Genomic DNA, 576716 nt, shown 5'->3' on the forward strand with positions numbered 1-576716 from the left:
GTCATCCTCATCTAAGATAGTCTGCTGAAACGGAGACAAAGGTTCCACTGTTCTGTCTTCCAACAGAAGTCGTTCAGCTGACACAAAAACATTATGGTGCACATAAAGCATATCAGCAGTGCCATGACATGACAAAGTCCCAGCCATTTCACCTAAGATACCAGCAAATTCAGCACCATATTTGCATGTCCATGGCATACGAAGCTGCTGACTCTGCTGAAACGGTCTCATTATCTGAACTTCAATTGTCCTGTTGTTGTTATTAAACTTCCCCAGTATTCCATTAAAACGCTCAAATGAAAAGCACCAAAATGAATAAACTGGTCCGTAGTCTAACATGCACTCCTTCAAATGGAGATGTAAATGCACGCTGGGGGTGCAGTGCAATTGGCCAAAAAGTTCAACAAATTTTGAGAGAAACGTCTGAAGGTATTCATCCGCAACTTCCAGGCTATTGATGGAAATTACTCTAGAACAGAGGATGATACAAGCCTGCACAAAGTCAAACCACATGTCATAGTGTCTGTTGTTAACAAGCCCCTTGAGACAAAACAGGGAGTAAATAGTTGTCCAGTTTTTCCACTGATCTGCTGGAAAACCTGTAAAGCCTGAAGAAATTCGTAAGGGAATTCTTACAACATCATGAGGTACTTTGATGTTTTCCACCCTAGCTTGAAGTTCAACAAGCTTATTTGTTGTTAAAATTCCTAATTCTGTCCATAGTCGGAATACATGTCTTGCTGTACGAAGGAGAAGGTTGTGCATTGGATCTATGACAACAAATCTGATGGCATCATAGTAGCTCAGACGTTAAATTGTCACACACATTGATACTTGAGCATACAAAGTCACAGACAAAGTACAATCTATGAATGAATCAGCAAGTTAAACAGCTAATTAAATGTATGTCTATAAAAGATCAACATTTTACAATTTTATACTAAAAAGCATATTTTGAAATGTTTCTTACCTCTGTATGCTCCATGGCCAACAAAGCCTCCACATTTTCGGGTTGCTGGGATATCTGATGCCAGACACAGCAGGGCTGCACTGTAAACCTGATATCCTATAAAAGAGCTGTCTTCCAAAATTATGCCACTCCAGAGTTCTTTGAGCCCATCAACAAGTGGGTCCAAGAATGCATTTATGTTTAGTGATGGCTCTTTTGGGCAAGGTATTAGTCCTACAAGAATCATATTTTCTTCTTTAAAATGGTCTTCCCGAGGCAAATTCAAAATAACCAAGTAGATGGCTCCAACTGAATATGGTGCATTTTTGAAAGGTTGAAACCAGTCCACATTAAGCATCATTGACAGATTATTTGGGGCTGCTAAAAATGGTTCTCCATTAACACACTGGAAATCTCTCCATACTTGTCCATCATACACATTTCCTAACACACCATCAGGTATTTTCCACAGTCGCCATTCGTCACATTTTTCTGAAAATCCAGGTCTTTTAACAAGATCTTCCAAAGACTGCCTAATACTGTTCTAACAGTAAGGTCGTATCGGATAGACAAACTCCTTTCCACTGGAAAATTTTACCTTTTTTAGCAACGCAGAACCAAACTTCCTCCTTTGTGCCGAGTTTTTCTGTGGGTGTTTGGAGAATGGGATATAACTACAAGATTTACACACCTTCGTACCATCCTTTTTCACTTCATAGGTTTCAGATTGCATGTATATTACCATACATTTTGGACAAATCACATATTGTAAAAAATTATCACGGACAATACCTGCCCATTTCCTTAATGAGAATAAAGTCTTTGGAACATTACTTGCAAAGGCAGTGAGAACATTTCCAACTATCCACATGAACTGCCTTATGCACAAAAGAAGTGTTGTGATGGCATTGTCAGAAATCTTGAAACTTGCTTGCCATGACAAGATTACCATAGCCAAAAGTTTCATCAGCAAAAGACTGGTCACTTCCATGTTAACTTCCACTTCCACTTGCGTAATCAGATTTGCTTCACTGCGCTCCTCTGCAAGAAGTTCAACGTCATCCTCTTCAGCCACATACTCATCCTCTTCAGCCACATACTTAGGGTGGCCATTCGTGCTAGTTCTGCCGGACACGTCCCGAACATGTTTTCGGGTTCGTTCTCCGGAAGTCTCGTTGCTCGACCGCATACGTCATCACATTTCAGTTAAAATACATTAAAAAATTAAGATTTTTTTCTTTTAAGACATACAATCATTGTAGTTTCATTCTTACCTTGAAATGTAACGGTTGCTTTTCTGAAATTAAACTCGAATATTAAACCTTGATGATGTATGCGGTCGACCAACGCGACTTCTTGAGAACGAACACGAAAACATGTTCGGGACGTTTACGGAGGAACTGGCACGAATGGCCACCCTACACATACTCATGCATATATAAATTGCACATTAACAACTCGTACTAGAACAACCACATTTACATTATATCTACATTAACTCCTCTTAGTAGAGCCCTGCACGGGCTTAAATCTCCAGCCCTAACCCGGCCCTGACCCGACGTGTTCAAGCCCTACCCGACCCCAGCCCGACAATGCCTGCAATTTTTTCAGCCCGAACCCGACCTGACCCGAGACCAATATCAATTACTTTTAAGCTCTCTCTCTGACGCGCGCGCTCTTTGATGCGCGCTCTCTCTCTCGGACGCGTTCTCAAACATAATAAGAGGTGAAGTATAGCTTTAGCCTACAGAAATGCTTATTGCTTTAATGTAGGGAGTTATAATAGCTCATTGTTCACAGTTCATATTTATGATCTTATAGTCCATTTGAAAATTTTTGTACGAACTGACTGTATTCTTCAGAAAGCACTAAATAACTTCCCTTCCCTTACCTGTCGCTGTTCAGTGTGCAATTAATAAATAAAAATTAGTATGACGTTAATTTTTAAAAGTGTGCGAGGTCCGTGCACGTCCTCCGCTAACACAGAAATGGCAAAAAGCGCAATCGGCTAAACGAGCATTAAATATTAATATGACGTTGATTTTTTGTTTTATTAATTTATAGTCACAAAACTTATCAACAAAACATCAATTAAAATTAAGAGACAAATTATATGAAACAAAATTTATTTTAAAGTAGCAAGAAAAACTTAAATTAAACTCGGAAATAATGTCTGACCCATTACAATTCTACCTTCAAATTGACCTTTACGCCCTATATGGCGTTTAAAATTACGGTCTCTCTTTCGTATTAAGCTAACTAAATTTAAACAAAACATAAACAACATTACAACAATATTCAAACCCAAATACTCAAACATAAATATAAAACAGACATTCTCTATAAGGATACATAAAACAATCTGATGTAGCGTTTATAATAACTGGTTGGTAGATGTTTACTATTTTTGGCAAAACCTCCGTTGCAAACCTCCATTTACCTGAATAAAAATTATTTTTACTTTGAAAATGATGCGCTGTCACATTAACATGAGCTGTTCATTTACATAAGAAGCCATCTACGTTCATTTACACTGCAGCGCAACGTCTGAGTTCTCAAACTAAAACAGGGTCTGCAGCTTTTGCGAACGAATCCGTTTATGAGGGATGAAAGCGGTGGTGTGTAAATGAAAGGCATAAACGTAGCAAAAGTAACGTTTTAAAGGACAAACGCATTAACATAGCCTCAGATGCGCGCTGTCTCTGCTACACATGCAAACACACACACACAATGAGGAGAGACGCTAAAATAAGCCCGAGCCCGGTCTGTAAAAAAAAAAAACGGCCCGAGCCCGGCTGTTGAACTCCGAGTGCGCAGTTTTATCATAACTCGTGTGAAAACAAACAAACGTTACACCATCTCATCACTTCAGCATCCACTGCTTTATTTTCTCACATGGCAGAAGAACATGCCTGGACTTGGTTACAGCGTAAACACGTAGCGGCGTAATGACGTAACAACATGATGTCATCACGCATAAGCGCAATACAATGACAAGAGTGCAATACTTTAACACCCCCACTCGCTCTTGGCTCATTGTGTTATTTAGAAAAACAATAAACAAAAGAAAAACAAGTCTTCACTTTAGCACAAATAATGTAAACATACATTTTCACATTTTTATGTACCAAACATATCTTGAACAAAACTCTTTAGTTTTTGTCTTGTAGGTGGCTTTGTCATAATGTCAGCAACCATTTTCTCTGTGGGTGAGAATGTCTCATCATAGTCAGTCCCTTGTTTCTGACTGTAGCCTTTTGCGACAAACCTTGCTTTGTATTTTTCAGATCCATCAATGTTTCTCTTAATTGTGTAAACCCATCTGCCTCCAACAGGTTGTTTTCCTGGTGGCAACTGTGTAAGTGTGAAGGTTTTGTTCTCCTCCAGCGATCGCATTTCTTTGTCCATTGCATCCTTCCAATGCTTTGATTTTGTTGATGTTATGGCGTCCTGGTAGGTTATTGGCATATCACATACAGCTCTATAACAAAAGTCTATGCATGTTTGCAGTTTGTCCTCCGCATTTTCAACCTCGAAATCCTGCAAATGAGCTGGTCTCCTCCTCATCCTTGGTGGGTTCCTTCTACTTACAGTCTCAGATGGTTTACCTGGCTGTGGAGGTTCAGTCTGTTCAGGCAAAGTCTCTGAAAAAATACTCTGAATGCCTTGATTTGGATTTTCTTCACTTTCATCAACATTTTTCTCTCTGCCAGTGATCTTAGGAGTTATATCCACACATTCCGTGTAAGATTCAGATGTTTGTGTTTCCCTTTCATTGGTTGTCGTAGTTGTGAACTTCACTAACCTGTGTTTTTGGACCTTTTCTGTGTTGGGGTAGTACACCAGGTAAGCCGGGCTGTTTTTATCATAGCCGATGAAAACGCCTTGTTCACATCTGGAGTCCAATTTGCCTTTCTCTTGTTTGTAAGCGAAACATGTTGATCCAAATTTCTGCATTTTGGAAACATCTGGCTTTTTGCCAACGAACAGCTCGTATGGGGTTTTCTTTGTACGTCTATTGTAGCACCTGTTTCTCACATAGGCTGATGTTTGCATGGCGTAGTTCCACAAGTTATCTGGTAACTCACTTTCTATCAGTAAGCATCTGCTCATGTCGTAGAGGGTTCTCCAACCTCTCTCCGCTGTGCCATTCTGGTGAGGTGAATAAGGTGCAGACGTCTCATGTCGGATCTTATTCTTTGTTAACAGGGCTTGAAAATCTCGACTCGTAAACTCAGTGCCATTGTCTGAACGAATACACTTGACTTCTCCATAGGGTGCTATGTCTGCTATAAACTTTTCTGTAGCTTGTAGCGTGTCAGCTTTAGACTTCAGAAAGTACACTAAAATAGTACCCGAGTAGTCATCTGTAAAGGACTGTGCATATTTGTGTCCTTCTTTGCTCTGTATTGGCATAGGTCCGGCCAAGTCAGTGTGGATCAGTTCTAAGGGTTTCTTTGCCTTTCTGTCTGGCTCCCTGTTTCTTGTCTGAGTGAATTTTCCCTGTGTACACACTTCACATAACTGATTTGGTCTGGTTATGTTTCCTTTTATATCCATGCCTTTAACTACACCTTGTAACTTTTGTATATCTTCGTAGTTACAATGTCCAAAAATTTCATGCCAGGTTTGTAAATCGTGACAAACTTTACATTGGTCAACATTCTCTTCAATAGTTGGCAAATAGTACAAGTTTCCACTTTCATGAATCTCAAACCTGCTGCCGTCTTTAGTTACCATGTGACTGTTCCCTCTCTTGAAGGTGATTGTTGCTCCTCCGTTTATTGCTCTCGCTACTGAGAAGATGTCATTTGGGTACGAAGGCATGTATAGAGCGTCCCTCAGTTGTGCTCTGTGGTGTCGTCCAGTGCTGTCAAGGAAATAAACAACTGCTGTTCCTCTTTGTTGTGCCATTCCACTGCACTTTGTCCCGTCGGCTAGTTCTACTGAATGAGTCTCAGATTGAAAAGAGCTGTCAAAACTTTTGAACTTTTTGATGTCATTTACAATATGAGATGTCGCTCCAGCATCTACCATTATACCTTTCTTCTTTACGTTGTCTTGCTGTCTTCCATATTCTGAGTGTTCAGCTTTGAAGACATGGTATTGGTCACTGTCTTGTTCATCTGCAACCTTTCTAGCACCATCTTTCTCTCCCTTTTTCTTGCATAGGAATTCTGCATGTGTACTATTTTTGCAATGATTACACCACACTCTTTTGTAGCATTTTCTTGCTTTATGTCCTTTCAATCCGCATTTATAACATGTCACATTGACATCTTCATCTTTTCTGTCTTCAGTGTGTGACTTGAAAGGGCCTCGTGATTCTCTCGTGTGTGCTTTCATCACATTATCTGTGGCTTCTGTGCCTTTCATTTTCTCCGCCTCCTCGTAAATCCGTAATCTTCTTTTAAAGTCAATAAACGTAACGTCGTCTTCATTTTGCGTTATGTGTATTGCTAGCGGTTTAAAGGAGTCTGGTAATCCACGGAGAATCATAGCTATGGTTAGCCCGTCGCTCATGGTTTCTCCTGCATCTCTCAGGGCAGTGATGAGGTTCTCTGCTCTTATTAAGTAATCGGTAACACTCTCGTTGTCCGTCATGCGTAGCGGAGTTAACGATGTGTACATATTTATTATGCGTGGCTTACTTTTTCCTGAATAATGCTCTTTCAGTATTTTTAGGGCTTTCCGGCCATCATCAGCAGCTTCATGTCTTATCAGTGATAGGCTTTTGTCATCTATCAGTCTTATTAACTCCGCATAGCAATCAGCATTTTTTCGTATATCTTCGGCTAGCTGTTCTGCGTTAGCACCAGCGGGCTCATGCAAAATAGTCTGTTTTAACTTTAGAGTATGTAAATAGCCAAGGAATCTTGTTTCCCAAAGGTCATATTTATCTTCGCATCCGTCAAACAAAAGCTGCGGTGCTAGACCTCCGGTCATCCTGGTTGCCATTTTGTAAACTCTTTACTTTTACCAATGTGCTTTCTTCGTTAAGCTTAATAACGCGTAATACGTCGCGTAACAGACTTACTCAAGATGTTCGCTTGTTTTCTTCTCCTGGGCCCATAACCTGTTGAACTCCGAGTGCGCAGTTTTATCATAACTCGTGTGAAAACAAACAAACGTTACACCATCTCATCACTTCAGCATCCACTGCTTTATTTTCTCACATGGCAGAAGAACATGCCTGGACTTGGTTACAGCGTAAACACGTAGCGGCGTAATGACGTAACAACATGATGTCATCACGCATAAGCGCAATACAATGACAAGAGTGCAATACTTTAACACCGGCCCAATTGGGCTTAGCCTGTCGGGCCCCGTCGGGCTTGCAGGGCTCTACCTCTTAGCACTTTAAATGACAGCTCATGCTCAACTTAAGAGCTATTAGCTATATGTGCTAATCTGTAGTATGTATTAATAGACTTATTAGCTATATGTGCTAATATGTGCTAATCTGTAGTATGTATTAATAGAGATATTAGCTATTTGTGCTAATATGTGCTAATCTGTAGTATGTATTAAAAGAGCTATTAGCTATGTGTTAATCTGTAGTAATGTGTGACAGGTCCACACACACACACTGTTTGCAGCTACTTAACTATTTGACATATAAAGAAAATTGTTGCAAAGGAAAAGAGTTGTACATAATTGCTTAAGTATAGTGAAACTGAAAAGTTATGCACAAAATACATATATATTTCATAAAATATGTTGTAAATGTCCGATAAGATAAAATAAATCAATGGTCTTAAACCTCTAACAAAGCTACTTTTTTAATTTTAGCTTGATTTGACATAAAATTAGGTTTCTGTAAGCTTATATTCTTATCATGACACATGATATGGCCACTCATGTTTGCCCCATGCAATCCTAATGATAAAGTGGAGTAGGAAAAGCTACATAAACAAATTATTTATTTATATGTGGCTATTACCCAGTGTATGCATCTACAAAACTGTTACACATGACACAAAATACAAATGTAAACCTTAATCATGGATAAAATTCCAAAAACCTATTAACATAGTGGATACCTTCACAAATATTCATATTATATCATGTTGTTACAAACATAAATGTATTGGTTCTGATAAACACGAAGGAAGATACTTTTAGTAATGTTTGTAACCAAACCGTTCATGAGCACCATTCACTTCCATAGTAGGAAAAAAAGAATACTATGGAAGTTAATGGGGCTCATGAACTGTTTGTTTACAAGCATTGCTCAAAATATCTTCCTTTTGTAGTCGGTCATCAGAACAAAGAAATTTATACAGGTTTGTAACAAAATACAAGTGAATAAATGAGGAAAGCATTTTCATTTTGGTTGAGCTATTCCTTTCAAAGTTTGTCAACAATACACGCCAGGCCCACACACGTCGACGGCCGATCAGTCAGCTTAACATCATCTATTTCTGACATTCAGAGTTATTATACCACTCTTTTTTTACTTGTTTAAATGTAGTTGCATGCTTACCTGCAAGGAATGTGCAATGCTCTGTCGACATGTTCTGTCTACCCCCCTTGTTTTTATGTATTGTATGTATGGACAGGTTGATGGCTGTAATTTCGTTGTACTTGTACAATGACAAATAAAGCTTCATTCATTCATTCATTCAAGGTGTGTGGTTCTTTATCAGAATCACTGGTATCAACGAACAGATGGATGCTTCCGTCGTCATCAGCTATATAACATAAGAATACATACAATATATATATGTACATACAGGGTGTGATTTGTGAAAAAAACAGAGGGGGGGATGTTTTCATAGGCGTCGATTTCGGCGACGGTGGGTACCCACCATATTTCGTCATGAGTCATTTTGTACCCACCACTAGTTTTAACTTTTTTGACTCTTTTCAGTGTTTATGAAGAGCAATATGAGAGAGAAATTTGGTAATCATTGTCCGACCTAACAAAAATCCATTATAATAATATTATTATTATTTTTATATATTTCTAATTAAAATATTTCTACTATTCAGAAATGCGCTCTCCGCTCACGAGCTCTGATCGGAACAAACCCGAACCTCACTGTCTGCTGAACTTGCGCAGAAACAACAAAATATAACCAGCTTTTTAAAATGGTTTTAAAACTAAACATTTAGACTAGGGGCGGGCGATATGACCAAAATCTTCTATCACGATAGGATTAATTTTATATCATGATAACGATATGTATCACGGTATAGTTTTTTATGTTTTAATAAGGTTTAAATCTTTAATACCATAGAAATGTTCATAATTCTCACAAAAAACATATACAAGCATAGAAAGAAGATAAAAACAAACAAAACTCAAGCTCTCTGAAGATACACAGTCAATAAGAATGATAATAAATAATTATGCATGTATGTATAGGCCTATATATATTTTTATTTAAGGTAGAAAAAAGATTTAATCAGGAGCAGTGAGAGATTTTTTTCTCAATGCTGTTTGATTAACACGAGTGACAGACAGGAGCAAAATTAGGTAACTTCCCCTTTAAGACCAAAGTCCGGATCCAATACACTGTTACACATGCGCTTTCTCTTTTAGCTGTTTACTTTCTCTTAAAGGTGCCATTTGTAATAATTGAGGTAAAAGATTTTTAAAAATTAGTTACACGCATCAAAAGAATGAGAAGAAATAAGGGCAAAGATGTCATTAAAAAAATGACAAGGTATAGGGCTGCAGAAATATCAATCTGAATTAGCATGCTAAATTACTAGCTACAGCCCGACTGGTGTTGTAATACCAGTTTCGACCATGGGAGGCGGTATGCAGGCCACGCACATAACCGCCAGCCAAACTGCAATACACGAATAAGTGAGAGTATAGCCCTCTACTACTACCGCTGCGTCTGAAAACTAAGGCAGCTGACTTGTTGATTTAAGATTTATGAATGCAGCTCAGAGAAATGCAATTCGGACAGCCATGGATTCGGACATGCCTTGATGCCTTCCTGCCTTGCAATAGGGGTTTCGGACGTATTTCAGTTCAGGGAAGAGAGCGGAAGAATGGCTAAAGCAAGAGACATTTACCACTACCACAAACATTTGCTGCAGGGAACAACGCGCTCGGAATCACAAATAAAATATGATAAATAAAGTAACCGAACCAGAGTAAATACTGGCACTGCTTTTCATCGCTGCCCAGGTAGCCAAAACAGTTTGGCCCAATAATGGCCCAAATCCGGCAGGCCAGAAAAAAAAACACGGCCCAGTTCCGGCTGCCAGAAAAGGGCCAACTCTGGGATGAATGACGCCCCAGAATCGGCCCAAGTACACTGGCCCATGTCCGGGTGCCTAAAGTGAGCCGGCACTGCCAGCACAGTGCCAGAATCCCGCCAGCTTACACTCAGCCAAAACTGGCCAATGTCCGGGTGCTTAAAGTCAGCCGACACTGCCAGCAAAGTGCCAGAATCATGCCAGGTTAAACTGTACACTCAGACGAAACTAGCCAAAAAAAAAATTTTAAGTGTTTTTTCCACAAAACAATACTTTATAACCTTAGCCCTTAAGATGGCATGTACTTATCCCTTCTTAAAAAAACTTTTTATATTTAGTTAAAAAAAGTTAAACTGCACATTAGAAGTTCTATCCTCAATGTTTGTGATGCTTTTAATGTGTTAAGTGTCACACTTTACTGTAGGTGTTTAAAAAAGAAAGAAAAATATACAGTATGTTTACATGTTTATTTGAAACATAACATTACAGTAATAAAACATTAATAAACATCTGGACACTCCTCAAGTGTACCCTAAAAGAAGGAAAGACTGAGAGAAAAGAGATAAGAGGGGGAACAGAAAATGACTCATGGTTACTTCATCAGATAGACTGAAGGCATTAATGTTAAATTGGGTAAATGTTAAAGGAATAGTTCACCCTAAAATAAAAATTCTGTCATCATTTACTCATCCTCATGTTGTTTTAAAGGTAGGGTAACAGATTTGATCCTGAAAGATTTTTAGTCATGCTGGTTAAGAGGCTGTTTACACTTGGTATTAAGATGCGTGTTCACGTGCGCTCACCTCCTGTCTGTAAACAGCAAGAAAAGCAAACTTTTCTGCTGAATTGACAACCTGTACAGGAGCCACAAAACGAAAGGCATCTTTTATAACAACAACAGCAAAAACTGCCTGGATCAGCAAGAGCAAAAACCCAAATTAACATCTGTAACTTTACTGCTTTAGCACGAGATGCAAACAGCTGCAGGAGGCAAAGGGTCTGAAAGGGTCCCTTTAGGGTTGTTTATTTTGGTAAGGTAGGTACGCGATATGTTTGTATTGAGATGGATTCAGATATTCTACTTTGATGAAACATTGTGTTGCTTATGAAATTTGTGTTCGTTTACGGATTAGCATAACGATATAGTTACTACGTCTACACAACCGAACGTGTGCTTAAACTAATTCTGATATAAACCAGTTGTTTATGTTGGTTATTTTGGAAGTGTTATTCACTTTGTACTGCAAAGTTTTCTCACTGGTGAATGAGACATGAAATGTGACCGTCTGATCTGTGCATGTTCATGTGTTTTGAAAGAGGCGTGACTTTGGATGGCGATTTGACTTAAGGGTGGGATCGTGATTTCATTACTAGGCGGCTACCGTTAGCATTTTTCAAAATGTGTTACCCTACCTTTAAACCTGTATGAATTTTTTCTGATGAACACAAAAGAAGATATTTAGAGTAATGATGGTAAACACACAGCAGATTGTAACCATTGACTTCCATAGAAGGAATAAAAAAATATGATGGAATTTAATGGGTACCGTCACCTGTGTGCTAACCATCATTTATCAAAATATTTTCTTCATCATATATCACAAAACTTTCAAAATACTTTTTCCTACTATGGAAGTCGATGGTTACAATGTGCTGTGTTTTTACCATCATTACGCAAAACATCTTAATTTGTGTTCATCAGAAAAAATCATGCAGATTTAGAACAACATGAGGATGAGTAAATGATGAAAGAATATCTATTGAACTATCCCTTTAACAACAATTGAAATACCTTGAATTTGCTTGTTTTCAGGCCCGCTCTCTTATTCTTTTTGCATCTCTGTCAGATGCAAGCTGCAGAAGTTTTTACGAACTTTTCTACTTCACCATCTGGTGCACGAACAGTAGTTGAATTTCTTCTGACAGATTCTTGAAAAGAAACAAAATTATTTAATTAGGTAAATGCAAGCATGTTAGTTTAACCCTGGAGAACCCAAGAACCCTTCTCTTAGAATCAATTAACATTGGCCACATTTGACCTGTGGGTTCTCCAGGGTTAAATGTTACCTACAAGCTATTCTGCTTCAAAAACAATGACAGGTACTTTAGAGTGGAAGACTTATAGCTTCATAGATTAACATTGTAATGGCTTTATATACAGTGGCAAGAAAAAGTATGTGAATTTCACAGTTTTCTGAACAAATTTGTCATAAAATGCGATCTAAACTTTATCTAAGTCAAGGGCATTGATAAACATAATGGGGCGGTTTCCCGGACCAGGATTAGCTTAATCCAGAACTAGGCCTTAGTTTAATTAGGAAATATAATTAGTTTTAACAAACATGCCTTACTAAAAACATTTTGAGGTAAAACAAAGGGCACTGATGTATTTTAAGATATGTAAGTGCAAGTTGTTTTCAGTTTGGAGAGCTCTTAAAACTGTTTAAGTCTAGGACTAGTCTAATCCCTGTCCGGGAAACCGCCCCAATGTGTCTAAAAATAATTACACAAAAACATTCTGATCTTTCATGTCTTTATTGAGAACTACCAAAAAACATCTTAGTGCTTGTGAAAAAAATGTGAACCCTTAATTGAATGACCTCAAAAAAGCCAATTGGAGTCAGGTTTTAGCACAGCTATGGCCCTATTGTTTTTTCCCCAGATTCAGTTTTTCTCAAATTCCGTGTTTTTCGTTTTTTTCTGGATTCTGGTTAAATTAAATTTCAGTAATCAAAAAAGCACATCTTATCAACTGAAAACATAACAGAAAATTAGCAGATCCACCACTGCAGTGAATATACTGTACTGTATGAGTGTGCGACTGTGCGTTTCCACAAGGTGACGTGCCTGTTTACCAGCATGTATAGCTCGTATATGGTTCTCAGACACGAGGGCTCACTAAGGGGTGTTTTCACACCTGGTTCGTTTGAGCCCTCCAAACGCTCTCAGAGCAGTTCAGGGTGTATATGTGAACAAACCAAGTGATCTCAGACCCCCCTAAAAGGACCCAGAAGTGAACCGAACTCAGACCACGTCAGGAGGTGGTCTGAGTACGGTTCGCTTTTGGGTTCTTTAGGGGTTCGATTTCTTTTTGATATGTGAAATCAATGAGGTCCCGGTCCGCTTTGCGTGTCGTTTGGACATCGTATCAAAATCAACTGCTGCACAGAAAGCTGGTATCTGAGTTCTTATGAAGTTGTGATGTGAACAAGAAAAGGTCTGAGATCACTTCAGTTCTGAAGGGGACCAAAAAAAGAACTGGGTCCTCTTTTGAGTCCACTATATTGTGAACACCAAAAGGACTGAGGTCACATTCAGCTAGTTCCTTTTCTGGTTCACTTTAAGTGAACTGGGTTTGGTTCTTTTAAAATGAACTATATGTGAAAACACCCTAAGTTTTCTTTCTTGTTTAAGTGAACATAAACAGCTGTATGTTTATTAGTATATTGAAGCAGTGCCGTCTTAAAGCTGTCTTGGGTGTTCAAAGCTGTCTTGAGTGTTCAATGTTCATTATACAAAAAAAATGAAAACCCCTCACTACTATTAACTGAATAAATTTCGCAGCTGCACATTTAATCCATACAGTGAGGACTGTGCAGTGTTTTATTTGTATTTATTGCTAAGGTTCATGTTAAAATCATGTTGACAGACAATTTCATAACTAATATATTTACATTTAATACAGATGCCTGAAAAGTAAAACAAGATGAGTATAGTATTATGATTAAGAGGAAATATTAAAAATATGGTTGCTTTTCAGTAGCATTGTTGTAGTGACAGCCAAAATACATTGGCCTATATGTAATACACATGAGTAGTACAAAGTCCATTTCCTACTTTGCAAACTCGACACAACAGCAAAAAAACTAAACAAAAATGAGTGGAAGTGGCAACGAATATCCAAAGATGATAAATTGTGGACAAAAAGGTAGCACGAATTCCTTTATATGGAAGTGGTTTGGCTAGCTAAAAAACTGACGAGGCGCAGATTAAAATATAAATTAACCCTCTTATTTTTGTGGCCTCAGTCATTGTTGGCATACTGTTTTAAAGCTGGGAGCATTAACAACTTACATCGAAATATATATCATTATCGTTCAATATGGATTTTTGCCATATTGCCCAGACTTAGGCCGATGTATTTTGGCTGTCACTACAACAATGCTACTGACAAACAACCAAATCTTTTGTTGTTTTTTTATCATAACACTATACTCATCTTGTTTTACTTTTCAGGCATCTGTATTAAATGTAAAAATATTAGTTATTAGAATCTATGATTTAACATTAGCAATAAATACACACAAAACACTGCACAGTCCTCACTGTATGAATTAAATGTGCAGCTGCAAAAGTTGTTCAGTTAAGAAAAGTGAGTGATTTTCATTTTTGGGTGGAAAGAACATTTCTGACACAGAAAGCAGTAGGCTACTGTCACTTTAAGACCCAGAACAGCTTTAATATACTGATACTGACACATCTAGCTGTTTATGTTCACTTAAACAAGAAAGAAAACTTAGTTTAGTGATCACGCATGTGTTGACTGCGCGCTGTGTGCGTGCTTCGCGAGCCCTCATGTCTGAGGAACAGATGTCAAGCGTGCGCGTTGTGGGAACGCTGAGTTGCACACTCATACAGAACAGTATATTCAATGCAGTGGTGGAGCTGCTACTTTTCTTCATTTTTTCTAAATTTGTGAATGTCCTGTAAATAATATATACTTTTTAAAGCGGTACGGATGTGTGCGTGGGCAAGGCGGACATGGAAAGAAAGTATACTGTACCTTTTCTGTCTGTTCTGTTCCAGCCTTTATTGGAACCTGCTAGTGCTCTGAAAAACACATGAAAGATCTGAATTTCTTGTGTAATAATTTTTAGACACATTATGTTATTTATGTATATTCATTCAGAAAACCATTACATTTACTTGCTAATGTATATATACATAAACATACAATACATATATAATATTGATGGCTCTTGCTTCGTTCTGAAACCCTAGATGGCAGTTTTCTTATCCTCGAACAAACTGTCATCACAAGGGCCATGTTTACATGCACAAAATTTTGTCAATCCGACTGAATTTAATCCGATGAAAGGTTACAACAATACAGTTTACATGCACCCTAAACATGTTTAAATGTTTGCACCTCAAAATGTTTGTTTTCATGTACATTTTATATAAACCGAACATCTGTGCAAGCGCACAGCCAGGGTTGGCAGCTTCACATATCAAAACAATCCCTATGGACATTCAAAATTAGCCCAAAAGCATTCCAATGACTTATCACAGCCCAAATACCAATAACTAATGAACAAAATCCTTTCATATCTGACCAGCAGAAAAAACAACTCGCAAAGACAGTTTAAACAGTAGCCCAAATCTGAACGAAAAAAAGAGAGGACTTGGCAATGCCACCCCAAAGCCAAACCAAAGCAAATAAGAGGTAAATATACGACGTGAACTTGAGCACAAATTTTCTGTGCACATGCACAATGTATTTTTGCATCCGACAAAATACTTCGATTCACGCATTTACATGCATACTTTTCTCCTGCTGATCGGATCACAGATTGGACTACACCACCCCTTTCAATACGATTCAAATTTGCATCCAATCTACCTCAATCGTATTGATTAAGGTTTTTACATGACGACTTTTTAATACGATTGAGCCATCAATACGATTACAAACTGATTAATTGGTTGCATGTAAACATAGCTACTAGAAACATAAGTACTAGAATAAGGGCACACCACTAAGGTAAAAAAAACGGTTACATGCTTAATTGTGCCAGTGTTGTATTATCGAGAAAGTTCATTATTATTTTTATACCTTTTTAAGCCTTGCCTATTTAAAATTGTAATATTTGCAAGATGCAGCAAAAGAGAACTCAATTTGGTTTTTAAGGGTTGTTTTGAGATTTTCAATTATATAAAAAAGTAAGTTTTCCTTACTCTTAATCACACTTATCCACAGATAATAGTGTTTCCTCTACCATTATATTTATATTTCAAAATGACTGCAAATGCCAAATCCATCAACTGGAATTGTGATCTAATAAAATATCTTGTTATTATAGTTTACATAACAACGTTTACATATCAAAGTTTAGTTTAGACTACTTAATGTAAAGACTTTTTAAAGACTTGTTATTTGTAATATATATTTGTAGCCCTAAACAAATCCCTATCATACTTCAGGCCCCAATTGACCCCTCAGACAGTCCTGACATTAACAATGCAACAAAACTGATTCCCAAGAAATATCCATGCCCCGTCCAATATTGTACTTTTACTTACATTAATTCTTCAAATGAATTCTGTCCAAACTGATGATCTTGAGAAATCTAAATGTGACAAAAACAATCACAATAAGTTGTTAAGTTGTATAACAGACAGACAGATCATAGATACAAAATGTTGAGTAATAATTACATAATTAAGGTTCACTCATTTTCTACAAAGTATCTTTCAATAGATGAAATCGGTTATAATGTTGTGGAACAGTGAGGTGGAAATATTTTTACTGCAGGTGCACTTTAAGTAAAGAAGTTTAACTACCAGCTGTGTCCTGTAGCTGCAATGCTCTCTATTCTGTGAAATGTAAACGTTTTCTGTACCAGACAAAGTTATCCCTTGGTAAAAAAAATTACCTCAGTCAGCTGTATAATAGCGGAACTGGCTGAGGTGGCTACGAGTGTTTAGCAGAATAGCTTCACGATCCCTCAGTTACTCCCGCCTGCTGCATAGACTGCTGAGGCAAATCCTCAGACCAGTTTTATGAGTTGCGAAATATTATTTGTTTGTTTTGCTAAACGAAATATTACTTTTTAAGTAAGTTCATTAAACTGAGCAGAGTTCATTTCTTATGTCCGAATTCTCCTTGTCAGATAAATTATAAAAAATCGATTTTCTACTCAAATTTATCTAGAAAGACTTCAGTATTTTAATAATAAATTCAAATGCTAATTTACATATTTGTTGAAGTGGGATTGTGGTCATTTAAAAAAATTACGTATACTATATCAGTCACACCACTTTGTCCTTCTTTTAAATGAAGTTTACATATATCTAATATGTGCAGAGCATAAATATTTTATGCATTAAAATTATGTTAAATAACTTCCAAAAAGTCTTACCTCAGAGAAATTGCAGCAGAGTTCATGCAGCAACAACCGTTAAAGCCCGGTAAATGTCGTCACTAGATGTCGCAGCTAGTGCGCATGTCTTGAAACAGCAGCAGTTCTTTTTCCAAAATAAAAGTTCCTTTAACCAGCTTAAATTGTCTAAAAATTGTAATCGATAAATTATAAATAGATCAATCTTTATGATCAGATTAGTTCAAATTCTGGAAAAGGGCTGAAAAATTGTAGTTGTAATAAAGTAAACAAATTGACAAGCTTTACAGCTTATTAAATTTTTTTATAAAATCTCAATTTAGTATTTGACCATTAATTAATCCAATATGTGTTTGTTGAAATATTACATACATAGAAAATATTTCAGTATAAACTTAATAGCCCAGATACTTACATTCAATAGGCTAATGGCACTTTATGCCTCTACAAACCTATTCTTAACATTAAAATATGCTTCTCCCCTTCCCTTATTTTATTAGGGAAAAATTTCTAAGCTTAACTTTTCCTCACACTACTTTTCACTTATTGACATAGGCTACCATTAATCAGGAAAACTAAAAACAATTATCAAAACATTAAATAGAAACAATTATATGCATATCAATTGTTAAATTAATATATTTTTATTAAAACAAACGTGAAATGTGAAAGCCAATATGTGGAAAATATGCCATTTGTCAGCCAAAATCGGACCAAATCCGCATATCCACAGCCTAGCCGAATCTGGCAACTTTTGCTGGGCCAGTGCTGGCTTAATGCTGGTAAGCCGCAGCCAGAACACAGCCGTGTGCGCCGACACTCAGCCGGATCTGGCCCGAATGCACTGGCTACATGGAGACAACTAATGAACATGAAAGAAATGAGGTTCGACTCCGAAATGACAACTTTTCTTTTCGATTGGTAAGTAAGATGCTGTTAGTATTTCGCTAGAAGTTCACTTATAATATGCATTGCCATAACCTATGCTCAGCTTGTACATGAACTACGGCTTTGTGCAGTAAATGTGGCTCCATCTGAAAGCAGCTGATGGCGATTCACTTTTAATCAATAAACCGGCTTCACTGACGAGAAGCGCAATGACTATCGCATGCAAATTTTTGCGCATCCTTAGCTGTTAACGTTTAATAGTTAGCTCTACCCACGGATCCGATCCGGTTTTCACCCGTTATCTACCAAGCTGATGCTAAAATGTAACATTAGCTAAGAAGCTTGAAATGTCTTCGATTATAATGAACACCAAATGGACGCACGAAACGTAGCGGAAAACATTGCAATTTTAATGAGACCGAATGTTTTTTTTGTGACTAATGATAACTTAGTTGCTAATGTAAATCAAACTTGATATATGCTGCTGAATTTGCAGCTGCTAAATTAAAATAGACCAACTCACTTTTCTGGAGGTATACTGCCCCCGTCTGTTTGGCGTGTGGAGTATGAATTGATTTTTTTTTGGGCGGACATGTTAAATGGTCCCTTTAAGACCTTACTGGTCGTGTTTATGATGATGCTTGCAAAGACGGGAATTTTGACGCATATGTGTATTTAAGGCCAATAAAGCGGGAAAAATGCTCACGAGCTTAATAAGCAGAGGTCGCGCGACTTGCGCGCTCCTCACAGACAGAAAGAGCAGCGGTTGCGCGACTTGTCCGCTCCTGACACACAGAAAGAACGCACGCATACAGATCTGTTGTCTGTGTTTCAATGGCTTAAAATAACTTGTTTTAAAACTGCAGTGCTTAAATACGTGTACAAACGTTACGTTTTCGCGACCACACGCACAGGAGCGTGACGTGGGCACGTAACCTCGATAGAAACGATAGTCCAAAATCTCTACCGGTTGACAAATTTCTACCGGTTAATTTTGTCTACCGGTTTATCGCCCACCCCTAATTTAGACTATTTTAGCACAAATTATGAGCTTATTGACGATTTTTTATAATTCTTGACATAATGCGTCTCTGTCCACAGCACATTTCAAAACATTTTAATTCATAAAAATAAATCATGAGAACATGAACTCATCACTGCATTTGCAGGAATTGTAAAATCTTTTTTCTTATTAACTCATGAAGCAGCCTAACGCAATAGTTTTACTCTAATAGCTTATCTTTCCCCACACATATGAACTGTAATCATGCACAACGAAAAAACACGCAAGAATTAAATCTTGAATGGCAAAACTATATGGCACAACATAGTGTCAACTTAAACATAAATATGAACAATGTATTAATTGCCAGAGGTGGAAGTAACGAATTACAACTACTCACGTTACTGTAATTAAGTAGTTTTTTCGTGTACTTGTACTTTTATGAGTAAATTTTTAAGTCTGTAATTTTCCTTGTACTTAAGTACAAATTAAGGTAAGTAATGTACTTCGCTACTTTGAAAATCACATTCGTTACTAAGTACTTGTAGAATTTGAATTAAATTAATATTCAAATCTTTGACAGCATTTGGATATCCAATAGAAATAATTGATCGTGGGCGGGCCAATAAAAACCCATGTAAAAAGCCCGGTCTCTGGAGAGCTATTCAATCGTAACGTTGTATTTAGTGTTTTAATGTCAAAGAACTTTGGCGTATGGACGCTGAATTAATTAAAAATTCCGAAGAAATACCGGATGATGAGTGCCCATGGCCGCACCTGGGAGTTGTTCACAAACAGAGGAAGGAAAGGAGACAGCGTACAAATATAATGCAAACTTTGTTTGCCATCTGCAGTGATTTCGGCTTACAATACTTCAGCCTCTAATCTCAAAAAGCACATCATGGTAAGAAGACTTATAACCATATTTATGTGATCGTTTTCGTTTTTAATGTTGGGTAGACCTCACGATAATTTGACTGAAAACATCACTTGAAACATGAGCTTCAGTTACCTAGGTGACGAGCACACAGACCATAAAAAAAGATTTAGCATTGTAAAATGGCGCTCAAAGTTAAATTTCATGTCATTGTCAACATTGTTTTATTCATATTGAATCAGTGAATTTTCTAATAAGACTCTTTTATCAAATTCGTCTGTTGCCGCGTCCCACTGGCGTAGCAGTGTAACTGCACTGACAGCCTGTCTAAATTAACGTTACACATCTGTCAGTGCTAAATGCTGATCACTTTTGAAATATTAGTAGGGTACTTTTTCAAAGCTTTCTTGTCCATTAATATTTTTTAACTCTTTTGCCCGCCATTGACGAGTTATCTTGTCAATTAAGAAAAAAACATTTGCATAAAAACCGTGTTTCTGAGGAATTTATGTTAATGTGCAATACCGCGATTGTCCACTAGATAGCGGACTTACCCAATTTATGGATAAACTGAAGCCAAAACGTTATTTACTAATTTTATGTTTGATATTCGTTCTGAATCTAATCTCTAACTAAATTCCTTCACAAAAATGCAATTGTTTCAGCTTTTTGCTAAAAAAAAGTGTATTTGTAAAGAAAAATACCAATATTTAAGAGTTTATAAGCAAGGAAAAAAATAGGATGAAATGGGTTTTCACTTTTTTTATTGTTTGTTTGAAAGTAGAGGGTCTGTTCTTTCATTTGATATATTTGTATGTTTATTTATTTTTAGAAGAAAATTTTCCTGGAAGGCATTTTGTAAAACTTTTGTGAAAATCATAAAAAAATGCTGCCGGGCAACTTTTCGAAAAATGGCTGGCGGGGAATGAGTTAATGTAAAAAATCTGTTTTTAAATAAAATAACCCAACAAGCTTATTTATGTTGCATCATAATTCATTAATAATAATAACATTAGACCATTTTAATAACTTGATAAAAAATTATATGAAGAAACAATATTAAATAATATAGTTGCTGTTAAAATCATTTAACATTCTTTAAACAGACAAAATTCCTGTACTATGTGTTTATTTGTATAAAACACAAATCACCTGTTTTTAATCCATTCATATTTTTGATTTCATTCAATGGATTTAATGTTTATTCAATAAATATCACCGGCTAAAAAGTAATTTGTACTTGAGTAGTTTTTAAGAGGGGTACTTTGTACTTTTACTTAAGTACATTTTTAACACCAGTACTTTTACTTGTAATTGAGTATTATTTTAGCAACTACTTGTACTTGTACTTGAGTACAAATTTTCAGTACTCTTTCCACCTCTGTTAATTGCAAAGTTAAACCATTACAGTAGAAACAGTTTTACTGCTGCTTTTAAAGTAATAACATTAACTTTACACCGCGATGCTGAGTTACAGTGAAATGATAGAAAAGACAGATGCATTAGGTTTTAGTCAATTAGCCTCATTTGTGCAAACTGGACGCGCCCGCGCCTCGCTAAACGCCTCATCTGCATTTATCATGTGTAACTTCGGCCATTCTCAGTGGTGTGACTGGGACACTAACTCTGCTTGTCATCATAAACAGAAAATCAGATTGTTATGTTTATTCCCGCTTTATTAATATGCGGCTTTCCATCGTTTCGACACAAAGCTCCATAATCATCTCGCAAGTGTTGATAGGCTATTACTCGTGAGGTGTAACCGGGTCTGTAACCAATCAGATAGTGCTGTGGGCGGGACATTGAGCAAGTCTGCAGAGTGGTGAATACAGAGAGGCTGCGCGGCAGCTGTATCAGAGCCAGCCAAAGTAGCGCATTTTAAAACAAAATTGACTTTAATCAAACCACGGATCCGTGATAAGTTTTGTGATCCGTCTCGCCACTAGTGTAGTAGCACTGATCACTTTGAGGGGGGGATAAATTTATCCCCACCGGGGGGTAAAAATAATTAAGCAGAGGCAGGGATACATTGACCAGAAAGGGGGAAATCCCACGCATCCCCCCCGGCAAATTGCACCCTGTGTAGTGTACATATCCATATACATACATAAGCACACATATACATATACACATGTACATATACACACACAGACAAATACACACACATACATATACTGCACATATGGAAACGAGTAAGGAGAGATTAAACGGGTTCTGCCGGTGGTTGTTGGTCAGGCATCAGCTGGGCATCACGTTGAAGGAAGGCTAGTAAATCAGGGATGGTCCGACCTTCACTTTCACCGGAACTGGGTCTGTTTGTCTCTGTGTCCTCGGAACGAGGACGAGACAGGGAGAGAGAAACAAAATCCTATTAGCGTAGGGGCCGTTCACATGTAAAGCAGGTGTCACACAGTGATTTGGTTTAAATCAGCTCGGTTCCAGAGAGGTTAACTATTGCTGCTTAAGTGTATTACCTATAGTTGAGGATTTTAGCAAATTTGTTGGCCCAGGGCGAGTCTATGTATGGGGCCTCCCAACTGATCTTTAGAACGGAAAAAGAAACTCGTTCGACTAAGGCCAGTGGCCCTAGCCTGGTGCAACCAGACTCTTGTACATTCATTTCATTTGTACAGAGAGTCTGGCCACGCTCCATTGCAAAGCGTTACTTCCGTTAAGGAGGGTCCTCTGTTGAAGTTTAAAACTATTGGATCTGCCCAGAGTCACTCTAAATCTGCCATAACCAATCGCTAACGTTTGGTCGTGACGTATGTCACTCAGTCTGGTGCAAGACCTCAACGTTTGCGTTCTTAGCCACTCCCCGCTGTTCGCTGATTGGACCTGCAGATTTTTGCCGGAGAAAACAAAACTCTACACAGCAGTCCCAGACGTTGTTCTGAAGCGAAATGAAAATTAAGCGGAAGAACGTAGGAGGGCGGAGCCAGGCTAGGGTGGCCCCACTGCCGTCGGTAATACTAACGTTCAGTGGCAAACGGTTCTGTATGACATACTATTCTCAAGATCATGGGTAAAAGCCCAAATCGCAACCCGTCCATATTTGCCAAATTAAGACTCAACTGACTACTAATTCGAAGTTTCAACATATTTCTTAGGAATATTAATAACATTTATCATGCTTTGAAGTGTTGACTGGATAAGGTTTTAGTTTATTTATTTATTAGGTTGTACAAACTAGCTATTGTGAGATGAGTAACTTTACTAAAACAAATTATGTTAATGCTTTGTTAAAGAGAAAAGTTTTAAGTCTAGATTTAAAGGTATCAACTAGTGGTGCAACGGATCGCAGTTGATCCGTGATCCGTACGGATCACGACCCACGGTTCGGCTCGCATGTGATTCGCGGATTAATACGCAAATTTAAATAGGGAAAGTTTATAATTTGTAAGTGTTATAAAGGTTTGCAAATGTTAACATTCAAGTGATTTTAAACAGTTTAACTGCAAAACGGCGCTAAAGTGATCAGTTTACTTTGCGCACAAACGCACGCGTGCGGTTGAATGCGTCCGGTCCAGCTCGAGTAAAAGCTCTGGCTGCCCATACAACGACGCTTAGAAAAGTTGTAGTGGACGCTCTGACGCTCGAATGCATTCTCTGAACTCCTCTCAGGCGGAGGTTTCCGCCTTCCGATTGGTTGCCGGTGAACATTTCCGCCTTCCGATTGGTTGCCGCCGAACCGCAACTCTCCTCGACGCTCACGCTGTACATGACGCGCCGCGCCGCTGCTCGCCGGAGCTCGCTGCCGGCTCTCATTGAAAATGAATGACTTCCGGACACTTTGACGCTCTCGCCGGTGGCGGTCTGAATGCACAGTAAGACGTAATCATCCTTCAAAGATCAGAACTCTTGATGTTTAAATTTCAGAGAGTTGCGCTACTCTCTCTCATACTGTAGTGTATTAAAATACATTTGGCTAATAGAGCAATGAAAAACAACGTAACGTTTTTATGTGGGACGACTGTAATGCTGCGCCGTCTGTAATTCACCCTTTGTCTGTGTCTGTGCGCTCGTTTAAGGGGACTCGGTAGTGCACAAACAGAGAGATGCAGTCTGTGCACATTTGGTCTTAAAGAGACAGTAAGCTCAATTGACCTCCTTAAGTCTGTGTCATTAATGTTAATCAAACAACCCAAGACAAAGAGAAAATCACTTCTGAAGCTTTAAAAAAATAATAATTACATTTAATTAATACAATAAATGCAGTGTTATTATTCATTTGATTTCTGTAACTAATGATTTTAGACCTTACTTAATGTGCAACCTTGTTATTTTTATAAATGTTTGTAATTTCTTGATTTGTTATTAGAATTTTCCCATACTTTTTTTTTTGCTGATCCGAAAAATGATCCGATCCGTGCCTCAAAATCCGTAATATGATCCGAACCGTGAGTTTTGTGACCCGTTGCACCCCTAGTATCAACTGTGTCTGATTCTCGGATATTGGTTGGTAAATCATTCCAGAGCTTAGGGGCTAAGTAGGAAAAGGATCTGCCACCTTTAGACACTTTTGATATTCTAGGGATAATTAAGAGACCAGAATTTTGCGACCTTAGTGTACGCGATGGATTGTATTCTGATAGTAATTCTCTAAGATATGAGGGTGCTAGGCCATTTAAGGCTTTGTAGGTGATTAGTAATATTTTAAATTGTATGCCAGTGTAAAGATGCCAAAATTGGACTTATGTGGTCATACTTCTTAGATCTAGTAAGCACTCTTGCAGAAGCGTTTTGAACTAACTGAAGCTTGTTTACCTGATTTGCATGGCATCCTCCGAGTTACGAGTTACAATAGTCTATTCTAGAGGTCATAAAAGCATGGATAAGCTTCTCTGCATCTGATGCAGACACCATATGGCGTATTTTTGAGATATTTCTAAGATGGAAGAACGCTGTGCGGCAGACATTGGAGATATGGCTATCGAAGGATAAATTGCTGTCGAACATCACACCTAAATTCTTAACCATGGAAATTGGCACCACAGTGCAGCCATCTATGGGCAACTTGTAATCTGACATATTATGTTTGGAGCGATTCGGTTCGATAACAAGTGAAAAGGAGGTTTAAGAGGGATGGTAGGTGGCTGGCTTGAGACCAGTGGCGGTGTCGGTAAGAACAATCCAGTCCAGTCACTTTAATTACAGAGTGTTTTATTCATTAGGCAAGTATTTGTATGTGTGTGTGTGTGGTTTATAGTTCAATAATGCACACAAGGCACACAATCTTTCAGCAGAACCACACAAGAATCCTCCATGCAGCATGAACAAAGGGCAGGGGCTGTGCACAGGTGCTGTCTGATAAAGCCTGTGGCTGATTGAGGCTAATTAATTACAGGTGTGGTGAGCTGCATGGGGAACTGAAAAGCAAAGTGGGCGTGGCAACAGCAGGACAGAGGGGAAAACTTCCAAACAGCCGCCCCCAAATTTGCCAGGCAAATTTGCTAGAGTGGAGAGTCATGGGGGTACAGGTAGGGCAGGGAGTGGAATGAGGTGGGCAACGGGTCTTGTGTATAGTTTGTCCCCCACCTGGACATCTGCAACTCTACAACGGCCGTCTTTACCAAGATGAAGGGAAATCACTTTACCTACTGGCCAGAGATATCGAGGGAGCTGAGGGTCAAGGATGAGAACAACAGTATTTATTTGAAGGTTAGGATTATCAGTGTACCACTTCTGTCTAGACTGGAGAGAAGGCAGATAATTTCTAATGAAGTGGGACCAAAAGTGATCAGAAAGAATCTGACTATGACGCCATTGACGGCGACTGCTTAGCTCAGAGTCAGGATACATTACTAAGGGGAGGGAAGAGTCATGCCGCCCCATGAGCAACAGGTTAGGAGTCACCGGATCAGGATCCGCAATGTCAGAAGAGACATAACCAAGGGGCTTTGAATTGAGGATACCTTCATTTTCAATCATCACAGTGCGTAACACCTCTTCAGTGACTGCTTGGGCACCTAGGGTGGTCTGTAGGGCAATCTTGATGGAACGAATTTCACGCTCCCACGTCCCACCGAAGTGGGGTGCGTGGGGGGGATTGAACTTGAAGGAGTTCCTCTGTTTAGCCAGGACTGCCTGGAGGTCAGAGGTCAGGGATTGGTAGACTTCCTGTTGCTCTCTGTTGCCCCTGATAAAGTTGGTACCTCTGTCGGAGAGCAGCTCAAAAGGTTTGCCTCTGCGCGCTATAAAGCGCCTTAGTGCCATTAAAAAGGAATCTGCATTCATGTGACTAAGTAGATCTAGATGTACACACCTAGTTGTCAGGCATTTAAAGATAATTCCCCACCTTTTCTCACTCCGTCGTCCAACTTTCACAGTGTAGGGCCCAAAACAATCTATCCCGGTGGAATAAAAGGGAGGTTTACAGAGGAGTAGGCGAGCAGGAGGAAGATCGGCCATTTGGGGAATAAGGGGTTTGGCACGGGACTGCTGGCACTTAGCACACCTGTGCTGATGTTTCCTGACAGCCTCACGACCCCTCAGGATCCAGAATTTCCTTCTTAGCTCCGCGAATAGCCTCTCTGGCCCAGGATGATGTAGGTGGTCATCACAATCTTTAATTATAAGTTTTGTAATTGGATGGGCAGGGTCTAGGACAACTGGATGTATAACATCAGGGGGTAGGTCATTGCTTTGTCGTAACCTTCCGCCTACTCGAATGAGACCTGACATTGAATCCAGTTCTGGAGCAAGAGAGAGAAGACGACTGGAATGTGGAAGGGGTTTGTGAGACTGAAGACATGCCTGATCATTTCCAAAGGAATCCAGCTGGGCCTGTCTTAGGATGGCAATCTCTGCATCGAGGTAGGTTGCTGCTGATGGTGTTGCAGGAGGCTCTGTCAACCCATGATAGGAGGCAGCGGTAGAGTCAAGGAGATCCTGAAAGTTGGTGAATTGGGTAGGGTCAGAGATGGAGGGCTTTTGGTTAAGAAATACGGCACCACAGAAACTGGGCTTACGTAACTCTACGGGATCTTCAGCTTGATCTATTGTGGGGTTAGTTGGCCACAGGTCAGGGGGTTGCAAGAGGAAGGCAGGTCCTTGGTTCCACCTGCAAGGCTCACTTAGATCAGATAGCTGCTTTCCTCTAGTCAGATCATCAGCTGGGTTGTTTGGGGAATCCACATAGCGCCATTCCTGGCCTTTGGTGAGTTCCTGGATTTCAGCCACCCTGGTTCCAACAAAGACCTTATAGTGGCATGAGTCTGAGAGAAGCCAATAGAGGACTGTGGTAGAGTCACTCCATAAAGTAGCCTGTCTGATTTTGAGGGTGATCTCGGTTTGGAGGAGGTTGAACAGTTGAGCTCCAATCAGGGCTGCGCATAGTTCAAGTCGAGGGATAGAGAGTTGTTTTTTGGGCGCAACACGGGACCTCGCCATTAGGAAGGATACATTCACATGTTGATCATATTCAGTGTGCATATAGGCGGCTGTGCCATAAGACTGCTCTGACGCATCACAGAAGATGTGCAGGTCCAGGATGGATGAGGGGTTGTCTGCTGTCCAATGTATAAAACAAAGGGGCAGCACTATTGAGGAGAGATTAGGGAGTTCTCCTTCCCAGGAAAGCCAGGCTTCTAGGATGTTGTGGGGAAGGTTTGGGTCATCCCTTCAATGGCTCTATGCCTGTATTTCAGGGTGTCTGTATGGCAATTCCAATGAAGGCCTAAAGTAGATTCCATGGGGTCAAGAGAAGGATGGTGTGACAGCCAGAGCTCTGCCTGGTCTGACCTAGCATCGGGAGGGAGATCACAAATAACCTTGGGGTCATTACTGGCCCATTGTCTAATGTCAAAGCCACCAGAGGAGAGGGTTGCACGCAGGCAGTGAATGAGGTCCTTAGCTTCATCTGATGTGGGAAGACTTTGAAGGCAATTATCCACATAGAAACAGTGTTGTATGGAATCGGTAACACGCTCATCTGCCTGTGCATCCTTGGCAATCCTCTAGAGGGCATAAATGGCACAGCATGGGCTAGCGGTGGTGCCAAATGGGATGACTTGCCATTCATTATATAGTTGGAGGGGATTTAATGTCTAGGTCACGCCAGAGGAAGCGCAGGAGGGGTTTATCTTGGGGTAGCAGGCGCACCTGGCGGAACATGGACTTAATGTCACCGCTGATGGCAATCTTGTGCTGCCTGAAACGAAGGAGAACTCCAAGGAGGGAAGGCCCAAGGGTTGGACCAGGAAGCAATTGTGAATTCAGACATTGATTCTGATAGGAGAAAGAACAATCAAATACAATGCGGTCCTTTCCATTATGACGCACAATGTGATGAGGTATATACCAAGACTCTGGGGCATCTGCTGCTTCAGAGAGAGTCAACTTCTTGACATACCCAGCATCAACTAGCTTCTGGAACTCTCTGGTATAGGTTTCCGCCTGTGAGGGATTTTGGAGCAGTCTCCTCTCACAGCTGCGAAGACGGGACATAACTGCTTCCTTAGGGGCCTCCCTGGGTCTAACAGGAGAGTCAGTACAGAGAATAAGTCTCTGCTTCCGGTTGTGGGAACGCTGTGCGCGTTTGGCTGCCGCTCCACGCTGGACCTGTTTTGTTTGTTTGTTTACTGTTCCATTATTCTTATTTGGCCTGTAAAGTTCTTCTCGGATTTCTGGACTTATTCTCTGTCTGCTTTGCACCTTGGACTACGCTAAACTGGATTTAATTTTTAAGCTATACTGGATTACTTTGATTTTCTACTCGTCCCGGTCTGCATTTAGTCGCTGCTGTGGATCTCTCAGCTGTTGGCCACTGCGAACCCTCTCACCCCTCTGTCCTCCATCTAATTTAACTGACTGTGAGGTGAGTTAACACTCTTCTATCAGTCGTTTCCTAGCTTACTGTCTGGTTGGGTAGCTTTCCTTTCCGTAAGCTTTTATAGATGTTGTGATGGCAGCGGTTCTGGCTAACGTGGTCCTGCTGATAGCTGGTTTTCTCGCGACTAATGTCAATATGCTAAAAGTGCCACTATTGGCCTTTTTTCCGGGTCCGGTTACCTTTGGATTACTCTCCAACATGGCAGCTAGTTACCTGGCGTATGATCTTAAAGCAGTTAACACACACCCACGGCTCGACCCTGCGACTTACGAGCGTTGTCGGTCGCTTGAGATTCTCCTTCGACCCCGTTATGTGCACCGATCAGTTCACAGGCTTTTTGATGTCTACCAGCCAACGCCAACATCGATTCCATGTATTTGGTCAATAAATAGAGCTGGGATCAAATCACAATGCCTACAAACTGACTCTCATCTACAGCGATCTCTTACGTACTTAAATAAGTCCGACCCTAGCTCAGCCGGACATATCGAGGCGCAAAACAATTTTGCATTACTTAACTGTCGCTCCATCATGGACAAGGGCCCCTATTTGAATGAACTAATTACTGATTGCAATCTGGATATGCTATTTCTTACCGAGACTTGGCAAACACCGAATGACTTTCTACATCTAAATTTGCTCACACCAGGCGGATATCAGTACCTGTCTAAACCACGTTTATCTGGCCGAGAAGGTGGCCTTGCGGTCGTCTATAAAAACTCTATATCACTCTCCCAGTTAGACTTCCACAGCACAAAGTCTTTTGAATATATGGTTTTAAAGGTGGGCTCAAAATGTCCCCTCATAATCATCCTAATCTATAGGCCACCTAAGCAGCATAATGTCTTTTTCTCTGAACTCAGCGAATTACTAACCTTAACTTGTACTCCATCCTCTAAAGTCATCTTACTTGGTGATTTTAATATACATGTTGATGTTACCTGCACCTATAGTTCGCAGCTTAAGTCTGTCTTGGACTGCTTTGATCTTAACCAGAATGTCACCTTTCCAACCCATAAACATGGTCATATACTTGATTTAGTTTGTACATCAGGTTTAAACAAACTCTCTATTAGTGGTCTTGTTACCCCCATCTCTGATCATAAGCTTGTCACTTTTGATTTCACATTAATCAGTTCTATGAAGTGTATTAATAATGTAAAAATCTCCTATCGTAAAATCAATTCTATCAATGTTGCCACTTTCACTGACTCTGTTGCCTCATCTGCTATATCTGATGTTTTCAATTACACCTGTCCAGCCATGGTATCTGACTTGTATCAATCTGCTGTTGCTAATGTTTTAGACGAGCTTGCTCCAGTTAAGACTAGGTCTGTTCCTGTGTCCCGCTCCTGTCCCTGGTTTAATCCTACGCTTCGAGCTATGAAGGCAAGAGGCAGACAACTTGAACGCCTCTATAGGAAAACGGGCCTAACCATACACTTTCAAGTATTTTCCGAATATATTAACCATTACAAAGCAGCTTTAACTGATGCCCACTCATCCTACATCTCCAATATCTTTAATAAAGCTAACAACAGGCCCAAATCCCTGTTTAACATGGTTAACAGGTTAACTAACTCACCCATCCATAATACCAGTCTACAGGAATCTGATGACTTGTGCTTCTCCTTCCTGATCCATTTTCAAGATAAGTTAGATGCCCTATGCGGGGCTTTTGATATCGAGCTGACCGTGTCCTCCTTGGAGCAAGCTCAGCCTATTCATCTGCTGAACAACTTTACACTGACAAACCCCACTCAAATAAGTCTTATTAGTGATGCACGATATATCGGCCGCCGATATAACATCCGATATGGTCATTTTTTTACACATCGGCATCGGTCCGATGTCAAAATAGGGCCGATGTGAACAGGCCTATAATCATTCCTGTGTATTTGACGTGTGTGTAGGAGACGTGAGTGTGGGGGCGAGTATGTTTGTTTTTGCACGAGCGCATACGTTACATGTGTGCTGAAGCAGGTTCTGTCGTTTGCCTGGTCGTTCTTCAAAGTGTCTGAAAAGGATCCTCGCTATGCTGTATGACAGGGGTGTCCAATACGTCGATCGCAAAGGCAATGCCGGTAGATCGCACATAAGTTAACTGTGTATCCTCATGCTGCTCCATGCCTCCAAGAGTAATTGTGAAACACGTAAGTCTTTTTGCATTGCTGTTCCTTTCTTCTCAAATGTGTTTTTATAAATCTTATGCCTGCCCGCTGAAGCTCAGTCGTGTAAACTTCCGAAATTTACCAGGATCCAATCGCATTCGCATTCTAGCAGGCACTGATGCGCGCACCCAGTGTGTGTTTGTGTCTGTGTTTGCACGCGCGCGAGTGAGAGAGAGAGAGCGGCAGAATTGTGCTGATTTATATGCTTCTAATACTATTGTCATTTTCCTTCTAGTTTGTTTCACTAAACCGTATCTCCGCTATTTTAAACAGTACTCGACATGTACTCCAGGATTTTTTTTAAACTCCTTAAAAAAAATAGAGTAATGGTGACAGCCCTAAATCCAATGTAGAGATATATGCAGTATAGTCCACGCATTTAAAGTGTTTATTAGCATGTAGAACTTGTCGGCTTTATCATTTTAAAAGTAGATCACCACACAAAAAAGTCTGGACACCCCTGAGTAATTGTGAAACACAAAGTCTTTTTGAGTTGCTGTGCCTTTCTTATCAAATGTGTTTTTATAAATCTTATGCCTGCCCGCTTCAGCTCAGTCGTGTAAACTTCTGAAATTTACCAGGATGCAATCGCATCGCGTTCTTGCAGGCACTGATAGACGCGCCCAGGGTGTGTGCGCGAGCGAGGGAGAGAGAGCGGCAGTGTTGTGCTGATTTATATGCTTCTAATACTATTGTCATTTTACTTTTAGTTTGTTTCACTAAACCGTATCTCCGCTATTTTAAACAGTACTCGACATGTACTCCAGGAAACTCCTCAAAAAAATGGAGTAATGGTGACAGCCCTAAATCCAATAGAGATATATGCATTATAGTCCACGCATTTAAAGTGTTTTTTAGCATGTAGATCCTGTCGGCTTTATCATTTTAAAAGTAGATCACCACACAAAAAAGTCTGGACACCCCTGCTGCTGTATGGAATGAGAGTGAGGGCCGGGTGATGCGAGGGGGAGTTTGGGCAAAATTGTTCAATACAACCAATTTAATCACCCACTTAAAAATAAGCATCAAGAAGCTTACAAAGAATATGAAATCAGCTAATTGATGGCATTTTGCACCAGTGTTGTTTTCGTCAACGATGACGATAACGAAATGATTTCGTTGACGCACCTTTTTTTTATGACGCTAACGTGACGATGACTAGCTAAAAATGTCTCTAAGGTGACGAAAACATGACGAGACGCTTTCGAGATTTCGTTGACGAGACGAGACGGAACGAAAATGAATGTAAGTCTGACGTTTACAATGCATGTCATTTCTGCATATTTTGCGTGAAATCTGTCTGTTTTTAGCTAAAAAGTATCAGCAATGCTGCCGTTTCCTATCCTTGTTTTGGGTCAACACAGTCACGCCCACCACCCGGCTGCCGCCATGCCGCGCACGCGCACCAGATTTCAAACAACAACAACACACCTGCGGCTGTGGCGAGTTCGAAGGACGTAGCGGAGGCGCCAATAAACGGAAACGACGAGATGATTAATGGACATACTTTCAGTATAATCCATCAGACAGAAAAACGGAATGCATATTGGGAGACGACGGTAAATGTGGCCACAAATAGGGCAAGAATGGGAAGAATACCACCAACCTCAAGCGGCACCTGAAGGCTCATCACGCTAATATTTTTTTAAAGGTAACTAACCAGTCACGCTGTTAACAATCATATACATTTTACTCGACATTCGGCTTGTGACACATTTCATGGTAAGCTTAAGGTTTTACATGTATCTACTTGTCAAACCTAAGCCCATTTCCTATACTTTTTGTGGTGTATTTAAAAAAGGCAAGGCACGCGTTTCTCAAATTTATAAGTGAGGTCTCAGCGTAACACACAAACTCAAAATGAGGGTATATCAGGCTCAACTTTTTTGTTATGACATGCGCAGAAGGCACATCGACTAAAACAATGGCAAGACCTCAGGGAGAACCTTAATGCACATTTTAATAGTATTAAATACACCACACTTTTTAACCTAAATTAATTTGTTAAAAAATACTTTTTTTTACTAAAATTGACTTAAACTTGACTAAAACCTTTTTGCGTTTTCGTCGACTAAAACTTGACTAAAACCTTTTTGTGTTTTCGTCGACTAAAACGTGACTAAAACTAACAATTTCATAAGTGACTAAAATGTGACTAAAACTAAAAGCATTTTCGTCCAAAAGACTAAGACTAAAACGAAAACTAAAAGGGCTGCCAAAAACAACACTGTTTTGCACATGGGTAAAGGTGCCCAATCAGTCATTTATGGAAATAAATTACAAAAGTAAAAAAAAGTGTTTTGGAAAATAGCTCTTTATTTGATTATCATAAACAATGCGTTTTCTATATCGGCATCGGCAAATATCGGCATCGGCCATAACAGACAAGAGTCATATCGGTTATCGGTATCGGCCAAAATTTTCACATCGGTGCATCACTAAGTCTTATAACCAAAAAATCAAATTCCTCTTCTTGCCAGTTAGACCCTGCACCTACATTTCTTCTAAAACACTGTTTCACTAAATGTCATTTCTGCACCTATTTCACATCTTGTTAACACATCTCTTATTTCTGCTAATCTTCCGATTTCTTTAAAGACTGCTGCTATTACACCTATCCTCAAAAAGCCAAACCTTGACAAAACCGACTTTGTTAATTACCGCCCAATTTCTAACCTACCGTTTGTTTCAAAAATAATTGAAAAGGTTGTGGCCACCCAACTCCAATCTTTTCTGGCTACCAATAATCATTTTGATGTTTTTCAATCAGGATTTCGACCCAATCACAGTACAGAGACAGCTCTAGTGAGAGTTACTAATGATCTCCTCCTATCTGGTGATTCAGGCAACATTACATTATTGCTATTACTCGATCTCATTTCAGCATTTGACACTGTCTGCCACAGACTATTACTGGGGCGCCTCTCAGAACTTGGTATCTCTGGAGCAGCGCTATCCTGGTTTTCCTCCTATCTGACAAACAGGCAATATTTTATTTCTATGCACAAATACAAATCGCCAACTGTCATACTCAAACAAGGTGTTCCTCAAGGTTCAGTTCTTGGACCATTACTATTCATCATTAATATCATGCCTATTGGCCAAATTATCCCCCACCATGGTTTTCAGTACCACTGCTATGCTGATGATATTCAGATCTACACTGCCTGCCAACCGGACTGCATTAACCAGATCACATCACTTTCAGCATGTGTCAGTGAGCTAAAGACCTGGCTAACATCAAATTTTCTAAGTCTAAACCTGACCAAAACTGAAATCTTGATAACCGGCCCCCCAACCCTAACAAAAAACATAACAGTTTCTCCTAGCTTTGATCTCGGTGCTACATCTATCACCCCATCTGTCACTATCAAAAATCTAGGTATCACTCTAGACCCCTCCCTGTCCTTAGATCCCTACATTAGTAGCCTCACTAAAGCTGCATTTTTCCAACTTCGCCGAATCTCTAAGCTCCGCTCATACATCAGCTCAAAAGATGCCGAGACACTGGTTCATGCCTTTGTCACATCACGCATTGATTATTGCAACTCACTATTTTATGGTTTAACAGCACAGTCTATCTCCCGCTTGCAGTATATTCAAAACTCTGCTGCAAGAATGCTTACTTCCACTAAACGCTCTTCTCATATCACCCCTGTCCTTTACCATCTTCACTGGCTACCTGTGCTCTCTCGTATTACATTCAAAATACACTTACGAAAATTAACCATGGTTTTATTGTGGTAAAAGTGTAGTAACCATGTTTTTTTGGTCAATTGATTACTATGAGCAAAACCATGGTTTTACTACACTAACCATGGTTTAACTATGGTTTTTGAAAACCATGGTTGTCAAAACCATAGTTATTTTGTGGTAACCATGGTTTTACTACAGTAACCATGGTTTTTTTGGTCTTAACTGTAGTAAAACCATGGTTAATTTTCGTAAGGGTACTCCTCCTTACCTTTAAAGCCCTCAATGGTCTTGCTCCACCCTACCTCTCTGAATTACTCTCTCCCTATACTCCTCCTTGTTCTCTTCGATCTTCAGATTGCAAGCTTCTGTGTGTACCCAGATTCCGACTATCATCTATGGGTGGCAGGTCTTTCTCTGTTATTGCTCCCAAGCTATGGAACTCACTGCCCCTGGCCCTTAGAACAATAACATCACTTCAAGAATTCAAGTCAAATCTTAAAACGCATCTCTTTGCTCAGTTCTACCAGTCATAATGTATGTCTTCTAATTCTTCTGCTTTTTGTCTTGTTTATATTACTTTGCAATGTGCAACTGCAATTGCTAATGTTTTGGTCTGTAGCAAATGACTACTACCCATTTTGTATATTCTATTTAAGTGTTGACTGTCTGTTATATTCTAACTGTTCTTTGTAAAGCGTCCTTGAGCATTGGAAAGGCGCTATAGAAAATAAACATATTATTATTATTATTATTTATTATTAACAGGTTGGATGGGGCCATCTTTAACATTATATATTGGCTTTCATCTTCTCTAGTAAGATCAGGGAATGAGGGACCTTCTATCTTACTATATGGGTGCAGTCGGCCTAAAGGGGGGGCTAAATGGCTTGGTGAGGCTGCAGAAGTATGGTGGTGAGGTTGCACATTTCGGGGCTGGTAGGCTGGCTGGGCAGAGTGGGTCATAGCTCTATGCTGAATTTGAGATGACGACATGTAGGCTGGGAGCAAAGGGTTACGCGAGACTGGGACTTGACCCGTGACAGGGAACTGACTATTGTCAGAAGGAATCGTGTGCTGCCAGTACTGAACTTGGGGCTGACTGGCAGGGGCATGGCTTATAGGAGGCAGAGTGAAGCGGTGGTGGCTCTGGTAATTCAGTAGTATGTTGTGGCCGCTGATCATATTCCATGACGTAGTCATCATATCGTGCAGGACGCGAGGCTTGGCGGTGAGGACGCTGAAATAACGAAGGCAGGGAGTGACTGGACATTTCCACTGATCGTCAATGGATCCGGCTCGAAGGACCATGAAAAGGAGGTTTAAGAGGGATGGTAGGTGGCTGGCTTGAGACCAGTGTCGGTGTCGGTAAGAACAATCCAGTCCAGTCACTTTAATTACAGAGTGTTTTATTCATTAGGCAAGTATTTGTATGTGTGTGTGTGTGGTTTATAGTTCAATATCGCACACAAGGCACACAATCTTTCAGCAGAACCACACAAGAATCCTCCATGCAGCATGAACAAAGGGCAGGGGCTGTGCACAGGTGCTGTCTGATAAAGCCTGTGGCTGATTGAGGCTAATTAATTACAGGTGTGGTGAGCTGCATGGGGAACTGAAAAGCAAAGTGGGCATGGCAACAGCAGGACAGAGGGGAAAACTTCCAAACAACAAGTATCCCTGTCTTATTGGAGTTAAGCATAAGAAAGTTATGTGCCATCCAGTCACTAATATCGCTTATGCAGTCTGTTAGTTTAGAAAACTGGTGTGTTTCGCTGGGATGTGAGGAGATGTAAAGCTGGGTATCATCCGCATAGCAATGAAAACGAATGTTATGTTTCCTGATAATATCTCCTAGCGGTAACATGCATAAAGAGAACAGGATAGGACCTAAAACTGATCCCTGCGGTACGCCGTATTTAACCAGGGAGTGATATGACTCCTCATCATTTACATAAACAAAGTGATAGCGATTGGTTAGATACAATCTGAACCAGGCTAACGCCTGACCACTGATGCCAACATTGTTTTCTAACCTATTGAGTAAGATTGTGTGATCTATTGTGTCAAAGGCTGCACTAAGGTCTAATACTATAGGAGTGAGATTTCACCACGATCAGATGTTAAGAGGAGGTCATTTGTAACTCTAAGCAGCGCTGTCTCTGTGCTATGGTGGGGCCTGAATCCTGATTGGAACTTTTCATACGTACTATTATTTGCTAAGAATGTGAGTAGCTGGCTTGCCACTACTTTTTCTAATATTTTAGAAAGAAAAGGGAGGTTTGAGATTGGTCTAAAGTTATTAAGATCTCCCTGGTCAAGGTGTGGTTTTTTTAATGAGCGGTCTAATAACTGCTAGTTTGAAAGCTGTTGGAACGTAGCCTAATTCTAGTGATGAGTTAAAGATATTTAGTACTGGGTTTGATACTACAGGGAAAACCTCTTTGAGTAATTTTGTGGGAACGGGGTCTAATATACAGGAAGATGATTTGGATGACGTTACTAATTTAGACAGCTCTTCTATTGTAGTAGCTTTAAATGACTCAAGATGTTCACATGGTAATCTAGTGTTAAATGTACTATTGGGTAGGGTGGTGGCTGCTTGCGTAGCTACGATATTTTCCCTAATAGTCCTAATTATCTTAGTAAAGAAGTTCATGAAGTCATTACTATTGTGTTGGAGTTTACAATTGGATTCTGTTTGTTCTTTGTTTCTAGTCAGTTTCGCAACTGTGCTAAAGAGGAAACAAGGGTTATTATGATTTTCTTTAATAAGATTGCTGAGATACGTAGATCTGGCGATTTTTATAGCCTGTCTATAGTGTTGAACACTCTCTTTCCATGCTGAATGCCATACCTCTAACTTTGTGCTTCTATAATTTCTTTTCATTTTTCTAGCTACCTTTTTAAGTGCTGCAGTGTGATGGTCATACCATGGAGCTGGTGGTTTTTCTTTGATTCTCTTTTTTCGAATGGGCGCAACGGCATCCAATGTGTTAGAGCAGACATTGTTCAGGTTTTCTATTACAGTGTCTAGATCGTCACAGTTGTCTGCTACATGTTTCATTTGGGACAGGTCTGGAAGAGTGCTAATAAAGCTTTCCGTTAACTTCCACAGAAGCCATAAGCCGAAATTTCGCACCGCATTATTTTGTACAACTTTGCTCATTGCCTTAGCAGTGATTTCCTCACGCTCGTACAATTGCATTAGTAAATCACTATCACTCCCGCAGGAGCCCCTTGTCGCGCGCTTTCCGTTAACTTCCGCAGAAGTCATAAGCCGAAATTTTGCATCACATTGTTTTGTACAACTTTGCTCATTGTTTTAGCAGTGATTTCCTCACGCTTGCACTAATGCATTAGTGAATCTCCATCGCTCCCGCAGGAGCCCCAGGTCACGCGCTTTCTATTAACTTCCGCAGAAGTCATAAGTCGTAATATTGATGATATTCTACCTATTTTTGAGGGGGGTTTTGAGGATTTTAATACTAATCTTACACAACTTAATTACTTGCAGGCACCTGCCCTGCTTGCTGTCCCTCAAACATTCCTTTTTTGGGGGTTGAACTTGGGGCTCGAGCCCCGGCCTCAGGTTTGCTCTCTCTGAAGGTTCAGAGCTCAGCTGCAGAGCTCCCTTCGAGGACAGCAAGCCAAGTTTGTTTACCATTAATCATTAAGATCTGAACGCGCAGGCGGACTACTGAATTGTAGTTCTAAACATAGGTTCTAAACATTTAGGTTTGTCAATCATCATCATGGGCGTATATAAGGCAGCCTTTCGGCCTCCGGGTCCAGCTGCATTTTTTCTGGCATCCCTCCTCCTCCCCATCTCCTCCTTCACTGCTATCTTTCTTCCTCTGTGCATTTCTGTTGCAAGGGGGGTTGAACTTGGGGCTCGAGCCCCGGCCTCAGGTTCGCTCTCTCTGGAAGTTCAGAGCTCAGCTGCAGAGCTCCCTTTGAGGACAGCAAGCCAAGTTTGTTAACCATTAATCATTAAGATCTGAACGCGCAGGCGAACTATTAAAGTATATGTATAATAAAGGTGTATGAAATCCCTCTCTCTCTCTCTCTCTCTCTCTCTCTCTCTCTCTCTCTCTCTCTCTCTCTCTCTCTCTCTCTCTCTCTCTGCGCATGTGTGTGTAGTGGGGCGAGCGGAGCGTGCTGGTAAGATTGAGCGTAGGATTTCAAGGTTGTTTTCTGGAAGTATTTTCAAATTTTTTTCCCTTTCTGGATTAGAATCAATAGTTTTAACAGTAACTGGTTATTAAGCACGGTTAGGCTCGTGGCTGTGTGTCGCGAGCCGCGTGCCGATATGGCCTCAGACATGTCTCTGCGTAATAGGTGCAGGTGTGTGCCTGAACTTGGCGTCAGTGTGGAAGATGTACTCGTGGTGGTGGGGGAAATTGTCGGATATGACAATATTCTCTCAGCATCATGAATGAATAAAGCTGTTGTCGTGTTTTTAACATCAGAGCAGTTAGTAAGCCAAGTAACTGAAAATGGTTTGTGGATTAAGGAAACGTTTGTGCCCGTGACTCCTCTATCGGCTCCATTGACTAAAGTCACTATTTCAAACGTACCGCCTTTTGTATCAAATGATACTATCGTTAAAGAATTAACTCGATATGGCAAGATCGCAAGCCCTGTCAGAAACATCCCTTTAGGATGGAAAAGTACGGATCTTAAACACGTTATGACGTTCAGGCGACAAGTACTAATGTTCCTGACTTCTTCAGAACGCACATTGGAGATTTCGTTCCGTGTAAATCACGGAGATGATTCGTATATGGTGTATGCAAGTACAGATAATTTGAGGTGCTTTGAATGCGGACATATAGGCCATAAACGCTTTTCGTGCCCCAATAAGAAAGTGAATGATGAACAACAATTGCCTGCCAACATAACTGAAAGCGGACCATCTCATCATAACGACACTATTGATGCTGTGGAGAATACAGTAACACAAAACAAACAAGCAACAAAGAAGCAAAGCAAAAGGTCTTTAGAGGAAGTCTACGGGCACAACGAGGTGAGTGAAAGCGATGCTGGTGTGGATGATGAGACTGACAGTAGAGACCAGGCTGGATGTAGTGTTGCTGTTGCTATGCATACAAATGATATAGTTGATGATGTTAATGAAAATGAGACTGTAACTCAAACTGATGTACAAACAGGAGAGCAATACTCAGTAGATGATTTAGATGGACTGTCTCAATGTACTGAGGATAGCATGAGAGATGATGGGCAGTGGTCTGAAGGGTCAGAGATGTCTAAGTGGTGACAGAAGATTTGTATAGTGTGGCTCAAATTAATGCTTTTTTAGATGAGACCAAAGGTAAAACTACAGAAGTGAGAGAATTTTTTCCAGATTTGGATAAATTTATCTCCTCTGTTACATGGGCAAGAAAAAGTTGCAGCTATGACGAATTATCACAGCAGAAACGTTTTAGACTGAAGAAGCATTTAAGTGATATACGGAAAATATGTAAAACTGGAAAAGGGAAAGCGAAGAAAGGAAAATTTAATTAATAATAATGGGCAATACACTTTTCTTCTTGATTGTTCTTTTTCTCCTCTCTTTTCCCCTTATGGAAACCTTACATGTGGGATCTCTAAATGTTAATGGGATGAGGGATAGGAGAAAGGCTGACACGATTCTAGAATTTATCAGGTTGAAAAACCTTGATGTGATTTCCCTACAAGAAACTCACAGTGACGTAAATAATGAAGTTGACTTGAAAATGTGGTGGAGGAATGAATGTGCAGGAACTGCAATTCTATTTTCCCCAGCCACAAAAGCTAAAGTTCTTTATAAAAAAGAAATTGAACCAGGAAGATGTTTAGCAGTTAAGGTCGATTTAAATGGGGTTTTATTTGTGTTTGTGAACATATATGCACCTAATATAGGGGCTGACAGAATACACATTTTTAATAAGCTGAATGTATTTTTAAGACAACAACAAGAAAGTGAGTTAATATTTCTAGGTGGGGACTGGAACTGTACACTTAACTCTGTACTGGATAGAAACGGAGAAGAACCCCATTTTCAGTCACCCACAGTACTAGCAAATGTTATTAAAACTTTTAATTTTACTGACATATGGAGAGAAAACAATCCCTTGGTAAAACAATACACTTGGGTAAAGGTTCATGATGGAATTATTTCAGCAGCACGCCTTGACAGATTGTATTTATCAAAAAATATGAAAAGTAGAGCTGTACATACAGCTATTGTCCCTACACCTTTTACTGATCACAAACTAATCACTGTCGATTGTAATATGACTGTTAAGAAAAAAAAGTGCGTACTGGCACTTTAATGTTAAACTATTCCAAGACAAGGATTTCTGTGATTCTTTTAAACATTTATGGGAAACTTGGAAAATTGAGAAAGAAAGATATGATAACATTACCCTTTGGTGGGAAGTTGGGAAAGTTCACATAAGAGAATTCTGTATGCAGTATACATCTTACTCAAATGTGTGTTTGAAACGGACTTTAGCATGTCTTGAAAGAGAAATCATTGAGATTGAAAAGAACATGATGGGAGATCTTTCTGTGAATACACATGAGTGGACTGAAAAAAGACTGAAATTGAGCTTGGTTTTAAAGGGACACAAGGCAGCATTTTTATGTTAATAAATCATCTTCGTAAGTCGGTATATCGTTAAATGACTCATTACATGACGAATGAAGACTCTCTCGCCCGCCCCTACCGTCTGTAGGAAGAATACCCCACTTGCAAGTTCGCTGTATCCGACCCGGTGTCCTTCAGTCTCGTATAGTCTTAGATATAGAACGCATTTACTCCCAGACACTAGGGGGAGCTAGTAGAGAGATAATACTCAGACTTGCCTTGTGTGCCTTTAAACGAAAAAGTCAAAAGAACTCTGGTGAGAAATAGATTTTTATCACTAAAAGATATGGACGGTCCCACTTCTTTTTTTTTCAACTTGGAACGCAAGAATGAACAAGTGAATCAAATGTTTAGTCTGAAAAACAACAATGGACAATGCACATCTGATCCTATGGAAATGCGAAGATTAGCTGTGGACTTTTATTCCCATTTATATTCAGCTGAGGACATAGATATTCAAATCCAAAATGAACTCTTACAAGATCTTCCCAGTTTAACTGACGATGATAAACAAGGTTTAGAAGCTGGATTACATTTGGGGAACTAAGTACTGCGGTAGCGGGACTTTCTTCAGGTCGTACCCCAGGTATTGATGGTCTTCCTGGCGAGTTTTATTAACATTTTTGGTCAATAATTGGAACGGATCTCTTTGAAGTGCTGCAGGAATGTATCCGTACAGGTTTTTTACCCAACGGGCAATCTTAACTTTACTACCGAAAAAAGGTGATCTTACACTGTTAAAGAGCTGGAGACCTGTGGCTATTCTGTGTTCCGAATATAAACTTTTATCAAAGTGTCTCGCTAATAGACTAAACAAAATACTGTATAAACTTATACATAAGGATCAGTCCTATTGTATAAAAGACAGATGTATCTCTGACAATTTGCATTTAATGCGTGATGTGATTGATTATGCTTTGGGTAACAATATTAATGTGGGAATTTTATCACTCGACCAAGAAAAAGCCTTTGATCGCGTAGATCATGAGTATCTTTTTAAAGTATTGGAGGCTTTTGGTTTTGGGGAGAATTTTATAAATATGATAAAGTTGTTGTATAATGAGGGCACATGTATGGTAAAGATAGCAGGTGGCCTTAGTGTCCCTGTTGAGGTGCAGAGGGGAATACGACAAGGGTGCCCACTCTCTGGTCAGCTTTACAGTTTAGCTATTGAACCTCTTCTATGCAAATTAAGAGAGAAATTAATGGGATTGAAGGTGCAAGAGTTAAGCTCTAATGACTGTATAAAAGTTTCAGCATATGCCGATGATATTTCTGTTGTTTTAAGAAATGATAAGGATGTTCAGGTTGTAAAAGAGATTTTAATGAGTTATGGTAAAGCTTCTTCTGCCAAAGTAAACTGGGCCAAAAGTGCCGCTTTGTGGTGTGGCTTAGACCACAATATTCCAAACCTTCCAGGTAACTTACAATGGGGAAGAGCTGGTTTTAAGTATTTAGGGGTGTTTTTAGGGAAGGAGGACTATATGAGACAGAATTGGGAGGGCTTGGTGGAGAAGGTGTGTGCTCGATTGTCTCACTGGCTTTGGCTGCTACCCCAGTTATCGTATAGGGGAAGAGCTTTGGTCTGCAACAACCTTGTAGCCTCATCCCTATGGCATAAAATGATCATCCTGGAACCGCCTGAAGACTTGGTATCAAGAATTCAGAAACGTTTAATAGACTTTTTCTGGACTGGACAGCACTGGGTAAAAGCACCTGTGTTGTTTTTGCCTAGACAAGAAGGTGGACATGGATTAGTGGATATCAGAAGTAGAATAAAGACTTTCAGACTCCAAACAGCTAAAAGACTTCTATATGGAACAGATGTAAGCTGGTCTGGAGTTGCTTGTGCCCTCCTCAGGAGAGCAGGAGGGATGGGGCTAGACAAACATTTCTTTCTTATGGATATACAAAACGCTAACTTGTCTGGACTGACTTCTTTTTACTATTCAGTGCTGAAAGCCTGGAGGACGTTAAGTATCACAAGGGACACTATGGAGTTGCAAGGACTTTGGTCTAAAGAAGAACCTTTGCTGAACAATTCTATTTTTGACTTAGAGATTTTAAAAACATCCTCAATGAAGAATGCTCTAGTATCTGCAAAAATCACAAAAATTGGACATTTATTGACATTGGAAGGGTGGATGACGGTTGAAATTTTGGCATCTAAGCTGGGGTTCAGATCAATTCGTCTGGTGCAAAGGCTGGTGAAGGAGATCCAGGATTGTTTATCAGCGTATTTAAATGCTCATTGGATGCTACTCATGAGGATATGAGTTCTGTTTTCCCTGAACTAAGGATATCCCCTGCCATAGAAGATTTTGAAGAAAAAGAGGGGGCCTTGCTGACTTTTAAAATACCTGAACTGGACCTTTTTAGCCAAGCAGGGAAAAGGCACTGTACATCACTTGTGTGAAAGTTTCACACATTCGTAGCCTGGAAGGGATAAAGGAATCGAAATGGCAGGAGTTCTTAGGACCAGGTTCTTCCCCCAAAGGTAGCTGGAGGACCCTGTACAAACCTCCAATTGAAAAAAGGTCTGGAGACCTTCAGTGGAGAATTGTGCATGGGTTAATAGCTACAAACAGACATAGAGCACACATTGATCCCCAAGTACAGGAGGGTTGTCCGTTTTGCGGAACTACTGAAACAGTTTTTCATTTATTTTTTCAATGTGGGAGGCTTGGGCCATTGCTTTCTCAATTGGAAGAATGGTGTGCAGTTTTAGGAGAAACATTTTCACCTACACTTTTCATTTATGGGCCAAAATATAATAAGAACAGAAAACAGATCCATGTTTTACTTAAGTTTTTATTTGGCCAAGCAAAAATGGGAATTTGGGTCTCACGCAAAAGTAAGATTAATAATGATGGGTCAACTGATGTGATGGCAATTCTAAAAGGTTTAATTAAATCAAGGTTAAAAGTGGAATATGCCTATTATAATCTGGTTAAAGACCTAGAGACTTTTAATTATATCTGGGGATTCAATCAGTGCATATGTGAAACTGACATCAATGGTTGTTTGCAAATGTACATTTAACTGTGATATCTTGTTGTTGTTGTTATTGTATTTTGTTGTTTTGCATAGTTGTCTTTTTAACCACAATGCTCTTAACTCTATTTAATATTTAATTGAACCTCGTTTTTGTAATAAAGGGGATCAAAAGTCAAGTCTCTCTCTCTCTCTCTCTCTCTCTCTCTCTCTCTCTCTCTCTCTCTCTCTCTCTCTCTCTCGCACACACACTCTCTTTCCTGTGTTCAAAATCAAACACTGCTCTCAATTCATAAACAAAGTGATCAAAATGATATACAGTACCAAACAGCGTGTAAACAAACACTTGTAAGGAGGACGCAGATACAGCGGGATCCATTTGCGGATGTTTATTAATACAAACCAATCCAACAAACAAATCCAAATCGTGAGGTGTGCGGGTAAACTGACACAGGCAGGCAGGTCAATAACAATAGGCAGTCCAATCCAGGCAAACAGATACAGAAGGTAATCCAAAAACAGTAAACGGGTAAACAGGCAAAAGGTCATAAACAGGCAGTCAGAATAACCCTCAGAATAAACGCTCGGTATGCATGGTAAACTGGCAATACTTCGCGCCAGGGCTAGGCCAGCTTGAAGCTTAAGTTAGGCTAAACAGAAAATGAACCGAGAAGCAGAGGGCGGCGCCATGTCAGTACTCCGGAGAGGGCTCCCTCTGGTGGCGCGGCGTTATGGACGTTACAGAATCTCCCCCCAGGAGCGCCTCCTGGCGCTCTACGGGGTCTTCCTCGTGGACGTGGTGTAGGTCTTTCGGGTCTGGCTCAATGGAAGTCCTCGATGAGGTTGGGGTCAAGAATGTCGTCCGAGGTTACCCAGGACCTTTCCTCAGGACCGTAGGCCTCCCAATCAACCAGGTACTGGACTGGAGCTGAGTCTAGCAACTCCCTGACGGCGTATGCCGGCTCCCCGGCTACGTCCAGAGGAGGAGGTGGCTCTTGAGGCTCCGCGTTGGGGTCGTACTCCGCATGATAGGGTTTTAGCAAGGAAACATGAAAGGAAGGAGAAATTCTATAGTTAACAGGGAGTTCCAATTGGTAAGTAACATCATTAATTTGTCTGACTATTCTAAAAGGTCCTACGTACCTCGGACTGAGCTTCTTGGAGGGTAACTGGAGCTTGAGATCCCGTGTCGAGAGCCAGACCCTCTGACCAGGTTGATACGGGGGGTGTGGACGTCTGTGACGGTTAGCATGAAGTTCCTGTTCCTGATGGCTCTCTGGAGTCTTACATGGGCGCTTTCCCAAACTTCACCAATCTTCCTCATCCAAACGTTGACAGCAGGGACAGCAGGGACTGGTTCTCCCGACCAGGGAAACATAGGTGGTTGGTAACCGAGTACGCATTGAAAGGGGGTGAGGTTGGTAGATGAGTGTCTCAGTGAGTTTTGTGCGTACTCGGCCCAGGGAAGGAACTCTGACCAGCGATGCTGTTCTCTACTGCAGTAGGACCTCAGGAATCTACCAATGTCCTAATTCAGGCCTTCAACTTGTCCATTAGACTGGGGGCGATAACCAGAGGTTAAGCTGACATTTATATCGAGCTGATTACAGAAAGCTTTCCAAACCTGTGAGGTAAACTGGGTGCCACGATCAGAGACGATGTCCTCCGGGATTCCATAATTCCTGAATACATGGTGAAACATTGCGTCAGCTTTTGCTTTAACCCCAAGCTACAAAAGTCCTCCCTCCGTAGGCAGACGGGACTATCCAGCACAATAATTTCTGCTGCTGGACGTGCTTTGTCCAGCAAATTTTTTTATCATTATTGGTACTTATTTCTTAGAACTTAATCAGAACAGGCGAGTGCTTGAAAAGTAACAATTGTGTAACTTTGTATGGAAAAGCAGGTGCATAAAGACATTATTCACACACACAGACACCTACACTTACACAGAGACATACAGTCGCACAGACACAAACCAGTTAGGAGGACACAGTTACATAGCAATGGTACATAGCTCCTACAATTATTATACTCTGGTCCAGTAGACCGGACAGCACAAATGTAAGTTATGTGTATGTTTGAGTTAGAAGAAATAATAAATAGTACAATATTTCTTTTAACATCAATTTCTTTTAGCATCAAAGAATGCATGGAATTGGCAATCACCATCCTGCAGAGGCCCCAGGTCTTTGGACCACAGTGGACCATGGCTTGCATACTGGTGGTCCACCAGCCAGCCACCTGCTGCATAAAAATGGTCCCCTGGGTTCCTCATCCATGGTGTGCTTTTGCCTTGGACAATAGAAAAGGGTTATTGGTGTCACTCTGGCATACAATAGATACATAGAGAATAAAAATTTAGACATCACTCTGTAAATCTACACTGTAAAAATAGCTGTAATTCTACGGTAAAATCTTCACGGTTAAACAACGTAATATGCAATGCATTGTGGGATATCATACAGTTTACAGTCCACAATTGTAAATTTACAATAAGACGATGGAGATTCCACAACATTGTCCCGTTATTTCCTGATTTGTCAGGATTTGTACACTGTCCACCGTTAAAGACTGCGTCCCAAATCACACCCTACACCCTCTTTCACTATTCCCTACATTAGTTTGATGTATTGATCCACCTGCAGTCAAGTCAATAAGTTTAGGTACTGAAGCACTAATGATGGACACCTGTTGCTAATAAACAGAATCACTAAAGAAAAGATAAATAAAAAGAGAAGACATGAGCAGAAACACTAACAGACACAAAGATGAACATCAACTGAAAATAACACAAGACATTAAATCTCTCCATATATCACCAGAGGAGAATTAAACATTTCCACAAACACCATTAACATCTTCAGTTATAAACCACTTTGACTTTATTTCTGTTATACATTTACAAAAGTTCTTACTGAGAACAAACAGGTGTTTACTAGACTTTACAAGCATTTTCTTTAGTCACCATTATGGTGATCACGGTTTTTATTAGTTGGGCTCTTGGCTTGGTTTACAGTCTGGTTGCTATAACTGTATCTTTATGATGCATGTTTGTTATGGCAAAGAAAACCAAGAGATGATAGACTCTAAGATGATACAATACTTCATTGTAAATTCCTGTAAAAACTGCATGCTAAAAGTACTAACAGTAATCGACTGGCAGCTTGGTTGCCAGCAAGATAATGTTAATTTACGGTTCTGCCTCTGTGAATTTACAGTCCTATTTCCTTGCAGACTTGACTTGGACTCGAGCTCAAAGACTTCAGACTTGACCCGGACTCGAGCTTAGAGACTTGTGAGCATCTCTGTTATAATGTAAAAGCTATGTTATGTTAATGCTAACTGCATTTGGTGCTGTTATTACAAAAGTATTTAGCTTCTTTTAATACATACATTGATATAAGTAATACATTGGAAACAATCTGTTTATCAGAAAACATACAATTCATTATTACATCCAGTAACTTATTATTTACCTCAAGCTGATGTGGTTCCTCTCGCTTTTGTTACGACCTATAACACCTGGCCCTAATAACAATTTTCCCTGAAATAATGTTTGGGACTGAACACACACACACAAATACACAGTTAACAAGTTTTTTTGAATTATTTTCATTAAGAACACTTTTAAATCATCCATAAAACAACATTGAATGTTCTGCCATGATAACTGCCTAGCATAATACCTACCTTGATAATCAAAAATAAATTGCTAAACATTTTTTTTACCCTTTATCTAATTTTGATCTTCTTACCTCTCCCTGAAAAATATCAACAAAACGGACAACATCTGCTATTCTTACTTTAGGTAAAATAGTTAATGTCTGAGAAAAAATGAGCTGTTGGCGGTCCATTATGATTATGATAATGAATGAATGAATGAGATCCTAGTCGGCGTTGGCGCGACCGGAAATGTGTTTTACCTACATCCGGTCTCGGCCACCATATTGTGAAATAGGCCTATCAACTCCAGGGTAAGGCAGTTTTTTTATTCCACTTCACATTAATTTAATTGTTTTTCTTTATAAACACAAGCAAGATTGACGTGATTGGTGCTTGTCTTTTGCAGCGCTACGCTTTAAACACCGAACAGTGGACCAGTCAGAAAGGCCCAAGGTGGAGCATGCATTACAGCTTTCTTTCAGGCATCCTTGCATTTTGTGCAGTGCTTTAAAAACAATTCACGAGTGATTTCACATTTAAGAAATAAATATGTGGTCTGTCCCTACAGAATCAAACTTAAAATGCAAACCAAATTTAAATAGTTTTTCCCCAAAATCTCCAAGGTGCCACCTGCCATAGCATGTATATATAGCCTATAGCATTAACTAGCCTATACTCGTTCCATGACTATGTAAAAGTATTCAACACAAGGGCTATAGATACAACATAGATTAAGACTGGTTTATATTTCTAAGGTACGAGGTGTGTTTCAACATTTAGTGAAGTTTCCTTAATTTACTGTTACACTTTAACATTGAATTCTGTTATTATACGAGTAAAACCATTGTACCACTTGCACTAAGACATTTAAGATGATATCAAACAAGATTCGTTGTGCATCTAGAATGTAGCATTTCATATACAATTTAGGAATGAGATTAGAGGTGGAGAGGAGGGGGAGAGACAAATTATTATAAGTTATTATTGTTTCTTGTTTTATGTATAATGCTTTGGCAATATTGTAGATACACACAATAATGCCAATAAAGTACATGTGTAAATTTAAGTGTAATAAAGACAAAAGAATAACAATTAGATGGACTTAAAAGGTGTTAATGTGACCCTGGGGAAAATCTTCAAATTTGAAACAGAACATGATCAGACCTGTGGCTTTAGTTGCAGTGCATTTCTAGATTACAACATTTACAAATTTCAACTTTATTTTCATAAAAATATTTAATATACAGTAGGTTTTGTTAAGTTACTAGGAATGTTTATTAAACTGTTCAAAACTATTTTTCATTATGACATCAGTTAGTTTTGACTTTACAATAAACTTCAAAGGGTTAAGTTTCAAATGAGACCAAACCTAAGCTTTTAGTGCAAAGCCTTCATGAACCATTTCTATTTAATTTAGTCCAGTTTAACTAGATCTCTCCCCATCAGGAAATCACTAAATGAAAATGAAATACAGCAGGTGGTTTATTGAATAATCTTAGTTACATTTTCGATGATCAAACTAACTTTGTCTGGCTAGAAGCAGATCTAGCAGATATTATTTTACCAAACATAGCAAGTGGAAATGTACTGTTTCAACACATTTTCGTGAAAACCTTTAAATTGAGAACACTGAAGACTCAAATCATCATTAAAAGACAATACAGCAGTGTCAACATAAGATTTAAACAATATTAAGAAAAATAATGTAGAATATGGTAACTAGATCAAATGAATTGAATATAATATAAAATAATAAGAAAAAAAAGAAAATACATGATTTTTAAAATGAATAAATGAATGACAATTTAATTAACCTCCTAAGACCCGAGCTTTGGTTTGTCTTTTTTTCAGATTTCTTCCAGCTATTTGGGGTTGGAAAGAACCAAAAAATATAATAACTAAATATTTTTCTTTGAACATGAAGCTGTGTAATTGTCCACATTTGTGTACAACAGGTTCCATTTAGACAGAATTAAGTATTATGGTGCAAGCAACAAAAAAATTATGTCCACGTTTATGGACATCCATGTCTTAGGTGGTTAATGATAAAAAAAGAAGAATGTAATAACAACATGAAAAAACACCAAAAAAAAAAAAAATTATGTTTCTACTCAGATCTATCAAATGAGACATTTATGGACGGTTTCCCGGACAGGGCTTATTCTAGTCCCAGATTAAAATGCATGTTTGAGCTGCCTTAATTTAAAAACGTATTGTACTGACATATCTTAACACATATCAATACCAATGTTTTATCTCAACATGCACATCAGTATTGTTTTAGGTAAGGTTTGTTTGTAAAACTACTTAAATGTCCTATTATAAGCCTAGTCCTGGATTAATCTAAACTCTGTTTGGGAAACTGCCCCTTAGTCTTTTAATTATATTTACATATCAGGCAGATGCTTTTATCTATAGTGACTTACATTGCATTTAAGCCAGCAGTGAGGATGAGCTGATTTTTAGCGATATTGGGTACACCCTATTCTTCAACAACCAGAAGAGCAGTGGGAGATAATAATAATAATGATGATGAGGATAAATAGTTTTCTTTATTTCAATTTTATGAAGAGCTGCTTTGGATTGATGAACCATTGTGAAGAACGCTATAAAAATAAAATTGACTTGACAAATGATTCAACACACTCGAAAAACAAAAATGATATCAAATAAACTTATGTTACTTTAACTTAAATTAAGTTAAACAACTTTAACTTGTTTTTCCTAAGTCTTAAAAAATGTCTGTCAGTTGTCTGAGCAGCCTTATCTGACGGAACTGGACATTTGTTTGTGTTAACCCACCAAAATCCAGTCTCAACGTAGCACACCCTTCTCAAAGGCAGTTGGTGGGGGCCTGAAATACTGATATCTGCTGTTCGTTACAATAAGATTTGTCACCAAAAAATTATTCCATTTACTGAAACACAGAGAAAGTTGTGGCCAAATTAAGACTCAAAAGCACCCCATAGTGGATTAAAACGTCCCCAAATGTACATAAGGTTAAGGTACTATGATGATTTTACTGTAGTTTGTTCTTCAGTGTGTTTCTTCTGATGATACTGAAGACTTCCAGACTGAGTGAATCTCTCTCCACAGATCGAGCAGACGTAAGGTTTCTCTCCTGTATGAAGTCTCTCATGGATTTTTAATTTACTTGACCGATTAAACGTCTTTTCACACTGAAAGCATTTGTAAGGTTTTTCACCTGTATGAATTCTCAGATGCTTTACTAAATGTTGACGCAGCCTAAACGTCTTCCCACAGACACTACAGTGATAAGGTTTCTCTCCAGTGTGAATTCTCTCATGGGCTTTGAAGGCACCTGACTGAGTAAACGTCTTCTCACACTGAGAGCATTTGTAAGGTTTTTCACCTGTATGAATTCTCTGGTGTATCATTAAATGTTTACGCTGCCTAAAAGTCTTCCCACAGACACTACAGTGATGAGGTTTCTCTCCAGTGTGAATTCTCATATGAACTTTAAAAGTACTAAGATCAGTGAAACTCATTCCACAGTGTGAGCAGACGTAAGGTTTCTCTCCGGTGTGAATTCTCTCATGGATTTTTAAGGAACCTGACCCAGTAAACGTCTTCTCACACTGAGAGCATTTGTAAGGTTTTTCACCTGTATGAGTTTTCTGATGCCTTACTAAATGTTCACGCCGCCCAAAACTCTTCCCACAAACACTACAGTGATGAGGTTTCTCTCCATTATGAATTTTCTCATGGACATTTAATTTACTTGACTCAGTAAACGACTTTTCACACTGAGAGCATTTGTAAGGTTTTTCGCCTGTATGAATTCTCTGGTGATTTACTAACATGTAACGTCGAAAATAACTCTTCCCGCAGATACTACAGTGATGAGGTTTCTCTCCAGTGTGAATCCTCTCGTGGCATATAAGTTTAGATTTACAACAGAAACCTTTATCACAGTGTGAACATTGATAGAGTTTCTCTTTAGAGTGAATATACTGGTGTGATTTTAATGTACCTGAATCCCTAAAGGTTTTGTCACATTTACTGCACTGATACGGTCTCTCATTGGTGTGTATAAACACATGTTTCTTCAGGGAGCTTTTTTGTCTGAATCTCATCTCACAGTGAGGACACTCGTATGGTTTTTCTCCTGTGTGAATTCTCTTATGAACACCAAGACTTTGTTTGGTGCTGAAGTAATTTCCACATTCAGTGCAATAGAAAGGCGATTCACCACTGTGTGTCCTCATGTGAACTTTTAGATGAGATAAGACAAAATCCTTCCCACACTGCTCACAGTGAAACTTCTTCTTTTTCTTCTTCTTCTTCTCTTCGTGCTCTTTTGAATGATGAAGTTTCTTCTCTTGTAAGGTAGTAAAGCTGAGTTTCTGTTCTGTGTGTTTTCTCTCATGTCTCTCTAAATGTCTCTGTGAGCTGAATGTCTTTCTACAGGTGATGCAGGAAAGAGTTTGTGCTGTCAGTCGATCTTCTGATGTTGAGGACGTTTCTCCATAACAACATGACTCACTCTTCACATCTGAAAGAAACATGATAGCATACAATTAACATTCTCTTTTCACTCTCATTTAATAAGCTGTTTAAAGCAGTGCTGACATCGCGGGCACGTGCATCGAAATTCTGAGGCATAAAATCTGTTACCGCCGCTCTGGGCCCGTATTCATAAAGAATCTTAATGCAAAGAGTAGCTCCTAGTGACGCAATTCTAAGAAAATTCTTAGAAATGTGGGTGTTTACTCTTAAAATTAAAGAAAAAAATAATTTAGAAAGCATCTTAACTCTTAAAAGTCTTAAGATCAAAATTGTTAGGAGCACGGACGAGGACTTTTAAGAGACTTAAGATTTTTTAGAAACCGGGAAAGTGGACAAAACACGAAGAGGGAGACAAAAAATGTTGCACACAATGCATGAAAGTAGATTACCATGCAACACATTAGATCGTGCAGGAATCATGTTTATGAAAAAATGCAACTATGCAGCAGAGATGATTTAGGTCTGTTACAGACGTCTATAAGCAAAGTAATCACACAAACTGACAGAACCTTGTGTCACTGTTTATTTCCTATCTTATACGTTAAGTATGACATTAACAGCACTTATACCACGGTTATTTGACAAGTTAAAAACAAGTTAAAGCTGTAACTGATGTTTACAGTGTAATTTTTTAACAGATGGGTATAAATGACGGTTATTTTCTTAAGTTACATTGTTAGCACTCCATCCGCTTTTAATAAAGTAGAGCCATCAGATTGTTTTTATTTTAATAAATTATCACATTTATTTAAATTCATTATTAAAAGAAAGAGACAGAGAATTAAAAGAGAAGGACCAGAGAGAGAGAGTGAGATGCGTGCGCGAGATACCTGTGTGCATCTCTTCTTTAAAGTCTATGACAAAGATGAGGTCAATACGAAAAGACAACTACATGGGCAGTTAAAGGCATTCTAAGCGAATCTGTGTGTTGATTTTTGAAATGTGTTTTCAACCAAACTAAGCATAGTTAACTCCTCCCCCTCCCTTCCTTGCTTTCATGAACGCGCCCAAACCCAACCCCCAAAACCTTCTTGGCGTTTATTGGTTAGAATACTTTGTTATGGTTTCTGGTGTAGGTTTGGCCAGTTTGTTATTATTGGAGTTTGTGGAGGCTGGGCTGTCTACAGAGATCGCGTTTTTTTTACAGTTTGATCAGCGGACAGGAAGCAAGCAGATAGTTAAAGAGATGTTTGCTGTATGTAACAAAAAATGTTTATGGTCTAAAACGTGTGAATTCGCTTAGAGAACCTTTAACAGTGTCTGTTTGAACAGTTAACACTTTCTGTGACTTTGTGCCAAAGACAGAACAATTGTGATTTCGAGATCTACTCTGCTTCTCTTTTAGAGCGCACTCACATTATCCAAACCAAACCAAACCATGCCCCAGCGCGATTGTCACCCCTCCCTACTCACCCAGGTGCACGCACTCACACTGTACTTCTTATCGATCCGAGTCTGGGCGAGCTTTCGTCATTAAGATGCGATTGTTTTGAAAAAGCAGGAAGTAAAGCGCTCTCTTAACACTGGAACCCACCGTAATGATAAGTCTGTGTTTTTTATTCGGAGTCGTTTGGTGCGTGATTACAGACAGCCCTCTCACATGTCATCATATTGCTTAGTTGATCTGTCACGTGCGCAGTTCGGACATTCACGTAACCCCACTGCGCGCATCAAAAGGTTTTTATGGAGGCAGATGAAGGTGAGTGGTCGCACAACTGACGTCTTCACCTTTTGAATCGCGCTCAGGCGCGATTGCGCTCACACCACAGCCTTCCGCGCCTGAGCCCAAGTGAAGCGCGCTCCGGCCCACCTCTCCAACCCGGCCGCGGCGCGATTAAACAATCTGCGCCCGGGCGCGGAACGGAGCGATCACACTAGTCAAACAAACCAGGCTTTGGGGGTCAAACGCGCCCGTGCGCGGTTTGATTTGGATAGTGTGAGTGCGCCCTTAAATGAGACATTGCGGGAGTTTTATGTCTCTGTTCAATCTACCGCTGGACGGGAATACAGTGTTGCAAGTTTGATATGTCTCAGAGCAGGTATAGACGGCATTGCTTGACTTGAAGTCTTTACAAAATACAACATCATAAGTGATAATGTGATGGTTTATACCTGCTTTGTGGCACATCAAACTTGCAACAATGTATTCGCGTCCAGTGGTAGATTGAACAGAGGCATAAAACTCCCGCAATGTCTCATTTAAAAGAGAAGCAGAGTAGATCTCGAAATCACAATTGTCTTTGGCGCAAAAAGTCACTGAAAGTGTTAACTGCCCATTTAGTTGTCTTTTTCGTATGGACTTAATCTTTGTCGTAGACTAGGATTTTTTTCTAATGGAATCCTATAGGATTTTCTAATGGAATCCTGTAGAATTTCTTTCTAATGGAATCCTATAGGATTTTCTAATGGAATCCTGTAGAATTTCTTTCTAATGGAATCCTATAGGGATGCACCAATATGGAAATTTTGGCCGATACCGATATATATATATATATAAGTGTTGTGCTGATAGACGATACTATCGTGTAGGCTTTCATGGCGATAGTCATGACGATAGTTGGCGAATGGTTGTTATTACTATCATCATCATCATAGTTTTGCATGCTTTTACTCGCATGAGGGTTTGTGCTTCACTTTACGCGGAGAGCTTGTAGAGAGAGAATTCCTTCTTGCACGCAGATGGACTTAATGCGCGTGTCTCGGACTCGTTCTAGCACCTAAATCCAGCGAGTGGATGAGCAGCTACGCTTTCCTCTGTCTCACATGCACGCGCTCTCGCATCTGTCCGAAGTCTAAACATAAACTAAAGTAGTAATCCTTATGTATTTGTGCGGTTTAATGCGTTTCATGCGAGCTGAGGCAAACTATTCCTTTTGTTTAAAATATAACCCGCTGCATATTGGCGCCACTCTCGCGTACGTGCAGAGAGCTGCGCTCTGTCTGAACTTGAAGTCAGATAGTAATCCTGTTTATGATATGCATTTCAATGAGTTTTAGCAATACATCCCTCGTGTTTAAAATATGATCGCGTTCCGGTGGACCAGTGTGTTTAAAAAGGCATCTCTGAGAGCACCACTGCTTGACATGTGTAGCCTTCTGCAACAGTACTAAACAAATGCATTTAATTATTTGTATGTGCGCTGCGTGTGTGTGCGCGCAGGTGCATGTTTTTACAGTCATTAAGTAATCGTGTTAAATAATCAGGATTATGATTTTTCCCATAATTGAGCAGCCCTATCTCTGACATTTCCTTGCACTAGAGAGGTTGTTAGCGTACAGAGGGTTAAAACTAGCGCATGTCCTGTTCTCGCTCTCTGGCACGCAAAGAGCGTCTGGGCTTTAATGACGCGCTCGGATTAATGGCATCCATTTTAAGAAAGATGCATTCATGACGGTGTTGCTCTTGTTCTTTTTTCCACCAATCAAGTCTTGTCATAAATGAACAAATAAATAAATGAGTAAACTACTGCCCCGCCCCCCGATACTATCGTGTATCGGCGATCTCACAGGCTGACGATAGGACGATCTCAAAATGGGGCATATCGCCCAACACTAATATATATAGGCCGATAAATATTCATATTAATTTCCCAATGAAAAACACTCAGACCGCGGACATCTTGTCTTTGCGCTAGACTAGCATACTCTTCTTAAGCCCGCAACACGTGTCATCTTCGTGCTATGTCACAGAAAGCACCAATCAAAACTCCACATGGCCAGCAATGAGCAAGTGAAGTGGTTCAATAAAAAAATAATGCATCATTTATCGGCCTAATTTTGCTATCAGACCGATAACCGATAATATAAAAAATAAGCAGTTATCGGCCGATAACGATATGTCGGCCGATATAACGTGCATCCCTAGAATCCTATAGGATTGGTTCCAAAATATGATAGAAATTCTAATTGGATTCCTGTACAGCAGGGTTCCCCAAATCTTACCCTGGAGGGCCAGGGCCCGGTTGCATAAAGCACCTTTAGTGTAATTTCCCCTCAAGTTCACCCTTATGTTTCCCTTAAAATTAAGGGTGTTGCAGAAAAACCCTTAAGTTTTTTCTGTTGCGTCTCCATGGCAACAATAGTATTTTATAACAACAAACCGGGGTCGCTGCCATGAAACACTTTACGAATACTTTTACCTAAGAGAACCATTTAAGGGATTATATGCAAAACACTTTAATTATTCTCTTACAGTAGTTAAGGGGAATTTACCCCTTAAGTGTCATACTTAAGGGAAAAAGTTAAGGTGCTTTATGCAACCGGGCCCAGTGCACTACAGAGTTTAGGTCCAACCCTAATCAAACGTACCCACCTGTGTTTTCTAGTGATCATGAAGACCTTGATTAGCTTGCTCAGGTGTGTTTGATCAGGGTTGAAGCTAAACTCTGCAGTGCTCTGGCCCTGCAGGGTAAGATTTGGGGAACCCTGCTTGTACAGTATTCTTATTAAAATCCTATAGGATTTTTTGACAAGGGTTTTAAAGAAGAGACACTCACAGGTAACTCGCGCACACATTCTCTCTCTCTCTCTCTCTCTCTCTCTCTCTCCACACATTCTCTTATATTCACCATACAAATTAAACGATATGCAAAAATCATCAATTTAGCCTACCAAAATAAACATATGTGTCTCTTACTTAAGTGTAGAGAACCCTCACGCAAGTGTAATGTTTAAAGTGACGGATTAATTTCGAACTGTAATCAAACTGACTGAAACTACTTGTGCATTAAACAGTTTTTATGCACACCTTCCAGCCAATCAGAATCGAGTATTTAAACAGCCCGTGGTAAAAGTTGAAATAGGAACTGAAGACAGCTAGTGAATTATACGAAAAACCATCAGATGAAGTACCTCCAGATGAAGTCATAAACTGGATTGATGATTTAAATGTTGTTAAGTAGGGGTGCACCGATATATCGGCCGATGATGCTTGCTATGCTTCTCAATGAATTACGGTATAATGCCGTTACATTCAAAAACACAACTCTGACCGAACTCTCTGCTCCTCACAGGGGGCTTCTCGGGTGCTGCGAGCAAATCACTCTGCCCAAGTAGCAGTGCTTCGCCTTCTGAAAATATAGTTCCCAGGATGTATACTGTTAAAAGATGACTGTGTCTCATATGATCTTGTTATTTGTACACGGTGTGACTATACAAAATCACAACACATAAATAGGAAAATCTTTGCGTTATTTTGTCACTTATTGGGAGTAGTTTGCTAGCTGGAGCCATTCACTTCCAGTCTTTGTGCTAAGCTAAGCTAGCGGGAGCTCCGTCAGACAAAGTTATAGCACACACGGAGATGAGAAAGGTATGTATGGACTTATCTAACTCTGGGGGATACAGTATATAAGCTAAATTCCCAAAATGTGGGCGTGTTCCTTTAAGGATATATTTATATTGCTGTTCTTTAAACTTTTTCAAGTATTTTTATGATGATAAAGAATATGTATGATGATTGTGTTTGACGAGTGTTGCTTTTTCAAATGCATGTTATAAACCAACTAACAGTGATTCAATGATTTGATCTATAAGGACTTACAGATTAAAAGTTACATGAAATAGCTGTGAATATTATCGGCTGTGCAATTCAGAATAGTTATCGGCCACGTATTATTAGTGTGTATATCGGCATTTATCGGTTCACTCCTATTGTTTAGTCACATTTGCGTTGTTAACTCTCCAGATTTTATGTTCCAACACTGCTCCACTCATTCACTTCTCCACATGGACTGTTTGTTTACAATGTCGTGTAAGCTAGGTTAGATTTCATTTAGTCTCAGCCTCAGGTGTCACGCCCACAGAATGTTGGCTAACTGTCTGATGTTTATCGTACACTTTCCTGGAAACCCTGTGGGAATGTCGAAGTTTTTTTGATTTGTTGAAACAAACCTGATTTCCAGGAGACACGAGTGTCACAATTAGTTTCGGTCCATGGAAAACAAAGCTCTGACTCTCCATTGTGGAAGAGAATCAGTCGTGTTCACGTGGATAATAATGACCAGTTATCATGATCATGATTCTCAAAAATAGGCAAAGTTCACAGCATATACTCTCTTAAAGACATCCAAGAGTTAGTGGAGTAAAAAAAAATTGCTGCTGGCATTTGGTTCTTCTGAATTGCTTGTAGGTGTTAAAAAGTGGAGAGATATGCTTCAAACAGATGTTTACCAGGAGCGTCTCATTGGTGTGGCTGTTGATGAAGTGCACAACGTTGTTCTATGGTGAGTAATTTTGTTTATTTAAATGCTATTCGGTTGGGGCTGGTTATTTCAATAAATGACTTGTTGCTAGTTGGCTCGTTATTGTGGTAAGTCCGAAACGTGAAGCTAGACTAGGGCTGGGCGGTATATTTTGGATTTAGGTGATTTTTCGATATGGGTCCCCGGCGCGATACGGTATTGGACAATGCCTATCATATCGATACGGGTTAATGCGACTCACGCGCACATACACGCGCTCTGCGCGAGCCCGCCCGTCACAGCAAGTACGCGACATGGAGAAGCACGCAGAAACTCTGTGACGCTTGGATGCACCTCCGATCAGGGTCCCCACCATGTTACGTAAAAACGTCAGTTTGAAACCAAGGCATGCGCAGAAGGAATCGTCCGTGGAGCCAGAGGCGGAGCCGCGGTATCAAACTTCCGCCCAAACACTGGCGCGACCAATTCAACCAGGCCAATCATAATGACACTCCCCGTTTCTATAGCATCAAATTACTAGCTAAAATGAAACTTACCACAAAAATGAACACTTGAACATATATATCAGCTTGATAACAACTACTTGAAAGGACCAAAACCATCTTTCGGAAACTTTTATTGGAAGTGTAAATATTTTTTTATTTGGAGCAGAGTCCCATTCGTTTGAATGGAGAGGGCGGGGTTTATGACTTGTACTGCAGCCAGCCACCAGGGGGCGATCAAAGAGCCAGAGGCTTCACTTTTCAAGGCTTATGAGCAGGGACGTGCACAGGGGGGTTGCTCAGGTTGCCCGGGCAACTGCCCATATGCCCTTCTCGACTCAAGTTGCCCTTCCGAGGTGGAAAAAAATTAATTGTACTTTTACTCCGTTTACACTATGCAGCGTTCCTTCGTTACTGTATTTTAACTAATTACGAAAGTTGTATTATATTTTTAAATTGCTATCTTGTGTTTCTGGCGCATTCGCGAATTAATGACTCGTTTGAGTCGATTCCTTACAAAGTGTTGAAAATAAATGAGTCTTTTGAGTCGATTCTTTATAAAGCGAATGGGCCAAACGTTTTAAATTGGTTCGCGAATCAGTTTGAATGAATTGTTCAGATCGCTGCAAAAACAGAATCGTCCGAAGCCGTTTTACTCGTAACCTATGTAGAAACACGCAGAATATAACCAGTGTTGGGTGACGTGGGAATTAATTTACCAATCTTTTAACTAAAAGCAAAACTTCACACATGTTCTCGCCATTACATACACGCGACCTGTTCGTCCATCGTCAGACACAGTTAAACGCGTGCAACCTCCAGAAGCATTGTAGCACAGATTGAAGAAAATCCATCGATGATTGACATCTGATTCGCTGTATACTGTACTGTATGATGGAAGTGATTCTCACAAAACACACGTGACATGACAACGTAAGAAAACATGAGTTTTGTCTAAAATCATTTTTATGTAAGTGTAAACTGTCAATGTCCTCAGACCATCTTAGGAGATTTCTAACTTTATACATATGCAAAACTGTTGTCAGTTTACTTGTCTGATATTTCAGCTATAAGCTACATCAACATTGAGACTAGAGTTAATTTGTTAATTTGAAATGCTTGTCTATTCTGTGTTTGTATTCTTTTTTCTGTACTGTTTGTGTATGTTGCAGTTTTACACATACTGTAGAAGTGCCCTTCATAAGTATTCTTCTGTTTGTTGTGGAGTCAAGAAAGATGAACATGAGACAAAAGTACAGAATCTGTCACATTATTATTTTTTTAATGGTCACTTAGCTGTGTCCTGATTGTTTACACATGAAAAGCATAAAATGTGTAGGATCAGTTTGATTCACTTATGTGCATTTGTGTACAACATAAATCAGCATTTAATGCTGTTGTTCTTTGTTGTTAAAGCATGTATGTGTTGAAAGATAAACAAAGGTTAATAAAATGTGACATTCTAAACTTCTGACATACTGATATTTATCTTACCAATTTCTGGTCTCCACAGCAAACAGAAAAATCTTTTTTTAGTTACTTGTACTTTTACTTGAGTAAAGTTTTTGGCTACTCTTTCCACCTCTGTTAAAATCTTCATGAATCTAGGCTGAGTTTGCCACGTTTAAGCCTAAATAATCAGACAGATAGCAGCTAGCTATCATAGCTTGCAGACAAGCAGCCTAGGCTACAATTTTATTGGTAGGCATTAGGCAATGTTTGCTGATTTTAATAAAGACCCTGTTATTCTCAGCCCTTCATATAGGCCGTGAGTTAAAAAAAAAAAATTGGGGGGGGGGGTGCCCTTTATATAGGTCAGAGCAACTGCCCCTAAAAAATCCTGTGCACGTCCCTGCTTATGAGGCACACCCGGCCGAGTATAACAGCCACAGACAAGTCTCCGTTATTTAATTTTAAAACGTCTATTTAGAATAAGTAAAGAATGACTGTGCTGCTGCAGTGAAGCTATTAGTGTGAATTAATGAGATTATTATTGAGAAATAATAAGGGAGGATGTGTGTGAATGAAACATGAGACAGTTTAAACGTGCTGAATGTGTGCGCGTTATAGTTTCAGTTTGCACGTAGCCAATCAGATTCCAGAACCACATCTGTTGTATAAACTTTATTATTTTGGATCATATGTTTTTTAAGTTTTGTCCGTTTTTGTGACTGGAATACACTGTAAGGACAATAGGGCTGTCACTTTTGAGAAAAATCAAATTCGAACGGATTTCGAATATCATGCAATGTATCCGGATATATTAGAATATCTGCCCCCCCCCCCCCCGGGCGCGCATCAAAAACCCACCGTAATGGAGATTCAATCACAAAATTATTAACAGTGACAGTCATAAACTGGGCTGTCTGGATTACCTTTTTACTTAATGTTTGAAACAGCAGGTTATCAACTTATGAATACAAAACTTATATATGAAAAAATGATTCAGAACAGTTACAGACAATAACGTGACAACTTAAACAGCAGCAGGAGTATAGGAGCCCAAACGGAATTTGCGCCCGCATATTTCGGCAGAAAACTCCGCGGATTTCTGCAGATTTAATGCCCGTCATTTACAAGCTCACATATCCCACGCTTGAGCGTGTTTGTGAGAAGTAATCATTGACAACAAGGACACATACATAGCCGTTTGTGAGCCGCGTTTGTGAGCCGTCAGTGGAGAGTACATTAACCCTGCGCGTGCTGTTTGCTCGCCCGTTTTCAATGATAGAGAGCACAAACCCTTTGATACTTGAGATGAAATCAAACTTACCGCTGAGTTAAGCAGATCTCACTTGACTCTGTCGTCTATGTGACACGTGACAGTCAGCACATTATCATTTAAAATCCGTTTACAAGACAAATGCTGTTGTTGTTTAATATAAAGTTTACATTGCGTTGTAAAAATAATAAAATTATCTTCATTCATGCTAATTTCATAATGCGAACGTATTAACACAAGCTTTTATTCTGCTATAATATTTAACACTATAAACATTAATATGTCATTTTATATACAAACTATAATTCTATCTTCACATGCACATTAGGTTCATGTTAGTCAAATTTGATTCCCTCTCTTGCGCACAGTTGCCGTCGTCGGTCTCACTCTCAGCCTCCTTCCTATTACGAGGTGTTACTGTAAAAAATGCATTACATATGGCATTTAAAAAACCGGATGGTTTATTTAAAGTTCGAATACGGATATTTCACGTCATGTTCGAATGCATATTCGAATATCGAATAAAAAGTGACAGCCCTAAAGGACAAAAGGACTGTGAAACCCCTTCTAATGAAGAGGTTTGACTACTTTAGTAAATTCTGTGAACACAAATCTTAATGCTACAGACAGTTTAGTATATTAATGAGAATTGTGTGTTTCTAATTTTATGGGTATAATAATTTCAATTGTATGGGCAGGACACTTTTCTATAATTATTATATTTTAGATTAAAGATCATATTACATGATAATGCCATGTGCACAAAGCAAAGTTAAAAAAAGAAATGATTGAGAACTTTACTGGTTTGTATATAAAGTCAGTTAAACCTAAACAACTTTGGTATGACAAACATTCACCCCCCATCAAGGACATGAGCATACAGTCATTTCAGGTAAGATAAAGGCTCTAACAAAGATGATTTTTTTATATGGTACTGCATTGTATAGCATTAATTTTAACAACTTTATGGTACAACTTCAGCCACAAAGATTATGCAAACTGTTTAAATAAAGGTTTTGACTTTCAAGTAATAAAGAAATACCGGATATATATCGGATACCGTCATTCCTAAAAAAACAAACAAAAAAAAAACAATACTGGAATATAAATTTTTGCTCATACCGCCCAGCCCTACACTAGACAAAACAAACTGTGATTAGTTGTTTGAAATGTTGGTCAAACAACCTTGTGGGCTCAGCCTCAGTATTGAAGGTCTGGCTACGTGAAACTAGATTTAATTTGGCGCTACGCAGAACGTTTGGTAGACCCCGAAGCTGCTGCCAGGTGCCGCCATTTGTGCCATTTAGAAGTTCAGCCGACGCTAGCCAATAATTTCCTAAGCCAAATTGAGCCGCCAGCTGATAAAGTTTGGCTGAGTCGGCTAGTATTTGCATCAAAAAATAATTCTATCACATAGAGACATACACACACGGAATATATAAACAATACACAGAATCTATTTTCCGACTGGTTTCATAACAGCACAGTCTTGTGCTCGCTCGTTGCTACCATACACAGAGCCTGCGGAGGTCGCATATGCAGCGGGCATACGTCATCAAGCCTGGTTTATTTAAGTTAAAGGACAAGTTCGGTATTTTAGACTTAAAGCCCTGTTTTCAGATTGTTTATGGTCAAATAAAATGGTTTTGACTGAAATTTCGACATTTTCGGCTGCCCTGAGAATTTCCGCGTGTTTGTGTTTCAGCTCAGACCTCTACAATGGGTTTAATGGTGCACTGGAACAATCCTTCCTAAAATGCATTAAACTTTCGTTTACAAAGACGTGAAACTCACCGAGTGGTCAGGGGTGTTCACTGATATGCTCACACAAAAATCGCTGCAAAAGATCCTTTCCAACAGCTGTTTTAGCATTCGTTGTTAACTTGTGGACCTATTTTTCCAAACGCCTCACACCCGTACATTCTTCCGCTTAGAGCTTGAATAATAAACACTCCAGCCCAGGTGGTGGCGCTAATCCGCCTTTGCCAATTGCAAGAATAGAAACAAAGTTCCTGGCGCGGAGTAATACCGTACCTCACAGGACGTCTAATACAGTCAATGGAGTTGGTATAAACTACGATAAAACCTGTTGGAATGCGTCTTTTGGAGTGATTTTTGTGTGAGCATACCAGTGAACACCCCTGACCACTCGGTGAGTTTCACGTCTTTGTAAACGAAAGTTTAATGCATTTTAGGAAGGATTGTTCCAGTGCACCATTAAACCCATTGTAGAGGTCTGAGCTGAAACACAAACACGCGAAAATTCTCAGGGCAGCCGAAAATGTCGAAATTTCAGTCAAAACCATTCTATTTGACCATAAACAATCTGAAAACAGGGCTTTAAGTCTAAAATACCGAACTTGTCCTTTAAAGGAACAGTATGTAGGATTGTGGCCAAAACTGGTATTGCAATAACAAAACGTGTGGCTAAAACTGGTACTGCAATCACACAGCTGGTGGCCAATATACCAAACGACAACATAAACATCAGTTGAGGGCTGCAACTCCACTTTTTAAATGACAATATCCTGGCCGGACTGCTGTTGTCAGTGATATAAGTATTTGAAATGAAAAGGATTTCTTAATGTCTAGTGACATTTCAAGGCCATTTAATGATTAATTGATATAAATTCCTTACATACTGTTCCTTTAACTGAGCATTACATTCGCAAGCCATATGCATATTACAACAATTTACGATTAACTAAGAATAATAATAAACTTTATAATTGTTAATATTTTGAAATAAGAAAGTCTTGATGACGTATGCAGCGTAAAAATGCGACCTCCGGAGCCTGCAGTCTTCGGATTGGGAAACGGCCAGAAACTCACATGTGAATTGACGACAAATTAAAATTGCTCGTTTTCCGTACAGAAGGTGAAATGGCGGAAAGAAGCAAGCAAGGTAATTTTGATCTCACTTCTCACATACTTTCCTAATTCCTATTTACTTTTATTTTTAACTTAGACCTACCCAGACTTTTGTTAAATCTTCAGGGCATGGTTGCACAAACAACTGAATCAAAGATTGATGTTATGAACCAAATATTCTGAAACGGAGAAATTTATAGCACTGAACATGATATTACTGCAGTAACAAACCACCGTTTCCACATTGCTAATTCACGACGCATGCTTCAGTGTACATTGAAGTGAAATGTGCAAAACTTTGTCCAAAATAATACTGATAACAGTGTGTGTTTATATTACAGTTTTTCTCAGTCTCATTTTCTCATTGCTTGGAAAGATTGAGATCTAGTTAATCAGTATAACATAGACATCTGTAGACATGTAGTGGCAGCTTCAGCCATTTGCAGCTATGAAAAGTTTGGCGGCTGCAGCAGCCATTTAGGTTTTGGCTGAGCCGGCTAGCCAGCCAATAACTTCTTCAGCCAGCCATTATTCTCATAACAAATGGCTTCGGGCTCTACCGCTTGGTGATGTCAAAGTACAGCATGAGCAATTCAAAGCAGACTTCTCCGTGTGATCTCTTGAATCGCTCTCCCTGTACTTTGATGTCATTCGCCTGTCGGTTCATGAGGCGCCACACCAGTTTGACCTTCAATCACTTTTGGAGTAATTTGATTTCATACGCTGATCGGATCACGCAGTTCAGCAAATTTATGAATGAAAGTGAGTCACAAAACGATGCTGTTACGCATCCTCACGCTATTTAAAGTGGGTATATGGAAATCCTTGACCTTTCCTAGTGGGTATACGGTGTATACCTGCATATTACGTAGACTACACCACTGAAGAAGCATGAATTGAATTTGAGATTCTGTATTTTTTATATTCACACAGAGACAGAAGACAGCTGTGAGTCCTGTTATGAAAGCCACAGCACATCAAATAAATCAAATTTTGGAAACGTATTGTTGGAAACCATTTTAGCATAGAGCAGGAGACTTGGATTTCCTCAAGCAGTAGTCTTTATTGCCGAAAGTGATCTTCAAATGAGAGCACAAAGCTCAGGCGCTGCATTCATCCAGTTGAACATCAAAGTATTGAAAGGAAGAAACTCTGCCACTCCCAATCCTTCAGTTTAACTAACCCCTAATTCCATCAACATTACTATCTCATCCACTGTCTCACTTAGACTATTTCATTATCATAGAAATACAACCCCAAAACAGAAAAAGTTGGGACACTATAGAAATTGTGAGTAAAAAAGGAATGGAATAATTTACAAAATCTCATAAACTTATATTTTATTCACAATAGAATATTAATAACATATCAAATGTTGAAAGTAAGATATTTTGAAATGGCATGCCAAATATTGGCTCATTTTGGATTTCATGAGAGCTACACATTCCAAAAAAAGTTGGGACAGGTAGCAATAAGAGGCCAGAAAATTTTAATGTACATATAAGGAACAGCTTAAGGACTAATTTGCAACTTATTAGGTCAATTGGCAACATGATTGGGTATAAAAAAGCCTCTCAGAGTGGAAGTGTCTCTCAAAAGTCAAGATTAGCAGAGAATCACAAATTCCCCCAATGATGGCGAAAAATAGTTTTCTGAGTTTCTAAGAGAAAAATTGCAAAGAGTTTGAAGTTATCATCATCTACAGTGCATAATATCATCCAAAGATTCAGAGAATCTGGAACAATCTCTGTGCGTAAGGGGTAAAGGCTGGAAAACCATACTTGATGCGCGTGATCTTCGGGCCCTTAGACGGCACTGCATCACATACAGGAATGCTACTGTAATGGAAATCATAACATGGGCTCAGGAATACTTCCAGAAAACATTGTCGGTGAACACAATCCACCGTGTCATTCGCTGTTGCCAGCTAAAACTCTGTAGGTCAAAAAAGAAGCCATATCTAAACATGATCCAGAAGCACAGGCGTTTTCCCTGGGCAAGAATCATTTAAAATGGACTTTGGCAAAGTGAAAAACTGTTCTGTGGTCCAACGAATCAAAATTTGAAGTTCTTTTTGGAAAACTGGGACGCCATTTGATCCGGACTAAAGAGGACAAGGACATCCCAAGTTGTTATTAGCGCTCAGTTCAGAAACCTGCATCTCTGATGATTTGAGGTTGCATGAGTGCATGTGGCATGGGCAGCTGAAACATCTGGAAAGGCACCATCAATGCTGAAAGGTTTATCCAAGTTCTAGATACATATGATCCCATTCAGACGTCGTCTCTTTCAGGGAAGACCTTGCATTTTCCAACATGACAATGCCAGACCACATACTGCATCAATTACAATGTCAAGACTGCGTAGAAGAAGGATCCAGCTACTGAAACGGCCAGCCTGCAGTTCAGATCTTCACCCATAGAAAACATTTGGCGCATCATAAAGAGAAAGATGCAACAAAGAAGACCTAATACAGTTGAGCAACTAGAAGCCTGTTTTAGACAAGAATGGGACAACATTCCTATTCCTAAACATTGGTCCTCCTCCAGCTGTTCCTTATATGTACATTTAACTTTTCTGGCCTCTTATTGCTACTTGTCCCAACTTTTTTTGGAATGTGTAGCTCTCATGAAATCCAAATGAGCCAATATTTGGCATGACATTTCAAAATGTATCACTTTCAACATTTGATTTGTTATCTTTATTCTATTGTGAATAAAATATAAGTTTATGAGATTTGTAAATTATTCCATTCCTTTTTTACTCACAATTTCTACAGTGTCCCAACTTTTCTGTTTTGGGGTTGTAGGTTCACACCTTAAGGCCGCGGTATACTTGTTTTTCTGCGTCTGACTTGCGCACGCGTCAGCATAGCTTTCAAAGTATACTTATAGCGGCTAAGCGCGGATGGCCGTGTTCAACATGTACGCAATACAAATGATTTCTTATTCAAATTATTACCTTAACAGGCCGCAGGGCAGCACTGATTTGGTGACATTTACAGTACATTAAAACATTAGGATAGGTGAAGAAAAGTAGCGGATCCACTATTGCAAACACAGTTTAGAACAAACAACAAGAAAACAAAGAACAGAAATCAAACATTATGGCGACAATTCTCCACAGTTTTCTGTTCTTGGAAGAAGTTAAAATGAAAGAAGCAAAACGATAGTGTGAGTGCAAATGCTGTCTATTTCCTTTGTATAATTGTTTGTAGTGGAGTGTCCTGTATAAATATTTTCACGCGGACATCCCTAGTATACCTTCGGCTTAAGCATAGGTGTGATTGGCAAAGGACAAAAAAGCAGGAAAATATATGGCACACCTACCATGACGTGGCGACATATATACGCATGCACTCACGCACACACACACACACACACACTATAAAATGAAATACAGTTGAAATATAATTTTCCCTGACCATTATGTAGCCTTGCCACTGTTTCAGACTGAACAAAATCAGTCACTTTGTGCATTTAAAGGTAAATATATCAGTGTGGTGCATTTTAAGAGTAAAAATAAGTAACTAGATCTATGAGGATTTTTATGTTTTTGTAAATAAATGTGTGCCCTTTTAGTAAAATCTTTGGTTGCATATGGTAATAATAATAAGGCACACAAGCCACATACACAACTTGATAAATGAGATTTGTCATTGGTCAAAACATGTTTAATGTTTATAGAATAATTAGTGGGGGCATTTAATACAGATTAATTATTGATTACAACACGCTGAATTTAAAGTGGATACTGTAACACTAAAGTTATTCAAATGTTGTGACTTTCTGGAAAGGCAGTCAAGTGCATTTGTCTTTTGCATAGTTCTTTTGGCACAGTTGAGCTACGCGTTTCACACACACACACGCACGCACACACACACACGGGCAAACCAGATCCATGAATGTGTTTGTTTGTCATTATATTATTCTGTAATCGCAAGATTCACAAACCATTAAGAGGAGCAAATACAGGCGTGTGTTCGTCAGGATGATGTTGGATCCGATTCGCGTATATGCGTGCGTTAACCTAAGTGATTACAGAATAATAATGCAAGCAAACGTTTTGACACAAACGCAACTTTATATTGATATTGCGAGACAGCATTTCACCTCGACAAGAAATCTGATATTTACATTACTGGCATAGCTTGATTTGAAACGGACAGTTTTGTCAAAGCAGCAAACACCTGGCTGGCTCTCTTAATTTTGCTGTTTGTCTCTGCCTATTCCTTCTATCCATGCCCAGCGCCACTGATTTAAGTCCTTTATATATAATGTCGTCTTACCTAGGCTAGGCTTCATTTACTTAATCTTCATCCTGCTGACAACTTGTTGTGACTTTTCCGCAGCCGCGCGGCATCTGCAGCTGGATCTCAGCCACACATCAAAGACCCCTCCCCATTCTACCTCTGATTGGCTAGTTTGTTAGTTTGGTTGAGAGTGAAAGATGTGTTTCTCTCATTCTATTTGTAGGCGAACGCATGATTTTTTTTAAATTCGCAGCCAACACCACACGCCGGTGATCCGACTGCAAGCTTTTTGGTGAGCTCTGCTTTCGATCGTGACAAATAAATAAACTACTTGCGGAGTGATATGAGGTCATTTATAACGGTGCCTTGCAACCCCCCCCCCCCCCCCCACATACACACAAAAAAATTGGATTTGCATGATTCACGAAAGCCTCATTTTCAGGTCGGAAAAGCCGGAATTCCGGATTTATCCGGAAGAATCACACCCCTTAATAAGGGCTCTTCGGGTATCTTGCGGCAATTTTAGGTCCTCTTTCTGGGAACGATCCCAGAACATTTACGGGACGTCTTTGCATTCACACAGAAGCTTGTCTGCCAATTTTATGGGTATTTTCACTGTCACCGAAGTTTTGGTTTAGCTCTCAAAATGATGAAAATGTACATACAACAAGACGCAGAAACACTTTTCTTAAACTAGCGCTTTGGGTATAAGAAAGGCACATTAGAAATAAAATGTATTATTATTAATATTATACAATAAAATAAAAACAATCACTTAAAATGACTTAAAACTAAAAATAACTTGAAATTATTTTTCAACAGTATGCATCTACATGTTTTTATCATTTTGTTTATATCGTATTAGAATAAAGACAAACATAACTAGTGATCAAATACAAAATATTAGGGCTGCACGATTAATCGCATGCGATTGTCAAGCGCATCTCATCAGTAAAGCCAGTTCCTTAATTTAGTAGTAAATCGGCATCAACTGCTTTCAGATGGAGTGGCATTTAACAAACAAAGAGCCGTAGTTCACTGAAAAGCTAAGCAATATTGCAATCATATGAATTCGATTTTCCCAGCTTGGTGACACTTTTAGAATGAGATTAAGGGCTCTATTTTAACGATCTGAAACGCAAGTGCGAAGCGCAACGCGCAAGTGAGTTTGTGGGCGGATCTTGGGCGCTGTTGCTATTTTCCCGGCGTGAGAAATAACTCTTGCGCCGGGCGCAAATCAATAAGAGGTTGGTCTGAAGTAGGTTCATTATTCATAGGTGTGGTTTGGGCGTAACGTCAAATAAACCAATCAGAACGCTAGCCAACATTCCCTTTAAACGTAAGGGCGCAAGTTCCATGGCGGGTTGCTATTATTATGACGGATTTACCAGGCGCACGCCAGGAGCGGTTCACAGCCGAGGAGACCGACGTCCTTGTACGGGGGAATCCCACGCTTGCCAGCATAAATCGGGCACGCCGTGTAACGGGAGGTGGATCTGCCTCAGGACCTGACGCCAGCAGAGGACATCGCTGCGTCCACCCTCCCGCTGAAAGGGTTTGGGGGCTTTGAAATCGGACCCAAGAAACGCAAGCAAGGTCCAACCCCAAAGTACTCTTACAAATCAAGTTCATATACATTAAGGTTTCTTATGAAAACATTTTAACTATTATTTACATAAAATAAACGTAATACAGCCACACAACAAAGTTATGAAAATATTTTAATCGTTGCATGAGAATAAATACAAAATATCACCACAATGCTCCCCACTATGATTCCCCTTATCTCGTGTATTAATATTTTTAAGTGTAACAATTTATGATTTGCAAAAATAACTGTTGCATCTGTGTAGATTAGATAAGCAAAGTGTATGCGCGTTGTGCACGCTACACATTATGGTCAAGCATGCGCCCTTAAAATAGCATAATGAACCACGCGCAACGCGCCACTGACTTTAGACTAGTTTTTTTTGGTTAGTAGCGCAATTGTTTTTTGAAACTGCAAAATAGCATAAGAGATGGTTTGCGCCACAACACGCCTCCTTTTTGCGCTGAACCGCCCAGGGAGCGCAAGTTCATTCACTAGTTTGCTGACGTGCATCTGTGGAGGGAAAAACCCCGCTGTGCGCCGGCGCAAAATACGAATGATACATGCGTCACTGACAAAGTCAATTGCGCTGGGTGCAAGATAGGGCCCTAAGTGTTTATTAAAGCCTACATGCCTGTTGCTAATTGGGGTGGTTTCCCAAACAGGGCTTATCCTACTGCCAGATCTTGGACTTTATTCGTCCTGCATGTTCTTTGAATGAAAAGGTCAGACAGCGTAATAAATTTTTTTAATGAATCTCAAATGAAGGATTACAAAGCTCTGGGTCACAGCTTTCCCTGCCACTACACAAAATCAATGCGAGTCAGCCGACAGTTGAGCTGCAAACATCTCGCCTATCCCTCTGACTAGGGATGCACCGAAATGAAAATTCTTGGCCGAAACCGAAAATGAGGAAACCAAGGCCGAAAAACCGAAACCGAAACACCGAAATAAATTATTATGCCAATTATTAGTACAAATGCATTTATGGCTGTGTACTACCTTTACTAGGGGTGTGTGACAGATCACAAAACTCACGGTTCAGATCACATTACAGTTTTTGAGGCACGGATCGGATTATTTTTCAGATCAGCAAAAAGGGGGTGGGGAAAATCTAATAACAAATAAAGAAATTACAAACATTTATAAAAAAGAACAAGGCTGCACATTAATAAGGGCTAACATTAGGTACAGAAATCGAATTAAATGAGTCATAACACTGTCTTTATTGTATAAATTAAATATATTATTATTTTTAGAGCTATTTGTCTCTTTGTTAGACTTAAGTAATTGAGGTGTCTCTTTAAATAAGCAGAGACTGGTTTATGACTGTAATCTATATATACACTTAAGACATAAATAAAAGTTTTTATTAGAAAAAGAATACTTTGGAGATAATTTTGTTTATATGTGCCCTGTCAATAACAGAAAGATTTTACGTTCGCTTGTTTGCGTCTCACTCATGTGTGCACTATTGAGGGCACTTAAACGCGCGCACACACAGAGAACGAAGGCGAATCCCAAACAGCGCAGCATAAAAACGTTACGTTGTTTTTCATTGCTTTATTCGGCACATGTATGTTAATGGACTATACAGTATGAGACACATTTGCGCGACTCTCTCTAAAGTTTACACATCAAGAGTTCTGATCTTTGAAGGGCGTACTCACTGTGATGATCACGTCTGGACCGGACACAACCGCATGTGCCTCTGTGCGTACTTTAGCGCCTTTTTGCGGTTAAATACATCCACGCCGCCTACATGTTGCTTCAGACAAGCACGTGCAGGGTGCGGTTTCTGTTTGCGTCATCACAACATTTCGGCCGTATTGTTTCGGTTGAAAGCCGAAAATGCTCTTTTGGGCTATTTTCGGCCGAAAATTTTCGGTGGCCGAATATGCGGTGCATCCCTACCTCTGACCCAAATATTTAACGTCTCCTCTGAGGTTAAACCTTCACTTCTGCTTTTTAAAACTCCCTGTTGCACAAATAGCTGTGCAAATCATGTCTGCATCCTGTTGTTTTCGCACCCTGGCTGACTGAGCTGACTTTCTATAAATCAATAAGCTAAACACACACGCACACACACACACACACACACACACACACACACACACACAGCATAGTCTCCTCTGCAAACATAACCTCTAAAGGTCAAACTATATCATCATTGCGCAATAGATTCATATGTAGGGATGGGTACCGAAACCCGGTATTAAACTGGCCCCGGGGCTAAATTATGAAAGACGGTAGTATCAGTAAGATCTGACGCTATTGGTTCTGCTTTCGGTCCTGGAGAAAAAAATTAAAATAAATGTACTACGTATTCTTGCTTAATAATGTTTTCGTGCACATTTTCTCTCACCAAACATTTCTAATTTGCGATAAAATCAAGACGTTTGTCTGTGAGATCAGAGAGATCTCTCATGCGCGCCGCGGAAGCTCTCTGTCACACACACATACACAACAAAGAGCGTGGCGCACGTCCGCACGCAAATGTATAACAGCACACAACTCCTGCTTAATTCAAAGAGTGACGATGGCGGATAGAGGAAAACGTTCAAAAGTGTGGTTATACTTCACAAGAGTTGATGCAGACAACGCTCGTTGTCATACAGGCAGTGTTGGGTAAGTTACTCAAAAAAAGGAATTAATTACTAGTTACTAATTACATCTTCAATCATGTAATTAGATTACTTTACAAATTACTCTCTCCAAAAAGTATTTAATTACTTATTAATTACTTTCTAAATCATATTTAGTACATGATACAAGGATAGGCTTGAAATGGCTCGAAGAAATAATATACCAAAGGACATCAATTATTCTGGTCCCACTTTAGGGTCCAGTTCTCTCTATTAACTAACTATTAACTAATTTTGCCTCAATATACTCCAACTACACATGGATTAAAGTGAAAAAAATTCTTCTGACTGAAATTTTTTTCAGGCCAAGTCATATTCCTTTAACTAAAACTTAAGGTAGGCCAGACCAATGGCATTTTAAGGGGAGATTTTTTGCCGTTAATTCCATACTAAAGTCTCCTGCAGCTGTAGTTTGCATGGCATTTAAGATGAAGACAAAAAAGCTAAATAACTCACTATATAAAAAGAAAACATGAATATCACCACCTTTAATGAATCTTTTATTAATTATTTATGAATTCATAAATGTATTTATTTTAGCATTTACTAATAGTTTTTTTTAAAATCAAAGTTGAAACTGTTAACATTAGTAAATGCACCATGAAATACTGTCAATTACTGTAATGACATAAACAAGAATTAATTAATGCTTATATACTCTATATTTTTCATTGTTTGTTCATGTTATATAATGCATTTACTAATGTGAACAAATAAAACTTTTTCATATCATATTATTCAGTACACATAAACGAATAATCCAGGGTCTGTTCTGTTCACACAACAGCTCTAATACAGTAACGTTATGTATGAATATAAACCGTGAACGAGCAACTCGAGTTAAACTCGTGTATAATTCGCACAGGATAGTGACAGTTGTTAATTAAATGACTGTACCTTTATCAACAAATTATTATGTTACAATAGAGGGAGCGCTGATGTGCTATTTTATGCGCAATGTTTCTGCTGTTTACTTTCTCCTAAGACCTAAATGGTCGTGTTTATATGAGGAGCAAAGACGGGATTTTTGACGCATATTTGTATTTAAGGCCAATAAAGTAGCAAAAATACTCACAAACTCAATGAGAAGCGAATGCGCAACTTGCATACTCCTCTAACACAGAAACAGCGGACGCATTTACTGTTTTTTGTGTTTGAATGGCTTAAAATCGCTTGTTTTTAAACTGCGGTGCTTAAATATATGTACAAATCTTACGTTATTGTGACCACACGCAAATGCAACTGCAAGAACCGACAGGTACGATGACATCAAAGTGCCGCGAGAGCATTTCGGAAGCAGTCTCCTCTAATGATTCCTCGAATCGTTCTCTCACGGGATTTGGATGTTATCTGCCTCTTGGTTCTTGTGGCGCCACATGAAGTTTACCCACGAGTTTAACAAACCCGTTGTATCAGCCACTGGCTAGATGAGCATAGCAATCAAAAACGTGACGCGGATGATCACGTACGGCAGAAATCATTTACCCCCAAAATACAGGACCACTAATCATATAATCAATACTGTGCAAAGACACGTAAGTTACCTGGATGTATTGGTTGTTTTAGCCCACGAACTGAAAGGCTTGCACTGGTCTTTTACACCTTTATCAATCTTCAAAACATCGGAGCCTTTCTGCATTATAAGTTTGTCCATGCTAGCTGAAATAAAGTTTTACCTCAGCTTAATGTGATACACTCAGAAAACCCGGAGTGGATCCGGTGCGTAGTGATTACAGAACGCTTACAGCGGAGAGAGGAACGTGATTTGGCTCCACTCCAGGCTTTGATCACATCCAACTTAAAAAAGGTGAATACACGTCGTCTTTATGAAAAGTGAATTTAATAATTTTGCAATTGACGGAAATCCGTCTAGCGACGGAAAACTTTAATCCATGATAGTTGCTTATTAATACTAAAGAAGTTGTTAGTTTTAAGTATTGGTAGAAATGGGGAGGGTTAAGAATGTAGAATAAGGTTTTGCAGAATCAGGCATTAATATGTGCTATTAAGTATTAATAAACAGCCAACATCTCATTAATATTAATGCTAATAATAATCAACCAGTTAATAATGAGAATTGTAAACTAAAACCATGTTGAATCCACTATTGTATTAGTACTATACATAATTGTTTTAGAGTCCATACACAGTATTTAGTTACATCAGAAGTAACTGTAATTAGATTACAAGAAAAATAAGAGTAATCCCTTACTTTACTTTTTCAAAGGAAAAGTAATTAAATTACAGTAACTAATTACTTAGTAACTAGTTACACCCAACACTGCATACAGGTAAGTTCAACAAGATGTTTGCATGTAAAGGCGGAAACACAAGCAATCTGTCAAAGCATCTTTCAAAAGTGTATTACGTGCAGTCAGAAACTGTCCCAATTCAAGGGCTGCGACCTTCTAAGCATGCAACCTTACAAGGGCGAGCACTCGGTCTTTCAAGGTGAGAGCCTCAGAAGTCCGCGAAGAGAACTGAAATGAGACGGTCTAAACCTCGGAAGACCTATAATTTGCGTCACCTGCTGCACGCGCCCACCGCGCCTGTCAGGCATGTATGCTAAAATCATGTTGAATCAACGTTGTTCACCTCATTTAATATAAATGTACCATCTCCCTAATTGGTTTGCTTACCTTACGTTAAAATTCTGTTGATTTCTTTTGGGAGAAATGACGTTATGCATTCAACATATTTTCTAACGTAGACTAACTGTGTTCCGTACACTTTCGGGCTTTTCCGCAAGCTTTCGTCTACTCCTCGATGTAACTTGCTCAAAAGAAGCATGTTTGTGTGCGCATTCTCTGGGGGAAGGCCTATTGTATGATTTACACTTTGATTGATGTCTTTTGGACCAATAGTTTTTGAGAAAAGTGAGAAAAAGTACCTCCTCCGCCTGTGTACGAAAGATGATTAGGGAAAACGGTGTTCCGTACATGCTAACAATGATGTTCCGTACAGAGCGCAAAACTTGATTTCAGCTACGAAAATGGACATTAAATATGAAATAATGTTTTATTTTACTTGATTGTGATGTTTTTTAATTTGTTAAAGCATGATGAAAGTTAAGTTAAACATAATCACTGCATACAAGATGGTACTGACAGACGTGCTATCCGACTGGCTCTATGCCGTCATCGGATGCAACCGACTTTAAACAATAAATACTCCAATTTCAAATATTTTTTTCAACAAAAGGTAATATATTTAACAGTTTGTGATAAAAATCATTCATTTTATAAAGACATAAATAAAGTGTGAAGCATAAATTAAACCGAAGTCCACATTTTTGCTGCCCCACTTGTCTCCCCCTGAAGCTGCAGTCTGTTAGCATAAGTCTGCCCACCGGCCGTTTTCAAACACAAGAGGCGCACCCTGCAGATTTACTGAATAATCACTGAAACAGTTTGCATGAGGTTCTCTTTCCTGGTCGTGGATAAAGATGGGGAAATGAGGATGACACAGATATGAATTTTGTGTGTGATCTCAAATTATTTATTGAGTTATTGGCAGTGGTGGACAGTAACGAAGTAAATGTAATTCGTTACTGTACTTAAGTAGTTTTTTCGCGTATCTGTACTTTACTCAAGTACTTTAATTTTGGGAGACTTTTACTTTACTACATTTTAAAGTCAAATATCTTACTTTTTACTCCACTACATTTTAAAAAAATCGGTCGTTCCTTTTTATTTATCAGTGGATAAAAAATGTAACTGGGCAAACTAAAGCTGCACAAAAAAAAACTAAGATGCACACGTGATGCGTCAAACCACCAATCAGGGTACAGCATGCGCTTCGTTTTGAACTTGTTTTGGTTGCCGCGCTGTTTCAGGTAAGCTACGCGAGTCACGCGAGTGCAGCAGCCAGCCAATGCATCGTTTGGAGAATGAAACTGCATTCAAAAACAACGGAGGAGATAACTGACCCGTCACAATAACAATGGCCTTATTTACGCAAGTTTTTTTAAGTCCTTGTATAAAAGAACGAGTCCTTCGTGTCTTCTCTGCCTGCCTTGAAACTGTGCTATTTCGTTTTAAAATAATACTATTTCAAATCTAAGGAAACAAGTAAAGGTAAGCCATTTTTATTCTGGTTATATTTTTAAATGAGCAATCTTAACAGTAGCTTGCAGAAAACTGTTAATTGTGTTGCTAAAATATATACGACGTTATCATGAATGAACTTTAAGCTATGCAGGCTGAAGCTATTTTTAGCCGTATAGTTAGCTGTTTCACTTAAGTTCATTGTAACTGAAGCTCAGTGCTCTGTTATTTTGAAATGACAATTAATCACTATCAACACTGTTGTAAAATATAAATGACATTTTGACTAGCCATGCAGTGTTTAATGCTTAAACAGGCAGGTGGATTGGAGTGCTCCCTGTTTGGGATTGTTATTGTTATTTTCAAAAGTTTTGCTTCCAAAATATATAAATACATTTAATTATGTATTACAATATACATATGACATGCTAAAGCACATGAAACGTTTCTGAAATTATATTCTGTAAGGCTTGTTTTATTTGTCAAAGAAAGGGAGACTGATTTCTAGATAACGTTATGTATTTAATGTTTTGAATCTTTTCTTTTGCAGAGAAGGCATGGTACTGTAGCCAACATTAAAAGGTATGTTACTGTAACATCATCATGGAAAGAAAACCTGGAGAGTGAGGAGGCTCCATCAACCTCCAGATAGTAAAAGAAAACTCATGTGAACCTGTGCTTAATTCAAGTTCTTATTACACTTAAACTGTTAAATGAGACTTACTGCTCTCAAATCCTGTTATTTCATTTGGTGCTAAAGGAAATTTTTTGTGTTTAAGGTTTTCGGCTTATGATCATTTTAATAGACATCAGTGTCTGATTTATTAATGTCCTTCTATTAATAGATTGGTTAGCCAAGAGAGTTATTTCACATAATTTGAGTTTTGTGACAAAAATGATACGGCCATAATAAATCACAGTACTTTTGTACTTAAGTACATTTTGAGGCAGATACTTTTGTACTTTTACTCAAGTAAAAATTTTAAGCAAGTACTTCTACTTTTACTTGAGTAATATTTTACCCTGGGTATCTTTACTTTTACTCAAGTACATGATTTGTGTAATTCGTCCATCACTGGTTATTGGCAGTTAAAGTTCATCTGTACAGAACATCGTTGTTAGTCTACGTTACTTGTTTTAAAATCCTAAATAAAGAAAAATCAGTATGTAAACATTTATTTGGCTAAATGCTCAGCACTTCAAGTTAGTTTAAAAAATAGCCTACATATAAAGATCTTATTTAGAGTATTTTTTCTGCAGCTTTCACACTGGTGCATTAACAAATATATGTACATTATTTAGAAATTATATCCAGAAATTAATTTGTAATGATGAAAACTTAATCATGTGAACATAGGTTCATGATCAAATGTTAACATTGGCCAAAGTACAGATAAGAATACTGTTAAAGTACCGGACCGTTAAGCAGTACCGGTAAGAGTAGTAATACCGTTAAAACCTCAACGATACTAGTGCTGCCACTAACGACTAATTTTCTAACGACTAATCTTTCGACTAATTTTTCGAATAGTCGACTATTCTAAACGACTAATTAAAAAAAACTCAAGTGTTTGTTATTTCATTATGTCCATTTTATTTTGAACCCACCGGTGTCATAAACAATATGAATAACTTAAATGTTACCAAATAAAAAATTACGATGTAAACAATATAAATAATAATAAAAACTTCCAGTGCAAAGTAGATGCTTAACAGAAATATGAAATGTTTCACTACTACTCTTTGATCTTATATTGCATTTTAACACAACTGAATGCTATTTTACATATTATCTGTTCTGTTGTAGCCTATAAAATAGTGCCTAAACATGACCCATCACCTCGTTTTTATCCAACCAGCTGTTCCTTTAACTGCTGCTAAAATCCTGATTTAGATATGCAAAAATCACCATACATTTACATTGTAGCTTTACTGCTGTTGCTCTTCTCATAATTGTCGTTGTGTTTTGAGCCATTTCTTGATTTTAAATGCGAGTGATATAGCGCAGACAATTCGGTGCAAATTCAGAAATATAAGAGAATACACTGTTGTTGTTACATAGACTACAGAACACGGCATACAGCATCATAGGGAGGGAGAAAGCTCGCACACAGACTCACACTACTGCTAATCTTTCTTCAAGTCATGTTAACTTGATCAGTCGTCTTTGTCAGAGACATCTGTGAATGTTGACGTTTACGCAAAAAAGAAAGTACATTAAAAACACTGCCACCTTTTCACTGTCACGTAAGAGAGAGGCGCGCGCGGTCGAGGCGCTGCAAGCAACATGAGTGAGAGAGAGAGAGAGAGAGAGAGAGAGAGAGAGAGAGAGAGAGAGAGAGAGAGAGAGAGAGAGAGACGCGCAACAATGAATTGAGCCGTTTAAAATAGTAAAATAAAAATGTAAATGGGAATCATGAAAAATCTATTTGTTGCGTCCAGTGTTGATTCCGTGGCGGAATCACGAGCAAACATAGCCTTTAACATCCAAAGACAGAGTCATTGTACTTCTCAAAAGAGTTAATAAAACAGTACTGACTAGCTCGCCATTCCATTAATAATCATATAACAGTTACTTACGTTGTCCTATTCTCTGTGGGTGTATCGTCAATAACTCCCGAGTGTTTTCGTTTGAGATGCTCGTGCATTGTCGTTGTGCTCCCGTGATAAGCCAGCGACGTTTGGCATGGTGTAACAGACCACTCTTTTATCACAACTTGGCTTAAAATACTTGCATACTTCGGAAGCTTTCCGACTCATAATTCCATAGACTCACCTGCCACCGCCAATTTTTCAAAATTAAAGCAGTGAAGGCAGGGGAGAGGGAAGAAAGATGATAGCGTAGCAGATTAACCAGCAGGGCGCGCACAGCGCACAGACTGGTGTGGAGGTGAATTACATTGAGCCATTTGAGACATGAGACAGAATTACAGTGGGCCGTTTGAGACGGAAAAAAATAAATATGCGACTCCTCGACTAAAAAAATTGCCGTCGACAAATTTTCATCGTCGATTACGTCGACTACGTCGACTATTCGCGGCAGCACTAAACGATACCCATCCCTATTCATATGTAAGCTTTGATCATACACAACAAATAATAATGTTAATCATAAGCGTAACTTATTAAAACTATGTGGTAAAATGCTAAATATTAATACTCATAACTGCTTTATAGTAATGATGATTAAAAGCAATGCAATTATTAATGATGCAAGGATATAATGTTGATGTCAAACGGTTTGGCACGTATGGTTGGGTTGCGATTTTGGTGCTTTCGTGTGTCTAGTGAATAGTATGCCATACCGACCGTTTGCCACTGAACCTGCATTAACAACGACAGTGGGGCCTCCAGCCTTAGTCAAACGGGTTGGCACGTATGGTTGGGTTGCGATTTTGGCGCTATCGTAAGTCTTGTGAATAGTATGCCATAAATACCCGTTTGCCACTGAACCTGCATTAACGACGACAGTGGGGCCTCCAGCCTTAGTCAAACGGGTTGGCACGTATGGTCGGGTTGCGATTTTGGCGCTATCGTAAGTCTTGTGAATAGTATGCCATACAGACCTGTTTGCCACTGAACCTGCATTATCGACGACAGTGGGGCCTCTAGCCTTAGTCAAACGGGTTGGCATGTACGGTCGGGTTGCGTTTTTCACGCTTTTGTGTGTCTTGTGAATAGTATGCCATACATACCCGTTTGCCACTGAACCTGCATTAACGACGACAGTGGGGCTTCCGGCCTTAGTCAAACGAGTTAACACGTATGGTCGGGTTGCGATGTTTGGCGTTTTCTCGTGGTCTTGTAAATGGTATACAATATAGACCCGTTTGCCACTGAACCTGCATTAACGACGACAGTGGGGCTTTAGGCCTTAGTCAAATGGGTCGTCAGGTTTCATTTTCTCTTAAAGATCGGAAGGTGACCCTTATTTACCATATATACTATAATTTGCTAAATCCTCAACTGTGGATAACATAATTATGCCGCAATAGTTAGTCTGTCTGGAACTAAGCTGAGTTAAACCACATCACTGTGTGACACTTCAATACATATGAACGGCCGCTACGCTAATACGATTTTGTTTTTCTCTCCCTGTCTCGTCCTCGACCCCGAGGACAACAAGACAAACAGACCCAGTCCTGGTAGATGTGAAAGTCGGCACACCTCTGATCTACTGGCCGTCCTTCAACCTGATGCCCAGCTGATGGCTGACCAACGATCACATGCAGAACCCACTTAATCTCCGCTAAATCTCCTTATCCGTTCTCCCAAGGGTTTTTCCCTCCTAGGACTTATTTTTCCTTGGATAAAAGCCCGGGGTTTTTTTCTCCTAGGGGGTTTTTCACCCCGGGGAGGCAGCCTTTTTGGGCTTTACTTAGCTTCCTCTTCTAGACGTTACTTTAGTAATACGTTCGCTTATAATATTGAGTCATAGCCGCAGCAAATTTAACTGCTTATGCTATCATGTATTTTGTTGTGCTATCTGTCGTTTTTCTGTGCTTTTCACTGCTTCTATTTAAGTAAAGCTGCTTTGAAACAATTGACTTTTGTGAAAAGCGCTATATAAATAAAATTGAATTGAAAAAATGTGGGGAATGTTTTCTTTTTCCTTCACAGACTAAAATGTTTAAGCTGACTTCATTTAAAAACACCTTGTACTGATGTATCTTATAATATTACTGCCATAGTTTTGTCTCAAACTGCATGCTTGTATTGTTTTTTTGTAAAATCTACTTAAATACCTTAATATAACTAATGTCTAGTACTGGATTAATCTAAACTCTATCCTAAAAACTTACCCTATAAGTAATAAAGATAAGATATATTTAACTCCTTTTAGATTTTTTTGCGTTTTTATTTTTTGACCAAAAACCCCTGTTTATAAAACAGTTGCTAACGTGACAGTTAAAAATTGTATAACTATAATTAAGAAAGCATACCTGATGAAATTAAATCATCCACATGATTGTCTTCATCAGTGTGATCTTCCTCTTCTGTGGGTTCTGTTTCAATCTTCATCATCAGGTTCGTGCAGTCGATCAGTTTGACTGAACACATCTTCAGTGTGGTCTGCAGGAACTGCTGCTGTTCTCCAGCGTTACAGACAGAATCCAGAGACTCTGTGGAGGTTTGATCAGTAGATTCCTCATCCTGTAAGCCCTGATTACTGTCACACACAGTGTCCTGAGCGTCTGTGGGCTTTGACTCAGTATAACGGAGTAAAGTGAGACCGAGCTCTGAGTCCTGTGTGTGTCTGGATTTCTCTTCAGAGAGTTTAGAGTCCAGCAGTGGCTTTGGTGTGCGGCTCTGATCTCTGCTCATCCACACTGAATCCAGACATCCATCAGTCACATACACTGAAGATTCACAACAAACCACATCCTGACAACACAACACACTCAGTGTAAGATTATAAATGATTTAATGTTGTTAAACAGACAGAGTGATTCATGTAAAGGATGTTTAAGCTGTACAAACCTCTCTCTTCACTTCATCTCCTCTTGACCTCAGTTTTGCCTCCAGTAACGCCACATTTTTCTTCAGCTGAGAGATTTCTGTGATGAAATCATCAATATCGAGCATGGACAGATCAGTTCCTACTGATTTACAACACATCTCGTCTGTCATCATCAACATCTCAACACTAAAATACTCAGAGGCAAGACTCTGTTTACACTCAACAAAACACTCAACTTTTAGTTTTTACTGTCTACTAGGGATGGCTGCCGCCAAACTAACGTTTCGACCATAGACAGTAAAAGAAATGGACACAGCGACACAAGACAAATAGAAGCTCACACTTCCGGGGGGTCGAGCGTACTGCGCAGACTCAAACTGAGCTTGGTGACGTGAGCAACCTGTCTGACAATTGTAAGTCTTCTAATAGCTGTGCCAAGAGAAATCTGAATCACCCACCGAATCTTGCAGAAACGGCGAGCGTGAACAGGAGTAGGCTACATTTTGTATTAAGTATATTTAGTATTCTGATTAATAACTTTGTCATTTTGCATAGTATTTATTTTAAAGTTTAACGCCAGTACGCCATGTTCTACATGCGCTTCTCCTCCTGTCCATACGGTAATTTCTCTACTGTGCGACAGAGAGTCGCGTGGTTATGACGCAATCTTCTTCTTCTTCTTTGGTGTTTAGCGGCAGCTTGCATCCAGTTTGTTGCACTACTGCCATCTTCTGCTCATATTTGTCTCCTCCTAAATTCTCTTATCCAGTCCAGTTTCTTTTAAAAAGTCAAAAAAATAACTTGCTCCTTGTCCCTTTTCCGCTAAATATAAGATATTTTTAACACTTACATCTATTTGCTCAATACTCTGTAGCTGTGCCATCACTTCTTGCCTTTCCTGATTATATTTTCCACATGATATAAGGATATGCTCCACAGTCTCCTTTTCCTGACAATAATCACACAAACCTGTTGGATGCTTTCCTATAATATGAAGAGTGCTATTTAAGTTGCTATGTCCCAATCTTAATCTACTTAAAATGACTTGCTCTTTCCGGTTTCTCCCCTTACCTCTATTGCCACCTACAGTACTTTGTATGGAATAACAGTGTCTTCCCTTTATTTCATTACTCCATTGCTGCTGCCATTTCTCCATTGTTTCACTCCAAACTATACTCTTACCTTCTGATTTAGCTAATTTGATATGCAGTTCAACATCTTCCTTTTTTACTGCCTTTTTTGCTAGCTTGTCAGCTTCCTCATTTCCTTTAATACCTGAATGTGCCGGCACCCACATGAAAGCAACATTTTTCCCCTGTCTGACTGCTATCGTGTAATTAAATAAAATCTCATAAAGCAGGCCCTGATGACTTTTAGCAGCACCCGCCTCAATGCTCATAAGCGTCGATACAGAATCACTGCATACAACAAACTCTTGATTATTATTCTCTACAATCCACTGTACTGCCATCATGATAGCACACATTTCCACAGCGTATACACTCAAATGATCAGATGTTCTTTTGCACATTTCTATCTTATACTTAGGCACCGTCATACCTAAACCCGTTATGTTTCCCTCTTTTGATCCATCCGTAAAAATCTGAATATATGTCTTATATATGCATTCCCTCCTCCTGTGATACTCCGCTACTGTATCTGATGGCTCACCACTCCGTCTAATATTTAGTAGCTCTTTATCCACTTTTGGATACTCTAGTAGCCATACTGGTCTATTGGGCCATATATTATTTTCTTCAAATTCTATATTATTTATTCTCATATCAGCTGCTATTTGATCTCCTGTCCATCCAAAGCTTTTCCTGTTTCCTTTTTCCTTCTCCCAGCTTGCTTGCAATACCTTTTTTGTTGAGTGGCTGTCACTATGCCCTCTCAAATTGATCCAGTAGTTAGCTGTTAATTGATTTCGGCGTAACTCTAATGGCATCTCCCCAGCTTCTACCTGCATTGCACACACTGGCGTAGTTCTTACTGCTCCAATACAAATTCTTAAAGCTCGAGCTTGGATTATATCTAGTTCTCTTAATGCAGTCTTCGATGCTGATCCATATGCTATACATCCATAATCTAATCTCGACCTTATTAGTGCTATGTAAATATACCTCAGAGCTGTAATACTAGCTCCCCACTGTAGCCCTGAAAGGCATCTCATGACGTTTATAACTTTCTTACATTTGTCAACAACCTGTCTTATATGATTCTTCCATGTTAACTTAGCATCAAATAAAACACCCAGAAAGCGAAAACACTCCACCTTTTCTAGGTTGTTCCCATACAGCTTTAACTGGTATTCTCCTACCTTTTTCCTAGTGAAAAATACTACCTTAGTCTTTTCAACTGAGAATTTAAAGCCCCATTCATCACCCCATTTTTCCACTTGGCTAATACCCCCTTGCAACTTCCTAATTATATGTTCAATATTTCTTCCTCTCTTCCATAATGCTCCATCATCAGCAAACAAAGACCTACCCATATCTCTTGGTGTACTTGTAAATACATCATTTATCACAATGGAGAACAGCGTTGGGCTTAATACGCTTCCTTGGGGTGTTCCATTTTCAACCACATGCTGCTTGGATAACTCTATTCCTATTCTCACTTGAATCATTCTTCCCTCTAGAAAGTTTTTAATCCAATTAAACATTTTCCCCCCAATACCCAATAGATGCATTTTGATTAAGAGGCCCTCCCTCCACATCATATCATACGCTTTTTCCACATCAAAAAATACTGCCACCACCATTTCTTTGTTTATTTGGGCTTTCACCACTTCATCCTCAAAGCATATTATTGCATCCATTGTACCTCTTCCTTTCCTAAAACCACTTTGACACGTAGCTATTAAACTCCTGGATTCCAAAAAATGTATTAACCTTTCATTTATCATACGCTCCATAATTTTACATACATGCGACGTCAGTGCTATAGGCCTATAATTTTCTGGTTTACTATCATCCTTACCAGGTTTCTTTATTGGTATTATTATCGCTTCTTTCCAGCTTTCTGGCATACTACCTTCTTCCCACACTTTATTATACAACATCAGTAACTTTCCAAGACTCTCATCACTTAAACGTTTTATCATATTATAACATACTTCATCCTTACCAGGAGCTGTGTTTCTAGCTTTCATCAGGGCTCTCTTTAACTCTCCCATATTAAAGGGGGCATCAAACATTTCATTACCACTTTCTTTTCTACCTAATGCATGCCTATATTTCTCTTTTGTTCTTTCCCTATCACGTCTTCCTTTTTCAGACAGGTTACCAGAGCTATTTATTCTTGCAAACGTATTTGCCATCATCTCCACTTTCTCTTTGTTTGTTACCGCTACCTCTTCACCTTCTTTCAACACAGGATAGCTCCAGTCCTTCCTGTCCCCTCCCATTCTCTTTATCATCTTCCATATTTCACCTACCGGCGTTTCATATCCAATTGTGCTACAATATTTTTCCCAGTACTCTCTTTTTGCTTGTCTTATTGTCCGTCTTACTACTGCCTGTGCTTGTTTATACTGGATCAGGTGTTCAAAATTATGGGATCTCTTAACTTGCTTGAATGCTTTATTTCTCTTCCTTACTGCTACCCTACACTTATCATCCCACCAAGGCATTATTTTCTTTTCCCCCCTTCCACTACTTCTCAGAATAGTCTCTGCTGCTGCCATTTTAATTCCCTGCTTAATTTGATTATCTAGACTTCTTACACTCTCATCATTACTATGACGCAATCGTTAGCATAGTTTTACTAAAACTGCTTCTACTGGGCCATAACGTAAGATACAAGGTAATGGAGCCTTTTATACATTTTCGTGTTTCTTTAGAAATAATTGATGCACAAATTGAGTCTTTAAACGCCTCAGATGTAAAGTTATTCACTGTCAAAGTGACGCCAAAATGAATGGGAGTCAATGGAATGCCAACAGCAGGTGGGGGTCCGCTAGCTAATGGCGGTGCCCAGGGCTGCTTCAATAAAATATGAAACCCTGCCCCCCTGGTTTCGACACTTGGGCTGAATCCGAAATCGCATACTTACTGTGTAGGTACTGAATTTCACTGGGTACCTACTTAACGTGCGCTAGGCAGTATGTACGTTCGCGTTAAGTATGGACAGCATTCGCCATGTTGACGTTATCATGTGACATATGACGTAGTAAACTTGTTCGAGTTCATGCGGAACCACAAGAACTGACAGGAGATTGACATCACAATACCGCGAGAGCAACTCGAAATCAGACTTCTCCGTGTGATTTCTGGAATCGCTCTCACGGTACTTTGATGTCATCCAGCTGTTGGTTCTTACAGCGGTGCATAAACTCGAACAAACCTAATAACAGACATGAAAACGTATGCGTGTGTATGAGGGACAGGTGCACTAACACCTTGATCTGTAACAGTGTTACAGATATATTACACATTATTTTGTAGTGGACAAAATAAGTAAAACAAGCAAATTGTAATTTAATATCTATTGTCAGATGACAGCTGTGCTTGAATACAAACTAGACAATGCAGGCAAGGCAATATGATTATATACATTTTAGTGAAGCAATCTCTTGTATTTACTTAAAACAACAGGAAACATGAATAAAAAAATGAATGAATAAAACCATCACAATAAATGAAAACGTATAGAAGTGAATCCCACATGAAACAAAACTTTATTCAAATGTATTTTTCTAACAAACCATCACATATTTACTGTCAGCTCAACACAGCTGTGACAATTCTACAGCAAAGCTGTAGAATTGCCTACTGATTTTATGGATACTGAGGATTCGGACGTACTACTCTGTTCACGTGCTGTTTCCCCTACTACATTTTCAGTAAGTAGGCGGTTTCGGACAATACGTACACGTGCCTCTGAATCTCGCGAGAAATAGTCCAAAATCTCGCTAATTCTCGCCTACCCTTTTACGTATACTGAGGTTTCGGACATACTATTCGTTCGCCTACTGCTTTTTGCCTACTATATAGTATGGCAGTATGCGGTTTCGGATTCAGCCTTGCTGAGTCCCAATTCGCATACTATCCGTCCTAAATAGTATTCGAAACTAGAATTAGTACGTCCCAAATCGTAGTATGTTGAAATGAGTATCCCAAAGATACCCGGATGGTCTACTATTTCTGGTTAGAATTCGAAGTGCAGATCAATGCACACTCTAACGGCTAATATTGCCCACAACCCATTGCGTGCGGGAGGGAGGAGCTTAACCACACTGACCCTCTTGCTTATTTGTAGTAATACTGTGGCTGTAGAAATGTTAACTTTATTAGTCCAGCGAAAGAAACATGGTTACTACACTTTTACTGTAGTAAAAGCATGGTTCATTTTCATCTGGGTATTTTTGAGTTATATGTAAGTATAAAATATGTTAAACAATAGTTATACTATAAACTTTTTAATATTAGGACTTTAAAATAAGTAGCTTTTGTTAAACACATTGCACATGAACGTCAGAACCAGCCTCCTCACAAACGACCTGCGTTTGGTTCTAATGACGCTCTGCTTCACTCCTCAACTTGGTAGAATACAAAATGTATTGTGAAAAAAAAACGATGAGAAATAAAGATGGGAATAGTAAATAAAATTATATGTGACATGAGTTACAAGAATGAATGAAATATTGTTAACAGTCGTGGTGTGCGTAACAAGGCAACCACGTTTTCGTTCACGTTGCATGACGTCATCGAAGTACGTCCCAGAACGTGCACACTCTTTTGCTACATTTTAATTCACTTATAAAATTTGGGTTTGGGAATTTTTTCACTAGCGCAATTAAAACCCTTTATAAGAATATCAATAGTTCAATTAAATTGATGGGTGGCACTTCTAGTCTGTTTAATTTGTCAGGAAACATTAGGCAAGGTTGCCCTGTCTCTCCATATTTATTTCTGATAATAAGCCAGCTCCTAGCCTATCATGTTAAAGCTAGTACAATTAAAGGTATGACTATCGTTGATAAAGAATTAATTATAACACAATTAGCAGATGATACAACCCTCTTTCTCAAAAATGTATGCCAAGTACCCACTGCAATTAAAGTCATAGAAGAGTTTTCTAAAGCATCTGGTGTCAATCTGAATATAAAGAAGTGTGAACTTATGGCGGTTAAAGAATGTACAATGGCATCTTACTGTAACATTCCAATCAAAACAGAAGTCAAATATCTAGGAATTACAATAAATAAGAATCAGCAGAGTAGAAGTTCATTAAATTTTAATCCTATAATTCAAACAACTCAAAGGAGGTTTAATCAGTGGCTCTTAAGAGACTTATCATTAAGAGGGAGAATTCTGATTTCCAAAGCAGAAGGTTTATCACGATTAACTTACACAGCTATGGCTCTTCAGGTTGATGATAAAGTATCGAAGGAGATTGATAAAATGCTTCTTAACTTTATTTGGAAAAATAGGATACATTATATAAGAAAAACGGTTTTAATGAACTCGTATGAAAATGGTGGTCTCAATTTTCTAAACTTCACTACATTAAACAACACGTTTAAAATTAACTGGATTAGACAAATGGTTAAGTATCCAGCCTCTATTTGGAATATCATTCCCCTTCATGTTTTATCCAGTTTGGGTGGTGTTAATTTTTTCCTTGTTTGCAATTTTGATGTTAACAAAATACCTGTGAAACTTTCTGCATTTCATCGTCAAGCTTTTCTAGCATGGAATTTGATTTACAAGCACAACTTTTCACCCTATCACCAATTTCTTCCAAGATATGCATGTTGTTCAAACAGCAAAAAAGATTAGATTACCAGCAACTCTCACCCCTCTCTCCAATTCATACATTTGTAGGTAAAATTTGTGTCTCTGGTCATTATATTATTAATTATAATAGATCAATTAGAGCCCTTTTCCAGAAGGATATTGTTTCGAGACCAAACGTAATTTCGTTTTGGAATCAATTTGTAAGTGATGTTGACTGGAAAAAAGTCTGGCTTCTGCCCAATCGCTATCTTTTAACAAACAAAGTTAAAGAAATATCTTTTAAACTCCTTCACAGAATATATCCGGCTAAACATTATTTAACCAAGTTTAAAAAAGATATAGATGAAAGATGTAGCTTTTGTAAGCAGAAACCAGAGACAGCTATTCATTTATTTTGGCATTGTCCTCATGTAATTCTTTTCTGGCAAAATGTACTTAATTTTATTATTGAAAATGTTGAAGAAAGCTTTACTTTACAGTGGAAAGATGTTCTTTTAGGTATTACTGATAAACAGACCCATACTTATTTTATCAATTTTTTTATTTTCATGGCAAAATTTCACATCCACAAGTGTAAAATGTCAGGAAAAAAACATGTTTTATTGCTTTTAAAAATGAAGTTAAGTGTTATATTGATTCGATATTGCCCTCAAAAAAACGTAAACCTATCCATATTTTACAAGTATGTACTCTCTTCAAAGTCTTTTTATAATATTGTTTGTTTTTGATACCACCCCCTAGCACTTGAAATATTACTTGAGCAGTTTCATTGTGTTGTATGTACAACAATTGTTTTGTTTATATTTTCTTAATAAAAAAAAAACTATTTTGCTACACACTCAAAAGTATGTACATTTTCCTCACAAAAACAGTACATACTTTTAGGTCGTAGTAAGCGAATTGGGACTCAGCAGCTGTGTCCCAATTCAAAGGCTGCGACCTTCTAAGGACGTATTTTAAGACCGATTGCGTCACAGCAGCGCGACTTAAGGCCAGTAAGGCCGTCCCATTTCAAAGGATGCTTAGAATGAAGCCTCAAAATGCGTCCTCATTTCTCCGCGCTGTTAAGGATAGAACGAATGGATCCTTAACAGCCGAGGATATCCCAAGAGTCATTGCGCGTCTGCAACGGCTGAATATAATGGGTGGATATTCTAAAATAAACAATTAAATCCTTTATTAAATAAAAGTGTATTTATCAGAAAACATTTTTTTCTTGTAACTGTTTTAGTATTATAAGTTATGTTTTGTGTTAATAATATTCTTTTTATGTTGCGTATATTTATAAGGTTGATTAATTTGTTAAACTGTTGAATAGTTTAATATACATCAACGTGCCATATTTCTAAAATAAATTAATAATTTTTCTGATGTCATATTTATTTTAATAAGTCAGAAACGTGCAGGCGGGCGCGTGCAGCAGGTGACGCTAATTATGGATCCTCCGAAGGTTAGACCGTCTCATTTCAGTTCTCTTCGCGAACTTCTGAGGCTTCCACCTTGAAAGACCGAGTGCTCACCTTTTAAGGTCGAATGCTCATAAGGTTGCAGCCCTTGAATTGGGACACAGCTAGCTGTGTCGACATCTTCTTCTTCTTCTTCTGTAGTTTTTACTGGCAGTTTGCAAACAGTGTGCATTACCGCCATCTTCTGGACTGAGGTGTGAACTCCCTGGGAAATCAATCATGTTACTCTACTACGGAAGTAAAAAAAAAAAAAGGGGTATAAATAAATAAATTAATACAACTAAAGTTAACTAACTGGGGAACTGATGTTTCTTACTATTCTATATCCTATTTGCGAGTTGAGTTTCTTTCAAAAACATGATTACAGCTTTAATTAAAGATTGATCACCTAATAAGTTTTTTAAACACAATACATTATTTGCTGCCTTTTCTAGTTCTTTCCTTCTTTCAGAATATTCTCTACATATTAGAAGTATGTGTTCTACATTCTCTACCTCTCCACAATGTGTACATAATCCAGTTTCATGTTTACCTATTATTTTTAAACAGCCATTTAAACTTGTGTGCCCTATTCTAAGTCTTGTGATCATATTTTCCTCTTGCCTACTCAACCCACTGTATTTTTTAACTATTACCTCTTTTTGAATACTATACAAATGTCTCTGTGTCGTGTCGAGATCCTGAAGCATAGACGTTTTGAAACACTGCTCAGAAATGTGATTCGAAACACCCATGTCACGTGATGAAGTGATTCGAAACACCAAAGTCACGCATTTCACAACTGTTTCGAAAGGTGGGTTATCTGCGTTATACTGACAGGTTAGGAAAAAAAATCTGACAATACTTCAGATGCGTTTTTGCCCAGATCAAATACTCTAAATTACTGAAAACAAGTATTTTTTCCTAATTTTGTATGTAACAGTTAAGCAGGCTACTTACAAAAAAATGCATCTCAGCAACAAGTGTCCCTTGTGTGAGAATTTTTTCAAAGGCTGGAGAAATTATATGTAAAAAAGAAGTTGGCTGAATCCATCAACAGCAGAACAATTTATGAATAAACATCTCTATGTAAACCATGTGGCATATATGGCTTGATATATTTTATGAATGTCTTATTTATTTGGTATATCTTATTAAATTTATTAATACAATAAACTTGATGAAATGTGACTTAAAGACAAACGTTTGTTTTAGTTTTAAATATAAACAAACACATCGCTACATACTCAATATTTAAAATAATAATATTTATTTAAAATTGTAAAAAATATATATTTGAAATTAAGTAATTATATTTCCCAATTATATGCACGGATATGTAAGAGAATAATGACAGCGTTTTTCACAATGTACTGTTTAAAATTAAGTCAGAGAGATGTTGTTGATGAGTAACAGCTGTGAGTGATCACAACGCGCTTAGCCACATGACAGAAAAAAGTGAACAACCGTATCCCAATGTATGGGGGAGCTAGGGTCCTTATCAGTGAGACACTTTGGCTTCTTCCCTCTCCAGTACAGAAGGAGGCGCTCTGCAGCTTTTTAGTCCACCGCTAAACCGACTAAAGACAGAAAAAAAAGAGTTCGCGTGTGATGTGTTTGTGTATCTTCCTCAGTAAAAAAAGTTGAGTATTTTGTTGAGTGTAAACAGAGTCTTGTCTCTGTGTATTTTAGTGTTGAGATGTTGATGATGACAGATGAGATGAACGTGATGTGCTGTAAATCGGTAGGAACTGATCTGTCCATGCTGGATATTGATGATTTCATCACAGAAATCTCTCAGCTGAAGAAAGAGGTGGCGTTACTGGAGACAAAGCTGAGGTCAAGAGGAGATGAAGGAGTGAAGAGAGAGGTTTGTACAGCTTAAATATCCTTTACATGAATCACTCTGTCTGTTTGACAACATTGAACATTTATAATCTTACACTGAGTTCGGTTGTGTTGTGTTGTCAGGATGTGGATGTGGATTGTTGTGAATCTTCAGTGTATGTGACTGATGGATGTCTGGATTCAGTGTGGATGAGCAGAGATCAGAGCCGCACACCACAGCCACTGCTGGACTCTAAACTCTCTGAAGAGAAATCCAGACACACACAGGACTCAGAGCTCAGTCTCACTTTACTCTGTTATACTGAGTCAAAGCCCACAGACGCTCAGGACACTGTGTGTGACAGTAATCAGGGCTTACAGGATGAGGAATCTACTGATCAAACCTCCACAGAGTCTCTGGATTCTGTCTGGAACGCTGGAGAACAGCAGCAGATCCTGCAGACCACACTGAAGATGTGTTCAGTCAAACTGATCGACTGCAGGAACCTGATGATGAAGATTAAAACTGAACCCACAGAAGAGGAAGATCACAATTATAAAGAGGAAGACAATCATGCAGATGATTTAATTCCATCAGGTATGTTTCTCTTATTATAGTTATACAATTTTTAACTGTCACGTTAGCAACTGTTTTATTAAAGGGAGTTTTCGGTCAAAAAAAAAAGAAAACCCCCCCAAAAAATCTAAAAGGAGTTTAATATATCTTATCTTTAGTACTTATAGGGGCCGTTTTTAGGACAGAGATTAAATTAATCCAGTACTAGACATTAGTTATATTAAAGTATTTAAGTAGATTTTACAAAAAACAACACAAGCATGCATTTTGAGACAAAACTATGGCAGTAATATAATAAGATATATCAGTACAAGGTGTTTTTAAATGAAGTCAGCTCAAACATTTATTTCAGTCTGGCAGGAGGATAAGCCCTGTTCGGGAAACCACCCCAATGAGCAACTTAATCTCATTCTAAAAGTGTCACCATATAAAGCTACAAGGATTGTGGAAGTCTTTTGTACAAATAAAATGGTTCATTTGACTTCCCTCTTCAAAATAGTGCATTACTCACTGCATTGCATTTAATATAGGGCTGCACGATAAATGGCATGCGATTGTCACATGCATTTTTTATTTTAATTATTATTAAACCTTAATTTTACCAGGAAAGAAAGCACATTGAGATTAAAAATCTCTTTTGCAAGAGCGTCCTGGCCAAGATTGACAGATACAAGCACATTTGAGTTTGAACAAAAAACATCAACAATACATACACATACACACACAAGCAAATACATCAAAATTCCACTATCAATAACTAGTTAAAACATCTACAGCCCGATGTTTCATTTTCCAAATCATGTAAAAGTTTTTTTTAAAATGTCCAACGGAACCAGTGTCCTCAGATTTAAAGCACTCTGCAAGCAATTCCAGGCAGAAGGAGCAGCAAACTTAAATGCCTTTTTCCCACATTCAGTACGTACCACTGGAACGGACGGTAAAAATATTTCTTGTGACCAGAAAAATTTTATGTTTGTATACTAAATATATATTATACATAATATGATTAATTATATGGAAACATTAACCAATGGCCAGTAAAACCACATTAAACTCCAAAAAAGTAACTGCAGCTCCTTGCCAATAAATTCTGATTGTAAAGTACCTTACCATTAGTATAAAAGTGTATTACATAATTTTTAAAAGTTGTTAAACCCATGTCAAAAAGCGGCACAAGTGGCACAACAGGATAAGGAGGTTGAATGATTAGCAAGGGATACCATTTGTATAGAACGTGTTGTCTTTCTTAACGCCGTAACGCACCTTTGTGTGAAGTGGAAAATAAATAATTCAGCACCTTCACTTGGGACAGCGCCATGTTACGTCGACTAAGGGGCTGTTTACACTTGGTATTAAGATGTGTTTTCATCGATCGGATCACAAGTGGACGAGAGAGACCCATTACGTTTACACCTGGTATTTAAATCCATCTCTTTTGTCCACTTTCGACCGCTTTTGTCCTGAATACTGTGAGGGGGTGGTCTGTGAGACGGTGGTCGAGTCTCTCTGCTGTCATTCAAACGTGAGCGGGAGTAATTTTATGAGTTTATATGGATGCAAACTAATATTATGTCGGAGTCCGCTGCTTGTTTAGCAAGTATACATGCTGCACAGTGTTTTGTACGTTTATATGTAAGAGCTTTCTCTGAATTTTTAGCGCAATTGATGAAATAGGATCGCGCAACTTTCACGCTTTCAAAACGAAACTACGGAGAACACCCGCAGTAGTTTTATCAATGAAAGGCTAAAAATAGCGCTGTTCACTGTATGTTAATGCCAGAAGTAAAAAAAAGACGTAAAACTTGTGTTTAATACCTCAGATTAGATAAATGGGTGGAGAGAAGGCGGTCGCGTGTGGCTGTTCGAACACATTCAACCACATATGCGTTCTGCAACTTCAATGCGATCCGATCGAAAGTGGTTTCGACTACCTCTGGATGTGTTCGAAAGTGGACGCGTTCAAAACGTATTGAACACCGTTTACACCTGGCATTAACGTCGTCCACTTGTGATCCAATCGACGAAAACGGTGTTCAAAACGTTTTGAGCTCGTCCACTTTCGACCACTTTCAACCACATCCAGGCGTAGTCGAAACCACTTTCGATCGGATCGCTTTTGTAGTTGCGGAACGCAGATGTGGTTGAATGTGTTTGAACAGAACAGCCACACGCGACCGCCTTCTCTCCACCCATTTGTCTAATCTGAGGTACTTAACAACAAGTTTTCCGTCTTTTCTGACTTCTGGCGTGAACACACGGTGAACAGCGCTATTTTTAGCCTTCATTGATACAACTAAAGCGGCTGATAACCGTAGTTTCGTTTTGAAAGTGTGTGAAAGTTGCGCGATCCTATTTCATCAATTGTGCTAAAAATTCTGAGAAACCTCTAACATATACACGTGCAAAACACTGTGCAGTATGTTTACTTGCTAAACAAGTAGTGGACTCCGACATAATATTAGTTAGAATCCATATAAACTCATCATTACTCCAGCTCGTCTTTGAATGACAGCAGAGAGACTCGCCCACCATCTCGACAGACCACCCCCTCACAGTATTCAGGACAAAAGCGGTCGAAAGTGGACAAAAGAGACGGATTTAAATACCAGGTGTAAACGTAATGTGTCTCTCTCGTCCACTTGTGATCCGATCGATGAAAACACATCTTAATACCAAGTGTAAACAGCTCCTTAGAGGCAGCGTGTTAAGAAGCTTCCTAAGGGACACTTTGGGGAACACACTTAGGAACATAAACCACTTTGGTAAGATATATATTTTTGAGTCTTCTTAGTGCGCTAAGAGTGAACGTTATCGGGGAACTGGGCCCTGGAAAGTGTACGATAAACATAAAGAATTCATAAAAAATCTTAATGCAAAAAATAGCTCCTAGTGACTAGGGGTGGGCGATATCTCGGTTTTCAAACTATATCGATATATTTTTAAACCCCGAAATGGATTTTGGCATAGCGTATATATCGATATAATGTTTATATTAAATTCTGATTTCGCCACTTTGCCTTTTCTGTGTGCTGTGCTCGCCCCCGCCTCCTTGCTTTTGTTCCCCCTCCCCTCGCGTGTTGTCTAATTTAACATGGCGGCGCCCACCACGAATAGATCTTCCATGATTCCCATTTACATGTATATTTTACTGTTTAAAACGGCTTAAATTCATTGTTGCGAGCGCTCTCTCTCGTGACAGTGAAAAGGTGGCAGTGCTTTAATGTCCGTTTCTCCGTAAACTTTCTTTTTCGCGTAAATGTCGTCAGTCACGGATGTTACTGACAGAGAAGACGACTTATTTTGTTTATCACGACTAACGTTAAACTAAGGTTAGCAGTAGTGCTTCACACACACACAGACACAAACACGTTTTCTTGATATGAGAGCTTTCTCTCTCCCTATGATGCTGTGTGTAAGCGCACGTGTTCTGTAGTTTTCTGTGTAACAACAACTTGTTTTTTTCTCATATTTAACCCATTTACTCCTAAAATGCCTAAAAACTATGTTATTCCAGGATAAATACCCTTATCTCCTGAGGGTTTTCAGAAAAAATACTAAGAATTGTCAAAAACTTTATATCTGAAGTTGAGTTGTTTTATTTTTGAATAAAAAGAAGACAATATGTTTTTATTTTATTTTATAGTTAAAGTATAATTTTTGTATTTATTTTTTTAAAGGGGTAGTTCACCCAAAAATGAAAATTCTGTCATTATTTACTCACCCTTATGTTGTCAAAAACCCACTAACATTTCTTTGTTCTGATGAACACAGAGGAAGATATTTTGAAGAATGTTTGTAACCAAACCGTTAGTGGACCCCATTCACTTCCATAGTAGAAAAAACGAATGCTATAGAAGTAAATGGGGTCCACAAATGGTTTGGTTACAAAATATCTTCCTTTGTGTTCATAAGAACAAAGAAATTTATACAGGTTTGTAACAACATGAGGGTGAGAAAATGATGCCTGAATTTTCATTTTGGGGTAAACTATCCATTTAAATGTTGCAGAAGCACTTCGTTCCTATGTGAACTACCTCTTTGCACTTCAAAAAATAAAAGCCCTTGTGGATTTTGACATTTGTTTTGCAGTAGTTTTTTGGGGAGGGTATTTTCACGCAAAGCCTATCGAGATATATACCGCCCACCGAGATATAGCAAAATATATCGAGATATAATCTTCACCCCATATCGCCCAGCCCTACAAGTGACGTAATTCTAAGAAAATTCTTAGAAATGTGGGCATTTACTCTTACAATTAAACAAATAATTTTAGTAAAGAAAAAAGTAATTCAGAAAGCATCTTAAACCTTAAAAGAGGTCTTAAGGTTGTTGTCTTAAAATTGTTAGGAGCACGGACGAGGACTTTTAAGAGGCTTAAAGGTTTTTTTAGCAACTGGGAAACAGAAGGTAGAATTTTGTTAGTTCTTTCAAATTAAATCATAAACATTTACTGTTTTAGTTGGAATGGAAATCAAACTTTAGTTGTAATGGGCATCAGACCCATGGTAACTAGGGATGCACCGATACTGGTATTGGGTATTGGCCTCGATACCACATTTTCTAAAGTACTCGTTAAAAGTCCCCCGATACTATGGATTTATACCACGGTCTGAGAAATGTCTGTGTTTGAGCGGCGTGTAAGGGGTTAATGCCTCTTGTGTTGTCCAAAGAGGTAGAGTTTACAACAAACTGGAAAACTAGTCCCTTGTTTTTTTGTTAAATTATATGACTAAAGCTGTTACCTGTAAATTTAAATCATGTTTTTTATTAAGTACTTGGTATCGGTATTGGTAAGTACTTTAATGCAAGTACTCGTACTCGTATTCCAAAAAAGTGGTATCGGTGCATCCCTAATGGTAACAATGGTTTTAGAACGATGCCTGCAGTGGACGTTCTGACAGGACCTTCAATGTAGTCTACTAGAAATGTGATTACCAAATTTCTGTGATTTATTTAAATACCATCTCCTCCATACATTTAGATTACCATGTTTCAGTACCAAGATTAAAGATATATATTTTGGCCCACCTACCTTTCATTAGTGTCCAGAGTTTAGTGGAAGCACACCGACCGGTTGAAAGTGACACAAACAGTTTCAAAGAGTTGCTGTGAACTAAAAACACCTCCGGGTTGAAAGCTCAAAATATCAAATGCTTCCGGTGGTCAATCTTGACGTATTTATTGTCGTATTTAGTAAAAACATACAACAACATGCGGCGAGGAGTGGATATTGCATGAGATGCATTGAAAAAGTCCAGAGTGGCGGTAACAGATTTTATGCCTCATAATGTCGACTTCAGCATTGCTTTAAACAGCTTATTAAATTCTTCTGAATAAATTTTGGCCTTGAGTTGAATATTGAATAAACCTGTCTAAAAATCAGTCCAGTTTTCCCAGCTGGAAATGCCATTGGCTGTTAAATTATTTTCGTCCTTATAATAAACTGACATGATGATAACACATTCAGTTGATGTGTTTATGAGTACACTTTCAAAATGCTCTCAATTACATGAAGAATTATACTGTATGAATCTGTGAGTGTGGTGGAGCTTATGGGGTGTCGCTCTGGGACGAGTGAGCATGAGTGAAAAATCACAGTATACTCACTACAAAAATCTAGACTACACCACTGTGCATCTGTGTGTAAATAAGAGTTAAAAGAGAATTTTAATTGTAGGCTATCATGTTTCTTTCAGATGTGAAGAGTGAATCATGTTGTGATGGAGAAACGTCCTCAACATCAGAAGATCGACTGACAGCACAAACTCTTTCCTGCATCACCTGTGGAAAGACATTCAGCTCACAGAGACATTTAGAGAGACATGAGAGAAAACACACAGAACAGAAACTCAGCTTTACTACCTTACAAGAGAAGAAACTTCATCATTCAAAAGAGCACGGAGAGAAGAAGAAGAAGAAGAAGAAGTTTCACTGTGAGCAGTGTGGGAAGATTTTTGTCTTCTTATCTCAGATGGAAGATCACATGAGGACACACAGTGGTGAAAAGCCTTTCTATTGCACTGAATGTGGAAATTACTTCAGCTCCAAAGGAAGTCTTGGTGTTCATAAGAGAATTCACACAGGAGAAAAACCATACGAGTGTCCTCACTGTGAGATGAGATTCAGAGATAAAAGCACTCTGAAGGGACATGTGTTTAAACACACCAATGAGAGACCGTATCAGTGCAGTGAATGTGACAAAACCTTTAGGGATTCAGCTTCATTAAAATCACACCAAAATATTCACTCTGAACTCTATAAATGTTCACACTGTGATAAACATTTCTGTCGTAAATCTAAACTTATACGCCACGAGAGAATTCACACTGGAGAGAAACCTTATCACTGTAGTGTCTGTGGGAGGAGTTTTGTGCAGCGTTCACATTTAGTGAATCACCAGAGAACTCATACAGGTGAAAAACCTTACAAATGCTCTCAGTGTGGCAAGACGTTTACTCAGTCAAGTCGCTTAAAAACCCATAAGAGAATTCACACTGGAGAGAAACCTTACAACTGTACTGTTTGTGGGAAGACTTTTAGGCGGCGTGATCATTTAATGGAACACCAGAGAATTCATACTGGAGAGAAACCTTACAAATGCTCTCCGTAACAAGACGTTTAATCAATCAAGTAACTTTAAATCCCACGAGAGACTTCATACATGAGAGAAACCTTATGTCTGCTCTCACTGTGAAAAGAGATTCAATAATCCATCTCAATTCAGAGTTCATCTGAGAATTCACACTGGAGAGAAACCTCATCACTGTACTGTTTGTGGGAAGACTTTTAGGCAGCAGCATAATAATTTAGTAAGGCATCAGAGAACTCATACAGGTGAAAGACCACATACAGTGTGATAAGACGTTTACTCATTCAAGTATGGTAAAAATCCATGAGAGAATTCACATTGGAGAGAAACCTTACGTCTGCTCGATCTGTGGAGAGAGATTCACTCATTCTGGAAGTCTTCAGTATCATCAGAAGAAACACACTGAAGAACAAACTACACTGAAATCATCATAGTGCCTTAACCCTTATGTACTTTTGGGGACATTTTCATCCACTATGGGGTGCTTTTGAGTCTTAATTTACTTATTCATTTAGCTGACACTTTTATCCAAAGCGACTTACAATTGCTATATATGTAAGAGGTCGCACGCCTCTGGAGCAACTAGGGGTTAAGTGTCTTGCTCAGGGACACAATAGTTTCAGTGTGTTACAGTGGATTCGAACCCGGGTTTCTCACACCAAAGACGTGTGTCTTATCCACTGAGCCATTTGGCCACAACTTTCTCTGTGTTTCAGCAAATGGAATAATTTTTTCGGACTAATCTTATTGTAACGAACAGCAGATAACAGCATTTCAGCCCCCCACCAACTGCCTTTGAGAAGGGTGTGCTACATTGAGACTGGATTTTGGTGGGTAAACACAAACAAATGTCCCGGGGGCTATTTCATAAAACTCGCTTGGAAAAGCGAGGATTAAAGTTACAAACCTGACTTGAACTAACCTAACAAATGGGGCGAGGCTAAAGCGGTTTCAAAAAAGGTAAATGAAGCTTACGCAATCCAACTAATTTGATCCAGAGGTCCATAGTCAAGATAATTGCGTGTGCACGCTATTCTTAAGCAGCCCTAGAGGTCGAGCGTAGATCAAATCGATCAAAGTTAAAGAGAAAGCGGTAATTTGTGATAAAAATGTATGAAGAATTTACTAATGACTGAAAATTATAATACTGCTGCAATAAACAAACCCATAAAATAGCTGGAAAGTCCTTATGGATTAAATCCTTTCATACAGCAACTAAATAAACGGTGTCAGAAATGATAGCCTAGTGGTCAGTGCTCTCAACAATGCAATCAGCGACCCGGGTTCGTTCCCCGTCAATACTCATGTGGCTTTACTTTGCTTCTACTTTTTCTTATTTTTTTATATACGGTACTTTTTAAATATAACACAGATCTTAACTTTTAAAAGACAGTATGTAGGCTACTAAGTAACCTATACAATAAATATTTAGCAGATTAATGGTTTTAAAACATTTAACTTTAAAGGTAGGCTAACTTAAATTAAAATATATATATATATATATATATATATATTTGGGGGTACATTTCAAAAGCAGCAACTTGAGTGGACAAAAAAGTAACAGGTGAAAATAAAATGTAAATATATTGTTCATAAGAAGTGTAGTTGATTTAAGCATAATTATATGCTGGAAGTGTCTAATGTCATAATGTTAGCTGCCAAAGATGTTGACTGGCAGTGAGGAGAGCACTGGCATCTATCAGCAGCACAGCTTCACTCCTGCAGATGAACTGTTGTTCTTCAAAGAAAACAAATAGATTCACTGAGAGCATGGTGGGTGGACAGCATCTGCATTTCTGAATTTACAGGAGTACAAGTAATGATTGTGTAAAATGATATATGTTACACATATTCTTGACCTGTCATTATTACATGACATGTTACTCAAAACATTTTTGATGGCAAATTATGTGTGCGTTATAGAGCATCATGTTAAACCCTGAGTATGAGAGATTTTAAACCACTGGTTTATTATCACACTGTTAAAAACAGGGATGTGATTTTTCCGGATTAATCCGGAATTCCGGATTTTCCGACCTGAAAATGTGACCTACGTGAATCATGCAGATATGTAAAAAAAAAAAAAAAAAAGGGGGGGGGGGAGGGGGGTATCTCACAGCCGTCGCCATGGTAACCCGGGACAGAACCACAATCGCCGTCCCCGCGCAACAGGGCCACACCGGTGGCAGATGACAAAGAGATGCATTTTCCTTCCTTTCCAAGTATCAACAAGGACGTGTTTCTGACCGTTCGCAAATGGCGGATTCGACAATCAGACCCGATCGTTTCTCTCCTCTCTTCTCCTCATTTGCGACGTTTGGCTGTCACTTGCGTGACGCGAAACAAAGCAGCAAACATATACACGTCGGTTTACTTGGTGGATTTGGAGCAGCAATTTGCACAGAAATGAGAGGAAAAACTAGCACCATTGCAGAAAATCCTGGTGGCGACTGAGAGAGGGACGATGCAACAATATTGGTTCCGAAAAAAGGCAAGGAAATAAGTTACCTCATCGAGCCTGGTTTAACCTAACTGAGCATTACATTCGTGCATGAAACCTGATCGACGAACACGGAGGGGCGGGAATCGCGGGACGGAGTGGAGTCTAGAGTGATGTTTCTTCAGGCTCCGGTGTGAATATAAATGACAGACACTTCAACCGCGTTTTCATCACTGCGTTTTCTCTTCTAAAGTTCGGTAAAAACACATAAATGGCTTAAAATCTTGTTTAAGAATCTGTTTTATAATGAGAATCTCTCTTTCAGCACGCCTCTGTGTGTGTTTGCGCCGCGTGACAGCCGATTTTAATCTGACAGAGTTCGTCACTCACTGTACATTAAAAATCCCACACAAACATTACAGCGTAAATGCAAGGATTAAGATTGATTTTATATATAACAGATAATCTAGATACATTTACCCTAATAAGTTTTTAAAAACATGGTAATGTTTTAATGTTTTGCTTTAGTGTTTTAATGCCAGACAATCATTGAAATGAGGGAAAAATGAAGAGAAAGGCAGCAGATATAGCATCCTTCTTCAGAAAGAGTAGCAAGAAGCAGCCAAACAAATCTTAGTAAAATACATTAAAGTAGCCTTCAAAATTCACATGATTTTCTGGTCTCTAGTTTTTTCAGCAATGGGAGATATAAATTCTGGTTTCAAAGTAAATTTCAAAAGTTTTATTTGATTAAATAGTTTAAAAAACATGGAGGTTGAATTATGACTATAAATTGTATGTTAATCTCAATTCATTTTAATAAAAATTAAATTATTGTAGCAATTGTATGTTATACATTATTCTGATTAACACACTATAATACTTAAAAGTATTTTAAGGTTGGATGATAGAGATTTTATATGCCACCCCAGAGTAACTGCTGGCCCCTGCCTGGCCACCCCTATGAAAAATCCCTTGCTCTGTCACTGATTAGCAAAACACAAAAAATAAATTATATTATAAATCTTTACCCGGACAAGTGACTTTTGTGCATGGACAAGTGAAACACAAATTTACTTGTCCAAAGGACAAGTTCCTCAAAAAGTTAATGTCAAGCCCTGATAAACATATTACAACAATTTACGATTAACCAAGAATAATAGTAAACTTCATTATTGTTAATATTGTGACTCTTGATGAGTCTTGATGACGTATGCAGCTTAGAAATGCGACCTCCGGAAGGCTGCAGACTTAGGATTGAGAAACGGCCTCTGTATCATCGTTTGTTTCAAAGGTTTCGTGTGTTTAAAGTTTTAAGGTTGACCAGTTTGATTAAAATAAATAGCACCTGCACTTTTTTGTACAATTACTTCTATTTATTAGTGTCAACCTTCTATTGTTCATGTTTAACAGCTAACAAAGTTACTCATCTACAGGGGTCTAAAATTAGAAAAAGAGACCTTTAAGACACTTTATTATAACTAATGGTCCTGTGTAGCACATTTTACAGATATTTGTATAAAAAAAAAATACTCTGGTAAAAATAGAAGTACTGATTTAACTTCTTTACTCAAGTAAAAGTATCAAAGTACAGGCTTGGAAATTTACTTAAAGTATCAAATTAAAAGTAGCCATGCCTTTAGTTCTTTATAAGCCATTGCCTACATTTTATTTGGATGTCGGCAAAATAGGCCTTCTTTTGACATGAACATTTGCATGTTGCACATTTAGCTGTTAAAGTTGTGTAAAAATGCAAAACAAAAATAAGTTAAAACATATTTTTATCATGGTTGTTGATATAGAGAGAGGTGGTGATGGAGCAGTGGACAAGACACTTGCTTTTGATTCCCACTGTTACACATCCACCAAATAAGTTGTTATGTGTCATACTGTACAAAAAAGTTGCATGTTGCACATCTAGCTGTAAAATAAATTAAAATGTGTTTTTTTGTTCAAATAAGTTGTTATGGGTCCTACTTTACTATCCGTATAGATCCGCCACCAGTTTGATTGGCGTGTGTGGGGGGGTCTCAATATATTTTCCTGCTTTTTTGTCCTTAGCCAATCACATGCATGTAAAAAATTAGCTGTAGTTATGCAGCTGTTTGCCAGTAACTTATGTAGATTTAAATGTATGTTATTTACTGGCAACAGTTTGTTTAAAGTTAAATGAACATTAAATATTAACAACTCTATGTTTTTACAGAATAAAACTATAAAAGGTAACAGCCTCATGAAAAGCATTTTGGCAACCAGAGATCCTCATCAACCTTTTTCTGTTGTTTTCTTCATATTTTGGTTCCCAGAATGCTTTGCACTAACACTAACAATCTTCTCTGGGATCACAGGCAAAAAAACAAAACAAGTTTTAACTCATTACAACAAAATGCAAAGAGCATACCATCACATATTGTGTTCCTTCAGACATGCAGACACCATGATTTTTTTAAATTTCAAGAAAATGTAACAACTAGAGAAAGATAGGCTACAAATACTGTAGATCTTTAAAATAATGTGCATTTTTATGAACACCAAGCATAAAAAATTCAATGACTGTACTTGACTTTTGTGTGTTGTATATTTAAATTTAATCTCCTTTCTGTATGACAGACAATCTGAGTTAAAATATATATTTCATCAATACATTGCAATTATATGGATTTAGATACATCTTAAATTTAGATTTTACTGCTGTGGCTTTTATCCTTATTTTGGGATAGTTAAGATTATCATTTATATTCAACATTTTTTAGGCCTATAACATACCATATTATGAAACACATGTTTATATTGTATTAATTATTATTGTAACAGAATTTATCAAATTTAATATATAAGTTGATTTTCTTTAATTGTTAGATTAATTCTGGTTAATAAAGTCAAATAAAATGTCAAAGAAACAGCTGTAATATCATTTCATTTACATTTCAGTGTTAGTGAAAGTCTAGTTAAACAACAACTGAGGCTTAGCCTGACAGTTAGCCTGCCCCGGACCAGGCTAGTTTCCAAGCATAAGTTTCCATAGTAACCGGGGTTGAACTTGTTCAAGTTTGTTTTATGAAACGAAATCCACCGGCAATAAGCCAGACTTAACAAAATAAGCCTGGCTTATTTTGAAATCTAGTTTTATGAAATAGCCCTCAGTTCCGTCTGATAAGGCTGCTCAGGCAACTGACAGACATTTTTAAAGGAACACGCCCACATTTAGCTTATTCACCATATCTCCCAGAGTTAGATAAATCCATACATACCTTTCTCATCTCCGTGCGTGCTGTAACTCTGTCTGACGCAGCCCCCGCTAGCTTAGCTTAGCACAAAGACTGGAAGTGAATGGCTCCAGCTAGCATACTGCTCCCAATAAGTGACAAAATAACGCAAACATTTTCCTATTTATGTGTTGTAATTTGTATCACACACAACAAGAGGCACACTTCAGCTTGCTTGATAGTGAGTTCAATAAGTGTGGTTGCACCATCTATAACAAATAAGCTATGTCAATCACACTTCTTTTCATTTCCCTCCCATTTATTGTCTGAAATGTGTGACTTGATGGGCTGTCATGATTGTGCTTTTGATACTGAAGAGGTGTTGTGAATTGGAACAGACTGTCAGAGAGACACTGGCAAATTTACAGGAAACCTTCTCTAGGTGTAGCCGCCTTTTTGTGCAGCCAGATTTACAAAGACTGTGGGGCTAGCTACCAGGGAAATGGACAACGTGGAGTGCTTCAAGGGTTTTACTCCTCGGATGACCACCCTGGCTACTGAAGCTGGGATTGTTTCTTAGACGATGGAGGACACGAATTGTGTGCGTGTGCGTGTGTGTTTCTTTAACACTTGTTCACGTATGTTGTTTTTACTTAAAAACAATTAAACTTGGTTAAATTGTGGAAATGTGGATTCTTTATTATTTCACTGATGCTGATTTGTATATGGACAATTCCTTGCAAATCTCAACCTTATCATGACAACTATCTTATAACTTACATAGATTATTTAAATACCCATGCAATGTCTGTTAAAGTTTTTAAAGCATTTTCCCAATACATTGATATTTTCAAAGCAAAATTTATAGAGTATTTTCTCTCAAAAACCTTTTTTGTCTAATCCAAAACGCATAACATTACAGGGTGGTTTCCCAGACAGGGATTAGTTTAAGCCAGGACAAGACCCTAGTTTAATAAGGAAATATAACTAGTTTTAACAAAGATGCCTTACTAAAATCTTTACTGATGTACATTTTGAGGCAAAACAAAGGGCACTGATGTATTTTAAGATGTGTCAGTGCAAATGTTTTTCAGTTTGGAGAGCTCCTACAATTATTTTAATCTAGGACTAGTCTAATCCCTGTCTGGGAAACTGCCCCTACATGTTTCACTCATTGTTCGAATCTAATTCTAAGCAGGTCTAGAGGTATGAGATTTTTGTAGTCTGGAGGTCTGAGCTGAGCAGCAGAGAGTTCTGATATATATCACGGGCTATGAAAGACACTGACACCAAATGCCGTTCAAACATAGACCAAATTTTATTAGACATCCTTCACATTATATAGGATGCAGAGAAGAAACGTTAGTCACCTGATGAATCATTAGATAATGTATGGCACAATCTCGTGATCAACACATTGACAAACATGTCTGGAAAACAATCACATGCTAAGACAGTTGAATGGTGCAAATGAGGAAGGGGAGAGTGGAACAGGGAAGTCTGGTCGAACCTCATGACCTGGACTGATCAGCCCATGTCTAGCTTTTGTGCATAAGCAAGGGAAATATCAACTCTTGACCGACAAAATGAACGGTTTCATTGCTTCATTAATCATCCAAGTATAACAATAAAGAAATATACAAGGATCTATGAAAATATATCAAATAAATAAATGTGGGGTGTGGGGGAACAACATTTAAATTCTGACACTCATCTAAAATAGAAACCTTTAAGTATTGACTGATAGCTGTTGTCTGGACTCTTATCATGACATGTTTAGAAAACTGTAAACAGGTTGTTCAATGTATTATTAATAACTGCATTTTCTTGAGTTTTCACTGCAAATGTCACAACTATCGAATCAATGTCATGTTATTTAACTTTAAATGCAAAATTCAGATTTAGTTCTAAAAAAATTATACATTTTAGTATACATTTATTTAATGTTTCATTCAATGAAACAAATTCATCAAAAATAAACATGAACAAATGGTGGAGGCCCTCAAAATATGGACTTTAAATGTACTGCTATGTTTAAAAGTCTGTAGTGCAAGTTGATGGACGAGAAGCCTTCAGCGCATTAGTTTAATAATAAACCATAAAAGCTTTTTTATTGTCGAAAAAAAGTGCATGTGCCATATTCCTTTGTTTAACAACATTTTTTTACATGCAAGAAAATACATAACAATATAGCGAAAGAAACAAATAAAATAAAAAAACAACTAAAAAAAGGAACATAGACACATACAAATTACAAGATATAAATAAAGAGGGTACATGATAATTAAATTATAAACAAAAGTATATTATTTAACATTTAGGGTGTTCATAACAATCAATATAAATATAATAAAAGGAAAATATACTTAAGTAAATGCCATAAAAACTCTTAAGAAGTGAAAATATTGGAGCATTTTGTCATTTCTAATTGCTTTACTATTTTTAGATTTTGACATTACATCAATATTTAACTTAACCTCTTTTTCAAACACTAAGAATGTAGGTTTGCTTTTTATGAATTTGCATTTATGTAAGTGGAGTTTACACAAAAATAAAAATACAATTTATAATAAAACATTCATCCTTTAGAGAGTGTAAAAACGTAATGTTTATAAGATGAGGTAAAAGTTTTAAAAATATTTTCCAAAAAAAAACTGAGTGTGATGACAAGACCAAAACAAGTAAGACGTTGTTTCAATGTAACAGTTGCAAAACGAGCATTCTAAATCAATATCATCTTTAATCTTTCGTATAACTTTTTTTTCAGGAAATTTCCTTAACTTTATTTACAAGAAGAAACTTTTAAGGTAATGTCCAAACTCGAGTCCAATTTACATTATTAAAGAAACCGTGAAAGCTTAGCATACCGCTTCCATACGAGTATTTTAACTACTTTTATTATGCGTGAATATTAGGGCGGTTTCACATTTGGTGCGATTGCCTGGTCCGAACCAGAGTTCGATTGCTCCACCATCCCCATGCCCCCCATGGACTGTGTTCACATATTATTTTTGCATCCGAACCGCGGTACGCTTGCATCATCAAGCTGCAGCCGGCGCGTTCTCATGTTGCTTGGCAACCGCTGTAAACGAGAAGACGACAAGCGTGATTGACGAACTGCAAGCAGTGAGATGATTTCTGAATGCCTCCGCAAAAATTGACGTCGGCGGACAGACCGTTGTCATCGAAACGACTTTAGTATGTTTGGGGCAGACAGACGCAAGTGCGTTTCTGTATTTCTTTGAAAACAAAACCAAAGGTTTAAAAAATAAGAACAAAAGTCAAGCAAGCATTCTATGCATTTTGTTGTCAAGGTAAGTGCACGCACACAAACACACACGTCTGTTTTGGTGGGACATTCCATATAATACGTAATTAACAGTGGTTCACTTCCGCGATTTAGTATGATTGCGCTCACATTAGCAGCGAACCGATCTGGAGTTCACATGAACCGGACCCCAGACCACCCTTTTTAAGCGGACTCGAGTACGTTTCGCGGGTGCGCACCCGAGTTCGGAAGACAGCGTTCACATCATCCAAATGTACCGAACTCTGATGTCAATCGAACCCGTGTGCGCACCAAAAGTGCTAATGTGAAAACGCCCTTAGGTGACGTATTGCCGCTCGCTCGCTAGTGGAGGTCACGCATTTCCTGTTTGAGAGTGTTGGTCACAGGCTTGTTTGACTTCATGCGGCGCCGCAAGAACCAACAGCCGGATGACGTCAAAGAACCACGAGAGCGAGACGAAATTAGATTTCATATGATTTCTTTAACCGTTCTCGCGGTACTTTGACGTCATCCGGCTGTTGGTTCTTGCGGTGCCACATAAAGTCGAACAAGCCTCACGTGTTTCCTGTTTTAGAGTGGAGGTCAGATAAAACAAAAAAAAATACTTTTTAGCAGCAAACACTCAACATTAGTTTGGTGCACACAGGGGTAAAATGTACCCCATGTGTAAAATGAAATATACTGCTGTATCCTTAATGTTGTGGGCCTATTCTTCTGCTGGAGGTCCTGGACATCTTGATCAGATACATGCCATCATGGATTCTATGAAATACCAACAGATAAAAAAATCTAAACCTGACTGTCCCTGTTAGAAATCATATAATGGACCATTGTTTGATCTTCCTTCAGGGCAATGATCCAAAACAAATATCAAAACTAACACAAAAATGAGTCACTGAGCACAAAACAAAGCTTCTGCCATGACAATCCCAGTCCCTTGACCTGAACCCTAAAGAAAATGAGTGGGATGAACTGAAGAGAAGAAGCACCAACATGGAGCTGGAATCTGAAGGATCTGTAGAGATTCTGCATGAAGGAATGATCTCTGATCCCTTATCAGGTGTTGTCCAAACTCATCAGGCATTATTGGTGAAGACTCAGAGCTGTTCTCTTGGGAAAAAGAGGTTGCAAAAAGTATTGAATAAAAGTGTCAAAGTGTTAAACTGTGTTCTGTGTTTGTCAAGGTGTATTAGTGTTGTTCCCCGAGTAGCCACCAGATGTCTCTTGTCCTCACTGTCACATGTGCCATAAACTGCATCTCCATCATCCCTTCTGTTATCATTGATCATTGTACTCAGCTGTTCCCACTCACCTTGTTAGTGATTGTGTATTTAAGCCCTGTCTGTTCAGTCTATGTTGTGGATTCCTTGTTGTATGTCACATCGCCTTCTGTGCCTGTGGTTATTTGTATTTATGTTCTGGATTGTGTTTATGGATATTGACCTTTTGCTTGGATGGATTATGATTTTGGATCACCCTTATTAAACTGCTTTTGGATCTAACTTTTTGTGTGTGCGAGTCGTGACAGAAGGAATCCACCATGAATAGATCCAGCGCATTGGGGATTCGGATCAGTCCACCCACTACTTTAAGAGAGAGAAGGGAGAGGATCGACAACATAAAGGCCCTACACCAGCATGTTCAAACGGTGGGTTGTCTGGCCCAAACGTTTTGGACCTTATTCTGCGCCTTGAATTATAATGACGCTGCATTAAAGGACCTATTCAATTGTTGTCTGGATGAACCGCTACCACAGTGGGAGATGAACGGGCTGGACATTTTGGATTTCTGGGGGTTCACCCGTTACCTAGAGCAGTGGTTCCCAACCTTTTTTGCCCTAAGTACCCCCACAGCCCTATCAGTAAGGCTCAAGTACCCCTTCATCGAAACTAAACCTAAGTTGTGTTTTAAAGACAAATAATTAGTAATATTTATTAATTTTAAACATTAAAGTAAAAAGCACTGACTGATGAAGCATGTTTATTTCAACAAACAACTATCATTTCGATCAGTGTTTGCATTTTATCAGCTCATTTGCATTTTAAAAGACACACAAAAACAGCACATTTTGCTCAGCCCTACAAAATGGCAATTTTGACATGCTATAATTAATTTTCTGTAGGGTGCTTTGAGATAAAACTTCACATATGGACTCTGGGAACGCCGAAAAGAATTATTTTAAAAATTTAAAAATTTCATCATATGACCCCTTTAAGGGCCAGATTTACTAACAGCTTGCGCAAACCATCATTTTGGCGTTAAATAACGACTGAACTTACTAAAGACACGCAGTAGATATTTAGCTCTGAAAAGGTGTTATTTTTGCGAACTTATTGCATTTGTGGAAGTTTTCCTTTTAGAAGCAACATTAATGCGAGGAGAGTATTACATTTTGCCAGAGGAACATACTTTAAAAAAATATATATAGTTTGCCAAGCCATGCTATGTTTAATTTGCTGGAGAAAAGAGGGGGAGAAGCAGAGGTGTAAAGAGTAGCTGAAAGCCATACTTGAGTAAAAGTACAAATTCCTTACTGTAAAAATTACTCCACTACAAGTTACAAGTCACCAATTTAAATACGACTTGAGTAAAAGTATTAAAGTAACCCAATTTAAAAGTACTCAAGTATTTTTACTCGTACTGAATGTTGGCTCAAAGATGCACTAGTCCTCAACACAAAGAGACATTGTAGGTCTGGGCATTGAAAACTAAGAAAATGTATCTATGAGGTTTTATTTCCTAATATAGAAAAGAAATCAAACACCTCAAAATTTTGACCTGGCAGAACAAACACAGATTAAACATAGTCATAGTCTTCTTTTGACTAAAATTTAATTTAGTTTTAGTCATATTTTTGTCATCTGAATTGATTTAGTTTTAGTCTAATTTTATTCAACTAAATGCCATGAGATTTTAGTCTAGAAATCTACATTAAATTTAATTTAAACCCATTTAATTTTAGTCTAGTGTCATTGTGTACTTGAATGTGCCATGCTGAAAAATATATAGCCTAACTTTGTGATATAAATATATGGTAACAATTTACAGTGGGGTTCATTGGTAATATTGGTTGGCTACATTGGTTAACATGAACTGATAATGAGCTGCACTTATACAGCATTTATTCATCTTTGTTAATATTAATTTCAACAATTACTAATACTTTATCAAAATCTTGTTAACATTAGTTAATGCACTCTGAACTAACATGAACAAACAATTAAAGCTTACATTTTTATTAACTAACATTAACAAAGATGAATAAATGATGTAACAAATGTATTGCTCATGGTTTGTTCAAGTTGGTTAATACATTAGCTACTGTTAACTAATGAACCTTGTTGTAAAGTGTTACCAAATATTCTTATATAGGCCTATCCTAAAAAAGATATAATTTTTATATTTAGAAAATTCCTTAAAACTAAAATTACACTAACAGAAATATGATAATGCATATTAAAAACGTGAAGTTGTTCATTTGAAAGATTAATTGAAAACACATGTAGTACGTAACACCACTACGTACATTAAGTGCACTACATTTCTTCCGTCATGCATCCCTCTTTACAGTAAATACATTACAGCATACTTGATTAAATGTGAGGACAGTGAAATTGTACACTTATTATCAATCTTATAATGTACTTAAGTTACTCGGGCAATCAGTACAGGACCTCGCTGGTTTATTTTGGCTTATATAGTAAGTTATATCAAGTTATGTACCAGCTCAGGTTAGCTGATAAAGTAGCATCAGAGTATATAAACATTTGTGCTTGCCTTTGAGTTGCGGGATGACCCTCCTGCAATCGCGCATCATTTTGTTTTGATTGTACATCACATGTTTAAAAAAGGGTCCCTTGACCATATGTTTGCTCTTTATCTCTTCTCTCAGACCAGACGCGAACTTTTCTCTACAGTTTATGACGTACGCAGCACGCAGATGTCCCGCTACGGTGGCTCAACGCAAGCCATTCAGCGTTTGACATCAAAGTACCGCGAGACCAGACTTCTCCATATGCATTTGATTCGCTCTCGCAGTACTTTGATTTCATACGATTGCTCTGCGCAGAGCCAAATGAAGTCGCTCAGTTGTGTGTGTGCGTGTAACCTCGCGACCACAGATTCTATCCATCATCACCCGCTGACACTTTCGTCTCGTTTTTATTTGACGAATAAACAATGTAGCGAGTAACGTTAAGTGTCATTTTAAATGTAGTGGAGTAAAGAGTACAATTACCCAATCAAAAATGTAATTGAGTAGAGAGTAAAAGTTGCATATATTTTTGATACTCAGTACAAGTACAAAGTAGCCCAAAAAATACTTAAGTACAGTAACGAAGTACATTTACTCGAGTACTTTACACCTCTGGGGAGAAGTCACGAGAAGTCGTCAAATCAGGTATTTCAAAACTTTTACCGTTCATCTTTCGTCCTCCGGTTCTTACTTTCACTTAGCTGGAATTTCACACTCCGCAGTCCGCATTTTCATTGCGATGTCCTGCCGAGGTCTCTTATTTGCGACCCTGTACTAATTTGCGCTGCTCTAATAGATTGCAATGGTCATTATAGAAATGTGCTTATGTCATTATTGTGCCTGTGTATTTTATTTGCGCCTTTGTAGTAAATCACACGCAAATTATCCACTCCGGCGCTTATTTGGAATTGAGCTCTCACGTCCTTTTTAGTAAATGCCCTAAATTTACTAAAATCTCAATTTAAGTTACTGATAATTAAAGTGTGCAAATAAGTTAGAGAAACAAAATGTGTTAAGACATTCTCTATAAATACAAAAGACATCATACGGGACAATATATGTTAGTCAAAAACAATGCAAACGTTTTTTGCATAATTTGAAAATGCAATGGCAGCGGGAATGAATATTATAACATTATTTGAACATTATTTATAGTTAATAAACTTTGTGTCTTTAGAAACTATTCAGGTTCATTGAAAATAGTCAGATCTGTCTTGAGTTGGACATCGCTATTGCGTTTTGGATCGTGCAGCGCATTTACTCTTGACGGCTAATTATATTAATGATAAGATTAAAATTACAAAGTTGTCCTTTTCACAATGCTTTCCTCACAAAAATCAATCTTAGGTAAATGACTGGACAAACGAAAGACATTTTTATTAAAAGTAAATGAGATCAAAGCAAAATGTAAATCTTTTCGCGTACCCCCTGGAAACTCTTCACGTACCCCCTGGGGTACGCGTACCCCCGGTTGGGAATCACTGACCTAGAGCATCGTAGCCAGTGGGATAATACAGTCACACCTGCGATGCCGGACAAGATGGCCGCCACCAAGCCAGCAGTGGTTCATAAGATGGCTGTCTACAAGGATGCACCTGTTTTTGAGACTGCCACTACTATACCTGCACCTGTTCATTAGAGGGCCACTGTTGTAGAGGGGACGTTTTTCGACAGGGCTGTGATTAAGCCAGCAGCTGTTCCCAAAATGGCTGTCACATTGCCTACTCCAACTTTTGAGACCGCCACAGTGATTCCGGCCCTTGCGTTTCAGATGGCCGCTGCATCACAGTCACCTGCTCTCAGGAGAGCCATCATCACACCTGCACCTGTGCTCAGAGAGGCACCCCAGAGGTATCTTCTTTAAACTCTGTGCTTCCCGTGTTTGCCATGGCTTTGTGGTGCGGGTGGTCTGTCTTCTGCTCTTCTGTTCAGCACGACGTCTCTCGAGTCAAGTCATCTGAGCCGAGTGAGTCATCTGAGCCGAGTGAGTCATCTGAGCCCCCGGTGCCACATTGGTCAACTAGTGTGGTCACCCTGAAGATCCAGAGACTTTTTATTGCCATTGAAACTATGGCCAGTAGGAAGCTTTCTGCTTGTTTCAAGATGGCTGTCCCCAAGTTCCCTGCCCTCACTGCCTGGTCCAAGGTGGCCAGGTTCGAACTCTCTGCCCTATTTAACCTGGCCCAGAGGGCCTCTTTCTATTGTCTCCCTCTACCCAGGTTCCTGATACCACCAGCACCACCCTGGGATCCTGTCCCTCTCTGGCCTCTGGCGCCGCCCTGGCCTCCTGCTCTGCCGGCCCCGCCCTGGCCTCCTGCTCTGCCGGCCCCGCCCTGGCCTCCTGCTATGCTGGCCCCGCCCTGGTGTATTAGTGTTGTTCCCCGAGTAGCCACCAGATGTCTCTTGTCCTCACTGTCACATGTGCCATAAACTGCATCTCCATCATCCCTTCTGTTATCATTGATCATTGTACTCCGCTGTTCCCACTCACCTTGTTAGTGTTTGTGTATTTAAGCCCTGTCTGTTCAGTCTATGTTGTGGATTCCTTGTTGTATGTCACATCGCCTTCTGTGCCTGTGGTTATTTGTATTTATGTTCTGGATTGTGTTTATGGATATTGACCTTTTGCTTGGATGGATTATGATTTTGGATCACCCTTATTAAACTGCTTTTGGATCTAACTTTTTGTGTGTGCGAGTCATGACAAAAAGGGTATGATTAATTGTGAGCAGTGTGTATTAGAGAAAAATATATCTCTCATAATTAAATTTTCCCCCATTTTAAAATTATTATTCCCCAATGAAAGGTTGGAGAATATGGTATGGATTTTTGTAGATTTTTTAAATTACAGATCAAAAGTATTAACGATGGAAATTTATTTTCACAGCCTTTGTTGGTCATATTTACAAAGGGTATAATTTTGAACTTGACTGTATATAAACCACGCGGTACTAAAGAGACAGCTCGCACAATGGGTTCAAGTTGGAATGTCCTCTTTCTTTCTGGAGGGCAAGGTCAATGACTGTAACATCAAGGGTATTTTACAGTATTAAACACACATTTCTAACGATTTCATCAGGCTTCAGAAACATTTAAAAAAGAACAAAGAATGGCCTCTCAGCTACCGTAGTTGCAACTGTTGCGTCATTACAACAGGGTGTTCAATGTGTCACACGGTGACGAATTTATGGGGCGGAACTAAAATTCCGAAGGTTTGTTCCGCCTGGAAGTGGTTCCGCACGGAGGGCGAGACGAGAACACCGGAATTTCCGGGGAGACGACGTGAGCAGAAATCAAATAAACAAGACGCAGGTGTGATAAACTAACGCAGCGATCGGTGATTGGAAGATGAAAGGCATAGGAGGAATATAAAAAGGACATGGAAAACGAAGGTTAGTGCGGAGTTTTTGGCTGAGTTTTGCCGTGTGTCGTGGCTGTGTATTTGGGCTGTACATTCTGGTAGCAGAACGGTATTCTGGAGCAGTGCAGCGAATATTTGGAAACAAGGATTAAGGATCGTCGATGTGGTTGAGTGTGATTTACAAACCTCTGTTATGGTTGAAGTGTTGACTCACCTGTTTGCAGTTGCATGTATTTAACAGTTGGATGTTAGCAAAATCTGGATTGTGTATCACACGGAAAAGGAATCGTCCAGAGGGGGAGCCGAAAGATTCAGAGAGAGGTAAAGTGTGAGCGTTCTTTGTGAGTATAGAAAGTGTATAAGACGTGTGTATATTGAAGATATTAGGAATTAACGTATGTGTGAGTCCATAGCAACGGTAGCAGCGGCCCCATTGCAGAGTTGAGTGGTGGGTGAGCCGAGGACCAAATAAGCATCAGGAGAAAAAGGATATCACTACGGCTACAGTTAACCTCTGGCTTCCTTCACAGTAGCGCCCCGCAGATTCTCTGACCGGCTCCACAAAGACCCTGGCCTGGCCTTAATGTTCACCGAAGTGTGCTGTGGGTGAGTCTGGATTTTACAGAGTGAGTGTGTACACGTGATTGTATTGCAGTGAAGTGCTGTGAACCTGTTGTCAGGAGCCACTGTAGGTCGGAGCCGGCCGAGTTAGAACGAGGGAGATGCGGTGTGGTGAGTGAGGTGCCTGTTCATATCACGTTGTGTAGCGATACAGTTTTGAGAAAACCACAAGACACCATAGGGCTCCGGGTTCGACAACGTGTAACTTGGTGGTAACAGTGGAGGAAGGGTACCCGTAATTGAGACTATCTGTGAGTAAAAATCTAAATGTCGATATACCTGTGGGTAAAGTCATCACATTGCTGAAGCTTAATTACCAGTCACTTAACCTCTTCGAAGGTGCGCCCCTGTCCAGAATTTCCACGCTTAAGCAGGAGAGGGCAGCGTTCGGCTCGATAGTGACCGCATTGTTCTCCCGGGCATCACCCAGGCCCTGGGAAGGAAGACTGTCGCAGGATTTACCCTCCATGTCCCCCTACTAGTCACTACCTGCAAGTAAGCACAAAAATTACAGTTAAAGGTGAAGTGTGATTTTGTGTTACAGCCTGAGCCTTCTAAGGGAGGAGAACGACGAACCGGTTGCCCTGAAGAGTACTTACCGTTTTTACTGCTACCAGACACCTGAAAGTAAGAACCAAAAGTCACAGTTAAAGGTGAAGTGTGATTGGTGTTACAGCCTGAGGCCTCTATAAGAGGAGAACGACGAACCAGTTGTCTCGAAGAGTACTTACCGTTTTCACTGCTGCCAGATACCTGAAAGTAAGAACCAAAAGTCACAGTTAAAGGTGAAGTGTGACTGGTGTTACAGCCTGAGGCCTCTATAAGAGGAGAACGACGAACCAGTTGTCTCGAAGAGTACTTACCGTTTTCGCTGCTGCCAGATACCTGAAAGTAAGAACTAAAAATCACAGTTAAAGGTGAAGTGTGATCTTGTGTTACAGCCTGAGCCCTCTAAGAGGGGAGAACGAAGAACCAGTTGTCCCGAAGCGTACTTACCGTTTTCACTGCTGCCAGATACCTGAAAGTAAGAACCAAAAAGCACAGTTAAAGGTGAAGTGTGATCTTGTGTTACAGCCTGAGCCCTCTAAGAGAGGAGAACGAAGAACCAGTTGCCCAAAGAGTACCTACCGTCTTCACTGCTGCCAGATACCTGAAAGTAAGAACCGAAAATCACAGTTAAAGGTGAAGTGTTACCCTGTGTTACAGCCTGAGCAGAGGCGCACCTTGTCAACAGGCAAGGCAGGCAACTGCTTGGAGCCCCGAGCCACTAGAGGGCCCCCGAGTTTGTTTCTCGGATGGCCAGCTAGATGAACATAGATACTCAACATGACTGCATATCAAAATTCCGATTGGATGGAATGTTGATTGACATTGACTTAGCCCAGTCAAAATCCAACCCAGGTGGATAACTTGCCAGTTTCGAAAATGAACGTAGCGAATGGGTGACGTTGTATCATTCAGTCGTGCTGTCGCAGTTGATCCGTACGGATCACGACCCACGGTTTGGCTTGCGATTGCCAGATTAATACGCAAATTTAAATAGGAAAAGTTTATCATTTGCACGTGTTTGAAAGGCTTGCAAATGCTAACACTCAAATGATTTAAAACAATTTAACCACAAAAAGGCGCTAAAGTGAGCAGCCTCGTACCCACATGTGGTTTAATGTGTCCGGTCCAGCTCCAGTCAGGCATGTGCCCAAGTGTAAATCTTGTGTGCCCCGGTGTAAATCTCAAGTTTAAATTTCAGCAGTTAACTAGTGCAATCCTTTACAAAGACAATCGCGGCAAAAACGGATCTATATGTAATGTAGTTACCAATCAGTCGCAATGACGCGTACACGCACATATTCATGTCCGCGCGCGTCTTTGCGTTCATTCGCGCACAACCGCATTCAAAAGACGCCACGCGAGTGAGTTAGCTTTTGAAAACATGACGAGACTAAAGGAAGTTTCTAAATAACAATGCTAATCTTATTTTGACTCGATCATTATTGGCGTCTGTAGATATACATCAGAAATGTTTTGTGCAAAGCAGGGAAAGGGAAGAAGAAAGGAGATATGATGAGTTTAAGGGAGGTAAGACAAACTACATCCTCACCCTGTCAGGTCTCAAACATTATCAAACAAATCTCTGGAAAACCTTTTGTCAAGTCTGTAGAATTGCATTGTTGCTGAGAAAATCAACAGATGTATGTGTTATACTGTTCTGTATTTTCAGATATGAAATTAATATTAAGTTTATTTAACTCTAGGACAATAACTTACATAACAGTTAGCAGTAACTTTACTGAGATTATTTAGTATAGCAGTCATAAAATGACTGGTTTCTTAAAACATTCTTGTAAAAATAAGTTATTAATCATTGCTATCATTGTATAATGTAGAAAATATTTCTCTGCTGTCATTATTTCCAAACATGTTATGCCATTTATGCTTTCAAACATGTTAATAATATTAGGTATGATGAAGATTACACTTGTGTATCTTTCGCAATAACTGTTGCACTGTAGAATAGTGGGTTAAGCAAAGGACATTGTATAGAAGTTTTGCACACTTATTGCACACAGGGAATTTTCTGCTTGGGGCCCCTATAGACCCTAGAATCGCCTCTGAGCCTGAGCCCTCTAAGAGAGGAGAACGAAGAACCAGCTGCCCAATGAGCAACAATGATCACCAATCACCATATAATGCTACAAGGATTGTAGAAGTCTTTGTACAAATAAAAATGGTTCATTTGACTCCCCTCTTCAAAATAGTGGATTACTCACTGCATTGCATTTAATATTTCGTCTTTGATCACTAGTTATGTTTGTCTTTATTCTAATACGATATTAACAAAATGATAAAAACATATAGATGCATACTGTTTAAAAATATTTTCAAGTTTTAGTTTTAAGTAATTTTAAGTGATTGTTTAAATTTTTTTGTATAATATTAATAATAATACATTTTATTTCTAATGCGCCTTTCTTATACTCAAAGCACTAGTATAAGCAGAGTGTTTCTGCGTCTTGTTATATGTACATTTTCATAATTTTTGAGAGCTAAACCAAAACCTCAGTCACACTTTGGTCACAGAAAATACCCATAAAATTGGCAGACAAGCTTATGTGTAAATGCAAACAAGTCCCGTAAATGTTCTTGGACCGTTCCCAGAAAAAGAACCTAGTAAAATTGCCATAAGATACCTAAAGAGTTAGTGTGAACAAGACGCAGAAACAATGCTGTAATGGGCGTGTCGTAGTAACGGACGCACGTGTCATCGCAACAATCAAGTTATGGTTCAATATACCATAAGGGGCGTGTCCTATTAAGGATGCATGTGTCATGGCAACATGAAGTTATGGTTCAGCTCGTTAAAACGAGAGATTTACATGCAGATGAACCCTTCACGACGAGAAATGTCAGCAAAGTGGACTGAAGCAGATATCAGGTAGCTTGTCAAACCGGTGTGTGACGTCATCGCCTAGGATAGAACTGCTTCTGTGCTTTTATTTATCAACCGTTTAAAAATAATCCAAGTAAAGTTTAAACGCGCGCATTCACACATTCATCATTCAAAATGTAAACCACACAACATGTGTTGATGTGCATAGAGTTGCAAGAACATAACGTTACTTGATATTACATGTCTGCATTCTTTTATGCGTGCATTTATCAACATCTAGCGCGTGTATGGATTTATGCTGTGTGTAACTGACGTGGATTAAAAGTTCACTTCAAACATATTACCACAAAAATTAATTCGTTATTGAATTGCAGAGATACATAAGGGAAAATACGCAGCATAACACGAATTCGCTGCGGTACGGTAAGAAAACTAGGACAAAATAAGTTTTTGCAGTACCGTGAATGGCCAGAAGGGAGCCCTCGAACATCATAATCAGATTTGATGGAATCACATCTGACAAGACTCCTTCTGCTAAACCGAACACTTTAGATAATTAATTGGGAAAACTTAATAACAGCCTTAAGTTCTTAGGTTTTTTTTGTAACCCAGGTTTCACTAACCTTATAACTAAGGGATTTCTAAGCTTTAATATAATCATGCAACCGGACAAAGGTAACGTCACACAATTGAGTTCTTATAAAACATGACAAAACTAAAGTAAGTTTTTAAATAATAATGCTACATTTATTTTGACTCTATCACCATTGGCTCCTGTAGATAGACATGAGAAATGCTTGTGTAAAGCAGGAAAAGGAAAGCAGAAATGAGATGAGTGAAGTAAGACAATCCTCACCCAGTCAGGCCTCAAACTTTAGAGAAAAAAGTCTCAGGAAAACCTCTGGCATGTCTATACAATGGCATTGTTGCTGAGAAAACAAAACAAAATTATGTGTGTTCTGTATTTTCAAATATGAAATTAATGTAAAGAAAAAAGTCACAGAGCTTTATGTCTACCAATCCCCCTGGTTTAGCGTCTTCTCTCTCCAGTACAGTAGGAGGCGCTCTGCAGCTCTTTAGTCCGCCGATAAATCCACTAAAGAAAGAAAGAAAGAGCTCGCGTGTGATGTGTTTTGTGTATCAGTGTTTTCTCTCTTCTTTGGTGTTTTATTGAGTGTAAACAGAGTCTTGTCTCTGTGTATTTTAGTGTTAAGATGTTGATGATGAGAGATGAGATGTGCTGTAAATCAGTAGGAACTGATCTGTCCATGCTGGATATTGATGATTTCATCACAGAAATCTCTCAGCTAAAGAAAGAGGTGGCGTTAATGGAGGCAAAGCTGAGGTCAAGAGGAGATGAAGGAGTGAAGAGAGAGGTTTGTACAGCTTAAACATACTTTACATGAATCTGTTTAACAACATTAAATCATTTATAATCTTACACTGAGTTCGGTTGTGTTGTCAGGATGTGGATGTGGATTGTTGTGAATCTTCAGTGTATGTGACTGATGGATGTCTGGATTCAGTGTGGATGAGCAGAGATCAGAGCCGCACACCACAGCCACTGCTGGACTCTAAACTCTCTGAAGAGAAATCCAGACACACACAGGACTCAGAGCTCAGTCTCACTTTACTCTGTTATACTGAGTCAAAGCCCACAGACGCTCAGGACACTGTGTGTGACAGTAATCAGGGCTTACAGGATGAGGAATCTACTGATCAAACCTCCACAGAGTCTCTGGATTCTGTCTGTAACGCTGGAGAACAGCAGCAGATCCTGCAGACCACACTGAAGATGTGTTCAGTCAAACTGATCGACTGCACGAACCTGATGATGAAGATTAAAACAGAACCCACAGAAGAGGAAGATCACACTAATAAAGACGATCATGCAGATGATTTAAATCCATCAGGTATGTTTTTTCTTTTGTCTTTTCTCAGTATTTTACTGTTATGTGAGCTCATGTTTCAAGAGGTTTTAGTAGATCATTCGAGACACAAACACACACAAATGTTTCTCATTCATTACATGTCAGAATCGTTTATCTGAAGTAAATAACAGTAGTTGTGGAGAAGTGACTTCACTTAACAGTCAAAATGAATATATAAGTGGAACATGTTGCACATGTTGCCTGCCAATATATAGACGGTTTCATTGGACGCATGTGCATTGCTGCAGTTTAGATTCTGGGCATAACTTAACTTATGGTCTTTTTTTAATTGTCTGAATATTCGAAAATAACAAATGTTTTGGTTTCTTAAAGATGAGGGAAGATGGTGATCATGGATTACCGCTTTTTGATGGGAGGTTTGGCAGCCCATCTGTAGTTAAACGAACACGCCAGATTTTTTGGGACTTTAGCTTATTCACCGTATTCCCCAGAGTTAGATAAGTCCATACATACCCTTTTTATCTCCGTGCATGCCGTAACTCTGTCTGACGCACCCACCGCTAGCCTGGCTTAGCACAAAGACTGAAATGGCTCACTGCTTCCAATAAGTAACAAAATAATGCCAACATTTACCTATTTATATATTGTGAATTTGGATAGTCTCAGCGTGTACAAATACCAAGGTCATATGAGACACAGCCATCTTTTAATTGTATAATACATCATATGTTTACAGTTAAAAGATGGCTGATGGCTTGCAGAGTTTACCGGAAGTTATGTTGTTCCTCGAAAGCCGTTTGTTTATTTTGTTACTGCTGAAACTGTCTATAAAGAGCTGTCAATTCACTTTACTTTTAATCTTTAATACTCAATTCTTTGTTGTTAAAAATAAGTAATTCTTATACTGTAATGTTATTTTCATGATTTATATTGAAAATTTAGTTTTATACAAGTTAAATGTAAAATTATATAAATGTTGTATTAATTTCAGATGTGAAGATTGAGTCATGTTCTGAGGGAGAAACGTCCTCCACATCAGAAGATCGACTGACAGCACAAACTCTTTCCTGCATCACCTGTGGAAAGACATTCAGCTCACAGAGACATTTAGAGACACATGAGAGAAAACACACAGAACAGAAACTCTTCACCTGCACCAGATGTAAGATCAGCTTTACTACCTTACAAGAGAAAAAACGCCATCATGTAAAAGAGCATGGAGAGAAGAAGAAGAAGAAGCAGCAGCAGTTTCACTGTGAGCAGTGTGGGAAGAATTTTGTCTTCTTATCTCAGCTGGAAGCTCACATGAGGACACACAGTGGTGAAAAGCCTTTCTGCTGCACTGAATGTGGCAAATATCTCCACAGCAAAGGAAGTCTTGTTATTCACCAGAGAATTCACACAGGAGAAAAACCATATAAATGTCCTTACTGTGAGAAGAGATTTCGTTATGCATCCTATATTAAGAAACATGTGCGTTTACACACCAATGAGAGACCCTATCAGTGCAGCGAATGTGACAAAACCTTTAGGGTTAAAGGCTCCTTAATATCACATCAAAAAATACACAGTGAGGAGAAACTCTATCAGTGTTCACATTGTGATAAAAGTTTTCATCACAAAGGTCAGCTGATGCACCATGAGATACTTCACACTGGAGAGAAACCTTATCACTGTAGTGTTTGTGGAAAGAGTTTTTATTACCGTGACATTTTACTAAAGCATCAGAGAATTCATACTGGTGAAAGACCTTACAAATGCTCTCAGTGTGAGAAGACGTTCATTCAAGCAAGTAATTTAAAAGTTCATGAGAGAATTCACACTGGAGAGAAACCTTACAACTGCTCTCACTGTGGTAAGAGCTTTTATAATCCAAGTTCTTTTAGCTGTCATATGATAACTCACACTGGAGAGAAACCTCATCACTGTAATGTTTGTGGGAAAAGTTTTAATCGACATCACAGTTTAGTGTTACACCAGAGAACTCATACAGGTGAAAGACTTTATAAATGCCCTCAGTGTGAGAGGACGTTTGCTAGATCAGATGCCCTGAAGCTTCATCAAAGAGTTCATACAGGAGAGAAACCTTACCACTGCTTGATCTGTGGAGAGAGATTTGCTTATTTAGGAAATTTTCAGAGTCATCAGAAGAAACTACACTGAAAATCATCATAGATTTTAATTTACAGAGTGTAAAGCCTTAGTATAATTTTGCTCACTAATCTTATATTTCTGTGGCGTCTCTGGTGAAGTCATTAGGGGTCAAGCCACAAAGTCAACCCCTTATTATTATTCTGCTTCTTCCGGCATTCCAGTCTATGGCAGCCCTAGTGCTCCACTTTTTAAAGGTCTTGGTCTCGTCTTGGAATTGACCACATTTTTACTCGTTCTCATCTCGGTCTCAGACAAAGAGGACGCAGAATTTTATTTAAAACAAATCTATATCACAAATTTATTTTTTTATCATTAATTTTATGCAGTTTATTCAGGTTTGGCATATGATGTTGACATTGTTTAAGCATTGTTTAAGTTTCTCCCAATGACAATTTTTCTAATTTTATTACTAAAAACACCTGGATTGTGTTAAGTGGATGGCAAGCCATGGAAAGACAATTCAGAATAGTTAAGTTGATTTCAGCTCTTTAGTGTTTGTTCACTTTTATTATAGACAAAGATAAATTCCCACATATCTGCAATGCCTTTGATTATTTTATCAACTTCTCTGATCGCACACACACGCACAGACAAGAAGTGCCTAATCATATGTATATTCCACATTTTATCATAAGTGTTTTAATGCAGTGACTGGTCTTGGTCTTGACTTGGTCTCGGCCTGTCTTGGTCTTGGTCTTGACTCTGTCTCGACCCTTTAAAGTCTTGGTCTTGTCTCGGTCTCGGCCTGTCTTGGTCTTGGTCATGACTTGGTCTCAGTTTAGGTGGTCTTGACTACAACACGAGGCAGCCCATAGAAGCGTACATAGAAAGTTATGAAATTTGGCACACTGACAGAGAACAGTCAAAATAGCCACCACAGCAAATTTGGAGTCTCTATTTTGAACCCACTAGCGCCACCAACAGTCCAAATTTTCACTTATGTTTTTGCTGCTAACTTCTGGGGCCTCATTTATAAAAGTGCGACGTAGGAACTATCCTACATTTCATCTAAGACCATTTCTGAAATGATTGTACGTGTGATTCAGAGAAAAGGAGCGTACGCAAAAAAAAGTGCGTAAGCCTCTTTTCCAGATGTGCAGTTTATAAATCACAAATGATCTTGAAATTGTGCGCAGCCGAATGCTCTTAGAACTCCACCTTGTAAACGCCCCTAATTTAATTCATTTGCATATAAATATTAAATTATCAAAGGCCAAATTCTCTGACTGCTACAATGGCAGCGGTCAAAAAAAACATCTTTGTTGTTGATTGTTTAAGTTTTTAATATTTCTAAATTCTAACATGGAAACTTTATTGACATCACTCGAGTTAAGGCGATTATTAGTGGACATTTCAATTCACGTGTTTTATTTAACTTTACAATAAGGTTCATTGGTTAACATAATGTAATGTATTAACTAACATGAACAATGAGCAATACATTTCTTACAGCATTTATTCATCTTTGTTAATGTTAGTTAATAGAAATAAAGGTTTAATTGTTTGTCCATGTTAAAAGGTTGAATTCGCATTCACAGTGCATTAACTAACGATAACATGATTTTAATAAAGTATTAGTACGTGGCAGAGTATGTGAGCGGTGCGGAGTGGGAGCGGAGTGGCGTAATTTTGCCAGGAGCGAGGAGCGTTTTTTTTTTATGTCGGAGCGTTGTGATTTTCTCTCGCTCTGAAAACGCTCCACTAACGAGTCAGGACTTGTCAGAATCCGGACCAAACCACTGTGAAAAAAACGGAGGGGGACTTAAAATGTTTCTTAACATATTTTGCATTCGTTTGCATTTGTATTGTTGTAGTACTTTCACAAACATTTATATACGCGACACTGGGAAACTACAACTCCCTTGAGCACTCTGCACCAAGCGCAACGCACAGAGACCGTTTGTTGAGACGCGCCCGATCAGCGCACCTTCCAGACAGCACGCGAGAGCTGATGGATTTGCGAATGCACAAGTGGACGCAGTCTGAGCGCATACACACTTCGGGAAATATAGAACAATTGCATGGAAGTGATTAAAGAGATATAAATTGCTTGCACACTCTCAGGCAGTGTTTCCTCTAGGATTTTTTCCAGCTGTGGCGGCAGGGGGCGCCCATGATGATTATAAATGTACATTATTTTTTTTAATGTAGAAAATAGGCTACAGTAAACTAACATGTGTTTTTTATCATTTTCATGCTGTCATTTACTTTTCCTTATATTTATAGCATATTGCTTTTCTATGTTTGATCTAAACTGTATTTTCTTAAAAAATACGTAAGTTTTATAGCTTCATACGGATCTTTCATTGTAGTTTTAATGTAGTGTGCAAGTTCGTGCTCGGGTTTAGCGTTACAGAGCTGTTGCAAAGTCACGCACAGTCCTGTTTGATAATCCGCACCGCTGTGATTGACAGAACACCCGACATCAGCAGCAATTTATTCCACACCCGGGCTGTTTGACATAAAGAGCCCGACCCGGTCACACCGCAAATCGCGCAGTTATAGAAACCTTTATGCTCTTCGCAGACAGATCTTAAACACAAATAAGCACGGGGACATTTAAAAACTGTTACCTGTCGGAATCGAGTCGAATTCTGTTCTTGGATGTTAGACCCGCAGTTCACGCTCGCATATTGAGTCCCGACCTGGATCTACAACGCATATAACACGTTAATATTATTACACCCGTTACATCAAATATTAGAAGTTTCACCCGCGGGTACCCCGACCCTGTTGTTTCGTCTGAAAACAGATGAAACAGTCTCACCGTCTGCCTCCAGTTTTTATTACCAACGTCCGTCTCTTCCACGGGAATAATGTAAGTTTCCTTCCAAACAGATTCGACTAATGTCTTGCAGTCCTTTATGAGTTGTATTCAGTATTTAGCCTTTTGTTTTTGGACAAACATCTTATCATTTAATGTGAAACTTTGTGAGTGTCGATCTAAAGCACAGAAGATTGACTGACAGCTGAGCGGTCAGCAGCGCGCTGCGCTTATAGCCTATATTCTGAATAACTAATGGCCAGATAAATTGATAATATGAGTACAGTGATTACAAATGAATGTCCAAAAAACTCGTAATATGTTAAATCGAAAGATTAATCATGTCATTTCTCGCAGCCCCGCGCTGCGTCCGTGTAAATGCGCCTGTGAACAGCATACGCGTGATGACCTTGCAACTTAAATTACCCTAAATTTATTGTCATAAAGATAAAAGTAAAATAACATTCGAATCTGTAAATTGTGTATTTTTATTTATGTGAACTCACAATAAGGAGAAAACCTTGTGCTTATTTAAAATCATTAAAAACATGACGTGTTTTCTGCTGCTTTGGTTTAACAGCGCGTCACAAAAAGAACAGAAACTCAAATACTTTTTTATTCGTTTTGTCAATCTGATAACTATTTAAGTGTAACATATTTCGTGTAGGCTTATTTATTTTATTATTATTTCTCAAAACAGAGACGTAGCCTATCATCTGTTGATTTAAATCTATTTGTGCATGAAACTAAACCCATGGGGGAAATTATGATATTTAAGGAGATTTATTTATAAATGAGTGAACAACGCGAATCCAGAAAGGAATTTTTTTCTTTCTTGCTGGGCAGACATTTCGGTATAGCTTTATTTATTTTGCGAGCTTCCGCCGCGGGTTTTGTCTAGAAGGGATACAGAAAATGCCAAAAAGTTTAGGATTAGATTTGGAGGTAGGATTTTTAGGATGAAAACAGCGGCTCTGGCTACATGAGATACACACACATCCTACAATCCTGTGAAATGTTGTGTTTAGAGTTGGGTTTGGGTGAAGGATTAGGATTAAACAGTGCTCATCCGGCGAGATTTCGTTTGCTGTATCCCTTCTATCCACAACCGCAAGCGTGGCGGGGATGTTAAGGCATGGCGGGCCGCCACGGTTGAATGTATATAGCGGAAACACTGCTCTCAGGGCAAAGCGGATAGAAATTCAGCGCAAGTGCTTGGCACCTGCGACTCGGCAAAAGCTCGTTTTTCCTAAAGTGAATGCAGCATTGGAGATAAAGCTTTACTAAAAAATGTGTTCAACCAGCCAGCATTTGTTTTGTTCAGATTCAGAATAGTTCTAGTATTAATATAAAAGTTGGCTTAAAGTGAAGGCAGTAGACTATCTATATTTTTTCGTTTGGCTATTTGTCTAAATTAATATTTTAGTTTGTGATTTCTTTCTTTTATTTAATGTAATGTTTTTCGTTTGATAATTTATTTTATATGAGGTTTTTCATTTAATCATTTATTTAATTTCAACACATTTTTTTGTTTTGCTTTGTTTAAAAGTGAGCTAAATGATAGCTTAATTTGGGCTAATATTAGCTATTTCAGTATGTGATGTTCTTCAGTTAATAACTGCGTATAAAATAAAAAATATGTTCAACCAGCCAGCATTTGTTTTGTTCAGAATAGTTCTGTAATTAATAGCCTATAAAAGTTGGCATAAAGTGAAGGCAGTAGCCCTATATTTTTTTCGTTTGGCTATTTGTTTAAATTAATATTTCAGTTTGTGATTTCTTTCTTTGATTTAATGTAATGTTTTTCATTTGATTATTTATTTTATATGAGGTTTTTCATTTAATAATTTATCTAATTTCAACACATTTTTTGTTTTGCTTTGTTTAAAGTGAGCTAAATTATAGCCTAATTTCGGCTAATATTAGCTACTGTTTCAAATTCCAATAAAGTATATGATGTTCTTCTCTTAGTACTGCATATTCGTTGTTGTTTTTTTTTTTTTTTAATAAAAATTTGCCGTAGAGCGAAAACGGAGCGATACTTAAGGAAGGACGGCGCGGGGAGTGAGCGAGGAGCGGAAATTTGTATACCCAGAGCGGAGCTTGAGCGGAGTAATTATGAAATGCTTTGAGCGCGGAGCGCAAATTCTTTCCACTCCACTCCGCTCACATACTCTGGTACGTGGTGGCCTGCCAAATTTTGTCGTCTTCGCCATGAAACAGGATGTTGTTCTAACTTGTGAATGTAAAATGTGACCCATCATTCACATGTTTGATAAATTTCCTGGCCTGAACACATTAACATGGCATATTTTAGAGCGCCACCTGCTGGCAACAGGAAATGTCAGGTTTTACACTGTGATTTACTGCTCATAGAAATTTAATTAGATCATCATCTTATTTGGTCAGACAGATCTTAAGGACTTTGCGATGATAAATTGTAAAGATCTTGACTTTTCGTTGAAAGGTGTGTCCGTGGCGGCCTGGCAAAGTTTGATGTTTCACCATGAAACTGGAAGATGTTGTAATTCAGGCATACAATGTCCGACCTGCCCCATACTTCACACGGTTAATAAGGGTCCTGGCCTGAACACATCAACATAGCAAAATGCAGATACAGTCATAGCGCCACCTAGAGGCAGCAGAAAACACTGATTCACTGTTCTACAAGATTGAACAAAATCAACATTATATTTTGCCAGTCTAATTAGAATATCCACATATATTTACACACTAAAATTCATATCTCCACTGTTCACTGTTTTTCCAAAGGCCATTGGGTGGCGGAGCACATGCGTGCGAGGGCCCTTTCATCGCTGATTGCAGCTTTAATTTAATTTGTAAACTTTTTTATTTTTAAAAAGGTGCTAAAATCAGTATTTTTAAAAATCTATATTATAATAACACTATCACTGTTTTACCATTTTTGGTAAATGTAGTTCTAAATGTAGGTTCGGGAGGGGCCTAAACATTCAGGTCTGTCAAACATCATCATCATGGGTGTATATAAGGCAGCCTTCAGGCCTCAATTTTTTCCGGCATCCCTCCTCCTGGGGATGGGGGATCTTCTCCTTCACTCTCTCTTTCTTCCTCTGTGCAATTCTGTTGCAGGGGGTTGAACTTGGGTCTCGAGCCCCAACCTCAGGTTCGCACTCTATGAAGGTTCAGAGCTCAGGTACAGAGCTCCCTTCAAGGACAGCAAGCCAAGTTTTTTTTCCATTAATCATTAAGACCTGAATGCTCAGGCGAACTAGTGAAATAGGATTTGGAAACATTTCATTACTCTATATAATAAATGATAATTTAAAATATGTGATACAAATAAAACACATTATTGAAAATTTACACCCGTTTCTTCTTATTATTTGTTGAATGTTTAATCTAGTATAGGAACTAAAAATATCCCTTGTCTGCTGTGTGATACTATGAAACATCTAGACCAGGGCTATTCAAATCTTATCTTGGAGGGCCAGAGCACTGCATAGTTTAGCTCCAACCCTGATCAAACACACCTGAGCAAGCTAATCAAGGTCTTCATGATCAGTAGACAATCACAGGTGGTTAAGTTTGATTAGGGTTGGAGCTAAACCATGTAGTGCTCCGGCCCTCCAGGGTAAGATTTGAATAGCCCTGATCTAGACATATCGACTGCATTAACACAGACATTAATGTCATTAATTTCTTTGGATGGGTAGACAAACCCCAGCATCCTCCCAGCCAGAAAGGAAATCAGGCCCTAGGCATTTGCCTACTCTGCCTATAGGTAGCGCCGGCCCTGGACGATGTGCAGCAAAGGCTTTAAGATTTAAACCTGACTTTGAATGAGACTAAAACGAAAGTAATGTTCTTTTCAAGATCAAAAAAGCAAGTGACAAACATCTCTTAAGGGCAGGGCCGGCGCTACCTATAGGCAGAGTAGGCAAATGCCTATAGGGTCTCAAGCTTGGAGGGGGCCTTCATAACTGCTAAATACATGTGCGCTAGTCTGACAATCACTACTGACAGCAATAAATAAAGTTTTAAAGTAAGTTCGACTATCGGTTCTTGCAGCGCCGCATGAAGTTGAAGAAGCCTAGATGAACAGCATTCAAATCTCGGCAGCTGATCGACTTTGTGTGACGCTGAAAGTGGCTATCACCTCCTTTGATTCCTGCTTCGCAAAAGCGGCATGCAAAGACAGTTCAGTACATGATGCAGATATTTTGAAAAAATGTGTTTTAAAAATAAACTTAGCTTTGTTGTGTGTATCAAAGTCGTTTCGGGACAACGCTGCTGAATCTGTTTAGACACTTTGAGTGCGTGCACGATATGATCGCATGGGAGCTAAGTATCAAAATATCAAGTTAAAAAAGTTTGTATTTAAAGTCAAACAGCAAACCAAACTGGCGTTACCTAAAGTAAACTGTCTGTATATCTTGTAAGTCCTCTACCTTTTATTTTAGGGTGTATTCACACCAGGAAAGTCAGTCCGCTAGTTCACTTGCTTTGGTCCAGACCAAATAAAATGTTTTTTCTGTGCGGTTCGCATTCACACTGCCCTTTTTGCAAGTGAACCAAAATGTGAAAACAAAACCTCATGTGTATTAATTTCATTCATTCATTGGACAGAAATTATCAGGTGGGGTAAAGCAGGAAGAGCAAAATCATGTATAATTCGTAATGCAATATTCTGTTACCGATTGGGTGTTATCAGCAGGTAAACCAAAATGCAGACACTATATTGAGGAGCACATACAATATCATCTAAACGATATTATAATATAATATTTTGCAAAGACAGCATGTTCTGAAAGTTGCGCTGGGTAGAAGACGGATCAGGTATGAAGTTATCAGGCTTTTGCGCCGCACAGATAGAGAGAGAGATGCGCTGTATACGTGGCTTTCATTATTCATACAAATAGCTATTCAGACAGTGGTCTATAGCCACGTAATGTGTTTATTTTATGTTAACACCCAGGGTTCATAAATAAAATAATTGTTCAAACACAACTATTTCAGTCCCTCCAGGATTCCACGATTTATTTTTGCGATCAAAATGGCGGTAATTTTGTGGCAGTAATTTCCAGATTTTTTTTCTCTCTAATTAGGATACAAATGCTTGTATAATATTAAATAAGAAGTTTTTTTACAGTCGCTTTTTTAAACGTTTGAAAATGACTTACCTACAGTAAAGCACAATAGCCACAAGTCCAAAGCTACATTTTTTCCCTATAATATGTGTTACTTTGTGTGTTATTATTATGCATGTATGTGACCGGACCATTCCTTTTTCCTTTTCCTAAAAAGAAAAAGATCAGTCCTCACGCGCTGACAGAATGTGCACATGTTTTCTAACGCAGAGATTACATGATAGTGGACAGATGCCTTTTTTTGTGTCCCAAGTTCCCAACAACAAGTTCCTTAATATAAGGACTAAAAAACAGTAAATTGAAATGCATTATTGCTTCAACCAGTTTTTGGCATTTATGTGAGACAGCTGGAGAGAGATTAAAGAAAAATAAAAGCAGAAATGTTTACCAAGTTGTCTAACTCCGTATCAAAGAATATTAGATAATTTTATAAAAAATATAATAAGACATTTTTAGTTTTTGCAATTATTTTGCCATGAAATAACATATAATGCAGGTTGGCAAGACATTTCTTTTGATTTTTGCGTTTTTTTCCGCAATCGCGGAAAAGTTATGCTGATTTAGATGGTCTGTTTGTATGCATAATATTCTGCTATTACAATAAAAGTATTTAAAATCATTGCCCTACAGTGTATATATACACGACATAAATTGCTTGTTAGCGCGTCTCCCACTAGCAGAATAACAATAATATAATACATTTGGTGCGAATCGAGGTCGGTACATGTTCACACCTTAAACGAACCGTACCAGAGTTCGTTTGGAACCGGGCCGAGACCACCTCTTCAGCTGGGTCTCGGTGCGGTTGTTTGGTCCGCACCAAAGTTCGATTGCTGTATTCACACCTGCCCAAAAGGTCCGCACCAACGGGGGAAACGAACTTGAGTTCGATTCAATCGAACCAAACAAGGCAGGTGTGAATTCTTAGTTTTTAAATCATGAAAACATGATGCATATTTATTGAAAAGAAAAACACAATTTAATTCTTCTGCTTAGTAGTTTAACTTTCAGTGGCAGCTGATTTGTATGGATATTTAAGGTATAAAAAGGTATTGAAATACATATGAATATATCCATAGTCTAATAGATAACTTTATACTGTATATTGGTTCAGTAAGAGGGGAATTCCTCTATACACAGCTTATATTAAAAACAATAAAAGTTTGACCTGCCTAAAAAATTTTAACACATGTGGTTTTGCATAATTTCTAATTAAATTTTAACATAAATTTAATCAATTTGTTAACTTGAAGAAACAGAAAAGTAATGGGGAAAACATGTTTAATCACTGTAGTGCTAAAATGATTTCTTACAGGGTAGAAAAAAAACACTTTCTCAGATTATTCTGAAAATTAGAGGGGTGTGAGGGGCCTCCAACATAAATTTTGCCTAGGGCCTCCAAACCTTGGTTTTATGTTGGATGATTCACTGTCTTTTAAATCTCACATTGATCAAGTAAGGACTAAATTAAAAATAAAATTAGGGTTTTATTTTAGAAATAAATCATGCTTCTCTTTTGAAGCAAAAAGAAAATTCGTTTCTGCAACTTTTATGCCTGTCCTTGATTACGGAGATATTTTGTATAAATCAGCAAATACCAAACTTTTTAATTCTTTGGATATTTTATATCATGGTGCGCTTAGGTTTATATTAAACTGCAACTACAGCACACACCATTGTGATTTGTATCACAGAGTCAGATGGTTGTCATTATCTATGCACAGACGTAAGCACTGGTACCTTTTTGTTTATAAATCTATTTTGTGACAGTTGCCTCAATATCTCTGTTCTCTTACTCAACATAAACCTTCTGGAGCTTTGAAGATATGTATTTGAAGATATGTCAGTGCAAGTTCATTATTCATTCATTATTATTCATTATTCATTATTTTTTCATTCATTCCCAATCCTGACCCTACCATGCATGATGCTGCAGCATCACAACCAGGGTTCTAAATTAACTTTTTTGATCACCAGCCAAGTTACCAGCCAATCAGCTTTTCCACTAGCCAATTTTTTTTCGGTGAAAATGAGAAATTATGAGTGCCACTGAATGCATTTGATAATTTTATTAACATTGTTGGTATGAAAAACACACATAAAGTGAGGCTTCTCCCAGCAAGACTCTCTTCAATAAGACCTGTCTAGGCAGTTTTAATTAACATTAGGCTCTGTAATGACTTTGGGTACTCTCGTCCTTTACTGCCTCAACTTTAAAACTATTTGTTCCCACCACAAAATTGTTCGTTTCGTTTTTTCTTTCCCGTACATGCATATTTTTAACATTATACAATGATAGCAATGAATATTACTTATTTTTAAAAGAATATTGTTATAATATTTTAAGAAACTATACTATACTAAAATAATCTCAGTCATAGTTACTGCTAACTTTTATATCTGAAAATACAGAACAGTATAACACATAGATGTGTTGATTTTCTCAGCAACAATACAATCCTATTTTGACAAGAGATTTTCCTGAGATTTTTCCTCTAATGTTTGAGACCTGACAGGGTGAGGATGTAATTTGTCTTACCTCCCTTAAACTCATCATCTCTCCTTTCTGCTTACCTTTTCCTGCTTTGCACAAAACATTTCTGATGTCCATCTACAGGAGCCAATAGTGATTGAGTCAAAATAAGATTAAAGGTATGGTTCACCCAAAAATGAAAATTCTGTCATCATTTACTCACTCTCATGTTGTTACAAACCCGCATAAATTTCTTTGTTCTGATGAACACAAAGAAAGATATTTTGAGAAATGTTTGTATCCAAACTGTTCATGGACCCCATTTACTTCCGTAGTAGGAAAAAATAATACTATGGAAGTAAATGGGGTCCACAGACGGTTTGATTACAAACATTTCTCAAAATATCTTTCTTTGTGTTCATCAGAACAAAGAAATTCATACAGGTTTGTAACAACTTGAGAGTGAGTAAAATGATGACAGAATTTTCATTTTTGGGTGAACCATACCTTTAACATTATAATTTAAAAACTTACTTTAGTTTTAGCATGTTTTCATAAACTCAATCGCATGGGGTCACATGGACTTTTGAATGCGGTTGTGCGTGGATGAACGCAAAGACGCGCAGACATAGATTTGTGCGTGTATGCGTCAGTGCGCCTGCTGCTTCGCATTTACAAGCGTTTGGGTAACCACATTGCATATAGATCCGTTTTTGCCGCTATTATCTTTGTAAAGGAATACACTAATTTACTGCTAAAATTTTAACTTGAGATTTACACCGGGGCACAAAAGATTTAGACTGGGGCACGTGCGTGCCGCCTTGCTTGTATTTTGGTGGACGTGCTCCATTCGTTTCCATGGTTTCTCGCACTAGCAAACTGCATGCAGCCAATGAGTGTATGAAACATCATTAGTAGCATTAAGGCACAGTGTTCATGGGAAATGTAGGAAGTACTGCCAGAGGGATAAATGTCAGAGAACAGAGCATTATGTATCATGCATGCAATGCCTCATGTATCACCGGCCAATCTGGCTAGCCAGTTTTTATTAACACCCGCCAAAATGAATTTTACCCCGCATTTGGCGGGTGTTAATTTAGAACCCTGATCACAACACCATATCATTGCCATGATGCACACCAGTATTTTTGTAAGGTATGTTTGTAAAAACTACTTAAATGTCCTGATAAAACTAAGGCCTAGTCCTGGATTATTTTAAACCCTATGGGGTGGTTTCCCAGACAGGGATTAGACTAGTCCTAGACTTAAATAAATATAACAGCTGTTCAAACCAGGGCTCTGAACCGGTTCAAGGAACGAAAACGAAAACCGGAAACGAACGAAATTTTAACAGGAACAAAAACAAAAACGAAAACAAAATCAATTTTAATCGTTCTGAACAGAAACGTTTATTTAAAATTACCATTAACCGGTTAATAACGTTATTTTATCGTTTTCTTTAATATTGTACTTATCAGTGACCAATCATGATTTGAACAGTACAACATGTGACTTTGACGCATCAAGCGTGAGTGACTTTGACACATAGCGTGAGTAAAATGCCCGCGCAGCAGTCATTGAGTCTCCGGCCCGATAGCATTTGTCTTAAATAACCACAAAGCTACCCATCAAATGTTCAGAGGTATGTTTAAGTTAAAACTTGCTTGGAAATATGAAGATGCAAACTGTAACTCAAAAAAGCCAGGGGACTTATACCACTGTCAATAACTTTTTAGATGGGTCGCCAAGAAATTCCTTTTCGTTATTATTTTTCTTACGACAAGCTGTCTTAACAAGTCTGTCTGCAATATTGAAGGATGTGGGGGAGAAGTACAGTAGCCGGGAATCACTGAGGTAACTTACAGAGGCACATTTAACATAAACATCCAGCAGAGTATACTGCGGTTTCAACCAGAAAAAGACATGGTTGAAAACGGGTCATTTTTTCAGCTGTTTATACTTAAAATGAATGCAGGTATTTCTTTTGTGGTTTTAACAATTAATGAAATGTTGAAGTTTAGTTATATCATGTGTTATGTTATTATTTTTGTGTGAAAATTAGTCTGTATGCATGCATTTGTTAAAGTATAGCCTGAATTAAAATAACGTTATTAACCGGTATTTTTTCTAAGTAAACCGTTTTCGGAACGTAAATGTTCAATGAGGAACGCAAAAACGGAAACGTTAAAATATCGATTCTGCTCGGAGTGAAACGATTGATAATTTTTTTCGTTTTTAAGCCCTGGTTCAAACTGTTAAAATCTTGCACCGACATATCTAAAAATACATTGGTTTCTTTTGTTCTGCCTCAAAATGCACACACAAGTAATGTTTTTAGGAAGGCATGTGTGTTAAAACTAGTTATATTTCCTAATTAAACAAAGGCCTAGTCCTAGCTCCCTGCTGAAAAAAACAGCATACCAGCAAGACCAGCATATGTTGTGTTTTGGTGCTGGTTTTCTAGTGAACACCAGCTAAACCAGCATCAGCACCAGCATTAGCACCAGCTAAACCAGCACCAAACCAGCATTAGCACCAGCTAAACCAGCATTAGCACCAGCATCCCATGCTGGTCATACCAGCATATGTTGTGTTTTGGTGCTGGTATGCTGTGACCACCAGCTAAACCAGTATAGACCAGCATAATTCCCATGCTGGTCCATGCTGGTTTGATGCTGGTTTTTTCAGCAGGGCGCTGGTTTACGATAATCCTTGTCCGGGAAACCACCCCAACATGGGAAACCACCTCTTAGTGTTACAAATATTTGTGTAACTGTTACACTTTTAAGAAGGAAGCGAAGTCTATTCTCAATGCAACACATGAATACAGGTGAGTAATACATAAATCCCATAGTCATAGCCATGGCAACTACACTTTGTATGCATTTTACTCCAGCATTGTTAACTAAATGTATTATTTTTCATGTATTCAGTTATATAAATATATTTTTAAATCACAGTGTAATTGTTGTTACATGTTTAAACCACAATTTTAATGGCTCTGCCATTGGATTCAACAAAGTCTGTTTCTGCTACTCCTTCCTGTTTTATCTAAGATGTCCCCGGTAAGTGCCACTGTATTCATCACTGAACGTATTACTTTTTCTGGTAGCTGTTGTTGCTGACATCGCGGTCTGTCTCTTTCTTTTGGGGAGCTCAGGAAGTCTTTCTGTGACTGAAGAGTTTCGGCTGGTGGCTGTTCAAGATGTAGGGAGTCACAGGGCAGCAAAAGATTTCTGTGCACAACTGTCTCTTCCTCTACCATTTTCTGGACTGATCTCATACACAGGGCTGCCATCAGCTTTTCTCTCTTTCACCTTATAAACCTGGTCTTCCCAGTAAGATTGGATCGTTCCCCGCCCCTTTCTGGGGGTGAGGTTACTGAGGAGAACTCTGTTGCCTGGGTGAAGGTCTCTTCCCTGTATCTTCCTATCATAGAAAGCTTTTCCCAGAGCGGCTCCCTTCAAGGCAGTTTGGACAACTTTAGCCAGAGATTCTTTACAGTCTTCGTTCTCCTTGTCCTCCAGGGTAATCAGCATTGACAACAGGGTGCGGTTAAACCCCTCCACCTGCCCATTACCCTGGGGGTGGTATGGTGTTGTGTGGGAGCCCTGGATGCCAGAGAGTTTCTTTAAGATGGCCATCAGTCTGATTTCAAACTCTTTGCCGATTTCGTGATGCAATCTGCTTGGAAAGCCGAACTTTAGTGCAAAGTCATTGAAGAGCTTGTGCCCAAAAGTTAAATAAAAACTTAAATACTTAAATGTCAAAAAGCTGTACTTAAAGGGATACTTCACCGATTTAGCATTCAGCTTTGTATCTGTAGAAACCCGGCAGTATTACTGAATGACCATGTTTCCCTCCATCATTTCCCCCTGAGAGGAGAGATATCTGCATTTTGGTTCTGCAAAAAAGTCCTCCGATGATGCAAAAATCGTCATATTACATCATCGGAGGACTTTTTTGCAGAACCAAAATGCAGATATCTCTCCTCTCAGGGGGAAATGAGGGAGGGAAACATGGTCATTCAGTAATACTGCCGGGTTTCTACAGATACAAAGCTGAATGCTAAATCGGTGAAGTATCCCTTTAAATATATGTTCAGATTAATCACAGCCTACTTGTTAATTTACAAAATTAAGAAAATCCAGCTGTCCTGCGATTGCTCTGGAAACTGATGAGAGTTGTGTGGCAAAAGAAGGAGAAACCAACATCTTGGCGGAGAGCCGGAGGAATCCTTATCCCCAAGGAAAAGGACTTGGCAGAGATTGGGCAGTTCTGACAGATCAGCCTTCTAAACCTTCCCACCTGCAGTGCACTGACCTGGCTGTCTCTGACCACCATGCCATTCTATTATTGATCCCTGTACCTCTCCCAAAACAGTGCACAAAACAACCCATCACTTTCAGGAACATTAAAGGGGTGTGTATTTCTACGCTATCTGCCTCCTTAGGGACCCATCTTGCCTCCCACCACCCCTGTTATTCAGTCGATGACATGGTGGAACACTACAACCATGCCCTTTCACTAAGCCTGGACTCTGTAGCTCCTCTTACAACACGTTATGTGTCTGTCTCTCGTCCTGCCCCTTGGTTCACCCCTGAGCTCCGCAGGATGAAGACCATTGGACGTAGGCTCGAGAGACGATACAGAAGATCTGGCCTCGTTGTCCATCGTGAAGCATTAAAGGAACATGTCAACAACTACAAAGCTGCCCTTTTTTCAGGCAAAAACAAGTTATTACTCCACATTAATCAGTAACCAACAAAATCACCCCAAACTGCTCTTCTCTACCATCAACCGTCTTCTTCACCCTCCTGATGCCGCTAAACCCTCAGATGCAGCTGACCTCTGCTCCAAGTTCCTGGATTTTTTCCAGCAGAAAGTGGACACCATCCACTGCAAGCTTCAGTCTACTCAGCTCTCCCCTTACCCCATTGATTCTTACCACTCAACTGCCTGCTTGCCTCAGTCCAGCCTGTCTGTTTTCTCTCCACTGGATGCCGACCAAGTAAAAGATCTGGTTACCTCAGCTAAGACTTCGACCAATTGTCTTGACCCAATACCCACCACTCTGGTTAAGGTCTGCCTTCCCATCCTCTGCCATCCAATGGAAAACATCATTAATACATCTCTTGCCTCTGGTGTGGTACCATCCAGCTTTAAAATAGCAGCAGTCATCCCCACTCTTAAAAAACCTGGCTCAGACCCTGATGACCTCAATAACTATCGACCAATCTGCAACCTTCCTTTCCTCAGTAAAATCCTGGAAAGAGCAGTGGCTGCCCAACTTCAACATCACATGTCTCAACATGAGCTCTTTGAACCTCTTCAATCTGGCTTTAGAACCCACCATAGCACTGAGACTGCCCTCATTAAAATCACTAATGACCTCCTGCTCGCTGCTGACAATGGCCTTATTACCATTCTTATCCTCCTTGATCTGTCTGCGGCTTTTGATACAGTTTCCCATGCCATCCTCCTTCGCCGTCTCTCTTATCTCATCGGCTTCAGTGGCACAGCACTGTGTTGGTTCCAGTCCTACCTCACTGGCCGGAACCAATTCATTACTTTAAATGGCTCCAACTCTGATCCAGCACCCGTCAATCATGGCGTGCCTCAGGGATCAGTGCTTGGTCCTCTGCTCTTCACCATTTACATCTTACCCCTGGGTCATATTATCCGTAAACATGGACTCAACTTCCACTGTTACGCTGATGACACCCAGTTGTATATCAGCACAAACCCCTCTTCCCAGCTTCCACCCACACAACTTGTCAACTGCCTGCAGGAACTCAAATTATGGATGACCACCAACCTACTCAAACTCAACAGTAATAAGACAGAGTTCATGGTGGTGGCCCCTCCACCCCTGCTCAGGAAAATTGGAGACCTGGCCCTGGTTGTTGATGGCTGCTCTATTTCCACATCTCCTGAGGTGCGTAATCTGGGTGTTTTCCTGGACTCCACCCTCTCTTTTCGGGCTCACATCAACAATGTTACTAAGTCCGCCTTTTACCACCTCAAAAACATCTCACGACTCCGGTCTTCACTCACACACTCAGTAACTGAGACACTCATCCATGCCTTCATCACCTCCCGCCTGGACTACTGTAATGGTGTCCTCTCTGGACTGTCCACCAAGGCCCTTAGCAGACTTCAATATGTCCAGAACTCAGCTGCCAGGGTTTTAACCCACACAAAGCCATGGCAGCATATCACACCCATCCTCAAACAGCTCCATTGGTTGCCAGTTAAGTCACGAATCACCTACAAGATCCTTCAGCTAACTTAATCTCTCCATGGACTCTCTCCACAATACCTCACAGATCTACTTCATCCCTACACTCAGTCACGAGACCTGCGGTCCTCTGACAAGGACCTGCTGGCTACTCCACGCACCAGACTGCGGACCTTTGGGGACAGGGCTTTCTCTGCCAATGCTCCCAGACTCTGGAACAGTCTACCACCTCATGTGCACTCTGCCCCGTCCCTGCTAATGTTCAAAAAGCACCTCAAAACATTTCTTTGCACTACCTCCTTTGTCCCCTAACTCCCCCCTCCCAATTTGTTAAGCGACCTTGGGTACTATGAATGGCGCTATATAAGTCTAAGCTATTCTTATTATTATAAACGTGGAGGGAAAATTTTTCTTCATCATGGTCGCCCACAGGCTGGCAGGAAAGAACACAACTTGATTGACACATCAATCCAGAAAGCAGACATCTCAGGCTTCTCTGGTTGTGTAGAACATGATAGTGTCATCTGGCATCAGATCCAGGTCACCAAAAAGGATGGAAAAGATCTTCACGTGGTGTTCCTGGAATGCCTTTGGCTCAGTCCCTCACAACCTCCTGTGGACCGCCTTTGAGTACTTTAGAGACCCCGCAACTCTTACAACCCTCGTCAAGGCCTATTTCAAGGACGTCCAACTCTGTGTGACAACAGCAGAGTACACAACAGCTTGGCAACACCTGGAAGTGGAAATCATGGCCAGCTGCACCATCTCCCCACTGATCTTCACCCTGGCAATGGAGGTCATCATTCGGGCCTCTAGATGGACAGTTGGCAGACAGCGAATAAGACCTGGACTGAGGCTGCCACCAGTCAGAGTCTACATGGATGACCTCACAACTCTTACCACAACCAAGGTTTGCACTGTACGCTATTAAGTAAGCTCCAGGAAAACATTGAGCTGGCTTGCATGAAGATCAAGCCGAGCAAGTCCACAAGTATCTCCATCATCAAGGGGAAGCTGTCAGACCATCACTTCCACATTGGCGAGGAACCCATCCCAACTGTCTCAGAGAAGCCAGTGAATAACCCAGGTCGTTGATATGATGCCTCCCTTAAAGACAAAGAGCAAGTAGAGCAGCTTAGGAAGGAGGTAGCCAGTGGCCTGGTGAACATCGACAGAACCCTGCTTTCGGGCAAGCTGAAGCTCTGGTGCATGCAGTATGGACTACTTCCAAGTCTCCTTTGGCCACTAACCCTCTATGAAGTCCTGCTGTCAAAGGTGTAAAAGTTGGAGAGATTGGTCAGCTCATATGTAAGGAAGTGGCTTGGCCTTTCCAGGTGCCTCAGCAGTATTGGACTTTATGGCCAAGGGGTGCTTCACCTGCCCATTACTGGTCTGGTAGAGGAGTACAAGTGTACCAAAGTCAGACTGGAGACGATGCTACTGTATTTGAGCGATCCATTTGTAGCCCAAGCTGCCCCCATCTTGGCCACCAGAAGGAAGTGGACCGCGTTGGCTGCAACTGAGCAGGCAAAGGCAGCACTCAGCCACAAGGACATCATGGGCCGAGTGCAGGAGGGGAGCAGTGGTCTTGGACTTGGGGCCAGTACACCAGTGTGAAGCAAGGCCTCTCCATCTCAGAGACGCAAGATGGTGGTCCAGGAGGTATGTCGGGAGGAGGAAGCAAGAAGGTGCGCCCAAACTGTGGCACAGGCAAAGCAAGGGCAGTGGATGACATGGGAAGGAGTGGAGAAGAGAAAGATCTCCTGGAAAGAGCTGTGGGAGATTGAGGCCCTAGTTGCCGAGGGTTCGTAGCCACCTCAACATCCAGGCTACTCAGGAAGCTGGAAGTGGAGGGAAAGGCCCACCGGCAGGCAGTCAAAGACCTCTCTGCTGCTGCGGAAAAGGAAGGCCAGTGGCTATGGGTGAAAAGAAAAGACTCCGCCTGGGTCTTCAAGTGAGTTGATGGCACCTAGGGAGTGAACCTGGGATCCTGGGATGCACTGCTGAACCCTCTGGAGGTGTCGTGGGCCTATCAGCGAAACACCCAGGAAGGAGGGCGCCCACTTGACAACCCAAAGGGTGCCATCACTCAATTGACCATCCCACAGAGTCTCAACAATTCCTAAGGTAAGTATTAAGGGATATCTTCATCAAGTCCTATACAATAGATCAGTGTTGTTGGGTAATTGCGGTAGATAGTTACCACCTAACCTGCATTAACGACGACAGTGGGTCAAAAGGGTTGGTGTGTATGGTTGTGTTGTGTTGAGATTTTGGTGTTAAGAGACTGAGGTTAGGTCATGTCAATGGCTTATGCACTGAGTTACGAGAAAGGAGTATGAAACGGCTGAGGAGTAGTGTGCCTCAAGCATGCATTAAGGGATATCAACATCAAGTCCTATACAACAGATCTTCATATAAAGTCTGTTGTTATTATCCTTTTAACTGATGCTAAAGTTAACTTGTGCGGACTTCTGACAGCCAAGTTTCCCAGAATGCATTTCACGTCAACGTCAATGAAGCTTAAAGCTTGCAAAACATTCAAAATAGTATTCTTTCTTTCTATGTCATAAAATATGGTTATAAGAGCTTTTTAGTCGAGAATATAGATGAATAAACTTAAAATATGTGGTCAGTTAGTAAAGATATCACATATATAAAAATTTCCTTTTGGATATGTGAGTTCTGGGGAATTAGCGGATGGTCAGCGGTGTATATAAACCGACGAGGGCAGCCTCATCTCGGCAAGTCCTTCTGAAATTTGCCTCTGTCTCAGAGATGCTGCTCTGCCCTCCGGTGTCTGATGGTCAAACATAAAATATTGCCTTTGGATATATAATTTTTTTGTCTCATCAGTTTATTTATCTTTATTATTCATATGAATAATTAATAGTAAGAACTACGAAGGACACAAGTCTGAACTTAGCGTAGATGGTATTGAGAAACGGGCGAGTGTTTGTAGTCTTATACCTTTGACAAAGATATAGCACTTCCTTCTTTCGATGACCCAAAATGACAATTTTTATGTGAAATGTGTTTTTCTTCCTGTTATATCAACTAATAATATTAACCAAAGATTAGTAAGTCCCGTGAATTACATGGTGACGGCAGCAGCGAAGTCTGATCCAGGAAATGCAGATGACCAAGCTGATCAATCAAATTTGCGAGAACCACTTAATGTAACAGATTGGTAAGGTAAGTATACCAAAACATTAAACTATGTCTGCAATTGTGAATATAGAAATGACAAACAAGCACCGCTAATGTACATTGCTTAAAACTTGCATTTGAATCAACAGTAATTTTATACTGGTAAGCAAGAGTTAATGCGCGCACACAGGGAATACATAAAGACATTTCAAATTTCGAACATTCCCAGGTATGTCACATAACCAGCTTTCTGGAATAACCCCCTGTTCTAGAACAGCGTTTTAAATAAAACAACTGTTGATTTCCTATTGTTTCTTCTATTGGAACACCACAAAAAACCCAGCGTCTTCGTGACATGGGGCAGCAACAAATACTATAGTGTGAATGAAAGTTAAATCTTCTTTCCTTGCGTATACGGTACATAAGGTAGGTGTTATGCAAATGTTCCCTGCAGTATGACGTCTAACTGCAGGGGTGCGTTTGAAAGAGGCTTCACTTTTAAAAAGATCTCTTCGGGTTTGAAACGTGTATATTTGCAAATTTACAGATCGTATATGTAAGCACAGACAGCTTTTAACACTCTAAAGACAAAGGAAGACATGAAATCAGATCAAAAACCTTCAGATGGAGACGAAAATAAATCACAATAAACACTATAGAGCGCCAAAAATAAGGTTTAAACAATATTAAGAAAAATAATGTTGAATAGAGTAACTAGATAGAATAAATTGATCAAATACATAAAAATTAAAATTGTATTAATGATGAATAAAATAATGTAGTAATAAATTAAATAAAACACTTATGTTTCTCAGATCCAGAAAATTAAACATTTAGTCTTTTTATTCAATTTACGTATTGGGCAGATGCTTTAGCGACTTACATTGGATTTAATACAGCAGCAAGGATGAGATGATAATAATAATAATAATTTCCTTTATTTTAGGTTCATGTAAATTGTGAAAACGCTAAATTAACTCAATACAAACGTTTCAATGCGGTATAAAAATAATATCATGTCAACAAATATTTTGTGTTCCTTTAACTTAACAAATCAAGTTAAACAATTTCAACTTGTTTTTAAAGTCATGTCAACTTAACACACGTCAAAACTTAAAGTAGGTTGAATTTGACTTGCATAAATAAGTTGTTTAAACTTCATGCTGCATTTTTTTTTACAGTGTGGTGTGTTTACATGAGCTGTTAATAGAGTTTTGTGTGCTGTAGGCCACCGTCTCATTCTTTTCAGTTAGAACGGCTCTGAGAACATGACGTAATGCTTAGATCTCATTGATCGACCAGGATGAGAAAGGGGAAATTCGATACAGTGGTCAAAAAAAAAATTCACACTGCAAGGTCAATGTAGATTAATATGTGGTCAGTGTGTAAAGAGTTTAAGGCACTATGATGATTTCAGTGTAGTTTGTTCTTGTGTTTCTTCTGATGATACTGAAGACTTGAGAATGATTGAATCTCTCTCCACAGATCTAGCAGATGTAAGGTTTCTCTCCAGTGTGAAGTCTCTCATGAGCATTTAAGTCACCTGACTGAGCAAACGTCTTCTCACAATGAGAGCATTTGTAAGGCTTTTCATCTGTATGAGTTTTCTGGTGCATTAAGAAATGATCACGCCGCCCAAAACTCTTCCCACAGACACTACAGTGATGAGGTTTCTCTCCATTGTGAATTCTCTCATGGATTTTTAAGTTACTTGACTGATTAAATGTCTTGTCACACTGAGGGCATTTGTAAGGTTTCTCTCCATTGTGAATTCTCTCATGGATTTTTAAGTTACTTGACTGATTAAATGTCTTGTCACACTGAGAGCATTTGTAAGGTTTTTCACCTGTATGAGTTCTCTGGTGTCTTACTAAATTTTCATGCCGTCCAAAACTCTTCCCACAAACACTACAGTGATGAGGTTTCTCTCCAATGTGAATTGTCTCATGGGCTCTGACATTAGATAGATAAGTGAATCTCTTTCCACAGATCGAACAGGCGTAAGGTTTCTCTCCAGTGTGAATTCTCTCATGGATTGTTAAGGCACCTGACTCGGTAAACGTCTTCTCACACTGAGAGCATTTGTAAGGTTTTTCTCCAGTATGAATTCTCTGGTGCTTAAGTAAATTGTTATGTCGATTAAAACTCTTCCCACAGATACTACAGTGATGAGGTTTCTCTCCAGTGTGAATTTTCTCATGGCGAGAAAGACGAGATTTATAACGGAAACGTTTATCACAGTGTGAACATCGATAGCGTTTCTCTTCAGAATGAATATTCTGGTGTGATTTTAAAGAAACTGAATCCCTAAAGGTTTTGTCACATTTACTGCACTGATACGGTCTCTCATTGGTGTGTAAACGCACGTGTCTCCACAGACTGGTATTTTGTCTGAATCTCATCTTACAGCAAGGACACTCATATGGCTTTTCTCCTGTGTGAATTCTCTGATGAGCATTAAGACTTTGTTTGGAGCTGAAGTAATTTCCACATTCAGTGCAGCAGAAAGACTTTTCACCACTGTGTGTCCTCATGTGAACTTTTAACTGAGATAAGAAGTCAAAAATCTTCCCACACTGCTCACAGTGAAACTTCTTCTTCTCTTCGTGCTCTTTTGAATGATAAAGTTTCTTCTCTTGTAAGGTAGTTAAACTGAGGTTCTGTTCTGTGTGTTTTCTCTCATGTGTCTCTAAATGTCTCTGTAAGCTGAATGTCTTTCCACAGGTGATGCAGGAAAGAGTTTGTGCTGTCAGTCGATCTTCTGATGTTGAAGACGTTATGTCTATATCCAAATATGACTCACTCTTTACATCTGAAAGAAACACGATACAATTAAATTCTCTTGTCACTCTTATTTACACAAACAAGGATAAATTGAGATTCTGTATCTTTTTCTATCTTTACACAGAGACAGAAGACAGCTGTCAGTGCTGTTATTAATGCTGAGTAATTGCACATCAAATAAATGAAGTTTTGGAAACGTACGCATCTAAATTTTTTATAATTTTGTTAATATCTTAATAGAATAAAGCCAAACATAACTAGTGATAAAAGACAAAAAAATAAATGCCATGCAGTGAGTAATCCACTATTTTGTAGAGCGGAGTCAAATAAGTAAGGAATAATTGACGACGGGCCGTTGAATTATAGGAAAATAATGCATTATTTTTTAATAATTTAAAGGACCGGAGTCGATTTTTCTGCAAAATTGTTACCAAAAATATTGCTCTGGTGCCAATTTTTAAGGTTAGGTGTGCGGTTATTAAAAAATAATCAACACCTATGGAACATTTCTCAACCAATCAGAATAAAGCATTCAACAGCCCCGTGGTATAAACCACTTTTATTTGTACAGACATTCACAATCCTTGTAGCATTATAAAGTGATACTTTTAGAATGAGATTAAATCTTTTTTAAAGCCTACATGTCTGTTGCTCAATGGGGTGGTTTCCCAGACAGGGCTTATCCTAGTCCTAGACTAAAATGAATGTTTGAGCTGCCTTCATTTAAAAACACTTTCTTCTGTTGCATTCCACAAGAAATATTAATTGCTCCACATGACACCAACACATATAATTTCATACCCAGAATATATACAGCGAGGGAAGATTACAATGTCCATCATCTTGCGCTGTTGCGGTCAAAAACCCTTCCGGGTCAAAAAAACCAAACTACCACAAATTAACTTACCTTACGAACATCTTGAGTCATTTAAAGCTACTACAATAGACGAGCTCTCTAAATTAGTAACGTCATCCAAATCATCGTCCTGTATATTAGACCCCGTTCCCACAAAATTACTAAAAGAGGTATTTCATGCAGTGTCAGACACAGTACTAAATATCTTTAACTCATCTCTAGAATTAGGATACCTTCCAACAGCTTTCAAACTAGCAGTTATTAGACCGCTCATTAAAAAAACAAACCTTGACCAGGAAGATCTTAATAACTTTAGACCAATCTCAAATCTACATTTTCTTTCTAAAATATTAGAAAAAGTAGTGGCAAGCCAGCTACGCACATTCATAGCGAATAATAATACATATGAAAAGTTCCAATCAGGATTCAGGCACCGCCATGGCACAGAGACAGCGCTGCTTAGAGTTACAAATGACCTCCTATTAACATCTGATCGTGGTGAAATCTCAATACTTATATTACTAGACCTTAGTGCAGCCTTTGACACAATAGATCACAGAATCTTACTCAGTAGACTAGAAAACTATGTTGGCATCAGTGGTCAGGCGTTAGCCTGGTTTAGATCATATCTTACCAATCGATATCACTTTGTTTATGTAAATGAGGAAGAGTCATATCACTCCCTGGTTAAATACGGCGTACCGCAGGGATCAGTTTTAGGCCCTATCCTATTCTCGTTATATATGTTACCTCTAGGAGACATTATCAGGAAACATAACATACGTTTTCACTGCTATGCGGATGATACCCAGCTTTACATCTCGTCACATCCTAGCGAAACAAACCAGTTTGTTAAGCTAACAGACTGCATTAGTGATATTAGGGACTGGATGGCACATAACTTTCTTATGCTAAACTCCAATTAGATTGAGATACTTATTATTGAACCAAATCGCTCCAAACATAATATGTCAGATTACACGTTGCCCATAGATGGCTGTACGGTGGTGCCATCTTCCACGGTTAAGAATTTAGGTGTAATGTTTGACAGCAATCTATCTTTCGATAGTCATATCTCCAACGTCTGCCGCACAGCATTCTTCCATCTTAGAAATATTTCAAAAATACGCCATATGCTGTCTGCATCAGATGCAGAAAAGCTTATCCATGCTTTTATGACCTCTAGAATAGACTATTGTAACTCGTTACTCGGGGATGCCATGCAAATCAGGTAAACAAGCTACAGCTGGTTCAAAACGCCGCCGCAAGAGTACTTACTCGATCTAAAAAGTATGACCACATCAGTCCAATTCTGGCTTCTGGCATCTCTACACTGGCTACCAGTTAAATATTGCATACAATTTAAAATATTACTAATCACCTTCAAAGCCTTAAATGGCCTAGCGCCCTCGTATATTAAAGAACTACTATCAGAATACAATCCACCACGTAAACTGCGATCACAAAATTCTGGTTACTTAATTATCCCTAGAATATCAAAAGTGTCTAAAGGTGGTAGATCCTTTTCCTACTTGGCCCCTAAGCTCTGGAATGATTTACCAAATAATGTTCGAGTATCAGACACAGCCGATCAATTTAAGTCCAAACTTAAGACATTCTTCTTTAACAAAGCATTCACATAAAATGTCCAGTAAATGAACTTATCGTGCAATAGTTATTTTGTCTAGAACAAAGCACTCCCATAACTCCTATGGGTAATATACTGTTGCCGCAATAGTTAGCCTGTCTGGAACCAGTGAAGGGAATAACGGCTTTATAAGTAATTGGCGTTAGTAACTGCGTTATTTTTTTCAGTAACGAGTAATCAAATAAATTACTGTTTCCCCTGTTATAACGCCGTTATCGTTACTGACATTAAAATGCGGCGCGTTAATAAAATTGATCTTACTGTAGTGATTTTCAGCCGCGTATGCTCACTCTCTCAGCCAAACACTGTTTTTCTCTTGTGTGTGTTGTGAGAAACATAACGAATGATGATTGGCTTAATTTCCATCGGTAGCCAACCAGAGGCAGAGTTCACAAAAAGGCCCGCCCACACGCGCAGTCCAAGTCAGAGGAGTGAGCAGCAGTGTTAAAAAGTCTGAGCAACTTGGTCACTTTGTCGCTAGATTTAGCAACTTTCTATCACTTTAGCGACTTTATAGTGCAAATCTAGCTATCTTTTCTGGCGTGGTTGGAGACTTTTGTAGACTGACATGAAAATACGCGTCGTTTTGTCTTCTCAACGAGCAGCGGTGCTGCTGCTGTCTGTGCCCCATCTCAAAGCACTGACATGCAGCCCGGTCATCGCGCATCAATCACTCCGAAAACACCGGCGACAGGGCGATGGCAAGTACAACAAGCTCAAAGGTAGCGGTCGCAAACACGAAGTATAAAGCACTACTTTTCCATTGTTGAGGTGAAAGGCAAGAATGTTTGTGTAATGTGCAACTTATGCCCATGAAGAAAAAGTCTCTCCACGTCTGTGGCAAGTAATTCTGATCTAATAAAGCACCTCACATCGTCACATGCTGCCACAAAATTAGTGATTTCTCTTTAGTATCCATTTTATTAATTTAACATATTTAATTTTGTAAGGGGCATTCAAGTTATTTGAAATTATTTTTTTTAAGTAACGCAGTAATTACTTTTTCCTGGTAATTAATTACTTTTATAATAATGTAACGGAGTTACTAACTCAGTTACTATTTGTGAGAAGTAATTAGTAACTATAACTAATTACTTTTTTAAAGTAACGTTCCCAACACTGTCTGGAACCGAGCTGACTTAATCCACTATAATGTATGACACTTGCATTACATCTGAACGGCCCCTAAGCTAATAAAATTCTGTTTTTGTCTCCCTGTCTCGTCCTCGACCCCGAGGACAATGAGACAAACAGACCCAGTTCCTGTTGATGTGAAGGTCATCACACCACTGATCTACTGGCTGTCCTTCAACGTGATGCCCAGCCGATACACGACCAACGACCACCGGCTGAACCAGTTTAATCCTCTTACCCGCTTCCTATCCCTACCGTGTTTATATATATATAAATATATAAAAATTTCTCCCAAGAGTTTTTGTCCTTCTAGGAGTTTTTCCCACCGGGTTTTCTCCTAGGGGTTTTTTTAGTCCCTGGGAGAGTCAGCCAACTTTGGCTTAACTTAGCACTAGGGATGTAACGATTCAATCCCGATTCAATCGCGGTCCTCATTAAAAATGCCTGTCTGAAATCGATTCTGAATCGCAAGGCTGCGATTCTTTGTTTTATGCACAGCTTGTGCCTGTATTACGGCATTTGGTCAGTAGAAAGTCCTTATCAATCCAAAATCATTATGAGTCGGAGTCGTTTATAACGTGCATTTAAAAAAGCAACACTCATTAAACAAAATCATTCAAAATATTCTTTATTATCATGAATATACCTGAAACAATATGAAGAACAGCGTATAAATATTCCTGTGTAGACATTTCCTGGAATAGCGTTTGTAATGCTACTTCTTGTGTGTCACAAAGGGAGTTTCTGCATGAGAGCGCCCCCTGGCGTTCGGATGTGCCGGGATTTCACCGTAATTCATTCAAATTCATTCATTGAGAAAACGCACATTTGCACGATTAATCGTTACACCCCTACTTGGGACTTTACTGTATACGTTACATTATCAATACGCTCGCTTACACGGTTTATCCTTAGCCGCTATATTCTACTTCTTATACTATCTATTGATTTTCAGTGTTCTCCTCTACATCTACTCATGTAAAGCTGCTTTGCAACAATTAACAATTGTAAAAAGCGCTATATAAATAGAATTGAATTGAAGTAGGAAGGCTTCTAATTGTAATGTCACAGCGCCACTCAATGGTCAAAGTGAAAAACACATTTTAAAGGGGGAGGGGGGTTAATGGTATTTCAACCATTCTGACTTATAGAGTGACACGGTTATAGAGTTGTTTCCTCATGCTAAACTTAGGCAAAGTGCCAAAAAAGCATTTGGCCGTGTTACAGAATATTTCTGTGCCGAATGCACTTCGCCAGGGTTCATACAAGTTCGTGCCCAAGCGCCCCCTATTGACCAGCCGCTACTGCGTCTGTCTCCAAAAGTCTTCAACCACATCAGAAAAGATTGGTAGATTTGTCACTAATCGCTTTTTTGAAATAAAGTCCCTTAAGGTAATTTATTGTAATTTGATTATTTGTTACTGAAAAAAGTAACGCCGTATATAACGCCATTTATTTATAATGCCGTTATTCCCATTACTCCATATCAGTACCATGGTTTTGTCTCAAGATGCACACTTGCAATATTTTTGTAAGGTTTTTTTGTAAAAACTACTTGAATGCCCTAATATAACTAAGGTGTAGTCCAGGATTAATCTAAACTCTGTCTGGGAAACTGCCCCTATAAGTACTAAATAAATATATCCTAAACTCCTTTTAGATTTTTGTTTTTGATTAAAAAAAAACTTTTATAAAACAGTTGCTCAATGCTCACATAACAGTTAAAAATATACAATAGTTAAGGAGACATACCCGATGGAATAAAATCATCTGTACGATTGTCTTCCTCTTTATCTGTGTGATCTTCCTCTTCTGTGGGTTCAGTTTTAATCTTCATCATCAGGTTCGTGCAGTCGATCAGTTTGACTGAACACATCTTCAGTGTGGTCTGCAGGATCTGCTGCTGTTCTCCAGCGTTACAGACAGAATCCAGAGACTTTGTGGAGGTTTGATCAGTAGATTCCTCATCCTGTAAGCCCTGATTACTGTCACACACAGTGTCCTGAGCGTCTGTGGGCTTTGACTCAGTATAACGGAGTAAAGTGAGACTGAGCTCTGAGTCCTGTGTGTGTCTGGATTTCTCTTCAGAGAGTTTAGAGTCCAGCAGTGGCTGTGGTGTGCGGCTCTGATCTCTGCTCATCCACACTGAATCCAGACATCCACCAGTCACATACACTGAAGATTCACAACAAACCACATCCACATCCTGACAACACAACACACACTCAGTGTAAGATTATAAATTATTTAATGTTGTCAAACAGACAGAGTGATTCATGTAAAGGATGTTTAAGTTGTACAAACCTCTCTCTTCACTCCTTCATCTCTTCCTGACCTCAGCTTTGTCTCCAGTAACGCCACCTCTTTCTTCAGCTGAGAGATTTCTGTGATGAAATCATCAATATCCAGCATGGACAGATCAGTTCCTACTGATTTACAGCACATCACGTTCATCTCATCTGTCATCATCAACATCTCAACACTAAAATACACAGAGACAAGACTCTGTTTACACTCAATAAAACACTCAAGAGAAGAAACACTGAGGATTTACATGCGAGCTCTTCCTTTCTTCTTCTTCTTCTTTATAGTTTATTGGCGGTTGGCAAACCAGCTTATTGGTGCATTTCCGCCACCTACTGGGATGGAGTGTGAATACCTAGGATGATGGAATGGATAAACTACTATATGTATATATATATATATAAAAAAAAAAATAAAAAAAAAAAAAATAAAAAAAAAAAAATAATAATACTGATAACACTTATATAAATGAAACAAATAATATTAAATAATACTAAACACTTCTTTTTGTAACACATTAAATCCTGTGCATTAACCGTGTATCTCTCAAATATTTAAATAATATAGGGTACACTTTTGACTGTACCTGTGCACTCTGAAATAAATCTTTTATTGTTAACTTTACTTTCAGTTTCTTTAGTCCATCTACAAGTTGAACTCGTTCATTATTATACCCTTGACAGTGAACAAGCACATGCTCCACTGTTTCTGCCACTCCACAGTGGATGCACCCATCTGTCTCACTTTTCCCTAACATGTGTAAATAATAATTTAACCTGGTGTGCCCAATGCGTAACCTCGAGATAATTGTATCCTCTCTTCTGGATCCATATTTTCTCCTATCATTCCCAACTGTATCCTGAATATTATATAAGTGTCTCCCTTTTAACTCCTTATTCCAGTTTTCTTGCCAGATATTTATAACAGATTTTCTTATAATACACTTAGCTTCAGCTTTACTTAATGGAATCTTTATGTCAACTTCATCCTTATTTAATCCAGTCTTTGCCAGTTTATCCACGATCTCATTTCCCTCAACTCCAACATGAGCTGGTACCCATAGAAAAGTAATATTTTTGTCTATTTGATTTATCCTGTACAAAATTTGTAATATGTCATGTAAGATATCTTGTCTTGTATCTGACTTTCCACTTTTCACTCTTCCTTTCTTTCTTTCTTTTTCTTTCTTTCTTTAGTGAGTTTATCGATTCGGCAGACTAAAGAGCTGCAGCGCCTCCTACTGCACTGGAGAGAGAAGACGTTAAACGTTTATAAACAAAGATATGGGACTTTTCATAGAAAATAAATATTAAATAATGGCAATTTCAGTGGGATTTTTAATGAAAAAGAACTGAATGTAGAAAAGAGCTTGAAGGAACATGAAAAAACGACTATGACAAGATTATGACAGTGTCAATCAAATAGCTCAGGTTGCCAACTTTCCAGTTCAGCTAGGAGTGAGATTTTCCCGGCGGGGGGGGGGGGTCGTATATTAAATTATTATTATGATTATTATTTACTATGATTATTAAAGAATAATTGTATATAAGTTATTTACTAAAGTAACTCTTTGCCAATTGAAAATAGTGTGGATTAGCTATTTCTGTGATACATTTTTTGAAAAGACTCCGGAAAAAATGGTTTTAGAAATTAAATTACATTAGTTAGAAAAACGTTAAACTAACCTAAAAATAACGTTCTCTTTTCTAACTATCATAACGTTAGGGGCCCTGCTGAAAAATCTAGCCTCAAACCAGCATGGACCAGCATGGGAATTATGCTGGTCTATGCTGGTTTAGCTGGTGGTCACCAGAAAACCGATCTTACCAGGTATGGCAAGCCATTTTAACTTTTATTCGTTGAGTTCTTGATATCAACAATTCAATTTTCACTAGTTAAAATTTTAATTCTTGACATCAGATATCTGAGTAAAAAAAATTATATGTATGTGGCAGCAATGAGCCACCGTAGATATTACATTTCTACTAGTAACAATGTCAATTCTTGATATCAACAACTACATTTCCTATGGCAAGCTGTTTTAACATTTTTTCATTTACATTTACTAGTATCTATTTTTTAGGTACTAGTTCTTATTTTTTAGTTAGTATCTATTCGATTAGATACTAGTTCTTAATCATTAGATACTAGTACCTAAACATTAGATACTAGTGCTTGTTTATTAGATACTATTGCTTATTTATTAGATACTAGTTCTTTTTCATTAGATACTAGTACTTATTCCAATAGTGACTATGATTAAATATACTTTACTAGTTAAGAAAAATATAAAACTAGTACTTATTCTTTAGTTCCTATCAACTTTTTTGATCAAAGATATCCTGAACTTTATAGATACTAGAACTTTTTGATTTAAGTATGCAAATAATATGTTGAATAATAATGAAGCAACATGTAAGCTTTAAACATTGTCATGTAGAAGTGTCCAGTAGGGGTCACTTTTTAGTAACAATTCACAGAATATAGGTAGGAACCTTTCTTTAGGTAATAGGTGTTGTTGCAGGGAAGCAGCACAGTTTGTTTACTGCTACACAAGGATAAGCTATGACACTAAGCTAGTGAGAAATACGCAGCTATGTATTGGTAAATTATTTGAATTGTGGATTTTTTGACTGTTTGGATTCTTGCTTCTTTGAAATGAAGACCAATTTAATAATATCCACAAATTGGCAATTAACTTGTGAGGGGACGTTTTAGCTAATAACAAGACAAGTGTGTGCATACATTAAAGAGCACTGTCTAGCATCTCTCAGCAATAGACTAGGGATGGAAATGTCTCAGCAAAATCCACTGTTTTGGATACAAAATAGTTCATTCTTGTGATTTGTCTAGATCCAATACGTTTTCTAAGACGGGGATGAGGGGGGTCTGCAACAGGGTTGCAGTGAATAAAATCATGAAAATCATGTCCAGCTGTTACAATGTCAATTCACTCACCAGTTTGATGGGTTATGTTTTACAATTTATAATCACATTATTTCCTGCAGTCTGTATACATTGAGCACATATATTTAACTTTGTAGTATTTTCTCAACCGGATGCAAAAATACATTGTGCATATTATGAGCAGAAGAAGTTCATGTCTTATATTTACCTCTTATTTACATATAACATGATTCTCATCACAGAAACATGCAAGGCAATGACAAAACGCATTATTAAGGTCATGGAGTCACGTGCTGTACATTCTGCAGGGTTCCTGTCTTACATACAATTACATAAAGAAATGTATGCCTTTTAAAAAAAGTGTGTTTTCATTGCCTATATATGAAGAACAACTTTCACCAACTTAACTTTGACTTTGTACATTTATCAGGAGATAAAGCGTGAACTCAGCAAGAGATGCTGTGCGCTGCATTGCCAAGTCCTCTGCCTTTTTGCAGACTTCAGATTTAGGGTACTTTTAAACTGTTTCAGCAAGTTTTTTTTATGTGGGTTAAAGATGAAAGGATTTCATTTATTAGTTATTGGAATTTGGGACATGATTAGTGATTGTGAAGCTTTTTGAATAGTTTTTAATGTTCATTGGGCTGGTTTGATAAGCGAATCTGGCAACACTGGTTGTGGGATTGAGCTATCATTTAGATCGTATTATATATAATGTAAAAAACATTTTAATTAGATTGCAATGTTGAAGGTACATGTAAACTGTACTGTCTTAACCTAAATCATTAAATTCATTTGTATTGACAAAATTTTTTACATGTTAACAGGGCCAGTGGTTTTCCAAAGTTACTAGCCACAATTTTGTTGTTGGAAAAATATATTTTATATTATTAAGTTGACTTTGGCATGCTAAAATTACATATATTAGCTGGAATATACCTTGTATTAATACAGATCATATATACTGTATATTTAGCTGCATGAAAAACAATCTGCCACTGAAAAAAATCTTGAACTTTATCGGCTTCTTCTGAACTCTTTTCATCATCATAATCATCATCATCATTGTCCTCTATCGCCCATTGTTTACTTTAGGAAAGTGTATTTTGTTATACTGTGACTGTCAAGAAGTGTTTGTGTTTGCAGTTGCTTGTTCTGTTCATCTTACCCAGTTCATATCACCATTTACCACCACTGTCTTGGATACGTGTTGTATGTTTAATAAACAACCTGTTGCTTTTACATCTGTGTCAATCCCATCTGCCTACCATAACAATAACATTCACATAGAGAATAAGATGTAATTCTGGAGGTGCTAAGGTAATACGGCTGGGTGTTGAGGCATTCTCCTAACCTAAAATAAAGTCAGATGTATTCTCCAAACACACTGAAAACTGTTTTGAATAACTTGAAAGTTTTAGGTTGAGGCAATACTCAATCCAACCTAAAACAGGGGACATTACTCCATCTGTGTTTTCAGTAGATTACTCGGTAACGCTTTAGATTACAGCCCGGAAAGTACTGGGTAAGTACAGCGAATTTACAGCGTATGTTTCTGTAAATATAGTTTACTTATGAAGTACGTACGTGTAATTATTAGGGAACAATTTATAATATTTGGGGAATAAAGGGGTAACAACCAGGAAAAATACAAATAATATATGCAGTAAAGTACTGCGTAAGTACAGCGAATTTACAGCATACATTTCTGTAATTATAGTGTACTTATAAAGTACATACATGCCATTTTAAGGGAACAATTTATAATATTTTTGGAACAAAGGGGTAACAAGTGCCACTTTAATTTACAGCCCGCAGATGTTGTATTTACTCTTTAACTATGTGAAACAAGGGGGTAACAAGTGCCACTTTAATTTACAGCCCGTAGATGTTGTATTTACTCTGTAACTACATGAAACAAGGGGGTAACAAGTGCCACTTTAATTTACAGCCCGCATATTCTGTACTTACTCTGTAACTACGTGAAACAAGGGGGTACATTTTTTTGACTTAGACTGTAACAACACAAAACAGTAACTACAGAAAATACACTCTTAGAAAGGATGTGTTAATTTTTTACACATCTTTGTGTATTAAGTTTTTAACACATTATGTGTAATTTTAACACATTATGTATCATTTTGTGTTGATTTTGTGTTAAAATATAACACAAGTTGTGTTAAAAGTAACACAAAATGTGTTGTTTCTATAATAACACAGAGATGGGTGGATTCTGGGACAACGCATTTAGTGTGTCGTCCCAGAATCAACACTAATGTGTTGTTTTTAACACATTCGTTCTAAGTTGTAGTTCTAGTTTTGCTTGCTTTGTTTTCACCGAAGTTGCCTTGCCTATTTTTAATTTTGCTTGATGACCCAACAAATTCCTCTACTCTTTTTCTTTCTTAAGGTAAGTAACCTTTATTGAAAATTCTAAATAAATTGTATCGTACTAATAAATAGCATAAACACATTAACTGAATTTTAAGTTTTGTTTAGTAATCTAAAATACTTACTGCATATATTATTTGTATTTTTCCTGGTTGTTACCCCTTTGTTCCCCAAATATCAGGCATGTGCAGGGGGGGGGGGCGGCGGTTGCCCAAGCACCTGCCCCTTTACCCCTGGATGACCAAAGTGCCCTTTTTGTCAAGGCATTTTTTTGTAATTAAATGCCCTTTTGCGAAGGCCTGCCCAATCGAACTATTAGTAAAATTAATAAAAAATAATTTAGACGCAAATAAAATTTGTCACATGATGACGTATTGACCTTTCATTGGACAATCTCTTTAGGGACGATCATCACTAGCTAGCTCACAGCGCTAGTAGCAGGCAGTGCCCACGTGCACGACACAGTGCGCAGTACAGGGAGGATCCCCCTCGAGCCGGCATTGAACCGAAGCGATATGCTTGTTATATTATTATTATTTTACAAGAACAACGTGAGGAGAGCATGCACAGCTTTTGTTTATTGCTGTCTGTGTGTATTAACATCTCTACAACGTTAGATGCAAACAGGGCTCTCAAGTCTCACGCATTCGGCGGGAGACACACGCATTTCAGCCAGTTTACACGCCAGTGACGCCACACCTTGCATTTCTCACGCTGAAAATAAAACATTCTTCCCATATAAAAACAATGGATGAGGCAAAGGCATGGACGTTCTCTGCCGGGAGTTCATACAGGTAGCTGTCTCGAGTTTTTAGGTGTGCTCAACTTCACGCAGCAATGCAAGAACCGAAACGCACATGACATCAAAGTACCGCGAGAAATATTCGGGAAATCATACGGAGGAGTTTGATTTCAAATTGCTCTCGCGCTGTTCTAATGTCATCCACCTGTCACGTGGAGTTTGTTGGAGGAGCAAGATCCGATGAATACGGTAAAAAAAAAACTCGTTTTATTGAATTTACGATTCCTGGACTCGCCTTTGATAAAAGACAATGTGAGCTGATGTTGGGTAATATAGCCATACTCGTGCTAAATTATTAACTCAGTCAAAAACTCTCCAGCTTTGCAACCAGTTTTAGTTTACCTGAAAATAAAGAAAGTACTAGAGGCTTCATAAAATTAATGAAAGGAGAGATGAATGTCATTATTTTATTGCCGTGTCATCAAGGCATCAAAGTGTGCAAAAACACAACACAAACACGATTCAAAACTATAGGCTCTCTTTGTATACAAATTTCGAACAGGATTAGAATAGAATAGAATTATATTTTAAATATGACAACAAAAACACAAGACTGTAAACGTAATAATATCTTAATGTCACAATGCAATAATATCATATAATTTCAAAACTGCATATACTGTTGACACACACAAACACAAAATGAAATGCACTGTAAGTCGTTTTGGATAAAAGTGGCTGCCAAATGCATAAATATATAGATATAAAACTCAGTCTATATAGATTTTTCTCTCTCACTCTATTTGCAAGGAAAATAAAGGAAAACGTTAGACTTAAAATCATCTTTCTATTCTGTATTACTTTATTATTTGTTTCAGTTGTGTGCTTGCGTGTCAGCGAGCAAAGTGCCCTTTTTATTTTTTGAGCACCTGCCTCTCCAATTGTCTCTGCACGGCCCTGCCAAATATTATAAATTATTCCCTTATAATTACACGTACGTACTTCATAAGTTTACTATAATTACAGAAACATACACTGTAAATTCGCTGTACTTACGCAGTACTTTACTGCATATATTATTTGTATTTTTCCTTGTTACCCCTTTATTCCCCAAATATTATAAATTGTTCCCTTATAATTACACGTACATACTTCATAAGTAAACTATAATTACAGAAACATACGCTGTAAATTCGCTGTACTTACGTAGTACTTTCCGGGCTGTAATCTAAAGCGTTACCGATTACTCTTAATCTAACACCCCCTCCAGTATCTTTATTTTAAATACTTAACCCTTGTGCATCAATTAAAAAAAGTTACACATAGGTTCATAGGGGACAAAAATGTCCATGTCCAAAAAGTGTCATAAAACTATTATAGATTTATATTTTTTCCACTTTCACTGATGCACTGATGAATAAAACTTTTTTTTCACATCAATAAATATGACAAGCATTCGGTGTGACAAAAAACAGGCACAGGAAAACCATGTTCAAGAAACCTTTTATTTTGACAATGCGTACCGTGTTACATTTATCGTAAATACACATATACACACTTGGAGGTTGGTGACATTAATGAATTCAAACCAGAAGAGGGGCTGAGATATCTTAAAACGTTTAAAAGGTTCTTAACGTCAGATATAAGAGCGCATCAGCGTACCTTACCACCGCGGTTTTAAAAGGCACTAGTTTACAACCTGCCCCTGCTGTGAATTCTCTCACACACACAGACCAGCTTCTGTAAGTTTGAGGCTGATAAGAAAAATAGTTCATAGATAATATCAGATTTAGGTTTAACTAGATACATGTAAAATATTTGATTCTTGAATGTCTATAAGAAACTTTGGATGTTAAAAGCAAGAATTAAGATCGAATAGCATTTGTCATAAAACACTCATGGGCGCATCATCTTAAAAACATGACATAGATCAGAGACATGGTTCTAAGCCAAACTAAAATGCGGACAGAATTACATTTGTGTGTAATAAACACATATTCACACTTGGAGGTTAGGTGCAACTATGAATACAAGCCAGAACGTGGTGTAAAAATGTCTTAAACAAAAGTTTGTTTTTAAACCCATAGATATGTGAGGGCATCAGCCTACGTTCTCTGGCAACGTTGGTGCGTGTATTCACGTGTTTTAATCAGAGACTTGGTTAAAGAAATCCCTAAATCTAAAGTAAACCCTTATTTTGCCAGAGTGGACAAAATTACATTTATTGTGTAATTACCACAAATTCACAGTTGGTTTTAAGGTGACATTAATTAAAAAAAAACCCATAAGATGAGATGAAAATGTCTTTAATCGTTTAAAAGTTTCTTAACGGTAGATATGAACACGCATCCCGGTATGTTCTCTATTGTAAACGCCGGAGCGCGATCTAATGGGGTGAACAGAATACTGTGCATGAAAAGATTCAACTTTTATTTAGGTTAAAATAAATACCCTTTAGTATAAAGAATATAGTATTGACGGCCCCCTGTGGTTTTGGCACAGTTCATTGCTTATACACGTACTGTATATTTCATTAAATAAATTCATGGTGTTGTAAGGAGGTCCAAATATGACCCCATCCATCCGCTTGGCCCAACGACGGAATCCAAACGACATGGCCGGTTTTATAGCGCATTCGGTCTTTTCCGGTGCTTCCGGTTTTAACATTACGCAACTTAATATCTGACTCCAAAGATATAAAACGTATTGTAATATGAATCAAGTTGATGTTAATATAGAATTTGGATAATGTTTGATCATTCTATTTACTCATGTTTACATTGAACTCATTCATTAGATCATCAATGTGTAGCTCTTACAGTCGCATACACAAACTCTTCCCTGTTATAGCAGAGGATAACAAATATTAGCATGTGATGCTAATCTTCCCTGCCTAAACAGAGGATAACCAATTCTTCCCTACTATAACAAAGGATAACAAATATTAGCATATAGTGCTAATCTTCCCTGCCTGAACAGAGGATAACCAATTCTTCCCTACTATAGCAGAGGATAACACATATTAGCATGTGATGCTAATCTTCCCTGCCTGAACAGAGGATAACCAATACTTTCCTACTATAGCAGAGGATAACCAATATTAGCCTGTAGTGCTAATCTTCCCTGCCTAAACAGAGGATAACCAAATTCTTCCCTACTATAACAGAGGATAACAAATATTAGCCTGCAGTGCTAATCTTCCCTGCCTAAACAGAGGATAACTCATTCTTCCCTGTAATAACAGAGGCTTCCCTGTTATAATAGAGGTTCACCAATATTAGCATGTGATGCTAATTTTCCCTGCCTAAACAGAGGATTAATCATTCTTTATAGTAACTTAGAAGAGTCAATAATACAGAGCAAATTAGAATGAATGCAAAACGTAACAATTTATTAACCAGGTAGGTAAAACATAATTCAGATGCCAATTTACAATCCAATTAAAATATGAAAGAATAAAAAGAAAAACCATTGCATACCTGGTAAGAATGAAGATCTGTTTACAGATTCCTCAAAGTAAAATGAAATACATGATGCTATATCAAAGATACAGCATCATGGGGGTGCATTTCTAGATATTGAAAGACCCCGCCTGAATCTTCTGACATTTTCCTTAAATATCCAGAGAACAAAGCATTGTGATATGACATACTGATTGGTTCTTGTAAGCCCAGGGGTGTTGCCTAATATACATACAGTGGGTGATTGGTCAACATGTCTAAGGTGGGAGTTGTCTCCCAACATTAGGTTAAATTTACTTATTGTCACAGATTAACATTGAATCCTGTTGTCATATTAATAAACCCAAATGTACCACTTGCATTAAAACACTTCACACCAAACAAGACCAGTTTCAGATACATGTGTTTGCAGAATGTAGCATTCCATATACAGTTTGCTTTGAGAACATGAGGAGAGGGGGATTAGAACGTGTGGTAGGGTGTGTGACTCTTTGAGAGAGGTTTCAGTCTCACACCAATGGGAAGTGGTCTTGGGGGGTAGATGTGAACTCTTTGAGAAAGGTTTCAGATGATAATTCAACAGGGATTAGGAATGTGGATTCAGCCATTTGCTGCGGGCTTTAGAAGTACCTTTTGTCAGGGTTTACAGGTCTTACAGTGTTATAAACTTTTAGAACCTGAAGTGTTTGCCATAAAATAGGCGCTGGTGCACCACCTAAAATCTAAAATAAACCTTTTACTTTTTGTCAGAGTGACCATATTACATTTTACCACTACAGTTTTAAAAGACTCTAACTAGTTTACAATCCGCCCAGTGGCGGCTGGTCACTAGGGGGCGCTGGGGCGCCGCCCCCTTAAAGCTGGCCAGAGAGGAAAGCTACTTTAACATGTTACCAAAAAGTTAAATATATAGTGCAAATTAATACAAAATAAATTCATTTAGTTGTACTATTTCACTGTTAGTCATGTTATAATTTATTTAAAACAATTAAAAATCAAAACTGAGTTCGTTGTGTGTGTGTCATGTTTGTGTGTCTGGGGCGCACCCCTAATGAGTGTCTATGTAGGTCAGGAAAAAGGGTAAAAACATGTGACCTGAGGCTGAGCTCTAAGTGGCTGGTTTCGGATCCGCCCTGGGGCGCAGGACTGTGCGTCCCAAACACTCCCACTTATGTTGAAAGCGAATCAATATTGCTTTTAATGTTTTTTACCTCCTGTGATTGGATGGTTCGAAGAGTCTCATAACCGCGTTGGAGATTGCTGTGTTAACTGATAGCTACAGTACAGATCAGTGAAAGCAAGTAAAATATCTTGAGATGAAGGAAAATATGCTTTTATCCTTACAAAATCACCCTTTACAAGGTATTTAATTGATGAATAAATAAAGGATTAAGAAGCTTGGATTAGATCGACCAACGGAGTCAAATGATGGCAGTCTGTGTTCTCCACCACTTCTCATGGCAAACGGAGTTGGCTAGCTGGATATTATGTAAGTCTTCTTGAGTTTTATTTTTTCCCTGTTTGCTGTTTTAAAGTCTGAATGCGTGATAGACGTGCACGTCACGAGTCACGACATGAACTTTTGTGGCGCGTTTGAGCTTGTGTTGCGTGGACATAATGAGAGCGAGTGCTGCTCATATAATCCGGTATATTCCGTGGCTTGGTCAACTTTGTTGTTAGTTTTGTTGTTGTACAGTGTTGTAGAGTTTAAAAAGCACCCACGAGAAAACCACTGTTTTTAAGGAAACTTCACGAACCGTGCATATTGAGCTGATGGACTGTATGTACTCCCTGTTGTGAGGGAAAAATGTGCTTGTGCTATGGCTATAAAAGCAAAAAGAAACATACGAGCCTGTGATTAGGCAACTTTAGTGTCTCTTTTTGTGTGTATTCGGTCGCGTTAAACGAAAAGTCTTTGACGGAGAAAATTTAAGCAGGATAAAGAAAATATGAGCGCCATTTTGGCAGATGCCCATACAACTCAACTTGAGAATGTAATTCCTATGTATGTCCAGTTGATAGCACTGTGTTGCTCAAATGACGCCCTGGTTTCTAGATATTCTCGCGATATTTTGATGTCATACACTGATTGGTCTGCGCATGGCTGCTGAAGTTAAACACTACAGGTCAGGAGCGCTGCAACAAGACGCCTGTCTAAGGTAAAGATACAAAATCTAATGACAAGAGTCTGCATTAATCTGCCTTCATGCGTTTATTACATAAGATGGTTTCAGATGAGTTTAGTTTAATTAAGATTTTTACATGTTTATTGATATTATAATCGCAGTAGTATTTTGTTATTTGATTTGTTCATATTTGCCTGTTCAGCATAAAGCTCCGTGTTTTATTGCCTCCGCTGTCACTGTGAGAAAAAAAAAACATTAATCTGCTTCGTGTGATGGTAAAGTGATGCACGGTCTCCGTTTATCTGTTCTCTAAACAAATGAATAAACACATTGTATGCTCGTCTTGTAAGTTTATGATTAGAAATGGACATGTGAACGAAAATGAAAATAATTAAAACATGAAATGACGGATAATAAATGACTGCGAAGGACTCTTTACAACGCTGTTTTTCAAAAAAAAAAAATGACGGAGATTGAAAATGTCTCTCTCTCTCTCTCTCTCTCTCTCTCTCTCTCTCTCTCTCTCGTTGCTCTGTGTCTCTCTCTCTCTCTCTCGTTGCTCTGTGTGTGTGTGTGTGTGTGTGTGTGTGTGTGTGTGTGTGTGTGTGTGTGTGTGTGTGTGTGTGTACTTGTTTTTCTTACTTTGTTGGGCCCAGTGACCGGGAGCACACCAACGGTATGGGGTCCGATTACCTAGTGGGGCCCAAAAATGTGGGCCCCACACAGATTTTAATGTTAACTGCCTCAGAAGCCTCTCCTGACATGTCTCATGCTTTTTTTTAACTTTCCCCACAAGGTGACAAATGTTGGTTATGTATGTGTAAGTGTGTGTGCTCTCTAGCGCCCCTATGTGAAAATGTGGTGTTGCAGGACTCACACACACCAGGAAGTGGGGTATCGTCTTATGCCAGTCACATGACCAATCATGATGGTGTTACAGTTTTTTATTCCGTAATGTGCATTTTTAAAGCACATGGAACCCTTGGGGCATTTGTTTTCATTATGGATTATACATTATGGCGCATTTTAAACCGGAAGTTTAGCGTGGATCATGAGATTGAATGGGAGGAGCACATGTAAACAGGTAGGTTTTCTCCGTTGATTTTGTACATTATTTAGTTATTTTTTAAAACGTTGTACATGATTTACTTTCACTTAAAGTCAATTTTGTAGTATAACAGTTTTACAATGTTCGTTTATTATGATGTTTTAGATCGCTAGCAGACGGCTAGCTTTTAGGCTAATTGCCAAGTGATAATAGCATTGATGGCTTATAAAATAAACATTTAATTGCAAGCATGGTAATGTTACTACGTTTTCTTGATAGTTTTACTCACTTTCGTAGCACAACAGTTTTACAATGTTAGTTTATTATGATGTTTTAGATCGTTAGCTGAAACTATTGCAGTACACGATACTTTGAAATGCACTAATAATGACATAAATTAAACATGTACATGAAGTAACTATTGTTTTACAAGTATAGCAAACCGTATTATACAGTAGCATTGCTTTACCCTGTTTTTTTACCACAACCATGGTTATTTTGTGCTTACTATGTTTAACCACATATTTTAACTGTACTAAAACCATGGCTATTTTTTATGTAACTTACACTATTTACAGGATGGCTATAGAATTAATTACTTTTTTGTTCGTGTTTTGGCCTTGCAAATCTATATCATACACAGCCCTTACGAAAATTAACCATGGCTTTATTGTGGTAAAAGTGTAGTAACCATGGTTTTTTGGTCAATTGATTACTATGAGCAAAACCATGGTTTTACTACACTAACCATGGTTTAACTATGGTTTTTGAAAACCATGGTTATTTTGTGATAACCATGGTTTTACTTAAGTAACCATGGTTTTTTTGGTCTTAACTGTAGTAAAACCATGGTTAATTTTCGTAAGGGAGGGTTCTGGTAACAGTTCCACTTAAATCTTAAACCCTTAAATATTAAATGACTGGAAATTGTTTGATTTCTTGAAGCATTTTTGAGTGTGTTTGAAATAATTTTTACAGTGCCATAATGTTCAGAAGGAGTAAGGTGATAAGACCTATTGATGAAGCAAAATCATGTATACTCTACTCAAGTGGCAAGCCGGGATCTGTGGAACGTTTCATTGATGACAAAGGTATGGGACAGTATATTACATGTGCATATTGCAAGGTTTGTGAAAGTGGCCACATTTTGTTATTACCCTAAATCCTTAGCTCCAGCTTATCTTAATTATAAACAAAGTAAAATAAAAGAAACTTTAGTTTCTTTGACAATCTATGGGTCATTTTGTATATAAAGGATTAAAGCCTGAAGTATAGTTTGTTTTTGTGTACCTTAGGGTATGCATACAGAGCACGAGGGTCCGCTGTAGACGCAACGCTGGGTTTTTGTAACCGCCATCACAAAGGTAACAGAGTAGACACTGTTATCATAAACTATTATATACTTGATCAATTTGAATAACTTAATCTGTGAAATTAAACCATCAAATCTCATAATCAATACTGTTAAAAATAGGTCATAGTTATGCAGTGCGCTATGATCATTTAACATTCAGACTGACGTAAAAAAAACATGGATACACAACTTCTATTTTGCTATTAAATATTTCTTAAAATCAACTGGGCCAATGCAAGACCAATATGTATTATTCATAAATTGTTAGCCAACAACTATTATGTGAGCTACCAATGTCAAAAAGAATTAACAGGTGAGCGGTATTTTGTTAACAAAATTAACAACCAATAAATAACAAAATCTGCTTTTAAAAAACTTTACACATACTATCTTACCCAAATATTCCAACCACAATACAAATTGTATATTATACAATTGTATAGTCCATTTATTAAGACTCCTTTAAAACTATGTTAAAGCTCCCATAACACATGCTGTTTATGCATATCTAATGTTAATCTTGAGTACTTATTAGGGGTTTAATGGTTCAAATTACTCACGGTTCGGTGCCTGTCACGGTTTTAGGGCCGCGGTTTCAGTGCGTTTCGGTACACTTTGGTCACAATATGTTTCTTTACAAAAAAATCTCTGCAAAAATCAACATTTTCACGTTAGAGCACTTGAATTATTATACTACATGTACCAACTTTACTGTGCAATTCAAAATGAAAATAAAAAAGCTTAGAACACTGGGTTACTTTTTATATTCTATACCACTATCTTCAAGTTTTTTTGTTCGCAAGAAGATCAGTTTGTTAACATTTAAACACAGAAGGCAATGTGTGCCGTTTCTGTTTCACCTGCGATTGCATGCTATCAATAACACGCTGGTGATGACGGCGCAATAAGCGACTCATTACATTAGATGTATTGCCTTGAGCATACGGCACTGGCGAATTTTACAGTTTTGTCCACATTTTCTTGAGCATCGCTGCTGTAGTAGACTTAGGCGGTGCCTCTATTAGCGTCTTTTCTCCTTCACTTGCCACGCTAAACGATCAGCGGCACACACACAAACACCTGAGGAGGGCAAAAGATTTGCATACTATAAGTTGATTGGACACGTACACTCCCGTAATCACATGCAGAGCTTATTTAGAACCATACATTAGCGGTTTTATGCGTTGTTATTTTAGCAAACTATATTAGAAATGCGTGGTCGTATCAAACACGGTGCACGTGCATCCCGAACCGTGGGAGGATAAGGGGATGATTCGATTCTTTACAAAGAACCATTACACCCCTAGTACCTATAGAGTAATATTACATCCTTCATATCTCCAAAGAGTCTTCAGTTTTATAATATTTATAAAAGACAGATTAGCTCAAGCGTTTCATTTCTAAAACACACGGAAACATTTAGAAAGACTAGTTGCGAGCTGCGGGAGAAGTGAGTCACGAGCCAAGCAACACTGTATACAACACTGTTTAAAATATGATTCACTACATGTTTGTGCCATTTACATTATGTGTACATACGCGGCAATTGCCAACATAACACAGAAGTCTTACTTACTAGGGTTGTGCTGATAGATGAAAGTATTGTGTATCGACGATCGTCAGACATATCGGCAATAGCAGGCTTTCATGATGATAGTTGGCGATGGTTATTATTATCATAGTTTCACATTAACATGCGCAATGCGTGCTTTTCCTCACTTGAGAGGGTTTGTGGGCTTCACTTTGCGCAAGAGAGCTTAAAGCTTTGTTTATACTCTACGCATCCGCATGCGCGCCTTGGTGCGCGCTGCAAAAATGACGTCAACGCGGAGTGCGGAACCCCATTTCGCGTGGAGATGTGCACAGCAATTTTTGTAACTGCACCCGCAGCTCCGCATCCGAAAATGACCAAACTCAAGGCGATTCTGGATTTTGACTCAATTGCTCATGTCTCCCCTGTTGTTTTAAAGAATAGTGCAACAGTGAGCACGTCAACTATAAACGTCTAATCCCTTTGTTGAGACGTGCGCACGATCAGCGGAAGCTTGCGTTGTGGACCAAAGCGCAAGTATACATAGCTTAAGACGTCTGTTGAGATGCGTAATCAGTGGAGGCTTGCGTTGCGAACCCAAGCGCAAGTAAAAACAAACCTAACATTTGCTCTGACCTGAATTCACGCGGCATGAACAACTTCTTCTAGCACCTGAACTTGTAATGCGCATGATTCAAACTCACATGAGTTTGCAATACGTGCGGTTCTGACATTTCCTTGCAATGGAGAGGTTGGCATCCAGGCGTTTAAAACCAGTGAGTGTGTTGTCCCCGCTCCCTGGCACAGGAAATTTCAGAGCACCTGCACTTTAATGACCCGTTCGGATTAATGGCATCAGTCTTAAGAAAAAGGTGCTGTCATGACGGTGTTGCCCTTTCTTCTTTTTCTCTACCAATTAAATGACTTGTCATAAATGAGTAAAAAACGAACAAATAAATAAAGGAGTAAATTACTGCCTCGCCCCCTGACACTATTGTGCATCGGCAACGATAGGACGATCTCAAAATAGGAAAATCGCCCAACACTATTACTTACCGCATGCAACTCATGACTCGGTTGGGACTTTTCAACGAAATCCAGCGTTAAACAAACACACATGCAAAACTCCACTGCTACCCCGGATAAACAAACTATTACAAACTATTGTTTCCATAATGCTTAATTCTCCTTACATCCAAAAACACTTTTTCTTTCGTGCCATTGTTGAGACTTGATATAAAGCATAAAAGTGATGCCTGTGACTTCTAGCACATGTTTGTTCAAACTAGTTATATTTCCTAATTAAACTAAGGTCTAGTCCTGTCTTTAGGTAATCCCTGTCCGTAAAACCACCCCTTAAAATGTGTTACTAAGACAGAATGCATGAAATACCGTTGCTCCCCCCCTAACAACTACCTGTAAAACCATTTGGAAATAATATTCATTCCCAGTGAAACAATTTCCACATTTTACTCACTTAGACCATGCATTTTTGGATTTATAGCATTTTGAAAAAAAAACTTGTCATGGATTTATTGGATTTTGTGGAAAAATAATTTGTTTTTATAATAAATCTTTGAAAATCAAGTTATGGATTTGAATTTTTTATGTTTTTATAACCTAAAGATGCTATGTGAAAGTTTGTAACAGAAAATAGTGGTTTTCATCATTCGTCTTGGTATAGGAAACAGGTTTTACCTAAATTTGTCAAAATGGATTTATTTCGTTTTGGAAACAAACTCTTCATATCTTCTAGATGTCCTCAGGGACCCTAAAGGGACCTATCGTCTTACTTCCCAATATTCCAGTCCAGATCATTACTCTGCCACCTCTCCCTAATGTTACAGTCTTGTTTGAACATAGTGGCTATTCACCAACAATCCAGAATGACGTTCATCTATACTATTCAGTGTATTATGGCATGTCAATGTGAAAATAGTCTTCTTGTATTCTGAGCTCACAGCAAATATTTCATTTTTGGTTTGGGGGAGGGGTAGAAATACAGCTTTATACACTGGAATCCTAAGAACCCATCACTACAGGATCCTTCAGAGACACCAGCAGGTGTAAATACTTGCTTCTTAACAGTGGCTTTTCCTAATATTTTTGTTAAACATTTGATACCTCAGATGAACTATTACTGTTATTGTGTTGTACGGTCTCTTGTAATTTTCTTTGAGGTTAGAGAACTTTCCTAAAACTAATGGTTATTTTGCCGCTTAAAATTAATAATAGATCATGTATAAGTTATTTGTAAAATACAGGCTTTTAGTGTTACCCACCATAGCTTTAATGGTTTCAGGAAAAGACAAAATAAATAATAAATAAAAAGTAGTAAGTTACCACATTAATGCTCAATTCAGATTTTTTGCTCAGATCTGATTTTTTGTTTGACACTTCACATTATGTGGCTAAAATCAGACAGCTGTGTGAATTGTTCATGGTCCTGAACTGCATCGCATGCGCAAAAGAACAATACTACTCAGTGTTTCCCACAGGATTTTGAGAGACTGTGGCGGTGATGATGTCACACGCCAATTAACATATATGTGACATCATTGCTTCGTGTTTTACTCTTTAATTTGTCACATTATATTGCATTTTAACACAACTGAATGCTATTTTTACATATTATCTGGTCTGTTGTCTATAAAATAGTGACTAAACAGAACCCTGGAATGACCCACGACCCAGTAAGTCCTTGTTTAATCCAATCAGCTCTTTCTTTAACTGCTGCTTAAAACGCGCCCTCATCTGACAAAATCATCATACATTTACATTGAGGCCATACTGATGTTGCTCTTCTCATCAGTGTTGATGTGTTATGAGCGCTTTTTTATTTTAAATACGAGTGGTAGTTTTATTGTATATCACGTATAGCCTAGACAATTTGTTGCAAATTCAGAAATATGAGAGAATTCGCGGTTGCTGTTACTACAGAACACGTGCACAGGCATACCGCATCATAGGTTGGGAGAGAGCTCGGACACAGACTCACACCAGAACGGGTATATGTGGGAAACACTACTGCTAACTTCATGTTGTGGCGGCCCGCCACAGTTAAATCAATGTATGGGAAACACTGCTACGTCACGCGCAGCACGTGGTAATACGAAAATGAACGTGCAGACTACTGAGTGGGTGTTGTGGACTTCATACGGTGCTGCGCAGTCAGAAGCTTAATATTTAATGTCTTGAATGTTTTTAAGTGGTATTGCAAACATGCCGTTGGTGCATATTTCCGCAATAGTGACGCACATCAATCTAGAATGACATAAAAGTCGCATGAATTCCGATATGACTGTTCAGACTGAGGTCGCATTGCAAAACCACATATGGAAGTGGCTATAATCAGAATCAAAAAGATCAGATTCCATATGGTTTGTGCTGTTCACATGGTCATACAAGGAGACAGACATGGGTCACATATGAACAGAAAATCGGATTTTGATGGCAGTGTGAATGTAGATTAGATTCGTCATTGGTTTGTTGTCTTCTAGAAATTAACCTCCTAAATGTCCACATACCTAGACATCACATTTTTTTTTTGTTTGCACATTAACACTTAATTCTGTGTAACTGGAACCTGTTATACACAAACGTGGACAATTACACTGCTTCATGTTCAAAGAAAAATATTTGGTTATTATATTTATTGATTCTTTCTAACCCCAAAAAAGACAAACCAAAGCTGTGGTCTAAGGAGGTTAAACTTTTTTCACTGTATAATGTTTGACAGATGTTTGTATCCCCGTCAGGTACACGCATCTTGAATGGTTTAAGCATTTTTTGTGTTATCAGCAATGTGACCAATCGTTTCCACACTTTTGACGTTGTTGTCATTTATGTTTATAAAGTGCCGTGTTTATAAATATGCTATGTAAGACTCTTCTCATGAGCTAAGTTTTGTCACTTGGAAATGTCTGAATACAGTACATTTGTAAGTTCTTCATAAGGTTTTATTATTTTTTTCAGGAGCCAAAACAGCAGGCTTCTGCATCAGAGACTAACCTGTCCATAACACATCATTAATCCAATAATGACACAAGTGAGTATGGTGCCATCACACAGGTTAAGGAGTAATAAAGGCACTGTTATCACAAACTATTCATAATGACTTGTTCATTATATAGTTTCATTACCGCAGTCACTACTATGGTTACTACATTACTTCATAGGTATCAGTCAGGTTAAGTGCTTACACACACCCGTTTCTTGTCTTGACTTTGTGGGGTTCTGCCTTAAATGAATGAATTTACAGTTAAGATCATACACACACACGTTTCTAGACTCAACGTTATGGGGCCTTTAGATACACCAATTTCCAGTCTTTGCTTTGTGGGGTCCTGCCTCAAACTAATGAATTTACAGTTAAGATCATACACACACACGTTACTAGACTAAACGTTATGGGGCCTTTAGACACACCAATTTCCAGTCTTGGCTTTGTGGGGTCCTGCCTCAAACTAATGAATTTACAGTTAAGATCATACACACACACGTTTCTAGACTCAACGTTATGGGGCCTTTAGACACCAATTTCCAGTCTTGGCTTTGTGGGGTCCTGCCTCAAACTAATGAATTTACAGTTAAGATCATACACACACACGTTTCTAGACTCAACGTTATGGGGCCTTTAGACACACCAATTTCCAGTCTTGGCTTTGTGGGGTCCTGCCTCAAACTAATGAATTTACAGTTAAGATCATACACACACACGTTTCTAGACTCAACGTTATGGGGCCTTTAGATACACCAATTTCCAGTCTTGGCTTTGTGGGGTCCTGCCTCAAACTAATGAATTTACAGTTAAGATCATACACACACACGTTTCTAGACTCAACGTTATGGGGCCTTTAGATACACCAATTTCCAGTCTTGGCTTTGTGGGGTCCTGCCTCAAACTAATGAATTTACAGTTAAGATCATACACACACATGTTTCTAGACTCAACGTTATGGGGCCTTTAGACACACCAATTTCCAGTCTTGGCTTTGTGGGGTCCTGCCTCAAACTAATGAATTTACAGTTAAGATCATACACACAAACGTTTCTAGACTCAACGTTATGGGGCCCTCACAACACATCAATTTCCAGTCTTGGCTTTGTGGGGTTCTGCCTTAAATGAATGAATTTACAGTTAAGATCATATACACACACGTTTCTAGACTCAACGTTATGGGTCCCTCACAACACATCAGTATCTAGACATGACATTGTGGGGCCCTCAAACTCACACATCCATTTCTAGACATGGCATTATGGGGCCATTACACACCAGTTTCTAGACTCTGCGTTAGGGGGCCCTCAAACACACATTGGTTTATAGACCTATCATTTTGGGGCCCTCACTCACACAAGTTTCTAGACATGGCATTATGGAGTATCTCATTTAGATCTATGGAACAATACTTGTTTTTATTTAAACTAAGGTTATTGCAGGTATAATTAAACAATTTGCAAGTAAGTTCAGAAAGTAATCAGATGTGTCAATATATGGATCTGTGCTTATCCAATCTTAAAGTGACAGTACCCTCATAAATCTGCGTATGTTTGTGTCATTGTGTTAATCAAACAACAGAAGACAAAAGGAGAATCACCTTTGTAGCTTTTAAACAATTAATTATATTTAACTTATAAAAAGAAGACAGTGTTATTTTTCATTTGATTTTATTTCTGTACCTAAATACTACTTTTAGACCTTACTTTATTTGTAATTTTCTTCTTTTCTATTTTTATATGCTTGTAATTTCTTAATTTTATTTTCCTCCACCCACTTTCATTTGCCGATACAAAATTATTTGATCCATGTAATTCTATATAACTACTACTACGTTGTAAAATAATGTATTTTGAGAGTAGGCATTGAGAGTATACACTATTTCACCAAGGTCCACTCAGTTTAAAATTTCCACTTAGTTTTAACAAATCAGAAGTAGCCACACACATGTACATGTCAGAGACAAAGATGAAGTGACCAGGTGAAAAAGGCCCCATGTCTGCTGCAATTGTCATTGTTAAATAATGTGAAATAAATATAGCAAAAAACTTATGCAATGGTGAAAAAGTTTGGTTGATCATTATTCGGCTGAATGTTATTATGTTTGGCTTTGGCCAAGAATTTTCCTTTTTGGTGAATCTCTAAAAACTCTGTATAACCATATATTGAAATAACTCCCTTTTTGCAGACGGATGGAGAACCTGATTTTTTTTATCTTTTGATTGACTTCAATGACAGTGAAAATTGAAGATGAGGATTCCAGATTACAATCAGACATAAGAAGTTCCAAAGATGAGAGCAGAAAGCATTTTGGTATACCTCTGACACTGGTACTTTTGGATATTTTATTTATACCAAAATATTTTTGCTGTACATTATTTTAATAGAATGTAAACTACACTGGACAATCATGCCATGACATAACTGTCTCTTTTGCAGATGGAAAAGGTTACCAAATCTTTCTTTTCCTCTTCATGAGTGGAATGATGAAAGCACAGATGAGCCTTCTACTAAAATGGCTTCAGAAAAGCAAAGAAGTTGTTCTTATCTTGTAAGTCATTTTATCATGCTTGATTTCACTTAATGATTAGTGCTACATAAACCACTGATCTACAGTTGAAAGAAAAAGTATGGGAACCCTTTGGGCTTACTTGGATTTCTTCATAAATTGGTCATAAAATGTGTTCTGATCTTCATCTAAGTCACAACAATAGAGAAACACAGGTCTGCTTAAACTAACACCGCACAAGGATTATACGTTTTCATGTTTTTATTGAACACAACATGTAAACATTCATAGTGCAGGGTGGAAAAAGTATGTGAAACCCTAGGCTAATGACTTCTCCAAGAGCTAATTAGAGCCAGGAGTAAGCCAACCTGGGGTCCAAACCTGGGGTCCAATCAATGTAAAAAAATAACCCAGGGTTCCGTTAACCCTGGTTTTAGAATAACCCAGGGTTAACGGAACCCTGGGTTATTTTTTTATGTTTCACACTGTTCAAACTTAACCAGGGGTTAAGAGATAACCCTGGGTATTCATAATTTGACGTTTCACACTGTGCATTCCTAAACCCTGGGTCAGGAGTCTCCAACCCAGCTCCAACACCTGTCTGTAATAATCAAGCAACCCTGAACACCTTGATTAGCTACTTCAGCTGTGTTTAATTAGGGTCATAACATTCTAACCCTGCTTCGTTTCACACTGCATGCATTTGGCACCACAATGCGGGGTTAACCCCACAAAAGCAGTGCTAATCCTGGGTTAATTTCAGGGATAACACTGCTTCTAAATTACAAGTGTGAAACGATCCTTAACCCAGGGTTAAAAGCAGGGTTTACAACGAAGATAACCCAGGGTTAAGCGCAGTGTGAAAAGCCCTTTTGTTTCTCTATTGTTGTGACTTAGATGAAGATCAGAACACATTTTATGACCAATTTATGAAGAAATCCAAGTAAGCCCAAAGGGTTCACATACTTTTTCTTTCAACTGTATAAAAATGACTGGATTGCGCATGGAATGCTTAATGTAACAGCGAGAGGTGAAGCCATCGTTTGAGCCCCCATCTTGCTATGCCCAATGTTCACGGTCCGCGTTATTTTTCTGAATAAGTTTAAGTTGTAAAGCAAAGAAAATGGCTTTTTATAAGCACAGCGGCATCGAAATTTGGTTGGGTTTTTATATTGCTGAATCAAATGTTAGTTTAACTACCGGTTTAAAATTTGTCTTGACTGTTTCAAAATACATGATATTAACATTGTGAATGCATTTACTGTACGATCAAAAACAATACTGTATAACATAATTACAAAACCAGTAAACTATTGCATGCACATATGGTACTTAAAGCATCATTATTTCTTTCGATTTCAGAATGAGCAGGTTTGTCATTAATAATAAATATGCTGTGTTCTGTAGGTGCTGTGCTAAGGACGTTTGCGTTGTAATAATGCACAGGCGTACCAATATGGAGGCCCGGTGACTTCACAATTGTGACGTCATGCTCAATCCAGTCATTTATATAGATAAGCGAATGTTTAGGCTACTTGGCCTTGTGTGTTGCTTATGTCAGTGACCCTAGTATTAAGGAGCCATTATACTTCTTGTGTACCTCTACAGCATAGGCTTTGCATCAGTTTTCATTTATACTTGTTTGTTGTTCACATTGACGTGTGTATTCATATTGATGGTCCTGCTGATCTGTAAGATGGATGCTTTACTCAGAAGTATATATTTTACGAAAATCTAATTACTTACGTTTACGCTTATTTATGCTCACCAAAGCAGTTTAGTTTAGTTTTAGTTGATGTTGAACCTTCTGTTGATCGACCAGATTAGTCACCGGTCTGCCAAACTATTTTGCACACTGTATGGAGGTGTAAGATGTCTGTATCTCTGTCAGGTAACGCACACCTTGAATGGTTTGGGAAGTCTTGTCCCCAATATCTCAGCGATCTGAGATCTGCACATATGACCTTGTGGTCAATCATGTTGTTTTCTCAAAAAAAGTTGGTGATTTTCATTCTATTGTCGTCTGTTAAAAAAAAAGTAATTGTTGCACAAACTTATTTGTGCCACTCAGTTGACAATCCCACTGTGAAACATCACTGTTGCTGCTATTAGTGCATTTGGGAGTTGTAGTTTTTAAATGTAGTTGTGTTTATAAAATGGTTTACGAGCTGCGATCGAGTCACTCACACTGATGTGTGCCTAAATATATTTTCATGGTCCCACAGTTATTTTCAGTCACAATTCTGATTTATTTAATTTGAAAACCTTTATAGTTTTTCACCATATTACTGTTTTGTGTATTTTTGATTAAATAAATTCCAGCCTTGAGGAGCATTAAAACTCATTTAAAAAGCTTAAAGCTGTTTTATTATATAACATGTTCTTTTTTATGTTTACTTAGGTAAATGAGCTACTGTCAAAAACACCTGGACAGCAGATGAATGTGCTGCAGTTAAAAGACACCAAAGTAAATTCATTGTGAAGAATCAAGTTCCAATAAGGTAACATAGACTGTAATCGCTGCATTGATGCAGAAGCTCAAACTTTAGGAAGTCAAAACTGGAAGCCTGTCAATTTTTCATAAAATAATCACATTTCTGCCAAGACGAAAAGGACAATGAACTACAGGTGAATGCCTTCTCTCTAGCATTCATACAGCATTGATATCAGCGGGACATGTGTTCTAAGAGGTTTCAACAAGTTTAGTCTCTTTCTTTTGATTTGTTTTCATTGAACAGAATATTCATTTTCGGGTAAAACAATGTTATTGTTATCTTTACATGCTGATAAAAATGTAAAAGGTAAAATGTGTCGATTCTTTTAAAATTGTATTATATAGTATTCTATTTATAGTATGCCATGTAATCGCAATAAGAGCTATAGCTGCAATCAGTGACACTGTGTCTCAATCCACCTTTACGGATTGCAGTCGTATTGCAGATATAGCGTGTCAGATGAGAACTGCCCCTCCTGGGTAAGCAAAGGGTTTTTTTTCTACCGAGGAGTTTTTCAACCTCTTGACCATAGCCTGCATGTAGGCTCGCTTTCTGGGAGACTGCTGATAATAGTTAAACTTAAAACTTTTGTTTATACATTACAGTAAAACTGCTCTCATTAATATGATTTAATTCCTAACCCTAGTGGTTCCCTTTCAATACGGTTCACTTCGCATTGCGTCAGTTTGCTGACGCTATGGGGGAAACTCCTGTTTACTCCGTGATTGAAGCCTATTGGTTAACGTCTGTAGAAAATACAGACCAATGACGTTTGAGCCCGCGCGGGGGCGTGGCACACGTCCCTATATAAGCCGGTGAAATACGTCAAGAGCTCATTACTTTTCTCCTTCAGCGCGAACCTTCTCGCTGCTCCGAAGAAGAAGCCCTTACTCGCCGTCGATCCAAGCACTGCAGCGGACTACAACACACCAGCGTGTTCCCCTGCCGCTTTCCGGTGAGCCTACAAGAGTATCTAAAAGAGCAGAAGCGCGTTGAGATAATGTCGCTTCGGCATTGCGGCTCCTGCCGAGCCCCTTTGCCCGTGGAGGATTTCCACAAAGAGTGCGTCATCTGTCTGGGTCCTGCCCACGCCGAGGCCGTACTCACTGAGGCGGGCTGCGCCCACTGCGAGCTCCTTCCTATCGCGGTGCTGCGCTCCCGCCTCGAGATCTTTAAACGGAAGGCTTCCCGTGCTCTCCCGCCTAAACGGCAGCGGAGCCGTGAAGCTGGAAGACAACCTGAGACCGAGTCCACGCCGGCTCATCCCCCGCGTGCTCTGTCTCCCCGCCGTCATCCTGTCACCTTCGCCCGTGAGGACTTACGCCCCCTGCCGAGTGCTAGCGGCATGGTTTCCTTTGGGTCCGGTGACAACTTGGAGATGATGTCATCCTCTGAGGAGTTGGAGGATTGGGCGGCTTCGGATGACGACGCCCACGCAGCCGCCGCCGATGAACCTACCGAGTCGCGTCCTCACGACTCTGAGCTCATCCGCATCTTGACGCAAGCTACGGCGGAGCTCAATATCAAGTGGTCACCGCCGTCAGAGCCTCAACTCATTTTTTTTTTTTTTTTTTTTTTTTTTTTTTTTTTTTTTTTTTTTTTTTGGCCCGCCACCACCCCCCCTCTTCGGAGGACAACTTTTTTTTTTTTTTATTAAGTAAATTATTTTACAGTACAGAAAATAGAAATACTTATTTACAGTGCACATAAGGGGAGGGGGATTAAGCACCACGTAAAAGTGTAACACATAACATACATAAAACAAAATAACAGACAGATTACAAAAGGACAATACAGTTGCAGTGAGAACTTATTATTGCTGGTTGAATAGAATGATCTTGAGGTTCACGTTCATTAGTTACAGTTAGAGTATTTAAGCGGAAATGGGTTTAAAAAGGGTTGGAAAAACATGTTATGCATGAGTTTAAATAGTGTGTGCCTATAGAGATAAAATAAATGAAATTACATAATAGAAGAGGGAAATGTGTGACTGGTAATGTACACGGCTTGTAGCTATATTTTTGTGTTAAGAAATGATAGAAATGGGGCCCAGATGTCTTCAAAGGCTGATGTCTGCTTCCATCTGTGTGCATTGTATTTCTCTATTGAAATGTGTTCAGAAATTAAATTTATCCAATGATTGATGTTGCAAGATTTCTTTGATTTCCAGTTTTGGAGAACTACTTTCTTAGCGACAGCTAGAGAGACGAGCAACGGATTCCTGTATTTTTGGGGGATATGGATTTTTGAAATGTCGCCAATGAGACAGGGGGTTGGAGATAATGGGATTCTGTGACTCAGGATGGTGGATAATGTCTCAGTGACTGTAACCCAAAATGATTGAACTGGTTGGCATTGCCACATGGCGTGTAAATAATCATCTATCCTACCTAAAGTGCATTGTGAACAAATATTGGTGTTGTGTAGGCCCATTTTAAACATTTTACTTTGGGTGATGTGAGTTCTGTGAATTACTTTATATTGTATAAGCTGCAGGTTTGTGTTATTGGTCATGAAAAATGTGTTCCTACAGATTTGTTCCCAGTACTCAGGGTTGGAAGAGAAGGCCAAGTCAGCTTCCCATTTGGTTGTTGGGAGTGTTATTGTTGTGTTTTGGTGGGAAATCATAGTGTATAGTTGGGAGGTTAATTTTTTGAAGGTATTAATTTTCATAAGTTCTTCTATAAGTTGAGATGGTTGTAATGTATTATTTATAAGTCTGGTTTTGTGTTTAATTCTAAGTCTAAGTTGTTGATATTGAAGAAATTGTTCTTTCCCAACCCCATATTTCTGTGTGAGTGTGTCAAATGACATGAAGTGGTGGTTCTCAAATACATGGTGAAGATGTGTGATTCCTTTTTGTGCCCATGTGGGGAAAATCAGAGGTTTATTTTGAATCTTGAATTCTGGGTTATGCCAAAGTGGGGTAAACTTATTTAATTCTAGTGATGATTTTGTGATTTGATTTGTTTTCCACCAGGCTGTCAGAGTTGATTGTATAGTAATGCTTTGGAAGAAGATTGGATTTCTTAATTGATTGTGGGAGGAAGGGGAGATCTGAAATTGGGATATTTATGCATTGATTTTGTTCCAATTCTAGCCATGGGTAATTGTACTTGTGTATATTGATCCATTTAACTAAATACTGTAATTGATTTGCCAGGAAGTAATGATGGAAGTTTGGAGCCTCAAGCCCCCCATGTGATTTTTTATTTTGTAGTGTTGAGAGTGAAATTCTGGGTTTTTTATTTTTCCAATAAAATTGTGTTGTTAAAGAATTAAGAGTTTTGAACCATTTATCTGTGGGAGTGACGGGAATCATAGAAAAAAGGTAGTTAATTTGAGGTAGGGTTTTCATTTTTACAGCGGCTATTCTTCCGATTAATGTAAGTGGATGTTTAGACCAGCGTTTATATTCGTCTTCAATTTTCTTAAGGAGAGGAGTGTAGTTGAGAGTGAAAAGCTCTGACAGCCTGGGGGAAATCTGAATCCCTAGGTACTTGATGTTGCCAGTGTGAAGGTGGAGGGAGGGGTCCTGAGCTCCAGAATCCCATGCATCATCTGATAGTGGTAGTAAAATTGACTTGTTCCAGTTGATAGTGTAATGTGAGACAAGTGAGAAATTACTGATAATATTGAACGTTTCTTGAAGTGACACTCGTGGGTTCTGTAAATATAGTAAAAGATCATCTGCATATAAACTGATTTTGTGTTGTACATTGTCTACCTGAATTCCTTTGATTATGGTGTTTTGTCGTATTGCTGCTGCGAGAGGTTCAATAAAAATGGCAAAGAGGGAGGGCGAGAGAGGACATCCCTGTCTGGTGCCCTGATGTAGTGTGAAACTCTGTGAAGTAATTCCGTTGGTGGTGATGGTGGCCCTGGGTGATGAATACAGTATTTTAATCCAGTGGATGAACGACTCTCCAAAACCAAACTTGTGAAGTGTACTGAATAAAAATTCCCAGTTTACCTTATCGAAGGCTTTTTCTGCGTCAAGTGAAATGATAATTGTTTTTTGTTGTCTTTCTTGTGATATATTAAATAAATTAAAAAGTCTACGGACATTATCTGTAGCGTGTCTATTTTTTATGAAACCTGTCTGATCTGGATGAATGATTGTGGGGGTGACTGTTTCTATTCTAGTTGCTAATGCTTTGGTGATAATTTTCAAATCAGTATTTAATAATGAGAGAGGTCGGTAGCTTGAGGGATGAGATGGATCTTTGTTGGGTTTTAGTAGTAATGTTATGGCTGCTGTATTCATGTGTGTGGGTATGGTGGATGACTTTTTTATTTCTATAATTACTCTGTTAAATAGTGGTGATAATATGTCCCAAAAGTGTCTGTAAAATTCAGCTGGTAGTCCATCTGGCCCGGGAGATTTATTGCTAGGAATTTTATTGAGTGCTTTAGTAAGTTCATTAATGCTTAGGGGTGCGTCTAGAATGTTGGTTTGTTCTAAAGTTAATTTTGGCAATGTCAGACTATTCAAAAAAGTGTTGATTTCTGATTGAGTAGGTTGGTGAGTGGGGGAATAGAGATTGCTATAGAAATTTCTAAATATATTATTTATATCCTGTGGGTTTTGGTTAATATTTCCTGTGGTGTCTAAGATGGCTGGGATGATTGATTTCTCTTTCTTGTATTGGAGTAGATTTGCTAGGTATTTACTGTTTGCTTTGTTATTGTACTGAAAACCATTATATTTCAGTTGCTGAATTTGAAATTGTGTTCTTTTCTGTATGATATCATCAATTTGTATTTTGAGTTCTTTTAATTCCTTCTGTTTTGGTTCACTGGGATGGTGAGATATTTCATTTGTTAGGAGTTTGATTTTTTGTTCTAATGTATTTTCCAATTGTTGTTGCTGTTTTTTCCTATATGAAGAGTATGATATAATTTTCCCTCGGATTACGGCTTTACCAGTTTCCCATAACAGTGAAGGTGAGGTGTCTGGAGAGTCGTTCATTTCCAGAAAGAATGCCCACTCTCGCCTTATAAGGGTTGTAAAGTTGGGGTCTTCTAGTAGTGAGGTATTGAAGCGCCATCGAATTGAAGTTTTAGCCTGTGTTTGGGTATTTATGGACAGAGAGATAGGGGCATGATCACTAATTACAATAGGGTAGATTTTGTTATCTGATATCTTGGTTATTAGTGAATTGCTGATGATGAATAAGTCGAGTCTAGATGAACATTGGTGAACTGTAGAAAAGTATGAATATTCCCTTAAAGAGGGGTTCCTCATTCTCCAACTGTCGCTAAGGCCGTAGTCCTCCATATATTGCTTTATTATGTCAGTGGAGTGCCAATTTCTTAAGTTGCCAGAGGTGCTTGAGCGGTCAATTGTGGGATTGATGACTGTATTAAAATCTCCTGCTATGATGAGATTGTTTGAATTTGATAGTATTGAGAAGAAATTGTGGAAGAAAGATGGATCATCATTGTTAGGACCATAAATGTTTGCCAATGTAAATGTTGTGTGGTTTATAATTGCATTAATAATGATGAATCTACCGTCTGGGTCTATAATAGATTGGTTAAGTGAAAACTGAATATCTTTATTTATTAAAATAGAGACGCCTCTTTGTTTGCTGTTAAATGTTGAAGAGTATATTTTGTCAAATTGTTTAAAGTTGAGATATTGCAATTCTGTGTCTGTTAAATGTGTTTCTTGAAGGAAGCAAACATCAGCCCTCAGTTTTATTAGGTGATTGATTACTTTAAGTCTTTTGGTTTGGTTACGAAAGCCGCGTACATTCCATGTTATCAAGTTAAGTGGTTGCATGTGTGCATGTCAGATTTGTCAGAGTTGTGAGCTAGCTCGTATATATGAGTTAAGAGACATATAAAATAATAAAGGGAAAGAAAGAGTTGAGAAAGGGAGAGATGGATAGATGGGTTTGTATGAGGTAATAAGGCATGGGTGTTTTTGCTTATCAATATTGGGAGGATGTATTTCATATTGCACATTACATGTTTTCCAGCGTTTTTGCTTGGGGTTAAGGTTAGAGGTAGTAGTGGTATGGAGCGTGGATTCAAGAGTAACCAATAGTTATTGAGCAACTGGACTTTACATATATAGACAAGGAGACACAAAAAGACAAGACATAAAAACAAATAAAGGCACATGTCTTATCAGAGTCAAAGGAAAAGAGAGAGAGAGGGAGAGAGAGGGGAAGAGGGAGAGAGAGAGAGAACAGACAGAGAGATTCTGATAAATGAAACCAACAATAAAAAAAAAAATAATAATAATAATAATAATAATAAAAAAAAAAACGAAAAAAAAAAAAGAAAAAAAAAAAAAAAGCCGTAGAAAGATAAGCAAATGAGGAGATAAGGAGAGAGAGAGTGTGTGTGTGTAAGCACAGAACTTAACCACTGGGCTTAAAAAGTCTGTAGGTTAAGAGAGGTGTGGAAGAAAAATAATAATAATAATAATAATAGAAAAAAGGAAAATCTACAAATATAATACACACATACACACATATATATTACACATATACACACATATACATATACATACACATACACATACATACACATATACATACATATATATATACACATATATACATATATATACATACATACATACATATACATACATACATATACATACATACATACATACATACACATACACATATAAACATAAGCATATATATATATAGGACAATAGAAAAGAAGGTAATAATAATAATAATATAATAATAATAATAATAATAATAATAATGCTTATAGTATATTTGTATATTTAATCATTCAGAAAAGCCATGGTGTTTTTTCATGGCTTCGGAATAGTTGTCCATTTATGTAGAGTTTATCAACTGTCAATACTGCACGTATGTTGTTTCTTCTGTTTTCTTTTAATATGGGATAGAGAACTTTTCTTCGTTCGTTTATTTCTCGTGGGTATTGATCGTTCATTCCAAAATGAGTGTCCTTTAGTAGTTTTCCTTTGCTTTTAACCAATTCCTTTTGTTGATAGTGTTCAAATTTTGCAATGATGGGACGAGTTTTGTCCTGCTGTTGTTTACCGAGACGATGAACTCGGTGAAAGGTGATATTTTGAGTGACGTCAGCGGGTAGTTTGAGTTGAGAGTGCATGAAGTTTTTAAGATGCAACTCTGGATTATCGGGTGATGTTTCTGGAATGCCTGAGAAAATTAAGTTGTCGCGCATCGAGCGTGTTTGGATGTCTAGAATGGTTTCTTTCATCTGTTTGTTTTCTGCGGTGACATTTTCCATTTGCTGGGTGAGTGTTGTTATTGAAGTTTGAAGCTCTTGATTTGATTGTTGTAGTGTTTCGATTTGATTGTGAGCAAATTCAAGGCTTTTCCGCATGTCGCTTAACTCGTCGTGAATTGTAACCAGTATATCCAGTTTTTTATTGATGCTAGCCAGCACACTAACCTCAACTTCGGTGGTGTGTAGGTCATCAGTGTCCGTTGCGGAGTCTCTCTTTCTTCTTTTGGAATCTGGTTTGGGTACGTCGGCATTATCCATGGTCGGATGAGTGTGGTGAAAGTAGTCGTCAATAAAGATCTCCAAGTCCGTTAAGTCCTCCAGTGTACAGTTGAATTGTGTATCGTATCGAGTATATGGTAGTCGATGCGATGTTAATTTGGTTTATTCCGGATGAAATGAGTTTTTGAGCTCAAAAGTTTAAACTCGTCCTGTTGTGTTTGTCAACAAGTGTGCGCCGCCATGTTCGATCTCACCTCTGCTCGAGTCTCGCGATACTCACACAGCCATCACTCCAATGATGGCTCAACTCAGAGCCTCAACTCAGCCGGTTGGACGAGTGGTTTCTGCAGCCCGGGCGCCGTCAATCATCCCGCCAACGGCAGGCGCCGTTTTTCCCTGAGGTTCACCAGGAGCTCACCAAATCCTGGCGTGCTCCCCACTCCACCCGAGCTCAGAGCGCCGTCTCCCACGTCCTCTCCGTAGTGGACGGCGCCGACGAACACGGCTACTCTAAGATGCCGCCGCTCGAGGAAACTGTCGCCGCCCATCTCTGCCCGTCTTCAGCCGGCGGATGGAGGGCTAAGTTGAACCATCCGTCGAAGCCCTGTCGCCTGACATCGACCCTGGCGTCGAAATCCTACGCCGCCGACGGACACGCTGCATCCGCTCTCCATACGATGGCGGTACTGCAGGTATACCAGGCAAAACTCCTCCGTGACATGGACGAGTCAGGTCCGGACCCATCGACCTTTCAAAACCTGCGCAGCGCGACTGATCTGGCCCTTCGCGCCACTAAAGTCGCCACTCAGGCTGTAGGAAGAGCCATGGCCAGCCTGGTTGTTCTGGAGAGACATCTGTGGCTGAACTTGACGGAAATCAAGGACACGGACCGGGTTGCCCTTCTTGACTCGCCCGTGTCACCGTCGGGGCTCTTCGGCTCCGCTGTGGAGGGGTTCACCCAGCGCTTCACTGAGGCACAGAAATCGTCGCAGGCTATGCGGCATTTTCTACCGAAACGATCTGCCTCAGCGTCTGAGACTGGCCGCCCAAAACCGCCGCCAACTCAATGCCCTAAGCCAGCACCAGCTCAGCCCCAGCCGAGAGCTGAACCGGAGGTCAAGCGCCAGCGTCCTGCATGACCGGCTGGCCCGCCTCGACGCCGCGGTCCCCGTCCTAGGATTACGCTGGACCCGACGCCGGCACCGCCTCCCTGAAGAGAGTCTGAGGAGGAAAAGAGGCTCTGGTCCCGCTTCGGCCGGCCCGCCCTCGAAAGTTCTGCGTGTTTCAGTCCCCTCGGGCGCTGGACACACCCTCGCTGTAACAGCGAAACACAAATTTTTACCTTTTCACAAAAAGAGCAAATTTCCTCCTCTGTACACACAAACACACACACACGGCTTAACGTCCATAAGCATATCGACGCTCGCCGTCAAATTTCACGTTTGGCAATCCACCCCCGGTATGCCGGGCTGGATTCTAAACGTAATCCAACACGGTTATTCACTTCAATTCGCCCGGAGACCACCCCGGTTTCGCGGCGTTCTCTACACCACTGTCCCAGACGATCGTATACAGATCCTCAGGGAAGAGGTGCGTTCTTTATTACTAAAAGACGCGATAGAGACGGTCCCGGCGGATCAAAGCGAATCAGGCTTTTACAGTCGTTATTTTCTCGTTCCAAAGAAAGACGGCGGCCTCAGACCGATATTGGATCTACGCGTTTTGAATCGCGCTCTTGCCAAACGGCCGTTCAAAATGCTTACAGCCAGACGAATCATGGCGTTAATTCGACCGGGCGATTGGTTCATATCAGTGGATCTGAAAGACGCTTACTTTCACATTCCGATAGCGCCACGTCACAGGCCGTTCCTAAGATTCGCGTTCGACGGGACAGCATACCAGTACAAAGTTCTGCCCTTCGGATTATCTCTGGCACCACGCACATTTACCAAATGTGCGGATGCGGCTCTCGCCCCTCTCAGACAGAGCGGCATCCGCATATTGAATTACCTCGACGATTGGCTTATTCTGGCACAGTCAGAGAGGGAAATTACTGCGCACAAGACCGTTGTACTCCAGCATTTGGAGAATTTGGGGTTCAAAATCAACCTCCAGAAGAGTTTGCTCACCCCCACGCAGCGAATCACGTTCTTAGGCACGACGCTCGACTCATTAAAGATGCGGGCATGGCTTACACAGGAACGCGCGCTCACGGTCAGACGCGAGGCGGCATCGTTCAAAGCGGGTTCACATCTCCCTCTCAAACGATTCCAGAAAATGCTGGGTCTGATGGCAGCAGCATCCCCACTAATACCGTTGGGAATGCTGTTCATGAGGCCGCTTCAGTTTTGGTTGAAAGCGAAAGTTCCGCCCCGTGCTTGGTTGTCGGGCCGCTTATTAATCAAAATCACGTACAGCTGCGTGAAAGCGCTTTCGATATGGACATCCCCTCACCTTTTCCTCTCGGGCACGGAGCTCGGCTCCGTGAGCAGGAGGAAAGTGGTGACTACGGATGCGTCTGCGACGGGTTGGGGCGCTCACTGCGACGGCGAGCTCGCCTTCGGTGCGTGGAACAACCAGTTGTCTCAGCTACATATCAACCACCTCGAGATGTGGGCGGTTATCTTAGCGCTACGACACTTTCGACCGAAACTCCAACATCAACACGTTCTAGTGCGGTCGGACAGTATGACGGTGGTTTCGTTCATAAACCACCAAGGAGGGCTGAGATCTCGCTCCCTATCCAGGCTGGCGAAACGGCTTTTATTATGGGCTCACGCGAACGTACGTTCGTTAAAAGCGACTCACGTACCGGGTGTAGCCAATACGGGTGCAGACATTCTCTCGCGCAACGGTCCGCCGCCGGGAGAATGGAGACTGCATCCTCAGACGGTCGAGAGAATATGGACCGTCTTCGGCCGGGCGGAGATCGATCTGTTTGCATCAGACGAGAACGCGCATTGCCCGATCTTCTTCTCGAGACATCACGATGCCCTGTCGCAAGCATGGCCGGCGTGTCTTCTGTATGCTTTTCCTCCGGTGGCCCTGTTACCACAGGTCCTTCAGAGGATAAGAGAGACGAAATGCGCGATAATTCTGGTCGCTCCGTTTTGGCACAATCAACCGTGGCTCCCCGACCTATGGCAGCTGAAAACATCAGCACCATGGCCAGTACCGCTGAGGAAAGACCTCCTATCTCAGGCGAGAGGGACGATATGGCATCCACAGCCGGAGCTATGGAATCTACACGTTTGGTCTCTGAACGGCAACCTTCACGCCTTTCAGGACGAGTGTTAAATACTCTAACTGAAGCTAGGGCCCCATCTACCAGGCGCCTTTACGCTCAAAAGTGGTCTATTTTTTCTGATTGGTGCACGACGAAAGACTTAAACCCAAACACCTGTGAAGTGGAGCATATTCTCTCCTTTCTGCAGGAAATGCTGGACAGCGGTCGCGCGCCCTCGACGCTTAAAGTGTATGTGGCGGCGATAACGGCGAATCACGCCCTTATCGCCGGTCGCACCGTGGGAAAACATGATCTAATCATTAAATTCCTCAGAGGCGCTCGCAGACTACACCCACCGCGACCTAACACGGTCCCGTCTTGGGATCTGTCCACGGTCCTGAAAGCGCTGCGCGGTCCCCCTTTCGAGCCCCTCGAGCAGGCTGACCTGCGCGCTCTCTCGTTTAAAACCGCTCTCCTCCTGGCGTTGGCATCGGTTAAACGAGTGGGCGATTTACACGCGTTTTCAATTGACCCGTCGTGTCTGGAATTCGGTCCTAACGATAGCAAAGTGATCCTTAGACCGAGAGCGGGATACATTCCTAAAGTTTTGACCACGCCATTTAGAGTTCAGGTGGTTTCACTTCTCGCCCTTCCAACGGCGGACGGCGAACAAACCCCGAACACGCTCTGCCCCGTCAGAGCGTTAAGAATATACACGGACCGTTCTGCCTCATACCGCAAGTCAGATCAGCTGTTCGTAAGCTTCGCACAACATTCCTTAGGTATGCCGCTCACTAAACAGAGGCTATCTAAATGGATCGTCGAAGCCATTGCTTTGGCTTACGCCTCCCTGAATGAACATTGTCCAGTTGGTTTAAAAGCTCACTCCACGAGGGGTATGGCTTCATCTTGGGCTTGGTCTACGGGGATTTCTATCGTTGACATTTGTAACGCGGCCGGCTGGTCCTCGCCGTCTACGTTTGTCAGATTTTATAGCCTGGATGTCCCTGCCTTACAAGCACAGGTCTTATCGGCTTAATGATTCACGCGATTGCGTTTCTGTATGCCTTCACGGTGCGTTGCTAGCTCACCGTCATGGCTACCTATTAATAAATCATGCACAGCTCGCGGCGCGCTCAGGGAACCCGCCGTCTCGTGCTCTATTGTATATGCATCATGGTGCGTTTAAAAACTTCACTGTATGCGTATTACTGTCTCATATATGGTGCTTACACTTGCGCTCGCTAGAGCTATGTATATGCTGGGTTAGGGCCACATGCAGTGTCTCTCCGGTAAGGGCACCTCAGTCCGTTGTGTATGCACGGCGGGATGGGATTACGTTCCCCCATAGCGTCAGCAAACTGACGCAATGCGAAGTGAACCGTATTGAAAGGGAACGCTTAGGTTACTCACGTAACCCCGGTTCCCTGAAATAACGGGAACGAAGCATTGCGTCGCTGGCCGTGCTACAAACGTCTACGCAGCGAGTGTTATTCGGCTGCGCGCTTCAGTCGAATAATAATGAGCTCTTGACGTATTTCACCGGCTTATATAGGGACGTGTGCCACGCCCCCGCGCGGGCTCAAACGTCATTGGTCTGTATTTTCTACAGACGTTAACCAATAGGCTTCAATCACGGAGTAAACAGGAGTTTCCCCCATAGCGTCAGCAAACTGACGCAATGCTTCGTTCCCGTTATTTCAGGGAACCGGGGTTACGTGAGTAACCTAAGCGTTTTGTTACCCGTGTTGTTCTTACATTTTTCTGTGATAATATCTTAACCTAAGAACTTCTTTTGTAAACAGGCTAGTATATAGTTTGGAATTGGACTGTTATATGCTACTACTGTTCTACTAATAATAGTAATGAATACCTCCATGTACTCCATCCTAGACCATGTTCATTATACGGCCTTACAGTAGTACTATTTATTACATTACTTAATAAGAAATTACTCTATGTAGCTTCAAATACTCCATCCTAGACTTTATATTTAAAAACTACCATGCTTTGTTTTTTTCCCTTCTCTGCTTTCTTTGTGTTTAATTCACGTGAAGCAGCTTTGGTACGATGAACAATTGTTAAAGCGCTATATAAATAAAGTTCAATTGAAAATGTTTTTCAATTTCATATATTTAGATTGCTCTTAGTTTTATACTAAGAAAAACACAATGTAAAACACGTTTCATGATTACATTACAAAAAGTAAAAGTTTTGTATCTACCTGTATGTATTTGAAATCTAAAATGTTGTCCAATCTCTTTTTTAAGGTGTGTATGGTTACCAAAAACATGCTCACTAAAGAAAAAATGTACTTTATGCGTGTATGTGTAAAATATAATTTTTGGCAAGCACCAGTAAAGTAAAGCACAAGTAAAAGGTGGACCCAAAGTCGTCATTTTTTCATACAGTATGCACGTTTTTGCAATGTACATGGCCCCAAATAAGATTTATGAATAAAATATTTAAATGTTAAAACTATAATGCCCGAGGGTCTTACATTCTTTGTTGATAACATGAATAATGCATTTTTATTTAAAGTTTTAATTTTGAAGTTAATTACCTGCTTTGACCCGATCAAACAAGCAAAAGATGACTAAATAGTAAGTAAAATAGAATAGAAATGGCAAAATGACCACAGGAGAAATCAGATCCCCTCTAACAAAACTGTATAAAGCTTAGAAAATCATATTGTGTTTGTGATAATAATGTTAGTATTAGAGGAGTCCACTCCGTAACTAATACAATTCTATCAGTTCAGTTGGTGCCTTGTAGGTTGAAGTAGTTCAGGATGAGACTAAAATTTGATGGCTTATTGATTTAGAAAAGACTCTTTTAAGAACTGTTGAGTTGGCGGTCATTGTTTTTAAATTTCATGTTACTCTCATGTCTTGATGATTTTTTGCTCTGATGAGACCCGTCTAAATTATAATTTAAACATTTTTTTGTGATAATCAAAACCAAACAGTGGAAAAATTTGATAGTTTCCAGATAACAACATTGTTCCCTGCTAAGATATAAAAACTAGAAAAGTGTGTGTATGTGGTCCCCGCAAAGATTTTAAAACTAGAAAAGTGTGTAAGCGGACCCCACAAGTTGTAAATGTTAGAACCAGAACCCCACAAAGTGTTAAAAAACGCATGTGGGAAAATTTTGTTAGAATTTTGTTACTTTGAAGTTATATTTGTTTTTAAGAATTTTTTATTATCTTGCTTGATTTTTTATAAGGCCATAGAACCACTGGAAAGGGTGGACCCCACAATTTGTCAAAAAACGGAGGGCCCCATTATGGTAGAAATACAAGTATGTGTGTGTGTGTGTGTGTGTGTGTGTGTGTGTGTGTGTGTGTGTGTGTGTGTGTGTGTGTGTGTGTGTGTGTGTGTGTGTGTGTGTGTGCGTGCGTGCGTGAGTGCGTGCGTGCGTGTGAATGATTACCTTGATATTAGTTAATTACAGATTCATAGTACATTTATTTCGTACGTTTGATTTCAACTGTAACATTTTCAGCATTAAATGCTAATGATACTCATCACTTGATAAATGGCTATTAAGAGTACTGCATTACTAAAGTAAAAGTTTGATTTTCAGTGTGTTTGCGCCCCCCCAAATTTTTTTAGCACCAGCCGCCACTGAATCCGCCCCTGCTGTGAATTCTCACACACACACAGAGCAGCTTGTGACGGATCAGAAAAATAGCCTAGTTCAATAGAAAATATCAGATTTAAGTTTAACCAGATACAACTAAAATATTGGTTTCTTGAATGTCTATAAGAAACTTTTGTATTAAACAGTAGGCTATTTGCCGTAAAATACACGTTGCCACTTCACCTAAAATCTAAAATAATATTTTTGTCAGAACAGACAATATAAGATTCGTTGTGTAATATACACATATTCACACATGGTTTTAAGTACCCATTAAATAAAAACAATACCCAGTAGATGAGATGAAATTGTCTTTAAGCGTTTAAAAGGTTCTTAACGGGATATATGAACGTGTACCCGGCGCATTTTCTGTCACAGCCGGTGAGCGAGCTGTAACGCGTGTGAACATAGAGAGCGGGTTTGTGAAAAGACTCACGGGTCTTTTAAATTTTATTTAGTTTAGACTTTAGTCTAAAGATTGTAGTATTGATGGAGCCGACGGTTATGGCATAGGGACATTGCTTAAACTATACACGTATACAGAATATATTAAATAAATTGTGATGTTGTCACAGGCCGGAGCGGACCCGAGATCTCTAAAAGGGTCACGCCCCTCTCTAATTGCCACCTCGAGGAGTTTCCCAAGACCACCCCAATGACCAGACAAACAAGAATACTAAATTAAAATGAAACTTTATTTACATATTTAAAACCAAGGGGGAAAGGGGAAAGGGCAGTTTAAAACAAATATCTCTTTCTCGCCTCCAGGCGGTTTGGACCATGAAACGGGGGCCGGGACTCCTTCCTGGTTTTGTCCTTGGACTCGTGGCGCCCTCCGCTTCTTCCTGGAGGCAGAACAGGGGGAACACTATTAGTGGCTTATTACGGTACTCAGTGGTTACTTGCCTAATTTCTTCGGTCTTGTTCACCCTACAGGTTTCCTTGGCTGGACGTCCTGGTCCCTCGGGGAACTCACGCCCCACGGGTGCGAACCAGTGGCCAGAGGTGGATACTCACTCTACGAAGGCGGCTCGTTCCTCGTTCGGGGACTGCTGTGGGCAAAGGTAGGTTACACGCCCTGCAGGTAAGTTACTCACGGAACTTGGGATCTTCGTTTGCTCTGGGGCATTCGCTGGAACAAGGTAGGTTACACACCACTAAGGTAAGCACTCACGAGGCTTGGGCTCTTCGTTCGCTTCGAGGCATACACTGGGGCACAGGTAAGCGTTTCACACTATTTGTACAGTTCGTTCCTCCCTGAGATGTTGCCAGAAGCACAGCTGAATAATACACCACAAAGGTAGGTTGCTCACAAGACTTAGACGTTTCGTTCCCTTCGGAGCATTCACTGGAACACAGGTAGGTGGTGCACACTATTGGCACGGTTCGTTCCTCCTTAAGACGTGGCTGTAAGCACAGGTAGGTAACACATCACAATGGTAAGTTACTCACAGACTTGAGCTGTCCATTCACTTCGGGACATTCGCGGAGACACAGGCAAGTGGTTCACACTATTAACACGGTTCGTTCCTCCTTAAGACGTTGCTATAAGCAAAGGTAGGTAACACATCACAATGGTAAGTTACTCAACAGACTTGGGCTTTCCATTCACTTCGGGGCATTCACGGAAACACAGGTAAGTGGTTCAGACTATTAACACGGTTCGTTCCTCCTTAAGACGTTGCTGTAAGCAAAGGTAGGTAACACATCACAATGGTAAGTTACTCACAAGACTTAGACTTTTCGTTGCTTTTACAGGCAGTGGGTTTTCGCAGCAGCGTCCATACACCGTATACCTCCACCCTTCACCTAAACTTCCTGGGTGTCGTGGGGACTGAGGGGTCGGGTGGCACAGAGCCGAACGCTTCCCTAGCTCCCCCTTCTGTTGTAGTGACCGGGGTCGCGAGCTGGGGCAAACTCTCGACGAGGCTCCGCCCACACCCGGGGTTTCTGTTAGATAGATCGACACACAATTACGACCCTCCGTCCGTACAGTGCACGTTGGCTGCTACTCACTCTGATGTACCGCCGGGCTTCGCCACTGCCTGCTGGCTGGGGTGGTGTGACTCTTGCTAACGCACAGGAAGGCAAACAAAAGAAGTTTAATTTCCCCTTCTCATAGGGCTCAAACCACAGCGTGTTCTCTCCTTCTCACGACCCATCCGGGGCCAGGGCAGCTTTGGTCGCTACAAGCACAGCATACACAGCAAGCTTTAGTGTAAACACAATTGATAATCACAACTCACCCACAGCACTCTGCACACACACTTTACGTGAATTTATGGACTGAAGCTGCCTGGCTTTGACTACCTCGTGAGGCGGGTTGAGCGTTGGTCTTTCCCAGAGAAGACGGGTTAGTACACAATTTTGATCAATGCAGCCCCTGTATGTTCACAGTTACCTCTTCGGCTCACCCACGCTTCCTTCCTCCGCAGGGCCAGATAACAAACAGCACACGGTTCCCCAGTTGAGTTTCTTGCCCGTGTTTCCGGTCGATCCGCGGCTCGCCCACACTCCTCTCTTCAGTGGGGCCAGGAACCTTCAACACACTTCAAATGTACACCAAGCAGCTCTTCTTATAAATACTTCATCGACACACATCAGCTGTTACTCACTCTTTGTCACAATCTTACAACAATGTACTCGCTGACTCGATAGTAGCCCAGTCACACGTGAAATCGCCCAATGATCTCTTCGCCCAATCGTCGTATACCTCCTTCTTCCCCAAGGGATCGATGTAGGTCGATAAAGCGGGTCTGCACAGCAGCAACACAGCACACACAAAGTACATCAAAAGCACACCGTCTGCTATCTTCAAAGGTCCTTTTGTACTCTGCCTTCTCTCCTCATTTGCCTATCAGCAACCGCTGTCTTAATCGCCCCCACCTGTGTGCAATTGGGCTTGATTTTAGACTTCGGGGAAACCCTGGGGATTCCGGTGTTCGGAATAAAACGTCCGGGCGGAACTCGTCTTCCCCACTTTTAGTTTCGCTCGCATAAATCGTCACCTGGTGACAATGTTACAATCAAAAGTTTTAATCAGAGGCTTGGTTCAAGAAATCCCTAAATCTAAAATAAACCTTTACTTTTTGTCAACGTGAGGGTGTATTACTCTTTATTTTACCAACATTTTTAGAAATCTTTACTCGTTTACAATGGACACACCGCAGTGAAAGAATGCAGGGCTTGTGAGAAAGGAGGGAGGGGGAGCAGGGATAGACACCGCTCATTAAACTGACAGAAACTGGACAGTCTAAAACAAAAAACTTTTTTGACAGCAATAAACATGACAGCATACGCTTGACAAAAAACACACACGCAGGAAAAAACAACTCGTTGATTGACACATCGTAAAACACACACAGTCCGGACAGACGCTGTCTAAACGCCTAAATACGATTCTCAAAACTAGACAGCATGTACACCGTTTGATTGATAGTCTCGCCCCACCTGTCAAAGGGGGTAATAAATCATATTTTGACATATGCAGGGCCGCTACAACTACTCACGTTGGTTTAAGATGGTCAGGCTGCTCTAAGCTGGTCAGGCTGGCTGGTCTTAACTGGTTTAAAATGGCCAGGAAGGCTGGTTTAAGCTGGTCAGGCTGGCTGGTCTTAGCTGGTTTAAGCTGGCCAGGCTGGGAGACCAGCTTAACCAGCCTGGGAGACCAGCTTGACCACCCTGGCCACTTCTGTTCCTCCATCTGCCTCAGCTCTTTGCTGTATTGTGGCTCATAAAGGTGTCATGAACGGCGGATTAGAGCATCACGCATGCAAAATCACCCTCTTCCATATCATATTGATGACCTTTCGCTATTATTGTGACATGAAGTCTGGCTCGCTCCACAACGTCTGTTAGCTTAGCTTAGCATAAAGATGGCGGCTGATCCGTTTTTCGTCTGTGTTCGTATATTTTCGTAAGTCCCACCCACTTATCTGTAATAGGTCTGTACCCTGAGTGGGTCCCACCCATAGCCCCCACCTTGGAAAAAATAAGGAATGAGTGTCTGTAGTCTTTTACCCTCGACAAAGATACAGCAGTTCCTTCTTTCAATGACGATTTTACATCATTGAAAGAAGGAAGTGAACATTGAAATCTGTATTGCTCCCGTCTCAGAGGAAACTGAGGGAATGATGCACAACCATCTAACGATACAAAGCTTAATGCAAATCAGTAAAGTGCCCCTCAAAATGTGTGTTCCCAAGAGGCCAAACAGTCAGCATGCAGAAATTGTTTTTGTAGCCAAGTTTATTACTGGGGTGTATTCAAGAAAATGGGGTTAACTTGCCATCAGCAAAACGTGTTTATTTTCCCCCGCACACACAATGCATAATATGATTTATAGCAGTCATAAAACTGTAATCTAGTTGGTAGTTAACCGGGTGGTGCTGATTTAGGTTATTTACTTACCTTCGAAATCTTCCCTTTATCTGCTTCGATGAAATTTTCAAAAACAATTTGTTCACAAATCCCAAAAAGTCCAAGGAAATGAAATATCCAAGCCTTTTAATCCAAAACGATTTGTGCGCCTCACAATTTTGACGTTTCTGACCGAATAACGATATAAATACTGTTAAAAATTAGTTCACTACCGGACATTCGTTCCACTCTCACTTTTCATTCACGATTTATAAGGCTACACTGGGGATTTAAGGGCGATTTATACTCGTGCGTAGGTCCTACGGCGTAGCAGCGACGGCGTAGGTTCCGCGTCGGTTTTCATTTATACTTGTGCGTCGCTGTCCGCGTCGACGTGCAAAGACACGCGAAACCGCTGGTTGGCAGTAATCACGCGTGTAACCACAGTAGCAGCAGAAGTCGTCACAGAAGAAGAAGCTAAGCAAGTTAACCCACAAACGAAGAAAAAATAGCAACTTGTTGTGTATAATTTGAGAAGACCAGCAATGATGTAAGTAAATAAACAGCGACTTATGTTGCAGTTTTAGTTAAATCACTCCTCGACTTGGCTCCTCTTTGTTTTCACCGTCTCAACCGGAAATACCTATGACGCAGTTTTTTTTACCTGACGGGAGGGGTTCTGGTGGACCAATCACAGAGCTTGCGGTCCGCGTAGGTCCGACGCGCTGTTAGGAATTTTGTGAGGTGCGCGTCAGGCTACGCAGAGCTACGCACAGGCTACGGATAGCCTACGCCGTAGCTACGGCGTAGCACCTACGCACGACTATAAATCGCCCTTTATAAGGGATCACTGAGAAATGGGGTAATATTCAAAAATATATTTTGAGAAAATGACAAGTGTTTTTTAACCTTGCATGCATTTCGTAGGGGTCATATTTATTAAGGTTACACATGTCAAAACAACAAATATAAAATAGGCCTATTTTATTTATTACTTTTTTGTGATGTCACTGAAAATTCTGGGCAAATAAAATACTGAACCATCATATTTCTCCCCAATCTGCTCAAGCAGAAAAAATATAACATATTATTCTTATACAACAACCATCACATAAAAGCACAAACAAAAAATAATTTTTTATTGTTGGTGCTTTCTTATTTTCTGAGCGATCTGATTAAACTACATACTGTTACTAGTTTGCAACTCTTAAGGTTATGGGATTGCCATGGAAATTTTTTTCCTGAATCAGAAGGCCATCATTGGCACCCTCAAGCAAGAGGGTAAGACACAGAAAGAAATTTCTGAACGAATAGGCTGTTCCCAGAGTGCTGTATCAAGGCACCTCAGTGGGAAGTCTGTGGGAAGGAAAAAAATGTGGCAAAAAACGCTGCACAACAAGAAGAGGTGACTGGACCCTGAGGAAGATTTTGGAGAAGGACCGATTCCAGACCTTGGGGGACCTGCGGAAGCAGTGGACTGAGTCTGGAGTAGAAACATCCAGAGCCACCGTGCAGAGGCGTGTGGAGGAAATGGGCTACAGGTGCCGTATTCCCCAGGTCAAGCCACTTTTGAACCAGAAACAGTGGCAGAAGCACTGGACTTCAGGCATTTTGGCATTTCTTCTCCCCAGTCTTCCTCCAGACTCTGGCCCCTTGATTTCCGAATGACATGCAAAATTTGCATTCATCCGAAAAAAGTACTTTGGACCACTGAGCAATAGTCCAGTGCTGCTTCTTTGTAGCCCAGGTCAGGCGCTTCTGCCTGTGTTTCTGGTTCAAAAGTGGCTTGACCTGGGGAATGCGGCACTTGTAGGCCATTTCCTGCACATGCCTGTGCACGGTGGCTCTGGATGTTTCTACTCCAGACTCAGTCCACTGCTTCCGCAGGTCCCCAAGGTCTGGAATCGGTCCTTCTCCACAATCTTCCTCAGGGTCCGGTCACCCCTTCTCGTTGTGCAGCGTTTTTTGCCACATTTTTTCCTTCCCACAGAGGTGCCTTGATACAGCACTCTGGGAACAGCCTATTCGTTCAGAAATTTGTGTCTTACCCTCTTGCTTGAGGGTGCCAATTAGGCTTGTTGCGATAGTCGGTGAAACGGTGATTACCGGTGCTTCAGCCTCTCACCGGTTAGATCACTTGCCCACCGCGACACCGTCTTTCACCGTCGTTTTGATATTTTCTTGTAATTAAATAATTTAGTTTCGTTAGAGAGAGCAAACACTTACAACTGAATGTGTCTGCTCCCTGAATTCAGCTAAGCTGAACGCGCATCACGTCACAGAGCGGCAGGTGTCAGATTTCATTTCTTTCAGTCAGAGTTTGCTAGGCTCGCGTCATCACAGAGCAGCGGCTGCGGGTGTCAGATTTCTTTTATTCCTGTCAGACTGCGCCGAGCAGACGATGGCAGAAGCCGCGTGCTTACTCGTTTTTGTTATAAGATACATATATGATGTTTAATATAGGCGAGATCGTTTTGTTGTTGTGTTTTATTAAGAATAATAATAAACCCATCATTCAAGCAGCGCTTTATGGAGGAATAGCCGGTTGCTCTGCTTGGGACTGGCGGGTTTCTGTCAGAAGTACCTGCGCACATTGACTCAAGCACTTAAACCAGCTGTTGTACTCGCATTTGCACGCAAATTCATACGCGATTTAACGCAGCGTACGCAAGCGCTGGATTTAAACAACAGTTGCATCTAATTCAAAAGTGAAAGTAAAATGCGAACTTCTGTGCATTTATAAGCCCCTCCCACCCGGTGAAACCGGGTTTGTCACGCGCTGATTAACCGGTGGGAAAATTCTGTCACCGCAACAACCCTAGTGCCAATGATGGCCTTCTGGACAGCAGTCAGGTCAGTAGTCTTACCCATGATTGGTTTTGAGTAATGAACCAGGCTGGGAAGTTTTAAAAGCCTCAGGAATCTTTTGCAGGTGTTTAGAGTTAATTAGTTGATTCAGATGATTAGGTCAATAGCTCGTTTAGAGAACCTTTTCATGAGACAGGAATTTTTGAGACAGGAATTTTGGGTTTTCATGAGCTGTATGCCAAAATCATCAGTATTAAAACAATAAAAGACCTGAAATATTTCAGTTGGTGTGCAATGAATCTAAAATATATGAAAGTTTAATTCTTATCATTACATTATGGAAAATAATGAACTTAATCACAATATGCAAATTTTTGAGACAAACCTGTATGTATAAGTAATAAAACAAGAAACAGACATCAGTTGTTAGAAATAAAGATCTTTTATTGAAATGATTGACAATTTTATGCCCCCTAAAACTGAACAACACAGCTGCCCACACTCGAACAGAGAAAATGCCTTCTTTTGCATCTCAATCCACCTGCTGCTCAAACTGCCACAGACTTGATTGCAGTTCTCGAAAACAATGTTACTTGTGGTGCTGCCTACCGTGGCAGAACATACGGCAGAGCTTCATCGTGGTCCCTCTCAACGTAACAAGTCCTTTTAAACAGGTCATAGCGAGCTCAAAGGAAGCTACAGCAATTGAGGACACAAACCAATGGCATAAACAGGGTGCGAGACCCAAAGGTGCCCAAGACATCAGACTAAGAAGGGTGTCACAAATTGCTGCATTAGCATCATCTACCCCAGATATGGGTACAACTTCAGTAGCCAATGTTGGTTTCCTTCCACCCCCTGTGCCGCTTGAAAATATATTGGAACTACTAATGTGTGTGGGTAAAGAATCCCCAAATGTAAATGGACAGAGGTCACATCAGTCTGTCAGTTGGAATATCATACATGTGGAAAAGAGTGATATTCAAAAAGAGCAGTCTGACTCATTAAGGGGAATTTCAATTAACTTTTTGAAACACTTGGAAGACTGAAATCAAGACTGAAGTCATTCATCAGTGGACCTCTTCCAGCCAGAGGAACAAATATGTGCTGGCTGCAAAAACCTGAATGAATTACATTGACAATTTCAATATCTTCTGGAGTCAAAGGCAAATCTTCAACACAGATCCATCCAAACAAACTAGCTTAAAGACAATATCTTTTTCTTCCGTCACCTTTCATCAGCTGAGTGTTCCAGTGCAATCCTGGACGGCCTTAATGACCACAGGATTTCAAACCAGCACCTGGATGGACATTCAGATGACAAGGATATAACACTGCAGCCATAACAACAACAACAGCCACTGTTCATAGACACAGTTCAGGCTGAGTCCTGCTCACCGATCTCACTACAGCTGAATTGTGAATCAACACCCAAGGACCTTTCTGTAGATAACAACCAGGAAAGGCAAGAGAACACTATCCAGCCTCCAGTAACACCAGAATCACAGCTGATGTCATCACACTCTCTCTCCAACCTCCCCACTTCTGTGCTTTTTAGAGAAAAATGGATAAACTGATATTTGCTGTAACAAAGTTTTCCTACTCTATTGCTGCGGGTCCCCAAATATTAACCAAGAAACAGAGGGCTCCACAACCACCTAACGCCCGTTTCACACAAACTCTGTATGCAGTGCATTTGCGGTGCATATTTTTACGTGCCCATGTTAACAGGTTAGAGCTTTCACACAGTATAGGTATGCGGTCCGTCCGGTCCATTGCAGATGCAGAAGTCTATTTTTGCTGTACTGCATGCAAGCTGCACGCGCTGATTTATGTGGAAAAAAAAACACAGGAAGCTATGCTATATTGTATATGGAGAAGGAGTTTCCACAAAAAATGTCAATCACATGATAATTTTATACACAAAAGCAGCGGGTCAGCAACGCAGTGCAAATGGAGTATGTGTGAAACAGGCGTAAGCCTCAGAGCCCAGCCCGCCCTCCCTCTCCGTCTGAGAGAGCCCTCCGACCTCTGCCTCAACGTCAGGGATCACACCTGCCCTCATCTGCAAGCAGCACTGGTAACTGATATGTGTTGGGTCCCCACTACGACAGCAGTAAAAATCATAATTATTTACAGAACAAGCGGGAGCCCAATGTCCCTTTAGCTTTTCCTATCTCTGTCCTGATATGTGATAAAATTGCTGTGTGGCTGGAGAGTGCCACCTTCTTTCTATCTAATCTACTGCCTTTTAGACGTCATTCTGAGATTGACACAGGGCCAAAACCAGTTACTGTTAAGTTAGCACTTCTGAACATCCGCTCACTAAAGAACAAATCAATGTGAAGTAATTCATAGAAATGCATTGTTTTTGTTCTAGCATATTATTGCGGCGAACATTAACGTAGAATATATGCGGTCAATGTGTAAAGAGTTTAAGGCACTATGATGATTTCAGTGTAATTTGTTCTTGTGTTTCTTCTGATGATATTGAAGACTTGCAGACTGAGTGAATCTCTCTCCACAGATTGAGCAGACGTATGGTTTCTCTCCAGTGTGAATTCTCTCATGGGTTTTTAAGTTACTTGACTGATTAAACGTCTTATTACACTGAGAGCATTTGTAAGGTTTTTCACCTGTATGAGTTCTCTGGTGCATTACAAAATTATCAAGCCGCCCAAAACTCCTCCCACAGAGACTACAGTGATGAGGTTTCTCTCCAGTGTGAATTCTCTCATGGACTTTTAATTTACTTGACTGATTAAACGTCTTTTCACACTGAGAGCATTTGAAAAGTCTTTCACCTGTATGACTTCTCTGATGCCTTACTAAATTATTATGCCGCCCATAACTCTTCCCACAAACACTACAGTGATAAGGTTTCTCTCCAGTGTGAACTTTCTGATGAACTATGAAATTAGATAGATAAGTGAATCTCTTTCCACATTCAGAGCAGGCGTAAGGTTTCTCTCCGGTGTGAATTCTCTCATGGAGTTTTAAGGTACTTGACTGAGTATACGTCTTTTCACACTGAGAGCATTTGTAAGGTTTTTCAGTGTGAATCCTCTTGTGGCATATAAGATTAGATTTATGACAGAAATGTTTATCACAGAATGAACATTGATAAAGTTTCTCTTCAGAGTGATTTTTCTGGTGTGATTTTAATGAAGCTGAAAACCTATAGGCCTTGTCACATTTACTGCACTGATACGGTCTCTCATTGGTGTGTTTAAACACATGTCCCTTCAGATTGCTTTTTTGTATGAATCTCATCTCACAGTGAGGACACTCGTATGGTTTTTCTCCTGTGTGAATTCTCTGATGAGCACCAAGACTTTGTTTGGTGCTGAAGTAATTTCCACATTCAGTGCAATAGAAAGGCTTTTCACCACTGTGTGTCCTCATGTGAACTTTCAGCTGAGATAAGAAGACAAAATCCTTCCCACACTGCTCACAGTGAAACTTCTTCTTCTTCTCTCCGTGTTCTTCTGAATGATGAAGTTTCTTCTCTTGTAAGGTAGTAAAGCTGAGTTTCTGTTCTGTGTGTTTTCTCTCGTGTCTCTCTAAATGTCTCTGTGAGCTGAATGTCTTTCCACACGTGATGCAGGAAAGAGTTTGTGCTGTCAGTCGATCTTCTGATGTGGGGGACGTTTCTCTATCACAGCATGACTCACTCTTAACATCTGAAAGAAACATGATACAATTTAATTCTCAATACTTTTATTAACACAGAGCAGCATAAATTTAGATTCTGTATCTTTTTCTATATGCACACAGAGACAGAAGACAGCTCTCAGTGCTGTTATTATCACTGGGTCATTCATGGGCGTCGGAAGCAAGGACACACGGACAGGAAAGGAAACAGGAAGTATCACGTTGCTATGCCAACACGTTCACAACAGTATTGTTGAGCTGTAAATGAATAAGTAAATAATTTTTTTATATAAATTTGGAAAGAAATTTCACACGAAAATGTGTTTGCTTGTTTTATTTGGGCTAATGCTTGAGGAGTTTAGGAGAATGTATGGAGCGAATTTTGTGCCAAAATTTTACAAACAAATCCATCATTTTGCAAACAAACTCAATCTGCTTTGCAAAGGGAAAACTTGACTCGCAAACAAACAGAAAACGCTTTGCAAATAATAAAAGGCAATTTAAGAGAAAATGCAGAGGTGTTACAAATATGTACTGTGTTTTGTAAATGTGACCATGATTTTCTCACAAATGTGACCATGATTTTCTCACAAATGTGACCATGATTTTCTCACAAATGGGACCATGATTTTCTCACAAATGGGACCATGATTTTTTCACAAATGGGACCATGATTTTTTCACAAATGGGACCATGATTTTCTCACAAATGTGTCCATGATTTTCTCACAAATGGGACCATGCAATCCAAAACAGCAGATGGCGCTGTTTCAACTTTTTCAGGCATTGGAAAAAAGCCCAGGGGAAAAGCACTGAATTTTAACGTACATATCACCCCTGACATATCATTTGAGCACTCTAAACAAGATAAACTTCTACAAAATGTTAATCCTTTTAAAGTTGGTCTTGTCAGGCTAGGAGGACCAGTTTAAACCAGCTTCTTTCATCCTAGCCAAGCTGGCAAAGCTTCCAGCCTAGTCAAGCTGGTTTGGGCTGGTGTGATCAGCCTGACCAGCTACAGTATAAAAGCAAAAATCTTTCTAATGCTAGCTTAAGCTAAAACCAGGTTGGAACACCATCTTGAACCAGTCAACCAGCATAGGCTGGTATTAGCTGTTATTTTTCTGCAGGGAATATAATACATTTTATTTATAATGCACTTTCTAGAACTCAAAGCACCATAATATAAGAGATTCTCAGGAACATACACATACAACAGTAACCAAGTTAGTAATAATCATTTAGCAATAGTAAGCTATTTTAAAAGGATAAGTCTTTAAGGATCCCTTAAAACAGTCCAGTGATGGTGAGTTTCTTATCACCAAAAGAAGAGAATTTAGAGAATCAGACGGGGTATAGGGATTGACAATTGCAAATGTATAGAGTTCAGATGGAATTCAATGTCTTTACACACAGAATGTGTTTACTATTAACAGACATTTATTATCATCAACACTTTCAATAAATCCAAAGATTAACAACATGAACCCCAAAAAATTAATTTTGTTTTCATTCAGTTGGCACTGTCAGGGGTTATATGCAAGTTAAAATTCAGGGCTTTTCAGGGAGACTAGTTGAAAATGCCTGAAAAAAGTTGAAACAGCGCCATCTGCTGTTTTGGATTGCATAGTCACATTTGTGAGAAAATCATGGTCACATTTGTGAGAAAATCATGGTCACATTTGTAAGAAAATCATGGTCCCATTTGTGAGAAAACCATGGTCCCATTTGTGAGAAAATCATGGTCACATTTACAAAACACAGTACATATTTGTAACACCTCTGCATTTTCTCTCAAATTGCCTTTATTATTTGCAAAGCGTTTTCTGTTTGTTTGCGAGTCAAGTTTTCCCTTTGCAAAGCAGATTGAGTTTGTTTGCAAAATGATGGATTTGTTTGTTAAATTTTGGCACAAAATTCGCTCCATACGAATGCACAACAGATATCTGTTTAAAAGAGGAGGATATATTAAGAAGAACCAAATTTATCAGTTTTTATCGGAGATTTAAGGCGATTATTATTATAACTTACTTTTTTTTTTCAAATAAACGGTTGTTGACATCAACGCAAAGAATTGTGGGCTATCTTCAGCAGCAAAAGATACACCTCATGTATCCTCCGAATTCCTGTGAAAAAAAGAGCGCATTCGAAGGTCGCCTTCAGAGTCCCCTACTTACATTTCTGAAATGAGACAGACTCAATGACGTATGCAACCTTAGAATGCGACCTCTAAAGGGCGCAACCTGTGAAACGAAACACAGACACTATTTTTGGAAGGGTAATTTGTATTTTGCAGATTAACCATTTTTATTTGTACAAAGACTTTCACAATCCTTGTAGCATTGACTGGCTTGCAAGGGGGAAAATTATGTCACCCATCCATCCGTTGGCCCACATTGTGGAAACCATGGTGAATGATGAGAGCGTGTTCGGTCATTTCCGGTGCTTGCAGATGACGTTTTGTTGTTACGTAATTTAGGTAGATTTATCTGACTCCAAAGATAAAGATTTAGTTTATATTATAATACAAATCGGATTGATTATTACTTTTAACACTTATAGAATTTGGATGGATGTTTGTTTATTCTGATTAAGCTCTGTTATTACACTCGTTCATTTGGTTCTCATAATCGCACTTGATCCTAGTATGGGCCTAATAATTAATATAATGGTCAATGGTCATAAGCAAATCAGTGTTGGTCGTTGCCAGAGGTTGGACTATACGCTTAATCGTCCGCTCTCTGCGTGCTTAACTTTTAAACGTACTTTATTTAGTCCCCTTAGATACTAGTCGTATCACTCAAATCAAAGATACAGCATCATGGGGTGAATTTCCAAGTACAGAAAATCCCCCTGAACCATTTACAACTTTTCCTTAAATATCCAGAGAGACAAAGCATAAAGGAATTTGGTACTGATTGGTTGTTGTAAAACTCAGGGATGTTTGCATACAGTGGGTGATTGGTTTATGTTTAAGATGGGAGGTGTCTATCAACATTGAGTGAAGTTTGCTTACACTTTTAACATTGAATTCTGTTGTCATGTGAGTGAGACGATTGTGTCCACCATCTCGCGCTGTGAGAGTCAAAAACACCTAAAAACCACAGTAGAAAGACCTAGGCTGTTTCTCAATATGCGTTCTTCAGTGATCTTGCGTCCTTGTGTCCTCACTCTGTGTCATCATTAACAGTCGAAGTTCAATTCCAATTCTCGAGAACGAAGGTACAGAGGACGCATGAAAATACCCGGATGAGTTCTTGATATCGAGGATGCATTGAGTGCAGACTTGCGCATTAAAATCTGGTGAGGTCACGTGACCAGCAGGAAGATCGCACACATCTCAATTCTCACAAGTGCGTTCTGTGTTCTCGTGACGTTCTGAGTTTGTTCTTCCAAAGTCGCCTAGCAAGACCAGTCTCCACGAGAACGCAAGTCCGTTCTTTGCGTTCTTAGAATTGAGAAACAGCCCTACACTCACCTAAAGGTTTATTAGGAACACCTGTTCAATTCTCATTAATGCAATTATCTAATCAACCAATCACATGGCAGTGTCTTCAATACATTTAGGGGTGTGGTCCTGGTCAAGACAATCTCAAGTTCAATCTTTGAACTCCAAACTGAATGTCAGAATGGGAAAGAAAGGTGATTTAAGCAATTTTGAGCGTGACATATTTGTTGGTGCCAGAAGGGTCGGTCTGAGTATTTCACAATCTGCTCAGTTACTGGGATTTTCACGCACAACCATTTCTAGGGTTTACAAAGAATGGTGTGAAAAAAGAAAAACATCCAGTATGCGGCAGTCCTGTGGGCGAAAATGCTTTGTTGATGCTAGAGGTCAGAGGAAAATGGGCCGACTGATTCAAGCTGAAAGAAGAGCAACTTTGACTGAAATGATCACTCGTTACAACCAAGGTATGCAACAAAGCATTTGTGAAGCCACAACACTCACACCCTTGAGGCGGATGGGCTACAACAGCAGAAGACCCCACTGGGAACCACTCATCTCCACTACAAATAGGAAACAGAGGTTACAATTTGCACGAGCTCACCAAAATTGGACAGTTGAAGACTGGAAAAAATGTTGCCTGGTCTGATGAGTCTCAATAGTTGTTGAGACATTCAGTTGGTAGAGTCAGAGTTTGACGAAAACAGAATGAGAACATGGATCCATCATGCCTTGTTACCACTGTGCAGGCTGGTGGTGATGTAATGGTGTGGGGGATGTTTTGTGTTGGCACACTTTAGGCCCCTTAGTGCCAATTGGGCATTGTTTAAATGCCATGGCCTAACCTGAGCATTGTTTCTGACCATGTCCATCCCTGTATGACCACCATGTACCCATCCTCTGATGGCTACTTTCAGCTGATAATCCACCATGTCACAAAGCTCGAATCATTTCAAGCTGGTTTTTGACTCAAGACAATGAGTTCACTGTACTAAAATGGCCCCCACAGTCACCAGATCTCAACCCAATAGAGCATCTTTGAGATGTGGTGGAACAGGATCTTCGTGCCCTGGATGTGCATCCCACAAATCTCAATCAACTGCAAGATGCTATCCTATCAATTTGGGCCAACAGTTCTAAGGAATGCTTTCAGCAACTTGTTGAATTAATGCCACGTAGAATTAAGGCAGTTCTGAAGGCGAAAGGGGGGGTCAAACACAGTATTAGTATGGTGTTCCTAATAATCCTTTAGGTGAGTATATATACGAATTGTAATTTCACAGCGCCACTCAATGGTCAGAGAGAAAAACACATATTATAAAACGGGCAGTTCTGGCCCTTTTTCTGATTGGTTGAAACGCATTTTAAGCCGTGATAAAATACCCCGGTAACCCCACAGTTAAGACCGCATTACATAAGTATCACTGTGCCACTGTTGCTATACGTACTGATTTATGAAAATAAACAACACAGTCTTTAATCATATTTTAAAAAATTCTACAATTGCACAATTAATGGCGATATCTAGATAGATGTCGATAAATATTGTTGAGTTATGTTGTAAATTAAAAGAAAACCACTCCATGAGGAGTTTCTACCTCGAATCCATATTTCCGCTATTATCCATTAAGCCAGGGGTTTTCAAACCTGTCCTTGAGGACCACTAGTACTGCACATTTAGCATGTTTCCCTTTTGTGACACACCTCATTCAGTTACCTTACACACCCATTTCAGGTCTTACAGACTCTACTAATGAGCTGAAGATTTAAACCAGGTGTGTCTAATGAGGGAGACATGCAAATTGTGCACTACTAGTGGTTCTCCAGGACAGGTTTGAAAACCCCTGCACGAAGCGGCGATCTTACCCAACTGAAACACTGAAGCATTCACTCAACACTAAAAACTAGGGATATACATTTATGTCATTTTTTCATTTCGATTAATTCATAGGTCTGAAGAACGAGTACTCGATTAACTGGGGGCGGGGCAATCAAAGGGGCGGGGCATACACGTCATGGTGGAAATGGTAAAATGGTAAAATGGACTGCATTTATATAGCGCTTTTAACAGACCTAAGGCCATCCAAAGCGCTGTACATGTTGCCTCACATTCACCCATTCACTCGCACATTCATACACCGACGGCGGTGTCAGCCATGCAAGGCGCCATCCAGCTCGTCGGGAGCAGCTGGGGTTAGGTGCCTTGCTCAAGGACACCTCGACACTTGGTCCAGTGGAGCCGGGGATCGAACCACCAACCTTCCGGTTTGTAGACAACCTACATGAACCACTGAGCCACTGCCGCCCCATGAAATGAAAATATTTTTATTAAAAACACTCAAATAAAACTTAATTTTGAAGAAACTATGACAGAACAATGAACACATATTGAACTATTAATGAATTAAATGTTTTTTAACAGAAACCCCTTACAGGCGTGATGAAGTGAAACTAAAGGGTTAATAAACACAAACCGAAGCGCTTTCTATATGACGCACTCTACATAATATTAAGCCTTTATACAACATAAATGTACAACGTGCATCTATCTGCATAAAATGCAAGACTTCAACCAAGTTTTCAACTAAGTTATGTACAGAAAGTTTAACTCCCTTTATGGATGTGCATCATGAACAGCGCACTTTTAAACACGTCCAGTCAAAGCTCAAGCTTCATAACATTAACCAGCTTTAAGTCTTTTGCTATCATTTTAGCGATCAGTTGTGTCGTGTCATCCCTTACCTGTTCTCAGTTAAGATGTAATGTTAATGCTCGTATGGCTCTCTGGTATCTCTTGAAATTTGATGTTTAAATATGAGATGATAACCATTGAACTTTTGACGACGCTGTACATTTTGCACCTGACTGACTGTATTTCCGAAAATCACGGCATCTTTTTAAACCATAGTGCCTCAGTGATGTGAGGTGTGCCCGGCCTCACTGGATCGGCGGGCTGGCGCGCATTGCAGGGATCGGCGTGTTGCTGCAGCGCGGGTGTGCGGAATCTGTTTGTTTTTGAATCAGGCATGGTAACGTTACTGATGTCATACTCCGGTCAGTGTAGCTCGACAAGACGTCAAACATCTCCAGACCCAGTCTTTACTACTAGATGTGCTTGTAACCCTAACCAGCCATCCAAATGCCGCCATATCCATAATAAATAAATACACACACATGATCGTCGTTTTCGTGATCGATCATCGATGCCACGTTTGAGTACTCGAGCAATCGAGTACTCGTGCCCATCCCTACTAAAAACTCTGTCTAAGTTGTGATTCAGGGCCTGTATTCTTAAAGGGGACATATTATGAAAATATTACTTTTTCCATGTTTAAGTGCTATAATTGTGTCCCCAGTGCTTCTATCAACCTATAAAATGTGAAAGATCAACCCCGTAACTAAGTTTTGGTAAACCTTTCTCTGCAAGCATGTGAAAAAATCATTGTAATTTAGCTCCTATTGTGATGTCAGAATAGGATAATTCCGCCCCCTTTATCTGCATTATCCAACCACAGCACAGCCATTTAGAACAGAGAGAAAGAGAGAGAGAAAATAATTCACAGCACAATTGAGTTTCAATTGCAACAAACCACCATCATTGTGATCAGTGTTTGCACTTTATCCGCTCATTTGCATTTTAAATGGCACACCCAAAACAGCACACTTTTGTTCAGACCTAGATTAAGATTTAGTTTACATCTTAACTCTTTTTTTGAGATATCTCGTCAATTAAGAGAAAACGCTTCCCTGCCAATGACGAGATTTTCCGTCTTTCCGCAATACCGCTATTATCCACCAGGTGGCACCCTTCCGCAACGGAAGTATTGCCCTATGGCAAGCTGCTGCATGTCCGTGTCTGTTTTAAAGATCGCTCTGAATGGGAACTCTATGAAAAGTCCGTCACAAAAATTGAATTATTTCTGCTTTTTGCTCAAAATGTGGTGTTTTTGCAAAAACCTACCCATATTCAAAAGCTGATTGCAAAAGAACCACTTAAGGTAGGATGAAACGTTTTTTTTTTTTTGAAAGCAGAGGGTCTGTTCTTTCATTTGGTATATTGTATGTTTATATATTTAAAGAAGAACATTTTCTGGAAGGCATTAAACTTTGGTGAAAATCATGAAAAACGCTGGCGCTGGCTGGCAACTTTTTTTTAAAAACGCTGGCGGTGAAAGAGTTAAAATAATCTCATAATATGTCCCATTTAAAGCATCTTAGAATCCTTTCCGAAAACTCCTAATTTACCTTAAAATGTGTATGTAGGAGTCTTAGCTTAGAAGTGATTCAGAACAAAAACTTTTAACTCCGTGAGAAGGTGGGGCTGACCCCGTTGCTATGTCTTTTGAAGACTGTGATTGGTTGGTTGTCAAAAAAGGAAGAAAAAGAGTGCTTTTAAGTATCCACTTTATTTTCGAATGCAGAAGTAAGTGATGTGATGTATTTTCCTTCTTTGTGTGAGACGTCCGTTTTTCCAGTAGAAAACAGTGTAGTGGGAGCAAGCAAAAAATATGATTTGAACAGTTAATATTTACTACACCTGCCATGTATGAATCAGTGTGAGGATGAAATTAAGAAGTGGCTTGATATATGAAGATATATTCAATCATTTTGTGTTGTTGATCGGTGGTGACAGGTCATCAATGCACAGATATAAAAGCACAGAGACATATCAGTATCTTTATAATGGGAAAGTTGGTCGAGTGTTTGTACCATAGACTGTAAAAAGATGGACGTAGTGTCCGTGAAGTCACCCATAGGTTTCTGAAGATCGTTTTTTAAGCTTAAAGTAGGCGGCGCCGTGGGTGAAGCTGAGGTGACTGGTTGCTGAAACCACGCCTGCCTAGCTCGATTCTAGCGACAGCAGTGGCTGTTCACCTGTCACTCAAGTGGCCACACCCTTAATTATGCAGAACTTTACGGCTTAGTATAATTTAAACGGATTAGCTAAACAGACCAAAAACAATTTTTGTACCATGCTGTAAACATTATTTTCTACTTTAAAGTTGGGCATTTTTACCATAGGGGTCTATGGGAATTAACTCCTTTTGTAGCCAGTCTCAAGCGGCCAGTCGATGAATTGCAGTTTAAATCACTTCCGTATTGGCTTCATCAGAGAGATCGGTAGGTTGCCCCTCGGTTTGTACATGGGATATACCAAGATTTTGTGTTTTTAACCTTTTCAGTTGATGGTTTAAAATGTCACAACTGTCCCTCTGGTGTGAGATTTTTCAAAACGGCAACTTTTAATGGACATGTTTATGGCGACACGTCGCGCTTCACACGGTCCGACAGTCAGCAGCATCTTCCTCATTCAACACATTGTAAGTTTTTTTAAACAAACCATAATAAACATATTAAACTACTCCATGTATTGAGTATTGTTTTCGTTTAGTGGCTCACCGGAAGTCATAAACAAAAGTAGGACTGCAACAACGAATCGATTAAATCGATAAAAATCGATTAGTGAAAGCGTTGGCAATGAATTTCATAATCGATTAATTGTGTTGCGGGACACGGAGATGTTTGAGTGTTAAAAGAAAGTTACGTGGAGCAGAGTAAACACACGCGGTCTCTCTCGCACATGGTGTTCTCTTTTGTTTCCGGATATTTCATTCAAGTGGAAGCCCATACAGCTTTTTGCATGCGCACTTTTCTAAAACAGCGCTTTAATTTGGCTTACAATTAAAAGACGTAAAATGGACTTGTATATATTTAGAATGAAGGACTCAGAATGCATTGCATGTTGCTTGCTTGTTTTGTTTAAAAGCAAATTTTGTCCTAAAAGAACACCTCAAAATTAAGTGATTGTTTGCTCAAAATAACCAAAATTATCTGCAATGGGGTAATAAAATAATCTTGTTTCTGTTTAAGATTATCTCATTAAGATTATTTTTCTTACCCCATTGGCAGAAAATTTTGCTTCTGATTTGTATTGTTCTTTATTTTTTATAAAATATTTATTGTTCTGGCAGCTCAGGTGCACTTTATTTTTTTTAAAAAGTCTATATATTTGGCATGTGTATGTTTTTTGTGTTAGTCTATTTTTATTTTATTTTATTATTATTACTTTAACAGCTCAAGGATGTTCAAGAAACAACATGTTTGTGCACTTTCTGAAGATTTCAGTTCTGTTTATGAATAAAGGGTTGAAAATGAATGCTTTTTATTATCCAATTCATTGATTAGTAAAATAATCGTTAGTTGCAGCCCTAAACAAAAGAGCTCAAAGATGGCGGCGCCCACATTTATGTAAAAAAAGTGGATAGGGTCTATTATCAACCACCAGTTTGAAATTACACGTATACTGTTTCCTATTTTAATTTATAAATGTATATAAATATATATATCCATATAATCAATTTATAAAATAATGTAAATATATAAATTGTGTGTGTATTATATATTTTCTTTATTTTTATGTACCATGCTGTTAATGTCAAACTTGCAACATTTCTGATAGGAAATAAACAGCGACACGATGTTCTGTAAGTTTGTGTGATCACTTTGCTTATAGACGGTTTCATTGGACGCACGTGATACACGTCTGGATCTGAACCTTACTTCCGGTTTCGTTTTTTTAATGGTCTGACTAGTTACTAAACTGATCTCTTGAACGAATGCCTCGTCAAAAATAACAAATGTTTTGGTTTCCTAGGTAATCTATGTGTTGTTTTTTTGCTTGATATATAAATAAACTACGTTTAAAGAACTTTGTTGTTATTTATTCTTAGCGGAGTTTACCGGAAGTTACGTGCGGACCGTGACAGCCGCTTGTTTATATTGTTACTGCTGAAACGGTCTATAGAAGTCTTTAACGACCCAAATCTCTGCTGCATTCAGTAGTTGAATATTTCTAGTCCCGAATCGGTTACTGTTAATGTAGGGATTACTATTATTTCTGGCGCTATGGCATTTCTGTGCTGTGTCTAAGATTGCAAGATCTAATGGGTTGCATTGCTATTTACTTACTGTCATGCATTGTGTGCAAAAAATTTTGTCCCCTGTTCGCATTTTGTCCACTTTCCCAGTTGCTAAAGAAACTCTTAAGCCCCTAAAAATCCTAACAATTTTGGACCTCAAGTCCTCTTTTAAGGGTTAAGATGCTTTCTGAATTTTACACCCACACTTCTAAGACTTTTCTTAGAATTTTGTCACTAGGAGCAACTCTTTGCGCTAAAATGTTTCATGAACATGGGCAAAGATCTCTAAAAAAAATCCTTCACAAAAATGTAATTATCTCTGCTTTTAGCTCAAAATTTGTGAGGTGATATAAGAGAACAAACAGGGTTTCCACACCTTAGTTAACTTCAAATTCAAGGACCTTTCAAGGACTTTCCAGGTCCAATACCCTCAAATTCAAGGACTAAATGTGGGGACACATTTCAGGTAAAAGCAACATTGTGTTACCTTTTTAAGATACAGTGTTACAGTTCCCTTTCGAGGGATCCTGCACTGCGTAACTGGGGTGACACATTGTGGACCCTTCAATGGGGTAAGTGCGTCTGAATGTGTATATCAAATTCAACCAATGGTGAGGCTTAACGACAAAGACACGGACACTTCAACAGTTGCACGATATAAATGTTAATGTATAAATTAGATGAATGTTGATTTATGAAAATAAACACCACAGTCTTTAATCATATTTTCATTGTCTTTGCTGCATCTGTGTTGGAGTAGTGCTAGATTAATCTAAACTCTGTCCTGAAAACTGCCACTATAAGTATTAAAGATATCCTGTGACCCTTTTGATTTTAGTCCTTACAATTTTTTTTTTTTTTGCATTTTTTCTTTTTGACTGAAAACCCCCTTTAATAAAACAATTTACAAAAATGGTATAAATACAACAATAGTTAAGGAGACATACCTGATGGATTTAAATCCTCTGCACGATTCGCTTCATCCTCTTCCGTGTGATCTTCCTCTTCTGTGGGTTCAGTTTTAATCTTCATCATCAGGTTCCTGCAGTCGATCAGTTTGACTGAACACATCTTTAGTGTGGTCTGCAGGATCTGCTGCTGTTCTCCAGCATTACAGACAGAATCCAGAGACTCTGTGGAGGTTTGATCAGTAGATTCCTCATCCTGTAAGCCCTGATTACTGTCACACACAGTGTCCTGAGCGTCTGTGGGCTTTGACTCAGTATAACAGAGTAAAGTGAGACTGAGCTCTGAGTCCTGTGTGTGTCTGGATTTCTCTTCAGAGAGTTTAGAGTCCAGCAGTGGCTGTGGTGTGCGGCTCTGATCTCTGCTCATCCACACTGAATCCAGACATCCATCAGTCACATACACTGAAGATTCACAACAATCCACATCCACATCCTGACAACACAACACACTCAGTGTAAGATTATAAATGATTTAATGTTGTCAAACAGACAGAGTGATTCATGTAAAGTATGTTTAAGCTGTACAAACCTCTCTCTTCACTCCTTCATCTCCTCTTGACCTCAGCTTTGCCTCCAGTAACGCCATCTCTTTCTTCAGCTCTTTCAATCATCCAGCATGGCCAGATCAGTTCCTACTGATTTACAAGAATCTGTTTACACTCAATAAGAGAGGAAAACACTGAGGATTCACAAACACACCACACGTGAGCTCTTTCTTTCTTTCTTTCTTTCTTTCTTTCTTTCTTTCTTTCTTTAGTGGGTTTATCGGCGGACTAAAGAGCTGCAGAGCGCCTCCTGCTGTACTGGAGAGAGAAGCCCAAAACTTATAAAATCATGACGATAGGACACTATATAGAAAAGCAATATTAAAGAATGGCAATATCAGTGGGATTTATAATTAAAATGAAGACACTGAGTGAGGAAAAAAGCTTGAAGAAACATGAAAGAAAATATGACCAGAATATGACACAGTCAATAATATAGCACAGATATATCTATCTATCTATCTATCTATCTATCTATCTATCTATCTATCTATCTATCTATCTATCTATCTATCTATCTATCTATCTATCTATCTATCAAACACATTTCCATATAATAAGGAGGATGCTGGAATAATTGTGTATTGAAATATTCTATGAATGTATTATAACAGGTTATTTTTTTATAAAATACCTCATCACATATTTATTATATAAAGTTTAAACAATGACTTCAACACAATATAAAATTTAAAACAGATATTTATTGAAAACTTAATAAACATTTAATTAATCTTAGGTGTTAAATTTGACAAAACTTTAAGAGATTTTTTATGATTAAAAGTTTAAATGTCTAACAAAAGTATAAAGGGATTCAAACATTCGTTATGTGTAATGTGTTTATTAACTGTTTTTAATATATTAGGCATAAGATTAAGAATGATATGAGAATATTATTCATGATGTAAATGAACCTGGTTACTAGTATTTTTTACAGTTTTAAAAGTTAAAAAATTCTCGGTGAAAAAACAACTAAATATCTGCAAGAGAATTACTTGTTACTCTAATTCCATTGTATTACAAATATTTGAAATTAGGACTGTCAATCGATAAAAATATTTAATCTAGATTAATCACATAATTGTCATGTGTTAACTTGTGATTAATCACAGCTTTATCACACATTTTTATCTGTTCTATAACTAAATTTAATACTTTTCCAGTTTTTAAAACTCTAATCAATATGGACAGCATAGACAAATATGGATGCTTTATGCAAATATATGTTTATTATTAGAGAGTTAGGAAAAGAAATTCAGTTAAAGATTTTTTTTAAGGTTAAAAACTAAATCACAGCATCCATACCTTAAAATGACTGGTAAAAATAGATTTGGCACACACAAAGTAAAAAAAAAAACTATATTAGTATATGTTAATTAAAAAATATTTTATAAGTTAAAGTAACATAAAAATATATGTTGATTTTACAAAAAGGCTGTATGTAATTGAATTAAAAATAAATGGAATAATAAAATGAAAGAGGCTTTTTAATTAAATGAAACACAGAGATTTTGAATGTATATGGGTGTTTTTATGAAATCTGAGCAAACACGGCCCAATCAATGAGAAAAAAAGTTTAACATGTCTGTCAGACATTTCTTGGATAAATCAGGGAAGGAGTTGAGACAATAAAAATAAACGCAGACCTTTTGTGACCTAAGAGGACGAGGAGGCCATCCCGCCCTCATCTGCTTCCCAGGTCAACCCTCCCGCGGCCTTACCTCAGTCCATTCTCCTTGACGTATCTGAGCGCGTGGCCGCACGGCTCAAAATCGAGTGGCCGGCTCCACAGAGCGCCAACGACCAGGAGGGGGACATTTATGATGGGAAAGTGCTGGGACTCCCTCCCGGCCTGAGGAAACAACTCTTTCCTGTTCATTCTTTGTGCGCTAAGCACATGAGGCATTATTGGAATGACCCGCTAGACCTTAAACAAGGTCTCGCAGGCCTCGAGGTCAAGGACATGGCGGCCCTCGGCTTGGGCGACCCACCCGCGGTCGAGCCGTCGATCGCCAGACACCTCAACCCGTCCAGGGTGGGCTGCTTGCCCCCCGAAGCCGGTCTTGCCTAGCAAGATGGACTGCTTTTCTGCCTCGGTTCTACAGGCCTCATATAAGTCCTCAACTTTGGCGGTAAGGACTCTTAATGTTTCCTCGCTCCTTTCCGCCTACCAGGCAGAGAATTTGGACAACTTAGGTGCTCAGCTGGACAAGGGGGCCCCCCTCGCCGACTTTATGGAAGGAGAACCTTACGGTAAATGACCTGGTTCTCTGCAATGCTCAACAAGCCGTCCAGGCATGCGGGCGTTCGTTGGCGCTTTCTGTGGCGGGGGAGCGTGCGCTTTGGCTCAACCTCTTTGAGGCAAATCGCTGGTGCTCCAGTTGAGCCTGGTCAGGCTCTTTTCGGCCCCACTGTGGCTTTGATGCAGCAACAGTGTGACGATAAGAAGAAAGAGGACGAGGCTTTCAAGCTTTTCCTTCCCAGGAAGCCAAACCCACGTCAGATGCCCCCGTATATTTGCCTAACCCCCCTGCCACGGGTCGGAACCCACATCACAACAAGGAGAGACCCTGCCACAAACCCCCTCCATTGCAGGTTAACCCACCGCCTGCTAAACCCTGGGGGAAACCGCCCCCTGCCGCGGTTGCGGCAAGAAAACCTCCTAACCCGACCCCCAACATCCCGAAACGTAATAAGCATGTCACCCCTTGTTTGTCCACTAGATGGCGCCATTGCATCATAAATGAGACAACCGTCCCGTCTCGCGAATCACGAGCCAGCCTGGCAGACTGTAGCAGCACCCAATTTGATCATGCGAACAATCACGCAGGGCTACACACTACAATTTGTTAGAAAACCCCCGCTTTTCAATGGTACTCTCTTCTCTCACCCAGAGGAAAATTCCGCTCACATTCTGACAGAGGAAATCTCCTCTCTCCTAATAAAGGGAGTGATTCAGGTGGTGCCCCCCGATCTGATAAATCAGGGGTTTTATTCTCGTTATTTCCTGGTTCCACAGAAGGACGGCTCTCTTTGCCCCATCTTAGACCTTCAGAATGTTAACCCACGGCTCTCTCATATCACGTTCCTTGGTTTGAGTGAACAAAAGCAATTTTACACCCAGTCAGAGTGTGATATTTCTGGGGTTGGAACTGAACTCCATCTCCATGCGAGGGAGTTTTTCTCAGGAGTGCATCTGCGCTTTAATGAATTGTGTGTCACAGTTCAGAGAGGGCAGGGAAGTGGAGTATCGTTCATGCCTCAGATTACAGGGTCTTATGGGCTCAGCTATCATTCATGCCTCAGATTACAGGGTCTTATGGGCTCAGCTATTAAGGTTTTGTCCCTTTGTGGTTCTGGCTGTCATACCTTACTGCGAGTGTGCTGGGCAATCGGGGAGCTGTCCATGTCTCTCCCATAGGTGAATCTCGAACACGAGATGATGAAAGAGAACAATAGGTTACTTTCGTAACCCCGGTTCTCTGAAACATCGAGTGGAGAGATCCACCAGCTTTGCCCCACTTGCCGCATGAGAAGTGAATACACTTACTTTGGAGCAGCAGCATGGATTGGCCTTATATGCCATCAGAGGGTGTGGTCCTACCTGGCATTGGCTGCACGCTTCTGTCTGTCGAGCCAGACTTTGTGCAATTGGATGCTTCTGTAGAGGTCAGGTACGGATGCCCTTCCCGTAGGTGGATCTCTCCACTCGATGTTTCAGAGAACCGGGGTTACGAAAGTAACCTATTGTTTTGTCCATGTGCGCATGTCTCCGCGAGTGAAAGATAAACGTCAGATGTGGCAGTAAGCGCAAAGTAACACATAAAAATTCTTTTTTCGGGGAAAGCCCATAAACGGCTTAAGCAAGAACCGATCGGCAGAGGTCTCCACGTGTAAAAGATAAACGTCACACGCGGAAGTAAGCCCAAAGTCATGCATAAAATCTCCGCTCAACTGAAGCAGTTGGCAGAGAAATTGGGAAAATAGAAACTTATGTTATATTAACAGGTTCCTCAGACACGAGAGGAGATACAACAGTACAGCTTAAGAAAGATATGCCATTGGCTTTTTGAATGACTATTATGTACTATAGGCTGTGACGTCACTGCCTGCGAGAAACCTGACAAATCTTCAAGTGCCATGTAAATGCAGTTGTCTGCATAGACGGTTTATTGATTTGCATGTAAACGCATGAAAACAGTTTTTTATAATAAGCAGATTTTTGCTAGATATCCGCTTATTCTGTGCATGTAAACATACCACAACATACTCAGTATGTTGACCAATCACAGCATTAGTAGGCTACCGAAAGGTGGGGTTAAGGGAGACTGAATCTTTGAACGCCTTCGCACGAAACGTTTAGGGATCTCTGAGAAATTGGGCAGTAGAAAAAATATATATTTTGAGAAAATTACAGTGTTTTTTGACCTTGCATACATTTCTTATTTATCAAGGTTACACAGGTCAAAAACAACAAATATAGAATAGGCCTTTTTCGAGATGCCACTGAAAATTCTGACTGTGCAAGTAACATGAACCATCAGATTTTTTAAACAAAAAATATTTTTTATAGTTTGTGCTTTCTTATTTTCTGAGCGGTCTGACTAAACCACATATGCTGTTACAAGTTTGCAACTCTTCAGGTTATGGGATTGCCATGGAAAACAATGCTCCTGAATCATTGTGTGTAACAAAGTGCCCCGTATTTTGTGCATAAAACTGTTAATATAAGAAAGCTTTCTTTCTCACTTTTTACAAGCGCGAATGCAGCCTACATCAATGAAGCAACATGGCGGAACTCAAGAAAAGTTAACAATGTGAGTTACAAAGATGGGACACATCTACCGTTTGTGCACCACAAATAGCTCTATTTTAAAGAATGTGATTGTAAAAGAGTTTTAATCTCATTTAAATGATTCCTGAATAAATTCATGTTAAAAAAGTAATAAGTTAAAACACAAGAAACCGACATCAGTTGTTATAAATAAAGATCTTTTATTGAAATTATTGACAATTCAATGCCCCTAGTATCCCTACCCAATCACCGTTTGTACGTTGAGGGCTTCATGCACTGAAAGTCACTCCACACGTTAAACAATGCGTTGTAAAACATTATTTTTCTCATCCATTCTTGTTTTCAACAGGTTAAAACTTGGGATCAAAATGGTTTTGTTGCAGACTGGAGTGATAAACCATTCACGTCAGTATCAAGCCTTTGTTATTGTTGTTGTTCTTCCTCTTTATTTTATTTTGTAAGCCTTATTTTTGTAAGCCTTATATCAATATACTGCTGAAACACATCTACACTACCTGACAAAAGTCTTGTCGCTTATCTATTTTGTAGAAACACCTGCTATTAACCTGACTTTTAATTAATCAATTGGTGTTAGAAATAGCTCATATGAAAAGCTAAAACCCTCCCAAATGATGTTTAATGCACTAAAATAAATTAATTTCACTGAAAAAAGATTTATCATTTAATCAAGAAAGGTCAAATTTTGGCACCTTTACAGAAATTGAACAAATTACTGCAAATTCAAAAATATGTCAGCAAATTAAAGCAACACTATGCAGTTTCCATGTAAAAATGACTTACAGCTCCCCCATGTGGTTGAAAAACGCAACAGTGCCTGGTATCAGACACTCTTCTGCAGGCAGGGGGAGGGGCGTGGCTGTGTTTCCTACCCTCCACCGCCACTTTCAGAGTGTGCTTGTAGCAGCTAGGAGGCTGCTCAGGTTGCAGCAACAGTACAATTTATCCAGTTAAAAGTTGTTCTATCACTGAAATAATTTTAGAGACATTATTTAAAGGTAAAAAAAACTACATAGTGTTGCTTTAAGTAGTGGTTCTGTGAGAATCAAATGTAATATCTTGTATGACTTCCATGAGCTTGAAAGACTGCATCCATGTGGTTTGGCAAGGATTCATACAATGTATAGATGAAGTCATCAGGAATAGCAAAGAAAGCAGTCTTGCATGCCTCCCAGAGTTCATCAATATTCTTTGGTTTCGTCTTCCATGCTTCCTCTTTCATCCTACCCCACATATGCTCAATGATGTTCATGTCTGGTGACTGGGCTGGCCAATCCTGAAGCATCTTGATCTTCTTCGCCTTGAGGAACTTGATGGAAGTATGTGATGGAGCACCAACTTGCTGCAGAATTTTGCCTCTTTTATGTTTGGGAATATAAGAGGTAGCTAAGATTTCTTGGTATTTTAGACTATTGATGTTGCCTTCCATCCTGCAGATTTCTTGCACACCCCCATACTGGACGTAACCAGACCATGATTTTTCTGCCTGATCTGGTCTTCAGCCTCTTGATAATTAAAACTTAAGTCTCAGGGTGAATCTTAGGCATGTTTGCAGAGGTCTAGTTGCAGTTAATGTGAAGGTCTAGTGTACTGGGGTTCTTTTTATACACACCTGAGACCTAAATGATCCATTTTTAGTCACAGATAAAGCTCATATGACAAGGCGACAACACTTATGTCTTTGCAAAAATTGACTAAATGGGCTTTACCAAGCTGTGAATATTAGAATACTTTTTGTTTTGCACTGAAATATTTTTACAAAAGCTGTTGGGATTCAAATGAGCCATTTCTTGAAAACAAATCTTGATTAGAAATATATTTTAGTGGCATTTCAGGTCAATTTGTACACAAGCGACAAGACTTTTGTCAGGGAGTGTATTACTGTTATTTAAAGACAGATATTGTGAACAGATATTGGATGCATTGAAATGATTAAATGCTGTTTTATTGACCATTTAAAATATACTGCTTACATTTAATTTTTTATAAAGAAATATATTTTAAAATATTTTAAGCTGTGCTTATTAACCTTTCTATTTATCTGTTTTTGGCTTACTTCCTGCTTTGCTACTGTTCAGGCGCTTTTACTTGCGCTTTGTGCTTTTTCGCTTTTATCTTTTTAATACCAGCAGTTCAGTTTATATCTGTTTGAAAGACGGGGAAGCGCACCTGTCAATCAGCGCTATTACATAACAGAGCAAGGCCAGAGACGAACGTGCTCATATTTCTTTGAATATAATTTTTGTTATATAAAGTTTTGAGAGACAATAATGTTTTTTTTCACTGTTATTAAGCTATGTAAAACTGTTTGTGCGATAACAGCGTGTTTGGCGCATTTAGACCTATTTTAGTAAATATTGCTGTTTTTCCGGTTATAAAAATACAATTTGCATGTCAATCCTGCTGCCTTTTCTGTTTATTCATGTCATTATGCTGTAATGTTAAGTTATGTGAGGATATTTATTGCCGTTGAATACTATTGTCTTTACGAATCATATATACATATAGGAGTTTGGTTCCAAAACGCAATAAATCGGTAAAAACATGTTTTCTATACCAAGAAAGTGACAAGATGAAAACCACTATTTTGGTTACAAATTGTAATGGAAATTTATTCTTTATGCATTTATATTATTTTTGTATTCTTCATTGTATGATTTATGTCAGTCATGACATTTTCATCTGCGTGGGGTGAAGTCTAGGACAGGAAGTCTAGCTCGATAGAGCTCGGGATAGGAAGTATGGCAAGGTGCAAGTGTGGTTTTTGTTTGGGTGATGATGTGCTTAAAAAACATATGTATCGTCTGCCTGGATACAAGTAGAGTAAATATAACCACCCAGAAGTGTCTAAACTACACCTAATAAGGAGTTGTTTTGATCGAATAGCATGGGGGGGGGGGTGGTACAAACTCAATGTCAGTATATAATGAAGGAAGGATTTGAGATTCTTCACTTCTTCACATATCGTTTCACTGTCGTTATGTGTTGAGTCCTTGTACAAGTAAATAAATCATCTCTGATGGACAGATCCTACGTATTAGTATTATTTTTCCACGACAAAACTTTCACATAGCATCTTTAGGTTATAAAAAATTCAAATCCATAACTTGATTTTCAAAGATTTATTATAAAAACGAATTATTTTTTCCACAAAATGCAATAAATCCATGACAAGTTTTTTTTTATGCTATAAATCTATTCAATCAATGTATAAATGTGCATTCATCTTTGCCATTTTATATTTATTTAGTTGACTAGTGGAATACACTAAAAAATAAATATTAATGCAGGACTCAACATAAAGCGCGAGAGACGTTCCGGTCAGTAAAAAGAATTGTCACTTGCCCGATCGGGCCAGTGCTTCATCCTCAGTCACGAAAATATATTTTCATCAATGTATATTATTTAACATCTTGGAAGCAGACATTTACCTGAGTAAAACACGACGAAAGAAAAATTTTTGGCAGGGCAAGTGAAAACCTGAACCACTGGCCCGACCGGGCCAGTATAAAAAATTATTTGCGTTGAGCCCTGTAATGGCATTAATCAAAACACTTACTTTGTCATATTAAGGTCACTGTCATTGCTGCAGTTATACTTGACGTCGTCGCTTAGCATTGTTTACATCGATCAGCTGTAAAATGTTTTGGTCCTGCTCGATTTTCGTTGACTTTGAGTAAAATAATGGAAAGTTTTTCAAAAGATCCCCTGGGATCAATGTGTTAGCATGAGAAGCTTGAAGCTGTTGGGAGACAAAGCGACCGTCTCCCAGGTGCCTCTCACGTAAATTATTAGATGTTGATGGCTTACATTTCTTTCCTGTCACAGAAAACCACCACAGGTTTATCAATGCCATCAAAAGTATTATTTTGTTTTTGTTTGTTTGTTGATCACGAAGTACAAAGTAGATGAGGAAAACTAGGACTCTGTGTACTCAACGCGCCGCCATTGTTTGTTTACAATGTGTGGAATGGTGCGCTGTAATTTGTGGAGCAGATTTATTGCATTCTGTAAAAAAGGAGGAGTGTCGTTTATAGCGTTTCGGGAAAAAAGGGAGAAAAGATGACAGAATAACATGGCGGATATTGGATTTTGCTCAAAATTAAGAATTTACTTTTAAATACTGACCTGATATAATACTGATTTTGGCAGTAACTCTGTTTTTTTTGCAAAAATGGTGTTTATCGCGTTTTGGAACCAAACTCTTCATATATTATAATCTTGTATACTGCAAAACCTTATACAACCCTGCCTGTCACCTACATTTTCTCTTCAGCAAGTGATTCTGCTAATTTATATTTATGATATATGTCCAGATAAATTGCAAAACTTAAAGGCACTAAGGCACAATGATGATTTCAATGTTGTGGTGTTTCTTCTGATGATACTGAAGACTTCCACGATGAGTGAATCTCTCTCCACAGATCAAGCAGACGTAAGGTTTCTCTCCTGTATGAAGTCTCTCATGGGCTTTTAAGTTACTTGAATTATTAAACGTTTTGTCACACTTTGAGCATTTGTAAGGTTTTTCACCTGTATGAGTATTCTGGTGCATTACAAAACTATTACGCTGCCCAAAACTCCTCCCACAGACGCTACAGTGATAAGGTTTCTCTCCAGTGTGAATTCTCTGATGGACTTTTAAGTTACTTGACTGAGTAAACGACTTTTCACACTGAGAGCATTTGTAAGGTTTTTCAGTGTGAATCCTCTCATGGCGTATCAGATTATAGTTCTGACAGAAACGTTTATCACAGTGTGAACATTGATAGAGTTTCTCTTTAAAGTGAATATTCTGGTGTGATTTTAATGAAGCTGAATACTTAAAGGATTTGTCACATTCACTGCACTGATACGGTCTCTCATTGGTGTGTTTAAACGCATGTCTCTTCAGAGAGCTTTTATGTCTGAATCTCATCTCACAGTGAGGACACTCGTATGGTTTTTCTCCTGTGTGAATTCTCTGATGAGCTTCAAGACTTTGATTGGTGCTGAAGTAATTTCCACATTCAGTGCAGCAGAAAGGCTTTTCACCACTGTGTGACCTCATGTGAACTTTCAGCTGAGATAAGAAGTCAAAATCCTTCCCACACTGCTTACAGTGAAACTTCTTTTTCTTCTTCTTCTTCTTCTCTCCGTGTTCTTTTGAATGATGAAGTTTCTTCTTTTGTAAGGTAGTTTCTGTTCTGTGTGTTTTCTGTTCTGTGTGTTTTCTCACATGTCTCTCTAAATGTCTCTGTGAGCTGAATGTCTTTCCACAGGTGATGCAGTAAAGAGTTTGTGCTGTCAGTCGATCTTCTGATGTGGAGGACGTTTCTCCCTCAGAACAAGATTCAATCTTCACATCTGAAAGAAACATGATACAATTAAATTCTCGTAACTCTTATTAAAGGGGTCAAATTGTCAGATTGCATGTTTTCCTTTGTTTTTAGAGTGTTAAATGATGTCTGTGCACATAAAAGATCTGTAAAGTTGCAAAAATTTAAGTTTCAAATCCAAAGAGATATTCTTTTTAAACGTGAAGCCTCATCCACCACGCCCACCTAAAACGGCTCGTTTAACACGCCCATGCAGTTAGACGTCATACTGGTTTGAACATTTTCATAACACCGCCCTCATATATACGCAAAGATAGATGGTGTAACTTTCAATCACGCTGTAGTATTGTTTTTTCCGCCATGTCGAGCTGACGCTGTGTTTTGTTGCAAAACTACTTTGGTTGGCATTCCAACAGAGTAAACATTAAGAAACCAGTGGTGAGGTTTTATTTACAACACTGTTTCAGAACAGTACAGCCCAAATGTTCGATTGTGTGCTGCACATTTTAAGGAGGATTACTTTCTAAACATCGTGGAGTACAACCGCTGGATGTTCACAAAGGCTTTGTCTAAAAAGTGGAGCAATTGTAACTTTGCAGCTACACTGACATCCTGTAAGTAGCCGATGTTTTCATATTTAATACATTTCCTCACTGACGATTCAAAGACGAGTTTGGTGCAGGGATGCACCTGTGTTTTAATGCATTTCCTAATGATGATCCAAACGCGAGATTTGAGAAGTGCAGAATAGTGCTTGTTTGTTGTTTCTACGTTCACAAATGCAAACATGGTTTATGTTTTAGTGTCCATACCTTACCATCTGTTACGTTCTGCTCACATCGCGCTGGTAAAGTTGATCGATTAGCTTAGCCATCCGTGTTTTCTGGGTCAGATTCAGGCTCGTGTTGATAAGGTAAATATGATAGTATCACGTGGCTTTTATTATTGTTTTGGGAGCTCATCTTCCAAAACTTGGCAAGGAGCGTCATATATCCGATTACGTTACTGAGGTATTCGGCCAATCACAACGCACTGGATAGCTGGCCAATCAGTTCACACCCGTTGACACCGCGCTCTCACAACGATGAGCTTTGTATCAAACGACCTGTTTCAGATGGGCGGGACTTAGAGGTGCTAAAAAAAATGTATGGTATGTGGAAAATAATGATTTTTTTTACCATAAACCACACGAACACATTGTATTACACCAAATACACAAAGTAATGTGCTTTTTAGCCCTATAATATGACCCCTTTAACACAAAGCAGCATGAATTGAGATTCTGTATCTTTTTCTATATTCACAAAGAGACAGAAGACAGCTCTCAATGCTGTTCTTAAGCTGGGTCATTGCACATTAGAAAAAATATAATTTTGGAAACGACCACATCTAATTTTTTTATAACTTTGTTAATATCTTATTAGAAGAATAAAGATAAAGTATCATTTTAAGTGTCAAAATCAATCATTTAAAATGATTTACAAGTAGGGATGCGCGAAAATATCGATACAGCTAAATATCGTGATACTTTTTTCCCACGATAGTGTGTCCATATGTCAATCTCTATTGTCGATATTTTTTTTAATCCCTCTGTGTGCGTCAAACGACCTCCTCCGCCGCTGCTGTAGTTGTCGCTGTCCAGTTGTCTGTCATATACGGCCAATGTCTCAGAAGTTAGCAGGAGTGAAAATTAGCAGACAATTTAAAAACACCTGCAGCTTTTGTGTGGACACACTTTGGCTTTAAAAAAAGTTTTAAAAAATCAGCTCTTTTTTACATTTTTAATAAAAAATGTTTATTTTGAAAATTATGTGTTTGACCCACTGATCTATATAAATGACTGGATTGTGCATAGAACACTTAACGTAACCGTGTGAGGTGAAGCCAGCACAGAATTCGAGTGGCCATCTTGGTATACCCAACCAGCAGAGGGCGTCATTGACTTCCATTCAAAAACATGATCTAATTTCACCCGCTTTACAGCGTATCAGTCACACAAGGTTAATTTTTCGGATATGTGTACATAAAATAATAGTTAATTTTGGTGTTATTTGCAATGTTTATCTTTAAATAGGGCAGGATAATGGATTTATAAAAAAATGTTAAGGTGAGTGTGTCTGCTGCATTTGTTAATGACACGGGTATAAATAACGTTTTTTTGACATTCAGCTACACGGTCCGCGTTATTTCTCTAATTAAGTTTATGTAACTTGTAAATATAACATAATTACAAATCCAGCAAATTATTGCGTGCACATACGGTACAAAGCATGATTATTTATTTAGATTTAAGAATGAGCACGTTGTTATTAATACTACATGCTGCGGTCTGTCCGCTGATCCGATACTGTAATAGAAATTTCACACAAAAATGTGTTTGCTTGTTTTATTTGGGCTAATGCTTGAGGAGTTGAGGCAAATGCACAACAGATATCTGTTACAGAGGAAAAGGAGGAGGATATATGAAGAAGAACCAAATGTATCAGTTTTTATCTGAGATTTAAGGCGATAATTATTATAACTTACATTTATTTATTTATTTTTCATTTCATTTATTTGTTGACATCAACGCAAAGAATTGTGGGCTGTCTGCAACAGCAAAGGATACACCTCATCTATCCTCCGAATTCCTGTGAAAAAACAGTGTTTGAAAGTCGCCTTCAGCTCCCCTACTTACTATTATTACTATTTCTGAAATGAGACAGACTCAATGATGTATGCAACCTTAGAATGCGACCTCTAAAGGGCGCAACCTGTGAAACGAGACACAGACACTATTTTGTGGAAGGGTATTTTGTATTTTTCTAGATGAACCATTTCTATTTGTACAAAGACTTGCACAATCATTGTAGCTTTGAATGGCTTGTAAGGGGAAAAATTATTTCACCCATCCATCCTTTACGTAATTTAGGCAGATTTATCTGACTCCAAAGATAAAGTTCTCATTTATATTATAATACAAATCGGATTAATTATTACTTTTAACACTTACAGAATATAGATGGATGTTTGTTTATTCCGATTATAGGCTCTCTAAGCGAATCTGCGAGACGTTAGTTATTGTTGACGTTTGAAACTGTTTTCAAACAGACGGAGCGTAGCTAACTCCTCCCCCTCCCTTCCGTGCTTTCATGAACGCGCCCAACCCCCTGGCTGGAATACTTTTTGTTTTCTTTTGTGATGCTAGGTTTGGCCAGTATGTTGATATTGCCGTTTGTGAAGCCTGGGCTGTCTACAGAGATCGCGTTTTTTTACAGTTTGATCAGCGGACAGGCAGCAAGCAGATAGTGAGGATATGTTTCCGGTATGTAACAAAAAATGTTTTATGGTCTAAAACGCTTCAATTCGCTTAGAGCACCTTTAAGCTCTGGTATTACACTTATTCATTCGGTTCTCATAGTCGCACTTGATCCTAGTATGGCCTTATAATTAATATACTGGTCAACGGGTCATAAGCGAATCAGTGTTGGTTGTTGCCAGAGGTTGGACTATACGCTTAAGCGGCCGCTCTATGCTTGCTCAACTTTAAAACTTAGTTTATTTAGTCCCCTTAGAGGTGACACTTAATTACAATAATTATTTCTAACCAAAGGTAATGAATAGAATAATATTGAAATAATCAGAGGTTGAGGCTGACCCTATTTAGAGTAATCAGAAATGTTGCTCTAAATGGAATTACATATTTTAGCCTCCAGTGTTGTGCCTGAACGAGTTCATTGAACGAAAGTTCATGAACTCATTCATATTTTGGGCGAACGTGAACTGAATTCAATTCAATTCAATTCAATTTTATTTATATAGCGCTTTTCACAAAAGTAAATTGTTTCAAAGCAGCTTTACATAAATAGAAGCAGTGAAAAGCACAGAAAAACGACAGATAGCACAACAAAATACATGATAGCATAAGCAGTTAAATTTGCTGCGGCTATGACTCAATATTATAAGCGAACGTATTACTAAAGTAACGTCTAGAAGAGGAAGCTAAGTAAAGCCCAAAAAGGCTGCCTCCCCGGGGTGAAAAAACCCCTAGGAGAAAAAAAACCCCGGGCTTTTATCCGAGGAAAAATAAGTCCTAGGAGGGAAAAACCCTTGGAAGAACGTATAAGGAGATTTAGCGGAGATTAAGCGGGTTCTGCCGGTGATCGTTGGTCAGGCATCAGCTGGGCATCACGTTGAAGGATGGCCAGTAGATCAGAGGTGTGCCGACTTTCACATCTACCGGGACTGGGTCTGTTTGTCTCGTTGTCCTCGGGGTCGAGTTGGTAAATCATTCCAGAGCTTCGGGGCTAAGTAGGAAAAGGATCTTCCACTTTTAGACACTTTTGATAGTCTAGGGATAATCAATAGACCAGAATTTTGCAACCGTAGTGTGCGTGATGGATTGTATTCTGATAGTAATTCTCTAAGATATGAGGGTGCTAAGCCATTTAAAGCTTTGTAGGTGATTAGTGATATTTTAAATTGTATGCGATATTTAACTGGTAGCCAGTGTAAAGATGCCAGAATTGGGCTTATGTGGTCATACTTCTTAGATCGAGTAAGTACCCTTGCAGAAGCGTTTTGAAGTAGCTGAAGCTTGGTGACCTGATTTGAATGGCATCCCCCGAGTAGCGAGTTACAATAGTCTATTCTAGAGGTCATAAAAGCATGAATAAGCTTCTCTGTGTCAGATGTAGACAGTATATGGCGTATTTTTGAGATATTTCTAAGATGGAAGAATGCTGTGCGGCAGACGTTGGCGATATGACTATCAAAGGATAAGTTGCTGTCGAACATCACACCTAAGTTCCTAACCGTGGAAGATGGCACCACAGTACAGCCATCTATGTGCAATTTGTAATCTGACATATTATGTTTGTAGCGATTTGGTTCAATAATAAGTACCTCTGTCTTATTGGAGTTGAGCTTAAGAAAGTTATGTGCCATCCAGTCACTAACATCGCTAATGCAGTCTTTTAGCTTAGAAAACGTGTGTGTTTCGCTGGGATGCGAGGAGATGTAAAGCTGGGTATCATCCGCATAGCAGTGAAAACTTATGTTATGTTTCCTGATAATGTCTCCTAAGGGTAACATGTATAACGAGAACAGGATAGGACCTAAAACTGATCCCTGCGGTACACCGTATTTAACCAGGGAGTGATATGACTCTTGATATGAACATACTGTATTAATGCCTGATGAACATTACTGTGAACTGGTTCATTCTGGTGTTTGTGAACGGCACGCTCTTTCAGTTTAACGCCGTTCAATAGGGTGCCAGATTTCTATAGAGTCTTCCACATGAAAACCCGGCTAAAACACACTGTAAATAGGCCTCAATGTGTAGCGGAAAAAACACCCAATCTGGCAACACCAGCCACCAGTGTTTCATTGCTGCATGCGTCATCAAAACAATATGCAGCATGGAGGTGAAAGCAGCATGTAGGCGACAAAGCAGTTGTTTAACATTAAATAACATCTTATTTCTCCCAAATTGTTCATGATTAACATAGGCTGCTAACGCATAATTTGGATCTTGAAAGACTTTGGCTAAGCTCACGCTATTTAACGTGCACTGCGGTGAGCGATATCTGCGAGTTGTCTTACACGCGACACCGCACAGCGCTTCTCGCCTGGCCTTTCAAGGTACGTGCAAGCAAATACAAAAATTTAAAGACAGTCAATACTAATGTAAACCCTGGTTGGATAAGGATTTAAAGTTGGATATGAAGATGAAATCTGATGCATTTAGCTTCAGTAAACTGATAAAATAATAGCTGTCTGTGGTTCTATATGGGCTATAACGGCAATATATTTTTTAAATAATATGGGAAAAAAGAATTATAAATTAGTTCATTTTTGGAACTGTGAACTAGTTCAAAATTTTGAAGTATGAACTATAAACTGAACTAGTTCATTTTAAAATTTGTGAACTGAACTTTGAACTAGTTCATGTAGAAAGTGAACTTTCCCAACACTGGTAGCCTTCACACTTCTAAGTACACTTAAACTAACAGCAAGTACTAGTCGAATCTCTCAAATCCTCAGCTGATGTATTATTCACTATCGAACTGGGATTTAAGCCGACCCTAGCCTGATTTCAGTCCTTACGGTAACTACGGATACATCGTTATTACTTGCAGTGTCAACATTTACCCAGCAACACAGAATAAAATCAAACAGAATTTATTAACCAGTTAGGAAAAACATAATTCTGAAGCCAATTTACATTCCAATTCAAATACGAAACAATCAAATGAAAAACCATTGCATACCTGGTAAGGACGAAGATCTGGTTACAGATTCCTCAAAATAAAATAAAATAAAATACATGATGCTGTATCAAAGTAGCCTGGTCCAACCAGACTCTCGAACATTCATTTCATTTGTACAGAGAGTCTGGCCATGCTCCATTGCAAAGCATTACTTCTGTTAAGGAGGGTCCTCTGTTGAAGTTTAAAACTATTGGATCTGCCCAGAGTCACTCAGGATCTGCCAAAGCCAGTCGCTAACGTGTGGTCGTGACGTATATCATGCACCGAAACCGTCCGGAAACAACAAGTCAGAATAATCAGACAATCAAAACTTAGCAAACCTGGTTCTTGCTCCGGCTTTAACTTCTGTATATTCGGCAGTTTTGCAACAACGGACCGAATAGCTTTTCTCACGTCTTTCTCCACTGCCATTACTGAACTACAACTCAAACTGACGCACGACCTCAACGTCATCATTCTTAGCCACCCCCATCTGTTCGCTGATTGGTCCTGCAGATTTTTGCAGGAGAAAACAAAACTCTATAGAGAAATCCCAGACGTACTGCTGAAGCGAAATGAAAATTAAGCAGAAGCACGTAGGAGGGCGGAGCCAGGCTAGTATCAAAGATCATGGGGTGAATTTCCAAGTACAGAAAATCCCCCTGCCTGAACCATTTACAACATTTCCTTAAATATCCAGAGAGACAAAGCATATAGGTATTTGATACTGATTGGTTGTTGTAAAACTCAGGGACGTCCTTAATTTGCATACAGTGGGTGATTGGTTTATGTTTAAGATAGGAGGTGTCTCTCAACATTGAGTGTAGTTTGCTTACACTTTTAACATTGAATTCTGTTGTCATATGAGTGAGACGATTGTAACCACTTGCATTGAGAGAAAACAAATAAGATCAGTTTCAAATTCTTTGTGCATGTAGAATGTAGCATTTCATATACAGTTTGCTTTGAGAGAATGAGAAGTTGCTTCAATGCATTTAGGGGTGTGGTCCTGGTCAAGACAATCTCTTGAACTCCAAACTGAATGTCAGAATGGGAAAGAAAGGTGATTTAAGCAATTTTGAGCGTGGCATGGTTGTTGGTGCCAGACGGGCCAGTCTGAGTATTTCACAATCTGCTCAGTTACCGGGATTTTCACACACAACCATTTCTAGGGTTTACAAAGAATGGTGTGAAAAGGGAAAAACATCCAGTATGCATGCGGCAGTCCAAGATGCCAGAGGTCAGAGGAGAATGGGCCGACTGATTCAAGCTGATAGAAGACCAACCTTGACTGAAATAACCACTCGTTAAAAACCGAGGTATGCAGCAAAGCATTTGTGAAACCACAACACGCACAACCTTGAGGCGGATGGGCTTCAACAGCAGAAGACCCCACTGGGTACCACTCATCTCCACAACAAATAGGAAAAAGAGGCTACAAGTTGCACAAGCTCACCAAAATTGGACAGTTGAAGAATGGAAAAATGTTGCCTGGTCTGATGAGTCTCGATTTCTGTTAAGACATTCAGATGGTAGAGTCAGAATTTGGTGTAAACAGAATGAGAACATGGATCCATCATGCCTTGTTAACACTGTGCATCTTGCAGTTGCTTTGGAAGACTGTGATTGGTTGGTTGTCCAAGAAGGAACAAAAAGAGTGCTTTTAAGTATCCACTTAAGTAAGTGATGTGATGTATTTTCCTTCATTGTGTGAGACGTACGTTTCAATAACCAGCCAGTAGAAAACAGTGTAGGGGGAGCAAGCAAAAAATATGATTTAAACAGTTAATATTAACTACACCTGCCATGTATGACCCAGTGTGAGGATGAAATTAAGAAGTGGCTTGATATATGAAGATATATTCAATCATTTTGTGTTGTTGATCGGTGGTGACGGGTCTTCAATGCGCAGATATAAAAGCACAGAGACATATCAGTATCTTTACAATGGGAAAGTTGATTGAGTGTTTGTACCATAGACTGTAAAAAAATATGGACGTAGTGTCCGTGAAGTCACCCATAGGTTTCTGAAGATCGTTTTTGAATCTTAAAGTAGGCTGTGCCTGCCGTCGCCATCTTGGCCGCACGTCAGCGCGCATCACTCGTGGATATCCAAAAATGGGTCAAATGTCGGGACGTGGGTGAAGCTGAGGTGACTGGTTGCTGAAACCACGCCCGCCTAGCTTGATTCTAGCGACAGCAGTAGCTGTTCAACCGTCACTCAAGTGGCCACCCCCTTATTTATGCAGAACTTTACGGCTTAATATCATTTAAATGGATGAGTTACAAAAAAATTTACCCCCCTCACAGTTGTCATGAAGGGCAAAATTAGCTATACATTTTTGTACCATGCTGTAAACATTATTTTCTACTGTAAAGTTGGGCATTTTAACATGGAGGTCTATGGGAATTGACACCCTTTTGGAGCCAGCCTCAAGCGGCCAGTCGATGAATTGCAGTTTAAATCACTTCGGAAGGTTTCCCTTCGGTTTGTACATGGGATATAACAAGATTTTGTTAAAATGTCACAACTGTCCCTCTGGTGTGAGTTTTTTTAAAACGGCAATTTTAATGAACTTGTTTGAGTTTTATGGTGACACGTCGCGCTTCACACGGTCCGACAGTCAACAGCATCTTCCTCATTCAACACATTGTAAGTTATTTGAACAAACAATAATAAACATATTAAACTTCTCCATGTATTGAGTATTGTTTTCGTTTAGTGGCTCACAGGAAGTCATAAACAAAAGTAGGACTGCAACAACGATTCGATTAAATCTATAAAAATCGATTAGTGAAAGCATTGGCAATGAATTTCAAAATCAATTCGTTGTGTTGCGCGACGCGGAGATGTTTGAGTGTTAAAAGAAAGTTAAGTGGAGCGGAGTGAACACATGTGGTCTCTCAAATGCGATGTTCTCTGTTGTTTCCGGATATTCCACCACTGCCAGGGATTCCCCATGGTCTTAAAGGAACAGTATGTAGGATTGTGGCCAAAACTGGTACTGCAATCACAAAACTTGTGGCTAAAACTGGTACTGCAATCACACAGCTGCTGGGCAATACACAAAATGACAACATAAACATCAGTTGAGGGCTGCAACTCTACTTTTTAAATATCCTGGCCAGACCACTGTTGTCAGTGATATAAATATTTGAAATGAAAATGATTTCTTAATGTCTAGTGACATATCAGGGCCATTGTAAGAGCCATATTCAAAGTTTATTGTTAATTCATGTATTGTGTGTTTAAATCTGTGTTTAATGAGCAAAAATATTATGTGTAATTTGCAATTTTGGAAAACTTTTATTTTGAAGCTCCTTTAAGATAATTGGTCGAGTTGACCTAGTTTTTGAGAGAAAGAAAGATGGGAGCATCACAGTTTTTTGACCTGTAACATTAGTTCTTTTTTCAGTAATTTTGATAATAAATACATTTAAAGAAGGATACTGATAAGAGGCTGATTGTTGTCCGAGTCAAATACGCTCTAATTCATGGAAAGAAAGGGTTTGAAGAAATTCTAGATGGATTGCCCTTACATCGTAAGTCAAAAAACTAGCTCCGTGAAAGAGAAAATGGAAAATGGACACGGATATCTACGAGAAGGAGTTTACGTGAACTAGCACAGAAAAGTTTGATGATGGATGCACATTGATTGTTTAATTGCAGTAAAAACTTCGGTGGATTTAAACAGCCACAACCAGAACTCTCTTGCTCATGACAATCCGGCAACTTAATGAAGGTAAAGCCAACTAAAATTGTAAAGTTTCATTGAGGCATGCGTGAAGAAATTATCTGCGTATGATTTATACAGAAAAGTATGTAAATTACTTTTAATCATCGCATGTGGTTTGTGCTCTCATTGACTTAAAATGGCTGAAGGAGGTAAAGATGCGGTTGCCGTAGATGAACACAAGAGGGCGCCTAAGCCCACTGAAAAGGCTTTAAATGAACAGCTTCGTAAACGCATTGGAATGAGAAGAGGGAAATTATCTGCTCTAACCAATAAAATAAAAACAATTGAAAAATTGATGACTGATGAGAAAAATCTACAAAATGTGCAACAGTTAATGCAGGTTGAATATGCAAAGATGTGTATTGAGTTCAGTGATCTAAATCATCAAGTTAAAGATCTTTTGGATGAAGAAGAAAGGATAGCAGATCAGAAAAATTGGTATCAGCCTAAAATGGATTCTTTACGACTCTTTGAAAATAAAGTGGAAACCTGGATAGGTGCTGTAAAGAATAAAGAAGGCCAAAATGATGATAATGACATGGAAGATGATGTTAGTCCTCATGACAGTGCTTCACAAGTATCTATAATCAAAGGAAAGCCTAAACAGGAGTGTGGTTCTGATATTGGAAGTGGATCAGTTTCTTCTTCTGTATCATCTGCATGTGCTAGAGAAGAATCAAAACGTGCAGCTTTGTTAGCAAGAGCAGCATCATTAAAGAAAAGGCAACAACTTGAAATGGAAGAGATGCATCTAAGAGCTAAAATGGAAGCACTTGAAATAGAGACAGCACTAGCAGAAAGTGATGCTAAATTGAAAGTATTAAAGGAGTATGAACAGTCAGAAGATGGAAAAAGCAGTGTCCAATCCAGGCAAAGTAGAACTCGCACAAAAGAACTTAGACAAAAAATAGTGCCAAAAGCAGACAATGAGATCATTCAAGTTATGCAAAAACAAAATGACTTGACTGAGTTACTTGCAAAACAGCAAAGACAAGTGAAGCTTCCTAGTAAAGCAGTTAAAGTGTTCACTGGAGATCCATTGACATACAAATCCTTCATCAGATCTTTTGAGCATACCATTGAGCAAAATACAGACAATGAAAAGGATAAGTTGTATTATTTGGAACAATACACTACTGGAGAGCCACAAGAAATTGTCAGAAGCTGTGAGCATATGCCAACAAGCAGAGGATTCAAGGAGGCAAAACGATTGCTTCAAAGGCATTATGGAGATGAGCTTATCATTGCAAGTGCTTATGTTGAAAAAGCTGTAAAGTGGCCTCAGATCAAACCTGATGATGCAAAAGCCTTAAGCGCATATGCTATGTTTCTGGTTGGTTGTCGTAATGCAATGGATGACATGGAGTTTATGGAGGAAATGGATAATCCTACCAACATGAGAGCTGTACTTGCAAAATTGCCATACAAGATGAAGGAGAGGTGGCGATCAGAAGCTTATGACATAAAGGAACGTCATGGAGAAAGGGCAAGATTTACTCATCTCGTTGACTTTATAGAGCGGCAAGCTAATGTGGCCATGGACCCTCTCTTTGGAAACATACTGGAAACCCATATTGCAACATCAAAGATGAAAGAGAAAGTTCCAATAAAGAAAGGAATAAAAAGGAGCAGTTTTGCAACCAGCATTTGCGTTGAAGAGAAAGGAAATTCAAATTGGTCAGGAAAACAGGTTGGTTTGACCAAAACCGTCAATGCCTTCGAGAAACCGTGCATATTCTGCTTAAAAGATCATGCTTTGGAGTCATGCAGAGAGATTAAAGAACAGCCACATCAAGCACGTGTGGAGTTTCTGAAATCTAAAGGTTTATGTTTTGGATGCTTAACTCAAGGTCATCTTAGTAGAATGTGCAAGAAAAGAATGGAATGCAAAGAATGTTCTCAAAGACACCCGGACATTTTGCATATCAAAGACGAAAGAAAGGATGTTGAAATATCAGACAAAAAGATCTCTTGTGCTCAAGTTTCTCTTAACCATCAGTCAGCTGTAGAATCAGAAGGAAATAGCTGTGTCTTGTCCATTGTGCCGGTAAAGGTCAAATCCAGCAAAAGTGACAGATACGTGGAAACGTATGCTTTCTTGGACGCAGGAAGTACAGCTACATTCTGCACAGAGGAGTTGAGAAAGACACTGAATCTGAAAGGAAAACCAACCCAGATTTTGCTAAGTACTATGTGCCAAAGTAACCCTGGTGAGCAGAAACTAGTAAATAGTTTTATCCTCTCAGATCTAGAAGTATGTGGATTGGAAGACAGCAAATACATTGAGCTGCCTAAAGTCTTTACACACAACAATATTCCTGTACAAAGTGAGAATGTTCCTAATCCAGATGACATCAGTAAGTGGCCATATCTAAATGAAGTGAGCTTACCACGCATTAAGGCAAATGTAGGTCTTCTGATAGGAGCTAATAACCCAAAGGCTATGGAACCATGGCACATTATAAACAGTCAGCAAGGTGGACCTTATGCCATTAAAACTGCACTGGGATGGGTAGTGAGTGGACCCCTTAAGAAAGAAAGATGTACTGCAGAAACGCTGAAAGTGTCTCACCACACAGTTAACCATATAACAGTGATGGAGATAGAACAGCTGTTGATTAAACAGTACAACACTGATTTCCCAGAGCGTCAATACGAAGAGAAAGCAGAAATGTCACAGGAAGACAAACAGTTCATGCAGTCAGTGCAAAATCACACTAAGTTTGAAAATGGACATTATCATGTGAAACTGCCATTGAAAGATGAAACTGTTTGGATGCCAAATAACAGGTGTGTTGCAGATGTGAGAGCAGCTAACTTAAAAAGGAAGCTCCAAAGGAACCTGAAGTTTCGTGAAGACTACAATGGCTTTATGAAAGGCATAATAGAAAAAGGATATGCAGTTAAAGTTCCAACAGAACAGATCAATCGCAACGACGGCAGAGTGTGGTACATACCGCATCATGGGGTGTATCACCCAAAGAAAAACAAAATACGAGTTGTCTTTGATTGTACTGCTTCCTTTCAAGGCATGTCTCTGAATAGTCAGTTAATTCAAGGTCCTAATCTCACAAACACGCTCATAGGTGTGCTTAACAGATTTAGAGAAGAGCCTGTGGCCATGATGGCAGATGTGGAATCAATGTTTTACCAGGTGAAAGTTCCTGAAGAGGATGAAGATCTTCTTCGCTTTCTGTGGTGGCCAAATGGCAACTTGGATGTTCCTGTGGAGGAATTTAGGATGACAGTTCATTTATTCTGAGCCACTTCCTCACCCAGTTGTGCCTCTTATGCACTGAGAAGAACCGCTGAAGACAGAAAAGACATAGCAGCACCAAAGGTTGTTGAAACAGTTCTCTGCAATTTCTATGTTGATGATTGCTTAAAGTCTTTAACAACAGAACAAGAAGCAGTTGACTTAATTAAGAATGTACGAGATCTGTGTTCTGAAGGAGGTTTTTGTCTGACAAAGTGGGTAAGCAACAGTAGGAAAGTGTTACTGTCTATCCCAGAGGAACACAGAGCCAGTGAAGTTAAAGATCTTGACTTAGACCAGGATTCACTGCCCATGGAGAGAGCACTCGGCATTCAGTGGTGCACAGAATCTGATACCTTTATCTATAGCATCAAAGTAAATGAGAAGCCATTGAGCAGAAGAGGAATTCTGTCAGTTGTTAACTCAATCTATGATCCTCTTGGTTTTCTGGTGCCAGTCATTCTACCAGCCAAACTCCTCTTAAGGGATATGTGCAAACAAGGATATGGATGGGATGAAGAGATCGAAGGCAAGCGTGCTAATAAGTGGGTCGAGTGGCTTGAAGATTTGAAACATCTCTCCGACTTCAAGATACAAAGGTGTGTGAAACCAGATACATTTGGAAACACAACAGAAGCACAGATGCATCATTTCTCTGATGCTAGTGAGAGCGCTTATGGTACAGCATCTTACCTGGTACTCACGAATGAACAGAACCAGAAACATTGTGCACTGTTAATGGGAAAGTCAAGAGTTAGTCCACTCAAGCAAGTCACCATACCCAGGCTGGAACTGACAGCTGCAGTTACAGCTGTCAAAATAGACAAGATACTTAGACAAGAGCTTCAAATTCCCCTCAAGCAGTCCATCTTCTGGTCAGACAGCACTACGGTGCTCAGTTACATTGAAAATGAGAGTTCTCGTTTTAAAACCTTTGTTGCAAATAGGATTTCATTAATAAGAGATGCTACGTCCCCATCACAGTGGAGGTTTGTGCAGACAACACTGAATCCTGCAGATCAAGCAACTAGAGGGGTTAAAGCAAAGGACTTCATTCAAACAAGTACATGGATAAATGGACCTAGCTTTTTGACACAGTCAGAACAAGAATGGCCACAAAGACCAAATCAAATGGTTCAATGTGCACAGCAAGACCCTGAAATCAAAGTTAGTGTTCTTGCTACCAATGTAAATAATGACAACATAAACAAGCTGGTTGATTACTACTCTGACTGGTTTAAGATGAAAAAGGCAATAGCATGGATGCTGAGATTCAAAGAAACACTAATTCAATTAAGCAAGACAAGAAAACAGTTTAAAGCACAAATTGAACAAACAGAGAAGGATCCAGACAAACAAGCAGCTCTTTTACAGAAGCAGATGCAGAAATACAAATCAACCATGAAAGAGCAGTCACTGTCTCTGGAAGAAATGGAACAGTCAGAAAGTCAACTTATACAATACAGTCAAGTAAAATACTTCCCAAAGGAGATTGAGTCTCTAAAGGAGAATGGTTTTATTAAAAGAAACAGTCCATTGTATAAGCTCGATCCCGTACTTCAGGATGGCATAATAAGAGTGGGTGGTAGGCTAGACAAGGCAGCCATGCCAGAAGAATTTAAGCATCCTATGATTCTAGACAAGCACTCCAAGATTGCAATTCTAATTTTGAAGGATTTCCATCAAAAATGTGGTCACTGTGGTCGTAACTACATGCTGTCAACTTTACGGCAAAGGTACTGGATTCCTCAAGCTAACTCCGCTATCAGAAAGCTTATAAACAAATGCACGGTGTGTCGCAGACTTAATAGGAAGGCTGAAGAACAAAAAATGGCAAACTTGCCTGAAGACCGCTTGATACCAGATAAACCCCCTTTCACAAATGTGGGAGTTGATTACTTCGGCCCATTTGAAGTAAAACGGGGCCGGAGTACAGTGAAAAGGTATGGAGTTTTGTTCACTTGTCTGACAATTAGAGCAGTGCACATAGAAATAGCTGATAGTTTGGACACAGACTCATGCATAAATGCACTGAGGCGTTTTATAAGCAGAAGGGGACAAGTATCAGTCATGCGCTCAGACAATGGTACAAATTTTGTCGGCGCGGAAAGAGAATTGAGAGTAGCACTGGAAGACCTAAACCACAACAAAATAGAAAATACTATGCTACAAAAAGGGATTAAATGGATCTTTAACAGTCCATCAGCCTCTCATCAAGGGGGAGTTTGGGAGCGGCAAATTCGTACCGTGAGGAGAATACTGGGTGTGCTCTTAAAGGAACAGTCTATGACAGATGACAGTCTTCATACTATCATGTGTGAAGTGGAAAGCATTATCAATAACAGACCAATTACCAGCATGCCAGATGATCCAAATGACCTTGAACCACTCACTCCAAATCATCTACTGTTGTTGAAAGCACAATCAAGCTTGCCCCCAGGTGTCTTCAAACAGGAGGATCTGTATGTAAGAAAACGTTGGAAGCAGGTTCAGTACCTCGCTGATTTGTTCTGGAGAAGATGGACTCATGAATACTTGCCCATTCTTCAAGAGCGTTGTAAATGGTTGAGGTCTAAAAGAAATTTGAAGCCTGGTGATGTAGTGCTAATTGTGGATAGTTCCTCACCTCGAAATTCATGGCTAATGGGAAGAGTGGTGCAAACCTTGCCAGACTCCAGTGGAACTGTTTGTCGTGTAAAGATACAGACTAAAACAAATGTGCTCGAGAGACCAATAAACAAACTATGCTTAATTCAAGAAGCAGTCTAAGGGAATAGACTATCAAGTAATCATTAAGAATATCAATAAATGTGAATTAAAGAAAGAGAAATACATAAGTTGTTATATTTCACTTAAATGTTAATGATTAATGGCTCTTAGTACCTAAAATATTAGTAAATTGCTTTGGCTTCCTGCCCAACCAATTGGGGCCGGATATGTAAGAGCCATATTCAAAGTTTATTGTTAATTCATGTATTGTGTGTTTAAATCTGTGTTTAATGAGCAAAAATATTATGTGTAATTTGCAATTTTGGAAAACTTTTATTTTGAAGCTCCTTTAAGATAATTGGTCGAGTTGACCTAGTTTTTGAGAGAAAGAAAGATGGGAGCATCACAGTTTTTTGACCTGTAACATTAGTTCTTTTTTCAGTAATTTTGATAATAAATACATTTAAAGAAGGATACTGATAAGAGGCTGATTGTTGTCCGAGTCAAATACGCTCTAATTCATGGAAAGAAAGGGTTTGAAGAAATTCTAGATGGATTGCCCTTACAGCCATTTTATGATTCATTTATATAAATTTCTTACATACTGTTCCTTTAAAGCCCATACAGCTTTTTGCATGCGCACTTTTCTAAAACAGTGCTTTAATTTGGTTTACAACTAAAAGACGTAAAATGGACTTGTATATATTTAGAATTACGGACATAAAATGCATTACATGTAGCTTGCTTATTTTGTTTAAAAGCATGATCAATATCAGTCTACATGTCTTAATAACAAGGAACACTCCTACCGCATGATCGGCCGCAAACTAAAAGTATTATTTTTTCTAGACAAGTAAACATTGTAGTTCAATTATCCATTTTTATTGTATGTCATTATCAGTATTTTCTTTCTAACATGCACAAATAAAAATGTCACTGAACTTTTGCCGTGTAATTGTAACAATGAGCACTCAAACACACCAAACCAATTACTAAACACACACACAAAAACAGATTATCCACGGGCACTGCATTACTGCTTCTAATGAATGTTCTGGCAGCTCAGGTGCACTTTATTTTTGGCAGTCTATATATTTGGCAGATATAAAGCATACATGTGTATGTTTTTTGTGTTAGTCCATTTTTTTTTTTATTTTATTATTATTACTTTAACAGCTCAGGGATGTTCAAGAAACAACATGTTTGTGCACTTTCTGAAGATTTCAGTTCTGTTTATGAATAAAGGGTTGAAAATGAATGCTTTTTATTATCCAATTCATTGATTATTAAAATAATCGTTAGTAGGGATGGGCATGATTAATCGACGATCGATAATTGATCGTTAAGAATTTAGTCGATGATGTTAATTTGTTATTGATTAATCAAATACTTTTTTTATCTAATGCAGGTTGCGTTGCCTAGCGTAGCGTGTGTCTTGAAGCAATTAAATGAATTTCACTGTGTGGCAGCAATTCAACATTTTACCACCAGGGTGCAATATTTGACACCATACTCCGTTATCTGTCACCTTCTGTTTTGATTTCAAAAAAATAATCATGAAGAGGTCATGATTTTTTGGAACAAATGAGGTCTCTGTTTAAGAATGCGGCTCGCAGCTGCAGGTTCCGCTGCTTTAGAGCACCGCATATTCAAGCACATACATGTTCCGTTTGTCTAACTAAATGTAGTTTAACTGTTTGCCACAAGTTGATCTTGTAATAAAGGTCTCATGGAGGAAAACACGCTGTATTTTTGTTTTCAATATTTTTTAATTATAAAAGTTAAATAAAAAAATTTTATTATAAAAATATTAATGATTAATCGATAGTCGATCGTTAATTCTCCCGACAATCGACTAAAAAAATTTAATCGAATGCCCATCCCTAATCGTTAGTACTTGCAGCCCTAAACAAAAGAGCTCAAAGATGGCGGCGCCCACATTTATGTAAAAAAAGGTGGATAGGGTCTGCAGCCACCGGTTGAAATTACACTTATATTTTTTCCTATTTTAATTTATAAATGTATATAAATGCGTTTATAAAATAATCAATTTATAAAATAATATAAATATATAAATTGTGTGTGTATTATATATTTTCTTTATTTTTATGTACCATGCTGTTAATGTCAAACTTAACGTATCTGATAGGAAATAAACAGCGACACGAGGTTCTGTAAGTTTGTGTGATCACTTTGCTTATAGAAGTCTATTACAGACCCAAATCTCTGCTGCATACAGTAGTTGCATTTTTTCTAGTCCCGAATCTGTAACTATTAATGTAGGGATTACTATTATTTCTGGCGCTATGGCATTTCTGTGCCGTGTCGGAGATTGCACGATCTAATGTGTTGCATTGCTATTTACTTACTGTCATGCATTGTGTGCAACATTTTTTTCTCCCTCTTCGCGTTTTGTCCACTTTCCCAGTTGCTAAAGAAACTCTTAAGCCCCTTAAACGTCCTAAAAATTTTGGACCTCAAGACCTCTTTTAAGGGTTAAGATGCTTTTATAAATTACTCCTTTCTTTGCTAGGGATCTTTTTTTATATTAAAGGGAAACACCCACATTTCTAAGACTTTTCTTAGTAACTCTTTGCGCTAAAATGTTTCATGAATACGGGCCCTGATCTCTAACAAAAATTTAATTATCTCAAGTATTAGCTCAAAATTTGAGAGGTGTAAGAGAACAAACAGGGTTTCCACACCTTAGTTAACTTCAAATTCAAAGACCTTTCAAGAACTTTCCAGGTCCAATACCCTCAAATTCAAGGACTTAATGTGGGGACACATTTCAAGTAAAAGCAAGGTTACATCGTGTTACCTTTTAAGACACAGTGTTCCAGTTCGCTTTTGAGGGAACTCGTGCTGCGTAACTGGGGTGACACATTGGGGACGCCTCCAGGGGTAAGGATTTTTTTCCAGAAAACTTTGTGCATAAAATGGAATTCAAGCACTTTCAATGACCTGTGTTTGTATATTCTCAAAAACCTCCTAGGACCTTGAATTTTTTGCCCTAGATTCAGAAATGTTCAAGGATTTCAAGAACCTGTGGGAACGCTGAACAAATAAAGGTAGCATGAAACTGGGTTTTTTTTGTTAAAGGGGACATTTCATGAAAATCAGCCTTTTTCCATGTTTAAGTGCTATAATTGGGTCCCCAGTGCTTCTACCAACCCAGAAAACATGAAAAATAGCAACCCTGTAACTTTGTTTTGGTAAGGCTCTCTCTGCAAGCATGTGAATATATAGGTCATTCGGATTTCGCTCCCCCGATGACGTATAAAGGGGATCTTATAATAATGATACCCCCCCTTTATCTGCGCTATCCAACCATGAACGGCCTCACGAGTGCAATAGACAGAGGGAAAGAATGACAGCACAACGCGTTTGTATTCCCTCAAACACAAACAGGAGGCTACAATCTTATAACTTGTAGTTTTAATAATCTTTCTAAAGATTGAATTAACGTTCTAAAGGATTAACCTTACCTTAGTGCAAGAGAGAGAGCGAGTGAGTGAGAGCGAGCGAGTGTGAGATTGCAAGTGTGAGAGAGAGCGAGTGAGTGAAAGAGAACGAGTGAGCGAACGAACGAGAGAGAGAGAGAGAAACGCGACGGTTCGCTTTCAAGTATGTTGTTTAATATGTTTCTCTGAAGTTTATATGAATGAACACGAGGATTAATGCACTGCACGAGACAGAGTGAGGGAACAACGCGTATTCACTATCATACACAATAAGCATATGTTTAATGTTTCTCTGAAGTTTCAAATGAATACGAGGAGTTACAAGATAGACTGTGAGAGTGAGAGACTGACAGAAACGCGAATGTGTTCAACATGTGTACACAATAAACTTAAACATGTCATTTGATCTGTTTCTCTAAAGTTTAAGCATTAAACGTGTTGTTTTATTACAGATCATTTAAATGTGCTTGAGTGGTTTGGTCAAAAAGTAAACTTCTGAGTGTTTGTGGACGTATATTCTATTGTAACATGCTGAAAATCATTGTGCCTGTTTAAAACACGGGCAGCATGAGACCTAAAAGTCTTTATTTTTATTCCACAATGTTCCCCATCTGCTGATAAACATGTAAACATGTATTTAGTATGCATAAAACAGATGATTGACTTTTTAAACTTGTTCAAATATATAATGCTTAAAGGTGCAATGTGTAAATTTTAGCGTTATCTAGTGGTGAGGTTGCGAATTGAAACCAAAGGCTCCATCCACTGCTCACCTCTTGCTTTTGAAACACACAGAGAAGCTACGGTAGCCGCCACCAGACAAACATGTCATTGCCAGAGACAACGTAGTAAAAAAGTTTTTCCGTTAAGAGCTTCTGTAAAAACATGGCGGCACAAAATGGCGACTTCCATGTAAGGGGACCCAGGGTGTATGTAGATAAAACGTCTCATTCTTAGGTAATAAACACATAACGGTTCATTATGAAAGGTCATTATACACCCCTGTTAATATAGTTTTGTATATTATTTTGCATTTCTGTCAAGAGATTCTTCTAAAAATTACACACTGCACCTTTAACATCGCTCACTAACTTCTTTCGTGAGAAAATCTCCCTGATGCTCTGTCAGCTCTACAGCGCGAGCGCTTGAGACTCTGCCCACCTAAGCAGCTCATTTGGATTTAAAGGGATACACACAAAAACTGTGAATTTTTGCTCAGACCCATAAAGTGCCTATTTTAACAGGTCACAATAAATTACCTATACGGTATTTTGAGCTAAAACTTTACATATGTACTCTGGGGACATCAAAGATTTATTTAATATCTTAAAAACTTCTTGTGGAATGTCCCCTTTAATGTTAATGTAAATTAGATGAATGTTGATTTATGAAAATAAACACCAGAGTCTTTAATCATATTGTCATTGTCTTTGCTGCATCTGTGTTGGAGTACTGCTAGATTAATCTAAACTCTGTCCTGAAAACTGCCCCTATAAGTATTAAAGATATCCTGATATCCTTTCTGAATTTGATCCTTAAATTTATTTAATTTATTTTTTTCCTTTTTGACTGAAAACTCCCTTTAATAAAACAATTTACAAAAATTGTATAAATACAACAATAGTTAAGGAGACATACCTGATGGAATAAAATCATCCGCACAATTGTCTTTATCTTCTTCAATGTGATCTTCCTCTTCTGTGGGTTCTGTTTTTATCTTCATCATCAGGTTCCTGCAGTCGATCAGTTTGACTGAACACATCTTCAGTGTGGTCTGCAGGATCTGCTGCTGTTCTCCAGCGTTACAGACAGAATCCAGAGACTCTGTGGAGGTTTGATCAGTAGATTCCTCATCCTGTAAGCCCTGATTACTGTCACACACAGTGTCCTGATCGTCTGTGGGCTTTGACTCAGTATAACAGAGTAAAGTGAGACTGAGCTCTGAGTCCTGTGTGTGTCTGGATTTCTCTTCAGAGAGTTTAGAGTCCAGCAGTGGCTGTGGTGTGCGGCTCTGATCTCTGCTCATCCACACTGAATCCATACATCCATCAGTCACATATACTGAAGATTCACAACAAACCACATCCACATCCTGACAAAACAACACACACACACTCAGTGTAAGATTATAAATTATTTAATGTTGTCTGAGTGATTCATGTAAAGGATATTTAAGCTGTACAAACCTCTCTCTTCACTCCTTCATCTCCTCTTGACCTCAGCTTTGCCTCCAGTAACGCCACCTCTTTCTTCAGCTGAGAGATTTCTGTGATGAAATCATCAATATCCAGCATGGACAGATCAGTTCCTACTGATTTACAGCACATCTCATCTCTCATCATCAACATCTCAACACTAAAATACACAGAAACAAGACTCTGTTTACACTAAAAAAAAAACACTGAGGATAAACAAATCACACGCGAGCTCTTTCTTTCTTTCTTTAGTGGATTTATCGGCGGACTAAAGAGCTGCAGAGCGCCTCCTACTGTACTGGAGAGTGAAGAAGCCAAACTTTTAAAATCAAGACGGTAAGACATTATATAGAAAAGCAATATTAAAGAATGGCAATATCAGTGGGATTTATAATTAAAAGGAAGACACTGAGTGAGGAAAAGAGCTTGAAGGAACATGAAAGAAATGATGTCAAGAATATGACACAGTCAATTATATAGCACAGGTTATATCGGAGATCAAACTGGTCTTTGTGAAATTTGTCAGCTACCAAAAAACACAATGTGAAAAGCATGGGAATAACAGAAAAATATCTGTTCTGGTTTTTAATAAAACAAGGTTTATGACAAGAAGATTACTACGTTCAGGAGTAAACATCTCCAGACGATGGCAGTGTCACACTGTGAATACAAGCCGCCATTAAAATCCACAAAAAGAGCATAGAGATTATAGGGAATCAGACCAGTTTATCACTGCAATGCATTCCATGTTATCTTTATATCTATCTATCATATGTAAAACACATTTCCATATAATAAGGAGTATTAAATTAATAAAAGGGGCCATGGCACAAGACTTTTTTAAGATGTCAAATAAATCTTTGGTGTCCCCAGAGCACATAAGTGAAGTTTTAGCTCAAAATACCATATAAATAATTTATTATAGCATATTAAAATTGCCACTTTGTAGGTGTGTACAAAAATGTGCCGTTTTGGGTGTGTCCTTTAAAATGAGCTGATGAAATTCAAACACTGATCACAATGATGGTGGTTTGTTGCAATTAAAACTCAATTGTGCTTTTCTCTGCACTAAATGGCAGTGCTGTGGTTAGATAATGCAGATTAAATGGTGGTATTATTATAATAAGAGCTCCTTATGACATCATAAGGACAGCCAAATTTCAATGACCTATTTTTTCATGTGCTTTTAGAGAATGGTTTACCAAAACTACGTTACTGGGTTGATCGTTTTCACATTTTCTAGGTTGATAAAAGCACTGGGGACACAATCATAGCACTTAAACATGGAAAAAGTCATATTTTCATGCCATGGCCCCTTTAAAAATCTCTTTGATAATAAAAATGTTTCATTACTGGAATAATTCTAGAGTAGCGTGCGCTTTGGCTCAACCTGTCAGGCGTTCCCGACAGCGAGAAGAGGCGAATCGCTGGTGCTCCAGTTGAGCCTGGTCAGGCTCTTTACGGCCCCGCTGTGGCTTTGATGCAGCAACGGTGTGATGATAAGAAGAAAGAGGACGAGGCTTTCAATCTCTGCCTTCCCAGGAAGCCAAACCCACGTCAGGTGCCCCTGTATGTTTGCCTAAACCCCCTGCCACGGGTCGGATCCCGCATCACAGCAAGGAGAGACCCTGCCACAAACCCCCTCCATTGCAGGTTAACCCACCGCCTGCTAAACCCTGGGGGAAACCGCCCCCTGCGGCAAGGAAACCTCCTAACCCAACCCCCAACATCCCGAAACGTAAAAAGCATGTCACCCCTTGTTTGTTCACTAGGTGGCGCCATTGCATCATAAATGAGTCAACCGGCCGCTCACGAGTTGAGCTGCGCATCCCCTCTTGCGAGTCACGAGCCAGCATGGCAGACTGTAGCAGCGCCCGATTGGGTCATGCGAACAATCACGCAGGGCTACAGACAACAATTTGTCAGAAAACCCCCGCTTTTCAATGGTACTCTCTTCTCTCACACAGAGGGGAATTCCGCTCACATTCTGACAGAGGAAATCTAATTTCTTCTAATAAAGGGAGTGATTAAGGTGGTGCCCCCCGATCTGATAAATCAGGCGTTTTATTCTCGTTATTTCCTGGTTCCAAAGAAGGACGGCTCTCTTCGCCCCATCTTAGACCTCCAAGTGTTGAACAAACATTTAAGGAAATACAATTTCAGAATGTTAACCCACGGCTCTCTGGCCAGAGCCATAAAACAGAATGACTGGTTAACCTCAGTCAATCTGAAGGATGCTTTTTTCCACATAAGCATTTATCCGCCTCACAGGAAGTTTTTGCGTTTCGCATATCAAAACATATGTTATGAATTCAAAGTTCTTCCTTTAGGTCTCTCTCTCAGCTCTAGGACATTATCTCTGTGCACGGAAGTGGCCCTTGCCCCTCTAAGAATGTCAGATCTACGGATTTTGACATACATGGACGATTGGCTCATCATAGCCGAGTCGAAATAGAAAGTACTGCGGGAAACCCACCGTGTGCTCTCTCATATCACGTACCTTGGTTTGAGTGAACAAAAGCAATTTTACACCCAGTCAGAGTGTGACTTTTCTGAACTGAACTCGGTCTCCATGCGAGGCGTCTTTCTCAGGAGCGCATCTGCGCTTTAATGAATTTTGTGTCACAGTTCAGAGAGGGGGGGGTGGAGTATCGTTCATGCCTCAGATTACAGGGTCTTATGGCCTCAGCATTCAGGTTTTGTCCCTTTTTTGTACTGGCTGTCATACCTCACTGCGAGTGTGCTGGGCAATCAGGGAGCTGTCCATGTCTCTCCCATAGGTGGATCTCGAACACGAGGTGATGAAAGAGAACAATAGGTTACTTTCGTAACCCCGGTTCTCTGAAACATCGAGTGGAGAGATCCACCAGCTTTTCCCCGCTTGCCGCATGAGAAGCGAATACACTTACTTTAGAGCAGCAGCATGGATTGGCCTTATATGCCATCAGAGGATGTGGTCCTACCTGGCATTGGCTGCACGCTTCTGTCTGTCGAGCCAGACTTTGTGCAATTGGACGCTTCTGTAGAGGTCAGGTACGGATGCCCTTCCCGTAGGTGGATCTCTCCACTCGATGTTTCAGAGAACCGGGGTTACGAAAGTAACCTATTGTTTTGTCCATGTGCGCATGTCTCCGCGTGTGAAAGATAAACGTCAGACGCGGAAGTAAGCGCAAAGTAATGCATAAAAGTTTGAGACGAGCAAGCAACGCAACCGTTCATGCTTTACACTCACAGAGTCCCTCGCTCCTCCCACAGTCAGTGGTGAGATCTCTGGCACGCTCCTATGAATTCCCTCCGAGTGCATCGCCGAGTGATGACCGCTCATACGATGCATGGCTGTTCTATCTGTGTTAGAGATGACACCAAAACTGTTGCTTTGGATCGTAACCATAGAAGAACCATTTTTAGTGCCATATAGCACCGGTGTAGAACCATATAGGGGCCATATAGCACCACTATAGCACCACATATGGTTCTACAAAGCACTATATTGTTCTACACAGGTGCTTCACCGGTGCTATATGGCACTAAAAATGGTTCTTCTATGATTACGAGCAAAGAACCACTTTTGGTGCTATATAGCACCGTTTGTTTTTAGAGTGTAGTGTCCCTACCCAATCGCCGCCGCTGTACGTTGAGGGGCTTCATGCACTGACAGTCACTCGACGTGTTGAACAATGCGTTGTAAAACATTATTATTCTCATCCATTCTTGTTTTCAACAGGTTAAAACTTGGGATCAAAATGGTTGTGTTGCGGACTGGGGTGGATAAACCCTTCACATCAGTATCAAGCCTTTGTTATTGTTCTTCTTCCTCTTTATTTTATTTTGTGAGCCTTATTTTGGTAGCCTAATATTAATATACTGCTGAAACACATCTATTACTGTTTTTTAAAGACATGTGAACAGATATTGGATGCATTGAATTGATTAAATGCTGTTTTATTGACTATTTAAAATATGCTTATATTTAATTTTTTTATAAAGAAATATATTTTAAAATACTTTAAGCTGTGCTTATTAACCTTTTTATTTATCTGTTTTTGGCTTACTTCCTGCTTTGCTACTGTTCGGGCGCTTTTACTTGCGCTTTGTGCTTTTCTGCTTTTATCTTTTAACGACCAGCAGTTCAGCACAGTGCTCAAACTTAACAATTTGGCACTCAAAACAAAACTACAAATTCCTGGAACTATATTGATATTGAGAATATTCAACAACTTGGGGAATTTGTCATAGCGGTCTACCAGGCTGCTATTGCCGGTAGTTGACATTCCTAAAACTGGACAAGCTGCCCACACTCAGAGGAGAAAATGCTTTCTTTTGGATCTCAATCCACCTGCTGCTCAAACTGCCACAGACTTCTACAAAAGATTGCAGTTCTAGAAACAAAGTAACTTGTGATGATGCCAACCGTGGCAGGGTATATGGCAGAGTATCATCGCAGCTTACAGTGAACAGACCCTCAATATCATACAGGCAGCGGCGCTCCACTCAGACAGCTGCCGAGCCAAGCATGCTGATAGCGAGCGACCCTATTATCAGAAACATTGGAAGGAAAGCTACCCGTACATACTGTTTTCCTCAGGCAACAGTTTCTGATGTTAACAAGAAACTTTGCAACATTCTGATGAAACATAAGTCTTTCAGTCGGATTGTCATACATGTGGGTAAGAATGATATTTGGAAAGAGCAGTCTGAGCTCCTTAAGAGGGATTTCAATGAATTTTTTAAAACAGTTGAAAGACTGAAAGTTTAGTCATTCATCAGTGGACCTCTCCCAGCCAGAAGAACAAATATGTTTTCTCAGCTACGAAGTTTAAATTCATGGCTGCAAAAAACCTGCACCATGAGAAGACTGAATTACATTGACAATTTCAATATCTTCTGGAGTTAAAAGCAACTCTTCAACACAGATGGTTGCTTAAAGACAATATCTTATTCTTCCGCCACCATTCATCAGCTGAGTGTGCCAGTGCACTCCTGAATGGCCTCAATGACCACCGGATTTTACACCAGCACCTGGATAAACATTCAGATGACAAGGATACAACTCTGCAGCCACAACAACATCAGCCACTGTTTATAGACACAGTTCAGGCTGAGCCATGCTCACAGACCTCGCTACAGCTAGATTGTCCCACATGGAAAGAACCTATGGATATATGTGCATATATGAAACCTATATGCAGCTAATAGGCACATATATGCTGCACATATACAGCATATATGCACATATATATAATAATATATGTGCGCATATTTGAAACCTATATGCAGCTAATAGGCACATATATAGCATATATGCCCATATATGATAATATATATGCCGCATATATGCAAAATTGAGGTGCATATGTGCATATAGAGGCCATATAGGTCTCCTGTATTGCTTCTTTATATCCACATATAAGCCTTATACATACAAGTTATGTCTCCTATATAGAAGGATCTGGTCATTTTGTAGCTCATATCTCACTTTGGCAAATGTCTTACATGATGCCTAGCTTTCTATTATCAAGGCAATAACTAAGAACTAACAAAAAAATATGCAAGAACTTATGTATGTGCAAACACATGAAATTTGTGTCACATGTAATTGGCATGTTATGGAATTTAACTACACTCAAAGGGGCTTTTTACACCTGGTCACTTCATGCGTTTTCTCTGATCGGATAGCTATCTGATCATAAAAAGACCAGGTGTAAATGCCCTCTGAAACGATTTCGAGACGGATTTAAATCCGTTCGCTCAAACCACTTCAGGAGGTGGTCTGGGACGCATTTCAGAGAAGTGTAAATGCATCTGGTTGATGAAACCACATAAGTCGCGCTTTACTCCTCCCAAACGTCAGCACGTCACTCGCAAGTAAGCTGGAAGAGCGCCAAACAAACAAAGCTGACACGCCTATTGCTTTATGGAGAGATGACAGCGGGTAAAAAAGCTTCCTAGAATCAATAAAAGAGTCTAATGACAAATTCAAATGATATTAAACAAAGAAATATAACGTTAAGAGAGAGTTTTGTGAATGCTTTTCCCGTCATGGACCTGCATTAAATCATCGCGCTGTCACTCTCCTGCTGCGCTGTACTGCGAGCTTCAGCTCATGCCGAGCAAGGAGACGCGCGTCCCCTGCCCAACATTCAGTACAACATACAGTAAGTGCTGCATATTGTTGCGTAAACGTCATCTTAAGTTTTTTAAGGCGGAGTAATAAATAGTGTATTTGCATTTTGGGCGGGGGTAAAAGATCAGATTCATATTCGTTTTGCCAAGACGCATTTATGTGGCCAAATGTAAATGGAACAGTTTTAACAAATCAGATAGCTATCCGATCAGAGAAAACACATGAAGTGACCAGGTGTAAAAAGGCCCTAAGAAAGGATGTGTTAATCCTATTTAACACATTATGTGTCATTTCGTGTTGATTTTGAGTTTAAATAAAGAAAAGGGACAAGATGGGTTAAAACAACACAAAGTGTGTTGTCACAAAAATAACACAGAGTTATGTTAAGTTAAGGACAACACATTAGATGTGCCATTTTAACACATTAGTTTTAAGAGTGTATGGCAATTACAGGAGATAAAAAGTTATGTCAAGTTCTTAAACAACAACAGTGGCGCAGATGGTAGAGTGGGTTGTCTTAGATAAGAAGTTTGGGTGTTCGAATCCCAACAGTGGGAATGCGTGTTGTTTTGTGATCGGAAGGTTGGAGGTTTGAATCCTGGCTCCTGCAGGTGTACACTGTCATTGGTTGGACATTTATTTGTTTTATTTATTAGCAGCTACAGATTTTAATAATTTTACTAATATATAGGTTAACATCTAGGTGCATATATGTACATATAATTTAGGAAAATGGCCAATTTTATATATGTCACATATATTAAAAACCTATATCAAAACCTATATTGAAACATATATGTTTATATAGGTTTTTTCCATGTGGGGTGAATCAACAACCAAGGACGTTTCTGTAGATAACAACAAAAAAAGGCAAGGAATACTCTCCAGCCTCCAGGAACACCAGAATCAAAGCTGATGTCGTCGTTTCATTTTTTATGTGCCCATGTTTACAGTTACAGCTTTCACACAGCATAGAGTGTTGTCAGGTAGACGTAAATTTGATCACACAGCAAGAGTGTTGTCAGGTAGACGTAAGTTTGATCACATTTCTCCAATCTTAATCTCTTTAAATTGGTTACCAATTATTTCACGAATTAGTTATAAAATCCTTATTTTTGTTTGCCCTTCACAACCAAGCACCATCGTACATTTCTGAGTTAATTAGTGTTCATAGGCCAAACAAACATCTGAGGTCTGCTGACCTCGGTCTCCTTTCAGTCCAGAGAACCAGATTCAGTCGCAGAGGCGATCGAGCATTTGCGATCTCTGGCCCTACTTTGTGGAATAAGCTCCCTTTGTCTATTAGAGCTGCACCCTCCTTACCAGTTTTCAAATGCAGACTCAAAAAACATTTAATGGTGTAAGATTTTTAATGTTGTCTTATGTAACTGTCTTATGTCTTGTTATTTTACTACTTGTTATTTTTTTATTGTGGCTGTGTTTTACTAATGCTGTTTTCTTTTAATAATGTACAGCACTTTGTCCTAACTTAACCGTTGTGTGAAAGTGCTTTATAAAGAAAGAAAGAAAGAAAGAAAGAATATGTTTGTGGTCTGTCCGATCCGTTGCAGATGTGGTGCAGCAGAGTCAATTTTTTCTGTACTTCAAGCAAGCTGTACACGCTGATTTAAAGTGATAGCGCATGTTTAGTCTTTGAAATGAGCATGAATTGACATGAAAATGCAGCAGTTTTACCATAAATGCATATACATAAAGTATGTTTGTACGTTGTTTAATTATATTAACATAGTCTTTTACGTTTTTATTTGTAGTAAAACAACAGTAACCATAAATTTACTATGGTCTCACCAAAATAACCATGGTATTTTAAGTAAAATTATAGCGTAATATAAAACGTAATTAATCTGCCAAAAATCTTTTCACTATATTACATTTTCAGTACATTTTCTAAAGGAGTAACTATACAAAATTATATCTGTTTGAAAGACGGGGAAGCGCACCTGTCAATCAGCGCTATTACATAACAGAGCAAGGCCAGAGATGAACATGCTCATATTTCTTTGAATATAATTTTTATTATATAAAGTTTTGAGAGATAATAATGTTTTTTTCACTGTTATTGAGCTATTTAGACTTGTTAGTGCGATAACAGCGTGTTTGGCACATTTAGAATACCTCAGTGTTTATTTTAGTAATATTGCTGTTTTTCCGATTATAATAATACAATTTGCATGTCAAACCTGCTTCCTTGTCTGTTTATTCATTGCATTATGCTGTTATGTTAAGTTATGTGAGGATATTTATAGCAACATGAGATGTTTATTGCCGTTGAATACTCTCGTCTTTGCAAATCATATACATAGTAGGAAATATATAATATAGTATACTGCAAAACCTTATACAACCCTGCTTGTCACCTACATTTTCTCTTCAGCAAGTGATCCTTCTAATTTATATTTATGATCTATGTCCAGATAAATTGCAAAACTTTAAGGCACCAAGATGATTTCAGTGTAGTTTGTTCTTGTGTTTCTTCTGATGATACTGAAGACTTCCATGATGAGTGAATCTCTCTCCACAGATCGAGCAGATGTAAGGTTTCTCTCCTGTATGAACTCTCTCATGGGCTTTTAAGTTACTTGACTGATGAAACGTCTTATCACACTGAGAGCATTTGAAAGGTTTTTCACCTGTATGAGTATTCTGGTGCTTTACGAAATTATCACGCCGCCCAAAACTCCTCCCACAGAGACTACAGTGATAAGGTTTCTCTCCGGTGTGAATTCTCTCATGGACTTTTAATTTACTTGACTGAATAAACGTCTTCTCACATTGAGAGCATTTGAAAGGTCTTTCACCTGTATGAATTCTCTCATGAACTGTGACACTAGATAGATAAGTGAATCTCTTTCCACATTCAGAGCAGGCGTAAGGTTTCTCTCCAGTGTGAACTCTCTCATGGATTTGTAAGTTCCTTGACTGAGTAAACGTCTTATCACACTGAAAGCATTTGTAAGGTTTTTCAGTGTGAATGCTCTCGTGGCATATAAGATTAAATTTACGATAGAAACGTTTATCACAGAATGAACATTTATAAAGTTCAGAGTGAATATTCTGGTGTGATTTTAATGAAGGTGAATCCCTAAAGGCTTTGTCACATTTACTGCACTGATACGGTCTCTCATTTGTGTGTGAACGCACGTGTCTCCTCAAATTGCTTTTATGTCTGAATCTCATCTCACAGTGAGGACACTCGTATGGTTTTTCTCCTGTGTGAATTCTCTGATGACCATCAAGACTTTGTTTGGTGCTGAAGTAATTTCCACATTCAGTGCAGTAGAAAGACTTTTCACCACTGTGTGTCCTCATGTGAACTTTCAGCTGAGATAAGAAGACAAAAATCTTCCCACACTGCTCACAGTGAAACTTCTTCTTCTTCTTCTTCTTCTCTCCGTGCTCTTTTGAATGATGAAGTTTCTTCTCTTGTAAGGTAGTAAAGCTGAGTTTCTGTTCTGTGTGTTTTCTCTCATGTCTCTCTAAATGTCTCTGTGAGCTGAATGTCTTTCCACAGGTGATGCAGGAAAGAGTTTGTGCTGTCAGTCGATCTTCTGATGTGGAGGACGTTTCTCCATAACAACATGACTCACTTTTCACATCTGAAAGAAACATGATACAATTAAATTCTCATTATTTTTATTAACACAAAGCAGCATGAATTGAGAATCTGTATCTTTTTCTATATTCACACAGAGACAGAAGACAGCTCTCAGTGCTGTTATTATCGCTGGGTCATTGCACATTAGAAAAAAATAATGTTGGAAAAGACCACATCAATTTTTTTATAAACTTGTTAATATCTTATTAAAAGAATAAAGACAAACATAAGTAGTGATCAAAGACAAAATATTAAATGCAATGCAGTGAGTAATTCACTAGCTGTGTCTCATTTCATTAAATTTCGAAGGTTGGATCCTCACGAGGACTCATCTTCTGAAGAATGTGGTCTACAGAGAGTCCTTAATCAGAATTAAACGAGACGTCCTTCAGAGGACACACGGGCAGGAAAGGAAACAGGAAGTATCATGTTGCTACGCCAAGACGTTCACAGCAGTATTGTTGAGCTGTAAATGAGTAAATAATTTTTTTATATAAATTTGAAAAGAAATTTCACACGAAATTGTGTTTGCTTGTTTTATTTGGGCTAATGCTTGAGGAGTTGAGGCAAATGCACAACAGATATCTGTTTCAGAGGAAAAGGAGGAGGATATTAAGAAGAACCAAATTTATCAGTTTTTATCTGAGATTTAAAGGAACAGTATGTAAGAAATTTATATCAATTAATCATTAAATGGCCCTAAAATGTCACTAGACATTAAGAAATAATTTTCATTTCAAATACTTATATCACTCACAATAGCGGTCTGGCCAGGATATTGTCATTTAAAAAGTGGAGTTGCAGCCCTCAACTGATGTTTATGTTGTCGTTTGGTATATTGGCCACCAGCTGTGTGATTGCAGTACCAGTTTTAGCCACACGTTTTGTGATTGCAATACCAGTTTTGGCCACAATCCTACATACTGTTCCTTTAAGGCGATTATTATTATAACTTACTTTTTTTTCAAATAAACGGTTGTTAATATCAATGTAAAGAATTGTGGGCTATCTGCAGCAGCAAAGGATACACCTCATGTATCCTCCGAATTCCTTTGAAAAAAAAGAGCGCATTCGAAGGTCGCCTTCAGAGTCCCCTACTTACATTTCTGAAATGAGACGGCCTCAATGATGTATGCAACCTTAGAATGCGACCTCTAAAGGGCGAAACCTGTGAAACGGGACACAGACACTATTTTGTAGAAGGGTAGTTTGTATTTTGCAGATGAACCATTTTTATTTGTACTAAGACTTTCACAATCTTTGTAGCATTGAATGGCTTGTGAAGGGGAACATTATGTCACCCATCCATTCGTTGGCCCAAATGGAGGAAACCAGTGGCATGGTGAAGGATTGTAGCGCATTTGTTTTTTTCCGGTGCTTGCAGATGTTGTTTTGGTGTTACATAATTTAGGTAGATTTATCTGACTCCAAAGATAAAGATCTCATTTATATTATAATACGAATCGGATTGATTATTACTTTTAACACTTATACAATTTGTATGGATGTTTGTTTATTCTGATTAAGCTCTGGTATTACACTCCTTCATTCCGTTCTCATAGTCCACATGATCCATTAATGCAATTATCTAATCAACCAATCACATGGCAGTTGCTTCAATGCATTTAGGGGTGTGGTCCTGGTCAAGACAATCTCCTGAACTCCAAACTGAATGTCAGAATGGGACAGAAAGGTGATTAAAGCAATTTTGAGTGTGGCATGGTTGTTGGTGCCAGACGGGCCAATCGGAGTATTTCACAATCTGCTCAAGTTACTGGCATTTTCACGCACAACCATTTTTTAGGGTTTACAAAGAATGGTGTGAAAAGAGAAAAACATCCAGTATGCGACAGTCCTGTGGGCTAAAATGCCTTGTTGATGCTAGAGGTCAGAGGAGAATGGGCCGACTGATTCAAACTGATAGAAGAGCAACTTTGACTGAAATAACCACTCGTTACAACCGAGGTATGCAGCAAAGCATTTGTGAAGCCACAACACGCACAACCTTGAGGCGGATGGGCTACAACAGCAGAAGACCCCACCGGGTACCAATCATCTCCACTACAAATAGGAAAAAGAGGTTACAATTTGCATGAGCTCACCAAAATTTGACAGTTGAAGACTGGAAAAGTGTTGCCTGGTCTGATGAGTCTCGATTTCTGTTAAGACATTCAGATGGTAGAGTCAGAATTTGTAAACAGAATGAGAACATGGATCCATCATGCCTTGTTACCACTGTGCAGGCTGGTGGTGTAATGATGTGGGGTATGTTTTCTTGGCACACTTTAGGCCCCCTAGTGCCAATTGGGCATCGTTTAAAGGCGCTCTAAGCGAATAATGTGCGACGTCACTTCCTGTTGATGTTTGAACTGTTTTCAAACAGACAGAGCGTAGCTAACTCCTCCCCCTCCCCCTCCCTTCCGTGCTTTCATGAACGCGCCCAACCCCCACCCCCAAATCCTTCTTGTCGTTTATTGGCTGGAATACTTTGTTTCGTTTTGTGCTGCTAGGTTTGGCCATTTGTTGATATTGCCGTTTGTGAAGCCTGGGCTGTCTACAGAGATCGCTTTTTTTACAGTTTGATCAGCGGACAGGCAGCAAGCAGATAGTGAGGAGATGTTTCCGGTATGTAACAAAAAATGTTTTATGGTCTAAAACGCTTCAATTCGCTTAGAGCACCTTTAAATGCCACTGCCTACCTGAGCATTGTTCTGACCATGTCTATCCCTTTATGACCACCATGTACCCATCCTCTGATGGCTACGTCCAGCTGATAATGCACCATGTCACAAAGCTCGAATCATTTCAAACTGGTTTTTTGAACATGACAATGAGTTCACTGTACTAAAATCGCCCCCACAGTCACGAGATCTTAACCCAATAGAGCATCTTTGGGATGTGGTGGAACGGGATCTTCGTGCCCTGGATGTGCATCCCACAAATCTCCATCAACTGCAAGATGCTATTCTATCAATATGGGCCAACAGTTCTAAGGAATGCTTTCAGCGCCTTGAATCAATGCCACATAGAATTAAGGCAGTTCTGAAGGCGCAAGGGGGTCAAACACAGTATTAGTATGGTGTTCCTAATAATCCTTTAGGTGAGTGTATATATGAATTGCAATGGCACAGCGCCACTCAATGGTCAGAGAGAAAAACACATATTATAAAACAGGCAGTTCTGGTCCTTTATTCTGATTGGTTGAAACGCATTCTAAGCTGTGATAAAATACCCCGGTAACCCCACAGTTAAGACCGCATTACATAAGTATCACTGTGCCACTGTTGCTATACGTACCGATTTATGAAAATAAACAACACAGTCTTTAATTATATTTAAAAAAATTCTACAATTGCACAATTAATGGCAATATCTAGATAAATGTCAATTAATATTGTTGAGTTATGTTGTAAATTAAAAGAAAACTCCTCCATTAGCAGTTTCTACCTCAAATCCATATTTCCGCTATTATCCACTAAGCCAGGTTTTTTTTAAACCTGTCCTGGAGGATCACTTGTACTGCACATTTTGCATGTTTCCCTTTTGTGACACACCTCATTCAGTTACCTTACACACCCATTTCAGGTCTTGCAGACTCTACTAATTAGCTGAAGATTTAAACCAGGTGTGTCTAATGAGAGAGACATGCAAATTGTGCACTACTAGTGGTCCTCCAGGACAGGTTTGAAAACCCCTGCACTAAGCGACAATCTTACCCAACTTAAACACTGACTGACACATTCACTTAACACTAAAAACTCTGTAAGTTGTGAATCAGGGCCTGTATTCTTAAAACATCTTAGAATCCTTTCAGAAAGCTCCTAATTGTGACCCGTCACGGAAACCAGGGACTCAAGTCGGCAGCACAAGTTTCGAGAAAATGAGAAACAAAGTTTTTTTTTCGAAATTTGTGATTTTCGTTTTATTGCAGAATCTGTTAGTTGAGATCACGAAGAAGCCTCTCCATGTTTGAGATAGCAGTTTTTGTATATTTAAAAGCGTACATTTTGCGGTTAAAATAGGCTTGTTTTTCCGGAGATTCTAGCGTGCAGCGGGGGGCGTCATTGTCTGTGTGTATATTTACATACTGTATAAGCTTTTGTTTTCGCCTCCGCCCCCAAAGGGAACAGCGTGACTACTAAATAAGGATAGTTTGCCCAAAAATGAAAATAATGTAAGTAATGACTCACCCTTATGTCGTTCTAAACTCGGAAGACCTCCGTTCATCTTCGGAACACAGTTTAAGATGTTTTATCGTTAGATTTAGTCCGAGAGCTTTCCCCTTCATTGAAAATCTATGTATGGTTTCCATGTCCAGAAAGTTAATAAAAACATCATCAAAGTAGTCCATGTAACATCAGTGGGTCAGTAAGATTGTGTTGATGCATCGAAAATACAGTTTGGTCCAAAAATAGCAGAATTACGACTTTATTCAGCATTGTCTTCTCTTCCGGCTCGAGCGTGAAGTCACGTGACTGTAGTGACGCGCTGCCCTGTTCCTCAGATATGTTTGCCAAGTTTTTTTTTTTTTTTCAAACTTATAGCCTGCGTCTCCCCAGACTGTAAAGCTCGGGCGCACAAAACAAAAGAAAAATAAAAGAAGCTGGGGCGGAACAAATAACAGTCAGCCGCATCGTACGTCAGCCGCGTCACTGACTTTATGCGGCGCCGCAGTCAAGACGTCAAAGTACCGCGAGAGCTTTTCAAGAAATCTTACGGAGTAGTTTAATTTCGACTCGCTCTCGCGGTACTTTGACGTCATCTGTATGTCAGTTCTTGCAGCGCAGCATGAGTCCAAACACACAGAAGTTACACAGATATCGTTGTATTCTTCATATAATTGGCTACATGTTTTGTCTATCAATATTTTCCATGAAGTCATTGGCTGATGGAGGAACGAGCGAGCCATTGGTAACCTCTCTAAAGGATGTCACGTTTTCGACGGCGCTGTTTGGATGATCTATTATACTACTTCCCTATTTTAAATACAAACTTTGAAGGCGGGTTCATGTGTTTAACGGAGTGTAAGCTCATATACCCTTACATGTTACGATTTAAATAGTCTTCAGATTATATATTATATTGTATTACCAGACATTCATGCGAAATCTGATGTAAACAATCTATATTTCACGGATTATACGCATTTGTGGACAAATATGGTCATTGGATAATCTGAAACAGACTGGATTCGACTTGTGATCCCCACAAAGGTAAAAGAGTCATGTTTATTTTTGCGGGTTGTCATTTGGTCATAAAATACTACATATGATGCTAGAACATCTCAAAAAGGGTTTTACAGGGGGCATGGCTTAGCTAAATGAGATGTAAATGAGCCCTATTGTCTCCCCCGGCTGAAAAGAAGAGTCCCTTTCGTCTCGATTTTCTCGGTTTGAGTATTTCTGAGTTCCTATATTCAAATGGCCACAACTTCTCCAAATCTTATCAGATTTCCATGTGTTACACATCGTTGGAAAGCTTAGAAACTGCACTTTCAGAATCTGTGAATAACTCAAAATGCCCAGATCCGACTTGTGTCCCTACTTTCCGTGACTGGTCACAATTTACCTTTAAACGTGTATGTAGGAGTCTTAGCTTAGAAGAAAAACTACCACTTTTTGTACCATGGTGTAAACATTATTTTCTATTGTAAAGTTGGGCATTTTAACATGGAGGTCTATGGGAATTAACTCCCTTTTGTAGCCAGTCTCAAGCAGCCAGTCGATGAATTGCAGTTTAAATCACTTCTGTATTGGCTTCATCAGAGAGATCGTAAGGTTGCCCCTCGGTTTGTACATGGGATATACCAAGATTTTGTGTTTTTAACCTTTTTAGGTGATGGTTTAAAATGTCAAAAATGTCCCTCTGGTGTGAGTTTTTTTTTTAAGTTTTTGTGACGTGTCGGAGATTGCACAATCTAATGTGTTGCATTGCTATTATCTTACTGTCATGTATTGTGGGCAACATATTTTGTCTCCGTCTTCACAAAATAATTCCATCTCAGCTTTTAAGAGAACAAACAGGGAAATTCAAGGACTTTACAGGTCCAATACCCTCAAATTCAAGGACTAAATGTGGGGACACATTTCAAGTGAGAGCAAGGTTACATCGTGTTACCTTTTAAGATACATTGTTACAGTTCCCTTTCGAGGGAACTCGCGCTGCATAACTGGGGGGACACATTGGGGATGCTTCCAGGGGTAAGTGCGTCTGAATGTGTATATCAAATTCAACCAATGGTGAGGCTTAATGACAAAGACAAGGTGACGCGGGAGCCAAGAAGTATATCACTATCTGAAATATTGCCAAAGAGGGCGTTATAGGGACGCATGAAGTATGGCAAGGAAGACACAGCATCTCGTTCCCTTCTCATGGAACAACAGTTACATACGTAACCCGAGACATTTTCTTGTGTCAAACACAACTATGCAAAAAAGCATTTTGGTATGAATCATCATTCGCATAAAGAAGATATAAGCATTTAAAGCGAACAGTTCAGCATGTGTGCTTAAAAGGATAGAAATTTTATGATATTATCCTACACTACACAGGGAATAATATGGATTTTTTTTTTCAGAAAACTTTGTGCATAGAATGGAATTCAAGCACTTTCAATGACCTGTGTTTGTATATTCTCAAAAACTTCCCAGGGCCTTGAATTTTTGCCCTAGATTTACAAATGTTCAAGGACCTGTGGGAACCCTGAACAAATTTTTTTTGTTAATGTATAAATTAGATGAATGTTGATTTATGAAAATAAACACCACAGTCTTTAATCATATTTTCATTGTGTCTTTGCTGCATCTGTGTTGATGCAGCAAAGACACATTAGATTAATTTAAACTCTGTCCTGAAAACTGCCCCTATAAGTATTAAAGATATCTAAATTTCCTTTCTGATTTTAGTCCTTCCATTTTTTTGCATTTTTTCTTTTTGACTGAAAACCCTCCTTTAATAAAACAAATGACAAAAATGGTATAAATGCAACAATAGTTAAGGAAACATACCTGATGGATTTAAATCATCTGCATGATTGTCTTCCTCTTTATAATTGTGATCTTCCTCTTCTGTGGGTTCTCTTCTCATCTTCATCATCAGGTTCCTGCAGTCGATCAGTTTGACTGAACACATCTTCAGTGTGGTCTGCAGGATCTGCTGCTGTTCTCCAGCGTTACAGACAGAATCCAGAGACTCTGTGGAGGTTTGATCAGTAGATTCCTCATCCTGTAAGCCCTGATTACTGTCACACACAGTGTCCTGAGCGTCTGTGGGCTTTGACTCAGTATAGCAGAGTAAAGTGAGACCGAGCTCTGAGTCCTGTGTGTGTCTGGATTTCTCTTCAGAGAGTTTAGAGTCCAGCAGTGGCTGTGGTGTGCGGCTCTGATCTCTGCTCATCCACACTGAATCCAGACATCCATCAGTCACATACACTAAAGATTCACAACAATCCACATCCACATCCTGACAACACAACACAACCGAACTCAGTGTAAGATTATAAATGATTTAATGTTGTCAAACAGACAGAGTGATTCATGTAAAGGATGTTTAAGATGTACAAACCTCTCTCTTCACTCCTTCATCTCCTCTTGACCTCAGCTTTGCCTCCAGTAACGCCACCTCTTTCTTCAGCTGAGAGATTTCTGTGATGAAATCATCAATATCCAGCATGGACAGATCAGTTCCTACTGATTTACAGCACATCTCATCTCTCATCTTCAACATATTAATACTAAAATATAGTGATGTTACCAGTGACACCGAAGCTCCGAAGCGTGTATCAAAAAAACGAACCGATTTTCATTGAAGCTTTGTATCGAAGCTTGATTCGTTCTGGCAAAATCACGTGACCAATGACGTCCGAAGCTTCGTTTCACACACACCCACATGACTGCTTCGTTATCTGATTCAAAGGTTTAAAATTGTGCGATGCACGGCGCGCCCTCATGGGTTGTATTGGAGTATTGCATTACACGGAATCGATTACGAGTTTATGAGATATATGTATAGTAGTAAAAAGCCTTTTCTGCACCACTTAATACCATGATATATTTTTTAATTGGTTCACACTTTTACTTTTGAGACAAGGTCTATCCTTAATTTGTTATTTTTGTTTGGAGTACCATTCGCATGAAATGGAACATGCTTTGCTCATGTATTTAATATATTGTTACATTTATTTATGAATCTATCCTTAATTTGTCAATCCATTAAGTTTTGCTTTTATAATTAACACGTTGTTTGGTTGTGGAACATGTTGTGAAACAGCACTTTCACCAGCAGAGGTCCTCATTGAGCTCTGATTTGAAAAGCTTCGAGTAATGAACCTTTTTCCGATACAATTGGGTTGAAAGCTTCACTGCTTCAAGAACGCTTCACTTCGCCATCACTACTAAAATACACCGAGACAAGACTCTGTTTACACTGAATAAAACACTAAAGATGAGAGAAAACACTGATACACAAACACATCACACGTGAGCTCTTTCTTTCTTTCTTTAGTGGGTTTATCGGCGGACTAAAGAGCTGCAGAGCGCCTCCTACTGTACTGGAGAGATAATAAGCCAAACTTTTAAAATCATGACGATAGGACATTATATAGAAAAGCAATATTAAAGAATGGCAATATCAGTGGGATTTATAATTAAAATGAAGACACTGAGTAAGGAAAAGAGGTTGAAGGAACATGAAAGAAAATATGACCAGAATATGACACAGTCAATGAAATAGTATAGCACATGTCATATCTGAGATCAAACTGGTCTTTGTGAAATTTGTCAGCTACCAAAAACTGCAGAGCACGTGAAAAAAACACAATGTGAAATGTATGGAATAACAGAAAAATATCTGTTCTGGTTTTTAATAAAACGAGGTTTATGACAAGAAGACATTACTACGTTCAGGAGTAAACATCTCCAGACGATGGCAGTGTCACACTGTGAATACAAGCCGCCGTTAAAACCTACAAAGAAAACATGAAAACATAAAGAATCTGGGAATCTGTTCAATTCAATTCAATTTTATTTGTGTGGCGCTTTTCACATTTGTTTCAAAGCAGCTTTAAATTATTAGATGTAGGGGAAAATCTAAAAACACATTTCCATATAATAAGGAGGATTAAATCAATAAAAAAATCTCTATGATAATAAAAATGTTTCATTACTGGAATAATTGTTAATTGAAATATTCTATGAATATATTATAACAGGTTATTTTTAATAAAATACATCATCACATATTTAATATATAAACAACCAATGACTTCAACACAATATAAACATTTACATTTATTGAATTTATTTATTATTTATACTTAATAAACTTTTAATTCACCTTAGGTGTTAAATTTTACTAAACTTTAAGACATTTTTTATGATTGAAAGTTTAAATGTCTAACAAAAGTATAAAGAGATGCAAATATTTGTCATATGTAATGTGTTATTGTCCATGTGATGAGACAAAAATTATTAAATTAACTGTTTTTAATGTATTAGGCATGAGATTAAGAATGATGTGAGCATATTATTAATGAAGTAAATTAACCTGGTTACCTTATCTTTATGGGATTTAATCGGATTGAACAACTCTATAATAGAGCCTTGAAAATTTTGGATAGAAAGCAAATAAAATACCACCATTGTCAGATTTTAAGCAAATATAAGATTTTAAGCTTTGAATTTTTTTTTTTCATTATGTAGTCTATTTCAAATGTTTAAATGGTCTTGCCCCTAAGCCTTTATGTGCACTGATTGAGAGATTACAGGGGTGTGGTAGTGCCACTAGAGCGGCTTCTAGTGGAAATTGTAAAATCGCTTTCTGTAAAACTTCCTTTGCTCAGATGGCCCTCTCAGTGAAGGGCATACAATTTTGGAATTCATTACCTGATTGCTTAAAATCTGTGGCCAGTTTTAATATTTTAAAAAAAGCAACCAGATCATGGCTAATTCAGCAACAAACTTGTAATCATGTTTAATTAAATTGTTTTTTTTCTTTTTTCCTTTTTACATTACTCTTGATTGTCATTATTATTATGGTTAAAAAAGCCCTTCTAGGGACAAGTGCTGCAATTTAGCTTCAGCTACAAGCACTATGGTATATGCATTTGAGGACTGTATCTCCAGTTTGTCTATGTCTATTGTATCTGTCTCTATACAAATAAATTTAAATAAATAAACGATGTTAGGACATATATTTTTAATTAATAGCATTTTAATTTGTATTCTTTTACAGTTTTAAAAGTTGTAAAATTTTTGGTGAAAAAAACTAAATATCTGCAAGAGAATTACTTTACTATAAGATAAGCAAGAAACATCTCATGGATGCACTGGGACGCATCCTCAGTGATGTATCCTGGGATCATTGGATGTTTCGAGTCTCGCAACATCATACACCCTCACCCAGTCGACCCAGCCGGGGTTGATCAGGCCCCGACTTGCGTCCCAGTAGCAGTCCACGGATCAGCCCTCTTAATCCAAAGCCACCTTGTGGCCTTCTCTGCAGCTTCACTTGCGGATTGAATGGCCCTCTTCTTGGCTGCCCCTGTAATGCCCAAATGGGTGAGGACTTTGCAATAAGACCGACCGGCAAAGCCTCTGCCTTCTTTGGAACACGGTGGTTCTTGGTGGTGCGAATGGCTAAGGCTAAACTCTCAGCAATAACCTTAAGCACCTGGTCATGTCGCCAACGATAGGGCCCATCTGCCAGAGCCTTTGGGCAGCTGCTGAGGAGATGTTCAAAGGAGCCTCTTCCATTGCAAAGCATGCAGGATGGTGTCTCACTCTTCCCCCAAACGCGAAGGTTCGCTGGGCTTGGCAGTGCATCATATACAGCCTGTACCAGGAAACGGACCCGATGGAAATCTGCCTGCAGAATGTTTGCCCAGGTAATCCTGTGCTGCACTGCAATCTCCCACCTTGTCCACGCTCCCTGCTGCCGAAAGCTCGCTGCCCTGCTTACCCGTTCTTTCTCCACGCCTGCTCTGACCTCTTCCTGGAGTAGCTGGTGTCTTTCCTTGCCACAGACCTGACTGATAAGAGGCTTAGGAAAGTAGCCCAAGCCTGCTCTGCCTGTCGCTACAGTGCCGACTAGTGCCTTCTGTCTCAGGCGAGACTCTGCCAGCTCCACTGCTTTCCCAGCCTTCCATTTCCTTCCTGTCCTCACCTCGATGCCTGCTGTCCCTGGAGTCCCTGTACTGTAGGGCTTCTCTGGTGCGTACCACCATGAATTCTTCTGTAAGGCCACTAAAGGGTAGCTGCAAGGTGTTACTTGTTCCAGACAGTGGAGCGCTGGTAAGACTGCGTGGGAGGCCCAGCCACTTCCGAAGAAAGCCACTGATCTTCCTTTCTTGGGACTCAACTGTTGTCATTGAGACTGCATAGACCAGCAGGGGACAGAGGACGCGGGGCGAGATGGAATGCTGGTAGATCCAGGCTTTAAATCTACCAGGCAGCCCAGACTTGTCAACCTTAGTGAGCCAAGCTTCCAGTTCTTTGTTAGACTTCTGGATGGACGCAGAGTCTTTCAAGCTGGAGTCAAAGAGCTTTCCCAAGCTCTTGACAGGTTGCTCTGTGATGGTTGGGATGACAGTTCCTGAGATGAAAAAACGAAACTTGTCAATCACTTTTCCCTTCTTCAACACCATGGACCGTGACTTGGAGGGCTTAAAACTCATCCTTGCCCAGGTGATAAGTCTCTCAAGTCCTTGTAGGATCCACCTGCTTCCTGGAACTGATTACTTACTTTAATTGCATTGTTAAATAGGAAAATTGGAAAATTAGAAATATTTGGAATTAGGGCTGTCAATCGATTAAAATATTTAATCTAGATTTATTGCATGATTGTCTTGTTAAACTTGTGATTAATCACAACTTAATCACACATTTTTATCTGTTCTATAACTTAATTTAACACTTTTCAAGTTTTTTAAAACTCTAATCAACACGGACAGCATGGACAAATATGGATGCTTTATTCAAATATGTTTATTATTAGAGAGTCACGAAAAGAAATTCAGTTTAAGATTTTTTTAAGCTTAAAAACTAAATCACAGCATCCATACCTAAAAATTACTGGTAAAAATAGATTTGGCACACACAAAGTAAAAAAACAATATTAATTCAGAGTCAAAGGCAACTCTTCAACACAGATGGTTGCTTAAAGTGCCCGTATTATGAAAAACTCACTTTTTCTGGGTTTTGGGGTGTTCATTTGTGTCTCTGATGCTCCCACACGCATACAAACTTGGAAAAAAATCCATCCATGCTGTTTTGAGTGAGATACAGGTTTCTGAATGTCCTCTGCCTTGAGTCTCAGATTGCGCGAGTTAAAACTCAGCTCCGTTGTGACATAACAAAAAGTTTCGTCACATTCAGTTTGAATTTTCCCGCCCACCACCCCACTCGCAGGTCTCCACCCACCAGGTAGCTAGAGAGCATAGAGCAGTCACTTGAATGAGACCCTCTGTGCTGTTATCATCTGCTGTTATCTTGTTACGACGCAAACAGTCCTCAGATTGTAGGCAATAAGACCTTCATGCGAAATCTGATGTAAACAACAGACTATGTATCTATATTTCACGGATTATAAGCATTTGTGGACAAAAATGGTAATTGGATGTATTTTATTGGACTTTCATGAATCATTCACACATCTGAAACAGACTGGATTCGATTCGCGATCGCGTTGTTTCATCACAAAGGTAAGAAGTCACGTTATATTTTGCATGTTGTCATCTTCTGTCACAAAATACTACATTTATGATGCTAGAGCTAAAAGCTTTTTGCCAAACTAACCGAGACCGTACGCCCCGGCTTTTCTGACGAGGCGAGCCTCTAATAACTTTACGGTCCGCATAGATATATACATGGTCCGTACCTCCCGCTAGCTTCTAGCAATTAGCACACGGTCCACAAGCAGTATACATCCCCTGCCGGGTCTTAATTTCTGTAATTTGCGAAAATAATGCGCTTGAAAATATTTATAACGGGAAATTTTTGTATTGTCCAGGGAAAACGAGTGTATTGTTCAGACTGCTACATCACAATTTACGCTGGAATCTTTGTGTGTCATTATGAGTTTGACACACCGAGACCGGGCCTTACCGCCCCGGCTTTTCTGACGAGGCTAACCCCCGAGCCTCTTATAACTTTACGGGCCGGACCTCCCGCTAGCTTCTAGCAATTAGCACGCGGTCCACAAGCAGTATACATCCCCCGCCGGCTCTTAATTTCTGTAATTTGCGAAAATAATGTGTTTGAAAATGTTTTATAATGGGAATATGTTAGCATTGTCCAGGGAAAACGAGTTTATTGTTGTGACTGCTAACGTAACATCACAATTTACTCTGGAATCATTGTGTGTCATGAGTTTCTTCTCCTGTAGTGTACTTATTAGTGATACTTTTCTGCATGATTTGTCTGTTGGCAACATAAACCGTTAATAATAATAATATATAAAATAATAACACAGTATGGTCTGTACTGCTCACGATACCACTGAGCACGCGCACGGGCACATGACGTTAGTAGTGGGGCGTGATCAAAGGAGCAGCAGCTCATAAATATGTAAGACTAGCTCAAAACGGCACAATCTGAACTGCCCTGAAACAGAGGCTACTAGAGATGGGTAACAATCTTTTCCTACAAGCTATTTCGAGCAAACAACTTTTGAAACATGCTTTATGGAACTCATACACCTATATAACTTGTGGAAAAGCAGTCATAAGATGGGCACTTTAAAGACAACATCTTATTCTTCCTTCACCATTCATCAGCTGCGTGTGCCAGTGCACTCCTGAATGGCCACCGGATTTTACACCAGCACCTGGATGGACATACAAATGACAAGGATAAAACTCTGCAGCCACAAGACACAGACACAGTTCAGGCTGAGCCATGCCCACAGACCTCGCTACAGCTCGATTGTGAATGAACACCCAAGGACGTTTCTTTAGATCGGCCATTCCCAAACTGTAGTCCACGCAGTGGTGGAGTGGCAATCGGGAGAGTCGGGACTTTTCCCGGTGGGCCGGTAGCGTTTTAAGGCTGCGAGGGCTGGTCTGATAATAGCCGTGCTTTCAGTCTTTAGTCATGCACTCCGGCCACACTAAAACCTATTTATCATATATTTTATATGCTTCAGCGCTCAAAATGTATCTGGCCGCACCGCTCTCTCTATCAAGCCCGTCTCCCCTGGAGTTCTATCAGCCAATCAAAAAATAAAGAAAGAGGCTACACAATAGCCAATCAGAAAATAGGACTGTTGTATCTGGGTAAGATTTAACGCAACTACCAATAAAAAGCATAGCCTCGCACACCACAGAGGAATGGAGCTCCGAGCATCACTTTGAGCAGCACAGTAAGTATGATTTCTGTTTTAATGTTACAACAAATGCACAACTTTGACACAAACAATGACAACTTGACTGCTGTTAGAGAATGTTTCCCAGATAATCAGCATCAGTTTTTCACGAGTGTCTGTAAGCCTCGTTATATTTTCGTTATCACACGATGACTGACATTTTGTCACATGAAATATCTCTCTCCAAACAGGCTTAATAATTTTATAAGCAACTGCTTTGCAACCAAAGTAAGCTTTAGCTTACCTAAAACTAGGGAACTGTTGACTTTAAGATCTTTTAAATAATAATTATTACACTTGGTATTTCATGTTGTTTTGCAGTCATTTTATTGTAATTTTAGATTTCAGGCTGTTTTTGCTGTTTTTCTGGTAATAATAGCTAATAATACAATTTGCATGTCAATCCTGCTTCCTTGTCTGTTCATTCATGTCATTATGCTGTTATGTTAAGTTATGTGAGGATATTTATAGCCATATGAGACGTCTTTGCAAATCATATATACATAGTATAGGAACTATATAATATGGTATACTCAGGGCCAGCGCTAGCTATAGGCAGAGTAGGCAAATGCCTCCATAACTGCTAAATTCATGTGCGCTAGTCCGACAATCACTACTGACAGCATTAAGTAAAGTTTTAAGGTGAGTTTGACTTTATACGGAGCTTCCACAGCAGAAACCGCAGGTGGATGACATCAAGAGAACGACTGATAAGCAGACTCCTCTATGATTTCTCGATTTGCTCTCGTGGTGTTTTGATATCATCCACTGTCTGTTCTTGCAGTGCCTCATGAAGTTAAATCTCTGCAGCTGACCGACTTTGAGTGACGCTGAAAGTGGCTATCGTGTCCTTTGATTCCTGCTTAGCAAAAGCTGCATGCAAAGACAGTTCAGCACATGATGCAGGTATTTTGAAATAAAAATAAACTTAGCTTTGTCATTTAAGGACAGATCAAACTTGAGCGCTGCTGACTCTGTTAAGACACTTTGAATGCGTGTGCACAATAGTATTGCCTGGGGAGCTGGCGATCAAAATAGTCAAGTTAAAAAAGTTTGTATTTAAAGTCAAATAGCAAACAAAACTTGCGTTATTAAAGTAGCCTACCTAAAGTAAACTGTCTACTTTTCCCCCGTAAGTCCTTTATGTTAGTTTTCAAATCATGAAAACATGATGCATATTTATTGGGAAAAAAAACTATTTAATTATTCTGCTTAGGTTTGTTTAACTTCCAGTGGCAACTGATGGATATTTAAAGTATAAAAAGGTATTGAAATACATAGAAATATATCCATAGTCTAATATAGTCTATATATTGGTTCAGTAAGAGGGGAAAACTTGGGAAAACATGTTTAATCACTGTAGTGATCAAATTAATTCTTAAAAAAACACTTTCTCAGATTACTCTGAAACTTAAAGAAGTGTGAGGGGCCTCCAACATAAATTTTGCCTAGGGCCTCCAAATATCTAGAACCGGCCCTGAGTATACTGCAAAACCTTATACAACCCTGCCTGTCACCTACATTTTCTCTTCAGCAAGTGATCCTGCTAATTTATATTTATGATATATGTCCAGATAAATTGCAAAACTCAAGTCTCAATTTATTTATAAAGCACAATTAAAAACAAATGTGCTGTACAATGATGATATAAAAGGCTTAAAAAATATATACACACCACATAAACATCAGACAACAAACAACATCACAAGTCATAGGCCTTAGTAAAAAATGTTTTTAACTTTGATTTGAAATTCTAATATGGAGCGGTTCAGGTGCGGCTCTGGTGAAAGATCAATCACCCCTAGATTTTAATTTAGAGTTTGTAACAGTTAACATCTGCTGATTTAATCCATTTCTGTGCTCTGACCACCAGACTAAAGACAGACTAGAGATTTTAAATATCCTTAATCAACACTTCTTATACAGTCTATCAATATCCAAAGTATATTGTTATGTGGAAAACAAACACAAGAGGCTATGTTATATTGTTTATTGAAAAGTTCCAGCAGAAAGTGTCAAACATATGATCATTTTATGTTTACAGAACTCGGGGAGGCCAATGTCCCTTTAGTTTTCCCTATCTCTGTCCTGATATGTAATAGAAAGCTTACCTACTATTCTACCTACTGCATATTAGAAATCATTCTAAGATTGACACAGGGCCAAAACCAGTTACTGTTAAGTTAGCACTTCTGAACATCCGCCTACTAAAGAACAAATCATTGTGAAGTAATTCATAGAAATGAATTGTTTTTGTTCTAGCATATTATCGTGTCAAACATTCAGGTGGAATATACGCGGTCAATGTGTAAAGAGTTTAAGGCACTATGATGATTTCAGTGTCATTTGTTCTTGTGTTTCTTCTGATGATACTGAAGACTTCCAGACTGAGTGAATCTCTCTCCACAGATCGAGCAGACGTAAGGTTTCTCTCATGTGTGAAGTCTCTGATGCCTTATTAAATGTTCACAGAGCCCAAAACTCTTCCCACAGACACTACAGTGATGAGGTTTCTTTCAAGTGTGAACTCTCTGATGAACTCTGAAATTAGCTGGATTATTGAATCTCTTTCCACATTCAGAGCAGGCATAAGGTTTCTCTCCAGTGTGAATTCTCTCATGGATTTTTAAGGTACTTGACCGAGCAAACGCCTTCTCACACAAAAAGCATTTGTAAGGTTTTTCAGTGTGAATTCTCTCATGGCGTATAAGACAAGATTTACGATAGAAACCTTTATCACAGAGTGAACATTTATAGAGTTCAGAGTGAATATTCTGGTGTGATTTTAATAAAGCTAAAACCCTAAAGGCTTTGTCACATTTACTGCACTGATACGGTCTCTCATTGGTGTGTAAACGCACGTGTCTCCTCAAATTGCTTTTATGTCTGAATCTCATCTCAGAGTGAGGACACTCGTATGGTTTTTCTCCTGTGTGAATTCTCTCATGGATTTTTAAGGTACTTGACCGAGTAAACGCCTTCTCACACAAAGAGCATTTGTAAGGTTTTTCAGTGTAAATTCTCTCATGGCGTATAAGATGAGATTTACGATAGAAATCTTTATCACAGAGTGAACATTTATAGAGTTCAGAGTGATTTTTCTGGTGTGATTTTAATGAAGCTGAAAACCTATAGGCTTTGTCACATTTACTGCACTGATACGGTCTCTCATTGGTGTGTTTAAATACATGTCTCTTCAGACAGGATTTAAGGCTGAATCTCATCTCACAGTGAGGACACTCATATGGTTTTTCTCCTGTGTGAATTCTCTGATGAGCTTCAAGACTTTCTTTTCTGCTGAAGTAATTTCCACATTCAGTGCAGTAGAAAGGCTTTTCACCACTGTGTGTCCATATGTGAATTTTCAGCTGAGATAAGAAGTCAAAAATCTTCCCACACTCCTCACAGTGAAACTGCTGCTTCTCTTTGTGCTCTTTTGAATGATGAAGTTTCTTCTCTTGTAAGGTAGTAAAGCTGAGTTTCAGTTCTGTGTGTTTTCTCTCATGTTTCTCTAAATGTCTCTGTGAGCTGAATGTCTTTCCACAGGTGATGCAGGAAAGAGTTTGTGCTGTCAGTCGATCTTCTGATGTTGAGGACATTATGTCTATATCCAAATATGACTCATTCTTCACATCTGAAAGAAAGATAACACAGTATAATTCTCTTGTCACTTTTATTTACACAAAGAAGGATACATTGAGATTTTGTATCTTTTTCTATATTCACAGAGACAGAAGACAGCTGTCAGTCCTGTTGTTATAGCTGGGTCACTGCACATCAAATAAAAAAAGGTTTGGAAATGTACACATCTAAATTTTTTATAATTTTGTTAATATCTGATTAGAAAAATAAAGACAAACATAACTAGTGATTTAAAAAAAAAATATTAAATGCAATGCAGTGAGTAATCCACTATTTTATAGAAGGGAGTCAAATGAACCATTTATATTTGTACAACGACTTTCACAATCATTGTAGCATTTAATTGCTCCACATGACAAGTGTTAAATATAATGTTAAATTTCATATCCAGAATACATACAGGGAGGGAATTTTATGATGTCCACCATCTTGCGCTGTTGCAGTCAAAAACACCTAACTACCACAGTAGAAAGACCTACACTGTAAACCCAAATTAGTAAGCAGAACTCAAAAAAATTAAGGCAACTCGTTGCCTCAAATTTTTTAAGTTCATGAACTTAAAACACAATTTCTTTTAGAGGTTAAATATTTTGATTACTTGTTACATAAACCTTTTGAATATAATTAAATTAAAAGTTCTTATTAAAGTCTACTCAATAATTTTCAGTTACATTGACTCTTGGCATTAAGTTAACATTACAAAAAAAAAATAAGTACACAAAGAAGCACTTTTAAGTTATGTAAACTCAATGTTTTTATTTTTGTTCAGTTTTTTTTAAATTACACATTACTCAAAACCTTTGACACTCAAAACCTTTGACACGCAAAACTCAAAATCACATGGCTCAAAACTTAATTTTTTTGAGGCAACTCGTTGCCAAATATTTTGAGTACAGACAACTTAAACAGTTTGAATTACATTGTGTTTCACAAAATTTTTGCCCTTTCCATTTACAATGGCAGTGTCAATTTAAAAGACCAACACAGACAACAATTCAAGTCACAAATACCGTTTGAAAATACAAAGGCACATTGTGCATATTGTGAAGAAAACACATTTTTAGATACATTTCTACACACATCAAGTCCTTTTTGAGACTCTGTTACTTGGATGACACTTTTCCATCATCAAGGCAAAGTAACATTTGAGTGAATTCTGTGATGACTGTATGTGAAAATCAGGAAGCAAATGCAGGAATGAATGAAACACAGTTTATTAAGAAAATGACACAGATGATGCGGATGATATGGTTGGACAGACAAAGGTTGCGGTGACGAATCCTGGTGCTCGTGGGTGAAGTCAGGTGAACGGATGAAACCGGATACACAAACAGGCAGATCTTCACACGAAGACGAGACCACAGGAACACATGAACACGAGAACACAGGCGAGACATGTAGCGTAATCATCTGGCAGTGAGAGAAGAGAATGAGTGAGTATATATGCCGTCTGGGTAACCACCGCCAGCTGGAGTAAAGCAATCACGCACACCTGCACTCACTCAGATCGTTAGTGATCAGACACGCACATGCACACTTCAGTCATCCAAACAAACACAACACAGAAAGTCACGATGGACTCATCCTACCGTGACAGTACCCCCTCCCCCAAGGACGTCACCTGACGTTCTCGGGCTCCTAGACCTGTGATGGAAATCATCAATAAGGGAGTGATCCAATATGTCCCGGGCAGGAACCCAACTTCTCTCCTCCGGACCGTAACCTTCCCAATCCACCAAGTACTGAAATCCGCGTCCCCTCCGTCTAGCGTCCAGAATACGGTTAATCGAATAAGTTGGTTCCCCATCTACGATACGAGGCGGGGGGGGGAACCGGAACAGGCGGGTTAAGACGAGATTTAAACACGGGTTTAATTTTGGAAATGTGAAAAACCGGATGAATTCGTCTGTACACAGGAGGGAGGTTAAGGCGGACTGTTACTGGGTTAATGATCTTAGCAACAGAAAACGGGCCGATAAATTTGGGAGTCAACTTATTCGAGACGGAACGCATCGGAATATTCTGAGTAGAAAGCCACACTTTTTGACCCACGACGTAAACGGGAGGCTTCGACCGGTGGCGATCAGCCTTAGCCTTGGTGCGCAGTCTCGCTTGGAGTATAGCTTCACGAGCTCTCCTCCAAGTGCGACGGCACCTCTGGACGAAAGCGTGTGCGGAGGGGACCGCGACCTCGGATTCCAGACTGGGAAATAAAGGTGGTTGGTACCCTAAGCTACACTTAAACGGAGATAGGCCCGTAGCTGACACTGGTAAAGAATTGTGCGTGTACTCCACCATAGAGAGTTGTTGGCTCCAGGAGGAAGGATTCTTGGATGCCAAACATCGCAACACTCTCTCCACGTCCTGATTGGCTCGTTCGGTTTGACCATTGGTTTGAGGATGAAACCCCGAAGACAGACTAACCGTAGCCCCTAGCAACCTGCAGAACTCCTGCCAAAATTTAGATATAAATTGAGGACCTCTATCGGAGTCCACGTCTGTCGGGAGGCCATGTAACCGGAATACGTGGTCTACGATAACGACCGCTGTCTCCTTGGCAGAAGGCAATTTGGGCAAGGGAATAAAATGAGCCGCCTTCGAGAATCGGTCCACTACGGTTAAAATCACCGTATTGCCCTGGGAGGGTGGGAGGGCGGTAATAAAATCGAGCGAGATATGGGACCAGGGTCTCGAAGGGACAGGCAGCGGTCTAAGTAATCCGTCAGGAGGACGATTAGACGACTTACCAACAGCACAAACCGAACAAGCCAACACAAAGTCGTGTGTGTCACGAGCCATCCCTGGCCACCAAAATCGTTGCTTAACCAAAAATTTGGTTCGACTGACCCCTGGATGGCAAGCTATACTGGAATTATGGCTCCATTTAAGTACCTCTGATCTCAGTCCCTCTGGCACAAATAATCGGTTCGGTGGGCAACGGGCCGGGGGCGTTACCCCTTCTAAGGCTTTAGTTACCTTCGATTCGATCTCCCATGAGAGCGCGGAGATGAATAGAGTCTCCGGTAAAATGGGCTCGGGAGAGGAAACACGATCGGAACGCTCAAAAATGCGGGACAAAGCATCAGGTTTGGTGTTTTTAGAACCTGGACGGTAGGACAATGTGAAATCGAAACGACCGAAAAATAAAGCCCACCGAGCCTGCCTAGAGTTCAAACGTTTAGCAGATTTAATGTATTCTAGGTTCTTGTGATCAGTGTAGACTATGAAGGGCACACCCGACCCCTCAAGCCAATGACGCCATTCTTCCAGTGCTAGTTTAACAGCCAACAACTCCCGATTACTAATGTCATAATAACGTTCAGCAGGCGACAAGCGATGGGAGTAAAACGCGCAGGGATGCACCTTTCCGTCTGAAGATGTGTGTTGGGATAACACGGCTCCTACCCCCACATCTGACGCGTCGACCTCCACTATGAACTGGCGTTTGCGATCAGGGGCCACGAGAATAGGGGCTGAAACGAAGCAGCCTTTCAGTTTGGCAAATGCAGTCTGGGCTGCATCCGACCACCTGAACGCCGTACTAGGGGAGGTCAAGGCGGTCAGAGGTGCGGCTAGTTGGCTGAAATTGCGAATAAAACGCCGGTAAAAATTGGCGAACCCCAGAAATCTCTGCAGGGCCTTGCGAGACTCTGGGGATGGCCAATCCACCACAGCCTTAACTTTCTCCGGATCCATACGGACACCCTCAGTCGAAATGATGTGCCCTAGAAAAGAAACAGACTGTGCATGAAATTCGCATTTCTCCGCCTTGACAAAAAGCCCATTCTCTAGCAACCTAAGAAGCACTCGTCGTACGTGTTGCACATGTTCCTGGAGAGACGTAGAAAAAATCAGTATGTCGTCCAGGTAGACATACAGAAACTGATCGACCATGTCTCGCAACACGTCATTAACGAGTGCTTGGAAAACTGCTGGCAAGTTAGATAATCCGAAAGGCATCACGCAGTACTCAAAATGGCCACGAGGAGTGTTAAAAGCAGTTTTCCATTCATCCCCCTCCCTTATGCGGACCAAATTATAAGCATTACGTAAATCCAGTTTTGTGAAGACGGAGGCTCCTTGCAACCTCTCGAAGGCCGAAGACATTAACGGTAAAGGATAAGTATTCTTTACCGTACGTGATTCAACCCTCGGTAATCAATACAAGGATGCAAGGACTCATCCTTGTTACCAACAAAAAAGAACCCCGCCCCCGCTGGAGATGAAGAAGGTCGAATGAACCCGGTTGCCAGAGAATCAGAAATGTATTTCTCCATGGCCTCCATCTCAGGAACAGAAAGAGAGTAAAGTTTGCCTTTAGGCGGAGACGTACCTGGCAGTAAATCTATGGCACAGTCATAGGGACGATGTGGAGGTAGAGAAGCGGCCCGGAACTTACTGAACACTCCCTTCAGATCATGGTACTCAGCGGGCACGTTAGTTAAATCCATCGTCTCCTCCTGAAACACAGACGCAGAGACAGGTACACAAGCAGAGACAAGACAAGACTTATGACAAGCTTCACTCCAACCGGTGATAGTACCCAGCCTCCAGTTGACAGACGGGTTGTGTTTGAGCAGCCAGGGATGTCCAAGTACAATGGGAGCCAGAGGGGAAACCGTAACAAAAAACTGCAAAGTCTCAGAGTGGTTGCCAGAAATACAGATGGTGACAGGGTCTGTGACGTGGGTGATGACAGATAACTCACTTCCATTGAGTGCGAAGGGTGATATGGGTTTGGAAAGAGAAGACAACGGAACTTGAAGCTTACGTGCAAAGTGATGATCGATTAAATTCCCCTCGGCTCCTGAGTCCAGTAGTGCGTCACAGGTGAGATGTGTGTTACGCCACCGCAGCTTCGCCGGGAGGAGGGTAGATGTTAGAGGGGTCTTTGCCGAAGAGATTCCGCCCGAAAGTAACCCCAGATTCACTCCCGGGTGCTGCCTTTTACCGGACACCGATGGAGTAGGTGTCCGGCCTCCCCACAGTACAGGCAAAGCCCCAGTGATCGACGGCGAATCCTCTCCTCCCGGGAAAGCCGAGCTCGACCCACGTGCATGGGCTCCGGATCGGACAGGGAGGAACCGGCCGCAGTCTCCCTCGAGGAGGGCGTTCTTTCCGGAACAGCGTGGGACAACACTTCATCGTCGTAAGCAGGAATCGTTCTTAATCGAATGTCCGCTCGGATGGCAGCATCAATAAGTCCATTTAGGGAGGATGGGACCTCCCCATGTTGTAACTCACGTTGTATGCGGCCGGTTAACCCATGCAGGAAAATATCCCACTGCGCCTCTTCATTCCAGTGCGTGTCCGCCGCTAGCGTGCGAAAGTCAATGGCGTAATCCGACACCGACCGTGTACCCTGACGCAGATCAGCCAGCTTCCTAGCGGCGTCTCTTCCAACGGCAGATCGATCGAACACCTTACGCATCATGGAAGAGAGCGCCTCAAAAGTCTGGGTACACGGGTCGTGGTTCTCCCACACCGCTGTTCCCCAACGCGCCGCCTTTCCCGTCAGCAGGGATAATACAAATCCCACTTTACTCTCCTCAGTAGTGTAGGTCTGGGGCTGAAGGAAAAAATGAAGAGAGCATTGAGATAGAAATGGTCTACAACATTCTGGATCACCTGCGTATTTCTCTGGCGTGGATAATTTGGGTTCCTGACGGGACGCGCTCGCGGGTGGTGTAGGAGGAACAGACGGTGTGGGTGGCGCAGTGGGGAGCGTCAGCTGTTGGATCGCCTGGGTGAGCTCGGACACTTTGTCTGTCATGTCCTTCATTCCCCGGCTCAGTTCCTCAATCCGGCTATCCTGGGTGGTGAAGCGATGTATGGCAGCGGAGATAAATTCCTCAAACCGAGCCGGGGAACCCTTTCCTGCTGCTTCCATGTAGGCCAGATGATTCTGTGATGACTGTATGTGAAAATCAGGAAGCAAATGCAGGAATGAATGAAACACAGTTTATTAAGAAAATGACACAGATGATGCGGATGATATGGTTGGACAGACAAAGGCTGCGGTGACGAATCCTGGTGCTCGTGGGTGAAGTCAGGTGAACGGATGAAACCGGATACACAAACAGGCAGATCTTCACACGAAGACGAGACCACAGGAACACATGAACACGAGAACACAGGCGAGACATGTAGCGTAATCATCTGGCAGTGAGAGAAGAGAATGAGTGAGTATATATGCCGTCTGGGTAACCACCGCCAGCTGGAGTAAAGCAATCACGCACACCTGCACTCACTCAGATCGTTAGTGATCAGACACGCACATGCACACTTCAGTCATCCAAACAAACACAACACAGAAAGTCACGATGGACTCATCCTACCGTGACAAATTCAAGTGTGTTGTCAGTCGCCTGGGATAGCTGAGGTGTAGTGCATAGATAAGTCCAAACATTACCAGAAAGTCATTAGTAAATCTGCAGAGGTTGACCAAATCTCGCTTTCAATGATGACAGATTTTCTCAGGCTTGAAGTGAACTGGACTTGTGTCGTCATCTATGATGACTGTAAGGAGGGCCTTTACAACATCTTAAAGCTCTGGCTCATCAGATGTGTCCTGCAAAATAAAACAGATATTAAAGCAAAAACTGGTTACACATGGCAAATACCAAGGGTAAATAGTTTTTTATTAATTAATTTTTGACAAGTTTTCAATTATTTACAGCAGGTTTAGTGCAAAAATGAAGGAATAAAGCTAGTCATGACATATGTTAAACAAACAATATTGCTGCAGAACAACAGACAGAAAGTGATTTTAAAAGATGTGTGAACAAAGAACACATAACTTAAGAATGTGAAAATCAGTGTTCTAAAGGAGCCAGCCAAGCTACCAGTACATCCAAGTTGATAATATGCTCAAAAACATATAAAGATAAATGGCTTATCTTGTTTAAAGAGCACCTATTATCTGATTCATGATTTAATTTTTTTGGGGGGTGTTGTCAGTGTGTATTAGTACATGTTAAGTAATCGATGACGCAAGTTATCCTCTCCATCTTAAATCTCTTTTCTTTACTACTACAAACACATGGATTGTAGGCAACAGTTTACTTCCATGGCCTGTTGACGTGAACACGACGGTCATTATCATAATCCCGCCTGTTTCTGACTCACAGCCTGTAAAGAATTTTTAAAGATTTAAAGAAGACTTAACCATGACTCAATCACTAGTTTTGTGCAGTGCAGAATAGCGCTTGTTTGTTATGCAGAACATAACAGATTGGTAAGGTAAGGATACTAAAACGTTAAAACCATGCCTGCATTTGTGATCGTAGAAGCGACAAACAACCAGCGCTACTCTGCATTGCTCAAAACTTGTGTTTGAATCATGGTTTAGTCAGTAGTAAATTCTTTAAATATGAAAACATAAGCGGGCGAGATTATGATAATGACCGTCGAGTCCACATCAACAGGCTTAGGAAGTAAACTGTTGCCTACAATTCATGTGTTTGTTGTAATCCAAGAAAAGAGATTTAAGTTGGACACAATAACTCACTTCATTGTTCACATTGGGATTTGTACATTTTGCTTATCATTAACATGTACTAATACACACTTACACACCAAAGGAAATGTAAAATCATGAAAAACATGTTTTTCTAATAATAGTAGTGTATATTTTCCAAAAAAAAAAAAAACACTCACTGTGCAGGTCCTGAAGAACCCTGAGACGTCCTCATGTTGATAGACTGGAAGGAGATGAAGTGCAGTGATACACTTGGTGTGTATGTCACGTACCTCCTATAATGATAAAACACCATGGAACATAACTGAACTGTAGATGTTAAACTTGTAATGCAATCAGACAAATAAGTGAAGAAAATGTAGCATTCAAAATTGAACCATTAAACTTGTCAAATGCTTTTCAACTTTCCTCTTTCAATTAAGAATTACACCCATAAAATCTTTAACAATATCTTTACCTGTTAATCGTAGATTCTTAGGATTTCAGTCAAAGCATTTGATGTCTTCCCAATTTTGGTTGTCTTTCTAGACTGATGACTCTTTTCAGAAAGAAGATGTCGGTCAAGCTCAGAGCAGAATATGTTGGGCAGGTTCTGTATTGTAATTCGTTGGAACTCTAAATACACCTACATTTTTAAACAAAGACAACACAGTTATTTTAATTATGTGAATCTGGTAAATCTAACCCTCCCATAAAGCATAAAACAGCGCCTGAATGTGGTATAGGTTATCAGGAAAGGAAGAACAAGAAAAAGTGCCACTACACATTACCTCAGACTCTATTTGAGTGCAGGCCAGAGTTCCATGAGGTTTTTCACTGGTGGGCATGTCTTCACTATGGTCTGTCGCCGCAGGTCAAATGCTGTCTGCATCCTATTTCTTATAAGTGAAGAGGATGAAATATAAATCTTTAATGAAAGTGTGTCATATTTGTAGTTGAAATGTAACATTCATTTCAAATTTGGTGCCTATTCGACCGAGAAAAGGAGTGTTTGTAGTCTCACCCATAGATATGTATAAAGGCTAGATGTCTTACGGCAGAGTCTCTAACGTCCTCACCTGGCGGCCATCTTACCTCACGGCGCATTCACACGGGGCGTCAGCGTTGACGCTTCCCATTCACTTTAAATGGGTGACGTCAAGCGTTGGCGAACTGAATTATGGATCCGTCGGCGCCGCGTCAGTCAATCATATCGCCTTATGCAAATAACCTAGGCAGAGCCATCCAATTACGTTTATGGAAGACCGGAGCTTGTGTTGCGGCCACAGTGATTGGCTGTTCTTCACGCTTCAGACAAGCCTTCCGTTAAGCGTTAACGCTTACGCCCCGTGTGAATGTACGGTCAGACAGTTCGCTCACTCTGAGCATTGAGTTTAATGGTGCAGGTACTTTTAAATGACCATAACTTGTCAATGCTCTACCAATTTTCAAACGGTTTGGTTTCTTACAAACATTATTATGTGGCTATAATTCTGGATGATTCAACATTTTTCATGAATTTTTTCAATTTTTTTAGTAGGGGAGAGTGGGGTAAAGTGAGACATTTTTTACATTTGCTCCCCTCTTAGCGAGCTAAAATGATATATCAGTCAAATTTACACATTTCCCATTAATTCAGGATGTTTCCTAGCTATGGAAATTACCAGAATGTATTCAGGACGAAGAGCAGTGAAAATATGATTGTTTTAAAAAAAGTGGTCTTGTGTCTCACTTTACCCCAGCTTAGGGGTAAACTGAGACAGACCAGAAAAATCGTGGGGGTAAAGTGAACCAGCTCGGGGTAAACTGATCCACTTTCTTTTTACACTCTGAAACTACCATAACAGCACATATTGTAACAGATAAAATCCTGATGGCTAGCTTGACAACCACACATTCCAGAACTAATGTTGGACTAGTAACAGAATCTAGGGGATTGGTCAATTAAGAACATTATTTTTCTAAACACTTGAAAGTACAGTAACTCTGAACCAAAATCAAATACAACATAACATAATTCAAAAGTCATATTTTTTGGCCAGTTTTTGCCTTTATTTAACAGTGAGTTTTGGAGAGGACAGGAAAGTACAGGGAGGAGAGAAGGGTATTGGATCGGCAAATGACCACGAGCCGGGAATCGAACTCCCAGAAAGTGTGAAAGCACCACATGTCGGAGCGCTGCCCACTGTAGACCATTGGCTCCGACAATTCAAATTTTTTTAATTAACATTCAAATGACATATAGAACCAGTTAGATTAGAACGCAGTCTGGGGGTCAGAACAAAGGACCCTTAGAGCCAGCTAGTGTCTGCGGGTCAGCGCAAAAGACAATCAGAACCATCTATCAATATTTCTATCCCTTGCAGCTGCTCTTACTGTGGGTTCACACCAGACGTGAGTTCAACGATTTGTGCAAGTAGATTACATTCAAAGTTAATGCAAAGACACGATCAGACGCATCCTCGCCTGGGGCGATGCGAATGACGCCATATGAGCGGAGCATTTGCCGCGAAAACACGCACTATTCACCTCAAACATGTCTTCGCCCAAGTTGAAAATATTTATCTCGAACGAAAAATTTGCATGACACAATGTTAAATCCCGTGAGTAATCTAGAGTGAATAATGCTACGTACACACCAAATGTGGGGCAGTGCGTTACTTGATCTAGATTACTCGCAGGATTTAACATTGTGTAATGGAATTTTTCGCTCAAGTTGAATATTTTCAAATTGGGCGAAGACATGTTTGCGGCGAATAGCGCGTGTTTTCGTGGAAAACGCGCCACCCATATCACGTCATTCGCATCGCCACATGCGAGGACGTGTCTGATTGCGTCTTTGCATTGACTTTGTATGTAATCTACTTGCGCAAATTGTTGAACTGTGTGTCTGGTGTGAACCCACAGTACCATGATGCCTCGCGTTTGGTGTGTACATAGCATTAGAGACTTCTTTTCTTCCTTGACCTAAGCAGCTGCACTCTCCATCTCCTCAAGGGGTGTTTTTCCCCAGGCTGTCTTCCTGGTATATTGACTAGGCATAATGTTTTTTCTGCAATGTTTATAACATTAAAAATAAAACATATGTAATGTAATATTACATTAAAATATGTTTTAGACTAAACTGAACTTGTGCTTCATGTCTCACTTTACCCCACATCATTTGTCTCACTTTACCCCACCACCACATTTTGGAAAAAAACTCTCTCTCTTGGAAATTCAGGCTAATCTTCAGCTAGCATCAACACAAGGTTTTATATGTTGGTAGTTCATAAACATGTGTGATATAAGTTTTTCTACCTGAATCAATTTGCTTTGGCACAACAGTTGATTAAGTTGACAGCAAGAAAATTTACTTTTACAAGCAAAAAATATATTTTTGTGAAAAAAACATGTCAACCACAGCAGCATGAGGTCCTGTCCTTCATGGCCAAGGGGAAATTTGAGGGGCTTAAAAACATAATGGTCATAGGACCACAAATGTGTTCAGTTGCCTAGATACAGGGGGTGTCTCACTTTACCCGATGTCTCACTTTACCCCACTCTCCCTAAGCATGCAGTGTCATAGGTACATCTTTGACGTTTATAACAAACCAAACCGTTTGAAAATCTGTAAAAAATTAAGCAAGTTATGGTCATTTAAAAGTACCTATACCGTTAAAACTCAATGCTACGAGTGAGCGTCATGTGGTAAGATGGCCGCCAAAATGCGGACGTTCCACTCAATTGGCCAGCAGCACGGGCGAGAAATCTAGCCTTTATACATATCTATGGTCTCACCTGCTCAACAAAGATATATAGGACTTCCTGCTTTCAATGATGCAAAATGATGATTTTTACATCATTGAAAGAAGGAAGTGCAACACTGAAATCTGTATTTCTCCTGTCTCAGTGGCAACTGAGAAAATGATGCATGACCATTGAAAACATGTTCTAACTATACAAAGCTTAATGCAATGGGGTGAAGTGTCCCTTTAAATATTTGCAATCTGTCAGTAAAAGAAGATGAGCACAACGTACACTGCCAAATCATTTTGCAGCCAGCCACCTGAAAGGCAAACAAAATGAATGTTAGCAAGTGTATAGCTCCATTAAATCAGGAAAACTTGAAACAGTTTGAGTAGAATTCCTTATACTTAATACTGAGTAACGTACAAGTTAACCAACAGTTTACATGATTATTGAACTTCCGAACACATGTGAAGGCAGCAAAAGTTGCAACTTTAGACCCATTTCTATGGTCTGATTAAGTGATTATCATTACATGCATCTTGCGTCTTTATATATTTTCTGCTTTTGTTGTCAGTTCTGTTTCATAACCAAGACATCGATGATAAACACACACCTTAAAGAACTGAGATTTTGGCTATATTTTATCACACACACAGCGCATGCACAGCTTATGTCTTTGTAACCATGTGTTTACTTACAGACGAACTATGTTCGTGCTTATATATCCAAACAGTTGATAACAGTGACAGGTTTTAAAACGCTGACCGCCATGCACGCACGCGCTGATCTTGGACCACGTGAGTGTCGTAAGCCAATAAAATGATGGACCTAACCTAATTCGAAATTAAACTTTTTTCAAACGTATATTAATGTTATCTGTGATAAATTCAAATAAACATCTAATGTTGAACCCACTGGCATGGTCAATGAAATTACAATTCTGAGACCCTAATTTGAAGTGAACGTGTGTGTGTATATTTTAAATGTTAACCCTTTTAAAATTTATATCATTTAATGACACTGACACACGCACGCACACGTTACTGATGTCAGACGCTTGACAGTTGAAACAACAAAGTACAGTGAAATTATACTCTTAAGTGAAAATCAACTTAATCTGCAAATAGTTTCAGTAAATTAAAAATATTGAGTTTAATTTACTCACAATTTAAAAAAAGTCTCAGAAACGCAAAACATTTGAGTTAGTGGAACTGTTTTAGAAAATTAAGTTTATACTACTCAATCAATTTAATTATTTTGAGCATTTGGGTTTACAGTGTAGGGTGTGTCTCAACCAGCTCCCTTGTTCAGTAGTCAGGGCACTGATCAGGGAGTCGGCCATTTTAAGGGCTGTCTCAATCGCAAAATCCGTCCAGTGCACTTGAACGTTCGTTCCCTAAAAATTCCCACAATGCAATGCAAAAAACAGTGAGCATCGATGGTCCCTATGTTCCCTTACCGGAAATCACGTGACCTTTTTTGAAGCTCGCCAACCGAAAATCATGTGATCCAACTCAATAAACTTTATGAAATGTGACAGAACTTTTATAAAGACAAACATTTGTTTTAGCTTTAAATATAAACACACATCGCTACACAGTAAGGGACCACAATCTACTCAATATTAAAAATAGTAGTATTAATTTAAAATTGTAAAAGATATATATACGTTTAAAATGTAATTATATTCCTCCAATTTTATGCACGGATATGTAAGAGAATGACGACAGCGTTTTTCATAATACTGTTTAAAATGAAGTCAGAGAGGTGTTGGTTTTGCCGGTTGTTGATGAGTAACAGCTGTGAGTGATCACAACGCGCTTAAGCAGCCACGTGACAGAAAAATAAGTGAACATTGTCCCAATGTCAAGTAAGCTAGGGTCCTTACCAGTGCCCGAACCTGTGTACACGATGTACTGATTCACGACCTCGGGAGCTAGGGAACGAATTGAGACACAGGGCTACACTCACCTAAAGGATTATTAGGAACACCTGTTCAATTTCTCATTAATGCAATTATCTAATCAACCAATCACATGGCAGTTGCTTCAATGCATTTAGGGGTGTGGTCCTGGTCAAGACAATCTCCTGAATTCCAAACTGAATGTCAGAATGGGAAAGAAAGGTGATTTAAGCAATTTTGAGTGTGGCATGGTTGTTGGTGCAGATGGGCCGGTCTGAGTATTTCACAATCTGCTCAGTTACTGGGATTTTCACACACAACCATTTCTAGGGTTTACAAAGAATGGTGTGAAAAGGGACAAACATCCAGTTTGCGGCAGTCCTGTGGGCGAAAAATGCCTTGTTGATGCTAGAGGTCAGAAGAGAATGGGCTGACTGATTCAAGCTGATTGAAGAGCAACTTTGACTGAAATAACCACTCGTTGCAACCGAGGTATGCAGCAAAGCATTTGTGAAGCCACAACACGCACAACCTTGAGGCGGATGGGGTACAACAGCAGAAGACTCCACCGGGTACCACTCACAGAGGCGGCCTTAGCTATGTTTCAACCGTTTCAATTGAAACGGGCCCCGCCCTAAAGGAGGGCCCCAGCCCGGCACAAGAATGTTTGAACGTGGGGCTATGATTCCTGCACGGGGGAGCTCACATTGTCAGTGCCTGTGGATGTTAAGCAATCACATATCTTTCATTTTAAATCAATTAATTTCTGCTCTTTATTTTATCTCGGACGTTCATACGCGCTTTAGCCTGTAGAAATCGGATTATTAATATGAAATGAATGTATTTATAAAAAAAATATAGAACTGCATTAATATTTATTATATGTCATTTAAATTATTTTTAAAAGTAATTTCTTTCATTTTTATAAATCAATGTAGAATCGTTTACAGCAGCATCACAGTGCTTCATAAAAACTCTAAGAAAACGTGCACATGTGGATAATTCTAGAGGTTTAATTATTCTTTAGCATCGGGATCACTAGACGAGAGCTTAATAGCCTTATTTTTGTGAAAACCGACATTTCTTAAATGTGTTACCTGTCGTAGTTAGCCCGTGCGCATTCATTCCGACAAATTTTCCGTCACAAATGGAGAGAATATCAATTTGAAGTACTCATCGCTATATGCCCTATTTATTCCCTTCAAATATCAGAGCTGTGCAGAGAGTTGCGCAATTGTGTCTCATTGCGTGACTGTGACCGCTAAAATAGCCTTTGGAGAATAGAGCAATGAAAGCAACGTCATTTTCATTTTATCTGGAGTGAAAGTTTAAGCGGCTCCCTTCCCGAAGTGCCCTTCAAGGGCGCAAAAACGCAGTTTTGAATTCGACCATGCTCTCTCTCATCAGGCTTGTCTGTGCAAGTGCGATTCCAGGTTTTTAATAATACATTATTTTGGGGACTGATTTCAATGGGGTTTTTTTTAAATAATATTATTGGATTTTATACTAACCTTAATGCAGTATTTAATTGTATTTAAAATATGTGTATAACATCTGTGTGCATTTACTGACTGCCTTTAATATATTTTGTGCATGACGGCATTTTCCTCTAACGCAACATCCACACAATGTTCCATTAAATGAACATAATGACCAAGAACTTTAGATAAATGAGGGGTGATTTTTTTTTACAGTGGCTTGGAAATCGTCTATTTTTGTTTTGCTCCCGCATAACAATGTAAACTGTTTTTATAATAGCCTATTGAACATAGATGCCGTCAGCTCTCGTTCAGATTTTTATTGAGCACGAGGTGACAAAATCGCTGGACAAAGATAAACTTATCAGGGCATTCTCAGCACCCAAACACAGAAAGGTGGATTTCTAATAAGGTTTAGGTGAAATCTACGCTCGCCGCCAGGTGAGCTGTCTACGGTGCTGAAAAAACGCGGAGCCCATCCTTATTTATAAGTTCGGTTCAGTGTCAGTCAGACACTTGTCTTGTTTGCTTTTGTTAAATAATTCAAGTTGAGGGGATGTTTGAGATGTTTTTTTTTTAAAGTCAGCCCAGACAGCTGAAAATATACTGCGCAAATCAATTAAGCAGAGAATTTAGCGTCCATGAAAGGGCGAGGCAACTATAATTGTATAGTTGTAATTAAATAAGGTTGGATCATTTCTTTTGAGCTGCCTGTTCGTGAAGCTAAAAGTGCACGTAATAAAATAATATACCATTGATGCAAACCAACAGGAATCCTTGCTTTTTGCTCTATTATGCTTATGTTTTATGTGGGTAGGGCCTCCTATTAGTTATTGAAACGGGCCACCAGATGCTTAAGGCCGGCTCTGACCACTCATCTCCACTACAAATAGGAAAAAGAGGCTACAATTTGCACAAGCTCACCAAAATTGGACAGTTGAAGACCGGAAAAATGTTGCCTGGTCTGATGAGTCTCGATTTCTGTTGAGACATTCAGATGGTAGAGTCAGAATTTGGCGTAAAAAGAATGAGAACATGGATCCATCATGCCTTGTTACCACTGTGCAGGCTGGTGGTTTAATTGTGTGAGCGATGTTTTCTTGGCACACTTTAGGCCCCCTAGTGCCAATTGGACATTGTTTTCTGACCATGTCTGACCAAGCTTGAATCTTTTCAAATTGGTTTCTTGAACATGACAATGAGTTCACTGTACTAAAATTAGAGATGCTCCGATCAGCATTTTTGGGGCCGATCACCGATCACCAAGATCATGATCCGCCGATCACTGCCGATCACAGAATGGCAGTGTGGAACGGGAATCTTTTATCTATAATCTAGCAGAGTTCGCACCATTTGTAGAAATGAAACTAACTATAAATCAGGTATATTATTGTTTTAATAGAGAATCAAATAAATAAGCACAACAAATATTTCTTCTTGCAAAGAGAAATGTAATATGCCTTTAAAAAGGGTTATGTCTGTTAAAAGTAATTAAAATAAAACACGTCACAGTCTTTACTGTATGAATTAAATATACACGCATTCGTATGAAGTACAACAGTTCTTCACTGATGAACAGAGAGTAATTTTATTGAGAGATGAATTATGTTACTGTAGCTTTAAGATGTGGGAGAGATCGTTCTCTTAACGTGCACTAAAGACCGGCTGCTGTGTATGCGTGCGGCGGGTGTCCGCAAACAAGAGGAGCTGTGAGGAAAATGGAAGTTTAAACCTTCAAAACTTTAAAACGAATGCAAGTAATAAACTTTCGGCAAGAGGATGCAATTGTCCGCGATAGATATGTGTTGTATACGCTGTTTGATAGGGATGTGAAGACGCACTGCACTGAGGACCGGAGCGAGTCCTCATAGAAAATACACATATCTCTGTAAAGGCAGAGAGAGAAATCCAAATGTGCACGTCACATATGAGCAACGGGTTACAAAATGCTCGCACTGTGTAAAATGGTCTCTAATTGCAGCCGCATCAGGAACGCTATGATGACAAAAGTAAACAGAAAGATCGGCTCATGAGATCGGCAAATTTCGCGAGTGCCGATCCCGTCACTTAATGTCGCTATCTGTCGATTACGGCGGCCGATCGATCGGAGCATCCCTAACAAAAATGGCCCACACAGTCACCAGATCTCAACCCAACAGAGCATCTTTGAGATGTGGTGGAACGGGAGCTTGGTGCCCTGGATGTGCATCTCACAAATCTCCATCAACTGCAAAATGCTATCCTATCAATATGGGCCAACATTTCTAAAGAATGATTTCAGCACCTTGTTGAATCAATGCCACATAGAATTAAGGCAGTTCTAAAGGGCGAAAGAGGGTCAAACACAGTATTAGTATGGTGTTCCTTATAATCCTTTAGGTGAGTGTATATACTAATTGTAATGGTCACAGCGTCACTCAATGGTCAAAGTGAAAAACACAAATTTAATAATATTTTGGCTCCTACACTGACATAACTTATCATATATCAGTGCCATCGTTTTGTCTCAAAATGCATACTTGTATTGTTTCTTTGTAAAAACTACTTAAATGCCCTAATATAACTAATGTTTAGTCCTGGATTAATCTGAACTCTGTCCAGGAAACTGCACCTAAAAGTACTAAAGATATCTTTTTCGGCCAAAAAAACCCTTTAATAAAACAGTTGCACACATGACAGTTAAAAAAATGGTAAATATACAACAATAGTTAAGGAGACATACCTGATGGAATAAAATCATCCAAACAATTGTCTTTATCTTCTTCAGTTTGATCTTCCTCTTCTGTGGGTTCAGTTTTAATCTTCATCATCAGGTTCGTGCAGTCGATCAGTTTGACTGAACACATCTTCAGTGTGGTCTGCAGGATCTGCTGCTGTTTACAGACAGAATCCAGAGACTCTGTGGAGGTTTGATCAGTAGATTCCTCATCCTGTAAGCCCTGATTACTGTCACACACAGTGTCCTGAGCGTCTGTGGGCTTTGACTCAGTATAACAGAGTAAAGTGAGACTGAGCTCTGAGTCCTGTGTGTGTCTGGATTTCTCTTCAGAGAGTTTAGAGTCCAGCAGTGGCTGTGGTGTGCGGCTCTGATCTCTGCTCATCCACACTGAATCCAGACATCCATCAGTCACATACACTGAAGATTCACAACAAACCACATCCACATCCTGACAGCACAACACACTCAGTGTAAGATTATAAATGATTTGACAGACAAAGTGATTCATGTAAAGGATATTTAAGCTGTACAAACCTCTTTCTTCACTCCTTCATCTCCTCTTGACCTCAGCTTTGTCTCCAGTAACGCCACCTCTTTCTTCAGCTGAGAGATTTCTGTGATGAAATCATCAATATCCAGCATGGACAGATCAGTTCCTACTGATTTACAGCACATCTCATCCATCTCAACACTAAAATACACAGAGACAAGACTCTATTTACACTCAATAAAACACTAAAGATGAGAGAAAACACTGATACACAAACACATCACACGTGAGCACTTTCTTACTTTAGTGGGTTTATCGGCGGACTAAAGGAAAGGGGTATAAACGGAGGTCGGAGCCAGCTGCAAATGGGTGGGTTAGCAGCAAGTGGGTGGAGCTTTAGCCGCAAGTGGGCTGTACAAACGTAAACTCCTCCTACTTGTACATTTCTGAAATCCCTCCTACTTGCGGCATAAGCTCCTCCCACTTGCGGCATAAGGTCCTCCTACCTGCAGTCTCCGGGCTGCAGCGATATATACTTGGACCAAAGCGTATAGAAGCCCAAGAGGCGAAACTCTGTTATGTTATGGGTAACAGTCTGTAGATGGCGCTGCGGAGCCACGGCCGCCATTATGGACTGTAAGCTGCTGAAATCGTTAGCGCGCCTCACAACTGTTCCACACTCTTCCATTCTATGTCAGTGCCTCTTCTCTCACAAAAAGAAAAAAATACAACAAAACTTCTCATACACAAATGCTCACACAATAGATGGTGGTGTCTGATTAATTACTGAGATCTTATGGCTCCATTTTAGTACTGTTTATAGTTCATGTGTGCACTTAGATTGCACATCTTTTTTGTACCTTTCCACCTGTAATGGACATTCACAGATTGTTTTTGTTCTTGCCATTGAAATGTTTACTGTGTGCACTTTCACTGAAGATGTTGAAAAAACTTGTTAATATTTTTGTGATATTCTATGTAAAAGATTAACTCTTAAGAAAAGTTCATTTATAATTTTATTTATTGATTTTTCCAAATCATATATATGGTGATGTTCACTCATTTCAAAATCAACATTTGAATAAATATCTTATTACTGTGTGTCTGCCTATATATTATTTCATGAATTTCTGTTATTCATATAACAAGGAAAATGCATAATAGAACATAAATATTGATAGATTAAAGGTTTGCAGTAATTTTATAATTGTATCTTTGCAAACCGTAAGTGGTCAATGAAGCCAATTCGGTGGGGGACATACCCTTACGAAAAAGTATTATAGGAATCTTATAGTATTTTGGGACAAAATAGTATAGTAATCTTATAGGAATACTATAGTAATTTGGGACATACTATAGAAGTACGATAAGACCACTGTAGAAATACTATAGCAGCTTTAAAATATTATAGAGGTATTCGAACATCACAGAAGTATGTAATGTTCTGTAATACCTCTATAATATCCAGAGCCGCTATAGTATTTCTATAGTAGTCTTATCGTACTTTTAAAGTAATATTTTGTCCCAAAATACTATTTTCCTAAGGATAATTGGGCCATGCGTAACCACGTTGTTTTCGTATTTAGATATGACGACCAGAAAAAAAAATAAGTTATGCCAAGTTTTTGTTATGTTAAGTTGGTTCAGTGCCATTGACTCTCATTATTTTTCGGCGTTTTTCTTCAGTTTTCAGGCCATAATGGCGGCCGCGCCGTCACGTAATGGGGGCAACTGTTGCTATGGAGCGTTCTATTGAGTTTCGCCTCTTGGGCTTTTATACTCTTGTGCTGCGTCCGAAACCGCCTACTACATACTATATAGTACGCGAAAAGCAGTAGGCGAGGCGAGTAGTATGTCCGAATACATAGTATTCGAAAAACAGTATGCGAAAAGTACCCGGATGACCTACTACTTCCGGTTAGATTTTGCAGTGTGCATACGATGGACGCTTCACTATCCCATGATGCCCCGGACGAGGAGTTATCCAACGAAGAAGAAGAGGCACGCGGCTGTTTTCGCGCTGAAATGACATGACGTGATGACGACGTATGTCACGTGATGTAGCAACATGGCGAATGTAGTACGTCCGAATCTCATTCATACTACCCGGATTCATACTATCCAGTACCTACTGTTTTAACGCCAAGTAAGTAGGTACTTCATCTTTTTCAGTACCTACTATACAGTATGCGGTTTCGGACGCAGCCTTTGCTTGGACTAAAGAGCTGCAGAGCGCCTCCTTCTTCTTCTTGTACTGTTTATTGGCGGTTGACAAGCCAACTTATGGTGTATTACCGCCACCAACTGGACTGGAGTGTGGAGCATTATATAGAGAGGAGGACATTTATTAAAGAAAGAAAGAAAGAAAGAAAAAAACACATTTTTAAATACACTAATTTTACTTAATCATTAAACCTTTGTCAATTGTTATATTCTACAGTCTAATCTTGTGTTTTTAAGGTACCTAATTAATTCCGTTTGCACTATGGATTTTCCTGTACAATTAAGTAAATCTGAAAGGATTACATTGTTGTTTCCAAAGTTTCTCATTTTATTTAATAATTCTTCTCCTTCTCATTATATTTCCCACATTTCATTATTACATGCTCAACAGTCTCAGGCTCTTCTTCATCACCAGAGCGCCTCCTACTGTACTGGAGAGAGAATAAGCCAAACTCTTAAAATCAAGAAGATATTCATGTGAAAAAAATCAGCATGTGAAAAAAAACACAACAGGTTAAATGTATAAAAATAACAGGAAAACATATTTTCTGAGGCTTATGACAAGACATGACTATGTGCAGAAGTGAACATCTCCAGAAGATGACAGTGTGTCTGATGTGAATACCAACTGTCCTTAAAACCCACAAAAAGAACATAGAGATCTGGGCTGCGTTCTCCGAAACTACCTTAACGCTACGTTGTACTAAGTTGTACCTGAAACTGTACCTTATTGCTAATACGTGTTTCCCAAAACGTTCTTAGTTACGTATATACCTTCTGTAAGTCATACGTTCGGAAGGTTGGTCTGGAGCACTCTTAGCTATACCTTATCCCACATGACTCCACTAGGGCCCATCACTTTCATAAAAGCTTACATTGCAGTCTATATAACTAAATATTTGTAAATAAAAAGTTGCAATACACTCCGTGTTTAGTTAGGCAAATATTTTTATATTTAAAGAATAAAACATTCACATAATTAGACATCATTACATTGATGGTTGTTAGATTTTTAATTATGTTTCCAAAGGGACATCAGCTGCGAACTATTAAATGCTACAGGCTCAAGAAACTTTTAAAAATATATATTTTGCGTGATGGAGTTGGTGAAACTATGGTAGCTATGCAGCGAATCTCACCATTTCATTTGTGCATTTCATATTCGTTAAATCTTAGTTTACCGGCTAGTATTTTAGCTGCATAAATAAATCGGGTAAAATAAAAAAATAAAAACTAATTATGATTATTAATGTTAATTCGACTTTGCATCAACATTTTTTAATGTTTTCTAACTTTGAGGCAACTGCATGCCATATTCTTTATAAACATTCAAAATAAACTGCGCACTTGATTACTGCTTGTAGTCTCATCCCAGCCAAAATTGCAAGGTTATGGGCTTCCTATTTGGGCCCTATATGGGTTTGTCCACGGGTTCCACTATGGCCCCACGTGGGTTGCCCACATGAATTTAATATAGAAACTGAGTGGGGCTTATGTGGGGCCCAGCTGGGCAACACACATGGGGCCCATATTGGCCCCACCTAATGAAGCCCACATTATTGACCAGGGCCCAGTATGGGTTTTTAATGGGTACTGGACTGGTCCCTTATTATGTAATAATTATACTTTTAATGCTTAATTGTAATTTACTTAAATAATATATTTGTTTTAAATTGAAAACTGATCAAAGCAAAATAATTTCAGTTCGGTAAATATCAGATTTCAGCATAAATATTCAACAGTTTATTTATCTGTAACATCACAAAACATGAAGGAGGTGCAATATGAAAAACGAAATAAAAAACTGTAAAGGTTCAATATATCAAAATACTTTATTGTCAATTTATAACAATACAATGCTAAAATAATCATCAACATTTCAAAACTGCTAATGCAGGTAATGACTAACAATTTAACATAACACTTAAAATAAGCATTGAAAGTCGTCAAACTCTTAAAATACTTCAGACTCAAAAACAACACAAACATTGCTCACTGTTCTGGAGATGGTCTTAATTCTGATCATGAATTAATCTTTGCTCAAACGTTTTATGAAGAACTTCCAAACACGTTTGCTTTGATTCATCGCTGTGCAGTCCGTGAACTTGCAGTATTACATTTTCTAAAAACACAACTCAGAACAAAGTACAAGTGTTACAGTTGTGAGAGACTCCAGCTGCTCCGGTAGAAACCGTATCCTTGCGCCTGAGCAGAAATGTTGTAGTTTAAATGTTTATCATCTTTATAGTTGTAATTTTAAAAGTCTGCCTATTTTAGCAAAGATTATTTAAAATATGATATCATATTATATGAAAAAAAAATCACAATTAAAACCATTTGAAGCAGGACTACTTTGTCAAGCGTAATGTGTCGTAGCAGTGAACAGATCGTAATGAGGTCTCCTTATATGAAACACCTGACTTCACTTATCAGGCTCCTTTCAGAATGTTTAAAAAATTTCTTTATTTAAAGCGTAACTAAACCCCTGGTCAAAGCCTGACTCCACCCACAGCCAATATTTGAAAAACACAAGAAAAGTGGGCAGATCCCAACGGAGATAGAGGGGACGAACTAAGCTCGTACCAAGTGTGTGGTTAGATCGTAACAAGGGCGTGGTGAGCTTGAACCTGCTTACGTCACGAGTCATTTTTTGGACCCAACATCCAATGGGAAAATTAAACTGCAGTAGCCACCGTTCAACCTGAAGAGGGCAGCACTCAGACGTTTTTACACCATATATTGTAGTATTAAAACACTTTATATCCAAATGTCAAAAAACTGACTAAAATCAATGAACAGCACTAATAAAGCATCATTCTTACAGATCATTAACCAAAAAAAGTTGGTTTAGGGTTTAGTTACTCTTTAACACACTAACAAACTGAGGAACTTTCTGACATTTCTTTTTTTTCACTCGTGCTCAGCTGTGCAAACTAAAATTAATAATTGTCAGGTAAACATTATAAATATCACAATTAAAAGTAAAAAAATCATGCATTTTTATTTAAAATGTTTTATACTGATCATATCCTATCTGTGATATTATTTGCTCTTTGTATAAACGTGACTATCAACCAAAAGTAATAATTTTAAGAGTTTAAATGTATATAAAATGTATTTTAAGCATGAATTATTTTGCCCATATAGGTCCCATATGGGTCCCATATTACCATCCAACATGGGCATACCTATAGACGGTTTCAGCAGTAACAACATAAACAAGCGGCTGTCGCGGTCCGCACGTAACTTCCGGTAAACTCCGATAAGAATTAATACCAACAAAGTTCTTTAAACGTAGTTTATTTATATAACAAGCAAAAAAAACAACACATAGATTACCTAGGAAACCAAAACATTTGTTATTTTCGACGAGGCATTTGTTCAAGAGATCAGTTTAGCAACTAGTCATACCATTAAAAAAACGAAACCGGAAGTAAGGTTCGGATCCAGACGTGTTTCACGTGCGTCCGATGAAACCGTCTATATGGGACCCATATATATTGCCCATGTTAAGCCCATGGCCACATGAAACCCATGTTGCCCATATGGGACCCACGTGGGGCCCACATATCAATGTTAATTAAATTTAAAAAATAATGCATTTTTATTTAAAATGTTTTATACTGATCAAATCATATCTGTTATATTATTTGCTCTTTGTATAAAAGTGACAATCAACCAAAAGTTATTATTTTAAGATTGTAAATGTATAAAGATGTATTTCAAGCATATTTTTTTTTGCCCACATAGGTGCCATGTGGGCCCCACATTATTATCCCACATGGGCAAACCTATATGGGGCCCACATAGGGAACCCACATGGGACCCACATAGTCAACCCACATGGTACCCATATATATTGCCCATGTTAAGCCCATGGCCATATGGGACCTACGTGGGGCTCACATATCAATGTTAATTGAATGTGAAAATTAATGCATTTTTATTTAAAATATTTTATACTGATCAAGTCATATCTGTTATATTATTTGCTCTTTGTATAAAAGTGACAATCAACCAAAAGTTATTATTTTAAGATTGTAAATGTATAAAGATGTATTTCAAGCATAAAAATGTTTTGCCCACATAGGTGCCATGTGGGCCCCACATTATTATCCCACATGGGCAAACCTATATGGGGCACACATAGGGAAACCCACATGGGACCCACATATATTGCCCATGTGAAGCCCATGCCCACATGTAACCCATGTTGCCCAAATGGGACCCACGTGGGGCCCACATATAAATGTTGGCTGGGTAGCATCACCAGTCGGTGCCGGCTAAAGCTAGCCTCTCTTACCGTCTGTTTACTTAAACCTGCCTTCGTTGGCGATCTAATGGCGGATTCATCCGCTGTATGTTTTTCTGACCTGTCCACACCAGATCGGGCAGCTGTGAAGAAGGTGCTGCCCGGCCTTTGCAGAGTCAGCGTGCCTCACATCACCCTGACCACAGACGCTCGCAGGCGACCGAGGCGTGCTGCAAGCGAGCACCCGCCGCGATGCAGCTTCACGGACCGCGTTCCGGTAAGCGAAGACGCCATCGCCCAGCATGAAAATGGTAATACTCCGCTTGTTATTGTAACCTGCACTTCCCGCCACATGTACAGTTTAGCTTCTTCCGTCAGCACAGAGGGGTTTACATGTGCTAAGTGTATCGAATTAGTAAGGCTGACGGAGAAGATTGCAGAACTAGAATCGCGCATCCGAACGCTAGTTGAGGACAGTAAAACCGCTAATGCTAATGATAATGTTACAAACACTGTTTCGGGTGCACCTAGTGTTAAGCGTAATACACATGGCTCGGTTCCGGCATCTGAGTCAAGGCGGCCGACTAACTGGGTGACTGTCAGGCAGCACAGTCATATCAGGTGCCCACCCAAGATCCCCCTGGTCATTTCTAACAGATTCGATATTTTAAGCAATGTACCGGCTGAGACGTCTGTTAAAAGTGCCTTGGTTATTGGGAACGCGTACTCAGGAACGCGAACATTGAGGCACCAGCCACCATAGTTGACTGTATACCGGGAGCCAGATCGTCAGACATTAGATCCAAACTTAAAGTGCTGGCTAATGCTAAGCGTAAGTTTTCTAAAATTGTTATTTACGCCGGCACGAATGACACGAGACTCCGCCAGTTGGAGGTCACCAAAGATACTATTAAAGAGATGTGTGAAATTGCAAATACAATGTCAGACAATGTAATATGCTCTGGTCCCCTCCCCGCCTACCGGGGTGATGAAACTTATAGTAGATTAGTGTCTCTTCACGACTGGATGTCAAAATGGTGCCCTCAGCATAACGTATGGTTTATAGACAATTGGAAGCTTTTCTGGGGGAGACCTGACTTGCTAAAGAGAGATGGCCTCCATCCGTCTCAGGAAGGAAATGCTATACTCTCTAGAAATCTGACTAATAGTCTTACTTCTAATACAGTCTGACTATCCAGGGCCCAGGTCAGGAAACAGACGGATCGGTTTAACCATCTGTCTGTTAGCTGCCGTGATATGTCAAGTTCACTTATATCCCAGCACTTAGAGTCTATCTTACCAGAATATCAACACATTTCAACTTTATCTGTTCCCCGAACAAACAAATACAGAGCACCGTTTACCTCATCTTGTACAAATCTTATTAAAATAATATTAGGAAACAATACATTAACAAATGAACCCTCAAATGTTAAAATTCGGCCTTCTTAACATTAGATCGCTTATCAATAAAGAACCTATTGTTAATGAAATAATTACTGACCATGAGAGATGCACTCTGTTTAACAGAAACCTGGCTTAAAGCAGACGATTACATCAGTTTAAACAAATCTACCCCACAAGACTACTACTTTAAACACGAACCTCGAATAAAGGGGAGAGGGGGGTGTAGCTACAATATACAACAACATTTTTTAAGTAAACAATAAATCTGAACTAAAAATTTAAATCATTTGAAATAATGTTGTTAAAGGAACAGTATGTAAGAAATTTATATCAATTAATCATTAAATGGCCCTGAAATGTCACTAGACATTAAGAAATCATTTTCATTTCAAATACTTACATCACTCACAAAAGCGGTCCGGCCAGGATATTGTCATTTAAAAAGTGGAGTTGCAGCCCTCAACTGATGTTTATGTTGTCGTTTAGCATATTGGCCACCAGCTGTGTGATTGCAGTACCAGTTTTAGCCACACGTTTTGTGATTGCAATACCAGTTTTGGCCACAATCCTACATACTGTTCCTTTAAATGTGGAAATAACTGTCTATACTGTCTACAATCTATAGACCTCCGGGCCACCAGGCAGATTTCCTTAAAGAAATAGCAGATTTCCTGTCTGAGCTTGTAGTCACTGTAGATAAAGCTCTTATCGTTGGTGATTTTAATATCCATGTGGAAAACCCAAAAGATGCATTAGGACGTGCGTTTAAGGATGTTCTAAATTCTCTTGATATTAGACAAAATGTGACAGGGCCCACACATACTCGTAAGCACACATTAGACTTAATTCTGTCACTCGGGCTCAATATTAATGACATCGAGATATCACCTCAGAGCGATGCCGTTTCAGACCATTGGCTTGTGTCATACACTGTACTTCTAGATAGGATCACTCGATCCACAACATGCTACCGACGAGCCAGAACAATAATTTCCACCACTAAAGATAGCTTTATTAGCACTCTTCCAGACCTGTCCCACATGAAACACGTAGCAGATAACCGTGACGATTGTAAGATAATTTCCTTAATAAGATAGCACCTCCCCAAAGGACACTGCATGGGGGCAAAGTGAGTGCGCGGGAAAAGCCACTCTCCACGATTCGCAGTGGACTTCCCACTGAGACACATTTGGGTTTCAAAGACACACCTTTAGGGTGTCATACATTTGTATTCTTTTCTCTAAAAGCAAACTGTATATGAAATGCTACATGCACAAAGAATCTAAAATCTGTATCTTATTTGTTTTCTATTGGAATGTCTCATTGCAAGTGGTTACAGGTCTCACTCATATAACAACAGAATTCAATGTTATGTGAAACTTCATTCAATGTTGATAGACACCTCCCTTTCTAAGCATAAACCAATCACCCACTGTATACAGATTAAGGACAGCCCTTAGTTTTACCAACAACCAATCAGTACCAAATTCCTATATGCTTTGTTCTCTGGTTATTTAAGGAGATGTGTAGAAGATTTAGGCGGGTCTTTCTGTTCATGGAAATTCACCCCCATGATGCTGTATCTTTGATACAGCATCATGTATTTTATTTTACTTTGAGAAATCTGTAACCAGATATTCATCACTTGCCAGGTATGCATTATTCTCATTTGATTATATTTGTTTTCTCGTATTTGAATTGGAATGTGAATTGGCTTCTGAATTATGTTTTACCTACCTGGTTAATAAATTGTTAAGTTTGATTTATTCTGTGTTGCTCTGTAAATGTTGACACTGCAAGTAATATCGTTGTATCCGTAGTTACCGTAAGGACTGAAATCAGGCTAGGATCGGCCCAATCCCAGTTAGATAGTGAATAATACATCAGCTGAGGATTTGAGAGATACGACTAGCAATTGGCGTTAGTTTAAGTGTACTTAGAAGCGTGGAGGCTGTGTTTCCGTTTAGAGTAACATTTCTGATTACTCTAAATAGGGTCAGCCTCAACCTCTGTTTATTTCAATGTTATTCTATTCATTAACCTTGATTAGAAATAATAATTGTAATAATTAAGTGTCACCTCTAAGGGGACTAAAGAAAGTATGTTTAAAGTTGAGCACGCAGAAAGCGGCCGCTTAAGCGTATAGTCCAACCTCTGGCAGCGACCAACACTGATTCGCTTACGACCGTTGACCAGTATATTAATTATGAGGCCCGTACTAGGATCATGTGCGACTGTGAGAACCGAATGAACGAGTGTAATACCAGAGCTTTATCAGAATAAATAAACAAACATCTATCTAAATTCTGTAAGCTTTAAAAGTAATAATCAATCAAATTTGTAATATAATATAAACTAAATCTTTGTCTTTGGAGTCAGATTAGAGATAAATATACCTAAATTACGTAACGCCAAAACGTCATCTGCAAAGCTCCGGAAAAGACCGAACGCGCTATTAATCCTTCCCATGCGGTTTGGACTTCGCCATTGGGCCAAACGGATGGATGGGGGATAAAAATTTCACCCCCTTACAAATGCACCCCCATGATGCTGTCCTGGCACAGCATCATGTATTTTATTTTACTTTGAGGAATCTGTAACCAGATCTTCATCTCATTACCAGGTATGCAATGGTTTTTCATTTGTTTCGTATTTGAATTGGAATGTAAATTGGCTTCTGAATTATGTTTTACCTACCTGGTTAATAAATTGTTACGTTTGCATTCATTCTAATTTGCTCTGTATAATTGACTCTTCTAAGTTACTTTAAAGTATTACGATATCCTTTGTTACCACATATCTTTGATCGGGGTTAATTCATGTTAATTAAGTCCTACCTCTAACTAAGTTGTTACGCAGTCATGTTTATATGTGGGCCATCAGGGTGATGAGTCATAACCTCTAATCATTTCCTTTACTTTGATTAAGTTGTATATAGTAATATGATTTAACTATATTCGGCTAGACGGTGCTATGCCCGAACCTCTGATCATTGTAAGGCTTTGAATTAAGTTGTATATAACATATTGTGTGAGGCTATATGGATACGTTTTAATGAGAGTCCGTACACATGAAGCGGTATTGTTAAAATTGCTTTAGTCATGAACCTCTAGTTATTGCATGGTAGATTAATTATTTAACTTTCACTAAGTTGTTGGGTAATCGTATTTGTATGTGGGCTATCGGAGTGATAAGTCATAACCGCTGGTCATGATTTCTGCTATAATTAAGTTGTATATAGTAATATGATTTAACTATATTCGGCTAGATGGTGCTAAGCCCGAACCTCTGGTTATAGTGTGAATTTTGTACTAAGTTGTATACAAATGATTGCATGAGGCTATTTTGGGACATTTAGCAAGAGATTGCGGAATCTGCATAACGGCCGATGTGGACCGATACGACATGGGTAATCGAATGAATGAGTTCAATGTTAACATGAGTTAAATAGAATGATCAAACGTTTATCCAAATTCTATATTTACATCAATTTGATTCATATTACAATACGTTTCATATCTTTGGAGTCAGATATTAAGTTGCGTAATGTTAAAACCGGAAGCACCGGAAAAGACCGAATGCGCTATAAACCGGCCATGCCGTTTGGATTCCGTCGTTGGGCCAAACGGATGGATGGGGTCATATTCGGACCCCTTACAAAGTGGTGATTCCCGGGACGTGATATTCAACCAGTGGAAATCTTATCAAAATGTACAAAGTACGACTGATTCGATCCCTGGAGAATAAGAGTCTTTTCATGGAGCTAAAGGTTTGAACTTCTTCTATTTCTTCAGCTGATGTGGTAAGTCAATCTTTTCTTTGCCTTTTAAAAATGTTTGAGGGAATGTTTTAAACATCCCACATTTATTAAATAGGTTGTAAATATACCTAATGTTAGACTGGAAATCAAATCCGGTGGGGCTTTAAGAATGAAATGAAACCACATTATTAGGAAATGCTGTGTGATGTTAAATGAAGAATGAATTGCTTTGCTCTGTTAAGATCTTTTGTTTACATGCCTACGGAAAACAAAAGATCGTCTCACATTGGAGTTAAATCATCCAAAATTTGTTCTGATTCTCAAACAAGGAAAACATCTAGAATCTAAATTTAAATCACCAAATTCTACACAATTGTTTTTGTTGTGACAGCAAATGCACAACCTAGAAAAGATAGCTAACAAACTTTAACAATTAAAAAATGATGTTGGATGATTTAAACTAATGCAATTAATGTGTTTGCATGTGAAAGGAGGACTTGGACAGTTGAGATGTGATAAGCTTACAGATAGGAAGGTTTTTAAATGCTGCATTTGTATGTAGATGTGATGTTTGACAATCAAGGGTAGCTATCTGTCTGCAGATCTACCATTTGTATGGATATGTAATGTTTGACTATCAAGGGTAGCTCTCCGGGGAGTCTACTGTATTCAAGATTGTGAGTGAGCCTTCTAAAAGATCACTCTGGACTGAATGAGGATGAAATCAGGAAGTCATATTACAATTACAAACTTCACATTCAATGTATTCCTCCATTGATGAGATACAATTAAACAAAATCTAAAATTGTTGCAGGAAAATATAATGTTTTTCTAGGCCAACACAAATGGTCTTATCTCTCACTGTGAGACACCCAACTGAGATGAAAGGGCTTACCCCCCACTCAGATAACGGGCTATCCATTGTTCCCAAGAGAGAACATTGTTTTTAAGAGAGACAATTGTCTGTAACCATATTTTTCCTTCTGTAAATCAATCTAAGTGTTATTTAAGAACTTGATAAACACCAGGACTGTTAAAAGTTCTTGGCTTAGTCTTTCCCTATGAGTCTGTGAAAATTGTTTAAAGACAGTTTTGTACAGCTTTATAGAGATGTGAAAGGCCACAAAATTTTTAGTCTTGAAACTGTTGTAGGAATACATTAGCATGAACCAATGAAAATCTGTGCCTCACACCAGTCTGTCCAGGGCTGACACCTTTTCACATTCAAATATATTGATACAGGAACATCTTGCAAATTCAGACACACAAACATCAGTCTGGTAATCCTTAAGAGATCAGTAACGAATGTATTTTTAATTAATCCTGTTTTTAATATAATACAATCTACATTGTGATCAAGTTGCAATATCCATTATATTGTAATGGCCAAACAGGCCTCAGATGGTAAAATGTGGTTTATTACATGTATGTATACTATATGGAGTAACTTGCACAGGCCAAACTAACAGAATTGGTCCACCACCCAGTTTGTCAAGGAGCGGAGTACGCTGTCACGTGCTGCCATGTTTTAACACACAAAATTAATGTGACACTCATGATAGTGAACCAAATCTCCTTCACTGGAAATCTTTAACCCATTTTTTAATCCAATACAGAGGTCTATTTTAATCATTTGGTAACTAAACCTATGATAAATGCTGAACACATCAAGCAAAAGATTCCTTTTGGGTCAGAGATCTGAAGCAGTCAAAGGTGTGATGAGTTGATGAATTGCCCACAGGTCTGACTGAACTGAGCAACTTAAAATGAAGCCATTTGAGCTTATGGAAAAGTTCTCCAGCAGAAATGGAGTTTGAATGCTCACAGCAGACAGCAAGGGTTTATATGCTTTCACAGCTTAAAGTAATATGCTGTCGGACTACACTGCAATAGCAGTAGTCAAAAAACAAAACAAAAAAAAAAACAACTCTGACCAAAGGATGTAAAGCTAATTTAATCTCTGAAAATAAATTTGCAAAATAATATGACAATGGTACATCTATTCCCTAATGACTGATCACCAAAAGGAGAAATTGTACCGCATGTCTTAATGCAAATTGCATAAAGGGTTAAAAACTAACTGCTTCTCTGTTTGTCTTTTTATCAGGTTGAAAGCTGTAAATCCTGGCCAGAGATGTCTGGCCACATGAAAGACAGCGAACCCTGCAGAAAAAACATTCTAGAAAACTGAGGATGGGTGCGAAGACATTAAAAGGCCATTTTACACCTCACTACACTATACCATCATGAATAGACATGGCCTCAAAATTTGCAACACTAATTGTTAGAGATAAAATCCACCCATCTTTCAGACAAACACTGACTGTACAGCACACACATTGACTAAAACAATCTCGTAACACATCTGGTATAGACGTAAAGACTATCCAGACATAAACACTACACACCACACAACATATTCCAAACTTAACATTACATTTAAAATCAACATTCTCCTGTTACACAAACAGGGACATCTAATCCAACACAAATTCTAAGTGATATCATTCACACCCATATTAGCAAAACTACAACATTCATAAGAAACTTACATGGCAAAGTCACACTTTGATGATTACGTTTCTAATTGCAATAACAAACTTACTGTCTAAATCTCAAATCAATAATCTGACTGTTGTTGTCATAAGTGAGGACCAGTTGGCGCCCTGATCCTCAACTTATCACTAAACAACAGCACAAACAATTTTCAAGAATCAATCAAACCATTTACATCTCAACTCCTAATATCAAATGTGACTTAGCCGACATATCAGATACACACCTATATAAGTATTCACATATCTCTACACTCATACACCTACTTATACACGCAAACACATTGAAATCTGAGATTCTAAATCTTCAAATGTATGGACTATACATACACATTCACATACAGATACATATACACATAGGCACATACCTGCACACATAGAAATCTAACATGAGATTCTGAATCTTCAATTGTGCTCATGGACTCAACATGTTCTGAACATATTCTAAGTTAATCTTAGGCCTACAAGGTGCTTATATTAGAAAATTCAGAGATCCCTCAACATTCATGATAGATGTGTGCATGGTATGATTACAACATTATGTGCTTATTATTATTATTATTATTATATATGGTCTACCATGCCCATACCTAAATCTATTGTAGCAATATTTTACTATCACGTTTATTGATACACCCTATGAGATGCATTACCAAATTTTACTTTAACATGTTCCGTTATTTTTTTTACATGACCCAATATATGCATACCTGAATGTTATTTAACACTTTCTGGTTTTTATTTTCTTTTATTTTCACATGACCCAATATGCATACCTGAAGAAGGTTATTTTTACATTTTCTGGGTTTTATTTTCATACAATCTATAATATGCATACCTGAAGATCATTTTAACCATTCCTGGGTTTTATTTTCATACAATCTGTAACATGCATATCTCAAGGTTATTTTAACATTTTATTTTCTGGGTTTTATTTTTATAATATGCATACCTCAATGTTATGCATTGTTGTTTTAACCTGATCTTTTGCATCTTCTTCTTCAATATCCAGAGACCAAGTACATTTAAATTCAACTAAACTCCAAATACAACAGTGGGAAAGAACATTGGTAATTTTATAGATCAGATATATTTGACCTGGTGAGACCGTACCACTTGCACTTTCCACATCAAGGTATCATGTGCTATGTTTTTTATTTATTTTATTTATGGTTTACCCTATGAATCTCTTGATAATGTTGCTGAGTCTATCAGTATTGATCAATGTTCAATCAATGAATGGTCCTTAAGATGTGCAGGTGTTTCACACAGTGATGTATTGTTAATGACATGATCCCCACCTGACGATGTCTGAAATCAGAGGAGATCACCGTTCAGAGGTGACAACTTTCTTCAAAGGGACAGAACGTCTAAAAACAGGTGGTTTTTTCGCAAAAGAATGGGACATTCATTGAACAAAGCACACAGGCCTTGGTTGACACACTGAACTTGAACACTACGAACACTACAGAGATTGGACACCACCAAGAGCTAACATCTTACTGTATGTTGATCTCATCGGGACTGTTATGTTCTCCGATATGATCAAGCGGCGGAGCTGTAAGATAATTTCCTAAATAAGATAGCACCTCCCCAAAGGACACTGCATGGGGGCAAAGTGAGTGCGCGGGAAAAGCCACTCTCCACGATTCGCAGTGGACTTCCCACTGAGACACATTTGGGTTTCAAAGACACACCTTTAGGGTGTCATACATTTGTATTCTTTTCTCTAAAAGCAAACTGTATATGAAATGCTACATGCACAAAGAATCTAAAATCTGTATCTTATTTGTTTTCTATTGGAATGTCTCATTGCAAGTGGTTACAGGTCTCACTCATATAACAACAGAATTCAATGTTATGTGAAACTTCATTCAATGTTGATAGACACCTCCCTTTCTAAGCATAAACCAATCACCCACTGTATACAGATTAAGGACAGCCCTTAGTTTTACCAACAACCAATCAGTACCAAATTCCTATATGCTTTGTTCTCTGGTTATTTAAGGAGATGTGTAGAAGATTTAGGCGGGTCTTTCTGTTCATGGAAATTCACCCCCATGATGCTGTATCTTTGATACAGCATCATGTATTTTATTTTACTTTGAGAAATCTGTAACCAGATATTCATCACTTGCCAGGTATGCATTATTCTCATTTGATTATATTTGTTTTCTCGTATTTGAATTGGAATGTGAATTGGCTTCTGAATTATGTTTTACCTACCTGGTTAATAAATTGTTAAGTTTGATTTATTTTGTGTTGCTCTGTAAATGTTGACACTGCAAGTAATATCGTTGTATCCGTTGTTACCGTAAGGACTGAAATCAGGCTAGGATCGGCCCAATCCCAGTTAGATAGTGAATAATACATCAGCTGAGGATTTGAGAGATACGACTAGCAATTGGCGTTAGTTTAAGTGTACTTAGAAGCGTGGAGGCTGTGTTTCCGTTTAGAGTAACATTTCTGATTACTCTAAATAGGGTCAGCCTCAACCTCTGTTTATTTCAATGTTATTCTATTCATTAACCTTGATTAGAAATAATAATTGTAATAATTAAGTGTCACCTCTAAGGGGACTAAAGAAAGTATGTTTAAAGTTGAGCACGCAGAAAGCGGCCGCTTAAGCGTATAGTCCAACCTCTGGCAGCGACCAACACTGATTCGCTTACGACCGTTGACCAGTATATTAATTATGAGGCCCGTACTAGGATCATGTGCGACTGTGAGAACCGAATGAACGAGTGTAATACCAGAGCTTTATCAGAATAAATAAACAAACATCCATCTAAATTCTGTAAGCTTTAAAAGTAATAATCAATCAAATTTGTAATATAATATAAACTAAATCTTTGTCTTTGGAGTCAGATTAGAGATAAATATACCTAAATTACGTAACGCCAAAACGTCATCTGCAAAGCTCCGGAAAAGACCGAACGCGCTATCAATCCTTCCCATGCGGTTTGGACTTCGCCATTGGGCCAAACGGATGGATGGGGGATATAAATTTCACCCCCTTACACGATCTAGACACTGTAATAGAAAACCTGAACAATGTCTGCTCTAACACATTGGATGCGGTTGTGCCCATTCAAAAAAATTTAATCAAAGAAAAACCGCCAGCTCCATGGTATGACCATCACACTGCAGCACTTAAAAAGGTAGCTAGAAAAATGGAAAGAAATTATAGAAGCACAAAGTTAGAGGTATGGCGTGCTGCATGGAAAGAGAGTGTTCAACACTATAGACAGGCTATAAAAATCGCCAGATCTACGTATCTCAGAAATCTTATTAAAGAAAATCATAATAACCCTCGTTTCCTCTTTAGCACAGTTGCGAAACTGACTAGAAACAAAGAACAAACAGAAACCAATAGTAAACTCCAACACAATAGTAACGACTTCATGAACTTCTTTACTAAGAAAATTATGATTATTAGGGAAAACATTGTAGCTACGCAAGCAGCCACCATTCTACCCAATAGTGCATTTAACACTAGATTACCATACGAACATCTTGAGTCATTTAAAGCTACTACAATAGAAGAGCTCTCTAAATTAGTAACGTCATCCAAACCATCGTCCTGTATATTAGACCCCGTTCCTACAAAATTACTCAAAGAGGTTTTCCCTGTAGTATCAAACCCAGTACTAAATATACTTAACGCATCACTAGAATTAGGCTACGTTCCAACAGCTTTCAAACTAGCAGTTATTCGATCGCTCATTGAAAAACCACACCTTGACCAGGTAAATCTTAATAACTTTAGACCAATCTCAAATCTACATTTTCTTTCTAAAATATTAGAAAAAGTAGTGGCAAGCCAGCTACGTACATTCTTAGCAAATAATAGTACATATGAAAAGTTCCAATCAGGATTCAGGCCCCACTATAGCACAGAGACAGCACTGCTTAGAGTTACAAATGTCCTCCTCTTAACATCTGATCGTGGTGAAATCTCACGCCTATATTATTAGACCTAAGTGCAGCCTTTGACACAATAGATCACACAATCTTACTCAATAGATTAGAAAACTATGTTGGCATCAGTGGTCAGGCATTAGCCTGGTTCAGATCGTTTCTAACCAATCGCTATCACTTTGTTTATGTAAGTGATGAGGAGTCATATCACTCCCTGGTTAAATACGGCGTACCGCAGGGATCAGTTTTAGGCCCTATCCTATTCTCGTTATATATGTTACCTCTAGGAGACATTATCAGGAAACATAACATAAGTTTTTACTGCTATGCGGATGACACCCAGCTTTACATCTCCCCACATCCCAGGGAAACAAACCAGTTTTCTAAACTAACAGACTGCATAAGCGATATTAGTGACTGGATGGCACATAACTTTCTTATGCTAAACTCCAATAAGACACAGATACTTATTATCGAACCAAATCACTACAAACATAATATGTCAGATTACAAATTGCCCATAGTTGGCTGCACTGTGGTCCCAGCTTCCACGGTTAAGAATTTAGGTGTGATGTTCCACAGCAATTTATCCTTCGATAGCCATATCTCCAATGTCTGCCGCACAGCGTTCTGCCATCTTAGAAATATCTCAAAAATACGCCATATGGTGTCTGCATCAGATGCAGAGAAGCTTATCCACACTTTTATGACCTCTAGAATAGACTATTGTAACTCGTTACTTGGAGGATGCCATGCTAATCAGGTAAACAAGCTTCAGCTAGTTCAAAACGCTTCTGCAAGAGTGCTTACTCGATCTTAGAAGTATGACCACATAAGTCCAATTCTGGCATTTTTACACTGGCTACCAGTTAAATATTGCATACAATTTAAAATATTACTAATCACCTACAAAGCCTTAAATGGCCTACCCTCATATCTTAGAGAATTACAATCAGAATACAATCCATCACGTGCTCTGCGGTCGCAAAATTCTGGTCTCTTAATTATCCCTAAAATATCAAAAGTGTCTAAAGGTGGCAGATCCTTTTCCTACTTAGCTCCTAAGCTTTGGAATGATTTACCAGTCGACATCCAAAAATCAGACACAGTAGACACCTTTAAATCTAGACTTAAAACTTTTCTCTTTAACAAGGCATTCACATAATTTGTTTTAGTAAAGGTACTCATCTCACAATAGCTAGTTTGTACAACCTAATAAATAAATAAACTAAAACTTAATTTTCATCAACACTTCAAAGCATGGTAAATGTTATTATTATTCTTAAAGGAAAGGTATGTAGGATTGTGGCCAAAACTGGTATTGCAATCACAAAACGTGTGGCTAAAACTGGTACTGCAACCACACAGCTGGGGCCCGTTTCAGAAAGGTGGTTAAGTGAAAACTCTGAGTTTGTTAACCCTGAAATGAGGGAAACTCTGAGTTTTCTGTTTCAAAAATGGGGGGTAGGTTAAACCTGAGACAGCGGGGTAGCTCAAGCCTGTTTCAGAAGGAGAGGTAACTTATACTCTGTTTCCGGGGTAACTTACTCTGTGAACCTAACCTGGTCGGGAGCAGGTTTTATCCTGTAAACTCTGAGTTTCTTGTGGTCTCCTCCCCTTTTTTAAAGGAGTAGCGGTGTTTAATCTTGTTAGTTGCTTTAGTACATTCATTCATTGCGCACATTTTTATTATGTACACTGTAAAATATTTTTAGCTGTCTTTAAGTTATAATTAAATTGCCAGTGCAAACCATTTTAACTTACTACTTTATATTTTTATATATTACACTAAACTTTCAACTAAAAAATTAAAACAGTAAATTGAAATGACTTGTAAAGCCAATATGATATACTTGGGTGCATAGATCGTCTTAGTGACTAAAATGTCAAGTACTTTTATAGAGAATCCTGTAGATGATGATGTTGCATTAATTTGTAGAAAGTTAGATTTATGTCGCGAGAGGATTTTGAGACCTCGAGTGGTTTTTTGTCATATCCACTTACATTTATGTGAGCGAAATTATTATTTTTTTGCAGTCATTTTAGATATATAAATATCCTTATATATGACTAATATCAGTCTTTGTGGTGCTCTTATATCTATACAGTTGTCTTGACATTTCTTACACATCCACTCGTCATTATCGCTGGTCCAGTGGGTAGTGCTGTGCGCCGTGGTTTGGGCAGACGTGCTGTCGGTGATCGACGTTCGGATCCCGGCTTGGTGAAATTTTTTTATTCATGACAAACATTTGTAAAGTTCGTAGCCTCAAATTACAAAGTATTATGCTTGATTTCATTTTTAGCTGAGCAGCTGTCATCTTTTTGTCCATGGGATTGCATCTGCATGTAAATGAATATAATGACGTACAGTCCTCAGTTTATTTACTTTGGATATTTTAACTGTGATGAAAAATTAAATGTACGCAATTACTAGATTAGCAATTTACAAAAACAACTATTTTCTTAAAAATATATGCTCGTAGTTGCTGTACACTTGCAGTAACTTTCAGCTTTAGTAGTAAAAATTATTAAGACCTCTTTGTCACGTGCTGTTGCCATGGTAAATCGTAATATCTGAGCTCCATTGATGATGGCTTTTCATTGTGGCTGTGCACGCGCTTAACTCAGAGTCAACCTACTCAGAGTTGATTGAACTAACTCAGATCAGCTTTTCTGTAGCCGAAAACTCAGAGTTTCCTATCTCAGAGTAAATCAACTCAGAGTTCAAGTTTAAACTCAGAGTTGGTTGAACCTCCTTATTGAAACGGGCCCCTGGTGGCCAATATACCAAATGACAACATAAACATCAGTTGAGGGCTGCAACTCCACTTTTAAAATGACAATATCCTGGCCGGACCGCTGTTGTGAGTGATATATAAGAATTTGAAATGAAAATGATTTCTTAATGTCTAGTGACATTTTAGGGCCAATTAATGATTAATTGATATAAATTTCTTACATACTGTTCCTTTAAGAAATATGTTGAAACTTCAAACTAGTAGTCGGTTGAGTCTTAATTTGGCACATATGGTCGGGTTGCGATTTTGGCTTTTACCCATGATCTTGAGAATAGTAGGTCATACAGAACCGTTTGCCACTGTACGTTAGTATTACTGACAGCAGTGGGGCTTTTGGCCTTCGTCAAACGAGTTTCTGTTTCCGTTCTAAAGATCAGATTGGGGGCCCAATACATAGACTCGCCCTGGGCACACAAATTTGCTAAAATCCACATAACTGTGTGACACTTGCACTACATGTGAATGGCCCCTACGCTAATAGGATTTTGTTTCTCTCTCCCTGTCTCGTCCTCGATCCGAGGACACTGAGACAAACAGACCCAGTTCCGGTAAATGTGAAGGTCAGACCATCCCTGATTTACTAGCCTTCCTTCAACGTGATGCCCAGCTGATGCCTGACCAACGACCACCAGCAGAACCCGTTTAATCTCTCCTTACTCGTTTCCATATGTGCAGTATATGTATGTGTATGTATGTGTCTATGTGTCTGTGTGTATATGTATATGTACACCACGCATTCTGTTTACAATTATTTATAGACCTCCCAAATACACCTCAGCATTTGTTGATGAATTCACAGAACGTTTATCAACAATTTCCTCTGAATTTGATTATTTTGTTATTGCTGGAGATTTCAATATTCATATAGACAATTCAGAAAACAATACTGCGATTGAACTGTTAAATGTTTTAAACACTTTTGATCTGACCCAGCACGTGCAAGGTCCTACACACAATCGGGGACACACTCTTGATCTGCTCATTGGCAAGGGTCTAAACATTTCATCCACTGTAATCAAGGATGAAGCGCTATCTGACCATTTCTGTGTTTACTTTGATTTATTGATCTGTCCTGCCACTGATGCTAGATCTGTCTACGTCAGACATGGGGACTTGTGACTTGGTGACTTGGACTTGAGTCGACTCGAGTCGCTATTTTTGTGACTTGTGACTTGACTTGACAAAAATTAAAATACTTGAGACTTGACTCGGACTTGGAAGTTAAAGACTCGGGACTTGACTTGACTTGAGACATGATGACTTGAATGACTTGAGTGTTAATCACATCATGTTTTCAGTTTAAATATAAATATATAAATTATTTAAAAAAATAAAGTCGACCCAGCTGGAGCACAGGCTGAGAATGGTGTTGTCATGACTGAATCACGACACTATCATTCGCCATGCCCTCTCGTACCTTACGCACACCACCCACTTAGATCAGATATCAACATGTCAGCCGGAGGGGTACCGAGGGTCATCGCTTTAGGCTTCAACAAGATGGCAAAAGATGAACAGTGCGTTGCAAGAAATGCAACATTAAAATTACGGGCAGCCAGACAACAACCTCCAATTTCGTTTGTCATTTAAAGAGCCATTATGCCCAGTAAGTGCTTGTCATTTTGTTAATATCTGGTTAGTTGGTAGTTAGCTAATGTAATAATAGGTAATGTAGCCCTCATCATACTGTGTTGGGGACAAATGTGGGCAAAAAAATTTTGATTTATTTTTTAAAATACTTATTTTTTTTAATACTTATTTTTCAAGTTTGCCACCTGAACACACACACAGAGAAAAATTACTTGATTCTACAATGTTAGGGGCGGTTCACATGTCGCGTCTTTTGTGCGCTCAAGTTCGTTATTTCAAATTTAGGCGCGCGAACAGAAGAGGTGCGACGCGCTCGTTTTTTCTGGGCGCATGTTTGAGAGAGAGAGAGAGAGAGAGAGAGAGAGAGAGAGAGAGAGAGAGAGAGAGAGAGAGTGTGTGTGTGCGAGAGAGAGGAGAAATTTAACAAAGTTTAATGTTGTACGTAAACTGTGTTTGAGAGAGAGGGAGGTGTTCAGAGAGGAGTCTGTTGGATGTTAAGCTGTTATTTGTTTTATGGACTTAATGTGGAAAATTTCAAACACGGTTGGCAGAAGTGAAAAAATAAATAATTTATGAAGTTACAATTTTGTTTGATTCCATGATGTATTTTATTGAACATGAGTATTTACAATGCAAATCCAAATTATTGTAATTTACTGATAGTTACTTACTGTATATCTTGTCACTTTATTAATATCAGATTCTGCAGGTAAAATTACAATAATAAGGTGACTTGACTTGGACTTGACTTGACCTACTACAGGACTTGACTTGACTTGACATAGCCTGTGACTCGACTTGACTTGACTTGCCCAAGAAAAAAATACTTGGGACTTACTTGAGACTTGAAGGTTCAGACTTGAGACTTACTTGAGACTTGCACATGTGTGACTTGGTCCCATCTCTGGTCTACGTCAAAAAAAGGTTCATAAATGAGAACACATGTGAGGTATTTATGAATGCTATGTCAATGTTGCCAAACATATCGGCATAAAAGTTAAAGATGCTATTGATGGTATAGCTCCAGTAGAGGTCAGGGTGATCACTGACAGACGTAAAGCACCCTGGAGAAACACAACAGCAGTACAGCGCATGAAAAGAACATGCAGAAAAGCTGAACGTATGTGGCGGAAAAGAAAACTTGAAGTACATTATAGCATCTATAAGGACAGTCTTCGTGCTTTCAATGTAGAACTAGGCACAGCTAGACAGACCTTCTTTTCAAACATTATAAACAACAACATAAACAACACCCACACTCTTTTTGCTACTGTAGAGAGACTAACAAACCCCCAAATCAAGTTCCTACCCAGCTAGCATGTATAATCGGCCCGAGCTCGGCTGCCCTGCGGCAGGTGCGGCTCAGACTCGGCATCGGCGTGTGTTAACCGAGCCGATTGTGCCCCGCAGCTCGCTCTGGCACATTCATTTTTGTTCTGGCTGTAAGCACTGGGCCGATTCATGTTCACCGTAACTGGTAACCCAGCTCTGGTTGTATGATCTGGACCACTTTTGGAAATGACTCGGCTTATGTTAAATCAAGGATGGTTTTAATGGATGCCATTCAATGTAGGCGACTTTCTTTAACACAAATGTAGATTTTTAACTCCAACCGTTTTAGTCTGTCCATAACAAAAGACAGTAAAAACAAAACATGCACAGACAAATCCAAATTAAACCCTGCTGCTCGTTGATGTCCTAAGACACGAAACGATCGGTTTCTGTGAGAAACCGAACTGTATTATATAATTTATACCTCTAATACGGCGCCTTCTTCTTCTTTTGAGTTTTAATGGCGGGTTGCGAAGCAACGTCATAGTTGCATACTGCCATCTACTGTATCGGATGCACGGCTTGAGGGCTATACACAGGGGTTAAATTGGGATTTGTTATGTGGGGGGGCTCTGCGGGGAGGGGTACTTCAAGGGGTAACATGTTTAATACTGATGATACCAAAGCCACTGGTGTGTTTCAATGACATTCTGGACCTCTTATAGGATTTGATAAGTTTCAGCTTTAAAGCTGTGCCAGAGGTTGACCCAAAATATTTTAAGAAGAGCTTCTGAATTTTAAATGATGCAAATCTATGTGTTTGACACCCTATATCCATTTGTTGCACATGTCATTATGCACAACTGATCAGATTTAAAATAATCAACCTCCTTGAATAATTCTAGGCATAAGATAGGCTACCCCAAAAGACTCAATTAACAAGAAAAGGTACAACACACAGTACTGTATCATCAACATGTCTTATAAATTAGACATAGAGATTCCCTATGCTGGTCAGCAGCTAAAACAATCATATAGTTAGGTTTGATTGGTGTAATCAAAATACATTATTTTATTAAACTATACAATGAGTTATATCCAGTGTTATACTTAACATAATGTAATTAAATGAGTGACATACATACTTGAATCCTTTACACGTTTCTAGTCTTCTATTAAGTTTTCTCGACGTGGGCACCATTCTTACCTCTGTCTCTCTCTCTCTCTCTCTCTCTCTCTCATCAAATGATCCTGCATGAGAGCGCGTTCTTGAAGTTCTGAGTTTTTTCGCTTGAGTTGCATAACTTGCGCGAAGACGCATTTAAAGGGAAAGCGCGTCTTTTCGCGGCAATTGTGGCGCCCAATTCGCGTCATTTGCATCGCCCCGTGCGAGTACGCGCCTGGTTGCGTCTTTGCATTGACTTTGTATGTAATCTGCTCGCGCAAATCGTTGAACTTGCGTTGGTGAGTATGCCCCATAATGAATGAAAACGCATTATTCCCTTCGCATCAGTGCACACGCACCAGCGCAGCGAGTACACACGCACAAGCGCAGCGGGTACACTGGCAAGAACAGAGCGCGACCTTCAGCCTATGTGCCGGGGCTTAGCCCCGGACGGCCCCGGCCCAATTTAAACCCTGGCTATACAGGGACACCCGAAACCGTAGGTGGCGGTATGCACCTATGAAGTTGCTTCGCAACCCGCCATTAAAACTCTAAAGAAGAAGGTGCTGTGCACGGGCTCATTTGACTACGCATAGTACTGTATTAGAGGTAAAAAAAATTATATAAATACTGTTCGGCTTCTCGCACAAACCGATCGTTTCGTTTCTTAGGATATCAATGTGTCGTCACGAGCGGCAGGGTTTAATTTGGATTTGTCTGTGCATGTTTTTACTGTCTGAGATTTTGTTACTATTCACATGCATACAAACTGAAACGGTTGGAGTTTCTACATTTGTGTTGTACTGAAGAAACAAAATCACATACATCTTGGATGGCCTCGGGGTAAGCTGATAAATATAAAAAATTCATTTTAAGATGAATCCCGTACGTTGGCGGCTGTTTTAAACTGGGTGCTCGGCTCAGACCCTTTTGCCAGTATGAAGCCGATTTCAACGGTAACTGCAGAAAGCGTCAGCACGCTCAGCTCATCACTGGAGTAACGTCTGTACAACGGGTGAGATAAAACTCAACGCCTGACTGAATCATCCATTCCCTTTTCGATCCTACGCCATACGTTAAACTTGAGGTAAGTCTTGTGTTCAGTTTCCTTAAAAAGCATTAACATTCACGCTAAGCATAGTTTCAATCGAGTTCCCGTCACATCATATATTAACTCTATTTCGAACTGTTGCTGATTACATGTTGGTTATTATTGATTCGTTCATGTTCCTTTGACATGTTCATGTACTTTTTTCCAGATGAAACAAACATAAATAATTCATAATTCATTTAAGAATTATTAATTAGGACAACATCAAATTATTTATCATGTCTGAGAAAAGTAGTGCAAATTTTGGATAATATGAAAGTGGCTCCAACTTTTATGGCGCGAACGAAGCTAGCATTGACTAGCTGGGATGTTAAATAATGGAACCTAATTTTTATTAAATGCAATTTACGTGATTAATATTTACAAGCATAGTGTTCTTTGGAACAAAATTAAGTGGAACAAAATGTTAGCTGGTAGTGCTGTGACAAATCGCAGTTGATCCGAACCACGGTTCGGCTCGCATGTGATTCGCGGATTAATATATACCAGTTTATGGAATGTCACAATAATAGATTTGTGTGTAAACTTAAACATGTCTTGATGGACCCTAATTTATGCACTGTGCAGTTATGCTGGTAGTTGGGTAATGTCATAATGGTTATTGGGTTGGGCTTGGACTAAAAAAGGGAAATTGTAATGGTTTAGTATAATAAGACATTATGTATGGTTTTGTACAATGCTAATCTTTTTTCTTTTTTCCTCAGGTAATCTTGCTTTTGCTGTTCTAAAATAAACACTGCTCTTAGGTAAGAATGGCTGATCAAATGCATTATTTTAAATCTAATCTGAGACACAAAGCAGTTAAATCGTTGTCTAATTTTCTGCAAGGTATTAAGAACGACAGTAAGCTTGTTGACGATGATCTGACTGATGACTGATATGTGTGATGAGATTAAAACTAGGGCTGTGCAAAAAAAATAGTGTATCGATATTTCGATCTCTACTGTCTACTGTCTCTACTGTCTAACATCACAGCGCTTAGTCCACCATCGTGGTCTCCAATCTCCATTACCAACAGCCTGAGTGCTACACCTACAGACACCCCAACCCATGCAGCAGCTGGCAGAAGTCAGACATCAGGCCAAACTGGATTTCAAGTAAGAAGGGCGAGATAGCCCATGGAGAGAAAAAAATCACTTTGGTATTAGGGCTGGGTATTGTTTCAGATGTCTCAAATCGATTCAGATACATTAGATCTCAAATTGATTGGATTGCGATTTTCGATTCAATGATTACATTTTCACTGGCCCCACCACAAAAAAAGTAATAAATGAATGAAATAGTTTTTGTAGTTTTTACCCATTTATTCTTGTAATAAGGTTATGACACCCAATATTTTAAATACCAGTGAAAATTAACAATTATCAATTCTATTTTTGATACTACAGCTAAAACTACTAATATCAATTTCATAGATTAAAGACAAGTTAATAGTTGTTAATAAAATTAAATGCAAGCAACGCAATATAAGTACAATAGAACAAAGATACAAATGAAGAAATCTGTGCATTTCAGGTAGGTCTAACAGTATTTTTCAGATACAGAAATTGAAAAAAGTAATCAAATGTAAAATAACACGGCATATCTTCACTAATTAGGATTAATCTTTATTTAATATGCACAAAGTTACAAATCGTAATTCAGTGAAAAGCAGGGAGTGACTTCCTCTTTTGTAGTTTGATTAACATTTAAAAACACGGACAGGTGAAGGTTACTACCACTTTAAGACTAATGCACGGATCAAATTATGATAGGCAATGAATGCATTCTTTTTCTACTTCTTCTCATAACCGTCTGTTTACTCGCAAAGGCCGGCATTTTTTTAAAAAATGTGTGAATTTGCAAGGAGAGAACTAGAATTAATTTCGTAATTTGCACGCTGTCGCGCAGCTGTAAGCGCTTCCAGTGTGTGCTCTTCTCACATAGCGCATGCAAGTTCTCTTTCGCTTGAATGCTTAAATTGACAAGGCTTAAAAATGCGTGCAAAATGTAAACTTTTATGATCATGCAGCACTGGCCCAATCGGGACATTGACAGTTCCTTCAACCGGAATGCTTTTCAGATATAATGTAATGAAAATAAATACAGAAAAACGATGAGAATTGATATTGAATTGACCACATTTAATTTTTTTTTTCACTTTTTTTTGCCTATTCCTATTTGGTATATGTGATGAGATTAAAACATATTTTTCTTTTCTTTTAGCACACCCCACCCTTACATGGCACACAGGAGGCTGTGCCTACAGGTAGGAATTATACAAAGTGATCTCTCTCGGTTTACTCTGACATATCTACGTACAATGTTTTGCTAGTAATCTGCTATGCCTGCTTTTTCTTGTGTTCTACAGCAATAGGCTTTACGCCCAGCTGCACTACTTCCTGAACTTCAGCCAGCTCCTTGTTTCCTGTCTGCCATTATTGGACAAACTGATTAATCCAGGTGTGCCTGAGCTTAGTAGTCACAACAACAATAATCAGACACACCTGGATTTATCAGTTTGTCCAGTAATGGCAGACAGGAAACAAGGAGCTGGCTGAAATTCAGGAAGAAGTGCAGCTGGGCATAAAGCCTATTGCTAAGGAGATCCTCATCCAGCTCGATTTTATTAGAGAGCAGCAGTTGCAGACTTCACCCCAGACCCAACACATTTTGGGCTCCCACTTTCAACTATTGAGGAGCTACAATGTTTGTAGGAGACATTAAATAATCCAGATGAGAAGAAGAATTTGGTGAGGTAAATTATGGTTTAATCAGATCATTCCTAAAAGTCAGTCCTCATTTTCACTCATGCTATATTCCTTAAATAACTAATAAGGTACATGTCTTTTTGTTTCAGACTGTTTTTCCTGGAATGGTCAGAGACAAGACTCTTAAAGACACCGTGGGGTGGGTCCTGAAAAAAACAATAAACTCTTCGTGGCGAGACTCATCAATTGAAGTGGGGTCAACTGAAGCCTGCATTCAAAGGGCTCACTTTGAAAAGTGTGGTTTTGGGTGAGTGTCAGTGCTGGAAACGGCACTGAAGTGACATCCCAGGGCTCTACAGTGCGACTGACTCGATCAGTGGCTGGTTGCATAAACCTTTAAGACTAGTCTTAAAAGTTAGTCATTTTTTTTTCTTCAAGACTGATCATAATTGTATTTCTATACTCAAACTCTATTTAAAACATTAACATCATAACATTATCATAAATTGAAATGCATTAATGCTACTTCTGAGCCTCATTAAACAGTCTGTAAATATAACTAAATCCCACATTTCTGTTATATGCCACCTCTGCAGTGCAAAGATGAATTGTGTTGCTACTGATTTCATTTGATTGGTAACTTATTCTTCCTGATTGCCTCTTATTATTCTAACTCAATTTATGAATTTGAAATTTAATAAGGTTAAAATTTTATAGTCAAATATCTCCTTATAATGGGAAGGTTATTTTGTCATTGATCAGAATGTGCTCCTAAATTTTTGAATGTGCTCCTAAACTAAAAAGAAATGTAAGTGTAGAGCCCTGCATCCAAAATAAGTTTTGGTGGTTTTATGAGTAACATCACATGGTCATGCTGACCTCTTCTATCTTTGTTTTTTTTTCAGATGCAGTCCGCCGGAATGCCCTGACCAAAGATAACACAGAAAAGGAGATAGAGCTCCTCATCACCAGGTGGTCGGTGCTAGCATATGACAGGGATGGTGGCCGAATCCAGACAATAGACAGACAATGAATTAAAATGTTTTAAATTTAAAAATGTTGATTTTTGGAAAATTCGTATTTGAACTGATTGTGTGTGTGTGTGTGTGCACCTGGTAATTATCACGTTGTGTCCCCACAAAGATAGGAATACCAGTATTTTTGTGACCTTGTGTCCCCATGAGGAAACAAGCTTATAAATCAAACAAAATGATGTTTCTTGTAAATGTGAAGTAGGAGAAGGGTTTCTGTGATGGTTGGGTTTAGGGAATGGGGTAGGTAAGGGGAATAAAATATACAGTTTGTATGGTATAAAATGCATTACGTCTATGGAATGTCCCCACAAAACATGGAAACCTGTTTGTGTGTACGAGAGAGAGAGAATGTGTGTTCAAGTGAATAAAAAATGCATTAAACGTGAAATCCTTGTTCTTCCTTGTGTGTTTTATTTTCAGTTAATGTTGCACAATGGTTGCTTAGCAATTTTAGTATTAACCAATCAATAAAATCAATCAATTAAACAAGCCCAAAAAAGGAACAGGATTGGAGGGGAGCTTACGTCCTCTCACTCGGGGTTCCGCAATCGGGCCGCGTTAAAACTGAGTGCTCGGCCGTGTCTTCGGGGCGCGTGAAAACCGAGCGCTCGCAGAGCAATCGGACCTAGATTCATGCCGAGGATCGGCCGAGTGTTCCAGCATTAATCGTTCCGCTTTCGGCCCGCGCAATTTTTGCTAGCTGGGTAGTCAGTGTTGGGAGTAATGCGTTACAAAAGTAATGTATTACAGTAATGTATTACTTTTTGCTGTAACGCAGTAGTGTAAGGCATTACTAATCAATTTTCAGTAATATTTTACTCGTTACATGTTCAGTAACGCATGCGTTACAACAAACTTTTCGCCCCTTGAGACATGATTAACAAATCAAAAATCCCGCAAGAAAGTTATATTTCCTGTTCGTTGTCTCTGGTCAGGGAATAGACGCGTGTGGTGTCATTCATCACCCTCTCGCTGGTGATTGGTGAAACTTTGTATTGTATAACGCACCATGATTTCAGCCTCTAAGCTCGAGGTTCGAGGCTATTAGCTCCGCCCCGTTTGCTGAAGCGCGCACTGGCCAGTGGAAAATACTGTAGATGAAAGTTGAAAATGGCAGAAGACTGTACATTCGCGAGATGGACGTATGCGCATTACTTCGATTTTGTCAGAGATAAGGACAAGAAGAACGTAATTGTCAAATGCAACCTTTGTCCAAACCCGAGAGAACTATCAACGTCGAGAAATAGCACTAGCAATTTAAAAAAACACCTCGAACGGTGCCATGCGACCACTCCGCTTACTGAGAAGAGAAAGAAGACAGAGGACGAGAGTAATAATCCAAAGCAACAGAAATTAAGTTTCCTGCGGTCGGCCATCATGCCACTTGAACCTCGAGAAGTCAGAAGACTTGTTGCAGAGTATGTCATCGAAGACATGTTACCATTGGCAACAGTGGAATCTCCTGCTTTCAGGAAGTTAGTTAGCAAGATCCCTGTGACCGGCAGCAACGACAAGGTAAGCAAATGTTTACATGATGAGATGTCTAGCTAAAATATATCAAATAGTTCAGGGAGAGGATGGGACTATTTTGTATTAAAAACCTTTTGAATTTATTTATGTATTTTGAATTTAAATGTGTTCTGTATTAGTATTTTTGTATTTTCAAACTAAAAATCTTTTTTATTACCAATCTCTTTATTAGACTGCATGGATGGACAGTGTTATTTAAAGCTATTTAAAGTTATTTAGCTATTTAAAATACAAAATACTATAATTTGTAATTGTATTTTGTATTTAAATGCATTTAATTTTTGGTATTTATTATAGCCTAGTTTATTCAAGAAATCAGCAGTCTAATAAAGAGTTTTATTGGCAAAAACTATGTTGTATTTTGAAAACACAAAAATACAAAGATTAAATGTATTTAAAATGCAAAGTAGTGTTTTCTGTTTCAAATACGTACCCATCCCTGATCTAGTTTACTGGGCCAAAATGTATGTTAAAATATTATAGCCATCAACAGACCAATATACAGCAGCATAATGTGAATTTATGCTCTTGCATGCGATTGGAACAGACAATAAATATGTAAATGTGTAATTTAGCATAGCATGATTATCAACTGGAGTTTTAATATCTGTGTATTTTACTTGTTTTTCAGCATGTACTGCCATGCAGAACAACGTTCGCCAAAGAACTAGATAGGAACTATTCTGCCATGGAAATTGAGCTAAAGAAAACAATTGAGGAACAGCAGTACGTGTCAACAACTGCAGACATTTGGACTGCCTACAACAAGAGTTTTTTGGGGGTGACGGTCCATTGGATCGATTCAGAGACACTGGAACGGAAGAAGGCAGCTATTGCTTGTCGTAGGTTCAGAGGTAGGCACACATATGATGCAATTGCATCTGAACTCGAGGATATTTTTTCACAGTATGGATTAACTGCTGAAAAAGTGACAGCATGTGTGACAGACAATGGCAGCAACTTTATTAAAGCTTTTAAGGAATACCAACAAGTCGAATCTGAGGATGACGAAGAAGAGGAGGTGGAGGAGAATGATGAAGTGGCCTTCACCGATCTCCACAGCGTTCTCACTGGAGGATACGATGAGGATGCCCAGCAAGGGCTTTGTGTGCTGCCTATACATTATAGATGTGCAGCTCACACGCTTAACCTCATTGCAAACAATGAGGTTGTTAAATGGTTGGCATCAAACCCAGAATCCAGGGCTGTTTACCGCAGTTCCACAGCTAAGTGTTCTGCCCTATGGACCAAAGCTAGCCGGTCCACAGTTGCGTCTGAGTGCTTAGAAAAGATCAGTAAAAGTAAGTTGATTGTCCCCTCAGTAACCCGATGGAACTCATTTTATGACGCTTATGTTCGGATCATAGAAATGCCACTAACTGACATTAACAATCTATGCACACAGCTTCAGATTAAATGTATGAATGACAGGGAATACCAGTTTTTGAAGGAATACTGCTCCATTATGAAGCCTTTCAGTGTTGCACTGGACATCCTACAGGGTGAGGAAACTTGTTTTTATGGGACACTTCAACCAACACTTGAAGTTCTAATGGCCAAAACTTTAGCAATGCAAAATGGCCTTTCACAGATGACTACTGGGTTGCCTGAAATAATTGTGGGAGCAATTAAAACTCGTTTTGCCACAACAATTGACTCGAAGGAAGCCCTACTGGCCGCAGTCTCGCTGCCCAAGTTTAAACTGCGCTGGGTAAAAGAGGAAACCAGAAGAGATCACATCAAGTACCTCCTCACCACTGAGTGCCGCTCCCTAACAGTAGAAGAGCCTGCAACCCCAATGATTAATGCTTCTCAACCTGCTGCAGTCACTTCTCGTGAGGATGACTTCTTTTCATTTGAGGAACATACCAATGCCAAGGCTGATACACTTATGTCAGTCGAAACAGAGGTAACATCTTATTTTAATTCTGATCCAGTAATGAAAAGCCTGCATCAGTTTCCAAGAATTAAAAAAATTGCACTACGCTATAATGCACCAACACCATCCAGTGCACCAGTCGAAAGACTTTTCAGTCTTGGGAGTCTGGTACTCACCCCAAAGCGCAATCGTCTTGGTGATGGACGCTTTCAGCATCTTATTCTTAATTCTGATCTTTAACAGACATTTCAGTCAAGGGGGAATAATAGAGTAGGCTAGCCTCCACGATAGCCGTAAGCACCACCTTGATTTCCCTTCACTTTCAGCCATGTTCAGTTGCACACTACCTCTGTTTTATATTTGGTAGGAAACTTTCTAAATCCAATTTTCCTGTTGGTTTGTCTGACCATTGCCGAGGTTGTTTTTTGTTTGATTATTGAACCATATTTTATTTCAGGCCTTGTGGGCCCAGACACCTTAATTTCAGTTTTGTATTTCTAAAACGTTTTATTTCCATTTTGTTCTTGTATGACTTCCATTTTTACTGAACTTTTTGAAAATGGCTAAGCCATATTTCCTGTTAAGCCTTGTAGGCCCAAGCACTTTAATGTCCTTTTTGTATTCTTGAAAAGTGTATTTTCAGTGTATTTTCATAGAGCCAATGGTTATTTCTCTTGTTGTTGAATTAATTAATCTGTCTTTTGAGAAGCAAATAGGTCTCTATTTGATCTGTTTTCTTTCTAAGCAGTTAGGCTATGTTAAGCCTATGTATTTTTTATGGACAAATGACAGAGGGATTGTTCATCTAATTGCACTTTATTGAGTAAACATAAGCTATGTTCATCATGCTCACTTTGTGCATGACAGTTTTGTGTTGTGAACCATTGAATTTAAATTGAATAAAACAATGGCACCAGTAAGAAAATAAAAAATCTGCATCTTGTCATGGCATTGGAGTTTACATATAGTCCTGTTGTGTCTAATAAGACCATACCAAAGCTATTCACACATATTGCCAGTTAATCACTCTACCATAATTTTAACAGATTTTGTGATTCTGGCATACAAACTGTTCATGACCTCATTCACTTACATAGTATTATTTGTTCCTACTATGGAAGTGAATGGGGCTCATGATTGGTTTGGTTACAAACATTGCTCAAAATATTTTCCTTTGTGTTCATCAGAACAAAGACATTTATACAGGTTTGTAACAACATGAGAGTGAAAAAAATATGACAGAATTTTCATTTTTGGGCGAACTATCCCTTTATCTTTCAAAAATGACAACATGTACTGCAGACAATTTTACATCCAGTAGAGGGCGATGTGATGTAGCACAATGACTGTGGCCTATCCAGGCTACTAACAATATATACTAGTCAACATTTTTGGGTGAACTATCCCTTTAAGTTCTACTTCTGTAGTTATTTTGGTGAAAGTAACTCAAAAGTAATACATGAGTAATGTAACATATTACAATTCTGAGACAGTAATATTGTAAGGTAAGGGATTACTTTTAAATAACAGTAACAAGTAATCTGTAATGTATTACAGTTTGCAAGTAATTTGCACAACACTGTTCCTAGTGAAATGCTCTCTGACAACAAATGCAATGACTTTTGTTGGACTTTAAGGCGTCCATTGCATGTTCATAATTTAGAGGAAAGGCAAAAGATACAAATATCTAAGTTCAAATATTTATTGATCAGATATGAAAAAGTTTAACAGCGCGCTGGATCGTTTCAAGGCCACAAGCGGCAAGCAACGAATGCCCAGCATTTGGGAAAACATTTATTTAAAGAGTATATGACGTCGTCGTTCTTCCTAAAGTCTCCACCCACAAAGGCTGCTCTCCCTCGTGAATCTGACTCCCTTACCACACCCAATTTCAGCCTGTAGGCAAAGATGGACACACATAGACAAAGAAAAAACAAACTGTTCTCCTCTCATCCCTGGGAGCCCTGCAGTTCCTCTCTAGTACTCCTCCACTTTGAATAGCATGTTATAATGCTTTCTTAAAAACAAATCATTAATAAAACATTCATTTATAAAAAACATAAGCTGTAAGATGAAAGTGATTATTATGTAAAACATATTTCAATATCATGACATCATTTCATTATTTGTAAAATTGGTTATATGAATAAGGCACACATTAACTTCTTTAGATAGATAAACACATATTAAATCTTTTACTGCAATACTACTTCTAAGCAAACACTTTAATCATTATTAAAAACCATCTGTTAGGAAAGAAAACACACACACACACACACACACACACACACACACACACACACACACACACACACACACACACACACACACACACACACACACACACACACACACACACACACACACACACACACACACACACACACACACATTCTGGTTTCCATGTTTTGTGGGGACATTCCATAGACGTAATGCATTTTATACCATACAAACTGTATATTCTATTCCCCTTACCTGCCCCATTCCCTAACCCCAACCATCACACCCCTTTCTTGTACCTTAGATTTTCAATAAACATCATCTTGTTAGATTTATAAGCTTGTTTCCTCATGGGGACATCAAAATGTCCCCACAAGGTCACAAAAACACTGGTATTCCTATCTTTGTGGGGACAATTGGTCCCCACAACGTGATAATTACCAGGTACACACACACACACACACACACACACACACACACACACACACACACACACACACACACACACACACACACACACACACACACACACACACACACACATGTTGGTGTATGTGGTTTACGGGGACATCTCCATAGACGCAATGCATTTTATACTGTCCAAACTGTTATATTCTATTCCCCTTACCTACCCCAGTCCCTAACCCCAATGTCACAAAAACCTGTTGCCAGTCTTTAATCTATGAAAAACTACCATTTAGTATGTTTTTTTAGCTTTTCCGTTTATGAGGACACTCTCTGTGTCCCCGTAAACCACCTTTATAGCATAATAAACATGTCATTATACACTATTCATGTCCTCGTAAACCACATAGACCAACCACACACACACACACACACACACACACACACACACACACACACACACACACACACACACACACACACACACACACACACACACACACACACACACACACAGGAGATTCTGTTCTTCAAGGTTGAGCTGCCCTGCCCCCATTAGGTTATTCTGTATGCAACCTTCATTTCATTGGTTAATACACATTTATCAAAGACAACATCTTATATTTATTACATCAATTATTCAATGATTAATACTGATTAAGTAAGAAATACATTGCATATTTTATCCTGTGAACATTAAAGCATTAGTTAATGACATAGTTGCCTGTTTGCTTTTCCCCCTCAGGCCTCTCTCTATCTTAACAGTTTCCAGACGTAAATTCCTCGCTAATCCTCCTTGCAGTTTCTTACACACACACAAAAACTGGTAACTTTCCACTCTCAAACACAAACACCTCATTTCTACATAATAGCTCAGTGCATATATGAAACACACAATGTTTATAGAATAAAATGATTAATTAAAGAAATATAAAATGGAACAAAATCAATCTCCACAGTCCTTATTTGGACATCTTTGTAACTTTAACACTTTTAGCAATCAGCATGAAATGTAGGCAGTAAATATGTAAAACATAATTATTCAACAAAACAACAATACTCCATTGTTCATGAATTGGTTAAATGCATTCATTAGTTAAACATACTAATTTTCACTTTCTCTAAATATAACATAGTTATAAAGCGAGCAACTTGTTTATTGAAACCATCTGTTCTGTGTGTTTTCTCTTCAGGGGTTTGTTCCTACCCCCAACTGAAACAGCCTTTCCACTCACACAGACAATCTCTCACATATCTCAGCACAAAAAGCATAATGGCACATATGAATTATAACATAACATACTAATTAATAAAACAACATAAAAATCCCACACTTTGCAACCTTTTTCTCTGAGAAGATCAGTAATATCAGAATGGCGATCAATACGGCCTCAAATTGCACTGTGGTCAGTCAGATATCATCGCAACAACCTCAGAAATTAGTCATTCTTTCAGAATTTGACATAATTGATATAAAAACCTTGGAAGAAACAGTACAACATCTTAAAGCATCAACTTGCAGCCTTGACACCCTCCCCACATCTTTTCTCAAAAAGGTACTTAACTGCTTAGAAACTGACCTCTTAAAAATAGTAAATACCTCTCTGATCACAGGCACTATTCCAGAGTCATTAAAAACAGCAGTTGTTAAGCCTCTCCTAAAAAAGAGTAACCTAGACAAAACCATACTTAGCAACTACAGACCTATCTCAAATCTTCCGTTTATAAGCAAAATCATTGAAAAGGTTGTTTTCAATCAGCTGAACAAATTCTTAAACTCAAATGGTTATCTGGACAATTTTCAATCTGGTTTCCATCAGCATCACAGCACAGAGACAGTGCTCATAAAGATAATAAATGATATTCGCTTAAACTCTGATTCAGGTAAAATATCAGTGCTGGTGCTACTAGATCTTAGTGCTGCCTTTGACACAGTAGATCACACCATTCTCTTACATAGACTGGAAAACTGGGTAGGGATCTCTGGGATGGTCCTCAAATGGTTTAAAACATACCTACAAGGAAGAGGTTACTATGTGAACATAGGTAACCATAAATCTGAGTGGACATCCATGACATGTGGAGTCCCACAGGGTTCAATTCTTGCACCGCTTCTGTTTAATTTGTATATGCTCCCACTTGGTCAAATAATGAAAAAGAACCAAATTGCTTACCACAGCTATGCAGATGACACCCAGATATACTTAGCCCTGTCACCCAATGACTACAGCCCCATTGACTCTCTATGTAAATGCATTGATGAAATTAACTGTTGGATGCGTCAAAACTTCCTCCAGTTAAACAAAGACAAAACTGAAGTCATTGTATTTGGAAGTAAAGATGAAACTCTCAAAGTTAACACATACCTTGACTCTAGGGGTCAAGGTATAAATAAAGTCAGAAATCTTGGTGCGGGCGGAGGCTGGAGCCAGGGCGGAGCCGCGGCCGGAGGCTGGAGCCAGGGCGGAGCCGCGGCCGGAGGCTGGAGCCAGGGCGGAGCCGCGGCCGGAGGCTGGAGCCAGGGCGGAGCCGCGGGCGGAGGCTGGAGCCAGGGCGGGGCCGCGGGCGGAGGCTGGAGCCAGGGCGGAGCCGCGGGCGGAGGCTAGAGCCAGGGCGGAACTGGCTGGACAGGAACCCAGGGTGGTGCTGGTGGTGTCAGGAACCTGGGTAGAGGGAGACAATAGAAAGAGGCCCTCTGGGCCAGGTTAAATAGGAACGAGAGTTCAACCCTGGCCTTCTTGGACCAGGCAGTGAGGGCAGGGAGCTTGGGAACCGCCATCTTGAAACCGGCAGAGAGTTCAGCACTCGGCTCAGATGACTCACTCGGCTCAGATGACTCACTCGGCTCAGATGACTCACTCGGCTCAGATGACTCACTCGGCTCAGGGTCGTGCTGAACAAAAGAGCAGAAGACAGACCACCCGCACCACAGAGCCATGGTAAACATAAGAAGCATGGAGTCTACGGGACATACCTCTGGAGCCTCTCTGAGCACAGGGGCGGGTCTGATGATGGCTCTCCTGAGAGCAGGTGACTGTAGCGGGCGGACTGATCCGGATCCCCAATCCGCTGGATCTTTTCATGGTGGATTCCTTCTGTCACGACTCGCACAAACACACAAATAGTAAGATCCAAAAGCAGTTTTAATAGGGGTGATCCAAAATCATAATCCATACAGGCAGAGGTCAAAATCCATAAATACAATCCAGAACATAAATCCAACACGAACACAGATACAAAAGGCGATGTGACTAACAATAAGGAATCCACAACAAAGACTGAACAGACAGGGCTTAAATACACAACACTAACAAGGTGAGTGGGAACAGCTGAAAACAATGATCAATGATGACAGACAGGATTATGGGATATGCAGTTCATGGCACATGTGACAGTGAAGACAAGAGTAAGGGAACCCTGCGGGTTCGTGTCAAAAAGTCCATTCGCATAATCTGACAGTGTCAGCATCGTGGGGGCGAGGGATCGTACAGCTCAATTGTCAGCCCCGACTCCATTAACTTAGTGACCGATTGTCACCCTACCATTACCCCGACCCCCCCCCAATGACACGGACCCACTATTTGTCCATTTGCAGACTACTTTTTCGGGAAACGGTCCGAACCCCAAACGGACGTCACGGGCCCGGCTTACGTCCCCTCACGTGCCCTGTAGCGCAGAGTTCGACCCGGCCTCGCGGGAGCACTGACAGTTTCCCGCTAAATTAGCGGGTTCGTGGACGGTGTCCGATCGGGTCGAAATTCGGCACCCGCGCGCTTGGGGGCCCCGCCGTACGGGCCCCCGAAGCGCAGACCTCTGGGACCTTCAGAAAAAAAGTTAGCGAAACGGAGCTCGAATGGCAAGCAACATGGTGTGGTGGTCTAGGCCATCAAGAGGATCATGATGAGTGAATTTGAGAACATTTGGACAACCTTGTCTTATTTTGGAGCTACGTTATCCAGATTCGGATATGTCGATCGGGGGCCCCCCAGAGGTCATCTGACACCGCGCGGGGTCACGAGGAGCGCGTCCACAAACCCATTACGAAAAATAACATTGGTTTAATGGAAAAGTGTCGCCACCCCCGCGCGGTCCCCGAACGTCGCGCGGGCCCCGATACGCCCGTCGTAACATCCCACAAGGGGCCCGGCCGGGGACTCCGAAGGATGCGGCAGAGAGCCTATCGCGAGCCGAGTTACGAACCCTAAATCTGGGATTTCGCGCCGCTCCTGTGCGCACGCGGAGCGGCGTTGGCGCGCGGGTTTCGAATATGTCGGGCCAGAGCCGTCCGGCAGACTGCGCGCCGAATTTGGCGAGCCTACGACTTTTCCCGTCCTCGCGGGAGACCCGACAGTTTCCCGCGTTTCGGCAAGCGGGTTCGTGTCGGCTTCCGATCGGGCCGAAACTCGGCACGTGCGCACTCCGGGGTCCCCAACGACGGAACCCGGAAGCGCAGACTCGAGCGACGTTCGGAAGAAGAGCTGTCGGGCCGTATCTCGCGCGGCGGTCACACTTTGCTGTGGGTTTACGCGGTCGCGAAGACTCCGATTCGACCGGGACGCGCGCGGGTCTGTTAGTCCGGACGTCCTCTCCGCGGAACGCCGAGCGTCGCGGCCGAGACCCCTTCGCGACTCGACTTGCCTGCCCTAGTTTTAAGGTTTTCGCTGGGGCCTAGCGCACGCGCCTTACGCCGCCGGTGTGCGGGTTTCTGAAAGAATAGATCAAAAAAAGCAACGAAATCTTGAGGCCTGAGGCCTATGCGAAATATAATGGGGGAATTTGATGTTTTCGGACGGCGGCCAAATTTTATCTTTCGCGCCACGACGCCCGTCTTTGGATATGTCGTAGAGGGGCACTCGGTGAGCCAGGGCCCCGAATTTGGGGCCCCTAGGCCCTTCCGGGGCCCTTCGGTGAGGCTGCGAAAATCCTCATTTTTTCACGTTTTTTGTATGGGACGTGAAAATTTGTCACCAGGAAACAAGTTTTCTAGGCGTTTCAGACGACGCTGATTCACCTGGTAAAACTTCTGTGAGAAGGATTTTTCAGTTTGGACTTGTGTGTTTTTGTGAAAAAGGGTGAAAAAAAGCTTAATTTGGGGCCTTATTGCTCGGCCCAGGAATGTCGTAGAGACTCGAACGAGGGTTCGTTGGAAAGCCCCCGACGAGCCCAAGGTCGAGGGCGTGACGCTCTCTGGGGCGGAGCTAGGGGCATTTGAATAAAATAACTCGTTTTTTATATCTCCGGAAGGGAAGGTCCTAGAGACTTGGGGGTAGGGGCGTTTTGAAGGGCTCGGAGAGACCTTTCGAACGACACCAGACTCGAGTCTCTACGACGTTCCCTCGCCGAGATATGGTTTTCGAAAATTTTGACATTTTTCGAAAAAGGCTTGTTTTCAGAGCTCGTTTACTCGGCCTAGACGTAGAGACTCCAGTCTGATGTCTTTGGAAAGCCCCGGACTAGGCCTTTACAACGAGCCCGGACTCGAGGGCGTGGGTTTCTCAGGGGCGGAGCTACGGTCAATTGAAAATAGAAAATGTGTGAAAAATCTCAAGTTTAGGGGTCTATTTCTCGTCTCAGGAAGGTCGTAGAGACTCGAGTGAGGGTTCGTTGGAATGGCCCGGACTAGGGCGGAGCTATGCGCATTTGAATATACGTTTTAAAAACAATGGTATTTACTAATGGGGGGGCATCAAGATTTTTGGGTGGGGGTATATTGGAGGGGGCGGTGAGAGCTTTCAAACGACACCCCTACCAAGTCTCTACGACATTCCTTGGCCGAGATAGGATTTTTTTGACCAATTTTTTTGGTGAAATGTTCAAAAAAGGCTTTCTTGGAGATTTGCCTCAATTTTTTTCAATGCGAATAAGTGTAAAAAATGCTTATATTCGAGGCTCTTTTTCTCGGCCTAGGAAGGTCAGAGTCTGTACCAGACCTTTCCAAAAATCCCAAGTTCGAGGGTGTGGCCCTCTCGGGGGCGGAGCTAGGGTCATTTGAATATTAGGACTTTTTCATCATATCTTTGAAAGGGGAGGTCCTAGAGACTTGGGGTAGGGGCGTCTCGAAGGGGGCGGCGAGAGCTTTCAAACGACACCACCCCCATGTCTCTACGACGTTCCGGGGCATTGTTCTTCTCCTCCTCAGGGTCGTGGCTGTAAGCAGAGGTAAGAATTACACAGGTTACTGGGACTTCAACTTTTCTTCCTCAGGTTCGTGGCTGTAAGCAGAGGTAAGAATTTCACAGGTTACTGGGACTTTAACTTTTCTTCCTCAGGTTCGTGGCTGTAAGCAGAGGTAAGAATTTCACAGGTTACTGGGACTTCGACTTTTCTTCCTCAAGTTTGTGGCTCTAAGCAGAGGTAAGATTTCACAGGTTACTGGGACTTTAACTTTTCTTCCTCAGGTTCGTGGCTGTAAGCAGAGGTAAGAATTTCACAGGTTACTGGGACTTCGACTTTTCTTCCTCAGGTTCGTGGCTGTAAGCAGAGGTAAGAATTTCACAGGTTACTGGGACTTTAACTTTCCTCCCTCAGATTCGTGGCTGTAAGCAGAGGTAAGAATTTCACAGGTTACTGGGACTTCGACTTTTCTTCCTCAGGTTCGTGGCTGTAAGCAGAGGTAAGAATTTCACAGGTTACTGGGACTTTAACTTTCCTCCCTCAGATTCGTGGCTGTAAGCAGAGGTAAGAATTTCACAGGTTACTGGGACTTTACTGTTCCTCCTCAAACACAATGGTTATTTCACACAACATTTACTCTGGGGCAGTGGACTTACAGGGCGATACTCATACACAGTGTACCTCCGATTTACAGGCCTCCAGAAGGGCAGAGGTAGCACGTAGCCTACCTGAGGCTCCTTGGGTATCGAGAGGACGTCGGGTATGGCCGTGCAGAGCCGAACGCTTCCCTAGCTCACCCTCCTTTATGGGTCCAGGGGTACTGACACAGGGGCGAACTCTCGAAGAGGCTCCACACAGAAGATGGTTATTTCATGCAGACGTTTATAGCAATAACCCTCAGTCCAGGACAATAATTACAATTGGTTTACTCACACTGATTTGGAGGTATGTTTCACCACTGCCCTCTTTCAGAGTCAGAAAGGTTTGTCGCTCGTATACAGGAAGTCCTATTTGCAACTGCCTTTACCTCATGTTTCGCTAGCCTCAACGTGCTGTTATCTCCTCATGATTCCTCTGGACTCGAAGCAGCTTCTGTCATCACAAGCACAGCACTACACTGCAAGCTTTAAGTGTACACACACGCAATGAAGACAAAGACTCACCCACGGCACTCCACACACTTTATGTGAACTAAGGACTCAGCCAAACTCGTCCCGGGTCCCTCGTGTGGCTGGTTGGGCGTTGTTCTCAGTAGAGGGGAAAAGCACCTAAATGTAGACGTCGGACCTCCTGTATTACTCCTAATCGAATTTCTCGGCTCACCCACGTTCCTCTTCACAGTGGGGCCGCTGATCTGTTCATTCGACTTACTACACACATTAAGAAATATATCCTCTTTAATACCACGTACTGCAGTGGATGGTGGTTACTCACGTGAGAGGACAATACTTCACAAAGTTGGCTGCCTGCGTTGTTTTCCACTATTACTCTCCGGCTCGCCCACGCTTCTCTCCACAGTGGGGCCACAACTCTGAGTGTTAGACTCACAACACACGTTAGGTAATATACAGTGGTGGGCCGTCAGGACCAGCAGGGCCTTCTCTGCTGGCCCTATAAAAAAAAAAAATTTTTTTAAGTTTTAAATGTTTTTCTTTAGTATGCTATTTTTTTCATTGGTGTAATGTCCGCAAAATTCGTTAATTTTGTTAAGGTTGAACCGGAGTACCCTCAAAAATTCACATAAAAATCAGCTTATTCAGCTGGGGCCAGCTCTACAGATACTGCTAGGCTTGTGTTGAAGGACAACACATCTGATTTGTTACAATCATTAGTGACAGAAACATCAACCAATCAAATTTTGACGTTTATTGAAAGCACGTCCTCCGGGTCTAGTGACGTGCCCAGCGCTACCCCTAACGTCTGTCGTCAATTTCCATCGTGTGAGCGAAATTCAGTTTTTAAAGAAAATGACACCCGCTGTTGCAGATACACCCGATCTTGTTGCCCCCAGCACAACAAGTTATTTTGTTGGCCGTGTTTACTTTTTAATACGAGTAAAGGGACATGGAATGATTCTGGCTTTGACAGTCTGAACAGCTTCACGAAGGCAGCTCTTAAACACCAAGGCTCCGAGCGCCATAATAATGTCAGTCATGCACTTAAAAACTTTTGGTGAATGTCGTGTGGATTTGCAACTTAACGAGTATAGAAAACGGGAGATCAGCGTCCACAACGAGAGGGTCAGAAAGAACCGGGACATTCTGAAGCGTCTTGACTGTGTTCATTTTTTCGGACGGCAAGAATTATCAGGGGACACGATGAAGATTCGCTGAACAGGGGTAATTACTTGGAATTGTTCACGCTATTAGCGGAGCATGCAAATTTAGCTGCTGTGCTATCGTGTATTATGTTGTGCTATCTGTCGATTTTCTGTGCTTTCCACTGCTTCTATTAATGTAAAGCTGCTTTGAAACAATCACCAATTGTGAAAAGCGCTATATAAATAAAATTGAATTGAATTGAATAGAAGCAGCTTTCTGGAAACAGGTCAGGTCAGCTCACTTCACTTTGGTTTGGTTAGCTTTTCCATCAAGTTTAGTAACACTTCAGAGTGGGAGGGATTACAGGCATGTCATTTAGGGCTGCACGATAAATCGCATGTGATAGGCATGCGCATCTCTTCAGTAAAGCCGGTTACTTGATTAATCCTAAATCACCATCACCTGATTTCAGATGGAGCGGTATTTACACACAAAGCCGTAGTTCCCTGAAAAGCTAGGCCATATCGCATACATATCGCAGGTGATACGTCCACGATAATTAATGTGATATTGCCCAGATTGTTAATGAACTACGTCTCTGTGTAGGAAATGCCGCTCCATCTCAAATCAGGTGATGGCGATTTACTACTGGTTTTACTGACGAGATGCGCATGACAATCTCATGCGATTTATCGTGCAGCCCTAGTGTCATTATATTTGTGCTGCCTACTGCTGTGAGATCATACAAGTGAGAGCGTTGTTGGAATGATCAATGTTTGCACCAGAGCCGGCCCAGGCACTAAACGACACTTGCAATTGCAAAGGGCCTCGTGGCCAGCAGAGGGCCCCCTAAAGTCACTTAGCAATTGACTGAGTTGAAAAAAATCATTCATCAAAAGTAACATAAAATAAATATAAATATTCATTATTTATTATTATGGCAATGTTAAAAAGGCTGTTACTTGTTATTATAGTTATTATGAAAGTTCGCTAATAAGATCTCTTTCTTGCCTAGATTGATTGACACACAGCATCCAGCGCAGCAGCCAATCAGTGCCCGCGACTATGTGCAGGCGAGCATCCCGCCCACAGAACGCAAGTTGAGTTGAGCCGGATCGCTGATACAGACGCGAACTTTTGCTGTTGCTTTAAGGACAATTTCTTTAATGTTATGTGTGTTTGTGCGTAAATGCGAAGTAAGTGTATCTTATTTGACTTCGGTAATGACCAAACCTGTGTTCTGTTTGACTTCTCTTTCTTATATTTGCCATCATAACGTGAATTGGTTTATTAAGCTTAATAATTAATATTTAAACGGTTTAACGTGGTAAATTAATTCTGTTACGCTTATATTTCACTTATGCCATTGTCATTTCTACATATTTATGTCATTAGTGTAATTATATTGTTAAACGTCTGAATTTAAAGTGTTTTATGTGTAAGAGTAAACAAACTCATGTGCATATGCGTGGTACATGCCCAGAAAGCGCACCGTTGTTAAACCACCTGCTAGCCTTTGCAAAAGTGTATAATGTCACTGTTCAGTGTTTAATATTTAAACTATAGCAATGCATATGACATACAGTAGCCAGCTTTGTTAGATTAATGTTATGAATGCAATGTTAATTGTTAATCTTCAGTTATTAATATTATTTGCAAGTGAATTGTTATTATCCACAATGTTTGTGTCAGATTTAGCTCATCTCAAACAAGCCTATTAACTTTTGTTATGCTATTTACGTAAGGGATAATATATAGTGAGGCGAATGTTAGGTACTATTAACCTTGTTTGTTGGGTTTTAGATATTATTGTTAATTTTGTTTATTTGAAAAATTTAAACATTTAAGTGTTATATTTATTATTTTATATAATATTTTATTTAAATGTTATTCTATTTACTCTATTTCATTTGAATTATATATAGGCTGTTGTTTGTGCCTCTTAAACTCTGGTGTCAATTAAAATTGTTTCTTTGATGGTCAGTGAAAATCACTTTATCAGTCTTTTTATTGAGCAAGTTCATCAGTGTGTGTTTGTTGCACTGCACTGTCATTCAGTTCAGTCAGTGGTGGTATATTTTTCTGTTAGACATCAAACATGGAACTCAAATCAAGAACTCAAGGGGGCAGTTTCCCTGAAAGGAATTAAATTAGTCCTAGACTAAAATAAAAGTAGGCTAAGAGCTGTCCAAACTGAAAAAAGCTTGCACTGACACATCTTAAAATACACCAGTGCCCTTTGTTTTGCCTCAAAATCCACACAAATAATGTTTTTAGTAAGGCATTTTTGTTAAAAATTTTTATGTTTTCTAATTAAACTAAGGCCGAGTCCTGTCTTAAGATATTCCCTGTCTGGGACCACCCCAAGGTCTTTAATTGTCATTCTGTAGGCCACATGTTGCCACATAAGAACGAAATACGTACTCAGGACCAAATGTAAAAAAGATCATTAACATACAGAATACATAGAATAATTAAAACATAATTTAATAGACACATTTAAAAAATAAAATAACATATTAGATATAATATGTGCAGTATAGTCATAAGGTAGTCATTGCTTTTCTTTAGGCCTTACTTAAAACGGTCAAAGGGGCTCAGACTAAATTTAGCTTAGGGCCCCCAAAGGTCTAGGGCCGGCTCTGGTTTGCACATCGCGTTTATCACTACCTCTGACAGTTTTTGTACAAACACCCTTGGCGTACGCTCTGCTGAGCCTGATTTAAGTTGCAAAAATGCTGTCAAACATGCTTTTAAAAATGCTGTCAAAAATGCTGTCAAATATGCTGTCACACACAGTCTCAGATGTGGGAGTGCAGAGTTGGCCACGCCCACTTATTTACATTCCATGGAATAGAGACAAAGCGCAGTTATGTTAATTATATTCTATGGAATAGAGACAGAGCACAGTTATGTTAATTATATTCTATGGAATACAGACAGAGCGCAGTTATGTTAATTTGAAAACCACACCCATAAGGGCAATTTGTTAAATTCCACACTTTGCATTAAACTGTTCCTACGCAGAAAAGAAAGTACATAATTGTACCTTTAGGGGTACAATGGCTTGTCACTGGGGCTGTACCCTCAAGGGTACAGTTTTTGTACCCTTGGCAGAGGGTACAAAATTGTACCCTTGTGATTTGTACCTTTAGGGACCAGTTTTGTACCTCTGGTGACAATTTTGTACCTTTATTTAACAGTACAAATATGGACCCTTCAAAAAGGGTACAAAATTGGCTTTGACAGGGTACACTCATTGAATATGGTTTTAATACTTATACATATATCTGTAAACTTTAAATTATAAGTGCATATGACTCAGTATATTTGTGTTGGTTTAGCCAATCGTTTAGAGTAAAGGTAAATTTTAAACATTAGTATAAAAAAATGATAACAGAAAAGATAAAATACACAGTTTATTAAACAATCATTTATTTTACAAAAGGTTTAGATATAAAACAGAAGTGTGCTGTTCAGTCCAAATTCACAACATTAAAAACTAATATTACATTTACACTTTCCTTATGAAATATATCAACCATTCCTTTATGACTTTAACAGACTGTCCAAACAGGAATATTTTAAAACAAAATCAGTGTGCTGTTCCTTAAACCAAACAACATTTAAATATTTTTAACAGGGCCACATCTGTCCTTGCCAAGCAGTGAGAAAACACACAAATATAAATTTTTCACTGATAAAACTGTGGTGTACTCACAGCATAATGAGTAAATGAATAGGTCCATATGGAGTAACATTTCTTTAGTTTTTGTTGTGTTAATGTTGGGTGGCAGAGGATAGTCAGTCAGCCTCCTTAATGGTAAAGATCAAAAACTGCTCTGGGCACGTTCATACTTATCTGTGAGAAAACACAAAAATATGAATACATGTTCCAATGACAGAACTGTGGTATACTCACAACATAAATAAATGTGGTACCTTTAAAGTTTTTGCGTATGAATGATGGTTGGTTGAGAACAGTCAGCCACCCTCAATGGTAAAGATCCAAACTTGTGCTGGAAACTTTTGTGCTAAACTGTGAGAAAACACACATAAATATGAATAAATTTTCCACTCACAGAACTGTGGTATACTCACACAACATAACAAATAAATTAATAAATGTGGTAACGTTACCTTTAAAAGGTTTCTGTGTAAATGACTGTTTGGTGGCGAGTAGACAGTCAGTCAGTCAATCTCCCCCCTCACTGAGAGAGATTCCAACTTGCGCGGGAAACGTTTGCACTAAACTGTGAGAAAACACACATAAATATGAATTAATTTTCCACTAAACAGAACTGTGGTGTACTCACACAACATAATAAATGAATGAATTAACGTGTTAACAATACCTTTTAAAGGTCTTAAAATGACTGTTTGGTTGAGAGCAGACAGTCAGTTAATGTTAGTCCTTACTGAGAGAGAAACACATAAATATGAATTATTTTTCACTTACAGAACTGTGGTGTACTCACACAACATAATAAATAAATAAATGTGGTTACGTTACCTTTAAAAGGTTTCTGTGTAAATGACTGTTTGGTGGCGAGTAGACAGTCAGTCAGTCAATCTCCCCCCTGACTGAGAGAGATTCAAACTTGCGCAGGAAATGTTTGCGCTACATTGTGAGAAAACACACATAAATATGAATATTTTACAGAACTGTGGTGTACTCACTTAACATAATAAATACATTAATAAATGTGGTAATGTTACCTTTAAAAGGTCTTGAATGACTTTGGTTGAGAACAGACAGACAGTCAGTTAACGTTAGTCCTTACTGAGAGAGAAAACACATAATATATTATTAATTTCCACTTAACGTTACAGAACTGTGGTGTACTCACACAACATATTAAATGAATGAATAAACGTGGTAACATTACCTTTAAAAGGTCTTGAATGACTGTTTGGTTGAGAACAAACAGACAGACAGACAGTCAGTTAATGTTAGTCCTTACTGAGAGAAAAACACACAAATATAAATTAATTTTCCACTTACAGAACTGTGGTGTACTCACTTAACATAATAAATACATTAATAAATTTGGTAACGTTACCTTTAAAAGGTCTTGAATGACTTTGGTTGAGAACAGACAGACAGTCAGTTAACTTTAGTCCTTACTGAGAGAGAAAACACATAATATATTGTTCATTTTCCACTTAATGTTACAGAACTGTGGTGTACTCACACAACATATTAAATGAATGAATAAACGTGGTAACATTACCTTTAAAAGGTCTTGAATGACTGTTTGGTTGAGAACAAACAGACAGATAGACAGACAGTTAATGTTAGTCCTTACTGAGAGAAAAACACACAAATATAAATTAATTTTCCACTTACAGAAATGTGGTTGTAATAGATTTGTGTATTGACAGGTTGAGACTGCCACCTTGTGGGTCATTATTGAAAGGCCGTTGTTATGTTAAGTTTGGTGAGAAAACTTGATTGAGCCTTTGCAGCACCTGTAGTGTGAGTATGTTAAGTAAGAAGTAAAGACGTGTTTAAGTCGTTCTGCACAGCCTCTTTATTGTTTCCACCCGATATACTACAAATGGCGACGAGGATATTAAACGAATACCACTGCGTCAATGAACTGTAAGAGTCACGTACACTGGTCGTAGTAAAGGAATAAAAAAGTTTTTTCCGAAGGAACCAGGCACGTGTTGTTTTAGCAGTTAACATTGGAAATCAGCATGGCTGTGCCAGTCGGTCGTGTGGATGAATACAATGACGCGAAGGAGGATTTTGAGTCATATCTGGAGCGTCTAGAACAGTGGATGTTGGCAAATGAAATCAAAGATGAAAAGAAGGTGTGCGTGTTTCTCTCGGTGATTGGAGCTGATGCTTATAAGCTGCTGAAAAATCTGGTGTCTCCGACGGTGCCGAGTACTATGGGGTATGCTGATCTGGTGAGAGCGCTGAGCGCGCATTACAAGCCGGCACCGATTGTTATCGCGGAACGGTTTCGATTTCAGAAGCGTAACCAAAAGGAGAGTGAAACTGTCTCGGATTATGTGGTGGTTTTGAGGCAGTTAGCAGCTACATGTGTTTTCGGACAGTACCTGGATGATGCACTGAGAGATCGTTTTGTGAGTGGATTACGCTTGGATACCGTGCAACGCAGGTTGCTGTCTGAAAAGGATCTGACCTTCCCGAAGGCTTGTGAGATTGCAGTAGCAATGGAACTGGCGTCAAAGAAATCGATGGAATTTTCTGGGCACAGCGAGCCTCAGCAGGTAAATGCCCTGTCAAGTGCAAAATTTTCTGATAAGGGAAGGAAAGGAAAGTTTAGACGACAAAATTATAATAAAACGCAAAGCAAAGGACAGAAAGGAGTAAAAAATTACTTTGGACCACAACAGACATGCTACCAATGTGGGGGGAAACACTTAGCACGTGACTGCAGATTTAAAAATGAAAAGTGTCATACCTGCTCCAAAATTGGACACATAGCCCGTGCATGTAGGAAGGGAAAGGCCATTTCTCAAACTCAGTATGTGGAAGCTGAAGTAAATACATCCAGAGGGGATGAAGAGGCTGAACTTTTTGGATTGTATGCAATATACTCCACCTCACACTATGAAAAGGGGTACACAGTAGATGTCGCACTAGATGATAAGAGAACAACAATGCTATTGGATACAGGGTCAGCTGTGTCAGTGGTATCTGAGGATTTCTACCAGACAAATCTGAACCATTTCAGTTTAAAACCAGCCCCCAAGTTAAAGCTAAAATCTTATTCAGGCCAAAGTATCGCTGTTCGAGAATACAACATGATTCCAGTGCAGCATGAAACACAAAAAGTCACCCTTCCTCTGGTCATTGTAAAGGGAAGTAGACCAGCTCTGATTGGTAGAAACTGGTAAAGGATCTACACCTGAACTGGAAACAGATTTTCACTGTACACAGGGTGCTTACACAGACAGACGGGACTCTAGGAGTAAACGAGGTGTTACAACGCCACCAGGCAGTGTTCTCTGAGAACCCGGGCTGCATAGAGGGTTTTAAAGCCAAAATCTGTATAAAACCAGGCACCACACCCATCTTTTGCAAAGCTCGCCCAGTTCGTTACGCATTAAAGGAAGCAGTAGAAAAGGAGCTGGACAGGTTGGAAAAAAATGAAAGTGATTTCAAAGACTTAGAAAAGTGAGTGGGCCTCTCCGATTGTCACTGTACCAAAGGCTGATAAAACAATTAGGGTTTGTGGCGACTACAAGGTCAGTATTAATCGGTGTATTGAAGAACAGACATACCCACTACCTAACACCGAAGATTTGTTTGCTACTTTAGCAGGAGGAACATTGTTCAGCAAGCTTGACCTCTCTCATGTGTTACGACCCGTGAGGTCTGTGTGTTGTGTTTGTATTGCTGTGGGTGTTCTTCTGTCTCTCTCCTACAGGCGTTCCGTGTTTGAAGGTTGACGCGGTGAGAATCTCGCAGCTGAAGCTGATCAGTGGCAATTAGTGGGGTGTATAAGTTGACCCAGTGAAGTGCCTGGCTGTCTCTCACTCTTTCTGGGCGGCTCGCGTGATACTGTGTGGCTTACTGTGTAAACTACTGTGTGAACTACTGTGTGGATTGCTGTGTGGTTAAGGCGTGATCTGCTGGGTGCTGATCTTAAGTTTTCCCGCGCCGTCTGTTTGGTGATTCGGTGGAGGCAGCTGTTGGATCAGTGTTCCCGAATCGATCAGCGGAAAGTGGTCGTGGTGAGCGGCGGGTAATCTCCGTGTGGGTTTTCGGTAGCGCGGCGGGAGCCGTGGAGACCGTATTGTGCTGCACATTTTCTATTCAGTATATATTATTAATAAATGAATATATGAACTTGACACGTGTTTTGAGTTATCCTTGGTTTTTCCATCCTGGGTATTTATTTATTTGTTAGTCCCACATCCCTAGACAAACTGGGACGTAACACATGCCTACCAGCAGCTGATTTTAGACGAAGAGTCAGAGAAATTCCTGACAGTTAACACTCATAAGGGCCTGTACACGTTTCATCGCCTCAGCTATGGTGTTTCCAGTGCACCTGCAATTTTTCAGTCTGTTATGGACCAGATTTTACTAGGACTGGATCATGTGACATGTTTTTTGGATGTAATCTCATCACTGCTTCATCTGAAGAGATGCATTTAAAAAGACTGGATGAAGTGCTTACACGTTTGGAAAAACATGGTGTCCGAGTGAAACTGTCTAAATGTCAGTTTTTTCAGAGCAGTGTGGAGTACCTTGAACATCGCATCGACCAGGATGGTCTGCACCCCACAAATGAAAAGATAGCAGCCATAAACAAAGCGCCGGTGCCAAAAAATGTCACTGAGCTGAAGTCTTTCTTAGGTCTTCTTAACTATTACAGCCGGTTCCTGCCAAACTCCTCCACCATTCTCCACCCTCTACACAACCTGCTGAGAAAAGAGGCCAAGTGGGTATGGACTTCTGAGTGTGCTAAGGCATTTGAAGATGCAAAGCAGCTATTACAAAAAATAATGTGTTGGTGCATTACGACACACGTTTGCCACTCCGGATTGCATGTGATGCGTCACCCTATGGAGTAGGGGCGGTGATTTCTCATGTCATGAAAAATGGAGAGGAACGGCCTGTGGCTTTTGCATCAAGGACATTAACTGAGGCTGAAAGAAAATATGCCCAAATTGAAAAGGAGGCACTTGCCATCATTTTTGGAGTCAAGAAATTCCATAAATACCTATATGGGAGGAAATTCACACTCATTACAGATCACAAACCGCTGTTAACTATTCTGGGACCAAAGTCAGCAGTTCCAACTTTAGCAGCATTAAGGATGCAACGCTGGGCTCTCATTCTTATGGCATACAGTTATGATATTGAGTACAGAAGATCAGCTGATCATGCAAATGCTGATGCTTTGTCTCGCCTACCCAGTGCCTCATTCGACAACACAGGAGAAGAGGGAGGTATTTTCTACTTCTCACAGGTGGAGGAACTACCCGTGGATGCAAGGGACATAGAGAGAGCCACTTTAAAAGATCCTACAGTGTGGAGCTACACATTGAATGGATGGCCAAGTCATGTTCAGGCCGAAGCACTGCGGCCTTATTTCATACGCAGGCAGGAGTTGTCAGTGGAACAAGGTTGTGTTCTTTGGGACCAGCGAGTCATCATACCCCCAAACTATCGACAGCGCTTACCTGCATCATGTGCACCCAGGTATCTGCCGCATGAAAGCTCTCGCTCGCAGTTACATGTGGTGGCCTGGCTGCGATGGGGAAATTGAAGAGCTTGTGAAAAGTTGCTCTATCTGTCAAGCGGTTCAGAAAATGCCAGCAGTTGCACCGCTGCACCACTGGAGATGGCCAGAAAGAGTGTGGCAGAGAATTCATATTGATTTTGCTGAAAAGGACAAGCAGTATTTTCTGGTGGTCATTGATAGTCATTCAAAGTGGTTAGAAGTTTTTCCTATGTCTTCTACCACCTCTTACAACACCATTGAAGTGCTCCGAAGCCTGTTCTCTGCATATGGACTGCCAGAAGAGCTGGTATCAGGTAATGGTCCACAGCTGGTGTCGAGGGAGTTTACACAGTTTCTGGAGAGAAACGGTATCAAACACACTGCGGTTCCTGCATATCATCCTGCATCGAATGGAGCTGCCGAGAGGTCGGTGCAGATTTTGAAACGTGCACTGACAAAAGATGTGTTGGAGGTGGAGAAAAAGGGTTCCTTGTCACTCAGTCATAGACTTGCAAATTTCCTGCTCATGTACCGCAGTACACCGCACACAGTGACGGGAGGGACACCGGCTGAGTTATTTCTGAAACGCCAAATACGAACCCGTTTCAGTTTGCTAAGGTCCACGCTTGCCAGACGGATTGAAGAGAAACAAGCCACTCAGAAACATCATCATGACTGTGGTGGCTCATCTCTTCACTTCTTTCAGGAAGGGGAAGCGGTCCGCGTCCGAAATTTCAGGGGAGGAGTGGAAAAATGGAATCAGGCAAAAGTACTTAAAAGACTGGGAGCTGTCACATATGTGGTACAAGATGGTCAGAGGCAGCGTACAGTGCATGTTGACCACATGTTGCCGTGGCGAGGTAATGTGGTGACACTTCCACAAAGCTTGCCTTCACCAGTGGTCGAAAATGAGCCGCCAGTAACTATGGACTGTGCCCGTCCTACTGTTTTGCCCAGTGCACCTGTGACGCAAATACCACCTACTGTTCTCAATAAACCAACTGAACAGGTTGTCGAAGAGTCCTTCCCCACAGTAAATAAAAGTTCACCTGAGAAACGGCGGTACCCAGAGAGGGTCCGTGTACCACTTAAAAGACTGGATCTATAACTGGCAGAACTTTTGTAGGTAAATGTAAATCTGCAGTGGGCATAAGCTGCCAAGAGACATTTTCTTTTGTTGAAAATAAGAAGTTAATATTTTGCTATAGTTTAGATTTAATTAGGGCAGTGGATTTATTTTGGTTGTGAGATTTAAATGCAAAGTTTGTTGTTGCTAATTATTCTAAACAAGGAAAAAAAATTGTTCTTGTTTAAAACTTAAAGGGGAGGAATGTAATAGATTTGTGTATTGACTGGTTGAGACTGCCACCTTGTGGGTCGTTATTGTAAAGGCCGTTGTTATGTTAAGTTTGGTGAGAAAACTTGATTGAGCCTTTGCAGCACCTGTAGTGTAAGTCTGTTAAGTAAGAAGTAAAGACGTGTTTAAGTCGTTCTGCACAGCCTCTTTATTGTTTCCACCCGATATACTACAGTGGTGTACTCAAACAACATAATAAATTAATGAATAAATGTGGTACATTACCTTTAAAAGGTTTCTGGGTAAATGACTGTTTGGTGGCGAGTAGACAGTCTGTCAGTCAATCTCCCCCCCTGACTGAAAGAGATTCAAACTTGTGCAGGAAACATTTGTGCTAAACTGTGAGAAAACCCACAAATATAAATTAATTTTCCACTTAAATAACTGTGGTGTACTCAAACAAAATAAAAATACATTAATAAATGTGGTAACGTTACCTTTTAAAGGTTTCTGGGTAAATGTGTGATGACTGTATGTGAAAATCAGGAAGCAGATGCAGGACTGAATGAAACACAGTTTATTAAGAAAATGACACAGATGATACGGATGATATGGTTGGACAGACAAAGGCTGCGGTGACAAATCCTGGTGGTGAAGCGGGTGAAGTCAGGTGAACGGATGAAACCGGATACACAAACAGGCAGACCTTCACGCGAAGACGAGACCACAGGAACACACGAACACGAGAACACAGGCAAGACATGTAGCGTAATCATCTGGCAGTGAGAGAAGAGAATGAGTGAGTATATATGCCGTCTGGGTAACCACCGCCAGCTGGAGTAAAGTAATCACGCACACCTGCACTCACTCAGATCGTTAGTGATCAGACACGCACATGCACACTTCAGTCATCCCAACAAACACAACACAGAAAGTCACGATGGACTCATCCTACCGTGACAGTACCCCCTCCCCCAAGGACGTCACCTGACGTTCTCGGGCTCCTAGACCTGTGATGGAAATCATCAATAAGGGAGTGATCCAATATGTCCTGGCCAGGAACCCAACTTCTCTCCTCCGGACCGTAACCTTCCCAATCCACCAAGTACTGAAATCCGCGTCCCCTCCGTCTAGCGTCCAGAATACGGTTAATCGAATAAGTTGGTTCCCCATCTACGATACGAGGCGGGGGGGGGGAACCGGAACAGGCGGGTTAAGACGAGATTTAAACACGGGTTTAATTTTGGAAATGTGAAAAACCGGATGAATTCGTCTGTACACAGGAGGGAGGTTAAGGCGGACTGTTACTGGGTTAATGATCTTAGCAACAGAGAACGGGCCGATAAATTTGGGAGTCAACTTATTCGAGACGGAACGCATCGGAATATTCTGAGTAGAAAGCCACACTTTTTGACCCACGACGTAAACGGGAGGCTTCGACCGGTGGCGATCAGCCTTAGCCTTGGTGCGCAGTCTCGCTTGGAGTATAGCTTCACGAGCTCTACTCCAAGTGCGACGGCACCTCTGGACGAAAGCGTGTGCGGAGGGGACCGCGACCTCGGATTCCAGACTGGGAAATAAAGGTGGTTGGTACCCTAAGCTACACTTAAACGGAGATAGGCCCGTAGCTGACACTGGTAAAGAATTGTGCGTGTACTCCACCATAGAGAGTTGTTGGCTCCAGGAGGAAGGATTCTTGGAAGCCAAACATCGCAACACCCTCTCCACGTCCTGATTGGCTCGTTCGGTTTGACCATTAGTTTGAGGATGAAACCCCGAAGACAGACTAACCGTAGCCCCTAGCAACCTGCAGAACTCTCGCCAAAATTTAGATATAAATTGGGGACCTCTATCGGAGTCCACGTCTGTCGGGAGGCCATGTAACCGGAATACGTGGTCTATGATAACGACCGCTGTCTCCTTGGCAGAAGGCAATTTGGGCAAGGGAATAAAATGAGCCGCCTTCGAGAATCGGTCCACTACGGTTAAAATCACCGTATTGCCCTGGGAGGGTGGGAGGGCAGTAATAAAATCGAGGGAGATATGGGACCAGGGTCTCGAAGGGACAGGCAGCGGTCTAAGTAATCTGTCAGGAGGACGATTAGACGACTTACCAACAGCACAAACCGAACAAGCCAACACAAAGTCGTGTGTGTCACGAGCCATCCCTGGCCACCAAAATCGTTGCTTAACCAAAAATTTGGTTCGACTGACCCCTGGATGGCAAGCTATACTGGAATTATGGCTCCATTTAAGTACCTCTGATCTCAGCCCCTCTGGCACAAACAGTCGGTTCGGTGGGCAACGGGCCGGGGGCGTTACCCCTTCTAAGGCTTTAGTTACCTTCGATTCGATCTCCCATGAGAGCGCGGAGATGAATAGAGTCTCCGGTAAAATGGGCTCGGGAGAGGAAACACGATCGGAACGCTCAAAAATGCGGGACAAAGCATCAGGTTTGGTGTTTTTAGAACCTGGACGGTAGGACAATGTGAAATCGAAACGACCGAAAAATAAAGCCCACCGAGCCTGCCTAGAGTTCAAACGTTTAGCAGATTTAATGTATTCTAGGTTCTTGTGATCAGTGTAGACTATGAAGGGCACACCCGACCCCTCAAGCCAATGACGCCATTCTTCCAGTGCTAGTTTAACAGCCAACAACTCCCGATTACCAATGTCATAATTACGTTCAGCAGGCGACAAGCGATGGGAGTAAAACGCGAAGGGATGCACCTTTCCGTCTGAAGATGTGCGTTGGGATAACACGGCTCCTACCCCCACATCTGACGCGTCGACCTCCACTATGAACTGGCGTTTGCGATCAGGGGCCACGAGAATTGGGGCTGAAACGAAGCAGCCTTTCAGTTTGGCAAATGCAGTCTGGGCTGCATCCGACCACCTGAACGCCGTACTAGGGGAGGTCAAGGCGGTCAGAGGTGCGGCTAGTTGGCTGAAGTTGCGAATAAAACGCCGGTAAAAATTGGCGAACCCCAGAAATCTCTGCAGGGCCTTGCGAGACTCTGGGGATGGCCAATCCACCACAGCCTTAACTTTCTCCGGATCCATACGGACACCCTCAGTCGAAATGATGTGCCCTAGAAAGGAAACAGACTGTGCATGAAATTCGCATTTCTCCGCCTTGACAAAAAGCCCATTCTCTAGCAACCTAAGAAGCACTCGTCGTACGTGTTGCACATGTTCCTGGAGAGACGTAGAAAAAATCAGTATGTCGTCCAGGTAGACATACAGAAACTGATCGACCATGTCTCGCAACACGTCATTAACGAGTGCTTGGAAAACTGCTGGCGAGTTAGATAATCCGAAAGGCATCACGCAGTACTCAAAATGGCCACGAGGGGTGTTAAAAGCAGTTTTCCATTCATCCCCCTCCCTTATGCGGACCAAATTATAAGCATTACGTAAATCCAGTTTTGTGAAGACGGAGGCTCCTTGCAACCTCTCGAAGGCCGAAGACATTAACGGCAAAGGATAAGTATTCTTTACCGTAATGTTATTCAACCCTCGGTAATCAATACAAGGACGCAAGGACCCATCCTTCTTACCAACAAAAAAGAACCCCGCCCCCGCTGGAGATGAAGAAGGGCGAATGAACCCGGTTGCCAGAGAATCAAAAAAATGTATTTCTCCATGGCCTCCATCTCAGGAACAGAAAGAGAGTAAAGTTTGCCTTTAGGCGGAGACGTACCTGGCAGTAAATCTATGGCACAGTCATAGGGACGATGTGGAGGTAGAGAAGCGGCCCGGAACTTACTGAACACTCCCTTCAGATCATGGTACTCAGCGGGCACGTTAGTTAAATCCATCGTCTCCTCCTGAAACACAGACGCAGAGACAGGTACACAAGCAGAGACAAGACAAGACTTATGACAAGCTTCACTCCAACCGGTGATAGTACCCAGCCTCCAGTTGACAGACGGGTTGTGTTTGAGCAGCCAGGGATGTCCAAGTACAATGGGAGCCAGAGGGGAAACCGTAACAAAAAACTGCAAAGTCTCAGAGTGGTTATACAAATGGTGACGGGGTCTGTGACGTGGGTGATGACAGATAACTCACTTCCATTGAGTGCGAAGGGTGATATGGGTTTGGAAAGAGAAGACAACGGAACTTGGAGCTTACGTGCAAAGTGATGATCGATTAAATTCCCCTCGGCTCCCGAGTCCAGTAGTGCGTCACAGGTGAGATGTGTGTTTCGCCACCGCAGCTTCGCCGGGAGGAGGGTAGATGTTAGAGGGGTCTTTGCCGAAGATATTCCGCCCGAAAGTAACTCCAGATTTACTCCCGGGCGCTGCCTTTTACCGGACACCGATGGAGTAGGTGTCCGGCCTCCCCACAGTACAGGCAAAGACCCAGTGATCGACGGCGAATCCTCTCCTCCCGGGAAAGCCGAGCTCGACCCACCTGCATGGGCTCCGGATCGGACAGGGAGGAACCGGCCGCAGTCTCCCTCGAGGAGGGCGTTCTTTCCGGAACAGCGTGGGACAACACTTCATCGTCGTAAGCAGGAATCGTTCTCAATCGAATGTCCGCTCGGATGGCAGCATCAATAAGTCCATTTAGGGAGGATGGGACCTCCCCATGTTGTAACTCTCGTTGTATGCGGCCGGTTAACCCATGCAGGAAAATATCCCACTGCGCCTCCTCATTCCAGTGCGTGTCCGCCGCTAGCGTGCGAAAGTCAATAGCATAATCCGACACCGACCGTGTACCCTGACGCAGATCAGCCAGCTTCCTAGCGGCGTCTCTTCCAACTGCAGATCGATCGAACACCTTACGCATCATGGAAGAGAGCGCCTCAAAAGTCTGGGTACACGGGTCGTGGTTTTCCCACACCGCTGTTCCCCAACGCGCCGCCTTTCCCGTCAGCAGAGATAAAACAAACCCCACTTTACTCTCCTCCGTAGTGTAGGTCTGGGGCTGAAGGAAAAAATGAAGAGAGCATTGAGATAGAAATGGTCTACAACATTCTGGATCACCTGCGTATTTCTCTGGCGTGGATAATTTGGGTTCCTGACGGGACGCGCTCGCGGGTGGTGTAGGAGGAACAGACGGTGTGGGTGGCGCAGTGGGGAGCGTCAACTGTTGGATCGCCTGGGTGAGCTCGGACACCTTGTCTGTCATGTCCTTCATTCCCCGGCTCAGTTCCTCAATCCGGCTATCCTGGGTGGTGAAGCGATGTATGGCAGCGGAGATAAATTCCTCAAACCGAGCCGGGGAACCCTTTCCTGCTGCTTCCATGTGGGCCAGATGATTCTGTGATGACTGTATGTGAAAATCAGGAAGCAAATGCAGGACTGAATGAAACACAGTTTATTAAAGGGATACTTCACCGATTTAGCATTCAGCTTTGTATCTGTAGAAACCCGGCAGTATTACTGAATGACCATGTTTCCCTCCATCATTTCCCCCTGAGAGGAGAGATATCTGCATTTTGGTTCTGCAAAAAAGTCCTCCGATGATGCAAAAATTGTCATATTACATCATCGGAGGACTTTTTTGCAGAACCAAAATGCAGATATCTCTCCTCTCAGGGGGAAATGAGGGAGGGAAACATGGTCATTCAGTAATACTGCCGGGTTTCTACAGATACAAAGCTGAATGTTAAATCGGTGAAGTATCCCTTTAAGAAAATAACACAGATGATACGGATGATATGGTTGGACAGACAAAGGCTGCGGTGACAAATCCTGGTGGTGAAGCGGGTGAAGTCAGGTGAACGGATGAAACCGGATACACAAACAGGCAGACCTTCACGCGAAGACGAGACCACAGGAACACACGAACACGAGAACACAGGCAAGACATGTAGCATAATCATCTGGCAGTGAGAGAAGAGAATGAGTGAGTATATATGCCGTCTGGGTAACCACCGCCAGCTGGAGTAAAGCAATCACGCACACCTGCACTCACTCAGATCGTTAGTGATCAGACACGCACATGCACACTTCAGTCATCCCAACAAACACAACACAGAAAGTCACGATGGACTCATCCTACCATGACAAAATGACTGTTTGATAAAGAGTAACGTTAGACAGTCTGTCAGTTAATCTCCCCCCTGACTGACTGAGAGAGATTCAAATTTGCGCTGGAAACGTTTGTGCTAAATTGTGAGAAAACACACATAAAAATACATATTAATAAATTTGGTAACGTTACCTTAAAAAGGTTTCTGTGTAAATTACTGTTTGGTGGCGTGTAACGTTAGACAGTCTGTCTTTTAAATTTCAATTAAACTGTGAAAACACACATAAATATGAATTATTTCTCCACTTACAGAACTGTGATATACTTAATGCACATTAACCTGCTCATAAAAATGAGTCTGAGGCAATAGTGCTGTGTCAATGTCGCGTTGCCACGTCGTATACAACTTTACACAAATTACCGTAACCGAATCATTATTAAAATGAAGTGTCACGACAGACAACACATTTTCAAAGTTTAAAAATGCTTTAAAGATGATGAAGGAGTTTCCAGTGTTTACCTGTTAATGCTCTTCATAGCTGTCATGTCCTCCTCCTGTTGCTGCTACTCTGTGAAACTCGACTCCGACCGTGAGATGTGGGGGTATGGGCGTGTGTCAAAATAAAAGCGCGTTTCTTATGGTGTGTGTGATTCAGTTATTCAGTAGTTATTCAGTTTAAGTAATGGTTAATCAATTGCAGTTTTTGAGTTCAAAGCACAGCTTTTATGAATTGAATTTAACTTTTTTTCATTAAAATTTTAAATTAAAATTTAAAATTAAACACATTGTCAATGAACAGAAGAAAACTAACACTACTTTAAGATCCATGTGCCCAACTAAAGGAAACTAAAATTGACACAATGGTTACTTACTTTATTGACCAGATTTACAGCAGTTGTCTAGAACAACAAATAAAAAAAATAGCAAGAGGCTGTCTCTTAACATTGTACCTTATCCTTTAAAAGAAATGGTACAAATATGTACCTTTTAATGCTTGGGAACAAATATGTACCTTTTTGACCCTCAAAAATGTACATGTACCTTGAGGTCCAATAATGAGCCCTATGGGGTACTTCTGTGTAGATTGTACCTTGGGGGACAGAAATGGACCCCTACTGTACCCCTATTTCTGACAGTGTAGTCTTGTGAAGTTTTAGTGCAGCCTCATTGCTAAGAAACACTGTCTTGTTTACCTTTGTGTCACGTGCTGAAATCGTGTTTGTTCTTGTGTGGTCTCATGTTGGTTTCGGCTTTTTATTGTCGGGCGTGACCAACGCCAAGAAAGTATCTAAACCACAGTAACAGCTCACTCTCCAGGTGAAGCTTTTTCTATTGCAAGACAAAAGAAATACAAATACAAAAAACCAATACAAAATAGCACTGCATTGACATATAATGAAATAAAGAAAAAAGCATAATATCATCATAAGCCTTAATAAACTTGTTATTCTTATTATTATCAATGTGTTTAAGAGATTTAGCAATAAGCTACATCAAATCTAGGTAACTGTTGGAAATTTAGATTTATGAATAAAAAATATATAATGTAAAACAAAAAATTGACAACATGGTTACTACCAGAAAAATAAAAAAAGCCTTCAATGAGAATTTTAAATTACCTTTTATAAAAGAAGATAAATAACAACTTAAGTTCTCCCAAAGAGACTTAACCTGCTTGCAATAATAGAATAAATGTAGTAAAGTTTCTTCTTCAGCTTTGCAAAACACACATAAGTTAGAAAGAGTTCGTTGGATAAACATTATGTAAAATTTTTAAATGTATCTCTTGAATTTTATTAGAAATGTAAAATTTTTCAGGGAGTAACCATGCTCTCTTCCAAAGAATATTGTCCAAAAAAATAGACCAGAAAGATTTACATCTAGGGGATGTATATACTGAATAATGTAATACTCGCTTTATATATCTACTGTTACATTTTTTATCAAGAAAACAAACTCCATCCAGTGAAAGTCTGGGCATAATTGTTTTCCTTTCATTATAACTCAAGTATGTCTTAAATAAATAACTTGGAGACAAACTTTTGATAACAGAATTGAAGGATCTAGCTGGCAGAGGAAAACTATACATCGTCATAAATTCTTCATACTCCAGTATAGTACCATAATCATTAAATAAATCCAAAACAAAGACAATACCTCTGTCATACCACTTATAAATAAAAGAGACTTTCCACAAATTCAAATATTTTAATTATTCCAGCAAATTTATTTGTGTGTGTGTGTGTGTGTGGGGGGGGGGGGTTGTGTACATAACACAATTTCCAAGCAAGTAAAACTTGTTGGTGAAATTAGAAATCGGCAATTTAGAAGGACTGAAATTACATTTTAAAAGAAAATATAGACCACCTAATGTACAAAATATTGTATTGGGAATGTAATACCAAATTGAATCATTAGAGACATTTTTTCAACCAACTATTTCTAAATGAACTAACTAATTCTTTAAAATCCAAGACTTCTAAAGGGAGTGTTTTTGCTTTATAATCAATCATAAGGTAACCAAAAGGTTGGCTGGTCGCGTCTCTGTCAGCCTCCATAAAATATTTAGTTTCTCCAGGGTACATCTGTCTGGCAAGAACCATGACCTGATTTGTGCCTCTGGGATTTTTAAATAGTATCAGATAGTTTGTGTTTAAGGCTATGGTCCTACTGGATTTGCCTGACAAAATAAATTCTGTACAATATAAATAACGCTTATGTTTCTGTGATGTACATACTGCGTGAAAGCCTTCTCCACTTCGATGTTACCAGACGCCTTGCGCATGACATCGTCTAGAATTAGCAAAGATGTTGTATTAACAGGGAACAAAAGATCATCATTCAGAGTCTGTGGTATTCCTTCAATGAATTTGATTTTGTACATGTTTGATATTTCCTCATACATTTTTTTGGTAGGGACACAAGTCAGATCTGGGGCATTTTGAGTTATTCACAGATTCTGAAAGTGTAGTCTCTAAGCTTTCCAACGATTTGTAACACATGGAAATCTGATAATATTTGGAGAAGTTGTGGGCATTTGAATGTAGGAACTCAAAAAAACACAAATCTTAGAAATAGCCTTTTAAAAGTTTGGCTCGTTGTCACCTTTCTCCTGCTGGGAGTGACAATAGGGCTCATTTACATCTCATTTAGCTAAGCCATACCCCCTGTAAAGCCGTTTTGAGATACAGATGCTCTAGCATCATATTTTGTCACAGAAGGCCCGATGACAACATGCAAAAAAATAAACAGGACTTTTTTTTCCAGATGTGTGAAATCATCCAATGACCATTTTTGTCCACAAATGCGTATAATCCGTGAAATATAGATCAGGGATGTGATTTGTCCGGATTAATCCGGAATTCCGGATTTTCTGACCTGAAAATGTGATCTACGTGAATCATGCAGATATGTAAAAAAAAAAATATGGGGGAGGGGGGCATCTCACAGCCGTCACCATGGTAACCCGGGCCAGAACCACAATCGCCGTCCCCGCGCAACAGAGCCACACCGGGCGGCACGTCAGATGACAAAGAGATGCATTTTCCTTCCTTTCCAAGTATCAACAAGGACGTGTTTCCGTATTGCTCATGTCAATCAAGCTCCCTGCGAGGGGTCCTGCAGTGTACCTCAGTCGCCCTCGCGCTACAGTGGTATCGTGAAAAGAACATCTCCAGATCGGATGATCTGGGTATTTATTATTGCTTGTGTCTATCGAAAAAAGAATCACAATCTCGATTCATACCCTGTATTCAGATGCTGCATTCACGTGTTTACATTAAAACAATCCAGATGTTATGTTGTCAATTCATTCACCAGTCAGACCCGATCGTTTCTCTCCTCTCTTCTCCTCATTTGCGACGTTTGGCTGTCACTTGCGTGACGCGAAACAAAGCGGCAAACATATACGTCGGTTTACTTGGTGGATTTGGAGCGGCAATTTTCACAGAAATGAGAGGAAAAACGAACGCCATTGCAGAAAATCATGGTGGCGACTGAGAGAGGGACAATGCAACAATATTGGTTCCGAAAAAAGGCAAGGAAATAAGTTACCTGCTCTGAACGTTTCTCAATAGGAAGGCTGCAGAGGTCTCATATGCAGGCTGCATACGTCATCGAGCCTGGTTTAACCTAACTGAGCATTACATTTGGAAGTCATAAACATATTACAACAATTTACGATTAACTAAGAATAATAGTAAACTTTATAATTGTGAATATTGTGAATCTTGATGAGTCTTGATGACGTATGCAGCTTAGAAATGCGACCTCCGGATGGCTGCAGCCTAGGATTGATAAACGGTCTCTGTATCATCGTTTGTTTCAAAGGTTTCGTGTTTTAAGGTTGACCAGTTTGATTAAAATAAATAGCACCTTTACTTTTTTGTACAATTACTTTTATTTATTAGTGTCAACCTTCTATTGTTTATGTTTCACAGCTAACAAAGTGACTCATCTACAGGGGTCTAAAATTAGGAAAAGAGACCTTTAAGACACTTTATTATAACTAAAGGTCCTGTGTAGCACATTTTTACAGATATTTGTATTAAAAAATACTCTGGTAAAAGTAGAAGTACTGATTTAACTTCTTTACTCAAGTAAAAAGTACCAAAGTAGGCTACAGGCTTGGAAATTTACTTAAAGAGTAACTAAACCCTAAACCAACTTTTTTTAGTTATTGATCTGTAAGAATTATGCTTTATTATTGCTGTTCGTTGATTTTAGTAAGTTTTTTGACATTTGGATATAAAGTGCTTCAATACTACCATATATGGTGTAAAAACGTCTGAGTGCTGCCCTCTTCAGGTTGAACGGTGGCTACTGCAGTTGAATTTTCCTATTGGATGTTGGGTCCAAGAAATAACTCGTGACGTAGGCAGGTTCAAGCTCACCACGCCCTTGTTACGATCTCACCACACACTTAGTTCGTCCCCTCTATCTCCGTTGGGATCTGCCCACTTTTCTTGCATTTTTCAAATATTGCAGTGGGTGGAGTCAGGCTCTGACCAGGGGTTTAGTTACTCTTTAAAGGGATAGTTCACCCAAAAATGACAATTCTGTCATAATTTACTCCCCCTCATGTTGTTACAAACCTGTATAAATGTATTTGTTCTGATGAACACAAAGGAAGATATTTTGAGAAACGTAATAGAATACTATGGAAGTAAATGGGGTCAATGAACAGTTTGGTTACAAACATTTCTTAAAATATTTTCCTGAGTGTTCATCTGAACAACAAAATTTATACAGGTTTGTAAAGACATTAGAGTGAGTAAATAATGACATAATTTTCATTTTTGGGTGAACTATCATTTTAAAGTATAAAAGTAAAAGTAGCCATGCGAATGATAACCATTTTTTAACGATACCTGGATCACACAAATGCTAGAGTGCAAGCTGAGAAACTTAAGTGGATATGAAAAAAATCTTTGTAAGATTTATTCGTTCTTTATAAGCCATTGCCTACATTTTATATGGATGTCTGCAAAATAGGCCTTCTTTTGAAATGAACATTTGCATGTGGCACATTTAGCTGTTAAAGTTGGGTAAAAATGTAAAACAAAAATAAGTTAAAACATATTTTTTTGTCATGGTTGTTGTTATAGAGAGAGGTGGTGATGGAGCAGTGGACAAGACACTTGCTTTTGATTCCCACTGTTACACATCCACCAATAGGGTTGCCAACCGTTCCGGTTTGTTCCATATTTTATGAAAATTAATTCAGTGCAAATACATGACAGACACATAGCTTTTAATGTCAGCCATGAACGAAGACCGCATCATTTGTATAAGAAAACCCTGACGGTGCGGTAATTTCTCCCTCTGTTTGTCTATGATCTGCGTAGCGTTTTTAACATCTTGCAGCCCCATTGGTCGTTTCAGTCATTGTGATGTCACGTATCATAGCAACGATGACGACAAGTGACAACAGCGGGAAATGTAAAAATGACTGCATCCGAGCAGCCGGCGAAAAAGAAACGAGCACAAAAATATAGAATTGAATGGGAAAATGACTACCCGTGGCTGGAATGCGTGAGGGACAATGAATACAAGGCCAATTGTACCATATGCCGTCGCGTTTTTTCTGTTTGTCACGGCGGAGTGTGTGATATAAAGCAGCACGCATGAGGAGATAATCACAAGAGGAGCGAGAGGCTGCGGGCACAGGATGGAGGAATGTTAAGGTTCATTGTCCGTCAGTCGTCTCCTGAGGCTCATATGGTATGTAATTATGTGGATTTTTAAAACTCAAATATAGTTGATAAGAAAGTGATTATATTAAAAGAGATAGTACAGATTTAGCCTAACAATCCACATATATATCTCTCCAGTGCTCTCCCTCTGTTCCTGTGTCCCGCTCCCTCCCGTCTCATAATGTGTCAATCATTTCTGATGGGTTTCTTATTAAATAATTATGGATTTAGATAGCTCAAGGTTTAAAAAGGGGTGGGGTCTTTGAAGAGGGCGTATTATAAACTTAAATTAAAACCATGGTTCATTGTTGGCAAAATGATCATGATAGCCTTTATATTTCACATCTATGTGGTTCAGTCTTGTATACTTAGGCATAACTTACTTTGCTATTCATTAAAGATTTAGGGCCTAAGAAGTTATATAAAATATAATTATCTAAATTTATTAATTAGTTTCCACTAAGTCTTCGTTTCAGGGGTTATTTTTTTAAAAAATTATCTTCTGTGGGGGCATGTAACCCCCCCACCCCGTTCCTTATTTTCATTTCAGAAAGGTGGCAACCCTATCCACCAAATAAGTTGTTATGTGTCATACTGTACAAAAAAGTTAGCCTAGAAATCTAGACGCACCCTAGCGGCCGCAAAATATATTTGCTGCCAGGGTTTAGTCTAGGCACTCACAATACACTTAACCGGTCCAAAAACCAAAATTTGGTCAGGCCAATCACATCGTGTGTAGCGTCTGTGGGGCGGGCTTAACATGATGACGACAGAGCTGCAACGGTTCCTACTTGAAAACAGAGAATGGCTGCTGCTGCTGGCGAACAGCTATCTTTTGAAGCGGCTTTGGCCGCGACTCTGGAGGACTTAGACTTATGTTTTTCTTTGAGAGAAGAGCAAATAAACCCTACTGAAGTCTTTTTTAAGCAAGAAAGATGTGTTTGGAGTTTTGCCGACTGGTTACGGTAACTACGTCACCTTCTTCGTTGCTCTGATCCGTCATAGCGCTATCCTATTGCGTGCAGAGGCATTTTGAGGGACAACCTTATATCCCGCCCCTTGCATTGAGCAGTTTGTGTGAAGAGTTGCCAGACCTTACATCTTGATGTAGGTCTGGCTAACCAGGCTACAAAAAAGTTGCATGATGCACATCTAGCTGTAAAATAAATTAAAATGTGTTTTTTTGTTCAAATAAGTTGTTATGGGTCCTGCTTTACTATCCGTATAGATCCGCCACCAGTTTGATTGGCGTGTGTGTGTGTGGGGGGGGTCTTAATTTATTTTCCTGCTTTTTTTGTCCTTAGCCAATCACATGCCTGATAGATATATAGTCTATTGTTTACATCATATTTCGCATGAACGTCTGGTAAAAGAATATAACATACAATTTGATGACTATTTACAGTTTTTACCAATTGCTTACACACGTTTTCAAAACTAAGTCTCCTTTTTTCAAAACTATACACACAATTCTCAAAACTGCACACACAAAATGCAAAATAGCTCATATCTCCTTCAAAATGCAACACTGGATTCAGAATGCCACAAACACATGTCAGAATCAAGCACTCACTTGCATCAAATGGCAAACACTTCTTTCATAATAATACATTTTTGGATATACCCTCTAAACACTGCTGTTCTAAATCTAAAGCTCTTTGGTCTTTCATGGGCTTAGATCTACATTTCAATACAATGTTCTACAGTGAAAGTAATCTGCTGAGAGGGGTAACAAGTACACCGGAAATGCCAATGCAATGTAGAAACAGAAAATATTTATTAGGGGAAACATTACTGTTGTATACATTAGCATACAACAAAACTATAAACATGTAAACCAAAAGTATATTCTTTACAGTAGAATACAGTAAATTGTGTGTGAGGTCCCGGTCCAGGAATTGGCAGGGGTGGTGTGCAGATTGCCAAAACAGGTAATCTGACCTTTGACCTATTTATAGGCATATCTATGCTACTCTAAAGTAAAGCAGTGATTGGTTAGTGATCAGTAAAGCATTTAGTGTTTGCACATGTGAGGAGTTTGTCTGTGTGACCTGGTGAATAAGTGTAGCATTTTGATTTGGTTGTGTTTGGAAAAGGAAATCAAGTCACCTCCTCATAGATCTTTGTGTTTTAGGTAGAGAATTGTGTGTAGTGTTTTGAAAAAAGTGTTTGATGCAATTGAAAACTGAGTCAAAGGCTGAGAAATAGCTTATGGTTTTGAAGATTTGGCATGTAGTTTTCCACTTTGAGTGAGAGCTTTCAAAAATCGTGTGACATGAAAAGATTTTGTGTAAGCAATCGTAAAAAACTGTAAGTCGTAACATATGTGCCTTCAAAGTTTGTTTTTAAAAGTAGGGAGATAGTATAATAGATAATATCCAAACAGCGCCGTCGAAAGACGTGACGTCCTTTATGGGATGTACCAAAGCTCGCTCATTCCTCCACCAGCCAATGACTTCATGGAAAATATTGATAGACAAAACATCTAGCCTATTAGATAACAAATTCAATGAACTTTGTGTGACTTTTTTGTGTGTTCGACTTCATGCTGCGCTGCAAGAACTGACAGGAGGATGATGTCAAAGTATCACGAAAGCGAGCCCAAATTAGTCTACTCCATAAGATTTCTTGAATAGCTCTCGCGGTACTTTGAGTTCATCCGGCTGTGGTTTCAAGCCTAATATCCAAACAGCGCCGTCGAAAAACGTGCCATCCTTTAGGGATGTAACTAATCGCTGGCTCATTCCTCCACCAGCCAATGACTCCAGCCAATTACTTCATAGATAATATTGATAGACAAAACGTGCAGCCAATGAATTCAACAATCTTTGTGTGACGTTTTATTTCCTGGGGTGTTTTTTCCCCTGTCATTCATGCCGAGTTCACATGGAGGTGTGTCTGTTTAGGTCCAGCGCTATCTTTAGTGGCTTTTAGCAATTTTGTTTCTTACAGCTTGTTGGATAAAAAGTTTTTTTTTTTTTTTATTCACTAGCAAGGACCACACCACAACTGCACATAATTGCTATTAGCTTTATGAGTGAATAAGGGTCGAAAGGAAATGGGAAAGGAGGAGTTACGTTGATTCTCCATCTGGCTAATCAGGGAATCTGACCCGGGAGACTCAGAGGGGGGGGTTCGTCTCGGTAGGCAGTAAGCTGAGTTTGGCAAGGCAAGGCAAGGCAAGGCAAGGCAAGTTTATTTGTATAGCACATTTCATACACAGAGGTCATTCAAAGTGCTTTACATACAAATGAAAAAACAAAAATCAAAGATACATGAATTTAAAATATCAATTAAAAGAAAATAAATGTGATTTTAATAAAAACTGTTTAAATGTGTGAAAAAGTATAAAACAGTTAAAAATAAGAATAAAATCAAGAGAAATAAAAAGAATTAAAATAGTGCATATATAATATAGTGCAATCAGTTCGGACGCAGCATTGTGCTCATTCAGTAAATGCATAGCTAAACAGATGTGTTTTGAGTCTGGATTTGAATGTGACTACTGTTGGAGCACATCTGATCTCCTCTGGAAGCTGGTTCCAGCTGCGGCATAATAGCTAAAAGCTGACTCTCCTTGCTTTGAGTGAACCCTTGGTATTTCTAGCTGATGTGATCCTAATGATCTGAGTGATCTGTTGGGTTTATATTCAGTGAGCATATCAGCAATGTTTTGAGGTCCTAGTCCACTGAGTGATTTATATACCATTAATAATACTTTAAAATCAATCCTAAATGTAACTGGTAGCCAGTGTAGAGACCTGAGGACTGGTGTGATATGTTCATATTTTCTGGTTCTGCTCAGAATCCTGGCAGCAGCGTTCTGAATGAGCTGGAGCTGTCTAATGGTCTTTTTGGGAAGGCCAGTGAGGAGGCCATTACAATAATCCACCCTGCTGGTGATGAAAGCATGCGCAAGTTTCTCTAAGTCTTGTCTGGAAACAAAGCATCTAATTCTTGCGATATTTTTGAGATGATAGTATGCTGATTTAGTTATTGCTTTGACATGACTACTGAAACTAAGGTCAGACTCCAGAATCACACCAAGATTCCTGACTTGATTTTTAGTTGTTTGACCCCTAGCGTCAAGGTATGCATTCACTTTGAGAACTTCATCTTTGTTTCCAAACGCAATGACTTCAGTTTTCTCTTTGTTTAACTGAAGAAAGTTTTGACACTTCCAACTGTTAACTTCATCAATGCATTTGCACAGGGAGTCAATGGGGCTGTAGTCGTTAGGGGATAGAGCTAAGTAGATCTGAGTGTCGTCTGCATAACTGTGGTAGGCAATTTTGTTCTCTCTCATTATTTGGCTTAGTGGGAGCATATACAGGTTGAACAGGAGTGGCGCAAGAATTGAGCCTTGCGGGACTCCGCATGTCATGGATGTCCACTCAGATTTATGGCCACTTATACTTACATAATAACCTCTCCCTTTTAAGTATGACTTGAACCATTTCAGGACCATCCCAGAAAGCCCGACCCAGTTTTCCAGCCGGTCAAGAAGTATGTTGTGATCGACAGTGTCAAAAGCAGCACTGAGGTCGAGTAGCACCAGCACTGATAGTTTGCCTGTGTCTGTATTGAGGCGAATATCATTTATTATCTTTAAGAGCGCTGCCTCTGTACTGTGGTGTGGTCTGAAACCAGATTGAAAAATGTCAAAGTAACCATTAGAAGAGTTACTTGAAGACCCCCCTGGATGCAGCCTGTGGAAGTAAGGGTTGGGATGTTAGAGATTGAAGGAGAGAAGATTGGGGGCTGGGGGGAATTGGGATGGAAGGATGAGTTTAGATGGGGAAGGGTGAGTGGGGTCGAAGTTAGAGGTTGGAGGTTGGAGGGGGGGTGAGGGTCGGGGGGAAGTGGGATGAAAGAGAGGGCTGTGTGGTGTCGAAAAACTGAGATGAACGTGTGGTGAAGGTAGATTCGTTATATATATACACACACGGGAAATGAGCTGATTAGTTGAGGCATGGTCCTGCTCCTGAACCTTAATTAACTTGTTAACCCTCTGGGGTCCGACCATTTTGGGACACTGTCAGAGGTTCTGACATGCTCTTACATTTGGTCTTTTTTCAGTTGCTCTAAAACATAATAATGGCAAGTGTCTCATACCACTGTGTTCAGCACAAACTGGGCTAAAATATTATATGAGCTACATGTATGTACATGTTTGTATTTTTGACAGAAAAAGGTTTATGCGTGGTTTTTAAAAAAGCAAAAATTTTAAGTCACTGATATAAGTCCACAAAACTCATACTAACAAGACTTTTCTAAACAGAATCTAGTAGTCTAGAGTTTTTTCTTTAAAATGATGTGAAAATCATCCTGCCTACTTATTCACATAAAACAATATATTGATTTAGAAATTGTAAGACACTTTTTGTTTAGAGGGGCCGTATGCAAGAAGGATTGATTGACAGCTAGCAAACAAAGCCTCGCATAATGAGCTGCATAATGAGCTGCATAATGAGGCAGGAGGGAACTACAGTAAAGAATGTGAGGACAAATGTATACATGTTTGTTTGAGGTTTATTAAGAAGTTAACAATATAATCAAAATAGAAATGAAGGTCAGTAGGAAATTTTCAGTTTATTTGGGAACACACCCTATTCAAAAACTTAACTTGTATAAGAAACTGATAAACAACAGAGCTGTAAACTTCATGTGGCTCACCATATAAATTTATGTCCAAAAAGTGTGAATATGTTTTTCCACTTCATAGTTTTGTACTGATGAGAGGGATGCAGACCTGTTAGAGAGTTATGAACAGCTGTTAGCATAAACTGATGGGTAAATGATAGCTCTAGATTCAGATAAACTATCATGTACATAAACTAAATTAGTATCTCAGATAAACATCTGCAATGATATAGTTATATAAAAAGCTGTTTTCAGATGACTGTTTTCAGATGCCCTTCCCCTTATTGTCTAGCTTTTGTTTTAAACGCGTTTCTGTAAGCGAGTATGAACTTTAAAAACACATCGCATATGGTGTCAATGTGCGCGAGCTCTCCGTGATATCGATGATACCCCGCCAATGACGAGATTTTCCGTCTTTCTGCAATACCGCTATTATCCACCAGGTGTCGCCCTTCTGCAACTTTTTAAACCCGGAAGTATTGCCCTATGGCAAGCGGCTGCATGTCCGTGTCTGTTTTAAAGATCGCTCTGAATGGGATCTCTATGAAAAGTCTGTCACAAAAATTTTATTATCTCTGCTTTTTGATCAAAAAGCTGATTGCAAAAGAACCACTGAAGGTAGGATGAAACGGGTTTTTTTGTTTGAAAGCAGAGGGTCTGTTCTTTCATTTTTTATATAGTATGTTTATATATTTAAAGAAGAACATTTTCTGGAAGGCATTCAACTTTGGTGAAAATCATGAAAAACGTTGGCGCTGGCTGGCAACTTTTTTTAAAACGCTGGCGGTGAAAGAGTTAAGATATTCCTCACGTGTGTGTTTAAAGTTTATAATCCAAAGATGCGGTAAAGTCTTTAAATCTGATAAAACTTTACGCTTTGTTTATTATTGTTGGAACTGCTGGTCTCTTCATTACCATGCCAACAGCCTGTGGCTGTACTCTCTTTACTTCAATGCAGATTATATAAACAGGAAATATTTGTTTTTGATTATAATTAGCTTGTTTAAAAGTAGACATTTCAGGCTTTCTTTTGATATGTGTATCATGTTTGTGTGACGAGTATTCACAGAGTTTCAACTAATTTTTGTAACCTGATTTGAGAGACAGCTAGCGGAGACAGAAATGTCTAAATGCGCACCCTGTTTATTTTCTTTATTTGACAAAAACACAAAGATCTCTTGTGAATGAACACTAATTAAAGAGGACCCTTCAGAGTTTCAAATGATGTCAAACACGTAAGTGTTTGATTATTAATGATGGAGTATTTTAAGTTGATTCTGCTATGATAAGGAGAAAACACGTCAAAACGCGTCCCCGCGTTTTTGGACCTGTGAAGAAGTCACATTAACTGCCACCGCTGGGGAAGCAGCACAGGAACACATGCACACATACATACACATTTACTTACCTCGTTCCTTCCAGAGGAGCGGGTGCACACGCGATTCTGACAGTAGCGTAACGAGCCAACACCGGGCCCCTAAGCAGGATTATCAAGGCGGGCCCTTTACTACAGCACGTGATGACGCAATGTCCACAAGCAGACTACAATGAATGGGACAGGACAGGATCATAGAGACATGAGATGACTGACAAAATCAGAAATAGCCTACGCGCACCACAACAAAAACATAACATCGGTGACAACGCACCATAACATATGAAACAACACTGCTGGTGACAGCACACTATAACATTTTGTTACTCACTGCTATGACTACACACACACATACACCTAGGTCTAAATACATAAAAAAGATGCTCACTTACATTCAGGGGTTAAATTGGGATTTGTTATGTGTGGGGGCTCTGCGGGGAGGGGTACTTCAAAGGTAACATGTTTAATACTGATGACAGCAAAGCCACTGGTGTGTTTCAGTGACATTCTGGACCTCTGATAGGATTTGATAAGTTTCAGCTTTAAAGCTGTGCCAGAGATTGACCCCAAATATTTTAAAAAGAGCATCTGAATTTTAAATGATGCAAATCTATGAGTTTGACACCCTATATCCATTTGTTCCACATGTCATTATGCACAATTGATCAAACTTTAAAGGAAGTTAAAAGAATTAACCTCCTTGAATAATTCTAGGCATAAGATACCCAAAAAGACTCTTACATGTCTTATAAATTAGCCATAGAGATTCCCTATGCTGGTCAGCAGCTAAAACAATCATATAGTTAGGTTTGATTTGTGTAACTATGCTTATACAATGAGTTATATCCAGTGTTATCCAGTTAACATACTGTAATTAGATGAGTGACATACATACTTTAATTCTTTACACGTTTCTAGTCTTCTATTAAGTTTTCTCGACGTGGGCATCATTCTTACCTCTCTCTCTCTCTCTCTCCTCTACAATGTCAAATGATCCTGTGTGAGAGCTCGTTCTTGCAGTTGAGTTTTTTCGCTTGAGTTGCATAACTTGCGCGAAGACGCGTTTAAAGGGGAAAGCGCGTGTTTTCGCGGCAATTGCGCCGCCCAATTCGCGTCATTTGCATCGCCCTGTGAGAACGCACCTGGTTGCGTCTTACTTTGTATGTAATCTGTTCGCGCAAATCGTTAAACTTGCGTTGGTGAGTATGCCCTATAATGAATGGAAACGCATTATTCCCTTCACTTCAGTGCACACGCACCAGCGCAACGAGTATACGCGCACAAGCGCAGCTGGTACACTGGCAAGAGCAGAGCGAGACCTTCAGCCTATGTGCCGGGGCTTAGCCCCGGACGGCCCCGTTGAAGTCCGTGAGAAAGCCTGGGAACAGCGGATAGCAATGAATATGTGATAGGGCCCGCCGACTGTCAATCAAATTCTTCCAGATCGGGCGGGCCCCTGATTGGTCCGGGCCCGTAAGCAACGCTTACCCTGCTTACCGATAGTTACGCCCCTGGATTCTGATAACACCTGGACATTCTCTCATTTACCTCACTCCCCATTCATAGATATTTCCATTGCTGGTCGTTGCATACACTCACACTGCACTTGTCTTGTCCTTTCTGTGTTGTTTGTATATGTATACTGTTGTGTTCTTATGTGCATATTGGCCAGTAGGTGGCAATAGAGAGCGTGAAATGGGAGATGGGAGGAAGGAAGATAAGTGAAGAAGTGTGTTACATGTGCGGCCTGATGTGCTGTTCTACTTTTGCAATACTGTTCATTAAAGTGTTCTAGTTATGAAACCCTTTCATTCTTTTTACTAAGAACTTAACAAATTGGCGACGAGGTACTTTCATTTTGAGATGGCAGCTGTTTCTACTTTTTCCACGCCTTTTTTGCCATGTCCTGGTGAACCAACTATTCCTTTCGACACATGGCTACGGATGTTCCAGAATTATTTGCTTGTTGTTGGTGCTTCTGGAGATGCATGGCCGGTTGCTCGCAAACGAGCACTACTGCTGCATTGTCTGGGGACTGAAGGACAAAGATTGTTCTATTCCTTGCCTAATCAAGGTGATACGATGGAAGATGCAGTTGAGGCCTTGAAAGCGCATTTTACACCTCGACGGAACATAGTGGCTGAGCGACATGCGTTCAGAAAACGTGCTCAGGCCCCAGAAGAAACTATAATCCAGTACGTAGCTGCTCTACGGGACTTAGCGGCTACTTGTGACTTTGCAAATACTCTGGACGACATGTTGCGTGATCAGCTGGTGGAGAATGTGTCCAGTCATCGGATCCGTGAAAGATTGCTTTTGGAATCTGATTTGACTCTGGAAAAAGCCATTACTATAGCCACCCAAACAGAAGCTGCTGGTGAACAAGCTAAATTATTATCGAATACACGTTCAGTTCCTGTGCAAGCAATACATGCAGCAAAACCTTCCCCTGCAGCTGGACGTTTCCGGCGTAAAACACCCTCAAAGCCACCTTCTACAATGCGTTCATCAAAGCCTTCGTCACCTGCTTCATCCTCCCGTGAATGCTATCGTTGTGGATCTAAGAAACACCTCGCAAATGATCGTAATTGCCCTGCTGCATCGGCACAGTGTAATAACTGTCAAAAGATGGGACATTATTCGCGTGTGTGTCGTTCGGGACAAGCTTGCTCAGTTCGTGAAATTGACTTGCCTGAAGTTCAAATCCTTTATATGCATGACTCACTAAGTGATAAAATTCAGTGCACTGCTCTCATCGCAACCGAAACTACGTCTGTGCCTATCGAGCTAATCGTGGATTCTGGGTCATCTGTTTCCATATTGCCTAAAAATGTGTATGATACTCATTTTAAGGAAGATGCTTTGCTGCCTCCTTCATTGAAACTGGTGACGTATTCCCGTGCTCCGATTCCTGTACTTGGTTGCTTACCTGCTACTGTCTCTGTGGATGACATCACCTGCTCTACGTCATTCTTTGTTGTGGAATCTGGCACTGCTCTGCTGGGGATGGATCTTATTACTGGGTTACATCTTCGTTTTGAAGGCAATTCAATTTTGCCATCGCAATCATCAACGCCTGTTCTGCGATTGTCTGCGTCAACTCCTTCAGCTGCGTTAGGATGCGCAAAAGGCTTTGTGCACAAAGTTAAGACTTCTCCAGCTGTTGCGCCTGTGCGCCAGAAACTCCGCCGCTAATTAATCGCCTTCTTGAGTCTAACATTATAGAGAGGGTGGATGCGTCGCCGTGGGTCTCCCCCATAGTAGTAGTGCAGAAAAAGTCGGGTGCTATTCGGATGTGCGTGGATCTCCGGGAACCCAATAAGGCCGTCGTTACGGATAGCTACCCACTACCACACATTGAGGAACTGTTGTCGTTGTTAAGGGGAGCGACTGTGTTTTCCACTATCGATTTGGAGAGTGCTTATTTTCAGTTGCCTTTGCATGAGGAGATCCGCAACCTTACTGCTTTCATTACTCACGAAGGACTTTTCAGATTTTGCCGCATACCGTACGGACTAGCTTCAGCACCTTCTGCTTTTCAGAGAATGTTGGTAACAGTTTTGCAGGGACTACCGAACGTTGCCAATTACCTGGATGATATCATTCTCTGGGGACGTACGCAAACTGAACATGATCATACGCTTAAAGCTGTCGTTCAGCGCTTAAAGGATGCTGGACTGACGCTGAATCAATCGAAATGTCAGTTCAATAAAACCAGTCTGCGTTTCCTTGGCCATTTAGTTAATGCACAAGGAATTCAACCTGATGAGGATCACCTTTCTGCCATCCTTCATGCACCTGCTCCAACGGATGCGACACAACTTCGCTCTTTCATCGGGCTACTATCGTGGTATAATAAGTTTATCCCTAACTTTGCCACGGTAGTTGAACCTCTGCGTGTGTGCATTAGGCAGGGCTCAGATTTCGTCTGGTCGGAGGAAGCTCAGCAATGCTTTGATGCGGTAAAACAGTTGCTCATTGACAGCCCTGCACTTTCCTTGTTTGACCCTGATTTGCCTACGGTGGTTTCGACAGATGCCTCTGATTATGGTCTGGGCGCTGTTCTGGCTCAAGTTCACGAGAATAACACTGAGCTTTCTGTGGTCATCACTTTCGCATCTCGGACATTGTCGCCTGCTGAACGCAAGTACTCGACCATTGAAAAGGAAGCGCTTGCGTGTGTCTGGGCAGTCGAAAAGTGGCGAACTTACTTGTGGGGTCGTAAATTTCTTCTGCGGACGGACCACCAGGCGTTAACTGTGCTCCTTTCATCCAAAGGTAATGATCGCGCCGGGATGCGCATTGCGCGCTGGGCAGCACGGTTATTGTGCTTTAACTATGACGTTGTTTACCGGCCTGCACTCAAAACTGTATTGCCGACTGTCTTTCTCGTCTGCCCTTGCCTGCTTCGGATGAAGACAGCATTGATGCTGAACCTGAGTTTGTGTCATTTCTGTCTCCTGCAATGTCAGCTCCGTCTCCTGATGAGTTTGCTTCCGCCTCCGCGATGTGCTCTGAACAGAGTGCATTACGCATGCAAATAGCTCGCGGGTGGCCTTCCTCTTCGGCTTCTGTGGTTAATATTCTACGTCCATACTTCAAACTGCGTGATGAATTGAGTGTGCAGAACGATTATGTGTTCAGAGGATCACGTCTGGTTGTGCCTGTCGCGTTAAGGCATACGTTGGTGAAGTTAGCCCATGAAAGCCACCAGGGAATTGTACGTACCAAACAACGCCTTCGTGAACTGTACTGGTGGCCAGGCATAGATTGTCTGGTTAAAGAGCATATACAGACCTGTCAAATGTGTCTGTCCTCTGACAAAACTGCCAAAACCTCTGCTGCGCCGCTGCAGCCAGTGCCTTTTCCGACTGTTCCGTGGGAGAAGGTAGCTATTGATGTGGTGGGTCCATTTGAGACCGCGGTGTGGGACTGTCGTTATGCTTTGACTTTGATTGACTATCACAGTAAGTGGCCTGAAGTCGCTTTCACCGCTTCCATCACTTCTCAACATGTGATCGCCTTTTTGTCATCTGTGTTTAGTAGATACGGCAATCCGTGTTCGCTCGTGTCTGATAACGGAACCCAATTCACGTCCGCGGAATTTGCTACATTCTTAAAGGAGAGAAACATTCAACACATTCGTACTTCTGTCTACCATCCTGCCGCGAATGGAGCTGTGGAACGTTTTCATTGCGTGCTGAAAGGCTGCATTCAGTCTGCTGTTATGGAAACAAAGCCGTGGAAACCTACAGTCACGGAGTTTCTCCAAGTGTATCGTGCTACACCGCATTCTGCTACGGGACTATCCCCGTTTGAGTTGCTTCATGGCAGGAAGATGCGAACGCGTCTTAATGTTCTTCCTCTTCTCACCACACGTCAGGATGCCCCTGCGCTTTTTCAGCGAGTCTCTTTGAAACAACAGAAAATGAAAGCATACACTGATGCCAGACGTGTGGCTCGCACTCCTGATTTCAAAGTGGGAGATTGGGTGCGTGTGCGCATTCCAACTCACGTTCCAAAAGCGCATCCAAGATTTACTAGCCCACGTCAAATTGTGCGCAAACTGGGTGCGTGTACTTACCTGTTATCGGACGGGAAGAACTGGCATGCTTCTCACTTGGCTCATTCTGTTGCACCTGTTTCGGAGACTACTGATATGGATGCTGTGGACTTGTCATTTCAGTTTCATCCGCCTCCTTCGGAGCCTCAAGCTCCTGAAGCTCTTCAAAGGGTTCCAACCCGTGTCAGACGACCTCCTCGTTGGTTGGAGGACTGTGTTACATAATCTCTTGCATTGAGTGAATATGAGCATGCGTAATTCATTGAATCACTTGTTGATTTAATATAAATACTAAATTCTTATGCTTCTTGGGGAATTTAATTTGTTATTTGGTCTGATTGAGAGAAGTAATTTTATGTTATATAACAAAGTCAATACCTTGGTAATTTTGCACCTCTGTTATTATGTTCCTTTTTGTAATATTTATGAGTAGACAATTTGCTTTAAGTGATGGGGAAATATGTTGTGTTCTTATGTGCATATTGGCCAGTAGGTGGCAATAGAGAGCGTGAAATGGGAGATGGGAGGAAGGAAGATAAGTGAAGAAGTGTGTTACATGTGCGGCCTGATGTGCTGTTCTACTTTTGCAATACTGTTCATTAAAGTGTTCTAGTTATGAAACCCTTTCATTCTTTTTACTAAGAACTTAACATATACATTTCCTGATGGGGCACGCTGCGTTGGCCAAACCGAGTGAACGAGCGGCAGCCGATTATGACGTCACAGGTTGGATCGCGTCGGCGCAGTGTGACCCAAATCGGGAAAAACCACTGTCTTATTTTGAGTGGGAATTCCTAGGTTTATTTATATGGGAAGATTTGTGTTATTGTGTTAAGTGTTAATGGATTGTGTCAATATATATATATATATATATATATATATATATATATATATATATATATATATATATATGATATATGTGTGTGAAATGTTTAATGAATTATAATTGGCAAGTAAATGGGATACTTGTAGAGATATGAAATGTTATACTTACCCAAAAGTGGTATGGCCCAAAAAGGGGCGGGGCTTGGCCTATATAAGCTGAGGCCAAACCTTAAGGTGGTGCTTGTTTACCAAGTCAGGGCGAGAGTGCTATTGTGGAGCCTCAAGTGAAAAGCAAACCTCTTTTGGTATATGGTGGATACCTGTCTCATTTATATATCTGTGTTGGATTATTTTTCTATATCTATTTATTTTTTTATTTTTTTTGGTACTTTTGATTTTTTTTGGTCATTTAATCAGCACGTGTATATATTCTTCACTGTGGATAACTCTTTTTGCACTGTAAATAAATTCCACCTATTCAAAAGAACATCTGCGGGTGCGCCATCATTTTTTTTCAATCCCACACGAACTCACACTGTTCCCTAGAAAGCGAGCTGGTAGGCTCGACTCTATCACATTTGGTGGCAGCGGTGGGATGGCAACTCGCAAGACAGCGCCAAAAGGAAAAAAACCCAGGCCGGGTTTACAGTCTCAAGTGAAGGCGGCGTCAGGTGAGCAGGAGGACTGGAATTCAGCTGAGACTACAGAGGGTGAGGAAGGAGCGACGAGTCTTCCCAGGGGCTTCCCCAGGCCCAGTCCACCATCAGTCAAGCCCGGGACACCTGCCGCTACAGCGGGGGAGGGAATGGTCTCCCTATTGCGCAGATTCCTTGATACGCAAGAGCAGAAAGAGGAGCGCTATCTGCGGGAGCTCAGAGGCCTTGGTGAGTCCATTTTGCATGCGATATGTTATAACCGCTACCTCTAACTTGTAAAAATATTAGTTATATATCTGTTTATAGGGAGGGTACTTCTAACTATATTTTTGTTGTATTGAACACCGAACATTCAATAAAGCAAATGGGGTTCAGGTATGGTACATAAACAACCTTATGATGTGTAAACCCAAATAAACTGAAGTGTTTCCATTCATTTAAATCATTTTATCTATTATAACAAAGTATAAACATTTACAAAACCCATATATACACATCCAGAAACATTGAAGTGAAAGTCTTAGCTGTTTGTGATGATGACGATAAAGATGATAAAGATGATGAATGTCCAGTTTCAAATAGTGCAGGAGACAATGTCTAGGAAAATCAATGTGCAAGCAAGTAATTCAAAGTTCCTCACGCAACGAGCAAGTCTTCGTAAACTCAAGTGGCATAATCCTTTCTTCAGATCCACCACATTTACAAAGGTTACATCCTGCTTCAAAATCCTTTCTGATACATGTCATTTCAGAATCATGGATAAGGACATTGTGATATCTCCCCCCAAAACATGAAGTCCTTCTACAAATTAAACAAAATATATAAGAAAACAACTATACATATGTAACGTGAGGGTTCGGTATGTGGTGGTAGATCACTCTTTAACTCAATAAACAGCAGACGGGAGACGGAAGACTTTCTCAAACGGCACCTCTTTTACTGAACACCGTCAACAACAACAACACTTCATTCTCAACCCCTTACGTCACTCCCACTAACCAATCAGAGGCTAGAACGTAGACTGATATAAATCAGTAAAGGAATCAGAGAGGCATATTCGGCAGAATATCCTAACTGCATTAAATACTTAAACACATGTAAATAATTAACTAAACATTGTAACTATACTTTCCTTAAATTAACTCAAATATGCATCATATTAAATAAGGATTACAAATATGAAATTCACTTCTAAACTTTACATTTTCTCCCCCCCCCCACAAAATAAACGTCCCCGTTTCTCATCAAATAAACATGAAACTGTTAACTACAAGAACAAAGCAACAGTGTCACTCAAGAACGTAGTCCTGAAGATATCTGGGAGGTACCACGGAACGTTTCCCAGGGCGTAGCACAGAACCAAGAGCTGGAGGAGAGGAAGAGGAGACAATGTCAAACTGGCATACTGGGCCACATGGGGGGGCAGAACCAGACTGAGCTGAAGGAGATTGGGATTGGGGCTGTGGCCGAGATTGTGAATGGCCAGTAGGAAGAACCACTGAGGGGGTACTGCAGCACCCAGATAAAGTGCAGCTGTTTGTGGCTGTGATCTTTGAAGGTCTAAAGGGCAAGGCACCTGACAATGCCGTCACACGAGGAAGTTGAGACTGCAAAGAGCCACATGCAGATGTCTCACGTCTCCGATCAGGCACTGGAGCATGATAGGGTCTGAGACGGTTGTAGTGGACAATCTGGGATTTATCAGACTGATCCAAGAGGTAGTGAATTCTGTATGTCACTCCCGGAGACTCCACATCAGATCCAAGGCACTCTAATATTTCAAAGGGGCCTTTCCAGTGAGGAGCGAGTTTTTGTTTTGCTGTAGTGGGGTCATTCAACCAGACAAGATCTCCCGGAACATAGGGAGTGTGCCTAACACTCTTGTCATACTGTTGTTTCTGCTGATTGTGAGCACAATCTCGGTTCCATGCCGCAGAACCGAAAGCGGACTGAAGTTTCTGCGTCAATTTTGCTGCATAGTCAGCAGGAGAACCCGTAAAAGATGAAGATGGTGTACCGCTAGGTAACAGCATGTTGACAGGCATCCTGGCTTCATGGCCATGTGTGAGGAAAAATGGTGTGAAACCCGTCGTAGAGTGTGGGTTGGTATTGTAAGCCAAAGCAACTTGGTTGAGACAGTCATCCCATTCCCCAGGCTGCTGGAGAAGTGTCTTGGCTAACTGATCAATAAGTGTCCTGTTAAACCTCTCAATCATGCCGTCACATTGTGGATGATATGGGCTGGTTCGTGTTTTCTGCACGCCCAGCAGGTCACACAAATGTTTCACCAGGTCAGATTCAAACTGACGTCCCTGATCTGTGTGAAGCATTTCCGGGATGCCATGTTCACAAATGAAGTTTTCAAACAGACATTTTGCCACTGTTAGGGAACGCTGATCTGGAATGGCATAAAGGTTGACATACTTGGAGAAGTAATCTTGGACAACAAGCACATACCTGTTGCCACGACTCGTGATGGGGAGCTCCAGTATGTCAGCAGCAACCTTTTGAAATGGCTCAGTAGCAACAATTGTTTTCATTGGGGCTCTCTGATGAGGTGTGGGACTTCGTCTAGCGTCACATGGAGTACACTGCTTACACCACATCTTGATGTCGCGTGACATAAAGGGCCAGTAACACAGCTGTTGAGCACGTTTCAGGACCTTGTCAGCCGATAAATGACCAGTTACAGGATTTCCATGCAACAACTGCAGCACAGTGTCTTTCAAGGCATGAGGGACAATCAGTTGATGGACCACTGATGCTGTGGGTGGGTTGAAAACTTTACGGCAGAGTACACCATTATGAAAAATTAGTCTGTAGAACTCATGCCAAAGTACTTTCTCATCAAGTGTGCGTTTTTTCATGCGCCAGTATGGTGGTTTCTGTCCCTTAACAGTCCAGCTAATAACCTCTGACAGTATGGAGTCTTGCTGTTGTTCCTTCTTAAAATCTTCTTCAGAAAACTGAAGCACAAATGTGGAGAAGACAGACTGTGGAACACACTGTGAGGAGGGTGGAGGAAGCTGGGGTCCAGTCAGGTTACACCCAACTGGCTTAGTGGCAGTACTGCAGAGGTTGTGATGTACAAAACTACCCGGACTAGACAGACTTACAGGACTAGAATGTGTCTTCTCAGATGGTGAATTACCAAGAGCACTGGAGGAGATGCTCTGCTCGGTTTGTCCGATGTCAGCAGGGCGACGTGACATTGCATCTGGATTGAGGCTCCAGTCTCTTCGGGGGCGTGGGTTCGAATCCCACCGCTGCCACCAAATGTAACGTGAGGGTTCGGTATGTGGTGGTAGATCACTCTTTAACTCAATAAACAGCAGACGGGAGACGGAAGACTTTCTCAAACGGCACCTCTTTTACTGAACACCGTCAACAACAACAACACTTCCTTCTCAACCCCTTACGTCACTCCCACTAACCAATCAGAGGCTAGAACGTAGACTGATATAAATCAGTAAAGGAATCAGAGAGGCAGATTCGGCAGAATATCCTAACTGCATTAAATACTTAAACATATGTAAATAATTAACTAAACATTGTAACTATACTTTCCTTAAATTAACTCAAATATGCATCATATTAAATAAGCATTACAAATATGAAATTCACTTCTAAACTTTACACATAAATAAACCAACACACCACCAATAAATTCAAGAAAGGAAACATTGCTTACTTTAAATTGAGCAGAAAACTCAAGGTTTCTCAATAAGGACCAATTGTTTGTATTGAGCTACAAGCCATGCTTGCTCCTCCATTACAGATCTGACTTGCTCTAAACCACACCCCTACTTAAACCTGGGAGTACAGCTCACTGTTGCCCTCTCATGGTGTGTAGTAGCAGTACAACAAAAAACATTGTGACAGTTTTGTGACTGTTACATGTGCACCCCCTCAAAATTAAGACTTGGCATAGCCATTGCAAGGCTTTAAATTTTGCACATGGTAAGTATCAACAATTTCAGGATCAGACAACAAAGAAACAGAATAATTGACAGGACCTAAACATTTAACTACTTTGGCAGGTCCTTTCCATCTATCAGACAACTTTGCCATAAAACCCTCCTCAGCTCTGGACAAGGGATCAGCATGTATCCAAACTACATCGTCCACGTGATACTGGGTTTGCTTGCGGTGTAGATTGTAGTAACGTTGCTGTTTACCTTGTGCTTTTTCCACATTCTCCTTTACCAGACGGATGAGGTGCTGATGACGGTCAAGTGTTTGATAGATGGGACTATTTGGATCAGGTGTCTTGTGTAGTTGAATTGCTCTTTCTACTGGACCTTTTAGGTTTCGACCCAAAGCAATTTGTGCTGGGGAATGACCAGTACTCTCTTGCCACGCAGTATTTATAGGAAATCGGAACTCAGGCAACCATTTGTCCCATTGTCTATGCTGTTCTCCTACATAAGATGCCATCATTGTCTTCAAGGTTCTGTTGATGCGCTCTGTAAGGTTGGTTTGAGGATGATAAGCAGTGGTGAGCTTTTGGACCACTCCCCATTGCTTGCATATTTGTCCAAGTAAATTTGAAGTAAACTGGGCCCCTCTGTCAGAAACAAGGTAGGCAGGAGTTCCCCATTTTGTGAAGATTTCCTCTATTAATATCTGGGCAATTCGTGGTGCTTTGGCCTGCCTCAGTGGGAAAAGTTCCACCCGTTTTGAGCAATAATCCACCACAACTAAGAGATGCTAATTCTGCCGAGAGCTCTTTGGAAATGGTCCCATGAGATCTACTCCAATCATATGACCTGGTTCAACGATAGGAGTGGATTGCAGAAAACCGGATAATTTGGTAAAAGATGGTTTGTATTTTTGACAAGTGATACATTCTTTGCAATGCTTCCAAACATCAGACCTCACACTTGGCCAATATGCCATGTCTAGTAGTCTTAGTAACGTTTTAAGTCTGCCCAAATGTCCACTCAAAGGGTTGTCATGAGCATAGTGCAGAAACTCTTTCCGAAGGTCTGATGGAATGACGAGTTGCAGTTTCTGACCTGTTTGTTTGTCTGGCATGCTCCTGAACAACAAACCATTTTCCACCACATAATGTACACGAGACATGTCTTGAGATGTATGTGACTTTGTTTTAAAAATCAGCTCCTAGATCTCTGGATCTTTTTCCTGTGCTGCAAAGATACTAGATATCTCCACAGGCAATTTGCTTGGCAAGTTGCTTGACTTGGAATCTTTTACAACTGCAATGATACCTGGAGTGAGCTGTTCTGGTGATCTGGATAATACATCAGGGACGACATTACAATGACCTTTTTGATATTTGACCGTAAAATCATAGCCTTGTAGTCGTATTGTCCATCGGGTAAGTCTGGAGGACAGCTTCGGATGTTGGAATACCCAAGTTAGGGCATTGTGATCTGTTATAACCTCAAATGTTCTCCCTTCTAGATACGGTCTCCATTTTTCAACTGCCCAAATGACCGCTAAACACTCCTTTTCAGATACCAAATAGGACTTCTCTGCTCCTCTGAGTAGTCTGGATGCATATGAAATTACTCTTTCTCCATCTTCCATCTCTTGTGTAAGTACTGCACCCAATCCTATTTCACTTGCGTCTGTCTGTACACGAAATGACTTTTCAAAATTGGGTTATAAGAGAACTGGTGCTTGAATCAAATCTTGTTTTATGAGATCAAAAGCCTTTTGGCACTCTTCATCCCAAACCCAGGTAGATTTCTTCTGCTTAAGAGCATGTAAAGGTGCTGCTTTTGTTGAGAAATTTGAAATGAAACGGTGATACCATCCAGCTAAACCTAAGAATCTTTGGACATCTTTGAGAGACTGTGGAGTGGGGAAATTGGCAATGGCTGAGATTTTGTTGATATCGGTCTTAACTCCTTCTGCTGAAATTATGTGACCTAGGTAAGTGATGTTGCGTTGCATGAACTTGCATTTTCCAAGGTTCAGGGTAAGCCCAGCGTTATGCAAACATTGTAGTACTTGAGTGAGGTGGTAGATGTGCTCCTCTTCATCTTTGGAGTATATGACTACATCATCTATATAAACCAGACAACACTTGCCTTTGAGATCTCTCAATACCGTCTCCATGAGTCTTTGAAATGAAGCTGCTGAGTTTTTTAGGCCAAAGGGTAATCTCAAAAATTCAAATAATCCTGCAGATGTTACAAATGCGGTTTTTGCTACACTATCTTCTTCCATCTCAAGCTGCCAATAACCACTTCTGAGATCTAGTGTACTGAAAACAGTAGCTCCATGAAATGACTCCTGTATTTCCTGAATCTGTGGCATGGGGTACGCATCAAGATGTGTTTTTGCATTCAATCCCCTATAGTCAATGCACAATCTCAAACTTCCATTCTTCTTGGGAACGACCACAACAGGAGATGCCCATGGTGAAGCAGATGGTTGTATGATCTTCTTGTCCAACAATTCTTGAATTTCCTTGTCCACAAATTTCTGTTTGTCAATAGCAAGTTTGTAGGCTCTCTTCCTTACCGGGAGTTCATCAGTGGTTATGATTCTGTGATTGACTACATTTGAATGACCAACTTCTTTAGAACACACTGTGGGCCAATTACCCAACAGATTTTCCAACTTTTCTCTGAATAGTGGAGAAGTTTCTGCTTTCTCTGTTAGCCTCTGTATGGATTCAAACACAGTGTCATCAATGTTAGGTGGGGGCATGGCCAAGTAAAAGTAGACCGAAGAAGTAGAATCCTGTGTCATAAATGGGTAAAACTGATTAACCTCCTGATTATTTGCAGATGGTAAACCATAGTGAGCTTTCTTGAAATCCAGCACTATCCCAGAATGCAACAGGAAATCCATTCCTAAAATAACTGGTAAGGTCAAATCTCTGTCCTTTAAAATAAACAGTGTTAATGTAAATGGTTGTCCGTGTATTGTGCATTGCCATGTTACCTTTCCAAGGGCTGCTTGTTTCTGTCCATTGGCTAGCATAAAAGTTTGGCGTTTTCTTGACTGACTGGACTCACCCTTGTTCAGATGTTTCCAGACTGATTCTTGAATGAGGGACAATGTACTACCTGTGTCTAGCATGGCTGAAGCAAACCTGTCCCTTAAAACTATAGGCAAGTTGACCATCTTGGTTTCAGCTTGATGCTGCACTTCAATGGATTGCACCACTCTAGCGCTTGCTGGTACATGCCTCTTCTTTTGTTCCTCAGAGTTGACCTGACTCCAGTACTTCTTTGCTTCATCAAAGTCACGTTCAATTTGTGTTCCAATCCTGACCAGCTCTCCAACATTGGTCACGTTCCCTCTTAGCAGACTAGCCAGATGAGGATTGCAGTTAGGACCCAATCCATCAAAATTCCCACAACTAATTTTGGATGGTACAGGAGTGCTCATTTGAGTAAGTGATTTAAACTTGGCTTCTAACTGCACATCTCTCCTTTTCAAGCAGTCTACCATTGATTTCCCAAGATCCTTTACAGACATTTCCATAACCATCTTGACTCTCTCACACTCCCGTTCTATGTGATAGTTTACACGGTCTTCCATCCCTTTGCAACTATTCTGATATTCCTCTTGTGAAAGAAATCCACTCATCCTCTTCACGCAATCATCAACTCTTCCTTCCAGCATATTAAATCTATTAGTAAGTTGCTCTACTAGATTTATAATAGTATCAAAACCTGTGTCCTTCTCTGCAGGTGGTGGAGGTGGTGGGAAGTTAAATTCAGAGTCATCCTCTATCTGGGTCTCACTTTCATCTTCAGAATGTATGTATAAGTCACTAAAGGTGGTTATCAATTCTTTTATGGATTCTCTGGGATTGGTAAATGACTCAGCTGAGAAATCCACATCTGGGACGCACTCATCCTCATCCAGAGCTATATTACTTGCCATAATAAAATATCCTGTTTAATTTTACAAACAATAGTCAAGTCCCTGTTCGGGCGCCACTTTATAACCGCTACCTCTAACTTGTAAAAATATTAGTTATATATCTGTTTATAGGGAGGGTACTTCTAACTATATTTGTGTTGTATTGAACACAGAACATTCAATAAAGCAAATGGGGTTCAGGTATGGTACATAAACAACCTTATGATGTGTAAACCCAAATAAACTGAAGTGTTTCCATTCATTTAAATCATTTTATCTATTATAACAAAGTAAAAACATTTATAAAACCCATATATACACATCACAGAAACATTGAAGTGAAAGTCTTAGCTGTTTGTGATGATGACGATAAAGATGATAAAGATGATGAATGTCCAGTTTCAAATAGTGCAGGAGACAATGTCTAGGAAAATCAATGTGCAAGCAAGTAATTCAAAGTTCCTCACGCAACGAGCAAGTCTTCGTAAACTCAAGTGGCATAATCCTTTCTTCAGATCCACCACATTTACAAAGGTTACATCCTGCTTCAAAATCCTTTCTGATACATGTCATTTCAGAATCATGGATAAGGACATTGTGATATCTCCCCCCAAAACATGAAGTCCTTCTACAAATTAAAGAAAATATATAAGAAAACAACTATACATAAATAAACCAACACACCACCAATAAATTCAAGAAAGGAAACATTGCTTACTTTAAATTGAGCAGAAAACTCAAGGTTTCTCAATAAGGACCAATTGTTTGTATTGAGCTACAAGCCATGCTTGCTCCTCCATTACAGATCTGACTTGCTCTACACCACACCCCTACTTAAACCTGGGAGTACAGCTCACTGTTGCCCTCTCATGGTGTGTAGTGGCAGTACAACAAAAAAAACATTGTGACAGTTGTGTGACTGTTACAACGTCAAGATGACACCTTGTCAGAGGCGGATAGCTTACGAATGGAGCTACCAACACCGGCCGGGAAGAGGCCCAAGGGGCACAGACCAATTGACGACGCAGACCCTCCAAGCAGTCCAGCAACGAGAGGGCCGATGCAGAGGGCTGACCCAAAGATGCCAAGCTTCCAGCAGGGGGAAGATATTGAGAATTATCTTCGCCGATTTGAACGTCTGGCCAAGACTTGGAAGTGGCCCGAGGAAGAGTGGAGTTTCCACCTCGTTCCGTTGCTGACAGGGCAAGCATTGGAGGCATACCTAGCAATGGATGAGGAGGAGGCTGAGGTCTACGCTTCCGTGAAAAACGCACTGCTGGAGAAGTTCAACATCTCTGCAGAGACCTACCGGCAGCGATTTCGATCCTCTACAGTTCCAGCTGGAGAATCGCCAACTGAGACTTACCATCGGCTGAAGAATCTATATAGACGGTGGGTGGGACCTGAGGAACAGTCCAAAGAGGAGATTGGTGAGGTCATCATCCTGGAACAGCTTCTTCGGGTACTTCCATACGAAGCACGTACCTAGGTGAAAGAGCACGAGCCAAAGACAGGTCTGGCAGCAGCAAAGTTGGCGCAGCAGTACCAGAATGCACATCAGGGAGGACCTCGTAATCAATCACTTAAAGGTACTGTACGTGGTGGTTTTCAAAATTATAGATCTAAAAAGGGTTCGGCTGATCGATCTGACAACACCCAGGTTCCAAAGTCAATGGTTAAAGACTTGATTTGTTTTTACTGTCAGCAGCCGGGCCACAAAGCTGCGGTGTGTCCCACTCGGAAAGCAAAACTTACAGGGTTTTGTTATGTTCCTAGAGAAGGGGATTGTGATTTTGACTCAGTGGGGGAGGGTCCGAATGTACATGATGTGACTGTCAATGGACTAGCAATGAAAGCACTATTGGACACTGGAAGTTCCCTATCAATGTTAAAAGCATGCTATGTAAATTCTGTCAATTATGAGAACACTACGGCTGTTCAGTGTGTGCATGGAGATGTAAGGCATTATCCCAGAGCTGAGATAATGGTGGAGGTACAGGAACAAATGTATTTGCTCAATGTTGCCATAGTTGAACATTTACCAGCAGATATGATTCTGGGAAGAGACTTACCAGTGTTGTTCGAACTTTTGCAACCGCCCATTAAGAACTCGGGTAATTTTGTTAGCACTACCCCTATTAATGTGTCATGTCCTGCAATTACTAGGGCTCAAGTCAGGGCAGGTCTACAGCCACTGCCAGACTTACACGATAGTCTGTTGCAGGGTGGGACTAAAGGCCCTAGAAAGTCACGACACCAACGACGGCATGAGAAGTACCTGGGTACCCCAGCTTCAGAGCCCTCTGTGGAGGGGCTGAAAGTTAATGGCTGGAAGGTCCCAGGGAACATAGCACAACTTCAAGGGGAAGATGAAACTTTAAAACCCTTATTTATGAAAGCTGAGTGTGGGAAACCTCCAAATCTGTGTGATGAAAAGTATGTGGTGTTGAATGGAGTGTTATATTTGCAAAGTGGTGATGTTACGTGTTTAATTGTACCATCTTGTTGTCGTCCTCTTGTTTTACACCTTGCACATACTGTTCCATGGGCAGGTCACCTGGGTCAACAGAAAATGTATGCTCGCATTCACTCACAGTTTTATTGGCCAACACTTTACACTGATGTCAAGATACACTGTAACACATGTGCTATTTGCCAAAAGGTGAGTGCTGTGTCCCAGCGGGGCAGAGCACCCCTGCACCCCCTCCCTGTCATTTCTGTACCTTTCAGAAGAATCGCCATGGACCTTGTGGGGCCGTTGGAAAAGAGCAGTGCCGGACATCGCTACATTCTGGTCATCAGCGACTACGCCACAAGGTATCCAGAGGCCTTTCCACTTCGTTCTATCACCACACCCAAGATCATTCATTCTCTTGTGCAACTCTTCTCCAGAGTCGGCATACCGGAGGAAATTCTTACAGATCAAGGAACCAACTTCATGTTACGACTGATGGGGTAGCTGAACAAGCAATTGGGCATCACAGCCATCCGTACAACTCCCTACCATCCGCAGACAGACGGCCTGGTGGAGAGGTTCAACCAAACCCTCAAGAACATGCTGCGGAAGTTTGTTGCAGACACAGGACGAGACTGGGATAAGTGGTTACCGTTTGTCCTCTTTGCTTACCGAGAGGTACCCCAGGCATCCACTGGATTCTCACCGTTCGAGCTCCTTTATGGATGGCAGGTACAGGGACCCCTGGACCTGCTAAGGAAAAGCTGGGAAGAGAAACCGGCATCCAAAAAGGAGGATAAAGGCATTATACAGTACATACTAGAGATGCGAGATCGTCTGGAACAGTACAGAGAACAAGCCAAAGAGAACCTACAAGAAAAGCAACAGGCACAGAAAAAATGGTATGACCAACACGCCCAACAACGACAGTTTCAACCGGGGCAGAAGGTATTACTCTTATTACCAACTTCAACAAGCAAGCTACTGGCTAAATGGCAAGGACCATATGCTGTGATCCGCAAGATGGGGCCAGTAACTTATGAAGTTCATCATCCGGACAAGGGCAAGACCAGGCAGACTTACCATGTGAACCTGTTAAGAGAGTGGAAGGAGCCGCCTGGTAAAGGAACAGAGACATCACTGTTGGTGAGGAGGATTGAGGTGGAAGAGGAAGAGGAATCTGAGGATGCAAGGAGACAGCCATCTGTGGTGAGCTTAGAGCACCTAGAAGAGGCTAAGAGGGCAGAACTGCAGCACCTCCTAAACCAGTTTCCTGCTTTGTTCTGTCATAGGCCGGGACGGACGGAGCTGACCCAACACACCATCCACCTTTCCGACTCATCACCTGCACGCCAACGTCCTTACCGGGTGCCGGAGAGGCTGGTGGAACCATTAAAAGAGGAGATCAAACTGATGAAGGAGTTAAGAGTGATTGAGCCTTCAACCAGTGAGTGGAGCAGCCCAGTGGTGATTGTCCCGAAGAAGGATGGATCCCTGCGTGTCTGCATTGACTTCCGCAAGCTCAACACTCAGTCGAAATTTGATGCTTACCCCAACCATCACAAAAACCTTTCTTGTACCTTAGATTTTCAAGAAACATCATCTTGTTTGATTTATAAGCTTGTTTCCTCATGGGGACATCAAAATGTCCCCACAAGGTCACAAAAACACTGGTATTCCTATCTTTCTGGGGACAATTGCTCCCCACAACGTGATAATTACCAGGTACACACACACACACACACACACACACACACACACACACACACACACACACACACACACACACACACACACACACACACACACACACACACACACACACAGACCAACGGGTACAAAATAACTTTATTCAAAAATATGTGACATCTGTTTAAGTGATATCAGATACTTTTAAAATGCCTGATTCTATGGTTTTAAAGAATCTTTTGATGTTACAGACACAGTTTAAATGAGTACATAAAACACACATGGTCAATTCTTTGATTTTAGAACCGTACATAATAATTGCGTGAGTGATTCACCTCAAAGCAAGCACTGGACATGTTTTAACTGCAATCTGTGTGTGGACATTGTAATGAACCCTAAATCTAAGATAGCCCCCCTTACATTGTCAAAAAGGTCAGAATGACAGGTTTATTTTACCCATCGCTGAAACAGACATCCACACGTTTACAAGGCCACCCGCTGTGAGACGCGCAGGGAAAGGGGGGCAATGGGGTGAATTCTATCACACACAAACACAGCGCACCACACGTCACACAGAGGCAGCGAAGCCCATAAAAAAACATTTAACACAGTCCAAAACTGCAACCTTTTTTTTAATGACATATTATAAATATGTCAAACTTTAACATGACGATAAACAGTCACATAGGAAAGACCACACTTTGATTGACATGTCGGAAAACACGCTTGTCCGGTACCCTGTCTAAAAAAGACATAAAAAACTTCAACCAATATTGTAGAGTGTGTACAGCCAATGATTAAGGCGTTGCACTACCTGTCAACATATGATTGACAGGGGGCCATAAATCATATTTTTTACAGAAAGTACCAGTTAACTACTACTCCCAGGTACTTGACACAGTCTGACACAAAATAGTTCACACTTTGATAGATTTAAATACATGCCTGCAGAAAAGGACTGAATAATAGGAATACTTGATACTACACTAGATTTTGATCTGTAAGGAATGAAGTAGTATCGTCTGCAAGTTGAGATATTTTAAATTCTTTACCAAATAGAGAGATACCTTTTAAAGTGGGATTTTGTAAAATATTAAGTGATAGCAATTCAACAGCCTAAAGAGAAGAAACTGGGAAATGTGGCAGCCTTGACACACTCTTCTATCAGACTTAAAACGTTTAGTGGTTTGCAAATTAACCAAAACTGAAGAGTTAATATCATCTCATCACCTTAATAAATTTATTTCCAAAGCCAAAACCCCTAAGAAATTTAAACAAAAATGGGTGCTCTAATGAATCAAATGCTTTATAAAAATCAAAATACATTATAATAAAATCTAAATCAATATTCTATCAATAATCAATGAAATCAAGTACAAGTCTTACATTGGAACTAATGTGTCTATTCTTCTTAAACCCGTTTTGTGTTTCACCAATTATACTGTTAAGACCAGATTTTAAACGAGTAGCAAATATTATAGCGAGTAAATTTATATTCAACATTTAACAATGAAATTGGTCTCCAGTTTTCAATTGAAAGTGGATCTTTATCCGATTTGTAAATCAAAGAAATTAGTCCCTGCTTCATTGTGGGTGTCATCTCACCTTTGTGAATAATTAAAACAAACAAAATAAAGGCTGCTTTAATAGGTCCCAAAAATGTAAATAAAATTCAACAGATAGACCATCAGTACCTCGAGATTTTCCTTTTTTCATAGATTTAAGTGCCTCTTCGATTTCAGCAAAAGATATATCCAAATCACATAATAATTTAAAATCCTCATTAATACCTGAAACTTTATCACAAATATTCAAAAGAAAAGAATCACATTTAGTTACTATTTACTTGAGAAAACTGAGAAGTATAAAAATTTTCATAAAAGTTGTATACAAAAGTTGAGATCATTCCTGGATCTGTACATAAATCACCATTAATATTTAGGGCAGAGAGAGAGAGATGTTTTTTTTAATAATTTCTTTTATCAAGAGCAAAAATAGTTAGTGTTTCATTCACCCTTCTCGGTCCATTTTGCTCTTGAATGAATGAAAGTCCCTTTGACAATCTCTGTGTACATATTTTCAAGTTTCATTTGACAGACACTATATTCTACCTATGTTATCTCTTTAATTTGTTTAATCCTATTAACAGCAAAGTCACTAACTTTAAATTTGAAGAACTTCCAACTAAAGCAAGGGTCTCCTTCAATTGCGTACTAAACATAGTTTTAGCTAGATGAGTAACATAATCATTAAAAGGGGTATCTTCCAATAGACAATTATTACATTTCCAGTAAACTCTTGTATTACTGGATTTCATATGTTGCTTAAGATCTAAATGAATTAACATATGATCAGCAAACTCTCCAGGTGAAGCAGTTATCAACAGGAAACTTGTAAGTGTATTTATTTATAGTCTTGTGACGTTTTAGCGCAGACTCTAATTGATTGATTAAGATAGATTGCTAAGAAATGCTGTCTTTACCTTTGAGTCACGTGCTGAAATCACGTTTGTTCTTGTGAAGTCTCACGTTGGTTTCGGCTTGTTATTGTTATTTATTGTCGGGCGTGGCAAACGCCAGGGGGGTATTCCAGAAAGCTGGTTATGTGACAAACCCGGGTATGTTTGAAATTTAAAATGTCTTAATGTATCCTTGTGTGCGCACATTAACTCTCGGTTATCAGTATCAGTAACTCTTATCATGTGTATTGGAACTGACATGATCTACAGAAACGTGTAAGTGTATTTGTTTATAGTCTTGTGAAGTTTTAGCGCAGCCTCATTGCTAAGAAACACTGTGTTGTTTACCTTTGTGTCACGTGCTGTGTTGTTTACCTTTGTGTCACGTGCTGAGATCGCGTTTGTTCTCGTGCGGTCTCACTTTGGTTTCACCTTGTTATTGTTGTTTATTGTTGGGCGTGGCCTGCTGAATTCAGTTACACAATTCAAGCAGTTATTTAAACAGTCAGTCCTCCCCGGCAGCCTCATTGTGTGCAGCCCTCCTCGTGTGAAGACCGAAGAGTGTAAGACCATCGACTCTACCTGTGTGACTCCACCGAGCAGAGACACCGACAGGGCACTGAAGTATTGCACTTTTTGAACTAACTTTTTATATTTATCTCTCATTATATCTTTCCCTCTCTTACACATTTTCTATTCTTCTGTTTTACTACAAGTTTTCAAATCTCCACTGACACAACAACTCGTAAATCGGTTGTATCACGTCGCCGACACCGATGACATGCTAATAACCTCCGCACTCTCTCACCATCCACCACCTCCTCACTGACTCGTTTGAGTCGGATGTTGTTACTATCATCCACTCTACTAAAATCCATTTTCTAGTTCTATAGCCCCCCAGGTCAACTTGGACGCTTCTTGGAGGAGTTGGATGTACTTCTGTCTTCATTCCCAGAGGATAGCAGACCTGCCAACCTGTACGCATTTTGCGTAGCAGGTACTCATTTTGACCTCAAAGTACGGTGGTACGATTTTTCACTTTAAACTACGCAAAAACCTGATGACGCCCTTTGCTGCACGAAGTACTCAAAAGAAGCAACAGAAAAAGAAAAATATGTCCAATCATAGCACTGGGCTCATCCACCACATAGAAAGTGGGGATGATTGACAAGTCGTATGGTCAATCAGTAACAAGAGTCTGCTATCGATGGAATCACAAAATCCAGCGTGATCTCCTTCCTCCACCCGCAGGTTCTGACCATCTTTTTCAACGGAGAGTCAAGACGTCTGACCCGCTAAGGTAAACTGGTCAGGGTGGATGTGCAAATAATGAAATAATGCATTAGCTTAATCCTTTGAAGTCGACGGTCGCAAGGCCCCGTTTCATAACGTGAACTTGACCGCAAGATGCGCTAACATTACTTCTGATTTTTAAATGGGCATCATTTATAATTGAGCGCTTACGAAAAAGTACAATGATTTTACCATGGGGAGAGCATCCAGTTTTAGTCAAATAAAAACGGAAAGTTCACTCTCAGTGAAGGGAATCCACCTGACATCCGAGTGAAGCGGATTAAATGCGTTCTGAAATAACGCGCTCTTGATAATTGTCAATAAAATAAAACGTCATATACAAACCACATCAAATAAAGTTTTATAAATGGAGAATATCCCGTGTCTCGAGCGCCCACGTGATAGGTGCCTATGCCGTACTGTACTGCACTGTAAACAAAGCTACAATAAATTACAGACAGACATACAGTTAACAGCACTACTGTCACAGTTATGGTTGAATTTAAAGCAGTGTTAACTCAAAAATACTGTCTTAAAGGGATAGTTAACTTAAAACATGTAATTCAGTCATAGTTTACATAACAGAACAGACCATCCAAACATTTATGAGTTTCTTTATTGTGTGATACACAAGTTATTTTAAAGAGTGTTGATAACCACAGTGTCTGGTCCCCACTACATTGTATTTTTTGCTAGTCAGGGGAAAAAAAATTCTCAAATTTTTTGTGTCTTTCACTCAAGAAAAAAATCATGTGACACAATATGAGGTTGAGTAAATGATAACAGAATGTAATTTGTGGGTTAACCATCTCCCACTATTTAACAGTAATATCACTTTTAACACTGTTTGTGCAGACATGCTTAACTTTGGAGAATACAGTATTTAACATTAATAATGTTATTAATCACCATGTATGGCAAATTTAGTTAAACATGATTTTATTCACATTTATAATTATTTTTAAAGCAGATTATGGCAGGATGAGGAAAAAAGTGAGTGTTAGCATGTTACCTTGAAAGTTACCAAGAGGTGTGTGTGCGTGCATGTGCGCGTGCATGTATTAAATTATATGTTAAAAACCCGAGTTCTGTCCTTTCGGCCGATGCTACTGTACTCAAAAATAAATTTCCAAGGTTGGCAGGTCTGGGATAGTACTCCTTTAGTAGTACTTGGTGAAGTCAATATCCACCTTGAGAAGTCACCGGCAGCTGACTTCAACACCCTGACTGCATCGTTTGACCTCAAGCGAGTCCTAACTTCACCAACCCACAGGTCTGGTAATCTTTTAGATCTTATCTACACACGCTGCTGTTCCACTTACGCCACCCCACTATTCAATTCAATTTTATTTATATAGCGCTTTTCACAATTTATAGTTCTTTCAAAGCAGCTTTACATTAATAGAATCAGGGAAAAGCACAGAAAAATCGACAGATAGCAAAACATAATACAAATAGCATAAGCAGCAAAATTTGCTGCAGCTATGAATCAACATTATAAGCGAGCGTATTAGTAATATAACATATAGAAGAGGGTGCTAGGTTAAGCCAAAGATGGCTTATTCCCCGTGTTGAAAAACTCCCTAGTAGAAAACCTGACTTTTTAGCCAGGAAAGTCCTAGGAGGAAAAAACCCTTGGGAGATAATATATGTTAACGAATACAGAGATTAAACGGGTCGTTGGTCAGGCATCAGCTGGGCATCACGTTGAAGAACGGCCAGTAGATCAGAAGTGTGCCAACCTTCACATTTACTGGAACTGGGTCTGTTTGTCTCCTTCTCCTCGGGATCGAGGACGAGACATGGAGAGAGAAACTGTCACGATGCGTTTGACAGAACTCAATCGCAAAACACGGAGGTATCAAAAATAGAAATTTATTATAAACAACCCACGAGGGGGCAAAACAACATAACCAAGATAATAAATATGAAAGAAAACACTAAACTGGGTAACAATGAAACAATAATTAGATAAAACACAAAAACACTGGATAACAAGACTTAACAGACAAAGTACTCACACTGATCTAACAAGGCATGGAACAAGGTAAGGAATCACACATGAAACGACAATGAACAGGCACAGACTAACAAACACAATGACCTTAAATAGGGGAGAACTAATGAAGACAACAGGTGACATGGATTAAACAATGAGGGTGACAAGGGAGCAATTTAAAAGTGACAAGACACCGGGAACACGTGGTCTAGTAAGACCAATACTCAGACCACGTGATCCCACACAGAACATGGGCATGTCATGATTCTGCCACAAGACTAGATTAAACACATGATAAGCTGGCAGAACCATAACATAACCCCTCCCTTAAGGAGCGTATACCAGACGCTCCCCAGGGGAACATGACTGGAGGCGCTGCGGGACACAGCAAAGACGAGACAGGGAACGCTGCATCCGGCAGCGAAGACGAGACAGGGAACGTTGCATCTGCCAGTGAGGATGAGACAGGAGGCGTAGCAGTGGGCTGGGAAGCCGAGCCAAGGGACTCTGCAGCGGGCTGTGGCAGAGGCTCACTTCCCTCCTTCTCTCTCCTATCTAATGCAGACGTTTCCATGGTCGTTTCTTCTAACCATCCGACTACCTGCCCGCTAGATCCCATACCCACCCATCTCCTTCAGGCAATCTCTCCATCAGTTATCCCTGCTCTCACCCACATCCTCAATTCATCTCTTTCCACTGGTACCTTCCCCGCAGCGTTTAAAGAGGCCTGGATAACCCCGAGCTGAAGAAACCCACACTCAATCCTGCTATGCTAGAGAACTACAGACCCATTTCTCTTCTTCCCTTCATTGCCAAGACACTTGAATGCGCAGCTCTCCTCTTTCTTCACACAAAATAACCTCCTGGATAGCAATTAGTCTGGTTTCAAAAAAGCAGTCACTCCACTGAGACTGCGCTGCTCTCAGTCATTGAAGCCCTAAGGCAGGCAAGGGCAACCTCAAAATCATCTGTGCTAATCTTACTGGATCTATCTACTGCTTTTGACACGGTCAATCATCACATCCCCCTGTCGACCCTCATGGCTGTGGGTGTCTCTGACACAGCACTTCTATGGTTCAGGTCGTACCTCTCAGGTAGGTCATTTAGGGTCTCTTGGAGAGGTGACATCTCCGAACCCCAACATCTCAATACCGGGGTACCTCAAGGCTCTGTGCCTGGACCACTGCTCTTTTCAATATACATGACATCCCTGGGTTCTGTCATTTGAAAGCATGGCTTTTCCTACCACTGCTATGTAGATGACACTCAACTCCACTTGTTGTTCCAGCCTAATGATCCCACGGTTTTTGCCCACATCTCAGCATGCCTGAGTGACATCTCACTCTGGATGAAGGATCACCATCTACAGCTTAACCTTGCAAAGACAGAACTGCTTGTCATATCATCTGAACCAAAGATTCATCACAACCTTTCCATTCAGCTAGGTTCCTCGACCATCATGCCTCCCAGGACAGCCAGAAACCTGGGAGTGGTCATTGATGATCATCTTAGCTTCACGGAGCATGTTGCCAGCACCGCCCGCTCTTGTAGATTCATCCTCTACAATATAAGGAAAATTAGACCTTTCCTAAATGAGCATGCTACACAGGTCCTATTCCAAGCTCTTTTCCTGTCCAGGACAAGTTATTGCCTCATGAGGCAGCGAGGCAACAAGTCAGCTGCCAAAGCTTTCTGAAACAATTTCTCTCTCCCTCACTCTCGCCCGCATTAATCAACACAGATACAGAATGGTAAAAGGTTGGAAGACCAAATCCTCTCCAGCATAAATAGGGATTCAAATATGTCACAGAGGTTATTAATATTACCCTTCTAATTATTTTTCTTTCTTTTTTGCGTGTTTTTTCAAACACTACACAATAAAACGTTTGAACTTGAATGCATGGTTGTGCAAATATTATCTGTTTTTCTACTTTAAAATTTGTTTTTAACAAAATCTCAGGCTAGTATACATATTCTCATTACCCAAATAATTAACCTTATTTCCGAAACCCATGTATCATTACCGCAACAGACGCTCATTAAATGTTAATTTAATTGATAGAAGCATAGTACTTTGATTTTAAATGCATGTGCAGAATCTACAAATTATGTTCATTTAGGTTTCTCATGTCATTTTGAAAATATGTCAGGTTTCATAGAAATATAAAAAAAAATGGTTGTAAATTGTGGAAGGTGTTGTGGTAATGAGATAAATAAAACAAAGTAAAAAAACTGTTAAATGAAAAATAAATATTATTTTTAGAATTTCAAGTATTACCAGCAACACAATTGTGGCTAGTGAAGATGCAGAGTGGCTAGTAACTTTGGAAAACAACTAGCTACTTTGGCTGGTGAGCAAAAAAGTTCATGTCAAGCCCTGATTGTCATGTTCAAGAAACCAATTTGAAGTGATTCGAGCTTTGTGACATGGTGGATTATCCTGCTGGAAGTAGCCATCAGAGGATGGGTACATGGTGGTCATAAAGGGATGGACATGGTCAGAAACAATGCTCAGGTAGGCCGTGGCATTTAAATGATGCCCAACTGGCACTAAGGGGCCTAAAGTGTGCCAAGAAAACATCCCCCACACCATTACACCACCATCACCAGCCTGCACAGTGGTAACAAGGCATGATGGATCCATGTTCTCATTTTGTTTACGCCAAATTCTGGATTATTATTTATCTGGTGGTTATTCCAGTCAAAGTTGCTCTTCTATCAGCTTGAATCGGTCGGCCCATTCTCATCTGACCTCTGGCATCAACAAGGCATTTTCGCCCACAGAACTGGGGTACTGGATGTTTTTTCCTTTTCACACACCATTCTTTGTAGACCCTAGAAATGGTTGTGCATGAAAATTCCAGTAACTGAGCAGATTGTGAAATACTCAGACCGGCCCGTCTGGCACCAACAACCATGCCACGCACAAAATTGCTTAAATCACCTTTCTTTCCCATTCTGACATTCAGTTTGGAGTTCAGGATATTGTCTTGACCTGGACCACACCCCTAAATGCATTGAAGCAACTGCCATGTGATTGGTTGATTACATAATTGCATTAATGAGAAATTGAACAGGTGTTCCTAATAATCCTTTAGGTGAGTGTAGATGCATTTGTTTAAAGTAAAACATTTAATTACTTACCAGGCTACAGGTGAAGCATTTTTTACGCCTAACGTCTCATAATCGGTCCTCATTTATGTCCAAGAGACTCAATAATAATATTTTACATTTTAATCCTTTAATTTTTCATATTTAAAAGTGTTTGTGTGCTGCTGCGAATCCATTCAGATCAGATCAATGGCGTAGTCTATTTTAGTTGCCTCAAAATAGCAACGCGCCAACAATGCGCGCTCATGGGAGCAGAATTGGGTACAAATGCATTTGCTATTTAAACAACGTGGCGCTAAACGTGAAAATGATAATTGCACCGGGTTGAAACTAGAAAAAGACACGTGCGTTGCGCATTGCACTGCATTGCACTGGGTGTATGATAGGGCCCTTAGTTTCTAATGTTTGGTGGGAAAAAAGTTAATTCAAGCATATTTTGCATTTTCATGCTTGACATTTTTAAATTGACAAGATAACTCGTTAACGGTGGGGAAAGAGGTAAAGGGACAGTACATGATGGTCTCTGTTTCTAATGTTAATAAAAAATCATTCACTTGTCTTAACTAATTAACTTTTGTAAACTTACTGTATAATACAAGTATATATTATCCTTTTAAAGACTATGCAGGATTATTTTAAATTAGTTTACTTTATTTGGCTGCTGTACCTGAAAACTACAGAAAGCTACAGACCAACCTGAAAAACACCAACATTAACCCTAACCCATTTCACATAGCTAAATGTTTTTATTACAGAGAGAGTAAAGTACTGAATTTCTGTTACCGATACAAGATTTTGTAACGACTGACCGGTTGTCTCTGATAGAATCATTATCAGTCTGCATACTTTTAAACTTAAATTGAGCTAACACCAAGCCATCACACAAGGCTCTGGTCATATTGCTTTCATCAGAGATCTTAATCTTCTGATGACACACACACATCCAGACGTACCGACTCTCTCTGGCTATCTTTTATGGTGGCAAGCTAATTAAATTAACACCCCAAACAAGCTTCAAAAGAAATTCCAGAGAAATTTTGGATCTTTAATGTACCCCTTTTCTTGTAACACCACATTGTTATTTTGCTTTATCTAAATGTGTCTTATCTAATCATAATTCACATTTATCAGATTATTATTTGATGCAAGTGAAACTATGTCATGTTTAATCTCTAAATAATCCTCTGATAATTTCCTGGTTAATGATGTGTATCATTTTACCATAACTGATATCAAACTCATTTAATATTGATCTGAACTATTATGGAAACAATACTTACACATAAGGCAGTCACCACCTGGGGAGAACAAAGACTTGTCTTCCCGCTCGAATGACAGCTTCTCCCATTGGTCATCTCAACTTCAAGGAGGTTGGCCTTAACTCAGATTAAGAGCCCTGCTTTTCCACTCTCCTTTGCTCACAGCTCACAAAAACTTGCGCAGGACGCACACTGTGAGACACAGCTTACAGCCGCGGTCTCTGTGAGACCGATGCCCTACCTCTCTCTAGGGACCGTTTTCGGGTACCCTTCACTTGGATAAACTTCAACCATCTCCGCAGATCAATCTAATCAGCTGAACAATGCGAAAGAACAACGCAACAGAATAACTTCAAGGACTCCGTCACATGACCAAGAGCCCATCGGAACTCACTGCATCATCATCTTACGCACACTCACACACAGCCATGCAAGTATCGCGTTTTAATTGGCTGTGTTAAGTTAACATTACCCCTTATTAATAAGGAGATTTCTAGAGTTTCTCATGGTTGTGTGCAGAAGTTGAAACCTGTAGTGATTTGCCCATTTTGCTCTCTCTTTCTCTCTCTCTCTCTCTCTCTCTCTCTCTCTCTCTCTCTGTGTCTCTGTCTCTCTCTCTCTTATTCTTCCATCTCTCCCTTTTCATAAATGTTCACTGTTTAATGTTTATTGTCTGTTTATATGTGTAGTTAGTATTGTGTGTTTTTCGTAGTGTAAATTTAGTTTAATAAACCGGTTTTGCTTTTCATAACTGAAATGTTTCTGTGTTCACTGCTCAATTAATAAGGTCAATTTATCTGCTTATAAGATCTAAAAGCTACCTGCTCTGAGGTATTACTCTATAGCATAAGGACGTAGTTTTCTAAAGGCACCAGATTTAATGTTCTTAGAAATTAATGTACAATTATGAGTATATTCGCTGGACGAATGTATTAATCAATTGTAATTATTAATCCTGCTAATTCAGGTAAAACCTTATCAATTTATATAGTTATTCAATTAATTATATACCTACCGTAAAACTTCAAATAATAGCCGAGTCCCAAATAGACGCCTGTCTCTTATAGACGCCTGGTGTGACGACAGGTTTGGGTAAATAAACGCCGGTCTCAGATAAAGGCCTGGTCTGTTTTTTAGTTTCGGGTTGTATTTAATCTTCTAAAACCCGTCAAATAGTCTGTTTAAGACAGTTCTATGGTGCAGATTGAACACGCTAAAGTTTTTTTTGCTTACCGGTAGATGTCACGTGACAGACGCAGTCGTTCCGTTACTCATCACTATGACAACACAACAAGCTTCGTCGCCAGGATTGAGGTGATGATGACAGTAGCGAAGTGGCAATCGGGAGAGTCGGGACTTTTCTCGGTGGGCCGGTAGTGTTTTGAGGCCGCTGATAATAGCTGGGCTTTCAGTCTTTTGTCATGCATGCACTCCCACCACACATTGTATTTCTCGCGCAGAAACACTATTTATCATATTTAATATGCTGCAGCGCCCAAAATGTATCTGGCCGCACTGCTCTCTCTCTCTATCAAGCCCGTCTTCCCTAGAGTTCTAGTCGAGCGAGCCAATACAAAAAAAAGAGAAAGAGGCTACACAATAGCCAATCAGAAAATAGCACTGTTGTATCTGGGTAAGATTTCACGCAACAACCAATAAAAAAACATATCCTTGTTTGCTTTATTTATACTGCCAATAATTTAAGACTGTTGTTATTACACAAACTAATTTGTTAAACACATTCAAATTAAAAATAAAACGTAATATGTGGTAACCTCCTGCTGTCATGCTGGAACAATTAAATTAAAAGCCTGTCTCTTATAGACGCCTGTCTCTTAGACGCCTGGTGTGATGATAGGTTTGGGAAAATAAAAGCCCGGGCTATTATTTGAAGTTTTACGGTATTATTCCCCTTGAGCTAAATCTGGGAATTCCCTTAGTGTATTTTGGTAGGAGGTTCAACAAAAAAAAAAATAACCTTTATTTGTTTGTTTATTCTTTTCTCCATCTGAATCGCAACATTTATAATGTTTGTTCCCTTAATTGGGATGGTGGAGAATTATTAGTCTTAGAATGTTTAAAATGATTAATATCATTAATTATTAATAATCATAAACCCCTAAATTCGCTACAATTTGGAAAGGTACCCAACCCTAATCTGTTTGAATTTTCATTTTATTTCAGGTTTAAGGTCAAGCGCAAGACGTACCACAGGCGTGAGATGTGTAACCACGAAGACTCCTCAGACTGCATTGACTATGTGACCTGCGTGCATTGTGTCAAGTGCATTCCCTACCACTGCATGTCCGACTCGGAAGGGGAATTCCCTCACCCGTGCTCCTGCGACACCAGCGATGAGTACTTCTGCGTGCGCTGGCTGGTCGTGCTGGGTCTGTCTCTGATACTGCCCTGCATGTGCTGTTACCCTCTGCTGTATGCCTGCCAGCTCTGCCTTGAGACCTGCCTTCAAAGAGCGCCGTCGTGTTTTTCATTCACCCGAGTCGGGTAATGCCGACCTCGATGAGCGAGATTTGCTTAAAGCGGCTGTCTACAGGCCATCGGGCTTGAGTACACATTTTTGTGAAAATAGTTAATGCTATATTTAAGCAGTGATTTGGCTGGACGATAGAGATGTATTTGTCACTTCCTATGGTGTATATTGTGGTATAATTTGACAACATTATGTACATAAGTCACCTTTTAATATTATTTCACATTAATAAGTGGTGGACTATGACAAGATTTTAATAGAGATCCTTTTTAGTTTTGTACACCTGTCAGATAAAAGTAAATTTGGTGACTTTGATCCACTTTGAAAGCTTGTCTGCTAGAAACAATCACTAATTTTGCATTGCAAGAATATAATTCCGACTGTTATAATATGATCTAGTTCTCAAATGTCATTTTTAACTTTGATTGTTTGTTTTCTTTGGTATTGTCTTTGTTGATGGTTTGTGTTGCTCTTTCTGCACCTGAAAATGTAGATTTCTCCTGTGATCGTAACATCTCTTTTCTTTTGTAACTTTACTCCATTAAAATCATTGAAATAAAATCAATTCTTTTTGCAATCTTAATATTAAAGGAAAATAATAGTTTCAAATAGAAGTTATTTATTTAAATACTAAAAATACATAAATTTATTCATGTCCACAAAATGTTGGTCAACTATGTTACAAACAAAAACTCAAAAATGTTTTTCCAAGACTATGTGATGTGATTTTCCTCTGTGAAGGAAATTTCAAAAACACTATGGTGAGAGGTGCACGTGCAGAATACGAAATTCGCTTTCAGTGGAACAGCAACTGTGGTGACAGGATGTGACGTCTTAGTTTCCTTCCTTCAGGGAACAAGGGTTACATCCGTAACCAAGACGTTCCCTTTCAGTCTGTCACTACGACGTCACGTTGTGAGCAACGAATTGGGAATTCCTACCAAAGTGCCACTGGAGCTGACCCTTCCAGTGTCTGCATAAAGCCCTCCGAGTCCACTAAGGAGACGGAGAATTAGGTTTTAAAGGGGATATATTATTAGATTTTTTGTCCCCAGAGAGCGTAATTGAAGTTCTAGCTCAAAATACCACACAGATAATTAATTACAGCATGTTAAATTTGCCACTTTGTAGGCCTGAGCAAAAGTGTGCTGTTTTGGGTGTGTCATTTAAAATGCAAATGAACGCATGAAGTGCCAACACTGATCACAATGATGGTGGTTTGTTGCAATTGGAACTCATTTGTGCCGTGAATTATTTTCTCTCTCTCACGATCTCTCTGCACTAAATGGCTGTGCTGTGGTTGGATAGTGCAGATAAAGGGGGCGGTATTATCCTATTCTGACATCACAAAGGAGCCAAATTACAATTATCTATTTTTTCAAATGCTTGGTTGATGTAATAGTCAGTAATAACTGTGTGAGCAGAGCGGGCTCTGCTGGAGGGAAAACGTGGGCTTTACCCCACGGAAAATACTCACAAAGGAACTCCGCATAGGACGCAATGTGGAGGCCCAAACCTAACACATAGGTTCGCGAAGATGCAGCTAGTGAGAGGCTGACAGCCGATGCTCCGCAACATCAGCTGCCAAGGCAGCGGAGGAGGGTCAAGTCAAACCTTTACGCATTTTTTACCAAGTGGCCTTCCATACTGGTACTACGTTGTAGGATCAGTCGGAGGCTGCAAGCTGATACGAACACTATAAAATCTAATGAACGTATTAGGTGTCGCCCAACCAGCAGCTCTGCAGATGTCTGTCAGCGAGGAACCACGAGCGAGTGCCAAAAATGAAGCAACACTTCTAGTGGAGTGTGCTCTTAAATTAAATGGACATGGGGTGCCCTGCAGATTATAAGCAAGGGCGATAGTGTCAACTATCCAATGAGACATCTTCTGCTTGCTGACAGCTTTCGAGGAAGCAGGTCCAAACTGAGGGCACGAATCCTCGACCGAAAATGTATGGAGGTCCCCTACCCTCTTAACACAGGCCAATGCGAGCAGGGTCAGAGCTTTCATTGTTAAAAATTTCAGACTCACAGACTGCAGAGGCTTGATAGGGGGTCCCTGCAGGGCTTTCAGTACCATGGACAGGTCCCACGGAGGGATCGAGGAAGGGCGTGAAGGATGCAACCTTTGTGCGCCTCTTAAAAACCTAATAACCAGGTTGTGCTGACCCACTGATCTACCGTTTGTCAGGGTATGATGAGCGGATATCATGGCAACATCAACTTTAATGGTGGAGCGTGACAGCCTACCATCCAACCGATGCTGAAGGTACGAAAGCACGACATTAATGGGGCATTCACGTTGCAAAGAGCACCAGTCGACAAACAGGTTATATTTAAGCGTATAATCGTGTCTAGTAGACGGCGCTCTCGCTGTAGCAATGGTGTTAGATACCGCTTGCGATAAATCACCTAAACCTTCCGCGCATTCAGCGACCATACGTGGAGATTCCCCTGAGGAAGGTCCTTCTTTCTCAAGGAGGGGGCACATTATGCCACCCGCGCCCCCTCCTTGAGAAAGAAGGACCTTCCTCAGGGGAATCCGCCAGGGAGGGGCTGTCGCGAAGAGCATCAGTTCGGGGAACCAATTCCTGGTCGGCCAGTAAGGTGCGACCAGTAGAAGGCTCTCCTCGTCCTCCCTGATTTTGCACAGAGTCTGTGCGATTAAGCTCCCTGGAGGGAACGCATATTTGCACAGCCTCCACGGCCAGCTGTGTGCCAGCGCATCCACAATAAAACAGGCAACAATGGGTTGTGTCAGATCTATCTGTCCTCTGCCAAAGCGTTTCCAAATCAGCTGAACCGTCTGGGGGTGGAGTCGCCATTCATAGTCTGCCGCTGTGTTGAGCGACCCCGAGATGTGAATGGCACGAAGGGACCTCAGATGCTTCTGACTCCAAAAGAGGAGATGACGAGCGAGATGCGACAGGTGACGAGAGCGCAAACCGCAAGAGACCTGTCTCAGGGGCACACCTGCACTTAGAAACGCTGGGTCTGACCATGGAGTGAAAGTAAGACGACACGCAGGGTAATGGTTACAAGGTGTATCCCGGTGCGCCACGCTCTCCTCAGGACTTGATCGTGAAGCCAACGCTGAAGCGGTCTCATATGGAGCAGCCTGAGCGGTGTCGCAGCTGCAGCCATATGCCCCAGGAGCTTCTGAAATTGTTTCAGTGGGACCGCGCTCTTGCCGCGAAATGTATTCAGGCAAGTGAGGATTGACTGGACGCGCGCTTCTGTTAGATGTGCCGATAAATCGTTCGAGTCCAGTTCCATACCGAGAAAAGAGATCCTCTGCGCGGGGCAAAGTTTGCTCTTTTCCCAGTTGACCAGAAGACCCAAACGAGTGAGATGCCGAAGCGTTAAGTCTCTGTGTTCACACAGCGTCTGCCAAGAATGAGCTATTATAAGCCAATCGTCAAGATAAGCCAGAATGCGAACATCGCTCTCTCTCAGGGACTTTAACGCCGCCTCGACTACTTTCGTGAAGACACAGGGAGAGAGAGACAGCCCGAATGGAATTACTTTGTACTGATATGCCCTCCCCTCAAACGCAAAGCAGAGAAACGGCCTGTGGCGAGGGAGGAAGGACACATGAAAGTACGCGTCTTTCAGGTCTACGGCTGCAAACCAATCTTGGGGGCGAATACATTGAAATATATGCTTCGGCATATCATCCTGAAGGACCTCTTTTGGAGAGTCCGGTTTAGTACATGTAAATCCAAGATCGGTCGTAACCCGCCGCCTTTTTTGGGTATTATGAAATAAGGGCTGTAAAACCCTGTCATCATCTAAGTTGGAGGGACCGTCTCAATCGCGTTCTTCGCCAGCAGGACATCGACTTCTGCACGCAGTACATGTGCATCGGACGCTTTCACCGTAGTTAAACAGTTGCCCGAAAATTTTGGAATATGCCGGTTGAATTGAATTTCGTAACCGAGGCTTATTGTGCGTAATAATCAACGGCTCTCTCGAACCTCAGGAGACCTGGAGAGGGAAGCGGAATGCACTCTTTTTGTGGTTTTGTGGATGCCGGCTGAAAAGCCGGCAGAACAGAAACAAAATTAAACCAAGGATTCTCCACCCGGCCCTCCTCCGGGGGAAGGAGCGGTGCCTTCACCGTCTCCCGAAGAGTGATCCCGATGAAATCCAGGTCGCCCGTCTCAGGGCCGCTTGGACTTCCTTTGCCACGGGTAGCGGACTGAGTAGGCTGGGCGGGCTGTCAAGGGCTGGGTCCCCTGCGCTGCTGAGATGTGGTCCGAGGAAGGGAGCGGTGGTAGCCGTAGTTAAACCGTAGTTAAACAGTTGCCCGAAAATTTTGGAATATGCCGGTTGAATTGAATTTCGTAACCGAGGCTTATTGTGCGTAATAATCAACGGCTCTCTCGAACCTCAGGAGACCTGGAGAGGGAAGCGGAATGCACTCTTTTTGTGGTTTTGTGGATGCCGGCTGAAAAGCCGGCAGAACAGAAACAAAATTAAACCAAGGATTCTCCACCCGGCCCTCCTCCGGGGGAAGGAGCGGTGCCTTCACCGTCTCCCGAAGAGTGATCCCGATGAAATCCAGGTCGCCCGTCTCAGGGCCGCTTGGACTTCCTTTGCCACGGGTAGCGGACTGAGTAGGCTGGGCGGGCTGTCAAGGGCTGGGTCCCCTGCGCTGCTGAGATGTGGTCCGAGGAAGGGAGCGGTGGTAGCCGCCACAGGGCGCCCTCGGCGAGATGCAGGCTGAGCGGCCGGCGCTGATAGACCAGAGGCAGCTCTCTTGCGCCGGGGCATGATCATAGAGATCGCCTCAGTCTGCTTCTGTGCCGCGGAGAACTGCTGGGCGAAGGACTCCACGAAATCGCTGAAGAGGCCGAAATCGCAGAACATGACTCTGCAGTCTCTATTGGGACCTTAACCAGCTGTGGACTTGAAGGCTGAGAGCCGGAGGACGAATCCCCTGACCGGCTCAGCACAGTGAGGCGAAGATCGTCCATGGAGAGCTTCACAGCCACACCATGGCGGCGTTCAGCACTGCAAGGGCGCGAGCGCCGTTTTTGGAGAAACGACACAGTGAGAACAAGAACCCCCCACAAATGCTGCCTCTGCATACTCGATGCCCGGACACGAAAGATCGCACGGACGAAAAGCCATCCTGAAAAGGAGGCTGATCTCCGGATATACGAGAGAGTGGCTGTCTTTAACAAGACACAAAGCTCTCACGTATCACTCTTTCAGGGAAATTCACTCTATAGGTGCTCAGTTGATGATGCGCACAGGGAGAGGCAACGCACACACTGGAACTCAAAATATTTAAGATGAAGAGCAGTGGAAACTGCGAGCGTCCGCTGTGGTAATGCTTGTCCAACCAACTTCAGCAACTGTTCCCAGAAGAGTAGCTTTTTAGTAGCAGATACTGCCAGCTTTCGAAGCAAAAAAGCTATTTTCGTATTCTGCACTTGTGGCTTATATACGCACCTGGCAGGGCGGCGCCAGCATTATGCAAATATCTACATGCCATGTCCGTTTTCATATAAGTGCCATATATTTTCCCATATATGCACATACATGTGAAATATATATAAGACACATAATATGTAGACATGCATATATGTACTTATTTCCATAGTACATACTTCTAATATGATGACAGTGACACCATGTACTTTCACTTATATTAGTGGCACAACTATGTTTTTATACAGCCTGCACATATATTTGTACTCATTCCACACACAATTCAAGGTCTTTTCAAATACAAACTTTACTGCATTTTTTTTTCAGCACAGACTTGACAAGTACAAACAACTACTTTTCAAGTAAAAAATTTTCAATTAAAAACTTTTACTTCATTTAACTTCAACTTCAGACTTTATTTTCTTTTTAAAGCCTTTTCAAAGCGCTCACTTTTTTCCCTCAGTATTACATTTTCAAACTTCTAGTCACATTTAAAACTTTCCTAAACTCACTCACATTAATTTTTAATTAACATTTTTTCCTGGACATTGCCAGTGTTAACTCCATCTTCCCATTCAGGGCTGTTCCGATCTGGCCAGCCGAAACTGAGTGCTTTGACATAACTGCATCTGAGAAGAAAAAAAGTTTCAGGTATAAAGCAGACAAAAAACTGGTGGATAAACTTATCACCAAGATAAAAAAATCTTTATTGCAGTTTCTTCTAGTGCAAGTCAGTAAAATTGAGTGACAAAGTACATGCGTAGGCAAGTAAGACCACCCTTATGTCACAGGGTGACTAGTGTAGGGCGGAACCAAAAGTGGCGGAGATTGGTTCCGCCTGAAGATGGTTTCCGCCCGGACCTCATTGTACGAACACGACCACTTCCTTGGGTTACTGTGGCAACACAATTCAGGGCTTACGAGCAACAGGTGTGCAGAATGAATGCAGCTGCGTGTGATTGGAGGAGGTGGTGAAGATGGGACTTAAATAGATCTGCAGAGACACAAAGAAGGGAGTTGATTTTGTAAGCTCCGCTCCGCCAAGGGCGGATTAAACATCCACTCCTCCGAAGGCGCAGTTGATTTTGGGGTAAGCTCCGCTCCTCCAAGGGCGGATTAAACATCCACTCCTCCGAAGGCGCAGTTGATTTCCGGGGTGAGCTCCGCTCCACCAAGGGCGGATTAAAACACCCACTCCTCTGAAGGCGCCGATGATCCGGGGATCCCTAAAGCGAACTGAAAGAGTGCGGCCGAGTGAGCCTAAAGGAAGGAGTGGAAAGTGTTTGCTTCAAAGGAGCGCCACGGAAGAGGTGCGTTGGTTGTTGTCATTTGGTTGCAGTCGCCGGTGGTTCGGCCGTATATGGTGGTGAAGTGGATATTGTGCTGCTGTGGCGTGGAAACGGAGGACTAAACGAGACGCTGGTTGGAAACGAAGGAAGAGAATAATAAGTTGGCTGAGTATATTGGAAGTTCTTTGACATTGTAAGAGTATTGACATGCATATCTTCAGAGAGATAGTCGGATAAATATGATTGTATTACGTGCAGCGTGAAGGAAACCAACCTGTGAGGATATCGTGGAGACAAAGAGAGGGAGTGTGCTAACTTACCATGAGTACAAGGAATATACAGCTTGGATGTGTTTATTGAAAGTGCATTGTTAATGTGTGTGTGAGCCCCCAGCGAACTAGGATAGCGGCCCTATAACGGAGCAGAGTGGTGGGTGAGCCGGCAGCGTAGCATTACAAGGAAGGAAGATTATCGCAACAGCTACTTTCAACCATCAGCTTTCCACCACTACAACGCTCCGCAGGTTCTCAGCCCGGCTCCGGGAAGATCATGGCCTGACCTTACTTTTTGTCACTTAAAATGTGTCGTGGGTGAGTCTTGACTTTGCTGAGTGTGTGTGTACACTTGATGCAGTGCAGTGCAGTGCTGTGTATTTGTTGTCAGGAGCCATTACAGAGAGTCGGCCGTGAGAGAAGACACCGTGCGGTGGGTGAAATGCTTGATTATTATCTGCTGTGCAGCGTTACAGTGTGGAGACGGGTGTGGCGTTAAGAGCTCCTATTGTGGAGACTGTGAAGACGGTGGTGGATTGATCAGAAGATCCAGACCTTTGCATGAGTAGAAAATTAGAGTGCTAATGCATATGTGAGGTGAAAGTGCATTGTTGTGAAAGACCAGTGTGTAGTAACTTGCCTGTCAAGGAGCCTCTTCAAAGGTGCGCCCCTGTCCATATCTCTGGAGCTACACGTCCGGAGAGGAGAGGGCAGCGTTCGGCTCGATGGTGACAGTATTGAATCCCCCGGTCGTAACAGAGGCCTTGGAGGTAAAGACCACGGGTGAACATCTTACCACGGGAGGTCTGTGAGTAAATCTACCCACTGCACACACATTCAGCCACGAGCCTTCTAAAGAAGGAGACCACGAGTCAGTTACCTGAGAAATACCTACCGTATCCACTGCTACCAGCCACCTGTAAGAGAGAAAAGCCACAGTGAGTTGTGAAAGTGTTGATTCTGTGTTTCAGCCACGAGCCTTCTAAAGAAGGAGACCACGAGTCAGTTACCTGAGAAATACCTACCGTTTCCACTGCTACCGGCCACCTGTAAGAGAGAAAAGCCACAGTGAGTTGTGAAAGTGTTGATTCTGTGTTTCAGTCATGAACCCTCTGAAGAAGGAGACCACGACCCAGTTACCTGAGAAACCACGAAATCCCTCCCCTCTTATTACTATTTTAAATATTTAAATAAAAGTTGTTAAATTTTAAATCTTTGTCTGACTGGTCATTGGGGTGTTTTGGGACCTCCTTGGGGTGGAACTAGGGGGAGCGTGACTCGCGACAGGGGCGGTCCGCTTCCCCGACCTGTGACACTTACACTGCAATCAGTGTGTAAGCATGGCGGCCAGTTTTGCACCAATTAATTTGCAGGTGAGATAGGGTCATAGTGCCAAACATCACCCACCACGTCTCATCGAAAAAAAAATTTGTCTGCTTAAACACAAACATAACCCTCTCACTAAAATAAAAGTATAACTCTAACAGAAAGATAAATTTAAGGAATGTCAAAATACATTAGATATGAACCTTTTAAAGCAACACCAAAGAGTTTTTTTTACCTTAAAATAACGCTTCCAAAACAGTTTCAGTCGTTCATCCACTCTAAACAGGGTGAACAGCACTTTCACATTCGCTTTGCAGCCCTCTATCGGCCAAAACCGCACTAAAGAAGTTTCCAAACGTCGGGTAGTGGTCCTGTAGTCCGAGTGAATACTACAAAAACTTGCTTTACGGCAGACCTACAATCCAATCAGAGCCAGCTATGCCTCAGTATTTATGACAGTGGGTAATGAACAATTACGCTTCTAACCTGTAGGGGGAGCAAAGAGCCAAAACTCTTTGGTGTTGCTTTAAATATATTAACTAAAGCACACCACCCTTTGCCAGAAAGCTATCTATATAAGTTACATGCAGATGTAACAGTTACATTAACAATGTCTGTGAAAATGTCTGTACACGTTATTTGTCTAGAATTATTTCTCCTATTGTTTAAAAAGGCAATGTATTGCCTTTTTAAACAACTCCTATTTTGTGAATTATGAATTTACTGCATAAATAAGTGCCTCATTAATCACTGTTCCTTTAAGAACAGGCTTCATGGGTTAGCCAGAATAAGGTTAGCCAAACCTTCATATGTTAGCCAAAATAATATAAACTGAACAATTCTGAACAGTTTTGGGCAATAACATTAAATTAAAGGCGCTCTAAGCGAATAATGTGCGACGTCACTTCCTGTTGATGTTTGAACTGTTTTCAAACAGACAGAGCGTAGCTAACTCCTCCCCCTCCCCCTCCCTTCCGTGCTTTCATGAACGCGCCCAACTCCCACCCCCAAATCCTTCTTGTCGTTTATTGGCTGGAACCCTTTGTTTTGTTTTGTGCTGCTAGGTTTGGCCATTTGTTGATATTGCCGTTTGTGAAGCCTGGGCTGTCTACAGAGATCGCGTTTTTTTACAGTTTGATCAGCGGACAGGCAGCAAGCAGATAGTGAGGAGATGTTTCCGGTATGTAACAAAAAATGTTTTATGGTCTAAAACGCTTCAATTCGCTTAGAGCACCTTTAAGACATATTTACAAAAACACCCAAAAATTAAGCATCAACAAACAATAGTAAACTGCAAGCTAGTGCTACCACACCATTACTATGACATAAATTTGCAAACCTCCTGTCAGGAGCAAGAGACGGAAGAACCCAATTGCAGACGGCGTCGGGTAGTGATGTGACATCTGAAGCGAAGCTCCGGAGCTTGTGTCGAGCAAAAAGGGGCGTTCCAGATGAAGCCCCGATTCGAGGCTTGTATCGTTTCCGTGAAAATCACGTGACGATGACAAACGAGGCCTCGTTTTCTGTTGAATACGTCATTGCTTCACTCTGAGTATCGCCTCTGGATAAAAATGGTTCAAAACTCGCGCCTCTTGTGAGTTTTGCAGTACGTTTGCATTGGTGTTGAGGTGTTGGTTGTACGTAGTGGAGTTTGTAGTGAGTTTGTAGTATAGTTATCATTATATATCATAGCCTGTATTATACATTATGGGTGATTCTCTGAATTGGGTGCCCTTTAAGTCCCGCAAACTTACTTCAAAGATTTTCAATTCAAGGAAATCACAAAATGCATTTTAACGCTGTCAATTAATAGAACCAGGTGCCTTTGCATTATAATGCAACAAAAAATGATTTTATTTTATTTTAATTTATAGATATGGGTTGGCTAAGTAGTAGACAACAAGCATGCTTGCATGTCCTCACTAACCATCATTACATTTTCATTGAATATCAAACAAATAAAAACTGCAATTAATGCAAAATAGTAACTGCTAATATAATCATACGTGGGTTTACATTAACTAAAATATACATATGTATATAAAAATGCATTATTTATATATGAAATTGCAATATTTATACACGTCCTCCAGTTTGTTTTCAACCCCGTCACGTAGGGCTGGGCGGTATGACGGTATATTCCGTTACCGCGGAATAAAATGTCAGACGTAACAGATTTTTCTATTCCGTCTATTCCGCGGAATGCAAATAAGTGGGCGTGGCTAACTCTGCCCTCCAGCATGTTAGACTGAGTGTGACGGAGAAACATGTAAAATAGTTCACTTATAAAAAATGAACGAGTTATTTGTGTAATTTTTATAATAAGGGCCAGTGAATCTACCGCGGGTCACGCAGCGAGACTCTTGTCTTGCTCGCTCTCGCGCTCTCTCTCTCGCGCGTGCGTGCTCTCTCTCCTCATGCAGCAGATGGCCGGTCTCTCACATGCAGAGGTTTTTTTAGGCAAGCGCAAGGAGCTGCGACGCCAAATAAAGAGTTCTTCTTGCACATAATGCTAATAGTTGTAAAGTTTTTTGAACTTTAAGCATGCTAAGACAAAACTCGCGTTTATATCAGTGACACATGCGATGATGGAGCGATGTAGTTTGACGCGCCATTTGCTTGTACAAACATATTTGATCGGAAATACGAGAGAGAGATGCAAGTGTTGAGGTCTAATAGAAAGTAAAGGGCGTCAAGACCTTAAAACAAACTTTATGATCATCACATCATAGCACCTGTCACATTTATAATATCTAGAGCTTCTTCTCTCATATACAGGTATTTATCCTGTCTGTAGGTTTTTGCATATATTTATACCTGTTCATTTTACATATTGCATATGTTTAATGTAATGTATGCATAAATACAAAATACAATGAAGCCATACTTATAGCTTCAATAGTCTATAAAGTTAATTACTCAATTAAAAACAAGATTCAATGCTCATATTTTAAAACTGTGGTGAGCATTTAGTTAAAAGCTATAGTGAGTGGTGTATTTCTGTACATTTTAATCATAAAAAACAATATAAACTGAAAAACTTTTATACCGTGAAATATTCCGTTCCGTGAAATAAAATGACTCATTCCGTGGAATAAATTTTTGGTCATTCCGCCCACCCCTACCGTCACGCCATACTATTTACCCCCCTATAAAAATAACGGATCAATCCCTGTGGCATCACACCCAGAAAGTAATATCACACAAGTCTCTTGAAGAGAACATGCTGCAAAGAAAGGCAAGTGTCAGAATCTTTTCTTACATTTATTTCATGTTTTTCACTGTCAGATTAAGATTGTCAGGCTCAACATTTCAACTCTGTTGTATTACTAAATGATAGTAAACAACGGTTTAAGAAGAATTAAATAATAGTTTTGCAAACATTAAACTTGTATGATTTCCTAAATGCCATGTGATGCTACTGTCTTAGTTAAGTACGGAGTTACAGCTACTGTTAGGCAAAAACTTCAACCCCGTCACATTCAACCCTGTCACATTTTTATTATAACAGAGTTGAATCGTTGTGACGGGGTTGAATATTTGACACTTTTTAGTAGAGTACTCAATTGTAGATTTGTTATATTGTGATGTGACCTGTTAGAAATAACCGATTATGGTATTTTATGTTCAATAAAACCAAATGGAAAGATCGATTGATGTTTGTGATCAATTAATCCTTAATGCTTTTGATTTAATGTTAAATACTTACTAAAATGTTTGTTTGTTTTTGCCAACTTTAATAAAATACAATTTTATTGAATGTGATATCATTAATTTTACAGGTAAGAAATCCATGCTATATTAAATAATGATCATCACTTCAACCCTGTTATCATTTTCAACCCCGTTATGCTGAGTTCAACCCTGTTATTTGATAGTTTTTATTAATATTTTGGTGATAAAACGACAAATTAGGTCAATGTTTGTTTTGCTGTGTGCAGAATTTACAGGACAGTCTGAAAAAATATGAAAGCCTGATTAAATTCTAATGTTAATGCATATTTTGTGAGAAGATATGAAGACCAATGTTAGATACAGTTTTCATGACCTGATTTGGTATTTAAATGGTGAGTATTAAAAAATAAAATTCTACATGCAATAAATGATATCAAACAAGGGACATCTCATTGAAAAGCTTCTACAAGAATTTACTTGAAAATCTTTTTAAATCATATTTAAACAGGGTCCAAGTGGTCTGTGACGGGGTTGAACTCCAAAACAACTTTCAGTAAGAAAAAACACTCAATATTGATTAGAATTTCATGCCTGAGGTGGGAAAATGTATTTTCTTAAAGGTTTGACTAATCCACTATCACATGAAATGATCAAAAATATAATTATTTAAGGTATATATTTTTAAAAAAGTATGACCCAAAAGGCACCCATCTCAGAGAATGACTCTTATATACACTGACGATTATATTAGAGTAAATTATACATAGCCTAGGAAAGTAGATCATTAGAGTAAATTAGCATATATCTAGTTCTAATACCTATAATACGTAATTATTATATATATATATATCGCCTATATTAGTAGTAGTTTTATTATTATTATATATAGTATTGCTGTTGTTATTATTATTATTATTATAATTAAAAAAGACTAGACTTTATTAGGGATAGCCTAGGAGGACTGAGGATCCATTGGGATATTGAAACAAACAGAAGCTCCAATATCCCAATTTATATAAGCTGGCACTGACCTTCTTATGTTGTCCAGCATCATCAGTGCCCTGTGAAAGGGCTGTGAAAGGTTTTCTAAGGCTTGAGAGGAGCTTTTTAAAAAGAGAAACCGCTTCAATCCAAATACTGTTAAAAAACTTTTGTTTTAAATAAAAACCAGTAAACACTTTTCCGTGTTGCAGTTTGCTGTTTCACACTTCCAGTCCCATAAGCATTGCACTATTGCACCCCTCAGTTCAATAAGCATTGCACTATTGCACCCATCAGTTCAATAAGCATTGCACTATTGCATTCCCAGTCAGCACTGCACTCATAATTTATTTACACTCATTCGGGGCATTCACGGTTAATAACCCAAAGAACTACTGAATAGTTGGACACAAAGTTGTGTATGTATGAGTTGTGTGTACAAATTAACACAAGCAGAGTAAAATACTTTATTTAATACACAGGCAATAAATAAAGCCCACACCATGACAATTTGGTTGCTCAGAATGAATAGATTTGTGTGCAATACATTGCTTTCCACAGCAGGTGTCACTAGAGAGAACACTGTTCATGAGGCTTCGGGTAACTGAACCTTTTGACGAACCAATGGGCTGGAAAGCCTCAGTGGTTCAGGAAGCCTCATTTGGCCATCACTAGCGTCGGGGTAAACAGAAAACACTTTAATAAAAACACAGAAAAATAAAGCCCACGTGGGGGCAAAAATCACACTGAACAAGACACTTTACTAATGGACAAACTACACTAGACAAAAGACTTCACACTAACTGGACTTGACTAATTTAAACACTATTTTGACATGAATAGTACAAAATGAACCAGCACAGGACCAAGGATACAAAGGGATTAAATAGCAAAAACTAAACAAGATAACAAGGGAGGAACAGGTGATGGGAATAAACTAATGATTAAACAATTAACAGGGAGAACAAGGGGGCGGGGTCAGGAGACGAGACACCGAACTCAAAACACAAGATCATGGGCCTTCACATAAGACATGGGACTGTCAGAACCCAGCCATAATGACAAGACATAATATTAAACAAGATACAATGGCCGGATCCTGACACCTCTCCTCACATTAAAGCCAAATTAGGCTGTAACAAACTAGACAGAAGGAAACTTATGCAAAACTTACTAAATATTTTAAACTTACCTCTAAAACCACCCTGTCACTGCCGTATAGTGATGCAAAGTCCGATTCATTCAAAAGTTGTTTTTGTGAAGGCATAGCTGATTTATTGCCTTTCATTCACAAGTTAGTAATGTTTGTGGTCACAGTTTCAATCGCGGATTGTAAATGCCATATTACCAGTTTTGACTAGCCTACAACTTGAATAAGATTCCTAAAAGACACTGGTGCACAATTGCAGATGTGTAAGTATAAAGAATAAATAAACTTGTCTTTTAAACTCATTGGTCTTCCTTAAACAAATACAATATGATTTGCATGCACAATAAATCCTACTAAAACTAAAGCTTTTTAATAAAACAAGCATATCAAGAAACTAATAAAACAAGAATGGCTCGTTCAAATCCTCTGTGATTCACACGCAGTGTCAGCAACTCATCCGTCAGAATCATCGGCAATCCTCGCCTCGGCAATCATCGACAATCTTCGTTCGGTTCTTTTTTAGTTCGACGTGCTATTTCGGCTGTGCGTCATGCGTCATCAACCCGGAACCTATGCCCAAAACTAAAGTTCGATTCAGTTCGATTTGTGAATCGGCTCGACCGGTTACTTCCTGAGAACCGGCTCAAAAGAACGATTCGTTCGAGAACCTAACATCACTACTGCCGTAGTCCTCCTCTCAGTATCCTGTCAGGCTGCGTCCGAAACCGCATACTGTACAGTAGGTACTGAATGAGATTGTACCTACTTACTGACCATTAAAACAGTAGGTACTGTATAGTATAAATCCTGGTAGTATGAATGAGATTCGCCGTGTGTCTCAATCAGCTCCCTTGTTCAGTAGTCAGGGCACTGATCAGGGAGTTGGCAGTTTTAAGGGCTGTCTCAGTTGCAAAATCCGTCCAATGCACTGGAACGTTCGTTCCCTAAAAATTCCCACAATGCAACGCAAAAACCAGAGAGCATCGATGGTCCCTATGTTCCCTTACCGGAAATCACGTGACCTTTTCTGAAGCTCATGTAAGATGCCACCCAATTGGCCCAACGTCGAAGTCCAATGGCGTGGTGAAGGAATCACGTGTTCTTTCCGTCCGTAGCGCTTCTAGAAGAATAATTCCATTTATTTAATTTGTTTCTTTGACCTCTGTGGTTAAATTATAATCTGACTCCAATTTATTAGTTACCAATGTTATTCTGATGCTGATCACAATTTATAAAACTATTATTATATTTATTTATAATGAATTATATTCACATAGAGAATAAAGTGTAATTCTGAAGGTGCTAAGGCAGTTCCATACAGCTGGGCATAGAGTAATTCTCCTTCTAATTTAAGTTAAAGTTTTCTCCAAAACACATTGAAAATAAGAGGATCCATCTATGTTTAGGTTGAGGCAATTCTCCATCCAACCTTAAACGGGGAGGTAATTACTCCAGTAATATTTTCAATAGAGGCAATTCTCCTATCTATGTCCCCTTCAGTATATTTATCTTAAACCCTAAAAATATAATAAAAGACTTGACAAGTTTTGAAATGAATAGATGTTAACAATTTATTTTGCCAGGCAGGTTACACTTAAATCAATAATTTGGTTATTCAAATCCATCAAAAATATATCAAAACATTCACTAAAGGATCAGCATAGAAAAATGAACATTTCACAAAATACAAAGCATACCTGGCAATTAAAGACACACAAAGTGGTCTAAGAAGATTCTTGTTTAAGATTTCTTCCATGATGTTTTAATACACACACAAAGTGTGGGAGCTCCTGGTTACAGGATGCCTCCATAAGATTTGAATACACACAGAGTGTGGGAGCTTCTGGGTACAGAATGGCTCCCAGAACATTTAGCCAGGCCACCTTTTATACACAGCATGAGACAAAGACATCGTAAAACTACAAAATCCAGTTTGACCTGTACCAAGTGATACTTAAGAACACCTGGTCAAACTAGCCAGAAGTACTCTACAAGAAATGAATCTGTGTTAAGTGTATCTTAAACTTATAGAAATGAGACCTTTTTACTCATCGCACCATGACCTTTAAAATAATATTACACATGAATATGTATGTAAAAACACAATCTTAGAACCACATAATATGTATACATTACATTATACATTTCAGCAGATACTCAGTGATGTGAGCCTAAAGGCTAACAGTTCAAAAACCTTTGTGATGAATAGATTAAGACATCAAAGAGTTGTATCTGAAGACCTCTTTCATCTACGGGTCAAATTTGGGTTAACAACACCCCCTAAGGTTTAACTGTTTAACAGTGTCTTTTCATAAATAAACTTGTTAACAACACCACCTGAGGTTTAATTGTTTTACAGTGTCTCTTCATGAATAAACTTCAAGTTGATTAATTATAATCCAGTATTTGTAATGACACGTAATGAGCGGAAGCAAATGCAGGTGAATATTTAACAATGTTTATTAATAATAAACACAGAGAGAGTATCAAGAGTCAATGCGGAAGTAAACACAGTCCGGTGTTGTTGTTGTTGGCAATGGTGGCGTAGACTACGGTGGAAGTTGGTGATGAAGGTATTGAGTGCGACGTTGGTGGAGTGGTGAGCAGTGGTGAAATCCAGGCTGAACACGGGAACATCCACACGAAGACGATGACAATACACATCCAACTGAAACTGTAATCCAAACAACACGAGACAACCAACCAACACGGAGCCGAAACACAATGAAAGAATCTGGCAGGGAACAGAAAGTCAGGTGAGTATTTATGGAGGTGATGTAATGATGAACAGCTGGAGCGAGACAATCAACACACAGGTGAAGGGGATCGCTCTAACGAGCACATGGCTGAGGGTGAGTGAACAAACACACACATGACACGGAGGAAACAGTGGATTTCCTACCGTGACAGTACCCCCTCCCCTAGGAACGCCCCTTGACGTTCCCAGCCTGCTTTACCTGTAGATTGAATTCCTCTATAAGGCGGTGATCCAGTATGTCCCGAGCAGGAACCCACCTTCTCTCCTCCGGACCGTAACCTTCCCAATCCACCAAATACTGAAATCCGCGTCCCCTCCGTCTAGAGTCCAGAATACGGTTAACCGAATAAGTGGTTTCCCCATTAACGATACGAGGCGGGGGGGAACCGGGGGGGGCGGGTTATGACGGGATGAAATCACCGGTTTAATTTTGGAAACATGAAAGACGGGATGAACCCTCCTGTACGCCGGTGGAAGGCTCAGACGCACTGTTACCGGATTAATGATTTTGGTAACAGAAAACGGGCCAATAAATTTGGGAGCAAGCTTATTCGAAACGGAACGCATCGGAATATTCTGGGTTGAAAGCCACACTCTTTGACCGACGACATAACGGGGAGGCTTTGACCAGTGGCGATCGGCCTTGGCCTTGGTGCGCGACCTTGCCTGGAGCAAAGCTCTACGAGCTCTGGTCCAGGTACGGTGACACCTCTGGACTAGTGCGTGTGCGGAGGGGACCGACACCTCGGATTCCGTACTGACAAAATTAGGTGGTTGGTACCCTAAACTACACTTAAATGGAGACATGCCCGTAGATGACACTGGCAGAGAATTGTGTGCGTACTCCACAATTGAGAGCTGCTGACACCAGGACGAAGGATTCTTGGAAACCAAACATCGTAACACCCTTTCGACATCCTGGTTGGCTCGTTCGGTTTGTCCATTGCTCTGGGGATGGAACCCGGATGAAAGACTAACAGTCGCTCCTAGCAGTTTACAAAATTCCTCGCCAAAATTTGGACACAAATTGGGGACCCCTGTCAGAGACCACGTCTGTCGGGAGGCCATGTATCCGGAAGACGTGGTCAATGACAGCTACCGCTGTTTCCTTGGCTGATGGTAATTTGGGCAAGGGAATGAAATGAGTCGCCTTCGAGAACCGGTCCACTACGGTTAAAATCACCGTATTACCCTTAGAGGGTGGGAGGGCGGTAATGAAATCTAGCGATATATGGGACCAGGGTCTCGAAGGGACAGACAACGGTAAGAGTAACCCATCAGGAGGTCGATTGGAAGTCTTACCAGTGGCACAAACCGAACAAGCCAAGACGAAGTCGTGGACGTCACGAGCCATACCAGGCCACCAAAATCGTTGCTTGACTAGGAACCTAGTTCTACTAACCCCTGGGTGACAAGCAACACTGGAAGAATGACCCCACTGGAGGACGTCAGACCGTAACTTCTCCGGCACAAACAAACGATTCGGTGGGCACCGAGCCGGGGGCGTTACCCCTTCTAAGGCTGTTAAAACCTTCGATTCGACCTCCCATCTGAGCGCGGAGATAATGATGGTCTCCGGTAAAATGGGCTCGGGAGTAGCAGTGCGATCGGAACGCTCAAAAAGACGGGATAAAGCATCGGGTTTGATGTTTTTGGAACCCGGCCGGTAAGATAATGTAAAATCGAAACGTCCGAAAAAAAGTGCCCACCGAGCCTGCCTGGAGTTAAGTCTTTTGGCGGTTCTAATGTACTCAAGATTCTTATGGTCCGTCTAAACAATGAAGGGTACACCCGACCCCTCAAGCCAGTGACACCATTCCTCCAGTGCTAGCTTGACAGCCAACAACTCTCGATTGCCAATGTCATAATTAACTTCCGCAGGAGATAAACGGTGAGAAAAATACGCGCAAGGATGAACCTTTTCGTCTGAGGATGCGCGCTGGGAAAGCACTGCTCCTACCCCCACCTCTGACGCATCGACCTCCACTATGAATTGACATGAGCGATCAGGGGTGACGAGAATGGGAGCTGAAACAAAGCAGCTTTTCAGTTTGGCAAACGCAGCCTCGGCTGCGTCTGACCACCTGAACGTCAAACTAGGGGAAGTCAAGGTGGTCAGAGGTGCGGCTAGTTGGCTGAAATTGCAAATGAAGCGCCGGTAAAAATTGGCGAACCCCAGAAATCTCTGCAGGGCCTTGTGAGACTCTGGGGATGGCCAATCCACCACAGCCTTAACCTTCTCAGGATCCATGCGCACACCCTCAGTCGAAATGATGTGTCCTAGAAAAGAAACAGACTGTGCATGAAAAACGAATTTTTCCGCCTTGACAAAAAGCCCATTCTCTAGCAACCGCAGAAGCACTCGTCGTATGTGTTGCAAATGTTCCTGGAGAGACGAGGAAAAGATCAGTTTGTCCTCCAGGTAAACATATATAAACTGATCGATCATGTCTCGCAACACGTCATTAACGAGTGCTTGGAAGACCGCTGGCGAGTTCGTGAGCCCGAAAGGCATCACGCAGTACTCAAAATGGCCACGAGGGGTGTTAAAAGCAGTCTTCCATTCATCCCCCTTCCTAATACGGACCAAATGATATGCATTACGTAAGTCCAACTTAGTGAAGACGGACGCTCCCTGCAACCTCTCGAAGGCAGAAGACATTAACGGTATAGGATAGGTATTCTTTACCGTAATGTTGTTCAACCCTCGGTAGTTAATACAAGGTCGCAAGGATCCGTCCTTCTTACCCACAAAAAAGAACCCCGCCCCCGCTGGAGAAGAGGAAGGGCGAATGAACCCCGTTGCCAGAGAATCAGAAATATATTTCTCCATGGCCTCCATCTCAGGAACTGACAGAGAGTATAACTTGCCCTTAGGCGGAAACGTACCTGGCAATAACTCTATCGCACAGTCATAGGGACGATGCGGAGGAAGAGAATCAGCCCGAGACTTACTGAACACCGCCTTCAGGTCGTGGTACTCCGCGGGCACGTTAGACAAATCCACTGCTTCCCCCTGAAACACAGACTCAGAAACAGTTAAACAGGCAGACACAAGACAGGACTTATGACACTCCTCGCTCCAGCTGGTAACAGAACCCAGTTTCCAGTCAACAGTGGGGTTATGGGAATGGAGCCAAGGATGTCCGAGAACAATGGGGGAGAGAGCAGTGTCAGTAATAAAAAAGGAAATTGTCTCTGTGTGATTGCCAGAAGTGATGAGAGTGATGGGTGCGGTGGTGTGCTTGATAGTGGGAAGTTGCTGTCCGTTGAGGGCGAAGGGCGCAATCTGGTGGGTGAGAGGAATAACGGGTATCTGAAGCTTTTGTGCAAGTGAGCTGTCGATGAAGTTGCCCTCCGCCCCCGAATCCAGAAGTGCGTGACCTGTGTGAGACTTGGTGGACCACCGTAGCCTCACCGGAAGAAGAGTAGATGTTGTCGAGGTCTTGCTGGCAGAGATCCCGTCCCTATAGTAGCCTCCGTCTTACTACCGGGCTTGGTCTTTTACCGGGCATTGCTGACAGTGCCGGCGCCAGCCGAGCGCTGATGAGGGGGCGTCTAAAATACCAGAGGGGGCGATCACATGAATGCATATAATTCCCCCAGCTAGAAAATACATAGGTTTGGTACATTAAGTTTTAAAGTGTTATAAACAAACATCTCTGTAATACAACCACAAAAAACTACAGCTATAGTGAGCAACGTACAGAGCTCTGAACAATACAACAACAACAACAACAACAACAACAAAACGTGTACCCAATACACAAGGCAAACGTGATTTTTAAATAGCGTATTTTATCATTAAAATCCCATTCAACATTAATGGTGATCTGAGGGGGCGGGATAGTGCCAGTGAGGGGGCGACGCCCCCTCACGCCCCCTCGTGGCGCCGGCCCTGATTGCTGACACTGATGACCCGGCTCACCGCAGTACATGCATAATCCAAGGGATCTCCGCCGATTCCTCTCCTCCCGGGGTAACCGAGCTCGATCCACCTGCATGGGCTCCGGATCTGAGAGACCGCCGGCGGAGATTTCGCTGGGCAGATGGGAAACCTCGGTACGTGGCTGGGATGTGACGGATGACTTCCTACGGGCGGCAATGGATAGTCGAGCGTTGACCTGGATCGCCAAATCCACCAGCCTGTTGAGCATCGTTGACCTGGATCGCCAAATCCACCAGCCTGTTGAGCATCGTGGGTAGCTCCGCCGTGACGATCTCTCGCTGGATCCGATCCGCCAACCCATGCAGGAAATGATCCCACTGCGCCTCCTCGTTCCACCTGCACTCCGCCGCCAGGGTCCGGAACTCGATGGAATAGTCCAAAACCGACCGCTCCCCCTGCCGAAGCTCCGTGAGACGGGCGGCTTCCTTCCCGGCGACGGAGCGATCAAAGACCCTCTTCATCTCCTGGGATAGCAGGGTGAACGAGGAGCAGCAGATGTCCTTGTTCTCCCACACCGCCGTCCCCCAGAGGGCAGCCTTGCCGGTCAGGAGTGAGAGCGTGAACGCGACCTTAGTTTCCTCGAGGAAGAATGACCGGGGCTGTTGGGCAAAGTGAAGAGAGCAATGTGAGAGAAATGTACGGCAGTACTTGGGCTCACCGGAGTATTTTTCTGGGATGGGTAACCGGGTTTCTGGAAAAGAACTACCCCCTGGAGGTGAAGATGATGCGGGCGGCGTGGGTGACGCAGTGGGAAGCGTGGTGTGTGTAGATCACTGGGAGAGCTCAGACACTTTCGCCACCATTGCATGGACGGCCTTCCGCATATCGTTAATGGCTTTATCCTGATGATCCATCCTAGCCAACGATCGCTGGAAAAACTCTTCCAACGAGGATATGGGTTGTTCTCCCGCTGCTTCCATGTTGGCCAGATTCTTCTGTAATGACACGTAATGAGCGGAAGCAAATGTAGGTGAATATTTAACAATGTTTATTAATAATAAACACAGAGAGAGTATCAAGAGTCAATGCGGAAGTAAACACAGTCCGATGTTGTTGTTGTTGGCAATGGTGGCGTAGACTACGGTGGAAGTTGGTGATGAAGGTATTGAGTGCGACGTTGGTGGAGTGGTGAGCAGTGGTGAAATCCAGGCTGAACACGGGAACATCCACACGAAGACGACGACAATACACATCCAACTGAAACTGTAATCCAAACAACACGATGCAACCAACCAACACGGAGCCGAAACACAATGAAAGAATCTGGCAGGGAACAGAAAGTCAGGTGAGTATTTATGGAGGTGATGTAATGATGAACAGCTGGAGCGAGACAATCAACACACAGGTGAAGGGGATCGCTCTAACGAGCACATGGCTGAGGGTGAGTGAACAAACACACACACACATGACACGGAGGAAACAGTGGATTTCCTACCGTGACAGTATTACACTCGCCAACCAAACATCACGTGATCCAACTTAATAAACTTTATGAAATATGACAGAACTTGGTAACACTTTATTTTACGACCCGCAAAGTACCGCGTAATTAAACCGAATTTACAGCGTACCTATTTGTAACAACAGAGTACCTCTACAATACATACTTGTAGTTATAAGGGAACAATATTTTAAGTTTTGGGTAATAAGGGGGTAAGAATATATGGAAAATTATTCTCTAAGTATTTCATAACTACAGGGTTATGAATTATTGTAATATTACGTGGTATGTATGACTTACGTCTATGGGTAATATGGTCTATGTGTAATATGTTTTTTTTTTCACATTTGCTACTTACATGATGAAGTGTTTTGTATAGCCTACAGTTGATGTCTACAAGCCACGTCGGCAAATAAAATATAACACACAATAAAAATAATAGCAACTTGTACCTCTTTGATCTGTATATGTATACATGAGTTACGAGGTAACTCTTATATTTGCGGGCTATAAATTAAAGTGGGGCTTATTCCCGCTTGTTCTGTGTATGTACCAAGTAACTCTTATATTTGCGGTCTGTAAATTAAAGTGGGGCTTATTCCCCGATGGTTCTGTGTATGTACAGTACCAGGTAACTCTCATATTTGCGGGCTGTAAACTAAAGTGGTTCTTTGTTCACCTCTTGTTATAAATGTTATAGGGTAAATACCATAAACATACAGAATATTGTTATTTTTATTTTAAAACAACTTATTTCAAAACATCTTTAAAACACTATAATTAAGCCAACACTTTATGTTTTTTATCACATAACTTTTATTTAAAATAAAAAGTCATGACAATTTATCATTGTTTTTGCGGCTTGGCTTCCTCTGTTGGTGTTATTGTCCACTCGGATGATGAGTTGATGTTGTCTCACAAATGCTGTTCTGCATTACATATAAAAAACATAAATGAAAGCCTTCAGTAAATGTTTCTTCACTGTGCCTTGACAGAAACAGAGTTTTCTGAGCCAGTTACGTTAATAACTTTAGGCTTACTTATGTGCTAGCTAACCTGCTACTGTTAGCTGGCAACTTTCTTGAAAAAACATTGTTTGAAATGCGTGAGTCATGTATTAACAAAACCAGTCACCTTATCCAGCATGCGGATCCTGCTAACATCACTCGCAGCCGTACTCCACAGTGTAGAACGTTTTTAAAACCTCTTAAAGAAATTTCACCTCAGGATCGCGTTCCAGCAAACCTCCTGCAGACGGCCGCGCGTTCTACACTTGCGCAGTAGCCTACGCATGTACTCGTCTTTTGCTTTAGCGGGAGCTGATATCTGCTGTTGTTTCATTCTGGTTTGCCATTGCATAAATTATATTTGGCTTAAATACTTGTGTTTACAGTAAATAAATTGCAAAGCACCACTTCAAATATGTCCGCAAATGTAGGAGTTTCCTGGTAAATAGGGAATAAGTTGCTATTTTTATTGTACTTACCTTAAAAAAAAGATAACCACATTAAATCAGCTGGACTTTTGTTATTAAAAGCAAGTAATATAGGCTACTAAAATAAAAGTGATGTGCTGTTATATTTATTTGCCGATGTGGCTCGTAGACATTGACTGTATACAACATTCAGTAGTCAATATGAAAAATTCACAATAAAAAAAATAAAACATAATTTCCCCATAGACTTGACTAAGTCATACATACCACGTAATATTACAATAGGTACCCTGTTTTTATAAAATACTTAGAGTAAAAATAATTTATAATTCTTCATATTCTTACCCCCTTATTACCCCAAACTTAAAATATTATTCCCTTATACCTACAAGAACGTACTGTAGAGGTACCCGTTTGTTACAAATAGGTACGCTGTAAATTCGGTTTAATTACGCGGTACTTTGCGGGTCGTAAAATAAAGTGTTACCCAATACCAGAACTTTTATAAAGACAAACGTTTGTTTTAGTTTTAAATGTAAACACACAACCACAACCTACCCAATATTTAAAATAATAGTATTTATTTAAAATTGTAAAAAATATATATACATTTAAAATTTAATTATATTCCTCCAATTTTATGCACGGATATGTAAGAGAATAATGACAGTGTTTTTCACAATGTACTGTTTAAAATTAAGTCAGAGAGATGTTGGTTTTGCCAGTTGTTAATGAGTAACAGAATGATCACAACGCGCTTAAGCAGCCACGTGACAGAAAAATAAGTGAACATTGTCCCAATGCCAAGTGATCTAGGATCCTTTCCAGTGCAGTGCCCGAGCCTGTGTACACGATATACTAGCCGTTTCTCAATGTCAAGGAAGGATCCTCAGAAGCCAGAATTTCGAGGATGCTACGTCATCGACGTCCGTCGAAGGACTGTTCCAATGTCGAGGATCCTCAGAATTTCAGCCAAGGACTGAGTCCTTGGTTCGAAAATTATCCCATATACAGGAAAGGATGCATCTTTGTATCCTTTGCGCTCTTCGCGCACTGAAATCACCCACAATCCTATGCCCGCAGCACCGAAAGCACACCTTTGATTGACGCAATGACGTGCACTTGCTAGCCTTTTGCATTAACGTGTTCTCCGATGGTTGAGAGGAGCCTCGCCTAGCCTCTGAAGGAAGTGACTTGTAGGGACTTAGTCCTGCCAAGGAAGTATCCTTGACATTGAGAAACGGCCACTGATTCATGACCTCGGGAGCTAGGAAACGAATTGAGACATAGGGACGGACGTACTACATCCGCCATGTTGATTAGGGTTGTGACAATTAATCGGGCAAATGCGCGTTTTCTCAATGAATGAATTTGAATGAATTACGGTGAAATGCAGCCACATCCAAAAGCCAGGGGGCACTCTTGCTTAGAATCACCATTTGTGCCACAGAAGAAGTAGTATACCAAACACTATTCCAGGAAATGTCTAAAGGAATATTTATATCGCTGTTCTTCAGATTGTTTCAGGTATTTTCATGATAATAAAGAATATTTTAAATGATTGTGTTTGACGAGTGTTGCTTTTTAAATGCACGTTATAAACGAGTCAAACTTGTAGTGATTTTAAATTGATAAGGACTTCCTACTGATCACGGAGCCGTAGTACATGCACAAGCTGTGCATGAAACACTGAATCGGAGCCTTACGATTCAGAATCGATTTTAGACAGGTCTTTTTAATGGGAGCGCGATGCATCGATGCACATCCCTAATGTTGATACATCACGTGACATACGTCGTCATCACATCATGTCATTCCAGCACGAAAACAGAGAGGCATCCAGCTGCAGCCCCGCAGACTCACTTCTTGCTAGACACCAGTGGCTGGAAACCAGTGGATTGACAGCTGACGTCATTTCTGTATCGTCATTCACTTTTCAAATTTGACGCGCCATGCAGACGTCAGCAGTAAGAAAAAATAATAAACTGTCGATGATTTATAGGTCATGTCAGAATTCAAATGCACAAACTAGCTAGTCAGTTTTAGGGGGCAGGAATGAGGTGTGGTGTGCACAGTAGAGGTCTACACGGGTCCAAAAATTCCTACCCGAACCCGATCAGACCCGCAAATGTGCTACAATGAACTGACCCGGACCCATCTGTTGTTTTGAAAGCTGGACCCGGAACTGACCCGGACCCGTATATTATTTAAAAGCTGGACCCGGATCCGACGAAGACCCGTCTATTATTTAAAATCTGGACCCGAACCCGTCCGGGAAGACACAGACCCGACCGGCAAACATTCTTTAGCTAAATGTTATTAATAAGTCAATAAACAAGCAGCGAAAATTAAACTTTTTGTCTTACCCATAGAAGTTAGTCTTCTCCCTCCTTGTACCTGTCTGTGTGATGCACAAGCACAATCCTTATTTCCAAGAAAGTTCCATCCATGTTATTCCTCTCTTGACGATTGAAATGTTTAATGCTTATTCCAGCTTTTAAAGTCCACTTTACAGTCATGGTGATTAATAACGCAGTTTTACATCGGGTCAACTTGCTTAATAATGTTTGCCCATTTGGATTATAATAACGATTGCTCATTCAGTGCCGTGGCTGCTTTCGTTAGCTTTGCTTCTTTGCTATCATCTCTGTGCTTTTTGAGTCGCGAAAACTTTAGATATAACAGCAAGACGGTCAATTTATAATATTATTATAAAAATTAGAGAAGTCAGTGCAAAATGCGCGGTACGGCGGAATAGGTCCCGCCTTCTAAATAAAAGAGCCAATTGTCAAAGGTAAAGTCATTGCGTCTTACTGCAGAAGCTCCTGACTGGTAGCCAGAGACACATTAAAAGAGCACATGCGCGTTAGCTGCCTGGTTGGAGCAACCAAATATAAACTTTTAACGCAATTTTAGTGTCATAGAAAAAATGTATGCGACAGTTCATCTAAGTTTTTGTTGCTGATTTTGAAATATTTTATTTAAATGCGAGTGTGTGTTCTCCGAGTCCGATTGACCTCGGGTATTACCCACAATGTTAAACAGACCCGGGACCCGAAGTAATAGATTGAGACCCGACCCGGCTGATCATTTAAAATATAGACCCGAACCCGTACGGGTCCCAGGTCGGGTCCCGGGTCTTCGGGTCTTCCGTGTAGACCTCTAGTGCACAGTGTGCAATAGTTTATTTGGAACTGTTCATGTTTTATTTTCTCTTGAGGGACTTCCCCCACAACCTTATGGGCCTGACTGTTGCATCTTCATTCTGATGGTCAGATTTGTCTGATTTTACTAATTAGATTGTGTAATTTCCAATAAATATTGCAAAACCATGAAGTGTTAATTTGATTGTTGATTGTTTGGTAAATTGTCTGATCATGTGAATCTACGTATATTTTAAAAGCAGAAGTGGTTACATTTACAAAAAAAAAGAATTGAATATCCAAATGGGCAAGGCAAAAAACTGTGGTCAATTTACATGTACAAGTCTGTTGTATTGACAAAACATTATAATCCATTGATCTAGGCTGAATTTAAGTCACAAAAAATAGTGAAATGATCTGAAAAATATATATTTTCAAGGTGGTTCTTGTGAATTAAGTTTGCATGAATTATTGATGTTATAATATTAAGCATATTACTGAGAATTGTTTTATGTAAAGAGATATGATAAAGATTTTATATTATATATTTTAAGTCATAAAAGTAAAATGACAATACGGAAAAGAAGTGTGCAATTAAGCCTGCAAAGAATGCTGTCTATCCACTGGTGAAAACTGAAAATAAATATGCTGTCTATCCATAAAAATATAAAATAAATATGCTGTCTATCCATAGGTAAAAATATAAAATAAATATGCTGTCTATCCAGAGGTGAAAATATAAATAAATATGCTTTCTATCCAGAGGTGAAAATAAAAATAAATTTGCTGTCTATCCAGAGGTGAAAATGAAAATAAATATGCTGTCTATCCAGAGGTGCAAATATAAAATAAATATATGTCAATCCAGAGGTGAAAATAGGAAAGAAAATTGCTGTCCATCCAGCGGTGAAAATGGAAATTAGCTGCGAAACGGAAATGACGTAGGCTGTCTATCCACTAGTGTCCAGTCACTGGTGTCTAGCCGGAGGTGAGTCTGCGGGGCTGCAGCTGGATGCTATTGATGGCGTCTTTTAACTTCCGGGATTTGAGTGTACGCCTCGGTACTTAAGCGCAGTAAATGACAACATCTAATAAGTTAGCTAAGATTTGTAAGTAGAATGAGTGGATTTAGGCTTAAAGGAAGGCGACTGGCATTCCAACGGGTGAAAAAGTCTGCATTACATTTTTGTGTACCAATGTGTAGTAATTCGTCACGTTATAACGCAGAGATAAGTTTTCACTCGTTTCCCGTAGATAATACGATACAAGCTTAGTCAAGATCCGTAGGGACAACTTCAGCCCTACAAAATTAACCCGTGTGTGTAGCAGTGTTTCAGCCAGGAGCAGGGGCGCCGCCAGGAATTTTGGGCCCCATGACAAAAAATCTAATTGGGCCCCCTCTGTGCAGGTGTTGTCACCACATCTCTAGGACCTAACTGTCCCATTAAAAACTTTACATAACTCAAATTAAAGGCTTGCAACTGTCTTGCTCCTTGTAGTTCAATACTAGTACTAGCACAATCTGTACTGTTGGTGATTTGTACATGCATGAAAGTCTTTTTTGCAGTTTACTATTTAAAGCAAGATTAAAAGCAACCATAAAAAATGGGCTGAAGGCAATCTTTTATAGTCTCAATGTATTTTTATTGTAAAATTTGACTAAATGGAAAACAAAATTATTATTATTATTATTATTAATTATTATAATTAAGGATTTAAAAAAAGAAAAACAACTTTCAATTAAAATAAATTAACATCATCCTCTCAAAACAATGAAAACAGCAGTTTTTTTTAACTTAGCTGCACATATATGCCAACAAGAACAAGTGGACAATGAAATTTCCACAACAGTGTTATTAGAGTGCTTCAAAACAGATCAAGTGATAACTAAATCAAAAGGTTTTGAGATTTGGAATATGGTCTTAATAAACTAACAGTACCAGTGACATCCAATTAAAAGGTATAAGAACAAAGCCCAAACAGTTTTTTAGGCTGTAGGCATTATGTCTGTAGTAAAATCCAATCTCCATAGCCATGCCATTTGGAAGCTGTCACTGACTCTTGCTTAGCCTGACTCACCAAGAGCCCAGCGCCGAGCCTCAGGGACGTGCACAGGAATTTTTAGGGGCAGTTGCTCTGACCTAAATAAAGGGCACCCCCCCACCCCCTAAAATTTTTTTTTAAACTCACGGCCTATATGAAGGACTGAGAATAACAGGGTCTTTATTAAAATCAGCAAACATGTTTGCCTAATGCCTACCAAAAAAATTGTAGCCTAGGCTGCTTGTCTGCAAGCTGTAGCTAGCTGCTATCTGTCTGATTATTTAGGCTTAAACGTGACAAACTCAGCCTAGATTAATGAAGTTTTAACAGAGGAGGAAAGAGTAGCCAAAAACTTTACTCAAGTAAAAGTACAAGTAACTAAATAAATAATTACTCAAGTAGAAGTAAAAAGTATGCAATGAAAATAATACTCAATAGCGAGTTACTAGTTACTCATGAAAAAATAAATCTAGATATACACGCGCAAACATACAAGTGTAGAATGTCACATTTTATTAACCTTTGTTTATGTTTCAACACATACATGCTTTAACAACAAAGAACAACAGCATTAAATGCTGACTTATGTGTGTTGTACACAAATGCACATAAGTGAATCAAACTGATCCTACACATTTTATGCTTTTCATGTGTAAACAATCAGGACACAGCTCAGTGACCATTAAAAAAATAATAATGTGACAGATTCTGTACTTTTGTCTCATGTTCATCTTTTAATGTTTAGACATTTCTTGACTCCACAACAAACAGAAGAATACTTAAGGGCACTTCTACAGTACGTGTAAAACTGCAACATACACAAACAGTACAGAAAAAAGTATACAAACACAGAATAGACAAGCATTTCAAATTAACAAATTAACTCTAGTCTCAATGTTGATGTAGCTTATAGCTGAAATATCAGACAAGTAAACTGACAACAGTTTTGCATAAAGTTAGAAATCTCCTATGGTCTGAGGACATTGACAGTTTACACTTCCATAAAAATGATTTTAGACAAAACTCGTGTTTTCTTATGTTGTCATGTCACGTGTGTTTTGTGAGAATCACTTACATCATATACAGTAAGTATACAGCGAATCAGACGTCAATCATCGATGGATTTTCTTCAATCTGTGCTACAATGCTTCTGGAGGTTGCACGCGTTTAACTGTGTCTCACGACGAACAGGTCGCGTGTATGTAATGGCGGGTGCATGTGTGAAGTTTTGCTTTTAGTTAAAAGATTGGTAAATTCATTTCCACGTCACCCAACACTGGTAATATTCTGCGTGTTTCTACATAGGTTATGAGTAAAACAGCTTCGGACGATTCCGTTTTTGCAGCGATCAGAACAATTCATTCAAACTGATTCGCGAACCAATTTAAAACGTTTGGCCCATTCGCTTTGTAAAGAAACGACTCAAAAGACTCGTTTATTTGCAACACTTTGTAAGGAATCGACTCAAACGATTCATTAATTTGCGAATGCGCCAGAAACACAAGATAGCAATTTAAAAATGAAATACAAATTTCGTAATTAATTAAAATACAGTAACGAAGGAATGCTGCATAGTGTAAACGAAGTAAAAGTATAATTAATTTTTTTCCACTTCGGAAGGGCAACTTGAGTCGAGAAGGGCATATGGGCAGTTGCCCGGGCAACCTGAGCAACCACCCTGTGCACGTCCCTGCCGAGCCTTCTTGCTAGCAAAGTCACTAATCAAATCTTTGAAGTCTAGCTTTCTAGCCAACTGATTTTCAATAGACAACATGGCAAGATTGCAAAGCCTGTCCTGAGACATAGTGGACCTTAAATAGTTTTTTATCAGTTTAAGCTTACTGAAAGCTCTCTCCCCACCACCAACAGTAACAGGCAGTGTACAAAATATACGTAAAGCAATGCAGACTTCTCCAAAAATGCTGTGTAGCTGCATCTTGTTAATTGCATTCAGGAGCCCAAGAGGGGACAAGTTAGGAGGAAAAGTAGCAGCATATACTGTGTTCAGGTGTCTTATTTCATTTTCAAACTCGGACGTGAGATCTCTGGAATACTTCTTGATAAGTGGTTGGCACACAAAAGGGACTTTATCCTCACTAATATGCCCAACTTTTAAAACAGCAATGAATTCCTCAACTATTCCTGCAGTGGTGTGGAACCTGGTGTCCAGATCACTGATGATTCTGTCCATAGCAGTTAAAAACACTGTATTCCGAAACACTGTTGCTGCACTGTCCTGAGCTGTCTCCTCTTGAGAGGTCTCATCATGAAATCTCTTCCTTTTCTTTTGCCGACTGTGTTCCTTGTTAAACTGAGGTTCAACATCTATTTGTGTTGCATTCAATGTTGCCTTAGACAGGAGTGACTCCCATCTATCTTGAAGAGCCAGCATCTCTTTTGTTAAGGCACTGATATTAGCTACCTCTGTGTCAAGAGAGATTTTTCCAGACTGGATAACCACATTCCTGTCATCAATGCACTGCAGTACTTTGAGCCAGACAGTGAGTAGGACAATAGCATTGAATGACATGAAGTAGTTCTTCAGACCACTAGCCTCGCTGGTGAGACTACATGTTGCGAGTATACTTTCAAGGGTTTCAATGACAGGTGCTGTGCTACAGGTTTAACAGCCATGATTCTTGCACTCCAGCGAGTGTCTGAGAGGCGATGCAAAGAGCAACCTGTTTTCTCTTTTTAGATGGCCCAGCGTTCTGTGCTGGTACTAAAAGTGCGTAAAGGTGATTAATGCAGCCAAAAAATGTTGCTACTTCTGGGCTTGTTTGTGCAGCATGCACACCTACAAGATTTAAGGTGTGGGAGGCACAGGGTGAAAATGTAGCTAGATGATTTTTCTTTAATATCTGGGCTTGGACTCTTGACCCTTCCTGACATGTTTGCCTCATTGTCATATCCTTGCCCTCTGCAGTCTCCAATGTCTATCCCTTTGTCCTCAAGCACATTTTCAATCATTTATCCTATCTCAATTCCTGTTTTTTTGTGAAAGTCCTTAAATTCTAAGAACCCTTCTGTGATCTCCCATTCGACTGTTTCTTTGTTATGCCTCACATATCTAATGAGCACCACATTCTGCTCAGTGTGAGAAATGTCTGGTGTAGCATCACAGATGACTGAAAAATAAATAACATCTTCCCTTTCCTTTAAAATTGTTTTCAAAACTCTTCTGCCACATAAATCAATAAATTCATTCTGAATGTCAGAGCTCAGATAATGTGTCAATCTGGTTTCTTTTTTGTTGTCCTTGACTTTATGCAAGTGCTCATTAAGCAGTGGATCGTAATGAGACAAAAGCTCTAATGTGCCTAAGAAATTTCCATTATGGATATCATCTAGGTCTTTGGTTTACCCCTGAAAGGTAAATTCCTTGAAGCCAAGTGCAGTGTTAAATTCAGGATTCTTCCCAAGAGAGCTCTGTTCTTCTCAATTTCTGTTTGGATCTGCTTTTGCATCTGAGAGTCAATGCCACTAACAGCCATTACTGACCGTTCCAAGTTCTTCCATTTCAAATAGCAGTCTCTGTGTGCCATATTCTTCTCATGGACATGGAATTTATCATACATCCGACGCCACTTCACATCAGACATTTTATATCCATTTTGACTGTTCAGTGCACTAACAGAAGGTCTTTTTTGTAAATGGGAGAAAAGCACACATGGGATGCAATACAGTGCATTAGATGACTTGCTGTAAGTTACCCAATCTCTGTTACGTCCTGAGGACGTATTAAATACATTGTTTAATATTTAAGTTGTTTTTGTTATGTGCTCTGGCTGTCTCTCCTTCACTCTGATTGCCTTGCAGTTGATTTGCCACACCTGAGGCTCGTTAGGAGTGTTGCACAGCCGCTATAAGAGAGCAGAGTGAACAGTGATTGGGAGGGTTCCCTTCTCCCCTGCACCAGACATGTGTAGTTGTTTTGCTAAATGTGAATTGACTTGGTTCTTTGCAATGTGTCTGTGATCAGGTGTTAAAGGTAGCATGTAACATTTGTACACATAATGTTTAGTGGTGGGCAGAGCGAGGCTTCGTGAAACACTGAAACAGTTGAATCAATTGTGCCGTATGTTTCGAGGCTTCGAAACATCAATCCGAAACCGCCTCCACAGTGACACCTAGCGGTCGTTTGCATGTCTTTACATGAAGCAGCCTTGACAAGATTTTAGACGAGGGCTGACAAATTGTATCCCACATGTTGTTTGATTGACACACAATTGATAGAATGGGAGAGTGGATAGTGCTCTCGACTCTCATGCATAGATCTTAGGATCGAACCTGGGAAATGCATGCGCTACATCATCATAAAAAATGATTTTTGTTGTTGTTTTAACATCTGTTTGACAACTACATGAGCTTTTTGGCTCACAATTGTCGATAACTATAGGCTATTCGGGTCTATTTAATGAAAAAAAAAATAGAATAAAGATATACCAAATAAATAAAAAGAGATTCATAAAATATATCAAGCCATAATATGCCACATTGTTTAGATATAAAGATCTTTATTCACATATATAAATTGTTCTGTGTTGATAAACTCAACCAGCTACTTTTTTACATATAATTTCTCCAGCCTTTGAAAACATTCTCACACAAGGGACACTTGTTGTTGGCATGCATTTTTTGTAAGTAGCCTAAGTGTTACATACCTATGAGGAAAAATTACTTCTTTTCAGTAATTTATAGTATTTGATCTTGCCAAAAACGCATCTATGAGGTATTGTCAGTTTTGTTTCCTACCCTGTCAGTTTAAGATTCGAAGCAGATTCGACAGGTACGCCACCTTTCGAAATACTTGTGAAATGCACGGCTTGGTGTTTCGAATCACTTCATCACGTGACATGGGTGTTTGAATCACATTTCGGAGCAGTGTTTCGAAACATTTACGCTTCGGGATCTCGAAACAGTGTCGAAACGTCAGTTTCGCGGAAGCCATCCCTAATAATGTTTTCTTCTTTTTTTTTGTTTTCTTTATATTGTTTGGTATTAAAAGGTATTGTACTGAATTCTTATTCACATATTTACTTTAATTTGAAATGGGGAGTCGTAGGGAGATTGAGTTACATTTTTATTTTAAGTTAATTCCTGTTTTTCTGTAGGTAGGGAGTGGAGGGTAGCATATGTTGTTTATTTATTTCCTTTTACTTGGGTAGGTCATTTAGTTTATCCCCCATTAGTAAGTTTCTTATGTTTGTTGTTTTGGTGACCTTCTCCTGAAGATTGAATATCCCCATTTTTGCTTGTTTAAAAACAATAAATATAATTAAGTTTATGACTGGTTGTTGTTGGTATGCATTTCTGGGGCAGGGGATTGAAGGGGATCCTCCACGATCGCTTTAATTTAGTTTTTTTTTATTATTATTCAATTTTATTACTCTCTTCCAACCCTAGACTGGGAGAATTTGTAACAATCTCTTTACCTTTTCCCTACCATTGGCTGCCTTACTGTACAATAAGTATTCTGGGAATGGTTTTCCCTCAGAATCTTGTGGCAGTACATCATCATCATCATCTCTGGTGGCCAGTGCCCTCACAAAATCCTCTCTGTCCCTATCAGACAAATTTGCTGGCCATAAACCTGGGTCATCCTTTTTATAACTTTGTCTGTCTTCTTCCAGCATGCATCTCTCATCCTCATCATCACTGTTACTTTCTTTCCCTTCTTCCTCTGCTTCTACACTTCTTCCTACTTCTACCTTAGAGGGCCCTGGCACTGTAGGATGTACACAATGCATGTGATACAATATATTAAATATGAACATTGACCTAAATTACAGTTCTGATTACATATATTAGATTGTGTGTGTGTGTGTGTGTGTGTGTGTGTGTGTGTGTGTGTGTGTGTGTGTGTGTGTGTGTGTGTGTGTGTGTGTGTGTGTGTGTGTGCTAAATTGCCCTTCATGATGGGAATAATAAAGTCGGTATCTATAGATGTAATTCCATAATAAAATATTCCATAAAATCTAAATGAATTATCAAACTGGATTATTTTAATATTATCTGTATCTTAAATGCAGGCTCAGGTATTTACTCACTGTTTCCAACTGTCCAGCTTCCAGTACAAACAGTAGGTTGTTGTTTTGTTTTATTTTATTTTATTTTATTTCATAATGATCATTATGTGAGAAAATAATTGTTATTAATGTGTTTGAATCTGTCATTAATAATATTTCATTTTCTTTTTTGTAATGGTAAAAAGAGCAAGAGAGACAGAGAAATATCAACAGACTTCCTGCAATGATGCTAACTGGCATGTCATTGAACACAATATTGCTCACCTTCTTCACTGGGACATGGAGGGGCACAGTTAGGGGGAGATTGGGGTCCTGCTTACTCATCTGTTGTTAAGTCGGCTAAAAGGGGCAGGGACATAGATTTAATATGGATATCTTGCTAAATGTTTCCCTGCACTGATTAAATGGTGATTAACTCTTTCGCTGCCAGCGTTTAAAAAAAAATTGCCCGCCAGCATTTTGGTAATTTTCACAAAAGTTTCACAAAATGCCTGCCAGGAAAAATTATCTTCTATAAATATATACACATACAAATATATCAAATGAAAGAACAGACGCTTTGCTTTCAAACAATCAATAAACAAACATACTGGGAAAAAACATTTCATCCTATATTTACTTTTTCACTTAATTTAAAGCAACACTATGTAGTTTTTTTTACCTTTAAATAATGTCTCTAAAATTATTTCAGTGATAGAACAACTTTTAACTGGACAAATTGTACTGTTGCTGCAAACTGAGCAGCCTCCTAGCTGCTACAAGCACACTCTGAAAGTGGCGGTGGAGGGTAGGAAACACAGCCCCGCCCCTCCCCCTGCCTGCAGTAGAGTGTCCGATACCAGGCAGTTGCGCTTTTCAACCACATGGGGGAGCTGTAAGTCATTTTTACATGGAAACTACATAGTGTTGCTTTAACTACTGAAATATGGATATTTCTTTTAAAAAATTCTGAGCAAAAACTTTAAAAAACTGCATTTTTGTATAGGAAGTTTCTTAAGAGATCAGATTCAGAATGATTATCAAAACATACACCCAGTTTAATATGAAATAATTTTTGCTTCAGTTTTTTATAAATTGGGTAAGATGGCAGGGAAAGGCGGCATCTAGTGGATAAAAGCGGTATTACAGAGCTTACCAATACCACTCGTCAGAAAAATTTGTCAGATAAAACGTCTTTATCAGGTAACTATTAATTCATAATTGATGAGATAACTCAATGGCCATGGAGAGAAAGATGCGGTTGGTCCTTGCCTTTTTATGTTTTTATTTTTTTCTGTTCTTATGTCCTACTGGGGGCATTTACTGCTGGAATGGCTATTCCGGTCCAGTGTTTCAAAGACCGTGTGACTCATACAAGGGCACGTGTACATTTGGTTGTTCAACTAATGTGGCTTTATTCCCTCTGCCCATACTTTTCCTCTCTGATACTGTTGACCTAGTCTGCCTGTCCAGTACTATGATGTTATATGATCATTTTATCACTACCTCTTGTATGTACCACACCTCCAATTTCGGATGGAGAAGAAATGTATCATACAAGAAACAACTAAAGCACAAATGTTTAATTGTTTTATTACTGTTGATGTCAGGGAATGTACAGCCCAACCCAGGCCCAAGTATCCCACTAAGTTTTAACACCCCAGCAGATTTTAAAGAAAGATCGGGTCTTGGTTTCTTTCACTTGAATGTACGCAGTCTTGTTCCTAAGCTGGATATGTTGCGTATTTGGCCCCTCTCTACAGATGCTGATGTATTCGTCCTGACTGAAACCTGGTTAAGTAAATCGGTTTCAGATAAAGAAATTAATATCAGTGGTTATAATGTTTTTAGGACTGATCGCCCCAATAGAGGTGGGGGTGTAGCAATATATATTAAAAGTCACTACCAAGTTAAAACACTGCTATCCAAATCATTAGTCAAACAGTTTGAATTTTTAGCTCTGGAGCTTGAAGTTTCAAAATCACTCATTATAACAGTTGTTGGCTGTTACAGGACACCTTCAGCTGTTAGTGGTGCTCTACCCTCCTTAATGCAACTCCTCTCTGACTTTAACTCTAGGGAATTAGTAGCCTTTGGAGACCTTAATTGGAACTGGTTACAACCAGTATCTGATGAATTTAGAGCTAATTGTGATTCATTAAATCTTTTCCAGATTGTTGACAGTCCCACACGGCCAAACCTTAAAAATCCGGAAAAATCAACGTTAATAGATGTGATTCTAACTAATGTTCCTCACAAGTACTCAACTGCCTCCATATTTGCAAACGACATCAGTGACCATTGTGTCGTAGCAACAGTAAGAAATACTAAAACTTCAAAAATTAAACCACACATCATAGTCAAGCGTAATATGAAGCATTTCTCAGAAGAAAAATTCCTTAATGATCTGTCTAATTTTGACTGGGAAAAAATTAACATCAGTAGAGACGTTGAAAGTGCCTGGAACCTATTTTATGAGGGGTTTACCAACATAATTAATAAGCACGCCCCACTAAAGAAATATAGGGTCAAAGGCCGAAAAAATGCTTGGTTTTCACCAGATTTAGTGACCATTCTCCACGAGCGTAATTTGGCATGGGCAAAAGCCAGGAAATCAAACAAGAATTCTGACTGGCTGGTCTTCAGACAGCTGCGCAACGCATGTACCCTTAAAATTAGAAAAGCTAAAGCTGACTATTTTCTTTCTCAAACCACTCATAATCTCAATAATCCGTCAAAATTTTGGAAAACTGTCAAGTCATTATCAATAAACAGTGAAGGCCTTGAGCTTCCCTCAAGCATTGTAACTGACTCTCAAAAAATTACTGACAAGGCCAAAATGCTTGATTGTTTTAATGAACATTTCACTGCTTCAGGATTCTTATTTGAGTCACTCAGTACTCAGCATGATTGTTGTTCTTCTACGGTTGAGACTGTTGGTCTAAATCCTTTTAGCCACCCTTTTAGTTTTAGTTCTATCACAGTTTCAGACGTAAATAAAGCCCTTAAGCACTTGGACACAACAAAATCCGCAGGCCCTGATAAATTGGATCCCTATTTTTTAAAGCTTGCAGGAAATTTTATTGCCGTACCCCTGACTAATATTTTTAATTTGTGTTTAAACACAAATGTGATTCCTCCCATCTGGAAATCAGCCTTTGTGGTTCCCATTCTAAAAGGTGGTGATCCTTCCATTTTAAATAACTACAGACCAATCTCTAAACTGTCAGTGCTGGTCAAGATTTTAGAATCCCTTGTCAGTGATCAGTTAAAGAAATATTTTAACAGTTATAATGTTTTATCTGATTTCCAATCTGGTTTTAGAAAAGGGCATAGTACAACATCAGCAGCTCTTAAAGTTTTAAATGATTTTATTGAATCAATGGATAACAAGCGGCATTGTGCAGCCCTTTTTATTGACCTTTCAAAGGCGTTCGACACAGTGGACCATACAGTACTTAAACAGAGACTGTATGGGGCTGGGCTCAGTGAGCAAACTATTGGCTGGTTTGTTAACTACCTTACAGATACACTGTTAACGATTTCCCTGTATTTTTACAGTACGGTACTGGCAGCACGGTTGCCAGTAAGTTACTGTATTTTGGTTTTACAGTACTGTACTGTAATACCATTTTACAGTACACAAACTAGTACTGTATAGTTACAAAGCAGTACTGTACTGTAATTTTACAATATTTTATTACAGTAGTCTATTTTTACAGTAATTTACTGTAATGTCTATATTGACCCATAAATACTTTTTATTACTTATTACAGTTAATACAATAATATTATATAAAATAGCTAGAGATTTAGGTTTAAATCTATAGTTATTAATATGGTAAAAATGCTAAATTAAAACATAATGAATTAAAAGGCAATCCAAGCAATGTATGTATCAAAATTTTATTTAAAAAAACATTTAATTGAAACAAACATATTTAAAACAAGATTTTAAACAATAATAAACATATAATCAAGTAACATAAAATAAAATCAACAAGTATAAACAAGTTTGGAGACCCCTGCTGTAACATATTTAACTCTGGCAAATAGAACACAGGTCCATAGTTTGAAGTTTTCAGTTTAAAGTCCATCATCGACTAAAAGGTAACATTTCACTGTGGTAAAAAGAACAATGGCCCATAGTTTTAAATATTCTACTTAAATTTCATTTAACACTAAAAATAAATGCATTAAACTGTGGCAGACAGACCACAGTGGCCTTTACTTTGAAGTCGTCCATTCGAACTCAATCAGGGACTGCATGAAGCTGTTCACATGGGGGTTAATGGCCACAGCTTTTCTCTGCACCAAGTTCCTTGTCTTTTTGCTTGCTCCTTGTCTGGATGTGCACTTTTTCCCATCTTTGGAATTAATTCTATCCAGAAACCTGTTAGAAACATCATAAACATTAAGTCAACAAATATAAGATAGAAAAAGATTCTTAAAAAATTAAACTCAGCCTTGAATTTACTCCTATTCTGAAACCTTTTGCTCTTATTCTACTGTTCCACACCTAATTACATAAAAATACAGAAGATTCACTTACCGCTGAACAAACTCTTTCCTCAATGGACAGCATCCACCTGGATCCTGTCATGATTTAATGTCCTGAACAGAAAGTACAATTGTTACTGATTTGGACACAACTTTTTATTCTGAAAACAAAATCTTTTGTCAATAAAGTCCAGGGACACCTCTGCTAAATAAATACAATTATTAAATTAAATTTCTTATAACCAAAGTCTGAATATTTCTGTTTGTATATTTCTACATGGCAAACTAAGACAATTGTGTTCATGTTGTATATGGTCGTGTTACAGTGTTGTGTGTGAATGAGTGAATGAGTGTATACATGGGTATTTAAAGAAACTGTAGTGGTAAAGTGCAAACTTACCGAACATAATGTGCTTGGTGTGTGTCTGGTATCACCCGTTGTGCCTCCACATCTGCCTTAACTCCTGAAAAGTGCAATGACACTCAGGTAAACTACAAATAAAAAGTCAGCCACATTCCTGTGTAATTTTGCGTGTGACGTGAAAGCATTTAATATTGCAGTCGAAAAAATACATGACTTGTAACTGTACATCATGTACTTGCCTGGTGCCTTTAAAGATGATCCATCTTACCCAATCCAGCTTACAAGCAATGGTAAGACTGTAAAAAAGACAAATGTTACAAAATCTGTTAGCCATAGAAATAAGTAGACATTGTGAAGGAAATGGTAAAAGAAAATTTAGTAACACTTTACTATAAGAGTTTATTCCTTAACATTTGGTAATGCCTTAGCTAATATGAACTAACAATGAACAATATATTTTACAACATTAATAATATTTGATAATGTTCATTGTGCAGAGACAAAGTGATTGATTAAAAAATTTATTAAGTGTTTAAATCTAATATCATGCTATGCTAACAAATAAAACATTACTGTAAGTGTTAAGTCAGTTGTAAAACAAATATATATATATATATATATATATATATATATATATATATATATTAGTTGTTATATTATATATTATATCTAAATATCTAAATAAGTCTTTTTTTAATTATAACATCTTGTCTACAGAAAATCTCTGAAAATGTCTCGTTTAGTGCAGAAAATAGCGATTTATAGTGATAAGGTAAAAAGACTGTCCCTTTAATGTTTTACCCGGACCGGCTGCGGTGTAACACGCTATTTCACGCAAAGTTTTTTAACAAGTTAGTAGCTAGCTGCTCACTTTAAAGATAAACATGATCGCCTAAATCTAAGCAATCCTGGTGATGCCAGTTTCCTACACGATGTTATAATCAGTGTTGGGTGTAACTAGTTACAAAGTAACTAGTTACTGTAATAATATTACTTTTCTCAGTAACTAGTAGTGTAAGGCATTACCCGTCTGAAAATGGTAATATTATTACAGTTTCCCGAGCTAGTTACTTAAGTTACATTCGCCAGTAGCACCTTCATCAAACAAGGCACAAAACACAGAGAACAAAAGGGAAGGGGAGGAGGGCGTGAATGGAACAGTGATTGGTCTAAGTTTGGCACAAGGTATCATTTACCATCACCGATTGGTCGACACCCGGCAGCCAGCAGCACAGAGCGGCAGCGGCACACTCAAAGACAGATCGGGTAAATGGAAGCGTCAACAACGGCAAGCTCTTTTTCAGAGGAAGGTTCCCAGCAACAGAAAGCTAGTTTCGACGGGTGGAGATTCGGTCACATTTTATTATGTTCAACGGAAGGAAAATAACTTGACGGTGAAGTGCACACTCTTTAATGTTTTTCCAAACGCTGTCCAGAAGCGGGTAAGGAAGCCAGCATTTTCTTGGCCGTGGCTTGCCCAAATAAACATTCTTGTCCAGAAAAAAAATGTAACTAGTAATATAACTAGTAATATAACTAGTTACTTTCTCCAGGGAGTAATAAAGTAAAGTAAGGCATTACTATTTTTGAGAGTAATATGTAATACGTAATATATTACTTTTTTGAGTAACTAGCCCCAACACTGGTTATAATGGACTATTTACATCCAGAGATGAAGGATCAGATGACAGAGACAAGAAGACAAAGGTACGTAAATGCGGAGCCCATTCTCTTTTCGTGCATTGATTTGATGTGTTTTGGAAACTTATATACAGCGTGTAATGCATCTGAAGTGGTGGAAACAATATGCCATAAAAATGTATTGGACAACTTACTGGACGTGTAAAACGCTTTAGAGAAGATATTCTCTGCTTTTGCTGATATAACGTTACCGTAATATAATAACAACAACAATACGCGCGGCAATCCCTTTCGTTCGTCTGATATTAAGATGAGCCCAGGTCTGAATGATATTTGGTCGAAGTTAAAGCTGCGATGAGTTCGATGCATGTATCCAGTTAAATATGAGGTTTCTTGTTTTCACTTCTGTGGAGGAGTTCGGTATGCTGTGTACGGCGTGTCAAGTCCTGTCTGTTTACAACCACAGCCTTACCAAACAGTCGAACTTAATACTTTTCTCTGACGCTAACTGAACGGATGAAACGCCGAGATAAACGACCGTTATGCTGGGACCGTAAGACCCCGCTGGCGGGTTGTCTTTGTCCATTTCGTTAAAAATAGTTTCATTGTCACCACACTTTCATCACAATATAAACTCACCAAAACCCTCATAATTTAGTTAAAACAACCATATATTCATTAAAAAAGGTGTAAAGCGAGTTAAAGCAGCGGTAGACATCTGTGTGTAACGTTAGCTTACTTTCTGAGGGAGATTGAAACTTTGTTGGCGACCGTTTTTCTCTCTCATTGCACGTTTAAAACAATATTGTGACAAACTATTGACAACATTCTTAAACTAAAAATTAAGTTTTCATGAAACAGAAATATTTCAAACTTACCGAACTGCCAGAAATCAATCATCCTCCTTCAGCTGCAGCCAGGAGTTGTGCTCTCCCTCTGTCTGTGTGATTTGACGTTGGCGCACTTTCTCTGATTATTGCAAGTACACCTGGCACATTACAGCAATGGCTACAGCAAGGTTACATCAAGACCAAAAGATACTGTAAAATTTTCCCGCTCAAACAAATTTACCCAGAATGCATTATGAACTGCAGTACTGTACTGTAATGTATACATACAGTATAGTACTGTGGATTTTTACAGTAATGTACTGCTAAATCTACAGCGACATCTAACAGTGTAGGACTCAGTGTGTGCAGGCGGAGGGTAGCACATCTCGCTATCTGAAAATATCAAAAGGTGTGCCTCAGGGATCAATCCTAGGACCATTGTTATTTATCATCTATATTAATAACATTGATCACAATGTGTCTACTGTCAAATTTCATTTTTATGCTGATGACACAGTACTGTATTGCTCAGAACCCACTGTTGACCAGGCCCTCTCCCAGTTACAACTTGCTTTCAACATGCTTCAACAGAATCTTTATGAGTTAAAACTTGTTCTTAATGCAGATAAAACTAAAGTTATGCTTTTTACAAATACAAAACCTAAAATAAATGTGCCTTCAATTCGCACTACACAGGGAACAAAAATTGAATTTGTCTCTAAGTACAGATATCTCGGTATTTTAATTGATGAATCTCTTTCTTTTAGCCTTCACATTCAGCAGCTGGCAAATAGATTAAAACTTAAATTAGGGTTTTACTTTAGAATTAAATCCTGCCTTTCGTTTGAATCTAGAAAGAGGCTGGTTAATGCCACTTTTATGTCTGTACTTGACTACACTGTAAAAAAATTCCGTAGAAATTGCAGCTGGGTTGCCGGTAATTTACCGTAGATTTAAATTTATGTTTTTTACTGGCAACATTTTGTTCAAAGTTAAAAGAAAATTAAACATTTACAAGTCTTTGTCTTTACAGAGTAAAACTAAAAAAAACAGCATCAAGTTAAATATTCTGGGAAACAAAATCTGAAGCAAAAAACAGAAAAAGGTTGATGACGATTTCTGGTTCCCAGAATGCTTTGCATGAGGCTGTTATTGTATAGTTTTATTCTGTAAAGATAAAGACTTGTTAATATTTAAAATTTATTTAACTTTGAACAAACTCTTGCTAGTAAATAACATAAATGTAAATCTACGGTAAATTACCGGCAACCCAGCTGCGATAACGTTGTAATTTCTACGGATTTTTTTTACAGTGTATGGTGATGTTTTATACATGCATGCGTCGTCTACTAGTTTACATACATTGGACAGTGTTTATCATGGAGCATTGAGGTTTATCACTGGTATGAAGGCCCTCACTCATCATTGTGAACTGTATAATCGGGTTGGATGGTCATCTTTATCAATACGGAGACTTCAACATTGGCATATTTTTATATACAAGGCAATATTAGGTCTCCTTCCATCCTACCTCCTGACATATATAAGTGAAAAAGGTACTGGGTCTTATAACCTTCGTTCCCAGGATCATTTCCTTTTAACTGTCCCAAAGGTTCGAACTGAGTTAGGAAAAAAGGCTTTTCAGTTTGCTGCTCCTTCAACATGGAACAAGTTGCAAGAATATATGAAACTAACTAAGTTGGTTTCACTGGCCGCTTTTAAAATGATGTTATTTGACTCACAGGCAGCCACATCTGGATGTGGATGTTTTAATTGATGTGTAAGGATTCTGGTTGACTTTGAGGGATTTAGTTTTTTCTTTATTTCTATTTTTTGTGTTTCTGTGTATTTTGTATTTGTGTGTACTGTATTGTGTGGTTGTACTGCTGCCTCCCTTGGCCAGGACACTCTTGAAAAAGAGATTTTTAATCTCAATGAGTCTCTTCCTGGTTAAATAAAGGTAAAAAAAAAAAAAAAAAAATGGCAGGGAAAGAGTAAAATGTAGGCTAAAAATATTCTGTAGCTAACGTTAGCTAGCTTATTTCACTAGAGACATTAAGCAAACAGGTTAATACCACTCACAGACTATAGGCTATCCACCTTTCTTGGTGAAAAACTCGGTTACAGTTTGACACCCTTTCCGTTGTCTTTCCTCTTTCTCTTTTCTCTCTTTTCTTTTTTGAAAACCTTGCTTTAATGTGCAACATTGTACTTCTGGCGCACGTGGCACGCATCGACTACTGCAAACACCGTCACTCACTGAGCGTTTTAACTTCTTACACCCTGAAGCTATTTTGGGGATTTTTGCCTGGATTTGGCCTACCCAATTTCAAAAGCATCCCATACCCACATGCAGAGGTTTACATACAAAAGTTTGGTATCATTTTACAGGTAACCCTTTGAAATTACATAAAACACTGTTAAAAGTGCTCAACATGGTTGTATGTGATATCAGTCCTCTAATAAACACAAAAATAAATAGGCGCTTTTTGATGTTTTTTTCTAAAGTTTTTATTTGAAAGTATATAACTCTGGCCCTGGGTATCTCAGGTCCCTGCAGACAGTTTTGTTTGATTGACAATTGTCAGCTTACAGAGGAAAAAGGAATTTTTTCTCTATCATAATCTATGCAAAAGTTATTTTACTCCAATTGAAGGGAGGAATAATACCCTTTTTGTATACAATTTCTACCTAAGAACATTTGAAGTGTCCCCATAACCACATACAGTGGAATAAATGCAATTTCTTTATATAATTTTAAAGAAAACCCTTTGAAGTTACATAAAAAGCTGCTGTTTGTGACAAATATTGTTATTTATGTTGTTTTTCATATGATGAAAACACCAAATTTTCTTTTTTATGTTGTAAACACTGTCTTTGATAGTGTATAACTCTGGTTCTGGGTGCTCTAGCAGACTGCAGACAGTTCTGGTTGTTAGCAGCAGCAGACAGTAAACACCCAAAAAAAGAATGAACTCTTTAGCATGTCGCATTCAAAAGTTATTCTTATTTTACTAAAGGGTGTGAAAATACATTTTTCATATAAATATGAATTTTTTGTTTTGCACATATAATAAATAGCAAGGGATTATATATGCACACAACCAAAGAAAATGCTGTGAATGGACTCATTTTTTAGAGTAGGACCTAAAATAAAAGATGGTGTATAATTTGTGGCTATATGTGCTATCTGAGGCAGTCCACACTCAAGTTTCCCATATGTTTACAAAAGACCATTTTTTACCTTATTATTCATTCGATGATTGTTGGATATGTGTTGATATTAGAACAAAAATAACACTGTAGCCTTATTCCTGAGAGTGAGAGCTTTCATTTGATATAAGACTTGCCCATGTTTGTCATTTTTGAAAAATATGAAATATGTAAATATTAAATGATATAATAAAATATTGGGGGGGTGATAGTGTAAATTAAGTGTAAATAACTTTCTTACAGTAAAAGATGTGTCAAAGTGATGCATATTTGCAGAAAGTAGAGACTCTAAGCTTTCAAACAGGATCTCATATGTGTTACTGGGGTCCATGACGGAGCATCAAAGATTAAAAGAATATTTTATATTAAGTCAAAATACGAAATTCTGGACCCGGGACAGGGTCCTCAGGGTTGAAGAGGTTAAGGCTGGACCAAACCATTTCATGCAGATGGGGGGGGGTCGGTCAATATGGATGTTTATTTTTAAATGAGGATATTTAGCTATTACTGCCAAAAACAAGTACAAACAAATTAATAAAATTATTATATCTGAAATCTTGATGGCTTAATAATTTTATATTAGTTTTTACCTATTTTTCAGGCCCCTGTCAGTCAGGGGCCCTTGGAATTGTCCTAACTTCCCCCCAATACGGCGCCCCTGCGCATGTGCGAACAGAAATCTGCTCACTTGAGCGCCTTTTTGTATGTAGTTAAATTGTTTAACATTTTAAACAATTGCAAGCCTTAGAAACACGTTAATGATAAACTTACCCTATTTAAATTGCATATTAATATGCGAATCGCATGTGAGCTGAACCGCGGAATTTACAAGTATGTAAAAAAAAGGTTTGTACTGTAAAAATACTTTATTTGTTACATTGTTACAAACAGAAGATTCTCTCTGAAGGATCTGTAGAAAATCTCTACAAATTCAAATTACACTGTCACGGGTGTGCAGTTGTTTTGCACCAAAAATACCTTCATGTAGAACTGCCGTCCTAGAACTGGGGTCCTGAAACTGCAGCCTCCAGTTGTGCAGTAATATACTATTTTCCATTTTAGCGTCTTTTTCTCTCCAGTACAGTAGGAGGCGCTCTGCAGCTTTTTAGTCCGCCGATAAACCCACTAAAGAAAGAAAGAGTTTGCGTGTGATGTGTTTTTCTCTCTTTAGTGTTTTATGAGTGTAAACAGAGTCTTGTTTCTGTGTATTTTAGTGTTGAGATGTTGATGATAAGAGATGAGATTAGGCATGGGCCGGTATAAGATTCTGGCGGTATGATAACCTTTAGCAAAAATACCACGGTTTCACGGTGTTGCGGTATTGCCATTGCAACACTAAAATGTGTTATTTTCAAATGCCAGGTACAAAAAAGCCTTTAAATTATAATATGCTTTCAAAACATATATAATATTTTCGTAATATATATTAAATGTAAACATCAAATCAATCACATGACTTCATGATTTAATGAATTTTGTATAAACACTGCTCATACCTTGGAGACGGTATCACAGAACATTTTAGTGGTTTTGAAACCTTGACTGTTTTAAACCTCGGTATACCTTGAAACCGGTTATCGGCCCATGCCTAGATGAGATGTGCTGTAAATCAGTAGGAACTGATCTGTCCATGCTGGATATTGATGATTTCATCACAGAAATCTCTCAGCTGAAGAAAGAGGTGGCGTTACTGGAGGCAAAGCTGAGGTCAAGAGGAGATGAAGGAGTGAAGAGAGAGGTTTGTACAGCTTAAACATCCTTTACATGAATCACTCTGTCTGTTTGACAACATTAAATCATTTATAATCTTACACTGAGTGTGTTGTGTTGTCAGGATGTGGATGTGGATTGTTGTGAATCTTCAGTGTATGTGACTGATGGATGTCTGGATTCAGTGTGGATGAGCAGAGATCAGAGCCGCACACCACAGCCACTGCTGGACTCTAAACTCTCTGAAGAGAAATCCAGACACACACAGGACTCAGAGCTCAGTCTCACTTTACTCTGTTATACTGAGTCAAAGCCCACAGACGCTCAGGACACTGTGTGTGACAGTAATCAGGGCTTACAGGATGAGGAATCTACTGATCAAACCTCCACAGAGTCTCTGGATTCTGTCTGTAACGCTGGAGAACAGCAGCAGATCCTGCAGACCACACTGAAGATGTGTTCAGTCAAACTGATCGACTGCACGAACCTGATGATGAAGATTAAAACAGAACCCACAGAAGAGGATCACACTGATGAAGATGAGAATTATGATGATTTAATTCCTTCAGGTATGTTTTTTCTGTTGTCTTTTCTCAGTATTTCACTGTTATGTTAGGTCATGTTTTGAGAGGTTTTAGTACATCATTCGAGTCACAAACACACTAAATTGATTTTCATTATCAGTCAACACTAGTGCTGTTTATAAGCTCTCATTTATTCCATGTTCAAAATCATTTATCTAAAGTAACTGTGGTTGTGGGGCAGTGACTTAACAGTAAAAACTGATTTATAAGTGAAATGTTGCATATTATATAAACAGCTGCCAATTAACAATTTACTTTTATTTTTTAATCTTTAAAGGTGCTCTAAGAGAATTCATGCGTTTTAGACCATAAAACATTTTTTGTTACATACAGCAAACATCTCCTCACTATCTGCTTGCTGCCTGTCCGCTGATCAAACTGTAAAAACAGAGAAATTCTAAATGCTGCAAGTAGCAGTACTGGGGTTAATTGCCTGTTTATTGCTTTGACATTTAAGTCTCATACATTTTTTTTGTTTATGAAATTATTTTTACAGATTATTATGATTATTTAAATCGAATCTTTTGCAAGGTTTATCTGGCAGTAAAAATGTATACACATAACACATTCTTAAAAGTAATCTGATACTATCTCATTTATACAGGCGCTGCAGCTCCCCCTTGTGTTTTTTTAGAGAGATGTGCAATCATCGCGGTGATCTGAAATCATCACGATGAGGTCAAACAATTGCATTGAGACGATTATGTAATCATTGTGACAGCCCTAGTCAGAGGTTTTGATCAATTATAAGGCCAAATAGTGGTGCAGGCATACCATCTTTATTGTGTGGCCTCAGACTCTGCACATACATGATCAGTGTATCAAATCTGTTGAAAAAAATCTAATTTTGTTGCGAAGTTATAAACATTTATGTCTAAAACGGAAGCTATTGTATTGTTTTTCCTACAGTGATTTCAAGTCGTTTGAAATAATGTCCCCAGAGATATTTGCATGTGTTTGTCAACCACTATTACAGAGCAGGGCTAAGCTTAAGGCGAAACCTGGCATGTTTGGTACATTGGATTTGCCAGTGATTCAAGACTTCAAGGAAGCAAGTCTCATGAAATACGTTGTGTCCACCCAAATTTGGGCGATATGCCCCATTGTGAGATCGTTTTATTGTCAGCCTGTGAGATAGCCGATACAGAATGGTATGAGGGGGGCAATAGTTTACTTATTTATTTGTTAATTTAACACTAATTTATGACAAGCCACTTGATTGGTAGACAAATAAGAAGCTGGTTTACTCTAAGGGCAAATCTGTCACAACCACAACCTTCTTAAAACTGATGCCATTAATCCTGCTTGAAATTTCTGAGTTCCAGAGAGCGGGAACAATACACTCACTGGTTTTAAACCTCTGCGCCCCTAACACCCCTCTAGTGCAAGAAAATGAAAAAGCCGCACGTATTACAAGCTCATTTGCAAGGAAGAGTCCGAATCATGCGCATTACAAGTTTACGTGCAAGAAGAAGTCCAAGACGTGCGCATTACAACTCCAGGTGTGAATGTTACAAGCTCTCTCACGCAAAGTGAAGCCCACAAACCCTCTTATGCAAGGAAAAGCACACAATGTGCATGTTAAAGTAAAACTATGATTATAATAATAACTATCGCCAACTATGATCAGGAAACAGCTGTCATAGAAATAATCGATACCAGTTCCAATTCAAAAATGGTTAACCTCTTACACTCTGAGGCTATTTTGGGGATTTCCGCCTGGATTTGGCCTACCCAATATCAAAAGCTTCCCATACCCACATGCAGAGGTTTACACGCAAAAGTTTTGTATCATTGTACAGGTAACCCTTTAAAATTACATAAAACACTGTTGAAAGTGCTAAACATGGTTGTATGTGTTGTCAGTCCTCTAATAAACACAAAAATAAATATGCGCTTTTTTATGTTTTTTTCTAAAGTCTGTTTTTAAAAGTGTATAACTCTGGCTCTGAGTGGTCAGGAAACCTGCAGACAGTTTTGTTTGATTCCAGTCAATGTCAACTTAGAAAATTGTTCTCTATCATCATCTATGAAAAAGTTATTTTACTCCAACTGAAGGGAGGAATAATACCCTTTTTGTATTCAATTTCCGTCTAAAAATATTTTAAGTGTCCCCATAACCACATACATTGGAATAAATGCAATTTCTTTATATCATTTTACCGAAAACCATTGAAGTTCCATCAAAAGCTGCTGTTTGTGACAAATATTGTTATTTATGTTGTTTTTCATATAATGAAACACCTAATTTTCTTTTTTTTTATGTTGTAAACACTGTCTTTGAAAGTGAATAACTCTGGTTCTGTGTGCTCTAGCACAGTGATTCCCAACCGGGGGTACGCGTACCCCAGGGGGTACGTGAAGAGTTTCCAGGGGGTACGCGAAAAGATTTAAATTTTGCTTTGATCTCATTTACTTTTAATAAAAATGTCTGTGTTTGTCCAGTCATTTACCTAAGATTGATTTTTTTGAGGAAAGCATTGTAAAAAGGAAAACTTTGTAATTTTAATCTTATCATTAATATAATTTGCCGTCAAGAGTAAATGCGCTGCATGATCCAAAACGCAATAGCGATGTCCAACTCAAGAACGATCTGACTATTTTCAATGAACCTGAATAGTTTCTAAAGACACAAAGTTTATAAACTATAAATAATGTTCAAATAATGCTATAATATTCGTTCCCGCTGCCATTACATTTTCAAATTATGCAAAAAAACGTTTGCATTGTTTTTGGCTAACATATATTGTCCCGTATGATGTCTTTTGTATTTTTAAAGAATGTCTTTACACATTTTGTTTCTCTTTATATTTTAACAGAATAATTTAACTTATTTGCACACTTTAATTATCAGTAACTTAAATTGAGATTTGAGTAAATTTAGGGCATTTACTAAAAAGGACGTGAGAGCTCAATTCCAAATAAGCGCCGGAGTGGATAATTTGCGTGTGATTTACTACAAAGGCGCAAAATCTATAATGACACAAGCACATTTCTATAATGACCATTACAATCTACTAAGAGCAGCGCAAATTAGGTCGCAAATAAGAGAATTCGGCAGGACATCGCAATGAAAATGCGGACTGCGGAGTGTGAAATTCCAGCTAAGTGAAAGTAATACGAAAGATGAACGGTAAAAGAAGTTTTGAAATACCTGATTTGACTTCTCCTCCTCTTTTCTCCAGCAAATTAAACATAGCTTGGCTTGGTAAACTCTATATATTTTTTTTAAGTATTTTCCTCTGGCAAAATGTAATACTCTCCTCGCATTAATGTTGCTTCAAAAGGAAAAAATCTGCAAATGCAATAAGGTCGCAAAAATAACACCTTTTCAGAGCTAAATATCTACTGCGTGTCTTTAGTAAGTTATTTAACGACAAAATGATGGTTTGCGCAAGCTGTTAGTAAATCTGTCCCTTAAAGGGGTCATATGATGAAATTTTTTAATTTGTAAAATAAGTCTTTGGCGTTCCCAGAGTCCATATGTGAAGTTTTATCTCAAAACACCCTACAGATAATTAATTATAGCATGTCAAAATTGCCATTTTGTAGGGCAGAGTAAAATGTGCCGTTTTTGGGTGTGTCTTTTAAAATGCAAATGAGCTGATAAAATGCAAACACTGATCGCAATGATAGTGGTTTGTTGAAATAAACATGCTTCATCAGTCAGTGCTTTTTACTTTAATGTTTAAAATTAATAAATATTACTAATTATTTTTCTTTAAAACACAACTTAGGATTAGTTTCGATGAAGGGGTACTTGAGCCTTACTGATACGGCTGTGGGGGTACTTAGAGCAAAAAAGGTTGGGAACCACTGCTCTAGCAGACTGCAGACAGTTCTGGTTGTTAGCAGCAGCAGACAGTAAACACCCAAAAAAAGAATGAACTCTTTAGCATGTCGCATTCAAAAGTTATTCTTATTTTACTGAAGGGTGTGAAAATACATTCATATAAAAATACTTTGTTTTGTTTTGCACATACAATAAATAGCAAGGGATTATTCATGCACACAACCAAAGAAAATGCTGTAAATGGACTCATTTTTTAAAGTAGGACCTAAGATAAAAGATGGTGTAGCATTTGTGGCTATCTGCGATTTGAGGCGGTTCCCGCTTAAGTTTCACATACGTTTACAAAAGACGATTTTTTACCTCATAATTCATTCGACAATTGTTGGATATGTGATGATAATAGAACAAAAAAAAAATGATTCCTGAGAGAGGGAGAGCTTTCATTTAATATAAGATTTGCCCATGTTTGTCATATAGGGGTTTGCCCCTTTAGGACTTTACCCCTAAATATATGGCTTTAAATAGCCCTGTGATAACTATTGGCCGATACTGCTTCCAATGATCGCTCTCTTAAAAATCTAAATTTTTTAATGTTATCATATTTATCACCCTGCTACTTTGTAATATTACTTTCTTGATTTCTATTTGAAATGTAGTTTTATACAGGTTAAATGTAAAATTTTTATTATTGTATTAATTTCAGATGTGAAGAGTGAATCATGTTGTGATGGAGAAATGTCCTCAACATCAGAAGATCGACTGGCAGCACAAACTCTTTCCTGCATCACCTGTGGAAAGACATTCAGCTCACAGAGACATTTAGAGAGACATGAGAGAAAACACACAGAACAGAAACTCAGCTTTACTACCTTACAAGAGAAGAAACTTCATCATTCAAAAGAGCACGAAGAGAAGAAGAAGCAGCAGTTTCACTGTGAGGAGTGTGGGAAGGATTTTGTCTTATCTCATCTAAAGGATCACATGAGGACACACAGTGGTGAAAACGCTTAGGTTACTCACGTAACCCCGGTTCCCTGAAATAACGGGAACGAAGCATTGCGTCAGTTAGCTGACGCTATGGGGGAAACTCCTGTTTACTCCGTGACTGAAGCCTATTGGTTAACGTCTGTACAAAGTACAGACCAATGACGTTTGAACCCGCGCGCGGGAGGAACGCGTCCCTATATAAGCGCGGTTCAATCGTCAGCAGCTCATTATTATTCGACTGAAGCGCGCAGCCGAATAACACTCGCTGCGTAGACGTTTGTAGCACGGCAAGAGACGCAATGCTTCGTTCCCGTTATTTCAGGGAACCGGGGTTACGTGAGTAACCTAAGCGTTCCCTTTCAATACGGTTCACTTCGCATTGCGTCAGTTAGCTGACGCTATGGGGGAACGTAATCCCATCACGCCGTGCATACACAACGTACTGAAGTGCCTTACCGGAGAGACACTGCGTGTGGCCCTATACCCGGCATATTCACAGCTTTAAAAGCAAATGTGTAAGCACCATATAAATTGTTGACGCGCACACGGTGGGGTTTTAAACGCACCGGGGGCACATAACATAGCACAAGACGGCGAGGTACGCGCCGCGGCTGTGCGAGATAAGTAAATTCAGAGTCACGTTGGTGAGCTCGCTGAGCGCACCGTGGTGTACACATAAAACGCATGAGCGTGCATGATTGAGCCGAGAGAACCTGCGCTCGTAGGGCAGGGACGTCTAAGCTGTACAATCTGACAACGTAGACGGCGAAGACCAGCCGGCCGCGTAGCAGATATTAAATATAGATATAGATACCCCTGTAGACCAAGTTCATGAAGAAGCCAAACTCGCACAGAGTGGGCTCTATATAGGACATAGCTCATAGAGGGGCGTGAGCCAGTGCGATGGTTTCAACGATCCATCTAAATAACCACTGTTAGCAACAGACATACGTAGTGAGTGATCTGCGAAGCTCACGAACGGCCGATCTGACTATAATATGCGGCAGAACGGTTCGTAGCGTGGGATTATACAGATACCACAATAGTGTGAACCCCGGTGCACCCTCGAGCGCATCGGGATGCATATAGGTAGTATTATAGTGCACAGATCGGTGAGCTTTCCAAGCGCGCCGTAAATGTGTATTGACTATAAATTGCACGGGCACAGGTGAACACTTGAATACATCGTGAATGCATATAGATGAATCAGAGTGTTATAATGCACAGGCCGGCAAGATTCTCGAGCGCGCCGTCATGTGTTCTGATAATAAATTGTGCGCACACGGGTGAACTCTTCAGTGCACCGTGAATGCGTATAGATAAATCAGTGCACACAACGCACCGTGAATGTGTACAGATATGATTGATGAACGTAACGGTGGGCACCCAACGCACCGTGAACGTACACAGATGAACAACAATGTATGTGTCACAAAGCATAACACAGCTGTGTATACAGGTGAGCTTTCCCAAGCGCATCTTATTGTATACCAAAATGTTATAGCGTGTACATGTGAGCTTCTCTAAGCGCACGGTGGACGCATATAATTAAAACCCATATCGTGCATACAGGTGAGCTAATGGGCGCACCTTTAATGCAACAAACCTCAGTAGTGCGCGAAGCAGGGATGTCGAAGCTGTAAACTGACAACGTGGACGGCGGGGACCAGCCGGCCGTGTCACAATTGTCAAATGAGAAACCTCTAAGACCATGCCCATGCTCTAAGACAAGTGAGCATAATTGTCACGGGAGGTGATAACGTCAACGATCCATAAATAGCCTGTATTGACAGGTGCTCTAGTGAGTGATCTGTGACGCAGATAAACAGCTGATCGTCTGATGTACGTCAGACGTATGTGTCATACAGGACCTTGGACAGTTCCAGAGCGCTGTGCCTCGGGCACCGTCCGCATCTGAGAAATGACAGGCTTATGAATAAAGTGAATGGCCAGCCGTAAAAGCATGGCTCGCTGTTACCGCCGCCGTCCGCATCTGAGAGATGACAGGCTTGTGAATTAAATGAATGGTCGGTCGTAAAAGCGTGGTTCGCTGTTATCACGGCCACATAGATATAGGTAGGGGAGAGAGCCGCCGTGCCTCTGTAGTGAGGAGAAAAGTGTTCCCCCGGCGATTCGCGGGGGGTTTTGACTTTCAAATGTCACTAGACAGAATGGATCAGACTTTGCATAAGGACGCCTCGTGAAAGGGGTCCTAGCAGCTTGTATCAATGTGTCATAAGGCACGTAATGTAGGTCGTGTCCCACGGATGCCATCTCCGCACGCCCATCGTAATGGGTTAATATTGGTAGTTTAAGCATGAGATGCGTATCACTCTGATTGAACATAGCTTATAAAGCGATGCAATGAGTTTATAAAGGAGATGACTCGTCAGCTTGTTCAGGGGGCGAGATCTCAGTCTGGTTCGGTAAATAATGAAACCACCGTAGATTGCCCGACCGCATTATCACAATAACACGGTCGAGAGTGCTGCAGTGCTAAATCATCCTCATAATGTACCGTATTCACAGTACAAGGTGATTTATATGAGACAAACGGCGTTCCACGCGCCGAAGGCTGATTGCCGTCGTAAAGCGTGTTCAACCCACAGCAAATGCTGGGCTAGCTCGTAATGACAGCACTTCATGCAGCCGTGTGTAACTTAAGCAAGCTTCCCGGCCGTCAGCTCGGGGCGGGACCTTTGCTTAGTCAAACTGAAGTGGACTTATGAACAGAATGCCACGATATTCAGCTTTCTGAGGCTCGTTAGAGGGGTACGTGTGCCCGTCTTAAACGAGATGCCGCGCGCGTCTGACTGTGCGCGCGCTTTAAGCTTTGAAACTTATTGTGGCGGGTAGCAAGCTCACTTGAGGTTGATATTACCCTTAATATCTCCGAGTATTGGAGCGGAGGTGTGAGCGTCTTCGGATCCGCTAATATAAATCAGCTATATGGCCGAAAAACGTCATAAACCGCTTGGCTGTAAGCCTTTGAGTGGCCGTCCGGAGAGGGCGCGATTCAAACGCTTGGAGCCATGCAAAAGTCTGAGGCTGTCCTTCCTCTAGGAAGAGAAAATAACAGCCGTAAGACCGTGCTCGTTTGCGCCATCAGCATCGTAGCGGAGAAACTGAGGTGGGCTGCGAGCGAATTTGGCAGAAAGGTGTTAGAGACACCGTACAGTCGTGGGGTGTCAATACACAGTATATGGCCAAACCGGGGTCTTTTCGGCTAGCGTCGATAGAATTATGGACAGCGGACCGTGTGTGCGTATTACTGATTGCTTGTCAGTAAGGCGATAAAGTGTTTAGAGACACCGTACAACCGTGGGTGTCAATACACAGTATAGTAAGCACGGAAATTACTCTTTTTAGAGGAATTAAATACCGTTCGCCACTATAGTGAGGTCGCATAGCCGACAGTATTACACAGTATGTTTGGATAAACAGCACACAGAAAACATTACAGGGCAGTCCAGCCGAGGCGCGACATAACCCCTTTTCTCCCAGACAGTTTCGTTCTCTGTTGATGCAGCTGTGCTGCGGAGACCAGAGCTCAGCCGTTCAGGTGCACAAGCCTCAGTAGTGACGGTGACCGAACGGCTCACGGAGCAGAGCAGTATGTCTAGGTGGTTTAATGTCAGACTGAACCCATCGCAGAGAGGAAGTCTGCCGTGAGGCCCGCGGTTTTGCCGTTTATTAAAAGGGCAGAAAAACCGGGTATATATATAAGAATGTACCAATATTCAGCGCACTGATATAGGACGGGACTGAATAAAGGGAGGTATTCGGGCCTCAGTATATTATAAACAAATTCGTTCTGCCTCTGATTCCGTCTAAACCAGAGAGAAATTACCAGGCAGACGAAAAATGAGCTATCTGAAGTGAGATCGGCTCAGGCCAGTAAAGCTCTATAATAAGTGTTTTAGCGCTCCAATAGAGGCGTGTCCGCCTTATCGAGCAGACGAATGAGATCGTGCCGCTCCAGGAGGGGAGGGGCATGAAGCTCTCTTATAATGAGTGTTCTTGGTGCTCCAATAGCGGCGAATCGGCCCTATCGAGCAGACGAATGAGATCGCGCCGCTCCAGAGGGGAGGGGCATGAAGCTCTGTAATCGTTGAACACTGGACAGCTGCATTTAGAGGCAGCGAGCCGTAATACCGCGTGCTAGCTAAGCCGTTAAGAGACCTCACCACTGTGGGGAAAGGAGCGAGGGACTCCGCGAGCGTGGAGCACGAGTGGCTGTGCTATGACAGAGACAGGGGCAGACCGCCCGTGTTTGCTTGTCGTATGCATCTATCCAGGTCTACGGTTCCCCGCTTGTTCATCTCAACAAGAGAGGAACGGCAGAGGGGAGCAGCAACACACACAGAACAGCCATGCGTCGTGACGGTATCACCCGATGCACTCGGGGGATTAATATATGTGCCAGAGATCTCGCCACTGAATTTGAGAGGAGCGAAGGGACTCTGTAAGCATGAACGGTTGCGGTGTGACAGAACACAGGGGGGGTTAGTCCGTGTGTGCTTGTCTATGCATCCATCTAGTCTCATGGCTCGCCGTGTGTTCATCCCGGCGAGAGAGGAACAGCAGGGGGAGCACGAAACATGGATAAGACAACCAAAGCATAAGCGCGGTCCCGGCGTGGGAGGTGCCAGACCGGTAACGCGCTCGGAGGAAATTCATAGCAGAGAGGCTCACCGAGCCGCTGTGCTGGACGCTATTACAACAGCGCCTGCTCTTTTAGCTTATAGCTTTATATTAAAAATATTGATCTTACCGGGCGGCCGCAGGGGAGACCTCGTCAGGCGTGTCCGCTGCACAGGGCTCGTACCACGGCAAGCGAAGGCTATCTTCGGTTCTCGGCCGGAAAGCGGCAGGGGAAGACGCTAGGCCTGGACTCTGCTATCTTCGGTTCTCAGCCGGAAAACGGCAGGGGAAGACGCTAGGCCTGGACTCCGCTGCAGGGCTTTTGTCAACGGCGAGGTAAGGCTTCTTCTTTTCTTCGGAGCAGCGAGAGGTTCGCGCTGAAGGAGAAAATAAAGAGCTGCTGACGATTGAACCGCGCTTATATAGGGACGCGTTCCTCCCGCGCGCGGGTTCAAACGTCATTGGTCTGTACTTTGTACAGACGTTAACCAATAGGCTTCAGTCACGGAGTAAACAGGAGTTTCCCCCATAGCGTCAGCTAACTGACGCAATGCGAAGTGAACCGTATTGAAAGGGAAGCCTTTTTACTGCACTGAATGTGGAAATTACTTCAGCACCAAACAAACTTTTAAAATTCATCAGAGAATTCACACAGGAGAAAAACCCTACGTCTGCTCTTACTGTGGAAAAAGATTCTCTAATCCATCGTATGTCACACTTCATGAGAGACTTCACACTGGAGAGAAACCTCATCACTGTAGTGTTTGTGGGAGGAGTTTTCGGCTGCGTAATCATTTCGTAATGCACCAGAGAATTCATTCAGGTGAGAAACCTTACAAATGCTCTCAGTGTGAAAAGACGTTTACTCAGTTATGTAACTTAAAAATCCATGAGAGAATTCACACTGGGGAGAAACCTTACGTCTGCTCGATCTGTGGAGAGAGATTCACTCATTCTGGAAGTCTTCAGTATCATCAGAAGAAACACACTGAAGAACAAACTACACTGAAATCATCATAGTGCCTTAAACTCTTTACATACTGATAGCATATATTCGCTATCAATGTTCAACAGGATAACATGCTAGACTAAATTGATTTCTATGAGTAACTTTACATTGACCAAAGTTATTTGTGGCGCAAGAAATTGTCGATTTCCCCTCTTTTCGTCCGGGTCGATTAATGAGATCTAAGCCTTACGTCAAGTTCCCAGAGCAGCTTTAACTCAAAAGGATGAGACGGTGGCCCTAAAGCACACACAACTGTATTAACAGCGCATGTAAACACACACCAAAGAAAATGCAGCATGAAGTTTAAACAACTTAAATCATGCAAGTCAATTCAACCTACATTTTTAAGTTTGACTTGTGTTAAGTTGACATAACTTAGAAAACCCAGTTGAAATTGTTTAACTTGATTTAAAGTAAGTTAAAGTACAATGTTATTTATATAACGCTTTTCACAATCCTCTATCGTTCCAAAGCAGCTCTACAGGCAATTGAAAGAGAAAACGTATTTTTATTATTACTATTATTATTATCATCATCAATGAAACCCCCACTGCTCTTCTGGTTGTTGAAGAATAGGATGTAACCAATAATGCTAAAAATCAGTTTTACATCTTTAAATGCAATGTAAGTCACTTTGGGTAAAAGCATCTGCCCGATACGCAAATATAATAAAAAAGAAATGTTTCATTTGATTGATCGGAGTACACTGTAAAATTATATTAAATAAACATATATTTTATGTTACTTTAACTGAAACTAAGCAATTTCAACTTGTTTTTCTATAATAGAATTGCATAAGCAAGTTTTTTGAACTTCATTCTGTATAGAAACATGCATTTGTGTTTTATTTAATTTATTATTACATTGTTTGATGTTATATTATATTTGTTTGTATTATTTTTCCTAATATTCTTTAAATCTTATGTTGGTGCTGTTTTCTTTTAATGCTGATATGAGTCTTCAATGGTCTGTCTCCATCGCAATGTTTTTTATTAACATCACAAAAATGTTGTGAAACAGTAAATTTCCACTGTCTGTATTTAGTATAAAAACTTCTAAATCTGCTTTGAGTCAGACGGAGTAAGTCAAACCGTTGAGATTACAAGATTATTAAATAAATTATCTTTATTTTATTCAGCATCACTTCATCTCCTTCCTGCTGTTTTTCACTTCATATCTGCCTCGTGGTTTATTTGAAGTATTAACTCTCACAACAAAGTTGATATTTGAGTACCGATTTAGTCGTTTTCTGACGGGGAGAGAGATCGAACTGGACTATACAATTCATGAAGGCTTTGCACTTAAAGCATACTGTATGTTTGGTCTCATTTTAAAAGCTGACAATTTGAAGTTTATTGTAAAGTCAAAATTAACTGATGTCATAATAAAGAAGTTATGAAGAGTTTAATAAACATTTCTAGTAACTTTACAAAGCTTATATGAAATATATTTATGAAAATAAAGTTGAAATTGGCCTAGAAAGGCACAAAGGCCACAGGTTTGGCCATGTTTTGTTTCAAATCTGAAGATGATAACTGTATGGGACATGCCAGTATTCTTTTAGTTATTCCACAATTTCGACGCTTATCTTCTTATCTTGTATTCATCATTAAAAGTTCGTATTCCTTTTTAGTGATTTATTCTTTCAAGTCAATAAAGAATCACGTTTCTCAAATATATAGCCTACTAAGAGAGTAAGAACTCGTGGCTGTGTCTGAAAACCCTAAATTGCTACCTTCTGCAGCAGCTTTCCAAGGCAAGAAGGCATCAAGGCATGCTCGAATCCAATGTTAGGTTTACTTCCTGACTCCTGAGTCCCACAATTATGCGTGTGCGCACATGGATAATGTGATTGGTCAAGTTCGAAAAAATAAAATGGCGTCCAAGAAAGCGGCTGGAGCACAAATTTAGTGTAAATAAATGTATATTTTCCCTTTTTACACCGTTTTATTGCATTTCTAGTAAGAAATAAGTATTGCAGTTTTTAAATATGTGATATACGTTATCACAAAGGCACTCTCTGTTTATATTTCAAACACGCTGCCTGTGAAGTGTTTCCGAAAGCGTTTCTCTGAGCAGCTTTCATGCCTCCGAAGTCATCGCCTCATGAGGCAGCAAGGCAACAAGTCAGCTGCCTAAGTTTTAGGACGCTGTATGTTTTGAGGATCGCACTGAATCAGATCTCTATCAAAAGTCCTTAACGAAAATGGAATTATCTCAGCTTTTTGCTCAAAATTTGATGTATATTTGAAGAAACCTACTCATATTTGAGAGGCGATTCTAAGAGGACTAATGAAGGTATGATTACACCTTTTTTTTTTAAGCAGAGGGTCTGTTCTTTAATTTGAAATATTGTATGTTTATATATTAAAAGAAGAAAAAGCTATATGGTGCTAGTATAAAATATATTAAAGAAATAGGAATCATTAATAGAATTGATTTGTTTTTTATGCACATGTCATCTGCTTAGTGCTTCACGCTCCAGTCCAGTTGGTGGCGGTACATGCACCAAAAGTTGGTTTGCCATCCGCCATAAAAAGTCATTAGAAGAAGAAGAGAGACAAATAATGCGTCCGAAACCATAGATATGTATAAAGGCTAGATGGCTCGTCCGCGCTGCTGGCCAATTGAGTGCAACGTCCGCATTTTGGCGGCCATCTTACGACAGGGCGCTCGCTCACTCGTAGCATTGAGGTTTAATGATGCAGGTACTTTTAAATGACCATAACTTGCTTAATATTTTACCGATTTTCAAACGGTTTGGTTTGTTATAAACGTCAAAGATGTACCTATGATACTGCATACCTATACTAAAAATAAAAAATAAATTCATGAAACATGTTAAAGCATCCAGAATTATAGCCACGATAATAACGTTTGTAAAAACCCAAACCGTTTGAAAATCGGTAGAAAATTGAGCAAGTTATGGTCATTTAAAAGTACCTGCACCATTAAACTCAATGCTACGAGTGAGCGAGCGCCCTGTCGTAAGATGGCCGCCAGGTGATGCCGTTAGGGACTCCGCCTTGAGCCATCTAGCCTTTATACATATCTATGTCCGAAACCGCCTACTTCATACCATAGACATCATATAGGTAGACGCCCTATCGACCGCTACTGCCTACTGGCGCGGTGAGATATGTGGCCACCATCTTAGATCGGTCACCCGCTCCACTCAGTGTAATCTGTATGACTGGTGGAATGAGCTATCAGCGCATTTAATTAATCATATCTCAGTAAATACCGAACAGATTTTCACGCGGTTTTTTTTTGCTGCAAAGGTCATTCATGGAGCTATGATATAGGACACATGGTTCGGCGTATTTTAACCCCTTATGTGCCGCAAATCCCGTTTGAGTGGGGGTGACAATGTGATGTACATCTTTAAATGAATATTTCTCTGGGATTCTTTGGGCTAGAAACCTAATCTTGGTCTTGTTTTAAAGAAGACAATTTAGGGTTTTTCACAAATGAGTTGGAACGTAAAAATTTTAAATATAAATATTTTTATAGCCGTTTACCTTTATTTTAATATATCAAATTATGCAGTAACATATTAATTTATAAATAAAATTACATAAAAGTTAATGTTTCACACAATAAATAATGTTAACATGAAGCAATATGTCTCAAGTCGTTGTGATCCAAATCACAAAAAAATGATGTTTGGGTCACAATTTTAATGGTTTTACCAACAACTGCCTAGATTTTGCCACATACTCTTGTACTCTTGTATACTCACAAACTAATAAATTACTGTCACCGCAATATTATTCATGCAAAAAGATTTTGAAATATTAAAACTACATTCTGAGAGCTTTCCGATGATATATAGCTTGCCATGATTTTTTAGGTTTAGAGTAGGGTTTTAGTGTTATATGCAAAAACAAATTTGGCCTACCTGTGGGCCCGTAACATTTTTAGAAACTGACTCTCACTGTGTCATAATTTTCCCCAAATGGTAATGAAATATGAAAATTATACTATTTGAGCTTTCCAACAATATATAGTTTGTCAATATTTAGGTTTAGAATCTTAGTGTTACCAACACTAATGTGGACAGCGCCACTTAATGTTCATAGTAGGAATGAATGAATATTCACTAAACAGTAATAAAATATTCTGATATAAGATATAAAGTGAGTCCAAAATCAAAATATGTGGTGTAGGACATAAGATATTTTATAAATCACACACTATAAATATGACAAAGATGCAGAAACAGATAGTTGCAATAAAATAAGACTTTTTAATATGGTGAAGAAACAATTTAAAATGATTTGTAAACCCCCCCACACACACACACGCGCGCGCACGCACGCACGCACGCACGCACGCACACACACACACACACACACCCCTGAAAGAGGACTGTTTTCCAGAGCTTCTTTCCCGTGCTCCCTTTCTGTAGTTCAAGAGAGGTGAGTTTGGCAACATGGTGGAGCCTTATCTTTAAAAACACAGACACAACCAGTGACAACGAGTCAGACTGATAGTTGTCGATTCCAAACCGAGTCTCCTCAATGTCCTCCCAAGAAGGAAAACATCCTCTGTTCCTGTTGACATCTCAGCTTTTTAAAGCTCGGCGGATCACGCAGCTCACAGCACTTTATAATAATAATAATAATAATAATAATAATAATACACATTTATATAGCGCTTTACACAATACTCACAACAGAGAAACTCTTGTAATTATTACTTTACTTGTGCAGTAAACATAGCCTAGCGAACGTTAGCTGGCTACGATTTCAGTACAGTAAAATCAATAAGCTGGCTCTTTCTCAATTTTCTGGTAATATTCTATTCACAAAATACAACCAATAGTACCGCGATGTTAAAAAGTACTTGTGAAAATAATCCTCCGGGCTCTATTTGCGATCGTCCGCCGATTAGAACAGGAAAATGCTCCACAGTGCTCTAACATCTTATCTGCTGCCATGCAACGAAACTAGGAGAACGACCGGTTTAAGATGGCCGCCGTATTTCTCAGTCCCCAGCGGCCAATAGGGCATCTAGTCTTCTATATGATATCTATGCTTCATACTATATAGTACGCGAAATGCAGTAGGCGAGGCGAGTAGTATGTCCGAATACATAGTATTCGAAAAACAGTATGCGAAAAGTACCCGGATGACCTACTACTTCCGGTTAGATTTTGCAGTGTGTATAGGCTGAATCCCAAACCGCCTACTTCCATACTATATAGTACACAAAGTAGCGCTTTTTACATACAGTATGGAAGTAGGCGGTTTGGGATTCAGCCATAGATATCTATGGTGTGCAATGCATACGATGGTCACTTCACTATCCCATGATGCCCCTGAGTTATCCAACGAAGAAGAAGAGGCATGCCGCTGTTTTCGATGACGACGTATGTCACGTGAGGTAGCAACATCGCTGATGTAGTACGTCCGAATCTCATTCATACTACCTGGATTCATACTATACAGTACCTACTGTTTTAACGGCAAGTAAGTAGGTACAGTATGCGGTTTCGGACGCAGCCAACGATTAGCACAATTGCGAGGAGAACAGATGAGGTTAAATTTACAGGACAATTTACAAATAAGTTCAGGTGGAATTTGTTTTAAGTATGTAATTGGCTTTCTGAGGAATACATGACTAATTAAAAGAAATTAGTTTGATTTTGTTTTGTTTGGTTGTTGTGTGTATATATATTAAATAAATAAATAATATATATATATATATATATATATATATATATATATATATATATATATATATATATATATATATATATATATATTTATTTATTTTCTTTATTTTGCATACTTGTTTGTTTCATATTTTTGAGGAAGATTAGACTCTAGTACCACACTCCAGTCCAGATGGTGGCGGTAATGCACTTTTAAAGTTAGTTGCCAACCGCCATTAAACCGGAAGAAGAAGAAGAAAGACGTCCCGCGTGATGTGTTTGTATATCTTCAGCGGTTTTCCCTCTTGAGTGTTTTATTGAGTGTAAACAGAATCTTGTCTCTGTGTATTTTAGTGTTAAGATGTTGGTGATGAAAGATGAGATGTGCTGTAAATCAGTAGGAACTGATCTGTCCATGCTGGATATTGATGATTTCATCACAGAAATCTCTCAGCTGAAGAAAGAGGTGGCGTTACTGGAGACAAAGCTGAGGTCAAGAGGAGATGAAGGAGTGAAGAGAGAGGTTTGTACAGCTTAAACATCCTTTACATGAATCACTCTGTCTGTTTAACAACATTAAATCATTTATAATCTTACACTGAGTGTGTTTTGTGTTGTCAGGATGTGGATGTGGTTTGTTGTGAATCTTCAGTGTATGTGACTGATGGATGTCTGGATTCAGTGTGGATGAGCAGAGATCAGAGCCGCACACCACAGCCACTGCTGGACTCTAAACTCTCTGAAGAGAAATCCAGACACACACAGGACTCAGAGCTCAGTCTCACTTTACTCTGTTATACTGAGTCAAAGCCCACAGACGCTCAGGACACTGTGTGTGACAGTAATCAGGGCTTACAGGATGAGGAATCTACTGATCAAACCTCCACAGAGTCTCTGGATTCTGTCTGTAACGCTGGAGAACAGCAGCAGATCCTGCAGACCAAACTAATCGACTGCACGAACCTGATGATGATTAAAACAGAACCCACAGAAGAGGAAGATCACACTGATGAAGATGATGATATTATTATGTCAGGTATGTGTCCTCAATTGTTGTTGTATTTTACAGTTTTTACCTGTCATTGGTATGGAAGACTATTTCCGCACAAAAGAAAAAATCATGGTCTGGTAGATGATAATTATGCCATATAAATTATGACATACTAAATCGAAATTATGAGAGAGTCATTCTTATGAGATGTAAATGTGAATAGGTAAAAGACTAGGGCTGGGTTGTTCGTGCATCTGGTGTGTGTGTGTCTGTCTGTGTGCGTGTGTGCCTGCACGGGTGCGTGAAAGAGCCACACTCCAATCGGTCTGTGCAGCATTAAAAACCTCCTCCTCGCGGATCAAATCCGGGCGGGGCTCCTGGTGGTCTGACTGCATTTAATAACGTTTAATTATTTTAACGCGTTAATGATTTATGAATTAATAGCATGAGTTAACACGTTAATGCTGCCAGTCCAAAATGACTCGCAGTACCCAGTCCAGAATGACCCTGTGTTATTATTCGTTTTGAGAGGCTCTTATCATTTTTACTAATACTTCAAACAAATCAAAATAATATACATTTATTCAGTCCAAATATAAAATTACATTTATTCAAAAGATCATTAAAATGAATAGCCTACAGGTTTCAAAAGGCACCTACAGTATACTGTTTAAGTCAAAGCCTGCTAGGTTATTATTATTATCATTTGTCCAAAAATTGTAGAAAAATACACAAACTGTAAATACAAAAGAGTTTAGCAATTGTTCAAAAATGTATTCATGTGATTTTTTTACATTAATGTTGTAAAATAAATGAGTCCATAATAACCGTACAACCGTGATCAGACTATAACCGTACCGTCAAATTCTATAATCGTTGCATCCCTACCCCCAGGTCTGAAGCCTATATCAAAATGAAAATATTCACAACATTTGACACGTGTGCAACATTTCATGTCTTTTTGAGCTTGTTTAGGCTGTCAAAAATGCAATTAGTTTAGCCATACTTTGCCAGGCCGCCATGGACATGCCCTTTTATGAAAAGTCAAGGTCGTCGCTATTTATTGTAACAAAAGGCTTCAAGATAAGTCTGACCAAATATGACGTTTATATAGTTAAATCTCTAAGGGCAGTAAATCACAGCTTAAAACATGGTATTTTTCTATGACTGAAGCTGAATATTGTCATGGAAAGTGTTTAGGCCAGGACCCTTATCAAACGTGTGAAGACTGGGGCAGATCGGACAATGTATGCCTGAATTGCAACAGATTCCTGTTTCATGGCGAAACCTCAGAATTTGCCAGGCCGCCATGGACTTCAATGAAAGGTCAAGATCTTCGCAATTTATCATCACAAAGAGCTTAAGATCAGTCTGACCAGATATGATGATGATTTGTTTAAATCTCTAATGCTGAGTTTACACCAACCGCGTTTTAAGCGTCAAAATCGCGTCTACCACGTGTGGTTTGCCGCTTGAACAATTTGGACGAATTCGCGCGTGTAGAGCGGAGTAGACGCGTGGAAAAAGCAAGCATTTGATGCGCGTCAGAGGCAAACTCCGCTTCTTGTGGGAGGGCAAGTGCTATGCGGTTGTCTGTTTGCAAGATGACTGATGTTGATTGTGCATTTATCGAGAGAGTTACCAGTTCGTATTTGGTAACCTTACTAGAGGGGGAAAATAAATGACGCGGGTCGAAAAACGTCACGTGATTCAAAAGTGAAGTGTGTATTACAACTTACCAGGTTGTCCTCACTGACACTCTTCCAAGCGAGGTCCTTTTTATTCCTGTCACCTCTATAAAAATAAGACATTGTGTCATATAGCTCCGGTTGACTGCTTACGGACATATATACAAAATATCAAGCGTTGGGTGAATGAGTGACTCCGGGCGGGGCTGCCACCACAGCAGAAAGCAGGCTCCTGATTGGTTAACGCGGCGCGAAATTCCGCCAAAGTTCAAATTTTTCAACTCAGGCGTCAGCCGCAAATTTGCGTGAACCACAAAAAGCACCATTCGCACGTACCAAGCACAACGCTCAATTTGCGCCTTTCACGCGCAAAAGAGGCGGAAACGCGTCTTCCGCGCTGCGCTGAACGCCTCTTCCATGCCACGGGACCTCCTGACACGCGTCAACGCGTCTTCACATTGACTTAACATTGAAATCACTTGCGCTTCACGCCTCTTCCCAGTTGGTGTAAACGCAGCATAAAAGCAGTAAATCACGGAGTAAAACATGGCATTTCCTGCTACCTCTAGGTGGCGCTATGACTGAAGCTGAATATTGGCATTGAAATGTGTTCAGGCCAAGACCCTTATCAAACATGTGAAGCATGGGGCAGATTGGACATTGTATGCCTGAGTTAGAACAACTTCCTGTTTCATAGCGAAAAAGCTGAAATTTGCCAGGCTGCCACGGACACGCCCTCCAACAAAAAGTCAAGATCTCCGCAATTTAACATCGCATAGGCCTTTAGATGAGATTGACCAAATATGATGATGATCTGATAAAATCTCTAGGAGGAGTTCATTAAAGTACGAAGCCTGGAAATGCCAAACTTTGAACAGAAATCACAGTGAAATTTCAAAATGGCCGACTTCCTGTGGGATTTAGAGCTTGGCTCCGAAATACTTTTTTGTAGGTCTTGGGGTGATAGATGATCCTACCAAATTTTGTATCTGTACGTTTTTTGTAGCGGGGGGGCTGTTCTCTTGAAATTTTGCAGGTGGCGCTTTCGAGCCATTTTTATGTGTGCTCGGCCCCTAAAAAGTCCAGATATAGATTTTGAATTTGTAGCCACTTGCCAGCATCCTCCTATTAGCAAATTATGCTAGTGGACTCATACACATCCAAGCACAAATCATAACCGTGCAATACCATACTGTAGGACAGGCTTTGCACAGTCTGCCTTTTCAGTTAAGGGCTGTAGGCTATGGAATGCATAACCATCTAATACTAAGGCAATTTCTGACTAGAAAAAGTTTATTTCAAGGATTAAGTTGTGGCTAAAGACAAACCAAATTTGTACCCAGTTTTAATTTATTGTGGGGTTTTTTGTGTGTGTTTGTGTATGTGTATGTGTGTTGAAGAAATGTTATCTGTTTTAAAATGTTCTTAGAAATGCCCAACCAGGGACAGGAGTTGAAAATTAGCTCTAGCTATAAACTCTATATGCTGCGCATCAGTTACAGGCTTTGTATTGTAACTATGTTTGCTTGTATGGTCCCTGACCCTGTCAAATAAACAAATAAATAAATAAGACTGCCTGTTAATACCATACTATAGTCTCAAATCCAACATGAAGTGTGAAATAAAGAGCATCACAGTTTGATTTTAAACATTTATTTCTCAATGATTTCAATTGCTGACACGACATTACTAATTTATATTTATATAAAATAGGGATGCTAAACAATTAATCGCGATTAATCGTTAGCAGAATAAAAGTTTTCGTTTACATCACATATGTGTGTAAACTGTGTATAATAAATATGTGTATATATATAAATATGAACACATTCATGTATAATTTTAAGAAAAAAATATTATATTATATATTAAGTATTTATATTTATATATAATATAAATTATACATAAATATACAATTGTATATACACATGTAAACATCTCTAAAACATATACATCCATGTGTGTACGTTTATTTATACAAAGTTATTATACACAGTTCACACACATATATGATGTAAACAAAAACTTTTATTCTGCTAACGATTAATCACGATTAATTGTTTAGCATCCCTAATATAAAAGATATATATTTTTACACAATGTTCTTTACATTATGTTGGATGATTTTATGTAGAAAACAGTAAACCACAATTAAATAAATTAGCTGGGTTTTCACAATTATCTAGTCTAGTGTATGGAACAAAAAGTTTTTGGGTTAAGGTTCTTAAACAACATATCATGCTTAAGCTTTGTTTAAGAATGTTGCATTTTCTATGAATATTAGATAACTGCGCTATATTTTTCTATTAAATTTACATTTGCACAATAACTGTATGGAGGGTTTTTTCAGCCAATTTAAAATGAATTAACTGAATGAACTAAAAATTTATATATTAAAACAATAAATGAAAGTACTTCATTTTCAAGGTGATAATGCATCTTTCCTGCCAAATTGAAAAAATTGAGGGGTGGTTTCCAAGACAGGGTTTAGATTAATCTGGGACTAGGCCAAGTTATTTTAGGACATTTAAGTAGTTTTTTCTAACATACCTTACAACAAACAGTACTGGTGTGAATCTTGAGACAAAACAATGGCACTGATATATGTTAAGATATGTTGGAACAAGGTTTTTCAAAATAAGCAGCTGGCAGGTTTTCTTTGCGTTGAGCACTGGCACTCTTTTTTCCACGCTGAGTGCTGAAAAAGATTAAACTTTGGGTTAAAAGCTCAGCTTGTCAATGGCACTTCTCATTTGGCCATCCAATCACAGTGGGAAGAAGGACAAATATCACAACAACCAACCTGTGCATCGTTCAGTGACTGATAATATCATAGCAACCAAAGAGCTCCGCTAAAAATGTTGGCAACACCTACAGTGGGCGTACCGTCTGTAATTTTCAGACGCGTTTTAATGCTTTGGTATTGAATGCTACATAACAGACTGCACATTCGGCATGTGCACAGTATTTCGTTTAACAGTTTTTTAACATTATTTAACATTATTTTACAAATAACGTAAGCTGATTTGATACCTTATTGACTTCACCTTATTTCATTCTGGAAGTGTCACCATATAATGCAACAGTGGATTTCTCACTGCGTTGCACTTAATATTTTGTCTTTGATCACTAGTTATGTTTGTCTTTATTGTAATAAAATATTAACAAAAATTATTAAATAAAAAGTAGATGTGTACGTTTCAAAATTTTGATTTACTTGATGTGCAAAGAAGCTTTAATAACGGTCTTCTGTCTCTTTGTAAATATAGCAAAAGATACGGAATCTCAATTTATCCTTTTTTGTGTAAATAAAGAGTTAAAAGAGAATTAAAATGTATATCATGTTTCTTTCAGATGTGAAGATTGAATCTTGTTCTGAGGGAGAAACGTCCTTAACATCAGAAGATCGACTGACAGCACAAACTCTTTCCTGCATCACCTGTGGAAAGACATTCAGCTCACAGAGACATTTAGAGAAACATGAGAGAAAACACACAGAACAGAAACTCAGCTTTACTACCTTACAAGAGAAGAAACTTCATCATTCAAAAGAGCACGAAGAGAAGTTGTTGTTTCACTGTGAGCAGTGTGGGATGAATTTTGTCTTCTTATCTCAGCTGGAAGCTCACATGAGGACACACAGTGGTGAAAAGCCTTTCTGCTGCACTGAATGTGGCAAATATCTCCACAGCAAAGGAAGTCTTGTTATTCACCAGAGAATTCACACAGGAGAAAAACCATACGAGTGTCCTCACTGTGAGATGATATTCAGAGAAAAAAGCACTCTGAAGAAACATGTGTTCATACACACCAATGAGAGACCGTATCAGTGCAGTGAATGTGACAAAGCCTTTAGGGATTCAGGTACATTAAACAGACACCAGAATATTCACTTTAAAGAGAAACTTTATCAATGTTCACACTGTGATAAACGTTTCTGTCAGAAATCTAATCTTATATGCCATGAGATAATTCACACTGGAGAGAAACCTTACAAATGCTCTCAGTGTGAAAAGACGTTTACTCGGTTAAGTAACTTAAAAGCCCATCAGAGAGTTCACACCGGAGAGAAACCTTATAACTGTAGTGTTTGTGGGAAGAGTTTTAATCAACATAACATTTTAGTGAAGCACCAGAGAACTCATACAGGTGAAAAACCTTACAAATGCTCGCAGTGTGAGAAGACGTTTACTCAGTCAAGTAACTTAAAAGCCCATCAGAGAATTCACACCGGACGGACAGAAACCTTACTGAATTACAGTTAAGACCCGTTGATCAGTGATGATAAATGAAGTCAGAGATTAAATTAATAGAAGAAATTTTACTGAAGAGAATTGTTCGCAGTTCACTCAGCAGAAGTCATCTGCAACACTCAGCAAGGCCACAGGTCAGACCATCTTTAGTTCAACCATCCTCAGGTTATTGATGTGGCAGTAACTAATTGTTTTACTTGTGATGTTAACACTGAGAAACAAACTTTTTTCTTAATTTACTGAAAATACTTCAATATCTGGGATGATAAATATTGATTAGTATCTGATTAATAAGTATTCAAAATCATTTATAAGGATATGATGAAGAGGAGGCAGATATCAGGAATCCAATCCTTCATAACACTGGCTGCATTAGGGTTGTGCAAGATATATCATTTGCGATAATATCATTGTAGGAGCCATAGTTACTAGCTTTTTTAACTTTTGTTCATGGCTGAAAGTGGCTTTGAGTTGTTTGTTTGTTTTATGCTATAATGCATCTTTAATTTTGATACAGTAAACTTCAGTTATCATTAAGAAACATCAACAATGTGTGCCCGACTTCATGCTGAGCATACTGTATGATATTGAAGTAACATGACATGGATTCTCTGTGTTTTGGCATTACTTTGATGTAACATGCATTCTTTTGGTTGGCGAAGTTTTCTTTTGCCAGTTACATAAACAGTCACATATTCTTCATAAAAATCTGACTTAGACGCGCATCATTTGTTTTTAATTTTTTTTCTGTGTACTTACAGTATGAGACGTGATGTATGATAAATGTCTTATAAACAAAATAATTCGCGAAGACCTTTAAAGAGACTGATATAATTTCATAATATCATTAACTAGTTTATCTGAAAGGAATTTAGTTCCCTTTTGCATCTGAACGTTTTTAATAGCTTAAACATGCTGTGATGTGCTTTTCTGCATTACTGTAAAAGAACTTTTATATTATCATGTTCACTTTTACATGGTATGAAACACGATATAAAGTGTGCGATGGTGTTAAATACATTTCACTGAAAATTTGTATAATTTGTTATACTTTTGTAGTAAGGAAATAAAATCATATTGTGAGTGTAAATATTCATAAATTCAAGGAGTTTCTGAGGTGTTTTTCTTCGGCAAAGGGCGCAGTACACTGTTGCTGATTAAAAACCGTTGGCTATGGTATTTTTTTTATTTATATTTGTTCTACTTGTTGTTATTATTATTATTATTATTATTATTTTTGCCTGTTAGGAACAGAAAATAAGTATTTAATGCTTCCAAATAATATACTAGACTAAATAACTCTGTTTAAAATAGGAAAACTATAGAACATGTATTAATAGAATTTTAAAAAAAAAGGTTAAAACTCATTAATGAATTTAAAAACATATGTTGCTAGTATAAAATATATTAAAGAAATAGGAATCATTAATAGAATTTGATTTGTTTATATGCGCATGTCTTCTTCTTACTAGTGCTTCACCCTCCAGTCCAGTTGGTGGCGGTATATGCACCAAAGTTGAGGTGCGTTCCATTCGACAGGGTCCCTGCGGAGTGTTCACTGCTCCCTACTCCCTGAGCACGGTATATCAGTTGAAGTGGACTTCACGGACAATAACCGCTCATTTGGAACGGCCTGCAAACGTCATCAAAGAAAGTCAACGACGGGGTCGCGCAGATTGATATAACATAAATATATATAGGACTACATTCATATTTTAATTTTTATTTACTATCACATTTAAAATATGTACACTATACAATAAAAAAAACATTGAGTACTAACTTACGTAATGAAAAACGTATGTTTATTATACACTTTAATTGACTATTGCTGCTATTACTTGACTATTAACAGAATTGAAGCCCTGCTGTAACTGTCATGCAAATATGAAAGTAAACTTTAAACTTTGGTTAACTATGTGTATATATGTGTTTTTAAACGCTTGTCATATAATTGCATAGCGGTCTGACCGTTCCGACGGGTGATCACGTGATGCGCGCAATGACAGTTGGGTGATTATCGCTCTCCACTTCCTGTGAAGTGATGTATCGATGTTCCCTGATTCCCTATGCCGTGCGCAGTGCCCTTCGAACTGAACATGTTCGCTCCCTTCGGATTGGAATCTCACTTAAGATGGCGGAATACCCTGTGAAGTCCACTTCGCAGTCCACTTACGGTCGAATGGAACGCACCTTTGGTTTGCCATCCGCTATAAATAGTCATTAGAAGAAGAAGAAAGACATCACAAAACAAGTAGGTGTTATTATGAGACACGGCAGGAATCCAAAAGAACAGATGGCAATTACAAGACTAAGAATTGGACATACTGGATTAAATCAGTCATTGCACAGTATAGGGAAGCATCCTACTGGATTCTGTGACTATTGTAAAGCTCAAGAGACTGTAGAACCCATTCTGATACACTGTAAGAAATATGAGGAGGCTAGAAGGAAGTTGGAAAATCAAGTTGGACAACAAAACATGACAATAGAGTACTTATTGGGGAAATTAACTTATAAAAGTCTATACTATGTAATTACATTCCTAAAAATTACTGGATTAATTGACAGACTATAATAGTTTTTCCCCCTTTTTTCTTTCTTTTTTTAATGTATTTATTTAATCTGCTGCTCACACTCCAGTCCAGTAGGTGGCGGTAATGCAATAAAACCGATGAAGAAGAAGAAGAAAGATGTCCCGTGTGATCTGTTTGTGTATCCTCAGTGTGTTCCTCTCTTGAGTGTTTTATTGAGTGTAAACAGAGTCTTGTCTCTGTGTATTTTAGTATTAATATGTTGTTGATGAGAGATGAGATGTGCTGTAAATCAGTAGGAACTGATCTGTCCATGCTGGATATTGATGATTTCATCACAGAAATCTCTCAGCTGAAGAAAGAGGTGGCGTTATTGGAGGCAAAGCTGAGGTCAAGAGGAGATGAAGGAGTGAAGAAAGAGGTTTGTACAGCTTAAATATCCTTTACATGAATCACTCTGACAACATTAAATCATTTATAATCTTACACTGAGTGTGTTGTGCTGTCAGGATGTGGATGTGGCTTGTTGTGAATCTTTAGTGTATGTGACTGATGGATGTCTGGATTCAGTGTGGATGAGCAGAGATCAGAGCCGCACACCACAGCCACTGCTGGACTCTAAACTCTCTGAAGAGAAATCCAGACACACACAGGACTCAGAGCTCAGTCTCACTTTACTCTGTTATACTGAGTCAAAGCCCACAGACGCTCAGGACACTGTGTGTGACAGTAATCAGGGCTTACAGGATGAGGAATCTACTGATCAAACCTCCACAGAGTCTCTGGATTCTGTCTGTATCGCTGGAGAACAGCAGCAGATCCTGCAGACCACACTGAAGATGTGTTCAGTCAAACTGATCGACTGCACGAACCTGATGATGAAGATTAAAACTGAATGTGTTTTTTTATCCTTTCCCATTTTTTCCTTAAAAAGTGCCATTGTGTGGATGGGTGGACTCATCTTCTTATGCATACTAATCACTAGCGTAGCCAGGATTCACAATGTGGGTGGGCCCAGAGAAAATCAGGTGGGCCTTAACCGAAAAAACATCTGTTATCAAAATATACAAACACACAACTACACCAGCTTCAATATATCACCGCTTATTAAGAACAAAAGCCTGTATGGGCCCTATTTTAACAATCTAAGCGCAATGTGCAATAAACCAATAAGAGTCTCATCTCTCATCCCCTTTAAAAGCCAGTTGCGCTGGTGCCATCCCGAATTCCCTATTTTGGCAGAATTTGTAAACTAAAAAACTAAGCGGAGGAAGAAGACCACCAGTTTAAGATTGATATTAAAAAAAATTTCGTTGTTTTTATTTGTAATGAAATTGTTATTTTTTGGTATTAAAACCTTTAAAAGTTGTTTTCTTTCAGTCATGGAAGTAAAAATATCAGGCTTTTAATTTCTGTAAATGTATTGAAAGCCCAGATGATCAGTGTTATCTCAAATAATATTTTACAAATATGCTAGAAAAGCTTTGTACTTTAAAAATACTTTAAATAGTAGCCTAATTTGTTGGTATTTGAAGGGTTTCGTTGCAAAACGAGATAATTCCGTTTTTTTTTTCAGAAGTCTCTTTTTTTGGTTGTGCATTCCAATTAATATAAATTCAACTGCAGTTGGTTTGTTTTGATTTAAACCTTCATAACTTAAAAAATACAGCGAAGTAGCACTATAAAACAAAATAATAACCTGATAACATAATAATAATTTGACAAAAATGTTAAAAACGGAGTTATCTCGTTTTGCAACGAAATTCTTCATTTAAACCTTTAAAAGTCGTTTTCCTTCAGTCATGGAAGTAAAAATAGCAGGCTTTAAATTGTTGTAAATGTATGGATAGCCTACATGATCAGTGTAATCTCAAAGAATAATTTACAAATATGCAAGAAAAGGTTTGTACTTTAAAAATAGTTTATTTGTAACAAACAGGAGATAAATAATTTACAAACATGCTGTTTCAGCACTAGAACAGCACCGTGGGTGTTTTGAAATTTAAGCATAACATAAAAACAGTTCTCATCTCATCATATCCACAGGTACAAAGTCATCATAGATAATAAATCTGTGGGGTAGCATTAAAAAAAAAAAATTATAAATAAATGCTATATTTGCATTTGTTTAAAGCAAAACATTTAATTACTTACCAGGCTACAGTTGAAGCAGCTTTATACGCCTTCTAACGTCTTATAATCGGTCCTCATTTATGTCCAAGACACTCAATAATAATCTTTTTAACATTTTAATCCTTTGATTTTTCATATTTTAAACTTGTGTGTGCTGCTGCACATCAATGTGATAAACAAATGCGTGTTGTCGTCCTGTTTATAGGCGCATACTAACACGCTCATTAAATAACAAAAGACATATTGCTCAATTGACTTTAGAGCAGGTTGTAGTTGGTCAGTGGCGTAGTCTATTTTATTTGCCTCAAAATAGCAAGGCACCAACAATGCGCCTGAACACACATCGTTTTCAGACCAGAAGGCTCAAAAGTGGGCGGAAATGTTATCTGCAAAGACTTTTCTTTTTCTAGCTGCTGAACCAACACCTCATGTTCAGAATCCTCAACGGTGATGTTAAAGGGTGCACCATCAAGCTGTAAAGTCTTCTCACCGAAGGTCTTCGTGACCTTCATTCTAAGACAATGAAGCAGCGCGGCTCTCATTATTCCTTACGTGTCAGCCTTAAACCGGGTGTTCATTTCTATGATGTGGGGTGTAGGAGAGGAGGCTGTTCGAAATGTGCTATTCATTGCACTACTGTTTACAAAATAAACTTATTCCTTATTATAATAGCAAACAAAAGTTAAAAAAAAGATTTATTTTATAGGTCAAGTATAGTGATAATTGCAACATAATTTACTCATTAGGATAACTAATGAGGCCCACCCATAGCTACGCGACTGATACTAATCACTAATATGGGAAGTATGAAATTATGGAAATTAGTATGGTCATTTGCTGGTATGTGCCTTATTACAATGTTTTACCCTACGTCCAACAACTTTAAAGCTGTGTGCTGTGTATCTTGCAGTTTATTAATACAAGTTACATTAATAAATTTATTTATTGCATTTCATTTAATTAACCAGCAGATTCACAGTGCCAAAAACACTCCACTCATACGTTTTTTTTGCGTAAATGTGCACTATGTATTGGTTAATAGTCTATCTAATTAATAAATCTGCATCAAGAAAATGAAATTTACCATTAAAGGCTGCTTTCAATGTGTTTGGAATGTTGCTTACGTTATCTGCTAAAGCACTGGTTCTCAACGTTATTCCTGGAGGCTCACTGCTCTGCACAATTTGTATGTCTCCTCCCTTATTGGAAAGTTTTTTCAGCCAATTTAAAATGAATTAACTAAATTAACTAAAAAGTAAAATAGTCAAAATCTGTCTCACATTTATAAATTAAAACAATAAATGAAAGACCTTAATTTTCAAGGTGATAATGCATCTTTCCTGCCAAATTGAAAAATGGAGGGGTGGTTTCCAAGACAGTTTTTTTTTTCAAAATTTAGTCTGGGACCAGGATAAGCCCTGTCCAGAAAACCACCCCAAAATGCATTTGATGGTTTGACATTTCATTTTCAATACAACCTCGAGGCAAGACATTTCAGGCATTTCAGTACTTTTCGATCTTAAAGAAATTACAATATAGCACATATTATACCCTAAGTGGACGTGCACACCAAGGCATTTATGCCGGTGTATGTTTCAATTGTCTCCAATGGAAGCGCAGTGCTTTTCAAAAAAGCCAGCAGCTGGCAGGTTTTCTTTGCGTTGAGCGCTGGCACTCTTTTTTCCACGCTGAGTGCTGAAAAATATTAAACTTTGGGTGAAAAGCTCAGCTTGTCAATGTCACTTCTCATTTGGCCATCCAATCACAGTGGGAAGAAGGACAAATATTACAACAACCAACCTGTGCATCGTTCAGTGACTGATAATATCATAGCAACCAAAGAGCTTGACTAAAAACGTTGGCAAGTGCCTACAGTTAGCGTACCGTCTGTCATTTTCAGACGCGTTTTAATGCTTTGGTATTGAATGCTACATAACAGACTGCACAGTCGTCATGTGCACAGTATTTAGTTTGACAGTTTTTTTTCTGAATTTAACATTATTTTACAAATAATGTAAGCTGATTTGATACCTTATTGACTTCACCTTATTGCATTCTGGAAGTGTCACCATATAATGCAACAGTGGATTTCTCACTGCGTTGCACTTCATATTTTGTCTTTGATCACTAGTTATGTTTGTCTTTATTCTAATAAAATCTTAACAAAAATTATAAAATAAAATGTAGATGTGTACGTTTCAAAATTTTTATTTACTTGATGTGCAACGAAGCTTTAATAACGGTCTTCTTCTGTCTCTTTGTAAATATAGAAACAGAATCTCAATTTATGCTTTTTTGTGTAAATAAGAGTGACAAGAGAATTTAAATGTATCGTGTTTCTTTCAGATGTAAAGATTGAATCTTGTTCTGAGGGAGAAATGTCTTCAACATCAGAAGATCGACTGACAGCACAAACTCTTTCCTGCATCACCTGTGGAAAGACATTCAGCTCACAGAGACATTTAGAGAGACATGAGAGAAAACACACAGAACAGAAACTCAGCTTTACTACCTTACAAGAGAAGAAACTTCATCATTCAAAAGAGCACGAAGAGAAGCAGCAGTTTCACTGTGAGCAGTGTGGGATGAATTTTGTCTTCTTATCTCAGCTGGAAGATCACATGAGGACACACAGTGGTGAAAAGCCTTTCTGCTGCACTGAATGTGGCAAATATCTCCACAGCAAAGGAAGTCTTGTTATTCACCAGAGAATTCACACAGGAGAAAAACCATACGAGTGTCCTCACTGTGAGATGAGATTCAAACATAAAAGCTCCCTGAAGACACACGTGCGTTCACACACCAATGAGAGACCGTATCAGTGCAGTGAATGCGACAAAGCCTTTAGGGATTTAGGTACATTAAACAGACACCAGAATATTCACTTTAAAGATAAATTCTATCAATGTTCACACTGTGATAAAGGTTTCTGTCAGAAATCTAATCTTATATGTCACGAGAGAATTCACACTGGAGAAAAACCTTACAAATGCTCTCAGTGTGACAAGACGTTTACTCGGTCAAGTACCTTAAAAATTCATGAGAGACTTCACACTGGAGAGAAACCTTATAACTGTAGTGTTTGTGGGAAGAGTTTCATTCAACGTGACGGTTTACTAAAGCACCAGAGAATTCACTCTGGAGAAAAACCTTATAAATGTTCCCAGTGTGACGAGACGTTTACTCAATCAGGTGCCTTAAAAGCCCATGAGAGAATTCACACTGGAGAGAAACCTTAAGTCTGTATTTGTGGGAAGAGTTTTAGGCAATTGTCTACCTTACTAAATGACCAGAGAACTCATACCGGTAAAAAGACTTCATAAATGCTCTCAATGTGAGAAGATGTTTGCTCAGTCAGATGCCCTGATCCATCAAAGACTTCATACTGGAGAGAAACCTTTCGTCTGCTTTCACTGGAGAGAGATTCACTGATTAAAGAGGTCTTCAGACTCCCAAAAAGGAACTTTCTAAAGAACAAACTACAATGAAATCATCATAGCATCTCAGTCAGGTGAAAAAGTAGTACACTTCCATAGTGTACTTAAAGTGCTTTGATTGTTGCACACTAATTTTGTACTTAAAGGAACAGTATGTAGGATTGTGGCCAAAACTGGTATTGCAATCACAAAACTTGTGGCTAAAACTGGTACTGCAATCACAGAGCTGGTGGCCAATATACAAAACGACAACATAAACATCAGTTGAGGGCTGCAACTCCACTTTTTAAATGATAATATCCTGGCTAGACCACTGTTGTCAGTGATATAAGTATTTGAAATGAAAATGATTTCTTAATGTCTAGTGCCATTTCAGGGCCATTTAATGATAAATTGATATAAATTTCTTACATACTGTTCCTTTAATATACAAAAAAATTCATCTTTAGTACTTCTTGAGATAATCTTAAGAACATCTAAGTGTACTTCACTGTGCTATTTTGAGACAACATGAATATGAACTAAAAAGTGCTAAAAATGTATTTAAAATATGTATTTGGGTACCACTTGTAGTAAACTTAAACCCATCTTTGTATGAAAGTTGAGTTCAAGTTTAATACAAGTTTTAACTAAATACATTTTTAATACAGAGAGAGTATGTTAAAAGTGCATTTTAGTTCATATTCATGGTGTCTCTAAATATCACAGTGAAGTACACTTAGATAATCTTAAGAACTACTAAAGATTAATTTTGTACAAAATTAGTGTGCGAAAATAAAGCACTAAGTACACTATGGAAGTGTACTTTTTCACCTGGGAAAATGTCTGTTTTATGTTTGAGTATTGTTGTAATGTAGTTTATGTTTTTCAATCTTATTACAAAAGACAGACATCATATATAGGCCGTTGTAATAGATTGAAGGCCAATATGATGGGAGAATTGGAGTAGGTCAGACAAACTTTCGACCACTTAATAAGTTTTGTTTGCTTCTTTAATGCTAATTTTGTTTCATATAATGTTTTTCTTTTTTTTAATCAATGTTTTGTTGATACGTTGAATATAAATAAAGAAGAACACTAAATGGAACACTGTGCATTTCATTGATGTGTAACAAATACAAACCAATGCAATGCGTCTGTAGCCTTGAGAAAATCCAAAACATGCATTATGAACTTAAGCCAGGGGCTCAGTTATGAATTACAATTAGGGCTGTGCAAAATACCGATACGGCTAACTACCGTGATATTTTTTCCACGATAGTGTATCGATATTTAAATATTTATTATCTGTATTTTAAATTTTTTATATATATAATCCCTCTGTGTTGTCAAACGACCTCCTCCACCACTGCTGTAGTTGTCGCTTTCCAGTTGTCTGTTATATATGGCCAATGTCTCAGAATAGAAGTCATGTTTTCGCAGACAATAACTACTCAAGATTTTGCTTTAGTATAATTTTCGGGACAATTAGAGCAGGATTCGGGACAGCAGGTTAGATTTTGGGACTGTCCCAAATTTTTCGGGACGTCTGGTCACCCTATTTTGCTCCATGTCAACTGCATACTCCCACTAAACCATTTTTGGTTCCCAAAACGTTCCTCTAACGTTAGAATAACGTTCCTATAACGTTTTTGGTTTCCAGAATATTTTCCAAGGTTTGTATTTGGTTAGTCAGGAAAGTTTTCTTAACAGAAATAGAACGTTTTTTAGGTTATTTTAACGTTCCCCTAACGTTAAACTAACGTTATGGAAACTATATATGGTCCATCTCTTTTTTTATGGATACTGGACTGGTCCCTTATTATGTAATAATAATTATACCGTTAATGTTTAATTGTCATTTATATTTAAATTAGTGATGCACCGATGTATCGGCCGCCGATATTTATCGGCCGATTTTTGATGAATTTGAAACCATCGGCATATCGGCAATAGCACGAGAAAGGCCGATACCGATTGTTTATTAATTAACTGCATAGAGAAATCCATTATATGTAAAGAATTAGTTAATGTTGTTAATAAAATAAATGCTGAATAGCAAAAACCACCTTTTAAGGTTGTCATGCTGTCTTATATTTGTTTTAGCTTAATTTGTGCCTCAATTATTATGTTGGTCAGTTGAATGTTAATTAGATCAAATCCATGTTCGGTAAAAATAATTTGATGCAGAAATAAACTAGCTAATAGGCCAACTGTATAGTATTGTATTCAAGTGTTTAATATCGGTATCGGCCAGAAGTTGTCTGTTTAAATCGGTATCGGCCCAAAAAAATCCTATTGGTGCATCCCTAATTTAAATAATATATTTGATAATATATGAGTATTAATATTCAATTGTTCATTCATCTATGATTGCTACAGATGTGAGAGCAGGAGATGATACGATGAGACGAGATGATACGAAGAGAAAATAGGTGCGTAGTTATTTTTGCGATATATGAGAGTTTGACCGAAATTGATTTGTTTCCACTGGCCATATTTTCAATGTCAATTTGCGCAATGGAAACGCAGATACAGTTGGTGAGCGATAGCGCGTTCAATAGATAACCACATTAGTAATTTTACAAAACAGGTACGTTTTTCCTTTTCGCCACTGCTGCAACACAAAATTATCAGATTTACACTAATATCTGCAGAAACTACTTAATGTGCATCAATGCGATTTAAAACTTTATCAACAAAACAGTTTATTCATATCGTTCTGTACAACAGTGTGGACATACAGGAGAAAGACACTGAAAAGTCACAATATTAAAAAGACATTAAACAACATACCATCTGACCATTATGTGAGCTCAAAGTCAAAGTACACAAGAGCTTAAGTTATCAATATATCTAGCCATGCACATAAAAAGATGCTTAATGGGGGAAAACAATGCACTTGCAGTACAAGTAAAAAAACTACTGAACATCAAATGAACCACTGCACTCAGATCACAATATACTAGACCCTTTAAATATTTAAGTTATACTTAAAGTAGACTCAAACTGCAAGGGCACATCATAATGAGACACTGGTCAAGTAAGTTGGGAAATTCTGGCCAATACCAATGCAACATTGCTTAGAAAAATACTCTATAACATAGTAGAAAATGTCTGATGGTGGTATAGTCGATTATTCCTTTACTTGGGCTAGAGAGCACTTCAATTCTTCCCTACTGTGTAGACCGACAGTCTTGAGAAGAGTTTTGTTTTATACAGAGAGTGCGAAAGAATATGAAGAGTAGTTTCTTTATCCCTGGACTTCAGTGTCTGCTGCCCCTTCTGGGTCTTCATCATTGTAAATGTTTTCAGCCTAAATAAAACACAAACAATTTAACAACCAGATCATAAAAGGACAATTATAATGAAACTTTCTCCTTTAATATACTCATAAACAGACGGCACACACTTTAAGAGTAGGCTGAGTGTTTAAATCATTGCTCATTTAAGTAAAAAGCTGATAGGGTCCATACCATTTGCCAGACTTGCATGATATTGTCCTCAGACACCGAGCAAATCACCCATGGTTCATTCGGATTCCAGGAAAAGTCTGAAATCTTAGCAGTATGGCCTCCGTGGATAAACTAAAAAATAAAAGTATTATCGCATTTAGAGTAATGCAGACTACAAATAAATAAATAAATAAAATAAAAAACTGATCAGTACTAACCAATAGCTCTGGAGGACCATCCTCTGCATCTTCTGGTGATTGTTCCTCACCAATTTTACTGTAAAAGTAAATGCTTGTTAACTTACAACAACAAGTTTTTTAATAGCACAAGTAGAGTCAAATCTAAATGAGATGACCCACCTGAGGTCCCAGACATTGAGCCTCCTGTCTGTTCCGCTAGAGGCCAGGATGGTCTCATTATGGGGTGACCATTGAACCTGTGGACGCATTTAGAGAAGTCTTAAAAAAAAGTGGGTTCAACAGTCTCCATTTATAATTATAACTAATGGGGAGTTAATACCTGGAAGATTTCGTCTTTGTGCGACTCAAAAGAGTGAAGTTTCAGCTTGAGGTTTCGCAGATCCCACAATGCGACAGTCTGTGACAGAAGTAAAAGTGCAGCTTTGAGGCACGAGTCTTAATAAAAACCACATTTAACAACTACCTGAAGAATATATGTAATTCTCACTTTGTCAGCAGAACCAGTGGCCAGAATAAATTCGCTGTAGGGGTTAAAGGACAAGCAGTTGACTTCTGCAGTGTGGGCATCCACTGCATGACTGGGTTTGGATGTGTTATTGGACCGTGTGTCCCAGCTAAGGAAGAGAAAAGATATGTATTTATCAAACAAAAGGAAATATCATGAGGGAAGGGTAAAGAATTAAGAGATTATATTGACTTACATCATTAGCTTCTGGTCATCAGCCACTGACCCAAACAGTGACTCGTGCAGCAAATGCCAAGACACGTCTTCCACTACAGCAGTGTGACCAGTGAAAATGGTCTTAGCGTCCACTATCTTTCCCTCTTTTGGCACTGTGCTGATGTCCCACAGACAGATAGTCTGTAAAGCATAAAGGAGAAACCATAAGAACATGACTAGAAGGAAAGATCCATATCTAGAGAAAGAAAAAAACTAAAACTTTCTTAAAGTACCCCTGTGGTGAAAATCAAGTTATTGTTTTTTATATGTATATGTGGTGTTTTAAAGTAAATCTACATCACAAACATATAACCAACCACATCACAGTTGAACGAGTGGAGCAGTAGTTCGAGCCATAGATATATTATGTATGGATGATGCATAGATGCTGTACCGATTGAAGCACTGGTGCTTCAGCTCTACTTCCGTGTCTGAAACTGCCAAATGTGGGACTAATTTGCATATTCATATATATGGTCCAAGCTGTGCGATCGAGTAGAGGCAGGGCTGATTTGCATATTCATAGATCCACACATACTTAATGAGGCAAGGGTGGAGTTACATTTAAGCATGAAGAAATTCCTATCACAGGAAAAACTTTTACATAAGCTATCATGATGCTCAACGACGAGTTTTAAGTGATAAAATTATCGACTACAGGGGGGCTTTAACTAAATCTGTGATAATTACTATACAAATATCTCACATGGTCATCAGATGCACTCAGCAAGCAACCGCTCAAGTTGGGGTTCCAGGATAGACCGTAACCCTCTTTCTGATGCCCTCTTAAACGCAAGTCAGGGGTGCATTCTCCAGAGGGGTCTGCAGGTGCAAAGAAAGAAAAAATTTTATGTTTTGTATTTAAATTAAAGTTCCAAACAACACCAGCAAATATAAAATGCCCTCATAATCATTGTGCAAAAGTTTCTAGAAGTGCTCATACCTGGTTTAGAGGGGTGCTTTGTGTAGTCAAAGACCAGCACATCACTAGTTGGGGTTTTGGTGGCAATAATGCAGGGGTTCTGTGGCATGTAGCGAGCCCGGTTCACCTCTCCCTCGTGATTAATCTTAATCTCAATCTCTATCTTGCCACTCACTGAGCCAAAACCACCAAATTCTAAAAAAATTAAATAAAACAGATTGAATGACTTGTACATGTTTTAATTCATACCGAAACACATTGAAAAGATCAACTCACCTCCTTTTTCACTGTCATAATTTGAGGCATCAAATTGGGCATCATCATTGGGCAGCTGAACGCTGGCAATAACCAGGTGGTTCTGCTCATCTGAGGTATGTGTGCCGAGAACAAGACGGTGCACACTAAAATCCTTTCCTTCAGGTCTGTAAAATATTCACAAAGTTATTAACAATGACCATAAGTATGGATGAGAATTCAACACCTTTATCATACAACTGTGATTAAACTATTAGTGATTAACCAATATATTGCACTGACCATTTGGATAGTGTTTTATTACTGGATAAATATTGTCAATCGACCAATTCAATCTTTCTGTTCCTTAAATATTTGTTTGTATTAAAAAACACTGACAGGCAGTAAAATGACCAATCATTATACACTTTTTAACATGGTGTTAGATACAACAAAATTCTGGTATGCAGTAAAATCATATTAAAAACAGTACCGTGAGGTGTCAGACTTGCAGTAAATATGTCTTGTAAATATTTTTGTGGCCTTGAAATGTGCAACACTATTTGATCAGTTTAATTAAAACCAATAGGTAATAAAATAACCAATAGTTTTATTTATGACACAGTCCAGCAAAAGACGTACTGTAACAAAACAGGGCGCGACGCTGCAGCATCTAAAGAGAATTTGATTGGACAGGAAATTTGATGGGAAGTTTATTATTAGTTGTGCATGTGCCAAACTGTAGGCTTTGAATGCTTATATCTTTTGTTATATGAATTTTGTCAATGTTTAAGACCTTACCAGTTAATATTTATTCTTAAGCCTAACGTATTTATACTAAAAGGAAAATTTTTTATTTATGGTCACAAATTTTCCATTCATCTCTCATTAACTGTAATTACATTTGTGCTATTACATCAGCCTCATTGACTTCTTAATATCTGTATCGTGTAATAGTTTCCATGCACTTCTAAAAACCAGACCCTAATCCTTTGGTCTGCATTATGCTTTGCTCGCATGAAGAAAAAATATTTAAAGACCCATAATGACAATTTTGAGTGAATAGATGTGAATAAGGTACCTGGTGACATCTGGCAACCACTGAGCAGTAAGACTGGGCCACTCCAAAGCGTGGGTCATCACCAGATCATATAGAAACGGAGTGTTTTTCTTCCATATTTTGTATTCTTCATTGATCACCCTCTCCTCCACCGCGTCATCAAATGCCGCTATAACACAAGGGGGCGGGAGAAGAAGAAGAGGGATCTGTCAAACCGGCTATAACAAAGTAACTTTACCTACAGCAGATTAAATTATTTTTAAAGTCACGCGATTTTTATTAAATTTCGGTGAGATTACTCGAATTAACTCTTTGTTTGTAGGTATAACCAAATGAAAGACGATACCAGTTCCATTCAGCGGTGCTGTTATCTGAACTATGTAGAAAATTAACGTTACTTGAGTTTTTGAGTACAGCTGATAAATAAATGTTACGCCTTTATCATCTAATATCAGTGAGGTACACAAAAACATTTCAAAGCAATAGCGAACATTCCCTGATACGCAAATACATTCACTGAATGCACACACGACTCCAACTTTAAAGCCAAACAAACTAGCCGCAGCTAATTCTCCGCTAAATCAACTAACGGTGCACATGCTTATTATTGCCTAGCAAGTAGTAGAAACTTTTTTTGATTACTAATGCAATGCTGAATAATTAAGAAGCTCTTGTATATTACAGTGTATGAGTGTAGCAATGCTGTGTGGTTATGGCGGGATTCGGCCTGCGCTGAATGAACAGACACCACAACCAGCTAACAAAACCCGACCGGCTTCATTTAACTACGTACCACAACACAACTAGCAAAATGAAACATTACTGACCTTCTTTGTCAGCCATAACCAGTCGTAGAACAGATACCGCTCGTACACTGAACGGATAACGATTTTAACGCCGGTGCTGTTTCCGCGGGAGTACAGGATGCTCTTTGTCTCGCGCCAGCGTGCACGTTCGCGCCAACTCCGACAGACAGAGCCGAGCACGCGCAGCCAATGAACAGCGAGATGGGGAAAGCCGCTTCTTCTGCTGGTAATGACACGTTACACTGACACCTCTATACTGCCATCTATTGACACAATGTGTACAGCTACACCGGTGTTTTGTCAACAATGGTCCACTGGGGGGACTCATAACCTTCCAAAATGACATAAAATCATTTAAAATACGACTAAACAAACATAACAGAAGCTATAATAACAACAAGCTATTAATAACAAAAATGCATTTTTCTAGTTATGCCCGGCCCAGCTCTAGAATATTTTATTGCATGTGAGTGAGAAGAAGCCACTGGGTGACGATAAGGAGGCCAAAAAGGTTGAAAAAAATGAATGTAATTTGTTCGTAATATTTCTGTCCAAATTATGAAAATTATTGATATTTTGATTAGTAATAAAAATGAAGCCAGGTTAATTCATATTAAGACAATATTTTTGACAATTTTAATTTCATGCCATATCAATAGGCATTTTTGTGCCATATAAATTGATTATATTATTTTTAAACTGAGAAAGTGTATAAATTTAAGGAAATGGCATCAACACATCTCGAAAAAGGTTGGGACAAGGCCATGTTTACCACTGTGTGGCATCCCCAACCTTTTTGAGATGTGTTGATGCCATTTCCTTAAAATTATACACTTTCTCAGTTTAAACATTTGATATGTCATCTATGTTGTATTCTGAATAAAATATTAAAAATTTAAAACTTCCACATCATTGCATTCTGTTAATTTGTACAGCATCCCAACTTTTTTGGAAAGCAAAGGATTATGTTTTACACAGATTTATTTTATTAAATATTATCTAATCTTCTTTTTATAACAGTCTGCAATAGACAAGAATCAAACAACATTCCTATTTTTAAACTTGAGCAACTTGTCTCCTCAGTCCCCAGATGTTTGCAGACTGCAAAACGTCTGGGGACTGAGGAGACAAGTTGCTCAAGTACAGGCTTCTAGTTGCCCAACGGTCAAGTGTTTTCTATGGGTGGGACTGCAGGCTGGCCATTTCAGTACTTAGATCCTTCTTCTACACAGCCATGATGTTGTTATTGATGCAGTTTGTGGTCTGGCATTGTCATGTTGGAAAATGCAAGGTCTTCCCTGAAAGAGATGTCTGAATGGAAGCATATGTTGTTCTAGAACTTGGATAAACCTTTCAGCATTGATGGTGCCTTTCCAGATGTGTAAGCTGCCCATGCCACACGCACTCATGCAACCCCATACCATCAGAGATGCAGGCTTCTGAACTATACACTTATAAAAATTTGGGTTGTCCTTGTCCTCTTTAGTCCGGATGAAATGGCGTCCCAGTTTTCCAAAAAGAACTTCAAATTTTGATTAATCTGACCACAGAACAGTTTCTGGATCATGTTTAGATATGGCCAGTGACTTTTTTCGAGGGTGCTCGATGCAAAGTTCGTCACAACATGTAGGTAGCCCGTCATGTGTGTTGTTCGTAATTTCAAAATATGTGTTCTGCGCATGAAGTGTTTGTCACGGCCGGGGGCGTACCCGAATAACTAAAGGTCACGCCCCTCTCAACTCTTCCACCTCGAGGAGTTTCCCAAGACCACCCCAATGACCAGACAGACGAGTAACTACAGTTAAAATAAACTTTATTAAATATTTAAAAGGAAAGGGGGACGGGGGAAAGGGCAATTTAAAACTAATGAGTCTTCTTCTCGCCTCCAGGGCCACTTGGGACAAAGACTGGGGACAGGGGCTCTTTTGGGGCTCTAGTCCGAAATCCGTGGCGCGCTCCGCTTCTTCCTGGAGGCAGAATCAAATAGAAGTTATGCAGTGGTACGTTGTTCTAGGTCGTTACTCTTCTCACCCTTCTTTCTCTTTCTTTCCCTCAGGTCTTAGTTGCGTGGCTCTTTGGATCAACCCCGGGGTTCTTCGTTCACAGAGGGTCTTCGTTCACACAGAGCCTTCGTTGGAACACAGGTAAGTTGTTGCTATAAGCACAGGTTAACTTCACTTCACAGAGTATGTTACTCACAGTACTGAGGGTCTTCGTTCACACAGAGCCTTTCGTTAGAACACAAGCAAGTATTTGCTATAAGCACAGATTAACTTCACTTCACAGAGTATGTTACTCACAGTACTGGGGGTCTTCGTTCACACAGAGCCTTCGTTAGAACACAGGTGAGTGTTTGCTGTAAGCACAGATTAATTTCACTTCACAGGATATATTACTCACAGCACTGGGGTTCTTCGTTCACACAGAGCCTTCGTTAGAGCACAGGTAAGCGTTTGCTATAAGCACAGGTTAATTCCACTTCACAGGATATATTACTCACAGCACTGGGGGTCTTTGTTCACACGGAGCCTTCGTTGGAGCACAGGTCAGTCTTTGCTATAAGCACAGGTTAATTTCACTTCACAGGATATACTACTCACAGCACTGGGGACCTTCGTTCACACAGAGCCTTCGTTAGAACACAGGTAAGTATTTGCTATAAGCACAGATTAACTTCACTTCCAGGATATACTACTCACAGCACTGGGGACCTTCGTTCACACAGAGCCTTCGTTAGAACACAGGTAAGTATTTGCTATAAGCACAGATTAACTTCACTTCCAGAGTATGTTACTCACAGTACTGAGGGTCTTCATCCGCTCGCAGACAGTGGACTTTCGCTCCAGCGTCAGTGCACCGTGATCCTTCGCCCATCCACTCAAGCTGTCCGGGCGTTGTAGGGACTAATGGGCTCAGTGGCACGGAGCCGAACGCTTCCCGAACTCCCCCTCCTACTTCCACGGCCGGGGTCACGAGTTGGGGCGAACTTTCGTCGGGGCCCCGCACACCACGATCTTCTGTTGGAAAGGTCCGTACACACACAGCTATGACCCTCAATCCGCACGGTACACTTCCTACGTTACTCACTGGGTTTCACCACTGTCTGCTCTTTGGAGGAGCGACGCTCTCGTTGACACACCCGGGGCACAGGGCTTAATTTTCTCACTCTCCGTAGGACCCAGGCCACAACAGATGTCGTCATCTCGCGACTCGTCCGAGGCTAGGCAGTTTGGGCGCTACAAGCACAGCATACACACAGCAAGTAAAACGTAAACACCATCAATCAGTGAAACTCGCCCACAGCACTCTTATACAATTTCACGTGGTTTTTAGATCGCCCTCGCCACCTGGCTACGACTCCCTCGAGAGGATAGTTGGGCGATAGCTAGACCAACGATGAGAGTGAGATGTGTGTTATTCACAGGCCCGGCGTGTTGTTTATCACTCCTCTGGCTCACCTGCGCTTCCTTTTTTTCCACAGGGCCACTGCTCGATTGGAGAACGGTGCTTCCTACCAATTGCTTCGTCCGTGCTTCCGGTCACCCCGCGGCTCGCCCACGCTCCCCTCTCCAGTGGGGCCAGGGACCTCAAACACAAGGCAAACACACACCCCGCAACTCCTCTTCCAAGTAATATCCAGATAAGTATTACAGCTGTGACTCACTCTTCGTTGTCAATGACTTCTAATATCTGCACTGTTGAATGCTCTGTGTCCGCTCTCTCACGAATGAAGTCTCCCAGTATTCCTTCGCTAGCTGACTGTGCCTTTCTCTCTTCCCCAGGGAAACGATCAAGCCAGCATAGTCCGTCTGCAAAGCAGCAACACAGCGTATACAAAGTACACCACAAGCACGTTCCGGTGCAATGTTCCTTTAAAATCCACCGCTCCGTCCTTTTCGCCTTTCTTGGCTGCCGCACTCTTTCCATGTGCCATAAGCACTTCAGTGGATCAACGGCGCCCTCCGGCTCCTCTAAGGACGGAGCGTGTGATCGGTTCTGCCCTAGGCAGTGCAGCAACTCGGGCCCGAAACGACTTTTTTCTTTGGGCTTCTTTGGGCCTTTTTATGTCCGTTGTCTCTGTTCCATCCTCCAATCAAGAGTACTCAGCTTGATTGGTCACACCTGTTGCTTGTTTGTCCATCATCTGTGTCGCTAGGGAGACCAGGAAGCGAAATGGTGCTCTTAAAATCGGGTCTGGGCGGAAACCATCTTCACGGAACCTTTCTCCGCCACTTTTGGTTCCCGCCCTACCATAGTCACCTGGTGACATGTTCCTATGCGCATCACATATCTTGTCAATATAAGTGCCTGCTGCAGACGCGTCTAAAGGGTTTTAAGATAAAAGAGACGCTCATGTTTGCCAGATACTCGCATAATCTCATGCATAATCAGAGTTTACTGTTAAGGGAGTGTCTTGCATGTATTTTGTGAATGTGAGCGTCTCTTTTATCATAAACAGTTTGACGCGTGTGCAGCAGGCACTTATTTTAACAAAACACGTAATGCACATGGTTCACATGACGCAACAAACACATATTTTGAAAACACATGCAACACACATGACACTCCGAACACTTATTTTGAATTTGCGCCCCTCGGATTAGCAGTCACAAGCCGCCTCTGGATATGGCTTATTTTTTGACCTATAGAGTTTTAGCCGGCAACAGCGAATGGCACTGTGGATTGTGTTCACCGACAATGTTTTTGGAAGTATTCCTGAGCCCATGTTGTAATTTCCATTACAGTAGCATTTCTCTATGTGATCTAAGGGCCCGTCTAAGGTTTTCCGACCTTGACCCTTAACCACAGAGATTGTTCCAGATTCTCTGAATCTTTGGATGATTTTATGCACTGTAGATGATGATAACTTCAAAAGCTTTGCAATTTTTCTCTGAGAAACTCTTTTCTGATATTGCTTCACTATTTTTCGCCGCAGCATTGGGGGAATTGGTGATCCTCTGCCCATCTTGACTTCTGAGAGACACTGCCACTCTGAAGAAATCTTTGTATACCAAATCATGTTGCCAATTGACCTTATAAGTCCAGCTGTTCCTAATATCTACATTAAACTCCTCTTATTGCCTGTCCCAACTTTTTTTGGAATGTGTCTCTCATGAAATCCAAAATGTCTCACTTTCAAAATTTGATATGTTTTCTAATTTTTATTGTGAATAAACATTTAGTTTATGAGATTTGTAAATTATTGCATTTCTTTTTTATTCACAATTTGTACAGTGTTCCAACTTTTTTGGAATCGGGCACACATCCAAACCAATATGTGTTTAGGCAATTTATTTAATGCATTATACATTTTACTCATTAGTAGTTTAGGATGCATGGTTATAGTTCAATCAAAATGTATTATTTTAATTATTTTGAAAATGCTCTGTAATGTAACAGAACCTGCTACATTACAAAATCATAACATTTGTTTTACCATGCATATGTCAAAAAGGGTGTATATATTATGATGGGTTTTCTGTGGTAAAACACTACCACATGTTATTAAGGTGCATATTTTCCTTCAAGATTATACTGCAAATATAATAACCTTTGACATATTTCCACTGATGCAATGTTTTAAAATATTCTTTTAGATTTAGCAGTTTTGTATCACTCTGTCAGTGTTTGAACTGTTAGATCAGGTCTCCACACCAGACAAAAAAAACCTAGGATCCATCCCCGGACACCAGATCATGTTAGAAAATATAAATTTACTTGTTTAACAGGCTTCTGTCAGTTAAGAGGTTGACTGATCGTTGCTAGAGAAGAGCACAAGCAGAGGACATGAGACGAAGGTTTTGATGATAAAATAGCACAGAGTTTTATTGGTGGATAATGGTTTCAGTTGCATATGTCTCAATGTTCAAACCTAGTCTAACAAGCATTATATCAAAAATTGCTTAATAGCAACATCCCACAAACCTTGAGCTTCCATAAACATTCTCCTTATCAATCTCTGTTTACACAGACAGGACAGCTCAGGAAAACTTCACAAATGTGAGACCACTATAAGACTAAACAACAATGAAATCAATAAGACATATGAAACATAGAAATATAATGAATGAATAAATGAAAAGACAATATAAATGAATACATGAATAAAATATAGAAATATAATAATAAATGAATAAACAATACTATCATGATAAAAATGATAATAATGAAATGGATAATAATAAAATAAAATTGAACTAGATAGAAAAGTTTGAAGACAAACTTTATGTTGGCTTGACAAAGCCTAGCCTGAACGTTTAAAACAGATTGAGAGAAATTTAAAACAAGTTTAGTTTAGTATTATAACTTTCCGTAAACATGATACCAAAAGTTACCATGTTAGCATGTTTAGCACTAAGTTAGCATGATGTTAACATGAATTAGCATGAAGCTAGCATGATGTTAACATGAATTAGCATGAAGCTAGCATGATGCTAACATAAATTAGCATGACGCTAACATGAATTAGCATGAAGCTAACATGATGCTAACATGAATTAGCATGAAGCTAGCATGATGCTAACATGAATTAGCATGAAGCTAGCATGATGCTAACATGACTTAGCATGAAGCTAACATGAATTAGCATGAAGCTAACATGATGCTAACATGAATTAGCATGAAGCTAGCATGATGCTAACATGAATTAACATGAAGCTAGCATGATGCTAACATGAATTAGCATGAAGCTACCATGATGCTAACTTGAATTAACATGAAGCTAACATGAATTAGCATGAAGCTAACATGATGCTAACATGAATTAACATGAAGCTAGCATGATGCTAACATGAATTAACATGAAGCTAGCATGATGCTAACATGAATTAGCATGAAGCTAGCATGATGCTTACATGAATTAGCATGAAGCTAGCATGATGTTAGCATGAAGCTAGCATGATGCTAACATGAATTAGCATGAAGCTAGCATGATGCTAACATGAATTAGCATGAAGCTAGCATGATGCTAACATGAATTAGCATGAAGCTAGCATGATGCTAGCATGATTAGCATGAAGCTAGCATGATGCTAGCATGATTAGCAGGAAGCTAGCATGATGTTAGCATGATTAGCATGAAGCTAACATGAATTAGCATGAAGCTAGCACGATGCTAACATGAATTAGCATGAAGCTAGCACGATGCTAACATGAATTAGCATGAAGCTAGCACGATGCTAACATGAATTAGCATGAAGCTAGCACGATGCTAACATGAATTAGCATGAAGCTAGCATGATGCTAACATGAATTAGCATGAAGCTAGCATGATGCTAGCATGATTAGCATGAAGCTAGCATGATGCTAGCATGATTAGCAGGAAGCTAGCATGATGTTAGCATGATTAGCATGAAGCTAACATGAATTAGCATGAAGCTAGCACGATGCTAACATGAATTAGCATGAAGCTAGCACGATGCTAACATGAATTAGCATGAAGCTAGCATGATGCTAACATGACTTAGCATGAAGCTAACATGAATTAGCATGAAGCTAACATGATGCTAACATGAATTAGCATGAAGCTAGCATGATGCTAACATGAATTAACATGAAGCTAGCATGATGCTAACATGAATTAGCATGAAGCTAGCATGATGCTAACTTGAATTAGCATGAAGCTAACATGATGCTAGCATGATTAGCATGAAGCTAGCATGATGCTAGCATGATTAGCAGGAAGCTAGCATGATGTTAGCATGATTAGCATGAAGCTAGCATGATGCTAACATGAATTAACATGAAGCTAGCATGATGCTAACATGAATTAGCATGAAGCTAGCATGATGCTAGCATGATTAGCATGAAGTTAGCATGATGCTAGCATGATTAGCAGGAAGCTAGCATGATGTTAGCATGATTAGCATGAAGCTAACATGAATTAGCATGAAGCTAGCACGATGCTAACATGAATTAGCATGAAGCTAGCACGATGCTAACATGAATTAGCATGAAACTAGCACGAAGCTAACATAAATTAGCATGAAGCTAGCACAATGCTAACATGAATTAGCATGAAGCTAGCACGATGCTAACAAGAATTAGCATGAAGCTAGCACGATGCTAACATGAATTAGCATGAAGCTAGCACGATGCTAACATGAATTAGCATGAAGCTAGCACGATGCTAACATGAATTAGCATGAAGCTAGCACGATGCTAACATGAATTAGCATGAAGCTAGCACGATGCTAACATGAATTAGCATGAAGCTAGCACGATGCTAACATGAATTAGCATGAAGCTAGCACGATGCTAACATGAATTAGCATGAAGCTAGCACGATGCTAACATGAATTAGCATGAAGCTAGCATGAAGCTAACATGAATTAGCATGAAGCTAGCACTATGCTAACATGAATTAGCATGAAGCTAGCATGAAGCTAACATGAATTAGCATGAAGTTAGCATGATGCTAACATGAATAAGTATGAAGCTAGCATGATGCTAACATGATTAGCATGAAGTTAGCATGATGCTAACATGAATAAGTATGAAGCTAGCATGATGCTAACATGATTAGCATGAAGTTAGCAAGATTTATTATGAAATTAGCATAAAGCTAGCACGAAACTAGCATGAAGCTAGTATGACTTAGCATGGAGCTAGCATAAGGCTAACATGACCAAAAGACCCAACCCCCATGTCTCTATGATGTTCGGATCCAGAGATATAAGGCTTTGTTTATTATGTTGCTAGGGTGCTCATATTTGGTTGCTAGGGGCGTGGCTTAATACCTCAATAAGAATCCTCCGAGACTGATTGGATGCCTGAGTAAAATGAGCCCACCCCTATGTCTCTGTGACACTGTGCTGCAAAGATATCCATCTGGGCATTTTATAATGGCAGTCTATGGGATATGTTGCTAGGGTGCCCAAAAATGGTTGCTAGGGGCGTGGCTTAATACCTATGGGGCGATCCTGAGAGACTGATTGGATGCCTGACTAAATTGAGCCCACCCCCATGTCTCTACGACAATCTAAAGTGAAGATATTCCATCTGGGACGCTTTTATTCCCTTATATGGACATGTTCCCTGCCCCATTATAAGTCAATGGGGAAATTTGGGTGCCCCTTACACCCCAGGGGTGAAACTTACACCCCAATGTGAGGCATGTTCTTACAGAGCCTGCCAGCCTCTTCAAATGTGGTAACCCAGAAGTTTCTACAAATTTCTCGCTCGCAGCTATGACCCGTCAAAGTTTGTCGCAATGTTAAGTCAATGGAAAATTTGGGGTGTTTGAGCGCCCCGTTTAGGAATTCGGTAGGTCCCATCAGTTAGAAAAGTCATAGCACGCTAAGTCAGACCAGTCTGAAGACTTTTGGAAAGTTTGGTGAATGTAGCTTGAAAGCTCTAGGAGGAGTTACAGTCAAAAATTTTGGGGATCAGAAGAATAATAATAATAACTAGATAGGTACATTTCCTGAAGAAAATGTGAAGTGGTGCTTGCCGTGGCAAATTTCGATTGACAATTTGTGATTGTACTCCAAGCCAAAAGTAAAATGGTCTAACCCCCGTGTCTCTACGATGTTCTGATGCAGAGATATAAGGCTTTGTTTATTTGGTTGCTAGGGTACTGTATTTGGTTGCTAGGGAAAAAAATTGGCATCCACTAGTGATTACACTCCGAGTCACGAGTCAAACGGTCCAACCCCCGTGTCTCTACGATGTTCTGATGCAGAGATATAAGGCTTTGTTTATTCCGTTGCTAGGGTGTTCATATTTGGTTGCTAGGGGCGTGGCTAAACACCTCTTGGCATCCACTAGTGATTACCCTTCAAGTCAAGATGTAAAACGGTCCAACCACCGTGTCTCTACGATGTTCTGATGTGGAGATATTAGGCTTTGTTTATTCGGTTGCTAGGGTACTGTATTTGGTTGCTAGGGAAAAAAATGGCATCCACTAGTGATTACACTTCGAGTCACGAGTCAAACGGTCCAACCCCCGTGTCTCTACGATGTTCTGATGCAGAGATATAAGGCTTTGTTTATTCGGTTGCTAGGGTACTGTATTTGGTTGCTAGGGAAAAAAATGGCATCCACTAGTGATTACACTCCGAGTCACGAGTCAAACGGTCCAACCCCCGTGTCTCTACGATGTTCTGATGTGGAGATATAAGGCTTTGTTTATTCCGTTGCTAGGTGTTCATATTTGGTTGCTAGGGGCGTGGCTTAACACCTCTTGGCTTCCACTAGTGATTACCCTTCGAGTTACGAGTAAAACGGTCCAACCCCCGTGTCTCTACGATGTTCTGATGCGAAGATATAAGGCTTTGTTTATTCCGTTGCTAGGGTGTTCATATTTGGTTGCTAGGGGCGTGGCATAACACCTCTTGGCATTAACTAGTGATTACCCTTCGAGTCACGAGTAAAACGGTCCAACCCCCGTGTCTCTACGATGTTCTGATGTGGAGATATTAGGCTTTGTTTATTCGGTTGCTAGGGTACTGTATTTGGTTGCTAGGGAAAAAATGGCATCCACTAGTGATTACACTTCCAGTCACGAGTCAAACGGTCCAACCCCCGTGTCTCTACGATGTTCTGATGTGGAGATATAAGGCTTTGTTTATTCCGATGCTAGGTGTTCATATTTGGTTGCTAGGGGCGTGGCTTAACACCTCTTGGCTTGCACTAGTGATTACCCTTCGAGTCACGAGTAAAACGGTCCAACCCCCGTGTCTCTACGATGTTCTGATGCAGAGATATAAGGCTTTGTTTATTCCGTTGCTAGGGTGTTCATATTTGGTTGCTAGGGGCGTGGCTTAACACCTCTTGGCATCCACTAGTGATTACACTTCGAGTCACGAGTCAAAAGGTCCAACCCCCGTGTCTCTACGATGTTCTGATGCAGAGATATAAGGCTTTGTTTATTCCGTTGCTAGGGTGTTCATATTTGGTTGCTAGGGGCGTGGCTTAACACCTCTTGGCATCCACTAGTGATTACACTTCGAGTCACGAGTCAAACGGTCCAACCCCCGTGTCTCTACGATGTTCTGATGTGGAGATATAAAGCTTTGTTTATTCCGTTGCTAGGTGTTCATATTTGGTTGCTAGGGGCGTGGCTTAACACCTCTTGGCTTCCACTAGTGATTACCCTTCGAGTCACGAGTAAAACGGTCCAACCCCCGTGTCTCTACGATGTTCTAATGCGAAGATATAAGGCTTTGTTTATTCCGTTGCTAGGGTGTTCATATTTGGTTGCTAGGGGCGTGGCTTAACACCTCTTGGCATCCACTAGTGATTACCCTTCGAGTCACGAGTAAAACGGTCCAACCCCCGTGTCTCTACGATGTTCTGATGCGAAGATATAAGGCTTTGTTTACTCTGTTGCTAGGTTGTTCATATTTGGTTGCTAGGGGCGTGGCTTAACACCTCTTGGCATCCATTAGTGATTACCCTTCAAGTCACAAGTAAAACGGTCCAACCCCCATGTCTCTACGATGTTCTGATGCAGAGATATAAGGCTTTGTTTATTCCGTTGCTAGGGTGCTCAAATTTGGTTGCTAGGGGCGTGGCTTGGGAGTGGCCAATGATGTGGCCAGTGATTACACTCCGAGTCACAAGTAATATGGTCCAACCCCCGTGTCTCTACGATGTTCTGATTCAGAGATATAACTGTTTGAATTTTATGTTGCTAGGGTGCTAAAAAGTGGTTGCTAGGGGCGTGGCTTAATCCCTCTGTCAGGATCCTGAGAGACTGATTGGATGCCTGAGTAAAATGAGCCCACCCCCATGTCTCTATGACACTGTGGTGCAAAGATATCCATCTGGGCATTTTATAATGGCAGTCTATGGTATAGGTTGCTAGGGTGCCCAAAATGGTTGCTATGGTAACCTTACACCCCATTGTGGGGGACGTCCTGACAGAGTCTAGCACCCTTTTCAAATTTAGTAACCCACATGTTTCTATGAAATCCTGGCTCGGACCTATGACCCGTCAAAATTTTTGCAATGGTAAGTCTATGGGATTTTGCCCCATTGACTTTTCATTGGGCATTTTTGGGCACCTCTTACACCCCAGGGGTACAAGTTACACCCCAATGTGATGTATGTTCTTACAGAGTCTACCACCCTCTTCAAATGTTGTAACCCACATGTTTCTACAAAATCCTCGAGCGGAGCTATGACTCGTCAAAGTTGGGCGCAATGTTAAGTCAATGGGATTTTTCGGGTGGTTTTTCGCCCCCCTTTCAGAAATCCTGCACCCGATCGCTTATAAAAGTCATAGCACACCTCTCCTCAATAATCCGGTCGATTTGAGCCCTCTTTCATGGGACTACGTTAAACCGTGCGGGACGAGTTACGCGCCGAAAAAGTGTCCAGAAAAAGAAGAATAACTAGATAGGTACATTTCCTGAAGAAAATGTGAGTGGTGCTTGCCGTGGCAAATTTCAGGGGACAATTTATGATTATACTCCAAGCCAAAAGTAAAATGGTCCAACCCCCGTGTCTCTACGATGTTCTGATGCGGAGATATAAGGCTTTGTTTACTCTGTTGCTAGGGTACTGTATATGGTTGCTAGGGAAAAAATTGGCATCCACTAGTGATTACACTTCCAGTCACGAGTCAAACGGTCCAACCCCCATGTCTCTACGATGTTCTGATGCAGAGATATAAGGCTTTGTTTACTCTGTTGCTAGGGTACTGTATTTGGTTGCTAGGGAAAAAAATGGCATCCACTAGTGATTACCCTTTGAGTCACGAGTCAAACGGTCCAAACCCCGTGTCTCTACGATGTTCTGATGCGGAGATATAAGGCTTTGTTTACTCTGTTGCTAGGGTACTGTATTTGGTTGCTAGGGGAAACAATGGCATCCACTAGTGATTACCCTCCGAGTCACGAGTCAAACGGTCCAAACCCTGTGTCTCTACGATGTTCTGATGCGGAGATATAAGGCTTTGTTTACTCTGTTGCTAGGGTACTGTATTTGGTTGCTAGGGAAAAAAATGGCATCCACTAGTGATTACCCTCCGAGTCACGAGTCAAACGGTCCAAACCCCGTGTCTCTACGATGTTCTGATGCGGAGATATAAGGCTTTGTTTACTCTGTTGCTAGGGTACTGTATTTGGTTGCTAGGGAAAAAAATGGCATCCACTAGTGATTACCCTCCGAGTCACGAGTCAAACGGTCCAACCCCCGTGTCTCTACGATGTTCTGATGCGGAGATATAAGGCTTTGTTTACTCTGTTGCTAGGGTACTGTATTTGGTTGCTAGGGAAAAAAATTGCATCCACTAGTGATTACCCTCCGAGTCATGAGTCAAACGGTCCAACCCCCGTGTCTCTACGATGTTCTGATGTGGAGATATAAGGCTTTGTTTACTCTGTTGCTAAGGTACTGTATTTGGTTGCTAGGGGCGTGGCTTGGGAGTGGCCAATGATGTGCCCAGTGATTACACTCCGAGTCACAAGTAAAACGGTCCAACCCCCGTGTCTCTACGATGTTCTGATGCGGAGATATAAGGCTTTGTTTACTCTGTTGCTAGGGTACTGTATTTGGTTGCTAGGGGCGTGGCTTGGGAGTGGCCAATTATGTGCCCAGTGATTACACTCCGAGTCACAAGTAAAACGGTCCAAACCCCGTGTCTCTACGATGTTCTGATGCGGAGATATAAGGCTTTGTTTATTCGGTTGCTAGGGTGCTCAAATTTGGTTGCTAGGGGCGTGGCTTGGGAGTGGCCAATGATGTGCCCAATTGTTACACCCCTAGTCACAAGTAAAACGGTCCAACCCCCGTGTCTCTACGATGTTCTGATGCCGAGATATAACTGTTTGTATTTTATGTTGCTAGGGTGCTCAAAAGTGGTTGCTAGGGGCGTGGCTTAGTAAGTCTGTAAGGATCCTGAGAGACTGATTGGATGCCTGAGTAAAATGAGCCCACCCCCATGTCTCTATGACACTGTGGTGCAAAGATATCCATCCGGGCATTTTATAATGGCAGTCTATGGTATAGGTTGCTAGGGTGCCCAAAATGGTTGCTATGGTAACCTTACACCCCATTGTGGGGGACGTCCTGACAGAGTCTAGCACCCTCTTCAAATTTAGTAACCCACATGTTTCTATGAAATCCTGGCTCGGACCTATGACCCGTCAAAATTTTTGCAATGTAAGTCTATGGGATTTTGCCCCATTGACTTTTCATTGGGGCACTTTTGGGCACCTCTTACACCCCAGGGGTACAACTTACACCCCATTGTGATCCATGTTCTTACAGAGCCTACCACCCTCTTCAAATGTTGTAACCCACATGTTTCTACAAAATCCTCGAGCGGAGCTATGACTCGTCAAAGTTGGGCGCAATGTTAAGTCAATGGGATTTTTTGGGTGGTTTTTCGCCCCCCTTTCGGAAATCCTGCACCCGATCGCTTATAAAAGTCATAGCACACCTCTCCTCAATAAGCCGGTCGATTTGAGCCCTAATTTATGGGTCTACGACAAAGCGTGCGGGACGAGTTACGCGCCGAAAAAGTGTCCAGAAAAAGAATAATAATAACTAGATAGGTACATTTCCTGAAGAAAATGTGAGTGGTGCTTGCCGTGGCAAATTTCTGGGGACAGTATATGATCATACTTCCACTCACGAGTAAAACGATCCAAACCCCGTCTCTCTACGATGTTCTGATGCAGAGATATAAGGCTTTGTTTATTCGGTTGCTAGGGTACTGTATTTGGTTGCTAGGGAAAAATTTGACTTCCAATAGTGATTACACTCCGGGTCACGAGTCAAACGGTCCAAACCCCATGTCTCTACGATGTTCTGATGAGGAGATATAAGGCTTTGTTTACTCTGTTGCTAGGGTACTGTATTTGGTTGCTAGGGGAAAATTTGGCATCCCATAATGATTACACTCTGAGTCACGAGTCAAACGGTCCAACCCCCGTGTCTCTACGATGTTCTGATGCGGAGATATAAGGCTTTGTTTACTCTGTTGCTAGGGTACTGTATTTGGTTGCTAGGGAAAAAATTGGCATCCCATAATGATTACACTCCGAGTCATGAGTCAAAAGGTCCAACCCCCGTGTCTCTTTGATGTTCTGATGCGGAGATATAAGGCTTTGTTTACTCTGTTGCTAGGGTACTGTATTTGGTTGCTAGGGAAAAAATTGGCATCTCATAATGATTACACTCCGAGTCACGAGTCAAACAGTCCAACCCCCGTGTCTCTACGATGTTCTGATGCGGAGATATAAGGCTTTGTTTACTCTGTTGCTAGGGTACTGTATTTGGTTGCTAGGGAAAAAATTGGCATCCCATAATGATTACACTTCGAGTCACGAGTCAAACGGTCCAACCCCCGTGTCTCTACGATGTTATGATGCCGAGATATAAGGCTTTGTTTACTCTGTTGCTAGGGTACTGTATTTGGTTGCTAGGGAAAAAATTGGCATCCCATAATGATTACACTCTGAGTCACGAGTCAAACAGTCCAACCCCCGTGTCTCTACGATGTTCTGATGCCGAGATATAAGGCTTTGTTTACTCTGTTGCTAGGGTACTGTATTTGGTTGCTAGGGAAAAAATTGGCATCCCATAATGATTACACTCTGAGTCACGAGTCAAACGGTCCAACCCCCGTGTCTCTACGATGTTCTGATGCCGAGATATAACTGTTTGAATTTTAAGTTGCTAGGGTGCTCAAAAGTGGTTGCTAGGGGCGTGGCTTAATACCTATGTAAGGATCCTGAGAGACTGATTGGGTGCCTGAGTAAAATGAGCCCACCCCCATGTCTCTGTGACAGTGTGATGCAAAGATATCCATCTGGGCATTTTATAATGGCAGTCTATGGGAGATGTTGCTAGGGTGCCCAAAATTGTTGCTAGGGGCGTGGCTTAATAGCTCTGGGATGATCCTGAGAGACTGATTGGATGCCCGAGTGAAATGAGCCCACCCACTTATCTCTATGACACTGTAAAGCAAAGATATCTCATCTGGCACTGTTTTATTCCCTTATATGGGCATGTTTCCTGCCCCATTATAAGTCAATGGGAATTTTTGGGTGCCTCTTACACCCCAGGGGTACAACTTACACCCCATTGTGATCCATGTTCTTACAGAGCCTACCACCCTCTTCAAATGTTGTAACCCACATGTTTCTATAAAATCCTCTAGCGGAGCTATGACCTGTCAAAGTTGGGCGCAATGTTAAGTCAATGGGATTTTTCGGGTGGTTTTTTGCCCCCCTTTCAGAAATCCTGCACCCGATCCCTTATAAAAGTCATAGCACACCTCTCCTCAATAATCCGGTCGATTTGAGCCCTCTTTCGTGGGACTACGTTAAACCGTGCGGGACGAGTTACGCGCCGAAAAAGTGTCCAGAAAAAGAAGAATAATAATTATAAATAATAAGTATGAGCAATAGTAATAGTGATGCCTTGCATAAATGCAAGCACCACTAATAATATCTTTGAGCAATAATAATAGTGATGCTTTGCATAAATGCAAGCACCACTAATAATAACTAGATAGGTACATTTCCTGAAGAAAATGTGAGTGGTGCTTGCCGTGGCATGTTTCAAGGGACAATTTATGATTATACTCCAAGCCAAAAGTCAAACGATCCAACCCCCGTGTCTCTACGATGTTCTGATGCGGAGATATAAGGCTTTGTTTACTCTGTTGCTAGGGTACTGTATATGGTTGCTAGGGAAAAAATTGGCATCCACTAGTGATTACACTTCCAGTCACGAGTCAAACGGTCCAACCCCCATGTCTCTACGATGTTCTGATGCAGAGATATAAGGCTTTGTTTACTCTGTTGCTAGGGTACTGTATTTGGTTGCTAGGGAAAAAAATGGCATCCACTAGTGATTACCCTTTGAGTCACGAGTCAAACGGTCCAAACCCCGTGTCTCTACGATGTTCTGATGCGGAGATATAAGGCTTCGTTTACTCTGTTGCTAGGGTACTGTATTTGGTTGCTAGGGGAAACAATGGCATCCACTAGTGATTACCCTCCGAGTCACGAGTCAAACGGTCCAAACCCCGTGTCTCTACGATGTTCTGATGCGGAGATATAAGGCTTTGTTTACTCTGTTGCTAGGGTACTGTATTTGGTTGCTAGGGAAAAAAATGGCATCCACTAGTGATTACCCTCCGAGTCACGAGTCAAACGGTCCAAACCCCGTGTCTCTACGATGTTCTGATGCGGAGATATAAGGCTTTGTTTACTCTGTTGCTAGGGTACTGTATTTGGTTGCTAGGGAAAAAAATGGCATCCACTAGTGATTACCCTCCGAGTCACGAGTCAAACGGTCCAACCCCCGTGTCTCTACGATGTTCTGATGCGGAGATATAAGGCTTTGTTTACTCTGTTGCTAGGGTACTGTATTTGGTTGCTAGGGAAAAAAATTGCATCCACTAGTGATTACCCTCCGAGTCATGAGTCAAACGGTCCAACCCCCGTGTCTCTACGATGTTCTGATGTGGAGATATAAGGCTTTGTTTACTCTGTTGCTAAGGTACTGTATTTGGTTGCTAGGGGCGTGGCTTGGGAGTGGCCAATGATGTGCCCAGTGATTACACTACGAGTCACAAGTAAAACGGTCCAACCCCCGTGTCTCTACGATGTTCTGATGCGGAGATATAAGGCTTTGTTTACTCTGTTGCTAGGGTACTGTATTTGGTTGCTAGGGGCGTGGCTTGGGAGTGGCCAATTATGTGCCCAGTGATTACACTCCGAGTCACAAGTAAAACGGTCCAAACCCCGTGTCTCTACGATGTTCTGATGCGGAGATATAAGGCTTTGTTTATTCGGTTGCTAGGGTGCTCAAATTTGGTTGCTAGGGGCGTGGCTTGGGAGTGGCCAATGATGTGCCCAATTGTTACACCCCTAGTCACAAGTAAAACGGTCCAACCCCCGTGTCTCTACGATGTTCTGATGCCGAGATATAACTGTTTGTATTTTATGTTGCTAGGGTGCTCAAAAGTGGTTGCTAGGGGCGTGGCTTAGTAAGTCTGTAAGGATCCTGAGAGACTGATTGGATGCCTGAGTAAAATGAGCCCACCCCCATGTCTCTATGACACTGTGGTGCAAAGATATCCATCCGGGCATTTTATAATGGCAGTCTATGGTATAGGTTGCTAGGGTGCCCAAAATGGTTGCTATGGTAACCTTACACCCCATTGTGGGGGACGTCCTGACAGAGTCTAGCACCCTCTTCAAATTTAGTAACCCACATGTTTCTATGAAATCCTGGCTCGGACCTATGACCCGTCAAAATTTTTGCAATGTAAGTCTATGGGATTTTGCCCCATTGACTTTTCATTGGGGCACTTTTGGGCACCTCTTACACCCCAGGGGTACAACTTACACCCCATTGTGATCCATGTTCTTACAGAGCCTACCACCCTCTTCAAATGTTGTAACCCACATGTTTCTACAAAATCCTCGAGCGGAGCTATGACTCGTCAAAGTTGGGCGCAATGTTAAGTCAATGGGATTTTTTGGGTGGTTTTTCGCCCCCCTTTCGGAAATCCTGCACCCGATCGCTTATAAAAGTCATAGCACACCTCTCCTCAATAAGCCGGTCGATTTGAGCCCTAATTTATGGGTCTACGACAAAGCGTGCGGGACGAGTTACGCGCCGAAAAAGTGTCCAGAAAAAGAAGAATAATAACTAGATAGGTACATTTCCTGAAGAAAATGTGAAGTGGTGCTTGCCGTGGCAAATTTCGGGGGACAATATAAGATTATACTCCAAGCCAAAAGTAAAACAATTCAACCCACATGTCTCTACGATATTCTGATGCGAAGATATAAGGCTTTGTTTATTCGGTTGCTGGGGTACTGTATTTGGTTGCTAGGGAGAAAATTGGCATCCACTAGTGATTACACTCCGAGTCACGAGTCAAACGGTCAAACCCCCGTGTCTCTACGATGTTCTGATGCGGAGATATAAGTCTTTGTTTACTCTGTTGCTAGGGTACTGTATTTGGTTGCTAGGGAAAAAATTGGCATCCACTAGTGATTACACTCCGAGATACGAGTCAAACGGTCCAACCCCCGTGTCTCTGCGATGTTCTGATGTGGAGATAAAAGGCTTTGTTTACTCTGTTGCTAGGGTAATGTATTTGGTTGCTAGGGAGAAAATTGGCATCCACTAGTGATTACACTCCGAGTCACGAGTCAAACGGTCCAAACCCCGTGTCTCTACGATGTTCTGATGCGGAGATATAAGGGTTTGTTTACTCTGTTGCTAGGGTACTGTATTTGGTTGCTAGGGAAAAAAATGGCATCCACTAGTGATTACCCTCCGAGTCACGAGTCAAACGGTCCAAACCCCATGTCTCTACGATGTTCTGATGCGGAGATATAAGGCTTTGTTTACTCTGTTGCTAGGGTACTGTATTTGGTTGCTAGGGAAAAAAATGGCATGCACTAGTGATTACCCTCCGAGTCATGAGTCAAACGGTCCAACCCCCATGTCTCTACGATGTTCTGATGTGGAGATATAAGGCTTTGTTTACTCTGTTGCTAGGGTACTGTATTTGGTTGCTAGGGGCGTGGCTTGGGAGTGGCCAATGATGTGCCCAGTGATTACACTCCGAGTCACAAGTAAAACGGTCCAACCCCCGTGTCTCTACGATGTTCTGATGCGGAGATATAAGGCTTTGTTTACTCTGTTGCTAGGGTACTGTATTTGGTTGCTAGGGGCGTGGCTTGGGAGTGGCCAATGATGTGCCCAGTGATTAAACTCCGAGTCACAAGTAAAACGGTCCAACCCCCGTGTCTCTACGATGTTCTGATGCGGAGAAATAAGGATTTGTTTATTCGGTTGCTAGGGTGCTCCAATTTGGTTGCTAGGGGCGTGGCTTGGGAGTGGCCAATGATGCGGCCAGTGATTACCCTCCGAGTCACGAGTAAAACGGTCCAACCCCCGTGATTCTATGATGTTCTGATGCAGAGATATAAGGCTTTGTTTATTCGGTTGCTAGGGTGCTCATATTTGGTTGCTAGGGGCGTGGCTTGGGAGTGGCCAATGATGTCGCAAGTTATTACGCTCTGAGTCACAAGTAAAATGGTCCAACCCCACTGTCTCTACGATGTTCTGATGCGGAGAAATAAGGATTTGTTTATTCGGTTGCTAGGGTGCTCCAATTTGGTTGCTAGGGGCGTGGCTTGGGAGTGGCCATTGATGCGGCCAGTGATTACCCTCCGAGTCATGAGTAAAACGGTCCAACCCCCATGATTCCACGATGTTCTGATGTCGAGATATAACTGTTTGAATTTTATGTTGCTAGGGTGCTTAAAAGTGGTTGCTAGGGGCGTGGCTTAATAGCTCTGGGACTATCCTGATAAATTGATTGGATGTTTGAGTAAAATGAGCCCACCCCCATGTCTCTACGACATTGTAAAGCGAAGATATCCCATCTGGAACTTTTTTATTCCCTTATATGGGCATGTTTCCTGCCCCATTATAAGTCAATGGGAATTTTCGGGTGCCTCTTACACCCCAGGGGTGCAGCTTACACCCCAATGTGATGTATGTTCTTACAGAGTCTATCACCCTCTTCAAATGTTGTAACCTACATGTTTCTACAAAATCCTCAAACGGAGCTATGACCCGTCAAAGTTCGGCCCAATGTTAAGTCAATGGGATTTTTCGGTTGGTTTTTCGCCCCCCTTTCGAAAATCCTGCACCCGATCGCTTATAAAAGTCATAGCACACCTCTCCTTAATAATCCGGTCGATTTGAGCCCTCTTTCATGGGACTGTGGCAAACCGTGCGGGACGAGTTACGCGCCGAAAAAGTGTGCAGACATAAGAATAAGATATAATAATAATAACTAGATAGGTACATTTCCTGAAGAAAATGTGAGTGGTGCTTGCCGTGGCAAATTTCAGGGGACAATTTATGATTATACTCCAAGCCAAAAGTAAAATGGTCCAACCCCCGTGTCTCTACGATGTTCTGATGCGGAGATATAAGGCTTTGTTTACTCTGTTGCTAGGGTACTGTATATGGTTGCTAGGGAAAAAATTGGCATCCACTAGTGATTACACTTCCAGTCACGAGTCAAATGGTCCAACCCCCATGTCTCTACGATGTTCTGATGCAGAGATATAAGGCTTTGTTTACTCTGTTGCTAGGGTACTGTATTTGGTTGCTAGGGAAAAAAATGGCATCCACTAGTGATTACCCTTTGAGTCACGAGTCAAACGGTCCAAACCCCGTGTCTCTACGATGTTCTGATGCGGAGATATAAGGCTTTGTTTACTCTGTTGCTAGGGTACTGTATTTGGTTGCTAGGGGAAACAATGGCATCCACTAGTGATTACCCTCCGAGTCACGAGTCAAACGGTCCAAACCCTGTGTCTCTACGATGTTCTGATGCGGAGATATAAGGCTTTGTTTACTCTGTTGCTAGGGTACTGTATTTGGTTGCTAGGGAAAAAAATGGCATCCACTAGTGATTACCCTCCGAGTCACGAGTCAAACGGTCCAACCCCCATGTCTCTACGATGTTCTGATGCAGAGATATAAGGCTTTGTTTACTCTGTTGCTAGGGTACTGTATTTGGTTGCTAGGGAAAAAAATGGCATCCACTAGTGATTACCCTTTGAGTCACGAGTCAAACGGTCCAAACCCCGTGTCTCTACGATGTTCTGATGCGGAGATATAAGGCTTTGTTTACTCTGTTGCTAGGGTACTGTATTTGGTTGCTAGGGGAAACAATGGCATCCACTAGTGATTACCCTCCGAGTCACGAGTCAAACGGTCCAAACCCTGTGTCTCTACGATGTTCTGATGCGGAGATATAAGGCTTTGTTTACTCTGTTGCTAGGGTACTGTATTTGGTTGCTAGGGAAAAAAATGGCATCCACTAGTGATTACCCTCCGAGTCACGAGTCAAACGGTCCAAACCCCGTGTCTCTACGATGTTCTGATGCGGAGATATAAGGCTTTGTTTACTCTGTTGCTAGGGTACTGTATTTGGTTGCTAGGGAAAAAAATGGCATCCACTAGTGATTACCCTCCGAGTCACGAGTCAAACGGTCCAACCCCCGTGTCTCTACGATGTTCTGATGCGGAGATATAAGGCTTTGTTTACTCTGTTGCTAGGGTACTGTATTTGGTTGCTAGGGAAAAAAATGGCATCCACTAGTGATTACCCTCCGAGTCACGAGTCAAACGGTCCAACCCCCGTGTCTCTACGATGTTCTGATGCGGAGATATAAGGCTTTGTTTACTCTGTTGCTAGGGTACTGTATTTGGTTGCTAGGGAAAAAAATTGCATCCACTAGTGATTACCCTCCGAGTCATGAGTCAAACGGTCCAACCCCCGTGTCTCTACGATGTTCTGATGTGGAGATATAAGGCTTTGTTTACTCTGTTGCTAAGGTACTGTATTTGGTTGCTAGGGGCGTGGCTTGGGAGTGGCCAATGATGTGCCCAGTGATTACACTCCGAGTCACAAGTAAAACGGTCCAACCCCCGTGTCTCTACGATGTTCTGATGCGGAGATATAAGGCTTTGTTTACTCTGTTGCTAGGGTACTGTATTTGGTTGCTAGGGGCGTGGCTTGGGAGTGGCCAATGATGTGCCCAATTGTTACACCCCTAGTCACAAGTAAAACGGTCCAACCCCCGTGTCTCTACGATGTTCTGATGCCGAGATATAACTGTTTGTATTTTATGTTGCTAGGGTGCTCAAAAGTGGTTGCTAGGGGCGTGGCTTAGTAAGTCTGTAAGGATCCTGAGAGACTGATTGGATGCCTGAGTAAAATGAGCCCACCCCCATGTCTCTATGACACTGTGGTGCAAAGATATCCATCCGGGCATTTTATAATGGCAGTCTATGGTATAGGTTGCTAGGGTGCCCAAAATGGTTGCTATGGTAACCTTACACCCCATTGTGGGGGACGTCCTGACAGAGTCTAGCACCCTCTTCAAATTTAGTAACCCACATGTTTCTATGAAATCCTGGCTCGGACCTATGACCCGTCAAAATTTTTGCAATGTAAGTCTATGGGATTTTGCCCCATTGACTTTTCATTGGGGCACTTTTGGGCACCTCTTACACCCCAGGGGTACAACTTACACCCCATTGTGATCCATGTTCTTACAGAGCCTACCACCCTCTTCAAATGTTGTAACCCACATGTTTCTACAAAATCCTCGAGCGGAGCTATGACTCGTCAAAGTTGGGCGCAATGTTAAGTCAATGGGATTTTTTGGGTGGTTTTTCGCCCCCCTTTCGGAAATCCTGCACCCGATCGCTTATAAAAGTCATAGCACACCTCTCCTCAATAAGCCGGTCGATTTGAGCCCTAATTTATGGGTCTACGACAAAGCGTGCGGGACGAGTTACGCGCCGAAAAAGTGTCCAGAAAAAGAAGAATAATAATAATATCTTTGAGCAATAATAATAGTGATGCTTTGCATAAATGCAAGCACCACTAATAATAAGCTTAGATCGAAGAACAGTATGTTGGCTTTGTCAAGCCAACATAATAATCAAATAAACAATTATATGGATAACTAATGATTATAAAATGATTATGATGATTATGTAAATAAATGATTAGGAATAAACAAAAAAAACACAATAATAAAAATATTCTGCACATGATGATCTAAGGTAGGATCCTTCAAAATGAAACATCTAAATGTCTCACACTACCTTAATGCAAATAACACAAAATGCAAATATATACTGTAAATACTCCCCTCAATCAATCAATCAATCAATCAATCAATCAATCAATCAATCAATCAATCAAAAAGACACAAAACAAACACATTTCCACTCCACTTATTTATCAAATATTTTGTTATTTGACATTGTAAATTAAATATACAGTACATAGCTTAGACCTCCATAGATATATGCAATATTTTGTTATTTTATATATATATATATATATATATATATATATATATATATATATATATATATATATATATATATATATATATATATATTAACAAAACATTTTCGGTTTTTCTTTGCTTTTGTAAGTCACTTATAAAAAGCGTCTACTAAATAAAAATGTAAATGACTGTAAATGGTTTAGGGCAATTCCATGCAAATGTCAACCTTACTATTAAGTTTTTAACCATAATGATATCTCAGGTATCAATATTTGCCCATGCAAAGTCTTTGTTAAAGTTTTTAAAGCATTTTTTCCATAGTTAAGTGCAAATTTTAGAATTGTCATACGTCCATAACGGAGAAATATTATAACATTGTTTCTTCCTCAGACATGTGTAGAAATTAAAAAAAGATTTTAGGAAAATATAAACAGATCAAGTTCAATATATTGGTAATAAGTGCATTCTCTGACGAATTCATTTTTTAAGTTTTGAGTGAAATGTCACATCCATAATGCTGGAATTACTCTTTATCATAACACAAGGTTTGATAAATGGATGACTGATCTGTGTTGTTTTTCTAAATATACAGTAATTATTTTGAAGTGCAAATACTAAATATTCCAAATTTTTATCTTTTTTAATTGTCTCCTATATTTTCACATATGTTAACATTTCCTACGCACACATGTCTAAATCTAAGGAATAAAGGGTTGCTCCAACACTTTCAGGCTCTTCCTCAACCTCCATATTCCTATGCATAAGGAATCATACATTTTCTGCCAGGCCTCAAGCTCAGATTTCCACAGAGCTGCTCTGGAGCGGATGAGCTCAGATGTTTCATTCTTGCTCCCTTTTGCCAGACTTATACTGTTACTGCAAATGAAAATGGCATCCAAGCCAATAAAAAGGGCATTTAAAGTGATGAATCCAGCTCTAGCTCCTTTCGAGAGTGCTAGTGGTGTCCCTTTTGCCAGCTGCCCAATGTCAGGCAGGTCTGCGGCGAGTTTGGGAATGCTACGGGTATTTTGTGCCTCCTGCAGCCCTATCCTGGTTGCAGTGGCCACTACCTCCTCACTTTTAAGGACTTTAAAAGCTGAAGCTGTGTCCACAATGGCATCAATACTTTTGGCTACTCCTCCAACACGGACTATCAACTTCCCAGCTGTGATAGCTGTGGTTATATCCACCACATCAGGCCCTTCTACACCCTCCTCAATTGCCTGGTCCAAGCAACCTTGAATCTTCTCCACATCGTCAACATACATCTGGAAAATTCTTTGTGCATTTTTACCATGGCAAATGTTGACTGCTGTTTCAGTGATACCTGTGACCAAACTATTGACTCCGCTGGTCACCCCCAGACCGACTCCTGTCAAAGTGAGAGTTAAAGACACTCCTGCAGTGACAGGAGCAAGAGCGAGGCCGACAATGGACAAGACGCCCCCTGCTAACCCCACTGAACTACCAGCTACAGTGGAGATATTGGCCCCAAATTTCATCCTGTCCAGCTGAACTGCACTTTCCTCCAAATCTGACAGGAACTTCTCCATCCTAGAGTAACGCTGACTGAACAAACCAATAAATTTCAAAGCATTTTCCTTAAAAAGAAATGCCAGCTTGGTGTGACTGTCCATCCTGGACAAGGAGACAAGGAAGTTTAAGATTAATGGCAGAGTCATTTGTAATTCATCTTAGAGTAAAGGTCTGATAATGTCTCACCTTATTATGCTCAACTGGGTCAAATGATCAATCAGTTTTTGCATGGAGGTCTCAGGTATGTTCAAATGAAACTTTACTAAATGATCAGCCTTCCTACAACTGTAAAGAGATTAGGTGTAAAGACCCGGTACATGTTAGTGTGACATTTTTAAAAAGGCACTATGTGCTATTGACAGCTAGTGGCTGTACCTGGTACCACAGTCCAAATTCTAATTATCAGAGAGGGTTTTATCTCTGGCCCCCCACCTAAGACTCGAAGCTCACATGGGTTGCCAGACACCAATGCAACCTCATGTACGCATTTTACAAGGTGGCTAATTTGTATTAATTCATAAAACCACAATTATACCAAACCGTTCATGGACCCCATTTACTTCTTTTTCCTACTATAGAAATCAATGGGGTCCACGAATGGTTTGGTTACAAAATTTTTAAAAAATATCTTCATTTGTGTTCATCAGAACAAAGAAATTTCTACAGGTTAGGAACAACATGAGGGTCAGTAAATGATATTTTTGGGTGAACTATCCCTTTAAACTAAAGTGGAAAATTCGCATGACACAAAGTTAAATCCCACAAGTAATCTAAAGCAAGGAATGCGATGCTTCACATTTTGTGTTTACGTACCATAATTTTATCAAACTTATAAATTTTCAATGATTTTATTGCTTTGCTAATGACAAACCAGCTTGTGTGGCTTTTGATAACGTTAATAACGATCATTTTTATAACTTTCGGTGGTTGCATGCTACGTAACTATGATAAAATGTCATGATATTCCTCATAAATTGTAAAATATTGTAAATTCTCAGTTTGCAAAGTAATAGTACGGGGACAACAAATATGTAGTAGTAGCCTATAGTTTTTTTCTCTTTGTTTGGACCTGGGTAAATGTGCAGTGGGTGTGATCACACAGACCAAAAACAAAAGCAGGCATTCTTATACAGAATCCACATTTTAAAGTTGACTGATTATAGACCCCTTCACGGTTCACGTCACAGGCAGTTCCCACTGTGCATGTCGGGGTCAGAAAAGTCATTTAAGCAGATTGAGTTGCGTATTATTCGTTATCGTCAAAAATGCCTACTTACGTCGTGGGCTTTGAAAATCGCACCAGGTCTTTTGTTAAGCTTTCGCGATTCATGCAGAATCTCAAAAACAAAAAAATACAACATCTGCGGCTGCAAGCAATTAACGTGCAGACTGGGACAATGCAAATATCAAAGAGGCTTGTGTTTGTAGTGCTCACTTCATTTGAGGTAAGTCATCATTTTCCAGCCCTGTTAGATTAAATTATAAAGCCTGGATTGTATGAACGTTTGACCCCATGCGGCGCGCGCACCCGATAGTCATTCAATGTTTACAAACCTTGAAGGGGTCTATAGCATTGTAGCTTGGTGAACAAAGCATGTTTCCTAAATATCTAAGATTAACCGCGATTAATCGCGTACAAAATATAAGTTTGATTTAGCAAAATATACGTGTGTGCACTGTCAATTATTTTGTATGTATAAATACACACATACATGTACACATTTAAGAAAAATGTTATGTATGTATATATTTTTTAATCTATATATAAAACAAAATATATCAAAATCTAAATAAATATATTTATATACATATAAACATTTCTTAAATACATACATGCATGTGTATTTATATATACAAAATAATTACACATAGTGCACACACATATTATGCAAAACAAACTTTTATTTAAAAAAAAACAATATTTTGTATGGGCTTAATTGCGATTAATCTTTTGACAGCCCTACTACAAACATATTATGGTATGTTTTGATTTAGTACAGTCAAAAACATACAGGGAAAACAATAACATGCAATCATTATTTAAAATACTTACCCATGAATGTCTCCAGACCATAATACACTCTTAGACCTGTAAAAAAAATAAAACAAAAATGGGAAACCGGTTCACAAAGATTTCAGAATAGAATTTAGAATATTTAGAAATAAAAAGTATTATTTTTGGTGTAAAATTAGTTTTTAAATATTTTATAATCATCACAGAAATGTCACAAACTAACTTCTTCTCCATTTTCATACAAAGCTGTTTTGTGATGTTTATGTATTTGTCCAGCTGAAAGGCCAGGACCTCTACATTATTGAGAATGGGAAGAAAAAAAGTTTCATTGTTTCGTTTAAAGTGAATAAGTAGAGATGATGCCTTTCTTGCAGCTGTGATGACCGATCGCACACATGCAGGACTCTCGCCCATTGGCAGGAAACTTTGTTCAGTGAAAACAAATAGCGAGGTATCAGCTAGTTTCTCTACTGCATCCAGGAAGTGCTCAAGTTTCTCCAGCCCCTCAAAAGTGTCCTTCAGGACACCACCCAGTGTCTTCTCCAGTGTTTGACGTCTGGAGTCAGCTGTCAACTGAGTCAAACCATTCCACAGGTACTCGCCAAAACCCTTGACTTTATTCTCTGAGCGCTGATCATGGTCAAACTTAAGAGTGATTTTGTCTGCTTGATCTTAATATCTCTTATTGTGTTCAGCTCCTTCTCTCTCTGAAGGATCCATTTGTCCACTCTGTCACAGAAGTCTCTGACTGTCTGAATGTAGCCGAGGGTGTCCACAACATACTCAGACAGTAACTCCTGTAGTTTATCCCTAAATTAAAAAATTGCGGGCCAAGGAAAAAATAATTAGTAGGGGAAAGCGGGGCACAACCTAACTTTTTTTTTTACTTTGGCTCTATCATTCAAAAAATATTTATGTTAGATTAATATGAGGGTAAAATAACGTCAAAAAGATTTGCATGCGCAGGATCATATTTGTGAGAGTGTACGTGACATTGCAAGCATAAAATAAATTTTTTGTAAAGGTGTAAATCAAGTTGCAAGCGTAAGAAAACAAGTTTTGCAACATTCTACTGTTAATTGTAAGTGTAATTCATGTCTTGTAAAACTGAAACTTCATATTTACGCAAATAAGTAAGAACTGTATGCATCTGACCTCAGTTTTTCCACGCTTACACCTTTGGCACGGTTTTTGTGCTGAAATATTGCCAAAAGCATTGCAAGTCTGCAAACAGTGGTGTGCAATCAAAAGCACACTTTCATGAACGGCAAATATGAATTAACCGCGCAGAATCTGTCTCTGTGTGTAAAATAAACCAGTTGTAAATGACTTGTTGCATACGAAGGGAAAACTATTTCCTGAAATAACCCGACATCTACTGATCCCTCTGCGCTTGCAGTTTTGTCACGATTCTCTCACTGACCAGCTTTACCAAGCTCGGAGGACCAGCCTAGACTAGCTAATGCCATCTTAAACCAGCTAAAACCAGCTACCAGCTTATGCTGGTCTTTTCTGGATTTTTCAGTAGGGAACCCATTCCCTTACGAAAATTAACCATGGCTACAGTTAAAACCTTGGGCACTAGTAAAACCATGGTAACCACATAATAACGAGGATTTAGTTTTTCAAAAGCCATGGTTAGTGTAGTACTAATAGTAATCAACACACGCAAACAAACAAACACACACATGCACGCACACGCACACACACAAACACGCACACGCACAAACACGCACAAACACGCACGCACGCACACACACACACACAGACACACACACACAGACACACACAAACACAAAACATGGCTGCTATACTTCTACCACAAAAACATGATTACTTTTCGTAAGATTTAAAAGTTGATGTACACCTTCAAATAGATATAAGCATAATCTTGGTCTTGTTTTACAGAAGACAATTTAGTTTTTTTCACTGGAGTGAAATTGTTACAGCAGTTTACAGTTTTTTACAGACGCTAGGACACATTTCTCAATACTTAGGTCATTTTTGCAAAACTCTTCACACAGTTCTCCTAACCAACTTTCAGCTTGGCAAAGCAGTTCCTTTCACATTCAAAATGCACTACAACAACTCATTTTTCCAGAACACTAGCAAAGGTTGACAGCCGACAAACAGACTTTGTCACCCACAAAACAATGACCTAAAAAACACTAACAACATGTAGCATTATACAATGTTTTCTTGTATAAAACAAGGACACATCTCTGTTTATAATTGCAATATATGTTACTGGAATGAATAAAAAATTATGCAGAATTTGTCAATATTTTTGTCACGGTAGGAAAATCCATTGTTTCCTCCGTGTCATGTGTGTGTGTGTGTTTGTTCACTCACCGCTCTGCCATGTGCTAATCAGCCTGATGCCGCTCAACTGTGTGTTGATTGTCTCGCTCCAGCTGTTCATCATTACTGCTAGTGATCGAAGCTCTGAAGCGTGTGTCAAAAAAACGAACCGATTTTCATTGAAGCTTTGTATCGAAGCTTGATTCGTTCTGGCAAAATCACGTGACCAATGATGTCCGAAGCTTCGTTTCACACACACCCACGTGACTGCTTCGTTATCTGATTCAAAGGTTTAGAATTGTGCGATGCGCGGCGCGCCCTCATGGGTTGTATTGGAGTATTGCATTACACGGAATCGATTACTGTATAGTGAGTTTATGATATATATATATATACATAGTAGTAAAAAGCCTTTTCTGCACCACTTAATACCATGATATATTTTTTAATTGGTTCACACTTTATACTTCTGAGACAAGGTCTATCCTTAATTTCTTACTTTTGTTTGGAGTACCATTCGCATGGGTTGTATTGGAGTATTGCATTACACGGAATCGATTACTGTATAGTGAGTTTATGATATATATATATATACATAGTAGTAAAAAGCCTTTTCTGCACCACTTAATACCATGATATATTTTTTAATTGGTTCACACTTTATACTTCTGAGACAAGGTCTATCCTTAATTTCTTACTTTTGTTTGGAGTACCATTCGCATGAAATGGAACATGCTTTGGTCATGTATTTAATATATTGTTTCATTTATTTATGAATCTATCCTTAATTTGTCAATCCATTAAGTTTTGCTTTTATAATTAAATTTATACGTTGTTTGGTTGTGGAACATGTTGCGAAACTGCACTTTCACCAGCAGAGGTCCTCATTGAGTTCTGATTTGAAAAGCTTCGAGTAATGAACCTTTTTCCGATACAATTGGGTTGAAAGCTTCACTGCTTCAAGAAAGCTTCACTTCGCCATCACTAATTACTCCATATATACTCACTTCACTCTCTGTTCCAGTGCCAGATGATTTCCTTGTGTCTGCTCTCGTGTCGTGTGGTTCTCTGTGGCGTTCTGTTTGGATTATGTGTTTTCAGTTGGATAGTCTATTGTCGTCGTCGTCTCCGTGTGGATGTTACTTTGTTCAGTTCGGATCTTCACCACTGTTCACCACTCCACCAACGCCGCACTCAAAGACATCAACACCAACTCACCACCGTAGTCCTCGCCACCATTGCCACCATCACTGGACACTTCTGACCCTGCATTGACTCTCTTTCTCTCTTTTTGTTTATTCTCAATAAACATTGTTTACATTTTCACCTGCATTTGCTTCCGCGCATTTCGTATCATTACAGAATCATCTGGCCAACATGGAAGCAGCAGGCGATCAGCCCACCGCGATGCTCGAGGAGTTTCTTCAGCGATCGTTGGCTCATATGGATCATCAAGACAAAGCTATCAAAGACATGCGGAAGGCAGTCCATGCAATGGTGGCGAAAGTGTCCGAGCTCTCTCAGCGATCTCCACATCCCACGCCACCCACTGCGCAACCCACGCCGCCCGCACCATCTTCACCTCCAGGGGGTAGTTTTCTACCGGAACCCCTGTTACCCATCCCTGAAAAGTACTCCGGTGAGCCCAATTATTGCCGTACTTTCCTATCTCACTGCTCTTTACATTTCGCTCAACAGCCCCGTTCCTTCTATCTCGAAGAGACCAAAGTTGCATTCACCCTTTCACATCTGACGGGCAAGGCTGCCCTCTGGGGGATGGCGGTGTGGGAGAATAGAGACATCTGCGTCTCCTCGTTCTTCCTGCTATCCGAGGAGATGAAGAGGGTTTTCGACCGCTCCGTCGCCGGGAGAGAAGCAGCCCGACTCCTCACCGAGCTCCGTCAGGAGGACCGCTCGGTGTCTGACTACGTGATTGAGTTCCGGACCCTGGCGGCGGAGTGCAGGTGGAACGAGGAGGCGCAGTGGGATCATTTCCTGCATGGGCTGGCGGATCGGATCCAGCGAGAGATCGTCACGGCGGAGCTACCCACCTCTCTCAACGGGCTGGTAGACCTAGCCATCCGGGTCGATGAACGTCTAACCCTGGCGACTAGAAGGAAGACCACCACCTCGTCCCAGCGCAGACCCGAGTCTACCAGTCCCCCCAGCGATGTCTCCGTCAGCAATCTCTCAGATTCGGAGCCCATGCAGGTGGGTAGAGCTCGGCTGCCCCGGGAGGAGAGGAATCGGCGGAGATCCCTTGGTCTTTGTATGTACTGCGGTGGACCGGGTCATCATTGCCAGAGATGCCCGGTAAAAGACCAAGCCAGGTAGTAAGAAGGAGGCTACTATCGGTCCGGGTCTCTGCACACAAGACCTCGACAACATCCACTCTCCTTCCGGTGTGACTACGGTGGTCCACCAAGACACACACGGGGGATGCACTCTTGGACTCCGGGGCGGAGGGAAACTTCATTGACAGTACTCTTGCACGTAAGCTCCAGATACCGTTCATCCCTCTCACTTACCAGATCGGTCCCTTCGCCCTAAACGGATTACAGCTTCCCACCATCAAGCACACCACCGCTCCAGTCACGCTCATCACCTCTGGCAACCACACTGAGACTATTTCAATCTTCATCACTGACACATCCCTCTCACCCATCGTTCTCGGACATCCTTGGCTTCACTCCCATAATCCCAAAATTGACTGGAAACTGGGTTCTGTTACCAGCTGGAGCGAGGAGTGTCATAAGTCCTGTCTTGTCTCTGCCTGTATTAACGTTTCTGAGTCTGTGTTTCAGGGGGAAGCAGTGGATTTGTCTAACGTGCCCGCGGAGTACCTCGACCTGAAGGAGGTGTTCAGTAAGTCTCGGGCTGATTCTCTCCCTCTGCACTGTCCATATGACTGTGCTATAGATTTATTGCCAGGTACGTTTCCGCCTAAGGGCAAACTTTACTCTCTATCTGTTCCTGAGATGGAGGCCATGGAGAAATACATTTCTGATTCTCTAGCAATGGGGTTCATTCGTCCTTCCTCTTCTCCAGCGGGGGCGGGGTTCTTTTTTGTGGGTAAGAAGGACGGATCCTTGTGGCCTTGCATTGATTACCGAGGACTGAACAACATCACGGTAAAGAATACGTATCCTTTGCCGTTGATGTCTTCAGCCTTCGAGAGGTTGCAGGGAGCGTCTTTCTTCACTAAATTGGACTTACGTAATGCTTATCATTTGGTTCGCATCAGGAAGGGGGATGAATGGAAGACTGCTTTTAACACCCCTCGTAGCCATTTTGAGTACTGCGTGATGCCTTTCGGGCTCACGAACTCGCCAGCGGTCTTCCAGGCACTCGTTAATGACGTGTTGCGAGACATGGTAGATCAGTTTATATATGTTTACCTGGATGACATACTGATTTTTTCTTCGTCTCTCCAGTAACATTTGCAACACGTACAACGAGTGCTTCTGCGGTTGCTAGAGAAAGGGCTTTTTGTCAAGGCGGAAAAATGCGTTTTTCATGCACGGTCTGTTTCTTTTCTACCGGCGTTTTATTGCCAATTTCAGCCAACTAGCCGCACCTCTGACCGCTTTGACCTCCCCTAGTTTGACGTTCAGGTGGTCAGACGCAGCCGAGGCTGCGTTTGCCAAACTGAAAAGCTGCTTTGTTTCAGCTCCCATTCTCGTCACACCTGATCGCTCACGTCAATTCATAGTGGAGGTCGACGCGTCAGAGGTGGGGGTAGGAGCAGTGCTTTCCCAGCGCGCATCCTCAGACGGAAAGGTTCATCCTTGCGCGTATTATTCTCATCGTTTATCTCCTGCGGAAGTTAACTATGACATTGGCAATCGAGAGTTGTTAGCAGTCAAACTAGCACTGGAGGAATGGCGTCATTGGCTTGAAGGGTCAGGGGTACCTTTCATTGTATGGACGGACGATAAAAATCTCGAATACATTAGAACTGCCAAAAGACTTAACTCCAGGCAGGCTCGGTGGGCTTTATTTTTCGGTCGTTTCGATTTTACACTCTCTTACCGGTCGGGTTCCAAAAACATCAAACCCGATGCTTTATCCCGTCTTTTTGTGCGTTCCGATCGCGCTGCTACTCCCGAGCACATTTTACCGGAGACCATCATTATCTCCGGGCTCATATGGGAGGTCGAATCGAAGGTTTTGACAGCCTTAGAAGGGGTAACGCCCCCGGCTCGCTGCTCACCGAACCGACTTTTTGTGCCGGAGAAGTTACGGTCAGACGTTCTTCAATGGGGTCATTCCTCCAGTGTTGCTTGTCACCCAGGGGTTAGTAGAACTAGGTTCCTATTTAAGCAACGATTTTGGTGGCCTGGTATGGCTCGTGACACCCACGATTTCATCTTGGCTTGTTCTGTTTGCGCCATTGGTAAGACTTCCAATCGACCTCCGGATGGGTTACTATTACCGCTGTCAGTCCCTTCGAGACCCTGGTCCCATATCTCGCTAGATTACCGCCCTCCCACCCTCCCAGGGTAATACGGTGATTTTAACCGTAGTGGACCGGTTCTCGAAGGCGACTCATTTCATTCCCTTGCCCAAATTACCATCAGCCAAGGAAACAGCGGTAGCTGTCATTGACCATGTCTTCCATATACATGGCCTCCCGACAGACGTGGTTTCTGACCAGGGTCCCCAATTTGTGTCCAAAATTTTGGCAAGAGTTTTGTAAATTACTAGGAGTGACTGTTAGTCTTTCATCAGGGTTCCATCCACAGAGCAATGGTCAAACCGAACGAGACAATCAGGATGTCGAAAGAGTGTTGCGATGTTTGGCTTCCAAGAATCCTTCGTCCTGGTGTCAGCAACTCTCAATTGTGGAGTACGCACACAATTCTCTGCCAGTGTCATCTACGGGCATGTCTCCTTTTAAGTGTGATGTCACCGGGTGACTATATAGGGCGGAACCAAAAGCGGCGGAGACTTGTTCCGCATGAAGATGGTTTCCGCCCGGACCGCATTTTTAAAAAACACCCTTTTACTTCCTGTAGTTTTGTCGGGACGAATGTAGCCTGATGAGGCACAGGTGTGGGAAATCAACACAGCGATTATCGATTGGCTGAAGAGAAGGAGGAGAGGAGGATAAAAGGAACTTGAGAAACACAGGATGCAGTGCGGGTGAGGTTGAGAAGAGAGATTTCCGGGGTGAGCTCCGCTCTGCCTAGGGCGGACCATAATCTCAGACTTTCTGCGAAGCGCCGAGGGCGCCGTTGATCCGGGGATCACTTTATAAGTGAACGGAAAGAGTGCGGGCCCGAGAAAAGCTAAAGGAAGGAGTTGTGGTTTATTATAAAGCAGAGCACCACAGAAAGAAGAGAAGTTTGTTTGCGCTGTGTTTTGTCTGTGCTGCTGTGTTGTGTTGTGCTGTTGGGCTGCTATGCTGTGACTACTACGAAGGAATTGGAGTTGGATAAACGGAGTGAAGGAGGATCGCTAAGCGAATTGCTAAGACGGCTAAGTTGAGGACGGTTGCGGTCTTCAATGCGGATGGCCGGAAGCCACATTAAGTGTGAGTAGAATTCTGGCCATGGGGAACGACTAAGCCAAGTATTACCTGATACTGTGTTGTGAGAATCTCCGTAGCATTACGGCCCCACTGGAGAGAGAGAGAGAAAGCGTGGGTGAGCCGGGAATCCATTCTGGAAGTAGAAGATATACGTGAGTAACATTTCAGCCTATGTTGTGTATTGTGGACATTGAAGTATTACCTAATACTGTGTTGTGAGAAGCTCCGTAGCATTACGGCCCCACTGGAGAGAGAGAGAAAGCGTGGGTGAGCCGGGAATCCATTCTGGAAGTAGAAGATATACGTGAGTAACACTTCAGCCTATGTTGTGTATTGTGGACATTGAAGTATTACCTAATACTGTGTTGTGAGAAGCTCCGTAGCATTACGGCCCCACCGGAGAGAGAGAGAAAACGTGGGCGAGCCGGAAAACGTTACTATAAGCAGAGATACACGTGAGTAGCAATCCAGTCGGTGATGTGTATTGTGGATGTTGAAGTATTACCTGATTTTGTGTCCTGAGTGTTACGAAGTGTTGCGGCCCCATCGAAGGAAGAAGCGGGCGAGCCGGGGAACTTACAGCCGATGGTGTATATTGTGAATGCAAAAAGGTATCATCTGACCCTGTGTTGTGAGTTGCTACGTAGCATTTCGGCCCCACCAGAGAGGGAAGTGTGGGCGAGCCGTAGGATATCTGGATCGCCGCCGGGGAAAGTCTCGCGTTCCTCTTCGTTTCATCTCGTCCCCTTCCCAGGAAAAATCGTCCAAACCACCACACAGCAGGCCCGGGTCGTGTTTGGCTTTGTCCATAATTCACTGAGTGTGTGTGCAGTGCCGTGGGTGAGTCTTGTCTTCAATTGTGTGTGTACACTTTACAGCTTGCAGTGTCGTGCTGTGTTTATATTGATAGAAGCCATTCGAGGCCAGCAGAGTCGTGAGGAGAGTCAGCTGTTGGGAAACGGTGGAGTGTGGACCGAGGCACCCTATAACGTGGGACTTTCTTGAGTGTGCAGCGAGTATACTTTTCCCTTGAAGAATGGACAGGCAGTGGTGAAGCATTTGAAAGTTGAAGGGAGTAGACTGATTACGACGAATACTTGTGCCAAGGGGCGAGTGGGCTGACGGCTGCGGGAAGATAACCACCTTTGTGTGGAGCCACTTCAAAGGTTAGCCCCTGTTCTGTAAGTCCGACGCTGTGAGTGGAGGAAGAATCAGGGAAGCGTTCGGCTCTGCACTGCTGTTCTCTACGTCTTTTCCCCTGCCCTTGGAGACCGTAAGTCGAAACACTTTGTGTAAAACCTCCTTGTTGATAAGTCCACTGCCTTCGAGCAAAACGGAAGGAAAAGTCCAGTTTTGTGTAACACTCACCTTTGCTTACAGCCCGTACCTAGAAAAAGAAAGAGAAGTCCAGTCCTGTGTAACACTTACCTTTGCTTACAGCATATACCTGGAAGAGGAAGAGAAGTCCAGTCCTGTGTAACACTTACCTTTGCTTACAGTACGTATCTGGAACGGAAGGAAAAGTCCAGTTTTGTGTAACACTCACCTTTTGCTTACAGCCCGTACCTAGAAAAAGGAAGAGAAGTCCAACCTTGTGTATCACTCACCTTTGTTTATAGCATATACCTGGAAGAAGGAGGAAAGTCCAGTCCTGTGTAACACTTACCTTTGCTTACAGCATATACCTGGAAGAGGAAGAAAAGTCCAGTCCTGTGTAACACTTACCTTTGCTTATAGCATATACCTGGAAGAGGAAGAAAAGTCCAGTCCTGTGTAACACTTACCTTTGCTTATAGCATATACCTGGAAGAGGAAGAAAAGTCCAGTCCTGTGTAATACTTACCTTTGCTTACAGCACATACCTGGAAGAGGAAGAGAAGTCTAGTCTTGTGTAACACTTACCTTTGCTTGCAGCCTGTACCTAGAAAAAGCACATACCTGGAAGAGGAAGAAAGGTCCAGTCTTGTGTCCCACTTACCTTTGCTTATAGCACGTACCTAAGAAGAGGAAGGAAAAGTCCAGACTTGTGTACCACTTACCTTTGCTTACAGCATATACCTGGAAGAGGAAGAAAAGTCCAGTCCTATGTAACACTTACCTTTGCTTGTAGCACGTACCTAGAAAAAGGAAGGAGAAGTCCAGTCCTGTGTGCCACACGCCTCTGCTCGCCACACGGGCCTGTGGAAGGAAGCAGAAAGACCGCATTACAATACGCATCCAACACAGTAACCACTCTGTTTGATCTGCCTCCAGGAGAAGGGGCACGCGCCACGGGCTCAAGAGGGAGAAACCTGAAGACATGGCTCCCCTGCCCCCGTGAAGCCCCGCCTGGAGGCGAAGAGATTCTTGTTTTAAATTGCCCTTCCCCTTTCCCCTATCATTATTTTAAGTAACTTAATAAAGATTATTTTTAATTACAACTTTTCTCTCGTGTGTCTGGTCATTGGGGTGGCTTTGGGACCTCCTCGAGGTGGGAACTTGGAAGGGATTCGCCCCGACCTGTGACAGTAGCTTAGGGTACCAACCACCTAATTTTGTCAGTACTGAACAAGAGTACTGCAGAGCTCTGCTCCAGGCAAGGTCGCGCACCAAGGCTAAGGCCGATCGCCACCGGTCGAAGCCTCCCCATTACGTCGTCGGTCAAAGAGTGTGGCTTTCTACCCAGAAAATTCTGATGCGTTCCGTTTCGAACAAACTTGCTCCCAAATTTATTGGCCCGTTTTCTGTTACCAAAATCATTAATCCGGTAACAGTGCGTCTGAGCCTTCCTCCGGCGTACAGGAGGGTTCATCCCGTGTTCCACATATCCAAAATTAAACCAGTGATTTTCTCACGTCTTAACCCTTGTGCATTGTTCAAATTTACTACCCTTTCGTGTTGTTAGTGGATGAAAACATCCACTAAATTCAACGGCTATAAAAATGTATTGGATGAATATTTTTTCCAAATTTTTTTACATAAATCTGTTAATCAACCTCAGTACTGATCAAAACTACCAAATCTTCACAAAAATTCAATGATTTTAACTCTTTAATTGCCAAGTTTATAAGTGGTGTCACTGATTTGGGGAAAAAACACACACAAAATGACCAATTTTCAATATAAAATGTGATTGTAAACTGGATTTTTTAAAACCTTTTTCACAGTCTTGGGCATGCCAAAGATTGGTAAAAACATTGGCTTTGAAGCATTTTTAGTTTTTGTGCAGCATCAGTTAAAAAATTTTTCTCCCTCATTTATTGTTATTGGCTGTTTTTGCCCCATTGACTTCAGAGGTGTCAAGTAACGAAGTACAAATACTTCGTTACCTTACTTAAGTAGCTATTTTGGGTATCTATACTTTACTGGAGTAATTATTTTTCAGACGACTTTTTACTTCTACTCCTTACATTTTCACGCAATTATCTGTACTTTCTACTTCTTACATTTTAAAAATCGCCTCGTTACTTCTATTATTTCGACTTGTTTGCTTTTTTCATTCCGGCTTGTCATCGTTAAAAAAACCTATCTTGATAAATTGCATCATCCAGATAAATGCGATTGTGGTTGGATGAGAAATATAAACATACACCATTCCGACACCCTATTGGTTTGTACGCAATCCCCGCCCCCCAGCTGACTGCAGATGATCAAAAGTTTGTTCGATGCTGCTGCACAGATAAACATAAAAGAACCGCGAGAGCGATTAGAAAGCATGGGGAGCAGTTTGCTCTCGCGATGCTTTGATATCATCCGCCATCCGTTTGTACAGTAACAGAACGCGGCATTCTGTCTTCAAATGGAAAAGTACGAAATAAAACTCGCGCATCACTTTCAGGTCAGTTCACATTCACAAGCCTGTGTAAATATATAGCTGTCTGCTGACACCAACTCATCTGTGTGATTTAAATAGTGTAACAATACCAATTTATATCATATAACGTCAGTTGTTCAACTTAAATGACATTGTGCTTCGTTGCGTTTTGAACAGAGATGTATAAAGTACTAGCGACCCAGACTTGAGTAAAAGTACAAGTGCTCTATCAAAAAAGTGACTTGAGTAGAAGTTGAAGTGCTCTTTAAGCACAGCACTTAAATGGAAGTACTAAAGTATTAAACATGCTTTGTACTTAAGTATTGCAAGTAGTTTATTTTAAAATATACCACTCAAGTACTGAAAGTAAAAGTACAAGTATTGTGTAATGTAGTTATTAAAGAAAACAGTCAAAAGTTTGAATATAATATTGTTTATATTATTTCAAATGTTTAAGCTAAAGGACACTTACAATTCCTTTGGCTGTAGCAGGAGTACAAGGACATGAATGTTCAGATAATTCAGATTAATTTAACTGATATGGCGATAGAGAATTCAGAATTAATGAAATATTAGTCGATAAAATGGTAATAGGTAAAGGTACAAGGTGTTTCATTGAATTTAGGTTTCCTTCTTTCGCGCACACTCGCCCTTTCTTGCGCATTCTCTCTCTCTCTGTCTTTCTCGCGCACTTTGGTTCTCTCTTCGCTTCACATTTGTCAACAACCCTGGCTCATATTTGTGAGTGAGAGGTTGGGAGGGGTCGCCCTTTACTATCTCCAATTGGTTCAGACCACCATGTGACCATGATTCGTAACATTTGAGAGTAACGAGTAACTATGCAGCACATAAAAAATGTATTGGAGTAAAAGTATTAAACTCAAAGAAAAAATGTACTGAAGTAAAAGTGGAAGTAGGAGAAAAAAATAATACTTCAGTAGAGTACAGATACTGTCTTTTAGTACTTAAGTACAGTAGTGAAGTAGTTCTACTTCGTTACTATACATCTCTGGTTTTGAAGCATGGCAAAGATATCTATCCTAAAGACATTGTTGTTTTGTATATGCTTATAACTACCCTAAATTTTATTTGCATTAACAAAACCTACTTAGCTGAATGCTTGAGTGTTAAATCAATCAAACACATAACCATAAATACCAACTTTTGCTTTTGTTAATAGACATCATTCGTTTCCTTAAACCTGACTTTTTGAATTTACTTACAAGAAAGACATTTAGTAATTCTCCTTAATTGCTTGGATTTATACTGACTAAAGTAAAGTATACTAAAGTCCATTAGCTACACAAGTACAGATACAGGAATATAGGCTATAATATATAATTGCATATTTGTATAATTGTAGTTTGTGTTGCTGTCAAAATAAAATTTTAAATGAAAACAATAATAGCATATTTCTATTGAGATTTTGTTGTTTTTTAACTAAAGAGGGCACCACTGTAGAAGTTTTGCCAGCAGCGGCCCTGCTCTGAAGTTTGACTTTTTGCACCATTACAATATTTATAGGCAACTAGTCATCATATCTTCCTCTCTATGGAACACATGTTAATGCTCAGTAGTACACATATGTGGTTCTTTAATGCAGTGGTTATCAAACCTTTTTTTTTCGCGCCTCCCTTGTGTACAGTGGATTCCTTCACGACCCCCCAAAGAAAATGTATGACATAAACATTCTAAAACTTACAATTTGAATTAAACAAAACATATTAAATTATACAATGTATTGCTTTTGTTTAGTAGCCTTATTTTTTGAGGTTTAATTACACAGAATTTATAATAAAGTAATGTATTTCATAAAATATTATAAAACTGGGGCCTCTGGCACCATCTCGTGGCCCCCAGTTTGAGAACCACTGCTTTAATGTATTTGTTCGCATTGTATTGAAATGGTTCATTTTTAATGGGCATGTACCGTATGTGGTTGAAACAGATGGCCTAGTGCAGGGGTAGGCAACATGGAGTGTCGATGTCCTGCAGTGTTTAGCTCCAGGTCTAAACAAGCAGACCTGAACAAACTAATAAAGGTCTAGAAAGTCACCTGAAACTACAGGTAGCCAAGGTTTTATAAGGGTTGGAGCTAAAATCTGCAGGACATCGGCACTCCAGGACTGATGTTGCCTACCCCTGGCCCTAGTGCATCCCAAATTGTTTAACATTAACATTTTTAATATAACACTATAGTTATTATGGCCTTTAGAAACATGTTTTAAAGGAGATAGGGTAGTGCACAAAAGGCCCCTGTGGTGCGGCCTAGGCTTTTTTCCGTAATGAAATTTTTTCCTTACATTACTTTTACTTTTATACTTTAAGTAGTTTTGAAACCAGTACTTTTTCACTTTTACTTGAGTAAAAAGCTTGAGTTGATACTTCAACTTCTACAAAAGTCTTTTTTAACCCTAGTATCTATACTTCTACTTGACTAATGAAAATGAATACTTTTGACACCACTGATTGACTTCCATTATAACCACATTTTTTGATTGCAGAGCTATGACACCTTTTTATCATGCATTTTTGAATGTTGTTGTTTTTTCCTTTTGCTAAGAGGTCAAATTAGTCATTTTTACTGTTGATCACCATGTGGCACTATTAACCCTTTAGTAGCCCTGTGCAAAAACAAAGCTTAATTTCTGGCTTGTACATTGTGTTTTATGGCGTATAACTCCATAATAAAAGCATATTTGTGTGTGTGTGTGTGTGTGTGTGTGTGCGCGTATGTGTGCATGTGTGTGTGTGTGTGTGTGTGTGTGTGTGTGCGTGCGTATGTGTGTGTATGTGCATGAAAAAAAGATATTCTGTAAAAATCTTCTCTGCATTAGACATTAGATTTATGAACATCATTATTATGAACACATAAGTGTTTAGTCATTCCAACAGGACTTGCAGCATATCACTTGGTGCTCTCTGCAAGTTTGTCTGGAGGGACAGCAACTCATGCACGAGGGAGGTGAAAAGCTGTTTAGGAGAAGTCTTTCCTAGAAGACCTGGGAAAATCTCTGCAGCAATATTGAGGAGAGAGCATCACCCTCGCACACCAGTTGCTACTGCACTGGTGAGAGAGATTCAATCTCCTGCAGCTGTCTCTCCAGACACAAATCCACAGACACCAGCAGCTCAGGAGTGAAGAGGGGAACATGCAATTGGTGCAAAGAACAAACATGTCAGCACTTGCATCTGTTGTGGTAGACACACTTGCAGAGAGCACCAAGTAATATGCTGCAAGTCCTGCTGAAAAGACTGAACACACACACGAGCACATACACACTAAAAGTTAGTTTGATTGTTTAGTTCTCCATCCATCCTCTACTCTTGCTTCATTGTTCAATTTATTTGAAGTTGTTTTTGTGTTCATAATAAATGATGTTCATAAATCCGATGCAGAGAAGATTTTTACAGAAAATTTCCCTAACCCCAACCATCACAAAAACCCTTCTCCTACTTCACATTTTCAGGAAACATCATTTTGTTTGATTTATAAACTTGTTTCCTCATGGGGACATCAAAATGTCCCCACAAGGTCACAAAGACACTGGTATTCCTATCTTTGTGGGGACAATTGGTCCCCACAACGTGATAATTACCAGGTACACACACACACACACACACACACACACACACACACACACACACACACACACACACACACACACACACACACACACACACACACACACACACACACACACACACAATAATATGCTTTTATTATGGAGTTATACTCCATATAACTCAATGTACAAGACATTAAGCTTTGTTTTTGCACAGGGCTACTAAAGGGTTAATAGTGCCACATGGTGATCAACAGTAAAAATTACTAATTTGACCTCTTAGCAAAAGGAAAAAAATCCAACATTCAAAAATGCATGATAAAAAGGTGTCATAGCTCTGCAATCAAAAAATTTGGTTATAATGGAAGTCAATGGGGCAAAAACAGCCAATAACAATAAATGAGGGAGAAAAAAATTAAAACTGATGCTACACAAAAACTAAAAATGTTTCAAAGCCAATGTTTTTACCAATCTTAGACATGTTCAAGACTCTGAAAAAGGTAAACAAAAATCCAGTTTACAATCACTTTTTATATTGAAAATCTGTCATTTTGTGTGTGTTTTTTCCCCAAATCAGTGACACACCTTATAAACTTGGCAATTAAAGGGTTAAAATCATGGAATTTTTGTGAAGATTTGGTAGTTTTGATCAGTACTGAGGTTGATTAACAGATTTATGAAAAAAAATTTGGAAAAAATATTCATCTGATAAATTTTTACAGCCGTTGAATTTAGTGGATGTTTTCATCCACTAACAACACGAAAGGGTAGTAAATTTGCCCACGGTATATCGTTGAGTTTTTAAAAAATTTCAAAGCATTTTCTTAAAATATATGTAAATATAAGATTTGTCACCAAAAATCATTCAATTTGCTAAAACAGAGAGAAAGTTACGGCCAAATTAAGAGTAAAAAAAACTCTGTAGTGGATGAAAACATCCCCAACAACACATGAGGGTTAATCCGCCTGCCCCGGTCCCCCCCGCCTCGTATCGTTAATGGGGAGACCACGTATTCGGTTAACCATATTCTGGACTCCAGACGGAGGGGACGCGAATTTCAGTATTTGGTGGATTGGGAAGGTTACGGTCCGGAGGAGAGAAGGTGGGTTCCTGCTCGGGACGTACTGGATCACCGCCTTATTGATGATTACAATCAACAGGTAAAGCAGGCTGGGAACGTCAAGTGACGTCCTGGGGGGGGGTACTGTCACGGTAGGAAAATCCATTGTTTCCTCCGTGTCATGTGTGTGTGTGTGTTTGTTCACTCACCGCTCTGCCATGTGCTAATCAGCCTGATGCCGCTCACCTGTGTGTTGATTGTCTCGCTCCAGCTGTTCATCATTACTGCCACTCCATATATACTCACTTCACTCTCTGTTCCAGTGCCAGATGTGGTTCTCTGTGGCGTTCTGTTTGGATTACGTGTTTTCAGTTGGATTGTTTATGTCGTCGTCGTCGTCGTCGTCTCCGTGTGGATGTTCCTGTGTTCAGTTCGGATCTTCACCACTGTTCACCACTCCACCAACGCCGCACTCAAACACATCAACACCAACTCACCACCGTAGTCCTCGCCACCATTGCCACCATTACTGGACACTTCTGACCCTGCATTGACTCTCTTTCTCTCTCTTTGTTTATTCTCACATTTCGTATCATTACAATTTTATGTTGTTTATTTATTTTTATTTTATTAGTAATTCCAAAATACAAGAATTTGTATACACACCATCCACTGATACAGATACAATAGTAATGCTAATCTACTCGATCTTCTCCATTTGGCCAATAGTTTTTTAGCATTTATTTTTATGATTTAAGCAAATTGCGGTCTATATTCAGCTTTGTATCATGTTAATGTTTTGAACATAAGTTTAACAGTTTTAAAAACAATATGTAAGCATGTGCAAATTGGCCTGTATGTATAAAGAGTTTTGGCAGTTGTTGTGTCTGAGTGAGAAAAGAATTCATGAAATTTGAGAGATTGAATTGAATGCATTTTGTGCCAAAGCAATGATAATTGATCCTCAGTTTAGCCCACATAGACTTCTGTTGTGCTTACTGTGTGAAGAGTTTTGCAAAAGCGACCTAATTGAGAAATGTGTCCTAGCGTCTGTAAAAAACTATGTTATTGTTTTGAACATAAGTTTAACAGTTTTGAAAACAGTATGTAAGGTTGTGAAAATTGTCCTGTATGTATAAAGAGTTTTGGTAGTTGTTGTGTCTGAGTTAGAAAGGAATTTATGAAATTTGAGAGATATAGTCATTGAATGCATTTTGTGCCAAAGCAATGATAATTGATCCTCAGTTTAGCCCACATAGACTTCTGTTGTGGTCACTGTGTGAAGAGTTTATAAAAGTGACCTAAGTATTGAAACCAATATGTGTTTAGGCAATTTATTTATGTAATGCATTATACATTTTGCATGGTTATAGTTCAATCAAAATTTATTATTTTAATTATTGTGAAAATGCTCTGTAATGTAACAGAACCTGCTACATTACAAAATCATAAAAAAAATTCACCATGCATAAGCCAAAAAGGGTGTATAGTATGATGTCACAGGGTGACTATTATAGGGCGGAACCAAAAGCGGCGAAGATTGGTTCCGCCCGAAGATGGTTTCCGTCCAGGCCGAACATCGTAAACACCAACACTTCCTGGTTTCTGTGGCAACACAATCGGGGCTGATAAGCGGCAGGTGAGAAGAATTAATGTTGGCAATGCGTGATTGGAAGAGATAATGAAGATGGGAAGTATAAATAGACCTGCAGCAACACAAGGAAGGGAAGTAGATTTCCGGGGCGAGCTCCGTTCCGCCAATGGCGGACCAAAACTTACACTTCCTGTGAAGCGCCAGAGCGCCGTTGATCCGGGGATCGCTTTGGAAGCGAGCGGAAAGAGTGCGGGGCGAAGAGAGGCGAAAGGAAGGAATGTTGTCGTATAGTACAGCGGAGCACCACGGAAAGAGGGTCGTGTTGTTCACGTCGTTGGTTGCTGTAGCGAGTGTTGTTGTGGTGCTGCGGTAGTTCTGTCTTGTTGTTGCCACGGAGGTCTGGCGGAACCAGTAAACAGAGGAAACGGAGGCTGGATTAACTGGGTGAAGAAAGCATCGCTAAAAACGAGTCACTGGGCTGAGTAAGTGGAAGACAGTCGCTGTTATGATGTGGATGTACCGCCACGATATGCCTTTGTGGAGTTAGAGAGTTTGGGAGAGCACTTACCGTAGCGGACGTCGAAGACCATTAACAGCGGAACTCCAGTTGTGAGCAGGACCAGGAATAGCAGAGAAGCCTCAAGGAGTGTGAGTAAACGAACTAAACTATTGGGAAGAATTAAGCAAAGTGCATTACCTAATCTTGTGTTGTGAGTTTACCACGTAGCGTTGCAGCCTCACTGTAAAGGGAAGCGTGGGCGAGCCGGGGAGCAGCACTGGAAGTAGAAAACGCACGTGAGTGGCATTGAAGTCTGTATTACGTATTGTGAGCCTAAATTGTATCACCTGCTCTTGTGTTGTGAGTTTACCACGTAGCGTAGCGGCCTCACTGTGGAGTGAAGTGTGGGTGAGCCGAGGAGCACCAGTAATAACCTTAGGGGGTCCTGTGTCCATTTCCTAGACCCTTCTTCCCCGCCACCAAGAAAATCGCCCAACCAACCGCACGGCGGGCCCGGGTCGAGTCCTGGCTCAGTCCGTAGTTCACTAAGTGTGTGTGTAGTGCCGTGGGTGAGTCTTTGTCTTCATTGTGTGTGTACACTTAAAGCTTGCAGTGTCGTGCTGTGCTTATGTTGACAGAAGCCACTTTGAGGCCAGAGGAGTCGTGAGGGTATCACAGCCGTTGAGGTTGGTGGAGTGTGGATTGAAGAATTTGCAGCTAGGACTTCCTTGAGGGTAAAGTGGCGGATCTTTTCTTGACGAACGAAAGGGCAGTGGTGAAGCATCTGCGTATTGAAGTAAGTAAACCATCTTATGATCAGTGCTTTGGACGAAGGGTTGTGGGGCTGACGTCTGCACGAAATAACTGTCCTTGTGTGGAGCCTCTCCAAAGGTTCGCCCCAGTTCTGTGTCTCCGATACCGTGAGTAGAGGAAGAACAAGGGAAGCGTTCGGCTCCATACATCCATACCCGACGTCCCTCTCCAGCCCTCTTGGAGGCTGTAAGTCAAAGCATATGGTATTAAACCCCCACCTTGTTAAGTCCACTGCCCCAGAGTAAAGTTTGTATGGAGAGACCGTTGTGTTGAGAGAAATTGTGAAGAAGGTAACGTCCCAGTCTTGTGTAATACTTAACTCTGCTTACAGCACGAACCTGAGGAAGAAAGTAAATTCCCAGTCTTGTGTAATACTTACCTCTGCTTACAGCACGAACCTGAGGAAGAAAGTAAAGTCCCAGTCTTGTCTAATGCTATCTCTGTTTGTAGCACGAACCTGAGGAAGAAACACGAACCTGAGGAAGAAAGTAAAGTCCCACTCTTGTGTAATACTTACCTCTGCTTACAGCACGAACCTGAGGAAGAAAGTAAAGTCCCAGTCTTGTGTAATACTTACCTCTGCTTACAGCACGAACCTGAGGAAGAAAGTAAAGTCCCAGTCTTGTGTAATACTTACCTCTGCTTATAGCACGAACCTGAGGAAGAAACACGAACCTGAGGAAGAAAGTAAAGTCCCAGTCTTGTGTAATACTTACCTCTGCTTACAGCACGAACCTGAAGAAGAAAGTGAAGTCCCAGTCTTGTGTAATGCTATCTCTGTTTGTAGCACGAACCTGAGGAGGGAATTCAAGTCCCAGTTCTGGTTAAGACCCACCTCCGCCTGCTGGAAAGCCTCCATTGGAGCCTGAGGCGAGAAAAGGAGAGAGCAGAGGATAAGTCACCACGTTGACATCAGCCGTTCGAGTACCCCCCGGCACAGAGTAAGATTGGTCGACCACATAGTAATTATCTTTCTCTTGTGATCTTGCCTCCAGGAGAAGAGGAGCGTGCCACGGGTTCAAGGAACCAAACCCTAAGGAGCCTGTCCCCCTGTCCCTGTGGAAGCTCCGCCTGAATGCTTGAAGGAGCTATTGTTTTAATCGCCCGTTTTCCCTTACCCACATCATTTAAAATAATTTAATAAAGATTCCTTTTAATTCTATTCATTCCTTGTGTGTCTGGTCATTGGTGTGGCTTTGGGACCTCCTCGAGGTGGAAACTAGGAAGGGGCATGGCTTGTTACATCTGTGGTCTGCCCCTACCTGTGACAATGACATCTCCAACTTTTTAGTGTTTAGTTGAATTATTTATATTGGGTTACACAGGTTTTCTGTGGTAAAACACTACCACATGTTATCAAGGTGCATATTTTCCTTCAAGATTATACTGCAAATGTAATAACCTTTGACATATTTCCACTGTTGCAATTTTTTTTAAATATTCTTTTAGATTTAGCAGTTTTGTATCACTCTGTCAGTGTTTGAACTGTTAGATCAGGACTCCACACCAGACAAAAAAGACCTAGGATCCAGCCCCGGACACCAGATCACGTTAGAAAATATAAATTTACTTGTTTAACAGGCTTCTGTCAGTTAAAAGGTTGATCGATCGTTGCTAGAGAAGAGCACAAGCAGAGGACATGAGACGAAGGTTTTGATGATAAAATAGCACAGAGTTTTATTGTTTTATGTGGACAATGGTTTCAGTTGCATATGTCTCAACTAGTCTAACAAGCATTATATCTAAAATTGCTTAATAGCAACATCCCACAAACCTTGAGCTTCCATAAACATTCTCCTTATCAATCTCTGTTTACATAGACAGGACAGCTCATGAAACTTCACAAATGTGAGACCACTATAAGACTAAACAACAATGAAATCAATAAGACATATGAAACATAGAAATATAATAAATGAATAAATGAAAAGAAAATATAAATGAATAAAATATCGAAATATAATAATAAATGAATAAACAATAATATAATGATAAAAATGATAATAATGAAATGGATAATAATAAAAATAATATTGAATAATCAAATAAACATTTACATGGATAACTAATGATTATAAAATGATTATGATGATTATGTAAATAAATAATTAGGAATAAACTAAAAAAAAAAACCACAATTACGGTGGCCTTGAAGTGCAATTTTATTTACAAGATTTAAAACAAATTTACAAGTTTTTAAACAAATTTACAAGTTTTTTTTAACAAATTTACAAGTTTTTTAAACAAATGTACAATTTTTTTAATAAATGTACAAGTTTTTCAACAAATTTACAATGAGTGAACACATTTACAAGTTTTTTAACAAATTTACAAGTGTTTAAACAAATTTACAATGAGTGAATAAATTTACACATTTTTTAACAAATTTACAATGAGCAAACAAAATTACAAGTTTTTTAACATATTTACAATAAGTGAACAAATGTACAAGTTTTTTAACAAATTTACAAGTGTTTAAACAAATTTACAATGAGCGAACAAAATTACAAGTTGTAAAACAAATTTACGTTTATTACGGAAAGGGTAGGTACAATACGCTGACGTCACGCATCCGAGCCTCCGGTGGGAAGAAACCCGGAAGTATCGCAGTGAATCACATGAGAGTTGCGAATGCGATGTTGTGTATTAGGCTGTACATCCTATTAACGAAAAGAGAGTGATAATATATAACCTTTCATCGATTCCCAGGGCCGGTTTTTGCTATGGGCAATGTGGGCGAACGCCCAGGGCGCAATCTATGTGAGGGCGCACGAGCGCATTAAAAAAAAAAAAAAAAAAAACATCACAGCGTTTTTTTTAGACTAACGCTCATTTCCATGTCAAGTTAGTGCTGAGAGTCATATACACAGGTTGTGTGTGTGTCAGAAAAGGCACAGGAGAAAGGGGTGGGCCAACTTGCGACTGCAAATCGCTCGCTTGCCTATAGGGGGCGAGCGAGGGATAGACTGATCCCAGGCCAGAGGCCACACAACACAAACTGCTGCGTCTGCTTCCAAATAAATTTTATTTTTCATTCCTAAAATTAACATAGACCCATATACCTACGAACATGTTATCAATTGGATTTTGTGAAAAAAAATCTGTAGAGTCATCTACGTGACTCACGTCACGTGACACCGGTTGATTGACGGGCGAACGGACGTTGTTGTTGGCAAAATGTAATGCAAAGTTAATGATGTCGAGTCTTCATCATCATTATGCCATCGAATTAAAAGAGCAAAGAAGCCATAAGTTGCCCAGATCAGAAAAAGAAGAAAAGAAGATGAGGAAAAATTATAAAGATAAAGGTATGCCGATTTCTATAAGTGACGACGTAGGAAATAGGCTAACGTTATTTATATTAGCCTCGCCCTCTTGCTAATATGTTGCTATTAGCCACAGAACACGACTGTTTTTTTGGTTTTAGTTTTGCTGAACTAGCAACTATTAGAATTGAGGCACCATGTCATGCAACTAAATTCACCCATAGGCAACACACAGTCTAGTTTGTGTTTGCAACACAACAAGTGCAAACTCACACAGACCTCCTGACTGTGTCCTTTTTTATTGCTATATACGCTATATGTGAACTTAAATAACTTCTAATATAAATTGACATGCCATTTTGTAAGCTACACAGTGATATAACTTTTTTAATAATTTGTAGTGTATGCTTTGCATTTGTTAACATCCTATAAACTTATAAAATATGTGTTATGGTCATTTTAATTGGGTAACTGATGCATGTGTGATGTAAGTGTATCTAACTTACATATTGTATCTTAATTGTAAATTCAGGGGCACTTCTGAAATATTTTGGAGTTAGAGCACCCACTGGCAAAAATGAGGAGTCAGATACTTCCACAGCAGCCATGGCCAACAGACATGGTTGTGTAGTCTGATGAGGAGTGTGTGTGTTTATATACTGTATTACATTTATTTATCTTGTTTTTCTCTGTTCTTGTTACCTTTTTGTATTTAAGATTATATATAATAAAATAATACATGTTGGTGGCGGGATTTGGGGGTAATTCTTTTTTTCTGGGGGCGGCGAAGGGATGGTTCGCCCAGGGCGTAAATCTAGCCAGGACCGCCACTGTCGATTCCCGAGTGACTCAAAGCGATATTGGACCTTATTTTTAGGTAAGCTACACGTTTTGGATGGCAGTTATCAAAATAATTCACTGACTTTCTCATTAGATTACAGACAACACGAGAGGGTGCTTCAAACTTTTTAATCAGGACTGCATTGTTCGTTCGCTCCTGGGGTTACATTGACTGAAATGGGGAAGCGTGACGAGTTTGTTTACATGGTGCTGTAAACTCCAACTCAGGAGGACACTTCAGAGGAATCAAGGGTGCGTTAACTTGTTCGATGATATAATCTTTAAAAGATTAGGATTGTAATGAGACGATTTGTTAAAATTACCAAAATGTATACTAGAAATTATATTTTCATCTAATCCTCTCTAAATGTGATAGTACTGTAATGTTTTATCATATTACAAATACTCTAATTTTGCCTAAGCAAACTGACATTTATGTCAGATAGATAGATAGATAGACTGCCAAGACTGAAATCATAATTATGTTAATTTCCAGTGTCTGTGATGTTGAAACACTAAAGGAAGAAGAGGAGGACCACCATTCGTTTCCTGGTCAGAACACAAGAGAAGAGTGAGAAAAAAATTAAGCATGCAATTCATTGATGAAAATTAGAACATGTAAATAAATCTTATGACCTCCTTGATCTTTCTTTTTTTACATGCAATTTTCTCCTCTTTCTCAATACACGGATCTAACAGTGGTTTGGGGGCATTGCAAGACCAGGATTACCTGGAAACATCTCATATTATGGAAGAGCACAACATCATGCTCGCAACATTTGTGTCTTGGATCAGTTTTTCTTGTTTCTCTGCTGTATGAGGCAGGGGCTTCTTTCCGCAGATTTAGCTGTAAGGTTTCAAGGTCCCGTTTTTCCTGATCCCATTTTTTAAACTTTAGTTAGTGTGTAATGTTGCTGTTAGAGCATAAATAATACCTGTAAAATTATAAAGCTCAAAATTCAATGCCAAGCGATATATTTTCTTTAATAGAATTTCCCTTTTAAAGCATACAGCAAACGGACAGTTTGTACTACAGCCCTCTACTCAGTGTTCGAATTGAAGGGGGTCTGGGGGGGTCCCGGACCTGCTATAAGCCTCGAGGGACCCCCCATAAACCCTGGTTTTTATTAAAATTAAAATACAACATGAATTTAAAATTCTCATGTTGCGCTGTCACAAAGCGATAGGCTGCTGTCCGTTATTTGTCCCAATTTCGCAATAAACTCATTCAAATGATTTCAGTCTAAAATAAATATAAAAAACTCGCAAGTGCGCCTCCCGCTGTTTTCTGGAGGAATTGACAGACGAGTTAATGTCTCTGTCTGTGTGTTGTGTGGATTATATTCACCTCAGTGACGGTAAGAATGTTTAGTAATCTTTAGGGTTAGGGCTTTTTTTATTTTTTTATCAAACTATTGTTTCATAAGAGTGGCGAGGCTACACACACAAATTGACAGCTGGTCCACCAAGCCAAAGAAACACAAAATATTTTATTGGGAAAGCAGAAGAAATCACGCATAAATGATAATAAATAAGCCTATAGTCGAATCGCTCAAATACGCATAATTCAGAAATAAATAACTATTTATAGAAAGCTTATCTTTTGCATGTGTGCTTTATAACCTTGCAAATGTTAACATGCAAGCGATTTTAAAAAATTTGAGCGCAAGATGTTAAAGTAAGCTGTTTTGTGTGTGCACAGGCAATGACGCGCACCCATACTCAAATGGACACACACCCTTAAGCGGACGCACGGAGACGCGCGATTCTAAAGCATGCAAACACAAAATTATTTTGAAATACCACACGCACCTATTCTCATAAAAACATTCAGTTATGTCTTAAAGTGAGTGCAAATAGTTCAGAAAGAAGTCAAATCTTTGTGTTGGTCTGAAAGCAGCAGTTCTTATCGGCTTGTGTTTCTTCATTTATATTAATTAAACAACAGAAAACAAAGGAAAATCACTTCTGTATCTTTAAAAAGATTAATTATATTTAATTTATATAAAAAAGAAGACAGTGTTAATGTTTATTTGATTCTATTTATACCTACACTGTTAGATGTCGCTGTAGATTTAGCAGTACTTTACTGTAAAAATCCACAGTACTATACTGTATGTGTACATTACAGTACAGTACTGCAGTTCATAATGCATTCTGGGTAAATTAGTTTGAGCGGGAAAATTTTACAGTATATTTTGGTCTTGATGTAACCTTGCTGTAGCCATTGCTGTAATGTGCCAGGTGTACTTGCAATAATCAGAGAAAGTGCGCCAGAGTCAAATCACACAGAGGGAGAGAGAGCACAACTCTTGGCTGCAGCTGAAGGAGGACGATTGATTTCTGGCAGTTCGGTAAGTTTGAAATATTTCTGTTTCATGAAAACTTAATTTTAAGTTTAAGAATGTTGTCAATAGTTTGTCACAATATTGTTTTAAACGTGCAATGAGAGAGAAAAACGGTCGCCAACAAAGTTTCAATCTCCCTCAGAAAGTAAGCTAATGTTACACCCAGATGTCTACCGCTGCTTTAACTCGCTTTATACCTTTATTAATGAATATAGGGTTGTTTTAACTAAATTATGAGGGTTTTGGTGAGTTTATATTGTGTTGAAAGTGTGGTGACAATGAAACTATTTTTAACGAAATGGACAAAGACAACCCGCCAGCGCGGTCTTGCGGTCCCAGCATAACGGTCGTTTATCTCGGCGTTTCATCCGTTCAGTTAGCGTCAGAGAAAAGTATTAAGTTTGACTGTTTGGCAAGGCTGACTCGTGGTTGTAAACAGTCAGGACTTGACACGCCGTACACAGCATAGTACCGAACTCCTCCACAGAAGTGAAAACAAGAAACCTCATATTTAACTGGATACATGCATCGAACTCATCGCAGCTTTAACTTCGACCAAATATCATTCAGACCTGGGCTCATCTTAATATCAGATGAACGAAAGGGATTGCCGCGCTTATTGTTGTTGTTATTATATTACGGTATATCAGCAAAAGCAGAGAATATCTTCTCTTAAGCGTTTTACACTCCCAGTAAGTTGTCCAATACATTTTTATGGCATATTGTTTCCACCACTTCAGATGCATTACATGCAGTATATATAAGTTTCCAAAACACATCAAATCAATGCACGAAAAGAGAATGGGCTCCGCATTTACGTACCTTTGCCTTCTCGTCTCTGTCATCTGATCCTTCATCTCTGGATGTATCGTGTAGGAAACTGGCATCACCAGGATTGCTCAGATTTAGGCGATCATGTTTATCTTTAAAGTGAGCAGCTAGCTACTAACGTTAACTTGTTAAAAAACTTTGCGTGAAAAAGTGTTACACCGCAGCTGATCCGGGTTAAACATTAAAGGGACAGTCTTTTTACCTTGTCACTATAAATCGCTATTTTCTGCACTAAACGAGACATTTTCAGAGATTTTCTGTAGACAAGATGTTATAATTAAAAAAAGACTTATTTAGATATTTATATATAATATATAATATAACAACTAATATATATATATATATATATATATATATATATATATATATATATATATATATAAATAAATATATTTGTTTTACAACTGACTTAACACTTACAGTAATGTTTTATTTGTTAGCATAGCATGATATTAGATTTAAACACTTAATACATTTTTAAATCAATCACTTTGTCTCTGTTTACATTAGTTAATGCACAATGAACATTATCAAATATTATTAATGTTGTAAAATATATTGTTCATTGTTAGTTCATATTAGCTAAGGCATTACCAAATGTTAAGGAATAAACTCTTATAGTAAAGTGTTACTAAATTTTTTTTTACCATTTCCTTCACAATGTCTATTTATTTCTATGGGTAACAGATTTTGTAACATTTGTCTTTTTTACAGTCTTACCATTGCTTGTAAGCTGGATTGGGTAAGATGGATCATCTTTAAAGGCACCAGGCAAGTACATGATGTACAGTTACAAGTCATGTATTTTTTCGACTGCAATATTAAATGCTTTCACGTCACATGTAAAATTACACAGGAATGTGGCTGACTTTTTATTTGTAGTTTACATGAGTGTCATTGCACTTTATCAGGAGTTAAGGCAGATGTGGAGGCACAACGGGTGACACCAGACACACACCAAGCACATTATGTTCGGTAAGTTTGCACTTTACCACTACAGCTTCTTTAAATACCCATGTATACACTCATTCACAATTCCCACACACAACACTGTAACACGACCATACACAACATGCAGGGCCGCCTTAACCTAATGTGAGGCCCTGGGGCTGAGAGGTTTTGGAGGCCCCCCATACCCTCAATTTATAGTCTCATTTTGAAAAAAAAAGTGTAATATCTATGTAATCTACATCACAAAATGTAGTTTTCCCTCTTTGACCCAGAAAACACCATATTATCATTAATAACATATCACTGAGCCCACTTGAGCATAAACACAAGACACTTTATTTAACAACCACAAACAGCAACTTGTGGTGAAAATAAAACCAAAAGTATATATGTTTATAAGCTTTATGTTTATATAGTTTTTAGAATATACAAATTTGCAGAAAATTGCCACTCACTAACTAAATGCTCACCACAGTTGTAAAAATATAAGAAGTTAAAGTTAGTTTTAATGTGAAAATGCATTAATGTTAACAAAAGATAAGTCTTTATAGACAGAATCTTGTTTTTTAATCAGTTATTTATTTTGTAGGCTATTGAAGATATAGTATGCATTGTATTTAGTATTTATGCATACTACGCATGTAAAACGAACACGTATGAATATGCACAAAACAGACAGGGAACATACCTGTATATAAGATCTTTAGATAAGGAGATTATAAATATGAATGGTGCGATCAGGGGATGATCATTTGAGATGGTCTTGTCACGCTTTGAGTTGCACATTTACCGTTGCGTCGTCTTTCTAAACCAGATGTGTGTACTGTGAGCTTACATCGCGTCAAACTACAGCGCTCCAGCTGCGCACGCGTCACTGATATAAACGCGAGTAAACTTAAACTTTATAACAACGAACAGCATTAATGTTCTGGAACCCCATTTTTATTTGGCGGCACAGTTTCTTGCGCACCGTTGGAGAGACTTCTGCATGCCAGAGACGCAGCTGTACGAGCACAGAGAGAGTGAGCGCGCGCGCGAAAGAGAGAGAGAGACCTGCAACTCAGTGCTTACTATGAAATTTCGGAAATCACTCTTTCATTTGTTGGTGGATTATTTCCCGTTTCTCTGTCACACTCACTCTTACATGCAGGAATGCCAAGTTGACAACGCGCACTTAATTACATTACACGGAATAGAAAAATCTGTTACGTCTGATATTTTATTTCACAGTAAGTTACCACGGACCAATCAGCAGCCATGTAACGTGCAGTTAGAGTGATTGACAGACAACCTGACAAGTTAAAAAACAAAATGAACGTGAACTTGGGAGGCCCCTGAACTTGTGAGGCCCCTGGGCTTCAGCCCAGGTAAGCCCGTGCATTAAGGCGGCCTTGACAACATGTACACAATTGTCTTAGTTTGCCATGTAGAAATATACAAACAGAAATATTCAGACTTTGGTTATAAGAAATTTAATTTAATAATTGTATTTATTTAGCAGAGGTGTCCCTGGACTTTATTGACAAAATATTTTGTTTTCAGAATAAAAAGTTGTGTCCAAATCAGTAACAATTGCACTTTCTGTTCAGGACATTCAATCATGACAGGATCCAGGTGGATGCTGTCCATTGAGGAAAGAGTTTGTTCAGTAGACCTGTTCGAGTCGCGACTCACTCGGATCTTTAACCCGGATCTTTAAATTAACTCATGAGTCGCGAGTCTCTAGTGTCATTAACCCGGATCAGTTGAGTCCTACTACAATTCAATGTAAAACCATAAACAGCGCCACCACACACACAAACCTCTTTCAACATTATTGATGAGACTTCGCTCGCACTACAGATCCACTCGTAACCGGCTGATCTGCGCGAGAACTGACCCGAGATCTCACTCAGAGCCGGAAACATTGCAAACTCAAGAGACCTGCGGATCCGTGCGAGCCGCGAATTGACCCGAGATTCTCACTCAGAGCCGGAAACATTGCAAACTCGAGAGACCTGTGGATCCGCGCGAGCCGCGAACTGACCCGAGATTCTCACTCAGAGCCGGAAACATTGCAAACTCGAGAGACCTGTGGATCCGCGCGAGCCGCGAACTGACCCGAGATTCTCACTCAGAGCCGGAAACAATGCGGACTCGAGAGACATGCGAATCTGCTCTGACTCGAGAGTCTCTCAACTCGTAACCGGCTGATCCGTAACCGACTGATCCTTAACCAGCTGATCCGCCGGCTGATCCGTAACCGGCTGATCTGCGCGAACTGTCTCTCCGACTCTGGGGGCTAACGTACATAAGCAGGACAGTTCTTTTTTATATTTTCTCTATATTATTATGCTATTGTTATTAGGCTTCTTTTTTAAATGGTCGACCATACACACCAAACCTAAAACCTATAAGCATGTTATTTCAGAAGTGAAAGGCTTTTGTTATGGATTTGCTTTTGAGGAGACTTCAGTCGCTCTATAGATCCACTAACCGGCTCCGGCTGATCCACGCGAATCAGCCGGTTAGTGGGATCTGTAGAGCGAGTCTTATGTCCATGGTCTGCGAGTCTGCAATGTTTCCGTCTCTGAGAATCTCGAGTCGCGTGGATCAGCCGGTTACAAGTGGGTCTGTACTGAGTTTCCTTGGCAATTTAGCAATACTGACTCAAATGACTCAAGTGAATCACAAAACCCGGATCACTTTAGTGAGTGACTCACAATAACCCGGATCCTTAAAAGGAATCGAGTTTGCCAGGCCTATTGTTCAGCGGTAAGTGAATCTTCTGTATTTTAATGTAATTAGGTGTGGAACAGTAGAATAAGAGCAAAAGGTTTCAGAATAGGAGTAAATTCAAGGCTGAGTTTAGTTTTTTAAGAATCTTTTTCTATCTTATATTTGTTGACTTAATGTTTATGATATTTCTAACAGGTTTCTGGATAGAATTAATTCCAAAGATGGGAAAAAGTGCACATCCAGACAAGGAGCAAGCAAAAAGACAAGGAACTTGGTGCAGAGAAAAGCTGTGGCCATTAACCCCCATGTGAACAGCTTCATGCAGTCCCTGATTGAGTTCGAATGGACGACTTCAAAGTAAAGGCCACTGTGGTCTGTCTGCCACAGTTTAATGCATTTATTTTTAGTGTTAAATGAAATTCAAGTAGAATATTTAAAACTATGGGCCAGTGTTCTTTTTACCACAGTGAAATGTTACCTTTTAGTCGATGATGGACTTTAAACTGAAAACTTCAAACTATGGACCAGTGTCCTATTTGCCTGAGTTAAATATGTTACAGCAGGGGTCTCCAAACTTGTTTATACTTGTTGATTTTATTTTATTTTACTTGATTATATGTTTATTATTGTTTAAAATCTTGTTTTAAATATGTTTGTTTCAATTAAATGTTTTTTTAAATAAAATTTTGATACAAACATTGCTTGGATTGCCTTTTAATTCATTATGTCATGTCAAGGATAGCATTTTTACCATATTAATAACTATAGATTTAAACCTAAATCTCTAGCTATTTTATATAATATTATTGTATTAATTGTAATAAGTAATAAATAGTATTTATGGGTCAATATAGACATTACAGTAAATTACTGTAAAAATAGACTACTGTAATAAAATATTGTAAAATTACAGTACAGTACTGCTTTGTAACTATACAGTACTAGTTTGTGTACTGTAAATGGTATTACAGTACAGTACTGTAAAACCAAAATACAGTAACTTACTGGCAACCGTGCTGCCAGTACCGTACTGTAAAAATACAGGGAAATCGTTAACAGTGTAAATACTACTGTTAGATCTTACTTTATTTGTAACTTTGTTCTTTTCTATTTTTATATGCTCATCATTTCTTAATTTGTTCTTATTTTATTTTCCTAGCCCAATTTTGCTGATCCGAAAATTATTCGATCTATGATTTAAAAAACGCAATGTAATCCATTTAACCACTACTAGTAAAAATATGTAATTTGAGGGTAGGCATTGAGGTCCACCCTATTTTACCCATTCTGTTTAAAATGTCTTCACACTAATGTGAGGGGTAAAAAACGTTTAGGGTTTGAGTTAAGGGTAATTTGGGGTTTCTTTTATTAAAACCAGGATCAGATTATTGTTGATCCAGGATCACATCTTACCTTGTCAAATCACAGCGACCCTATAATGAGGGGGGTGGGGCTTGGCCAGGGGGTGGGGCTTAGGTAGGGGACCCCCATAAGCTTTGACATAATTCGAACACTGCCTCTACTTCCCGATTGAATGACATCCAAAGAAGAGGTTTTTTTACTAACTCACCCACAGGAATACGTCAGTCGCAAGCAAAGCTCAAATGGCTTTGCTAAGCTAAGCTGCTGTTAAATCACAACACACTAAATAAACTACACCAGTGCTTCCCAATCCTAATCCTTGAGGCCCCCCTGACAGAAAGTTTTAGATGTCTCATTATCTAAAACACCTGATTTAACTTATCAGCCTACTTCAAAAATGATAAACATGTCTCCCTAACAAGCTGATGAGTTAAATCAGGTGTGTTAAATAAAGAGACATCTAAAACTTTCTGGGAGGGGGGCCTCGAGGACCAGGATTGGGAAGCACTGAACTACACAATCAAAACTCGATATATATTTCTGAAGGAGGGACTTCATAGAACAAGGAAGAAATCAGCCCGGTTTTAGGACAGTGAAAACAGTGCTATAGAGATAAGTAATTATGTGAAAAATACTGTGTTTTTTACACACAAAACATGAACACACGCTATATTGCACACCATAAACACAATCATAGTTTAAAAACACAGGAAAAACGGGACTTTTAATCTGTCCAAGGCAACAGTCAGTCGGATATGCATAACATGGGCTAATGTCCAAACATCTTTTCACTTCACAAGAGGTGCAAAGTTTGAACTCTCATTCTCATGGCACCCATTCACTGCAGATGATCCAATTGTAAGCAATGTAATGCTGAATTTCTCCAAATCTGTTCCAATGAAAAAACAAACGCATCTATATATTGGGTGAAAAATTCCTTTAATCCCAAAAACAGACTTTTTCATTTAAATGTTTTTACTTTGCTTTACTATGACAATGTGTACAGTAGATAGAAAATATACATTGGAACAAATTTATATACAGTGGTGTGAAAAGTGTTAGTCCCCATCCAGATTTCCCATGTTATTGCATATTTGTCACACTTTAATGTTTCAAATCATCAAACAAATTTAAATATTAGTCAAAGAAGATAACACAAGTGAACACAACATGCAGTTTTTAAGGTTTTTATTATTAAGGGAAAAAAAATCAAAACTACATGGCCCTGGCCCCTGTGTAAAAAAGTGTATTAGTACCCATTGGCTTTTAATGTAAATATGATTGGTTCTAAAAATGTACATGTATATTTTTTCATACTTCATTTATAAATAAAACTATATTTTGAACAATGAGTGAAATGCAGTTTCTTTAATGTAAAATAATTGTTCTAATACTGTACAGTTATTTACCTAACACGTATCTAATGTGTGCATTGCATGTTTGTTAGAAGTGTGTGTGTGTGTGTGTGTGTGTGTGTGTGTGTGTGTGTGTGTGTGTGTGTGTGTGTGTGTGTGTGTGTGTGTGTGTGTGTGTGTGCTATTCCTGGCTTTATAAGCATGTGTTGGGCAGTCATTAGTTAAAAAAAAAAAAAACGAGTCCAACTTAATTTTTACTGACTTCCATTTCTCTCCATCAAAGTAAATGCGTTCCAGGTGGATTCGGAAGTCAGTTCTGGTTTTGACACAAAAAAAATCACACCACGTTATCCCTGTGATTCCTCTGAAGTGTCCTCCTGGGTTGGAGTTTACAGCACCATGTAAACAAACTCGTCATGCTTCCCCATTTCAGTCTATGTAACTCCAGGAGCGAACGAACAATGCAGTCCTGATTAAAAAGTTTGGAGCACCCTCTCGTGTTGTTTGTAATCTAATGAGAAAGTCAGTGAATTATTTTCATAACTGCCATCCGAAACGTGTGCAACTTGGAAAGCTAGCGTTAGCTAACTAAAGCTATTTCACTTACCTGAAAATAAGGTCCAATATCCCTTTGAGTCACTCGGGAATCGATAAAAGGATATATATTATCACTCTCTTTTCGTTTATAGGATGTACAGCCTAATACACAACATCGCATTCGCAACTCTCATGTGATTCACGGCAATACTTCCGGGTTTCTCCACCGGAGGCTCGAATGCGTGACGTCAGCGTATTGTTCCTACCCTTTCCGTAATAAACGTAAATTTGTTTTACAACTTGTAATTTTGTTCTCTCATTGTAAATTTGTTTAAACACTTGTAAATTTGTTTAGAAAAACTTGTACATTTGTTCACTTATTGTAAATATGTTTAAAAAACTTGTAATTTTGTTTGCTCATTGTACATTTGTTAAAAAATGTGTAAAATGATTCACTCATTGTAAATTTGTTTAACCTGATAAGGAACACTGTGCCGTACACGGTACACCCCCTCCCTTGCACGTGAGGCTGCATTACATCATTGTAACTTTGAAGCATTAAACCTTCAAAATATACGGTCATGCGGCACATCGTTGTAAAGCTTAGACTTTCGGAATTCCATTAAGCGCACACACAAAGCATAATATGATTTTTAGCAGTCATAAAACTGTAATCTATTTGTTAGTTACCTGAACCGGGCGGCGCCGATTTAGGATATTTATTTACCTTCAAAATCTTCCCATTATCCACTTCGGTGAAATTGTCCAAAACAAATTGTTCATAAATCCCCAAAAGTCCAATGAAATGGAATATCCAAGCCTTTTAATCCAAAGCGATTTGTTCATCTCACAATCTTGACATTTCTGACCGAATTACGATATAAATAGTGTATACAATTAGTTCAATAACGGACATTCGTTCGAATCTCACTTTCCAGTCACAATTTATAATGAATATATTCAGATGTCACGTTTATTGTGCAACGTCTGAGGAACAAATACGCCCCCTTGTGGAATTTCTGCCGTTCCATAAGGGGCTACACACTTGTACATTTGTTAAAAAACTTGTAAATGTGTTCACTCGTTGTAAATTTGTTGAAAAACTTGTACATTTATTAAAAATTTTTTAAATTTGTTTAAAAAACTTGTAAATTTGTAAAAAAAAAAAAAACTTGTAAATTTGTTTAAAAACTTGTAAATTTGTTTTAAATCTTGTAAATAAAATTGCACTTCAAGGCCACCGTACACAATAATTAAAATATTCTGCACATGATGATCTAAGGTAGGATTCTTCAAAATGAAACATCTAAATGTCTCACCCTACCTTAATGCAAATAACACAAAATGCAAATATATACTGTAAATACTCCCCTCAATCATTCAATCAATCAATCAATCAATCAATCAATCAATCAATCAATCAATCAATCAAAAAGACACAAAACAAACACATTTTTACTCCACTTATTTATCAAATATTTTGTTATTTGACATTGTAAATTAAATATACAGTACATAGCTTAGACCACCATAGATATGCAATATTTTTTATAATATATATATATTAAAGGACAAGTTCGGTATTTTACACTTAAAGCCCTGTTTTCAGATTGTTTATGGTGAAATAGAATGGTTTTGACTGAAATTTCGACATATGCGGCTGCCCTGAGAATTTTCGGATGTTTGTGTTTCGCCTCACACCTCTACAATGGGTGTATAGGTGCACTGGAACAATCCTTCCTAAAATGCATTAAACTTTTGTTTACAAAGACGTGAAACTCACCGAGTGGTCAGGGGTGTTCACTGATATGCTCACACAAAAATCGCTGCAAAAGATGCTTTCCAACAGGTGTTTTAGCATTCGTTGTTAACTTGTGGACCTATTTTTCCAAACGCCTCACACCCCTACATTCTTCCGCTGAGAGCTTGAATAATAGACACTCCAGCCCAGGTGGTGGTGCTAATCCGCCATAGCCAATTGCAAGAATAGAAACAAAGTTCCCAGCGCGGAGTAATACCGTACCTCACAGCACAACTAATACAAGTCAATGGAGTTGGCAAAAACTATGATAAAACCTGTTGAACTGTGTTTTTTGCAGCTATTTTTGTGTGAGCATACCAGTGAACACACCTGACCACTCGGTGAGTTTCACGTCTTTGTAAATGAAAGTTTAATGCATTTTAGGAAGGATTGTTCCAGTGCACCATTAAACCCATTGTAGAGGTGGGAGGTGAAATGTCACACGGTGACGATTTCCAAGGGGGCGGAACCAAAGATGGGGAAGATTGGTTCCGCCCGGAAGCGTTTCCGCCCGGACAGAAGAGTCGGAACACCGGAATTTCCGGTAAGCACCGTGAGGCGAAATCAAGCCGATTGAACACAGGTGTGGATAATAAACGTAGCGGTTGGGGATTGGACACTGTGGAGAAGAGAGAGGTATAAAAGACAGCCTTTATTACAAGGAGTTGTGAATTGTTGGGGTTGATTGTTGGAGCTGCGGTGGCCGTGTGATGTCAACAAACCGTTCGGTGACAGAGAGGAAGGACCTGGGCACAGTCACGCTGGAAACAGTAAGGAGTTTGTTTACTGGGAACAAAGCAGAAGAGGAAAATAGAGCCAGCGGCTAAGTAAGTGATAACCCTGAAGAGTTTGGATGCGAATGGATTTATGTGCATTACTGTTGTGTTTGGAGCATTGAGGAGGAGTGACTTACCGTAAGAGTTGCTGATGAAGATCCTAGTGGTGTATTTGAATACGTCCCAGTGTCCGTGACGTAATCCTCTGTGTTACAGCTAAAAGCCTGCCGACGAAGAGAGACCCCGAAATACCATACCTGTGAAGTACTTACCTGCACGTCGTCATAAGTCGACTAGGTGAGAGTTGAAGTCCCAGTGTCCGTGACGAAATCCTCTGTGTTACAGCTAAAAGCCTGCCGACGGAGAGAGAACCCGAATACCATACCTGTGAAGTACCTACCTGCACGTCGTCATAAGTCGACTAGGTGAGAGTTGAAGTCCCAGTGTCCATGACGTAATCCTCTGTGTTAAAGCTACGAGCCTACAGAAAGAGAGAAAGAACCTGAATACCACGCCTGTGAAGTACTTACCTGCCCGTCGTCATAAGTCGACTAGGTGATAGTTGAAACCCCAGTGTCTGCTTCGTAACCCCCTGTGTTACAGCTACGAGCCTGCAGAAAGAGAGAAAGAACCTGAATGCTACGCCTGGAAATACTTACCTGCACGTCGTCATAAGTCGACTAGGTGAGAGTCGAAACCCCAGTGCTTGTTATGAAATCTTCAGTGTTATAGCTAAAAGCCTGCAGAGAGGGAGAGAACCTGCAACTCATACCTGTGCGCTAAAGCCTGAAGGAGGAGAGAGAGCCTAAATACCATACCTGTGAGGTACTTACCTGTACGTCGTCACGGTGAGAGTGAAAGTCCCAGTGTCCGTCACGTAATCCTCTGTGTTACAGCTAAAGCTTGCAGAAGGAGAGAACCTGCATATCATACCTGTGAAGTACTTACCGTATACCACCCTCGGGAAGCGACAAGGGGATAACCAGCCTGTCCCCAACAAGACCCCCTGGGCTCTGCAACATTTAACCAATACTTACCGTGTTTTAATCTGCCTCCAGGAGGAAAAGGAGGGCGCCACGGGATCAAGGAGCCAAGGCATAGGAGCTTCGCCCTGCTGTCCCCCGCCTTTCTTCCCGGCTCACCTGGAGAGCAGAAGGAGAGACCCTTATCTTAATTCACCCTTGCCCTTTTTCCCTATCAATTTTAAATAAATTAAATAAAGTGACTTGTAAATTTTACTTACGCTTGTGTCTGTCTGGTCATTGGGTTGACTTTGGGACCTCCTCGCGGTGGAAACTAGGAAGGGGCGTGGCTTGTTTACATCTGTGGTCCGCCCAGACCTGTGACAGAAACATAAACCCAGCAAAATTCTCGGGGCAGCCGCATATGTCGAAATTTCAGTCAAAACCGTTCTATTTCATCACAAACAATCTGAAAACAGGGTTTTAAGTGTAAAATACCGAACTTGTCCTTTAACAAAACATTTTTCTGTTTTTCTTTGCTTTTGTAAGTCACTTTGAATAAAAGCATATGCTAATTAAAAATGTAAATGACTGTAAATGGTTTAGGGCAATTCCATGCAAATGACAACCTTACTATTAAGTTTTTAACCATAATGATATCTCAGGTATCAATATTTGCCCATGCAAAGTCTTTGTTCAAAGTTTTTAAAGCATTTTTTCCCTAGTTACGCACACATTTTAGAATTGTCATACGTCCATAAGGGAGAAATATTATGGCCATAACATTGTTTCTTCCTCAGACATGTGTAGAAATTAAAAAAAGATTTTAGGAAAATATAAACAGATCAAGTTTAATATATTGGTAATAAGTGCATTCTCTGATGAATTCATTTTTTAAGTTTTAAGTGCAAATGTCACATCCATAATGCTGGAATTGCTCTTTATCATAACACAAGGTTTGATAAAAGGATGACTGATCTGTGTTGTTTTTCTAAATATACAGTAATTATTTTGAAGTGCAAATACTAAATATTCCAAGTTTTTATCTTTTTAAATTGTTTCCTATATTTTCTACGCACACATGTCTAAATCTAAAGAATAAAGGGTTGCTCCAACACTTTCAGGCTCTTCCTCAACCTCCATATTCCTATGCATAAGGAATCATACATTTTCTGCCAAGCCTCAAGCCCAGATTTCCACAGAGCTGCTCTGGAGCGGATGAGCTTAGATGTTTCATTCTTGCTCCCTTTTGCTAGGGGTGTCCCTTTTGCCAGCTGCCCAATGTCAGGCAGGTCTGCAGCGAGTTTGGGAATGCTACGGGTATTTTGTGCCTCCTGAAGCCCTATCTTGGTTGCAGTGGCCACTATCTCCTCACTTTTAAGGACTTTAAAAGCTGAAGCTGTGTCCACAATGCCATCAATACTTTTGGCTACTCCTCCAACACGGACTATCAAGTTCCCAGCTGTGATAGCTGTGGTTATATCCACCACATCAGGCCCTTCTACACCCTCCTCAATTGCCTGCTCCAAGCAACCTTGAATCTTCTCCACATCGTCAACATACATCTGGAAAATGCTTTGTGCATTTTTACCATGGCAAATGTTGACTGCTGTTTCAGTGATACCTGTGACCAAACTATTGACTCCGCTGGTCACCCCCAGACTGACTCCTGTCAAAGTGAGAGCTAAAGACACTCCTGCAGTGACAGGAGCAAGAGCGAGGCCGACAATGGAGAAGACGCCCCCTGCTAACCCCACTGAACTACCAGCTACAGTGGAGATATTGGCCCCAAATTTCATCCTGTCCAGCTGAACTGCACTTTCCTCCAAATCTGACAGGAACTTCTCCATCCTAGAGTAACGCTGACTGAACAAACCAATAAATTTCAAAGCATTTTCCTTAAAAAGAAATGCCAGCTTGGTGTGACTGTCCATCCTGGACAAGGAAGTTTAAGATTAATGGCAGAGTCATTTGTAATTCATCTTAGAGTAAAGGTCTGATGATCTCTCACCTTATTATGCTAAACTGAGTCAAATGATCAATCATTTTTTGCATGGAGGGTATGTTCAAATGAAACTTTACTAAATGATCAACCTTCTTACAACTGTAAAGAGATTAGGTGTAAAGACCCGGTACATGTTAGCGTGACATTTTTAAAAAGGCACTATGTGCTATTGACAGCTAGTGGCTGTACCTGGTACCACAGTCCAAATTCTAAATATCAGAGAGGGTTTTATCTCTGCCCCCCCCACCTAAGACTCGAAGCTCACATGGGTTGCCAGACACCAATGCAACCTCATGTACGCATTTTACAAGGTGGCTAATTCGTATTAATTCATACAACCACAATTGTACCAAACCGTTCATGGACCCCATTTACTTCCATAGTATTCTTTTTTCCTACTATAGAAATCAATGGGGTCAATGAATGGTTTGGTTACAAACATTTCTAAAAATATCTTCATTTGTGTTCATTAGAACAAAAAAAAAATCTACAGGTTAGGAACAACATGAGGGTGAGTAAATGTTGAAAGAATTTTCATTTTTGGGTGAACTATCTCTTTAAACTAAAGTTGAAAATTTGCATGACACAAAGTTAAATCCCACAAGTAATCTAAAGCAAGGAATGCAATGCTTCACATTTTGTGTTTACCTACCATAATTTTATCAAACTTATACATTTTCAATGATTTTATTGCTTTCCTAATGACAAACCAGCTTGTGTGGCTTTTGATAACGTTTATAACGATCATTTTTATATCTTTCGGTGGTTGCGTGCTATGTAACTATGATAAAATGTCATGATATTCCTCATAAGTTGTAAAATATTGTAAATTCTCAGTTTGCAAAGTAATAGTACGGGGACAACAAATATGTAGTAGTAGCCTATAGTTTTTTTCTCTTTGTTTGGACCTGGGTAAATGTGCAGTGGGTGTGATCTTTTAGGGCGGAATTTAAAAATTTATAAAATTTGGTCCGGGCGGAACCAAAAATGGAGAGGAGAGGTTCCGCCCGGACCAAATTTTTAAAACACCCGTACTTCCTGGTTTTCCATGGTGACAACATCAAGCTTAATTCATTACAGGTGCATAAATGAGAGAGCGATCATTGACTGGGCGGTCCCTATGATTGATAGAGACATAAAAGGCAGACTGAAGTGCAGAGTGGAGTCGATTTCGGGCGAGTCAACTTCCGCCTTGGGCAGCACAGCAAAGACCAGCCTCCGAAGAGTCTGCAGGCTCTGCTGATCCGGCGACCGCTAGGAAGAGTGCGGGGCTGGTCCGGGCGACAGGACGGCGTTGTTGTGTGTAGGAAGTTACTTGTCAGTCAGAAGTTTGATCGCGTTGGATGTGTGCTGCGGATACCGGTTGGGTTGTGAGTCGTTCTGGTGCTGAAACACGTTGCTGTGATATGTCTGGGATCTGTGAAGATAGAAGAAACACCGTTCAAAGTCAAGTAAGAGTATCTTGTAATTGAAACGTACCTGTCACCGTTGACGATCTGTCAGGGCGGAACCAAAAGTAGGGAAGATGGGTTCCGCACGGAAGGCGAACTCCGAACACCGGAATTTCCGGGGTTTCCCCGAAAGTAAATCAAGCCGTATTATGCACAGGTGTGGGCAATGAGTAAAGCGATCGCTGATAGGTCGTTGAAGGGGAGAAGCAGAGTATAATAAGGCCTCTGAAAACACAAACGGGGAGTTGGTTGTGTGCTTTATTCGCTGCTGTGCAGACTCGTGTGCATGTTCGAGATCAATCCCTTGGGGAAAGAAACGGAAGCCAGTTTATGGAGTAAGAAATGACTGGGTGAAAGGAAAACGATTGATCTACGCGACGGGGTCGATTGTATATGGAAGAACAGTGTTGATTTGCGGATGTATGGACATGTGAGAAACAGGGGATTATCTTACAAGTATTACGAAGGAAGGATTACCCGAAGTGTGTTTTGAGTTGTTTACAGCAACGGCCCTACAGTGGAGAGAAGCGTAGGTGAGCCGGGAGAGAATATTAGGAGGAAAATAAGAGTATGCCCCTTGTGAACAGACCCCATTGTATGTGAGTATCTTAATTATATTATACAGAGTCTTGGTGAAGCGTGTCTGTTTTCCCAACGCATGTTGTGAGTTGTTGCCCAAGAGTTCGTCCCCACTGGATGAGAGAAGCGTGGGCGAGCCAAGCGGAACATACTTGGAGAGGTTGGGAGATCTGACGACCAACCCCTTAGAACCCTTTTTTTTTGTGCTGGGAAGTGAGCCAACGAGTCACACGAGGGACCTGGGCTGAACCGGCCAAATCCTTATGTCACGTAAAGTGTGTGAGAAATGGTGTGGGTGAGTCTTGAGCTTTTACTTTGTGTGTGTGTACACTAAGCTTGCAGTGCAGTGCTGTGCTTATAGAGACGGAAGCCGCTTTCAGTCCACTGAAGCCGTGTGAAGCTACCAGCACGTTGAGGCCAGTCCAGTATAAAGGAAGGAAATCAAATCGTCGAATCTTCAGTGTGTCAACATTAACCCCCGCCGATCCTGAGAGAGGGCGGTGGTGAATTAAAGTTGTGCATCAGTGTGAGTAAGCACTGGTATTTATTGTTTGGGCCGAAGGCCATTGTTGTATACAGCTGCCTACATTGAACACCTGCGTGCGGGGCCTCTCCAAAGAGTTCGCCCCAGCTCAGTACCCCGGGGACCAGATAGAAGAGGGGAGCTAGGGAAACGTTCGGCCCCGTACGCCCTGCCAGTCATTGCTCTGCAAGTCCACTGCCCCCGGGAACAGCGTGAGGTAACCATTACCAACTTACTTACCTCTGTGTAAATACCTTACCTGTGTGGTGTATCTTACCTTTACTCCTAGCACGACCCGAAGAAGAATGTAAAGCCCCAGTCTGTAACCCACTTGCCTCTGTGTGCATACCTTACCTGAGTGGTGTAACCTACCTCTGCTTCTAGCACGACCCAAAGAGGAACGCAAAGCCCCAGTTTGCAACTTACTTACCTCTGTGTTGTATACCTCGCCTCCAGTCCCGGCTGGCGAAACAACTTACTCCCGGGATCCGTAGTCGACCTCTCCTCTCCCAGCCATCATCGATTCATCTTCGACGGCTGTGAAGTGCCCGGTGGAGTTCGCCATAGTAGCCTAAAGGGCGAGAGAAGAGGCAAAACACATCAGACGACTGGTGGTGGTAGGTAGAAGAAATTTACTGGACGAAGCACTAATTGTATTTCCCTGTTCTGCCTCCAGGAGAAGCGGAGGGCGCCACGGATTTGAGGAACCCCTGGTAAGGGGAGTTACGTGGAAACACTGAGTGAGGTATGGTGAGGAGTAGTTGAGGAGGGACCAAGGGAACCTGGGCGTTCTTACGTACGTTCCATATAACAACTAATGTGTGATAACTCCTGTCTTTCGTCTAGATATTCGCCTGTCTAGGGAAGAGGACGTGCGGTCATTGGCCCTTTGGAGTTCATTCAGCGGGACGTAACGTGTCGGCCTCGACCGTGAGTCCGTCAAAGCCCCTCGCCTCCTGCTGCATTGGACGGTTGCGATGATGTATGGATTTCAATTCTGAACTTACCTTCCCACGAGCTAAAGCTAACTTACCCAGCAACTACCCACAGCCTTAGAAAACTTGTAAAGCAAAGAAGATACTTACCTTCCCACGAGCTAAAGCTAACTTACCCAGCAACGACCCACAGCCTTAGAAAACCTGTAAAGTAAAGAAGATACTTACCTTCCCACGAGCTAAAGCTAACTTACCCAGCAACGACCCACAGCCTTAGAAAACCTGTAAAGTAAAAAAGATACTTACCTTCCCACGAGCTAAAGCTAACTTACCCAGCAAACGACCCACAGCCCTTGAGAACCTGTAAAGCAAGGAAGATACTTACCTTCGCACGAGCTAAAGCTTACTTACCTAGCAACGACCCACAGCCCTAGAGAACCTGTAGAGTAAAGAAGATACTCACCTTCTCACGAGCTGAAGCTAACTTACCCAGCGACGACCCCTCGCCCTAGGAAACCTGCGAAGAAAGGAAGATACTTACCTTATCGCTGGTACAGGCACCCAGAAAGGAGGCATAGTGTGAGCGATCCAAGGAAGAACTTACTTGTTGTTTATTCTGCCCTCAGGAGGAACGAGGCGCGCCACGAAAAGTCCTTATACACAGGAGGTGGGCCGTGGACGAAGGATCTCTGCCCGGCCCTTGCCCTGTTGTCCCCTGGTCCTGCAGAGAAGGCTTCTCCCCTCCAACGTCTCCGGCCCCGTAGTATTCCCTCTGAGGGCGAGAAACGAGACTTTTTTTTTAGATTCCCTTTCCCCATTCCCTACCATTTTTTAAATAATTTAAATAAAGTTTACTGTTTTAATCTACTTAACTCTCGTTGTTTGGTCATTGGGGTGCTTTTGGGACCTCCTCTAGGTGGAACTTAGGAAGGAGCGAGACGCACACAGTCTGTGGTCCGCCCCGACCTGTGACAATCACACAGACCAAAAACAAAAGCAGGCATTCTTATACAGAACCCACATATTAAAGTTGACTGGTTATAGCATTGTAGCTTGGTGAACAAAGCATGTTTCCTAAATATCTAAGATTAATCGCATACAAAATATAAGTTTGATTTAGCAAAATATACGTGTGTGCACTCTGTAATTATTTTGTATGTAGGCTTATTCGCAAACACCGGAAGTCTCTAACCGCGGCCATCTTGTTGATATGACATCTGTCCTGCCCCTAGCCGCACGTAGATTTGAGTCGAGGGGAGCAGTAGCAGTAGCCTTAATGGCTTCATCTCGTCTGTATTAAGAGAAGATGAGCTTGATTATTGTGGAACCATATCAAATAGACCCAATAGCCTTAAGTAAAGATTCGTCCTTATTTCCAGCCGTAACTTATCCGGATATTTATAACTATATCATTCATACAGTATCCGCATTAATCATACAAGCACTGAAGGGCCGTTCACATTATAATGATAACTATAACAATAACTATATCATCGTCCACATCACCAAACAATACGTTTATGCTAATTCGCTCACGGCACTCGCGCAAATCACTTGCCTTTAATATTGCTTGTAATAAAAACTTTTGCAGATGTCCTCAACACGCTGCGTTTCGCTTAACTCTAAACAGTGAATCTAATAGTTTGTGTAATCTCTTACCTTTTGGCATAACAGTTAGTTAATGTAATAGATTAAAAAGCATTACGTAGTCAATTTTCAAAGCAACTGCAGGTAATCTAATGTTATAGACCTCAGCAATGAGCTTCACTGTCATTTTAAGTGCTCGTGCACTTGAAGTTCAAATAGATTTAAATGCTATCAAAGGTTTATCCTTCATCAGGTGGGAAAAATCGCTCAGAAAGTGATCCCAATGATGTTGTTCGTTGTATCTGTATCGTTATAGTTTTGGTGTGAGCTCCGCTATTCTGTTTAATATAAAACGATTTTCAAAACTATATTTTTTATAGTTATCGTTATAATGTGGACGGCCCTTAATTCCCTAACTATCAATGCCAGACCTATTATTATGTTCATATAGTTATTAAAGGAGCGGTGAATCAAATACTCAATTTTAACTTGATAATTTGTTATATAAGAGGTCATCATACTTAAATGAACATCCTGCAAGTTTCAGAACTGAAAACGTCCGTGCTTCTGAAATATAACCGTTTTTGGCACCAAGCCAGTAAAACAAGCCAGTGTGGAATTCGGAAATCTATGACGTCAAAGTAGAATTGAAGCACCGCCCCATAGCCAAATACAAGGACCACTTTTGAAGTCCCGCCCACAGCTTCGCGTGACACACGTGTGTCTCAACAAGTAAATATGTCTTTAAAGATTGACAAATGTAACCAAAATGACTTTTAAATACATTTTTTCTGAGAGACTTTTATTTTGACGCGGTGATCTGTTATGATAGACTGGAAACGCATTTTCGGTTGTGGAAGAACCGCGTGGGAACAACACAGAAGCTAAATACTTTAATTCGGAGGCTTGGAACATAACATTAAATGCCTGGAAAAAGTTTGCTTTTTAAGAAGTTACAGCTCGTGTGGGGAGTGTTTGTTAACTTTGTGTACACGGATTTATTTGGAAAGAAGTCGATGCTGGATTTGCAGAGAGACTGTGATTAAAAGCACCACTTATATTGGATCTGACAACAATGAAACAGCATTATACACAGTAAGACATTTTACTTTATTTAAGTTACTGCGTTTCACTATTGCTTTGTTAGAAGAGATCGCTTGATATGTCTGTTGTAACATCCGTGTCTAAACACGTATGTTTGACTGTTTTAATGTACTAAAAACATTAAACGATTAATAAAGATACACCACTTAACAACACGACTGTAATTTAACGGTAGAAATATACAGTGTTATTTATAAAGAAGGATTTATCAGCCGCAGTTTAGATTCTGATGCCCGTTTACTGTGTTGTATACGGTAATTTAGGCGAGTTACGTTTGAAAGGTCAAACACTCAACAAAGCTTATTTTTTATCATATAACTGTGGTATTTAATATTACGTGAAAGTAAAAGCAACCTCACAAGCACAATCGAATTATACAAAGTTATTGATAAGGATTTATTAGCCGCAGTTTAGATTCTGATGCGCGCTTACTGTGTTGTATACGGTAATTTAGTCACGTCGAGTTTTGTTTCTACTTTAATATACGTATTGTCATTTATGTGTATCATATTTAGCACCCAGAATCTTTTGTGGCTCAAACATATTTGTGTTCGGCTGCTATTTTTATCACATTAATGTTTTTAAAACATTTCCCCACATGTAATGACGGGGAAGGAAGCCGTCCAATCATAGCAGTGGGTGTTTACGTCCAGGTCTTCAATGCGGCCCGCCCCTTCAAACGAACCATTTCTCCAGACAGCCACTAATCTATGTTACATAATAGCCTATTACTTATTGTTTTTGATGTTTTTGAATGTAAAAACCACGCGGACATCAGAAGTAGACATCAGGCAACAGTATAAAACAATAAAATCGACAAATTCACCGCCCCTTTAATACTAATTTAATAACTGTCTCAATTTATGGCAGCTTATTTGAAAGAGCAGTTTCAGCCACTGCTAACAGCTAACCATATGTGATCAAATTATGGGGACAGACTTTGCTGTGAGCATATATCCCTAACGTTACCTGTGGTAAAATGATGGGGACAGACTTTGCGTTACCTGTGGTAAAATGATGGGGACAGACTTTGTTGTTGGGAGTCTCTCCTTCGCTGGTTCAACTCCTCTGTCTCCTTCCTTTCATGTTTTCTGAAAGTCGGTATCGCATAAAAACTAATTCCGGGGTTCTTTTTGCTGTTGTTAGAACATCCGTGTATTACACCACACACCATCGCGCGGTTTAAAAAATTTGACACCGATAATACCATGCATAATACCCACGCTGCCTCGCTTGTCAATTGACAGACTGACAGTTCTATGTCAACAATATGGCCGCCGCGAACATTGATGACGTAGATCGAATAACCCCTATAAATACACACATACATGTACACATTTAAGAAAAATGTTATGTATGTATATATTTTTTAATCTATACAGTATTGTTCAAAATAATAGCAGTACAATGTGACTAACCAAAATAATCAAGGTTTTTAGTATATTTTTTTATTGCTACGTGGCAAACAAGTTACCAGTAGGTTCAGTAGATTCTCAGAAAACAAATGAGACCCAGCATTCATGATATGCACGCTCTTAAGGCTGTGCAATTGGGCAATTAGTTGAAAGGGGTGTGTTCAAAAAAATAGCAATGTGGCATTCAATCACTGAGGTCATCAATTTTGTGAAGAAACAGGTGTGAATCAGGTGGCCCCTATTAAAGGATGAAGCCAACACTTGTTGAACATGCATTTGAAAGCTGAGGAAAATGGGTCGTTCAAGACATTGTTCAGAAGAACAGCGTACTTTGATTAAAAAGTTGATTGGAGAGGGGAAAACCTATAAAGAGGTGCAAAAAATGATAGGCTGTTCAGCTAAAATGATCTCCAATGCCTTAAAATGGAGAGCAAAACCAGAGAGACGTGGAAGAAAACGGAAGACAACCTCAAAATGGATATAAGAATAACCAGAATGGCAAAGGCTCAGCCAATGATCACCTCCAGGATGATCAAAGACTGTCTGGAGTTACCTGTAAGTACTGTGACAGTTAGAAGACGTCTGTGTGAAGCTAATCTATTTTCAAGATCCCCCGCAAAGTCCCTTTGTTAAAAAAAAGGCATGTGCAGAAGAGGTTACAATTTGCCAAAGAACACATCAACTGGCCTAAAGAGAAATGGAGGAACATTTTGTGGACTGATGAGAGTAAAATTGTTCTTTTTGGGTCCAAGGGCCACAGGCAGTTTGTGAGACGACCCCCAAACTCTGAATTCAAGCCACAGTACACAGTGAAGACAGTGAAGCATGGAGGTGCAAGCATCATGATATGGGCATGTTTCTCCTACTATGGTGTTTGGCCTATTTATCGCATACCAGGGATCATGGATCAGTTTGCATATGTTAAAATACTTGAAGAGGTCATGTTGCCCTATGCTGAAGAGGACATGCCCTTGAAATGGTTGTTTCAACAAGACAATGACCCAAAACACACTAGTAAACGGGCAAAGTCTTGGTTCCAAACCAACAAAATTAATGTTATGGAGTGGCCAGCCCAATCTCCAGACCTTAATCCAATTGAGAACTTGTGGGGTGATATCAAAAAAGTGTTTCTGAAGCAAAACCAAGAAATGTGAATGAATTGTGGAATGTTGTTAAAGAATCATGGAGTGGAATAACAGCTGAGAGGTGCCACAAGTTGGTTGACTCCATGCCACACAGATGTCAAGCAGTTTTAAAAAACTGTGGTCATACAACTAAATATTACTTTAGTGATTCACAGGATTGCTAAATCCCAGAAAAAAAAAATGTTTGTACAAAATAGTTTTGAGTTTGTACAGTCAAAGGTAGACACTGCTATTTTTTTGAACACACCCCTTTCAACTAATACCCCAATTGCACAGCCTTAAGAGCGTGCATATCATGAATGCTGGGTCTTGTTTGTTTTCTGAAAATCTACTGAACCTACTGGTAACTTGTTTTCCACGTAGCTATAAAAAATATACTAAAAACCTTGATTATTCTGGTTAGTCACATTGTACTGCTATTATTTTGAACAAGACTGTATATAAAACAAAATATATCAAAATCTAAATAAATATATTTATACATGTAAAAATTTCTTAAATACATACATGCATGTGTATTTATATAAACAAAATAATTACACATAGTGCACACACATATTATGCAAAAACAAACTTTTATTTAAAAAAACAATATTTTGTATGGGATTAATTGCGATTAATCTTTTGACAGCCCTACTACAAACATATTATGGTAGTTTTGCTTTAGTACGGTCAAAAGCATACAGGGAAAACATTAACATGCAATCATTATTTAAAATACTTACCCATGAATGTCTCCAGACCATAATACACTCTTAGACAATGGGAAGAAAAAAAGTTTAATTGTTTCGTTTGAAGTGAATAAGTAGAGATGAGGCCTTCCTTGCAGCTGTGATGACCGATCGCACACATGCAGGACTCTCGCCCATTGGCAGGAAACTTTGTTCAGTGAAAACAAATAGCGAGGTAACAACTAGTTTCTCTACTGCATCCAGGAAGTGCTCAAGTTTCTCCAGCCCCTCAAAAGTGTCCTTCAGGACACCACCCAGTGTCTTCTCCAGTGTTTGACGTCTGGAGTCAGCTGTCAGCTGAGTCAAACCATTCCACAGGTACTCGCCAAAACCCTTGACTTTATTCTCTGAGCGCTGAACATGGTCAAACTTAAGAGTGATTTTGTCTGCTTGATCCTTAATATCTCTTATCGTGTCCAGCTCCGTCTCTCTGAAGGATCCATTTGTCCACTCTGTCACAGAAGTCTCTGACTGTCTGAATGTAGCCGAGGGTGTCCACAACATACTCAGACAGTAATGTGAGGACTCTGCCATAATCTGGTTTGGTAATTATATCTAGTTGTGTATGGCAGGGTCCTGACAGTACAATGTTTTTTGTGGGAGAACGTGGTTTTGGTATTGTCATATCAGACCACGTTTTTCCCGTGTCTTGTGACTTTTCCCTGCTCCCTTGTATTCTCTTGTCATTGTGTGTTATTTTTCCCCGCTCCCTTGCATTTTCCAGTCTTTGTTTTTATGTCTTGTTTAGTCTAGTGTTCTGTTTTCATGCATATATATATATTTATATATGTTTATATATATAAATATATTTATGGTTCCCTTTCGAGGAACTCGAGCTGCGTCGCCATAGCAACGCTTTGGGGAACGCCTCGGCGTGACTGATCTGAAGCACGTGTAGAACATAATCAATAATTAGATGATTGGAAATAGGCTGGATGCCGCGCGGACCACGGGTATAAAAAGGCATCCCACACAAACACACTCGCTTTTAGTGCCTCAGCAAGTGACTGCGTGTACGTTTGCATAAATCTGAAGTATGTTTCATGAAGTTCGAGTATGTGTATCTCCCTGTCGGCGCGATATCACAGACAAGGATTCACATGTGTCTAGAGCGCGGCACGCACAGTTGGCTTTTGAGAAACCTGGCTGTGTGCACTGTGAGCATTCCCGTGCACGTGTTGCGCTCCAGCTTCGCGCTAGAGAAGGATATCTCAAGGCTCGCGTCCTCACGGATCCGGTCCCGCTTCTGTCGAGGCAAAGCGGTGACTGCACTCGTGCGTGCAGGCGGCGGTATCCCCGCCTACACCCGTGACATCTGTCTCTCGCTCTCTAGGAAGCTTGGGTTCGCGGCTGCGATCCCGCTTCTCAGCGGCGGTTGCACTCGTGGGAGTCGCCATATGATTTCGCGCAGGCGGCGGTATCTCCGCCTGCACGTGAAGTCCCTCTCTCTCACTCGCCGGATCGGGAAGGCGCCCTGCGTGAGAGCCATATATTTTCAGCTGTCTATCTCCGGAGAGATGGATCATCTTCATAATCCGCCTACTGTTTAAGGCTAAACGTGCAGTCTCCACGTGAAGCCTCCTCTCTTCTTACAGTATGGAGGTATTATATGTATGTACATACACATAATAATGAAAATAATAATATTTTTACGTTTTCTACACCTGTAGGTGTAGGCTATGTATGTATATCTGCTTGTCACAGCCTGTGTGAGCTGTGTCAAGCAGTGATTTTGTGTTTATGCTGAGTGTTGCTTGTACAGCTGTACACAGCATATTCTCCTGATCGTCCGCTGGTCAAGATATGATCTTTTGTGTTACGACTCGAGTCCTTCATCCACTGAGGCGGGTAACGTCTTCGTTCGTGGCACTCACTATTTCTTATTGAAGCGAAGCAGCTCACACCCCATTTATGGTGCCTGCTTCCCTTCAGTGCCCTCGCAGGGCACACTCACTGCTGTGCGTAGTACCACAGGCAGCTGCAATTAACCTTCACCTGCACTGGTGGAACTGCATACAGCCGGCTCCAGTGGGGAGCAGGTATACATTCTTGTGCAGGAGGCTGTAGAACCTCCACATGAGAGAAATGATGACCTACAGCCATTGCTTTATTGTTTCAAAAGGAGGGATTTGTAATTGTTCAATGATGCAGCTCAGTCCTATCCTGTGACTGAGACAGACTGTGATTTTAATCAGATCCGAGGACTGATTCCTTACATAGAGCTTATGTCTTCATTCAACCGTCTCGCATGATCTATGTCACGCACCGTTTTTTGCGTGCTGTGGTAACAGGAAGAAAGCATGGCTTCTGTCCCAAGGTCCTGTGTTGGGTGCGCGTTGTCGATGTGTGACGCTGACAACAGTAGCGTCCCTCACAGGTTGGTGCGATTATGGAAAGCCAAAAGGATCAAAATCGCTGAAACTCATCATCGGCTATGGCACTGAAATTGCCTTGGAAATGATGGTGGTATGGGTTAGACTCCCATTTCCTTCTAGACCTGAGGAGCCATCATGTGTTTGTCTAGACAGACATCAAATCGGTGGTTTCTTAAATGAATCTCTAAGGAGGTCTGCAATCAAAGTCACGCATCGTTGTCTGCGTGCTCTGGTGGTGTGAAGAAAACCTTGGTTTCTATCCTAAGGACTGTTTTGGGTGTGCGCTGCTGGCGTGTGTTGCTGACAACAGGCACATCCCTTACAGGTTGGAGTACAGTTATGAAAAGCCGATAGTGCCAAAATCACAACATTGTTGATTTTGGGATAATGGCATTTGTGGTCTCTGGACAAACTGTACTCGTTGACGACAGTTTAGACCCAGGCCACTTGCATATGGCAGATGCCCTGTAAGGCAAAGCCCATTCCCGGGGAGTTAAGATTCCAGCCAGATGTAGTGAACCACATCTGGAGAGTATTTGGACGCGCAGAGGTGGATCTGTTTGCGTCTCAGGACACCACACACTGCCTAATGTGGTTTTCTCTTCTTTCCCCCAATCACTCTGCCACAGAAGTTCTGGAGAAAGTTTGCCAGAGATCTGATAGCTGTCAGCTTGGCCTTTGAGGGGGCCAGGCTCGCAGGTTCAGGTCTCCCAACTGAGGTTGTGGAGACCATACTTTACTCCTGACAGTCCCAGTCAACTGCCCTGTTGTTGTGGTGCTGAAGTTTCTGCAGGAACAAATCTCTGCTGGCTTAACTCCTTCCACTCTTAAGGTTTAGGTGGCAGCAGTCTCTGCCTACCATACTCCTTTGGAAGGATGTCAGGCTCCCAACTGAGGTTGTGGAGACCAGATGATTACTCCAGAGCTCCCTCACGGAGCTTAGGCCCTAAGTGGAGAAACTTCACCTCATGGTGTTCAGCTCACGTGACAGACCCTATCACCTGCCCTGTTTATGTGGTGCTGAGGTTTCTGCAGGAGCAATTCTCCGCTGGCTTAATTCCTTCCACTCTTAAGGCTTAGGTGGCAGCGATTTCTGCCTTCCGTATTCCTTCTGGAAGGACCTCATATTTCGTCTGGACAACCCTCGAGAGAGCTTTATGCCCTTAAGTGGAGAATCTTTCACCTATTGGTGTTTAACTCCCCTTACAAACCCAGTCAACTGCCGTGTTTATGTGGTACTGAGGTTTCTGCAGCAGCAATTCTCTGCTGGCTTAACTCCTTCCACCCCTTAAGGTCTAGGTGGCAGCAGTCTCTGCCTACCATGCTCCTTTGAAGTGACCTCATGCTCCCGAATGAGGTTGTGGGAACCAGATGATTTCTTCAGAGCTCCCTCAACAAGGAAGCTTATGCCCTAAAGTAGAGAAACTTCACATTTCAGTGTTCAGCTCACCTGACAGACCCAGTCAACTGCCCCTTGACGTGGTACTGAGGTTTCTGCAGGAGCAATTCTCTGCTGGGTTAACTCCTTCCACCCTAAGGTTTAGGTGGCAGCAGTCTCTGCCTACCATACTCCTTTGGAAGGATGTCAGGCTCCCAACTGAGGTTGTGGAGACCATATCATTACTCCACCTTTAAGGTATAGGTGGCAGCAGTTTCTGCCTACCATACACTTCTGGACTCTCTGAGGGCAGTCTACATACCAGGCCACCTGAATGTGGCAGATGCCCCTTCGAGACAACAGACATCTCCGGTGGGAGTGGAAACTTCATCTAGATGTGGTGAACCACATCTGGAAAAGGTTAGGACGCGCAGAGGTAGATCTGTTTGCATCCCAGGACACCACACTTTGCCCACTGTGGTTTTCCGTGGTACAGGCATGGCCGAGGCTACGTCTGTATGCTTTCCCCCCGTGGTTGTGTTTATCCCTCCACGGGGCGACTTTATTCCCTTAAGTGGGAAATGTTCACCTCTTGGTGTTCAGCTCATCTGACAGACCCAGTTATAACTGCCTGTCAATGTAGTGCTGAGGTTTCTGCAGGAGCGTTTCTCTGAGTTTACTCCTTTCACCATTAAGGTTTAAACGGCAGCAGTTTCTGCCTACTATACTTCGGTGGAAGGCTCATCAGTGGGTAGACACCCGTTACTGGCTCGCTTTCTTTGTGGCACTCGCAGGTTGCGATGTGTTAGCCGCACAAGGGTGCCAACTTGGGACCTAGCAGTCATGTTGGAAGGGCTCTCGTCGGCTCCGCTCGAGCCATTTGAGACTTTGCCAGATAGGTTTCTGGCCTTTAAGGCTGTGTTCCTTCGGCTATCACCTCTTTAAAGCGAGTGGGGGACCTTCAGGCCCTGTCAGTATCCCGACATGTCTGGAGTTTGCACCTGGGATGGCTAAGGCTTTTTTACACCCGAAGCCAGGTTATATACCCAAGGTGCTGAACAATGTGCCGAGGCCCATTGTTCTACAGGCCCTTTGTCCTCCCCCCTTCAGGAGCGCGGACCATGAAAAGTTGAATTTGGTGTGTCCTGTGCGAGCACTGGATACGTATGTTCACAGGACTGCTCAGTGGAGGAAGTCCGAGCAGTTATTTGTGTGCTTTGGTTCACCCAGAAAAGGTTTACCGGCGACCAAGCAGACTCTGAGCAGATGGATAGTGGAGACTATCTCACTGGCGTATGAACATCAGGGCTTACCCTCACCCGTAGCTGTGAGGGCCCACTCTACCCGGGGTATGGCTGCCTCCAAGGCCTTAGGGTCAGGCGCTTCACTCCAGGACGTATGTGATGCGGCCGGTTGGTCTTCGCCGCTCACCTTTGTCAGATTTTATAATTTAGACCTGGACCCCTCCTTGGGGTCCCAGGTTCTCTTGCCCTGACTGTGTTCAGTTATACACGCTACAGGCATTTGGTAGTATGGAAGCGTGGGCATCTCGTTCCCCAAAGCGTTGCTATGGCGACGCAGCTCGAGTTCCTCGAAAGGGAACGTCTCGGGTTACGTAGGTAACCCTGGTTCCCTGAGAAGGGAACGAGACGCTGCGTCTCCATGCCATACTCCCTGCATCCCTGTAGGCACTTGCTTCGGCACTGGTAGCGAGTGTGTTTGTGTGGGATGCCTTTTTATACCCGTGGTCCGCGCGGCATCCAGCCTATTTCCAATCATCTAATTATTGATTATGTTCTACACGTGCTTCAGATCAGTCACGCCGAGGCGTTCCCCAAAGCGTTGCTATGGCGACGCAGCGTCTCGTTCCCTTCTCAGGGAACCAGGGTTACCTACGTAACCCGAGACGTTTTGTCTTGTTGGTACTGTGGTTGTCTTGTGTTTGTATGTGTTTTACAGGTTCACGTGTGCTTCCCTCACAGGTGTTCCTGTTCACTGTGAATGCCTCCTCTCGTCTTCCTCACCTGTTGCTTGTTATCCTCTCGTCTGATCTGTGTATTTAATCCCTGTGTGTCTAGTGTGTCTTTGCAAGTCCGTTTTTCGATATACTCGCCTGTCTCTTTGTCTATAGACTTGTCTGTCACTTTGTGTGTACTCGCCAAATTACTAGCTCTGCTAGTTACCAGTTCTGTCTCTGTTTCCAGTTTTTTGATTTAAGCTCCCCTATCCCAGTTTGTGCTCTCTGCTACCCAGGAGTTTTTGCTGTGGATTTTGTTCCTGTCTCTGTTTTCCAGTTTATTGATTTAATCTTCCCTACCCTCAGTCTGTGCTCTCTGCTATCCGGGAGTTTTTGCTGTGGATTTTGATTACTCGACGGCTCTCTGAAACGGCTCTCCCTCTGCCTGCTTTACTGCCTGTCTGTTTTATTGACTGCCTTTGTGCTTACAGCAGCGCACACTCGCCACGGCATAACCGCTGTCCAGCAGGAGGGTCCTTCAGCCCTGAAGCTGCACGGCTTCTCCCTTCAGCACCACTAACTCTCTCTCTGTCCGCCGCAGGATCTCCTCTTCCTTCCGCCTCGAGTGCCTGTAGTCGGACTGTCATCTGGCCTTTTGTGGTTGGCCCCCACATATACTCTCTCCCACCGTTCGCTGTCTGGCCGGAGCCCGAACGTGTGTGGCTCTCCTCCCCGGTGCTTGTGTGTGCTCCCCGCCTCAGCCGTCTGCCCTGGTGTGGCTTTATGCCCAGACGCGCTATTGTCTGTTTACCCACATTATTATTTAAATAAAACCTTCTGTTTACTGCATTGGGATCTTCTCTGTTTTCTTGAGCCTGACAAGTAACTCCTGTAGTTTATCCCTAAATTAAAAAATTGCAGGCCAGGGAAAAATAATTAGTAGGGGAAAGCGGGGCATAACCTAACGTTTTTTTGACTTTGGCTCTATCACTCAAAAAATATTTATGTTATATTAATATGAGGGTAAAATAACGTCAAAAAGATTTGCATGCGCAGAATCATATTTGTGAGAGTGTACGTGACATTCCAAGCATTGCAAGCGTAAGAAAACAAGTTTTGCAACATTCTACTGTTTTTTTAAGTGTAAGTCATGTGTTGTAAAACTGAAACTTCATATTTACGCAAATAAGTATGAACTGTATGCATCTGACCTCAGTTTTTCCGCGCTTACACCTTTGGCACGGTTTTTGCGCTGAAATACTGCCAAAAGCATTGCAAGTCTGCAAACAGTGGTGTGCAATCAAAAGCACACGTTCATGAACGGCAAATATGAATTAATCGCGCAGAATCTGTCTCTGTGTGTAAAATAAACCAGTTGTAAATGACTTCCGTTGCATACGGAGGAAAACTATTTCCTGAAATAACCGACATCTACTGGTCCCTCTGCGCTTGCAGTTTTGTCACGATTCTCTCACTGATTTGCAGAGGTGTTAAGTACTTGAGTATTTTTACTTAATTACTGTACCTAAGTATTATTTTTGGGTATTTTTACTTTACTTGAGTACAATTTTTAAGAAAAAAAGTACTTTTTACTCCTTACAATTTTATTTACAGTAAAAAAGTACTTATTTTTAGAGATCACTTTATTCTATTTTGAGCCAACCCCCGACTCTCTAACCCTTTCTGCGGCTGATGGTCTCCTGAATTTCAAACGTCCGTAGCTCGGTCGCCTTAAGTCCGAGGCATTCGCCCTTGGCATCCCTTATCCTACATGAGAGGGCCTTTCCAGCTAGCCAACCGTGACTCTGTAACCCTTTCCGGCTGAGAAACAGCGGTCATTCCAACGGCCATAGCTTGGATGCCTTTGGGATGCTTATACTCAAGGGGACTTAAGGTAAAATCGAGGAAAGGACCGCCGTGTCTCGGCCGGGGAAACAGCTAGAGACTCGTGGGTTGGCCCGTTGGAAAGGCCCTCTCGGGTAGAGTAAGCGAAGGGCAAATGCCCCGGACTTAAGGCGCCCAAGCTAAGGCCAAGGGAAAATCTGGGATGGGTTGGCCATCTGTTGGCCCGGGAAAGGTTGGATGGATATCTGATCTGAGTTTCAGACACCAGGAAGTCTCTGCTCACGTTCCCTTCTATTTGCAGCCTCTCTTTGAAGACCTTGTTCACACTGTCAAGCCAAATCTGATTTTGGTGCATGTCTGATTGGACAGACTTACTGTCCACATTGTGTATCACAACTGTTAAGATCCAATCTGTGCGTCCTGTAGTGTTTCACCATTTTCCGGATTATCTGCACTGTTTCTATGGCAATGACATCATACTGGCACAACAATCGTGTTTAAATTTTACGTGATGCGACAACATGACGTAAACTAAAAGTTACAAAAATGCGATCAGAGCAGTCAGACTTGAAATGTGATTTGAAAAGTATTTCAAACCACCTCTGGATATAGCCTGAAACGAAAAAAAAAAAAAAACAGATTTCATGTGCTTTTTGGCCGTTCACACGTTCTAAATGTGATTGGATTCCAATCGGATATGCACCAAAATCAGATTTGGACTGACTGTGTGAACACGGTCTAATACAACTCTTTCTGCATCGGCTGCCTGTGAGAGGCTTGATACTCAATTTTGAAAATCAGCTTCTGCTTAAGTTAAATTCGAGGTTTTACAACTTTGAGTAGCATGTTGCACACTGAAATTAGGTAGTTTTATAGATTGATAATTAAATACAATTAAATACAAACAGTTGTAAGGCAGCATAAAACCTTGTATGTGGTTAATTCACTTTATGTTTTTAGATTAAGATTAAAAGCTTAAACAAGAATCTATAGTTTTCATTCTTCCTGATACTTTTACTTTTTTAATACTCAAGTAAAATTTTAATGTTGTACTTTTTTACTTTTACTCAAGTATGATTCTTGCCAGATACTTTTACTTTTAATTGAGTAAAATTTACACTAAGTACTTGTACTTTCACTTGAGTAACATTTTTGAGTACTTTTTACACCTCTGTCCAGCTGACCCACCAGCTTGACCAGCTTTACCAGGCTCGGGGGACCAGCCTAGACTAGCTACTGCCATCTTAAACCAGCTAAAACCAGCTACCAGCGTATGCTGGTCTTTTCTGGATTTTTCAGTAGGGAACCCATTCCCTTACGAAAATTAACCATGGCTACAGTTAAAACCTTGGGCACTAGTAAAACCATGGTAACCACATAATAACGAGGATTTAGTTTTTCAAAAGCCATGGTTAGTGTAGTACTAATAGTAATCAACACACGCAAACAAACAAACACACACATGCACGCACACGCACACACACAAACACGCACACAAACACGCACACGCACGCGCACGCACGCACGCACGCACGCACGCACGCACACACACACAAACATTTGTCATATCAGACCACGTTTTTCCCGTGTCTTGTGACTTTTCCCTGCTCCCTTGTATTCTCTTGTCATTGTGTGTTATTTTTCCCCGCTCCCTTGCATTTTCCAGTCTTTGTTTTTATGTCTTGTTTAGTCTAGTGTTCTGTTTTCATGCATATATATATTTATATATGTTTATATATATAAATATATTTATGGTTTTGTCTTGTTGGTACTGTGGTTGTCTTGTGTTTGTACGTGTTTTTCAGGTTCACGTGTGCTTCCCTCACAGGTGTTCCTGTTCAGTGTGATTGCCTCCTCTCGTCTTCCTCACCTGTTGCTTGTTATCCTCTCGTCTGATCTGTGTATTTAATCCCTGTGTGTCTAGTGTGTCTTTGCAAGTCCGTTTGTCGATATACTCGCCTGTCTCTTTGTCTATAGACTTGTCTGTCACTTTGTGTGTACTCGCCAAATTACTAGCTCTGCTAGTTACCAGTTCTAGAGTTGTGACGTTCGCGAACGAACCGATTCTTTTGAACGGCTCATTAACATGAACGATGGGAGCCGAGTCGCGGCTGGAGGGGAGCCGTTCTTTCTGTCGTTCTTTTTTCCTATGCGTGTTTCACACAGATGCACACAAATTAGCTCCTCCGCGAGACAGAACAGTTATAGGGGGAGGGGTGCACATGATGATAGTTGTGCACGCATCGTTCACGTGAGAACTCCAGTGGAAAAAAAACGGTGTGCCCCAGATGTCCTATTTGCAAAGTTTACCGTAATAATAGTATTAATAGTGGACTGTATGTAGACATTTATTTCCATTTTATTTATTCTAATTTGTGGAAGAGTTTGTAGTAAAAGCGGTTTTGCACAGAAATTCATTGCAGCCGGATTTTTTATTTAATGTTTATTTGTGAGTAGGTATTGTATGAATAACATAAGTCAAAGTAGCTTTACACATACACACATTTTGTACTAAAGGTAAATCCAAAACAGTGATGTCACTGTCTAAGCAGAGGGATTTTGTGCAACCCTATGGAATATAGTCCACACATGACAAATGAGGTTAAAATCAATATTTCAGAATAATTTAAACTCAGATATTGGTGTGTGATATCTGAACTTAATTATTAGACTACAAATCTCACCTCATCATTCATCCTAGTGATTATTTCCAGGATAAACTAACATGCCCCTAAGCTGGCTTCTTAAAACTGACTAAATATTTTAAAGAGCCAAAAGAGCCGTTCTTTTGAACGGCTCTTTGAAAGGAACGGATCGCCAAGATCCGGATCCCCTCAAAGAGCCATAAATCCCATCACTAACCAGTTCTGTCCTGTCTCTGTTTCCAGTTTATTGATTTAATCTTCCCTACCCTCAGTAGGGTTGCCACCCATGTCTGATAAAAAACCTGGACATATCGATGATGACCCGGCCAATTGGTTTGCTCACAAGCCACCCCCCCCATAGCATAATATTTCTATAGGCCTATGCCATTATTGGCAACACTTTACAATTCTCTTTTTTTTCAATTCTTATTTGTTAACTAACCGTGAGCAGTACATTTGTTACTGTATTTGTTAATCTTTGATAACGTTAGTAAATAAAAATACAGCTGTTCATGGTTTATTCATGTTAGTTCACAGTGCATTAACTAATGTTAACAAGATTTAAATAAATGTATTATTAACATTAACAAAGATAAAAAAATTCTTTATGCTATAAGTGCAGTTTATTATTAGTTCATGTGTTAACTAATGAACCTTATTGTAAAGTGTTACCCAATTATTTGTTCATTATGTTAAAATATGTAAATCAAGTTTACAATTTATTAAAGCTGCTTATGCTATTTATGTAAACTGTTTTTATTTATATTCCATTGCAACTCTAAACAGGTCTAAATAGCATCTAGCAAATATGCACATGAAATTAAACTTGTTGAACTCACCTCAACATGTATTTTACAATCATTTAAACCGCCATGGGAAAAGCTGAAGTCACTGTTACAAACTCTACACCATGCAAGATTTTAACTCTTAAGACAGGGATACACTTTCGTGTAGTCTAGTGTAAAATGTGTCTTATATTTTCGCTTTTGGGGCACTCTCCCTCTGCCATGGCGCTCCTGTTTCTAGATACACTGATTAGTTTGGTTCGGGAGAAGAGATAAAAGCCCGCCCACACTGACAATTGATTGGTTGATGTCCTGAAACAGGCCAATCAGGATGCTCTCTGTCTTACATGCGCTAAATGAGGCAAACACACACACAGACGCAAGGTCTCCCTCTCTGCCGTGCGCGCGCAAAATTTCATATTCACATAGCTTTTCGAAAACCGGGACATTCAGTGTCCCGGGAGAGTTGATAAATTTCCCGGGACAGGTTATTAAAAAGAAGGACAATCCCGGTAAAACCGGGACAGGTGGCAACCCTAACCCTCAGTCTGTGCTCTCTGCTATCCGGGAGTTTTTGCTGTGGATTTTGTTCCTGTCTCTGTTTTCCAGTTTATTGATTTAATCTTCCCTACCCTCAGTCTGTGCTCTCTGCTATCCGGGAGTTTTTGCTGTGGATTTTGTTCCTGTCTCTGTTTTCCAGTTTATTGATTTAATCTTCCCTACCCTCAGTCTGTGCTCTCTGCTATCCGGGAGTTTTTGCTGTGGATTTTGATTACTCGACGGCTCTCTGAAACGGCTCTCCCTCTGCCTGCTTTACTGCCTGTCTGTTTTATTGACTGCCTTTGTGCTTACAGCAGCGCACACTCGCCACGGCATAACCGCTGTCCAGCAGGAGGGTCCTTCAGCCCTGAAGCTGCACGGCTTCTCCCTTCAGCACCACTAACTCTCTCTCTGTCCGCCGCAGGATCTCCTCTTCCTTCCGCCTCGAGTGCCTGTAGTCGGACTGTCATCTGGCCTTTTGTGGTTGGCCCCCACATATACTCTCTCCCACCGTTCGCTGTCTGGCCGGAGCCCGAACGTGTGTGGCTCTCCTCCCCGGTGCTTGTGTGTGCTCCCCGCCTCAGCCGTCTGCCCTGGTGTGGCTTTATGCCCAGACGCGCTATTGTCTGTTTACCCACATTATTATTTAAATAAAACCTTCTGTTTACTGCATTGGGATCTTCTCTGTTTTCTTGAGCCTGACAAGTAACTCCTGTAGTTTATCCCTAAATTAAAAAATTGCAGGCCAGGGAAAAAATAATTAGTAGGGGAAAGCGGGGCACAACCTAACGTTTTTTTGACTTTGGCTCTATCACTCAAAAAATATTTATGTTATATTAATATGAGGGTAAAATAACGTCAAAAAGATTTGCATGCGCAGAATCCTATTTGTGAGAGTGTACGTGACATTCCAAGCATTGCAAGCGTAAGAAAACAAGTTTTGCAACATTCTACTGTTTTTTAAGTGTAAGTCATGTGTTGTAAAACTGAAACTTCATATTTACGCAAATAAGTATGAACTGTATGCATCTGACCTCAGTTTTTCCACGCTTACACCTTTGGCACGGTTTTTGCGCTGAAATCCTGCCAAAAGCATTGCAAGTCTGCAAACAGTGGTGTGCAATCAAAAGCACACGTTCATGAACGGCAAATATGAATTAATCGCGCAGAATCTGTCTCTGTGTGTAAAATAAACCAGTTGTAAATGACTTCCGTTGCATACTGAGGAAAACTATTTCCTGAAATAACCGACATCTACTGGTCCCTCTGCGCTTGCAGTTTTGTCACGATTCTCTCACTGATTTGCAGAGGTGTTAAGTACTTGAGTATTTTTACTTAATTACTGTACTTAAGTATTATTTTTGGGTATTTTTACTTTACTTAAGTACAATTTTTAAGAAAAAAAGTACTTTTTACTCCTTACAATTTTATTTACAGTAAAAAAGTACTTATTTTTAGAGATCACTTTATTCTATTTTGAGCCAACCCCCGACTCTCTAACCCTTTCTGCGGCCGATGGTCTCCTGAATTTCAAACGTCCGTAGCTCGGTCGCCTTAAGTCCGAGGCATTCGCCCTTGGCATCCCTTATCCTACATGAGAGGGCCTTTCCAGCTAGCCAACCGTGACTCTGTAACCCTTTCCGGCTGAGAAACAGCGGTCATTACAACGGCCGTAGCTTGGATGCCTTTGGGATGCTTATACTCAAGGGGACTTAAGGTAAAATCGAGGAAAGGACCGCAGTTTCTCGGCCGGGGAAACAGCTAGAGACTCGTGGGTTGGCCCGTTGGAAAGGCCCTCTCGGGTAGAGTAAGCGAAGGGCAAATGCCCCGGACTTAAGGCGCCCAAGCTAAGGCCAAGGGAAAATCTGGGATGGGTTGGCCATCTGTTGGCCCGGGAAAGGTTGGATGGATATCTGATCTGAGTTTCAGACACCAGGAAGTCTCTGCTCACGTTCCCTGCTATTTGCAGCCTCTCTTTGAAGACCTTGTTCACACTGTCAAGCCAAATCTGATTTTGGTGCATGTCTGATTGGACAGACTTACTGTCCACATTGTGTATCACATCTGTTAAGATCCAATCTGTGCGTCCTGTAGTGTTTCACCATTTTCCGGATTATCTGCACTGTTTCTATGGCAATGACATCATACTGGCACAACAATCGTGTTTAAATTTTACGTGATGCGACATGACGTAAACTAAAAGCTAAAAAAAGGCGATCAGAGCAGTCAGACTTGAAATGTGATTTGAAAAGTATTTCAAACCACCTCTGGATATAGCCTGAAACGAAAAAAAAAAAACAGATTTCATGTGCTTTTTGGCCGTTCACACGTTCTAAATGTGATTGGATTCCAATCGGATATGCACCAAAATCAGATTTGGACTGACTGTGTGGACACGGTCTACTACAACTCTTTCTGCATCGGCTGCCTGTGAGAGGCTTGATACTCAATTTTGAAAATCAGCTTCTGCTTAAGTTAAATTCGAGGTTTTACAGCTTTGAGTAGCATGTTGCACACTGAAATTAGGTAGTTTTATAGTTTGATAATTAAATACAATTAAATACAAACAGTTGTAAGGCAGCATAAAACCTTGTATGTGGTTAATTCACTTTATGTTTTTAGATTAAGATTAAAAGCTTAAACAAGAATCTATAGTTTTCATTCTTCCTGATACTTTTACTTTTTTAATACTCAAGTAAAATTTTAATGTTGTACTTTTTTACTTTTACTCAAGTATGATTCTTGCCAGATACTTTTACTTTTAATTGAGTAAAATTTACACTAAGTACTTGCAGTGCCGGGTTAAGCCTTTGTGAGGCCCTGGGCTAACGCTGGTTTGGGGCCCCCCCAATATACACTGAAAAAAATAAAGGCTGCATTTACTAAGTGCCCCATTGCGTAAATTTTTTTTTAGTAAACCTTACTTAAAAAAGGGATGCAAAAACGATGTACTGTCTATATTTTTTTAGTAAATCCAATTCAATTCAATTCAATTCAATTTTATTTATATAGCGCTTTTCACAAAAGTCAATTGTTTCAAAGCAGCTTTACATAAATAGAAGCAGTGAAAAGCACAGAAAACGACAGATAGCACAACAGAATACATGATAGCATGAGCAGTTAAATTTGCTGCGGCTATGACTCAATATTATAATTGCACGTATTACTAAAGCAACGTATAGAAGAGGAAGCTAGGTAAAGCCCAAAAAGGCTGCCTCCCCGGGGTGAAAAACCCCCTAGGAGAAAAAAAAAAACCCCGGGCTTTTATCCGAGGAAAAATAAGTCCTAGGAGGGAAAAACCCTTGGGAGAACGGAAATGGAGATTTAGCGGAGATTAAGCGGTTCTGCCGGTGATCGTTGGTCAGGTATCAGCTGGGCATAACGTTGAAGGACGGCCAGTAGATCAGAGGTGTGCCGACTTTCACATCTACCGGGACTGGGTCTGTTTGTCTCGTCCTCGGGTCGAGGACGAGACAGGGAGAGAAAAACAAAATCGTATTAGCGTAGCGGCCGTTCATATGTATTGAAGTGTCACACAGTGATGTGGTTTAACTCAGCTTAGTTCCAGACAGACTAAATATTGCAGCATAATTATGTTATCCACAGTTGAGGATTTAGCAAATTGGGGGCCCAATGCGAGGGTATATATGGTAAATAAGGGTCACCTTCCGATCTTTTAAGAGAAAATGAAACCTGACGACCCGTTTGACTAAGGCCTAAAGCCCCACTGTCGTCGTTAATGCAGGTTCAGTGGCAAACGGGTCTATATTGTATACCATTTACAGGACCAGGAGAAAACGCCAAAAAAAAAAAAAAACATCGCAACCCGACCATACGTGCTAACCCGTTTGACTAAGGCCGGAAGCCCCACTGTCGTCGTTAATGCAGGTTCAGTGGCAAACGGGTCTGTATGGCATACTATTCATAAGACTTACGATAGCGCCAAAATCGCAACCCGACCATACATACCAACCCGTTTGACTAAGGCTTGAGGCCCCACTGTCGTCGTTAATGCAGGTTCAGTGGCAAACGGGTCTGTATGGCATACTATTCACAAGACACACGAAAGCGCGAAAAACGCAACCCGACCATACATATCAACCCGTTTGACTAAGGCTGGAGGCCCCACTGTCGTCGTTAATGCAGGTTCAGTGGCAAACGGGTCTGTATGGCATACTATTCATAAGACTTACGATAGCGCCAAAATCGCAACCCGACCATACGTGCCAACCCGTTTGACTAAGGCTGGAGGCCCCACTGTCGTCGTTAATGCAGGTTCAGTGGCAAACGGGTATGTATGGCATACTATTCACAAGACACACGAATGCGCGAAAAACGCAACCCGACAATACATACCAACCCGTTTGACTAAGGCTGGAGGCCCCACTGTCGTCGTTAATGCAGGTTCAGTGGCAAACGGGTCTGTATGGCATACTATTCATAAGACTTACGATAGCGCCAAAATCGCAACCCGACCATACGTGCCAACCCGTTTGACTAAGGCTGGAGGCCCCACTGTCGTCGTTAATGCAGGTTCAGTGGCAAACGGGTATGTATGGCATACTATTCACAAGACACACGAAAGCGCGAAAAACGCAACCCGACCATACATACCAACCCGTTTGACTAAGGCTGGAGGCCCCACTGTCGTCGTTAATGCAGGTTCAGTGGCAAACGGGTCTGTATGGCATACTATTCACAAGACACACGAAAGCACCAAAATCGCAACCCGACCATACGTGCCAAACCGTTTGACTAAGGCCGGAAGCCCCACTGTCGTCGTTAATGCAGGTTCAGTGGCAAACGGTGGCAAACTATTTAATGCAATTCATTTTAAGTGTTCATGCAGAAAAGGTTTTTATTTATTTATTTGGTTGGTCTGTGTTATGACCGTGAGTGCTTTGTTCCGTGAAAATAACTATTGCGAGTTAAGAACCTTTACTAGACAAATTATGCGAATGCTTTGTTGAAGAGAAAAGTTTTAAGTCTAGATTTAAAATGATCGACTGTGTCTGATTCTCGGACATCGGTTGGTAAATCATTCCAGAGCTTAGGGGCTAAGTAGGAAAAGGATCTTCCACTTTTAGACACTTTTGATAGTCTAGGGATAATCAATAGGCCAGAATTTTGCGACCGTAGTGTGCGTGATGGATTGTATTCTGATAGTAATTCTCTAAGATATGAGGGTGCTAAGCCATTTAAAGCTTTGTAGGTGATTAGTGATATTTTAAATTGGATGCGATATTTAACTGGTAGCCAGTGTAAAGATGCCAGAATTGGGCTTATGTGGTCATACTTCTTAGATCGAGTAAGTACCCTTGCACAAGCGTTTTGAACTAGCTGAAGCTTGTTGACCTGATTTGAATGGCATCCCCCGAGTAGCGAGTTACAATAATCTATTCTAGAGGTCATAAAAGCATGAATAAGCTTCTCTGCGTCAGATGTAGACAGTATATGGCGTATTTTTGAGATATTTCTAAGATGGAAGAATGCTGTGCGGCAGACGTTGGCGATATGACTATCAAAGGATAAGTTGCTGTCGAACATCACACCTAAGTTCCTAACCGTGGAAGATGGCACCACAGTACAGCCATCTATGTGCAATTTGTAATCTGACATATTATGTTTGTAGCGATTTGGTTCAATAATAAGTACCTCTGTCTTATTGGAGTTGAGCTTAAGAAAGTTATGTGCCATCCAGTCACTAACATCGCTAATGCAGTCTTTTAGCTTAGAAAACGTGTGTGTTTCGCTGGGATGCGAGGAGATGTAAAGCTGGGTATCATCCGCATAGCAGTGAAAACTTATGTTATGTTTCCTGATAATGTCTCCTAGGGGTAACATGTATAACGAGAACAGGATAGGACCTAAAACTGATCCCTGCGGTACACCGTATTTAACCAGGGAGTGATATGACTCTTCCTCATTTACATAAACAAAGTGATAGCGATTGGTTAGATATGACCTAAACCAGGCTAGCGCCTGACCACTGATACCAACATAGTTTTCTAGTCTATTGAGTAGGATTCTGTGGTCTATTGTGTCAAATGCTGCACTAAGGTCTAGTAATATAAGAATTGAGATTTCACCACGATCGGATGTTAATAGGAGGTCATTTGTAACTCTAAGCAACGCTGTCTCTGTGCTATGGTGGGGCCTGAATCCTG

The 576716-nt window shown here is 40.0% G+C and overlaps 7 protein-coding genes, 7 long non-coding RNA genes and 4 pseudogenes across 21 annotated transcripts; 7 read left to right on the top strand and 11 right to left on the bottom strand.

Annotated features, from left to right (window-relative positions):
- Positions 1 to 10640: 10640 nt before the first annotated feature.
- LOC135785277 (uncharacterized) lies at positions 10641 to 17369 on the bottom strand. 3 transcript variants are annotated; one of them, XR_010546539.2, is made up of 5 exons: positions 17311 to 17369; positions 16472 to 16518; positions 14952 to 14998; positions 11961 to 12097; positions 10641 to 10716 (listed from the first exon to the last, which is right to left on the bottom strand). It is a non-coding gene; the product is annotated as an uncharacterized lncRNA (long non-coding RNA). The 3 variants fall into 3 exon arrangements; XR_010546540.2 differs by lacking the exon at positions 17311 to 17369 and adding an exon at positions 16825 to 16947; XR_010546538.2 differs by lacking the exon at positions 17311 to 17369 and having other exon boundaries at positions 16472 to 16649.
- A 32151-nt stretch (positions 17370 to 49520) lies between these two features.
- Positions 49521 to 291716, bottom strand: LOC135784994 (uncharacterized). Of its 4 annotated transcripts, XM_073812659.1 has the most exons (4): positions 245940 to 246192; positions 245392 to 245845; positions 244846 to 244914; positions 221823 to 224382 (listed from the first exon to the last, which is right to left on the bottom strand). In XM_073812659.1, the coding sequence occupies exons 1-4, from the start codon at positions 246099 to 246101 to the stop codon at positions 223376 to 223378; spliced, it is 1692 nt and encodes a 563-aa protein (XP_073668760.1). In that variant the 5' UTR covers positions 246102 to 246192; the 3' UTR covers positions 221823 to 223375. The 4 variants fall into 4 exon arrangements, with proteins under 4 accessions (XP_065150647.1, XP_065150645.1, XP_065150646.1 ...); XM_065294575.1 differs by lacking the exons at positions 221823 to 224382; positions 244846 to 244914; positions 245392 to 245845; positions 245940 to 246192 and adding exons at positions 49521 to 52567; positions 82334 to 82775; positions 291514 to 291716; XM_065294573.1 differs by lacking the exons at positions 221823 to 224382; positions 244846 to 244914; positions 245392 to 245845 and adding exons at positions 49521 to 52567; positions 82334 to 82775.
- Positions 92636 to 130241, top strand: LOC135785125 (uncharacterized; annotated as a pseudogene).
- LOC141279803 (uncharacterized) lies at positions 144715 to 152896 on the bottom strand. Its single transcript, XM_065294576.2, has 3 exons — positions 152621 to 152896; positions 152069 to 152522; positions 144715 to 146706 (listed from the first exon to the last, which is right to left on the bottom strand). The coding sequence occupies exons 1-3, from the start codon at positions 152789 to 152791 to the stop codon at positions 145382 to 145384; spliced, it is 1950 nt and encodes a 649-aa protein (XP_065150648.1). The 5' UTR covers positions 152792 to 152896; the 3' UTR covers positions 144715 to 145381.
- LOC135785030 (uncharacterized) lies at positions 199127 to 214406 on the bottom strand. Its single transcript, XM_065294578.1, has 3 exons — positions 214208 to 214406; positions 213658 to 214111; positions 199127 to 202375 (listed from the first exon to the last, which is right to left on the bottom strand). Exons 1-3 carry the CDS (start codon positions 214262 to 214264, stop codon positions 201147 to 201149), a joined length of 1740 nt encoding a protein of 579 aa, XP_065150650.1. The 5' UTR covers positions 214265 to 214406; the 3' UTR covers positions 199127 to 201146.
- Positions 252547 to 263583, bottom strand: LOC135785082 (uncharacterized). Of its 2 annotated transcripts, XM_065294580.2 has the most exons (4): positions 263252 to 263583; positions 262696 to 263149; positions 257791 to 257847; positions 252547 to 255689 (listed from the first exon to the last, which is right to left on the bottom strand). In XM_065294580.2, the coding sequence occupies exons 1-4, from the start codon at positions 263411 to 263413 to the stop codon at positions 254542 to 254544; spliced, it is 1821 nt and encodes a 606-aa protein (XP_065150652.1). In that variant the 5' UTR covers positions 263414 to 263583; the 3' UTR covers positions 252547 to 254541. The 2 variants fall into 2 exon arrangements, with proteins under 2 accessions (XP_065150652.1, XP_065150653.1); XM_065294581.2 differs by lacking the exon at positions 257791 to 257847.
- LOC135785303 (uncharacterized) lies at positions 280134 to 282046 on the bottom strand. The gene is made up of 4 exons (XR_010546548.2): positions 281939 to 282046; positions 281626 to 281793; positions 281348 to 281443; positions 280134 to 280259 (listed from the first exon to the last, which is right to left on the bottom strand). It is a non-coding gene; the product is annotated as an uncharacterized lncRNA (long non-coding RNA).
- A 6316-nt stretch (positions 291717 to 298032) lies between the features above and the next one.
- On the top strand, positions 298033 to 299135 carry LOC141281051 (uncharacterized; annotated as a pseudogene).
- A 17817-nt stretch (positions 299136 to 316952) lies between these two features.
- On the top strand, positions 316953 to 319756 carry LOC135785290 (uncharacterized). Of its 2 annotated transcripts, XR_010546545.2 has the most exons (4): positions 316953 to 317024; positions 317292 to 317502; positions 318231 to 318272; positions 319732 to 319756. It is a non-coding gene; the product is annotated as an uncharacterized lncRNA (long non-coding RNA). The 2 variants fall into 2 exon arrangements; XR_012335435.1 differs by lacking the exon at positions 316953 to 317024 and having other exon boundaries at positions 317265 to 317502.
- Positions 319757 to 320070: 314 nt separating this feature from the next.
- On the top strand, positions 320071 to 321638 carry LOC135785300 (uncharacterized). Its single transcript, XR_010546547.1, has 3 exons — positions 320071 to 320263; positions 320366 to 320523; positions 321122 to 321638. It is a non-coding gene; the product is annotated as an uncharacterized lncRNA (long non-coding RNA).
- A 17459-nt stretch (positions 321639 to 339097) lies between these two features.
- On the bottom strand, positions 339098 to 339854 carry LOC135785306 (uncharacterized). The gene is made up of 3 exons (XR_010546550.2): positions 339800 to 339854; positions 339602 to 339698; positions 339098 to 339521 (listed from the first exon to the last, which is right to left on the bottom strand). It is a non-coding gene; the product is annotated as an uncharacterized lncRNA (long non-coding RNA).
- Positions 339855 to 435817: 95963 nt separating this feature from the next.
- LOC135785285 (uncharacterized) lies at positions 435818 to 439608 on the bottom strand. Its single transcript, XR_010546543.2, has 5 exons — positions 439311 to 439608; positions 437031 to 437087; positions 436828 to 436891; positions 436480 to 436541; positions 435818 to 436320 (listed from the first exon to the last, which is right to left on the bottom strand). It is a non-coding gene; the product is annotated as an uncharacterized lncRNA (long non-coding RNA).
- Positions 439609 to 444071: 4463 nt separating this feature from the next.
- Positions 444072 to 477377, top strand: LOC135785967 (uncharacterized). Its single transcript, XM_065295628.2, has 8 exons — positions 444072 to 444213; positions 444310 to 444754; positions 449266 to 449567; positions 454773 to 455212; positions 461138 to 461384; positions 461483 to 461897; positions 466895 to 467800; positions 474807 to 477377. The coding sequence occupies exons 1-8, from the start codon at positions 444073 to 444075 to the stop codon at positions 475697 to 475699; spliced, it is 3789 nt and encodes a 1262-aa protein (XP_065151700.2). The 5' UTR covers position 444072; the 3' UTR covers positions 475700 to 477377.
- Positions 469586 to 471707, top strand: LOC135785257 (uncharacterized). Its single transcript, XM_065294597.2, has 2 exons — positions 469586 to 470748; positions 470837 to 471707. The coding sequence occupies exons 1-2, from the start codon at positions 470587 to 470589 to the stop codon at positions 471581 to 471583; spliced, it is 909 nt and encodes a 302-aa protein (XP_065150669.1). The 5' UTR covers positions 469586 to 470586; the 3' UTR covers positions 471584 to 471707.
- Positions 477378 to 478559: 1182 nt separating the features above from the next.
- Positions 478560 to 483455, bottom strand: rbbp4 (retinoblastoma binding protein 4). The gene is made up of 12 exons (XM_065294586.1): positions 483296 to 483455; positions 482490 to 482637; positions 481451 to 481596; positions 481196 to 481369; positions 480959 to 481074; positions 480233 to 480393; positions 480019 to 480145; positions 479851 to 479928; positions 479691 to 479767; positions 479550 to 479607; positions 479353 to 479463; positions 478560 to 479192 (listed from the first exon to the last, which is right to left on the bottom strand). Exons 1-12 carry the CDS (start codon positions 483309 to 483311, stop codon positions 479130 to 479132), a joined length of 1275 nt encoding a protein of 424 aa, XP_065150658.1. The 5' UTR covers positions 483312 to 483455; the 3' UTR covers positions 478560 to 479129.
- Positions 483456 to 507184: 23729 nt separating this feature from the next.
- LOC135785982 (uncharacterized) lies at positions 507185 to 514255 on the bottom strand (annotated as a pseudogene).
- Positions 514256 to 535029: 20774 nt separating this feature from the next.
- On the top strand, positions 535030 to 539687 carry LOC141281081 (uncharacterized). The gene is made up of 4 exons (XR_012335510.1): positions 535030 to 536262; positions 537802 to 537858; positions 537999 to 538062; positions 539628 to 539687. It is a non-coding gene; the product is annotated as an uncharacterized lncRNA (long non-coding RNA).
- An 8953-nt stretch (positions 539688 to 548640) lies between these two features.
- On the bottom strand, positions 548641 to 568883 carry LOC135785989 (uncharacterized; annotated as a pseudogene).
- Between the last annotated feature and the right edge of the window lie 7833 nt (positions 568884 to 576716).

Source organism: Paramisgurnus dabryanus, chromosome 19 (genome assembly GCF_030506205.2).
Source record: "Paramisgurnus dabryanus chromosome 19, PD_genome_1.1, whole genome shotgun sequence".
NCBI lineage: Eukaryota > Metazoa > Chordata > Actinopteri > Cypriniformes > Cobitidae > Paramisgurnus > Paramisgurnus dabryanus.

Coding starts and splice junctions, on each gene's coding strand:
- LOC141279803 (XM_065294576.2), bottom strand. CDS start 152,791: ATGTTGATGATGACAGATGAGATGAACGTGATGTGCTGTAAATCAGTA. Junction 152,523..152,620: donor ATGAAGGAGTGAAGAGAGAG/GTTTGTACAACT, acceptor TTGTGTTGTCAG/GATGTGGATGTGGTTTGTTG. Junction 146,707..152,068: donor AGATGATTTTATTCCATCGG/GTATGTCTCCTT, acceptor TGTTTCTTTCAG/ATGTAAAGAGTGAGTCATAT.
- LOC135785082 (XM_065294580.2), bottom strand. CDS start 263,413: ATGTTGAAGATGAGAGATGAGATGTGCTGTAAATCAGTAGGAACTGAT. Junction 263,150..263,251: donor ATGAAGGAGTGAAGAGAGAG/GTTTGTACATCT, acceptor TTGTGTTGTCAG/GATGTGGATGTGGATTGTTG. Junction 257,848..262,695: donor AGATGATTTAAATCCATCAG/GTATGTTTCCTT, acceptor ATGTCTTAACAG/AAATCGAGACTCATCAGACC.
- LOC135785967 (XM_065295628.2), top strand. CDS start 444,073: ATGTGCTGTAAATCAGTAGGAACTGATCTGTCCATGCTGGATATTGAT. Junction 461,898..466,894: donor TGATGATATTATTATGTCAG/GTATGTGTCCTC, acceptor TGTTTCTTTCAG/ATGTGAAGATTGAATCTTGT. Junction 467,801..474,806: donor AGAAACCTTACTGAATTACA/GTTAAGACCCGT, acceptor TGTTTCTTTCAG/ATGTAAAGATTGAATCTTGT.
- LOC135784994 (XM_065294573.1), bottom strand. CDS start 246,101: ATGTTGATGATGAGAGATGAGATGTGCTGTAAATCAGTAGGAACTGAT. Junction 82,776..245,939: donor ATGAAGGAGTGAAGAGAGAG/GTTTGTACAGCT, acceptor TTGTGTTGTCAG/GATGTGGTTTGTTGTGAATC. Junction 52,568..82,333: donor GGATGATTTAATTTCATCAG/GTATGCTTTCTT, acceptor TGTTTCTTTCAG/ATGTGAAGAGTGAGTCATGT.
- LOC135785030 (XM_065294578.1), bottom strand. CDS start 214,264: ATGGCGTTACTGGAGGCAAAGCTGAGGTCAAGAGGAGATGAAGGAGTG. Junction 214,112..214,207: donor ATGAAGGAGTGAAGAGAGAG/GTTTGTACAGCT, acceptor TTGTGTTGTCAG/GATGTGGATGTGGATTGTTG. Junction 202,376..213,657: donor AGAGGATTTAAATCCATCAG/GTATGTCTCCTT, acceptor TGTTTCTTTCAG/ATGTTAAGAGTGAGTCATGC.
- rbbp4 (XM_065294586.1), bottom strand. Junction 481,370..481,450: donor TTATGACAGTGAAAAAGGAG/GTGAGTTGATCT, acceptor TAATTTTTTTAG/AATTTGGTGGTTTTGGCTCA. Junction 479,193..479,352: donor TCATGCAAGTCTGGCAAATG/GTATGGACCCTA, acceptor TGTTTTATTTAG/GCTGAAAACATTTACAATGA.
- LOC135785257 (XM_065294597.2), top strand. CDS start 470,587: ATGTTGTTGATGAGAGATGAGATGTGCTGTAAATCAGTAGGAACTGAT. Junction 470,749..470,836: donor ATGAAGGAGTGAAGAAAGAG/GTTTGTACAGCT, acceptor TTGTGCTGTCAG/GATGTGGATGTGGCTTGTTG.